The sequence below is a fragment of the Thermobia domestica genome, chromosome 15, assembly GCF_964235325.1.
Source record: "Thermobia domestica chromosome 15, izTheDome1.hap1.1, whole genome shotgun sequence".
NCBI lineage: Eukaryota > Metazoa > Arthropoda > Insecta > Zygentoma > Lepismatidae > Thermobia > Thermobia domestica.
Window position 1 is genome coordinate 154,057,484 of NC_137468.1, and position 576,716 is coordinate 154,634,199.

General features: G+C 35.8%; 4 protein-coding genes across 10 annotated transcripts; 1 reads left to right on the forward strand and 3 right to left on the reverse strand.

Annotated features, from left to right (window-relative positions):
* Positions 1-12,458: 12,458 nt before the first annotated feature.
* Positions 12,459-280,209, forward strand: LOC145671309 (DNA-directed RNA polymerase I subunit RPA1-like). Of its 4 annotated transcripts, XM_081740283.1 has the most exons (31): positions 12,460-12,657; positions 14,505-14,678; positions 23,193-23,429; positions 31,269-31,473; positions 35,131-35,202; positions 43,755-43,896; positions 68,287-68,427; positions 74,706-74,846; positions 92,686-92,906; positions 102,669-102,795; positions 108,596-108,818; positions 124,163-124,277; positions 124,630-124,822; positions 142,301-142,471; positions 149,312-149,470; positions 154,660-154,829; positions 160,582-160,867; positions 162,610-162,738; positions 177,447-177,611; positions 181,232-181,416; positions 185,839-186,100; positions 198,538-198,818; positions 221,705-221,869; positions 224,524-224,674; positions 228,935-229,028; positions 233,695-233,792; positions 239,499-239,624; positions 251,940-252,098; positions 254,980-255,090; positions 274,846-275,038; positions 278,448-280,208. In XM_081740283.1, exons 1-31 carry the CDS (start codon positions 12,489-12,491, stop codon positions 278,609-278,611), a joined length of 5,229 nt encoding a protein of 1,742 aa, XP_081596409.1. In that variant the 5' UTR covers positions 12,460-12,488; the 3' UTR covers positions 278,612-280,208. The 4 variants fall into 4 exon arrangements, 3 of the variants coding, with proteins under 3 accessions (XP_081596411.1, XP_081596409.1, XP_081596410.1); XM_081740284.1 differs by lacking the exon at positions 177,447-177,611 and having other exon boundaries at positions 278,448-280,209; XR_014128501.1 differs by lacking the exons at positions 254,980-255,090; positions 274,846-275,038; positions 278,448-280,208 and adding an exon at positions 249,242-249,353 and having other exon boundaries at positions 12,459-12,657; positions 251,940-252,070.
* A 25,754-nt stretch (positions 280,210-305,963) lies between these two features.
* On the reverse strand, positions 305,964-339,649 carry LOC145671311 (uncharacterized). Of its 3 annotated transcripts, none has more exons than XM_081740288.1 (3): positions 339,565-339,649; positions 319,748-320,286; positions 305,964-310,170 (listed from the first exon to the last, which is right to left on the reverse strand). In XM_081740288.1, exons 2-3 carry the CDS (start codon positions 320,209-320,211, stop codon positions 309,453-309,455), a joined length of 1,182 nt encoding a protein of 393 aa, XP_081596414.1. In that variant the 5' UTR covers positions 320,212-320,286; positions 339,565-339,649; the 3' UTR covers positions 305,964-309,452. The 3 variants fall into 3 exon arrangements, with proteins under 3 accessions (XP_081596414.1, XP_081596413.1, XP_081596412.1); XM_081740287.1 differs by lacking the exon at positions 339,565-339,649 and adding an exon at positions 339,118-339,359; XM_081740286.1 differs by lacking the exon at positions 339,565-339,649 and adding an exon at positions 335,028-335,162.
* A 48,498-nt stretch (positions 339,650-388,147) lies between these two features.
* Positions 388,148-413,742, reverse strand: LOC145671926 (uncharacterized). 2 transcript variants are annotated; one of them, XM_081741137.1, is made up of 3 exons: positions 413,626-413,689; positions 397,363-397,543; positions 388,148-391,831 (listed from the first exon to the last, which is right to left on the reverse strand). In XM_081741137.1, the coding sequence occupies exon 3, from the start codon at positions 391,625-391,627 to the stop codon at positions 389,366-389,368; it is 2,262 nt and encodes a 753-aa protein (XP_081597263.1). In that variant the 5' UTR covers positions 391,628-391,831; positions 397,363-397,543; positions 413,626-413,689; the 3' UTR covers positions 388,148-389,365. The 2 variants fall into 2 exon arrangements, with proteins under 2 accessions (XP_081597263.1, XP_081597262.1); XM_081741136.1 differs by lacking the exon at positions 397,363-397,543 and having other exon boundaries at positions 413,626-413,742.
* A 144,929-nt stretch (positions 413,743-558,671) lies between these two features.
* Positions 558,672-562,620, reverse strand: LOC145671927 (uncharacterized). Its single transcript, XM_081741138.1, has 2 exons — positions 561,647-562,620; positions 558,672-558,787 (listed from the first exon to the last, which is right to left on the reverse strand). The coding sequence occupies exons 1-2, from the start codon at positions 562,509-562,511 to the stop codon at positions 558,774-558,776; spliced, it is 879 nt and encodes a 292-aa protein (XP_081597264.1). The 5' UTR covers positions 562,512-562,620; the 3' UTR covers positions 558,672-558,773.
* Between the last annotated feature and the right edge of the window lie 14,096 nt (positions 562,621-576,716).

Here is a 576,716-nt window from a genome sequence, read left to right on the forward strand (position 1 = left end):
CACTTGAAAGGATTGTTGATGCATTATAATTCTTTCACCAATGTCCTTCCTATTGTTCTCCAAAAGATTTGCACTGGGCGACATAAAATTCAAGGGGCCCACGGGAAGTAAATGTAAAAGAAATACAATTCTTTTGCGATTTGCGTATAAATACGGCGTCCGGAGATAGATGACGTAAAGAGTACAGTGCAAGAAACGCAAACCAACCTGTGATAGTGGTGCCATTAAAAAATACAAATGTCGAACCGAGTCCACGCAGGATAAATCTGATTGGCACGTGCAGGGATGCTTCTGAAGGGAGAAGGCGCGTAATGGACGGTGTGTATGCGTATAAGCGAGGGTAGTGAAAGTAAGTGGGTATTGGCAATGATAAAAGTTTTAATAGCACTTGCCATGGTTTCATACTAGTGACACTCCACTTGTAAACGTATAATACAGCTTCTGTACATTGCTGGTGAAAAATAGTATCTAATATAATCGTCTTTTATGTGCACTTTTATCCATTGTAAAGCGCTTTTAATGATTTTACACTAGTAATCCTCCACTTGTAAACTTAAATTAGAGCTGTATTACTTTATATTTAATTCAGTCGCCTGCAGAAATTTGTTCCATATAAATATGTCATTCCATGCAGACTATTGAATTTTACCTGGGATGACATTTGGTGTCCTCCAAATCCACGACGGCTCCCTATATTTCTTTATGCCATATAAACTGTTTTTCCACCATTTTCGTTTTTGAGTATATCACCGTTACTGACACGCCTTCACCCTACTACGCATCCCCTCTGCTGCGTTCCTGCCCTAACTCGGTTTGATAGCATTTGTGCTTTTTAGTGGCCACCTAGCTGAAGTTGGTTTGGGTTTTATGCACTCACTTCGTATTAAGTATCGTACGGTTCGTAATTTCTATGACTACATTACAGTTGGGAATCACTATCAAGTAAAAAGTGACTTGCGGGAGACACTAAATAATATCCTTTTACCTGTAAATTTTCCGAAATATGGTATGCCAAAACTTGGCTATCACACACGGTACTTCATCATTAATTACGCGTACTCAATTTACTACACTAACAAAGAAGGCTCTTCTGTAGACTAAAAACGGAATGATTTTTGAAAGTTAATACTTACGAAAGAATTGATGGAATAACGGAGGAAGTAGTGTAATGCCCTCAAGAAAACTCACAGACATTATGTTCACTATAAACTCAGGGCGAGCTCCTTGGTGGCTATGTGGATAGCGTATTTGCGTTTGATGCTGGTTGAAGCTTGTATAGTTTGGTCCCACGTCAAACTGTAGATCTACGTCTGATATAGCCTAGATGCTATAAAAGGGACGATAAACTTAAATCAAATTCATATGGCCTGAGATCTTATCAAGAATCCCTCACTCTAGCAGCGAGCTCGGTGGCCAGTTTATAAATTATTTTGGAGTTTACTCAACGAGACGGTTCTACCAATAGAAAATTTATACGATGTGAAACATTTTTCATGAAGGAATGAGAATGTGAATATAAGTAATTACTGTCAAGTCATATTGAAATGAATTTTGAGTGGCAGTGAAAGTATTGTATGTGTAAGTGTGCTCTTCCACTATCCTCGTTTATGCGTATGCTCCCCGTCGCTGACACGCCTTCTCCCTACGAGCGGAACCTCTCGTTACCGCTCGGGCCTCCCTGATGCGCTTCTGCCCTGCACGGTTAGTTAACATTCTTGTTGGCCACCTAGCGTGTTTTATGTACTGTGGTTTTTACGCCACACGTCCACACTGTATTTATACTTAGCCTTCCTGAAGTCAATCTACAAGTAGTAATGGAGCTCTTCATTTAGTGCATGCGCTGCTATAAGAAATACAAAGCTCTAACTTAACCTGAAAATGTAAGAAATATGTTAACATTTGGTAGAACCGTCTGCTCCAGTAATGCCTTAATTTGTTATTATTGATGCAGAAATAATCCATTACTGTTTAAAGACTTGTGTAGTAAAGAGACTGCACTTCACTTACATCGTGCCGGTAGATAGGGCCTATAACAAATTCAAGTGCCTCCCTAAACTTAAGCTGCACGGCTTCTTGTTTATTCAAATCGTCTACTACTATTTCAGAACCTTGCTCCATTAACGATTTTTCATTTTCACTGGGTATGATTCCACGAAAGCATTAGATTCAAGACAACTGGAAATTGCAATAGCGGAAGGAGTAGGAAATTGACGAAGAGCAAAATTTCCGAAAGCACAGGGGCGGGCGCGTTCTAAGAAAACTGTTTATAAGCTTTGAAATATGCACCGTGCACATTAAGTGAAGTACTTTCCTATTGAAATATGAAATGGTGTTATAAACGTTTGTTTTTGTCTTCTTATTTAAGTTCGGAATCATGTCGTCTGCAGTTTGATAACGTCAGATTTTCTTTGCGAGTAATAGATTTTATCTGTAAATTTTGAATCTTGACTCCCTCAAATCGTGCAGCTGCACCAAATAATTTAGAGTACCGTAGTGCAGTTTAGATAAAAGACGCTACACTCTATTTTCAAATATGGCAACAAACCGTCTTATTAGAAACTGATGAAACAGAACTTTATATGCTTACCGACCTTCTTTAGCTCACCTGCAGGGAGCACAGTGGCTCAGTGGCAGAGCACTCACCTCTGATGTGTGGGATCCTTGGTTCGATGCCCGTCCAAGTTAGTTTGTGCTGGATGACAGCGTGTCCGTGGGTTTTCTTAGGGTGCTTCCGTTTCCTCTCCTTTTTTTCATTTCAATTCTTCCATTATTGGTATAACTAAAGTGATGACATCGGAATTGATTGTTAACTATTTTGAACTTTCCTTGGGCGAATCATATGCTTTCACGTTAAGCTATACAACAGCATTCAACATAAGGCATTCATAAAGCTCTATTTTAGCTTGGGATAATTATACAACAAATTAATGTATGAATTATGCTTATAGCCTGTTCGAGGTAAAATATGCAATTTTATATTTTAGTCTCCGTGAATAGTGTGCTCGCTGACTCGGCCACGCCGAGGGACGTTATCCTTCATGCGTTTGACGGGTTTAAGGTCATAGGTGCCGGTACTAATAGTACATATGTAAATACATTAGTAAAACTATTAGTATTATTTCTTATCTTTGATGGTAACACAATTATTATTCAATAAAATTTGGTTTCCCAACAACAGTTTAGTTCGATCATTTGTTGCTACTCTTCAAATAAGCAGCAATAGGATAAAAATTGTCAAATTTAAGAAGCTTAATGCTCGGAGTTCCAAATACTTTGTAACGCGTACTATTTCTAGTGCTGAATTCAAACTTCCGTACTAGTGGAAGTTTCGATGTATAGTAAAGAAACCTGCATTTTCGGGAAAAAACCCGTTGTGAAAGAGGTTCTCGGGAAATTCCCGTAATTGAACTCATAAAGCATCTGAAGTGAATACTTCAACTGTTTTACGCTGGAAGATATTTAATTTCATTTAAGACATTTTGAAAGATGTAGGCTACTGTATAAAATATGATCATGTGGTTCGGATTCCACGTTAATCAGTAGGTCCACGTCTCATATAGCCTCGGTGCTGAAAGGGACGCTAAACTAAAATCAACTCAACTCTATAAAATATGAGTTATAAATTCGTTGTTTTAAATTAATTTTCGAGAAAGTACAGTCTTGCAACAAGAGCTCGAGAAATTCCTGTAATAAACGCACAAAGTATCAGAAGTGAACTTCAGTAATTATTTTAAACTGGAAAATATTTATTTCATATAAGACATTTTGAAACCTTTATTTTATAAAACTTGAATTATATTTTTCTTTTAAATTAATGCTAGCTGAACCTACGCTTTCCACACAGCCCATCATTCACATGTGAGCATGTATCTACTTGTCATTTCTCACATCTGTGCACGTCCCTTCACATACACAAGTGAAAGATGTTTTGATTAAAAGAAAAAAAAAAAAAAAAAAAGCGGCAAGGGGTGCCATAAAGGGGGAGTTTTTTAAATTATCTTTTCAATATCTCGCACCGTTTGCAAGATTGAGCCTGCTTCCGGTTGGAGTTTCTAATTCATGTATGATCAGTGTTTTCTTTCTTCTTGCATGCAGTATGTAATAAGCAAATACATTACATACACAATTAATCATATGTCAGTGATACATGGTATTCATTGGGCAAAACACTCCAAACAATAAGGATTCATCTTAGCCTGAAGAAATGGTTATCCTTCGTTTTTTATTATCATTTGGTCACGAAACAAACGCTCGAGAGATATTTAACCCCTGTATACAGCTATGTTGTGTTGGAATGTAAAACTCATAGGATATGATGCTTTACTTCTTTTAAAATTTCAACACTTCCAATGTACCCCTGAAAAATGTAATAAAGAGACAACGGCCACGTTTTTGTTTTTAAATATTCAATTAGAACTGGACAATGTATACAAAATTTGGAATCGATCAGCGAAAACGGCACGTTTCTAGTACTTGTAGTTTCAAGATCTCATTGTCGAAAGGGCTGGAGACAAACATGTAACCTAGCATTTTAATATAAAGATATGTGGTATTCATATTTGGCGAACGTCACTGAGTCTTCTAGGATGACTCGATCTACATGTGTTCGTTTATCTGCTTGTACCACACACACTACAGGGTACAAGCACAAGGCACTCTAAATTTCCTGTTTCGACTTTGGCGGCATACCAACGTAAAATTCCAAAAAGACATTTTTCTCAAAATAGCGGGTATCCACACTACAAAGTGTAACTTTCCATTCTTTAAGTTGGAATTTTCAGAGCAGAAACACGAGACACTGTAAATTAGCTGTTTAAATTTTTTTGGCGGTCCAATGTAAAATTTCGAAATGGCGGCCATTTTTTCAAAACAGCAGCGAATAGAAAATTGTTGCAGGTTGTGACAGTGACAATCTTGAAATATAAATCACATTTTAACACTTTTACCCCAAAGACATTGAAATATTTCGAAGAAACCCAATTAAACCCGAAAATACCCGAAAAACCTATATGGGCGCAGGTGGGTTGTGTTTTTTCAGAAAAAACAATATAAAATTTCGAAATGGCGGCCATTTTTTCAAAGTAGCAGCAAATAGAAAATTGTTGCAAGTTGTGACAATGACAATTTTGAAATATAAATCACATTTTAACACTTTTGCACCAAAGACATTGAAATATTTCGAAAAAAAAAAAAAAACAATTAAACCTGAAAATACCAAAAAAAAAAAAAAAACATATTTCGAAATTTTTCAAAACCCTGTTTGTAGCGCTCCTGTTTCCTGCGGACGTAAACCTACTCGTATTTTCTAGGTTTGGCCCGCATAATGTGGACGAGATTCAATACTAGCTTCTAGTGTCCATCTACTACACAATGGTTTTCTACTTAACGAAAACAAGACTAAACAGGCAACATTTACACTTAGAGATTACCCTAACATTAGTATGGACAACATAGAATTTCTTGGCATTATGTTATATAGTAAGTTGACCTGGGCACCACATATACAATGCGTGTGTGGTAAATTATCAACAACAATATGTTTGTTGCGATCCCTAAGAACTATTGTGTCAAATAATTATGTACGAAGTTCATATTTTGCATTTTTCAAAAGTATAATTACGTATGGTCTAGTATTTTGGGTAACAGCAGTTATATAAATGATGTGTTACTAGTATAAATGAAGGCTGTTAGAATAATTAGTTGTGTGTCCTTCAATGAACATTGTAAGCAACTAGTTGTTGAACTAAAGACAATGACTGTAATTAATCTTTACATACAGTATATATCTAATATTGATCTACACTAAACAGAATGTTCCAATGATGTTATATAGGCAAGATATACATTACTAATAAAACTGCAACTGACCAAAGCAATATATATATATTAAAATTATATATTTGTGTTACAGTTTCGGCTATGTAACATAGCCTTCCTTACACACATTATTCACCACACACTGTAACACAAATATATAATTTTAAAATATATGTATTGCTTTGGTCAGTTGGAGTTTTATTAGTAATCTTGAATGTTCCAAAGCTACAATGAATAATTTACAAGATATACATACATACAATACAAGATCGAGCAAACTATTTTGATACACCTTAGCAGATTATCTAACGTTAAAGATAGTTATGTTATTGCTGGTATAAAATTTATGAATATGTTACCAACTTATATGCATTATTTGTCTATTGAGAAATCTAAAGCTAGGGTGTGTACGTGTCTAGTGGCTTTGCCTTTTCATAATATTAATAAATTTTTTGAAGTGCAAAAATTATTTTTCCACTGGTGATATCTTTGAATATGAAATTTATTGTAATAAGATGCATCTATTGTAAAACATGAAAGTTGCTAGTATAATATTTTAAAGCATGCATGTATAGTCCTTGATGTTGTCCACTGCATAATCATAGGCTTAACGACAATAAAAATATTCTATCCTAGCACAGATTGGTTTGTTTTCTGGACTGTAAACCATAGATGCAAAAGAGTCGGCTTTCTTGAGATTTTTTTTTTTTTTTTTTTTTTTTTGTAAAAGCTATGTTTGGAAAAAGATCATAAATTGTCAGTTAAAAAAAAAAAAAAAAAAAAAAAAAAACTCTTCAAGTATCACTTTTATCTCCCTACAGTAGATTCTACAATTAAGAAAGTGCGTTTGAAACATCCAGTACTTATGAGTCCTTTGTTCAATCCGGGGCTGGCTATATTGATTGATTTTCAAATTGCAGTTGTTACCTCCATGTGTAAGTTATGCAATTTATATATCCGAAATGTCATTTTGGTTGCCTAAACATTTTGTCAAGTTCTTGGATGTTATACATTTTGATATATGTGTTTTACTGCACACCTAAATTCAATATAGCAGGCAAGGAAAACGTAAAATCTGGAAATTTTACTTCCCATGGTTTTGCCGGCTAGGCTAAAGGACACGGTGATGATGAGAAATGATTGAAATAGTGGAATGAAAAAAGTGGGAGGAAATGGTAGAACCCCGAGAAAAACCGTGCATTTTTTATAAGGTCAAATTAAGATGAAGTATGCGGATAACCCATGTTGTATCATAACGTCTACAAAGTGGAAACTGAGCTCTACACAATTTTCTATAGAGAACATAATTTTCTTACTTTTTTGCAACTGTCTTACTTTTATATCATGTACTTGGAAAGATTAAAATCATTTTGTATAACAAGATATCAGGAAAATGTTAGGTGGTATGGTGAAGATTGTTTAAAAAGAGAATTGGTTCAATCATGTTCAGAAACATGATTCACTGGATTTCTCTGTAACGGAATGTTCTTTAGAACTGTGTGAATATATTTTATGAAAATCTTTTAAAATTTAATCTCTTGGTACCCCCCTCCCCCCAAACTGGATAACCTATTTACCTTTGCCTGATTTTGTTTCTGAAGTTGTAATTAACCTTAAAAAAATATTATCTATAAGGAAGCCCTTTCATTCATATATGTAACGTTCTTTAGAATATTTTAAAGTCATACTTTGAAAATATTTAGAAATATAAAAATTATTTACCGCGAATCCCATTCAGATACCCATTTATTTTTGCGTAATAATACATTTTGAGTGATTGTTAAACTTCAATAAGTAGCTTTTTCGATATTCATAGTTCTTCTACATGATACCCAAAAGTCCGTACCTTACAAGTTTGTTCTTTCCTTAGGTAATGAGGCATTAATGCGTGACTTTAATTTATTCATTGACTGGTTATAACTTGATATGAGTGATTCTTCTATAGAGCGTCTCACTCTTAGATTGCAGTACAGAGTAAATGGAGCGCCATGTTTTTTTTCTCTTTTTTTTTTTTTGGCCACTTTTGTTCCGCCGGATGTTTTCTTCCGAAGAAAGACAGAAAGAGTGACTGAGTCTGAGTCTGTAAATAAATCCTTTCTTAAATTAATGTATTTTCAACTCTTTTGTCATTCCTATCGCACAGATTCATTTGGAACGGCGAATTGGAGGATACGTACGAAACAACAGTCTAATAATTGTGTGTTAGAAGTTTTTTTCTTTTTTTTTATGATGGTTTATAAATCGTTCAATAAAATGTTGATGGAAGCAATACGAAATCGAGAGAACATATGAAACGAACGGAGAACATATGATTGAAATAAATGGCAGACTAAACAGTTCCATACAGAAATTTCCTGTACCGATTGTGCGGCAAACTAAGGAATAGCAATGGATAAGATACTGCTACTGAAGTTGAATAAGAGTGAAAACTGGAGTAGGGTGATAGTGATAAGTGACGAGAAAATATGACGTACGAGAACGTTCCTTCGTCTGTATACGCAAAATATCCACAAATCCAATTCCGTTTGACAAACAAGTTACATCGTAAAGTATATTGTGAAGGCTGCTGCTCCCCACTTCCGATGCCAGGAGATCTAAATGAAACATCGCACTATAATAGAAATTATAAACGCATTTGTGAATATTTACGAAAGATTTGTAAATTTAAAATAAAAGAAGAAGAAACGAACGCATGCTGAATACCTTTTAATCACTTTCGCTGCTTCCACTTAGAGGTGAAATCCCTTCCATGTAGCTGAAAACCCGGAAATCATGGAAATCTAAACGTGAAATAAAAGCAAGGGTGGGAATAGCGAAAAAAGCCTTTAGGAGGAAGGAGTATATTTTGTGGGACTTTGAATAAAGACCTGAGAAAAAGACTCATAAATTGTTTCGTGTGGAGTATTGTACTGTAAAGGGAAGAAACATGCTTTACGCAAAAAATGATTAAAAACGACTGGAAGCTTTCGAAATGTGGGTGTTGTTGGAGAATTAAGAGAATTATCTGGGTCGAACGTAAAACGAATGAGAGAGTATTAGAAATGGTGGGAGAGAAAAGAACAATTTTAGATATTAAGAAGAAGAAGAAAAACTGATTGGGACATTGGCTAAAAAGCAACTGTATCATGAAGGACGTGCTAGAGGGTATAGTGACAGGAAAAAGAGGGAGGGGACGAAAAGAAACTACAATTACTGAACGATATCAAAATAGAAAAATCATACGTGAAGACGAAGAGGTTAACCGAAGACCGTGGATCATGGAAGTTTCTGAGTTGCAGCAAGGGTCTGCCAATAACTTATGATAATGATGATGACAAATGCAATGGTGAATAGGAAGTGAACCTCCCTGGTTTTGTACTCACTTCTGACACCTCAGACACATAATGGAAACAAAAGAAGAATTGAAAGGAACCCCATTATATCTGTTCTAAACAAACGCGCAAGTTGTGACTTTAAATCACGTATAGTGACAGCCAACAAGATACAGATCGTTGGGCGAGGAAACAACCAAACAAAATTATCAAACCGTCCGAAAATATATTTTGTTCCTTTCACGCTTCCTAAAGAAACATGGGGGGAAAGAACAAAGAGTCCTTTCATTCTGCTTTGTGAGCTCATGAAGTTATTTGTTATAAACGCTTTTTCCATTTTTTTTTTCATCTGCGTATTGAAAATAAATAAGAGAAGTGGAATTGCAAACGAAACCAACTTTTATTGTCAAAATTGTCAGCATCCGAAACAACATTAAGGACCACATGCGAACTGTAAATGAATCAATTACAAAAACTAATAATTTTTTATCGCCAGGAATGAGGAGTTTTATTATTAATATATATATATATATATATATATATATATATATATATATATATATATATGTGTGTGTGTGTGTGTGTGTGTGTGTGCTACTCAAGGAAAACGAGCGAAGTAAGTAGTTGAACATAAGGTTGAATGGATGTGACGCAAGGTTTCTCGTAGGTATGGTCCAAGATTCAAATTTACGATCATGCTTCCGTTAAGCAGTATATTCGTGCTCGCATAGCATCAACAGTAAATACTCATCGGTATAGCACAACACTCTACATCAGTAACTTTAAAACAAACATTATAAGGAAAATAGCATCGGCAAGATTTTTCACTATGCTGACTAAAGTCATAAAATCTAAATAAAGAAAGATATCGATCTGCGAATTGTTTTAAAAATAACTTCAATCCTTTCTCAATTTTTTTCTCGCTTTGCATCCCCATCTAACCTGAAAAATTAAAAAGTTTCTCACTAGTCAAGTTTTTAGATATTGCATTGCAATAGTATATGCACTTTCTCCTACATTTTATTTTTTATTTTCAAATTCAAAAAGCTTTTTTGAATGCAAACTTTTCCAACATTAGCACCAAATATGGTGTTAATAGCTGTATAAATTTCAACATTGTATCTCTTACAGGTCCGAACTTATGACGTGATATATTTAACGCAACGTTAGAATTTGCCATTAGCAAGATTTCACTATTTCAATTTATTTCAATACTTGAAAATTCTTCTTGATATGAGAAAAAAAGATTATTTGATAGAGAATACAATGCTCTACAATAGTCTATCCATATCTAGCATAAAAAAACTATTTCTAAAATTCAGGCTAAGTTTGGCAACAATGGGCATAAGGAAAAGCATTGCTATTTACTCTTGTACTGCAATCTAAGGGTGGGACGCTCTATAGTTCTAGCACAACGAACTCCAGTGCAAATTTGGGGCCGTGGTTGCTCAGTGGTAGAGCTTCACCTCTGGTGCATGGAGTCCTTGTTCGATCCCAGCTCGCACCAAGTGAGCTTTCTGGTGGACAAACATTGTGTGTGGGTTTCCTCGGAGTTCTCCCTTTTTTTCTTCATTCCAGCATTTCATTCATTTCTCATCATCACCGTCTCCTATAGCCTAACCGGCATAACTGTTAGACGTAAAATTCAAAGATTTCATTTTTTCCACTGCAAATTTCGAAAACGATAGAATATTACGAAACTGTTGCACTGAAGACGTTAGAAAGGCTTAACGGCGTCTCACCTATTAAATACTTGAATTCGAAAATAAAAGAGTTGTTTGAATATGGCGTGTTTGGAAAGAAATAGCCAACAAACGCAGTTAAGTATACACCAGATGCATTGAGCAATTTTTTCTACCAAAGCCAATGATACAAGAATTTATAAAACGGCAGACAACAAATAATATTGTAGCTTCAGAAGACAATTCTATATTCTCATTTTCACACATACAACCTGCACATTGATCCAAAGAACTAAATCTCAAGCGATTGGTACAGACGATGTTTCAATAACCATGGTCAGGAAAATTCTACCGCATGTATTAATTCTGTCACTGATATATTTAATATTTAATTACTCTCTTTTCACAGGTACTTCCCCACAGTTTGGAAACTCACTGAAATCTACCTACTTCCGAAAGAATTGTTGTTGCGACAAATAAATGGACTTTGGTAAAATAAAACAATTTGTGCTTGTAATTTTGACTTTGCATTAAAACATCGACTCATTATCAACAATAATATTTTTTAAGGGTACAACTTTTACTTAAAATATATTATGAACATGGTGTTCTACCTTAAAATAAATTTATTTCAGATGCTCAGTCGAAACAATAAATAATAATGCGGCTTGCGACGTGCTTGTTGCTTACCTTCGGCCGCAGACAACTTTTACCTTCTTGAGGCAGGGTGAAGAGTTGGCCATAAAATCTGCAAATTTGTATGCAAAACTCTAACTCAAAAACAAGTTTTGCACAGCTTGCTCAAACGAAATTCTAAATAAATAAATAAATAAAATCGATGCGCCCTATTATTCATATGCTTCATACTATGTAGATCTTATCAGCTCGGCTATATCATGTAATCATGGATATTATCAGCTATTTGTTATGATTAGCTAGTATCTGAAATTTTCTAAACTAGTATTCATTGATTTAGGGACGGAGGCGGCATTTTTGTAATGCCCTAGGGAGGCAAAAATGTTAAATATGGCCCTGCCTCCTCCTCGAAATACGAGAAAGACATTTAGAATATTATATTTAATATGAGAGAAAACATATTTTAAGAATACAATTTGTTCTGAAAAATATTACTACTACTCCGAAATAAAATCGTAGGTTCGCCTTGAAAATTGTTGAGTGGAACGTGCCCCCTCTCCTCGAACAACGCCTACACTTTTCAAAGAATACACCGAACTAAACCGTAATTTAATGATAAATAACAGAGAAAAATTACAGATTGTTATTGTACACCAGGTGCGAATTCACTTTATAAATGAATTGTATGTACCATTACATGGGAAAAGGTTTCAGTATTGTTCTCCGGAGAGTCTCTTTTTTTCCATTCCTTTATTTTTTTTCTGTCTTTCGTGTATTTTAATCCTTCGTGAATAGAGCTCAATGAAGAGCCACAAATTAGGAAATACAAAGATTGTTCAAGTGTCAAAAATCAAACTGTAACAATTTATTTTGACATTCCGTCGGTTTTATATTTTGTTAGTGGTATTGCCTCTGGAATGTTGGAAGCTTTTCTCGTTTCAGTATAGAAATTGAATATTTTTATGTTTATTTTGTATGATTATTTTTCGCTAAAATTTGATTATTTTTATATTTATTACGTTTCTCTTACAGATTGTACAAGATGATTTTTTCTAAACACCGTTCTAGACATTCTGTACCTAGCGACATAACTTTTAGTCTGCACACATCAGAAGAAATTAAGAAATTGTGCGTAATAAAAATTGTGACACCAGTTGCATTTAATTCATTGGATCTTCCAACTCCAGGAGGGTTGTATGATCCTGCACTAGGTAGGTTACAATAGAATGCTTTATATGCAATGCTCAATTCGTAGTGGTCATGTGTAGCGTTGAGGCTAACACTCTCGTCTGTGTGTTCGAGTGGGTCTAGATTCGCTTACTGGTGGGGATACTCAGTCGGAAAGGTGTAAAACTTTCTTAAGCTAGCTATCCTGAGAGGTTTTTGTTGGATTTTTCCTCATTTACTGCAGGCAAAGCCAGAACATAGAGGTCCCAGGCTGTTTCCATTCTTCTCCTCCAATTCCCCGGGTAGTGTAATCGCCGAAGGACGTCATATTTCATACCTGACGACTTAAAATAGCCATAGATCCCGAAAGACCAGAAATATAATTCCAAATTCTTATCTTAGCTATGGCGAGAATTTTAATCGGTTTTGGAAACTGTGTAATCAATCACAAACGTTGATCTGAATTCGTGGTGTGTTTGTACAAAAATTAGATATCTATCAGCTAAATGTTTAAGTTTTCGCCGTATCCAAAACAAAAATGCTAAAGACATATCGCTGAAAGCGGGTAATTAGTACCTGTAGGTATTCGTCGTTGGTTGGTACATTTAGGATATCAGCATCCCTTTTTAGCACAAAGGTTATGGGAAACGTGGATTTACAGCTTAACATGGGATCCGAACCACAAGATCGCCAGTCGGAAATCGAACTCAACTCTTTCGCGTGTACTCTAATCATATACCCACGAAGGAGCTCCGTTTCTCTTCGTGGTCAAATATATGGTAGCTTCTATAATGCAATCAAATAAATGCACTTAAGTTTCCCTTTTCCTCTGTGTGTTGAAAGGTAGATAAACAGTTCGTATCTGTTAGTGATCTTGTAATGATTCGTATTTACTAGGTTTCTCCTGTCCCAAAAAATCCGAAATCTTCGATGTATTTCCAAGCAATAATTCCGGTCTTTGTGAAAGGTTTATATTAGTTGTTTGTTAACTTACGTATTATTGTGATTATCATTATTATGTTCGTCTTCTTCTTCTTCTTCGTACTATTACTACTACTACTACCAGTGGCGTATTTACGATTTTGTTTCGGGGAGGGCTTTGCTAACTTTCGGGGGTGGGGGGCTTTGCCTGAAAATGTGAAAATTCTGCAAGATATTTTATATACTTTACTATAGTAAGTAAGATTTCGGGGGGGGGGGGCTTAAGCCCGGAAGCCCCCCCTAAATACGCCACTGACTACTACTACTACTACTACAACAACAACAACAACCACAACTACCATCACCACCACCACTACTACTACCACTACTCGCATGATTTGTTTCTTACCAAGGAATCATCAAGCTTTCTATGGTTTTCTTTCTTCGATTGTATCCTCCTTTCCTTCTCGTTCAACACAAAACATCCGATAAATGTTTTAAGGTAGCAATCGTGACATGAAACACGTACACACTCGTCATGTTCTTTAGATATATTAGTGCATGTATGAGAAACACTATAGCTTTGTACCTCATTTCTCTAGGTCAAATGAACAACTTCTCGTGTATGTACGTAGAGGTTCTTTCTAACATGAGTTTCAGTTCTATCTACGAAAACTTCCAATCACTTAATAAATAATTTCTGTTTATATTGTAAGTTTGTGGATCCTTTTGAAATACTACTATCCAGAAATACACCATCTCAAGAGCCATTTTGATGTTTTTATTGAGAGCAGTTCGATTTCTGGAAAATATTATACTGTGGCTTTACACTTCTAATGTTTAGAAATGTCCCAAATATCGAAATATTCAGTGTTAGTTTTTATTAAGAGCCCTGATTTAATGTTCTGAACATTTCAATAATAGTTGTATTGATGTGTTAAAGTTCATGTATTTATTTATTTATTTTCAGGTACAACAAATGAAGATGAATTCTGTAAAACATGCCATAAGGACTTTAAGAATTGTAATGGTCATATGGGCTATATTGAGCTGCCACTTAGAGTTATTAATCCTCTTTTTCACAAAACTGTGTTTAAGATCATTAGGATTAGCTGTTTAAATTGTTACAGTGTCCAAATTCCAGGTAAGTTTTCCTCTGACTGTTTTTTTGTGTAGACCCCATTTTTCCCATTAAGAAAACCCTTATTTATTACTCTGTGAGTTGACCACCTGCCTTTTTTGGAACTTGTCCACATTGTAGTAGTACTATTCATATGCGTTTAACGTTAAATTATATTTAATTTATGTTTGATACCTGATCATTTGGCTATATATTCGATCTTTCTAATCTTTTACACAGCCTTACAGAACATCTTTTACTGTTACGTTTGGAAGATGATTTGACACAAGGGAGAAAAATTTGTCAATTGAAAGTAACTTCTCCGAAAATACAGGAGATAATGGTGTTATTTGTTGTTTCGAATTGTCGGTGAGTGTATAAAGAGATCGGCGGTATTATGTCCCCTCATTCATTACTTACATTAGTCCAAACCACACGTATTTATTGGGGGTATCTTTATATCATGTGCTCGAAGTCTCCTTTCTTGGATGGAAAAAGAATAAAGAAAATGTCACAGTGTTTCATACGTAATTAGCATGCTGAAATTACAAGATTTAAATTGGATTGCAAATGGATTGAGATCGATATTTATTACATATAATGTTCTCATGTTGCAGAAATAAGTTTTACTAGATATTATTCGGGTGGTTGTTTTGAAGTGTAACGGTCGTTTCCATGGCGATGTTATATGATACATGGACTAACAGTGTATGGTAAAATCGAATATACATAAGCTTCCACCTGGAACCGAACCTAGGTCTAAGTATACACTGTATATTATTTAAGGTACACTTATGTCCAAAATTTGTGTCATATATCTATAAATTACATAAATGGAAGTAACTCTTTTTCTTATGAGAGACAATTTCATATGTCTTGTTGGAAACATGCAGAAGAATAAAACATATTGTCAAAATGATATTTGAAAAATAAATAAATAAAAGGAAACAAGTCATAATTAAAGAAAGAAACCTCAGAAACTTACACTTAACTCACGGTACTCACGTGGCCAACGGGAGCGGTTTGGAAATTAGTACTTTGCCTTAGGGTACAATATTGTATTCGCATTTATTTTCTGCAGTTTGCTTAGAACAAGCAACTTCTAGCTACTCTCTTCATTTACCCGTATAACGACTCGTAATAGTATATTTTAACTTCAGTAGACTCCCAAAACTTCAGTAAAATACAGTAGACTTCCAGACTTTGTGAATTCAATATTCAAAATTGAAGTAGCTTATCTATAAGTACTGGTTGCAGTAGAGGAATAAGATAAAAGATAAAACCTGTTTCTCGGACGCAGAATCCATATAAGAAAGCTATTACTTCCTCTTTCTTATTGGTTTTGCTCTTGGTAATTGATGTCTGTCAGTTCTGGTTGAAATAAAAAGAATAAAATCAGAAATGAAACATTTTCTTTGTATTAAATCCGTATAAAACTCTGCGTGTCGCAAACTATTTCCGTTTTATCCATTATGCGATCAGTGTTGTAATCAGAAAAAGTTAATTTTCAACATTTAATGTTTCAAGAGGTAGATAAAAATCCAGAGGAAACTCGTTCTTGAGACGCTGAGTCTGTGTAAAGAATAGTTTTTTTTTTTTGTTATCTCTTGCCGTTTCTGCTCTATGAAAATAAGTATTGAAACCGGAAGTACTAGAAAATTTTAGCCACTTCCGGTTTTGATAGTGTGTTGTGGAGGTGAGGATATGTTCTCTTGAGACGCTGAGAGCACAAGAAAAGTATTGTCACTACTTTTTATCCGACCTATGTGTTGCCGTGTTTGTTCTATGGCAATCAACGTTGAAACCGGAAACGGTTGATTTCTGTCACTTTTGATTTGAAATGAAATCTTTGAGTTTTACGTCCCATGGTTATGCCGGTTAGGCTAAAGGAGACGGTGATGATGAGTAATGAATGAAATGGTGGAATGAAGAAAATGGGAGGAAACGGGAGAACCGCGAGGAAACCCATGCACACGGTGTTTTGTCCACCACAAAACCCACTTAGCGGGGACCGGGATCAAACCCGGGACCCCAAGCACCAGAGGTGAACGCTCTTCCACTGAGCCCCCGCGACTCCATATTTTTGATTTGAATAGAAGATTAAGATTTGGGACCTATTCGTGGAGCGCTGAATCAATTTCAACAAAATCTCTTATCAATATAATTTTATTAAAAACCGGAAATCAATATTTAAAGCCGGAATTACTAGTAAATTCAGCCACTTACGGTTTTGGTAGAATGTTGCAGATGGTGATAATATATTCTTCGAGACATTGAGTCGATTGCAAAAAAATAGCTTGCCGTCGCTATTTATTATTGATGTTATTCTTTGGTAAAACTGGAAATGGTTGCGTTTACCACTTTCGGTTTGAATAGAGGGTTAACCTAAAATATAAAACTTATTGTGGGGGCACTGAATCGACTGCAAAATACCGCTTCTTGATATCTTGTATCGTTTTGCTCTTTGGAAATCAGTATTGAAACCGAAGGTAGTAGTAAGTATAAACCATCTTCGGTTTTGACAGTGTGTTGCGGATGGTGGTGATGTGTTTCCTTGAGATGCTGAATCGACAGCAAAACACCACTGTCTCTATCTATTAGCATATTTATTCTACGGCGAGAAACGTTAAAACCGTAAATGGCTAATTTCAACTATTTCCGGTTTGAATAACAGGTTAACGAAGCAGGTGGAACCTATTTTTGGGATGCAGAATCGATTACAGAAAACCGCTTGATGGTATCTCTTACTGTTTTTGTTCTGACACCATTCGACAGACAGACGGACATAAGCATTCAATGAGACTGCCAAGACTTGTGCATGACATAGTTTGGTAGTCTAAAAATGTGGCAGTTGATCAAACAAGCAAGACTTACTGAATAGCTTGTGTATATAACACTGTGATTATCTCAAAGAATATGATAATAACAGGTCTGAACAAACAAAACCACAGAAATTTGATTTTTGTTTTTTTGTAATTTATTCTGGGATTTTAAAATTCAAACTGTTTATAGTCTTAAAGGATAAGTTTTGGAAATTTAAAACCTCCAAACAAAAATGAAATTCTTGAGACCTTCTGACACTATATCAGACGACTAATCTTGAACAAACCATTTTACTTCGTTCACTGATTTTAAATTCGTATTTTTCGTTCCACTTATCCTTTTTTTCACTACTAAGTACGTAAACACCTGACTAGCCGTCACAGATTAGTGGTTAGCGTTTTTTGTTTTGCAATCGATGACCACGGAAAGATTTCTGTTCTACAGACACATGCCAGTATAATACCTTATTGAGTAATAAAAGTTCCCATCATAGACAAATGATTATCGTTTTTATTTTGCATTTGATGAGGAAGTAAAAGCTTATTTAGATATCTTATTTATTTATTTAGGTATCTGGACCTACTGTATCAGCGATTGTAGAAATTCATAGTATACTGTAATAATGTTCACAAAGTAGATTTTTCCAAATTAACAATGTCTTTAGAAAATTTTATAAACCTGGGAAATACAGTTCCGAAATTTTTATAATCTTTCCAGTTTCTCAGTGTGTTGAAATCGAAACTGAATAAGTCTACATAAATCTGTGTATGACTAACTCAAAAAATAAAACGTTTGATACTTTTAATGAGCCCAAAAAATAAAATTCCAGAAATTTTGATTTTCTTCTCATTTTACTTTTTTTGATGAGTGTAATAATTAAACGTAAATTTAGTTATAATACGTCTGATTAAAAATGTTTGAATTATGAGTGAGTTTCAAAAATACAAGAGTAAACGCGAAAACTATTTTTTCCGAATTTTTAGTTTGGCTATGAGTTTACATTTATCAAGTGATTCAAAAATTTCAAAATTAATTGATAATCTATACAACATAAATGATTTTCTCGAAGAGAATCATGTTTCAAATAGTGTAACAAAAAATTTGATAAAACGTTAATTGCCCGTATTTTTTATTTCAATTAAATTGTATTCTTTTTTACATATAAAATTATCTCAAGAATATCATGATTTAAGAATTGTAATAAGAAACCGGAAGTATTAATTTCCATAGAATTAATTTTTGTTATTTCACGGTAATTTATCGAAACAATTTTAAAAGTTCAAAATCAGTTGTAACGTTATGATTTTGCCAAATAACAAATCCAGAAAAGTGATAATTCGTTAATTTTGTTTTTTAAACAAATTATGCTCGTCATTTTAATTCTAACTCGAGAAAGCAAAATATCAAACTTTTGATTTCGTTGTATGTCTGTATCTTTTTATTCAATTCTAGAAATTCAAAGTGAATTATATTCTTTATAACATACATGCTTTTTCCAAGTAACACTGTTTTCAGAAAAAAAAAAAAAATGTAATAACAAATCTCCAAAAACTAAATTCTCGAAATTTTGGTTTTGTTATAACAATAAAGTTTCGTTCGATTCTCAAAATTCAAACTGAATTCTATTATTTTTGATACATATGTTTTCCTGTCACCATAAGTGTACATTCATATCGTGTGAAAGCAAATATGAGTCAGCCGCATTTTGTGAAGTCATTGTGGTGCCTGGGTTTTATCAGAGTTCTTCTGTTTCCTCCCATTTTTTTTCATTACACCATTTCGATTATTATTATTATTATTATTATTATTATTATTATTATTATTATTATTATTATTATTATTATTATTATTATTATTAGTATTATTATTATTATTTTGTCTTATCTCTCTGAGCCTCAGGGCATACACATTGGACGTAAGACTAAATATATATATATATATATATATATAATCATGACATCATTGTAAGAAATCTCTCATGTCATTACACTGTCGCTAGTGTGTATAGGGTCGTCGTGTAGGCAGGGCGACCGGGGAAATCGCCCCGGGTGCCGCGACCAGGGGGACACCGGAACGACAAATCAATAAAATTCAAGGAATTCAGATTACGTTCGTAAATGAATCTTCTTTCAAAAAAAAAAAAAAAAAAAAAAAAAAAAAAAAAAAAAATTGTTAACTTAGATAGGATCTATTTTAATAATGATCAGGCCAGGGCTAAGTAAAATTACCGCTAATGTAAAACATCGTCTAGGATTATTCAATGGGAGCTTTCTCCAGACCTCTGTGAGAAGAGGAGTTTATAGTGGAAAACTGACCGAGATCTGCTATTACTTACTTCTTATCCGTATGACAGTTTGTACAAACTGAAGAAGCTTCAGCAGAATTCAATAACATTTCTTTATTCCTATTTCGTCCAAGAAATGCTCAAATAATACCATAATAATTGCAATACTACAATTATCTGCTTAGTTTGACATCACTTGATAATAACCGGTTAGCATCACAAATACGACTTCGCACGTACTTTCCAATCAGTAACAGAATAAATATCTTTACAGTCCTTCAATTCTGAACTAACTTCAAACAACAACTATGTTTATTAAACTATCACGGATGTAGCCATGAGAGAGCTCAATTGTCCCCCCGATTAAAATGGAAAAGGAAATCTTAATAAAATTCAAATATAGGCTATCCTATATTGGTTTAAACTGAAAACAGTTTTGTAAAAAGGCACTACAATGCAATTTTAAGGCTTAAGTTTTACAAAACGTTTCGAAGGGTACTGCCGCACCTCGTATACTCGGGAAGGAGGTGTGTTCCCAGACACCCTTTTCCGGTGTCCCCGGATCAAAATCCTGGCTGCGTTCCTGCCAGCTATTACAATGTCAACAATACAAATCATTTTCGTGCCCAACAAACATCTACTTTTCAAAAATTATTTTCTATTTGTTATATTTATGTTAGAATGCCTGTCGTATTGACAATTTAGTAAGTTAAAGCTGATAAAGACGTATTTACGCTCAACAATGGCCCACGAAAGTATGTATATGTCATTATGCAGTTAATTTTGCTCACTTCTATTTTAATTTCTTAGTATTTTTATGTTATCATTAATATCTTTATGTTACAATTAAGAACTATTATAGTTCTTATAATCTTTACACTACATGTTTTGGAACAACGTATCGTTAACTTTGTTTTGCAGAACGAACATTAACAAACCGTCCATTTTAATTTTGAACATAAATTATAAACGTAGGATTGAATTGAAGCAAATACTCACAAATAATTACAAATGTCACCTGAAAAAGTTATTTTAGTATTCTAACGCTACGACAAATTTACTGAAAAATTTGTGTTAATCGCAAGGAAAGAAAAGTTTATATGATTTTTTTTTTTTTAATAGCAAAAGTCAGAAAATAACAAAGTTTTTTGTTATCACTTACACATTGGGCTTTGATATTCGTATTGTTATTTGTATATTCTATGCTATTATGGATCTCGCAGAGATTGGAATACAAAGTAGAAACTGGATGCAGTTAACTAAGGAGAGAAGTCAGTGGAGAGCTTTTGTGAACGCGGCATTGAACCTCCGGGTTCCATAGGCCATAGAGTTAGTTAGTTAGTTATATTCTATGCTATTACTATGTTGATGTGTATCAAGTTCACAATAAACAAGAATAGCACTCGATTTCAATAATTCAAAACCCTGTTTTCATTAACTTTTATGTTTTAACTACAAAAGCCATTCACTTTAAAAGAATTGACCTAAAACTAACTTCTTTTATCTTACATTCCATATTTAAATCTAGAAGTATAGAATAAACTCTGGTTGTTTCTCATAACACACTGGGGGATGGGGCGCCTTAGAATTCTCGCCCCGGGCGCTTACAACCCACGCGACAGCCCTGAGTATGTATTCCTATGTAATATTAATATTAATGTATATCAGTGACATGATGAACGAAGTTCTGCCTAATCCTATATCACATGCCCTTCCCCTCCCATGACTCACGTTTTAGTAAGTACCACCCATCTAACAACCAATCACTAGTATTGTTGTGAGTCGATACCTGCGCTAACATATGATTCTTTATAATGCTATAATGAAACATTACAAATAAACATATAAATGTCATGTCGTATTGTCAATTCACTGATACCTCGAACCTAACTAAATTCACTAGTGTCGCCCAAATATCATACGATCTGTTCAATCGCAAACCAAGACCTACTTCTCCAATAAACCAGAAATGCAGCTGTGGACCAAAACCTTCGATCTTCCCCTGATCTTGATTTAACCTCATCTTTTACGGCCTTTGATGACCTGACTTGGGAGAATCTTTGTTCCATGTCCAAGTATCTCAATGAATGGAAGTCTACTCTCGCATAAAGATCAGGAGCATAGATGCAAATCATTTCGTGCTTTGGTCACCAGTTTGACCTCTCAAAACCGCAGAGCCTGTATAAGGTACAATTTCTAGGAGCTGCGATTCTTCCAGTCATTTACTACCTGAATTTACTTGTAAAGCGCTTAACTCATGCGAAGGAAGGGTACCAGTCAATGTGAGTTTGTGGTGGACAGCATTGTGTTCGTCGTGAGTTTTCTCGGAACTGTCCGTTCCCCCCCCCCCCACATTCTTCTCCCCATTTTCTTCATATTTCATTTTCATTAATCATACGTCTTCATGTTGGTTGTTAAAAATTTCATTTCATTTGTTCATCTACTTTGTACTGTTCTTTTTATGTATGCCAAACTGGAGTCTTTCTTTCTATGTAAAATCATGTCCAAAATTATTGTCGCATGTCTATAAATATGTTGATGTAGGAATATAATTTGATAACGAATTCGCCCGGTATTTCTTATAATGTTAGTATGTGTATAATCAGCAAAGACATGTATGTGGCAAATTTCATGTCAAAAGAGCAGTAAATAAGAACAATAAAACGAAAATAAAATTTTCTCGTCCATTTAGCAACACTTCATTTTACTCATTCTAATTTTCGTTTTATGTATAATTCTTTTCCTATGAAATTTATCACAAATATACTTTTCCCAATTATACACACAGTATCACTATTAAAAATACCCTGCAAAATAATTATCAAATTATATTCTTACAAGAAGACAGTTATAGATATGCGACAATAATTTTGGACATGAGTGTACATGAGCAATCATACTCGTTTTATATTATGCAGAAGCACTTTTTCCCCTAATCGAACTCACGATACATTGCAATTCTAGGTTTATCAGAATTTTCCGAACTCTGCTGTTTATCAAGGTTTCTTCGCGGTCATTTTCTGCATAGTGTATCGTCTGTTTTGTTGTCCTCTATTTCTGTAAAACTATTCTCTGACCTTGGCCTGGCTACTAGCTCTTTATTCACTAAAACTAATATGGATGAAAAGACAGACCACTGGATGCTTCGTGCACCTTACTACTTTTCTTTTTTTCTCAATGATAAATCGAAGATTTAGGGTTAAGATACATTTCAATTGTATAACTTTTGGTGTGTAAAATTCCTTCAGATGTTCATGTATGTTTTACTTGCAGCAAAATATAGACGTATTTTCTAATTTATTCTAAAGAAAAAATGTATTCAGTGTTTAGTCTTATTAGTTTTCCTTGCTAATATATATATATATATATATATATATATATATATATATATAGTTATTGAAAACTTATTGTAAATTCTGTTTCTTTGATAGCTCATATAAAGCATTTACTACGAATCCAATTAAAACTCTTGGATGAAGGTTTTATTTTAGAAGCATTAGAAGCAGAGTCGTATTTATGGAGGCGTTTTTTAACGGACGATGAGAGGGAGCTGTCTGGTGAAGAGCAAGAAAACGTATCAATAAAATTTCGTGAAGATATGACTCCGAAAGAACAGGAGGAACTTACGAAGAAGATTCTCCATGAGTATTATTTGCAATGTGCTAAAAGTAAGTGAGATTTCAATGGAATTGTACCCATAATCGTATATTCAGTAGCAAAAGTATATACTTAACTCATACATATTTTTTTTTCAACAGAACTGCTTTAGCGTAGTCGGTAAGACGTCGATCTACTAATTAAGTGGGTCAGATTCTATCCCTAGTGTGGAATAAAAGATTTTCTCATTCCATCTTCATTCCAGTATGGCTCAGGATTTGACCCAGCCTCTGTAAATGAATATCTGCAGAAACCCGTGGGATGAAGATGGCCGAAGTGTCATGCTATTTACACCTCAAAAGCTGCCCAGCTCTTGAGCCTGCTGTGGCCTGTCAAACGAAGGGGAAGGGGACAAGGACTTTATTTTTTGTCAGTATCTTAGAGGAGTTAGTACATCTTTTTTCTAAGTTTAATTACCAACAATATGTTCGTCACTGTTATAATTATGTGCATTACTGTTAGGACTGAGTGTCACTGTTATGATTATGAGCGTCACTATTAGGATTCTGTGTGTCACTGTTAGGATTATGTGCGTCATTATTAAGACTGTGGGTCACTATTAGGACTGTGTATGTCATTGTTTCATTGTTATGATTATGTGCGTCACTATTAGGACTGTGTGTCACTGTTAGGTTTATGTGCGTCATTATTAGGACTCTGTGTGTCACTATTATGATTATGTGCTTCGCTATTAGAAAAAGACATATATGGGTGTAGTAATGAAAGTAGGAAACAACCGATTTAAAATTACTTTTACCCACCAGATTCTCTGTAGGTGCGACTTCAGTAACGTATAAACAGTGAAAAAGTGAATGACTGGACCGCGATGCGAACCCGGTCTCTGGCCACTATGCCGGAGATCCCGGTTTTGAATCCCCATCCAGTCATTCACTTTTTCACTCTTTGTGTGCTATAAAAATAGATACAATTTGCTACATAAACTGTATTTTCTACGTATACACTACATGTATAGTACATTTATCCTGTTCATGCCGCCATACTGTAGAGGGAAGGTTGGAAGGAAAGCGAGAAGTTGAAAGAAGAAGAACACAAATGATCAATGATTTAAAAAAATAGAAGAAAATATTGGGAGTTACAAGTGGAAGCTGAAGATCGAGAAACATAGAAGAAACATTTAGTCCTAGCATCTACGAACAGACAAAATACTTAATAATAATAATAATAATAATAATAATAATAATAATAATAATAATAATAATAATAATAATAATAATAATAATAATAATAAATCATCGGATTAAATAAACAATCTGTTCCTTCAAATGTTATGGCAACGAATGATTTACTTTCTAGCGCCATAAAAATTCGATTTTCTTGAAAACTACGCATGAGAAATTGTAAACGAAAACGAAAAGCAATCATTGTTGGTTTAAAAACTACTTGTATATTGGTCACATATTCTTTAGAAATACAACAAGCTACAGCATATTGCAAGTTCTCTAGTACTAAGTTTCCGAAGCTTTCAGCGCAACCCTCGTGTTTGTTGCAAGAAACAATAAGACCTTCCGCACATGCTCTACAGCCTTCAGTCTGTACAAATATTCAGTACTTTAAAGAAAATGCTCCCCAATTTACTTTTAGGAATAAATGGGTTAAAAAGTAACTAAAGAAAGAGGAATCAGGAAGAAAATAAATAATAATTAGTCTCCATATGGTTGAATCCTGGTGTTATAAATACTTATAATAAAAATGAACAACATCATTTCAATCAAGTGGTTAATTTACTTTTTCTTTTCAGGGTTTGTAGTTATTGAGATATGATAGACACGTTTTAAAATATTCACTAGACACTTTTTTCTTTACTCATTTTCTTACAAAGTATATATCATCCTGATATAAAGAAATAAAATACGTTCTTCAGCCATGTCTTTTGTGATATGTTAAATCTTCAGCACTCTTCCACCTCCAAAAGTTATCCAAAACTATTATGAACAAAGAAATGGATAGAAAGGAAGCATATTTATACAAGAAACAACATAAGCAATAAATCAATGAGTGATTCCATTTCAAATCGTCAAGGGTGGTCCACACGACTGTCCCAGATTTCATTTATTTTCTTTTATATGGGATCTACATGCAATATTATTAGACCCATATTTTTTCTTTTTGCTCAAAAAATATTTCTTAGATATACAGCCTTTCAAAATGGCTGCCCTCCCCTCAGATTGCTCGAAAAACTGAGAAACATGTCAAATTAAAAGTTCTGTTGTAGAGAAACGAGAGTAGTTAGTAACATAATCGCAATAGCAGGAAGAGTATAAAATTGTTTGTCTTGGTGGAGGGCCAAAATTCGTCTATTGGTCCAATAGAAATCGCGCAATTCACTTGCAATGTTGCCAACTTTGGTGAAATTTTTGCTAACTTCGAACATTTTTTTTTCTGTCCTCACGAGCAATATCAACCATCTGCTTCCAGCATCGAAATCTAATCAATAAGGTCTCTTGAAAATGTAAAGGACTTATGTTTCTGATTATTACGTCCTACGTTATAGCATGATGAAAAGCTGAAAATTTCATTAAGACACCATGTTTGGGCGCCATTTTCTCGAAACACCCATCTTTTAAAAAATCTGAAATTTTTACAACTATTAGAGAACTACCTAAGTATTTAATATCCGTTAACCGTTCATGCGGCTGCAGCCCCTAACATTCGCAATTAATTATTGAAATTTCGATTTTCGTACTTGAAATGTAAATATTTCCTATGGGCATTAGGCTATACACACAAGGCGAATTGAAAGGGAGTATGAAAATTTTGAGAGATGAATCCTGACATCAAATCAAGTAGAAAAGTTCCTATAAACATGATTCGAATTCCGCTTCGTTTCCGAGTTACACGGTTTCCAACTTGGGACACAAAATCGGCTCGCGACAACAGAAAATAAAATATATATTTCGCGTTAAATCAGTAACTTTGTGTTAAAGTTATGATGAAGTTCAGAAAGTTGATTTGTAGCTGTATAATGATTTTTACATGCGTTGCAATTCGGTTGGCAGTGTTGCCAAATTGGTAGAACTTTTATTTGTTTCCAAATGGCACTATGTGGATTTTATTTGATATTTGGTATTTATTAATGATTGTAAATATCACATGAAGTACAATTTTCCCTACATCACCACAGTTTTCGAAAACTTACATGTATTTCATTAAAAGGTTTTATCTCGTGCGTTATTGGTACTGTAGTTTGCAACATTGAGTGTGAATTTCACTTGATGTTTACCATCATTAGTAAAACCAAAATGTCGAATAAAAACTACTTTTTTGTAAGTTGTCATAATAATAATAATAATAATAATAATAATAATAATAAGATTTTTTAAATTATTATTGCAGAACCTCTCGTAACTCTACGCATCAAGTTCGAACTTGTTCAAGAAGCTCTGCTGCAGCCACTAAACAGTTTGTTACATGATTCGGTGTCGTGAACATCATCTTAGTGTTCTCTGAAACCATGAAAATTGTTTTCACTGGTAACATGACATTGTAGTGCACTAGTTACAGTGTTTTGTGTGAATAACAATGGAGTATTCCTATTACAGTAAGGGACCGTGCAAAATGTGTTGATTATGCTAAAAGGCATAAGAGGATTGTGTACAGAAAGAATTCTCAACAAAAAAATTATCTTGCGGTAAAATATATGGATTGCGTACAGCGTGTCTGCCCAAACGTACTATTACGGGAGGATGATTATTTGTGTCCTGTACACAAGGCGATTCGAAAGGCAGTATGAAAAATTTTGAGAGGTGAATCCTTCATCGTAGTCTAGATTTCTCCGATAACGGCCGTTTTAATGACGACACATTCATGTTTAGTATGTTAACTGTCTGGTTAATGGTTTCCAAATTTACATTCAGAGGAACAAATTCTTCATCTTGCTGGTGCATAATTTCATATTTACACTTTCTTCTGTGGTCACCAATATCTCACAGACATTCACGTTTTTCACGGCAAATAATTAAATCACCTTTTGTACAAATAATCATCCTCTCTTAATATTACGTTTTGGTAGACGCGCTGTACGCAAAACATACATTTTACCACAATAATTTTTTTTTTTTTTTTTTGTCAAGAATTCTTTCTGCACACAATCCTCTCATGCCTTTTAGAATAATCAACACATTTAATACGGTCTTTACTGTAATAGGACTTCTCCATTGTTATTCACACAAACAATGTAACTAGTGCACTACAATGTCATGTTACCAGTGAAAACGATTTTCATGGTCTCAGAGAACACTAGGACGATGTTCACGACACCGAATCACGGAACAAACTGTTAGCGGCTGCAGCAGAATTTCTTGAACAAGTTCGAACTTGATGCGTAGAGTTACGAGACGTTCTACAATAATAATAAAAACATCTTCTTCTTCTTATTATTATTATTATTATTATGATGATGATGACAACTTACACAAACGTAGCTTTTATTCGACATTTTGGTTTTACTAATGATGGTAAACATCAAGTGAAATTCACACTCAATGTTGCAAACTATCAATAACGGACGAGATAAAGCCTTTTAATGAAATACATGTGAGTTTCCGAAAACTGTGGTGATGTGGGGAAAATTGTGCTTCACGTGATGTTTACAATCATTAATAAATACCAAATATCAAATAAAATCCACATAGTGTCATTAGGAAACAAATAAAAGTTCTATCAAGTTGGCAACAATGCCAACCGAATTGCAACGCACGTAAAAATCATCATATAGCTACAAATCAACTTTTTGAACTTCATCACAACTTTAACACATAGTTTCTGATTTAACTCGAAATATATATTTTATTTTCTGTTGTCGCGAGCCGATTTTGTGTCCCAAGTTGGAAACCGTGTAACTCGGAAACGAAGCGGAATTCGAATCATGTTTATAGGAACTTTTCTACTTGATTTGATGTCAGGATTTATCTCTCAAAATTTTCATACTCCCTTTCAATTTGCTTTGTGTATAGGACCTAAATGCACATAGGAAATATTTACATTTCAAGTACAACAATCGAAATTTCAATAATTAATTACGAATGTTAGGGGCTGCAGCCGCATGAACGGTTAACGGATATTAAATACTTAGGTAGTTCTCCAATAGTTGTAAAAAAATTCAGATTTTTTAAAAGATGGGTGTTTCGAGAAAATGGCGCCCAAACATGGTGTCTTAATGAAATTTTCAGCTTTTCATCATGCTATAACGTAGGACGTAATAATCAGAAACATAAGTCCTTTACATTTTCAAGAGACCTTATTGATTAGATTTCGATGCTGGAAGCAGATGGTTGATATTGCTCGTGAGGACAGAAAAAAAAATGTTCGAAGTTAGCAAAAATTTCACCAAAGTTGGCAACATTGCAAGTGAATTGCGCGATTTCTATTGGACCAATAGACGAATTTTGGCCCTCCACCGAGACATACAATTTTATACTCTTCCTGCTATTGCGATTATGTTACTAACTACTCTCGTTTCTCTACAATAGAACTTTTAATTTGACATGTTTTTCAGTTTTTCGAGCAATCTGAGGGGAGGGCAGCCATTTTGGAAGGCTGTATATAGAAGTGATTTTTTTGAGCAAAAAGAAAAAAATATGGGTCTAATAATATTGCGTGTAGATCCCATGTAAAAAAAAAAAAATAAATGAAATCTGAAAGTGTGATGGGGACCAATTGTGGTTTGCCTGGACGATTTGAAATGGAACTGGTCCAATATGAAATAAAAGATTTAAATCAAATATAAAACAAATCGCAGTAAACATCCGAGCTCCCCAAAAGAAAATTTTGTTTTCACTATAAGCACGAATTATTGGCTTATTTTATATCATTTCGCGTTACTTCGATTTTCAAACTGTTTTAATCTTTCTGAATACTTAAAACTGGCTTAAGCATTTGACTTTTAGTATCTGAGTTTGACTTCTAAACTTCTGCTGAATCATTTAGGGTATGGACAGTCCCGACATCAATATTTCACAAAATTTAAAATCACGCAGCCATTTTTAATTACAGTGAATATACTTCTCTTGCCCATGCAATAAATGCAAATAAATGGTATTAATATACGTCCGAAGATGTTCTTGTGCCCGTGAGTAACTTCTATACCCTGTTAGATTTATTCTAATATTTCTTGATGCAAGTACGGAGGTCTTTAAATTAAACCTGTTTTCAGACTATTGGTTGCTTGGGGAAACAACGGAATACTATCTAGTTGCTCTTTTCCATTTTTCTTATTTCGACTTCCTTACTCCCTATTTAATGGTCTGACTTGTGTATGCCAGTTTTATAAATTATACATGGATGATTAGTCTTTTTTTTTTTTTTTCATCGGATGAATATTATTTCAGCAAAACTTATAGAATCACCGGACACACACACACATACACACACACACACATATATATATCATTCACTTCGGCTGAGGCACAAGTGCATGACCAACTTAGTACGTATTTTAAATTTCGTGAAACACAAGTACCGCACCTATAAACTTTGGTGTGGAATATGTTATTATAGTTACAAAATGTAAAGTCTTAGTTTAAACCAACAGTTTTCTTTTTCGTCTGAGTTTTGTGTATTAGAATTAAACTTATGTATGTCAAGTACTAGTGCTGTTTTTTTTTCTATTCTGAAATAAATAATGTCACATAATTATCGTAAGATAATTACCGAATTTTAATACAGATGATTCAAAAATTCTAGTTTCGATATGATTTAACGCAAAATCATTCAAAGCTCTCCTACACAGTGGTTAGTGCGCGCACCTTTCGTGTACTTGGTGCCGGATTCGATTTCCGGTGGGAGAGCATTGAAATTTAAATTGATTACAGTGGCTCGAATTACACATTAAACTGTATGTCCACATCTCATATAGCCTTGCACTAAAGTTCAGAAAACAAAAAGAAAAAGAAAAAATCCAAAAACAATAAAAGAATTGCATACATCCCGGTCTTTTATCTACTGCTAAAGCAAATCTTCAAATTGTAGAATATTTTAAGGCAAATATCATTTTACTTTTTAATCTCAATATCTTCGACTTCAGCTACCTCTTTCGTTCTTCTATCTGGAGAGTCTATGCTAGATGTGAAGGAATACAGATTTCCATATCATGGTGTGAAAAGAATCTAAATGAATACAGTTTCCGGATAAACAGATATTTTCTTTTACTTGGAAATTATTAATATATTGTGTGTTTCGATTGTGTAGAGTAAGGAATGTGATAAGCATTTAGCAAGACGATGTGTGGAATGGTTATTACCTAATGTAAATGAGGCTTAAATAGTATCCCATCAGAATTTACAAAAAAATTGTCTTTTCATAAACTGTTTTCCTCTACTGTATTGCTTTCTCCGTTCGGTCATGTGAATCTCTTTCTGTTAAAAAGGGCATATGTAACATTTTCACAATTTTAAGTTTTTTAAAGAAATGAATACTTTAGAGGTAGATGTAACAATTTGTGTTAAAAGGCTATGTGTTTCTTGAAACGTGTTATAAATAAAGGCATTTTTCTTTTTTTCATAAACCAAACCGTCTCGTGAGAAAACAGTTTTTGTCATTTCCCGACAACATTTTTTATTGTGCATACGCCCTTTTCACAAAAACCGATTCATTTACAGAGTTGTATTGGTGTCTTTCAATATCAGTTTCGTTTTTGAGTTGAAGGTTTTTTCTGAAGTGTTTTGGCCTCTGGATTCATATTTCTGTTTTCTGTTTTTGTGACTTTTATTCTCAAAGGGTTTGCTGCTGCTTGTCTTTAAGTTCCTTTGAACTATGATGACGTAGTAACTTTTGTGTGTTGTTTTACCTTCATATATTATATAATCTTGCAGAATCTATTTTCCATTTTTAAGGATTCAAACACGATTCATGGAAAGAAGGTTTTCATTCGAAGAACATGGAGTCCATAAAAAGAGATATGGTAAACACAGCTTTGAGCAGACTTGTAAATGAGAGGAACTGTCAAGAATGCAAACAACCCAAAAGAAAGATAACTTTCTTTCAGAATAGAATATTAGAGTCAGTTCGAAAGGTACAGACTGCAAGTAAATTTTCAGGGTAAGTATTTAATTGTCTTACTGTTATGACTGCCGTGCATTATTTATATATTTCTAGAATACATTGTTTATATTTGTGGTCACCAGTAGTGTTCTTAGCTTGTAAACATTTTGTACTTCTTGGACAAAACAGTTTCCTAAATCACTTTATTAAAAGCAAAATAAATGTACTGATTAATAGTATACATACAACGTATAAAACGTAAGATTTTATAGAACTTGAAGGATATGAGGAAGATAAAATTTTGATGGATTATCAAGCACTGATGTTTCCAAAATTCAAAATTATGGAATTGTGAATTAATTTGCCATAAGGATCAGACTGTGCCATGTGATCATATCAAAAGTCACGTTGCGCATTAAATCGAGTCTGGAGATTCCAACTCCAGATGTGAGATATTTCAAGCACGTAATCTCTGCGTTTGACACCTTGGGTAATTCTTAGAAGCTTTATCATTAGTATTTATTTTACTTAACTTGACTTTTGACAATATTTTATTTATTTGACAATCTTTTATCCATATTTACGTTACGTGCTATACATTGTTTTGAAGCTCTTCATCATGTCTTTACGTAGACGACTTCACTTTTTTCATTGATTTTCCGTTAACACGAATGTTAATGTTTCGTTGTTTTTTTTTTTTTTTCCACCCAATTTAGGACAGATTGCTTTTAGAATGCAGAATTTACATGGCCTCTTCTACACTTGAGCTGAATTCCAGCCATCTCCCTCTTTTGGTTTTTGAGACAAGTGGAGGGATTACCTTTTTAATTGATTTTTCCATCGACATTAATGTTAATGTTTCGTTCTTTATGACTATGTTTCATCCATTTTAGGGTAATTTGCTTTTGGAATATAGAATCTACGTAGTCTCTGATACATTTGAGCTGAATTACAGCCACCTCCCCCAAAGTCTGTTCACAGCATTGCAACCGGATAGGCCATTTAGACTGGCAATCCGATTTTGAAATATGAACTTAGAATTCTGCTTGAGATAACAAGTCTAGCATCCAATGGACAACCTTGCTGAATGAATCGAAACGAAAACGAAAAGATACATAATAAATCCTGTCGTATGGATTTTTAGTTGCGAGAGTTTCATGATGTTAGTTGTACTACTGAAAAATATTACACAAAAATCTATATTCGTTAAAATAACGTCAGTCAATAGTTCAAAGATTTTCATTTTCCTAGTTTCGTAGTCTATATGGATACAGCTGATATTTAGATTTGAAACAACATTCAAAGATGACATTAGAATAAGAAAAACACGTCGTTTTGTCAGTAAATGATAACCTTGTCCATACAGCCTGCTTAAAAGCAATAAAAATTGTAGTCGTTAATATATTGACTGGCATTGTTGTAACAAATACCGATTCATATAAAAACAACTCTGGAAAATTTCCTGGAATCTCTAAATAAAAGTTTAGAGTCGAGAAACAGTGTCTCCGTACTGAAGTATAGTTTGATTAAAAAGAAAATGACCTCCCGCGTCTTTTAAAGGTATTGCGTTTAAATTGGTCGGCATAATTATTCAGTGCCTTTTAGCTTGTAAAAAAATATCTCACAAAGACAAAGAATACTCGCTTGTATTTAAAATGTGGTGGATTTATTTTTTAAATCCGATTACACACATTAATCCACCAACATCATGTAATGCCCTTACTTCGGAAGTTCGAACTCCATCAGTTTAAGCACTCCCTGCAGCTTAAACAGTTGCAGCTCGATGCAGTTCCACTGATGACCCAGGTTTGAACCACTGATCCACACCGACGCCAAACTGAATACTAAGTTATAGCACCCGAACAAGAAGAGGCGATGCCTGTCTGTCAGTCCCAGAACAGCTAGTAAGAATGAAGTGCGCAAGGCTGTTCTCGACCTCAGTACCCTGTCTATCCAAGTGTGCTACAAGAACTTCATTTTCTTGTCGAGTGATGGATATGTGCTTCAGAACATCCGGGATTCGACATCTCTCAACCAACAAGAACAGAATGAGGGTGAATAATTCTCAGCATTCTAAACTGATATTTCATTTTTCCTGTCTAAATTTTCAACTAAACAAATCTCCCTACAAGGTATTTCATTTTTGCAGGGATAAAGTTTAATAAAGATTAAATAATCACTTTTCCCTCCGTTTAACGTTGTATGTTCAGACTAAGGAATATCCTGTCGCACACAATCTGGACAGTGGATTAGGTTCTGTCGTGCATTTCAGAATGAAAGCATACGACTTTTCAGTTATTTTTACACCTGGTAATAAACATAATCTGTTAATTTACATATAAATTAAGGACATCGCTTATTATTGATAATAAGTTTTTGAACATCGATTGCTTATTTAGCCCTTTTCCTGTCTAAAACACAGAGAAAGAGTCCGATTACTATATTAACTTCTGCTGTAAGACTAACAAGCCCTGTTCTTATTCTATAATTAAAAGATTTTTTAATATATGCGAATAACAATACTTATTGTTTAAATTTTTAATCAAATGCTCATTATTATTAATCTATAATTTCCTAATAATTAAAAAATGATCTTCAATTAAGAATTGTGGATTAATAATAGTATGATTAAAAATGTACTCAATATGCATTGTTAATATTCTCATATAAATTATTGAAAAATCTTTTAGTCATAGGATAAGAGTAATGATTTGTTAGTGTTGTAGAAGAAGTTAAAAATATAGTTACATTAATAGACGAAAGAAGAAATAGAAAATGTAATTCACAGCAACAACTTGGTTAACTTCTAGATTAGTGTATCCAGATGAGGTCATGAGTTGAAGATGTCGACTTTACCGACACAAAAATAAAAGATAGAGTAATCTTTGTTTTATATTATTTTACATACATTATTCAATTAGTGCGTATATATTATTATGAAAGCATTAACTATTTAAGGAGGTTTTTAAATCCTTTTCTTTTGAGGGAAAAATCTCATAACCGAATGACATTGTACAATTACCCTTTTGTTTTTCTCATACATATATATTTTGATCAACGCTAATATTACATTTTCTCTTTATCCAGTTGTTCATCTATTTTTGTTTCGACTAGTTTCCTTTTTTTTTTTTTTTTTTTTTAATTTGACAACTTGTACCCTCTGCGAGTTTTTCCATTTATATCGTGAAATACAAAAATTATGTTTTTAAGTGTTTTCACTTCTGGTTTCTTCGATATCAGTTACAATAATACTAGAGTTTACACTGACTTGTGAGTGATAGCATGAGTTTCATTTCAATAATCTGCATTTAATATTCTCGGTATGTTTGCAGTTCCTGTCATTCTTATGGCACACAGTTTCCTAATCTTAACCCACACTTCTAGTTTCTTTCCATTCCCATTTTTCTCAACTCTTACATCAGTTCTATCTTTTCCTTGCGTCGTGAAAGAAGATATGTACGGCTACATGATAGATTTCTATTCTGTATCTGTGTTCATACTTACTTTCTCTCTCTCTCTCTTACTCTTACTCTAATACCTGAGAATGATTTATAAACTTTATTGAAGGAAGAAATGAAATTATATGAATGAGCTACGTAATTTTAGGGATCATTTTAGGTCCTTTATTATTTATTTGTCATATCTAGTTTGTAGTTTTTTCCCCTCATGTTAATTCAATATTTTTATAAGTTTTTCTTTGTTTCTTTCTTTCAGTGAACAAGAAAATGTGTCAGATAAAGAGGAAACTAAGCAAGTGAATACCTTTATGGTACCTTCAGAAATAAGGTAACAAATCTTGTTTATATAATAAGAATTAAGATAAAAATAAATAAAGTTGTCCCATCTTGCTTCATCACTTAGAGGAATGAAAGAAGTAAGGATAAACGACTGTAGAAAGAGCGGAATTTGTGGAGCATGCGTAACATCAGTCATGTGATAGCGTAATCAGTCAGAAAGTTGAGACAATCTATTGTTGAAAGATTAACTCACATGATAAGTTGGTTAGTAATTGTGTAGAACGGAAAAATGAAAATAAAGAATATTATATAGACATATATTCAGGATTTGGTCCAGGGGGTATGGCATACATGCTCATGCATAAATTTGAACATTGTAAAATAATTCAAATGCCATAATTATATTTCTTCTTCAAGTGGAAGTTTTTTAGCTCAAGGGAGGAGACAAATTATTAATGAAAGAGAATGTTTATGTAGAGGAATTGGTGGAATGAGAGTGGGGTGTGTGTTGGGGGGGGGGACTCCAAGAAAACCTTCGAACTCAATGTTATCAACCTCACTCACATAACTGTTATCGAACTAGAAATGGTCACTCTGTCACTGAGCTAGCGCGCCCTCAATAGAATAAATACGTATATGGAAAACAAAGAGATATATGGGGTGATATACATATGTTATGCGGTTGAGTCCATGGATGTAGTACGTGCGTAGGATGGAAATGTTAAGTTGTTCTTAACTCTTTCTGATAGATGTAGAAGAATTTATTAGGAGGGTCTTAAGAATTCTTACGTGGAAGGTGTGATTAAATGTATAGTTGTGGTGAATCTTCCGTTCTGGAACAGAACAGATGGATGAGTCTGTGTGTTACAGAATTACCAGTGATTGTTGATACAAATTTGTGGAGGAATTTGTTTCTGAAACATACAGGTTGTAATGGATGCATGTAGTATGTAACTAAGATTGGAATAATCGTAAATGCGGAATGTTGAAATAAATATACTTTTCTGATCGGATGTTAAAAAACCAGGTTGTCATTGAATATTTGACACATTTAGAATTTGAGTTTTTTTTCATTTTGTCAGTGTAGCTGCAGTTTATTTTAAGGGACTTACTCGTTTGAAGTTGTAAAAATTGAGGAACGTAAGTGAAAGGTTTGGGGGTAACTCGGGAAAGATTTCTTAGTTTCAGGGAGAGAAGTGGTGAGTATGGAATAAGCAAAATTCACGAGTTTCTGTTGGAAGTAGAAACTTAAATGGTATTGAATGAGTGAGGAAATTCAGAATTGAGTTTATTAAGGTGACGGAATTTTTTATTTCGGAGGAGTTTTTAGTAATTGAATTGTTTCCGGGTAAGGTTGAGTTGTATCTTTAGTTAGTGTGTTGACACGGGGTTCTTAAAATAATAGCTCAAAAATGCAGAAATATAAATAAGGTGCGGATTTTCTGTATAACTTGGGCATATGACAGTGACATTCTTCAGCATCCTAGAAAGATTCCTAAATACATGACCGAGACCTCGAAAGTCAAGCACATGAACAACTTGGCGTTAGAAAATACTACTAACTTCGAGCTAAGATTAGTTCCATGGGTGTTTGAGTGACCCTCGTGCGCTACCTTATTACTAAAATGTCCGGAACAACAAAAGTATTTGCTTATCGCCATCGTCAAACCTTTCATGTGGCTTCGACTTATAGACAATATTTTCTTAGTATGGACACAGGCCAGTCAGCACTCAAACAATACGTACAATCCCTAAGTGCACATTGAAATTCACCTTGTCCTTCACCAATCACACAGCCACTTTAATTGACGTGAACATTAAATTCTTCTAAGCACTTTCAACCATTTTCATTTTCAACATCCATGTTAAGAAAAAGAAGAAAAAATGTAAGCTACTGTTTTACAACTACTAAAAATGTCGAGTATTTTATATTGTCTCTGAGCAAGTACACTACTTGAGTACTCTTAAATAACCAGTTAATTCGTGTACAAAAATACATGAAGGCGGCGTAGAAATAGAGAATTTAAACCGATAGAGATATGTGATAATTCTGAAGAAAGTTCTAGTGTTGAGGGCAGTCAGAGAAGAGTTCAGAGCCAGAGACGATAAACTGGACATACAAATACGTAAGATTCTGGATTTGAAGGAAATAGTACTCAATTGGAGTTGAAGACGTAGAAGGTTATTTTATGGTAGCCCAGAGTGGATATTGAAAATAGTTGGAAATGGTTAAAAAAAAACTTAACAAACATCAAAGTTGAGAATGGGGGTCTAGAAACTTCACAATTGAAACCTACCAACAATATGCAGGCTTTCCAATGTTCCTATATTTCCTATTTTTCCTATATATTTGCGTCTCTTCTTATAAACTCCTATATTTCCTACATTTTAACGAAACCTCCTATATTTTTGTAGCATTGCTACTTGCACTTGTGGAAATAACATAAGGAAATAAGGTGTGGGTGGTTGGAGTTCCAAAAGAGGGAATTCAGGGAGAATGTAAAGCGATTCTCCATTTGTGTGGTTTCAAAACTGCTTGAGAAATTACCAATATTGAAAGCAACGGAATTTGGCAAAAGAAATGAAGCATGTATTTGCAGTTGTAAGAAATCAATGTCTTCATGGACGAGTGAAAACTCTATTCTGTGAAGCCAGATCCCTTTTTACACTTTCCTTACGGTCGTTGCTTAGTACTGGTGAGCTACATACGAAAACACTAAGAAACTTTATAAAATTTTGCAACAAGATAATTACCGATTTAGTTATATTTAGAGTAGAATATATGTTCATATAACAATTGGTGTAATTTCCATGTGATGTTTTTTTATTTCTACCTATTGGATAATTGAAATGTTCCGTCCAATAGGTAGAAATATTGTTATGTGTTTCTTTGTTTCTTGTTCTTTCAAAATGTTCCAAATGCACAAATGTTCCAGGAAATAATTGAAATGTTCCTTTTTCACAGCTTCACGAAACCTCCTATATTTTTTCTTCGTGATTTCCTATATATATATATATATATTCATTAGCATCGCAAAGCCTGCAGTATTTAATACTTCTACTTTAAGAATTTGTACTCGGAACCTTTCAGAAATTTCGTATCATGTAACTTCGTCATTCGCTGAACTCGTACTAGCTCTACGTCGTCCCGCAACAATTATTTCAAGATGATCTTGTCATTATTGTGTAACAAAAAATATTCTCTTATCCGAAAAAAAAAGAATCACGCAGATAACCCCACTTAAAAAATAACAGTAAAAAATCCACTATTCTGAATTTCTTAACTCTGTTGGGTTGTATTTCTTAAAGCCAAGTGTTCTCAAAATGCAAGTGCTACTTGATCAACTGATTCATTAAAGAAAGAGACTATTAATGAATGTACGTAAATTCTTTATCAACTTTCTATTTACCTTTAATATTTCAATACATATATCACTGAGTACTTGTACGTACCCTATTACAGTCATTAAGGTTAAGTGATATTAACTCTTCCACAAGCTTATTTGTTGTATCATATAAATATAAACAACTCTCTCAACTATTACCGTAACTCATCAACTATTACTGTAACTTCAGCCATTTATGGCTCATATTTCCTATAATCATATCAGCTACTTACGGCTCAAATCCCGAGATTAACAAGGGTTTCACTAACAACATTCCATACATAAAATAAACATAACATAGTAACGCTATTTACTTGGCATTCAATTTCTCAACACTTTGTCCGAAACCTTACAAATCCTAACATCCTCCTGGGTTGCGGTGGCTCAGTGGTAGTGCCTTCACCTCCGGTGCATGGGGTCCTCGATTCGATCCCAGCTCGCGCCAAGGGAACTTTGTGGTGGACAAACACCGTGTGCGTGCTTTTCCTCCGAGTTCCCCCGTTTCCTCCAACTTCCTTCATTCCATTGCTTCATTCATTTCTCATCATCACCGTCTACATAACCGTGGGACGTAAAACTTAAAGATTTCATTTAATTTTCCTAACATCCTCCCGGGCGTTTCAGAAAAAAAAACTCAAACTTTTTTTTTTTTTACAGTTTGTACCTAGACTTCTTTCTTCTTTTTTCCTCCAGGTTTCTCAATCGATGATCCATTGTAATAATCTTATCTGTTGAATGTCTTCTCAAAAGTCTCTACCAAGAAATTCTAAGATTTAGCACACTGACTTGGGTGTTGTTTTCAGTGGAATATGTGGACGGAGATAAGGAGTTAAAAAACATGTAAATATGAACTTGATTTGTATTCAAAGATGAAGATCCTTGAACAAGATACCAGCACTACACAAAGTATTGTACTACACAAATAATGCTCACAAATTCATGCAAATTATGTACTTTATTGAAACGTGACCTACGTAGCTCAATAAATTTTGAAATTTAATTCATTATAAGAGTCATGCACGCTTAGATCTAGAAGAGTTATTAAAGTCAGTGACATAGTATATGTATGATTTGGTTCAAATATATCACAATAAAAAAAAAAAAAAAAAAAAAAAAAAAAAAAAAAAAAAAAAAAAAAAAAAAAAAAACAATATTAGATTTAGCTAACATTCCAACCTGCTGTTGAGATCTCTTAGTACAGTAAAACCTGTCAACTTCGCTACTTTTCTAAGTTGGCCACCTGCTTATCTTGGCCTGGTTTGTCTTGAACCTGCATTTTCCCATAAGATATTCGGTACTTATTACTCTGTAAATTGGCCACCTGTCTATCAGGAAGTTGGCCGCATTAAAGTAATGTTTATCCTATGATGATAATGATAAATTTACCTACATATCTTGGTCACGCAAAATACTGTTTTGTTAATTTCTTAACTCTTTCGTATTCCTATATTGAGACAGATGGTCTGTAATCGTGACTGGCACGATTTGTTCTTGGAGGTCGATGGCCAGAACACTACCCTGATAAAGGGATGGTGAAGGAAAATGTGAATAAGAAAAAGCACGTACAGGAATTTAGGAAATGGTTGTACGTATTTGTTTACCCTGTCTGCTTTGGTAACACCATTAGCTTTATCGGCTCCTTTCATCAGTTAAAAGCTTTATTAGTTCCGGAAAATTTTCAAGGTTAATGCTAACCATCTCAATTGCCAACCATGGGCACGTGACAGCTTGTCGAAATGTAGCAGAGGTTTTAAGATATCAAACAGCGGAGGTCTTCCTTAAGATTTTCTCAAAACATTTTTGCTCGGAGGGAAACATTTGTAGCTCATTAACAAGAGGTAGTTAACTACGTATATTCTTGTGATTACTCTATATACATTATTTAAAAGTAGTGTCCTGCTGTTGCATATTAAAATTTTACAATCAAGTAATACTAGAAATCCTATTCTTAAAAGTACGTCAATCACACTGTACAATCTTTCATAAGTTGGCTCCTAAGTTGGCCACTTTTCATTGGAACTTATGATGATCAACATAAGACAGGCCTTAGTGTATTCTAAAATTGTATATAATCAAGCTACAGAGGTGTTATGTGATTGTGGTAAACGAAATTGTGAGTCGGACTTGTAAAACTCTAGAATATCGTTACTAGCCAATGGAAAAAGCGTATTTACACTACTATCAGATAAATTTATTTGCGATGATCACGGTTTAAATAAGACTTCCTCAATTACCGTACTTGCCGGTCCTCGAATCCTCTCTTTCTGTATCAATGGCGTAATATTTCTTCCGCTTAATTGCATTGCAGAATTGTTTCCTAGTGTTGTTATTTACAGGAACACAGCTTCACTCTCTGACTCGGTAAAGTCTTACGTATCGGGGCTTTTTTCCTAGTTAAAAGAATGTCATGTGTGTAAAGAATTAATGTGTACTGTTTGAGGTTCCTTGTTTGTTAAAATGTTATGTGACTGACCTTCAGCACTAGTAAATGATTACAATTTATTTTCAGAATTAAAAGGCTAATGTTTTACGAATTATCTTAAATATACCGAATAAATTTTTTTTCCTTGGCCATTTTTTTTTTTTTTTAATCATGCTACAATATTAACGGGATATAAAATGAAAATGTTAACGTATTGCCAATAATTGAGTCTAGGAAACTATTGACATATGTTTGAACAAATATGTTCTTCTCCCAGCGGCGCGTTTTTAGTTCTGTTATTATTATTATTATTATTATTATTATTATTATTATTATTATTATTATTATTATTATTATTATTATTATTATTAATAATAATAATAATAATAATAATAATAATAATAAACTTTTCTACACTCACTTTGTCGAACTGAACTTTTTCTTATGGATTTTCATTATTATTAAACTACCTCTGAAATAAAATTCTGAGCAAAGAGAAGTTTATATATGATATTTTATGTATGTAAGTAGACGATTATCTGATCATTTACAAGCACAAAAACATTCTGTTAGATCTCCATCCATAAATGCATAAAATTCACGTTTGAAGAGAAATCAAAAACATGCCTAAATTGTCTTGACCTATAAATTTACAAATTCGTTACCTCGGCTCGTAGGAAGGAAACGGCTTGCGACTTTTTTGTGCACAAAATATCAGACCATTCACATTAAATAAAAGCGAACGTCTCGAAGAACTTTTTCTTAGAAGTATTCTGCGTCATCTCTGAATACTTCTAAAATCCCTCTCCAAAAAGACAAAGAATGGACTTCTCTACTTAATTGATGTGGTATTTGAGAAAAACTATGCAACATAGGATCTAAATTCGGAATTAATATTCCCGTGAAACCTGGGACTAGTTTTGAGCATACATTTTGTAAATTCAATAATTTTTATAAGGATATACTAACCACTTCAGGAATTTATGAAATTTTCTATTCTTGTTCGAAGTCTTGCATAGGTATGACGAAAAGAAACATTTTTGCCAGAGTGAGAGACCATGTGAAGGATTCTAGGGGCAAGGAGGTCCCTACTTCAGGCTTATCCAGGCACGTACAAGGAACAGGATATTAGATGTATTGGATTCAAATATTCTTGCTTCACGAGTGCGGGTAGGATCATGTGAGACTTATTTTTCATTCGAAAATATATATATATATATATATATATATCGCTATTCAGGGTCGATAGAGGCAATCTACATCATAAATGGGATGACATTATAGGTAAATTGAAAAGATTACAAATCTCCAATATACCAAATTTCACAATAATTTTCCCACATTACAAAAATAAACCAATTCTGCTTTCATTTTGCTCCAGGTTTAATCGATTTGTAAAGCAAAGACGGCTTTTCCTTTTTTTAAGTATAGGCTATTGAACTAAAGCAAATGAATTGGCGTTAAGTGGTTTAACTAGGAAATATTTAAGGCATAGGTAAGATTTCAACTTTCAAATTAAACAACGAATAATTTACTAAACAATAAGAAAAATTCTACAGGAATAGTTACTTTAAATTTCAGTTCAACAAGCTGAGTGTGGAAAGGTGAAAAAGTGTTCTTATTTTGTAAATAGGACTTGCGCTGGATGAGATGGAAAAATATGTTGGTTCAAACATTTGTAAATAGTTTCCTAAACTCTATTTTCGTCTTCTTTCTCTCCTCAACAATAGGTTGGTGGGTAACGTGAAAGTTTTAAAACTTTTCTCCCCTTGAGAGAGCTGCTTTATACTTTGATAAGGTCTCTTCTTTGTAACTGCATCTAGATATTCTATCCTTCGTCTTCCTCTTTCTGGTTTTCCTTTTGCTTTTTCTCTCTATCAAGACGGAGATTCATTCGGAATGCCGAATAAGATGGCGAAGCATGCTGTTTCTTCTTTTTCCTATTATCCTGATCTGTCGTCCTTCATTAGTTTCCTTTAATATGTCTTCATTCCTTTTCATTTCAGTCTCTGATATGCGTAGCATTCTACGCCAACACCATATTTCAAATGCTTCCAGCTTTTCTCAGTGTCCACGTCTTTGATCCATAAAGCTCCACGCTCCATACCAAAGTGTTAAGAAATCGTTACCGTCCAACGACACATTTCTTGATGTTAGCAGTCCTCTTTTCCTACTGAATACTTGTTTAGCCTGCGCTATTCTTAACGTCTTTTTCACTTCTTTGGTCCGATTATATTAAGACTTGCTAAATAGAGAAGCGTCTTAACGTCTTCGATTTTTTCTCCCTCTGGCCATATGTTTGTTCCTTCTTGTCCTGCGTACACTTTATCACTTTGGTTTTCTTCTTATGTATCTTCATTTTGCATCTCTATCTGTGGCATTTAAAAATTTAATGTTCAAGAACAGGGGTGTGTAAGTGAAGGGGTGTGATTATTTACAAATGATGCTAAATAAATAAATAATAAAAATAAACATTTTTCGGATGATTTTATGTTCATTAAATAATTATTTGAGGAAAAAGTAAGTAAGTAATGAATAAGTAAGGAAAAGAGAGAAATTAGAAGTAAGTGTATTTAGTAAGGTCCCAGAGAAAGCCAAAATTCATTACAAATTTCAATTATAAAAAAGAAATAACCATTTTTGGATAAAGGGTGAGTACCTGCTACTTAATTAAGATCGATTAGCTTTTCTGCAGGTATCCAGTAGCCATAAATATTTCGTTTATAGCAAATGGTAATATTTTTATTAATGTTCTTTTTTAAAGAAAATTGTTCACTCTATTTCATTTTATAGGAAATTGCTCAGAAAGATATACAAGAAAAATTCTGAATTTCTCAGGGAAGTTTTTCCTGTTTTGAAACGTCCAGTAACAAGTGATTCAATTGATGTATTCTTCATGGATGTCGTGGCTGTTACACCACCAAAGACAAGACCAGTAAGTTAAGCATAATTATTAATCCATTAACATAAAAGCTCGAGTATATATTTATCTATCTATAGCATATATATATATATATATATATATATATATATATATATATATATATATATATATATATATATATATATATATATAATATTAGGGTGGTCCTTATTTATATGGGAAAATATAAATTAAGGAATTTCCTTGGACTCACTCCCTAAAATGGTTCCATATTTGACCAAATTAAGCCAAGAGAAAAATTATATCCATTGATTAACTTTAAATGGTGCCCCAAACGACCTAAAGTTTTGAATGCGTTTACAATACATAGTATATGGGGAAAAGCTAGAATAAACTCCTGTAATTTAGAAACACCTTAAGGAAATGGAAAGTATCTTGGATAATGGAACTAGAGGAAGAGGCCAACCTAATCTTGTATAGCATTGTCATGGCTTCCATCTTGAGGTTCGCCATCTTGAATTCAGGTCAACATTTTTAAATAGGAAGAGGGTCATATGATATATCTTTTTGAGGTAGCATTTCACCAGAAGCACAAATCTGGTATTATTTTTAAGAAAAAAAAATGAAATGAAATGTTTGAGTTTTATGTTCCACGTTATGCCGGTTAGGCTAAAGGAGACGGTGATGATGAGTAATGAATGAAATGGTGGAATGAAGAAAATGGGAGGAAACGGGAGAACACCGAGAAAACCGACGCACACGGCGTTTGTCCACCACAAAATTCACTTGGCGGGGGCTGTGATCGAACCCGGGACCCCAAGCACCAGAGGTGAACGCTCTACCACTGAGCCACCGCGGACCCGTATTATTTTCAAGTTACTTATATTCATGTAAGAATTATAACGTGTGTAAAAGAAAATGCTTCAATGTAATGTTATTTTATTGTAATTATGTAACACATATTTGTAAGAAGTTTGGAAGTCTTTTACATGCTTGTTTCACTATGAACTACAGATAAGTTTTTTCTATCAAGATGATTCATAGACCATTATGAGAAAAAAGAAAAATTATAACTTGGAAGAAATTGAAATATCCTTTATTTATGTTGTAGCTTTTTGGTAAGTTATGAATCTTATTTGCTACATAGTTCACTTTTGTCGTATCTAGGAAACGATTGTCTGTGGGCCTTCACTCTCTGCTAAAGAAACTTTCTGCTTTTCATTTTTCATAAGAACGTTGAGGTAATCTTCTATTAGTTACACTCCTCTTTCTGCTGCACCGTTTGTTACGCGAATGAATTTAACTATTGTCTTTCCTTGAAGATAGTCATTGTTATTTAGCCATAAATCGGATCACACTCAAGAAACCCTTTGGGTACTTTAAATCTCTCGAGGAAAATTTGTGTTTATTGTAACAAAATCACTGTTTTCTTTACACAAAAAAATGTTTATGGTATAATCTCTTGCGTTAAGCCTCTGCTGCTTCACGGTTTCCCCTTATACTTTTAATTCTTTCAACCATTCTTTTTTTTTCATTATAGCAATTCCATCCTAAAAAAAAAAAAAAAAAAAAATCTACGTGTTCCTCCGTCAAGTGCCAGAGTTGGCTTGAAAATCTAGAAAGAGCCACTTCAGATAATTCAGCATCTATTTGTCTATAACTGTATAAACCTTTCAAAAATTGTAGATTTTGTAATGGCGAATGGGATGCTTGATCATTTAAGCCAATCTTGAACATATAGTCGTATCAGAAAATGCATAATCTCCGAAGACTCGTTTCTATTTGCTTCGTTAAACGAAATTGTTGGCGAAAGAGAAATATTTTTAAATAGTAGATTGCTTTTCCCATCCACCTTACATGGTGAATTGCTCCAGGCAAACGAAAGAAAACTCCTCAAAGAGGTATGCCACCCAAGAATATGATGGTCAGTTCTAAAAATTCGCTGTAATCTTCTCTGCGGTGTCCTGCTTCTACAAGTTTGATAGCAGAATTCAACACTTCATTCTTACATCGGAAATATTGTTGCTTACATCATCATAATCAATTCCTGGAATAAAGTTAGTGCAGTCTATTTTAGACCACTCGTTCTGAAAACACTTCAATAGGAGAACGTCCGGTCCAGATGCAAACGAAACACAATACTTGAGGCGTATGGCAAAGTGGCGTAAGTCAGTTTTGAGACATTGTAAGATGTTGAGACTTTTATTAGAATCGATATAGAAAAATCGAACAAAATCGGTTGCTTGTACTGCCATCATTTGCCCTATGGGCTGGTCTCTTAACTCTAACAAGGAGAAAGCAGACTTTGGTAATTGAACTTCGGGGCTATTTATTTGCAAGGTGATAAGTGCATATTTAGTGTTCATATTACAAACTGGGAGAACACAATGGCCTAATAGCAGAGAAAAAGCATCTTAAAGTTTTCGACTTGCCGCATATGTCGTACGTTGCGCAAATTTATCAAGTGACGGAGTCGAAGAATCAGTAGCATCTGTGACTCACGTGCCAAGGGTCCCGGGTTCTATTCCCCTGGAGTCAACTTTTTTTTTCTTGCTTGAACCAATAAAGTGGTTACTTGTAGCTACAAGTGAAATGTTAATTCACCATATGCTTATAATGAATTAAAGCAATAGAAATATTCAAATCGTTGTAAAATCTTGCAATGTTCCCTGTTAACTACCAACGAAATGTAATCTATTTTGTAAATATTTTGATAATACGATTTATATTATGGTTACCACAGTCGTTGTGTAAAAAAAAAAAGTTTTTGACGCTTCGTGTCTACATCTGTTGACGATGTGTGTATTACAAGCACTGACGCAAATGGCATGGGGGGATGAGGGGAACATGTCCCCTCCAATCTTGAAACTGTCTTCCTAATAATCCGCTTTGAAATGTGAGTGAGGAGAAATATGATGATTTGTGTCCGATTGCCACAAAGAAAAATAAATTGAAATTAATATCTCCCAGAATAAGCCCCAAATCTGCCCGCCTCCCAATTTTGAAGATAACTCTGTTCCCATGATCCTTTACAGTACTGTTTTACAAGTTCATAAATATTTTGAACATCGCTTTAAAAAAATATGGAAACGGTCTTACCCGTCCTCTCCCCAATGTTGGAAACAGATTTTCGCCGCTTATTGCAAGAGGAATAAGGGGGAAATCTCCTTTGGTTATAGTAACATCCAGTGATACCAAAGGAGATTTCCTTCTCATCCTCCTTGTAATTCTCACACTGTCAACAAATGTAGACACTAAGTGTCAAGAAGATTTTTTACACAACGACTGTGGTAACCATAATATAAATCGTATTATCAAAATATTTACAAAATAGATTACATTTCGTTGGTAGTTAACAGGGAACATTGCAAGATTTTACAACTGATTTGAATATTTCTGTTGCTTTAATTCATTATAAACATATGGTGAATTAACATTTTACTTGTAGCTACAAGTGGCCACTTTATTGGTTCAAGCAAAAAACAAAAAAAGTTGACTCCAAGGGAATAGAACCCGGAACCGTTGGCACGTGAGTCACAGATGCTACTGATTCTGCCACGCCGTCACTTGATAAACTTGCGCAACGTACGACATATGCGGCAAGTGGAAAACTTTAAGACGCTTTTTCTCTACTATATTAGGTCATTGTGCTCTCCCAGTTTGTAATATGAACACTTTAAATGTGCACTATCACCTTGCAAGAAATGGCCCTGAAGTTCAATTACCAAAGTCTGCTTTCACCTTGTGGGATACACAACGTTGCCATCCAACAGGTTATGGTTTGAAGTTCACGGAAAGTACTGTATCTCAACTTTCTTAAAAAAAAAAAAAATAAATAAATAAAAATAAAAATAAAAAAAAAAATTAAAAAAAATGACACGCCACTTTGTCATCCAACGCCTCACTTATCAAATACACATTTTAAAATTTATCCATAAATGTGGTGTCTATAGGGAAGGTAGAAAAGGTTACTTTAAAGTTACTGCTCTAGCAGAATCCAAGCACCGTTGACATGACCTATATTGCAGGAAGTAATGTCACAATAAATTGCCTGCACGAACTTTACCAAGTTCCATTCTTCAAGTGAATGTACTATAGTAGAAGCAATATGTTCTTCTCTTGATGATAACAAAATTGGAACACCAATTAGCCTCTCATGACCATCTCCTATAATAATTATTGATAACCTGTCGGCAGCCTCTCTGCCAGTCAAATTCGGTAGTAGTTTTCTGTTCCAATGCGCAACTAATGCACTTGATGCACTCTGAAATTGTTGTTTGTGGTTCTGTACAACTTCGCTACAGATTTTCCCTCAGCATCGGTGAATGGAACACCCACTTATTGCTAGTCCCTCTACATTATGACCTACTGCTTCTGCCGTTGCTGTCAGAATATGTATTGCTGCTCTATCAGTGACCTTTTATCGATCAAGAGCAACACCAGTCTTTGAGTAATAAAATTAGTTTTTCCCCTTTTACATCTCTTGGATGGTCCGGGCACGCACGCATCCATATTTACATTTTGTCTAACATTCTCAACTGGGTTTTCCTCTTCATTACTTGAACTGCTCCATGTCTTTTGGTGTATAAAGTTCAAACAAATCATTTTCAGAAGTGCATTTTCTTTCGCATTCCTCTTTCTTTTCAAGCCGTGCATATCCCTTTCGTACTTTTCGCGCCAAACTCATGTCTTTACTTTTAATCGTGTAAGAATTATCCGCGAAAAGGAGAAATATTTCCACAGGTAATAATTCTTACACGACTAAAGCTATCTTTAAAATAGTGCCAGATTTGTGTTTCTGGTAAAACGCTACCTCAAAACGATATGTTACATAACCCTCTTCTTATTTGAAAATTTTGACCTGAGTCCAAGATGGCGAATTTCAAGATCGCCGCTATGACAGTACTATAAAAAATTAGGTATGTTTCTTCCTCTATTTCTATTATCCAGAGTATCTTCGCATTCCCTTTAGCCGTTTCTAAATTACATTAGTTTATTCCAGATTTTTCCCATATACTATATACTGCAATTGGATTCAAAATTTTAGGTCGTTTGGGGTACCATTTAATATTATTCAATGAACCTAATTATTCCTCTGGTTTAATTTAGACCCATACGGAACAATTTTAGGGGGTGAGTCCAAAGAAATTCGGAAATCAAAATTTAAGGACCACCCTTATATATATATATATATATATATATATATATATATATATATATATATATAACGAGTATATTTGGGCATTATTACTGTTGAAGTGTATAAAGGTTAAAAGCTGGAAAATGATCGTTTGCCCACGTTTCTGACGAGTATACTCGAGGTTTTATTCTAGGAAGATTTTAGAGCTACGTATATCGTTATTACCTTCATTAAAAATAATTTCATTTTTGCCATTAGATTTGTCCCTCAGTGATTGTTTAGAATGTAGCAATAAAAAAATTAGATGAAAATTGAAACGCTCTTTCAGAAATCAAGGGTATGTGAAGAGGTTAATTAAAACTAATTCATACTTAGTAAAACAAAGTTATTCACATCTAACTATCTTATTTTCATATTAGCAGAATGTCCGTTCTTCGTACAGAAAGAAACGGCTTATGAAAATACTTGAAAAATATATAGAACATTTTTTTTAATGGTTTCAAAATACTTGTTGATGTAAGTTTAATTTTACTGGGTTTAAGTAACGCGTACATAATTGCCCCTAAATAATTTTACACAGTGTTAAGACCACTATGGAAACCGTTAGGCAAAACCTTATGTCGATCTTAATCAATTCGAAATCCATTTATTTTACAGACGTTAATAAATGTATTTCGTTCATATTGCCATGAAGTTAAATCGATTTCTTGCACGCGAAATTGGAAGAAAATCCCTTTTTCGTGAACATTTTTATGGTTCAAGGAAAACATTTATACAAAATTTGAAGTTCCTAGGCGCAACAGTTTCGGAAATCTATTGGATGAGTGAATCAGTCAGTCAGTGAGCAAGTGGATTTACTTATGTGTATATACTGTATACAAAATTTATAGTTTAATCCCCTTAAGATACACATTTTAATGAAAGTAATATGACAAAAACTCCCAGCTTGAGTCAAGTGTTAACTATATTACGAAATTCATTTCAAATAGTTCAACCGTTTTCCCTTGATGATGAGACAGACAACGTCGAAAATACTATAGAAATTGACCCTTTCCTACCTTGGAAGTTTAATGTTCAAAATGGCAGGGATATGTGACCACTTACTTTAATAAAGAATGCATGTACTGAATTTTGTCTCCCAAACATGAGAGACTTGTGAGATACTGTATTTTTGGCGTACATTTTATCCGGCTTTTCCTTACAAGGGAAGTATCAATGAGCTCATATCGAAACCTACCATAAAACCTAATTTCACTCAGAGGAAGGAAGTCCCACATAAAGACCACACACAAAAAAGCAGCTGCGTTTTTGAAGTGGAATTAACCAAAATAACAGATTTAAATGTCGCGTATCGATGTCGACAATTGCACAATACGTTCAGTACCACTCCTTGTAAACTTCCTGTTAATAATAAAAAGTCAATAACAACAATGTGGGTATATACTATACCTAAGGGAAAGTCCTACGGTAAGTTGAACCTTGCCAGCAGCCATCTTGACATCCGCCATCGTGAATTCAGGTCAAGTTTTGTAAATAGGAATAGGGCAATATGACACACGGTTTTGGGCTAGAATTTAAGCAGAAAAACAATGGTAGCAATAGTTTTAAGATACGTGCATAAGGTAAAAAGTTACAATCATATTTATTGTGTATGTTTCTATGTGCACAACTCCCGAATGAAGCAGCTGTCCAACAATTTGTAAAATACAAAAATATAGGAAACACCCTCTATATTTTCCCAATTTGTTCCAAATGTTGATGAGGAAAACTACACATTTGTCGGAGATTAGTCGGCAAATTTGGGCCAAATTGTTCGAATAGGGGCGGAGATACAAGCCGGACAAAACAAAAATTCCATTGGAAAAGTACAAAAGAATTTAAACATCATGTAGATGTTTTCTGATGATTTGTTTGAAATTATGGTAGTCACAACCAGTGTTAGGCAAAATCAATTGAAATCAATTGCAATTGATCAATCAATTGAAAGTAATTGCTCTGAAAATTAATTGCAATTGATTTCAATTTGTAATTGACAATTAATTTCAATTGCAATTGAATTCAATCAAAATTTGCAATTAAATTTTCGTCAATTCTTAATTGTTAATTGGTCACTAGGCAATTGAAACTTTTAATTGTTAATTGTCAATCGCAAAGGGTGCAATTGAAACATTTAATTGTTAATTGCAATTGACAATTCAAACTTGTAATTGTTAATTGTAATTGTTAATTGCAATTGAAATCAGCAATGAAAAATGAAGATAAGAAGATGTGTGTATATTGTGTTGTCCACTTGTTACTGTTTTACATATTTCAAATAAGGTACTTAAAAGAAATGCTGGATAACTACCATCCCTTCGTCCCCCTGGGAAGAAAGCCGTGAAACTAAGTATTTTTTAATATGTTCATGGTTCTATCCCCCTCGAAAGAACTCTATATGCCCGTCATGCATACAATGGGAATGGGCAGGAGCGAGTTCGAGCAAGTTTTCTTTAAAACTCGACTCGACTCGAAGCAGACATCTTTGAGCTTGACTCGAGAACTTGGCTCGAAAAATTTCCCCCAACTCGACTCGAATTCGGATCGAGTTTCCAGTCGAGTCGACCCAAAACGAGCCAATTCGAGCCAAATTCTTTGTGTAGTTCCAAGTACTACTCTCTTCAAGTATCCTACATAGACAATATAGTTATCAATGATACTACTACTACTACTATAACTAATTATTATTATAACACCGTGTACCTGTATAAACATGGAATATAGGCGGTTTGTATCTGAATACTAAAAATTAGTTGACTGTCGATCTCGGTCGTCAAGAAATCTTCAGGAGGCAAGGACATCGGTCACGAGGTTCTAGGTTTGAGTTCAGGAGGAGCAAGTATTCGGGCTCGAGCCAAAAATTGTTAAAAGTTATAGGAGTCCAGCCAAACATGTTCAAAACTGCTCGACCCGGGTTTAGGGTTGTCAACGACTTAAGCTGCTCGCTCACAGCTCATTCACTTATCGAGCCGAACCGAGAAGTGATCCAAGACAACAGCTTATCCAACCGAGCCAGCTCGAGCCGAACCGAACCGAGCAGATTGCTTACTCCAACCGAGCCGGTTCGAGCCATCGGCTCAGTTAAGCTGACTCGAACCCAACCTATGGACTCGTTTTAACGGAGCTGGTTCGAGCCATTGGCTCCAATCGAGCCGAGTTGATGACTCGTCCCTACCGAGCCGGTTCAAGCCATCGACTCAATTGAGCCCAGTCGATGGGTCATCCCAACCAAGTCAGCTCAAGCTGTACGCTCAGTTAAAGCGAGCCGAGCCGGTTGACATCACTATCCCGGTTGGGCTTCTACTTTGGCTTAAAAATTGGACCGTGCAGTTCTCAGCCTTGATGGTAATAACTACAGTATATACTTATGTTGGTGCTCACGGCGTCATGAACTTGTTCCCCCACCAACGAATTTCGATTTACTTTGTTTTGCATCTTTATTGCGTATTTTGTGTCGCTTTATGCGCCTATTCCCACATTTTGTGCGTCACTGGAAGTGGGTGAAAATGGGCCTACAAACATGGCGGAACAAGTTATTGCTGTTCCGCCATCAATGAATTTCGAGGTCGTTTCCTTCACATCGTTTTGCGCCGTTTTGTGCGTCTACTTCCACGTTTTGTGCGTAATGGGAAGTGGGCTAAAATGAATCCCCGAGGTGGGACGAAAATGAATCACTGTTCCGTCACCAACGAATTTCGAGGTCGCTTCTTTCGTATCGTTTAGTGCCAGTTTCTTGCCCTTTTGAGCGCGTATTTTCACGTTTTGTGCGTCACCGGAAGTGGGTCAAAATGGGCTTCCAAGATGGGACGAAAATGACCAAGAGTTCCGACACTATCGAATTTCGTGGTCCTTCCTTTCACATCGACTAGTGAATGTTTCGTGCCGTTTCGTGCCCCTATTTCCACGTTTTGCGCGTCACCAGAAGTGTGTCAAAATATGTCTCCAAAGTGAAACGAAAATGACCCACTGTTCCGCCACTATCGAATTTCTAGGTCGTTTCTTTCTCATCTTTAGTGCCTATTTTTTAAAAAGTTTTCTGTGCCTACTTCCTCGTCCTGTGCATCACCGGAAGTGAGTTAAACGGGCCTTCAAAGTGGGAGTTAAATGACTCACTGCTCCGCCACTACCGAATTTCGAGGTCCTTCCTTTCGCATTGACTAGTGCCTGTTTTGTTCCGTTTTGTGTCCCTATTTCCAAGTTTTGTTCGTCACCAGAAGTGTGTGAAGATGAACCTCCAAAGTGTGACGAAAATGACCCGTTATTCCGACACAATCGAATTTCTAGATCGTTACTTTCGCATCGTTTAGTGCCTTTTTTTTTTTTTTTAAAAAAAAAAAAGTTTTCTGCGCCTATTTCTCGTCTTGAGCATCACCTGAGATGAGTTAAACGGGCCTTTAAAGTTAGAGTTAAATGGCTCACTGTTCCGCCATTATCGAATTTCGGGGTCGGTTCTTTCGCATCGTTTAGTGCCCGTTTTGTACGTTTTGTGCGTCACCGGAAGTGGGTCAAAATGGACCTACGAATATAACGAAACAAGTTAATGCTGTTCTGCCACCAACGAATTTGGAGGACGTTTCCTTCACATCGTTTAGTGTGTATTTTGTACTGTTCTGTTCGCCTACTTCCACGTTTTGAGCATCACCAGAAATGCATCAAAATAGTCCATCAAGGTGTGAGGAAAAAGAGCCATTGTTACGGCACTATCGAATTTGGAGGTCGTTTCTTTCGCATCGTATAGTGCCTGTTCTGTATCGTTTTGTGCTCCTATTTCCACTTTACTGCGACAACGAAAATGGGTCAAAATGGCCTACAAGTATAGCGGAATAACTTCCACCATGTGCTCTTCTGTCACCATCGAATGTTGAGGTCGTTTCCTTCACATTTTTATGCATGATTTGTGTCGCTTTGTGCATCAGTGGAAGTGCACAAAGGTCAAAATGGGCCTTGAAAGTGGGATGAATGTCTTTTTCTGCCATATTTGTAGGTCTTCTTTGACCCACTTTTGTTGGCGCACAAAACGTAAAAATGTGCGCAGAAACGATACGAAACATGCACTAAACAATGCGGAAAAAGCGACCTCGAAATTCGATATTGGTGGGAGAGTGGGTCATTTTTCTTCCCACATTGAATGCCGATTTTGACCCACTACCATTGATTCACAAAACGTGGAAATAGGCTTACAAAACGGTAGAAAACACGCACAAGACGATGTGAAGGAAACCACCTCGAAATCGTTTCTGATGGAACAGCATTAACTTGTTCCGCCATATTTGTAAGATAACATTGACCCATTTCCGGTGACGCACAAAGCGAGGAAATAGGCGCACAAGACGACACAAAAATGGAAATTTTGCTTAATTACATGTAATTTTTAAGTTTGTAAGCTTAATTATATGGAAAATTTTATACATTTTTTCCTTTACATTGGTCTATATTAGGTTGATTTGGGACTTACAAATTTTATTCTTTTTTCCACTGAAAAGTATATATAATTCAACAAGGAAATAATTGTCATTGATAATTACAATAATTATCTATATAATTGAATTCATTGTAATTTGGTCCATGACAGACACTTTACCATTTCGTACTAGCTGTTATGCCCGTTCTCGCACGGATCAGATAAAATATCAATATAAACAAACTGAACAACGGGAGAACAATCAAGAAACATTTCTAAAATTGGATATATTTTGTGTGAATATGTATATCCAACAACGTACATGTGTTTTCATTGGGAAGGCCGATGGGGGCTGAATTTGAACGTAAACACTATCGGGGGTGTCACGATACATCTGAGCAACCCCGATAAATATGGATTCGACACAAATATTGTTCATTTTCTACTACTTTTACATGTCCCGGTGAACGCCCCATTAGACCCCCTTGGTTCGAATTGTGAAAAAAAATCTCCTCTGGCCCCCAGCCGATACCGCGAAAACTATGAATGTGAGACAAACATCTGTCATTTTCTACTACATATTCCGGTAAAAGCCCCTATAATCCTCTGGTTCCAGTTTTGAAGAAAACAACGCCTCTGGCCCGCAGCCGATGGGAGCTGTATTTGGAAGTCAACGCCTGTGAAAGTATCACCATTCATCTCAGCGATAGCGAAAACTATGGATTTGACACTGATATCGGTAATTTTCCATTATTTTTACATGTCTCGCAATTCCCCACCCCTGGTGACTCCCGGCCCGCATACAATGGTGGCTAAATTTGAAAATCATTGCTAATGAAAGTACCGCCATTGATCTCAGCGATCGCGAAAACTACGGATTTGACACTAATATTATTTTTACATGTCTCGTGATCCCCTTTATAATGCCCCAGTTCCTTAGCTGATGGGGGCTAAATGTGAAAGTAGACGCGGTCTTGAGTTTCACCATTGAGTTCAGCGACCCCGAAAACTATGGATTTGACATTAATATTGGTCATTTTCGATTATTTTTACATGACTCGGAACTCCCCCCTCTGGTGACCCAAGGTCCGCAATAACGGTGGATGAATTTGAAAGTCATCACTAATGGTAGTGTTACCATTGATCTCAGCAACTGCGAAAACTATGGATTTGACACTAATATCGGCCATTTTGGATTACTTTTACATTTCGGTATAATGTAAAAGTCGCTGATAACAAAATCCTTATATAAAATGCTGTATGTGCAATTTTCCTCTGGTCTGTCTCATATTTTAGTAAGCAGAGCTAATACCTCTAAAAGGTTACTCGATGAGTTTGATCTAAATTGTTCTCGTTAACCAGTACTTCGTACCTCTTAATTATCAACTGATTGGTAATAGAGGCATGCGTCTAACAAAGCTCAAATCAACCAGTTCCTAGATACGTTAATAGATGGCAGCCTTCTTCGTGTCGAATTCATACAGTGCGCATGGTTTCCATAGCAACAGTATAAACATTTCAAGCATATGGCTTGTTTCTGACATTTCGCGCTACACTGTGCTATGAATAAGTAATTGTAGGTAAAGCATTGAGTTACATTTCAATAGCGACAACTTATTTTTGGATTGCTGCTTCATTCGGGAGTTGTGCACATAGAAACATATCCAATAAATATGATTGTAACTTTTTACAAAATGCACGTATCTTAAAACTATTGCCACCATTGTTTTTCTGCTTAAATTCTAGCCCAAAATCATGTATCATATTGCCCTATTCCTATTTACAAAACTTGACCTGAATTCAAGATGGCGGATTTCAAGATGGATGCCGTCAAGGTTCACCTTACCGTACGACTTCCCCTTAGGTATAGTATATACCCACATTGTTGTTATTGACTTCTTATTAACAGGCAGTTTACAAGGTTTGGTACTGAACGTATTGTGCAATTGTTGACGTGGATATGCGACATTTCAATCTGCCATTTTGGTTAATTCCACTTCTAAAACGCAGCTGTTTTTTTTTTTTGTGTGTGGCCTTTCTGTGGGACTTCCTTCCTCTGAGTGAAATTTTACGATAGGTTTTGATATGAGCTCATTGATACTTCCCTTGTTAGAATATGCATTTTATCGAAAGTGCCAAGATGAAAATCCAGTCCAAGCTAATTACGGTTTCAAATAATTTCAGACGGTTTAGCCATGTTGATGAAATTGACAACCGCGATCTCATTTTTATATGTTAAGAAAAAAAAAAAAAAAAAAAAAAAAAACACTAACTGTTAACTTGGTATATGCATTTCCCCTTCCCTTTTAGAAGCGGAGTATTTGAAAAAGTTGGGCCATAAGGAATGCATATACCAAGTCTCTTCCTAACAAGAAGCGTTTGTGAAATAATCGGCTTTTGGCATAATTATAAGCATATTTTAATGCAAGTGACATGAAGAAAACCGGCCCAAGACAATTCTATGTTAAAAAATTCATTTGAAACGGTCCACCCGTTTTCCTGTATTCATGAAACAGCCAATCGATTTCATTTCTGTAATAGAATAGATAGATTCTGTGTGCTGTTTTGTTGTGAGTTAGCACCAAACATGATGTGGGAAATCAATGTCGGTCTCTTTCGCTAATTTTTATATGTTCTCATCTCCCGTCCCCGTAGTAATGCTAGGGCAGATTTTCCCCTAACTGAAGCAGACTTTGAACTTAAGGGACATCAAGACTGTCATCTTCGGGACGCCGAGAACTATGGATTCTGTTATTATGACGGCCCGATAAATATACATGTTGAACGAAATTAATGTTATTTAATCAAAGTGGTATTCTCTTATTGCATGATTAATTATAAATTGCACTTATGTTGATTTTGTGATGTTTGTGCTTTAATGTGAATAACTGAACGAAAATCATACCGGTATTTCGTACAGTTATTTACATGGTGATTCTTAGCATGTTCGCGCTATTGAAGGATCTGGTCACTGAGTGATTCGTAATCTTGGTTCGAATCCCAATGTGGTAATATAGAATAAAATTCCGAACAGTTTATGAGACGAAATTGGAATTGAACACGGATAATAGGATTTATGTTCACTAGGAACGGGAATCGGATTACTGATTCCGAACCAGCAGTTCGATAAACGTATTCGAAATACTAATTATTATTATAAAAATATTGCCCGAGCTGGAGACAGAACCTAATCCAGTTACAAAAATAGCTCACCGAACAGGAACTGAAGACTTACCGTTACAAAAATGGCGCTCTGAACAGACACACAAACACTGAACCGTTAGTTAATAATCAGTGACAGTGACTTCAGGGCGTGACAACGGAATCATTAAAGTAACTCTGTGCCTATATAAATTCCTAATGTAAAGTTTTTTTTTTTTTTTTTTTTTTTTTTTTAAGTATAACAAAATGGATCAAAGTGATGTTAAGTTATTGTTGGACGCAATTAAGTCAACTAGTAAAGAAGTGCAAGTTTTGCGTGAATCTTTGGAAAGTAAAATAGTAGAGTTAAGTGATTGTAAAACATAAAAGTGACTTGTTGCTATTATAGTATTTTGGTATAGTATAGTTACTTACAGTATTTTAGTATAGTACACTATTATAGTATAGTTGCTTATAGTATTTTGGGTATAAAATTTTGAAATTATTTGTAGATGAATGTTTTCAAATTTGATAATATAATCCAAAATGTTAAATTTGAAAAGAGTAAGTGAACGCAGAAAGGTGTTCCGAGAAATGCAAGAAATTCGGAAAGAAACGAAATATTTAATAGCAGAAAATGTGTTTAAATGGAAAAGGCATCCTTTTGTATTAGATGATGTCCTGAATTCGTTAGATATTCACAATGAAACTTGTACGTATCGGAGAAAAGCTATACGAGCACTTGGAGAAAGTATTTGTAATCAAAATGTAGAATATAAAAATAAAATCGAAAATGAAATTAGATCAAAGATGTTTGAAACCAGTAAGACTGAAAATTTCCGAAAAATTGAAAAGAAATGTATTTATAGCAGAAACCTGTTTCGTTAGGCTACATTGAAGATAAATTAGAAGTACATTTGGAAAAGTCTGAAGTTGGGCGTGAAGCGAAGGAACAATTAGCCCGGCAAATTTACCAAATGCATTAACAAGTTCACGCCAAGAGTAGTAATGAAAGTTTAAACACTAGTCAAACAGTAAAGAGTAGCCCATATAATGTAAATGAAAGTAAAATTGTAGGCCAGGAAGACAGTTCTGTAGACACATTAAATAGTAAAATTGTAGAAGTATTTTGGAACGAAATTTAAAATTCCTGTTGTGCTTGAGAAACCAAAGGTAGGAATAGGATAAAAAGAAATGTTAGTAAAAGCCGGACTGTACATTTTGGAAATTTGACCTTAGCTATGTCTAAAATTTTCGAAAATTATTAAAAAGTTAAAATTTCTCTTTTAACCGTATAAAAGTTTGAAAAAGTTTTTAAGTTGTTAGATTCTTTAACTAGAAAATTTGGCTTGATTTAGCAGTTAAACATAGTTCCGTAAAATGTCATAATGTAATCTCAAATGAGTTTAAAGATTCAGATTTGGAAAGTATTTTAGTGTTGAAACTGTTACTTGCAATGCATTAACTGCAATACCTGTATGTTTATCGCAAAACGTGAAATCACGTGTTAATGATAGAAGGATAATTGAAATTTTGGAAAAGCTATTAGATATCATTAATTATTTGAATTCCTTATATTGTAAAAATTTATGTTCATTTGATGTGTTGGAATTTGCATTGATTAATCTACAAAACCCTTATATTTTATATTTTGTTGAATAAGCATGTTCAGACCGAATAATGTCATGGAAAAAAAAATAAAAAAATAAAAAAAAAGTTTTAAAGTTATTTGAGCAGGCATCTGTGACCAGCTATGCAAGATCCAGATGGTCGTTGATATTCTTTTCCTAATTAATCGAAAAACCAGCCAAGTTGTATCCTAAGACATTGAGATGAGGTTCTCTCACACTTTTGAGTAATATTATATTTTGTAAAGCTCGTTGTAAGCCATTTTCTTAATATCCCCATTGGTATTATTTTAAAATTTTAACCTTATGTTCTGTCATTCACCCTCATCTCGGGGTTTGGAAGTAAATGATCTTAATGTGGGTAGGTATTTTTAAATTTAGCAAGGCAGACCCTGTCGAGTGATCAGAGAGAAGCACAACTGAATTATTACTTTGTAAAAGTTTAGCCGTGAAATTCGAATGCGCCGAACTCTTAAATTAACTCTCGATAAAACGAAATATATATTTTGTTGTATATTGTATATTAATAGAATCATGTTTTGATGTTATTGAATATGAATGTATTCCATGTAGTGGAATTTACAGTTCATAGAAAATATTCTAGTGTAATGTGAAAATATATACATATATTTAACTATATTTTTTATGTCATTAATATTTCGTATGTTGTATAATAATGTCTAATATAGTAATGAAACTTTGGAAAGGAAAAATAAAATATGTTTATCTGTTATAATTCAATGTTTAGTCGTGAATTTTTATATGAAGTTATTTTGTTTATTTTTAAATATAATATTGAGTAATTTTAATTTCTTATTTCTGTTCAAATGTGTAGTTTTAAGTAAGAAACGCCAGAGTTAAGCACAAACAAAATGGTATGTAAAAAAAAAAAGTTGTTTAATGTGATGTTCTTCATGTTTGATTATATTTTCTTGTATTTGCATAAGTAATGTTAAACAGTGTTCAAGAGGAGAATTAACAATATTATTACAAAAAAAAAAAAAAAAAAAAAAAAAAAAAAAAAAAAAACTTTTAAATCAAATAGCCCATTTTGGATACGTAAATAGCCCATTTCGCATTTTCCAAATTCGTGTATAGAATAAAATTCCGAACAGTTTATGAGACGAAATGGAATTGAACACGAATAATAGGATTTACGTTCACTAGGAACGGGAATCGGATTACTGATTCTGAACCAGCAGTTATGGGGCCGCGGTGGCTCAGTGGTAGAGCGTTCATCTCTGGTGCTAGGGGTCTCGGGTTCAAACCCTGCTCCCGCCAAGTGAACTTTGTGGTGGACAAACACCGTGTGCGTGGGTTTTCTCGGGGTTCTCCCGTTTCCTCCCACTTTCTTCATTCCACCATTTCATTCATTACTCATTATCACCGTCTCCTTTAGCCTAACAGGCATAACCGTGGGACGTAAAACTCAAAATTTCATTTCATTTCATTTGAACCAGCAGTTCGATAAACATATTCGAAATACTAATTATTATTATAAAATTATTGCCCGAGCTAGAGACAGTACCTAATCCAGTTACAAAAATAGCGCACCGAACAGGAACTGAACCCTTATCGTTACAATTCAACACTAGTATCGGCAGGGTTCCCACATTCTGGAAAATCAGGGAAAGTCAGGGAATGAAAACATGTCCGTGAAAATCAGGTAGATCATGCATTTTGCGTAAAATGTCATGGAAAGTCAGGGAACATAAATATGCAAGTGTAACTTTTTTTTTCAATCTAACATTGTTTCCTCTCCTCTCAGTTGTTCAGATTGATATGTGAAGAGGATCACAATGATACAATATTCCCATGATGAGAGTGTTGCAGTGTTGCTATTTCGTGCTGAGGGAATGAGGTATTGTGTATATATTTGTGTGTGACAGAGAGGGGTGTAATTAATCATGTAAAAGCAAAAATCGAAGTATGACCTATCATCTTCGTAAACATGATAGGACAGAAAAACTACTGAAAGAACTGAAAGTATCAGATAAAGATAAACTAGCTTTCAGGCGTGACTGTCGAAATTTTTGGTGGGCATAATCAAGAAGATGATGGAAAACAGCCCTCTGAAGTACAAACTGGTACGTGGTCTGTCAGCTTTGGATCCCAGGATATAAAAGAACAAGTCCAGAACTTGCTCAGACTAGGATGAAATGTATCCACAAACTCTGCATGAGCATAACAGAATATCTGATTCTGTAGCTGAGAAGTCATATATGTCTTTCTGTACTGAAATCCAGGAGTCTTTTGACTTAAGAGAATACGTAGAGAAGATGGGCATCATTGAATAGATGACTTTGCAAAGGTAATGTCCAAGGAATAAGAATATTCTGATTTGTGACATGTAAAAATATGTTGAATTTTATCCCACGGTAATGCCTCAGTGGAGAGGTGTTCTTAGTCAATAAGACCCTTATTGTAGAAAACCAAATCGAAGATTCTCTGAAAGCACAGAGGCGGGTGCATGATGGAATTATGAACTATGGAAGTGTAGAATCTGTTCCTGTTGATCGAAGAATGCTTCTCTCAGTTCGTTCAGCTCGGAGACGCTATGATGAATACCTTAAATAGAAACAAACCAAAAGTGCAGAGGAAAGTAAAATCAAATCTGAAAAAAGAAAACTAAGTGCTGAAGTTAAGAAATTGGAAGTAAAGAAAAAACAAATGGAATTATGTTATAAACAAGAACAAGATGCTCTCGTAGAACAAATTAAAACACTGAAAGCTAAACAAAATTCTGTTAAAAAAATGTAAATTCAGTGTGACAGAGTTGCCAATGAGATTAACATGTTTCAGAGTTGCCAATATTAGGACTGATAGTGGGCCACGGTGGCTCAGTGGTAGAGCGTTCACCTCTGGTTCATGGGGCCCTTGGTTCGAACCAAACTTGTGCTAGGTTAACTTTGTGTTCGATAAACACCGTGTGGGTAAGTTTGCTCGAGGTTCTCCTGTTTTCTCTCACTTTCTTCATTCCACCAGTTGATTCATTTTTCATCATCACCGTCTCCTTTAGCCTAGACGGCATAACCGTGGACGTAAAACTTAAAGATTTAATTTAATGTCATTTTAGGACTGATAGTAATAGATCGCAGGAAGAGTTGGCAATGTATTCTTGACTGCATGTTATATTGCTTTTTAATTATTTTTTTTTCAAGCAAAGAAGTCTAATTTGCAATGTCCAGGTATGTGATAGTGTATCAACATATCCTATCCTAATCATGTATAAAACATGAACTGACATAAAATAAAAAGGTATTTCCGATGGACATGAAAAGTTGAAATTTGGCATGATTATAGCCTTCCGGGACTAACCGACAAGAAAATTATCAAAAGTGAATATTTTTAATTTTTAGGGGGTCTAAAGGGACGATGAAGAAAATCCCCATTTTATTTAAATGGGCCTTTTTCTGGACCTATAATCTCATATTTCAGGTACTTGGAATTGGAATAAAGTCTTGAAACTCGGTATGCTTATACGTTTTCGTTAGCGTTAACTAAGTAAATCGCCAAAAATAAAATTTCCATCTGTAGAGTGGCTTTATGAGGAACTGAAAAATCTTTCCTATATTATTTATATGGGACATCTTCTACACCACAAAATGTCTAGGCACTTCTGGTAGGGTTAGAATGATTATATTTTGAGGGACATGAAGAAATTCCTGTGTTATTTAAATGGGAGTTTTCTTGAGACACAAAATCTTATCTTTTAGATAGTTAAAATGGGAAAAGAAACTTGAAATTCGGTGGAATTGTGGGTTTAAGAGGTGCGAGGCTGTAGGCCGAGTAAACGTGGGGGTCAGGGGCAAAGCCCTCAGCTAGGCCAAATTCAGGTAATGTGATTAAAGAGCAAAAGCACGAAATTCACTCTTGATGCAAAGATTGAGACATAAGAGCTGCGAGGCCGTGGGCCGAGCAAAGGCAGGGGTCTGGGGCGGAGTCCCCAGCTAGCCAAAGGCTAGTAAATATATATAATATGGAATATATAAAATTTAAATGACATTAACAAGGAAGATTAACATACGTGTTATCTGGTAGGTAGGATCTCAGGAAGAAAGCTTCTGTAACAGAACAAGCAGTTACACGTGAAATATATTGATTTTATTTCTTCTAGTTCCGATCGCAAAATTTACTACCATATTGTGTGAAAGCAAGGATGCTTTACAGTGCATTTTGTATAAAAAAGAAAAAAAGTTCTAGTATAGAAATATGAATTTACATGGAGTGCTGGGAAAGTCAAGTCTATGGCGGGCTAACAAAAAAACCAATGAACTGAGAAAAATATTATATTTTCCTTCCGAATGTAATCACCTTCCAGTTCTACACATCTTTTCCATTTTGTTCCAAGTGACTCAATGCCTCCAACATAAAAAGATGTCTCCTTAAATCAAAGAACTGAAACACAACATGCTTGTATTATTATATACTTATTTGTGCAAATAACAATTATTTATATTGAGCATAATAAATATGTAAATGTTAATTAAAGGAGTGTGTTAGACGGGTATGGGGATGGAGAAGGCTGTTAAAGAAAAGTATGATAGAACTTGTCCCATATCTTCCCATTTATATCAAAGAATTTGTCAGGGAAATCGATCTTCTCTTTTTGTGGGAACCCTGATCAGTCATTTTCATTTATTTTTACATATCGCCACCCTTCAGGAATACTAATGGAGACTGAATTTGAATTTAATCGGCATCGGAAATATCACTCTACCTTCATTAGAGGCTAAACGTGGACTTTGGGAGCATGGGAACTGTCATCAATCAGCTCATGAATCCCGGAAACTATGGAGTTCGTACTAATATCGATCGTTTTCGATCATTTTTTAATGTCTCCTCCCCCCACTTCCTTCAGGTGTACTAGGGGATCTTAGCCGACAGAACTCATATACAGAACTCTCTTTAAGTAATATGTATACCAAGTTCGGTTAAAATTGCTCTAGGTGTTCCAGAGTTATGCTGGAACATATGTATGTATGCATATAGGATGTAACTTACAAGGGAAGTATCAGTGAGCTCATATCGAAATCTACCGTAAAATTTCACTCAGAGGAAGGAAGTCCTACAGAAAGACCACACACAAAAAAGCAGCTGCGTTTTTGAGGTGGAATTAATCAAAATGGCATATTGAAATGTCGCGTATCCATGTCAACAATGGCACAATACGTTCAGTACCACCCCTTGTAAACGGCTTGTTAATAATAAAAAGTCAATAACAACAATGTGAGTACATACTATACCTAAGGGGGAGTCGTACGATAAGGTGAACCTTGACGGCATCCATCTTGAAATCCGCCATCTTAAATTCAGGTCAAGTTTTGTAAATAGGAATAGGGCAATATGATTACGTGATTTTGGGCTAGAATTTAAGCAGAAAAACAATGGTATCAATAGTTTTAAAATACGTGCATTTGGTAAAAAGTTACAATCGTATCTATTGTGTATGTTTCCATGTGCAAAACTCCGGAGTGAAGCAGCTGTCCAAAAATAAGTTGTCGCTATTGAAATGTAACTCCTACTCGATAGTTCCACAATACGTTTCAATGAGGGACGAAAGAAAAGCAGAAATGAGGCTCATCGATGTAATGAGAGAAACACAAATTCCGTTGGCACCAGGCACAACTCATAAGCACTTTGTTTTCACACTGCCCTTCACATTCGCCTGTAGTGGTCTGGAGGCAATATTGCACTGGCACTATGAACGCAGGAGGCCGCTCTTGTGTGTACCCAGTTGCAAACCATGAATATAAAATCATGTCCCTGAACCGTGGAGAGGAAAACTGGAAATGAATGCAAGACTGCAGTTTCAGAATATTGTCTCTATGGTAAACTTCAAAATGAATATCGTCTCTCGAGATCAACATTTCTGTCAATCGATGGTAAAGGGTCTTCCACTATTGAAAAAAAAAAAAAAAAAAAAAAAAAAAAAAAAAAAAAAAAAAACTTGTCCAATGGCTGGATTTTCCCTGTGGCACCGGGAGGTATCTGGATAATAATAGTGCTAAGAGTAATAGTGCTATTTAGAGGATTGTCTTCAAGACAAACAGTATCACTGTAAGCTGTCCAAGAGTCTAAAAGCAGAGCAGACTGTTCTGAACAGAAAGGTAAAAACGCTTCTTTAAACCAACATTTCAACTCTGATTTTCCCAATTTCCTAGTAAATAGTGGGCATTATTGTGTATGAATGCGTAAATGCATTAGTCAATTGACAGACCGATTGTGTGAGTGTTTCTCCCATAAAAGACAAGGTCCGTCTCGATCGCATTTGGAAGACAAAATCACTTTGATCCGTGTTGTAAATTGAAGCAGGAGTATAGCTCACAAATTGTTCCCTGGCTGCCTCCACGAACTATTGTGCGGCTCTGTCTATTTCTTCTTCATCATGTGTGTAAGCGTGAGATATGAATTTTGTGATTTTCCTGCTTTTAATTCGGAAATGTTTCTTGAAGCTGTTTAGCCACGCTCGGGATGCGCTGAACTTACACCTACCAATTACAAGTTCCGTGGCAACATCCAAAGCCCACATTCGTAAGTCCAAATTTGCCGACTAATCTGCTACAAGTGTGTAGCTTTGCTCAACAACATTTGGGATAAATTGGGAAAATATAGAGGGTGTTTCCTATATTTTAGTATTTTATAAATTGTTGGACAGGTGCTTCATTCGGGAGTTGTGCACATGGAAACATACACAATAAATATGCCTGTAACTCTTACCCTATGCACGTATCTTAAAACTATTGATACCATTGTTTTTCTGCTTAAATTTTTAGCCCAAAATCATGTATCATATTGCCCTATTCCTATTTACAAAACTTGACCTGAATTCAAGATGGCGGATGTCAAGATGGCTGCCGTCAAGGTTCAACTTACCGTACGACTTAGGTATAGTATGTACTCACATTGTTGTTATTGACTTTTTATTATTAACAGGCCGTTTACAAGGGGTGGTACTGAACGTATTGTGCAATTTTTGACATGGATACGCGACAATTCAAAATGCCATTTTGGTTAATTCCACTTCAAAAACGCAGCTGCTTTTTTGTGTGTGGTCTTTCTCTGGGACTTACTTCCTCTGAGTGAAATTAGGTTTTACGGTAGGTTTCGATATGAGTTCATTGATACTTCCCTTGTTAGTGTAACAATCGTAGAAAGGTGATTGCTGACACCAAAATAAGCAAAGAAATGTCCTGTAAACACATATCGTATTGGGCAGATTGGCAGAATTAGCGAGGGTGGAAAGCGTTGGAACAGCAAATTCGAAGCGATAGATATCGAAAACCAATGAGCTTGGAGATGGTAGTTCATGAAAGTGGCGCTGTTGTTCAATACGTAGATGCTTGGTTCACATACACACAGGTGGCACTTGTTGTCCAAGGGGATACAGTACAGGAGTGTGGTCATTGTGCTGCGAGTGTTGAATAGGACAAGTGGCAGTGCTCAAAAAAAAAAAAAAAAAAAAAAAAAAAAAAAAAAAAAAAAAAAAAAAAAGTGAGTTACTCAAACAGCGAATAGGCCGCCATGCTATTCATGTACGATCTTGCAGATGGCAATGGGAGTGAAGCAGGACGACTTTATCATGAGCGGTTTCCTAACAGACGCCAAGCGTCATACAGGAAGTTTGCATCAATTTATCGAGGCGTATGTGAAACAGGACCGTTTTACCTGCCCATGTGGGTGCTGATCGACCCCGTCGTGTACGAACATTTACTATGGAAGAACGTGTGTTAGAAGCTTGAGTTGAGTTGATTTTGAGTTTAACATCCCTTTTAGCAGTGAGGCTATATGAGACGGGACCTACTGATTAACGTGGAATCCGAACCAAATGAGCTCCTGCCGGGAATCGAATACGGGTCTCCCACACCATGTGTTAGAAGCAGTAGACAATGAGCCAGATACAAGTAAAAAGGAACTCAGCCGTGAAGTACATGTTAGTCACGTGACTGTGGCGCGCGTTACATGAAATACCGTGTACCCGAATCATCTGCAAAGGGTACAAGAACTGACAGAAACGGATTTCCAACCATGTGAAGCATTCCGTCAGTGGTTCATTTAACAGACCAGTACTATCATGCTGTTTCAGGTATCAGTACTGTTCAGTGACGAGGCCACGTTTGGCAGGAATGGTATCGTCAACGTGCATAATGCACACACGTGATAAATGTACATCCTCATGGTACGGTTGTCACTTATCAACAACACCAATTTCGATCTAGTGTATGGTGTAGTATTATCAATTAGCAACTAATCGGCCCATACATCTACTCCGAAGACTGAATGGAGCACAATATTTGACCTTGTTGTAGGATACAGTGCTTGAATTACTGGAAAATATTCTCTAGCGTTTCGCCGCAACATATGGTGCATGCATGATGGGGCTTCAGCACACTTCAGTGTGAATGTCCGCCATGATGATTGAACAATTTCCCAAGACGTTGGGTCGGGCGTAGCGGTCTAGTGTATGGGTCTTCCTGGTCTCCGGACCTGAATCCACTAGATTCTTATCTGTAATGACACATTAAAAGTATGGTGAATGCTACTCCTATCAACAATATCAACGACTTGGAACAGCATATCCATAACGCCAAGTTCAGGTTAAATACTGATTTTTTACTAAGTGCTCATGTTAAATACTAAGTGTTCATTAACGCTGAAAAGAAAATAAAGTCTTTAACAGTAACGTTAATTATCAAAAATCATCTTTTTTGCTGTTTTTCTCAAAACAAGCAAAATGTAGATACTTTCTTTTACCTTTGGGCGGTCGTACTGAAACCATCTGAGTGCATTACAAAAATTCATGACACAAGGCAAAACTATTCATATTTGAGTTATGTATCCTATCGCAGCTATCAGCAATTATTGATATTGGTATCGAATTCAGTTTTTCTCATTTTGCAAGAAGCATAGGTTATGCAAGAAAATTGTTTCTTTGAGGTTATTACTTTGTACGCGAACGTTTCAATTTTGTACAGTCCAAATAGTAGTAAGCGTAAGAAACATGCATTAGCAAAGAACTTTTGTATAGGTTTAAGTTAAAGGAATATTCAGTTATTTGAATAAATGATTTATTTATGTATTTTAATTACTTTCAGGTGAATTATGTTGCAGGCCAGCAAGTTGAACATGCACAAACTCTTACGTACAAGCATATTCTAGAGCATACTTTGAACCTTCGTTACGTGATCACTGCTTGTAAAGGCGATTCACTTGACGATTTACCTGTAAGAGAAAAGGTAAGATAATGAATATTGATTTTTGTTTTGCGGCACATTCTGGCTATGTATACAAAGAAAATACATATGTATAAAATCAATAGTATCTGGCATACATAGTTCTTTTAAAAACGCAAACTTTCTGGAAAACGCGTAAGAAATAAAACGTGATTTCTTCAAAGGTTTTGCTTACCTGTACTCAGTGATGAAAATTTTCCGATTCATAAAAAATACTCCACTTACTCCTACATCGTTGTTTAGTCGTGATGTGAGGTGGAAAATTTTCTTCTATATTTTTCCGAAAAATTTTCCATTCTAAACAAATTGTTAAAAAGTGAAAGATCGTTTAAAGAATCTGAAAACTTTCATGGCTCAAACTACTTTCAGTACTATGTAGGAACCATTGAAACAATTTTTCACGAATCAAAATATTTTCTGTCTTCTATGGAAAAATTGAAAAACTTTTTATGAGTCGAAAACTTTCATTTTGAAGCAAAAGGTGAAACAACTTTTTGTGAATCAGAAAGTTTTATTGCTGTGAAGAAACAAGTGAAAGGAATTTTCATGGATCGGAAAATTTTCATCGCGATGTAGAAACAAGTGGAAAAACTTTCATAAGCCGGACAGTTTTGGATATTATGTATAGTGATGTTAGGTGGAAAATTTTCCACTATATTTAACTGCACATTGAGATACAAAATTCGATTCCTGTAGAGGAAAATTAGACAGCAATAAATTATAATTTTCCAATTAGGTTTCGGGAACTAGAAAATCTTCTAATATTTCAAGTTGGGAAGTAAAATTTACAGTGTTTCTCTCTCTCTCTCTCGCTCTCTGTATATATATATATATATATATATATATATATATATATATATATATATATATATATATATATATATATATATATATATATATATATATATATATATATAACAGAAAATAAGAAGAAATGTTTTGATTTTATTGTGTTTAACACTCGTAAATCATAATTTCAATATTGGAATTGTGTATAATCAACATTTTAGACCAGATATTTGTATTGTAAAACTACCATTATTATGTATAAAAATGTATTGGAAATAATGACGTTTCGATAGAACAAGTACATACATATATAAAAAAGAAACATGTTTTTTTATTATGTAAATTAAAATGAAATTACTTGTTGCTTTTAGAAGGCAGCGCTAATAGTGCAGCTTTTTACTTTTCATTTTATTATTTTATTGGAAGAACAACTACACAAATCAGATTCCTTATTAGTTATATTTCACTGGCTTCTGAATGAATATATGAATAAATAAATGTTTATTTCCAGAAAATAGTCAGTATTTGTTTTCATGAGTTACCTAAACTCGAATTTTGGATAGTCAAAACTTTACAGTAGACACTTTGTATTATCTCTACTTATTTATAAATGTTGCAGTATGAAAATCTAGAAAAGTAGTAAAGCTATGACAAAACTTCGTCTTACGCGTATTAAACTGACTTTGTGAGATCAAAAGCGGATTCTGAGGGAAGAACGCATTGAAGTTTTTGAAACATTTTTGAAGAAATGAAAAATCGTTAGATTTTCACTTCATGAAGCTTTTTAAGACAATATTTATTACCAATAAATTTTCCGGTTAACCAACGATGTACGAATAAATGAAATATGCTTTTATGAATCGGAAAATATTAATCACTTTTAATAAATTTAAATTTTAAATAATAGAATGGGATATTTGTACTCTACGAACTCGATATATGTTCTCGGCATTTTACATGTGTATATATATGCACACACACACACACACACACAGAGTTGAATTGAGTTGATATTGAGTTTAACGTCCCTTTCAGCAGCGAGGCTATATGAGATGGGGCCAACTGATTAACTTGGAATCCGAACTACATGAGCTCCCGCCGGGAATCGAAGCAAGTCTTCCATGCCAAAGGCGCATATGGTAACCGATTAGCAACTAAGGAGCTCGCAGAGGGAGAGTGAGTGAGTGAGAGAGAGAGAGAGAGAGAGAGAGAGAAAGAAAAAGAAACACTATGTAAATTTTTAGTTCCCAACTTGAAATATTAGAAAATTTTCCGGTTCCCGAAAGCTAATTGGAAAATTATAATTTGTTGCTGACTAACTTTCCTTTACAGAAATTCAATTTTGTAGCTCAATGTGCAGTTAAATATAGTGGAAAAATTTCCACCTAACATCACTATATATAATATCCAAAATTGTTCGGTTTATGAAAAGTTTTTTTTCCACTTGTTTCTACATCGTAATGAAAATTTTCCGATCTATGAATATTCCTTTCACTTGTTTCTACAAACACCGTGTGCGTGGGTTTTCTCGGGGTTCTCCCGTTTCCTCCCATTTTCTTCATTCCACCATTTCATTCATTTCTCATCATCAAATGTTTTACTTTTTGCTTCAAAATGATGAAAATTTTCCGACTCATAAATAGTTCTTCAATTTTTCCATAGAAAGAAAATATTTCGATTCATGAAAAATTGTTTTGGTTGTTCCTACATAATACTGAAAATTGTCTGAACCATGAAAATTTTCAGATTCTTTAAACGATCTTTCACTTTTTAACATTTCTATATATGAATTTAATCAATTTTATGATTACTGAGGAATTGTTACTTGATTATTTTTATATTTTTAGAACGGAAAATTTTCCACTTCACATCACTACCTGTGCTGTTCAGTTTCAATGTGGCAATAACTTTCAACACTTCCCAATATTTTTCTTATTTTCGGAAAGAAAAGAGAGAGTTGCTTCTCCTGAAATAATTTTTGAGAGTAGGTATTTGAATAAACCTAACAATCTGAACAGATAATATTTGAAAAGAAAGTACTTCTGTTGTCTTCTTTCCCTTGCTTTTCACGCCACTTGATCCACTGTTGTCTGGTACATTTTTATTCTCTGATCTGTTTTGTCCTTAAGGATCACTTACTAGTTTGAAGTATGGATGGTTGTGCTCAAATATGTATTAATTTGAAGATTTTGTGGTGCATTAAATTCTTTGTTTCTAACGTTATGCGAATTGATTTAGATTGGCTTGGTTACAATTTTATGTTTTCTTTAAAAAAATGTGGTATGATTCGAAAAGAATTATTTCAGTTTGTATTTTCGCATTGTGTAAAGCCTCTATCTTTTCCAGTGACCTGTTGATATCGAAGTAAATGTTTTGCAATCCTGAATTTGCTTTATTTTTATTTGTTGATTCTGTGGTAAGCTCTTTAATTGTAGTAACTATATTCCTCTTTGTCATTGGCGTGTTATTTTTCGCGCATTTACAAATGACCTCTTAGACATCCAACACGTATCCTTCTCTGTATAGTAACTTATATAATTACCGAATGACTTTTCAAAATTTGTAGAAGAAACTAAGTGCAATTTCGTTCTACCAATAAATCCTCTCGTGGGAAAAATTAGACACTCTCCACACGTTTCGGAACAGCAAGCTAGTTCCGTTTTCAGTGGTAAGGTTACAAGGATAATAGTGAATGAAATTAAAAAAGGTGTAGAGAAAGGAATACATACCATAGGATGAATAAATATAATGTGAAGGATTCTAAAATGGAACGAGCAGAGTTGAAGGAAGTGCTATGTCATTCTTTCGCACTGTGCTCTGCTCGTGATATTTTAGTCTTTTGTGTTATATTTATTATTCTGTGGTATGTATTCCTTTCTCTACACTTGTTTTTCATTCATCCGCTATTATCCTTATTACCTTTACCACTGAAGACGGAATTAGCTTGCTGTTCCGAAACATGTGGAGAGTGGCTAGTTTCTCCACGAGAGGATTTATTGGTAAGTAACCAATTTTTTGTTAATTTGAATCATCCTCTCATGCGCCTACATAGCAATTTCGTACGTTTTATTATTGGAAAAAATATTGGTGTTCTGATTTTTTTTTTTTTTTTTTTTGGTATGCTTTCTTCGAATTGAAGTGAAAAAACAGCGAGATAAACGAAAGCTTAAGAAAATAAAATGATAAAATGCTCGTTGTGCGCCAACTACATTAGATTAAATAAAATTTAGGTTTTAAGACACAATGGCTGATTTCAAAAAATGAGAAAGCCAGAGAACGAAAAGAATACGAAAATAAAGATAATAATTAGTCTTTAGTAGTTATCAAAAGCAGTATTGGATGATGTCGTAGTACTAATAGTGGGCTCTATGTTGGAGAATATCCAGTGGACAAGGAAATACTGAATTGCTGGAATTATAAAAAAAGATGTTGACGTTATATTATAGTATGAATGGGTTTTTATTAATTCAGGAACTTACGTGTAATGTTAAGTCAAACATTGTTTCCCTTTCATTGGAAGTATAGTCTGAACCAAATTTCAAATGCGCATTGAACATGGATTATACAGGATGGCGACAAACCTGGAAACCCGAAAAAATCAGGGAATTTGAGAAGACCGGAAGTAGTCAGGGAATCTTGGTTAAGGAATTTCGATTTGTTAAGAATGAAATTTTAAAAACATTTGAAATGAAAACTTTTAAGACAACGTCAGAATGTGGTTGACTGCTTGCTTTTTAACTTTTAACTTTCTTTTAACTTTTCACTAGTGTGTTTTCGTCTAATGATATAAAACAAACGTATGTTCTGTAGTTGTGCGCATTATCTTTTCCTTTTGCTTGTACAATGGAATATATTAATAAATCATCCACAAAATTCAGTTGGATCAACGGTCCAATTGGAAATTCATTTTCAATGTACGCATAATTCAAGTTTTTGTTTTCATTCGATTTTGTCGGAATTTCCTGTCCTGCATTAAGTGAAGATAGCTAATCATGCAAACGAAAGGAATTTGGAATACGGTCACTCGTATTTTAGCTTCTGTGTGTTCATTGTAATGTATTTTAATTCGCAAGGAAGTTTATTTCGGAAGCGTTTCTGAGTTTACGAAAATAGCAGATAAAGTTGCACAACAGCGTATTTATTAAATCAATATTCAGTGTATAGACGGACTTACTTAATCAAACTTTTAATATTTAAATATGGGATACGTCTATAGATACCAAATTGCACTTCCTTCTTTGTGTTTATAGTGCAATATTTATTGTTATACACTTATAGATACATACTGTATTTGATAATTTTCCATCAATAATTATCCATTTTTAATTATTTAATTATGATAAATCGTCTCATATACTTTATATATATATATATATATATATTGTTTATTCTAATTTTAAAATAATTCTGACATTAAAAAGATGTAGCAATTTGCGAACAATATTAATGATACATGAGCTCAAATGAAGTTTCAATCTCTCAGGTCATTCTTTGAGCCAAATTTTTGTATGCTTTTTCAGTACCAATACAAAATATTCAAAGTTTTATGAAACAAAATTTTATTCAGATAAGACGTTTAAAGGATATGTTGTAACTGGAATGCAGCTTTTGAGAGAGAGGCACAAACTGTTGTGGAAATTGAAGGGTGTGCCCGCATGGAGACACTCCTACTAGTACCCCTCTCCAAAGATTAGTAACAAAGACTGAATTTCTTTTTTTTTTAGGAATTCGCAGTAAAATAAGAGACAAGAAAAAGGAACAATCAGAATTTTCGATAGAAATTATCGTAAAATAATAATTTGTTTGTAGCACACTGTGAAAGTAGTGAAATTTCGTGCTATGCAATTTTTGTTTTAATGCTTACATCGTCACACTTTTACTGTAGGAAAAAAAAAATCATAACTGGGATCTCCATCCATAAATGGAGAACCATGGAACATCCTATGTTGATGTTCTATACCTTGTTTTTCATCAAATCTTTAGCTTTTAGAAATAAGGAAGCAAATAAATGCCTTCATGCTGATAGTTCATTATCACACATTACATTGAATGAAAAAAAACTCATCCAAGCTATCAATCATATTTCAGATTGCGAGTTTGAAATATTGTGCATGTTGATACTTTTTAAGTACAAACTCGGTTGCGTAGTCGGTAGAGCGTTCACTTCTGGAGCTAAATTTTCCCAAAGTTTCTGGCACCTAACGTCGAATTAATCACTGTACCATACTACAGATATCAGCCAAAACCAGTACTTGAAAACGATAAATTCAAGCTATACTGGGATCGAGAAATCAGAACGGAATACATGAAATGACATAAAACTTCGTAGTACTGTAAGCGCAAATAGCTAAAATTTGTAAAGAAATTGAATAAACGGAAATACTAGTTACTTAGTGATTCTTGCTGACAACACTTCAATTAAACTTATAAGTGCTTATGCTGACAGCTTCTGTATCTCTGTTAATTACTGCATACTGTGTGTTTAATCGTAGGAAGTTATAGAGCAGTTAGCAGGAGCAAATTTAACAGAGAAATTGCAGTCCGCGTGGCTTAGTTTACAGTCTGCCGTGGATAATTTACTGGATAAAGATATTAGTGGTACAGCAGATAAGACATGTCAAGGAATTAAACAGGTAAAGTATGTTAGATTTCTCATTAAGATTACGTTGTTATTTTGTTTTGTGTATTGAGTAATTAATTATACAAGATTTCTTCACAACTGTATATTCCGTATTTTTGTAGGAGTAATATTAAAGTATAAAAATTGCGTTAACTGTATTGTATTGTTTTAGATATTTCAGTGTTTAAGAAAGAAAAAAGTATTTCGAAGTATCTCAATGTTGTTACATGTGTGTTTGATTTTTTTCTTTAACGTATGTATTGTAACGTTCTCCCTGTATAGGTGTAGGTAAAATTATAGGTCCAGAATCTTTTCCCACTACCAGTTTATTATAAAATTCACTATAAACAGTATCTTTACGGAAATGTTACAATGATGTAAATTCACTAATGTAAGGTTCGAATGGGTGTCCCTTCGATCTGACGGTCTCGGGAAGGATTCTTCAGTAGGAAACTACATGAGGATGTGTAGGACACTCTCTGCTCCACTGCAAACAGAAAGGATTAGGATCCCGACAAGGCTCCACTCCAAGCCAGGCCGGGTTATCTCGCTGCTCCACTGCAAGCAGAAAAACAGGTAAAGTCTTCCACAAGGCTCCACTGCAAGCCAGGAGAGGAAAGAACCGTTAGCTCAACTGTAAGTCCAGAAAGGGGATTTGACTAATCGAGATTGTTGCCTGTCCGTTGAAACCTCTCCGTTTTATAGCACTCCAGGTGAGGCGGAGGCGCTGCTGTTCCCTCGTCTTCATGTGATTCGTGGTGTCGCTGTAGTCTCCGTCGTCTGCTACTTGTAGTACTCCAACACAAGGTATAGTACTCCATCGTAAAGTGCATGTAAGGAGCACGCATAGTACATTACAATATGTATTAATTGTATCCTCTTCCTTGATGACAAAGTCGCAACCAGAAAACAAAAGGCGTTCCTGCTGGCTTGCGCACGCATTTGGTGCATGGTGTTCTGGCTTCGATTTCCAGTGGGAGACCTTGAAATTTGAACGAATTATTTTGGATTGGATTTCACCTTAAATTGTATCCTACTTCCCGTATAGCATCGATGCTGAAAAGGTACGCTAAACTTCGACCAACTAATTGGAAAAAAAGTTAGAACACATATTTCAGACTTGTAGTTGCTGTTTATGCAATGTATATTTAAAATAGCTAGGAATATCTCCCATAGTTTGAAGAATGAGCTTACATAACGATGCTGCTGTGTAGTGTTCTGAATAATAACAATAACAATAACAATAACAATAATAATAATAATAATAATAATAATAATAATAATAATAATAATAATAATAATAATAATAATAATAATTATTATTATTATTATTATTATTATTATTATTATTATTATTATTATTGAAGATTTGAAAATTCAATGTTGCATCTAAAATCGCAAAAAGAATCAGACCAACGAGCGACAAGAACGGGAAGCGCGAAGTATGCAGGGTACATGAGGTGAAACACTAGGTATAGAAAGCTCTGAACTACTGTTAAAAACCAATAAGTCAATATCACTTTGTATTTCCCTTCCAATTGTACTTTCCACTACCTTCTAACATTTACTTGCTCGTTTATATGCAGGTTTCATGTAAATCTTCATTTATTTTATTCCAACCCAACTTTCTTCGAAACCTCCACCAACGGATCCGATCAAAAACTGCTTGATCAATTTACACAACTTACAAGTATTTTTCCGTTTTTATAAGCTTTTCACCGATTACTTTTAATAAGCTACTAGCATTTCTTGTGTCCATATCTTTCATAAACCAAAACCGTTTCTCCTCAACTTCCTCATTTGTGTTTCTGTACAGCTTTCTGTTCAATTATAATACATAATTAAACAAATACAATATCATATATATTATACAATATACACTAACGTGCAATTAAATTAGTGATAGCTGCTATTGTGGGGAAGTGCCGTTGTGATCGTCGCAGTGAATGTAACAGGACAGCGTAGCATGTAACAGTGATTACGTCAAATTTCGTACGAGCTATGTGAGCAAAAGGGACTACAGAATGGATAACACATGAAGCAGTGCAGAACTCCTTCGTGGTTAAGCTGTTAGCGTACGAGCCTTTGGCGTGGAAACCGGGTTTGATTCCCGGCGGGAGCTTATGTGGTTCGGATTTGACGTTAATGAGTAGATCCGCGTCTCATATAGTCTCGCTGCTGAACGGGACCTTAAAGTCAAAATCAACTCAACTCAACGAAGCAGTGCATTTCCTCGCGACCAGATTTTTGGGGTCAAACATTGTCACTCTAGCGTAACCAAACTGTACCTTGAGTACGTGCATTCGAGCAAAACCACCGCTGCCAGAGTCAACTGTCACGTGCTGTACAACACAAGGGTCGCCGTCGGCTAGCTCGGATGGTAAGAGCGGATAGACAGACTACAGTGCAGCAGATCACTCGTCAGTTCAATACGAAACAACAGCGACATGTAAGCAGCCATGCTATCCAGAACCATTTCCTCGCCATGAGGTACAGAAGCAAGTGGCTCGCTAGGGTATTTCTGCTCAACACTCGGCACAAGGCAAAACGGCAGACTTGGGCAAAGGACACTCGAAGCATGACAGATGAGTCGAAGTACACACCGATGGCCAGATATGGGTACCAGGCAATGGATCCCTCTTGCCATCAGGATGCAGTTTACACCAGTGTTGCTGGTATTCTTGTGTGGGAATTGTTCACGTGGGATGATAGGGGATCCATAGTACATCTGACAACGTCCGTCACGAGCGAATGCTACAGGAATCTGCTGGCAGATTATGTTTCACCCCTTCGTTTGCCTCTCAACACGCTGCAGTCGACCTGTATCTACAGCAAGATAATGCTCCAGTCAATCGCTCTCGAGTCGTAGCTGACTGGTTCGATGAGCACTACACGGAGGTGAAGATGCTTGTCTGGCCTCAGAGGTGTTCCGACCTTAGTCGCATTCAGCATATCTGAGATGCTGTCGAGAATGATTTACGTGATCAAGACCCTGCTCTGACCAATCTTCGTGGATTATAGGAGGCTATGTGTAGCAATCATTTATCAGTATGGTTCCCCAACGCTTCCGATGTCTTGCGAAGTCCATGCTACGCCGAATTGCTTCCGTCATCAAGGCAAAAAGGACGCTATGTGCTATTATCCAGATTGAATTACTCATAAGTATATAATCTGAAGTATAATTTTTTGGCGCATCAGCGTGAAACTAATAGTTCTGTGGTCCTTTTATCTTTCTAATACTATTTCTTGACTGCTTCTAATATTGTCATCTCCAAGAAATCTTTTGCCCATTCTTCCGTTTCATATATTTCATTACAGAAATGGATCGGGACAATTCTTTTTTTGTCTTCTTCCCTATATTATCAATGAATTTGATTGGTATATTATCTGCCTCGGCTGCTTCACCTCGAATTTAACTTCTTTGTACTCATCTCGGAGTATTGTAAAGCCCATCATCCTCGTTTTTTATTGTATTTTCTACATTTACTGTCGTTTACTGTTTTCAGCATCTATGTTTCTCCCTTCTCCCATATGTCCTCAATGTAATTACTTCTCGCTGATTGCTGCCCACCGATTGTTGTCTACGGCCAATATTCTTTTTTTCCTCTGAACTTCAGTCAGTAGATTTCACCTCCTTGTACAGAGCAGTAAATAATGTAAAATCAACTTGAACTTTCGTTATGATATATAAAGTCTCTCCCTCCCTCCCCCCCCCTCTCTCTCTCTCTCTCTCTCTCTCACACACACACACACACACACTCCTGTTTTTCTACCCTACAAAAGGCGTATGCGAGCTGGGCCATAGGAAAACCGAGTATGCACTCATATCTGCTTTATTAATGGAGCTATTTTCATGATACGCTCCCAAAAGTTGGGTCATCGAGACAGCTAAATTTCCAGAAGCACCAGAATGCAGTATCTCGACCTTGACTGGTTACGTACAAGTGAGCACCCAAACCAACTGGGCATTTGCAAAACGAGTAAATGTAACAAACGAAGACACTAACAAACAAACAAAGATATTGTGTGTAAAATGTGTGAAATGCGAGTTCAGTGAGTAAATTTGAGCAATGCAATTAGAGCAATTGCTTTAAACACTAGTTAACTTTGTAACAAATGAAACACATGGATTAATGCTGTTGACTTTCTTGGGTCCTCCAATTTCCTTCCACATTTCCCTTACACCAGTTATTTCATAATCAATCACTCTCATTAATCACACGTCTATTATAAGCTATAGAGTATAACCAAGGGATGTAAAACTAGACATTTCATTTCATTTCGAATTGAATAACGCCTTGATTCAATCCCCCGGAAAAGTTAGTTTGTGGTGGACAACATCGTTTCCATGGATTTTCTCGGAGTAACCCCATTTCCTTCCACATTCTCATTCCACTAATTCTTCCATCATCATTCACTTGCCTTAGTCATCTCTTCCCTTAACCTAACGGTCACAATCGTGGGATGTTAAACTGTAAGATTTCATTTCACTTTGAAATGGAATGGCGAGACTAAAGTAGGGTTATATCTGTTTGTGTGTTTGAAGGTTATTGTTTCTTTTTGCACCGAGGCTGTATGAGACGAAGACCTATAGTTCAAGGTGGAATCCGAACCACTATAATAGTTCAGATTTTATAATTGCTTCCATGAGACAATGTGACCAAAGAGGCACGTGCCAGCTACAAAGCCAGCGGGAGAACAATATTATATGCCTACAAGAAACACCGAAACAAGATACATTATTCATACCAGGTGGGAGACCCGGGTTCCCGGCTGGAGCTCATGTGATTCGGATTCCATTTTAATCAGTAGGTCCCGTCTCATATAGCCTCGCTACTGAAAGGGACGTTAAACAAAAAATCAACTTAACTCAACTATTCGTACCATCTAATTTAATATTTTTGTTATAACGTCGAAAATGGAGTACTAAAGGGCAAGAATACTGCAAAACAAGATACAATATAAAACAATAAAATGAAACAGGCAGTAAGTTTAAAATTGACAAAGGAAAGATTTTAAAATGTAAGACATTATCATGTTACTTGCATTAACACTTAGCAACAACACACAAATATACTATTATACTATTGAACTAATATACTATTAGTTCATATACTATGACTAATATACTATTGAACGTCGTAATCTTGTATCACTTAAAGTTTCTATTGCTCTGGAATATTATAATATATTTGTCTAATCGAATCAATTTATTTATTTTACTATTTTATCCGTAGTAACTATGAAACAAACCATAGCTTATGCTAATACGCAATGTTTTCAATTTTAACGCGAATGATTAGCAATAATCTGTGCATTCACTTTTTTGACAACTTTTTTTATCCGTCTGTCTTCACATATTTACAGTACTCTTACAGATTTTTTTTACTTCGATCTCTCCATGAAATCCATATATTTGCTCCCACGAAATTCAACTGTTAATTTAATGAGAGAATAGCGAGATCGTTGGAATCCAAAATTAGTGACCAACAAAACTTGATCCCTGGCTTCTACATGTGCACCATTGTTCTCTCGGTTTTCTGTCCTACCGGCTTGCTTCAAAGACTCACTGCCCTTACGAACTATTGCGAAACTCAAATGCTACTAAATGTTTCAAATAAGCATTATATAGCTACCTATGAGATTTCGTAGTTGACTTCCCAACTTCAGGGAACAAAACTTAATTGCAACATTCTATTCATTAATAATAGTAATTATTATAATAGTAACAGTAATAAAAAATAATATTAATGTGTAACTCTGTTACTGCTCAACTATTGACAATTGCGCTAGCCACTTGATAGACATATACTATCAGTTGAGTTGATTTTGAGTTTAACATACCTTTAAGCAACAAAGCTATATGAAACGGGACCTACTGATTAACGTGGAATCCGAGCAACATGAGCTCCCACCGAGAATCGAACCCGGGCCACCCACTCCAAAGGCGAGCACGATAACCACTTAGCCACGAAGAAGCTCATAGACATATTTGCTTTCGGTGTAGTTTTCATTTCTCTCTTGCAAAATAACTCAATTCGTTATATATTGGCGCACTGTATTTGTATATGCATAAATATACTACCTCAGTCTCTTGAATCATTACAGGATAAAATTAATGTCAAATTTGCAGTAACTAGCCAAATCCTATTTTTTCAATATAATCCTCCTGCTCCGCCATTACATACTTCAATATCACCACCACAACTAAAAGAAGATCAGAAGTCTAACCTCAACGTCGTAGAATCTGCACACCAGCAGTAAATTCCTTTTTAAAATGATTTTTCTTCCCTGACCAATAAAATGGCAGAGCCCTATTTAATAGCTGCACAAACCAGTTTGTATAACCAAAATAGAAATAGGAATTAAGGGAATAAGCGACGAGAAAAAAAAAAAACTATTAGAACGGGGTGAAGTATAGAGGAAAACAGGGGACACCACAAAACCTCCAACAAAATCCACAACAGAAGACCAAATACTGGACTTCGCAATATGCAGAACGCGTAGGTACTGTGCTTCTACCTATTTTAAACGTCCAAAAAGCGAATAGGGCCGACCCTTGTTCAGGAGTCAAAGATCAAGCAATTCTAATGACAGAACAAAGCCTATAAATAGTCACTAAATTACGCAGACGAACAGTGCTACTGGAAACCGGATCCCGCATTTTGATCTGGCCTTTTGAATATTTGCTTCCTGATGTTCAATTAATACCACATAAAACAGCGATTAAAGGGATATCAAATAAAATTATTACCTTGAAATATGTAGTAATGGTATCATTCAAAGTTGAGAAACTACATTCTCTCATTACTTTCGTATGAGGAAGAAATCATGTATTCCAATTATTTTTAGTTTAGGCTTGCTTAAACGCTTATGTTACAATCGATTTAACAAAGAATCTTATATCTGTATTTAAAAATCATAAGAATCCAACATTACCAGAAAAGAACCAGGAAAACATTTTATCACAACACACCACTCATATACTTAGGCAAAGACAAGCTTGCTCTTTTGTCGACAAACGCATTACGTTAGTTCAACTTTTCCTCGCATTTATTCCGGTAATAGCAAAAAGACAGATTGAAGATTATACATCTTTCTTCGTATCGTTTTCTACGACTTCCTTGACAAGGTAAACAACATGACGTAATTTCCAATCCAAATAATTATCCTGTAACTTTAAGGAAAAATATGCCAGAGGTGGACCTTGTGGCATGCCAGGATTAATCTTTTCCAGCAATGAAAGCGTACAAAATAGAAGAAAATAAAAATTGTACAGGAAAAGAGGAGGTTGTCATTTGTTTGAAGAATAGATAAAATTTTTCAAAATTGATGTTTTTGATATTAATCGTAATCTAGACCAGTCGCAGAAACAGGCCATTCATGAGTTATTATACAAATATAAAAATGTTTTTATACATTCTGGACGGAATTGGACATTATAGGGGCTACAATCACAAAATAAGAATCCCTAAATCGGCAGTGTTCTCCAAATCTTGCTCCATCCGAAAAACCGCTGAATGATGATCTTCAAGGTCAATCACACAAGAAAATCTTACAAAATTCTCATATGGGTGATGGGTCATAAAACTACAACGCAAGCTCTCTTAATTGCAACTAGGATGATTTTACATTGATTAACGAATAAGATCTTTTGCCGATGACATCGTGCTGGGAGGCTACAGTTTTCAGTTATAGCTATCGGAATTTTATTTTAAAAATTAAACAAGTTTTGTGCTTCACCTAAGACAAATTTATTTTACTCAGAGCTTAATGCTTTCGAATATTTAGTATCAGGCAATTCTATTAAAATCTCTGCAAGAAAGCCAAAAATACAGAATTCAAGATTCCACCAAAAGTGAATTTTGCAGTTTTACGGGCTTATGTTCCTACTTAATGGCACGTATCAAGGATTTTGCCATGAAAATAGAACCTTTTTAACAAATGTTTCCACAATATTTGTACTTTTCAAATAATCTTGTTGATTATGTTCCTGATGTGGAGGCTGTAAGGTTCCGTACCTCAGGTGTAAGCAACTACTATAAAGCATGCTTCATTAACGAGCACGTGTTTTCTATTCAAAACATAATCACCAACAGACGGTGGAAGGAGGATGCCAGAAAGACGCAAAGTTGGTTCCGAAGGGAATTGAAGATGGCCAACCTTCTCCTCACGAACTTTCTTTTCAGAGGACAGCCATAAAAGAAGACCTCAAGTGGACAGAAGAATAAGTTCCAGTGCTGATCGCTAACCTTCCTAAACTATTCCTGAAATCGTTTTGTGTTAAGGAGATTTCCTTAAATCCAACTTCTGAAGCTGTAATAGGCAAAGGAATATTTCTATAACTACCTGCCCCGGAGCACGTATAAGCAGAGAGATACAACTATACTATCTTCTAAAACTACGATAGGTAAGAAAGATATCCTTTAAATCACCACCCTAGGCCGCTGTAGGAAAGAAGATTTTACCTTTTAATCTTAAGCTACTTATCACCATCGACTTCGGTAGAGGCAAAAGCATTACAGCTAAGCCGCATGGTGTTGCTACTGTCGTTGCAACCATAACACCGATCTGAAAATAAGCTAGCAATTATTTATTTGAAACTAATTTACGGCTTTAAACTTGTTCCAGAGGCATATTGAAACGGGTGTCGCATGGATATTGCTCAATAGATTTGCGTGCACCGGAATATATTCACTGAACCATCAGATATTTACAAACCCGACTATCTGTCCGCAAACTTGATTCGTGTTGCAAGATGATACACTAGACCTACCTGTGAAGACCCACAATGTTCAACTTCATTAGGGGTGAAGGAAAAGGGGGATACTTCTTTTTGTCGTCTGCAGCGAATCCATATTCTCCACATATGACCGAGAAATCAGAATCTTCTCGTAAAGAGCTCTCCATTAGTGAGCAGTTATAATCATTGACAGAAAATCGCAAGTGGCGTTTAGCGTTACGCACCAAACCTGGGTAGAGTTCGATACCATATAAGAGGCAAATTAAAAGAAAAAGTGACTTCAGCAAACGAAATAGCAAAGTAACAAGAAGCTAATGAACCACCACACGGACAACGAGAAAATATTAACAGCAAAGTCCCATTAAATGTATAATTTGTGGTGAAACGTTCAATGAAGGCTGGGTGTAGTGTGAATCCTGCGATGGCTGGGTTCATGAAACCACCTCAATTGAATCAACGAATATCCATTACACATGTTACCACTGTTAGCTTCGTGGGTAGGATTTCTTGTTGTTCCTTCTAGGTGTAAATATCATGTTTTTCAAACGAATATCTTACGTATTCGTTAGTGCTCGCAAATATTCCAAATATGTGAAATTTAGCGATCTGTATTGCCATTTGTTTAATTCATTATTTTAGTATTTATGTCGATATGTTAAGTTTGTTAATAAAGTTCACATTCCATATTTCAGGTTTATTTCGAGGCAATTTTACATCTTTTTACCAAGAGGCAGTTCAATGTTTTAAAATGTCCGGGGCTACCTCCTTTCCCCTAAAATGTTAACTAATATTCACATGTTTATATTTCCAGGTTTACTTTCGGAAAATGCTTAGCACTCTTGAGTTAGGTACTAATTTATGCAAAACAAAAAGTTGGACACCAGTTAAGTCCCCTTCTGAAATTGGGGGAGGCAGTGCTCCCTTACACCACCCTTCCGCCTTGTTACGGCACTACGACATTTATGATTCCTGATGCAGGGACGACCATGTTTTCAATGATTTTGTATCCATTCAGCACAGGCTGCTAGTATAGAACAGATAATTAGGCCCAAATGAAGATCAATAATACAGTGAGAACAGCTAGATTCACTTCTTCCACTCTTGAATAAAATTCACAAAACATCGTTACTTCCCTTTGCAGTAATGCTATATGATTTGCTATGCCTATGCGATGTGCATTGTTAAATCAGTGTACAAAAGCATTTTTTGTCGCTACAAGTGAATGTCGCAAAAGACCAAAGAAAGATACAAATATCTACCAGGACAAACTATACAAAATCAATAGATTTCGTTCTCAAACAATCACAGGAAAATATGGATGTTATCAATATGGTTGTTTAGCATGTGGAAAACATTTTAGATATCAATGTTACAGCTAGGAGCGCACAATGTAGGAATTGCAACGAATATAATCATTATGCACACTATTGTCCAAAAGGTATACAAATAGATACATAAGAAGAATCAATGAGTTGCCTGATGAAGATATTCAGAAGGAAGATAAGATCTTCATCCTTACTGAATTACAGAAGAATTAGATAACAGAAGCAAATACGAATCTAGAAGATGAACGAAATTTTAGTTCAGTGGAGATTTTATGTTAAGCTCCATTCAGGTAGCCAATACAGAGAAGAAAATATGTTCACTAGTAATTAATCGAATTTAATTGGTAAAACGAAATTCAGAGGTTAAACACGAGAATCTTGAACCAGAAAATCAATAACAGAGGAATCAGGTCTGTAGACACACCGACACACCGACAAACAGGTAGTAGAAACGGAATACTTAGTATGAGTCAGGGAATACGTACAAGGTCAACAATAATAGAAGGAAAGAATACAAATAATAGAAGTCCAAAGCAAATCTGGTAAACAGGTAAGAATAGAAAATAAAGTTACGAGAGAAAGAAACAGAAGAAAACGGTACAGAAATGTAGATAGTGGAATAATAAGGATGTGTAAAAATAAAAGAGAAGGCGAAGATATAAAGGAATTAGTCAAGAGGAAAGATGTAGAGGATAAGTTTAAAGAAATGTATAAAAAGATGATGGATCGAAGTCTGAAGAATTAAAGCAAACCGTTGAGACACAGGTGAAGAAGAGAGTCAGAGAGAGAAAAGGAATTCGTACAAATTTACTTTTGGCGCACCACTAGAAACAATTGTTAAAACTTATAATTCTTTCACTAATTTCCTTCTTATTATCCCCTAAAAGGTTTCCCTTGGCGACATGAAAATGTCTCAACTTGGCATAGATAAAATACAGGGATGAATAATTAAATATTATAGTGCAAAAACTCAAACCAACCTTGTTAGGTGGCCATTAAAACACGAATGCTATCTACTCGGGTCAGGGAAGAATAAAGCTGGTGGGTCCGTACGTTAGCGCGGGAGTGCGTCCGAAAGGAACAAGTCTGTCGGCAGTCGGGGATATTTGCGCAAGCCAAGATGGAAAGGGATGGGTTTTGTCAATGGTACGAATTTCAATAGCACTTGTAATGGTTTATTTTCTAGTAACGTTGCACTTGAACATATAAAATACAGGTTTTTTACATTGTGCAAAAATATGCTTCCAGTGGAAAATAACATCTAATAGTGCCATCTTTCATATACACTCACTTATTATATCCGGCGTAAATCACTTGTAATCATTTTATACTAGAACACTACACTTGTAAACCTATAATACAGAGTATTACTTTGTATTTCATTCTGTCGCCATTTGTTCCTTATAAACATGCCTATCCATACAAAGAATTGAATTTTACATGTAAATAGTTCAAAGTGTCGTGCGCCAAAGCTACACCTGCACATAAGAATGAGATACAGGTGAAGACGGGGGTCAAGAGGGAAAGAAGCAGCAAAAAGGAGTGAAAAGGGAAAAAATGAAATGAAATCTTTGAGTTTTACGTCCCACGATTATGCCGGTTAGGCTAAAGGAGACGGTGATTATGAGAGATGAGTGAAATGGTGGAATGAAGAAAGTGGGAGGAAACGGGAGAACCCCGAGAAAACCCACGAGCACGGTGGAGTGAAAAGGGAGAAATTTTTGTATGATGGTTATTAGTAGCGAAAAATACATTAATGAAGTGCCATCTGACAAAGTAGAAGAAGAAAAGAAAACGGAAAAAAAGTTCTGATATAAAACAGTTAAATATTTGTTGTTTGTAGTTGAAAGCTAAAGTGTTGAATGTTTGTTGATTTCGGCTCCTATTGATTATTATTTCGTGTGCTTGAGGGAACTCAAACGATGTTTTCGAATATCGTAGCTTTTGATATGTTAATAGTATTGAGTGAAGTCGGGAGAATTATTTCGAGGCTGCGCGGCTATATGGTCAACGGTTTCTCAATCGTGCTGGGCAGTCGAGGAAAGCGTTTCGTCTCTTGCACTTGGTCCCTCCTCAACACAAAAGACGTCAGCAGATCAGGTGCCGTGTTTAGGATAAACGGTCTCCCGGCATCCTTGCTGCAGTGCGTGTGGTTCCCCAAATCTCGAAAACATGATTCGCCAGGGATGCTGCGATAAGCAACATGACGATTTGGAGGATTCTGCTCAACAACGTGCTCCATTTTGACCATGTTCATCTAAATCAGGAACTCCGGGAACAAGATTTACATATCCGTCTAGTTTTGTCAGTGGATGAGTGCCAGGAAACCCATGTTTCCACCGGGACATTCTGTGGACGGATGTAGCAACCTTCAAGAGTAATGGAGATGTCAGCATACACAACGCACACTACTGGTCCAGTTTGAATCCCTTTTTTTTTTTTTTTTTTTTTTTTTTTTTTTTTTTGAAGTGTCTACGTACACTACGAACAGAGAAAAATGCCTGTGCCGGGTGGACTGATAGTAGCAATTCAACTTCAAATAACAGACGTAGATCCCAAACCGCAGAATTTAACGAAAAGTGTTTCCCGTTAAAGTTGTTTCTATTTCAATAATACTTCCAAAGAAATCGAAATTGATACCAATTTCCATTTGAAATTTTGAAGTTGACTACCGTGGATGTATCCCCGCTACGCCAATTGATACAGAAGTATCACCATTGATTCTTCACGTACGATTTGGTCGTTCTGTTTTTTGTTGTTGTTTGAAGTGTCTGTGTGAACTATGAACAAAGGAAAATGCCTGAGATGGCAATTGGTGTGAAGTAATAATTCAACAACAAATAACATAAGTAGATACCAAACCGTAGAATATGACGAAAAGTGTTTCCCGTAAAAGTTGTTTCTTTATCAGTAATACTTCCAAAGAAGTCGAAATTGATACCAGTTTCCATTAAAAGTTTTGGAGTTGATCCCTTTGATGCATTCCCGCTACGCCATTGGATATGGGAGTATCACCATTTTATTCTTCAGATACGATTTAGTCATTCATTTTTGTTTGAAGTGTCTCCGTGCACTACGAACAGAAAAATGAGTTTACCGGGTGGTCTGATAGTAGCAATACAACAAATAACAGACGTAGATCCGAAACCGTAGAATTTAACGAAAAGTGTTTCCCGTAAAAGGTAATTCTTTTTCAATATTACTTCTAAAAAATCGAAATTGATACCATTTTCCATTAAAAATTTTCGAGTTGACCCCCGTTAGTGAATTCCCGCTACGCCACTGGATATGGAAGTATCACCATTTGATTCTTCATGTACCATTTGGTCATTGATTTTTTGTTTCCAGCGTCTACGTGCACTAGAAGCTGAGAAAAATGCCTAAGACTGGTGGTCTGATACACCCTCTCCCCCTCCCTACATTGGAACGCAAACTAAAATGATAAAAGTCATCCCAGGTCCAAAGTTCATCCATGTTGAAAATTTGAATGAGATCGGTTTGGTGGTTCCAAAGTTATGAAGTTTTACTAGTATATACCCGCTTCGCTGGGTGAAATGAAAATATAATGCACAATTCCGTATCTCATGTGTTCTGTACCCGTGAAATATGCTGTTTTCGTTTTTAATGGCATCGAATTAAACGGCATCGGTGATCACCTCGGCGACCCCGAATACCATGTATTGGACGCTAATATTAATCATTTTCGATCATTTTATTATCTCCCCATCTCCCAAGCTACGGGGCTGAGTTTGGTTTCAAACGGGATCAGAAGTGTCATTCTTCACCTCAGCGACCCTAAAAACTACGGATCAGACACTAGTGTCAGATAATTGTGAACATTTATATATATATATATATATATATATATATATATCCCCTCCTCTTCTTTCATGTTGTGCGGTACGGCATTGAATGTGTCACCGACCATCTCAGTGACCCAGGAAACTATGGATTCGACACTAATATGGGTTATTTTTCATTTCCCTCTCCCCCTCTCAGAAGACGCGCGGCTGAATTTGGAATTAACACCATAAGAAGTGTCATTGTTCATCTCGGCGATCCCAGAAACTATAGATTCAACACTAATTTCGAATCATTATATCCCCCTTCCCCATGTTGCGGCCATTGTTATCGGAAGTGTCACCGTCCATCTGAGCGACCTCAAAAATGTGGATTCAGCACTAATATGTCATTTTCGACCATTTTTAAACCTTTTACTCCCTCTCAACCAAGTTGAAGGTTTGAATCTGAATTTAAACGGGATCGAAAGTATCACTGTTCATCTAAGCGACCCAGAAAACTATAAATTCTACTGATAGTGGACATATTCGACCATTTTTAATATATTTCTTTCTCCCCCTCCTTCAACTTGTGGAGCTGATTTTGGATTGAAACCAGATCAGAAATGTCTCTGTTCATCATAATGATCCCGAAAACTATGGATTAGACACTAATATTGGTCATTTTCAATCATTATTATATACAGCTCCTCCTCCCCTCAAACCGTGCTGCGGCACACGGCATCAAAATTGTCACTGTTAATCTCAGCAAATCCTAAAACTATGGATTCGACACTAATATTAGCCATTTCCGATCATTTTTAATGTTTATTCCCCTCCTCTACGTTGCAACTTCCCCCTCCCAACTATCAGGGTTGAATGTAGATTGTTACAGCGTCAGAAGTGTCACTGTTTCTCTCATCGATCCCGAAAACTATGGATTCAACACTAATATTTGTCATTTTGATCATTTTTAAATTTCTCCTCCTTCCCCTTCCCCTACGTTGCATCGTCAAAGTGAGTAGCCTAAAGTAATCCCTGCCCGTAAACTCATGTATGTTGAAAATTTGATTGAGATCGGTCGGATGGTTCAAGAGTGATAAAGTCACAAAGTAGTCTTTTTTTTTTTTTTTTTTTTTTTTTTTTTTTTTTACATATATCTCCCCCTCCCTCTACCCTATGGCGGCTCGTCATATTGAAACGATAAAAAACACCCAAGGTCCGACCCTGATACATGTTGAAAATTTCATCGAGATTGGTTGGGTGGTTCAAAAGTTATTAGTTTTATTAGTTTGTATTCATACGTTCCCCTCTCTTCCCCCTTCACTAGGATCTACCGTTAAAGTGAAATTACAAAAATGTTTCCAGATCCGAACCTTATGCATGTTGAAAATTTGATTGAGATTGGTCGGGTGGTTCAAGAGTGATGAAGTCACGAAGACAGTCATTTTTATTTTATTTTTTTTTTTACATATATCTCCCCCTCCCTCTACCCTATGGTGGCTCGTCATAGTGAAACGATAAAAAGCACCCAAGGCTCGACCCTTATACATGTTGAAAATTTGATCGAGATTGGTTGTGTGGTTCAAAAGTTATTAGTTTTATTAGTTTTTATTCATGTCCCTCTCCCCACCCCCTTCCCTAGGATCTACCGTTAAAGTGAAATTACAAAAATATTTCCAAATCCGAATCTCATGTATGTTGAAACTTTGAATGAGATCGGTCGGATAGCTCAAGATTTATTATGTTACAAAAATAGTCACTTTCAGTCTTATATAAATTGATTTTTATATACCTCCCCCTCCTTCTCCCCCCATACGTTGCTCAGTCAATTTAAAATGATAGAAACAATCCCAGGCCTAAACCTCATCTATGTTGAAAATTTGATCAAGATCGGTTGAGTGGTTCGGGAGCTATTAAGTTTTAATTATTTTTTATACCCACTCCCCCCTCCCCCTCACTTTTACCATCCCAGTGAATAGCCTAAAACCAGCCCGGCCTTGAACCTCATCCATGTTACAAATTTGATCGAGATCGATCTGGCGGTTCAGCAGATTTAAAGTCGCTGTCCGCATGTCGCTAATGCTGTGCATCAAAAGCTTCGCAAATACAGTTGGAATATGTTACCTCACGTTCGCTGTAGTCCCAACATCAGTCTACCAGACTACGACATGTTTCCAAAGTTCAAACAATGTATACGTTTCCATTTCTGGAAAAGTTTTCTGCAGCCATTTACCCGAACCATTCGACAACTTCACAAAGATGGCGTCCTTGATAGAATACGGAAGTTACCCAGACATTGGGATTCCGTCATTGCAAAGCAAGGAAATTATATTGAAGGCCTGTAAAGAGATCTCTCCAATAAACTTGTAAGTCACAAAAACTGGGAAATGACCTCCGTATATATTTTCATATAGAAAGAAATTTATAAGTGAAAAAAAGTAAGGTAAATAACGCAAACTTCTAAATATGCCAAATATAAAAGAGTGCATATGAAGTTTTTTTTTAAGGCTACAGTGTCGCTTTTAAAATATAGTGAAAAAGAAGAAATAAAATAAAATAATCTTTTCTAAAGACAGTAAAGAGGATAGCGCGAAATGTGCATTTATTAATGAATGGATTTGTTCTGATAGTGAAAATTAAGAATATCTACATAGATTCGCCTAGATGCTTATGCAACATGTAACTTAAATGTTTTGATGTTTGTATATCAGTGTTACGCGAAACGTACGTTTATGAATAAACGTAATATTAATAGCCACCGTTAACCGTGAAGATATTAACGAATTGACTTCATTAACGAACTTGCCCCGATAATCACTACTTATCTTTTGAAAAAAAAAAAAAAAAAAACTTCGCTTTTGTTCAACTGTAACATTACAATCTTATAAGACTCGCTAGCGTTATGGAAATTCATCGGGATCGTAATACATCAAATCATGGATGCGTTAAAATATCGAATAATACTTTTGACAAAGTGGATAGTTTCAAATATCTAGGATCAATATTAACAGACGAAAATCATATTCAGGAAAATTAAATGTCGACTAAAGGCAGGAAATTCGTGTTATTATCTGATCAAAATCTTTTGTTGTCAGGAATTCTGCAGAGGAATTTAAAGCTTAAAAGATATAAAACGATAATCATGCCTGTTGTTCTGTATGGTTACGAAACATGGTCGCTTACTCTGAGGGACGAACGTAGACTAAAAGTATTTAAGAAGATCTTGGGACGAATATTCGGACCCAAGAGGAACGGGAATGGGGAATGGCGGAAAGTTCATAATGAGAAACTACATAATTTATACCGTTTACCAAACATTGTTAGGGTCATCAATCTAGGAGACTCAGGTGGGCAGGTCATGCACCTAGGATAGAAGAAAGTAGGATCGCTTTCAAAGTCTTAACGGGAAGTCAGTCGGAAAACGACCATTAGAAAGACCTAGGCGCAGATGGGAGGACATTATTAAGATGGATCTCGCAGAAATAGGAATACAAAGTAGAAAGTGGATCCAGTTGGCTAAGGATAGAAGTCAGTGGAGAGCTTTTGTAAACGCGGCATTGAACCTCCGAGTTCTATAGATCATACAGTTTGTTAGTGTTATCGTAACGAAAAGAAGCAATTAATATGAACATTTCAGAATGACATTTTTCTTGCATAAGGGTGTAACAACCACATATGGCATTTTGACAAATTCTGGGCTTCACTGATTTCATAATTTACACCTTCTCTTTCTGAAATAAATGTATGTGTAAATATGTATGCTAGACCATACAAATAACTTACGTGTGTTTCTATCATTAGCCAATAAAGCATTAAATCAATACTTGTGTCAGCTTGTATCTCCAAATTACTTGTATTTTTTTCCTAACACATGACATTAAATTTTGTTTATGTGCGTTAAATTTTCTTTAGGTTCATTTTGTAGATACACTTTTAATTCACACCGTTTTGTAGACCATATAGCAGTCTCCTTCATCTTAAAATTTGTTTTCTGCATTTCAGCTAATTGAGAAAAAAGAAGGCCTTTTCAGAATGCATATGATGGGGAAGAGAGTAAATTTTGCAGCTCGTACAGTGATTACTCCCGACCCAAATCTGAACATTGATGAGATAGGAATTCCTGAAACTTTCGCTAAAAAGTTAACATACCCTGTACCTGTTACACCATGGAACGTGAAAGAAATTAAAAAATATATCGTTAATGGTCCTTGTACTCATCCTGGGTAAGAGAAAAATTTGGATAATGTAAAGCATGAAGGAAGTGTGATTGGTTTGGTGTATTTAAAAGTTAATTGTTGCAAAGAGTTTGGCATAGATCATATGTAGTATAGAATTGTGTATGTAATTTGAGTGAATGTCGAATGTAGATTTAAAACTTGAATCTCCATCTTTCTCTTTTGCGCTGTATTTCTCTTTCTCTTTGTGGCAGATTAACATTGGGAAGTCTATAGTGATCTTTATTATTATGAATTAATTTTGAGGATATTCATTTTACTTTGTGCAAGGACTTGAAGAAGTGCATTTCGTTTTATTTCTGCGTTTTTTTTTTTTATTTTACGTCGTAATGTACACTTTGTTCACGTTTAGGGGGGCGCGGTGGCTCAGTGGTAGAGCGTTCACCTCTGGTGCTTGGGGTCCCGGGTTCGATCCCAGCCCCCGCCAAGTGAACTTTGTGGTGGACAAACACCGTGCTCGTGGGTTTTCTCGGGGTTCTCCCGTTTCCTCCCACTTTCTTCATTCCACCATTTCACTCATCTCTCATCATCACCGTCTCCTTTAGCCTAACCGGCATAACCGTGGGACGTAGAACTCAAAGATTTCATTTCATTTCATTTTTGTTCACGTTTAATCCTAACCCGTGTGAAAAGAGTTGATACCGTGCTCTCACAGACTCTGCTAATACGTCATAAGGCTCCATCCAATGAAAGTACATGTGCAGACGAAATGAATAAAAATTCATATTTTACGAGGGATTGGAGACTTCATTTTATGCCTGAGTTCTAGACCCATGGGCGGGGCTTTGTGAGAGAAGTGGGAAGAGCGATAGACAATTCAGAAACATGACTGCGTAACGTATGGACCTGCGTGTGATATTTTTTTTAAAAAAAAATTCGCAACCTTTGTGTGGAAAGCTAAGAACATGCATAATATAAATAGAGTAAGTTAGATCATGCGTGTATTTAATTCAGGATTAAATATGTGCATGTTATGTGCGTAATAGTTCGTCGTAGTATGTTCTATTTATGATTGATTAATCCATAACTTGTTATATAGCGGTTTATTGCAATTGTTTGTGGTGAAGTTGAAACAAAGCCTCGTTTCGTTTAAATCGCATCACAATTTGCGGGAAAACAGCATTTGTGTACAGATGGCTTTGTATGCATTTAGGTTGACATCAGCGAAGCTGTCAATGCACGGGTGCTGAATGTATTCCAAATTTGATTCCCGATCTTGGTTATCATGTTGGTTTCTTTTGCCATCCGCAGTAATCATTATAAGTCTTCCCTTTTTCTCGTGGAAATGAACTCAAAATATAGATTTCAATTTCTTCTCTGAAGCCCTATCAATGCATTATAGTTTGTATAAAATAAATTACTTTACAAAAATGAGCCAAGTGAAATCGAACTAGTAAAATTTCTTTTCCATTAAAATAAATAAGTAAGTGAGCTCTCTCGTGGATATATGGATAGCGTCTTGCTTCGGCGTCCTTTGGCGCAGGAGACTCTGGTTCACTTCCCACTCTAACGTGTAGTCCACGTCTCATACAGCCTCGAAAGGAACGCTAAAGTAAAATCAATCAAAACATAAATAAATAAAAATAAAATAAAAGTAAAAAATAAGATTGTTTTGGTGATGACTTCCGTTCTTCAACCCAAATGAAATAAAATATCGTGTTAGCGTACAATATTTGTTTTTTTCTATCACCATAATCATCATTAAATACTCTATGACCACAACTTGAGAAGTTCTCACGTTCTACATTTGTTAACTGATCTATTCGTCTTGATTTCTTTCCATTTTTATACTGGATTCTTTGTTACTCTTAAAAACAAATAATTTATTCTTTTCTTTTGCATTATTCTTTCCTGCACCTCTCTGTTCAATTTTCTCAACACAAAGTGTACTGTATTCGATGTGAACAATTAGAAGCGGAGTAACAATCGGAAACCACACTGTCTGTAATGTTGCTGAATGCATTTCTGAAAAGACATCTGACATAGCCTGTTGCACTCACATCACATGACGCAATAGCAAACGTACGTTGGTTGTTGAGTTGATTTTGATTTTAACGTCCCTTTCAGCAGCGAGGCTATATGAAACGGTGTACGTTGGTTGTATATACGGGATTGATGGTAATATGTTCTCACAAGGAGCAGTTCCTGCAAAACGTCGACAAACGCTGATTTCTAGCTTACTCACATTACTATACCCTGGAAAAGGGTAAATAGTCTTGCGACCATTTCGTACTTCATGTATTCGGCCAGTTTCTCCTCTTTTGGAAGACGCAGAAAATACGTTCAGAATTTGATTCGGTTAAGTTTAACTTCTCTTTAAATTTTACGGTTTCTGGTACAGTTTCAAGTGATACAAGCTTGTCTCTTGGAAGGTGGACGTCACTGTAGTGTTGACCCACAATTGATTTGTTCCCAGCTATATTTTGGCCCTGAACTTTATCATAGTTCATATTTCCATCGTTTTTTTAAGCTCATAACAATATAGAGATACATAAAAAGGTTTGAAAAGGATTGTGTGACTGTAGACAGATCATCTCCTGAAGATCCTTATTGTCCCGAGATTTCCGAGATTCTGTGTTTGATGTATCGTTCGGTCGTTGTAATGCAAGTACTACTGAAGTTTTCGAAAACGCCAGTAATAGATGCTAATGCAGGCGTTGCACACACCCAGAGCGCAAACATTTTTGGTCATTCCGTGTTCGTATGTTAATTCACCTGTAGTCTTTATTATAGATATTAGAATTTGCTTGATTGTTATGTCCGTGATATTCGTGGTCAACATTTCTTCGTTTTTCTAATTTAAAAATCCATGATTACGAATTTGTTAAATTCTTCGGGAGTCATGATTATTTCTAATGTTAGCATTTGTTGCAAGTAAATGTGGACGGAATTCTCATAACTGAAGTGACCATCATCAGGCAGGAAAGTGGTCATACACTAGATATTGTAAAGGTGAATATTCTAATCACCTGAGCGTTTTGCTGTAATGAAGACACGTATAATATTAACTACTTGGAATTATTTCGCTTGCGCAGATAGTTTGCCAGTTTTATTTAAGACAGATACATTGTGTAATGTTTCGTGTAGCCTATTTTGAATGTTCAGTAGACATTAAAATGTTCTTATATTTTCATTGATAGTGCATTTCTAAGTATCTTTCTAGTGCACATCTTTTAGTCTATGAGTAAGATCTTCATCTGCTTTCATCATTTAGTAACAGGTTAGCAATCAAACCTCGCATCAGAAAATGCGCACGGATAGCTTGAACATACACACCATGTCCAATCATGTGGACTACGGCTCTTTTTGGGTAGGTGTTTCCTATAGCTCTTCCAAACAGCTACCTACTATGATGATTTGGACAACACAGAAAAATGACATAAATAAATGAAAGCCATCAAGATGTATAATCATACATGAAAGATTACTGTCTTTTCCTGTGGCTCGAACCTTATATATGGTTTTAGCGTACAGATGCTGATCAAAAGTCAAAGGAGTTTCTGTTCCTTTTTATGCATTGCGTCGCTGCGTTCACTAGGCAATTATAAATTGTATTTAAGTTTCCTGAGACAAGAATCACAAAAAGCAGAGGCAAAACGGTTGAAGTGTCGTATTTCTTCGGACTTGCTTTACTCATAGGGTCCATATATCCATTCCAAGTAGAGCTTGATATTTTTTTCAGCGTGTATCCTCAAGATCTGGGAAAGATAAATCAGTCGATCATTTTTACCAGATGAACATCGATTACTTGTACACAGATGAGCGTTCCAATACTCAATCTATGTGAGTCTTTTGCAGAAACCACTCCACGGTGTGCAGCTGTAGGTTGATTGAATTTTCGTTTGATTCTTTTGGCAGAAGCGTCTCTTTATATTTTATCTCAACCTAACTCCTTGAGTAATTACTGATACTTCGATATTTATCGTATTGCTGTTAAGCATGATTTTCGGACATCTTCGTCGAGCAATAAAGCTTCTAAATCCAAACAGGAAATCTCTAGTAGACAAAGATGAGTGAGCTCAAGGTGGACGGTTCTAAACACAAAAATACGTAAATGGGGTGATTCGAGCTTTTGTAACATCTTTCAAAATTAGAAGCTAGTGAAATTTACGCCAGTCACTTCAGATATGGAAGATTCTAATATTCTGTCTTTAGGTAGTGGAGCGGTATTCTCCGAATCTCTTTTGATTCATGCCACATACATTTAACACACTGAGAAAGAACATTTTTCTCCGCTCTTCTATCTTTTTGAACTCGAAATCTGTCTCTGAAAGAAATCAACACAACACTTACACCGCGTGATTCATAATTATGTTTCTTTTCAAGAATCAGGAGATCCAACAATTTATGTTTAATAGGCAGAAGCATAGGGAACTTAATGACGTTCTGTTAGCTTCATTTTAACCTTGTAAATACTTTCCTTACCTTCGTAAAAACACACTTTCGGAGGTTCTTGTTTCATATTTAAAGGAAGCTTTGAAGATTGAAAGCATTCCTTACTTTCATGAGGTTTATTACAAAAACTACAGTTAATAGAGTTTGTTCTTTCAGCTACAAACAATGTACTCACATTAATAACGTGCTCCTCTTCTGTCTTTTTGTTCTTCCTCTTGTTAGAGTCTTCCATGAATTTGAATCCCGTTTTTGGAAATTCTATTCTTTCCTCATCTTCAATTTCTGCTCAAAAAAGCCAGCTGGTTTAACTTATCACTCTGTTTTTTTTTTTTTTTTTTTTTTTTCAACCTTGCAACTTGCTATTACACTGCAATTTCTTAACCACACACTCAAATGTCCTCTGGTATAGAAGATACAATCAATGGAAAGATCATTTTAGCATACTTAGCGTTAGTCACTCCTATGGACTCTCAAGCTCTCAAATAAGACCCAAGTTTATCATGTAATTATGACGAATGGACTTTGCACTTGTACTTGTAGCATTTTTAATAACCAACCCAAGCAACTTTTACATATAAAATTCAATTAGCAAGTCTTTCCTATCAAACTTATTTCTCAGATACTATAACTTTAAAATAATTCTCTGTCATATGCGGGAAAATATCCACTATTTCAGGAGCCCTGGATCCTTCCGGTGTAGCTTGAATCTAGTACTGGAATTTGTGCTTTTCTTCCATCTCTTTATCATCGTGAATTCTTTTAAACTGGTTCCAGAAATTCAACCAGTTATTTTTACCTCACCCTCTATATTTTGTTAGTTTAATTTTCGATAACTTTAACTTCCTTCTTGAAGTAGGTGAAGGCACTGCTCATACTTCACTACCCTTGTTGCTTATCTACACTACACTTGAACAGGAAAACATTTCTACTTCAACTTTGTGGGGTCTTGAAACAACAGTTCACTCACCTTCTCAGTTAATTCTTCTGACTCACCGGATAACCTTTCTAACGTGAAAATTTTTGAGTGTACAATTTTTTCTGGAATATTTTGTTTTTAAAGAACTGGCTGTAAGGAATTGTATGAACGAGTGAAGGACGCTCGTCCTATATATTTTTGTACTAAAGATTCCTTAATAGAAAATAACCAAAGCAATAGTTCAAATTTCCTTGCAGCTCCCAGTCATATCCAGATCACCAAACATGTTAGGAACTCAATAAATTAAATGTTTATTATTATTATTTTCTTTAGTTCCATCGTTTTACTTCATTTTCTTCATCTGCAACAAAATATCAAGTATTCACTTCTTATTAGTATAGTTTCTCACCTTCCACTATAAACTTAGAGTAGCCAACATGTGAAATTCGAGAAGGTCGTAGACGTGGGAAACCTGGGTTCGGTTCCCGGCGGGAGCTCATGTGGTTCGGATTCCACGTTATTCAGTAGGACCCATCTCATATCGCGTCGCTGCTGAAAGGGAAGTTAAACTCAAAATCAACAATCGAGAAGGTCGTATAAGTTTTTGTGATCTGAGTGTGTAGGATTTGTTCCTAACCCTCGCTCTTTGGTGTTGACACAGCATTCGTAAGGTGATTTAGTTGCTTCTTGAGTGAAGAAAAAGTGAAGTTTGATTTAAATAATAATAATAAAGAAACAATTTGGTATTCGATGTGCTAGGCACACAGTAGTGACATTTTCCTATCAGTGTTGTATGCATAACATTATTGTCCGTTTTCAGCAGTATTGAAGTGTAAAATTATGTAAACACATATTCAGCAGTAGCTATTTTGTGAATGAGAACTATAGTGTTTTGATTCATACAAGACACTTTTCATTACAATTTTAAACATCAAATAATTCTCCATTATAACCACTAACTCATGCGAAATTTGGGGGCCACGATGACTCAGTGGTAGAGCGTTCACCTTTGGGTCATGCAGGGTTTGCCCAAGTGGGCCCAGCCCGAAAAAACCCACGGTTTTTTTCGGGTTGGACCCACCTGAGAAAACCCATCTTAAAACCCACCTGGGTTTTTGACTTTTTTGTTAGTGTATTATTGGTACAACTAAGGTGATCACATTGAAAGTTATTTTTATCAGATTTTAAACTTTCTTTGGGCGAATTATATGCTTTCATGTTAAGATAGACAACAATATTCAACATAAGACCTTTATAAAGCTCTAAATGCACTAATGAATGAATAAATAAATAAAAAACCTCACCTTAGCTTGAGATAATTGTAGAACAAATTAATGCTTATTGTAGAATTAATGTATTAATGTAGAACAAATTAGAACGGATTATGCTTATACCCTATTTGAAGTAAAGCAAGCGATTGTATATTTTAGAAAATACTTTACATGAATAGTGTGTTTCCTGACTCGGCGCCGCCGAGGGACGTTATCCCTCACACGTTGACGGGTTTAAGGTCATAGGTGCCGGTACTAATAGTAAATATGTAAATACATTAGTAAAACTATTAGTATTTTTCTCACCTTTGATGGTAACAAAAGTATTCAGTAAAATTTGGTTTTCCAACAACAGTTAAGTTCAGTCATTTGTTGCTAGCCTTCAAATAAGCATTCTGTAGAATCAATACTAGCAATAACGTAAAAATACTTGTCAAAATTAGGAAGCTTAATGCTCGGAGCTCTGAAGACTACGTAACGCTTACTATTTCAAGTGCTGGATTCAAACTTCAGTATTAATGGAAGTTTCAATGTACAGTAAAGCAAGCTGCATTTACAGGGAAAACCCGTCGTGAAAGAAGTGTTTGGGAAATTCCCGCAATTGAACCCACAAAGCATCGAAAGTGAGTACTTCAACAATAAATCTATTTATTTTACGCTGGAGGATATTTCATTTCATTTTAGACATTTTGAAACATTGACTTTATAAAATATGAATTATAGGCCTATCTTTGTTAATTGTTTTAAATTAATTTTCGGAAAAGCACGGTGTTGCAACAAGTGCTCGGGTAATTCCCGTAATTGAATGCACAAAGCATCGAAAATGAACTTCAACAATAAGACCATTTACTTTACGTTGAAAAATATTTAAGACATTTTGATGAATTATGTCTTTGTTTTAAATTAATATAGCTATTTGGTATTCATATTTGGCGAACGTCACTGAGGCTCCTAGGATGACTCGATCTACATTTGTTAGTTTGTCTGCCTTTACCACACAGTGTTCAAATTTCGGTCTTTTAAATTTTCAGGATACAAACCAGAGACACACTAAATTTTCTGTTCAGATTTTGGCAGCACACCAACGTAAAATTACAAAATGGCGCGCGTTTTTTAAAAAATAGCTGATATCCACTGGCGAAAATCCCGGGGGGATGATGGGGACATATCCCCTACAATCTTGGAACTGTCCCACTCAATAATCCGATTGGAAATGTGTCTTTTAGGAAGAAATGTGATGATTTGTGTCCAACTGTCACAAAGGAAAGTGAGATGAAATTGATACCTCCCAGAATAAGCCTCAAATCTGACCGCCTCCCAATGTTGAAGACCCCCTACGCATGTTGTCTCGGAGTCCCACACAGGGGACATAAAATATGACTATATTATTATTGCTTTACAACTTTAAAATCAGACTGGCAACATTGAAAACTGTTTACAGGGAATGATCATATTTGGATCATCTCTTGTAAACATATTTGGATCATATATATATATCGTTACCCGTCCCCCCAATGTTGAAGATGAATTTGCGCCGCTGCTGATATCCACGCTACAAAGCGCGATTTTAGGTCTTTCAAGTTGAAATTTTCAGAGTAGAAGCACGAGAGACTAAATTAGCTGTATATATTTTGGCGGCATAAAATTTCAAAATGGCTCCTATTTTTCAAAATAGCTGGTATCCATGCTACAAGATGCAATTTTCGGACTTTTTTAAGTTGATATTTTGAGGGTAGAAACACAAGACATTCTAAAATTGCTGTATAGATTTTTTCGGCGATCCAATATAAAATTTCAAAATGGCGGCATTTTTTTCAAAACAGCAGTGAATAGAAAGTTGTTGGAAGTTGTGACAATGACACTCATGAAATGTAAATCATATTTTAACATTTTTACCCCAAAGAGATTTAAATATTTCGAAAAAACCCAATTAAACCCGAAAATACCCGAAAAACCCACATGGGCCCAGGTGGGTTGGTTTTTTTCAAAAATACCCGGGTTTTTTCAAACCCTGGGCTCATGGCATCCTTGGTTCGATCCCAGCTCGCGTCAAATAAGCTTTGTGGTGGACAAACACCTTGTGCGTGGGTTTTCGCGGGGTTCTCCTGTTTCCTCCTACGTTCTTCATTTCGTTCATTTCTCATCATAACCATGTTCTTTAGCCTAGCTGGACGTAAAACAACGATTTCATTTCATTTCATGCGAAATTTGATAATGTGTTCAACGATAGTGAATTCACCTTTGCAACATGTGACAGACCATTCTATGTGTATGGTAAGTGGTTCGATACCCAGCTAGGACACATGATTATCTCGTTAGGCGATTCCTTAACTGACGTAAGACAAAAGCGAAACCTGTCCGAGAAAATTAAAAATATGACGTTGTTATTCAAAACATTGGCGGTCATGAATACTGTTCCACTCTACTTCCTACATAAAATCATTGTTCGTTGTGGCAGCAACTGTAACGATATGCAAAAATGTGCAACAATATGTCCAGCGATTATATTTATTTAGTGTACAAAGAGTGACTGTTTGAACTGAAAAGAAACTTCTCTCCTATTATTCTGTTATTTTTGGTAAGCTCTGTTGGTAAGGAAATATTGAATTCAACAGTAAATATAATTACCATGACATGGAAAGAAAAGTGAAATTACTACGCATCTTTCTCATTGTGTATTTATTAACTGTATTATATTTCTCCCCTTTTACTATGAAATTACAATCTATACGAGTGTCTGAAAATTACGTTCCGTTTATACAAGAGTATATTATTATTATTAATGATAGAGATCGTAATATAAAGGTGGTGATTAAAGATAATCTTTTAATATTATTATTTTCTTTCTAGTAATTTTTGTCTTGAGTGCCTTTTTACAAGATTCCCTAACTACTGGTTTCGGAGTTTTTCGTTTCCATATTGTAGAAAATATAAATTAAATTACAATTGTGAGGAATAAATAAACAGTTTTTGCCACCCTTGTTTTCTTTCGGGGGGAAGGGGGAGTGGTTTCACACAATCATAATATAACTTTTTTTTTTTACATCTAATTATACATCTAATTATACATATACACAGTCCTCCTTACTAATTGTAAAACAGTTGTACATGTCTAGTTGTAGAAACATTAAGGAAGTTGAATACCTTAATTTCCATGATTTATTGCAGTGCAGTTGCAGTTGAAACTAAGAAAGGACATATGATCCATCTTAATGCAGGTTGTGTATACAAACGAAAATGTGTAGCTTACAAACTTCTGAATGATGTGAAAGACTGCTTCAAAGGAATTAACATAGTAAGTGTAATTACTTCTCGTGTAACTACTTATTTGAAAGTTTGTGCGTGCAGCATTGATAATTTGAATATCTATATATTAATAGCGGTGTCTGTGAACAAAAAATTTTATATCCAAATTGAAAGTGACCTCTTGAATCACCCGACCAATCTCGATCAAATTTTTGACGTAGATGCAGTTCTGGCCTGGGAATGTTTTTAGTTATTCACTTTGAGGGTAAAACTTAGGGGAGGAGAGGAAATTATAAAAAAATAAATAAAACTTAACTCTTGAACCAAACGACTAATCTCGATCATAATTTCAACATAGATGACGCTCGTGCCTGATGGGTTTTACCATTTCACTTTGACGGAACAACATAGGGGAAGGGAGAAGGAGGAGATATACAAAAATCAATAAATATAAAAATAAAAGTGAGCATGTTCGTGAGTTAATAACTCTTAAACCACCGTATCGATCTCAATTAAATTTTCAACATAGATGAAGTTCGAACTTGGGAAGTTCTTTATTATTTCATTTTGATGATAGAACTTAGGGGAGGGAAGGGGAGGAGGGTAAATATATGAAAAAAATATATGAATAAAACTTAATAACTCTTGAACACCCGACCGATCTCGATCCAACTTTCAACATAGATAAGGTTCGGACCTGAAATGTTTTCATCATTTTACTTTGACGGCACAATGTAGGGGGGAAGGGGGCATATATGTAATAATAATAATAATAATAATAATAATAATAATAATAATAATAATAATAATAATAATAATAATAATAATAATAATAATAATAATAATAAAAGTGATTGTCTTTGTGACTTCGTCACGCTTAAACCACAGAACCGATCTTAATCAAATTTTCAACATAGATGAGGTTCGGACCTAGGGTGCTTTTTATCATATCTCTTTGACTGTAGAACTTAGGGTAGGAGGAGAGGAGGAGAGAGATATATAAAAATAAATACAACTTAATTAATAACTCTTGAACCACCTGACCGATCTCGATCAAATTTTCAACATAGATGACGTTCGAGCCTGGATTTTTTTAAAAAAATATTTTCAGTTTGACGATAGAACCTAGGGGAGGAGAGGTTAATATATAAAAATAAACAGAACTTAACTCTTGAACCACCCAAACGATCTCGATCAAATTTTCAACCTACATGACATTCGGGCCTGGGATAAATTTTATCATTTAACTGATCTAGATCATATTTTCAACATACATGCCATTAGGGCCTGGGATAATTTTTATCATTTAACTTTGACGATGCAACGTAGGGGAGGGGGAGGGGAGATGATAAAATTTTCAACCTCCTGACCGATCGCGATCAAATTTGCAACATTGATGACGTTCGAGCCTGGAACTTTTTTTAAAAATATTTTCACTGGCCGTAGAAGCAAGGGAAGGGGGAGGAGAGATTAATATATAAAAATAAACAGAACTTAACTCTTGAACCACCCAACCGATCTCGATTAAATTTTCAAGATACGTGACACTCGGGCCTGGGATAATTTTTATCGTTTAACTTTGCTGATGCAACGTAGGGAAGGGAGAGGAGGAGATATATGTAAAAAAATTAAAAATGAAAGTGACTGTGTGATTTCATCACTCTTGAACCATCCGACCGATCTCGATCAAATTTTCAACATAGATGAGGTTCGGGCCTGGGCTAGCCATAAATATTTTAAATTTCGTGTCATATTCAATCGTTCAGACAACAATAGTCTCCTTCTCTTGTGTTGGACGTGAGGTTTGCTAGTAATCCATTAAACAAGTTAAAGAAGTTAACTTTATGTTGTAAGGTTCCATAACCTCACGTGTAAGCAACTACTATAAACACAGGCTTCAAACACGCACACATGTTGTTGTATTCATACATAATCACCACCAGACGATGGAAGGAGGATACCGGGAAGACACGAAGTTGGTTCGGAAGGAAATCGAAGATGTCCGACTCTCTCTTCATGGACCTGCCCTTAAGGGACATCCACAAAAGAGGTATTCAGGTGGAAAGAGGCATCAGTTCCAGTGTTGATCGCTAATCTTTCTAAACTACAGATGGTGATCAGAAAAATGGAAACACCTGTAGTTGGCAACACGTTAGATGTATGGATTGGCAGTGGTGTCGTGGCGCCCGCAGCGCCGGACCGCTGGTGGTGGTGTGTTAGGTCGGTCTCCATACTACGTCAGGCGCAGTGGAACAGCAGTATCCAGTGGCTGCAGCAGACGGAGGTAGTGTAAAATGGGAGACCTCTCAGATTTTCAAAGAGGGTAAATTCTTGGTGCGCGGTTATGTGGAGTGAGTGTGACGGCAGTGGCTACTGTGTTAGGTGTGTCGCGTGGGACAGTGTCGAAGGTGACGACGGCCTACACAACAAACGGGAAAACCACATCTGGGTAGCGGAACAGTGGGCGGAAGAAAATGAGTCACAGGTCACGCCGGGTATTAAAGCGCATTGTCACGCAGAACCGTCGTGCCACTGCGGAGCAAGTGACCGAGGAACTCAATCAGCACCTCCCCCACCCTGTTTCGACAATCACAGTCCGTCGCGAATTACATGACATGAACTTACGGGGTCGTGTTGCACGGGCCAAACCGCTCATCAGGGACCATAACGCTTTCGTATGCCGCAAATGGTGCCGCGACCATGCAACTTGGACCGTTGAGGACTGGAAACGTGTGATATGGTCGGATGAGTCATCCTTCACCCTATTCCCAACCACGGGCCGTGTTTATGTGTGGAGAACGCCCGAAAGAAGCTTATGATCTGCAGTGTCTCCGCCCAACTGTGAAACATGGCGGCGGCTCGGTAATGCTGTGGGCCGCCATATCATGGTTTTCATTGGGTCGATCCCTGCACGAGGAATGATGTAAAATTCCACTTGCTACCATTCACGACCTCTATGCCTCCATCCCACGTCGCATCAAGGCTGTTCTGAAGGCGAAAGGTGGCCCGACATCATATTAATCTGGTAAGTTGCAATTTCGTTCAGGTGTTTCCATTTTTCTGATCACCATTTGTATCTCCCGAGATCGCCTTGGGTTATCCAACTCCTGAAGCCGCCATGGGCAAGTAAAGTAAAATAATTTTAATTAGAAAGGAGGGAATTTTATGTCATGATCGATACAGGAGTATATCACGATCGAACGAGACGGCAATATGATTTAGAGGGCGTTGTCAAACGAAGGCTAAGATAGTGATATCAAACTATTCTGAAATATAAGATTTGGGCGCGGTTAGATAGGCCATATGAATCCAACCTGTTTCATTTTTATTTATGTATTTATTTATAAATACTAAGTTACATCGGTGGTTGTTGTGTTAGCAATGTGTGAGAAATCAGCTCCTATAATAATAATAATAATAATAATAATAATAATAATAATAATAATAATAATAATAATAATAATAATCACTGTAACTTAAGTTATTTTAAGAGTGTGGAGGACTATACTTTCTTTGCCTTATTTAAAAAAGAAAAAATGCTAGAAGAAATCGTTTTACGAGCATAATTAAAGCACATAACTTAGAATTTGCCAAAAAACGTAGAAAAAGTGTAAGCTCTGGCAATCTTACATGCAACGAATGTTTTTAAAAGTCTATGAATTTGCCAAGGAAAAGTCTATGAATAGGAAGAAAGTGCTTTCCGCAGAGGGTCTTTCAACTTCCGGAAAAAGTGAAGATCAAGGACTTTATCACACTCCACATTTCAGAGTCGACAGAATTCTCAGTTTTGTCGCACATGTTCAGGACTGACATTTTTATATTGTGAATGTTCACGTCTGCACCGTCTTACTGCTTCGCTCGTTCAAACTGACGGGTCATAGGTAGAGTATGCTGCGTGCTACAATCCAGTCTTTTTTTGCGAAAGCAGTTTCACACTGTTGATGAACTCAAAGACACTGCCATCCATTTTTGAATACATTGGCAGCAACAGAGAACAATGATTGTATAGAAAAATTGGTGTGATGCTATGATAAGTTTATGAGTATGTATCGTGAATACATCAAAAGTAGAGGTTGCTCTTCCACAGTCTTTTTCACATATCATTTGTCGTTTGTGTTTCATATAATCTTTTTCCTTCTTTCTTTTCCCTGGTCCACGTGATATAGAGTAACCACTCACTTTCCACCGAGGAGTAGCTAAAATTATGTGCCTATTCAATAATAATATTAAAAGGAGATGTTAGGAGATTCTGTTATCAGAATGCTCAATATAGACAGGGACGACTGGATAATAATTGATCATAGATGTTTCGCGAAATGTAAGAGGCGTGGAAGTAACTGACTTAGATATATTGGCAATCCTGATTGAAGGAGTTGAGTTGAGTTGATTTTAGTTTTAGCGTCTCTTTCAGCAGCGAGGCTATATGAGACGTGGACCTACTGATTAACGTGGAATCCGAACCACATGAGCTCCCGCCGGGAATCAAACCCGGGTCTCCCACGCCAAACCTGATTGAAGGAATATGGCAGGATGAAGATAATGGAGACCTTTTGAACGCAGATTATGTTTTATTATTATAGACTTTTAGGGGTTTAAAAATTTAATACTAGGAATATTTTTTACCTGTAGTAATTCTTACTCACTTGTGTACGTTCGCTAATATATCAGAAGATAAGTTCTGAAAAACCTTTAACATTGTACTGGTCCTGTGAGTTTGTGATGATTATCCGCTGTACATTAGACAACCTCACTTTAGTGAAAAGTAGGACTAGTTTCATTCGAGAAAGCAGTAGCGGTCTTGGGACAAATGAAATCAGGAAAAAATAAAATTTTATCTCTACCAGCGAACGGAAAAATAAAGTACTACTTCTTATATGCAACAATTATCTTATATACGAGGATCAGTCAAAAAGTTAGTTGCACTGCTTAAGAAATTAAAACAGGATAGAAATTTTACAATAACTGTATTTGTATCGTAAAGTTCCATTCACAATCTACTTTTCAAAGAAATCCCGTCCAATGCCCGATAACTATTCTTGGGCTGCAGCTTTCATCTCGTCAGCCGAGTGGTATCGTTGCTTTGAAAGTTCATCTTTCATGGGATCAAATACATGGAAGTCACATGCTGAAAGGTCTAGGCTATAAGAAGGGTAATCCCACACTTCCCAGCTAAACTTTGTCAGAAGTTCGCACGTTTGTTGTGCTGCATGTGGTCATGCATTATCATGCAGGAGCACAATGCCTTTGGACAGTTTACGTGGCCGCCGATTGTTAAGTGCTTTATACAATCGTTTTAGTGTTTCACAATAAGAAGAGGCATTAATTGTGGCACCCTTGCAATTTGGACGCCACTTGCAGCTGTCGAGACATGTTTCCGACTGATTATCAGAATACCTCGACTTGCCTCACGAAAGCCGCTACGTCTCACGATACAACTACATGTTTGCAGTGTTGCTACACGGTTTCATCAAAATAGCCTTTGACCGAAAATATTTACGAAGGAGTGCAACTAACTTTGTGACTGACCTATGTATATTTTATTCCTTTACCTTGTAGCGATAAAATTTTAATGTTTATCATTATGACTTCTCTCAAGAAGCTTGAGGGAGATCAGTATAAAGTCACACTGCTACAAATGTTTTAAGCTTGAAGAATAACCATTTTCTACTTAGGCGGCTAATAGTGTTTTCACTTACCACAAACTTGGTTTACTATAAATAATTTCATCCATGTTTTAATAATCAATTGATACCAATAATAAGTTAAGAATGAAATATTTTGAAATGGTAATTGTGAAAATTAGATTTTCTCTTTATGTTTGTTTATTTTATTGTATTTGTTTATTACAGGTGTATAGACATCTGATGAATGGAGATATTTTACTCTTGAATCGACAGCCAACTCTGCATAAACCAAGTATTATGGCACATAAAGTTAGAATATTGCCAGGAGAGAAGACAATTCGCATGCATTATGCAAACTGTAAAGCATACAATGCTGATTTTGATGGAGATGAAATGAATGCTCACTTTCCACAAAACGAGATAGCAAGAAGTGAAGGATATAATATAGGTTAGTTCACTATTTATTAAATATAAATTTTATTATACAGAGTCCGCCAAAAAATGTATAAAATTTTTTGTCATCCTGTGTCAGGATACTGGCATTGACAATTGTTTTGAAATTTAAATATGTTGTAGTATGGTTTTTCGCTCAACAGATGTCGGTACTGTCAGACAGGACTTGTTGCTGTAGGCGTTCTTCCCGATCTTCCTTTGTGAATATCGCAAATCGTTCCGTGCGCCTCAAACTTGACAACAATGCGTTTGATTGTTAGGCTCAGTGTCAAACTCCCCTCTCCACTGACGCTGCACTTCGATGGCATTCCCAATCCTGATAAAACACTTCAAAACGTACTTACGCTGCTCGAACGTCAAGCGTGCTCTGCCATTTTCTTATCTTACTAACCGCGCTGACAGAACTGACATCTGTTAAGCGAAAAACCGTACAACAACATAACTTTAAGTGAAAACTATTGAGAACGCCGACATCTGTTGGGCGAAAGCCATTCTGCAACATACGTATATTTCAGAACAGGTGTCAGTGCCAGTATTCTGATACAAGATGACAAAGAGTGTATACATTTTTCTGTCGGACTCTGTATAAATAAAGGATTTTCAAACGTAATCATTGTGTGATATTCCTTAGTTGCCTTATAATTAGGATGTCGTTTGTTAGAACTCTAGCACTGATATAGTGATGAGCAAAATTATTTATTTCTTTGAATCGATCCATTTTTCGAATATGATTCCATTATTTGATTAATTTAGCTTAATTATTGAGGCTTCTGTGTGTGATTCCTTTCGTGCAGTTAACTGATTTCGATCAAGCGAATTAGTTAGTAATTATTCCATCAAATGAAAATTTTAGGTCTTTTGCATATTTCTTTCGCTTGGAAGAATTGGTTGGGATGTGGACGATTTATTGTATTACTAGCAGAATACCCTTTTTTCGCACGGAGAGAATAGTTTTATTTTGGACATAAATGATATATCCTTCCCCAAGTTAAGAGGCTGAATTTGGATTTAAACTGTATCGGAAGTGTCACTGTTCATCTCAGCAATCCCGGAAACTATGTATTCGAGGCTAATATCGGTCATTTTTAAATATCTCCCCACTCCCCTCTCCTAAATTGCACCGTCAAAGTGAAATAATAGAAACCATCCCAGGCCCTAACCTCATCTAAGTTGAAAATTTGATCGAGATCGGTCGAGTGGTTCAACAGGTTCATAGTGACTCATTTTTGTGTGTGTAGATTATATCGTGCAGCATTCAAATTCCCTGTCGCCCTTACAGCTGGTCTAGTAGCTAGCGTGTGCGCGCCCTGCTGTGTAAGCATTTAAACCTGAACGCATTACGGTGGTTCAGATTTTACCTTAAACTGTAGGTATATGTCTCACATAGCCTCGGGACTGAAAAGGGGTGCTCAACTTCAATCAACAAGAACAAGTCGAATTTCCTCTCTATACGTCATGGAACTTATATTCTATCACAACAGTACATCTGCATAAATGTCCTCAAAATATTTTCACTAGACTTCCAGTCTCTCAGAAAATCGCGTACATTACCTAAACCATCCCCTAGTCTTAACCGTCTATAATATCTTAAATTGTAACATCCACTCCGTTTTTCATTATAGGGTGTCCAAGAAGTCCTAATGGAAAGATGTTTAAAAAATATCATTTTTTAAAAGTAAATTATGTTGTCGGAGTTTGAACATGTGAAAATAATATTGCTCTGTAGGCATGACGGTAGAGATATTGCCAGCGAGTTTAATCGCTGTCATCCCGAGCGACAACCAGTTCGCGATATGACTCATCTTTGGAGGAAAATTAAGGACGTACGCGAAGTAGTTGGCTCAAATCATATTCCCCATGTGCTCCATAATTTGCGCTTCCGCCTTCAAACGTGTATGGAACTCAACCGAGAGCACATTAAACAAATACTATGATTTCGCGTATGATGCGGGACTTCTAGGAGACCCTATATTTTAATTTATCTTTGGCTACTCCTTTTTATTTCATTCTGTATTATCCTCATTATTTGTATCGTTCTTGATTGTTGGTTCTTTTAAGGAAGCGCATAATTGAAAGAATTAGATTCAGTTCTCGCGTTAAAGTACAAAATATGTGAACTGGTGAAGAGAATGGCATCAGAGCTGCAGCATGTCACTCTAGGCTAGTTATGTCTTATTCATGCGAACCTTTTTTGAAAATGAAAGATGCAGCTTCTGCACGCAGGAATGCATTAATTTATTATACTTTGTTTTTTGTGTATTCTTATCGCCCTACCGTAGTATCTTTCATTTTAATCTACTAAACTGTCTCTTTTCAATCTGGCCTTACGTGACCCTACATCCCAACATACTTATTCCTCTCGTGCTTCATTGGTTCTTTTCTCTAATTTTTTTCTCCTGCTGCTGCTTCTTCTTCTATTATCTGATGATGCTACGTGCGAAAACACTTATATTTACCCCTCTTTTCTTTCTGTTTTAAACTACCTTCTAACAGGTAATTAATTTTTCATTGGCTCTCGCGGTTTTGGTTCAAAATACTTTTTTTTTTTTTTTTTAATGTCTTTCGTTAGGTTTAAATGTTCAAGTGCTTGACAAAGTATTAGAAATTACAAATTCATGTAATTTTATAGCAAACAGTCATAACCTTTTTCTTTTTTTAAAAAAGTTAAGTAATTCAATAAGATAAAATAATTGGTCATGTGTCTAACATTTTGATTTTTCTATCAAAGTTATACTTGGTCATTAATTGCAGCCAAATTAATAATTTTCGTTAAGTACATCGAAATGTTTGCAGAAGATTGCCTACGATAAAAATAGTCGACTTTCACTGGAGCCCGTACTTGATAACAGTATCAGTAGAACACGATCCGTAGGACGATGAAAGTGAAAGTGACAGGAGTTCGTTTGTAGTTTCCGCCACCCATTATAGCCACTCTGCAATAGTGAAACGGTGCAATTAAGAGAGTTTAATTAATAGCAAAATGGTGTGAGTCTCATCTTCCAACAATGTGCGCAACAGATACCTACTATATGTGGTCGACTGGAAATTGTGAAGAGACATAGGACAATCCCCCAACAAAGAGAAGTTTAGCATACGGTGCGGTATCTCAAAACCGCAATCAGGCGAGGTTCACAAACACCAGAAAACTGTATGAAACATACCTCGCAGGAAATGGTTGTATACTTAAATGAGGGATAACTCTACCTAGATGAGACCAACAGAGTTCCATTTTCTGCCGTTAAACAAATCTGAAAAGCCACTTTGACTTTGTGCTGCAGTACAAAGAGAAGTTTCCCAAGGGATTTCTAGTAGTAGGGAAGATTGCAGTCCAGAAACACTGCCATTCATTGAAGTGGCTTCCAACTCAAAAGTCAACACAACTTACTTCCAGAAGAACAAAATAGACCTTCTGTATGTCATGCCTATCCTCCACTTGTACGGTGACGAGACTGTAAATGTATGCATCCACATGGACAAGGCCTCAGCCATACTGTTTGATCATCCCACGCCTTCTACGCAAAGAAACCAGAAGAGATGAGAATTTAAGTAATTCCACTTTTGTCCATCCACGTTAAATTCCCAGACATGTCACAATGGACTAATGTGGGTTAGGGCTTCTCAAGCAAGCACTTGTTTTGACACCGTCCTCTTACTTACAGGGTCTTCGGACGATGGCAAGGTGATATGACGAGACATTCTCCTTCTCATTTCAAACGTTTGCTACAGTGGAAACTACCCTGCCAGGTGATTGTTTGGGTCCGTGGTCGTCACATCGAACACGACTACTTGGTGGAGAAAGGGTTGAGTTGAGTTGATTTTGAGTTTAACGTCCCTTTTTAGCAGCGAGGCTATATGAGTCGTGGATCTACTGATTAATTTAGAATCCAAACCACATGAGCTCCCACCGGGAATTGAACCCGGACCTTCCACGCCAGAGACACGTACGCTGGAGAAACGGAGTTTACTAGACTGGTAATAGTTCAAAGTCGACGAATTTTATCGTGGACAACATTGTATATTATATATGTATCATAACTTTTCTTTGCTGGGAAATTTCCGAGATTCACAAAGAAAGAAAGAAATGTTTAAAAGTCATTAAACAATTCCTAATCAAACTAGCGAGTTTGTCTTAACTACTAACAATTATGTACTTGGAAATAATTATCTTGAAATCAAATCTATTTGCATGTCATCCTTATACGTCAAGCTATTCATATGACGTCTAGAGTAACAAATTTTGAATTAATCACCACTTCAACTTTTCCTTTAATCCTATATATAAATAGGGGCCGCGGTGGCTCAATGGTAGAACGTTCACCTCTGGTGCATGAGATCCTTGATTCGATCCCAGCTCGCGGGGGCCGCAGTGGCTCAGTGGCAGAGCGTTCACCTCTAGTGCTTGGGGTCCAGGGTTCGATTCCAGCCTCCGCCAAGTAAACTTTGTGGTGGACAAACACCGTGTGCGTGGGTTTTCTCGGGGTTCTCCCGTTTCCTCCCACTTTCTTCATTCCATCATTTCATTCATTATTCATCATCACCGTCTCCTTTAGCCTAACCGGCATAACCGTGGGACGTCAAACTCAAAGATTTCATTTTATTTATTTTTTTTTTTTCGATCCCAGCTCGCCCCAAGTGAACTTTGTGGTAGATGAACACAGTTTGCGTAAGTTTTCTCGGCGTTGTCCCGTTTCCTCCAACTTTCTTCATTCCACCATTTCATTCATTTCTCATCATTACAGTCTCCTTTAGCCAAGCCGGCATAATCATGGGACATAACACTTAAAGATTTCATTTCATTTTTCCTATTTATAGATGACATTTTCGTAATATGGACACACGGCCAACCCACGTTGAATTCCTACAGTCTATAAATGACGAGTTCTCCGTCAAACTCACCTAATACCTCTGTAATAAAACAGATATCATGCTTGATGTAAACGACGGACTTGAGAATGAACGTCTTGAGACTGATATAGAGACCAAACGTGCTAACGCAGGGTAGCAACAAACCTGGGAAAGTCAGGGAATTCGAAAAATCCGGGAATTTCGAGGAATGAGATTACAACCAATTCTTGGCCCTAAACTATTTTTACCACAAGTGTACAAGATACTTTAGGGAAAATTTATTTCTTTTATATAATTTTTCTTTGCTACGAAAGAGTAAAAATACAGGAACATTAAAAAATATCCTATTACGAACTTCACAATTTGTTGCTTGGTTACGATACAGGTAAGAAAACAATAACACTTTTGATAGTGTAAAGCGTATGCTTGAGAAAGCCAGACAATCATTCTTTTCTTTAGAGTTCTTAAATGTGTTTTATTTATCAATTGTTTTCTTTCCTATACGAACATATAGACTTACAGTAATTTTATTGCATTTTACAGTAGGGTTAGTTGGAAATATTGAAGTCGGACTGTACGAAATTGTTGATTTCGGACTATTCCATGTTATCCGAAGAAAGACTGGATAATTATCTGATTGACATTGCCAGGTCTGTATAAGTTAATCCAGTGCAATCGTTTTATATTAAAATACATGAATACTCGTTTACTTTATAGTAACATTTCACAAATTATCTGGGAATCCCTTGAGCGATCTGGGAAATTCCCCTTCTGGTAAGCCAAGCCAAACCCCTCAAACCCAACACGGAGAACGTTTCTAGTTCTCAAATTAGTGCGTACGTGGTCGGTGGAAGTAACTCGTTATAGTTACTCGCGTTTCTAATTCTTTTCTAAAGTAAGAAAGCGCTAAAGCAATGGATTGAAAATGTTTAATAATAGCGTGAAGTGAAGTTGCTGCAAACATTTTCTTTTGTGCTATGTAATCAGTTGAAGTTATATATAAAGCACCAATTACTGTCAAGTCACAATCGCTATATGGAGCAAACAACACGTTAATAGCAGTGCAGTAGTCCTAAAATTTTCAGAGAATATAAGCTGTTTGTGATCATCTATGATTATCAATAAAGACATAGAAGGCATTTTCCTAATGAACAATATAAAATGCATATATTAGTTAATTCGTTTAAAATATAAAGGATACATTACGTATTATATTCAAAAGCATTTCATGCTATTCTTTTGATGATACTCTTCACTAAATCACACTATTAATAACATAAATGGATGTCCCTAGGTAAATATGGGGAAGGAACTAACTCATTCCGAGAAGAAACAAAAAGTCGCGCCCGATGTGTCAGAAATAAGAAACTTGTGCCCAAATTTAACTCTATAAAATTATTAAGACTTTTCTTTTCAACAATAGGTTCTATATTGCTCAAAGTTACGTATTATCATCGGCATGACATTGAAAATATGCATACCTTAGTTTTAAAATATCGAACAAGTGTGATTTTCTTCAGCATAGAACAAGGTATTAAGGAATTGAAATATCACAGCCATCGACCTTAAAACGCTTTAATATCCTGTCAGAACAAACATGCATTGATCTATCCCCTCATCTTAAAACTAACAATTTTGTGTTTTGGTTCCTTCCTGTATAATAAGGACTCACATATTTGAATACCTGCTAAAAATATAAAAGAAAAAAAAAAAAGGTGATATTGTCACTTTATCATTGGAGTCATGCCTCGATGAAATAAATATAAAGGAAACAAAAGTAGAAAGTGCTATACGCTTTGAAGCAGAAGGTACACTCTAATGACTAAGGTTAAGCAGAGGGTATACGGCGGGTACCGCCCTTTACCCTCGACTACAGCCCTGGTTAATAGGATGTTTTACCAGCATTTCTTAGGTGGAATACCAATGTCGGAGCAACATACCATAAAGAAGTCTTATTTGTCCTTTTTCCACTTCCTCCCAAAGTGATGAATACAGTATTGTTTTTTTTCAATAATGAAGTGTGAAATCCGTATTATTATTATTATTATTATTATTATTATTATTATTATTATTATTATTATTATTATTATTATTATTATTATTTTTATTATTATTATTATTATTAATTTTAAGTATTCTGCCTTTGGGCAGGTCCTGGGACTAATGATTTTTTAGAGTTTAGATTTAGTTGTGGAAATGTTTCTTCCACGTTTTTTGATCTTCAGCTTCCTCTTTTAACTCCCTATATTTTCTTCTATTTTTCAAATCATCGATTAGTTGTGTTCTTCTTCTTCCTCGCTTTCCTTCCATCTTTCCTTCTATGGCGGTATGAAGAAGACAATTTCTTCGCAAGTCCAGTCCAATTGGCCTTTCTAGGAAGGATGCTAACTAGAAGTGTCCTCTTTTTCCTATCAATTTTGAAACATCTTCATTTGTTGCTCTCTGTCCATTTTATCTTCTCCATTTTCCTCCAACATCCCATTTCGAAGCTCTGTAAATATTTTTTCTCTAACTTCCGTAATGTCCAAGTCTTTAAACCATACAGTCCAATATTCCAGATATAGCACTTGACGAACTTCTTCCTAAGTCCAATATTGAGTCTGCTAGTTAAGAGTATTTTTTTTTTTTTTTCTTGTTGAATGCTTTTTTTTTTCTTCTATGACAATTCTTGACCTGATCTCTTTGGTCCAGTAAGCGTCTCTTGTCAGAAAACTTCCCAGGTACTTGAAATTATCGACCTCTTCAAGTTCTCTTTGTTATACTCTGACCCGTAAGGGCACGTTTCCACGGGATATTCTCATGACTTTCGACTTTTCTATGTTAATTTCCATTCCATTTAGTTTCCCAGTGTCAGCTGTTTTGTCATTCGTCTCCTGTAGTCCTTTTCGGTTCTAGCTATGATAACCCTATGATCTGCATACTGATCTTGTTAATCATCTACCCTCCTCTTTATAAAGACATAATAATTAAGTGTTGTCATACTGATTGCATACATCGCATGTAAAAAGTATATTTGTGTAAGAATGTGTGTTTATATATTTGCTTCTTTTTGCGGAAACTACCCTATAAATATACCATATTCAGGTAATATTTCTGTCTTCTTTCCTCTGATGTTTACATTCAACACTTTATCGTGTATATGAACGACATGAGCTATTGCGTGCAGAGAAGTTGAGTTTTTCCTCTTTGCTCTTCGATATTGCTTATATGACTGTCTTAGATGTGTCATGGAATCAAAAATATTTTAAAATAATTAACACTTTCTGACCAGAACAATGCACTTATTTATTAAAACTAAAATAGAGTGTATCGCTCTGGTCAGAAACTGTTCGTTACTTTAGGTAACAAGTTCCAGAGTCGTAAGAATATTACATTTCTGATCCACTTAGTGTATGTTTTAATTGTTGTTTTAATAGCGAAGATCCCCGAACAAACAATACCCTGAACCAGGTCTATAATCGCCTCTGGTCTCTAACAGGGTGTTCACTGATACTGGAAATACGTGAATTATACTGGAATGTAATTTTGATACTGGAAATACTGGAAATTTGCTGGAATTTTGACCCACATACTGGAAAAATCATGAAACTGTTAATTTTTCAACAATACTTTTTTGTAATTGTTTTAATAGTCTTAGAAAAATTTTGTATTTATTGAGATTGTAAATTTTTTCGAAGCAAGATTTTGTAATTAGACATTTAAAGCAATGGGTGGAGTAGAGGGCTGTGAGGGGAGTTGGGAGGCCCTTTAAAATGTTAAAAAGTCATTGTATTAAAAAAAAAAATGACGGCTAACTCTATTTATTAAAAATATTCTTTTGATGGCAAAATAATTACAAACCTGAAATAATCAAAAGTGTGATTATTCCTAAAATACTTTTAAAAAAATAATTGTATTAGGTACAGGAATTTTGCTGATAGTTGTAATGATTATACTGGAAATATACTGGAATTTTGAAAATAAACTCAGTAGACACCCTGTTGAAGACTACTCAGTAGAAGTTATATTTAATCCTTCACAGCAACAGGTGGACACAGAACAGTTTTGGCCACGAGTACGACACTGGCCACACCTTTCGGAGACAGTTACAAGATTTTTTTTGAACATTTAAAATGAAAATTGAGAGATGATTTCAGATGTGGTAGAGTGCTTGGTTTTTAATTGCTTACTTCAAATTTAGAAACTTATCTGTGTTTTACACTAACAGTGTGTCAGATTTACTGTCTGTAGTTATGCACATTTCTTTTACTTTCGTTTGCGCAGTGGAATATCATATTGGTGAATCATCCATAAAATGCAATTGGATCAACGATCGAATTGTAAATTTATCTTCAATGCACACATAATTCCAATCTTTTTCTATTTTCGTTTCCACTAGTTTCAATTTTATCAAAGTATTTTGTCTTGCATGAAGTGAAGGTAGCTAATCACGCAAACGAAAGAATTTCGGAATACGGTTACTCGTATTTTAGTTTCTGCGTTTTCATTGTATTGTATTTTAATCCGCAAAGAGGTTTATTTCGGAAGTGCTTAGTAGTAAATATAGTAGAGTTTACGAAAACTGCTAATAAAGTTGCATCAGTTGTGCATTGGGTCAATACTCAGTGGATAGCTGGACTAATTTCACCAGATTCTTGATCTTTTAAGTATTGGATACATCCATAGATACCAAAGTATACTTTGTGCTCATAATGCAGTATTTATTGGCATTTGTCCGTTAACATCTACCAGTTTTTCAACATGACATTATGTCATAAAAACTACTGTACAAAAAACACAAACTAACTTATGCTAGGTTTCTACTAAAACGTATGAATGCAACCAGTTTGGTGCAGTGGTGCCAGGTAGGGAGGACAGGTTATTATGCAATCCACAGATATTCACAATTTCCTCAGTATCTTCCCTTCGGCCGTAACATCCACCATGGAAAAATGCATCCTTGTTCACTGTTATCAATATACCTAAATAAACATTGATTTCTATCCTTTTCTTGCATCATACATTTTTTCTTTCATAAATTATGTAACAAAACTTCCATCATGTGACTAACGTTACACATTGAAATTCGTAATAAAATACGAGGTGTGTTAGAAAAGTAATGAGACTGATTTTGTACTAACTAAAGTTTTTATGTTTTTCAAACAACAATGTTATCCCCTTCAAAGTAGTTCCCTTGGGCAGCTATACACCCGCGGATTCATTGTTCCCATTTTTGGTAGCAGCGCTGAAAGTCTTCTGCTGGTATGGTTTGTAACTGATCGGTCACAGTCTTTTGAATATTCTCCAGAGTTCCAAAATGACGTCCTTTTAGGGCATGTTTCAATTTCGGAAAAAGGAAAAAGTCACAAGGACTCAAATCAAGTGAATAGAGGGTTGAGGAACAACAGTAATGCGTTTTGAGGTCAAAAATTGGCCGTGTGACACGGGGCATTGTCATGATGAAGCATCCACTTGTCTGCAATGTCTGGTCTTGCACGAGTCACTCTTTTCCTGAGCCTTTCAAGGACACTATTATAAAACACTTGGTTGCCAGTTTGTCCTCGTGGAACAAATCTTTGTGCACGATACACTTACTGTCGAAAAAACAAATCAGCATCGTCTTGATCTTTGATTTGCTCATTCGACATTTCTTCAGCCGAGGAGATGACGGAGTGTGCCACTCTTCGCTTTGCCGATTTGTTTCAGGATCGTACTCAGATATCCAGGATTCATCACCTGTGATCACACAATTAAAGAGTTCTTGGTCATTGGCAATTCTCTTAAGAAGATCAACGCACACGTTTTTTCGATTGTCCTTCTGTTCAGTTGTGAGGTTTTTCGGCACCATTTTGGCACAAATCTTTCGCATGTTCAAATTGTTGTGAAAATTTGATGTACGCTGTAAGTGTTTAAATTTAACTGATCGCTCATCATCCTTATTGTTAAACGACGATCAGATCTCACAAGAGCCCTTACACGTTCAACGTTTTCGTCAGTTTTTGAAGTTGAAGGTCTCCCTGAGCGAGGTTCATCTTCAACGTGTTCTCGGCCTTCCAAACATGATTTGTACCAGCGAAAAACTTGTGCTCTTGATGATCAATGTTCCCTATAGGCCTGCTTCAACTTTTCTAAAGTCACACTCGCGGATTCACCAAGTTTAACACAAAATTTATTGCACAACGTTACTGTAAATTCCGATGCTCCGTTTCTGTAACACACAAGAAAAACAACTTCACTGATGGCGCTGTCAAAAATAACGTGTATCTATACGAAGTTGTAACTCGGACTGAAGAAGTGGAAGGAATAAACAAACCGGTCTAGCATAGGCTGGTAGACACAACCTTTCCACATCGCCTGCAGTGCTGCCAGTCTCATTACTTTTCTCACACACCTTGTACGTTGTATTTGTTTTTATATATTCACTATTCTAGTTGATTAAGGGGAAAATATGTTACTTTAATGTATTATCGTTGTCATATTTCCTTGGTCTTCTTTTCCCATGAACATGTGAAAATCTGAATGGCTAATTACATATCAGAAAAAAAAAAAAAATAAAAATACAAAACCGAAAAAAAATGAGGGAATTATTTCTGGTATATTTTGTCGCCACCCTGGAACAGTATGAAGGATATTCACGTAAAGAGGTAGCATTCTGTTGAAATAATATGTAATGAATTTCATGTATATTCTTACTATTTTCATTTAGATTTTAAAAATCCTTTTACGTTATAATTTTCTTTAAAATTGTATACATTATGAGTTGTTAACTGTTTTAAGTATCGTATTTGTTTTAAGGATGGACAAGTTCTACACCGATTTGTAGTTAGTAAATCAAATCAAATGATTATATCAAACTTTCTTACCTTTGCTGTATTAGTATGATAGAGCACATAACGATTCAACTGTATAGTTCGAACTGAGGAACTACGTTCGAGGTATCGAATGCCAAAATGGGAAATATAAAGTACAATTAACAATAAGTAAGTAAATTACGAAGTAATAAAAAAGTGCTAGTAAGAAATTCTGCCGTACCATTAGCAAGTGTTCTTGGGCTGTCTGCTAGATTAAGATATTTGACGTTTGGAATGCAGACATTGCATTCATCTTCAGGGATTGTGTTGAAGAGACCGAAGATATATGGTGACTGTGTAGGGGCGGAGCTATGAATGGTGGTTTTTGATTGGCTGAGGGAAATACAGGGTCCTGATTGGTCATTGTTGTGGCTACGAGCTGTGGCTTTGTTATAGGCAATCTTTTTGTTCCTGAAAACGGCTGACCAGATAGGACTGAGTTGAAACCCCTTATGTCTATTGAGACTGTTCTCTTCACGTGAGATGGTTATGGCTTGCTTTATTATTCAGTCCTTCATTATTCTTTATTATTAAGAGGAACAGTCGCAATAGAGATAATGAATTTCAACTTAGTCTTATATGGTCAGCCGTTTTCAGGAACAAAAAGCATGCGTACAACAAAGCCATTTCTCGTAGCCACAACAACAGCCAATCAGGACTCAGAATTTCCCTCAACCAGTCACAAGCCCTCATTCGTAACTCCGCCCTAAGTAGTTACCAAATATATAGGCTTACATATATCTGGGCTCTTCATCACAATCCCTGAAGATAAATGCAATACCTGCATTCGAAACATCGAATGTCAATATCATCACCTGACTGATAGTCCGAGAACACTTGGGCGTCACTTCGTCAGGAAAAAATAAATTCTTTATTCATATTGTTAGCGTTCAATGGAAAAAGTTTGTCCAAAAATGAAACATATGCCAATCTGTGTGTCTCATTGAGTTAACTCTTATCCGGGCAAGCGGGGCCTGCCAGGCCCAGTAGCTTCAATTATATTTACGAATTTCTCAATAACCATAAATATTTCGATGATATAAAATTCTGAATTCTTCTATCTCTAGTCAAAGTAAAAGTCAGGAACATATCGAGTTGATAAGGCTAACAGAGTTGGTAAGGACCCAATTGCCGTCTAGGTTACAAAAATAGCTTGCCTGGACAAGGGTTAAGCAAAATAAACATGAGTGCAAAAGCTCGTGCGTTGTTCTCGAGAAAATAGAAGAAAATGAATTTTTTGTAAAGCTAAAATTAATACTGTACGAGAACCATGGCACTGGTGAAACTAATATTTAAATATACCCTTGTTAATATACAGCAAAAATTCTGCTCGAGTACTAAACACAAGATTGTATGGAAGAACAAATTAATAAATTGAAAAGAAACAGTGCGGGTTCAGGAGAGGCAAGGGCACAAGAGATGCACTTGGATTATTAAGGGTGATTGGTGAAAGATTTGTACGAAAAGGGAAAGAGGTGTATGTTATATTTATTAGTTGTAGTATTATTAATGATGATATGAAGTGCGAATGTGAAATAAATGCAAGAATAGGAATGGCGAAAGAAGCCTTTAGAAGGAAGAAAAGTCTGTTTTGTGGGACCTTGAATAAACAGTCGAGAAAAGGACTTATAAGATGCTTCGTGTGGAGTATTGTACTGTATGGGGCAGAAACATGGATGTTATGCAAAAATGATGAAAAATGACTGGAAGCTTTTTGTTTTAAAAAAATGTGTATAAAAAATGGAGAAAATTAGCTGGGTTAAGCGGAAAACGAATGAGGGGGCGTTTAGAAATTGTGGGGGAGAAAAGAACAATTTTAGATATTAATTAAAAGGAAACTGATTGGGACATTGGCCAACAAGGAAACTTTATCATGAAGGATGTGCTAGAGGAAATGGTATCAGGAAAGAGAGGGAGGGGACGAAGGAGATTGCCTAAACTTATCATTAACTCGTAAATTTCAAGTTCTGTTTAATTAAATACTGTCCACAGATAAGATAATATATTAGTCCATAGACCACGTTGAGTAGAAGAAAATGACACACATATGAGTAAATGTATGCATATGTAATCGTGTTTCCCCGCCGGTATTAAAATTCTGTAAGCCTAAACATTAATTTGCATTTACCCAGCTTTGCCACGGCAGGTCACGATCACTTCCGCACTTATATATTATTGGAACCGAAGCCGGGCACACAGATCAATAAAACATAAGTACCGTAAACTAAAATATGTATGAATGGTGAATTTTGGCAAGAGTATTAACGGACGAGAATTCATTAAACAATATAAATCACAAAACCTAGTTAAACTATGTAAAAATATAATGTTACTAGATATGAAATATACAATTAAAGATAATACAGAAAATTACAAACAAACGAGTAACTATTATTAACGTTCTCTGATTATTTTAATCTTTCCCTTTTAATTCTGTTTGAGTACGTGTAACGAAGTGGTGGCTTTTAAAATATATGAACGAATCAATGTTTTAACTACTCACAGTTAATCTTCGACCGGTCAATTGATATCACTCGGGCCCTGGGGTAGAATCCACTAGATGACAGGTTCACAGGAAGTTTTAAGCTGAGGCCAGGATGAGCTTGGAGCGGCGTATGTTATCTTCGAGATCCCAATTCAGCTTCCCGCTAATAGAAGTGAGTGATCGTCTTAACTGATGTTCTTAGTTCCTTGTTACTCGCTGGTCCGAACTCAAACGTTCATTACAGAATCACTGACATTATAGACACACTTGAAAATGTTAATATGTACTATATGCGATGCGACTCACAAAATCGAACTTCTATTTTAGCTCAACCCTTCCAAGGGGAGCGCTTCTTTCTTAGTCGCGGAGAATAACGCACCCTACTCACCTCGGTGGGTGCTCTTCGAAGTGCCAAACACACACTGAAGCTTCTTTCAGTTGGCTATTGCGTATGAATGCTTGGGGCTGGAGTTCCCCGTTTATGACGTATAGTGTTGAGTTCGAGCTCTTTAGCTTAAAAGATGCAGATGCTTCGAATTAACCAACCAGAGATGAACGATGACAACATGTAGGTGTGATTGCAAGTGTCCCGTTTTCTGGACTCAAAAAAAGCGTTCACAAAGAGAGTCGTTTTTTCCACATCGTATGTCCATATATAGCCAGAAATCGGACTGAAACTCACCAACACAGACGAAGAAACATGCCAAAGCGATGAGAGAAGAGTTTTTAGAATGTTTGGAAATATACGAGGCTTGGTTAATAAAGTTCGAAATCAAGTCTATTTTTCCCAATGTCCTTTTTAAATCCAAAAAATGAGCTTTAGGTCGGTGATACATAGTTGTCGGAAAAGTCGAAGGAAACTTTTGTGGCGCAAAAAGGTCTGCCGTTCGTTGGCAATTATAATTGATGGTTTTTATTTTACTGTAAAGAATTGTTGTTTATGTGCTGTGTTTGTAGCAGAAAACATGTTAACTAACAAATTATATCTACTGATGTTTGTCGTTTCTTAACGGAGATACACGGATTCCTTTATGCTTATTCTACATATAATACAAACAAAAATTGTATTGGAAAATGCAATTTGAAACGAGTGAATATAGAAAACTTGATTTTCCAAATAACTCTTACCTCACAGTGTTTATGACCGACAGTTATTTTACATGCTTTCATTTTTTTCAGTTAGCGTTTCTAAGCAGTATTTGGTACCCAAGGATGGTACACCACTTAGTGGATTAATCCAAGACCATGTTGTATCCGGTACAAAGTTAACTGTCAGAGGAAAGTTTTTTGAAAGGTAGGAATAACTTCGTATATACGATACTTTGTATATAGTTAAAACAAAAGAATCGTGAAGCGGAAATGGAAAATGAATTATCAGAAAATAATGAAAATTGTCAGAAACTTTCCATTCACAGAAGATTTTATATTCAATGATTAGAACAGCTAAACATGTTCAGGTCGGAAAACGGCATCAAACATTATCTAAAATGATAGTAATACATTTTGAGCTTATAATATACAGATATGTACTTCATCTGACTTTGAGTATTAAATAAATTGGATTGAGACTGACGGTATTTCATTTTTTATTGGAAGATAATTATTATTTGATCGTTACCTAAATATATTACACATTTGTTTTTCAGAGCCGATTATTGCCAGTATGTCTATGAGGCGTTGTATTACCTGAAAGGGCCGTATAGATTGCTTCCACCTGCTATATTGAAGCCGAAACCGTTATGGTCAGGGAAACAAATAATTTCTACGATCATCATAAATTTGATTCCTGAGGGAAGATCGCTTATCAATCTTCATTCAACTGCCAAAATTTCAAGCAAGGTAGGCCATAATCGAATTAAGTTTCATTTTAAAAAAAAAAGTAGAACATCAATTTAACTAGTATCTTTTCTCTCCCTTTTTTTAAAGTTCAATGCAACTGATAAAACCCAATCTATTGATGTAAGGAAGGTATATAACTTTTTTTTTTTTTTTTTTTTTTTGGTCAATGCAATATTCAAATTTAGTTTGCGAATGAAAATATAGTGACTTCAGATTTAGAGAAAATTAAAATAATATAAATGTAGCATAAAAATATTGTACATGAAATGATAGATTTAATTTTTTATACATGTTTGTTGTTGCGTTTATTATTATTACGAGGGTTGCTGGAAAAGTTCGTGCAAACTACTACGTATCGAGGCGGTAGTGTTCAACTATTATAGATCTTCCTATGTTTAAATTATCTTTCTTTTGTTTAAATCGATTCATTTACTTTTCACAGTAGTTTGAAGGAATAATTTCATGTGAGAAATGAAAATTTCTGGTGAACACGCTTGGGCAATGATTTTTAATTATTTCAAATGTAGTTGTGACACGAAAACAATGTATCGAGGGACTTCAATTGGCTTTTTATGATGAAGCACTATCCAATTGGACTGTGTATAATTAGTTCTCCGAATTCCGATGTAGTTGCATATTTCTCAGTAATGAATTTCGTGAAGGTCGTCCATCCACGTCTGTTGTTGTCGGTAATGTTAGTCGTCATCATCGTCATAGGTATTCTGCCATTGTTGACAGATCACTTGTTGCAACCGAAAAGCTTCCAGGCTCCACGGTCTTCCGCTAACCTCTTCGTTTTCACGTACGATTTTTCTATTTTGATATCGTCCATCAATTGTAGTCTCCTTTGCCTTCGCCCTCTCTTTCCTGCCACCACACACTAGCACGTTCCTCATGATACAGTTTCTTCTTACTCAATGTCTCAACTAGTTTCTCTTCCTCTTCTTAATAATATGTAAAATTATTTTCTTCCCCCACCATTTCTAGCACCCTATTATTCGTTTTCCACTCGTACCAGCTTATTTTTCCATTCTCCTCCACACCCACATTGCGAAATTTTCCAGTCGTTTTTCATCATTTTTGTGTAATGTCCATGTGTCTGCCCCATATAGCACTCCACTCAAAGCATTTTATAAGTCTTTTTCTTAACTCTTTCTTCAAGGTCCCACAAAATAGTATTATCTTTCTCGTAAAGTCTTTCGCCATTCCTATCCTTGCTTTTATTTCACGTTTACATTTCATATCATCACTAATAATACTACTCAGGTATCGAAAACTAGTCATCTGTTCTATTTTCTCCCCTCCTATTTCTATATTTGACCCCGACCACTGCGTTCCAATCACTATGGCATTTGTCTTTCTAACATTTATTTTTATCCTGTATTCTTCACAGCCCTTCCTCACGTTTTCTAACATCTTATTGATTTTCTCTTCAACAAGTGCCATATCATCTGCAAATCTTGTACACTTAATCATTCTACCTCCTACTGAAATGCCGTCTTCATTTTGTAATCTCTTTTCTACTATTCTTCTAGATAGATATTAAATAATGTAAGCAAGAGACAGCATCCCTGTCGAACTCCCCTTTCAATTGTACTCCCCTTTGTCACTTCCTCCCCTATTCGAATACTTACTTGTTGGTTCATATATAAGTATGTTAGTGCTGTGCGTAAAATGACTGAGAGATCGGGTTGTATCATACCGTGAGATTGAAGCATCCTTGAACATTGACATGCAAACAATATATACAATTTACATGATCATTTGAAGGTACGGAGACTTTCATGCCGTTGAATTCCATACGACTTGACCGAAGCTCAAAAACTGGCTTGTGTCAATTGGTGTAAAGCAATACTTAAACAAAATCAACCACGATAAGTCAGATGTAGTGTACTACATTGTTAATGGGAAATAAACTTGATTGTGTTCGTACAACCCGAAACTGAACAGTAATCCACAATTTGAGTGTTTCAAAGTAAACCGAAACCAACAAAAGTTGTTCGTTTAAGGAGTACTGCCAAGCAAATGATTGCTTGTTTCTTCGGTTACATCGGACATGTGGCAAGCATAGCTTTAGAAGATCGAAGGACTATAAAAGCTGAGTGGTAGAAAGCAATTTGTTTGCCACAGGTCGTCAATCGATTGCGTAAAGCAAATCCAAATCATCGCATTACTCTTCATCACTACATCAGTTTTCACTCCACACACCAAATTGTTGATTTTTTTTTTTTCAGATAAAAATGTCGAATTAATGACTCATTGTCTGTACTCACCTGATTAAACACTTACTGACTTGTTTTCTTCTCACACATGAAAAATAAGTTGCGTGGTGAGTAATTTAAGTCGCCTCAAGCAGCTACTAACGCATCCCCAATAGCAGTTTCTGAGGTACATCTTCCAACTGCTGTGAAAAGATAATAGACTTAAACAAACAAGAATTTTAGGAATAATAATAATAATAATAATAATAATAATAATAATAATAATAATAATAATAATAATAATAATAATAATAATAGATCAAAAGATTGCGATCTTGGCCAAAAATTTTAGGAATTATCGAAAAAATGCATCAAAAGATTGCTATCTTAACCAATAATAAGTTTTTGGATCAGGGTCCACAACATTTTTGAACGGCCCCTAAATCGAATTTTCGTATTTTCTACGGAATAAGGACATCGTACTGAGTTAAGTGATAGTTGGGGCTTAGCTGCACTATATGTAGTTCTCCAGATATAAGGCGTACAAGAAAATGTTTGATGAAATATATTGAATCTTGGATCAGGGGCCGCAGAATTTTTGAACGACCCCTAAATCGAGTTTTCGTATTTTCTACGGAATAAGCACACCATACTGATTTAAACGATAGGTTGGGTTTGGCTACATTATATGTAGTTCTCCAGATATAAGGTGTACAAGAACATTTTTGATTGAAATATATTGGATCTTTTTGATCCAACAAAGGCAATTTAAACTAGAGCCACAGTAAGTAGTCGTTTGCAGAAACTTTTCTAGCAGCCCTCGTATTTCCGCTGCATGGATTGTTTATTGTCACTAGGATTTTACCCATTTTCTTCCTGAGGAGTTAATCAGAGTTTAACCTTTTTTATGCAGGTAGAATATACAATTAACACAACACTGTACGAATTGACGGGGGATTGCAGACATTTCTCCATGACAAAAACTTAACCCCTCTGGAAAAGAAAATTTTAATCTCTGGCAGGGATAAGTTTTTCCCCTGTAGAATTTTCTCGAAAGATCGTGAAGATAGAGATAAGGAACAACTTTTATTTTGTGTAGCCACAGTAAGAAGGCAGTTTTATGTGAGTTAAAATACTTTTCATTTCCGCAAACGGGTTTTGGGAAAATTTCATAAAAATGTTTAGACATTTTTTAAAACGAAGTTTACAAGTAAACAAGTGTTGCTCGTATTAGAGTATATAATATAATATAATATGAGTTGAGGTGAGTTGATTTTGGGTTTAACGTCCCGTTCAGCAGCGAGGCTATATGAGACGTGGACTTACTGATTAACGTGGAATCCGAACCACATGAGCTCCCGCCGGGAATCGAACCCGGGTTTCCCACTATAATATAATATGATATAGAGAGTGGGCACAAAGTTGTTTTCCCCAATATGTGAGGAAAGAAAACATTTGGGTAAAGCGAATTTTATCTCGTTCCTTGCCACAAATTAAAATCTGAGTTTCTCGAGAAATTAATGGAGGATGCTGCCTTGGACAGATCGGAAGAAAACAAGATAATAGTTGAAAGAAAAGAAGAAAGAAAGAATGGTATGAAAATTTATGGAAAATTTTTTTTGATAATATAATTTCTTTGATTCATTCTGTTCTGATGAAAACTTTTCAAGATTTTATATGAAAGAAAATAAAGTTCAAGGACTTTGTACCACTATGTTAAACGAGAAAAAAAGAACGCGTATACTGTAACTCACGATGTGTCGCGTTTATTCCATTTTCCTTACATTTATGGATAAAATTCTGTTACTAGTAAATGGAGATAATAGAAACTAATCAATTTATGATAATATTTCCAAAATATGTAATAAAATAATAAAAATATAAGCAAAAAACAAAATTATGCTTGGTTTTGTGTATCCTGGCAACCATGCTTTAGAGGAATTTTTGCAGTAGCAGAGCACGATTGCCAACGGAAATTGACGATGGCTAGTAAAAGACTTGCATCAAGGAACTGAAAAGTGGAGTAAAATATTGAATATATGGGTTTAAATCTGGTATCTAGATTGTCTGCCAAATATAAATTACAGCCTGTAACCAAAATTTTGTACGCAAATATAGAAACAAACAGGAAAACTCTTGCCTTGAGGTTGGAAGTGACACTCGCCATAGCTATAAAAGAAGCCAAAGCCCTAAAACAGTATAAACCAACAGGAAGCTCCGTGGTTAGGTGGGTAGAATGGCAAACTAGAAGTTTTTTCTACTATTTTGACATCAGATCGAATCCCATCCCACTTTTATTTATTTAATTAATTATTTTTACAGAACATTATAGGAAGTGTATAATTTTCATGTTAATAAGAACCAAAACAATATAATAAAGAAATAACTTCTTGACATTTTTCTGTAATCGACGAATTTAATCAGGATTAGAGTATTATTGTTAACACAGCTTATTTTCAGTTTATAGTCTTGTATGCTTACTCCTGCCCTCCCCGTTCTTGCCCAGCGGACCGACTTCAACTAACTGCGGGTTTGTGTGAGCCAGAAACAGAAAAGAAATCATACGCAACAGGCAGCCTTTCCAATCTGATCTACAGCGAATAAAATAGAAAAGCTTGGAACATAGATTTTTCCAACGGATAGCATATGTATAAACGATAATAATACCATTCGTCTAAAATATAGAGTAGAGTGAACAACTGATACTAAAAGGATATAACAAAGGCGTAAGCTTTTTCTTTTTTTAATATAGGATGACAACACATTAAACATAGCTTATTAAATTTTTGGAATGGCAGATTATCACCTCATGTGTCGGTGTAGATCTATACATTTTCACATTTGGGGCCGCGATAGCTCAGTGGTAGAGCGTTCATCTCTACCTTGGTCCTTGGTTCGATCCCACATCATGCCTAGTGGACTTTGTGGTATACAAACACCGTGTGCATGGTTTCATCGGGGTTATCTCGTTTCCTTCAACTTTTTTCACTCCACCATTTTCATTCGTTTCTCATCATCACCGTCTCCTAAAGCCTAACCGGCATAATCGTGGAACGTAAAACTTAAAAGATTTCATTTCATTTCATTTTCACATTCTAGCGACGAAAGAAGAAAGTGTGGTAATAGTGATAAAAATAGAATTCGAGATGTCAATGAATTTAAGTTTCATGGCCTCCAACATATTGGTAAAATGGGTTTTTGATATCTGGCCATCTGTTCGTCACGCTTTTACATGCACTCAACTAGAGGCAATGACATTCAACGTATCTGGACCAATTCTAAACATAATGTTTTTATAATATTCTATCTTTTCAAATGTTCCTCCTGCGTCTAAAAATAAGGGTAGGTTACATAAGGATGAAAATTTAAAATAGTTCGATTTTCTCAAAAACAGCTGTAACGAGTTTATTTATTTTTTATAAATAAATATTTTATTAACAACCCTACACCATAGTATGAATCATCGCTCTAAAAAATAGAAAAGGTGTAATTTACTGTATGGGATGAGTGTTTTCGCTCAATTTTCTCTATCGGATTTCATAAATAAATATTTCACTAATAACCTAACAATACGGCGTAACTCACTTGCCATGTAAACATTCAGAAGGGTAAGTGAAGGTGAGGGTTTACCCATATAATGAGTTTTCCGTCGACGATTTTCCCTTTAACTCCTCAGACAATTTAGTTCATATTTCGTAAAGAAATGTTTCATTAATAATCTAACAATACTGTGTACTCGTTTGTCTCGGAAAGATCCAGAAGTGGTTTTCTCAAGAAGTGAAGTGTTACTTTTTTTTGACAATTTTCTCATGAATAACTGAGGCAAATGTGTTCATAATTCATTAATAATGATTTTAGTAGTAACTTTACAATATGCAGGGTTCCCACTCGTCCTGGAAATCCTGGAAAACCTGGAAATGTCTGAATTGATTTTGTCCTGGAAACATCCTGGAAATGTCCTTGAAAATGCCTTTCTGTCCTTGAAATTTATAGAAATACTGAATGTCTTTTTTATAATTATAATGAAGATTTTAATTGATTGTTATTTTTGTTTGCTATTTGAATTTTTGTGCCGAGCTTCCTGTTGGTTTATACTGTTTGGGCTTTGGCATGTGCGGCTGGTTGTTAGGGTTTCTTTCTTCTAACAGAGTGGTTGGCTTCGAGAACTTCCCTCTTCTTTCATCCACTAATCTGTCAACCTATTCTTGGATGTTGTTGTCACTAGCACTATCCTCCAGAAACTGTGCTTTGTACCAGTAGCAATTCTTCATAATCAGTCTATTTTCGCAATTAAACTAACTCTTCAGTAAAATTTCATATGAATGCTATTTGTGACAATATCATATCTAGGTAAAACTCAATTCCTTCTTATGCCAAAGAAACTACAGAATCCCCTCATATATTGGATCCTCAGAGGCTGGATTGTTTTTACACAAAACTGTCGAGTTGTTCGGAAGATTTTAAAGATTTGTTGTTAATCATAAAGAAGGTTCTGATAACATTTCCCATAAAGACCTTACTTCAATCAACATCACGAAAGAAATGCTGCATCATGCCATCCATGCAAGGCAGCGTTATATGGTAGAGCTGGAGAAAATAATTAATGTTGAAAGAGAAAGTCAAGTGCAGAGCAAAAGGAAGGAGATAAGTGAAAATGTACAGCAGCTGCAGAGAAAAAAAAGGAAATTGATGGAAACAAATGAAGCTGTGGAGACTGAAGCAAACCAGCTTGCACTTGAAGCAGAGCAGAAGTCTTGCTTTACTTTATTGACAAAGTCAAATGCTATATGTAGAACAGCTACAAACACCGTGTGCGTGGTTTTTCTCGGGGTTCTCCCGTTTCCTCCCACTTTCTTCATTCCACCTTTTCATTCATTACTCATCATCAACGTCTCCTTTAGCCTAACCGGCATAAGCGTGGGACGTAAAACTCAGAGATTTCATTTCATTTCTGTAGAACAGCTTCGCTAAAAAAGATATTGAGACTATAGATGAGGAAATCACACAACTCCATATAATCATGGAGAAACATGTAATATAATTCTTTTTTTTTTTTTTTTTTTGCCTCTAATTATATCTGTCACACTGTCACGCAATGAAGATGCTATGTACCAAAAAAAAAAAAAATGTTTGTAAATTTTTTCGGTACACAATTAAAGTGTCATGTAGAAAGAATGAAAATACATGAGGTAAATGTGGGTGTATAGAGTGGCTATAAAAGGAGTTCGGACGCCACCAAAAAGGAAAAAAAAAAAAAAAAAAAAAAGCAGTACATTACGTTCCGATTTGCATATTTAAGGGGATCTTATACCTCTTCGCTTAGGTTTCTAACTCTCCATTTAATAACACGTAAATTTTAATATGGTAATTTCTAACAAAGTATTGCAGGTAATGACCTGAAATTGTTAATAGAAATACAGAAGGCACATATAAATTCAACCACGGTCTCCAATTTACGTTACATGCGTTAGATTAATTGCAATATGTTCTTCAATAAGTTTGGCAAGAGAGAATATAAAGTATGCTGTAAAGGGGAGAGAGGGGATTCCTCACCATCTGTTTGCTTGTTAGCGGCTTTTAAAAGGACGATCTTACCAGAAAAATCATTCTGTGATTCTCACTTCTCAGTGGTTAGAATGGCCTGTACTGGAAGAGCCCAAAACCACTTCTTTCTTTCTTTCTTTCTTTCTTTCTTTTACGGTTTGCTTTTTTCTTTCACCCCCTACAGTCACAAGAAGAAAACCTGTTTGGGTGAGCATTTTGAATTAGCAGCGTAAAAGCAAAAAAGTAAAGGACAGAATGATACCACGCACGGATTAAAGGGAGGGGCGGTCGCACCCTTCGAGTACATTTCAATACTTTGAATAATCGGAATAAGAAAGGATAAATTGCGTAATCTAATAAGAAAAATTTGTTGAAGTGTGCAGATTAAAACGCATTTCAAGTGTCACAGCACTGTACTCCCCTCCCCTCCCAAACCTCTTCCGAAAGAGTTCTACGGAGATTTAGGAGTTAGATTTCTGGGTGTCGGCTATGGCTATGTTAGCGCGTGACTACGAGAGATGACGTCTCTCGGCGATCACATGGGGAAAGAAGAAAGAAAGAATTGGATAAGAAAGGAAGCAGCCTGGGACCTATATATCAGTTACCACCCCAACATTGGCTGGTATGATGAGGAAAACCTCCTTCAGGAAGGCTGGCCTGCAAAAGCTTTTTACACTTTTTCTACTGAGAACCTCCACCGGTAATCGAACCCAGGACCGCTCTGAAGGAGTTCATGTTGAGGTTGGTTTCCCTCTTCTTTTGTTTCTCTGTTTCCCAGTCTTGATCTTGACCATCGCACTCGCATAGCACCACAGGAAATGCCTGTGAGGCCTTAGACGAGAAAAGTTAAGAGTCCTCCCTGCTCCGCTTTTTTAAAATTGCTAATTACAATAAAATTTATCGAAATCAATTCATCTGAACGATGTTATTGGTACTAAAGGAAAGAAAGGTTTATACACATTCATTATTGAAACCATAAAACAAATTCGCCGCCTGTCGCCTATGCTAGCGATCTAATATCTACTGAAGAGGGTGTGTAAGAGGGAGGAAAAATACAGGAGAATCGGTTATAACTCCCTCCTACACCACTATCCGTCAGTAGAAATAAGCGGGGATGTAGCTCGAGATGGTTGACTACTGGGATCGGACGGCTATCCTCTGGGATAAAGCCATGGATAAACATGGATAAACAGTAATGAATTTCGATATGATTTTCTAGAAAAGAGAGATTGCGTTTGGAAGGAAATTAGATGTATGATAGGAATACCTTCATTACGACGTCTGGGTGTAGAGCTGTCACTCCTCGAAGATCGGGTCTCGTGTCCAGACCTGGCTCCTTCCTCTCACAAGGGACTTTGCCGTCTGCTGGTCTCGAACCGCTATAGAAGTTCTTCCTTGTGGATTAGAATCTCGACCACTGGCCAACTGCAGCTCCAGTTGCCATTCCCACTCCCCAAGCGTAAGTCTTCGGTTCCATTTAACGTCGGGCTCCCCGACTATTACAAGTGAGCCAAGTAGCGAGTCCCAGACGTCACGAGAGGTGTGGAATGAGAGAGTGGGAGAAAGTAAGGAAAAAAAAATCTCTCAAACATTTGTTTCAAAACACAAGAAAAACAATTACATAAATTATATCACAATTACAAGATGCTCAATCAGCAAAACACAGAACGGTTGGTTGCTGGTTCTTTAGAGCAATAGTCCATATTTTGCTTGTTTCTTGCGCTGCAACATAAACACATAATAATAATGCAAAGGTCTCTGTCCTCTCCGTAAATACACTAAATCTCACAAAACCCAAACAGCACGGACAAAAATAGGCGCACCACATCATTGTTTGCTGAAAAAATATGTGGTATACAAAATCAATCAATCAATTATATAGTTCAGTCACTGACAGTCTTTAATGTGGGCGCCAGCCCCAACACACAGATCCCTTTACACTACGAATAGACGAAAGCCTTATGTACTTTTTTCTAAACGTAGATCCGAAGTTATAATTGTTTCTAGTGTTGCATCGACAAAAGTGAGTACCAAATCGTTTTAGGCTCTTTGGTCTTTGCGAGGTCCCTAAAGATGCAAAGCACTGGACAGTCGCCCACCACTTAAGACGCCTCTGCACCAAGCACACATTCTTTCCTCTTCCAGAAAATCTCCTCCCCTTCCGTATCGTCAATAATAGTGAATTTGTTCCTCGTGTATTTGCGTATAATTGTAAGAGAGGTTGAAACCAGAACTTTAAAATTTGTACGTTTTCTGGGGTGATGTGAGCAATGCGAATTAAGAAAGATACACGTAATATACAAATGTCAGAAAAACTTGACATCAATTTGACTAGACCTTTTACGTAATATTTACTTTACAAATGATAAGCTTACACAAACATTTCGAGCATCTGAAATTTAATGTTAAATAGTGGTGACTGAGCCAGAAGGGGCGTGCACTATTCAGTTAGTTAAAGAGCTATGTAGCTATATATGTAGCTTGAAAACTACTACTATTTATACCAATATTAAATTAGACCAATTTGTAAAAAGTAAAGTAACCATAGTTGAAAATAGTGTGTGTATATTTTTATACGAGGAAACCCGGAATGACAACCTCGGTGATAATAATAATAATAATAATAATAATAATAATAATAATAATAATAATAATAATAATAATAATAATAATAATAATAATAATCTTCCTCACCTCAACCATAGGTTTGTGGGAAATATGGAAACTTTAAAACTTTTCTCTCCCTTGGGAGAACTGTTTTATATTTTAATAAGATCTCTTCTTCGTAACTGCATCTAGATATCCTATCCTTGGTCAGGCCGCGGTAGCTCAGTGATAGAGCGTTCACCTCTAATGCATGGAACCTTTGGTTCGATCTCAGCTCGCGCCAAGTGAACTTTGTGGTGGACAAACACCATGTGCGTTGGTTTTCTCGGGGTTCTCCCTTTCTCCCACTTTTACATTCCACCATTTCCTTCATTTCTGATCATCACCACTTCCTTTAGTCTAGCCAGCATAAAAGTGGGACGTAAAACTTAAATATGTTTCTAACCTTGGTCTTCCTTTTCCTGGTTTTCCTTCTGCCTTTCCCTGAAAGTGTAAAAAGCTTTTTCAGGCCAGCCATCCTGAATGAGATTTTCCTGGGTTTTCCTCATTCATACGAGGCAATGCTGGGATGGTAACTGATATATAGGTCCCAGGTTGCTTCTTTTCTTACCCAATTCTTTTTTTATTCTTTTCCCATGTGATCGCCGAGAAACGTCATCTCTCATACATGACGCACTAATATGGCCATAGATGCCGATACCCAGAAATATAACTCCTAAATCCCCGTAGAACTCCTTCGGAAGGGGTTTGGGAGGGGAAGAGAGTAGAGTGGTGTGACACTTGAAATGCGTTTTGATCTGCACACTTCAACAAACTTTTCTTATTAGATTACGCAATTTCTTCTTTCTTACTCCCATTATTCTAAGTATTGAAATGTTCTTGGAAGGTGCGACCGCCTCTCCCTATCTCGGTTTCAAGCAATTCCACCGAAATCGAATTTCCATAACAATTGTGCGGGGTCCTTTTCAACATAGTTCGGGTTCGGGCCTACGATGTTTTTTTTTTTTTATTTTTTTTTTATTTTTTATAATTACACTTTGACGGTAGAACCTAGGGAAGGGGGAAGGGTGAGATATATGAAAAGAAATAAAACTTAATAATTCTTGAACCACGAGACCGATCTTGGTCAAATATGACACATAGATGAGGTTAGGGCCTGGGATAATTTCGTTGTTTCACTACGATGTTACAACTTAGGAGAAGAGAAGGGGGAGTATATAAAAAAATGAAATGAAATTTTGAGTTTTACGTCCCACGGTTATGCCGGTTGGGCTAAAGGAGACGGTGATAATGAGTAATGAATGAAATGGTGGAATGAAGAAAGTGGGAGGAAACGCGAGAACCCCGAGAAAACCCACGCACACGATGTTTGTCCACCACAAAGTTCACTTGGCGGGAGCAGGGTTTCAACCCGAGACCCCTAGCACCAGAGGTGAACGCTCTACCACTGAGCCACCGTGGCCCCGGAGTATATAAAAATGAAAATAATTACTTTTGTGACTTAACAACACTTGAACCATCGGGCCGATCTCGATCAAATTTTCAACATACATGAGGTTCGGGTCTAGCAGTGCTCTTATTATTTCACTCTGACGGTGCAACGTAGGAAGAGGGAGAGAAATATAGAAATGACTGAAAATGACCGATATTTGTGTCGTATTCATACTTTTCGGGGTTGCTGAGGTGAACAGTGATACTTCTGATGCCGGTTATATCCAAATTCAGTCAGGCAACCTGGAAGCGAGGGAGGAGGAGATATACGAAAACTGGTCAAAAATAACCGATATTAGTGTCGATTCCAAATACAGACTTTTCACCGGTACCAAACACGTAAGGAGTTCTGCATTTAAAGTTTTTATTTTAACCCGCGTCGGGAAAAAAATATCCTCAAAGCGAACTACCTCTTATGATTGTTTTTTTTCGAGACAAGCGAGTTACGCCATATTGTAAGATTACTACTGAAATAATGATTAATGAATTATGAACACATTCGCCTCAGTTATTTATGAGAAAATTGTCAAAAAAGTTTCATTTCATTTCACTCCTTGAGAAAACCACTTCTTCTGGATTTTTCCGAGGCAAACGAGTTACACAGTACTGTTAGATTATTAATGAAACATATCTTTACGAAATATCAACAACATTGTCTGAGGGGTTAAAGGGAAAATCATCGACGGAAAACTCATCCTATGAGTAAACCCTCACCTTCACTTACCCTTCTGAATGTATACATGACGAGTGAGTTACGCCATATTGTTAGGTTATTAGTGAAATATTTATTTATGAAATCCGATAGAGAAAATTGTGCGAAAAGAACTAATCCTATACAGTAAATTACACCTTTTGTATTTTTTAGAGCGATGATTCATACTATGGTGTAGGGTTGTTAATAAAATATTTATTTATAAAAAATACACAAACTCGTTACAGCTGTTTTTGAGAAAATTGAATTATTTTAAATTTTCATCCTTCTGTAATCTACTCTTATTTTTAGGTGCAGGAGGAACGTTTGAAAAGATAGAATAATATAAAAGCATTATGTCTAGAATTGATTTAGATATGTTGAATGTCATTGCCTCTAGTTTAGTGCATGTAAAAGCGTAACGAATAGATGGCCAGATATCGAAAACCCATTTTACCGATATGTTGGAGGCCATGAAACTTAAATTCATTGACATCTCGAATTCTATTTTTATCACTATTACCACACTTTCTTCTTCCATCGCTAGAATGTGAAAATGAAATGAAATGGAATCTTTAAGTTTTACGTTCCACGGTTATGCCGGTTAGGCTTTAGGAGACGGTGATGATGAGAAATGAATGAAAATTGTGGAAAAAGTGGGAGGAAACGGGAAAACCCCGACGAAACCCACGCACACCATAAAGTCCACTAGGCACGATGTGGGATCGATCCTATTACTCCATTCACCAGAGGTGACGCTCTCAACGCTCTACCACTGAGCCACCGCTGCCCCGAATGTGAAAATGAATAGACCTACACCGACACATGAGGTGATAATCTGTCATTCCAAAAATTTAATGAGCTATGTTTAGTGTGTGGTCTCCCTAGAAAAAAAATCGCATATGCCTGTTTGTTGTATCCTTTTAATATCAGTTGTTCACTCTACTGTATATTTTAGACAAATGGTATGATTATCGTTCATACACATGCTGTCCTTTGGAAGTATTCATGTTTCAAACTTTTCTATTTCATTTGCTGTAGCTCAGATTGGAAAGGTTGCATGTGCGTTTTTTTTTTCTTCCTGACTCACACAAACCCGCAGTTAGGTGAAGTTGGTCTACTGTACAAGAACGGGGACGAGATGAGTAAGCATACAAGATCATAAACTGAAAACAACCACTGTTAACAATAGTACTCTAATCCTGACTAAATACGTCCATTAAAGAAAAATAGTGAGTGTCAATTCCAACCTCAAGACAAGAGTTTTCCTGTATGTGTCTATATTTGTGTCCGAAAACTTGGTTACAGGAGCTAATTTATATTTGACAGACAATCTAGACGCTAGTTTGAAACCAATAAATTCAATATTTTACTTCACTTTTCAGTTCCTTGATGCAGGTCTTTTACTGGCAATCATGTTCTGCTACTGCAAAACTCTCTCGAAAACATGATTGCCAATATGTAAATGGAGATATCCATTTATCCATAAACGTAAGGAAAAAGTAAATAAACGCGACAAATCGTGAGTTACATTATACGCGGCATTCTTTTTTTTTTTTTTTTTTAAACATAGTGATACGTCAAAGGTATTACGCGACTTGTATGTTGCGCGAAGGGTCTCGTGGCACGCGGTTATGGGCAGCGAAGCCAGTTATTATTAGGGTCAGATCGTACAGAAGATTGGGAACTAATCATGAAAGCATTGTGTGATTTATTTGATTTAATTACTTCTTAGACAAAAAGGGTTTTGATTATGTTTCGAGAACTCCGTTTTTGCAATATTAACTATTAATTCTGAAATCTGGTCACACTGTCTATTTGAACATCCTATATGTGTTGGAAGGGAGTTCAGTAGCCCAGCAGAACAAATGAAATGAAATGAAATCTTTTTTAAGTTTTACGTCCCAAGGTTATGCCGACTAGGCTAAAGAAGACGGTGATGATGAGAAATGAATGAAATGGTGGAATGAAGAAAGTGGGAGGAAACGGGAGAACCCAGAGAAAACTCACAAAAACCGTGTTCGTCTACCACAAAGTTCACTTGAGGCGACCTGAGATCGAAGGCAGGACCCCATGCATCAGAGGTGAACGCTTTACCACTCAGCCACCGCGGCTCCGCTCCGCATATCAGACGACTAAGTTTGATAATTACTGAATAATAGTATTTCTTCTAGTTTCTTTTGCTATTTGTCCATGTTCATTTTGTTTTACTGTGCAGTTGTCTTGATTGGATACAAATTTTGTTTCTCTTTGAGATTTTGTAACTGGTTCGATTGGAGCAGGCAACTTTGTTTCATCGAAATTGTAATTAATATTGTTCCTACCGGTTATTTGTCTGTTTGTAGAAGTAACGGGTTGAATATTTTTGCTAGAAATACTAAGAGATTAAATTATCGGGTCGGAAATCTGTTCCTGAATTTGACTTTGATATCTGATTGATTATTCAGAGATTTTGTGTCGTGGATTTTGCTTTTACGGAATTCCGTCTATCGGTTACGAAATTCACGAAAAATTCATGAAATCTGAAAACGGTCATGAAAGTCAAGAAAAATTCGCGAAATTTAGCATTTGAGTCACGATTTTTTATCTGTACAAATGTAAGTAGAGACTGGAAAATTTTATTCTATAAAACGTCAAAATTCATTCCGAAAATGTTTATGATCGGCTTTAGACGCTAACAAATTGCAAGCAAAACACACTTCTGTTGCATGCATGAAAATTCGGTCTGATTCGGACTCGAATTCGCTCTCGAGATTGCCCTTCAGCTGGCATCAGTGGCGCCATCGTCGAAACCCCCTACGCATCTGACCAATTTATTCAACTGTAAGATGGCATCAAGTTTTTAACGTTCCAGGGAACAGTTCAAAAGTAGATAGAAGATAAATATAAATGCTGAAGAATATATATACTGTTATTAGTTTTTGAATGGTACGAAAATTTATGGTTTGGTAAAGGAGAGGTTATGAAAAAGTCATGAAATTTCATTTTAGAATTTTAGTGGACATCGTGTTATAGATTATTGTTCTTCGTATTTAGAGTGACTTTTGAAGTATTAATTCTGTTAAATTTGTTCTTTGAAACGGTTTCTGAGAGTAAGATTTGGCGGGTCAAATTTTTCGTAATTACAGCCACTACGAATTTTGCGTTGCGTTGCGTTGCATTAGAATTCTGAATTTTTGGATTGGACTTATTGTTATATATATACTTAAGGAGATTTTCACTTGTTTTATTATTAATTGAAGTCCGAATTACTGTTAATTTATCAGTTGTTGTTTTACTTGTAAGAATTAACGCTAATATTCCAGAATATATTAAAAGGGAACTGTTCTGACAATAAAGGTGCCGACCTTGGATTTTCTTGTGTAATATGCAGAAAGAAAAGATCAATTTATTCCTCATGAATTGCAAAATTACTAATTTTAAAGAGTTTGGAAGTAGTCATTCAATGGAAATTGCAAAAATAAAGAATTTTGTATATGGCGAATTTCAAATAAAAAGACAAAAGTTAATTGGTTTTGAAAGTATCTTTTGTTGGAACTGTTTATAGTGAGACTGAAATTAAATATTTATTCTAAATTTATTTGAAAGACATAATATGAATGTAAAATCTAAATGATACGTCATTAAAATTTAAATTATTGTTATCAATTATTTATTCTAAATCTTTTGTTTACGGTTATTTGTTGTGTGTGAGATTAAAATAAATTACTGTTATTTTGGTATTTGGTGATTCGTTTACTTTGATATATATATATATATATATATATATATATATATATATATATATATTTGACCTCATTGTTTTTTGGAACTGAAATATAATTTGTTGAAGATCTGGATTATTAGCAGCCGTGAATGGTGGTGACGTATATTCTTATTCTTCCCTACCAACACCTCACCTAACTACTATTTTAGATTCCTGATTTAAGATTACAGAAAGAAAATAAAATTATTTGATTAGTGTTAAATTCCAGTAGAATTTGATTTGCAAAGGGCGCAGGAGCGCTACACTATATATATATATATATATACAGGGTTTACAAAACAACACCCACAACGTTTGGGAGGTGATTCCTGACACCAAGATAAGACAACAAGTATAGACCAACCTGGGTTCACAAATGCTTCTTTTCGGAGTTATAGGTTGCAGAAAACATGAAAAAATGAACTTTAAAGGTCCATAGCTCCAAAATCTACCGTAGTTGGATCAAGACTTCACTTAGGAACTAATATGTTCCCTATCCAAAAGTCCATGTTTCAGGATCCTGGGGTATTTACACAGTAATTTTTAGAGGGAGTTTGGCTACGGGCGTATAATTTGAAGTACTCAACAACTAACTTCGTTGTTTGATATATATTTTGTATGATGGCTGTGTGCGTATGTGGGTGTAATCCATCCCCCTTGTCGGATACTATAGAACAACATGCAGTGATGCAATATACAATAATTAGGATATACATTTTCACAATAATTTATATTCAAAATAATTTTAAGCTCAGTATAAAGATAATTTGTAGTAGATGTACTTACCTAAAGTTGAAACTCTGATGAAACTCGGAGCATGATGGGCATACGGAATATCAGTAATAATAAACAATCCAGACAATGGAAAGATAAATAGCTTTTATTTAATTTAGTTGCATTGTGTCGTTCGATTTAACTAAATAATTGAAGGATATTCTGTAATAAGAAAAAAATAATCGAGAAAACAGTTCTAAGGAGATCCTTTGACATTGCTTCAAGAATTTTTTAGTATTACTGGTAACAGTTGTTGGAAAATGGTTCTCTCTATTACTTGTGAAATATACAATTATTTTTGTCAATAATAATAGGGTAAGTGAAGATATTGTAGAAGCTGTCACACTTGGTATAGAAAGATGAGAGAGTCGTGCATTTTTAAATGTTAGTATATTTCAGTAATAATATTGTCATGCCTTCTCTAGGCTTGGGAAAGAGAGCCATCACGCGAGTGGATAGCTAGAGTACCTTTCAATGATCCCAAAACAATGTCTGAAGCTGAAGTGATTCTCAGGCAAGGTGAATTATTGTGTGGAATACTGGACAAAGCTCACTATGGTGCCACGCCCTATGGTTTAGTTCATTGCTTTTATGAGGTATGGATTTAATTACTAAGTGATGGATTTTGTATTGGTTACTAATGATATAAAGAAATTGTTATTGATTAGTGATAATGTAATAAAGAACATAGCTCTTTCTTTCTCTCTAAACAAAACTAAAACTAAATCATGGTTTAGCCCGGTGTTTAAGGCGCAAGTGTATTTCAATTACTTTTACTAAAAATACAAATCGCTCAGCAAAACAACGTTTATTTTTAAAAATAATAAATGTGTGACAGTTTCGCCTACTAACTGAACATATTGGTTTCATCTGACAGTGTCACACATTTATTTCTAAAAATGAACGTTGTTTCGTTCAGCGATTTGTATTTTTAGTGTAAGTTATTTAAGATAGCAAAGCTAATATAAACCAGTTAGATACTCAATTATGATACTTGTAAAAAGCTTCCACATTGTTTGCACATAACAGACAATTGTTGACTCGATTTGAATTGGGGCCGCGGTGGCTCAGTGGTAGAGCGTTCACCTCTGGTGCTTGGGGTCCCGGGTTCGATCCCAGCCCCCGCCAAGTGAACTTTGTGGTGGACAAACACCGTGTGCGTGGGTTTTCTCGGGGTTCTCCCGTTTCCTCCCACTTTCTTCATTCCACCATTTCATTCATTACTCATCATCACCGTCTCCTTTAGCCTAACCGGCATAACCGTGGGACGTAAAACTTAAAGATTTCATTTCATTTTTTCGATTTGAATTAAAATATCTTGATGAGATAACTAGTGTGTATTTTTTTCATAATGAAGAAGTCCCAGGTTCGTTGTTATGCTATACTGACAAGTTACTTTGTTTTCTTCAGTTCGGTGAGCTCCTTCGTGGCTACGCGCCTTTGGCGTGGGAGATCCGGGTTCGATTCCCAGTGGGAGCTCATGTGGTTTGGATTCCACGTTAATTAGTGGGTCCACGTTAATTAGTGGGTCCACGTCTCACATAGCCTCGCTGCTGAACGGGACGTTAAACTCAAAATCATCTCACCTCGTCAGTTCTGTATGAAGTAAATGGTATGGTACTCCAATGTAACCTTGGGATTTCCTCTTTACTACGAAAACAAAATGTGTGCGACTTGATATGTTTGAAGTTTCTGAATAGTGTGAAAACTCATTAAATATAGTTTAATATTTTTAATCCATTCATCCACCTTTGGATTGCTGTATAAGATTATTTGCAAGGTATTTGTAACTATGGTAATACTGAAAATGTAAATTGTGAATTGATAGGAATGGCTTTATCATACTTCTTTTGCATATGGTATTATTTGTCATTTTACAGTGGCGTATGACATCTCTGCTCTCATTGATTTCGATTAGGGGCGATAGACGTGTTGTACAAAACAAATTTTGTCCGTAGAACGCTAATGCCACATTTTATAATATTTCTATACAATGAATGCTATGTATTAATCACTTATTTGTTTATCCATTCTGAGAAAGTATTTGTGACTTCATACCTCGTGAACCATTCGACCGATCTCAATCAAATGTAGACCTACAGGCCTGGGATGGTTTTTATCATTTCACTTTAACGGTACAACCTAGGGGAGGGGTGGGTGGGAGATATATAAAAATAAATAAAACTTAATAACTCTTGAACCAACTCTTGAACCACACGACCGATCTTGATCAAATTTTCAACATGCATGAGGTTCAGACCTGGGATGGTTTTTATCATTTTACTTTGACGGTGCAAGTTAGAGAAGGGGTGGGGGGGGGGGGGATATTTAGATATGATCGAAAACAACCGATAATGTCGAATCTATAGTTTTCGGGGTCACCGAGATAAACAGAGACACTTCCGATGCTGTTTAAATTCAAATTCAGCCTGTATGTTCAAAATAAAATTATTCTGCCCGTGCGAAGAACGGATATTTTGCTAGCATTATTTTGAAACTTTAATTATTTTCTTTTAAGTATTGTGTGTTTAAATAAATTTTGTGATCTGTTTTGGCTATTATTATTATTTAGAAATATAAAATTTATTTACGTAAATAATTAGGAATTGTTAAACTTAAGATTTTTAATTGTCACTATAACATATATATATTGTTAAATTCATTGTTATATGTCCTTGATTCCATTGCGAGTTCGATCGTGATTACTAGCATAATAAAGATTATGTGGAATTCCCAATGAATGTGACTGACATTTTCAGTCCTCGTGGTGAAATATCGTACACTCCCGTTTTCTCATTGCTTGGAGTTCATTCCACAAAACATGGTGTATTTCGATAGATGGTTCCATATCTATTCCATGGATGGGTTTGTTTATGAGGCATTTTTCATAGGAGTAATATTTCGTCTAATTCTTTTCTTGATGGTATAGTTCCCCGAATTGAGGCAACATTGCCTCTTTGTACGGCCATGCTTATACGTTGTGTTAAAAAGGAACTGGCTCTGTTATCTCCAGTTAGAAGAGTAATTCGTTGACCAACTTGCTTGATAAAATTGAGACCTTCTTTGCCCCAAGCTCCACTGGTTTCCATAGCTATAGTTACGAATTGGTATTTGTCAATTAGGTTACTATATTTGTTTCTCTTTTCTGTTTCTTCGCTATTAGCTATGGTACCAGCTTGAACCGATGAAAAAGGAATATTGGAAGGAGCGAACGTGTTAGCGCATGTTAAGTCCCAGACCAAGGCTTTACCTTTTTTCCAAGGTATCAGTGTTAATCCATCAGGTTTCTTGCGTCTAATCAATGGCATCCAGTTGGTTCTCGTATTGATGGTATCCCTGCTGACATAAGAGCTCTCATTATTAACTCGTTAACCATAGAATGTCGTGGGTGTCTGCCAGCACTTTTTATACAGGAAAGTCCGTGTAGTCCTCTTTCTTCTACTGGGCTCCTGCAAGCGAAACATTTATGAGGTACGCAAATCTCTGCGCCTAAACGTAATGCTATAGCGATTCGGAAACTTTTACTGGGTAGATGGAGTCCTAGTGAAGAAGATGGTAAGGCCTTAAGCCAATCGCCTGCACCAACAGATGTGACAGCGAGTAGTCTGGCTTTGTCCTCTAGATTATTGGTTGAATGCATTAGGTAAGAGAAGTGAGATTTGATGATGGAATCTTCCCATGATGATTGCTTTGTCCTTGCGCTTAGTGGAGGAAGTTCAGAGCTGACTAGTAGAACCCATGTAGAAGAGCATTCTGTGATTTGTGAGTCTATGTATGGGTGAAGGTCCTGTTGAAGTAATGATCCAATGAGGCTTCGGGAACCGTAGAGCGAGGCCAAAAAGGCTGGGATAGCTATATCTAAGGTTCTGCGAATGCCCAAACCACCATTACTAACAGGAAGAGAAGCCTGGAGCCAGCTGTTATCTTTCAGAGCACAATTGAGTATAGACTCTAGTCCAGATTTTATGGCGTTGTTATAATGTTCTAGAAGGTCTTCATCTTGCCATGTTGAAGAGCATTGGAGAAAATATAATATTCTTGAAATACTAAATTAAGACTTTAGTAAATAGAAGGTGCAGTGTGCCGAGATCCGAGATAATCGTGAGAAATATAATTCTAGTTTGGGTGTCTTCTCTTTTATTAGTGTTCTTCGAGCTTCTGTTGGAAGGAAGCTCCGAGAAGATAAGCATTTGACGGTGACATTAATTGAATTCCTGGAGCTGCCTCTCTGTATAATGTAAAATATTTCTGCGTCTGTACCTTTGTTGCTCTGAAAAAACTAACCTCACATTTTGAGAAGTTGAGGTGTAGGCCAATTGTTTTAGCTTGTACGTGAATCATGTTTAATGTGCTTAAAACGTCATCTGTATTTCCAGCAATACAGCCATCGTCAAAATAACGAGTATTTAGATCGGTGTTTATTTTATTGACTAATGATTGTAAGGTTATTGCAAATAGCGCTTGTCCCAAGGGATCGCCTTGATGTACTCCTCTTTGTGAGAGAATGATGTCCTTCCCATAATATAAATTGCTAGCTTCTGAATAGCTCTGGTGAACATAAGGAAGTATCGAAGGGAAATTATCTTTAACAGCTGATAGCATTGAGTTTCTGTCTAACTCGTTGAAAGCGTTCCTGAAATCAATTTTTAGGAAGGCTTTAGGTTTTGGGTGAGGAAAAGAGAAATATACGTGCTGCTTGGGCCACTGCTTCGGCTCTTTGCTGTGTGCCCACTCCCAGTTGATGTGGAGATAGGAATAGATGCAGTTGTTATTTAATTCTACTGCAAATGACTTTAGATGAAAGTCTTCTCCAGATGTTTCCTATTGCGATTGGTCTGATTCCTTCCGATTTCTTCTTTAGTGCTATCAGAGAAGCTCCGAAGACATGGGTCTTACTTCTTTGGGAACATTTCCTGATATTATCATTAAGAGAAGATCGCAAATTATTTTAACAAACTTATCTTTGGAGTCTTGATTATTGTAGAGAATTAAATCTTTGAGAATAGATGGACGCATATTATCTATACCTCCTGATGAGCCTGGGGGAAGGATTTGAGTGCTCTTAGAAATTCGTTGATTGAGACTCCATTGATGTCGATTTGAAAATTGAATGTATCAGGAGGTGTAAATTCATAAGTATGTGGGGAATGTTTTTCTTTTAACAAGAGCAAAGTTGAAGAATCTGTTGAAGCTAAGATGTCTTCAGAAATAAGTACTCTTATTGCTCCATGGATGTCGCCGTCGGCTAACTTGTTCTCTATGTGTTTGATGAAGATGTTATTGACTGAGTTTTTTTTAGAGTTTTATACTTTTTGGCTTTAAATTCAATTGATTAGCGATATCAACGAGATTGTTACTTGACCAATACTGAACTCTTTGCTTCACCTATGTTGTGAGGTTCTTGATCTTGAAGGCGATTGTTAAATTATTAATTTGTTTATGAGGTGTATCAATTGTTAATTTTGTTATGTGTAAAAAAAGAAATGTGTATTGTTAAACGTAGTTCATCGAAGATGGTGCAAATTCAGGTTTCATAAAGTAAGTTCATTATCATTTAGTCTCCTATTACAAATAACCAAAAACTAATTATAAAGACGGGAAAGTTGGTAAACCGAAACTACTACATTCACTTTCTAGTAATTTCACAATTCCATTCAAAACATTGCAACAAGTCTTTTTTCCCATTCGGATCACCACCCATCAGTACCACTACACAATATACCGGGGGCCGCGGTGACTCAGTGGTAAGAGTGTTCACCTCTGGTGCATTGGATCCTTGGTTCGATCCTAGCTCGCGCCAAATGAGCTTTGTGGTGGACAAAAACCGTGCGCGTGGGTTTTCTCAGGGTTCTGCTGTTTCCTCCCTTTTCCTTTATTCCACCATTTCATTCATATCTCATTATCACTTTCTCCTTTAGCCTAACCGGAATAATCGTGTAACGTAAACTTAAAGATTTCATTTTTATTTTCAATGTACCAAACAATAGATCTGGTCGAACTGAAAAAAATGATATGGGTGAGTGCAAATCGTCGTCGGTAGTTTTTAAGAAGGTAGAGAGAAACCATTTTCTTTGTAGTCGTAAAAATTGGTGCTGCAGAATAACCACGACAAATATTTACATAAAACTGATTAAAGTATACCTTCATCAAGATTTTTATTATGACACTAGTAAGACGACAGCACACCACCTAATGGGATATAGTACAAAGTTATGATTAACTCTTAAAAATTTTAGTTTTTGTGTAATTACAATACTGTTCAAAGATATGAGATATATCTGTCGGTAGGTTACATCGAGCTGTACAAAGTGAAATGCTTGAGGGTAAATTCTCATGCTTACTTCTCGAGAAAATCGAGAAGAATAATTCTTATGGCTCTAAAAGGTATATCGTTCGTTGCCTATAATAACTGATAAGATTTATTATGCTAGAACACATTGTTTGTTTATTTATGCACTGTATATGTAAAAAGAACAAGAGGGGGCAGTGAAAACGTTCCTGGAATGTTGTAGTTTTGGCATTTATGATGCAATCATAGTGAATCGTGTTCAATACAGTCTTTAGGTTGCCTACTTAAGAATCTAATAAGTGTCAACACGTCTTAAGAGGCGGTAGACGAATAGTGTAGCTGAACGGAAGAGTGCGTAGTGATCAGTTGGTGCAACTTCACAGATCGAGCAACGCGCAAACATCAAGGTCATGTGCAAATGAGGGGAAATCGGCTTTAGAGACTCTGATAGCTTTAAAAATAGTTTAGCACCAAGGGATGTTTGGCTCTCTCCAAAGCTAAAAATGGGCCTCTAAGGTTTCCGTCAAAGAAGTAATCAAAATGAACGTGATGGCTGAACTTCGAAAGATGTTAAAAGAGAACTTTCGCCGGTATTTCCAGCAATCGCAGGATCGCTGAAATAACTGTGTGTGTGTGTTCTGAAAGTACCTCCTTTGAAGGCGATTAACTAAGTGTGTACTTATATTGTGGTAATAAAGAGCTACAACAAAATTCCGGGAACTTTTTGACTGCCCTTCGTATACTGTTAATTAACAGATCAATTCTATGGATGTTCATCTTCTAACGGTGGGGCACACATTCCTAAGAGAGATAGAAACACTTCTAACAGTGACAGACGCACTGCTTGTAAGAGAGATATTACAGTTTTCTTTATATATAGAACTTAACAGAACAAGTCTACCTCACAATTACGAAGTGCGATGAACTTTAGTATTTTGACATTCAAATTATACTGATTCATATGATCTTTTCGACTTCGGGGTTCTTCACAAGAAGTCCTACACAGCTTGGATGGTACTACTTGTTGTATTATAACCTAGTTAACAAAATAAAAATAAAAATAAAATACAAAGTAATTCTCCGAGTCTGCTTTTATATTGAAAAAGAGTCTTACAACCCTATTAGTATTGTCTTTCTTTACTTACAGTTATATGGAGGAGAATGTTCTGCTCGGCTGCTTAGTTCATTCTCACGGCTGTTCACTGCTTTTCTTCAAAGGGAAGGATTTACTTTAGGCGTGGAAGATATTATTCTTGTTCCTGAGAAAGAAAGAGAGAGGATTAAAATCATAGAGAATGCACGACAGGTACTAATTTCAACACATGGTATTCAAACTAATCAGGGTAAAAACTATAGAAATTATATACTGTTCTTTCGTCATTTTGTATAAAAGAGTTGAAATCTGTGCTCAGATTGTCCAATCTTTCTGAAAGTATTATCAAAACAACAACAAACTGCAGCAGGGATATTTATTTATTTATTACTCCATCTAACCAATATGTCATATTTGGAGGGTTTAGTTCACATGTACATAGTATTTTTATAAGATTATAAAACAAACATAGTATGATTTACAGAAGTGATTTATTTTATTTTATTTATTTATTTATTTAACGGCAGAGTTAAGGCTATGTTTGCCTTTTCTTACACTCAACCAACTCAAATGTATACAAGATATACATACTACAATTGATGTCAAATCCATAAAAAATACAATTACTACATTAATGCATATATACCTACACACACATATACCCCTACACACGAACCTGCTCCCTTACATACCCCCTCCCCCATACCCTCATACTATTTATCATAAAAACAAGAAAACTATACACACAGCATACACAGAACGATATATGTATTCTTAAAAGTATACTACCTTACATTCCCCCCTCCCCCATACCTCCCCACAAACCTAGTATTATAGATACATACCTCAAGTTTCTGTTTACAATTGGTTTCTACTGCTCAGCTTTATGAAAAAAAAAAAATCATCATTCCCGAGATTGGTGTACATTGGCTAAGGCTATCAGATATTGCTTCAAATTTCTTTTGAATGTCGCAATTGAAGGTGAATTCCTTACATCTGGTGGAAGTCTGTTCCATTCTCTAATACCAGAGATTGTGAATGAATTAGCCATTTGATTCGTATTATGACGAGGTATCGACAGCAGTGTTGATCTGCTAGAGCGAGTATCACGATTGTGGCTATCTCTAACATACTGTAGTTTATTGTGAAGATATATAGGCACACCAAATGTCAAAACTTTAAATAAAATTGTCATTGATTGATATATGTAGCGAGCTTGGATATCTAGCCAGCCCAATTCATTAAAAAATGGCGTCAAGTGATCTGAACGTTTAAGATTAAAAACATACCGAACGCATGCATTCTGAACGCTCTGTAACTTTCTTAGCGCTTCTTTATTTACGTTGCCATAAGCTCCAATGCAATAATCAACATGTGATAGTACAAGGCTTTGTACTATCGATGCCTTAATTGGATAAGGCAACGTATTTTTCAAACGGTATAGAGAGTGCAATGCACCAAACGCCTTTTTGCATACATGATTTATATGATCCGCCCATAGAAGATTCTGATCAAATATGAGGCCCAAATTTTTCACTTTTTCATCAAAAGCTATATGTGTGCCATTTAATGTAATTTTAGGAAGTTCGGTGCTCTGCAGTCTGGAGAGGATATTTCTCGAACCTATTATGATACATTTAGATTTATTGGGATTTAGATGTAAATTATTAGATTGGGCCCAGGCACTTATGCGTTCAAGGTCTAAATTTATGAGTGAGATAGTGTCGTTTATGTCTCCAAGATCTGTCGAAGTATATACTTGAACATCATCTGCATATAAGTGATATTTAAGGTGGCGAATTTGTTGAGACAAGTCATTTATGTACATAGAGAACAGAATCGGTGCTAAGACCGTTCCTTGACTAACTCCACAGTGCACAGTTGTCCATGAACTTTGATTGTCCAGAACAGAAACACGCTGATATCTATTCTGAATGTACGAACGAAACCATTTAACCGACGTATCTGTGAAATGAAAGAGTGACTTAAGTTTTGTTAGAAGAATTTCGTGATCGACCGACTGGAATGCTTTAGTGAAATCTAAAAGTAAAAGTATTGTGAGTTGTTTCTTATCTATGCTTTCTCTAATGTCATCTGTAATTTTTATAAGAGCCGTATGTGTGGAGTATCCTTTTTTAAAGCCAGATTGATATGGACATAAGAGATCATGGGAAGTTATAAAATCAGACATTTGATTTAATACAATATGCTCCAAAACTTTCGAAATTCACGGCGTCACGTTTATTGGTCTATAATCGTTCGCCGTTATTGGTTGTGCTATTTTCTTAAGGGGATGAATGAGAGAAAATTTCCACTGGCTAGGAAAACAACCCGAAAGTAGAGAGGAATTACATATGTCCATTAAAGGGAACAGAATATATCTCATGATCTTCTTAAGGAATTGTAGTGGGATGTCATCCGCCCCTGTTGAATTGGATGTAATTTTTTTCAGAGCTACCTCTATTTCTAGGACAGAAACCGTTCTAAATTTAAATTTTTCGTGGATGCTTGGATTTTCGCGTATGTTTTTCATAGTAGATTCTTTTGTAACATCGTCTATAGTAGGGACCTGAGCAAAGTGATCGTTTAGTTCGTTAAGCGGAATGTGTATAGATTGTACATCAGTCTGACGGTTTCCTATACCAAACATGCGCAACTTATTCCAAAGATATTTGGGGTTATTACTTTGAGTGCATAGATCAGCCGCAAATCTAATTTTAGCAGTTCGAACTTTTTGTGTACATTTATTTCTGAGGATTCTATATTCTTCAAAAGTATTGGCAGAATCACTAGGATTAATTTTCCTGGACCATTTAAATTTCTGATATGCCAAATCCCGTTCTTTCATGAGCTGCAAAATGTCTGGTGTGATCCATGGGTTAGCAGATTTTTTAAATCTTTTGGTTTTTTTAGGTGCATGTTTATTGAGGAGAGTGTGAATAAAGCTATTGAATAATTCTAGCTTGCCTTCAGTGGAAGGTATAATTAGAATGTCATTCCAGGGTATTTGCGCTGCGTCCCTTTCTAATGCTTCATCATTTATGTGTTTTAAATTTCTAAAAGTGGAGATTTTAGGTCTATATTTAGGAACTTTTAGTGAATAGCTAGCGTATATTAAATCATGACGTGAAAAGCCGGGGGCAGGAAATTGCCCATGACTGACAATTCTAGAGGGGTTTGCAGTTATAATATGATCTAGGAGGCTTTCACTATTGATTGTATGGTGCGTTGCCTTCAACGCACACAGTGAAAGGTTGAGTGAGAGAAGGGATTCTTTGTACTTTTTACACTCATCTTTCATCGAAAGTAAGTCATAATTCGTATCCCCAAAAACCATGATATGTTGGTATACAGGAATATATTTAGATATCTCGTTTAGAAAGTTGTCAAATTTTGCTTTAGGTGGTCTATACACCACTGCTAAAAGCACCTTCTGGTGGTTTAAATTCACTTCTAATATAAGGAATTCACTCTCGCATGTATAAATATTAGGCGATTGACTCACCACTTTCACTTTTAGGTCGTTTCGTAGATACGCACATACTCCTCCCGCCCCCTTCCCCGTGCGATCGACTCTCAAAAGTTGATAATTTGGGAGTTCGATCAAAGTGTTACTCAGTGATGGTTTCATCCAGCTTTCCGATATTAAGATGGCATGCATGTTTAAGGAGTTAAAAGTAGCTTTGAATTCGTCTATTTTTTTCAAAAGAGACTGTGCATTGAGGTGACAAATGTGAATAGCTTGTGGATGTTTACCAATCACCCCCTGCAGCTGGAGAGAGAGGCTCAGAGCGGGTGGGTTTACGGTACAGCCATTGTCTCGCGAGGGAGATTCTTCTAGGTCATTCACCGTGAGATCACCCAACCTTGACAGCCATTCGGGGAATAGTGTTTCTAACTCAATATCAATATCACCATGTACCATACTACTTAGAAATCACGATGTAAAAAAGAAAGAAAGAAAGAGAGAGAGAGAGGGAGAGATAGAGATTAATTGAGTAAACATAACATCAACACTTACCAATCTCGGGACATTGCGGACTTTATAAGTTATAATCAGTAACACTTCAAACTTCACGTTAGACGTAAGCACATAAACTCTTACGAGGCTATTATAAACTTTGCGAATAACACTTGATAATAATAATGTTAGTACTATATCTAGTTCACACTGAGAACCTAGCACACTAATGGGTAAAAACATTGAGGTATCAAGAAACTCACATAAAAGAATATACATAAACACCCAAAGAACACACATTGACAAAGACACAAACAAACATTGACACATAGTACATCCATCTTCCCACTTCATTGTACGCAATTTATACTACACTGTCCTCCTCACTACCATCGTCTCTAGATTTTTTTTTTAATGAAAAAGGTTTGGCTCAAACTTTGTGCTTAAAGTCTACTAAGATATATGCACTCCACACTTATGGGTAAAATATTTTACATTGTTACACATATATTTCGAGGTCTTCTTTTACACTATGAAATTCTTTCTGTATTACATACGTTTTTAAGTTTTGTTTAAATTTATTTAAGTTTTTCTTCATATTTATGTGAGTGGGCAAAGCATTGAATATTTTATTTGCCATATATCTGGGTCCCTGTTTTACCAGTGATATTCTAGTAAAGTAAGACGTTTCGTTTTGATCTCTAGTTTTATAATGATCTTTCACCTCATCTTCATTTTGCGTTAGACTAAAAACAGATGCTTCATATATGTAAATAGATGGCACTGTTAATATCATTAACTTTTTAAAGTACGATTTGCAGCTTGCTGTGTAGTGTAAGTTTGAAAGGTACAGATGGCCTGCTTTTGTTGTAAATATAGATTTACTTTCAGTTGCGTTAACCCAAAAGAGAATGTCATACTTTTTGATAGAGTATCTGGGCCTGTAGTAAAATTGTAGAGTTAATGTGTCTTTTAGTACTCTTAGAGCATATAGCTTCGAATTTAGTTTATGTATAGTTGCTCCGATACTGGAGGTTGTCCGCAGCTTGCTGACGCTTTGATTAATACCTTCATAAAAATTGAATAATTTGAGTACAGATTTGGTAGGTTTATATAGAATGATCGAGGAAAAGTATGTAATTCTCTATAAAGTTACTGAAATTTGAACTCTGATTGCTTCAAGAAATTTGTATTGGTCCATACGTAGTGAACTAATTAAAAAAAATGCATCATGTAGGTTCCTACTGTATTTCCGATCTTGTTCATTAACTATATACTTTGAACTTCTTAAGCTCAGTAAACAAATAATGGAATATCTTATTAGCAGTAATATAGTCTATTTATTTATTTATTTTTTTGCTACACAACGCAAGATATAATTTACATGATATTATTGCTGGAATGAAATTAAATATTGAAAGTAACAAATTTCAATTCTCAGAGCGGACACACTGCTGCAGCTGCTGCTGTGAATCTAAGCGACGTGTCGAACAAGGAAGAGTTGAAAAGAAGACTAGAAGAAGCATATAATTGTCCTGACCCCACCAATAGATCTTTCATTGACCAGGAATATAAGACAACCCTTGACGGATTTACAAATAAAGTCAATGCGTAAGTATTGTTTAGTACAGAAATACAAAATAATCTTAATTGGATTTTGTAGGTGAAATATAGAATTGTTGTTTGTTTGTATTGGATTTGAGTGCCCCTTTCAGCACCGAGGCTGTATGAGACATAGACCTAGAGTTCAAGGTGAAATCTGAACCACTGCAACCGAGGCTCTCCATCGGAAATCGAATCTACAAGTCCGTTCATTAAAAGTACGCGCTAGCTACTAGACCAGCGGAGATTGGAAGAATATTGATCTGTAAAAGAGGGATTATATTGCAGAATCTTAAATATACCGATTCCACTTCTATGTTCGTCTATTCATTCAGTTAGATATTATAGATAAATTTATTAACCTAAAAGTGTACATTACGGATTAGAAGGGATTTTTTTTTTTCAGCTAACTAATTACGTAGTTAGGGATCTGAACTAATTATGAGGTTAAGGCTCATTGCTACAGAAAAAAAAAAACTCTATTGAACGTATCTTATGCAGAGTTAAGTTTGTGCACTCTCTTAGTTTTATTGGGGGCCGCGGTAGCTCAGTGGTAGAGCTCTCACTCGTGGTGCGCGGGGTCCCTGGTACGATCCCAGCTCGCGCCAAGTGGGCTTTGTAGTGGACAAACACCGTGTACATGGGTTTTCTCGGGTTTTCCCGATTCCTCCCACTTTCCTTATTCCACTATTTCATTCATTTTTCATCATCAGCATCTCCTTTAGCAAACATGGCATAAACGTGGGACGTAAAACTCAAAGCTGTCATTTTTCTTTATTTTTATTACCCACTTCCCAATATCCTGCTTCACATTGTCCTCTTACCTTTTTCTTGTTCTACTTGAAGGTTTCTTTTCGATAAGCTTCCAAACTAGGTTTCTATGAATCACGAGCGTATTACCCATGTGAGCGACGCGTTCTATCCATCTAAGGCTTCTTCGTCCTACAATACCTTGAAATGTGTCCAAGATCATTGAAGTTTAGACATTTAGTAATAGAGACAAAATCCTTGATGAGCAGGACCTCGGTCAACGAGTAAATTTTAATAGATTTTGTTAATTCTCTATGTAGGTCTTGTGTTACTTTTATAACCAAATGTCATCTTCATTTTCCTTTTGAGCCAATGCGAAATTTGTAGACACTTATAATGGTTTCCTTTTCCTTTGGTTCTTCTAATTTAAATCGTTATTTTTTTCTGTGAGGCGATTTTTAACATAACCTCAATTATTACGGCCTGTATAATCAAAGAATTCTTCATCTGTCTTCCTGTTTTTACCCCTATTTTTTTTTCTTTTGGTAAGTTTAGTTTCTGTAGTTTTTTTTTTTTTTTTTTTGAATATCCTTAGTCTTCTCATTCGATTTGCTCTTTAAAATAGATTTTTTCTTGCCAGAGTGTCTTGAGTTACCTTCTTTCGTGGTGGTGATTGAGTGAAGGACTTACATAACCTGGGAGTAAAGTAGTTTCAAACCGAGTTATAAGACATACTTTTAAAAATCTTTAATAGTTCAACGTTTTGTTTTCTTTCTTGAGAAAGATTATAATTCTGTTGTTCCTCGATTGTTAAGCTTGCCAATCGAGGAGTTTACTTTTAATTTCCTTGATAAGTCTTCTTCGGCTCTTCGTGGATTTAGTATAGTATCCTTATATTGCTCCATTCCGTTATCCCTTATTGAATTTTTGTGATTTTCTACTTGGTACGAAACCTCTTCTTCTAATTGATTTTCTAGTTCGTCTTTGGTGGGAGGTTGTTTTTCTCTTATCTTGACCCTTCCTATTATCTAATCTTGTAGTTGGTATTAGCAATTAGTTGCCACTTTTTTCTAACATTTCGTCATACGTGTTAAACCTCCTTTGGCAAATCTTTCATAGGATTATTCATTTCGTCGATATTTTTCCGTGGTAGAAAATATCTAGGTCCCTGTAGCTGGGAAACTTATCTTAACTTATTAAATGTACTAATAGGATGCATATTAACTAATCAAGTACTCCGCTTTCGCACTTGTTTTATTAATTTATTCGTGTACTTTTCGATAGCTTTTTTTTCTTTTTTTAATCGTCGTCATAGATGCGTGACTGCTAACAAATTTTTACATTGGCTTATAAAATTTACCATTTTCATCATTATTAAGTATTCTACCTTTTGGCAGATCCTGGGACTAGTGAGTTTTCTTTCTTTCTTTTTTTTTTTCTTGATTTTAATTGTGGGCCTGGAAATATTTCTTCCAGGTTTCTCGATTTTCAGCTACCTCTTTTAACTCAAAATACTGTCTTCTATTTTTCAAAGCATCGATCACTTGTGTTCTTCTTCTTCCTATTCCTCGCTTTCCTTCCATCTTTCCTTCTATGGCGGTATGAAGGAGATAATTTCTTCGCAAAATGTGTCCAGTTCAGTTGGCCTTTCTACGAAGGATGCTGGCTAAAAGTCTTCTTCTCTCTTACCCATTTCAAAATATCTTCGTTTGTTATTGTTTTTGCCTATTTTATCTTCTTCATCTTCCTCCAACACTACATTTCTAAGCTGTCTAAATATTTCTTCTCTAACTTCCGTAATGTCCAAGTCTCTGAACCATAAACTCCAATACTCCTATATAGCACTTGACCAGTTTCTTCCTTAGTTCAATATTAAGGCTGCTAGTTAAGAGTGACCTTTTCTTCTTGAATGCTTCTTTGGCTATGATAATTCTCGACCTGATCTCTTTAGTGCATTTTCATATAACAGTCATATAACAGTAACTTTTCCGGTTCTTAGGGGGGGGGGACTATTATACTTCATTAACAGCAAAAAACACAACTGTGATTTTATTACTCTAATAAATTATTTAAAAGATTGATGAACTTCAGCATCACACAATGAATGTCCTTCTGTATACATCTGTGGTATGGTAAAATAATTCGTGGATGAAGAACGATTTATTTTTAATTCTGTACCCATAATCGAGATGCTTACCTGAACTCAATTTACCGAATTTACATAATATGAGGAATTATTCACTGATGGGGAAGATAAAACATCAGAACGTTCTTATAAACAAACAGGAAACCTACAATGTATGTTAAATAGTTGTTATTGAAGTTGAAATGAGTGCAAACTTGAATTTCGAAAGTCAGTGTAATTTCATCGAATAACAGATATCGAAGAAATTCAGAACAGAGATTAGTTCCTCATATTATGTTATTTAGGTTAGTCGAGCACAGGTAAGCAGTTAAATTGTGGGTACATAATTAAAGTGTTATTTTTCATCCACGAATGATTTTTACCAAAGATGGAAACCGGGGGCTACAGATTGTATTACGCTCAAGTTATTAACCCCTTCAAGTGGTTTATTGGAGTAATACAGTCGTAGTTTTTTTTTTTTTTTTTTTTGCTGTTAAGGAAGTATAGCGCTTTTTCCTGAAACTGAAAACTTTACCATTATGTCTAGACCAAGGGCCAACGGGATCATAACTTCCCCCCCACCAGGGAACTTATGCCACTATATTAGAAATGTTCCTTAGCTCCTTAAAATCAAAAAATAGTTCTTGGTCAACATATAAGTGCAACACCTGGGTCCTGGCGCCCTTAACCCTAATGACCGTAGATAGACCGTTAGTGCAACACTGGCACAAGTTATACCTCGATAGATTTGCAAGAATGCAGGCTTTCCGTTTACGTAATGAACGGGACATTTCTGTCTTCAAAGGAAAACTAATTGAGGGATGTTTAAGGAAATTTCCCTTAAAAACGTCCCTTGCGATACTTTTAGTTATTATGTGGTAACACTGCAAACTAGGTGAATAATAAAATGTATTTATGTGTTTTGTTTTATGATCAACTTAAACTGAAATTTTCGTCTTGATCCATCAAATATATCAAGCTGATATATTTCAGTCAGGACATGAATCTGGTAGTATACTCATTGATTTTAACGTTTTGGTCCATCTTTCGAAGACAGTTTGCCGCTGTACGAGAAACCGATCACAATCATGCAACCTTTTGGGAATCGGTTTTAGCTGCTGGCACAGGTGTAGTGGCGCATATTTCCGTATAATACGAATCACAGTGGCACGACATACACGAAAATTACACGCTAGACACATTCCTGCGACGCATAACTCAGTCAATTTAGCGTCGGAAAGGGTCATAATGAACACATTCCAGATTCTGTTCAGTTTCGGCGGCATCAGGCTGCGCTCGATCTCACTGCTCTACTACGTGACGAACGAGATGGGTTGCCAATGGGTTGCGCATGCGCAGCACACAGTTGCACATCAACTCAATATACCTGAATCAACCTCTGTATATGTTGATATAGACTTTTTCGTTGCTTGTTTTTCTTCGTAGAGGAACTGCCTTCTGAAGTTAGGACATCTTGGCGCACCGTACCCCAACAAATTTCGTGACTATTCACTAAGGCAATGACTAGAAATTCTTATTATGATTATGTATTATTTTTGATCTGAAAGTTTTTTCTTTCTTTTTTATTTAAGAAAAAGTGTTTTTCTCCTGTGTTTATAAACAAATGGTCATCCAAACTCGTAGGTCCCCTGTCAATTTCAATAAATTAGCACAACTCCACGTTAGCTCGAGTGCTGTAAGTTGATAGTGAGCCAGAACCCGAGTATGAGCGAGCATGAGCCCTAAAGAGTTAATGAGGGCGAGTGTCATTGAGGATTGAGCCCGAACTCGAATGGGTAATCTGAGCTAACGTGAGCTTCATTGGGGTTAGTGAGGATGAGTTCCATTGAAGGTACTAAGCCTGAGCATACGTCAGGACCGATTGCAAAATAATCATCTCTGCTACGAAATATGTTACTATGTTACTATATATTTAGGTTTCTGATTTTAACACCCACTTATGCAACCCACCGTACCAAAATGTTAAGTGGGTTGCATACCTAACATGTGCATTCTGATTCCTGTTAGAAATTTAATATTTAACGTCTGTTAGTTGCTTATTATATCTTATTATACGTACTACAATCACTTGACACTCTTCATACATGCTCTGACGTTATTCTTCCGCTCCCACATCCGAATATACACGAACTTTCACTCACTCACGCACTACAATCGTAATGGTACTAATGCGCTTAACTCAGCTACTGATGCCTTATAATCTTAGAATTAATTTTATAAGAACTTTTTACTTTTGAACTGCTGTGAATTTCGGCGTGAAATCTCACTGCAAAGAGCGCCAAAACTGCATGGGATAAGTGATTAAGCACCACCTTCCAGGTTTTTTCTCTCTTTGTGTGTGTGTGTGTGTGTGTTAGTGAGTGAGATTCCGGCATATTTTCAAGGAATGAATCTATGACGTTCGTGTCGTCGTTTCACAGTCGTACTGATGTGTCAGCAAGAACTCAAGAACTATCGGCAAGTGTTTGCAGGACACAAGACTACGCTGGACGCAAAATCAATGCATTTCAAGTGTGCGATTTTATGACTCCAGTTTGCTGTTTTACTGCTCTTTGTTCAGGGCTTTTCATGTTATTTGAGACAGACCTAACATTAGCTGAAGTGTAATAGTTATGTTAATCATTGTTACTTTTTAAAAGAACCTTTAAAGAAAATGATTAGATTCTGCATGAGTTTTTATAGCATTTTCTTACAAGATGCGATAAAATCGTGGCAAGTATTGGAATTAACTTAGTCTAGCGTTCACACGCTTTTTTTCACACACTTCCTTACTGGGTTAAATTAAACTACAAATTAGTTGTGATTTTCGTGCTTAAGTTAGATCGTTGATTCATTTGTAATGTGTGCTTTCTGTTCAATTTTTAGTCTGTGTATCCCTGGCGGTCTTTTCAAGAAGTTTCCAGATAATAATCTTCAGTTAATGGTCCAGTCTGGAGCGAAGGGGTCGACGGTAAACACAATGCAAATCTCATGCATCCTGGGTCAGATTGAGTTGGAAGGAAAACGCCCTCCGTTAATGATGTCTGGAAAATCGCTTCCTAGTTTTCCAGCTTATGATATTTCTCCTCGAGCTGGAGGATTTATAGATGGGCGATTTATGACTGGTATTAGACCTCAAGAATTCTTTTTCCATTGTATGGCCGGAAGAGAGGTGAGATCCTAAATTCATTGTTTTATTAGCAATATAAAATCGGTGTCAGGAAAATAACTGTCTATCACGAAAGGTTTAACTCGTATAAGAAGTAGCAAATTCTTTGATTAAACACTGACAGTGAAAATTATTCTTTCTTATATGCCTCATTTTGTCTGCTTGTTGAGAGTTTCTGCATTATTCCAAGAATTCGAACGATTTTTCGCCTATTACGATAAATTGTACTATGAGTGTTAAGAACATGTTCAGTTGTGGGAAGATTTTTTAATACATTGTTGAGGTTTGCACATATATTTTTACATTACTTTGGAGCTCCTTGATGGCTAAGCGGTGAGCGTACGCGCTTTTGGCATGGGAGACCCGGGTTCGATTCCCGGCGGAAGCTCATGTTTGAATTCCATGTTAATCAGTAGGTCCCGTCTCATATAGCCTTGCTGCTGAAAGGGACATTAAACTAAAAATCAACTCAACCTTTACATTACTTTTATGAGTTCGAGGTTCAACTTTATCCAGATACAAGGGATTCTTGCAAGTTATCTTTCCGTGAATTGTGATACTTCTCTTCTGCGAGATGGTACACCAAACATTATTATTATTTGTGTTTGTAACTCTTCTATTTTTATGACAAATATTGAAATCTTGAGCCCAGTTTGTTGTTTCGTCCATCGTGTATGACGTAAACCAAAATTCTTATACTTTGTTTTAATACATTAACAGTTAAAATATGAATCAAAACATTTAATAAATTGCTTTCTTGTCGGGTTTTGATTTTATTGCATAGAGCAACGTTTCCCAACCGGTGTGCCGCCAATGGTCCGTAGGTGTGCCGCGAGGAAATCGAAATAAAATTATTAATTCATGGCAATCAAATGCAAAACATAAGGGAAAATGTATATTTGTATTTCACATTACTATGAACCTCTACTATGAATCTACAATTTTAATTTTCATACTCGGCTACTTTTCTGTATATTTTTAATGTTGAAAAAAGTATTTGTTATCATTGTTATGACCATTATTGCTTCTTTATTGTTGGAGACTGTTCCGTAATATCATTCAATCTTTTCGACAAAGCAAACATGCATACAAATGTGTTTTAAAAGTGAAAGAGATTTGTTTGTTCGTTTGTTATTTAGTGATCTTCCTTCTTAGTGAAAGGTTGGATAGAGTTTTCGAAAAATAAAGTGTATTTTTAAAACCTGAGTCTTATATCTCATTGCAATTGTTTTCAATTTTTAAATTAGAATGAAAAATAAGCATAATAATTTACCGAAAACCAGTCATCAAACTTTCTTCTCTGTGAGGAGATCAGCAATCATAGAAATAAATTACCACGGTATTTTATATTTACAAATAATAATAATAATATCTATATGAGTGTGCCGCGAGAATTCAAGTTACACCTGTAGTGTGCCGCAAGTTTAGCTGGCATAGAGTAAGCTCTTAAAAGTCTTTTTTATTTGTGATGGTTAAAAAAGTTAAATTAACATTTTATTTTCCTTGCCTTTATTCATTGTTATAAAATAGTGAGAAATGAGCTGTAAATCTTGAACTAAACATAATAGTTGGTAATAAAATAAGAAAGTACCATAAGAATGCTCATAATGTCAATGGCAGATAAAAGTGTTCCCATTTATTATACAGTTCTTGTTCCAGGTGGAAGTAAATCATTTCCTTTTCTTTTTCTTTCGTTCTTGAGGATTATCACTTACGTTGATAATACTGTGATGTTTATTTTCCAGGGCTTGATAGACACAGCCGTTAAAACAAGTAGAAGTGGTTATTTACAGCGTTGCTTGGTAAAACACCTTGAAGGTCTTGTAGTCAACTATGACCTGACAGTACGAGATAGTGATGGTAGTGTAATTCAGGTAAGCTAGAAGTTATTATACAATATTTATGCTAAGATAAATATTTTTTTTACCTGCTAGTATTTTCGGTTTGTTAAACTATCACCAAAGTAATCTACAGTTTGCTTTAAAAAAAAAAAGGTTAACTTAATAATAAAGTTTTTATTTGAAGTTAACATTATCCTACCCAAATGTTTAAATATCTTTACTTCTTTAATTTTGGCCCTGTATATATATACAGGGTGGCCCATTTTAATCTTTCCACGGAAATATCTCGGAAACGGTTAAACATAAATGAACTAAACAGAAACTCAAATAAGAAATGTCATGGGGCACATTGAATGGTGTTATTGTGGTGCCTCCCAAGGTCGCCTTTCATGGGGGGTCCAGGGCCCAACATTAAAATCTTAAATGAAAACATGGGTCGAGTGATACCTCGTTCAGTAGATCTTCAAACACTAAACAGCATTGTGGCAAAAGATTTTTCATATCGGTTACCGTATTTGAAATGACCTCCAGGACATGGAGCCTGTATCAGATAAACCATTCAGTACCACTAATATGAAAACGGTTGGAGATAAATGATCAGAATCAAAAGTAAAACAGGAAAATGGTGTGGGGTACGTCGAATGATGTCGCGGCGGCACCAAGAACGCCTTTCATGGGGGCTCAGGACCCAGCTTTAAATTTTTAAATGGAAACATGGAGCGAGTTATACCTCGTTCAATAGATCTTTAAAAACTAAAAAGCGTTGTGGCAAATGATTTTTCATATTGGTCACCGTATTCAAAATGACCACCGAGACAGATCAAATGTCCAGTGTCCATAGAATGAAAATGGTTAAAGGTAAATGAATAGCACAAAAAATCGAATAGGAAATCACAGAGGGTATTTATTGTTCCACGGCTCGCGAATGTTGCAACAGAGGAACAGATGATTAGAGTAAAAATGCCATAATGGAAAGGAGGAAATCTAATTCCTGGAATGTTATCGCTGCAACCTCCCTTCGGTAAGTGGGTGAAGCGGGAAAGAACTCTGAAATTGCAAATGAGAACCTTAGATTTTGCAAATTGATTTACGCAACAAAATTATCTGAAATGTGTTTTTATTAGAGATGTCTCTGTAATGAAAAAAAGTAGTTAAAATTCATGTTATATTGTACCTTACATTTTTATTGTAGGCAATGATTTGATGCAAAAATTAATCAATTGAAATTTGAAACAAACTTGTTGAACAATGCAAGTTTTAGAACAATGTGTACAAACGTTGGTTTTATTCAACTGCCATCTGCACGATGTTAGTTCGATACTTTTCCTTCTGTGTCTTCTTGCATATTATGTCTAGGGCTTTATCTTTGTGAGTTTCCTCACCTCTCACGTCTGGGATGGTTTTTCTTCGTGAGTCCCCTCGCGCTCATTATCTCAAACCGTTTTCATCTTAGTGATACTGGACGTTTTATCTGATACAGGTACTATGTCTTGGCGGACAGTTTGGAAACGGTGTCCCATATGGACAATCTTTTGCCACAACACTGTTTAGTGTCAGATCTATCGAACAAGGTATCACTTGACCCGTGTTTCCATTGAAAATTTCGAAGTTGAATCCTGGGCCCACGTGCAAGGCGGCCCTGAGGGTAACCGCGACAACGTCATTCGACGTGTCCCATGCCATTTTCCTGTTTCACTTTTTGTTCTGTTCATTTATCTTCAACTGTTTTCATATTAGTAGCACTGGATGTTTTATCTGATATAGGTATCTGTCTTGGCGGCCATTTCGAATACGGTGACCGATATGAAAAATCTTTTGCCACAACGCTGTTTAGTGTTTGAAGATCTATCGAACGAGGTATCACTCGACCCATGTTTCAATTTAAAATTTTAAAGTTGGGCCCTGGGTCGTCATGAAGGTCAGCCCTGGGGGGCACCACGATAACACCATTTGATGTGCCCCATGGCAGTTCTTATTTGAGTTTTTATTCGGTTCTTTTATGTTGAACCGGTTTCGAGATATTTCCGTGGAAAGATTAAAATGGGCCGCCCTGGATATATATATATATTGTCAACCCCCCCCCCCCCTTGTGCCTTTATAGCAATAGCGTAGCTCTGAAATTAGGGAGATTGTCCTCTGAACATTCTCTATAATGTCCAGGAAATTTTTAGTAAACTTGTCTCAAGGAAAACAAATACAATGCCAAAGTTCATTATTAAAACTCTGTATTTTCATTAAAGTGTTTGTCATTGATGTGTGATTGTATGGTGTGTACGGGATAGGCAAAACATTACCAGATCACAACTCACAAAGCCTGATTATTTCTTCTATTTGATAACGATGATCAGATAGCAAACACATACCTCTTAAATTGAAGATGTTCGTCTTCTTGAAACAAGGTGCAGCTTAGTGAGACTCCTAAGACTTGTATCGATGGAACTACTTGGAGTGAAAACTTTAAACGATTGTAAAACTTGATAACTGATAATAGTCCAACATGACTCGTAAATTACTCGCTGTCTAGCTTCTTCTCTGACTGCTCTGATCTGCTATCTCTGATCTGAACTGATCTCCTCTGATCCCAGTTCCATCCTTGGTAGAGTATTTATTTGGACAATGTTGATTTCTAAACTGCTACCTCGATTCACGTCACTACACGTGTTTGCTTATCTCATTGCCGAAATTCACATTTCTGCAATGATCATCAAATAGACAAAATCTCCAGACGTCTATCTCCGTAATCTGACAGTTTTGTCATATCCCAAAAATTGTGTTGATGTTAACAAACAAATCTTACAACAAATCTTACAATAGCTCTTACACTGCAATTTGATTGTTTGTTGTCCTTTGTCATCACAACATTACAAATCCACATGTCTGTGTTTACTAACTTACATAAAACAAAAACAATGACTTGGACAACATTACGATCTCATCACAATCTTAAATAACTTATTAATGTCTTTCTTTTACCTAACTTTAATTTTCTAATTTCTTGTCTTTAATTCTGTAATATCTTCTTGTCTTTATTTTAATCAATTTTAATAAATTTTAGAATTATAATTTTATTTTACCCTAACTCCTCATCAATATATATTACTTTCTCGTGTGTATTTTTCGTATACTTGAGGATTGTTGTCTTCTTGTTTATTATCATATTACAATTTCTTTAGTTTTTCGTTTAATTTGGTTACTGCATATTCCATTTTTTTAACGGAACTGCGATGTTATATTAAATATCTTCGAAAGCTATGTTGTACTAATTTGTAAATTCTTAACTTAACCATGCGTTAGCTACATGGGTTATTTTGTTCGCCAATTGGCAACTTATTTCTTTCGCTCCCTCTCAATACTCTTTTCCTAACAGTGAGGGTTAGTACATGGGTAGTTTGGCTATCGTAGCTCAGTTGCCACAGAGAGTAGACTGCATTTTAGCCTTCTGGATGTCCAGTCATTTCACGTGACTAACACAAGCCTATTTGATATAATGCATATTGTAACGGAGTTTTTGTTTTTTTTTTAATAATATTAATTATATAAGTATATCAAAAAATCCCACAAAATGATGTATGTATCTTGTGGCCATATTTAAAGTAAATGATCTGAATCCAAGTTTTTGTAATTTCTCTTTAATATTATAATTTATTTTATTGTATTATTATTATTATTATTATTATTATTATTATTATTATTATTATTATTATTATTATTATTATTATTATTATTACAAGGGATTTACTGTTCAGCTGTAAATGCAAATATATTCTGAGCCAACAAAATGAATTTATTTTATAATAGTAATACTATTATGTAAACATTTTTGTATAAGGAATATAAATACTCGAGAAGACTAATCATGTTAAAAAAAAAAAAAAAAAAAAAAAAAAAAAAAAAAAAAAAAAACAGGTAATTAACACAGAGTTATTTTCTCAGGTTTTATTTCTAGTTTTCTTATGCCATTACTAAGCCCAGGATCATTCAAAATAAAATATAATTAATTTCCTCTTTCATTTGTCCTACTTTAAACTCGTTTTCTCTGTCTTTTTAATTTTTTTTAATAAGTTAAATGAAGTCCCAGTTCAATGAACTTCTGACAGTTTTCTAAAACTTGTGTGAGTTTGGCATGAGCCTTTTGTTATGTCTTACATTGCGAGTGCATTAAGTAGTTAGTTGATAGCAGTTTGGAAAATGAATTAAAAGATGGTGAAGTAGAAAGGTCGAACAAGAATGTTGTGTACTGATTATCTACACTGAATAATCATTGCATTAGGAGCACTTACATAATAGCGCGTTGGTCCACTTTCGGGCAAACAGCCAGGAACAGATTTTCAAGATACTGAACATCCTGTAAGTTCAGTAAAAGCCATGTCTGCTGTAGCAATTCCTCTAATTGGTGCATATTTTGGGAGATCGAGGAGCACGTTGCATAGTACGTTCCAGTGTGTCTCATATATGTTCAATGGGGTTACTGTCTGACGAGCTTGGAGGCCAGGATAGTGTTAAGAACTCATTGACATGTTATCTCCAACATTCTATAACGATAGTAGTTTGCTGGAATATGACCTGCTATCAGAGATATGGAAGCAGATGACTTTCAGCTAACATGTAGTGATACCTTTCCCATTTACTAATGGCACTAAGAAATGCCAGGAGATTGCTTCCCAGATAATAACACCACCGCCGCTGGCCTGTTTAACTCCCGTAGCGCAATCCAGAAACATAGACTGATGCTGTTTATGCTAGATTTGAATTCGCCCATCGACACAGTTCAATAAAGTGCTGTCCTCATTACTCCAGATAACCTTCGTCCACTGATCCGTAGTCCAATAAGTCCTTGCTTTTGCTCATCACAGCTATAATTATCGATTCCGCTATGTTGTTGCAGGTACTTGTTGGTACGGCTATAATAGTTCAGCCGATGGCGCATGATCAGTGTTGAAATTGTTCGTATTGACCTGCTACTGTACTGCCGACTCAATTGTTTCATTGTCATATGCCTATGGTGAGATACCATAGTGCCATTCGTTTATTCTCCTCTTGGATCCCCGCCCGTGGGGTTGGCTCAAGCGTTATTGTCCGCCATCATTCAACCATTGTTAGTACACCCTTGACACTGTAGTTCTTGAATATTCCGCAAGGCAACTGTTGCAGATATACTAGCATTAGCCCTTCATACTCCCCTCCCCCTCAAATATACCTTCGATCAAAGTCTTTTACATCACCTCGTTTGCTCATGACGGATGTCTACTGCGTTCTGTTGTAATTGGTAACAGTGCGCGTCTTCCCTGCTACCTGCTCATGACGTAGAAGTTACATGATATCGGTCTCTCCACGACAAGTCCATTCCATGCTTAGTGTTCTTAATGTAATGATCGTTCAGTGTATATTTTGAGCTAAAAATTGTCAATATTGAACGTTAACTAGATTCAAGCATTCTCCCTACGTCTTCTCTACAATATGATATGATTAAATCTGTTAAATCGAAACTTTGATTATGTTTACATGAATATTCGAATGTTAATGTTAATTATCTTCTTCAGCTTATATGTTCTTAAGGTATTAATAAGTATCATCAGAATCATCATAGGTATTCTTCCATTATTGGCAGGTCACTTGCCGCAGCTGAGAAGTTTCCATGCTCCACGGTCTTCCGCTAACTTCTTTGTCCTCACGTATGATTTTTCTGTTTTTATATCGTTCATTAATTGTAACCTCCTTTGCCTTCTGCCTCTTTTTTCCTGCTACCATACCCTCTGCACGTCCCTCATGATACAGTTTCTTCTTAGGCAATGTCCCAACCAGTTTCTTTTCCTCTTCTCAATAATACCTAAAAGTGTTCTTTTCTCCTCCACCATTTCTAACACTCTCTCATTCATCTTCCGTTCGACCCAACTAATTCTTTCCATTCTTCTGCAAACCCATATTTCGAAGGCTTCCAGTTAATTTTCGTCACTTTTACGTAATGTCCATGTTTCCGCTCCATACAGTAAAACATTCCGCATGAAACATTTTATGTCTTTTTCTCAACTCTTCATTCAGGGTCCCACAAAACAAACTTTTCTTCCTCCTAAAGGCTTCTTTCGCCATTCTTATTCTTGCTTTTATTTCACGTTCACACTTCATGTCATTACTAAGAATACTACCCAGATATCGAAAACTATTCACTTGTTCTATTTTCCCCCTCCCACTTTTATATTTGACACAGACCGCTTCGTTCCAATCACCATGGCTTTTGTCTTTCTAACTTTTATCTTATCCCATATTCTCAAAGCCCTTTCTCAAGTTTTCTAACATCCTATTGATTTTCTTTTTAGATTCTGCAACAAGCGTCATATCGTCTGCAAATCTTATATATCTAATCATTCTACCTCCTACCGCTTCCAACTGCACTTTCCTTTGTCAGTTCCTCCTCTATCCTAACACCTACTTGTTGATTCATATATAAGTTTTTTTTTTTTTTTTGAGTCTTCAATGTTTCCATTCCAACTCAATCTCCTTTAGAACTCCCAACAACAATTCCCAATTCACGCTGTCAAAAGCCTTTTCTAGATCAATAAATACAACATGCACCTGTTTCCCTTTTCTATAAACCTTTCACCGATCACCCTTAATAATCCAATTGCATCTCTTGTGCCCTTATCTCTCCTAAACCCAAACTATTCCTCCTCAACCTTTTCGTGTGTTCTTCCATACAACCTTCTGTTCGGTATTCGGAGCAGAATTTTAGCTGCATGAGATATGAGACTAATAGTTGTATAATCTTTAGATCTCTTTGGGTTCGATTTCTTAGCCATTGGTATCATTATCATCTTCAGGGAGTATTTCGGCCACTCTTCCTGTTTCATATATTTCATTGCAGGGTCGGAATAATTCTTTCTTGCCCTTGTCTCTCATATTTTTAATGAATTCGATTGGTATATTATCTATCCCGGTTGCCTTTCCATTCCTAATCTCAGATATAGCCTTTTCAGACTCATCCCGAAGAATCCTAAACTCTTTATCATCCTCACCTACTTCATTTTCTACTTCTACATTTAAGCTTTACGGTCTATCTCTATTCTCATATGTCGTCAACATCTCTTTCCATCTTCCTATGACCTCACTTCTCTCACTAACTACCTTTCCATTCTTATTTTCTACTGCCATCGTAATAGCCCCTTATTTCCTCTGAAATTCCATTGATTTCACCTCCTTGTACATTTCCTCATATTTCCCAACTCTTTCTAATTCTTCTATGTCCTTACATTTTCTTTGTAAAACTCTTCCCTTGCTCTGTCTGTTTCCCTTCGTAACTCATTGTTTAATTTTCTGTACATCGTTCTGCCCCTTCCGTATCAACTTGTTTCCACGTCTTCCTTTCTCTCATTTTCTGCAACGTCTGTTCCGTAACCCATTGTTTCTTAGCCGTTTTGTGTTCGCGGTAACCTACTACTTCTTCTGCAGTCTTATGTATGCAAAGTTTAATATGTTCTCACCGTCCGTTACTGCCTGTGCCTATCCTTTTCTCGTTTGAATATTTTTCTTCGAATTTTTCAACCAAAAGATTTCTTATTTCCTCGTTTTTCAACTTTTCAGTATTCAACACTTTGTTGCCTGTTTTTCTTCTGCTTACATTTTTCAGTTGAATATCGACTTTGGCCAGCACAAGATTATGATCAGAAAAAATGTCTGCCCCGGGAATGATCATCGCTGTCTTCAAACTATTCCGATATCTGTCCTGAATCATAATATAGTCTATCTAATATCTTCCGCCGTCTATTGGGGATTTCCATGTATATCTTCTTCTCTTGTGCTGATTGAACCAAGTGTCCCCAATTACTAGTGAATTCTGTCTACAGAAATTCACTAGTCCCTCTCCCGTTTCATTTCTTTCACGTAAACCATATTTGCGTACGACACTACCTTCCTGTTTTTCTCCCACAACTGCATTGAAATCTCCCATTACAATTACGCATGCACCTCTCTTCTCCCTGTCTATAATTTCTTGTATTTTCTTACAATTTTCGTCTACTTCTTCAGTTGCATGCGAAATGGTCGGTGCGTATTTCTGAATCACTACTAGATCCTTCGTTTTTCCTTTGTCTTTACATCATAACTCTATCATCAATAAATTCTACTTTCACTACCTTCCAAGAATTATTCCTACGCCATTATGGCCACCCTTTTCATTACATGAGTAAAACATTCTATATCCTTCCTGTTCAACACCCCATTACCTTCCCATCTAACTTCACAAACTCCTACCAAATGTAGATTATTTTGTTTCATTTCTTCTTTAAGATTTTCTAATTTTCCTCCGTGCAACATCGTTCTATGTCCTTATTCTAAACCTTTTGCTTTTACCCGTCTCTCTTTCTCTGTCTATCTTCCTCCCATTATTACTTTCTTGTCCAATAGTCCTTTCCAAGCCATCTCTCTCGGAGATTCGAATGGGGGACACTTTATCTCCGGAACCATATTTTGACCTGCGAAAGACCATTGTACATATTTTCTCTTTTTGCTGCCAGCAAACTAGGGAAAAATAGAGTGGGGGTTTCCCGTTGCCTTCCACCTCGCAGTATCCCAGCCGTTAAAGTCATTCTGACCACCTGGGACTAATGTCCAAGTTGCCGTACCAATCACTATGATTTCCGCGAACTTGGCTACTAGAGAAATGGTGCCTTCTCCCAGAACACTCTTCGTCTGGCTACTCTATTTAGAACAATTCGGTAGGGGTGGCCCTTCTGGTAGTGAACTACCACCGACATACTCTATGTGTAGCAAGTATTTACTCCACGGAGAATATTAAAAAAAAGTGGATTAACAGTAGATATTAATTGTTTATCTATGTTCGCGTTGCATAATGATGGAATTTGTTGTATACTGGTAATTTTTATTGGAGAGTACGGTAAAATATGCACTAGTTATGAGTTATGCACTAGTTACTTATGTTCAGGCCAAAGTTACGAATAAAGCAAAGAAGTAATTAGTAGAAGTATTTACAGGCATATGAATTTAGTTGTGAAGTACAGGGCGTCCACATGAAGCCTCCCTAATTACAAATATTAATTGCATGGAAACTATTAGTGCCAGAGAATAACGGTTTGCGGCATCATAAACAGCAACTTAAAAGTTTCTTTCTTTTCTTTTTTTTTTCTTTTTCTTTTTTTTGGGGGGGGGGCGCGGTGGCTCAGTGGTAGAGCGTTCACCTCTGGTGCTTGGGGTCCCGGGTTCGATCCCAGCCCCCGCCAAGTGAACTTTGTGGTGGACAAACACCGTGCTCGTGGGTTTTCTCGGGGTTCTCCCGTTTCCTCCCACATTCTTCATTCCACCATTTCACTCATCTCTCATTATCACCGTCTCCTTTAGCCTAACCGGCATAACCGTGGGACGTAAAACTCAAAGATTTCATTTTTTTTCTTTTTTTTTCCTTGTCTATATATCCACTTCTATATGGACTATAATATATGCCCCGTTAGTAGCTCTCAGAATGTCCAGTCGATATTCAATCTCCCGCCATGTGTTTTGTAGCAAGTCCGGTGAGATCGAGTTGATGGCTTCAATTTTGTGACGAAGAGCAGGAATATCACGTACAGGTTTGGCGTAGACTCTATTTTTGACATAACCCCATAGGAAGAAATCCATAGGGTTTATGTCGGAAAATCGCGGTGGCCAAAAAGTGGGTCCATCGTGTCTAATCCATCGTATGGAAACGTTCGGTCTAAAGCCCTACGAACATCTAAATACCAGTGCGGTGAGGCACCATCCTGTTAGAATATCACGTTTGGTTGCGAAGGTAGTAGCTGTGGAAAAGCAAAGTTTTCAAGCATGTCCAGATAAATGGGATCAGTTATTGTGTGCTCTATGAAAAAAAAAATGGTCCGATAATTCTGTCGCGACCCAAAGCACAGCACATATTCACTTTCTCGCTATCTCTGACATATTCACGAACAACGTATGGGAGCTCGGAATCCCAAATGCGCACATTGTGACAATCCCGGATTCGATTCCCGGCGGAAGCTCATGTTCGGATTCCACGTTAATCAGTAGGTCCCGTCTTATATAGCCTCACTGCTGAAAGGGACGTTAAACTAAAATCAAATCAACTCAACCCACCTTGCCCGATGTGTGGAAGATTGCCTCATCACTGAAAATCACCCTTCCAAACTAATCGCGATCATTTTCGATCCGTTCCAGAATCTCCATTGCAAACCTAGTTCGTTTTGGTAGGTTATCGGGCTGTAGCGCCTAAACGATTTGCACCTTATATGCATACAAACACAGTTTTTTTATGGAAAACCTTATGAACCGTTGAACGTGGGATGTTCAACTCTCGTGACGCTCTGCGAACTGACTAGGTTAGGCTTGTAGTGAAGGCCTCCCTGACCTTATCCACAGTTTCCTCAGACGCTCATACTTTACCCGAGCCAGCCTGTCGGTTGACACTATGGCTAAAAACTTCTCAAACCATGTTTTAATGGTCTTGACGTCTGGTGGGTCCCGTTAGTACTTTTGTCTGAAGTTCCTTTGCACGGTAATTGGTGATTTAATTTCAGCCAATCACACCACATACTGCGCTCTCTCTGTTGTCATTTTTGTTCATGAACACCTGCAACAAATAACAACAAAAAACTGTTTAAGTTGCTCTTCAAGATGCAGCAAACCGTTATTCTCTGGCATTAGTAGTTTTCATGCAATTAATATTTGTAATCAGGGAGTTTCATGTGGACATCCTGTATTATAATAGGTAATAACTATTTCAATTACCACACATAAATAGCTGGTGTGTAGTGTTAACAATGAATTTGCAAGGAGAGAGATGTTCACGACGTCTGATTTAAGATTAAATAAAACAATTGATATTGTAAATCAGATATTCATTAGAAAGGGAAATTCAGGCATTCCATCACAGAAGTTTACAAGATTCAGAATCAGTTTCGAACAGAATATAATTTCAAGACTCCAGCTGATGCTACACAGCCGTATAGTCAAAGACAACAACTGTTAAGGCAGTACAAAACCTATATCGAACCCATATCAAAGAAGTTACCCTTTTGTTTTACTTGCGGTGGTTACGATCAGTTGTCAAATTGTTGACTATTAGTTAGACACAACCAACCAAATACTCATATGTTCCGGGAAATGGGCATCTGCGAACAAGAGAAGTTGGCGAGAAGCACACAACTACATTTGACCACACATGAATTTCCGAGAGCAATGAAACAAATTTCATATGAAGAGAAAGTTATAGCGGATGACCTTGAGCTAACCAAAATGAGTAACCACTGATTTCAGGGACGTAAACTCTTGAATACCTAATGGGGAAATTTCTTAAAATGGCATTTTGTCTGTACGGAATTAAACCTGTAAAATCTCTCTTTATTGTAATTCCCAGGAGCTATTTTTTGAACTGGATAACGGGTCATCATTCATTATTATGCCATACAAAAAATATTCTCAATATTTTTCTTAAGATCGAATAATGGATTTGTAGCAGTTTCACTTTATTTTACCCATCATTATGGTGGAAGATAAATTGAAACTTATTCTGATATTATTGAACTGAAGGATATTCTTTTCCAGAATTAAAGAAATGTATTCACACGAAGGATGGGTATAGAAATTGGTGAGGAGTTTGATGATATTTAGCTGAATGCTAATAATATACAACGGTCATTTAACTTGAACCGGCAACACTGCTACTATTGGAGTGTCATGTGGGCAGGAGACAAATGACAAACGTAGTGTGTTCCATGGATGTGTACGAGTCAGTTCAACGCTGCTGCGGTCCCATATTACAGTATGTGTGGTGAATAGACATTGTTAAAGTGGTTGTTGTGTGAAATACCACCCTAACACAATGTTCATGTGTGCAGAACAGCATGTGTTTATCAAATTCCAGGTGGCACGAGGGCGAAATGCTAGGACGATTCATAGAGGATTAGTAGAGGCCTCTGGTGAAGCTGCTCTACTGTATCGGACAGTGGCGAAATGGGTTGCAGCATTTCAGGCGGGATGACAGTCAACAGGCAAAATGCACGGTGGAGGGCATATGCGAACTGCTACGGACGAAATTCATCTTGTAAGACAACGGACACTGCTTGACGGTGATCGGCGCTAGACTTGTAGTGAATTGGCGCAGTAGCTGAACATTTCTTCCGGATCAGTGTTCCGCATGCTAACACAAGATCTTGGCATGCGGAAAATTGCAGCCAGATGGGTACCCCATGCTCTAACCGAGGTTCAAAAGTGGTATAGGTATGAATGTACGAGCCTATACCTTCAACGTTACAATGAGGAAGGTGATGACTTCTTGCACCACATTATTGCAAGTGACGAAACGTGGGGAAGATTCTACAAGCCTGAATTGAAACGTCAGTCAAGTGAATGGAGCCACCCAGAATCTCCACGACCGGAAAAGCTTAGGCAAGAGCCAGCATACGTGAAGGTGGTGATGATAATGACATACGACCACGAAGGCATTATCCTGTCACATTAAGTTCCACCGGTCGTTACCGTCAATGCTGCTTACTATGCTTCATACCACAGTGACCATTTGCGACCAGCATTGCGGCGCAAACGTCCACACCTCCTGGACTCTGGACCAATCCTCTACATGACAATGCCAGATGCCATATAGCCTATCCGGTACAGACTCTGTTACGACGACGGGGTTGGGAGTGATTTTGATCTTTTTCAAAAAATGAAGGAACCTCTCAGGGGCAAACATTTCAGAGACATTCCGAGCATTGTTCGTACCTTAGGGCGCACTGTCAACACCCTCTCACAACGTGGGACTTTGACAGGTATTCAACGGTTACCAGACATCTGGCGAAGGGTTCAACAGGCTGGCGAAGACTACATCGAAGGATTGTAAACTTCTTGAGGTGAGTGATTCACTACATTTCATTTCACAACTGTGTTGCCACTTCGAGTTAAATGATCTCGTAGTTGAGGTATATAAAATCGAAGAAGGTAGAGTTTGCATCAAAGACAGTCTTAATTTTTCCGTAGACAGTATTAAGAGACGTGACATTATCAAGGACGGAATGAGATTGAAGTTATGGTGGAAATATTAATACAATAGTTGCAAGGGAACCAAGACCAAAAATGATATTACCGATTTTCTTATTCTTAATGATTATATATTTAGGCAAAATGTTGAAGAAGTTATTGTAGATTTTTTAGATAAGATTCTAAGAACACCGAGGTATACTGCAAACAGATAAAAGAATGTACATATGGCATATATATATATATAAATAAAGATAATAGAAATCATACAAAAGGTTATTACAAAAACTATAAACTGTTTTAGTAACTTTGTTTCGTTGAAGCACGATATACATAAACCAGCTATTTGAATTGCCAGTTTACTTAATTTTCAACTACTTGGAAATACATTATCACGTTTTCTAGCAATTGATGAAACGGAAAACAATTCCCCAGCTCAGAATAGGCTTAGTGAGTTTATCGTCCTACTATCACGCTCCGAGGCTAAGAGTGATTATGATAATGAATGAAATGGAATAAAGAAAGAGTGAGTAAAGAAAATAACCCTGAGAAAACCACATATACCGTGTTTATCCACCGCAAAGCTCACTTAGGTCAAACTGGGATTAAAACAGGAATCTTACATACCAGAGATGAGCACATTACCACGGAACTACCGCTTCTTCTCCACAGTATTTTTGTTCGATCATTCTACTCCACCATCTTTTAACTTATTTTCTACATTGCTATAATCTACTTAATATACTAGTAATGTTACTACACAGTAACATCATTGTTACAATAAATCTGGATATCAACTTCTAACACTTTGTGTTTTGCGTTGTTTTGGGCTTACACCCTTGTGTTCCACATTGCATTATTGCAGTAAATAACTTTTGTTTATCCTGGTGCCGAATTTTGAACTGGACGAACGGAACTTATGAGTTTTCTCTTGGACATTTCTTTGTAGTTACTTTCCTTCACGACCGTTAGTTCTGTAGTAAACAAATTTTGCTTCTTAATAGAAATTATTGTATAGATCATTTCAAAGTGATCTGGTTATGATGTGTAACGGAAAATGGTAGCCCCAGAACGCCCAAAACGCCCAGGTAGCCTAAAAACATACGAATGGAGTTTAGGTACTTCTTTCAGTGCGATAGGGGTCTGCGGTGGCTCAGTGGTAGAGCATTCACCTCTGGTGCTTGGGGTCCCGCGTTCGATCCCAGCCCCCACCATGTGAACTTTATGGTGGACAAACACCGTGTACGTGGGTTTCATCGGGGTTCTCCCGTTTCTTCCCACTTTCTTCATTCCACCATATCATTCATTACTCATCATCACCGTCTCCTTTAGTCTAACCGGCATAACCGTGTGACGTAAAACTCCAAAGATTTCATTTCATTTTTTCTTTCAGTGCGATAATTATACATAAGGTGAAATACACGCCGTTCTAACATTGTCAGGCTAGAGTATCAGGTGAAATTGTGATGCTAAGTGTAGCTGTTCTAAGCATAACAGTACCATCTGCCACATATAGCCTCATATGTATCAGAACGTCGTAGTTTTCACCTTGTATATAGTCTTCGTACTGGAAGAAGTGTTTATCTTCATCCGTATGTTTTTGGAGTTAGGATTTCTGCCTGAACGCCGACGATATGTGGAGCAAATACAAGAATGATTGGGTAAGCATTTGGAATAATAATATTTAGTAATAAACTTTTAACTTTTATGAAATACGTTCCAGTAAAATACATTGAATTCGTTAATAGTTCTTGTATGGAGAAGACGGAATGGATGTTTGCAAAACCCAGTTTTTGAAGGAGAAGCAACTGAACATTCTTGTTGAAAATTGCCAAGGTATATTGGACAGCAGTAAATTATCCGTTCTAAAAGATAAGGAAAAGATGAAGGGAATCAGCGAAATGTATTTAATGGTAATTATATATTGCTTTGTCGCTCTTTCTTTCAGTGCTTTTTTCCCCCACTGTTAATGTAGATTAGAACTTACCTTGATATTGTTAATTGATATTTGGGTTTCACTTTGAGAAATTCCATGTTCGAGTTTTCAGTAAATCAGAATCTAGTGGTGATACATTGACAGAAGGCACCGAAGTTTCTGTTAAGTAGTTGAGCGTTTCTCAAATTGTGTTTCTCAAGGTTCTCATGGTCTGGGTTTTTTAGATTAAACCTTGATCCGGGAAGGACAGAAAAATAAAATGTCAGTTGTGTAACATACACTGTCTAAAGTATCTCAACAGATATTGTTTCTACAATTGAGTCGGTGAGTGTAAGAATAGTTCTTCCTCTCTCCTCAACCATAGGTTGGTGGTCAACATGGAAATTTTAAAACTTTTCTCTCCCTTGGCAGAGATGTTTTATACTTTGATAAGGTCTCCTCATCGGAACTGTATCTAGATATTCTATCTTTGGTCTTCCTCTTCCTGGTTTTCCTTCTCCCTTTTCCTCCATCTGTACGATGATCCAATCGGAGTGCCGAATCAGATGACCAAGCATCTATTTCTTCTTTTTCCTATTATCTTCATGATCTAGTCTTTCATTAGTTTCCTTAAGTACGTCTTCATTCCTTTTCCTTTCAGCCCATGATATGCACAGCATTCTGTGTCAACACCACATTTCAAACGCTTCCAGCTTGGATATTTCAGCTTTTATTTACACTCTCGTATGGAGGAGGCGCTTTACAGACCAGAGACGTGGATATTGAGAAATCGTTTTCGAACCTCCAACGATACATTTCTTGATGTTAGCAGTCCTTTTCTTCCTATTGAATGTTTGTTTTGCCAGCGCTATTCTGCGTTTTTTTTTTTTCCACTTTTTCCATCCGAGGATATTAGATTTCCTAAATAGGGGAACGTCTTAACGTCTTCGATTTTCTCTCACTCTAGCCATACGTTTGCCTCTTCCTGTCCTGCTCTTCTACACTTTATCACTTTGGTTTTCCTTTTTATTTATCTCCATTTTGCATGTTTTTTCCAGTTGGTCGTTCAGGTTTCAAAGTAAAGTAAGAATAGTACTAGTCCTAAATCACTAGTCTAATAGTACTAGTCATAAGTATTTCAACAAGAAAATTACGTTATGCTATTCTACATATGAAATTTATTTTAAATCACGTAATAACTTGAGAAATATGCCAATCAATAGAAATGTGTTGTTCTATGCATTCAACAATTACTTTTTGATACTAAGTATATGGGCTTATTTTGAACATGTACTGTTCTTCAACTCACCAATTCAATTGAACAAGGTAAGACTATCAAATTCAAATAGCTTATCTACATGTATTATTATGAAATGACCTTGAAATTCTTTAAATATTAAGAAAAGAGTTAATATATATTTTCTACTCTATTAATACCAATATAGAATTAAAGTGATTTTAATCAATACCGTTTTAAAAAGTATAAGTATACTGGTAAATGCTCAAAGTATTTAAAATGGAATGATAAAATTCCTGTCGAAGGGGAGAAATGTAGAGTGGTCTGTAGAATATTCTGGTTAATAAAATGACTTGAAGTTGAAAAAAAAGTTGAGATACGCTGGGCTAGTTAAAATTTTGTGCAGAAGTTTTACAAAATTATAATATTACAAACAAAAGACCTAAATCTATACTTACCAACTCTCAGCTCCTGCCAAACAAGAAACAAGTTGTTACAGGTAACTGGAGCTCGAAAAATTACGCTTCCAGAGATCATTACATATTTCTCGTAGTTTGTTGCTTTTGTATAACCAGCACAACTCTGGAACATTTATACGAATAAATGAAGGACAAAAGGGAGAGAAAGCTATGGAGTACATAATTTGTAAAAATTTCTTCAAGGATTTCTGTATATTCATTTATTGAATGTCTTCTTGGAAGACCTTTTTTATTGTTATCAGGATCACTTTCATTGGATAGTCACTTGTTCATATTCATTTAGGAGATCCTTTTTAAAATACGTCTTTTTACGCAATAACACAAAAAATTAATATAACATATTTCCAAGCTATGAAACAGAGTAATGTAATTTCAGTTAGTTTCGTATTTGAAGATTGTATATTTAAAAAGTTTAAATTATCAAGAGTTAAGATTATGTATGTATCATGTAATTGAGTATATATAATATTTCACAGAACTGTAATCGCCTGACATGGAATTAAATTCCCATCTTATTGGCATGTAACAAATTACCGTTCCTATTGTTCTCACATATTAGTGAATACAATGCTCATCACAATTAGATTAGATTTAATTTTTAAATTGCTTTAGGGTAAAAAGTCACTGTCAGTCACAGTTATACGATAACTATTAACTTCTAATACGACAAAAGCTTATCGACAATCGTGTAATCAAAAATGAACACTTCTGATTTATCCGCTCATTTTTAATATCAGTCACGGAGGTCGCCAGGAATTTATTTAAGGAAAGGAAGTTTCGACTGTACGAGGTCTGGCTAAAAAATAAAGAAACTTTTACCAAGAGTACAGTTTATTGTCACAAACTTACAAATTAAAGGTTATCCTTGTTAATATACTCCCTTACCCACTCCATACATGTTTGGATACGAAGTTTTCATTGTTGGAAGTAGTTGTTATGGAAATCTTCAGATGTCACCGTCGTGAGTACCACTGTTATTTTCTGCTTCATCTCTTCCATAGTCTGAAAATAAGTTTCCTTGAAAACATATTTCACTTTCGAAAAAGCTGGAACACCCACGGTACCAAGTCTGGGGAATAAGGTGGGTGTTCCAGCACTGGAGTCTTCTTAACTGCCAGAAACTACTTAACGGTCAAAGCAGCATGCGAAGGAACATTGTCGTGACGTACAAATCTTCATTGTTCTTTCACAAGAGGGATTGGAGGTTCACTAATACCTGCTAATAATACTGCTTATTACTGTCTGAATTGATAGTACCTATTCAATTATGAGCAGGCCTAGTCAGGAAAGTGAAGGTCATGCTCATTGTAAACACAATGAACATGACCTTCACTTTCATTTGCTTTTGCGTACCTTTTTCATTTGCGGTGATGAGAGTTTTTTAGTGCATGGATCGCCTTTTTCTTTTAGGATCATACTGAGGGATCCATGTCTCGTTACCATTGACGATTTTCATTAACAAGTCCGGTTCTCCTTCCAGGAATTCCATTGTTTCACTGTACACGTGGTTCCAGAAATCCTGGTCCTGCGTGTTTTTTTTTTTTTTTTTTTTTTTTTCCGTATTAGTTTTGCGCAAACTTTGCACATGTTGAAATGGTCGTGCAGAACTGCGCAGACAGACTCTATCGATGTGCACTATGCCAGCTATCATTCGAATGCTGAGCCTGCGATCTTTCTGGACAATGTCAGTCACTTTTGCCACATTTCTCTCTTTTGCTGCTGTTACAGGACGACACGGTCTTTCATCATCATCAACGCTCTCGTGTCCCTCAGTGAAGCGTCTGTGCATAATTATTTACATGTTATTGTGCTAAGTATAATTTTGTATTATTTGTATTATGCGTATGTCATCCAGAATATAATCAAATTGAAATACTCTATGTATGTTTATTTTGTTCATAGAGGAGGCAGTGGACAGAGAAACATGGAGATCCTACACAGAAGATTAGAATGAGTGGTTTTGCAGCATTTTCTGCATCAGTTAATGATGAAAAAGACTACACACATGATACCCGTACTGGACGGTGGAACTTTGCAAACGAATTGTCTTCGACATGGTCTGATTTTGGTCGTAGAAAAAGAAAACCGTGAGCATTTGTTTTGTACTGTTTGATCCTTTATCCAGTACTCCAAAAGGAGGACTAACTTTTGAATTACATACATTTTTATGTAACTTCTATTGTAAATATTTTTCTTGTTAAGACCTGATCACAGCAAAACTTTGAGCACACCATGCTGTACTACAATATGTACTGTAATTGTTTTGTTGTGTTTGAATAAATAATGCTGCTTGCCAGTCCTATAACAAGAACTTGACATATCTGGACATTTCCATCTTACAAAAATAGCTTTTAAAACTTTTAGTATAATTTTATATTTGTCATATCTATACTAATTTGACTAACATTTTGAGAGCTGCAGGAAACAGGAACTTTAGAAAAACCAAAAATGGATCAAAAGATTGTGATCTTGACCAATAATTAGTTTTTGGATCAGGGGCCACAAAATTTTTGAACGGCCCCTAAATTTCTTTTTCCCTATGGAATAAGCACATCATACTGAGTTCAGTGTTAGTTTGGGTTTGGCTACACTATGTGTAGTTCTGCAGATATAAGGCGTAAAAGAAATTTTTTGATTGAAATATGTTGGATCAAGGGTCACAAAATTTTTGAACGGCCCCTAAATCGAGTTTTCGTATTTTTTACGAAATAAGCACATCATACTGAGTTAAGTAATAATTTGGATTTGGCTACACTATATGTAGTTCTCCAGATATAAGGCGTACAAGAATTTTTTTATTGAAATATATTGGATCTAGGATCAGGGGCCACACAATTTTTGAAGGGCCCCAAATAGAATTTTTATATTTTTTTGCGTAATAAGCACATCATACAGAGTTAAGTGATAGTTTGTGTTTAGCTTTAATGTGTGTAATTCTCCAGATATAAGGCCTACAAGAAAATTTTTGAATCAAATATATTGGATCTTTTGATCCGATAAAACTTCGTCAAGGATAAGGTTTCTTGATAGTATAAGAAGGCCGAATTATTTAGATCTGAAGAATATTAAATGTGTAAGTGAATGTTTGGACAACGAAATCATAATTACTCAATTATGCTATCCGTAAACCTAATTTTCCATCTGTCTTTTCATTTCAGTCCACTAGTTCCAGTTCATGTAATCTTTTGAACTAAAGGAAAGGGACTAACTATCTTACTTTTACTATACTTGTTTGTTGCTTTTACGTTAGGTAGACAATAGGGGACTCAGTATTTCATTCATAAATGTTATCCTACGTTTAAAGATGAAGTTAGCTTTATGAGTAACCAAGAAAATACGAGTGTTGCATAGTTGCAATCGAAAGAGGATCCTCTTTTAAATTTGGCAGTTAAATTGATCTCTATAAAAGTAAGACTCAAATTTAATTACTCCCTTTCAAATTATAGAAGATGAGGTTAAAATCGACCTTTTCCCTTGCAGTGTGTTAGGACATTGACAAACGTGTAAAATTAATAGTTTCTCCCCTCTATGATTAAAGTCCAAATTAAAAAGAGGTACATAGGATTTAATCGTTAAGTAGAAGACTATTAATATAGTAATGAAGGATTAGAAAAGAAATAATAATAATAATAATAATAATAATAATAATAATAATAATAATAATAATAATAATAATAATAATAATAATAATAATAATAATAATAATAATAAGGACTAACAGTTAAAAGACTAGAGAAGTTCGATTATAGTCAGGATGAAAAAATCGAACACTCAAGTTCCTTTCTAAATATCTTTACGCAAACTAGCAGGTTGTAAACTTTGATACTGGAGCTTACGAGAAAAGTTTTAAAGAAACAAACAATATATCCGTTTGATTTAACATGATGCATATTCAATATACACTAAAAAGTACTTACCCCAAAAGCACACAAAATTATCTAAATGTGAACTTTCCGCAAACAGTTGTTGCCTTCTTCAGTACACATCTTTCTAGAAAAGTAATGTTGTCTGTAAAACAATCTCTCGTCGATATTCTTTTTCCAAATATTATTTTCTTACTTCCAGTGAAGAAGAATATATAGGTACAAGGGAAATTTTATGGAAGGTTCCTAGAAGTAAGGAAAGTAATGCTACTTGGAAGATTATCAATACGGCATGTAGTTCTATAGATAACGTCAATTAGAAAAAAAAAAAAAAAAAAAAAGAAAAAATCGATGAAAAAGTCAACAACTTTTTGTTGAAACGTTCACATTTTTGGGTGCATTTGGGGTAGGTACTTTTAATGAATATATGCCTATGTTTTGTGCCACCTAACACACAGAGGAAAACAGCACCTTATAAGAGAGGTATATACTGGAGTATCTTGAACATTACTGTAGAAGTATTTAAAAGGAATATTCGGATAATATGTACACTCATGTCCAAAATGATTGTCGCATATCTATAACTGTCTTCTTGTAAGAATATAATTTGATAATGATTTTGCAGGGTACTTTTTAATACTGATACTATGTGTATAATCGGGAAATGTATATTTGTGGTAAATTTCATAGAAAAAGATTTATAAATACCAAAATTAGAAAGAGTAAAACAAAATGTCGCTAAATGGACAAGAAAGTTTCATTTTCGTTTTATTGTTCTTATTTACTGCTCTTTTGACATGAAATTTACCACATACATGTCTTTGTCGATTATACACATACTAACATTACAAGAAATATCGGGCGAATTCGTTATCAAATTATATTCTTACAACAACATATTTATAGACATGCGAGAGTATTTTTTTTTACATGAGTGTACATATTTTCCGTAATCTACGATATGGATTTGGGCTTCGATTTTTCCATATGATTCAAATAAGTATTTAAATACAGTAAAACTTGTCTTTAGCGGTATCGAACGGGGCTTGCAAAAAGTTCCGTTAAAAATAGGTTTCCAGTTAACGAAGGTAGACCTATGCAAAAATATACATGTATACAACGGACATACCAAGATAAAATAACATGCTGTGCGTACCTTAGTTAATTTACAGTAGTTATTTCTATTATGAGTTAATACACACAAAACTTGCAATGAACAGAAAAAGATACTATACACACGTTAATTTTATTTTCCCCATAGTCAAGGAGAGTTTTCTGTACACATTCTTCATGGCTACTCGACTTTCCACAAACACTTTAACCTGAAAAAACACACTAAATATGTCATTGTCATTTTGACGTAAGGCAAATTGTTGCAGTTCCTTTATAGTTTTACCAGCATCTTGATAAGTCTTTACCCTATATTCTTTTTGCAGCTGAATGCCATATTTCTCTTCTTCCTCTACCTCCTCTTCTCCTTTCAGATTTTTGGTATAATTCTCAATTAAGTCATCTACATACATCCGTCGTGTCTGTTTCGGTTTGCACATCATTATCTGTTTCACAAACAACGTAGTTTATTGTATATATGTATCTTACTTCTCAATGAATGTCTAAAAACTTTCTAGATAATGCAATCGTAACTTAAAGTTTTCCGTTAAAAACTTCTTTTGATTTCTGTTGTCCGCATAATAGAGTTTCCGCTTAATGAAGGAAAATTAATACGTCTTTCGCCTCTGTATTCAAGGAACCGTGAAATATTTCCGTTTAAGAGAAGTTTACGTTAAATAAAGGGTCCGTTGAAGGCGGTTTTACTGTATTAATGGGAAGCATACTTTGACGCAACTGAAAACAGCTACTATGGTTTTACGAAATTTATCCGAAACAAAGAAATCCCCAAGTGGAAATGAAAAATGACTTACTTACTGACAGTGGTGATAATGTAATCACATACAGTAAGAAAAGTACATTATAAACGATATCGCTAAACACTTCGTCAGAAGGAGAGAAGAGGAAAGGAAGAAAAGAAAGGGAAAAATAGTAGAAAAGTAGTTGTGAAGCGTCCAGGGGCACTGTATCTTGGATCAGCACAATAAATTCTGTAGCCATCAATGGTAATCGAACTCGAGATGACTTCTGGGGGCGCGTGGCTCAGTAGTAGAGCGTTCACCTCCGGTGCTGGGGTCCCTGGTTCGATCCCAGCTCGCGCCGTGTGGACTTTGTGACAAACAAACACCGTGCTCGTGGATTTTCTCGGGGTTCTCCTGTCTCCTCCCACTTTCTTCATTCCACCATTTCATTCATTTCTCATAATCACCGTCTCCTTTAGCCTAACCGGCATAATCGTGGAACGTAAAACTAAAGATTTCATTTCATTTTTTTTCGAGATGACTTCTGGTATCAGATGCTAAACATATTTTTTAAATATATATATATATATATATATATATATATATATATATATATATATATATATATATATATATATATATATATATATATATATATATATATTCTAATGCGTGTAAAGTGCTTTCCAAACACTGAAATCCTGTTACAAAAAATTCATGTGGAAATTTAATGTGTTTCGTTCTTTTCTAATTTTATTTTTCATTTTACACCTATTTTTTAAATAATAATTTCCAGATTTGAAGAAAGCGCTGCTAAGTGTCCAGACCCAGTGCAAGCGAACTTTCGTCCTGACCTTACCTTTGGATCAATAAATGAAAGACTTGAAAAATTAATGAATGTTTACTTAGAGAGAAATTTAGGTTCTACTGTCTGCTTAGATGGTGAATTGAAGAATGGCGTTAAGATTAAAAAATCAGAATATGAAGACATGATGTATCTGAAATGCATGGAATCCTTATGCCCAGCGGGTGAACCAGTTGGAATGTTGGCAGCACAGGTAAACATACAAATCATGCAAAAAATTTAAAGTTAATTCTTAGATTCCTTTTGCCGCTTCTCATGATTGAACGGTTCAAAACATTATGGTGACGGTTGCAAGGCATGTGTGTCTTGGGTTCGAATCCTGTTCAGGGCATGAGTGTTATGTAATTGCCGATAATTACTCATACATGCCTGTACTTTCACTATTAACCACTCGTGTTGCCTGTATCACTATTATCACTCATTTTTCTTCGTCTCCTGTTGGTCGAAGAGGAATATTGTGGCATATGTGAAATAAATAAATAAACTGAGTGTGTATTTTCTGCTGTCTTCGCCAATTTACAGTACTGATCTGATACTTTCCATGCACGTGAAGAGCTAATATATCTTTGTCATCCTGTGTACAAATGTTAACATGAGAGTGTACTGAGAGTGACTCTTATTTTTCCTTTATGGTAATGAATGCAGCCCACTTAAAACGAACTCGGAAATAGCGAATTATTGGATATTACGTACATAAATAAAATCCCCGTCACACTGCCTATTCAAAACATGGAAGAAATGATCGTATATTGCGAACAATATTTTCCGTAAAGACCGCTTATAGCGAAATTTTCAGAACGGGATCATGTTTTCTTTTCTTCTGCTCGTGGAAAACTCAGGTACCACAAAATTGGTTTGTATAGCTATTGTCGCTGTGCAAGCCAAGCATGACTTACTCCTCCCTCTCTCACTTGGATGACAGCAGAAATCGCCCCAGGTGCAGATATTTCCAGGAATGCGCGTCCACCAGAGTTCAAGGTCGAGATTAAATATAAATCTCTGTTTTCACTGGAGCTCACTGTGTTAGACGCAAAGAGAAAGTAAGGAGCGTGTTTTGGTAGCTATAAGGTAGGAACACACCGCAAGCTGATTTTTTAAACTTGTGTTTGGGCATCGCTAGATTGAAAGATGGCAAACAACAGGAAAGCCATATCTCTTCAGACAAAAGTGAAGGGAGATGAAGCAGATACCGATGATGAGGGAGAAGTGGAAAATTTGAAACAACCCATGAGTTCCAAAGAAACAATCCAAAGTTCGGACAATTTTCAACGCTATCTTTTCGAGTATAGCAACACGGTGCCGCACAATGCATTTCGGACATTTGAGAAAGTGGAAGCTGCGGTGCTACGAACAGTGGCAGAACACATAATTCAGAAAAAAATTACAAACTTCTTCAAGCGTACTTGAACAGGTAGGAAGAACTGCAATACAGTGTGTATGATAGACTAGATAACAAATCAATTAATAAAATTATCTTCAGATGTAATGCTATACTACTATATTCTTTTTTAAATGTATCTGCTTGTTATCTAATCCTTTATTTTTTTCTATAATTCGGAAAAATACGTGAGTTTGTTCATAACGAAGTTCAGATATAAAGAGCTCATTGTGTTGGTCCCTTGAAATTCATTATAAGTGGGCTGCATTGCATATAAACAAATATGAGATCTCAAAGTATAGTCATATATATATATATATATATATATATATATATATATATATATATATATATATATATATATATATATATATATATAAAAAAAAAACTCACCTATTGAAAAACAACTTGCATATGTCAATACTGTAGAATTAAGTCAAACAAAACTCAATCTTCTCTATATCTATTAAGACCTGTACTTCAACCAAAAATGTTGAAATATACTATGCGCTTGTGAGTTAAATGCTTTCAAAACAGAAGTGAACGTTTTTTTTAACATAACCGTGTAAAGGGAAACGAAAGTAAAATTTAAAAGAACATTTCTTAGAGCAGGAAATAGTGAAACCCAATCAAGCTCTGGTATTTAGGCTCACAGTGCTTTGCCGGAGATAATATAGTCTAACCTTCGTAACTAGATAGGTTGGTTGGTTGGATTATAGTTTAGCGTTCCTTCCAACATCAAGGCTATTAGGCCGTTAGAATAGCAAAGTCGTATGTGCCAAAAGCTAGTTTTGAGGAAAATGCGATTAAAGTTTTGCTAAGCATGATATATGAAAATAATCGATAAAGACATTAAGAAGTGTTCAGATATGAGTCTAACGCATTAATACTGTAAGTTACGATTGTAAAATGCTATGCTTTAAAATGTAAAGTTTTTGAAGGCTAATGTCATATACAATGTTGTTTTAAAAAATAATGTATGCATTTACGCTTGTTATAATCAAAACTGTTTTCTTGTAAAATTAGCATTTTGCAAGAAATACTTTAACTAATATTAATAAATATTTTTTTTAAATATTAATAAATAATAAAATGAATATGAGTAAATTAGTACACAAAAAGTATACAGTTCAGCATGCCAAAGATCATTAAGCGCTTGTCCAGGTTGAGTTGTACTGTGAGGAACCAGTAGTATGTCAGTAATAATTTAGTGTATCATCATCCACTGCTGTTCCTTCTTCTTACTCTGGTTTGTGATCCATATTTTCTTGATCAGTAAATATAGTATCGAAATGTGCATGATGATTTGCAGGAATGGAAGGAAGAAGTGAGCGATGATCTGCAAGTCTTTCTGATGAAATAATTACAGGTTTAGTGTACTCATTCGGTAGTCTGGCTGTCGAAAGGTTGAAATGATATTCAATAGCTCTTCACACACTCTTTTTGCAGGTATACTTGATAAGATTCTCCGCTATAAGTAGGTTTAATACCAAACCCAATTTTCTAGTTGCTGAAAAAAAAAAAAAAAAAAAAAAAACCTCCCGACAACTTGGCGCTCAAGACTTACCACTTTATGTGGCAAAACTCTTACATGTTTAAACTGGTCTCTTTACTCCAATGACATCATTTTACTTAATAAGTGTCATATTTTATAAAATATTAACGTTTACTAAGTCTTGAATATTATGTATTCACATGTTTGCTTAATACACACCAGCACCTGGATAAAGAAAGAGAGATGTCTATTGATTTCTTAATGACTGCACAATCGCTTAACCGCTGTCTATAGTTCAAAAAATGTGTTTTAACTGTTTCACATGACCAACGAACTAATATTAATTGACACATACAATAAAATCATCTTGGAAAACGGTTAGCGTACGCGTCTTTGGCGTCGGAGACCCAACTTCGATTCCCGGCGAGAGCTCATGTAGTTCGGATTCCACGTTAATCGGTAGGTCCACGTCTCATATAGCCTCGCTGCTGAAAGTGACACTAAATTCAAAATCAAACCAAAATCATCTTGAAGAATATATACACGAAGAGAACAATTAAAAAACTTAAGATCATGACCCCTTCACCAAAAAAGCCAAAATACGATATAGCTTCATTTAGAAAAGAAGAAGAACAAAAAAGAATTAATATTACAAATGTATAAAGAAACCTAATAATTACTTCTTCCATCTGTTGAATTGTAATGCAACAATGTAATAGGCACGTTAGTATTTTATTATTTTTCATAAACATGAAATGCAAAATATTGGCACTAATAAGGATATTTGTATTAAAGAAACAAAAAATATCCTTACTCTCTAATAGACCCGTTCGGCTTTATAAACTATGAGACATGAAAGTAATTGACTTCAAATTATTTCATAAATCGAATTATAGAAGTTTATTTCAATTACAAAATATTATTAAAAAGGTACATACGAAGTGGAGTTACTAATATTTTACTCGAAAAAGCAATTTCCTGATCATCACCAAGTTGCTTGGATTGTTATTCGAATTTCTTGTTTCTGATCATTTAAAATTATTTTATTTTCTTGTTTAGAGAGTAAATCCGTTTTTAAAGTAATACAATTTGAATGATTTGTTTCTTGCTAATAGCTATTTCATTTTGGCAATTTGAGTACGGAATTCTAGTTTTGTATTTTAAGTGTCTTAAACCTCCCTACCATTCTGTGATATATACAAAATTTCAAACTGTTTCACCTTTAATCATATTTTTGAATTACATGTGATCAATCTAGATGAAGCTAGGGATCAGTTATGTTAATGACATCACGAGAACAGACCAAGATGAAAAATGAGTTTGCAGAAAAGTTAATTGTTCATAATGTTCATAGTTAAAGACATATATATACATATATATATATATATATATATATATATATATATATATATATATATATATATATATATATATATATATATAAATAGATAAAGCAGATATACAGGGTGTTACAAAACTGTGTCACAATATTTTGGGAACAGATTCCCCACATTCAAATTAAAAAAAAAAAAAAAAAGTTCATATGGACCTGTGCTGAAAAGTGGATATTTCGGAGTTATAGGGTGCTGAAAACATGAAACAACTGAATTTTAAAAGTTAATAGCTCCACTACTATGAGAGTTATTGTAGTCGGGTCAAGACATCACTGAGAAACTGGTATGTAAACTATCTAAATATCCATATTTAAGAATGCTTCAGTTTTTGCATACCAATTTTTTAGAGAAGTAGGTGGAAAGTGAACAAGTATTCCCAAACAGTCTTTCTAAAAACTGACTGTGCAAGTACCGAAGGTTCTGAAAGATTGATATTTGAATAGTTTACATACTAGTTCCTCAGTGATATTTTGACCGGACTACGATCGGTCCTACAGTAGTGGAACTAAGGACTTTTAAAGTTCATTTTGTCACGTTTTCGGCATCCTATTACTACGAAACTATGTACTTCCGACCACAGGTCCATATAAACTTGTTTTATTTTTTTTTTTTTTCTTATTTTGATGTGAGAAATCATTCATAGATACTGTCCTATTATAGTGTCGACGATGACAAACAGTTTCAAAGAACCACTTTTGTTTTCATCAGCGCAGTAGAGACAAAGTGCACTACTTTTTCTAAGAGGAAGCAAAACTTTGCTACCTGTTTATTTATTCCTCGGTATGTGTACACATCAGTTAAATGTTTTAAATGTAGTATCAGTTGTCTCTTCCAAAAGTGAGTACTCTTTGTACAGTGCAGGTTTAATCATATTCCCATTTCTCTTCAATTTAAGAAATCCTGAATCGAACCATTTGACATATGCATATACTTTCGAAACATTTACACATTCCGTCTCTATGATTTTTTTTTTTTTTTCGTTTGTTTTCTGTATTGAAATAACTTGATAATGTGATTTGTTCAGCAGCTTAAGTCTTTCTCTCTACACTGATGAAGACGACAATTCATTGAAACTTTTTGTCGTTATCGACACTGTCATAGAATGCTTATAAGTGAGTTTTTAACTACTTTATTAAATGGTAATAATAATAAACAGAAGATCTTAATAAAGAAACGGTATTGTTAGTCTTACAGGTAGAAAGCTTACCATTTTTATTCCCAGTTCCTGTTAGAAATACAGAGTTATTATACATGATAGAAGCGATTTTATAAATTCACTGCAGCTCTAGTAATTGAGATATCGTAACAAAACTCAACAGTAACGTAGAAAAATTCAAAAAGTTTTGTTTGCAGGTGTACTTCAGATTTCTCCTACGAGAGCGCATCAATGAGCAGTGAGGCAAGATGGCGACAGGCGCCGAGAAAGCATTTCATGTTATGATCTCCATGCTCTCTCGACCTAACCCCATGCGATTTTTTTTTTTTTTTTTTTGTGAGGTTATATGAAAGATTCGTTGTTCATACCTCCTCTACCAGCAAACCTGCCAGAACTTGGAGCCCGCATCAACAATGCTTTTGAACTCATTGGTAGGGACATGCTGCGCTGAGTGTGGAAAGAATTTGATTTTCGGCTTGATATGTGTCGAATCACTAAGGGGGCACATATCGAACATTTGTAATTGTTAACAAAAATTTTTGAGTTTTTCTGTGTGTGTGAAAATAAATAAATAAATATATATATATATATATATATATATCGCAATATATACAGTATACAGTAATACAGTTATTATACAGCTGTGAAATCGCTCCAATCATTTATAATAATCCTGTATTTTATGTTGCACTATACTAGTGAGCTAATACTATAGCTAATACTAATACTATATATTCTTCGAATTATTGACCTTCCATTTTTCCTCTCCTCCTGTAACAGTTAGGGCATTATTACAAGACGTTATATCAATAAAATGTTAAGCATTTTAATCTTTATAAATGTCTAAATCGTTGCTTCTCGTAATATCAGTGAAAAATTTAATACTTTTTTTTTTTTTTTGTTGAGTGATTGACCGAATATCATTTATATTGTATTCTTAATAGGTATTTCGTCAATTTTTAATGAGGTGTAGTTTCCGTTACTGATATACGTGCTTAATTTTGAACACAATTATGAATCTAGTTGAATTTTTATCAATAACGTTCCTGGCAAATTCCTCTGATGTTAGTATGAAATATTCTTTCAGCATCAAATTTATGTATATTGCAATGTTTTCTTGTCTATAGGTTAGAGCAAAACATGGTATACGGGAGTTCAGACTTTCCTATCACATTTTATTATAAAAGCTATCCTCTTGAATACAATATATGACAAATAGTACAAGTTTCCTCTAATCTTTGTAGGTTTGTTGTTTAAGTTTAGAGGAGTCCAATGACCATGCGTCTTATAGCATATAGGATAAGTTCCTCCGAATGACCGGGCGGCTTAGAGAGTTGGTGGTTTGATCAACCGGGTGAGATTGATGTCATCTGTAGTGTTATCCTTTTTTATACCAAAATGTTGCTGATAACTTGCCTCTGCGTCACTTGTCGAATATTGTCTATGATGGACGACGTCTTCTTTATTGCTTTCGTCTGTAGTGTTTGTTTACTTCAAGCAAGGGTGGGGTAGAAACACATGGTTACATCCAGCATGGTATAGCTTAGCTCACGAATCTCTGCCGCGATTGACACTAACGAAGAATTTCCTCGAAGACAGATACTTAAGTTACTTCAATAGTATCTGTCTTGGAGGAAATTCTTCGTAGGCTTCAATCGCGGCAGAGATTCGTGAGCTAAGCTTTATGAAGAGACACGTGTAAACTTACAATATTTATAAATGAAATACCTAAGGGATATCTGCAAATCTAAATACTAACAGATTGGAGAAATTATGAAAGAAATGTATAAGAGATGGCAACTCTAGCAATATAGAACCACTTTGATATGACTACAGAAATAAAAATAATATTAGTGGGAAATGCATTTAGCTTTCTTTTCTTTTCTTCCCTTTTTCACACTCATATCTTATTTTGACTTTTTTTGGGGAGCGGAGTCATGATCTTCAGTTTTTTTTTTTTTTTTTTTTTTTTTTTTTGTAAATTCTTCTCTTTATGTATATATTTTTCAAAATAATATTATTGTATATGTCAATTAATAGTAGTTTGTTAGTCATGTGAAACAATTAAAATACCTTTTTGAAGTATAGATAGGGGTTGTAGGCGATTGTACAAATCAATAGACTTCTATTTTTTTTTTTTTTTTCTATCCAGGTGCTGGTGTGTATTAAGCAAATATGGTGAATATATAATATCAAAGACTTAGTTAGTAAACTTCAATATTTTATAAAATATGACACTTACTAGATAAATTTTTGATATTAGTGTCTATTGATCTCTTTAAGAAAGGCTTATATGGTTCGTTTCTCTCTAGTGCTTTTTGTAAGCCTGTGTATTTAGTTTTTAATGAAGTTAGTTTTTAACTAATAGTTTTAAATAAAATTTGTGGTCATTTCTTGAAAGGGACTGTATGTTTCTAGGCTGAGTTTTTTTGTACTAAATTTTCAAGGTAAAAGTTGATCATATGATCTAACACAATAATATATATATATACCTTTGTTTATTTTCGAAGGCAAGAGATACAATAAGATAATATACCTAGACACTTCAAGCATGTAGCCATGCTCATTATAAGTACTAAGGTAAATATATTGTATTATTTTGGGTAAAAATACATTTACTTTTTTGATACTTTTTCCGTTGTCATTTTTTTGAAACTATTTTCAATGCCATGACGAGCACAGGTAATTGCGTTAAATGTATTGATTGTCTCTCACAAGCCTTCGGCCTGCTCCAACATCAAAGGGCGACACATCAAAATAGGTGGGAGCCTAAAGAATACATTATATATTATTTTTATCCTGCACCCATGAATAAAATGAAAGTGGTTGTAGTAACTAAACCATCTCTGTACCAAGGTTATTGAGTGTCGAAGTATTTGGTTATACAAATATTAGTCATTCTCATCATAGGTATTCTGCCATTATCGGCAGGTCACTTCCTGCAACTGAGAAACTTCCATGCACCACGGTCTTCCACTAACTTCTTCGTCTTCACGTACGATTTTTCTGTTTTGATATTGTCCATTAATTGTAGTCTACTTTGCTCCCTCCCTCTTTTTCCTGCCATCATACCCTCTAGCACATTCCTCATGATACAGTTCCTTTTTAGTCAATGTCCCAAGCAGTTTCTCTTCCTCTTCTTAATAATATCTAAAATTGTTCTTTTCTCGTCTACCATTTCTAACACCCTCTCATTCGTTTCTCGCTCGACCCATCTAATTTACTCCACTCTTCTCCACACCAACATATCGAAAGCTTCCAGTCGTTTTTCATCATTTTTGTGTAATGTCCATGTTTCTGGCCCGTACAGTACAATACTCCACATGAATTATTTTATAATTCTTTTTATCAACTCTATTGAAAATCCCACAAAATAGCCTTTTCTTTCTCCTAAAGGCTCCTTCCGCCATTCCTATCCTTGATTTTATTTCACGTTAACATTTCATATCCTTACTACTATCCATTTCATAAAGATAGGCCCCTGACTTCGCGGTGCTGCCGTGACGTCCAGTCAAAACTTATATTGCATTGTCGTACCTCGTTGGAATTGCTGGAGTGTTGTCTTTTTAATACTTAAGACATAAAAATTTTCTTTGTACTATGTAGTGAGAAAAAAATAAAAATTAATGAAAAAGTGCGTATTTTTTCGTACTTTTTTGGTAGATCAATGTTTATAGAGCTATATCTCAGAAAAGAGATCACGTGAAATAATTTCCTGTGTACAATATGTAGATGCATCCATTAACTGTAAGTTGTGAAAAGTTCAATTTTCATCACTTGATATTTTTTGTGTAATTAAAACAAATGTGCGAAGCTCTGATCTCCTTTACCATGGTAGGTAGAGAAACGTACAAAATACTGTTCGAAAATTTGGAAGTCTAGTGTTCCAAATATTTGGAACTATTAACAAAAAAGGGTTTAGTTGGTAGAGTATTTATTTTTTTAAAAAATATGTTTACTTCAACATGTTCTCTGCGTAAGGCGGTGAGCCATGTTGCAACCCAATCTTTAAATTCCCCGCGCTTATATGAAGAAACAGCATACAGTAAATGGAAGTGCGGCAACGCTGTCGTGCAGTGTTGTCGCGTTCAGGAAGCTTGTAGCGCGTAGCCTACTTCATAAGAATGTAATAGGAAAAAGTATTTATTATAACCTTTTACAAATCATAAAAACATTAATGCATGTACACTCATGTCTAAAATTATTGTCGCATGTCTATAAATATGTTGTAGGAATATAATTTGATAACGAATTCGCCTGGTATTTCTTATAATGTTAGTATGTGTATAATCGGCAAAGACATGTAGGCTATGTGGAAAATTTCATGTCAAAAGAGCAGTAAATAAGAACAATAAAACGAAACTAAAATTTTCTTATCCATTTAGCAACATTTTGTTTTACTCATGCTAATTTTCGTATTCTTTTCCTATGAAATTTACCACAAATATACATTTCCCGACTCTATATATAGTATCAGTATTAAAAGTACCCTGCAAAATCATTATCAAATTATATTCTTACAAGAAGACAGTTATAGATATGCGACAATAATTTTGGACATGAGTGTACACATCTCAATGTAATCGAAATAAAACGTTGAAGTAACACATCCAAAAACTCATCTCTTAATCTATTTACTTCATTCACTTTCGTCATGATTTTGTTGACTCATCGCTGCTCCTGCTATCTTCCCTAATATTTATAAACAATTGCTCCATTTCTACCTCAAGATCTATCAGTATACACACTCTACAGCTTACGAACATGTTAAAGGTTAAAAAGAAATGTGCCTTGGCAATCACGTGTTCACCCAAGTTCTGCGATCAATTCCCTTGCCGAATGTACAGTAACACAGAATGGGTCCTTTGTTTTCTTTCAACGAAAGAAAACAATGCAATGAGTAGGTGACGAGGGCTGTATTTGCGTCTAATCACGTCGCACTGATTAAGTCTTCAATACTTCCCTTCGGTTCGTAGGCGTCAAAAACTTACACACGCATTCATATCATATGGGTTCATTGCAATGAGACGGACGAACGGGCATTTATATTTTCGTGAGTATATCTTGTGCTTTTTGATTTAAAAAAAAAAAAAGTGGATATTTCTTCACGAGCGGCGGTATTACAAAAAGAAGAGGCAAAATGTTTAGCGATAATGAAATTGCAGAGCTGATGAATGACTCTGACTCAGACGGTTATGAGTTAGTAATTAATAGTAAAAACATTGATTATTCTGTGCTCAGTGGCGTATCCGGGAGTGAACAAGATAGTAACTCTGTTTCAAGTAAACCTGAGGCTGCACCGAAAAAAAAAAAAAAAAAAAAAACGCGTCATTCCTATTCAAAGGCAGATTCTAATGTAGCTTGGAGCTCTTAGATCTGAAAACAGATTTTCTGTGAAGTGTAAACTCAATATTACATATCAACTAAAGTTGTATCATATAATAAACTTTGTGCGTGTTTTTGTTTCTGTGCAAGTGTATTTTGTACAGCGTGCAATAAGTGAAGAACTGACAAAAAGCAACAAATTTTCGAGGACCATCACATGCAAATCCAAACAAGATAAGAGTTCGCTTTTCTAATTTTGAACACTTGGTACATTTACTGTATATCCTGTTAATTTCTAAGAAATTGGTTTAAATCTGTGGAGACATTACATTTTTAAAATATCTCTAAAAAGTGACGGACAGTGCGTAACAAGTTTAAATACCCGTCCGGCTGAGAGTGTATACGCGTCAGAAAAATGTGGCAACGTAGCACTCCGTATAAACTGCGATAGCGAAGGGCGCAAAGCAAAGAAAATCATAATGTCATATTTGTGATTGTTTATCTTTTAAAACAAGTCAAAACAGTTTGGTTGAAAAAGCTACTTTAAGATCTTTCTAAAAGTTTTTTCAGATTGTTAATACACCGCCGCAATTCAGAGATAATGATGTCTCACTTTTTGCTGAATAACAAGAAAATTACTACGTGTTGAGTAATGAAATTTTCAGAACTTGCAGGTAATATATGCATCTACATATCTTGCACAGGAAATTATTTCATGTTAACTCCTTTTCGAGATATAGTCCTACAAACATTGATTTACCAAAAAAATACGAAAAAATACGCACTTTTTCATTAATTTCTATTTTTTTTCTCATTATACAGTACAAAGAAAATTTGTATGTCTTAAGTATTGAAAAGACAACATTCCAACAATTCCAACGAGGTACGACAATGCAGTATAAGTTTTGACTGGACGTCATAGCAGCACCTCGAAGTCAGGGGCCTATCTTTATGAAATGGATAGTAATAATACTACCCAGGTATCGAAAACTAGTCAGCTGTTCTCTTTTTTTTTTTCCTCCTACTTGTGTATTTGACACCGACCCCTTCGTTCCAACCACCATGGCTTTTGTCTTTCTAACATTTATTTTCATCCTATATTTTTCACAGCCCTTCCTCAAGTTTTCTACATGTTATTGATTTTCTCTTCAGATTCCGTAACAAGTGCCATATCATCTGCAAACCATATACACCTAATCATTCTTCCTCCTACTGAAATGCCGTCTTCATTTTCTAGGCTCTTGTTCACTATCTCTTCTAGGGAGATATTAAATAATGTAGGCAAGAGACAGCATCCCTGTCGAACCTCCCTTCTAATTGCAGTCTCCTCTCTCATTTCCTCCCCTATTCTAACACTTACTTGTTGGTTCATATATAAGTTTCTTATGAGTCTTCGATGTTTCAATTCTAACCCAACTTTCTTTAGAACTTCCAACAGTTCCCAATTCACGCAGTCAAAAGTCTTTTCTAGGTCTGCAAATACTATATATGAATATTAATGCTCAATGCTAAATACGGTTACTGCCTTTGTCCGTTTACAAATTTTAAGTTGCAGTAAAATCGTTACAATAGTTTTTAATCGGCAAATTGGCTGTATAATATTAAATACCCAATAACACAGGTAGCGACATCTGTTAGCTCCAAACGGGCAAGCGATAGAGTAGATAGCGATATCTACTACCGTGACTGTTTATTATTAAGACGCACAGACTGAGGAGTTTTCCTTTTATTATGAGAAGTGTCTGATTGTATTTTCTTAACCTTGGAAAGGACGATAGGTAAGACTTATTTTGTTATTTTATGTTTAATTGGCTTTGTTGCACTTCAAATATGTAAAACTATTTTGTTCTGTTACTATACTTTGTATGTATTGTAATTTCAGTCTATTGGTGAGCCATCCACTCAGATGACATTGAATACATTTCACTTCGCTGGTCGAGGTGAAATGAACGTAACGCTAGGAATCCCTCGACTAAAGGAAATATTGACGGCAACCTCTAAGGATATAAAAACGCCCAGCTCAGAAGTCCCTTTTCTCCTTCACATATCAGAAGACAACAGTGCAGCAGAAGAGCTGAAAGTGAAATTAACTAAAGTGACAGTAGCAGATATACTTGAAAATATTTTCGTAAGAGAAGAGCTGGAGAAACGGGAAAAATCCTGGTATTTAATTATTTTATTTCTTTAATAGTTCTTTCTAGTTCCCTCTTGATTTTATAAGGTGTGGAACAGTGTTCGAAAACTAGCTTATTCATTTTCTGCCGAAGGATTTTAAAATTGCAAAATTTTAGTATCCAAATTTTGTCATTGAAATTCTCTTTTGTTTTAAAACAAACGAATTCCTTATCATAGAGCGAAACTACGGTAGACTTTGAAACTATGTATATTCAACAGTAATAGTACTTCTATAACTTCCGCTTGCAATAGAGGGTAAGATCAAGGATAGAGCCTGTTCTTTCTTCGGACTTTGAATCCATATCAAAAGACATTTCTCGCAGTTTCGTAGTGTTTTTGTTCTAAAGAGATTAATATTAAAACCAGAAGTGGTAGTTGATGTCTATCACTTTCGGTTGCAGTAGAGGGATAAAATCGAAGATGAACCGTATTCATTTCGTACTGAATCCATATTGTAATTAGGGATGCGCACGAGTCGAGTCCAGTCGAGATTTAAGCCTGTCTCGAGAAAATGTTGTCTCGACTCGAAACTATGTTGCTGTCTCGACTTGACAGTTTCTGTCTCGACTCGACTCGAATTTCGAGACGAGACGTCTCGAAATTCGAGTCGAGACAAAATGTACGAGTTAAAATATACGCACACAACAGCCAGAATATTATGACTACCTACCCTATTGTCAGTGTGTCCACTTTTCGCACGGATAACAATGGCGACGCGTCTTGGCATGGACGCAATGATCCCTGAAAGGTCACTGGAGAGAGTTGGTTGGTACACACAGGCAAGAGCGCCGATTTTCCTGTAAATTTGGGGGGCCCATTCAGATGCAGAAGGCATATATATGAGGATTTTAAGATAAATTGCATTCAAATTATGCCAAATATTGTATACTCATAAATACAATGGGGGGCCCGGGCCCCCTCGGCCCCCAGGATCGGCGCCCTTGCCCACAGGTCACCTAATTCCCGTAAATTCTGGGGAGGGGCGATGCGCTCTGAAGTAACATTCAATTACATCCCATCTGTGTTCGATTAGGGGTCAGGTCCGGCGAGTTGAGCGGCCAGCACATCACTTGGAACTTGCCCCTGTGTTCCTCGAACCACTCCATCACAATCATGGCCTTGTGATATGGTGCATTATCTTTTCGAAAAATGCCACTATCGTTGGGAAAGATGGTCATCATGAAGAGGTGTACGTAGTCTGCAAGCAGTGTGTGATACGCCTTGGCCGTCATGGTGCCTTGCTGGAGCTCCACTAGACACATGGATGCTCACGTGAATGTTCCCCGGAGCATAATTAAGCCGCCGCCAGCTTGTCTCCGTCCCACAGTACAGGTGTCAAGGAGCTGTCCCTTGGAACACGACGGATTCGCACCCTCCCATCGTCATGATGAAAAAGGTATCGGGATTCATCAGACAATGCAACGCTCTGCCACTGTGCCAAGGTTTAATGACGATGGTCATGTGTTCATTTCAGTCGTAGTTACCGATGTCGTGGTGTTAACATTCGCACATAGATGAGACATGGGCTTCGGAGGTCCATCGTTAGGGGTGTTCGGTGCACAGTGTGTTCAAATACACTTGTACTTTGCCCAGTAATAAAGTATGATGTTAGTTCTGCCACAGTTCGCTGTTTGTCTTGTTTTACCAGTCTGCCCAGCCTATGACGTCCGACATCTGTAATGAGGTGGGGCGCCCAACCTTTCGACGTTTGGACGTCGTTTCCCCTTGGTTTCGCCACTTGTTGAAGACATTCACCACAGCACTCCTCCAACACCTGACAAGTCCTGCAGTTTCCGAAATTCTTCTGCCGAGTCTCCGGGCGCCATTACAATCTGCCCTCGGCCAAACTCAGATAGATCGCGCGCCTTCCCCATTCTACACACGGCCAGCACTCTCACTGATCTGCATGCACCGTACGTGTGACTGACTAGCAGGCATTCGTCGGCAGGTGACACAGATATCGCCTGGACGGGTTTGTATCGATAGTAGGTTGGTAGTCATAATGTTCTGACTGATCAGTACATAATAAATAAATTTAAAATGTAGGAAATTTTCAACATTCTGATTAACTTGCACGAAATTTCACAATGACAAGAAGCAACTGACTTGGACAAGACAACGGTTAGTTGATGAGGCAATCTTTTTTTCTGTTTTTTGAGGTGTGAACTTTGACCATGCCTTGTGAAATTTTGATGTTTGGTGCTCATCAGGCGCGCTTCCATTTTTTTCTAATTATTCCAGTTCATGATAATTAACAATACATTGTGCAGTTCTAATACATGTTCACGTTTTCATTCAATCCAACTCAAGCCGCTTCAGATACTATAGACTTGTATTTGTTTACGAAGTATTAATTGCGTATTAGAAATACACCCCAACAAAACATTCTGCGTGCTCATCTGCTTAGTATTCAAGGTTTTAATTACAACCTGAATTGTTAAAATGCGAACCTAAGTTGCATTAGATATCTAAGAAGTTCCTATGGATAATTCAAGCACATGCTAATTAAGGTCTTTCTAGCAAGCACTTCTACTGTTCATAAACCTTACGCATTCGAGTAGGAAAAAAAGAAAAGAAAGAAAGAAGTAAAATTGGTAATTTTGCAACCGTGACTCACTCGGGCACCGTGACTTGCTCTTTATCCTCAATGGAGCACGCGTTCGCTGATCTCAATGAGGATCACACTAGTCAAGATTCTCACTAATTCGAGCTGAAGCTTGATATTCACTGTGAAATTCCCTTTAGCTCGATTTCGTAATGCCACACATCCTTTCCTGTTTTTACATTTATCTCACCATTTTCGATTTATAGGGGTGGCCGTGGACTTTTCAATTAAGTTTTTGTTTACATTTTGACCCGCCGCCATTTTGCACAGGGTTGTCGTAGAGAGTCGAGAATTGCTCCATTTTCCTTCATTTTACATAAGCTTTCAAACGATGTGCTATTTAACGCTCCTTGCCATTTGAAACTCTTGATTTGGACCCCGTCTGGGACCCTGCGGGGAACCCTGGTGCAAACTTTTTTACCCCAAAAAAGTGTGCCCGTGAAAATGATAGGATACATGTTCACCGAGTTTTCCACTTACCCAACCGATTCCGAACAAATGACTCGGTTGAAACTGTTCTACCAGGTAATTTTTTGTAGCTTTTATATTACAAACCAGTTGAGAATGCTCCAAGAGCATTGCCAGAACGAATTTAAAAAGAATGGAGATGTGGAGCGGAAAGGATAACTGTCATTGTTCCTAGATGTAAAAGTAAATCTTTTTATCCGCACCTTCTTCTCTTTTTCGCAAAAATTAGCAAAATATCATCTCTCTATGACTTACAGTTCTCGAGATATGGCTGCTTAAATATCTAGAAATTCGAACTTTTTTGGCCAATATCTGGAGAACAGTGGCCAGTTGGCCAGTAGACAGTTAACCAAGGGCCAATATCACGGGAATGGTAAAACATAGAGAGATGGTATTGCTGGTAATCAATCCCTAATAGAATGCTAAACATTTTCGTACCGGTATTAATTGGTGCCAACTGGCTATTGGCCAAACCACTGGCCAGTTGGACAGTGGCCACCGGTTACTATTTGGTACCAAAATATTTACCATCCTTTTAGATATTGATCAACACCAATATGATCTCTCCGACTTACGGTTCCCGAGATATAGATCCTTAAATCTCTGGAAGTCGGCCATTTTTTGGCCAATATCTCGGGAACGGTAAGAGTGACGCGAAAAATTTAATCACTTTCTCAAATAGTTCTTGATGCTCTGTCGAATGCAGTGTTCAAAATTGAAAAAATCGCAAATAACAGACACACAGACATAGATAATTCAGTAACAAACTTTTAAAGTTCGTTGAATATGTTGTAACTCACGATATCCCGCCCGATGACACGTATAACTTCGGGATTCGTCTAGTTATAACATATCAAATGCGAACATAATTGTCTCGTTTGGTTCTAAGTGGAGTCACTGCCGTGTCAGTAAGCATCTGCCTTCTTCAAATAACAAGTTGCAATATCTCGAATTGTTTTCTTGGTAGATATTTCTGGTAAATACAATAATTTATTGTAATACACGGTAATTCTAGTCTAAGATACACGATAACGAAAATATGGCATTATAGACTAACATAATAATATGCAAATGTTACACTGGAAAATAAAATCTTTGGAAAATCGCAAAGAGAAACCTGACATTCATGTTCACAGTTATTCCTCATTATTTAATTTTAATTATTACTTCATTATCAACGAACTCAAGTTCGTTACTGAATTCTCTGTCCGTCTGTCTGTTATTTGCGATTTTTCAATTTTGAACCGTGCATTTGATAGAGCTTCAAAAACTACCAGAGAAAGTGATTAAATTTTTCGCGTCACTCTTACCGTTCCCGAGATATGGCCAAAAAATGGCCGACTTCCAGAGATTTAAGGAGGCATATCTCGGGAACCGTAAGTCATAGAGAGATCGTATTGGTGTTGTTCATTACCTAAGAGGATGGTGAACATTTTGGTACCAAATAGTAGCCGATTACCACTGGCCAATTGGCCACTGGTTTGGCCAATGGCCAGTTGTATAGTGGCCACCAATTAATATAGGTACCAAAATGCGTACCATCCTCTTAGGTATTGACTAACACCAATATAATCTCTCTATGACTTACCGTTCCCGTGATATTGGCCAAAGATGGCCAATTTCTAGCTATTTAAGGAGCCATATCTCGGAACCCATAAGCTGTAGAGAGATGATATTGACGTTGATCAATACTTAAGAGGATGATATCTATTTTGGTATCAAATAGTAACCGGTGGCCACTGTCCAACTAATTAATATCGGTACCAAATTGTTTACCTTCCTCTTAGGTATTGATTAACACCAATATCACCTCTCTATGACTTACCGTTCCATTGATATTGGCCAAAAGTTGCCAATTTTTAGATATTTACCGATTCGTAGCTCGAAAACCATTAGTTGTAGAGAGATAATATTGATGTTGACCAATACATAAGAGGATGGTAAATATTTTGGTACTAAATAGTAACCGGTGGCCACTGTCCAACTGAACCACTGGTTTGGCCAATGACCAGTGGCCACCAACTAATATTGGTACCAAAATCTGTATCACCCTCTTAGGTATTGATTAACACCAATATCATCTCTCTATGACTTACCGTTCCAGTGATATTGGCCAAAAAATGGCCAATTTCTAGATATTTAACGAGCCATAGCTTGGGAGCCGTAAGCTGTAGAGAGATCATATTGGTGTTGATCAATACCTAAGAGGATGGTGAACATTTTAATACCAAATAATAACCAGTGCCCACTGATTAACTGTCTACTGGCCAACTGACCACTGTTCCCCAGATATTGGCCAAAAGGTTCAAATTTCTAGATATTTAAGCAGCCATATCTCGAGAACTGTAAGTCATAGAAAGAAGATATTTTGCTAATTTTTGCGAGAAAGAGAAGAAGGTGCGGATAAAAAGACTTACATTTACAGTTTTCCTTTCCGCTCCATCTTTCCATTCTTTTAAAGTTCGTTCTGGCAATGCTCATGGAGCATTCTCAACTGGTTTAATTCTGTCAAGCTGTGTAGAAACGCTTTTAAAATGCATTAAAATTATAAATGACAAGTTAAAGGTGCTTTTGCTGAGCGTACCTTGTAGGGGCCCCCTCAAGTCTGCTCCCCGCACCGCGGGGTCTGCGGGGCCTTTATCGCCGCCACTGGCTAATATGAATAGATGTCAGGCGAGGACAACTAGCGGTATTTCCCATATGATCAGACGATGACTTATTTATGGCACGAGCCATAATAGAAGGCGGCATGGTTGAAGACACTATACCCTCTCAGTAACCTAAATTGCACGAAAATTTCCAAAGCAGGTTCATTGACGTGTGTACCGCATGTTGCCCACTTTGTCCAAGAGTGGGATGGTTTGTTTCTAACTTTTCTACCAAAAAGCATTTGTCTGGAATGGTGTTTCGGAGACAATAAAATAAAGAAAATATACTAGGCAGAGAGAGAGCAGGGAGGAAGGAGTGTACCAATTATTCCTTCCTCTAAACCAGCGTTTCCCAACCTTTTTCAACTTGCAGCACACTACGGGTGTAAGATGGATTCTCGCGGCACACTTATAGATATTATTATTTGTAAATATAAAACACACTGGTATTTTTTTCTTTGATTACTGATCTCCTTCGCACAGAGAAGAAAGCTCAGTCATTGGGGTTTCCTCGTGGTAAATCACTATGCTCATTTTTCATTCTAATTTAAAAACAGAAAACAATTGCTATGAAATGTTGGACTCAGGTTATTAAAAATACGCTTCCGTTTTCGAAAACTGTATCCAACCTTATACTAAGAATGAAGATCACTAAATAACGAACGAACAAACAAATCTCTTTTACTTTTAAAACACAAATGTAGGTAATTTGTCGAAAGGATGGAATGATATTTTAAATTTTCAAGTTACGAAATAGTCTGCAACAATAAAGAAGCAATAATGGTCATAACAATAACAAATAATTTTTTCAACATTAGAAATGTACAGAAAAGTAACACGATATGAAACTTTAAATTGTAGTTCATAGTAGAGGCTCGTAGTAATGTGCATTTTCCATAAGTAGAAGCTTTGCTTTGTTATAATTAAATATAAACTAATTATTTGCTGAGCAAAACTATATTTTCGTTAAAATTCAATACCCTAAAAAGGAACTGTTGTATGTATATACGTTTGTACAGTTATCCTTTATCACATAGTGTCTGATGAAGCCAAAGAGTTAGTTGGCGAAACTGTAACACGTGTTGAATTTTAACGAAAATATATAGTTTTGTTCAGCAAATAATTAGTTTATAAGTAATGTGCAATAGAAATATACATTTTCCCCTACGTTTTGCAATTTGATTGCTATAGAATTATTATTATTTTTTTTTTTTTATTTCCTCGCGGCACACCAGCGGCCCATTCACGGCACGGCACGGCACACCGTTGGGAAACGCTGCTCTAAACTTTCCTTTGCCTTCTACAAGAGAATGACAGTTCTTTTTTTTTCTTTAATTTCCATTTTCTGCCTAGTCCTTCTAGAAAGCGAGGAAGGGCTGGAGGATGTGAAAAAAAATTGATGGATTTCAGAACAAGTTTATCTCTTGTTTGTCTTGATTGCTAACAATATTGTTTCTCCATAAACTAGACATTCCTCATGCCTCCATTCAAAAAAACATTCTGTTGCATAGACATTTTTGCATGCTATAAGCATATATCTTAAATAAAAACATAGAATATGCTGAATATGCTCTTAAGCACTAATATATGCATTAACCTTTGAAATATGCATTTATATGTACCATAAAATTTCAAATTCGAGCTTATTATCGTTGTTAGAAGCCCCTACTTAGTCTAACAGAGATGCATATAAGCAAATAAAATATGCATTTGCATGAAAATCTGATGTCTACTCATTACCAACCTTGTAAGTAGCATGGAAGCACAGTGCAGAGTATGCATCACTGTCTGTGGTAATGACAGAATTTTGTAAGGACCACTTAGTACCTTATGTAATATCTGAGGAGACATCATGAATCGCAGTGGTTTCAGTGTTGACTTTGAATAAAAGTGTCATTTTTTTCTAATCATGTGTTTCTTTGTATTGCTTTCTGTATCATACTTTCTATGCATGGTTCAAGTACCACCAGTCTATGCCACTTCGGGTATACAAAACTTACTTTCGCAAGTGACATAGCACGCGGAATTTACTTTTAAGAGCTGCACAACAGTGTATACCTAGGTACATATACTAGCAGATGTATCCGAGTTACGTGAGGAAGAATAAAGTTTAATGAATAAAATCCCAGAAATTTCAGTATTATACGAAATAACTTCTTTCCTCCTCTAAAAACGGGAAAGCTAGAATACGTGTTTGCTCATTCTTATTGAGGAGCTTATAATCAATAATTCACGTCTCTGACTTAAGTGAATCCTCACATTCAGCATTATGTGCTTATAAGATCTGAAGTTAGAGCAGTATAGGAATTACTGTTTCTTACTTCATGAATAAAGTGTTTGCATCCTGGATTTCACACCTCCAACTCAGGCCTCCAACCATAACTTAAAACAGGGGAGGGCAAGATAATTTTGGGCGGCTAACTCGAAATGAAATCTTTCAGTATTACTTCACGTCGCACGATTTTGCCCTGTAAGCCAAAGAAAACAGTGACGTTGAGAATGAATGAAATGGTGGAATGGAGTAAGTGGGAGGAAACTAGAGAACCACGAGAAAGTCCACTTGGCACCAGCTGGGATCGAATCAGAGTCCTCACACACCAAGATAAAAGCTGTGCCACTGAGTCACAGCGGACCCGGGGCTAGGTCGAGTCCACTTTACGTTCAACGATTATGAAGCCTTCGAAATGCATTAGACAATTAGCTCGATTTGATAGTGGACTATATTAATAGTTTCTGTAAATTTAAAACTGATTGCAAAATGAATCCGTAATATTATTAGGTGAATATAAAAATAGCACAAAACAAAACTATCTGGCATTGTCATGACAAAAAAAAAAAAAAAAAAAAAAAAGATAATAGCGTTGCAACCAGGAGAGTAAAATGAGAAGTGTATTTATCTCACAGTGAACTGCTTTAAAGCCAAGTGGTCTAACTCAAATTTTAAAGTTTCCAAGAATGAAAGTTGAAGTTCAGTATCTCATGAAGAATCCATTTTTCTTTTATGTTGGAAACCAAAACCATAACTACTGTATGTAGTTTATTGTTTTATTTAGTGTTTGAAAAACTGCTTTTAAAAAATACCTATCTATAGAAGTGAAAGGTACCTGTACTAGTTCTTCGCATCCAAGCAGTCCATTTATTGTAATATACTATGCAAAATAGTCTCGTATCATAATATGTGATGTACAATAAATGTTACATTATATATTATCCGTAACACGTGATTGGGGAAGCAAATAATCCAGAAGCAGGGCCGGATCCAGGATTGTCTGAGGGAGGATGCACCAATAACTAATAAAATAACCAATCACACTGAAACTCTTCAGTGACATGTGACAATATTCTTTATCCCTGACAATACTGATGCATAGAACGGAGGAAAGTATTTAAAGAGGGTCGTAAGTGATATGCACGAAAAAAAAAATTCTTCTTTCCTCCTGGCTTCTGTTTTCTTCCCTACTTGACAGATGCTATATTGTTTTGCTTGGCGAATCCTTTTCCTTCAACCGTTTGGAAACCCTTTTCCTTAAACTTTTGCAAAGCTCTGCAAAGCAATTGCTGCGTATAGTCATTATCTTCAAACAGACTGACAGTGAAGAACATAGTTTAGTATTTGTAAAAGTTATTAGTAATTTTTTGTGAATATTAATTTACATTGAAAAGATAGGGCGATAGCAACGCCATCTCTCATCACAGAAACAAACGTTTTGTGGCTTTAGACCATCCTTAAGCCCCAAACGGAAACATGATGGCAGAAAATTTCGGAAAGTGTTGGCATTTCCACTGCTAGCTTCTCATTTTAGGTAGTGTATATTTACAACAAAGGAAGGGGGGGGGGCACGTGCACCTTTGCACCCTTCCTAAATCCGGCCCTGTCCAGGAGTTATGTAGCCCTATTGGTTCATGGAAATAAAAACACAAAAGTTATAACTATTCTAAATTACTATAGACTGCCAATTGCTCATTCAGAGAATTTATGATGTTCACTTTATTGCAATGTTTTTATACAAACTAATCTGATTTTCACGAAGCTTTGCACCCCTTGTAAACAAAGCAGACTGCACTGCAGAAATGTTGCCAACTAATTAAACAAAAAATGTTATACGCGTATGCAATTTTGTGCTAAGAAATGAATAAACAAACTGAAGGGGGAAAAACAATGAGATTAAAAATAAAATGGTATGGGCTTGTGATAGGAGAAGCAGGAACCATTTTCTCTCGTTTGCAGTGGCGTACGCACTGCTCTCCTGAATCTTTGAACTACTATGTAAACGCAGACACGCACCAGGAGGAAGAAGGGCAGAACGTTGAATTTCTTCTACCAGTGTAAATTACAACTAAAATTTATTATCCCCACTCCTAACGTTTCTTCTAGCTGAGAATCTACCTAAAAAGTTAGGATTCAGAGCCACCATTACATGATGACTTAGTGTTCCTACTAGCAGATCTATGGTTGGATGCATGGATTAAAGTTTATCGTCCCCTTCAACAACAAGGTTCTATGAGATTTGGACCTACAGCCGAACGAGTGATCCGAATTACATGAATTTCTTCCGGAAATCGAACAAGGGTTTCCCGCCCGACGACGAGTACGCGGATCATATAGCCACAAAGGAGTTAATTATAGATATAGAAACATGTGCAGTTGTACTCAAGACTTCTATTCAAAATTGAGCTCTTGGGGGTTGCGGTGGCTCAGTGGAAGAGCGTTCACCTCTGGCACATGGGGTTCCTGGTTCAATCCCAGCTCGCACCAAGTGAACCTTGTGGTGGACAAACACCATGTGCGTGGGTTTCCTCTGGATCCTTCAATTTCTTCCCACATCCTTCATTCCACCATTTCATTCATGTTTTCATCATCACCGTCTCCTTTAGTCTAGCCTGCATAATCGTGGGACGTAAAACTCAACAGATTTTATTTCATTTCATTTCAAAATTGAGCTCCTTGTAAGTTTCCATTACAGGCGAGCGAGTGTTTGGAACCAGCAATTGTTCATTCTGTAAGAATTTGAAAACTACTGAGTTTACTTATTTATTGAATAGAGAATTAATTATTTTATTTCCTTTGTTATATGTAATAAAATACCTATGAAATATATTTGGAATCCTCGTGACTTATCCTTTCATTTGATATCTAATAGAAAAGTTACGCCATAAACTAATATCAGTCATGAGAGTATGAAAAGACTATCGACATCTTATTCAACAAATTCCAAGAAACTTTTTAGATTCTACATAGGAATAAAGACACATTATTTAATTTGCACATAGTACCTCCTCTTAATTTCACTGCAGCCTGAAAAAATAAAACTCAAAAGTTATGAACATTCCTATCCAATATTATAAAAATTCTTAAATGTTGGAGATTCCTTTGTACATTATTTCATTTCTGGCACCGAATATTCGGTTTTTGCATCTTTTAAATGGTCATTTATTCTAATCGCATTTTAAAAAGGCGATATACAAATTATAACTGAAAAAAATTAGCCTCATATTACTTCGTAATGAATCACTAAAACAGGTTTTATCCTCTAACTTCTCTCTATCCCCTCCCCCACCCTCTCTCTCTCTTTCTTTTTTAATTGACTATTTCCTCATCTCTAATAAAAGGTCAAACAAAGATCTGAAACACTATAAGGAACTTATTATCTTCAATAAGAACAGCGAGTTCACTTGATTTCTCTTTTTCATTTTCTTAGCCCATTTTCATGAAATGACACAACTGTTTGACAACCATTCTTTGTGAAAAACTGAAAAATAACCATGAGTTAGCAACATTGAAACTGAGACTAATAACAGTTTATTCTTCCATGGGCAAATAGTACACAACAAATGCAACGTATTATGGTAATTAATGTATTGTTAAGGCACAGTAAGAACATTTAGGATCCGACTCAAAGTATGTATCTATATGGGATCGAAATCTTGAACCAAAATTGAATTTGTAAGAGAAAACTGTTACAACAAATGACAAAACACACTAAGTGCGCGCCATAATTTAAAGATGTCGCCCAAGGAAGCCAGCAGGTTTCCTGCTGCTCCGAGTTATTCTGTTAAACATAAACAAGGCAAACCCGTAAGTGTAGAAGAAAAGCAAATACTTGATCAAACGATATGAACGTTGTTCAATTCACTTGAAGAAAATTAAGACCTATAATAGCTAATTTTCATGTTCTCATAGGATATTTATTTACTTACTTTCTAGTACTAAAGTTAGTATTTGTACATTCGCATGCTATACAATGTAAGAAAGCACATCAATAAATTGAACTTAAGGGGGAAAAGTACCATCTATTTTTCATGGATATGCGTAATGATTTATGTAATAGGAGAAAAAGAAATAATCTCCCATAATGATAAATATGCTTGCTGTTACATACCAGCGCCATCTCTTTATCGTTCAGTTGATAATTTGAATAGCAGAAATACATGCACGTGCTGCAGCAAAAATATTGCGGGAAACAGACGAAACAATTTTCTCTTCACCAATCAGCAAATAGTCGTGCGCGCAGTTATACAACATCAAGTTACGCGGTTTGTTTTTGAAAGGTGCAAAGGACTGTGAAAAACGCTTTAGATAATCAATTATTATTATTATTATTATTATTATTATTATTATTATTATTATTATTATTATTATATTTGAAGTACAATAAATATCACGATATTAATTATTAGTTTTAATTAACTGAATTGAGCTGAAAATTAAATCTTGATCTCGAAAGATTAACTATTAAATTTATGCGTTCTCTACCTTTCTAAAGTAATAAATGCTGGAATTGGTTTCAAGGCTGTTCCTGAGTGAATACTTTCTTCATAATAATATTAAAAGTCATAGAAAAATTTTCGAGACATTCGAGTCGAGTCGAGATTTTTATGAGTTGTCTCGACTCGACTCGTGTCTTCCAGTCGAGAAATACGTTTGTCTCGACTCGTCTCGAATTTTACAAAGTGTGTCTCGACTCGTGCGCATCCCTAATTGTAATGTCTCTTGGTAGAGTCAATAATAGTCCGGGATTAGCCCTTCACCAATTTTATTATAAAAATAATTCTCTATGGAATAATTAACAAAGTTTCTTTGTAAAGATACAAAATATGTGTTTCATTATTGGTCCTCAGCACACGTAAGGTGGCTTCGGTTGATGAAGGTTGGAATTAGGTACGTACGGGTAACTCTTGTACCCAATGCAGCCTCAAGGGTTTTATAAAGGTATCTCCGAAACTATGGGAGACGGTTTATAGGGATTCTTTGACCAAAGCAGCTCCCAAACGTAGGTTGTGATTAGGAATCTCTTTCGCCCAATACAGCTACCAGAGATTATGTGGGTAGGAAAACTATTTTGTCTAATGCTACATCAGGAGCAGGTGTTGTACGTTAAGTGATCAGTAGAAAACTGATAGTTTGGTCCTCTTCTGGTTTTCTTTTGTAAGTGCTTTCTGGGTGTTTCGTCCATCTTCGGATTCCGCCGACGCGGCTTCGTATCTTTCTGTTTTCTTCCGTATCGTCTACTTTATAAATAATAGCACGTGCTTTACAGTTATACCATGTGGTTAAAGAAGTAATACACACGGAAAGGTGGGGATCTTTACAATAGAGGAAAAAACTCCTTGTCAATATCAACTAACTTTTCTCACTATGAGGATGATTAATATTGAAATCGAAAATTGTTATTTTTACCACTTCAGATATGAGTAGACTGAGGAAATGGAACCTATTCTTGGACCAGAATCGATTTAAAAAAAAAAAAAACTTAGTTTTCATTCTATGTCGATCAATGCGGGCACGGTGACTGAGTGGTTGTGCGCTTATTTCTGGTGTGTGTGGTCCCTGGTTCGATCCCTGACCAAGTAAGTTTGTGGTGGACAACATCGTGCTCGTGGGTTTTCTCGGGGTACTCCCGTTTCCTCCCATTTTCTCATTCCACCAATTCTTCCACCATCATTCACTTGCATTAATCACCGTCTCCCTTAGCCTAAAGGACACAATCGTGAGACGTTAAACTCAAAAGGTTTTTTTATTATTTTTTTATTTCTATGTTAATCAAAGTTGAAACCGAAAATTGTTAATTTCTTCAACTTCTGGTTTCAATTGATAGTTAACTTAGTAGTTGGAATAAATTGTTGGAACGTTGAATTAATTCCAAAAACCGACTGTCGCTAAATTTTGTAAGAGTATGGTGAATAGGGGTATGTTAGAAATGGGGCTGGCCATCGACACGTTAGCGTAAAAGACAAATCACTTTATTCATTTATGTTGTGGGTCCAAGTAAATGGTAACGTTGCATTTTCATTCAACATTGGACGCATAAAGAGTGTACAGCGCAAACGGCTCGTCCGATTTAAAAAGTTCCTTCAATTTAGATTGAAAACATCATATTTGGAAACGGTTTCCCCTTTTACATTTTGTTGTAACTCTTATAACAACGGAGTTACCCTATGTCACGGGACTTTTGAGATACCTTGTATAAACTTAAGCCACAATGTGCGAAAACTAGGCTAAATTGTACATTTCCTACATGCATTTTGAATTGAAATAAAGAACTTGTAGTTCGTTAAAAAATATAATTTCTTTTGAAAGTAGATATATCAATATTCAGTAATTTGTTACATTGTTCAGACCTAAGGGCTTAGCTTTGAACTCGCAGATAATAACTTATCTGAACAACTTTTCACTTTTAACACAATGATTTTTATCAGTTACGTCACAATGAGCAAATGTAATTTGCTGCGGCATCTGAATTACGCGTTAGGTGGGTGAATCAATCCATTTTTCCTGTTGCAACGCGTAGTAGGCACGCCTAAGGTGCAATCATCAACAAATTATTATCAGCTTGAGTTCTGCCAGTGATAGTGTGGTTCTCGTTAATTTAACTCAAATCAGGGTAAGTGTGTTCTCTTCAAAGGGCTCGTCCCTTCGTTGTATGTGGTATGCTTGCAGGGTGCGAATTACCGGGGGGGATGAGGGGGATTTTCCCCCTCAATCACATTTTGTTCCCCCCCAAAGAAGTCAGCTGAAGTATCCCCACCGGGGATGCTCGCTTTCCCCCTCAAACTATGCTTAGTATAACTCCAAATTTCACTGATTTTTGTTATTTCTTGTAAATTTAATCTTCTAGCTGTATTTCGAAATGATCGATTTAAACTGTTCAGTTTTGGTCATTTCTACTTACCACCAAATTACCCACTATTTTCAACGTTGTTTAGGAGAACTATATTATTATGACTACGGTTGTTACTTGCAACTGTACCTTCGTACCCTTCAGTTCGTCATCGTTTGTGAATTTGAATGTACTAATTGCATATAACAAAGCCACATATAGATTTATAAATGTTCTTAGCGGTTGGCCAAGAAGAAGTAAACAAATAGCTTCTTCTACCATACTTGGCGAAGTTCGGATATGTCATATTCATCCTCTATATTTGTATCGATTATCATCTTATTTTAATTTTTGTTATAACATGTTATTTCATTTTCCATCTCCAGTGTACTCTTTGTTAGCACATGGTCTTCATTCCCTAGTAGGTTGTGTGTATGCAACTCAAAAGTTGCACTTAATTTGTGATAATTAGCATAGTAATCACTGCTTTTACAGTTTACGGAAATGAACTTTTGAAACTGTACTCAAAATCTGAGATATAGGTACTCTCTCGTAAGTATATGTTAACGTACACGCTGGGGGATACGCTCCTAGTGAGCAGACATGTTAATGAAGGTGATTTTTAAGTGAATAAGCGAATAATTCAAGATTTGTTTCAGCATTTGTTAATACGACTGGTTCTCCGTGTCATTGTCCGTATCTGTATAAGCATTTCAACTGGAGTTTTTTTTTTTTTTTTTTTTTTTAAGTTAACCCTTCATTTTTCCATTTTTTCGCTGTACAGTTTGCTGTCCACGCAATTAATGTTGTCTGAAAAACTTCAGTGTAATGCTTTACTTTATTTGAATAACGTAGCCCATAGTGAATCAACTCATCTTCAACCTAACAGTAAAGTAATTTTTAAGTGTTGACTTTCCGTGCCCATCACGGAATCGATATTTGGAGAAAAAAAAAGTCGTGATGAGCACAGCTTTAGCGGGAAGTAGAAGCACAAGTTTGAAATTTGAATTGAGAGGTTTTAAATATTTGGCCTTCGATTTGACCTTGATGTGAGAAATCGGGACCAGCAACAATCTATTTCTTATTTGATAGGCTAATATCTAGATTTTCTTTTAAAAAAAAAATGTCCGGTTTAACTGATAATTTTAGTGGTTTTCACAAGACTGAAGTAGGTTTCTTTTCGCAACCTGTATGTATTAATGCAAAGTGGAAGCTTTCAATATGAGTGGAAAAATTAACATATGCTTGTGATGATGGCTATCGCTCAAGCCGAATTATTAACTAAATAAACCTTAGAGAGCTACAGGGACAAGAGTGAGTACAACATTAAAACACGTTCAGAAAGGTTTAGTGGGGTGTGTGTATGTCAGACAATATATATGTGCATAGTTATTGTCGGTAGATTTATTAAATTAATAAATCTCTTATTTATTACAGATGTCACACACACACACACACACACACACACACACACACACACACACATATATATATATATATATATATATATATATATATATATATATGGGGGGTAAGGCATTTATTGTCTCATTTTGAAATTTGAACCTTCAGACTATGTCCTTTGGCCTAATGTTATCCCCCCCAATATAGATTATCTAATTCGCACACTACTTATGTGTCTTGGTTTTTTGAAATGATATTGGATGTAATGTCCTGACGTGGAACGTGTGTTAAACTGTGTTATTTTCTCATTATTGTGGAACGATGGCCAAGAAATCAAGTTTGAGATTTAGTGACTGGGTTCATGACATAATTGTAATATCACAGGAACTTAGTGAAGTACAGTTGCCAACAGTTTCATCTGTCTTAAAATACTTTTGATGAGAGAGAGAGATTAGAAGAGAGCTCAATGCTCAGGAGGATCCATCTGCCAAAGACATAGCTAGATCAGTTGCCAGGAAAGTAAACCAGATTTGGAATAAGGCTTCGATTAGCGGAGATGCTATCTTAAGTGAACGAAGAATCATAGCTCGAATATTGGATTATCATTCAAAAGTCCGTCAGCTTCAAATGTTGTTGACGAGGACAGCGAGTGCTTCTAAGGTGGCTGATTTTCAGAAGATGGCTTATACTACTTTGTTTGATATTGCAAAGTGCAAGTGTGTCAATCCACTTGTTCAGTGCAAATGTGAAAAATGAATTCAGTTTCTTCCTTGGAAATACCCTTCTTGATTGACGAGTGCATTCAAAGAAACATATTTATTGAAAGTTTAGACACAAGAGAAACTAAACGTTGACAAAACCAGATTTGTCGTAACGAAGAAAGGTCTAAATCAAAGGAAAAACATTAAGTTAGTGGTGCCTCAACTTTTATCGCTGATTGATTCCCAAACGAAACTGAAACTGAGACGAAGGAAACCTCGGACTCATAAAAGAAGTAACGCACTTCTAAAAGACAAAAAACGTCCACAGAACCTTTCCAGCAAATGAAACTGAAACATGTAACGACCCTTTCCTCCTAGTCCCGCCACACGAATCCAAATCGAGAGTCTTAATAAAGAAGAAAGAAAGAAAAAAAAAAAAAGAAAAGAATTTTTATTCAACAATCGATTTAAACTCGAGTAGCAAACCCGAAAGAAGGGTCTTGGCAGAACAGACACATAAACCCAAAGTCGCCGCGATAGGCTAAACGGATTAATATTCCTTGTGAATATGTTAATGCAAAAAAAAAAAAAAAAAAAAAAAAAAAAAAAAAAAAAAAAAAAAAACAGGATATAACAAATAATCATAAATAATGGAAAAACCAGATTTCAAATTTTCAATAACAAACTTTATTTCAACAGAGATGGTTTGCATATAGACTAATACGTTAGATTAATATGTATGCACAAAACAATAATAACAACAAAAGTAAAAATTTAAAAAATGTATAAATATATATAACCCGTGAAATAATTCGTAAGTGATTTCCAAATTCAAACTATAATTTAATTTGATTAAAAAAAAATTGATTGTTAATTTAATCTCAATACCTAATAGCAATTTCGGTACCTCAATATGAATCTAAATTCAATTGAATATAACACCAAAAGTCAAAAAGTAATATGTCGACGTAATTGAAAATTTAATAATAATATAATAATTCTGAAGCTAATAAGTCTCGACAATATTTCATCAATTCAAATATTTCGATTCAGAGAATTTCTTTCTTAAATATCAAGTGAAAGTTTCAATGTTGACTCGAAATCTATGGTGCCAATACTTTTGTCACCGACTGTACATCGATCGTTGATTGGTGACATCAAGAACTATCACAGTTAATCATATGAATTTCTTTCCAATCAAATTTATAATATTTATAATACAACACTCGTTACTATAATTATACCTAGTCCTATTATTTTTGACCGTGACTGTACAAACTTGAAATAAACTAGATTTCCAAATGATGTGAAATACTGATTCCACAATTACTAATCTTTATGATAATCAAACGTTTGCACAATGAACCTTCAAATTTAATTGCTCTTTGAAAAGTTTTACTCTTTAGTGCTCGATCTAGAATATCAATGGAAATCATTCATCAGAAGTAAATTTAATATGCACGAATTAACGAGTCTTAATAACGCTTCATAAGTCATAAACATATCCACAAGGAATAATGTCGAACTTCTAACTATTCTTCAAAATAATTCGGATCAATACTCCCGGATTATCATTCCACCAATTTCAAATAACACTCTGGGGAGGATTTAACTAGAATATGAAACAGATCCCTACTATGGCAATTTAAAACAAATCCAATTAGCGTCCTAATCAAAGCGGAAACAACTCTAATCACAACCAGACAAGATTTGTTAACAAAGTGACCCATCTACTACTTAAATTGAAAATTCACTCACCCAAATTTTCCGTCTTCTTGTTACCTTGTTTCACGGTTTTACTATATTGGAATTGGTTTCGTTGACTGACCATCGAGACGAAACTTGAAGCGAACAAACATATTGGTCAAACGGCACTTATTAAGTAGAAACTTTTAAAAGATTCTCGCCAATAATTCAAACTGAAATAGTTTTGGCATACAAAGTATTACTTGCAGTAGCAGTTGAGCTTATTAAGGGAAAGCTTCCTGCATTACAAACAAGCAAGTAACTATCGTTTCTCAAATTCTTTCTTTTCTTTTCGCAGATTTATTGTCCCACAAAAAAATGCAGAATTCGTCCTTTGGGGCAAAAGTGCTACACAAACTAACCAGATAAAACGAAGGCTATCGTAATCAAAACGATTACACTGGTTATTAGAACAACTTCGTAACATATAAGCGGGCACAAAGTTGACCTCCATTGGTTCCCCGCACAACTCCTGCCTCGACTCCTATTCTCCCGTAAAATAAGAAAAGAAGCTTAACAGAAATGCTTGCTTCTGAGAAACTGCAATTAATTTCATAGCACAAAACACTATTTTCCACACTTTTCTTTCCTTTTGCCGTTATGCCCAATATATTCATTGCCCCCGTTCAATCTCACTGTTAAACACAGACACAGACAACGACACCAAGCAACAACTGGTATACGTTTCGTTTCATAACCGTCACCACACATGCAACCATGAGTAAACGATCCGTCCTGGCTGACTAACTAAGAAAGAGTATGCGGGCACAAGGCAGCCGCATAACACGAAGCTTCGAACTATCACGTGACGCGCTAGCAGACATGAATGATTTCCATTTTAGTTCTTAGATACGCGCACTCCTACTCTTTCCTTTCTACTTTTTTTTTTTTTAAAAAAAAAAAGATTAACTGAAAAATACAAAGATTAAATATGTATGGAAATTAGAGCTAACATGTTTTATACAACACTATTACATAATGTCAATATCTATTCCCTTATTATTTCTTATTTATTAACAATCCCTTGCTTCTCATATGTCGTCATTATGGGACGAGTCCATCTAGTCGCAGAGCTGGGGGGTGTCCTCAAGGCGACTCGTTACAAACATCCTAACTTCGCTAGTGCAGTTTACAGAACCCATATTTCTAAACAAAAAGCAGTTCTTCTTGCTTCATCTCTTTTCGAAGATGTAGGCCTTGTTTCTGCTGATTGTAAGGAAGAAGTGATTGATTCAAACAAAGTTCTTAGAGAAAGAAAAAGGTGAAACATTTGCAGAGGAAACTGCATCATCACTTAAGTTAAGTAAAGTGAAAGAGTTATATTTTGAGGGAAAACGTGATGAAACAATGATGATCTGGAAAAAGGACAATCGTATCAATAAATCGTATCGGTTTTTTGCGAGGGAGGTGCACATTGTTCTTGGTCCTGTAACACCTACATCCGGAAAATGAAACGGAATTGCTGAAGCCATCCGAAATTTTATTTTAGAAAATGATATCGATACGTCGGAACTCGTCGTTGTAGGTTGCGATGGAACATACTTTAATACGGGACGGAAGAATGACGTTATAGCCCAACTGAAATACTATCTCAAAAAAGCCTCCTCAAAGATTTGTTTGTCTTTTGCACACAAATGAACTTCCCTTGCGGCACATCATTAAAGAAATTGATGGAAAAAGTGTTGGAGCTACTACGTTCGCAAGACCAATTGGATTGGCGCTACAAGACTGTGAGAACATGCCAGTACAACGGTTTCAGCTTGTGCGATTTTCTTGGACTACCGACTTAAGAGAGGAGAACATAATCTCCGACTAAAAGTATCTTTTCTGCATCTGTGAAGCTGTTTCTCCTCTTTGGTTTTTCTTATTGAAAAAACCATCGTGCGTTGAAGGTGGCAGACACATGTGATCTCTTTCATTTGTTTTCCACTGCATGGGCGACTAGTACAGAAAAATAATCCATCCTGTGTTGAAGAGAAATGCCTGGTTTGCTCACCCAGAAAATCGTATTCTGATAATGATTTCTGATAACAACCCAAATGTGAGGATACTTGGTTGAAGGAGAATTCTAAAAGCACGATCTTTAAGTTCATCTTCTAATGTCACTCGAGAATTTATAGTTCCGGAAATTTGGTCGACGCAGGCAACTATGTCGATATGATTGATTGGTAGAGGCACGAGTTTTTCGCAATGCGCGATAAAATGAAATGCGTCAGAATTAAGCAATTTTCAATTTCTTGACGTTTTATGATATTCTGTTTGTATTTTCATTGGTTTCCGTTGCGCGATAAAACGCGAAATTGGCAGTTTTGCGCGAAATTTCTAACAATACGCGATATAACGCGAAATTTTTAAAAATACGTTTTTATTACTTTAAAAACGCTAGTTTTCCGCTGACAGAACGGTAGAACGTGGCATGAACTGTGCATTTTGGGTGATTAGGATACGAGTATAGGGAACATGTTGCCCGTTAGCTGGATGGGAAGTTCCGAAGTGATGATTGTTTGAAGTTTGTTGTAAATGTACTTACATATGTTTGGTTTCCAACAAGCAATGCCAATTTGAGAGATATTTTTCCAAGTGTGGACTGATGGTAAGTGACAAACATACTACAATGAAGGAGGAAAGTGTGGAAACATGTAACATGCTTATGTTTAGTGCTTAAATGTGTGCCAATGTGTTTTCAGAAGACAGCAAAACCTTCCTACTCATCGTAAGTTTAGTTACTGACTTTCCTCTGTTTGATTTGAAAAAATCAAAATTTTCTATAAATGAAATTGACATTGTCAAATGAAATATTCAGTATATTTTGTTTTTAGGTGATTAATGGTTTATTTTTATAGTGATTATCAATAGAACGAACAATTGTAAAAATGTCATGGAATTCTTTCCCACAAGAGCTACAAAATGCGAAGATTTATTTGGAAAATACGACAAAACGCGAAATATGAAAAACGAAACGCGAAATTTTCAAATCCTTAGTGCGAAAAACTCGTGTCCCTATTGATTGGTCTAAGTGCCAATTATCTGAACTACTATTGACATGACACTTAGGTGTGAAAAAAGTACAAGATAACATTAACTCAGCATCTTATGTGGGAGAAGATATCACTTGCTTCCCTGTTCACACAAAGCAATCGAAAGACATGGAAAAATTGTGACGGAGGCAGCTCCATCAGTGTGTGACAAAGAAGAGTGCCATAGATTTGTTTCGGCAACACTTAAATCTCGTGACCACCTTCCACGATTTTCCACTAGGGCAGAGTACAAAATTACTGCATAGAAAACACAGCAACTAGTTGAACATTGCATAGTAAACCAGTATATGCAATTACGCATGGGTGTCTGGGAGGGCGGAACTCGACCTGCAGTCACCTCCTCGTAATGAGTTCTGAGCTATTCTTTTTTTCTTTTTTGTTTTTCCTTTTTTCTTTTTTAAAAAATAAGCATGCAGACAAAGCATTATAAACCATACAAGTTGTCAAAATGAATAGACTTTATTTTGATCTGAACAAGAAACGTAATAAAGAAATATATACACATTTTGTTTATGTTAAGCGAATTTTCGGCAAAACCTTCGAGCACAGATATTCCTACAGAGATCCTACAATGCCCATTAATATTATTTGTAGCATTGTTTATATCATTTAGAGATAAGGAACATGCAAAATGCCTCACCAAAGATTTTTTTTTGAAACTTTTCACAAAAAAGATAAAAAAAGTTTTCAATTTTCTCAAATTTAGGTCCGATGCGGCACCTCAAACTTTTACCAATCGAGTTCAAATTTTGCACACTTCTTATTAAGCCAACTTCCTAAAAAATTAGCACTGACTACCGTAAGCCAAATATGTTTTTTCAAACCACTCTACTAATAATATGTTTCAAGATCTTTCATACAATTCATAAGCTTGAGCTTCTGACAGATATGATGTAATCAACTGTCACCACATTTTCGTTCAGCAAGAAAAGACCTGAAGTAGTCTAGTCAATGTAATTTTGTAAATATTGTGTAGCTCACTTTTTGAACTTTTGATGTTCTTCATTGTTTTGAAAATATTCACTGAAACTTTAAAAAAAAAAAAAAAAGTTAGGGCGAGCATGCGAAAGAACCTTAAATACTGGAGATATGCACTATAAATGTTAAAACAATAGTTAGTTTAAACACTTTAACTTTTTTTAAAACTTCTTTCTGTTTGGTTTCAGGTACCAAAATTACATAATTAAATTCCAGTTCTTACCATATGAAGCATACAAGGATAAATTTTCAGTAACGCCTAGAGATGTTCTACATCATATGGAAAATAAGTTTCTCAAACACGTGCTGTTGTCAGAATTTCAGAAAATGAGCAAAATGCGAGACTCTGAATTGTAAGTATGACTTCCTTTAGTTATTCGATCAATTATTTTCATGAAAACTAATTTATACATATAAAGTGGATCATTTATCTTGATGTTCCTTTGTAACTTTTAAACTAATAGACAAAAAAACGTTGAAATTTAGCACCGTTGCACATATCCACAGAGTGACGTTGTTTGACATTCTCTGCGATACAACCAGGTTAACAGTGTTCCCAATACAATATAAACTTGTATTTTTTTTTTTTTTTTTTTTTTTTTTCAAATTTAGGCTATCTCACGTTTCAAAGCCAAACGAAACATGCAATACCACACTCGTTATGCAGTGTTACAAACTAAGGACATTACAGTACCACAAATACCCCAATTTTGATGATCTTTAGAGCAGTAATAACGCAAGTGAGACGGACAGGTCAATGCACATCTAAATTACTTTTATGTTTAATACTAATCACGATATGATGGATTTCAAGTGAATGGGAACAAAGTTACAAGAGATTAAAAATTTGACATTTTTCAAAAACATTTATTTCGAAAGCTGCATAGGTAAGTAAGTTATCTAATCACAGAGACGGTTTTCAACGGATATACAGATCATAATGCTGGTTACAGCAACTTGATATCTCAAACCGTTCTGGAGATATGGTAAGCACTGGTAGAGTTTGCAACACTGCTCTAAATTATGTAATTTCGAGAACTTGTAATTACACCTGCTAAAAGCTATAGTTGGTATGTTATAGAAGCAAAGGAAAGCAACAACCGTTTTCAGAAATTCCGACAAAAGTGCCATTTTAAGGAGTTTTTACCATTTTTTCATATCTTGTGGACGGATTGAGGTAGCAAATCGCTGTAATAGCGGCATTATGATCTTTATATCTATTCAAAACGATCTATGTAATTGGATGTGATACTTATCTAAGCACTATTTCTTTTAAATAAGGCCCTTCGAAGAAAATCAAATTTTCAATTCCTTGTTACTTCGTTACTACGTGTTCGAAATAAGTTGTATGATAACCTAGTATTCGACACTAAGGTACTTTAGATACACAGTGCCCCCTATGTCTCATTTGCGTTGTTACTGTTTTACAAGTCCCCAAAATTTTGTTTATGTTTGTGATACTGTAGTGCCCTTAGTTGCAAAATCAGTATCGTGTGAATCCACCACGTGCTGAGATCAGCGCCTCTATACGTCCTGGCATGGAATCAAGAAGGCGCTGAATATCTTCCTAGGGAGTCAGGGAAGTAGTGATACCTGGCGTTCTGCGAAGAAAGTTTGCACATTCCTCACTACATGTGCCTTGGTATTGTTCTGCTGAAATATGACGTCTAGAGTTACCTGTAGTTAGGGCATCACTCCGGGCTCTGAAACCTCACCAATATACCAGATCGCATGTTGCAACCAATGGCGTTCCATACCATCCCACTGGGCGCTTGTCCTCTATGGCGTTCAACAATGCAAGCTGGCACATTGCGCTTACCACGGTAGCGTCGTACGCGTATGCAGCCATCACTGCAGAACAGGTTGAAACGGATCTCATCCGAAAACAGCACATTTTGCCCTTCAGCACACCAGTGACTGTTCGCGTGCCCATATCAGTCTGGTGCGTTTGTGATTTCTGGTCAAGGGGAGCTGTCGCAACGGTAAGCGAGCCAGCATTCCAGCCTTCAGCAAACGATGTCGAACAGTCGACGCAAACATGGCAACACTTATGACACTGATCCAGCGCTGAGTCAACACTGTGGATGCCTCTGTCTGGTCCGTTATGGCCATCGGGACAAAATGTGTCATTCCGTGCTGTGGTCACATTGCATGGTTCAGTGCCTATTCGGCGCTTTGTAGACCCTCTTGTGTCCACTGCTTCCACACATGCATCACTGTCGTCGCAACATGTCCTGTACGAGCAGCAATTTCACGGTACGACAAACCCGCTTCCCGCTGACTCGTCATTCTGCCCCATTCGAACTTCAGCTGCGTATATTGCGCCCTTTGAGGTCAACGAGGTATACTGGCACTTGCCTACGTGTTTCCACTTGTAATCCAATGCATGTCACTATCCACTGCTTCCCTGTGACATGCATTGACCTTGTGTGGTACCACTCTGACCACAGACGAGAGGGCGCTGCCCGTCATACGTGGACGCGTGCGTCTGAAATTTTAATCACTTCTCTCCTACAACATTCTTACGCATATTTGCAAAGTTTGGATTTATTGGGGCCATTCGTTCTGGATTTAGCAATTTTCATAAACGGAAGTGTATATGCATGAAATATTATTTGACGGTGTTAAGGTAAAACGTCGTAAGCCTCATTTCCAACTTTTTTCAGTAGAGCGAAAAAATCAACCTCTAACTTCCATTTACATCCTTGCAAGACACAAGTATAAAAAGTGGTTTATTTGCCTTAATAATACACACAAACTTACAATATTTTTCTCACCTATGGCCTGACTTATAGTGAGATGAATAAGATAAAAATCCACATTTTCAATTTTTTGAGGGTTACGACCTTTTACCTTAACATCATCGATATATTTTGTTATTATTAATATTATCATTATTTAAAAGAAGATCGATGATACCCTCTATCGTTTTTCAGGTTAGCTTCAGATACGATTATCGCTTGTTTTTGTTTTGGTTGCAACTTACGTGTGCTTTTATTTGTTTCAGGGTAAAAATAGAAGAAGGACAAAATAATACGAGATCGATCCCTGATGAAGAATTCGAACAAATGGAAACAAATGAACGAGAGGATTTAACAAACATTGCCGCAAAGAAGGGCGAAGGAGAAACGCACGAAAGTTCAGATGAAGAACCGGAAGTAAGTGTATATATTTGATAAGATACATTACGAGCGAATTCTAATGTAGACGAACTTCTCAGACACTTATTTAATTCTACAACTTTCATTTGAGAATTAAACTCATGTTAATTAAAGCCCCGATTATTCACAGTGCGGATTATTCGCGAGTGCCGCGAATTTATTTTTTTAACGCTGCTGCAGTCGCGCTCAAATATATTTCATAAGTAGTCGCTGTGGACTCACGTTCTGTGCATGCAAATAAGTACTGTATGTTCTAAAACATAAAGATAAATTGTATTGTAAAAATCAATATTTCCAACAATAGTGCACGTTTCGAAGTGCAACTCTACTCTTATAAGCAGAACACGATTGTTGTAAGGTAAACGGGAATCAGGAGAGTGATTTACTGTACTGTACCTATTTTGAACGTTTTATGATGCTTTTTGTACAATAAAACATAGGTTTTATGCTGAAATATTTTTTTTCGTGTGTGCACGTCAATTTTAATTGGTTTCCGGATTACTTGCGATTTTTGCTATCTGCCGTGCCCTTCTCACCTAATTCCATGGATAATCGGTGCATGTTTCGTTTAAGATATGCAACGTTGTTTATTTGTAGTGTTGATCACCTGATATTGAGTTCCCTTCTTTGTTCCGTCAATGCAAAGATTGCTTTATCTGTAATTCCTAATAGTAATAGTAATAGAATAGTCACGAAATACTTAATGACTTGAAGGATGCATATCAATAAAAAAATAAATAAATAATAATAAAATAAAAAAGAAATTACCAAAGCAGCCTTTAGCACTTCAATGCATATGTTTCAGTGACCAATTATAGTCATTCTCAGAGTGTGTTTCGTAGGAAATTACGCTACTTGTAGAACTATACATTTTGAGTAGTTTTCTTCACTGTAGACATGGTGTTAGTGGATTTTGACTTTGTAGAATTCTGCAGAGTTTTAAGGATTGTGCTAACAAATCATCACAGATGTAAAGAAACAAACAAAACAAAACAAAACAAAAAAGTTTCACAACCTATATGGTCAGGAATATTGCAAAAATTCCTCAAAATAGCGAACAAATCACGTATCAAATTACCCTTTATAGGAGAATATAATTTTGAGGAAACCATATCCGCGTTTAAAAATTATTTTTAAGATCCCTCTAGAGCTTCAGTAATCTACGGAATGACATGTTCATCCGTCCATTGCTCCCGTGGCATGACAAGATGGAATAAACTGACTAGCTTAAAATGATCTATGTAATATAGGAGATATAAAGGGGGGTGTCAACCGCAGGTTTGTAAGTCACCTACAAAATACTGGTAAGAAATCAAAGGACTTAAGGTTTTACACTTCAGACTCTTACACTTCACTTTTTACTTATTGATAAAATAAGTTTTCAAATCGTATTAAGTAAGAACAAAGAATTCTATGTTAAATTTGAACAAGAAATAGGACAGCTTCATTAACAATCTTATTAGTGAAAGTTACAATTTAATTTTCGTGATTTTTCTTATTTATTACTAAATTTCGATGTTTGTTTGTTTTGATATATGGTTTAAAAATTTCATCAATATTATTTTAAATGTTTGTGGAGAAAGTAAAATATATACAGAAGAACCTGTTCCAGAGTATAACTGAACAGAAATAGAAATCGCTAGAGAGAAGTTAAAGAAACACATATCCCTGGATGTGGACGAAATTCCTGCAGAGTTAATTTTAGTTGGAGGGGTTACATAAAATCATTGTATTCATCTGGAGCAAGGATGCAGTGCCATATGAGTGAAAGGACTTAATAATTGTTCCAATTTATAAAAAAGGCGACAAAAGAGATTGTTATAATTATCGAGGATCTCTCGTTTGTCAACATCATATAAAATCCTCTCATATGTTCTCTTAGCAAGATTGACCCCATACGAGATAAAATTGTTGGGGATTATCAGTGGGGATTTAGACGAAATCGATCAATTATCGACTAGATATTTACCTTTCGTCAAATATTCGAAAAGGAATGGAATACAATATCTTGGTACATCAATCGTTTATTGATTTTAGTAAGGCCTACGACTCGGTTAGGGGGGAAACATTGTACAACATTCTTACTGAATTCGTTATATCGAACAGCTAGTTAGATTAATTAAGATGTATTTAAATGAGTCTCAGAGCAAAGTTCGAGTACGAAAGTACTTGTCTACGAGCTTTCGTGTCAAGAATGGCCATAAATAATTCATGAATAATTTAGTATACACTGGCATTTAGAATGACATGTTTCAGTATATAACGCACAATCACGCTCGGTCTACTAAAATAATGTCACGAACTTTTGTAATCATATTTAGGATATTAATAGTTGCAGGTGGGCAAGCACCATACTCAGCTTCACATGACTGGTATCAGCATTTAAATTTACGTCATCGTTTTTACTAAGTCATAGTAGAGACTAAATTTCACAAATGTCTGTTTCATATTTGAATAGACGTTTTTTGGTGTCGGATTTCCTGCGGCAAATACTTTATCATCTTTTGGACCTCTATTTATAGATACAGGTGGATCAAAATAAGTGTTACAAGCCAATATCTCGCGAACTATACATCAAATAAGAAAAATGTTAAGAGTCAATGTATAATACAGAGGGGCTTAAAAATGGGTCGAACACGAGGTTCCCCCGCCCCTATTTTTGGGGGAAGGGGGTGTACGTGAAAATTTCAAATGGGAACATAGGTCGAGTGATACCTCGTTTGAAAGAGCTTGAAAAATTGAACAATTTTTGTAGGAAACAATTTTTGATAAGGGGAACCGTTTTCAAAATCGGCCCCAAAAATGGTCCTGTATTAGATAAAATTTCCAGTACTTATAAATCAGAAACGGTTAGTTAGAAAACGATGAAATAAAAAATGAAAAAGTAAAATGCCATAGGAAACGTGGAATGGTGTTGTCGCGATGTACCCAGGGCCCCCAACATGGGGCCCCGGGACCAACTTGAAAATTTCAAATGGGAATATAGGTCGATGATACCTTGTTTGATAAGTCGTGGGAAACCAAACAGCTTAGTACGAAATTTATTTTGATTTCGGGCAAGCCTGTTTCAAAATGGCCGCCGTAAATGGGTCCACGTTCAGATACAAAGTGCAGTGTTCAAATTGAGTGTTACAAGCCAATATCCTGCGAACTATGCATCAAATAAGAAAAGTGTTAAGAGGCAATGTACAATACAGACGGCCTAAATTATAGGTGAAACACGAGGTTCCCCCGCCTCCCATTTTGGAGAGAGAGGTGAACGTAGAATTGACAAATGGCAACATAGGGCGAGCGATACCTTCTTTGATAGATCATGAAATACCAAACAGCTCAGTACAAAAGTTTCGGCGGTCATTTTGAAACATTCTTGCCCGAAATCAAAACAAATTTTGTACTAAGCTGTTTGGTTTTCCACGATCTATCAAACAAGGTATCACTCGACCTATATTCCCATTTGAAATTTTCAAGTTGGTCCCGGGGACCCTAGGGACACCGCAACAACACCATTCCACGTTGCCTATGGCATTTTACTTTTTCATTTTTGTTTCATCGTTTTCTACTCAACCGTTTCTGATTTATAAGTACTGGAAATTTTATCTGATACAGGACCATTTTTGGGGCCCATCTTGAAAACGGTGCCCCATATCAAAAATTGTTTCCTACAAAAATTGTTCAATTTTCCAAGCTCTTTCGAACGAGGTATCACTCGACCTATATTCCCATTTGAAAATTTCAAGTACAACTCCCTCTCCCAAAATGGGGGGCGGGGAACCTCGTATTTGACCCATCTTTTAGACCCCTCTGTACAGTACATTGAGTCTTAACATTTTTCTTATTTAATGTATAGTTCGCGAGATATTGGCTTGTAACACTTATTTTGACTCACCCTGTATATAGGGTATATATATTAATTATATGCGATTTCTACAATAACACTTTAACTAGTGTTGTAACGTGTCTAAAAATGCGTTTCTTAGATTTTAGAAGTACTTTCCCTGTGAATTACTAGATTTTAATTGTAAATTATCCAATGTATATGTACACACTAATTTTGCAATAGTTTTCACTGTTCGGTCACATGTGAGTAGGAAGAAATTATTCAAATTATATGTCATTTGGTGGATGTTAGTCTTAAGAGTTACTAATTACATGTAGAATTACAGGCCACTAGGATAATCAGAAGTACGTAGGAGTAGCACGTGCTCAACAATCTTCATACATTTGAATTCACATGCTGCGTCTATTCATTTTTGGTAGGGTGATGATGAAGATGCGACTATGACCCGAAGAAGAGCAAAACATGAAGAAAACCAAGAATATGATGATCCAGATGAAGAGATGGAAATGGAGGGTAAAAGTTTCTTAGTGTTTTTGCGCTGTTGGAAGTATACAGAGGTTGTTCAGCCTACGTTTGGCCTATTTCGTTCCTTCCCCCTCCCGGGCAGAATGGACTCACCCTACCTGGCTCGTCGCGTCCTGCAGTGGCTTCCTGAGAACGGAGTTGTTTTTCCGCGCGGACGACAATAACGCACAAAACAGGACCATTGTTGTGAGTGTTGTGTTAAATTTGTTTCCAAGTGTGTGGGTTTTCGCTGTGACGAGAATGCCGCCCAAACTAAGCCGGTTTTGGGAACGCTATTTGCGGCTCTTTATGACGCCCACTTTAGTGTTTCTGTCATTAGGAAACAGTGCAAGAAGAATGGTTGCAACATCTGTTTAAGTGGAATAAAAAATGTTATTAAAAAGTACAAGGGCAACGAAACTCCACCATTTGGATCACCAACAAGTTACCGAGGAAGCGGGAATGCACCAAGGCTACCTCCACCATGCAGAGGAAGCTTCGCAAAATGGCAATGCAAGAAAATCCGCCAACACAAAGGTGTATGGCTAATCGTCTTGACGTGTCTTTGGGGACTGTGAGCTGCACATTACACCATCAACTCAAGCTGGAAAAAAGTCATGAAAGCTCGTAGCCAATAAAAGGAACGAAAGTGTAACGTCCGGAAGCTGTACGAACGGCATCTGGCGAAACAAAGATACGTCGTAACGCTCGATGAAGCATGGATTTACCTTTCCGACTGCGGCAAATCGAGAGCCATCATGCACCGACGGAAAGGCGCCAAGAACTTAAGAAGATGGGTCCGTGTCTGTAAAGAATCCTTCCCAAAAGGGTTCATGGTCGTTACTGGCTACTGTTACCGAGGTAAACTGAAGATTCGTAGGGTGGCAAAGAACTGCAAAATAAATTCACAATATTATTTTCAGGAGCAGATCATGCGGCCGATCTACGAACATGAGATTCCAACAATGTACGAAATGACGCCAATCTGGTGCGCATTCACATGGACAAGGCCTTATCACATATCTCACGATCGTCTCTCGCATTCTACAGGAAGATGGAGGAGGCAAGTGGTATACAGGTGATACCTTTCAATGAGGTACCTGATAAATCTCCAGATACAAGTCCTATGGACTATTGTAGATTTGGATTGCTGAAGTGGGCTTTGAGAAAACGGCGTGTGACAATTGTGGAAGGACTTTGGAAAGCTGTGCAAAGGGAATAGAACAAGATTCCCCTCCCAGTTCTTCAGAGAAGCCTATTACAGTGAAAATTACGCTGTCGGGCTATTGTTAGGAACCAAGGGAAACACATCAAGCACTTACGGACCTGGCGCCATGGATTCTTCTAAATTTTTCGAAATTGGCCAAATGTAGACTAAACAACCTCTGTACATGTATAGTTTTTTATAATAATAATAATTATTATTAAGAAAACACTCAAAAAATCTCATTAAGATCTTAACCGCTACTCATGATGTATATTTATGTTCGAAGTGTATATTTCGTATCGTCTGTGAATGAACTGATCAGCGGCAGTTATTTTTTTCTTAAACTTTAACGTTTTATGATGGTGCTCCGAAGATAAGGAAGATGATGATGATAATGAACAAACTGGTAGAATGAAAAAAGTGGAAGAAATGGAGGAACGCTGAGAAAATCCACCACGCGGTGCTTGTACGCCCCAAGGCCTACTTGGCGGGAGTCAGGATCTTTCCAGGGACCCGCGCACCAGACCACTGAGCCGCTGCTGTCTACAGGAGTAAATGTTTCGTGATTTACATAGGACCACTTTCTTTTTCATTTCCAGGAAAGACTGTATACACATTGTTAACTCGATAAAATTTTCAACATAAATGAGGTTCTCTGCGTGGATTTTCTCGGGGTTCTCCCGTTTGCTACCATTTCCTTCATTCCACCATTTCTTTTGTTTCTCATCATCACTGTCTTCTTTAGCCTAACGGGGACGTAAAACTTAAAAAAGAAAAGAAAAGATATAGATGAGGTTCGAGCCTGGGATGGCTTTTATCATTATAGTTTGACGGTACAACGTACCAGAGGAGGAGGGGGAGATATATAAAAACAAATAAAAATGAAAGTGACTACCTTTGTGACTTAATAATTCTTAAACCACACGACTGACATCGATTAAATTTTCAACATAGATTAGATTCGGACTTGGGACAGTCTTTGTCATTTCACTTTGACCGTGCAACTTAGGGGAGATATTTCAAAATGATCTAAAATGACTGATATTAGTCAAATCCTTTTCGGTGTCGCTAAGATGAACAGTGACACTTCTGTTGTTGTTTAAATTCTCTACCCTGCAACTTGGGAGAGGGGAGATTTATAAAAAATGATCGAAAATGACCGATATTAGTGTCGAATCCATAGTTTACGGCGTCGCTGAGATGAACAGTAACACTTCCGATGCCGTTTAAATCAATATTCAACCCTTTCTGTCCAAAGTGAAACATATTCTCCCCGTGCCAAGATCGGGTACGATTGTAACAAATTTTGTTTTCCGACTTTTGAGTGTATATGTAGATTTTTTTATTGATTTTTTTTTTTAAAGTAGAAACGTAGCGCTTAAGCGATGTATGGGTTATGACATTTCAAGTGTTCTGTAAACGTTGAATACATCTAAGTAATAAAGATCTTATTGTTTCCCTTTCTTTCTCTCTCTCAGACAGTTCTGTATACATTAAATAGTTATTACTTGTTAACGCTTTATGTATTTTTTACACATATAATTTCTCTGTATATCAAGAAGTAGTTAGAAGAATATAACTCAGGCATTTGTTTTCCTGAAAGAAACGTGCGAGACAGTGTTCCCAGTTAATTAAGAAATTAGAGAATGTTTTAAATATAGAGAACATAATTAAACAATGCAGCAACATGTAGTAGCTATTTGCAAACGAGCGGCCGCGGTGGCTCAGTGGTAGAGCGTTCACCTTTGGTGAGTGGAGTCCCTGGTTCAATCCCAGCTCGCGCCAAGTGAACTTTGTGGTGGACAAATACCTGGTGCGTGGTTTTCTCAGGATTCTCCCGTTTCCTCAAATATTTTCATTCCACCATTGCATTCATTTCTCATCATCACCATCTCCTTTAGCCTAACCAGTATAACCGTGGGACGTAAAACTTAAAAGATTTCATTTCATTTTTTAATATGCAAACTTTAACGTATTGTTACGATTCCCATTTATTTTGTTTTTACAGTTTTTTTTTTTTTTAAGTTTTATTTTTCTTTGTCCAAGGCAGCCCTTTAATTGATATTCAAGCAATATTTATTACATTTTTATTATGCTCACTGGAATGATTTAGAAGTTTGATTGTGCATAACTTAGGAATCAGGAGCCTACACACCATAATATTTCACACACTCGTATAGCAGATTAAGGTTTACTGACATGCCAAATTTGATTTCGATCGAATGAGTTTATATATATATAACCTAAAACCTGACGCCCATAATTGGGGAAACAAGAGCCTACACAACATAATGTTTCACAGGCTTATGTAACGGTCAAGTATACAATTATGTCAAGTTTGATCTCAATTGGTTGATTTCGGTGTATTGTTTATTTGAAGTAAGAACTGAAGCTTTCTTTGTGTCGTCATGAATATATTGAATAGGAATACTAGCAGAAGACAACAACCGCAATAGAGATACCAGTCTTCAAGTCAGTCAAACATTACTTCCCCTCAGTGGATCAAAACTATAGAAAACAACAATCAGGGCTTGCTAACCGACTGAGTCAACCAGCCAGTCACAATTGAGAATATAGACTGACGCTTATTGGACGTCACCGTTTATCAATCAAATTCTGCAACCTTCCTGCCGGCACCTATATACGTAATAAAGGCTTATTTGTGGTTTTTCATACTTTATTTTGAAGAGTAGAATCATGTCAGAAGCTCTTATCGCATTGTTTTGTATTTTCAAGTTTTAAAACGCAGTCTTTTCAAATCATAAATTTATACGAGTATGGGAAAACATGATATGGATATTTGTACAAGCAAGCAAATTACAATCTTATGAATATAATGATGATTGATTCTCAGTCGAAGACGTGTCACAGATTTTTCAAACATCTAAGCTTTTCCCTGGGTTTTTCTCATTCACACCAGTTAAATGCCAGCATCTTACGTAACATGCAGGTCCTAGGCCGCTTCCATCCTTCCCCATTCCTTTCTTCCGTATCCATTTTCTCGGATAGTGTGTGCGTTCCTTATATGTGATGGGCTGGGCTGAAAGTCGTATATGACGGTAAAGCTCATAAATATGTAGAAATAAATAAATAATACATTAATTAATTAAATTTAAAATATTTTCAGTTCACTGGTGGAAAAGAAGTATAATATATTCTTGGAAACTGAAAAAATTTTAATTAAGCCTTAACAATTATTTCCAGCATATAAGACCGATGTCAGTGTGAACACAACTACCGGAGCAAAAAGTTAAAAAGATGGCCAGAAAGTGACATAGCGTGTTTTACCATTCTCGGATAAAAATGTTTTTTACTTTTACGTTTATTTTGGTTAAAAAAGAAAAAAAGGAAGCAGTATGATGTGCATTTTATTTAGTTTGTTTCTTAACATTAACCATGTGAAAAATAGAAAAAAACATGTCCATATTGATATTTATGATTACGTTACTTGCCTTTTGTTTATTGTAGATATAGAGGATGAGAGCTTTCAAGTAACGTCAGAAATCCTGTCCTCTCAAAACGAAGAAAACTCGAAGGAAACGCCTGAACAAGAAAATCCAGATCTAGTAAGTCGATAAATCAAAATTCACATTACATTGATATTCAAAACGTGAAAAGCAAATGCACGACAGGACCGAAAATCAAAGTCGGTTCTCCGACTTACCGTCTCGATGCTCATAATGAAAACACAGTAATTATTTACGAGGAATACAGAAATATTATCCTCTTATTGTTTTGCTGGAATGAATAAAAATAAACTCATAAATTAAAATTCTGTGACAGTGTGTATTAAAATTTTCTTCGAAATACATGCATCTGTTACTTTACCTTAATACAATATTTATCCATTGCTAGAGCTCAATGACTAAAGATTTCTGAACAAAATTGAGGCTAAAGATTATATTATTATTATTATTATTATTATTATTATTATTATTATTATTATTATTATTATTATTATTATTATTATTATTATTATTATTATTATTGTCGTCTATCTATTCGAATAGTTGACTTATACAGTCTGAAATATGTTATATTTGGGTAAGGTACTATTTAATTTTGACTCTTCGCAGTTAGCTGCGGCATAGTCGCCTATGACAAAGTTAGTGAGCTTCTCAGCGAACAATATGGTAATGCAAAAGCAAAGCAAAGAACATAGACACTAACGAAGACGTATTTAATAACACTCAATGAAAATTTACGTATCTATCCCAAAGTTGGTGTACGGTAAGAATGATTATAGGTATTAGAGATCTCAGTGTAGCGCTTGTGGGATAATCCCAAAAATGTTTTACAAGATGTTTGAAACATCCAATGCTCCCCACAATATCATGTGTAAGCATCTCGAGCAGCACGTATAACCACTTCGAGAGACTATATAAGTAGCTGTTTGGCAGACAGTCGGTCGTACAGACTGGATGTCTGCCTGGGATATGATATCCTAAGCACGCTGTTGACCTGGCCAATGAACGTTGCCACAGCCCAACAGGTTGTTAGATATCATCCTACCGTGCCCTATACATACCGTGGATCTAGAGAACTAGCAGGCCACGATCCACATGTATACTCTGGGTTCTGGAGGTGTGGGGAAATCATTTATCTTGATGAAAGATATGATCCTGCAAAATAACCTGATAAAGTTGAAGGACTTGATCGATAATGTTACGAATGTGCGACAAACTAGAACACTTCTCTGAGAGAAGATCAGAGTCGATCGGGATGTGTAGCCTATTTCCTTCTGTGCCAAAACACCAGATATGATTCTTGTACGGTGAATTTGAACACGTGTTCAATTTTCGTGCTCATCTGCAAGTCAATGGACGCACACACACGGGCATCACTGTGTCAAAAGCAGAACCGATTCTAATCGATGAATAGCGCAGCCAAGCATTTGCTCTGCCCTGAAGTTTCTCTCGACAGCAGCAAAAACTTCCTCGGCGATGTAGATCTTTCGAGGTAATCGTGCAAGAGAAATGTAGAAATATACACCTCCCGTAAGCAATTTGTCGTTTAGTGTTCATGTCCTCATATAAGGACTACAGTGCTTCGGTATGTTCTAGCGGTTGCCGCCCTGTCAGTTCTGACGGTCTGAATGATCGTTCTGTCTAGGCGATTCTCGATGCACTGTGAGAGCCAGTGGGAGTTATGTCTGTTGTAGCAAGACTTCTGCTTTCTATTGTGCACACCACGAGTGGATCACTGGACACATCATGATCCACATGAGCAGTAATTCTGCGGAACCATCACCTAGTATCTCACAGCCCCACTTTACTGGACGCTCGAAGTCAATTGCACAGTAGGCGTTCGCTAGCTTGTCATGGACAATGCAGGCACATATTGTAATCCACACTCAACGGAATCGCGCACATAATTACATTCGTCATGTCCGACTATCTTCAAACAACTAGCAATGTATTCTCTACTGACACTATGATCAAACTACTCTATACGGTGGTCGGTGCCCTAGACCAAATCAGATTATCTATATGGAGTGTTCCTAAATGCGTTTACTGGGCAAACACATTTTAAAATATAATGCTTTAATAAAATTATATTCCTTTCTATTTAGTCTCGCTTGATAACTATGTAACTACTTTTGTAGCTCTTCGACGTTTTCACGAAAGTGAACTTTATCTGTTGTATAATGAATTTGTAATTGTGGCTCGCAAGAAGCTTTTGACCTGATTGAGACTGAATGAGGAATCATTATCCCGAGTTTGTTACCCTCGGTGTGTACTAAGTCTGAGATTTAAATCTGAATTCTGATTCGTTTAAGCAAGTGGTCCCTTCTCATATAGATATATATTTTGGTTCTAAGAAAGGACGTTGAACTAATAATACAAAATGAAATATTTCAAATGAGAAGTTCGGAATCTTGGCCGAAAAGAAACAATAAATCTTTGTGTCATGAGATCAGAAGGACTTGGGTTTCAATTCCTCAGTCAGCCATCCTGACTAAAATGTTCATAGAAGTTTTTCCTCAATCTTACCAGAGAATATTGGAATGGTGTCTAATATACTTTATATTTTTTGAGTTCATGCCGATTGTATCTAGAATTTTATTAATATTTCTGTTTGTATAGGTAAATAATTAGCTTATGTTTAGTCATGTGTTATGTTGAGAATATAGAATTTTCAGTAATGAATCACCATCATGCGATAGTTGAGAAAGCAATTTGATTTGAGAGTATGCCTGAGTAGAAAATTAGCTACTAATAGCTATCTGCTTACCGGCTAATTAATAACCCTTTTTAATGACATCCGGTGCCCTTCATGGACGGATGGAATTGTTATACTGTGTGTCCAATAAATCAAGCATTTCTTGTCACTTTATTTATTGTTTCTTCAATTTGGAAACCATTTCCAAAGACATAATTTTAAACTATGAGTGAACACTGTAGAATAACATATTGAATAGAAGGGAGGAAAATCACAAGTTTGAATTATTATATTTCGCCTATAAAGTAACTTTTGATGTTTAGTTTTATAAAGGATATTATTTTCGCTTAATGGCTATCATACAAGAAGAGAAGAATAAAAGGAAAAAAAAGAAAAAATAATTGAAGAATAGAAAAGTAACTTTGAAGTATTTAAGTACATAGCGCCCAAGATGGACGCTTCGCAACTACATTTCTGTTCTTTTCCTTTTTCTTCGTTTCTTGGTGCTAATCTTTATTCTTTTTTGATAAAGCATCTAGCGAAAGTTACTGTAGTGTAACTTTCAAAGTTAATTTTTCACTATATTTTACTAAGTAATACATATACGAGGTGGAAGAGTAAGGTATGTCCAAGCTTCAGCAGATGTTCCTCTAATGACAAGGAAGAAAAAAGTCTATATCAATATGTACATGATATTTCACCACTTCGGAGATATAGAGTGATAATGAATATGGTTACAAGATGACAGGAAGCCCATCGTGGAGGAAATATGTCGGAACTTTACGTTTAAAGCCATCTAAAAGCTCTTATTTTATTCGTCGCATGTCGAGATTGTTCGCGATAGAGAAAAAGGCACAGTTTGAGCCTCCAAAACTATTCAAGCAACGCCAGATGTTTTTAAATATATACATTTGCCATGATGCGTCGTGTTCGTGCTAATCTTTACGTAGATCCTGGTAATTTTAAACATTTGTTGTAATAACTTTGCGTCCAATGTGGGACCATGTCACTGCTTCTTCTTAAGATAGGATTAATTAAATGCTGTTTCCAGTGTTCGTTGTCGTCATTCCACCTGTTCACTTAACTATGGCTATGGCACGCTTGCTTGCAGCATTCCAATGTGTTTCTCAGGCTCGCTGATGGCCTGTTCACCTCTACTTCCATACCCTGTGGCGTGTCTTTTGGTTCAGTATTCATATCTTCGGAATGGTGCAGTATCACACATATGTTTGTCCTTAAGAGGAAAGAAATCACCTATTTGGACATACCTCGTATATATTGTGTTTATTGTATATTGATGTTACATATAAACTTAAATGTTTGTAATAGCATGGTAGATCTTGTACTATTGAATTTTGGTGTGTAGATTGGATTTTGGTGTGTAGTCTAATGTCAAGCATACTCAGCTTTGGTACCGGGTTCAATTCTGACAGTTGATGAGCTATTGGAATTAAGAATGAACAGACTAGGCTAGGAAATTAGAAATATTGACTGTGGGAACTGTTGCAATGTCACGTTAACAGCCATTATATAACTAAGCAGAACACTTTACGAGCTACATAATCACATGGTCATAATCATTGTTAGTACTATTGTCAAGGAGTCTTAATATTTTATTCTCATTAATTAGAAATATTGTGCATTTTAATTTTCAGTTGTAAAAAAATATCAGAGTTTATTTGTTTGGTTTGGTTTTGGTATTTGTAATTTCATGAAACATAGTCCGCGAATGTTGTTAATGTTGTAAATTGTCTGAAATGATGTTATGTATATGTAAGCATTTTGTAATTTTACGTTAACACCAACACATTGCAATGAACAACGCTATGTAAGTTATTAAAATGCAGAGTGCTGACATGACGCTCCATTTGAAGAGGAATTGGTTAACTAAGATTTCATCAGAGAAATCTCATTCGCACGTGTATGATTTTGACCCGAATTTTGGGAGCCACGTACTGTAATGCAAGCATCTTTGTTGTATAGATACTTCAGACTATTTTGTCACAGTTAGTGGAAATGGAGTTGAAATGGAAGAACGAGAGTCGATTTAAAGTTGACGTGAGAGTAACAGCTTAGTGACAACGTTGTTAATCACAGTCAGTTATTAAGAATCACTTATTCATGAAGATATTCAAATAGATTGTTAGTAGTAGTGGATACTTCAAAGATTGTTTCATTTTGCTCAATGGAACTTCTTGAATTTGGTTGTCATTGTTATTTGCGTTTCAGGTATGATTCAGTTAACCTTTTCTCGTTTACACTGTCAATTGTCATACACTTTGACTTATCTGATATTTTGCTACACGAACATGCACTTTTACACATTAAATATGATACGAAATACATGTTACTACTACTTTAATAGTGTCTCTTATTCACACATACGATTCTGTTATGCCGACTCGAAACAGTGTTGGAGAATCCCCGAAAGTATCTCAAAATCACATCATAGGTGCGTTCATTAAACATTAGCAAGATAGGTAATTTAAGATGTACCTTGAGAGGTATGCAGGCAATCTGGGTTTTCTCAAAGTGCTCTATTAGTAATAATGCTACATTACAAACTCAATTTTAAAGGAGTACCAACCCAGGTTGACATGGTGAAGATGCTAAATGTGGCTTACGTCTATAGTACAGCTCAGTTTAGAAATACTAGAGGTCATATTTAGTCAAAGATATAAAATTTTCAAATGTTCAAGTTTAATAATATATTTCGTTCAATTGTTGGGCACATTGGGACAAGAACGGTTAAAATTGTTAAAATTGAAATTATTAATAGTTTCAACACAAACATCTTGTTGAAATGATAAGTCAAGAATTGTTCAGGTTTCTGTTTTTTTTCAGCGTGGAAGTTTGATTACAGTTCCCAGTAGTGGTAATCTTAAATTGAATTCTCTTCTGCAATCTTATTACTTAACAACAGTACTTATTTAGGTCTTCCAGAGTTTCAGTGCAGAAGGGTTATTGTGTTTTAGCAGTGGCAATTATTAGGAGTGGCAATTACAATTGTTATTTAAATTACGAAGTGTATATAAAATTCTGGAAGCAGGTTAATATTTGTAACTGTAACAAAATGAACTAATGTAATATATTACTTATTTCTTTCGTAGAAACCATTTGAGCTTTCAGATGATTTGTCAGTGAGTGACAGAAGAACAAAAATTCTATCGATTCATTCGTTTATTCAGGACTACCAATTCGATGTCAATGAATTGTGGTGTGAAATTAAGTTGTCAGTAAGTAAACATTTCGTTCATTAAAGATGATTAATATAATGAAGACAATTGCTGCTACGTTGAAGAAAAAATATTATTTTTAACTGTTACATTGATTGGTATTTAATATAAAATTTATTTACAGTGGAGTCGCGATTATCCGAGTTTCGATTAACCTAGGTTCTGTCTTATCCGAGCTTACTCCAAACAAACAAAAATTTAAAAACTAGTCCGGTTACAACATAAGGCGTCTACAGGTTTTTGTTTCAGCAACAAAGGAAAAGTAAAGGTTGCGTAAAGATAACACGCTATGCTAAACTGTATATCTGTGTTGTGTTTTGTATTGTATTTTATTTATGTACATATTGATATCAAGCCGCATTTTATTTAATGTCTTATGGCTAATTCCTTATGCATGTATGTATAACTAATTATCTGTACTGTACTGTATGTGCAATAAAAATATTAAATACAGCAATAATAATTATTATTATTACTGTATTAAATACAGTAAATACAGTTAAAATAACAGTAATAAGATAAATAACCAATTAAAAAAATAATAAATACTGTACAAAATTTTCTATGTATCCATCCGTGTATCCGCTAGTTTTTGCTTATCTAACATGGAACATCCGCAAAGTGTTGCACGCCGATTTCAAAGAAATTTTGCAGGTAGATACTAGACACAAAATAAAGTGACCCGTATTTTTTCGTTTCTGCGGAAAAACGGTTTGAAGGGGCCTAAGCCCCTCCCGAAGTATTTCCAAAAAAGCTTGAAATTTCCAAAAGAACATGAGCAATTTGCAGAAAAAGGCGTATACACATACTAGATAGAAAATTAAGGAATACGGGTTTTTCCTTTTGTGTGAAAAAACGGTTGCAGGGGGAACAGCGGCCCCCATTTAAATATCTCCAAAAATAATGACAAAGGCCAAATTCGACAAAAGGGTACAAGCGATTCCGAAGAAACTATGCATGCAGATACTAGACTTAAAAGTAAGAAATACGTATTTTATCGTTTCTGCGGGAAAAAGGTTTGAAGGGGCCTAAGCCCCTCCCGAATTATTTTCAAGAAAGCTTGAAATCTCCAAAAGGACAGGAATAATTTGCAGAAAAAGGCGTATGTACATACTAGATATACAAGTAAAATATATGTATTTGCTATTTCCTCCGGAAAAAACTGTTGCAAAGAGAGCCACATCCTCACCAAATTCATCCAAATAGTTTACAAAAGTCACAATCCACAAATAATCACAAACAATTCGGATGAAAGTATATAGGCATTTGTTAGACGTGCAATGAAGAAATACATATTGCAAGTACTGTCCACCACTTTATAACACAGACCAACAGTCTCTTCAAGCACAATATCTTACGCAACAAATGTGTCACAATAATGATATTCCACCAAAAAAAAAAAAAAAAGCTTTAAACAAAGTGATATCTTACACCAACCGCAACGAATCACAGCAACCTGTCCACAAATGTCACATGTCGGGATGTGATTCGTGGAAAAGGAGAACTCTGCTGGGGTCTGAAATTGTGCCGGTTTTGGCTGTTGTATAGCCAATGTGATATCGCGCGTATTTGATGACATCTTTGTATCTTGGAGAGGAGAATTGATTGTCAGAGATTGTAGTTTGATTATGTTATCCCGTAGATGCAAATTAATATCAGACTGTTGTAAGATAACAGTGTCCGAAAAGCGGCGCACAAATGTCTACCACAAGCGAAAAAGTACACATCTAGTGGTTGCAGCTTCCAAGTTAAACCTTGAGGTATTGTAAATAGCACAGTATTTTTCTCTTCCGGTTCAATGGAGTGTAGGGTATTTTCACAATGTCCACTCCAAGCGTCCAATAGAAAAACTGTTTGACGCTGTGTTGTAGGAAAATACACGTGCTCTAGCCAACGACGATAAAGTTCCTTTGTGAGTTTTCCTGATTTTGAGGCGGAAAAATATACTTTACGGGGGCGAAACACAGTGTTGTGCACGCGTGGGCCGAACTCACCAGTTGGCTCCTTCAGAACAATGAGTAATGGTGCTAGCAAAGCACCATCGGCAGAGATGGTCGGTTGTATTGTGTAACTGTGTGTTGTCGCACTCATGGATTGGACAACTGTTTCCACTTTCTTCATTCCCTGAGCAGCCAAGGTTCGACCGCCATGCATTTCTAGTTGGAAACCACTTTGATCGGAGTTGTACACATTACCTGGGCCGAATTGGATAATATGGTGTTTTACATTGTCAATAAAGGCATTTACGGTTCTCAATATGTCCTCTTTAGCTTCAGACATATGTGTCGTAGATATAAATTTCGTCACCTTTCGCGATACGATTTTGTGTGTTGTTTTAAACTCCCACAGCCAGGTATTTGATGCCTTAAATGATGGAAGGTGAAATCTATTGCTGGCCTGCAGAGCCCATCATCGTAGATCAACATCGTGTACTGGAAAGTGTGCCTTACGAGCGTCTTGGAATTGCCGAAGAACGTATTGAGATACCTGAAATATCTTATCCTTCCGTGTTCCTCCACCAATGACTTGCTTTTCCCAGCGTTCTAGCTGCTGCCTTGAGGTTACCTTTCTAAATTTTGCTTGTACGGATCGAAGGGATAGCGGTCTTTTAATACCACTTCTCCAGTAGTTGACTGCCTTTTGTTTGTATGCAAAGGTGATGTCTGCTTGACCATGTATGGTTGTGCCGCCATCGCACTCTTCTATGTCGTCATCCACAGGAGAATATTGGGCGGTATTCTCTTCCCTGTCGTCCTATATCACTTCAAAAGCAACAAACAGTAAATGCAGAATGTTAGCGGAATTCATGCTGGATTTCTTTTCTTTAACACGCTGATGGAACAACGAATTTATATCACACACATATGAGTATCTGACGCAATGTACTTAACTTTGTGATTACTTATTATGTACACAAGGTAGATATTGATATCTCATTTTGCACGTGTGGCTCATTATATTAAAGTGTTCTCTTGTGGCATTCATGTATCATTATCACAAGTAAACAAGTTATTGCACAAGCCAAGGGCCAGATAAGTATAATTGCACACCGCCTTGTCAATTATTGGTCATATGTTTTGCACACACAGATAAAATTACTATCACTCGAACTTATCATATGCATCAATGAGCATGACCACCTCGTAGGCTTGCTACTGCAAGATAACATTATACATATTCCATAATACAGTTTGATATCTTCTGCTGCCCAGTTATATGCACTCAACCTTTGAAACCGTTCTTCAGAATACATATCTTTCGCATTGTTTGTTCAGTAAATGACACTAACAGTTTCCTGTCTGTGAGACTAACATGTAAGGTATTCGTACGTCGTTTCAGAAGTTCTTTCTTTTACGTGTAGTTTTTCCATGAGTGGGACATATACATTGGCTCGTAATAGAAAAATATACGGGCCCCAGAAATATATGTTGGTTATGTGAAATATGTGTTGGAAATTTCTGCAAATTGTTTTTGAGGTTTTGGAGATTTAGAGCGATTTGGAAAATATTTCGGAAGCGGCTTACTCCCCTTCAAAGAGTTTTTCCGCACAAAAGAAAAATACGTATTTCTTACTTTTAAGTCTAGTATCTGCATGCATAGTTTCCTCAGAATCGCTTGTACCCTTTTGTCGAATTTGGCCTTTGTCATTACTTTTTGAGACATTTAAATGGGGGCCGTTGTTCCCCTGCAACCGTTTTTCCACACAAAAGGAAAAACCCGTATTCCTTAATTTTCTGTCTAGTATGTGTATACGCCTTTTTCTGCAAATTGCTCATGTTATTTTGGAGATTTCAAGCTTTTTTGAAAATATTTCGGGAGGGGCTTAGGCCCCTTCAAACCATTTTTCCGCAGAAACGAAACAACACGTGTTCCTTACTTTTAAGTCTAGTGCCTGCATGCGTAGTTTCCTTGGAATCGCTTGTGCCGTTTTTTTAATTTGGCCTTTGTCATTATTTTTGGAGATATTTGAATAGAGGCCGTTCCCTTCCCTGCAACCATTTCCTCACACAAAAGAAATATCCCATATTCCTTATTTTTCTATCTAGTATGTGTATACGCCTTTTTCTGCAAATTGCTCATGTTCTTTTGGAGATTTCAAGCTTTTTTGAAAATACTTCGGAAGGGGCTTAGGCCCTTTCAAACCGTTTTTTCGCAGAAACGAAAAAATACGGGTGACTTTATTTTGTATCTAGTATCTACCTGCAAAATTTCGTTGAAATCGGCGTGCAACACTTTACGGATGTTCCTTGTAAGTTATATCCGGTCCACAATAGCTCGGACAGTTGGGACTCCACTATATTTAGTTTTGCAGGTGACAGTTTCGTTGACACTAGTTATGCAAGAAGTCATGATTATGGTTATTAGAGTTTTTTTTTCATTTTGTTTGTTCTATTTTTATTTAATTTATTTTGTGTAATAATGTTTAACTTCTCAAATTTACACTTACATTGAGGTGAACTAAGTTGTTTCTAGTATATTGTAGGCCATTTCTTCATAAACACAAAACGAAATTGTATTTCATTCAAAGTTTTCAAAGTTGGCAGCGGTGGCTCAGTGGTATAGCGTTCACCTCTGGTGCATGGGATTCTTGGTTCGATCCCAGCTGGTGCCAAGTGAACTTTGTGATGGATAAACACCATGTGCGTGGGCTTCCTCGGGGTTCTCCCACTTTCTTCATTCCACCATTTCATTCATTTCTCATCATTACCGTCTCTTTTAGCCTAGCCTGCATAAAAGTGGGACGTAAAACTTAAACATTTAAGTATAGAAATATGTTGCTTGGCATTTAATATAAAGTATATTTATTTATTTATTTTTAAAAGTGACAGTTTCGTTGATACTTATTCTGTAAGGAGGCATGTGGTTATAGTTATTAGAGTTCTTTTTATTGTGTTTTGTTTTATTTTGATTTATTTTGTTTCATGTAACAATGCTTAAATTTGCTCTTGCATTGAGGTGAACTAAGTTGTTGCTAGTGTAGTGCAGTCCATTTCTTAATATAAACACAAGAAGAAATTGAATTCCGTTTGAAGTTTTCAAAAAGAGCCGCGGTGGCTCAGTGGTAGAGCGTTCATCTCTGGTACTTGGGATCCCGGGTTCGAGCACAACTCGCGCTAAGTGAACTGTGTGGTGGACAAACACCGTGTGCGTGGGTTTTCTCGGAGTTCTCCCGTTTCCTCCCACTTTCTTCATTCAGCCATTTCATTCATTTCTTATCATTGCCGTCTCCTTTAGCCTAGCCGGCATAAAAGTGAGACGTAAAACTTAAAGATTTCATTTTTTCATTTCAAAGTTTTAGAAACGTAAATAGCACTATTCGTGGAAACTATGAATCCATAAAATCAGTTTTCCTATATTGTAGGATATTCTTATTATAAACTACCCGAAATGTCAATTTCTCACACGGGAAAAAAATAATTTTATGTAAAATAGTTATAAGTGAAGGAATGAATGAAATAAAGAATCAAGAGCCCAGGCGTTCTGACGTGCAAAGGGAAGAATACAATTTATCCAGTCTGAAAACAAAGAAATGAGTGAAAGTATAACAAAGAGCAACTGTCAATTCCCAAGTCAGCTGATATGACTTTTCTTGCCTAAACTCGGGTTTAACGGTAAGTAACGCAGAGAAACACATTCGGCGTTCCTTTCCGTGTCCATTTCCAGGCCAGCTGACATGGGTGAGGAAAGTAAGATTTATCGGATTTGAAAATAAAGAAATGAGTGTAATAAATAACAAAGAGCAACATTCCTAGGCCAGCTGACATGCACTGGAACAATAAGGGTTTCGAAAGTTGAATATATAGAAGTAAGTGAAATAAATAAATAACGAATAGCAACGCCTTAGGTGTTGCCCTGTCGATTCTCATACTGACTTACTTAATCGGTCCTCTTTTACCTTCAGGTATAGAGGTTTTACATAGAGCTTTCCATCTGGGACGATCTTTGGCAAGGATTTTTGCTTCATTTATTCCCAATCCTCTTTCTTTCAGAATTTTTTCGTATCATTTCTTCCCATGTTTGCCTGTGTCTTCCTTTCGGTCTCCTTCCATCTGGTCTAGCCTGCCACACCTTTTTCGGTATCCTCTCTTCTCCCATACGGTAAACATGTCCGAACCATCGTAGTTGTGTCGTGTCTGTTTGGTGTTTTAAAGGCTCTACTTTTAGTCCGTTCTAATAGTTTGACTCCTCACCCTGTCTCTCTTTGTTTTTCCCTCTATTTTTCTTAAATATTTCATTTCACTTACCTGTAATTTACTGCGATGTTTGGTTGTCAGCGGCCATGACTCATCCGTATGTTAGTGTTGGTATGTACGTTGTTTTATATACAGTTAACTTTGTTGACTTCGATATCTCTTTTCTACCTATAAAGTTTCTGTTTAGGGCATGAGCGCCCGCAGGACTTTTTCCAAGGGGGAGGCAAGACATATACACACACACACACACACACACACACATATATATATATATATATATATATATATATATATATCAGGGCCAAAATTTCCGGTCGCCAGGTTGCTAATGGCGACTAGAAATGTAGAGCTGGTGACCAGTGTTCAGTAGAAATTGTTTCTACCTAAATTCACAGGACTGCGCAGTTTCTGTTTCGCACGAAAATAATTGTCACTGGATGAGAGAAAACACCGAATGTGAAGTCTTCACAACGAACATAGAAAATGAAGTCACAAGGTTGTAATTCGCCCTTCCTTTCCTGCCCTCAGAGTGTCTTAGCTTTGTTTTCTCCACTGACGTTGAATCAGACACTGAAAAAGATTTACAATGAAAACTTGATTACGAGTGCAGTTTTACCTGTGAGTATGCTTCATGTGAGAGATGCTTCGGCAGTCTCAGCGTTAAGACTGCCTACAGGAATTCACTGAAGACCGACACTGATTGATTTGCTGACAATTTCCATCAATAATCTTTCACTTAAGGACTTTGATCCGAGAACAGTGTTTCTTCCAGATATGTTTTTGGGGGGGCGGCACTCTCCCCCGGAACTCTGAGAGTGTTCCCCTGGAGAAGACCAAAATAATATGTCTATAATATAATAATAAATAGAATAGAACTAGCAGTGCCCTCCCGGAATAATAAGTGTGTCTCCCGGAACATTGTTTCTGAAAGAAACACTGTCCGAGAACTCAATCGACAACTGATACGTCAGTGCAGATAGAGAAAGAGCGTTACACAAACGTGATATTTTAAATATATTTTTGAATATGTATATGAATTGTCCAATTCAGAATTGATTATCCTGAATCTACTTATCTGGTTTTGAAATTTTATGCCCTGATGTAAATCTCTTTCCTTGTCAAACCAAAGAATGCCTTGGGAAGGGAGAGGGGACCTTTCATACTTTGTACGTGATAGATACTGACGACCATCATTTTTGGATTGGCGAGTGCGTCTGACTTTGAAATTTTGCACCCTGCATATATTCCACTCTCCCTCACGCAATCACCTTAAGAGACGTGTGCGCATAACCCTTCATATCCAACTGAACATTTATTTTAGCAGATAGTGTAACTTCGCGTTTGCAAAATAAACAACGAAGGGCAAAATTATCTTTTCAACTCAACTGACGGATACTATCATTCAAAATACTTTGCCATTGCATCCATCAGGCTGAATATAGTCATTACAGAAAAAAAATGTAAAACATCACACGGGGAAGGGAGTAGGTTAAAATCTTGGGGATGGGCTCGACTAAATTTTGTTACTCCTAATCATTTATTTGAATGTTGATTTTAAAAGCAAACTTTTGTCACCAGAAAAGCCAATAAATGTTAACCTCTTTCCAAAATCCAGGGAGGGGCAATGGCCCCCTCTTGCCCCCCTCTGTGGGCGCCCATGGTTTAGGTCATGGTATAGTCTTCCTGTTGCTGCAATTCTATTGTTTATTTCTTCGTCAATTTTTCCATCATTCCTAATTAGGTCTCCTAAATATTTGAAATACGTTACTTGTTCTAAGTCTTCACCTGCTAACTTTATTGTATGGTTTTGTGTTTCTCTACTTATTACCATAGTTTTTGTTTTGTTTACGCTGATTTTCATACTCCTTTTTCAAAGTTCATTCTTCCATATATTTACCGTTGTGTTGTAAATCATTTTTCGTTTTAGCCACTAGGACCAAATCGTCTGCAAATGCCAATTCTGATATCTGTATCTGTTTCATGTGCCAATTTCCTACAGTAAGGAATTTTGTCTTTTTCTTTGTTGTTTTCATAATATCGTCCATTAAAATTATAAATAGCAGAGGGCTTAGTATACAGCCTTGTCTTATTCCTGTTGTTGTTGTAGAACTCGTCGCTTCTGGTGTTACATGTTCGTATATAATTTTTGCAGTTCCTGTAAAAACTTTGTATTGTATATATTAGGTTTTCTTTAACCTTTCTTTCCCGAGGAACTTCCCATATTGCATTCCAAGGTACTCTGTCGAAAGCTTTTTCCAGATCGATGAAACACAAATGCACTTTTTTTTTTTTTTTTTTTTTTTTTTTTTTTTTTTTTTTTTTTTTTGACAGCCTTCTCTGATATCTGCCTTAAAGTAAATATTGCATTTTGGATGCTGCGATTTGACCTGAAGCCACACTGGTTCTCTTTTAGTTGATGTTGTCTCTGTCTGTTTTCCAAGATTCTTGCATATTTTTCCTGGTACACTCAGTAGTAATATACATATGTGGTTATTACGTAGTCTGTTGTCTCTTTTCTTGTAAATAGGAATAACAGCAATTCTTCAATCCCTGGGAGTCTTCTTGTATTTCCAAGCTAGACAGATTGTATGTAATACTAATTGGTTTCCTGCTTCTCCCATGTATCTGATCATTTCTGGCGTTGTCATGACATGTCCTGCTGCTTTCCCAATTTTTAACTTCTTTATGGCTTGTGAACAGGTCTTCTCGGGCTAGCAGCCAGGTAAATACTGTCATATCTTGCGACGTTTCGAGATAACAGTATTTACCTGGCTGCTAGCCCGAGAAGACTTATTCACAATACGTCGCCAGGAAAGCTTCGATAGATTCTTTATGGCTTGTTGCAATTCTTGTTTCGTAATCGTATTTTCATCATTTTCCGGTTCCAAATTTGAATTCTGTGTTAACGAATTGTCCCCAAAAACTATGAATTCGATGCTAAGAACTTGGACTTAAACGGTATCTGGAGGTCACTGTTCATCTCAGTGACTCAGAAAACTATGTAGTCGATACCAATATCGGTCGTTTTTGATTAATTTTACATACCAGTCTCTTACCACTCACTAGAGGTGTCTCATTTCCTCGACTAAACTTAAGCTTCAATGTTGTTGGAACTGTCATTACTCAGCTAAGCGATCCTGGAAACTATGGATTCGACACGTAATATCAGTCGTTTTCAATTATTTGTACATTATACTTCTTTCATTTCCTCTAGGAGTACTAATAGGGGCTGAACTTGATCTGATCGATCTAAACTAATAGCATCATGAGTGTCACTGTTCATCTCAGCGACTTCGAAAACTGTGTATTCGACACTAATATCGGTTATTCTTTTAGTAGTTTTACATATTGCCACCGTCTTAACTCCCTTGGAACTGGTAGAGGTGTCTTACCTCCACAGTTTTTTCTTTCTTTTTTTTTCAGATTGTAATTCATATGTGTACCAAGTTCGGTTGAAATTGCTGTTGGCGTTCCGAAGTTATGCTGGAACGTATGTATGTATATTATAAAGGATGCCTGAGAAGTCCATAACTAGGTAACTATTTCTAGGAAGGAGTATGCGAATTTAAATGAAATGTTTAGAATATCAAAGGAGACGCCCTAAGTCAACGGAATCGTAGCAGTTCGGCATGATCGTTCTCTATATCCAAGCAGAGTTGCCATCTCTGCGCGGTGCTTCTGAACACACGCTGCAACCTTGTACGCATCGATGCCTAAATGCGTTCATCCAGGTACGCCGGATACCTAATCTTCACTTTATATACCTGTACGACGCAATGCAATCAGTATTTCGCTATTTATTTTTATAGCTAAGCAACTTGTCTCCAGTTAATTATGACGTCAGGAAATTGGATTACTATTTTCACCATGATAATACCAATACGTTGAAACTGTTAGCTACTTTGTTCCAGTGTTCTCTTCTTATCTTCCAAATATCGCCAATCTTTCATTTTCGTTATTTCGAGTACAATCCAAAGAACTGTACTTCATTTGTGCATTAAAACATTAAACTGAAAATATTTTATTGTCAGTTAACTATAATAGCGACAATAAGTAGTTTGACAAACGTATTTTCGCCCCTTAGGGAGCGCATATTGTGTTTCTCTGTTCAGCTAGCTTAGCTATGATCTGTCTGCAGTGGCACGCGTCTGTGTAAACATATGTGTCAGGAATCGGCAAACAATGGTGAGTAAAAAGCTAAAACCATCACTTTGGTCGGTCAAAAAGTATTTTGACGCTGTAGTTTATCACCGGGAAAAATACCATTCACGTATGGTTTACATCAAATAATATTTGTTTACATTAAATTGTGTTTTGTTTTGACTAAGAATGCAACATGCGAAAGTCAAGGAGTACTCGAGTAAGTTCAAAAATACGGTAGTCGGTGTCTTACAGAGTGGCAAGTCTTAGGCACAGGATGTTAAGGAGTTTGGTCTGTCCAGGCAAATTGTAAATATTTGCAATAAGAAAGAATGATCAACAGCAACTACAGACAATAAACAAAGACTCGGCATACCCAGTAAAATCACTTTCCTGACTTAAGATGTCATACGGAAGATGTCGAAGGCTTATCCGAAGAGGACTGCTGTTGATAACGGAGAGCTGCGTGAGTTTACAACGTTAAAATCTCAAACAGTGCCGTAAAACTGATCCTTAGACAGTCGAATCTTCATGGCCGTCGCCCAAGGAAAAAACCTTTAATATCTGCAAAGAATAGGAAGGCCTGATTTGCGTTGCCAAAGCTGAACAGTGGTCGCGTGTACTCTGGAGAGATGAAAGTAAGTTCAATGTATTTTCTTACGATGGGATTAGATATGCTCGATGATCAATCAATGCGAGAAATGTTCGGTACCAAGTACCCACTGATAAGCATGGCGGCGGGGACGTCATGGTGTTGGAATGCTTCTCCCGTTCGAGTGTTTGTTCGCTGGTGCGTGTTGAAGGAACTATGGATCGTTTCCAATATTGTGACATTCTGAAAACGCACATGCTGTCTCATAGCAAAGATAAAATGGGACGAAAGTAGACTTTTCAGCAGCACAATGATCTGAAGGACACTTCTGTTCATGTCAGATACTTTTTGGAAAACAAAAAGATGAGGATGCTTATGTGGCCTAACCAAAGCCCAGACGTAAATCTGATCAAACATCTGTGGGAAGAACTAGACCGTAGGCTGAAGCTACGAAACTTTTCCAGTCGGAATTAATTATTGCATTGTTTGATCCAAAAATGGGGAAAATTGCCCTTGAGCCGCTTGGCTGTTCTCGTTGGCTCCAGCCATCATACGGCAGTAATTAGGGCAAGAGGTTACGCAACCAAGTATTAATTGTCACTTGTAATTATTCACATTGTTTAGATAAATTATTCCGAACCAAGCCCAGTTCCCAAAACCTTTTCAGTTATATAGCGTTATATACTGACATTTGTCAAAATACAGTATTTTTGTACAAATGCCTGTGATTTTGCCAGTTATGCAAGAAAATCTTCCTTATTTGTCATAATAGCGTATTTAGTACTGTTACTCAAGTGCCATTGCAGTTGAGAAGTATTTTGTTTTAAAAAGTTTATGTTCTCATGACCATGTGTTTGTCAAAATACTTATTGTCGCTGCTGTACATAGTAATATGTACACTCATGTCCAACATTATTGTCGCATGTCTATAAATATGTTGTTTTAGGAATATAATTTGATAGCGAATTCGCCCGGTATTTCTTATAATGTTAGTATGTGTATAATCGGCAAAGACATGTATGTGGAAAATTTCATATCAAAAGAGCAGTAAATAAGGACAATAAAACAAAAATAAAACCTTCTTGTTCATTTAACAACATTTTGTTTTGCTCATTCTAATTTTCGTATTTATAATTCTTTTCTTATGAAAGTTACCAGAAATATACATTTCCCGATTATACACATCGTATCAGTGTTTAAAGTAACCTGCAAAATCATTATCAAATTATATTCTTACAAGAAAACAGTTATAGATATGCGACAATCATTTTGGACATGAGTGTACATACGAGATATTTCATAAGTGAACACATTAAAGAAAAATTATAAGCAATTTTTAATGGTCCATCAAGTCATATTTATAATAGCATGCTTTTCAAACCTTTTCAGGTACCTGTGTGTAACAAGTTGATAGACATGTCAATTTTGTTGCGAGAAATAGCCGAGAAATCAGTAATTCGAGAAGTTCCGGGCATTAAGAGGGCCTTTATTTACGTGAATCAAGATACAAATCGTCTGATGCTGAAAACAGACGGACTGAACTTGGAGGTATGCATTACAATCATAATTTTGATACTTTAGATGTAAGTTTGTTCAATCAGTATCCAGATTTACACGGCTTGTTTTGTTCACATTGGAACTAGAATTGTTAAATTAGGGTAAGAATATAAATTAAATTGCTTCACAGACGAATTTTAGTTCTTTTTATATTAGCTGTAGCATGATTTTGAGGTAATATTCTAATTCATATACTTTCCTGAAAAGAATATGTAATTACTTAACTTAGTTTTTAAAACTAGGATGCTTCAGGATGTAATTTTGTAAGAATTTCTGATAGAAAGTAATAAATGAAGTTTTGTTGTCCTTGTATTTTTTCCTTTCCGTAGAATAAATGTTACATTCAATGTGCTATGAAAGTCGGTGAAGACTATGAAAAGTTATTTAAGTGGTTAGTAAGATAAAGCGTTTTATAAATGAAATCCTATTTTCACAATTGGAAAGAAAATATGCATACTAAAAATGTAAGAGAAAATTGTGTTAAAATAAACGCATGTTTATTTTAAATAACAATACCAAGTACCAATTTCGTATCTCCCTAAACGAAGCGGATTCCGAGATGTGGACACCTTACTATTGGAAAGTCATTTAGAAGGGATGAAATTGGAGTTAGAATAAAATTCTTTAAGTTTGTTTTGGAATCCCTTAAATTTAGAGACATAATATTTGGTATTTGATAGTCGTTTAATAGTCTGATGGTCATTAAAAATAATTAAACACGTGTTTATGCGTTGCTTACATTTAAAGAAATTAAATTTGGTATTTATACTTTTATATTTAGAAATTATTAAGTACATGGTTCAGCATTTTTGAAATAAGATGTCCATGTCTCGGAATTCCTTAAGTATGGAGAAAGAGAGAGAAAGATATGGATGCCTAATGGAACTCGTGCCATCATTTTCAATTGCTCGGTCCGACAGAAGTTTGTCGATAATGTATGAAGTGTGATACAAACAGCCACAAACATGAGGGTATAAATTCGTTAAATTTTATTGTTCCCGTGCGAAGAACTGGGACTTCAGGTAGTAGATGAACTGTATATAAAACGGAAATAAGGAGTGAAAAATTCTGATAATCATAAAATCTAAGACCCCATGGATACATCATATCCTGTATAAATCATAGATAAAACCATTGAAGGAACGATGACTCGCTAAGGTTTTCATAGCGAGATTTAAAGTTAAAATCAAATTGAAAAGTAATCACATAGTAGTTATCAATGTGTGCATGTTAACGCACTAATTTATTTATATGTAAAATATTGTTGCATATGTGGTGCGTGCTGGGCTTTTATGAGGTGGTATGTACTTCTGACTAAGCCTAAGTATGACGAAGAGAAACGTTGCAATTAGAATAAAAGAATATATCAGAGACTCTAAAGACAAGAATCAGACATTTTCAGGGCTATGAAAACATCCAAGTGAGTCTAAGCATTCCATAAAACAAACCAGCATTTTGCACAAAACTTCGTCGCTTATAGAAAGACAAGTATACAAACCCTTCTTCATCAAGACAAAGATTTCTAAAATAAACCTGGATAAGGGTAGCCTAGACAAGCGATGGGGCTACATCATAAAATACAGCATGTAATAAAATCTTATATCTACTGTTACTGCACCGTAATTTCCATAGTATTCGAGTTAGTGCACTTCATAAAACATGCAGCTAGTTTAATGTGAATGGATATGGAAGCACTGTTGTTTCAAAAAAGGCAGATGGTGGACACCACATGCACATTATAAATTGTTCCGTGAACAATTTTCCAACTCTCGGAAGAGGTACAAAGAGATAATAATTTACTTAATTTCGACCTTAAGCTCTGAAGTTATTATTTTTCTCAACACAAGAAGAAAAACATGGATTAAGAAGCGGTTCAAGAAATGATCTGGAGAATAACACTACATGAAGAAGCAAACAGTTGGGTTTGCGAAATATGATAGAAAAATAATACCTCTTGACACATACGCAGGTGTAACACCGTATTTGCATTTTTATATGCATACTAATCACTTCGTTAGTATTAATGTTTTCACTTTTGGTAGAGTTGAACTCATGCCAATTGTTTCACCTTACCAATTGCTCAGAGCCACCAAATGCCTATCTCGTCTGTAATAGCATGAAAACTTTTCCACGGTGTTACTGAGGAGTTCATACGAACATGATGTTGGTCGGTGCCCACGAGACTCATTTTCCAATACTGTGTCTCTGGAACAAAATGTAACAAACCAACGGCAAATGATGCATTCATTCGCTATTCCTGGCCATAATACATTCTTACATTTTATTCAATTTAATTTAATTTAATTTATTTATTTATTTATTGTTTTTCGGCTCGCTGTACAGAATGTCCCAGTTTGAATTCATGAAGAATAGTCACTCACATTTGTGCGTTCTAAATGGTACAGTTTCATATGACTGTTCAACAACTCACTACTTCCTGACTGTCTAGGTGCCCTGTCTGTTTACTAGACGTATACAGAGTTTGTGACGTGAAACGTAGGACTTCAATCCGTTCGTGTTTTATATTACTGAGGCGAGTTTCCTTTATATATTTCATTCGCACAAATTTAATGTTTATTGTGTATACATTTTTTTTTTTACTGCCTCTGTATTTCTATTAATTTATTTTCTCATTTTTTCTTCCTCATTATCTGTATACTTACATTTGTCTTGATAATGCTAACAGTAAAGTAGTGAAAGTTCGACGATTTTGGGTAAATCAAATATCTTAGTACACGTGGTAAAAGAACAAGGTTGATTGTTGTTTTGTTTGTTCATAAATAAAATGTGTTCTTTTGTATTTTAGTATATAACTGATGTAAAGAGTATGAAATTTGCTGTACACATTCTGATTATTTCTTATCCATTGCAGAGTCTTGTAAACTATAATCACCTTCTGGATATAAACAAGATTTATACGAATGATATCCATGCTATGTGTGAAAAGTACGGTATAGAGGCTGCAAGGAACGTGCTAGTTAAGGTAAAGAACATATTTATGTAGTATAATATAGTATAGTGTATGGTATAGTATAGTGTAGTACAGACTGTTTACGAGGACCGTCCAAAAAGTAAAAAACGATTGCACATCACGAGCGGTGCCGACCCCCTACCACTGCAACCGCATGCGCGTCAGCTCATTCCTTCATCTCAATGTGAGCTGAGTCGTAATGCTGTGCGGTCACACTACTTGTATGTGCAGCAATTCAAAATGCCGGCGCCAATCGAAAATTCCACCAAATGTAAACTACGGAGTGTCATTCGTTTTATGAACGCGCAAAATGTTAAGCTTATTGAAATTTATAGGCAAATAAAGAATGTTATGGTGATAGTGCAATGACCGAGTCATCAGTGAAGAAATGGTGCATTATATTTAATCAAGGAAGTACCAGCGTGCATGATGCAAATCGGAGTGGGAAGCCATCTTTGGTCTTTAAACATTCTTGATGAAGCCTACTTGCAACCGTGACTTGGCACCAAGTGATTTTCACTGATTCCCGAAATTTAAGGAATTTGTGGGTGGAAAACAGTTCGCAAATGATGAGAAACTCAAGCAAGGAGTGACAGCCTGGGTCAAATCTGGCTGCAGATGAGTATAACACTGGCATTGAAAAACTGGTCTCACGTTATAACAAGTGTCTTAAAAACTATGGCGATTTTACCTAGGTATTAAGAATGTTCGATGATCTCGGTCCGATTCCTTCTGTTTTGTCTAAAACATTACGGATGTTCCTGATTCGGAATTGAAATACGCTTGTTCCGGAAACGAAACAAATACATTATTTATTCCATAATTTCAAACTTCAGAGTTACTTGATCATGATATTCCGAATAGCTTAAAACTTCCAAATAATGTGAAATGAAATCTTTGGTCGTCGTACGTCTCACGCTTAAGTCCTGCAAATTAATGGAAATGAATGTTTGGGCAAGAATTGTTGGAATGGAAATATGGAAGGAAACGGGAAAACCTTGAGAAAACCCACAAACACAATCATGTTTTACACGGACTCCACGGATTAGGATTGAAACCATAAACAATTCACAGCAGGAATGAGTTTCTGAAACTTGTAAGTATTCTGTTTTAGTAAAATAGTTGCTTCGAAGATGTCATTTTCATATCCATTACTATAAGAGGTTTAGACAATATAAACTGTTTTACCCAGTAGTATTTTGAAAATACCAGGGTCGATTGATTTAAATCACGATTGAAATCAAGATTTAAATCACTTGATTTTTTAGAATAAAAATCGTTGATTAAAATCAAATTCCGAAATAAATTAATTTTAAATTAAAATAAGTAAAATCCCGTTTCTGTACTGTTATTTCAATTATGGAAGATAATAGTAATCATAATACAATGAGACTCAAATGTGTGTACTGTCCAGTATGAAAACGAGTGTCATGCAGAGAATGATTAGGGAAATCTCGTTGTGAAAGGATAACGGATTAATCCTGCTTTCTTCTCTTCGTAACATAGAGCTTGTAAATCGTTAACTACTCCAACAGGGAAATCACCATCGGCGCTTAAAACGAAAATTCTTTTGTATGCGCATGTGTTTGTTCTCAGAAAATAGGGACGTACGTAGAGTGTTCGATTTCCTTTTCGATTGTTTTCTTTTGTTTAGATTTCATAATTTTAGGCGAAATTTATGTATTTTATATGTATTTCGTGCCGCAAGGTAGTTCCGATTTTTTAAAAAATATGCCTCTGCCAAATATCAGTAACTTTTGTGAAAAAATATGTCATGTTGATAAATGTTGCTGTACTTTTTCCTTAATGCTTAAGAAATATTGTTTGGGATTGAAATAGTTAACGATTGGTGATCAATTCAAAATTAAACCCCAATACTTTCACTTAAATGGCATAATTAACATTTAATACAAATGCCTAAGTTTTCTCTTCACTTCGCTGTTTGTATTAAACGAGGAGAAAGATGTGATTTAAATAAAAAAAATTAACGAAAATGATTTAAAAAAAAAAATCATGATTTTTTCCACCCTAGAAAATACTAATACAGTATGTTACAAAATAGGATATTTTCATTATTGCAGTGTCAGTATATAAAAATGGTTAGATCTGCAGTATTTGCTAGAGATACTGTTCTTAGAAATTATGTAGTAAAATCATGTGTTTCATGGTTTAGTGCACGTTGCACATTATAATCCAACGTCCATTATCCTACTGGCAAAAGCTACCCGTCCCTCTTAAAAAAAAAAAAAAAAAAAAAAAAAAAAAAAAAAAAAAAAAAACTAATAGAAAGATTACTTTAAACAGGTGGTCTTATTATCGAATTTAACTCATCCAGATATGAAAAATTAGTCAATTTTATTTTATATTAGCGTCTATTACCCTCCTTCCTGGGTTAAAATAAGAAAAAAAATAGCAATATATTCCGTTAGTCAGTCACATTTTACTATTATTGAAGTGCTCTCTGATATTGATTATTTTCGATCGTTTTTATGTATCTTCTCCCTTCTCTCCCAAGTTGCGGGGCTAAATTTAGATTTAAACGGCATCGAAAGTGTCACTGTTCATCTCAGCAACCCCGAAAACTATGGAGTCGACAGAAATATCGGTCATTTTCGATCATTTTTATATATCTCCCCATCGCCCAAGTTGCGGGGCTGAATTTGGATTTAAACGGCATCGAAATGTCACTGCTCATTTCAGCGACACCGAAAACTATGGATTTGACCCAAATATCAGTCATGGGTATCATTTATATATATATATATATATATATATTTCCCCCTCTCTCCTCTAAGTTTCACCGTCAAAGTGAATGGTTAAAACTATCCCAGCCCCAAGCCTCATTTATGTTGAAAATTTGATCGAGATCGGTCGGGTGGTTCAAGAGTTGTTAAGTCACAATCATAATCACTTTCGTTTTTATTTATATAGATTTTATTTATTTATCTTTTTTTTCCTTTCAGATTTCAAGTTTTGAGTTTAACTTTAGTCAGTAAAGTGTACTCTTGTTATATGATCACTGCATCTTAGTGCTCTAATTATTACATTTTGTAAAATTTACACTATTGGACTCTGAATCTCTGATAATCAAATGCTGCGTCACTAGCGACTAACTGCTGTTAGTTGAGAATAATAATAATTCTTTTCCTAGTAATATGCAGCGAATAAAATTTTGGAAGAAAATAGTGGATGCGTTCTTGATATTTCTTTATGGACGTAGTAGTACTACAGGTATCGCTTGAAGTTAAACGTATATACTATTGTATGCACAGTCTGATACCATCAATAACTTTATACTTAAACAAAATCTATTAAATATCATATACAGTATGTATATACAGGTAGCTACCATAATAGTTGCCAGATTCATGTATTGTATCACGTAATCTTTGTGAATTAGTACCAATGATTATTATTACATGGCGATTGTCTCACGTCCGTGCTGTGTTGGGTGGTAGTAGACGCATTCGTGGTACCATAGCCCAGATGTGATGCTACAAAATGGAGGATCTTTTCTATTTCCAAAGATTGCAAATTATGGGTGGCAAGGGTAGTTGGAATAAATGTAGCCAAGACTACCAGCTGTTAGTTGTGTCGAGAGCAATACTGTCCAAGATGATTGCGACACACAGAAGAAAGGGATACTGGGCGGAAACGAAGCCTAGGTGAGAGGGATCGCTGAGTATTGAAGAGGATGATCATAAAATACCGTAGAGCTAATGTGATACGGCTGAACTCAATCAGCACTTGGAAAACCATTTCTAATGCCACAGACCGATGAGAGTTGTATAACCTCGACATTCTCATTCGGGTTATGATTTGGAGACTGGTCAGCGCCACTAATGTGAAAAATATGGTGCTAAGGACGTAAAAGATAGACTGCTGATGATTAGAGGACAGTATTATGGTCAGACCTTTCAATATGTTTCCAGCAGGCCGGGTTTATGTACTAGATAACCAAAGAGATATACGAGGTGTGATAGGAAAGTTTTAAGACTGGGCTTGTAATTTAAAAATGGCAGTACTTACAGGCTGTTGTGATGGATCATCTTCAAAGTAGTCCTCTGCTGAATGAATACACCAAGCATTCCTGAAAATTATTTTCCGTGATGGTGTGAAGCACTCTCTCTGTATTTGCTTGAATGTCCTCAAATGAGTGAAATCTCTTCCCTTTCAATGACAATTTTAATTTAGGAAATAGGTAGAAGTCGGCCGGGGCCAAATCTGGGGAATACGGGGGTTGCGGAAGCACAGAAATGTTGAATTTGGCCAAAAATTCCTAGATCGACAACACACAAGGCACTGGTGCATTGTCGTGATGGAGAATCCAATTCTTTTCTTTCCAGACGGCAGGGCTTTTCCGCTGCACATTTTTGCGCAGACGCTGAAGGACACTTTTGTAGTATTTCTAGTTGACAGTCTGCCCCCTAAAGGCAAACTCATAATGCACGATACCCTTAGAACCGAAAAAAAAACAAACAAACAAAAACAAAACAAAAAAAAACACCAACATTGTCTTCACATTCGACCGACTTTGTCGCCCTTTCTTTGGTCTTGGTGAATCTAGGCTCTTCCACTGAGAAGATTGGGCCTTCATTTCTGGGTCATACCCATAAACACATGATTCATGACCTGTTATTATCCTATTCAAGAAATCTGAGTCAATTTCAGCTCGATTAAACAGTTCTTGGACCACTTCAAGTCTGTGTTGTTCTTCTTGTGTGACAACACTTCTGGAATCAATTTCGCGAACACTCAACGCATGTTCAAATCATCAATTAAAATTGACTGAACCGCATAGAAACTTAAATTCAGGTCTACAGCCATCTTCCAAATTGTAAGTCTACGGTTCTAGCGCACTAAATTGCCAACTTTTGCAATGTTTTCGTTAGTTAGTTTTTGATGTTGAAGGCCGGCCAGACCGGCGGTCATCCTCTACTGACTCGTGGCCATCTTTGAATCTGTGAAACCAGATAAACACGTTTGACCAGCTCAGACATTTGTCTCCAAAAGCTGTTTTTAAGAGTTCGTAAGTGTTTGAAGCAGATTTCCCAGTTTTAAAACAAAATTTCACACAAACGCGTTGTTACAATTTTTCATCCATTTTGCGCACTTAAAACTCCGCCAAGACACACACACACACACGCCCGCACTCAACTGGTTGCTACGCCGTACTGAATAAAGATATCTTGGTGCATGTTTCAACATGTCTCAAGGACACACCAAGCCACTGCTTCCATGCTAACGGGTAATTATATTTACTCCTCCTGAGCAGAGTTACCAGCTGTCTTAAAACTTTCCAATCACACCACGTATGTTTTTAACTGCTTACTTCTGCTAATATGGAAGTAATTACGTGGTATTCCTTGGGTTCTACTGTTACTCTCAAAGGAGAAATTATAGTGTAATCTCTCTAGCCAGGAAAATTCTGGAGCAAATCTGATGAGGACTTTATTCAAGAACGAGATGCGTCAGAATCGAAATATAAACTAGAAGTGAATTCAGAAGAAAGTGATATTGCCAGCGGAAATTCTGATAGAGATTCCGATGAAGTAGTTCGTTGCAGTCAAAACGAAAATGAATAATTTCAGTACCCTCTGTGACTCGCCGTCGTCTATAACATTGTCAAAGCATCTCCAAGGCCAGTGCATTCAAGTAATCTTGCAGCCTCAATAGCCCTTAGTCATAAACAGAAGGATAAGCTTATACGTGTAAACTATGAAGGAAATCCTTCTATCTGTATTCATAAAGATTGAAGTACAACCTTTTACTATTAGAGTATGAGCATATCCTATTAGATTGATCCTTGTGCTTCACATCGAAGTAAAATGGTATTCATAATCTTTACCTTTTACTTTTATTAAAAAGCATATTATTCAAAAATTATGAGTATGGTCAGTAGGAAACACACCGTTGTACTTAAATGTTTTGGAATGTTATGGCGGATGTTGTTCACCTAAGAGATGTGAAACATCACAAACCCCGGTTATGTGCACTTGTTCGTGATTTTAAACAACTATACCGTTTTGAAGAAGACAACTTAATGTGGCTTACAGATAGATTTATTGGTGCAAATCCAGAAACTCGGGGAGGTGCGCTGTCCTCCGATCATAAAATGAAGATATGTTTACACTGTCTCGCTGATCCCGGCTATCAAGATGGAATCAGAGAGGAGCTTAATGTTAGTCAGGCTACGGTATCTCAGACTGTAAATGCAGTGGTTGACAACATGATTGTGCAAGCACATAAATGGATAAAGTTCCCTTCTACCAACAGTGAAATAATGCAGGCTAAACAGTTATGACAAAGCAAATTTAGGTTTCCCACAGCAGTTGGCGTAGTTGACTGTACCCACGTAGGAATACTGAAAAGTCCATGGAGATGAGTTCATAAACCGGAAAGGTAAACCTAGTCTGAATGTACAAGCAACTTGTGGCGCCAGAGAAATGTTCACGAGTGTTGATATTAGCTGGCCTGGATCTGTGCATGATTCAAGTATATGGAATAATTTACAGGTGAGGTTACTATTAAGAAACAGAGCGAATGTTGTACTACTTGGTGATAAGGGGTATGGGATAGTACGATGTCTCATGACTCCGTTTACAAATTCTGCTCCTGGTGCTGAATTGAAATATAACAAACTTTTGAAAAAGGAGAGAATAATAACCGAACGATGTTTCCTCCAAGTGAAACGTCGATTTCTGATCTTACAGTACGTTTGCCGTACAAAGTTGGAAAATGTTCCAAAAATAATTATTGCTTTTTTTGTGCTCCATAATATTGCAAAAACTTTAGGCGATCCAGACTTTGAACGAGATGAGGAAGTATCAGAAGATGATCATCATCATCATCAACTCGATGATCATGATGAACTTTCTCTTCATCATTAAGGAAAAGAAATAAGAAGAAACTTGAATGTTATTGTAAACAGCCTGTAATTATTACTGTGGTGTAACTAATCAGACGTGCACATGAAGTTTAACTTTACAAGCAGTTTATACACCTTACTCTATAACTTCACAAGCAATTTATTTTAATCAGTTACTACAGTTTGTAAGGAAGATTCCTTATGCTGTATCATTTTCAGTTTTTTTCGTAGTATTTTTTAATAAGCGAGCTATTTGTGTATCTAGATGCTCAATTGTTTTGGCACCATTTACTTTAAATAATGAAGGATATTCTTGCAAGTATAAGATAATCATTATGAATACGAAAAAAGGATATTCTTAAACCGTTACTTTATACTCTAAAGCATAACCTTTTACTTCAACCTTATACTTGGAAATATATCCTTCAACTTTATGAATACGGCCTGTCTGAAGTTTTCAACATGTTCTTTGATCACTAAATTGTAGATACTGTATGCACCTTCACCAATTGTCAAGTGTCACGTGTTGTTTGTCGAACTGAGAGTGTTTCTTGGTGCGCTACTGACTGCTGGAGCTCTTTACTGCCGAAACGAAACAATTTCTGAACTGAACGAAATGTGAATAGGGCAACAGACAAAAACATCCACCGTGCAGTTTTTACTGCTGCCATGGCAAGGAACAGATTTTTAATATCGTTCAGTTTATTAGGTTTGACGATAAAATAACACGTGCTTAACGAAAAGAAAATAATAAACTTGCAGCCATACGTGACGTTTGTAATTGTCATATATATCTTTATGAATATTGTATAGTAGTTATATTATACTGTATATAAACAAATAGAAAAATGTACATTATTCCATACCACCACCTCTGAAAATTTAAAAAGCTCCGTAGTGAAATTTATGTCCTCAAATTTACAAAAACAAAAGTAAAAATTGTATGAAGAATGTAGAGGTACAGTCGTGATTCGCGGGAGTCAATTGTAGTAGTCGTCGAGGGAGTCAATTGTAGAAGTCAAGTCATTGACTCGAGAGAGCCACTTTAAACTAATTAAAATTTCCAATATAGGGCATCCGCAGACGAAAAAAAAAATCTAAATTAATTTTTATTGACCGTGTTCCTGAAGATGACTCCCAGTCACGACCTCTACTTCAATGAAGAGAGTAGATAACGAAGTTAGAAGGAAGAAGAACGGAAGAATAGGAGAGGAAAAAGATAGGAGAGAAAGAGGAAAAGGGGAAAGGTAAAAATATTAGAGGATTTTCTTTTCCATATCCTTCTTGTATTGCATACCGCTCATATCACTCTAACCTGGATCCAGGTAACTATGCAATTTCTAGTTACCCAAACCCAGCCCATTTTGTAAGGAGTGGCGATTGTTTATCTTTGAATTATATATAAACTGGTATATTTACTTAAATTTCGGTAATACTTTGAGTTGCTCAAATTTGAATAACAGAAATATAAATATATATATACATATTTTAATAAAAATTTTAAACATAATGTTTCACTTGGCTTTAGCTTATTCTTCGATGTTAGTTTGCCTTTCAGAGCCATATCAAACTAGAACTTACGTTATCACATCGACTATAACTATGGTGCGTTTTATACACATTCACATATATTTATATTATTACTGCACTTAATATCACAAGAAAACACTAGTACTTAAAATTTAAAAAAATCCATCCATCCACAAACATACACACTTACGCACAGGACGATGTTATTTTCTTAAGAAAAGGAATCATTCTATCTGAAGTTTTGAGTACATTTATTGTACAAATCATAGAGAAAGAAGAAAAAATAGGAAACATATATTCAATAGTAAGTAAAATCAAGGAGCAGACCAAAATCACAAGAATTAATGATTACAAAATTATAGGTTACACTATATATATTCGGATAAATTTTTGAAAACAAAATAAGGTAGAGTAAAATTTACAAATATAAATGTATATATATATCTGATGAAACGAAATAAAACAATAAAAAGGAGAAAAAAAAGGTAAATTTTACTTGGAATGAGTTCGTTTCTCATGTTATTATTAACTTCGCTTCTTAAAGCGCACGTTCACTGCACCATGTTAGGTGTCCTTGCACTAATGTGCACATTTCTTAACAAATTAAGTCCTTGCACAGAAGTTCACTTTAATTGACCCCTTGTACTACAAGAGTTTGCGAGCGTTCATTAAGAGGACAACTAATGTTCACGTGGTGTTTCTATTACACCTTTTCAAACCATTTCTAGTGGATATTTTTACACATTATCCAGTTTTTTCACTACTTAGTTGAAATCGGTTCAATTTCTTCTAAAGTTAAATCCAAGTCTCAAATTGAAATATACTACAAAGTTAATTATCATCACATTATACTCGTTCACCGGAGTTACAGGAACATCGGAGAGAAGTAAGTTTCAAATAATTAATGGAAAACTTAAATTGGTTGTATCAATTGAAGAGATTAGGTTTTTCCCTTTTTTCGAATTCAGTTGTTTAATCTCGCACCTTTAGATCTTAATTTCCGTCGCACTGTGACCACGATTACACTAAGGCGAAGAAGATTTAGTAATTTCGTACTGGGATGGTTCTAAAATATGGAGGCTAGGAAATTCCATTGAACACTCATCACTATCATAACCTGCCCTTTAACATGCTTCATGCTGTTACATACATATAGGATTTAGTTTGTGACATAGGGTTTATATTTCCCGATACCAAGGATTCACACGTAATATAGCATAGTGCTTTACATTCTACAATATACAATGATTATCTAACTACGTGCAACATATTTATGAAAAATTATGGCAAACACACACCGGCGGGGTAGGTAAAGACCCTTTAACACATTCACATATATTATCAATATTTACTTGTATATTCATCGTATTATATTTATTCTCCTTATATTTACTTTACTCTTTATTTTACGTCAATTACAACGTTTAAATAAATTTCAAGCTTCATTACCCATTGCCACACATTAAATACAGCTACGTAGTTAAAAATCACAATAAACATATCAAAAAATAATATATTAACGAATCCTTAATTGTTCTTTAAATAAGTTACCCAAAATTTATGGCAGGTATTAGAGAGGTTTCTAGATTCTCATGGTAATCGTAGAAACAAAAGTGGAATTAAAAAAGAGAGATGGAATTTTCTATAAACAATTGATAGTCCTGTACTATGTGGGAAAAAAAAAAAAATATATATATATATAGGTCTCATACCGTGCGATCGATCTCAAACACAACTGGCCAAAACTACTAGCATAAAGCTTCGTTAGTATTCGATAAGAGCAAATAACCTTACTAGTTCTGTCTGTCAATGTCTCAATTGAATGTTCCAAGTTAACTCTGCGTATGAACGATTTCATAGTCAAATACAAGAATGTAAAAGAAAAACGAAGAAAAATATATAAAATAAAATAAAAAGGGGGAGAGGAGGGTTAAAAAAATTAACCTGTCAATAGGAAAGTGCAAGAAAGAAAAGAAAACGAAAGAGAGAGAAGGGTCGCTAAGTGATAAACGAACCACAAAAAAATGTACGACAAGTGTCGATTTTAGACCGAAATTTATTTCTATTTTTCGAAACGGGGCGGGCTTAAATAACGCCACGCTGGGGTGTCTTCTGATCGGAAAGTTTCGCAAGTCCGTGCCCAGATCAATACATTTATAGGGAGAGAATAGTCCCCATAAATGTATTAATACTCACCGTATTCGGCCCAACCAATCAGAATTACGAACGGTCTAGCCGCAAGGTTGGTTAAGTCTACGTTTTGGAAATTTCTAAAATAACAGAAACTGTTCGATATCCCAACGACGAAAGTATGAGGTAAGGTAATAGAGATTTTAAAGAGACTATATTCAGACGGGGATAACCAAAGAAGATAAAAAATATAAATAAATTTTGTACTAACGAGTTGTTTGCCAAATTCTCGTTAGAGGCTCCCAGTGCACAAGGACGCCAACCTTGAAGTGTCGTGTAAATTTCCAGGCTATCTAATCTTAAATTAAGGAAATTGAAAATATAAGGGGGAGGGGAGAACGACACTCTGGTATAGAATTACATATATGAAAAAGGGTTTCTTTACAGTATTATTCACTCTTGTCCCATCCTTCACTTGTGAACCTTAATACAATATTAAATTCGACATCGACTGAGAAAGAGAAGAAATTAAAAAAAATCCTACGGGACTAACTCACATTAATTCAAGTTTTTTAGATTAGTTAGACACTTCGGTCGTATTACTTTTATGAATTAGCTACATTAATTCGTAGCTAAATATAAGCTATTCAACATTTATCGGTATTTGGAATTAATTTTTCTGAAAAAGACATTTCGTCGCCTTTCACAGCTATTTCTATCTATTCACTCTTCGATTTCTTAGTCTGTGTCATTCATAATCAGAACTCGAGTCAACAAATATTATGAATTTATTTGTACAAGGCAAACTCAATAGCCTAACTTAACACAACACTTGTTTCACGTGAGTTTGCAATGTGAGAGCCAGTGGTCAAGTGTTTCCTATCTAACGATGAATATTTAATAAGAGGTCAAGTAGCACAAGTATATCTCTAGTGGCAAAATTCTCTTGGCACAAGTATACTTTGGGATGGCCATTTACGTAAACAACGACTCATTTTAAAAATTCTATTTACTTATTATCGTGACGACTCACATTTAAAGCACACACAATCATTAATATAGCCATTTACACCACTATCAATCAATATATTAACTACTCCTAACCTACATTCGCAGTACTCTTTAATAAATCTTCTACTCAAGTCAACATATTAGCGGAAATACAATTGACCAATGGCTAGTACAAATCAAACTCCCATGAACCCAAACACTTGTATCCGTTACATACCGAATTAGTGTTTACCTTACGTAACTTTTTAGTAATATGAAAAATTTAACTATTGTGTTGAGTAATTTTACACGCATATTTTACTAGCATTCAATCCTAATTATTCTTAACAGGTGGGTAGATAAAACAACACGAGAAAATGTCTGTTTATAAAGTGACTGAAATAGCTTTTATGCTGTTAAGGTTCTAAAATACGGGCTAGGAAGTTCTGTTATAGTCAAACGCAAAGTTGAAATTTTACGATTACATAACTATTTCGAGTTGGAAGAGGTAAAAATTTGCAAATACCGATTCATCTAAATGCAACCTACTAACCTGAAATATTAAAATTACTCCAGTTATTATGATTTTTTAAAACTATAACAAAATATGCTCATTTTGTTAATATCCAATTCCTTAACCAGTCGACGACAATTGACGGACGCTTGTACGTACGCTGTTTCCCTACTAGAGGGCGCTGTGAATGCATAAGCTGTGCTGATAAAAGTTTAAACATCTGAATACTGAATTCCGTACTAAAGCAAGAATAAAATTAATTTTGTGGTTAAGGTTTTTGTCCAAAAAATGTAAGAAAGTAAATAATTAAGTGCATAAATATAACACCAAATCGTCCTCAATAACCCACTCACTCACATACACAACTATTCAACTACTGCACCATAATGACATTAATTACATAAAACTACACATAATATAAATACGAATTACTAATTAGAATCTACACGTATAAATATTTCACTATCCCAATAATATGGCTCTGAATACATAATATAAATATTTAAGATAAATTTAAGGAGAAAAATTTTCGGGGCCCATTGGCCCTGAAGTTTTCACTAAATCATTGCTAAATTCAAGAGGACCTATTAAATTGTTCTGAGAAGATTCCCCCCCTGAAGAGAGAGGAATCTTTGCGCAATTTACCTACATTGTGAAAATATCCTACATTGTGGGAGCAACAAATCAAGAATTCTAATTAGTAATTCGTATTTATATTATGTGTAGTTTTATGTAATTAATGTCATTATGGTGCAGTAGTTGAATAGTTGTGTATGTGAGTGAGTGGATTATTGAGGACGATTTAGTGTTATATTTATGCACTTAATTATTTACTTTCTTACATTTTTTGGACAAAAACCTTAACCACAAAATTAATTTTATTCTTGCTTTAGTACGGAATTCAGTATTCAGATGTTTAAACTTTTATCAGCACAGCTTATGCATTCACAGCGCCCTCTAGTAGGGAAACAGCGTACGCACAAGCGTCCGTCAATTGTCGTCGACTGGTTAAGGAATTGGATATTAACAAAATGAGCATATTTTGTTATAGTTTTAAAAAATCATAATAACTGGAGTAATTTTAATATTTCAGGTTAGTAGGTTGCATTTAGATGAATCGGTATTTGCAAATTTTTACCTCTTCCAACTCGAAATAGTTATGTAATCGTAAAATTTCAACTTTGCGTTTGACTATAACAGAACTTCCTAGCCCGTGTTTTAGAACCTTAACAGCATAAAAGCTATTTCAGTCACTTTATAAACAGACATTTTCTCGTGTTGTTTTATCTACCCACCTGTTAAGAATAATTAGGATTGAATGCTAGTAAAATATGCGTGTAAAATTACTCAACACAATAGTTAAATTTTTCATATTACTAAAAAGTTACGTAAGGTAAACACTAATTCGGTATGTAACGGATACAAGTGTTTGGGTTCATGGGAGTTTGATTTGTACTAGCCATTGGTCAATTGTATTTCCGCTAATATGTTGACTTGAGTAGAAGATTTATTAAAGAGTACTGCAAATGTAGGTTAGGAGTAGTTAATATATTGATTGATAGTGGTGTAAATGGCTATATTAATGATTGTGTGTGCTTTAAATGTGAGTCGTCACGATAATAAGTAAATAGAATTTTTAAAATGAGTCGTTGTTTACGTAAATGGCCATCCCAAAGTATACTTGTGCCAAGAGAATTTTGCCACTAGAGATATACTTGTGCTACTTGACCTCTTATTAAATATTCATCGTTAGATAGGAAACACTTGACCACTGGCTCTCACATTGCAAACTCACGTGAAACAAGTGTTGTGTTAAGTTAGGCTATTGAGTTTGCCTTGTACAAATAAATTCATAATATTTGTTGACTCGAGTTCTGATTATGAATGACACAGACTAAGAAATCGAAGAGTGAATAGATAGAAATAGCTGTGAAAGGCGACGAAATGTCTTTTTCAGAAAAATTAATTCCAAATACCGATAAATGTTGAATAGCTTATATTTAGCTACGAATTAATGTAGCTAATTCATAAAAGTAATACGACCGAAGTGTCTAACTAATCTAAAAAACTTGAATTAATGTGAGTTAGTCCCGTAGGATTTTTTTTAATTTCTTGTCTTTCTCAGTCGATGTCGAATTTAATATTGTATTAAGGTTCACAAGTGAAGGATGGGACAAGAGTGAATAATACTGTAAAGAAATCCTTTTACGTATTTGTAATTCCATACCAGAGTGTCGTTCTCCCCCCCCCCTTATATTTTCAATTTCCTTAATTTAAGATTAGATAGCCTGGAAATTTACACGACACTTCAAGGTTGGCGTCCTTGTGCACTGGGAGCCACTAACGAGAATTTGGCAAACAACTCGTTAGTACAAAATTTATTTATTTTTTTATCTTCTTTGGTTATCCCCGTCTGAATATAGTCTCTTTAAAATCTCTATTACCTTACCTCATACTTTCGTCGTTGGGATATCGAACAGTTTTTGTTATTTTAGAAATTTCCAAAACGTAGACTTAACCAACCTTACGGCTAGACCGTTCGTAATTCTGATTGGTTGGGCCGAATACGGTGAGTATTAATACATTTATGGGGACTATTCTCTCCCTATAAATGTATTGATCTGGGCACGGACTTGCGAAACTTTCCGATCAGAAGACACCCCAGCGTGGCGTTATTTAAGCCCGCCCCGTTTCGAAAAATAGAAATAAATTTCGGTCTAAAATCGACACTTGTCGTACATTTTTTTGTGGTTCGTTTATCACTTAACGACCCTTCTCTCTCTTTCGTCTTCTTTTCTTTCTTTCACTTTCCTATTGACAGGTTAATTTTTTAACCCTCCTCTCCCCCTTTTTATTTTATTTTATATATTTTTCTTCGTTTTTCTTTTACATTCTTGTATTTGACTATGAAATCGTTCATACGCAGAGTTAACTTGGAACATTCAATTGAGACATTGACAGACAGAACTAGTAAGGTTATTTGCTCTTCTCGAATACTAACGAAGCTTTATGCTAGTAGTTTTGGCCAGTTGTGTTTGAGATCGATCGCACGGTATGAGACCTATATATATATATATATATATATATATATATATATATATATTCCCCACATAATACAGGCCTATCAATTGTTTATAGAAAATTCCATGTCTTTTTTTTTTAATTTCACTTTTGTTTCCACGATTACCATGAGAATCTAGAAACCTCTGTAATACCTGCCATAAATTTTGGGTAACTTATTTAAAGAACAATTAAGGATTCGTTAATATATTATTTTTTGATATGTTTATTGTGATTTTTAACTACGTAGCTGTATTTAATGTGTGGCAATGGGTAATGAAGCTTGAAATTTATTTAAACGTTGTAATTGACGTAAAATAAAGAGTAAAGTAAATATAAGGAGAATAAATATAATACGATGAATATATAAGTAAATATTGATAATATATGTGAATGTGTTAAAGGGTATTTACCTACCCTGCCGGTGTGTGTTAGCCATAATTTTTCATAAATATGTTGCACGTAGTTAGATAATCATTGTATATTGTAGAATGTAAAGCACTATGCTATATTACGTGTGAATCCTTGGTATCGGGAAATATAAACCCTATGTCACAAACTAAATCCTATATGTATGTAACAGCATGAAGCATGTTAAAGGGCAGGTTATGATAGTGATGAGTGTTCAATGGAATTTCCTAGCCTCCATATTTTAGAACCATCCCAGTACGAAATTACTAAATCTTCTTCACCTTAGTGTAATCGTGGTCACAGTGCGACGGAAATTAAGATCTAAAGGTGCGAGATTAAACAACTGAATTCGAAAAAAGGGGAAAAAAAACTAATCTCTTCAATTGATACAACCAATTTATGTTTTCCATTAATTATTTGAAACTTACTTCTCTTCGATGTTTTTGTAACTCCGGTGAACGAGTATAATGTGATGATAATTAACTTTGTAGTATATTTCAATTTGAGACTTGGATTTAACTTTAGAAGAAATTGAACCGATTTCAACTAAGTAGTGGAAAAACTGGATAATGTGTAAAAATATCCACTAGAAATGGTTTGAAAAGGTGTAATAGAAACACCACGTGAACATTAGTTGTCCTCTTAATGAACGCTCGCAAACTCTTGTAGTACAAGGGGTCAATTAAAGTGAACTTCTGTGCAAGGACTTTTGTCAAGAAATGTGCACTTTAGTGCAAGGACACTTAACATGGTGCAGTGAACGTGCGCTTTAAGAAGCGAAGTTAATAATAACATGAGAAACGAACTCATTCCAAGTAAAATTTACCTTTTTTTTCTCCTTTTTATTGTTTTTTTCGTTTCATCAGATATATATATATATATATATATATATATATATATATATATATATATATATATATATATATATATTTATATTTGTAAATTTTACTCTACCTTATTTTGTTTTCAAAAATTTATCCGAATATATAGTGTAACCTATAATTTTGTAATCACCAATTCTTGTGATTTTGGTCTGCTCCTTGATTTTACTTACTATTGAATATATGTTTCCTATTTTTTCTTCTTTCTCTATGATTTGTACAATAAATGTACTCAAAACTTCAGATAGAATGATTCCTTTTCTTAAGAAAATAACATCGTCCTGTGCGTAAGTGTGTTTGTTTGTGGATGGATGGATTTTTTTTTTTAATTTTAAGTACTAGTGTTTTCTTGTGATATTAAGTGCAGTAATAATATAAATATATGTGAATGTGTATAAAACGCACCATAGTTATAGTCGATGTGATAACGTAAGTTCTAGTTTGATATGGCTCTGAAAGGCAAACTAACATCGAAGAATAAGCTAAAGCCAGGTGAAACATTATGTTTAAAATTCTTATTAATATATATATATATATATATATATATATATATATATATATATATATTTGTGTTATTCAAATTTGAGCAACTCAAAGTATTACCGAAATTTAAGTAAATATACCAGTTTATATATAATTCAAAGATAAACAATCGCCACTCCTTACAAAATGGGCTGGGTTTGGGTAACTAGAAATTGCATAGTTACCTGGATCCAGGTTCGAGTGGTATGAGCGGTATGCAATACAAGAAGGATATGGAAAAGGAAATCCTCTAATATTTCCACCTTTCCTCCTTTCCTCTTTATCTTTTCCTCTCTTTCTCTCCTATCTTTTTCCTCTCCTATTCTTCCGTTTTTCTTCCTTCTAACTTCGTTATTTACTCTCTTTATTGAAGTAGAGGTCGTGACTGGAAGTCATCTTCAGGAACACGGTCAATAAAAATTAATTTAGATTTTTTTTTCGTCTTGGGAAGCCCGATATTGGAAATTTTAATTAGTTTAAATTGGCTCTCTCGAGTCAATGACTTGACTTCTATAATTGACTCCTGCGACTCACGACTGTACCTCTACAAGAACTCAACACTGTTGAAATAAACATAATATTTAATGTTAAGAATACTTATTTATCTTAAATGTATATTTAGACATCCAAAGAACCTAACTTGTGTAACCTTCTACACTACTATGCAAGGGCGCCCATGTTGTGGTTTCCAAGGGGGGGCAATTATAAGCGACATTTCAAATGTAGGCTCAAATTTTACGGTAACTATTCTTAAAAAAAAGAAAAAAAAAAAAAACTTGGGTTTTCGATCTTCCGAAGCACAATTTCCTCTAAAGTCAGTGTGCAAGCGCCCCACATTGCCCCCCTGATGGGCGCCCTTGCTACTATGTTAAGAAATAAATTTCTTAAAAAAAGCATGGTGTACCCAGAAGACCTCAGCTTGGTAAACAAAGTTAACGCCTTGCAACCGTATTGATTTGAGTTCCTGTGTATCTCCGTTTCAACAGATGAGCTTTGAGGCTTCTCTTCTTTATTTGAAAGAAGCTGTTATAGAAGGTAAGCACAATATTTGTACCAATGGTTTATTGAATATACCAGGTGTTCCAGGACTTGGTATGTTAAGGTTAAGAGCTGACGAACTTAATTTCGAAATCGCGATGTGGTTGATGTGCTGACGAAACATCACTCTACTAAAAGCTGAAGGCCAGAGTTTTGGCTATAATGTCAAGGAATATAGATTTTGTGAGTCTTTCGTGAGAAGCATATTGATCACTGATCTTTTCATTACTCTCGTTAAACACCTCAAGAAATCAATCGGTCTCTCAATGGTAGAGCATATTCAAAGGGAAAGGGTCCCAGGTTCAACCCAAAACCGAACACTTTTATAGTAGAGATTTTGTTTACGTTGTTTCTCGAGTTTTTTCTCATTTCTTTTCACTATTTCTAACTATATTTAATCTGAACTTAGTATCCGTCTCCTTAGTCTAAAAACTATAAGTATCTGGCGTTAAAGATATTTTTTTTTTTTTTGTAGTTTAACATCTTACGAGATATTCTTTACACAGAAAACAGACATTACATCAATAAATGCTGAATTAATCCTTCATGACGCTATACGTAAATTCTAAAAGTTTGTGAAATATTTTCCACAGGGAAGGTTGTCTAAGGAAAGATAAATCCTTGCAACCAATTGAAAATATGAGAAAAATGCATACATATTGTGTTTACATACAACATGTATTACAACTTGCCGAAAACAAAACTTTCATGGTGAGTTTAAAAGTCACTGGAGAGATAATCTTCTGATTTTATTCGAAGAAGGTAAAATTTTACTTTTTTCCCTCCCTCCCTTGCGTTCCTTACCCTAATGAAAATTTTGAATTTTCCTTTCATAATACAAAAATCCGTTGAGAGCACGGTTGCCAAGATTCACTTAATCGAGCGTAACTTTGTTCTTTTGCGTACAATTTTAATATTATTTCATTATTTTGGGGGACCGCGGTGGCTCAGTAGTAGAGTGTTCACCTCTAGTGCATGGGGTCCTTGGTTCGATCCCAGCTCGAGCCAAGTGAACTTTGTGATGGACAAACACCGTGTGCGTGGGTTTCCTCGGGGTTCTCCCGATTCCTCCCACTTTCTTCATTCCACCACTTCATTCATTTCTTATCGTCACTTTCTCCTTTACCCTAGCCGACATATACGTGGGACGTAAAACTCAGATTTCATTTCATTTTTCATATTATTTTGTGAACATTTTTGTAGAAGAAAAGTTTTGTACCATCTACACTTACTCGTTACTCAACTTTAGCACATTGGCAAGGGAAGAAAAACATTTAATAAATGCAAAAAAATCGAGAAGTATAAAAAAATGGAAATTCTTCAATTTTATGTCCCTACGTCCCACGGATAAGCTGGCTAGGCTAAATGAGGCGGTGATGATGAGAAATGAATGAAATGGTGGAATGAAGAAAGTGGGAGGAAATGGGAGAACCCTGAGAAAACCTACGCAAATTGTGTTTGTTCACCACAAAGTTCACTTGGCGCGAGCTGCGATCGAATCAGGGACCCCATGAACCAGAGGTGGACGCTCTACCACTGAGCCATCGCGGCCCCTCGAGAACTATAGTATACGCACAAGATTTAATGAGCGTAGATGTAGATTCACATTTATCAAAGTTTGGTGATATTCATGAGTTTTCGTTGTTAATATCTAAGAACATTAGCAGGTTTATTAGTATTATTATAGAGGAAACTTGTCACCGTAGGTGGAAGTGAGAATTCAGTATTAAAAGGAAGTAATCATACATGTAAATGTTTGAGTAGTAAATTATTATAGAATGATGGAGGTAAGTAGGAAAAGTAACATACATTGTCCATTGCAGGAGATAAGGGAAGTTTTTAAAGTATACGGAATTACAGTAGATCTCCGACACTTGCTTCTTGTAGCTGATTACATGACGTATAGTGGTACTATATTGCCTTGCAACCGTATTGGTTTGAGTTCCTGTGTATCTCCGTTTCAACAGATGAGCTTTGAGGCTTCTCTTCTTTATTTGAAAGAAGCTGTTATAGAAGGTAAGCACAATATTTGTACCAATGGTTTATTGAATATACCAGGTGTTCCAGAATTCCTATTATGATTACTATCAGATATAACTTACAAACCAAATTACACAGATCATCGCAGACATTCGCAAAACACACCATCTTTACCCAATTTTGTTTATGTATCACTAGAGGAGGCTCAGTGTAGGCTGTGACATGCAGAAAAGTAAGTCATCAACTACAGTGCCAAAGAAATTTTACCGTCAATTTGATGTGATTCTAAGGTGAATAGAGAACCTTAGGATAATTAATAGTATGAGTTAACTACCGTGGAGTGTGTGATCAGGAGTGTCGTAAGAAACTGTCGAAAATTTGCAAGCTTTGTGATAGTGTACCATCAAGAAATCAATTCTTCGCGGGAATTACAGGTACAATACCAATAGTCCATAGGATTCAGTATAAGTGATTGCATCTTCATGTATACGAAGATAGATTGTGCAAACATTGAAGTCAAATGACTGTCCTTTTAGTTTTGAATTCTTTCTTTCTATATTGAACAAAATCATTGAATGCATGCTGTGATTTAGTTTTTAATAAATCCACTTCTTACGTGCCTCAACGAAGAACGTACGATTATTGAGTGTTGAAAATATCTATACTACTCGTAAACGCATTTGCCAGGGAATATTTACTATGGCATACTCGGACAGTATCTTTTACCACAGATAAAATAATCCACAACTATCCATCATTAGTCTTAAGAAATTCGAGATATTCTGAATAGACATTTCCCATGGGTAGGGGTTACACCGTAGCGGTCAATCTCCATCTTGCCCCTGCTTTCTGGTTACTTTTATTTTGTTTTATTTTGAAGATATAGGGGCGCGGTGGCTCATTTGTAAAGCATTCACCTTTTCTGCATGGGGTTCTGGGTTCGATCCCAGCTCGTGCCAAGTGAACTTTGTGGTGGACAAACACCGTGTGCATGGGTTTTCTCGGGGTTCTTACGTTTCCTTCCACTCTTCATTTCACCATTTCATTCATTTCTCATCATCACCGTCTCCTTTAGCCTAGCAGGCGTATCCGTGGGACGTAAAACTTAAATGTTTTATTTTTTTCTTTTGAAGATACGTTAAAGATAGGTAAATACAAAATATCGTCAACAACTTGCAGTAGTTATAAAGGAACATATTGAGGTTTACTAATTGGAAACAAACTTTAGTAGATAGTGGTACACTTGTAAAAGTCCTCAGTGCTCTGTGTCATTTGGTTTGAGAACTATAATTGATCGTAATTGTAAGGGGAGTTTTATGATATCCTTCGTATTAATACTATGAATGATACTTGTAACTTTGTAATTAATAAGACATTGATATCCTATTTCTGTCTTTATTCAGTAATATTGATGTTTAAATAAAAGTTATATTATTTGAGAAATTGTTTATACTACAATCACATGATACTATTGCGAAGAAATTAGCTTTCCATAATAGAGAAATGAAGGAATCAAGTTCCAAATGTATTTGTAAGGAAAGAAAATAAAGTGTAAAATTACTGTGGTAACATTTTCGGTGAAATGTATTTGAACAAGTCTGTTTAGTTTTATAGATTACGTGTGGTAAACATCGAATATTGGACTTACAATTGTGAATTTCTCGTACCTTCGGCTTACATGAGATACAACATATACTGTACTACATACTCCATAAACATATTACCAGTCCTTATTGTTGCACATTTATTACGCGGCAAAAATGCAAACCATAGTGAAAGCCTTCAACACGTTTATGTTCAATCTGCTAGATTATTACCATTAGATTATTACCAAATATAAACAAACAAAAGTGTTTAAAATTTGAATGGCTAGAAGTGTCGTATTTAAAATCTACAACTATGGACAAGGGAAACTAGATCAACTCCTCTCATAGACAGTTTATTGATTTATATCGACTGAATTGGCAACGCTGCTATCTCCTATGTAGTTGAGACATGCCCATGAAGCTAGCGTCTTTATTAGTTTGGTGTCTCAACTTGCAAATGCCAGAGTTTCGTGTTTGTGCTGAAGAAACGACGCCGAAATTGAGCCATTATTGGAAAAGGTACATCATTGATCTTTCCATGCATAATTTTCATACAACGAAATAGTAAAAAGGTGTCTGAAAAATAGTTTAACTGTCGGAGAGAACACGCCTAAAAATATCGTGACGAGACAAAGATAAATGGGACTCGTGCCGAAACATTTACCAATAGAAGGGGTTCGTTTGAGATTATCAGCCAGTCTCGCCTAAGATGCTCCGTTGAATTCGTCGACTGACAACATAAAGGCCGGGTTTACAACCTTCTCTCGCGCTACATTGATAAATGCAAGAGAAATTACACGAAAGACACTCGGCGGGGTCAAAATAGAAGACTGTTGTCACATTGAATGATGTCTACATTTATCTCACCTTAAGGGTAGCATTCGGGAAATTACGTACAGTTATATTTCCTGCACGAGAAATATCTTTTTTTTACCACCAATGGCGAAAAGATTTCTCGCAGGGAATCATGATTGTCGTCGGTTACAGTTTACGTGAGAAACCACATTTTTCCAAAATATATTTGCGTGTCTGAATTTTTCTAAGTCCCTTAAAATTGTGAGTTTGATAACTCGAAATAATAGGAGGGGAAGGCGTAAGAGAAAAGAGAGTAAAGCCTCCCCAACACACCTTGTTGTTTGCTGTTTGCAATATTCAGGTTCTATTCTGTTACTTAATGCGATGTTCGTTTCAGACCAAAATAGTACTTGCAAATGCAGAAAACTTTGCTTAGTTAAAGAAAATACACACGCTTTTTAAACGAAAGAAAATCGTAATAAACAAAGAGGATTTAAGGTGTTCCCTAGCTTACAATACAACTGAAAGGTGGTCTTACATTGCGTTTCGATAGCCATACGTGTTTAGTTCATTCTTTATGTTGAAATTCAAAACTTTGGAACCTGGTTCGAATTCCACTGGCTGCTTTTATTTATTTAAAAAATGTTTCAGCTGTTCTTGCTTTACAGTTTCTAATGCATTTCACGTTTCATTCTTTCTTTCTTCAGTAGTTATGCTTTAGAAAGTCGGTACCTGATTTCCGTTTGTATCCGACGGTTTCCAACCACCAAAGAAATGAATAATCTGAACATTGAAAACTAAATATTTTACTGTGTGTGTTCGGTAACTTTTCAATGTTTTGTAGAGAAAATCATTCGTTTATTAAATTAGAACATTGTGTTACTTGAAGTTATCAAACACGACTAAACTTGTAGAAAGTCGTAGGTATATTTAATGTCGGATACAAACGGAAAGTCGGTAATTTGAACTGAAACATGCTATATAAATTAGATTTTACTTATTGAAAGTAGAAAAGTCCCAAATTAATCGTTGTTTTCGTTAATGATTTGTTATTATTATTTTAGGCAAATCAGATAAGCTTCAATCTCCTTCGAGTAGAATAGTAATGGGTTTGCCGTGTCGAAGTGGAACTGGAATATTTGATACATTCCAAAATTATGACAACTATGTAGCGGAACATTTGGAATTCCCTAAAATGGAAAGCAGTGACAGTGAGGAAACAATGTGAATGTATAGTTGCCTTTGTACAGGGCAGCTTTTCGTGGCTTAACGCAGGGGAAGCGTATTTATTTATTTATTTTGTTATTTCTGTACTCACTTGAATTATCATCCTACTCCTTTTTCTTTTTAAATTATTGCAGATATCAGTGATGAACATTATAATTTATGTGCACAATTACTAATAAATACAAAATAGTTATTATCGTCATCATCGTCAACAACCATTATCAGTCCGACAATCATCTGTGGGGCAGCTCTTTTCCAAAATATTTAACACTGGTTTTCGTCACACCGCCTTGTATGAAGACGTATTCTGTCTTTTCGTGTTTCTTGGTATCCAAACAATACCTTTACCTACCAATCATAATTTTTTCTTGAAATATGTTCGGTCCATTGCCACTTCAATACCATTATTTTCATGATAATACCATCCACACTCACCATCTTTTTGATTGTTTTCTCATCTTTGGCAATTCCTAGTAAACAAACCTTTCACACTTGGTTGTCTGCTAAAAGAAAGTGTCCTTTTCTTTTCTTTCGTGTCCAGATCTCCAATTTATAGACAACAGACGGAACGTGTTCATTGAAAATTTTACGCATTTGACATATTACATTCCAATAATACAGAACTACGTAAATTCACTGTCTAAGCGTGTGGCACCACAATTAATTGGTGAATGTATTCTTTGACAGTAGCGGATAAATTTAATTAAAAATAAGACTATTCCGCTAAGTAGCATTTTCTACGAATTAAATAATTACGTACAAAATTGTATTATTATTTTTTTTTTTTTTTACTCTTAGTATTATACTTTGAAGGATGCAGAAAAAATGGCGGTTGAACTGATGAGTACCCTTGATGTAAAATTTGCCTCAGTTATCAAGTGAATTTGTTCAGTACCTAAGTACTGAGCTTTATTAATTTTATTATTAATGATCTTGTATCTGAATGTTTGTTGTAATGTAAAATTGGTGTTTATCACTCATGGTGCCTATTTTCTCTTAAATTTAATTGTTTGTGAAAATTTATAAATATGTCATGTATTTTTTGTTCGTGTAAAATAAATTATATCAAAGTAATTTATTTTCATATCAACTTAAAAAATTGAAGCGAGCATAAGCGAATATCTATCGATTGATTCAATTTCCTTCGATTTCTATATCTGTTACATGGTGGCTTTCGTAAAAATTTACACAATTTTAATGAACTTTATGTGTGCTTTCTTTGAGACTTAGGGTTGAAATATGTCAAGGGGAAAAAGAACCATACAATTTTTCCCAAGTTGTATGTTTGCCCATACATGTATGTAACTTGGAAAGAAAATCTTGCATGAAAATTTTGTAAAAAACAAAACAAAAAAATCCTATTCTTACAATGTATTAAAAAAATACTTCCCAGTCTTGTCCTTGCTTGAGCTTAAAATTGATGAAAGACAAGTAGTTAAATCTTTCACATGTATAACTTTATGGGTTTGAGTACACATCACATGATAAGGAAATAAATTTTCACTATAATTCTTATAATAATTATTCAATTTTGATGCAAAAGACATACATTATTGTTGATGGATGAAACAGAACGGTTTAGGAGTGTGCTTGCTGAACGATCTGTAAACCTCCCTCCCTCTCTCTCTCTCTCTCTCTCTCTCTCTCTCTCTCTCTCTCTCTCTCTCTCTCTCTATATATATATATATATATATATATATATATATATATAATGTCTGTGTGTAACTTAGAACATCTACATTGGTGTATTTTGAAATATTTAAGTCAATTTTATATACGAGGTTCGTTCAATATGTTTTTGCCCTCGTATGGAAATATTGTAGCTAGTTAGACGAAAGTTATGTACGAAATGACCATGTCTCATAGGATAAATTATTAACTTATGCTTTTAGCTTCAAAACTAAAATATATGACGTCTGGAAATAGCGAAAGTGTCGAACTCACAAAAGTTAAATATCGAGCGGTCGAAGTTCTTATATCTGAAAGGAATGAAAGCCAAGATAATCTATGAAATTGTGAGAACTGTTTATAATGACATGTGTCCATTCTTAAGCACTATTAGAAAATGTAGTTCGACGGTTAAGGGGTTCAACTCTGCATTTTATAACTAAAAGATCACACTTCACACAGATATTCTTTGGGCTCTAGTCATCAATTTAAGAAGGGGAGCCAAGCTGAAATTGTTGGCGGGTGGCTTTGCCAGGCATGGTTGCTTACCTACATGAGTGGATTACTATTTGCATCGTTTGATTCGGTATTTGGCATTCAAACGTATCTCCTACGACACAAAATGTGTAAAAGTGGTATGAGTCAATTATTAACTGAATCTACAAACAATGTCGGTACTGTTCGGTTAAAAGAGGGCAGTCTTTATGGCGGATTGCCTACATTCGAAGATAGTTCTTCAAATTTCAGCTTTAAAAGTGTTTGATCCCTCACATGTTTTTGTCAAATTGTATACCTGAATAGGTAATCAGAAATCAATTAAACTGAAAATATTGGTCACTAGTGTCAGATTTCAAGAGTTGTTTAATTATAGCATAAGAGTACCTACCCTTTTAGGATTTCCACTTTTTGAGGTATATTTTAGACTTTCAGTCAAACAGCTACTGCTTCTTTACTATTTATCGGAGGATCAGGGTTTATACCTCGTTTATTTTCAGAATAGAGCATACTTTCCGATGGTATTACTCGGTTGTACGTATTACACCAGAAACGAAAAATCAAGAAAACCGGGAGTTCTTTCGAAAAAAAAATCAAAAGTTTTGCGCCCCTCTAGCCCGGCGCAAAACTGGGTTCACGTCTGGCCTGGAAAGTGTTGCTAAAAATACGTAGTTATTTACACAATGCGTGTACAAAGTTTCAACCTTCTATCTTGAAAACAAAGGGCGGAAAAATTTTGGAAAGTCTGAAGATGAGCCATATATTTATACGATATATATATAAATTCACTGTGTCATTACTATTGGCCCAGAGTCAGACTGAAACGCCATTTTGTCGAGTATAGCGAGCCCTTTTCAACGGTATGATTCGCATGTCCGTATCTTACACCTGAATCGGGAAATTCGGGAAGAACCGGAAATTTTTCTGAAAAATCACCACTCGGAATAGTTGCACCCCTCCGGCCCGGGTTCACGCAGGGATAAAAAAAAAAAAAAAAAGGAAATATTCAAAGATGCACACAATCCGTATGCAAAATTTCACTCCGATATCGAAAACTGAAAGGGAGAAAAATTTTTGAAATTTGCCTTAAGAAATAAAAAAAGTCATGCCCCTCCGCCCCCTTTTGGAGGCGCTGCCAAGTTGACCGTCCGGTTCCAAAATGCCTCTGGGCATTTTTTTGGCCCATGCTTCACTTGACCAATTAAAAAAAAATCGACTTAAATACCTGTTATAGAACCTAAATAAGCGGTCAAAGACAACACTACTCCATGGTAACAGAAGTTACCATAAATTCTAAAAGGAGCATAAATATAAGTAAAATACCATCATTTTTGCTTTACAAGAGCAATCCATAGTTAACTGTCATTAACAATACTGTCACAACGTTATTTACATTAAAAAGTAATTGCTAAAAGAAAACACAGAAACCAAAGAAGTTTTAAAAAAGAACTAGAAACAGTTCATTCGCAGCAGCAAAGTGGTGTACAGATCAATGAAGACTTCCGGCATTTGCATCGATTCTCGGAGCATATCCTCCTGCAACCGCATTTAACCAACTCCAAAAAGGCCTCTACAGCAATGGGGATCGTGGTTCACTGCGGAATTAACTTGCCTTCAATTTCTTTCCAACCCCACGAAGTCAGTTGGAGAAGGTAATAAGAGTGGTGTCCAATACAGCCCAAATGATAGACTAATAAGATGCTCTGTGAACATGAATCAGCGCGTCTTGTGTAGGTAGGAACGATTCAATCATTCTTCTTTTCTTTGTAAATAAATGCTTCATTGCTTCATTTACAGAATCTATAATCGATTACTTATCATATAGTGGTACAACGTACTTTTCTAATGATTCAATCGTTTCATCTATATTCCCGTTGGCCAGTGCAATAAAAACTCCAGTCGCTTCTGATTCTGAGTTTTCTTGCCTCTGCCGTAAAATGATGTAGTATCATATCTCATAAATGCATGGAGCATCGGAAGTGCTTCCGCCTTTGATGGTCCCAATGACTGGATTTCTATCACGTTTATATTTCTGGAATACAGAAATAGTACATGCCTTAGGCATTTGCAATGCTTAAGTAAGCACATAGTACAGTGTCACTCGATTAGCAGTAAATAAAAGAATATTTCACGAAGATGTGTGTGAGTGCATTTAAGCAAACACTCTCTCGCGCTGAGGAAAGTGCTGGCGCGTCGGGAACAACAGTGTGGGTGGTCCCATTTATAGATATTATGTATATTTGCTTGGAAGGCCAAGCGATTATTTGTAAATAGTCTATATTTGTAGCAGTTATCGTACTCCATACTTAATCTTAATTATACAGGGAGTCCATAAAGTCCTGCAGGAAAGTAAAACTCTATAACTTACGTTTAAGTATATAAAATTTTGGGGGTTGGAAGAAGGAAAGTTTAATGTTTTGTCCTGACTACAATGCTCGATGACGTTTGCGCTGGTAATCACATGACTTAAGATGGCGTCTATTAAAGAAAAGGCACAATTGTTTTGTGGTTTGCGAAATTAAAATCTTACTTTTCAGTGCGGAGAAAGTTCCAAACAACATATGGGAAAACATCCCCAGTAGAAACAAGTATCAAGAGGTAGTACGAGAAGTTCAAAGAAACGGAAAGTGTGTCAGATTTACTACGCAGTGGAAGGCCAGGAACGAGTGACGATGTGATTCACACGTTGCACGACAACGTAGCCAGGAGTCCAATGTAGTCGCTTAAACGTAGGTCATTGGAATTGGGAATACCGAAGTCAACATTACACAAGATCGTACGGAAGAATTTGAAGGTCCGGCAATGTAAGTTAAAATTTGTGCACGAGCTGATAGAGAAGACAGTGACATCAGAATGGAATTCTGTGAGTCAATGCTTACCCGCTTACAAGAAGATGGTGACCTTCTGTCTCGATTTCTGTTTTTAGTTGAAGCCTCATTTCATGTGTCGGGAAAAGTGAACAGGCACAACTGCCGAATTTGGGGGGTAGAAAATCAACGTGAATTCGACTAGCACAAGCGGGGTAGTCCCAAAGTCAATGTGTGGTGTGCTGATTCAATGGACCACATTATCGGCCCTTTTTTCTTCGAGGAAGAGACGGTAAATGGTAACAATTATCTGAACATGCTACAGACCTTCCTTTTGCCAGAACTTGCTAGGTTAGGCATCCCTAATGAGGTCCACATGCAACAGGATGGGGCACCGCCGCACTATGCCCTTCAAGTTCGACAGTTTCTTATAAAAGAATTTAAGGAGAGATGGATTGGCCGAAGAGGACCCACACCTTGGCCTGCAAGATCACCAGATTTGTAGCCTTGTGATTACTGGCTGTGGGGACACGTAAAGACCAAGGTGTATTCGCAGAAGGCAGCTAATCTGCACGATCTCAAGAACAAAATAAGTGATGTGATTTTGAACATTCCAGACGAGCACCGCCAACACGCAATTCTTGGTTTCCCAAAAAGACTGCAAGAGTGTTTGGACGTAAATGGTGCACAATTGGAGGTTTGGCGATGAACCTTAACTAGCTCAAACAAAACTTTGAACCTTTTTGTAAGTACACCAAAAAGTATTTGTTAATACATTACGTAGTTTCCAAGTTAGAGTTTTACTTTCCTGTAGGACTTTATGGACTCCCTGTATAGTAAGAAATTATCCCTGTAGAGAGTGTGAAATGTGTATACCGACAGCTAATGCCGAGTCCAGTACCAACTGAATACGGTTTCACCGATTCTATCCTTCGCGTAACAACCTTTATAACATCAAATCCTTCATTAAATGACATTGCGTTACTTACCGAAAGCTTTGTCCAACTCCAAAGGCAAAGTACATGTCCTCCAGTGCCAGTTTGTTGAAAACGCTGATAGCCAAAACCACAACATCTGTGTCAATAGTTGGAATGAGCACCTTTTGATATTCACAAGATACAGCGTCTGCAAGATGAAGCATCATCCGTGTGTTCGCTTCCTCGTGGTTGTAGGGATTTAAAGAATTATTGTTTGATCTAGCCGTAGTCAGTGCAAACTCCCTTTGGTAGTATAAACTTCTTTGTCCATTTGTCCTATCTCTATCAACTTTGGGATAATTAAACGAAAAAGTTATCGGTTATTGCCATTTGATCGCAGAAACTGAAGAAAGTTCTTGGGAATTTGAGCGTTAGGTGAAACGTGATATTTCCAACTAGTTCCCCTAGATTCTCGTGTCGTTTCTTTTATGGAGTTGGGAAAATATTCGTCCCATACCAGATCGATTCGTTTCACTGTTGCAAACTGTTTTCGATATATTCTTCAAAAGTTCTGACTCCTCCTCAAGGAATCATAAGAATAATAGCTGCTCTATCAAAAATCTTCACGTCTACTTCAGGTTCTTGAAAAAATTCTTCCTTTTGGAAAAGTTCAAGGCATTTGAGCAAACTAGATTTGTGACTCAGATGTATAGTCTCCTACTGTCAGTGACGGAGTGTGCACCTCATATTCATGCTTAAAGAATTCATCCAAATCGCCTGATCTATATTGATATGCAATGTAGAGACGACTTAAGAACACAGTCATTTGTAAGACTGGTGCACTTTTCATCAAGACATGTTCGTTTCTTCTGTTGGTTCTTGAGTAAGAAAAACCTCTTGCATTTCAACGGATCAGTAACTTTCCTAATTTTGTTCTTCAGCCTATCTTCAACAAATCTTCGGAATTGCGATTGTGCTTCTCTTTCCATCATTTCGAGAGTGTCAGCTGCTTCAGATTGTGGTATTATTTTGTTGTCGATCCGGCAAAACTCTCTAGTTATTTCCAGAAAAGGACTCCCAGCATACTCAAAAGTCATTATTAACGAATGAACACGTTTCTAAAATTTTTCAGTAAATGTTTTAGATGTTTCATGGTGTTTAGTAGCATCTTCTTCGCATTTAAAAGTGAATTCCTTGTGTTGAATGTATTGACATATTTCTGGGGATGCTAGAAGAAATCTTCCTAATGTTTTCGGACTTTCCGTCAGTCAAATAATTTCAGCGTCACCTTTGAGCGTGGCATTAATTTTCTAGTGAGCTTGGTCGAGAGCCATAGCTGAAAAAGATCGACGACTTTTTTGTGCAACAAAGCCATCTCGTTTGAAAGCTGCCATCACGTCGAGATGCAAGGTATCAAGTGAGAGCAGGTCACAAATAGGCAACCATGCCAGAGGCGTTATATAGGTGATTTGAGAGCACTTGCCTCCTGATTTTGAAATGAATAAACTGCGATTAGTTTATTCTACATGCTCCACTTTTAAATAAACATAAATAAAAAAAATAGTTGAAATTCCAAGGCGGATTGAAGGATTTTACGGGGTGAAAGCAAAACAAAATACGAACGGTGGAAAAATACTAAAAGAAATTCATATACATTAAAAAAGAAACTTTATGAATCTGTTATAATAAAGGACATGATTAGGTTTATCATATTTTAGAATGTTAATATGCGGACCCACTTCCACGTGGTTAACTCGTTATGTAAAAATATAATAAGCACAATTATAAAAAATGGAATCACGATGTGCCTAAATTTAAACATTTAAATATTATATGACAATATGTTTGCAAAATATTAGCATAACAAAGATCAGCAGAGAAAAACTGAAAGCATAGACGCAGAAGAACAGAAAAAGAAACCGACACAATGTGCTATGGGAACGATTCTCATGCGAAGATAGTCAACCCCCCCACATTCCTGACAAAGCGTTGTTATTATATAAATAGTGTCAGTGCGATAGACCACATTAAGAAGACGATAAACTTGAGTTTGGGAAACGAACAAATCAGGGAAATTCAGAAAATGTATGCTGATGGAAATTTTTAATCTTGAAATGCGGATATGTCCGCATAAATGCTGACTTATGGTAACCCTAGATGTGATATAATGATTTCGCTGTATAGGTAGTTAGATGGAAAAATTGCGCATTGCTGTGAAATATCTATCGTTAAGGAACACTGATGAGTTTAGAAGAAAAATAATGTTTGTATCAAAATGCTGCTCAGTTTACACTTAAAAAGTAAAATAAAAATAAAAGCCTTGGCTGATAAAAACACGGAATAAAAGTACAATACTCATGGAATATACTAAGCTTAGAACGAACTAACAATATATTTTAAACAGCACAAATTCTTCCTTTCTAAAATAAAAATATTGAATAAAAGCTATTTTGTAATGAGATAAATGTATTTTTAATACGAAAAGATCAATTAAACCCTCTTATTTTTATATCAAAGGGAAATTAAAATAAAGAAAACATACAAGATAAAGTTCTACCGTTAATACTAAAACCACTAAAACCCGAAAGAAAGCGAGACATTTTGAAATGGCTTATTCATTAATCTTAAATTATAGAGAAATTCCATTTAGGTCGCGAACATTCTATTCAACCTTGTGAATACATATCTCCTAACAAGTAGTCGGAAGGCAGCGTGCGTCGTAGTTATTTGATCGACCTATTTTTGGATCAAAAGATCCAATATATTTCAGGCAAAAAATCTCTTGTAGGCCTTCTATCTGAAGAACTACATATAGTGTAGCCAAACCCAACTATCACTTAACTCAGTATGCTTATTCCGTAAAAAATATGAAAAGTCGATGTCGGGGCCATTCAAAAAATTTGTGGCCCCTGATCCAAAAACTAATTATTGGCCAAGATCGCAATCTTTTAATGCATTTTTCACCATTCCTAAAGTTCTTTTCCAAGATCACAATCTTTTGAACCATTTTTTGACCATTCCTAACATTCTTATTTAAGGTCGTCTTGAAGTATGGGAAATGAAGAATAATATTCAAATTTTAATCCTTTAAACATTTTTTTTTTAAATTTTAAATTACACAGTATGAAATAAAGTACTTAACTAGCTATATGAGCAAAATCATCAATATGAAGAAGACATTTTAATGAAGACTACAACATACTTTAACTTAAAATACATAGGGAAAAAAATATCATGAGCGAGTAATGATTAATATACACAGAAGACGTTAACATCGCAAATTAGATAACTACTAATGAAACCGTACCTACTAAAGTTAAATTATAGAGTACACTATATAAATAAGCAGTCATATTTTAAAAAAACTACATTTGGCGACATTTACATTTATCTAAAGTGCATATTTACCTATGATCAGATTGGCTACTTTGTGAAACCTTCGTTCATATGACATGGGTAGAATAAGAAATTAACGGGTTATTACATTAGCACTTTCTGTTAGTTTACTGGCTAGCATGCTTGCCTTTACTGGACGGCTGTCAGGTTTGATTCCCAGTATAGAGTTTTGACATTTGGACGCATTACTGTGGTTCGGAATCAATGATCTCATTTAAGCTTAGTATTGAATGCAGAAGATCCAACGAACTAATATTATTATATAACTTTCCCTTGTGGTGATCTTAAAACAGGGTGCGAATTACCGGGGGGATGAGGGGGATTTTCCCCCTCAATCACATTTTGTTCCCCCCCAAAGAAGTCAGCTGAAGTATCCCCACCGGGGATGCTCGCTTTCCCCCTCAAACTATGCTTAGTATAACTCCAAATTTCACTGATTTTTGTTATTTCTTGTTTTAATCTTCTAGTTGTATTTTGAAATGATCGATGTAAACTGTTCAGTTTTGGGCATTTCTACTTATCACCTAATTACCCACTATTTTCAACGTTGGTTAGTAGAACTATATTATTATGACTACGGTTGTTACTTGCAACTGTACCTTCGTACCCTTCAGTTCGTCATCGTTTGTGAATTTGAATGTACTAATTGCGTATAACAAAGCCACATATAGATTTATAAATGTTCTTAGCGGTTGGCCAAGAAGAAGTAAACAAATAGCTTCTTCTACCATACTTGGCGAAGTTCGGATATATCAGCCCTGCCCACGGCGAGCAGATAGTGGAAACTCTCCTCGTGAACGCTCACGAGCATTCTACGGGCAAATACCATTGTTCGTGCTTCGTGGATCTTCGGGTTTCGTCCTTAGAGGAGCGGAAGTGTTGTCAACCTTGGCGGTAATCACTAGCTTACCAAAAAAGAAGTATGTATGGTAACTGATTGCCATTTAGTGTAAAGTGTTTCTTTACAATGTGGTAACCGTTAACTATAGACAATACAAACTTGTAACAGCAATCAAATGATAAACTATGTGTGTTCCTTTTCTTCTTTTTTCTTTCCTTTTGTTAAAGAAGGATGTGGGTTTGTTATATTATGTTGTTTCGCTTTTTAGGAAAAGAGATAATCTGTTGATACGAAAAAAAACTGTAGCACTTGTTTGTAATTATCTAAGTATTATCTCCAGAAAATTAGCTTATGCATGTATGTGTGTACGAATAGGCTTAGCAAGGGGTTGGTTGTGGAGATTTGAAGCCACTATTACACTATCAATAGGAAGAATAGTATTTCTTACTCCACTTTTAAAGTTACTTTGATCGCAAAGAATCAAACAAAATATTAAGAGAGCCAAAGAGATTTTCCATTTTTAAGAGTGACCGTTAGTGACTGGAATTAGTTTTTTTTTTTTTTTTTTTTTAACAAGGAGTGTCTTTTTAATAAGGAAAAATGTATTGTCCCTGGCTGGTTGCTTGCCGGTGGCTTGTTAAAAGTGAAAAAGAATGTTAAATCATTTCAACGACTGAAGCTACACGCTTGTCTTTCTTCGATAGTTACTGACTGATTTTGAAAGTCACAATGTTGTAGGCCTACTGTAATAGCGTAAATTCGGAAGGAAACGTTCCAACTGAATGATACGAACAATTATTCCCAATGTCTTGAACATGAAACGTGGGTTGCACGGATAACGCTTAAAGTAGGCTGGACTGCACTGGACTTTCCTTCCGGCAAATTAGTGTTTGGTCGGAACTCAGTTCTTCTGTGTAATTGTCTCTTAACAACATTTGAACATTTCTTTTAGATAATAATAACTAACTAACTCTATGGTCTATGGAACCCGAAGGTTCAATGCCGCGTTTACAAAATATTTCCACTAACTTATGTCCTTAGCCAACTGGATCCAGTTTCTACTCTGTACTCTTATTTCTGCAAGATCCATCTTAATATTGTCTTCCCATCTACGCCTAGGTCTTCCTAGTGGTCTTCTTCCAATTGGGTTTTCAGTTAAAATTATGAAAGCGTTTCTAATTTCTTCCATTCTGGCTACATGGCCTGCCAACCTGAGCCTTCTACACTTAATAACCCTAATAATGTTAGGTGAGCGGTATAAACTATGCAATTCCTAGTTATGAATTTCCTCCAATCCCCATTTTCATCCCTCTTTGGTCCGAATAATTAATAATAATAATAATAATAATAATAATAATAATAATAATAATAATAATGCGTATTATTATTATTATTTATTATTATTATTTTCTACCTCCCGTCGTTCTCCTATCAATCTAGCAACGAAAGGCGTTTACAACTTAGCAAACGTGAAGCGAGTGACAAGTTACAGACCGAATGCTAATGTAATACAACGTCACGAATTGTGTAAGCACGCTAAAAAGGTCTGAAACAATTCGTTTCCGATTTTTGCAGTCGTTTTTACGTCTGTAAGATGACATGTTTAATATTAGTTTCTTTCTTTCTTTCTTTCTTGTTCATTTGTTAGTTACTTCAACGCTAACTGTAACCTCTATCATGCGTCTTCCTCGACCAAAAAACGTACCAATTTTATTTCCTGCAGTGTTTTCGCGTCACTGCTTTCGAAATGGGGAGGGGAAGAGCACACCTGCACATTTCACGCTTGCGTCTGCTCAATGCTTATCATCGTGCGAATTTCTGGCCAGGCTTGGCCATAGGTTTTTTGCCATCATGTGTGGTTGGCAACACTTATCGGATGCAGTGGAAGAAGCGAAGCTAGCAGCACCTGTGCTCACCTGTTCTTATCTTCGCTCGTGTTCGCTCACGCTTTGGCTCCGGGAGCCAATTCATGGACAGGCCTGGGATATGTCATATTCATCCTCTATATTTGTATCGATTATCATCTTATTTTAATTTTTGTTATAACATGTCATTTCATTCTCCAGTGTACTCTTTGTTAGCACATGGTCTTTATTCCCTAGTAGGTTGTGTGTATGCAACTCAAAAGTTGCATTTAATTTGTGATAATTAGCATAGTAATCACTGCTTTTACAGTTTACGGAAATGAACTTTTGAAATTGTACTCAAAATCTGAGATATAGGTATTCTCTCGTAAGTATATGTTAACGTACACGCTAGGGGATACGCTCCTAGTGAGCAGACATGTTAATGAAGGTGATTTTTAGGTGAATAAGCGAATAATTCAAGATTTGTTTCAGCATTTGTTAATACGACTGGTTCTCCGTGTCATTGTCCGTGTCTGTATAAGCATTTCAACTGGAGCGGGTTTTTTTTTTTTAAAGTTAACCCTTCAGTTTTCCATCTTTTCGCTGTACAGTTTGCTGTCCACGCAATTAATGTTGTCTGAAAAACTTCAGTGTAATGTTTTACTTTATTTTAATAACGTAGCCCATAGTGAATGAACTCATCTTCAACCTAACAGTAAAGTAATATTTAAGTGTTGACTTTCCGTGCCCATCACGGAATCGATATTTGGAGGAAAAAAGTCGTGATAAGCACAGCTTTAGCGGGAAGTAGAAGCACAAGCTCGAAATTTGAATTGAGATATTTTAAATATTTGGCCTTCGATTTGACCTTGATGTGAGAAATCGGGACCAGCAACAATCCATTTCTTATTTGATAGTCTAATATCTAGATTTTCTTTTTTTAAAAAATGTCCGGTTTAACTGATAATTTTAGTGGTTTTCACAAGACTGAAGTAGGTTTCTTTTACCTGTATTAATGCAAACCTGTATGTATTAATGCAAAGTGGAAGCTTTCAATATGAGTGGAAAAATTAACATATGCTTGTGATCATGACTGTCGCTCAAGCCGAATTATTAACTAAATAAACCTTAGAGAGCTACGGGGACAAGAGTGAGTACAACATTAAAACACGTTCAGAAAGGTTTAATGGGGTGTGTGTATGTCACACAATATATATGTGCATAGTTATTGTCGGTAGATTTATTAAATTAATAAATCTCTTATTTATTACACATGCCACACACCCACCCACACACGGGGGTAAGGCATTTATTGTCTCATTTCGAAATTTGAAGCTTCAGACTATGTCCTTTGGCCTAATTTTATCCCTCCCAATATAGGTTATCTAATTCGCACACTGTCTTAAAATGTGCCTTTTCTTAAGAGGATATGCGATGCTTATTTCTGACAATTGTCTTCATTCTTTTGATTATCTATGTTTGCATTTCTATTCTTGTTTGGTGAAGTTCTGGTGGTAGAGATGCTAACCTGATTTGAGCTGAATTCTCAGGGTGACGAGAAAGGAGTATACGGTGGGAAACCCATTGATGATTGTCCCAAGCCCCTTTCTTCCTTCCAAATTCCCTAGGCAGTGTGATCGCCAAGGGACGTCACCCTTCATATGTTACGGGCTAACATGACCATAGATGCCGATGTAACCGCTTTCCGGATCTGCCACCGGCTGTCCCACCAACGAGTACTTTCAGGAGACCTGAACTTACCTGGTTAAGACACCAAAGAACATTTCCAAAAAGGAATTACAGACCTTTTCCCGTATCGCCCTCTGGTATCAATAATGAGATGAGCATTAAGTACCGAGAGGTTTGGATGTCTCGTCTCGAAATCCCCACGGACGTTCAGACAGTCACTCTCAGACTACAGCGCACACAAAAATCATTCATACATGTAACAAAAACACATTGAATAAAATGACACTATGCTTATTTATTAAAACACTATTAAAATGTAGAAGTAAAAAAAAAAAAAAACAATCATAACACTGAACTATTTCCACAACAAAATTACACTTCACACTTTTAATATAAAGTATTATAGCCCTTTATATCACGTATATAGATGAATGAAAGATTATAATTGGGATTTCACTATACACACTTTTCTCACACCACTAATGCACATGGGGAATTAGCACTTTGGGTAGCACTGGGGTAATCCCACGAAAAAGTGTAACTGCTGCAAAATCCGCAAAAGTTGACTATGATTTCCAACAGATGAATGTAGACAGTCTTACTACTAATTAAATTCTTGGTATGCCCGTTTACTACTTATTCGCACCGGGTTTGTGAATCCAAGATTTCACTAATTAGGGGCTAGCTGTAATGTTAGTCCTTCACCGGGTAATTAACGTAGACCAAATCCAACGATCGTGGTGGTTGCTTGAAGACGCGGAGTAAAACTCCCTGAGTTGAAACGCTCGAGCTCCCAGCTGGATTGACCGACTGGTCAATGTTGGTAGTTCATTCTAAAATGCAATCATGTTAAATCACCTGTATGTATATGCAAATTAAATGTTAAAAGAATTGGCGTTAATTTACAGTTCACTGGCCACGATGCACAAGACATTGCGATAACGTTGTTATGGGAATCTACACCCCCCTAATACCCCTTCCGATTTCTTTACACACACCCCTGGATGGAAAAGGAATACTCCCCTAAATCCAATTGTATCAATCAGCATCACATAAGTTATTTATTAAATCAAGTTAAAAAAAAAATGTGTTTTGGAAAGAAGGCAATATTCTTATTTATTTATTTCACTTCAAACTACGAAGCGACCTCGTTCTCATGTGCGACTTCGAGAACCACATGACCTCATTGTTTCGGGTGGTGTTTCGATCAAAACAATTGACAAAACAGACCCGCTCATACCTACCCTCCTGGGTTCCGCGGTCGTTTCCGAGAAAAGAGATTGATGGACGGATGCAGATGACTGAAATTGGCAACGTCTTGAGCGTTCATTCACCTACCTCCTAATCAATAAGGAAAAAGTGACAATATAGTAATAAGCCTATACCAGATTCAGTTGGTAAGTGCTACTCTGCAAGTGGTGTATCAACGGACGGAAGTTAGAAGGGTACAGTCAAAACGTTTTAGAATCACGTAGCCAGGAAGGGGCAGGAGATCAAACAATATTACAACAATTAACGTCAACAACAGTGTTAGAATATTAAAATAATGACATTGCAACTATGTACTGTATTAACTACTAAACGAATGTGATTTCAGCATGGGATGAGGGATTTTTTCCAATTAATATTTTGGAAAAAAATCACCCACTAAAACTTGCTGGGGGTGAATAAATTGAAATAAGGGCAGAATTTTGCAAAATAATTACAATAATTCGTATGTAATCAATTCATATGTAATTACTGGGTAAAATAGTGGTGGTTAATTCCTAATACAGTGAAACATCTCTTAACAGGCATCTCTCAATAGTGGACACCTTTATGAGAGGAATAACTTTATTTTTCCATGCCATAAATATGTGTGGTGTGGTGTTATGAGAGAGAATCCTTCCATTTAGAGACACTTGTCATTTACGGACAAATAATCGTGTTCCACCCATGTCCGTTTTGAGAGGTTTCACTGTATTACTTAGTTTAATAATAATAATAATAATAATAAATGCTTAAATGTGTCAACTTCCTTTATTGAACCTACTACTGCGAAGAGCTGATATTATTATTATTACTATTATTATTATTAGTAGTAGTAGTATTGCAATAGTTGCGTAACAAAATATACTGTTTTCTTTGAGTTTTCTTTGAGCACCCCCCCAAGCAATAATTTCTGGCGTACTTACTGATGGGAACGTTTAGATAAAAACTGGCAAAACGTTACTGTTGTCGCCGCAATGGCGGGGTTGCAGTTGGTCCGCTAGTATTTCCATAACTGATTGAAGAATGCATTTGATTTAGTTCTAAGCACTTATATAACGCAGTCTTTCCATATTAATAGGTAAGGAAGAAACACTGCAAACTGAAGTTAAGAGAAGTACGTCTATCATATATTTAGTTCAGAAAATGAACGTGTTCTTTGTTATACACTAAAATATTCTCACTACAAAACAACGTTTCACACACACACATACACACACATATATATATGAGTGAACGATGAAAGGCTCTTTTGTCCTATTGCGTGGGAGAGAAATTGAATTCTTCGTTGTTCCCACCGAAGAAAGAAATTATTTGCGTCGCAGAAATAAAATATAAATCGAAGAATACTGTCTTGACGAAATATACAGAGCGTCCACAAAAATTATTTCTATAACCTAGTGACGGTTATACCGAAAGCCCAGAAATCTAATTCTAATTATTGTTTGGGTTATTTGAACACTTGTTATTCCCGAAGAATCACCTCGATTTCTTACAGCATTTGCATTATTGTATGTCATACTCTGGTTTGATATGAGATAAACACCTTGGGCTTTTCTAGACTTCCTCGAACCTAGGCAAAAATGTTATATTTTAATCTTTCACGCAAATTCATCATAAGACTTCACTAAATCATTTATAGACCTCATCTAATGGTGACGAAGTTAGGCATTTTCTTGTTTTCTGAAATGGAATAAATCCAACTCTAAGCAAGATTGTTTAGGAACACGCAAGCATCTCAATTCGCTAAATAACCATTGAGTTTGGCTTTATCTCTTAAATCGTTAAGACATGCGTTTCGGAGCATCTCGTCAATGGAACCTATCAGCACCAATTGTGCCATTTATAGACTTATTCGTGTGATAGTGGCACAAAAGAGTTTATTCATAGTATTAATGGTAAAATTTACACTAGTTTGTAAATTCTCAGTACGTCTATCATGGTAACTTCTCAATATGTGCATTACAAGATAGGTGTCCCCACACCTCTTCATTCAAGACTCGGAGACATTCTCAACAAAGACACCTTATTGGATTCAGAAATGTGTTAAACATACCAATGTTAGTCACTGTAATAGCTACTGTTGATTAAGATTCAGAAGAGGTTGGTAATAAACTAACGGAGTCAACGTCAGTCACTATCATTCTTCGAAAACATAGGTGTTATGTTCACGTCGCGATTGTGCCACGATTTACGTTTCGTATCGCTGCTGTTGAGTCTAGATTCCGTGAAAGCCTTGGAGACTCGCAGAGCATCAAGATTGGCGGTCCTGCACTACGAACTTCAGCTATGCAAATACTAATATTACCAATTTCATTAAACAAATTACTGCATATAAAAACAGATTACTCTTTCGAGTGGTCAAATCACTAACATTATTCCTGCATTGATAGTGACACCGCAAACTTTTTTGAGTAATTCAGCTTTCTGGGAATTTAGACATAGTCGGGTAGAGTTGATGGAAGGACCGTAACATAGAGTATAAAGTTTTTTCTTTGCTGTTTATTATGGATTGGGATGTTCTTTCTCAGATTCCAACGGGTGGCACTCTGGCACCTTTGGCACTTTTCAGTATGACGTCACTTATGAACCTGCCGAACCTACGTAACAAACGGTAATCCACACAAAAAGTTTTCTCTGATTCACTAACTGTACACAATACTAAGGCGGTATTTTCAGAATAAAATGTGGCTTGTCCATTTCACAATTTGGTTCATTCTGGTGGTCATAGGTAGTATGATGACATCACAGTAATGTGACAAAAATCAGACATCTAGATTTTAAAGATTTTTCGCTTTATTCATTTGTATAACACAAATTGTTATCAAATTGAGCTAAACTTAAGGAACTACTATAAAAGTTCAGTCATACAAATCACAGTATTACATGTATTACGAGAGAACCTGAAAGAAATTCGTTTAGAATATGAACAGGAATAAAACTTCTTTTAAAATGTAACCGAAAACTAAGATTACTAATAAAGTATATTAGAATCTTGTTTCTTTCACAAAAGTTATTCCGCTTTATGCAGAGTCATTGCTCCATACAAGGGGCGAGGAATTTATTATCAACTTTAAAAATCTTGTGTTGCACATAGATCTCTCCACATACTCTAACCCAGGGCTTTCGTGTTTCAGAAAGAGTTTGCATGCAGCAGCTTTATCTATACGATATGAATAAGAGACTGAATCACATCCGTAAAGCTATAGTAGCTAGAAACAGTGTGTAAAGCTAGTATTTCCTTGCATTTGTCACCCAAATGAATGGCAATCGCATTGATGTCAATTATCTTGACATTGAACTTTTTCATGAAGAATAAGGCATCTCGCTTAACTTCCAGTAGCAATGTAAAATTAAAACAAATACATCCGTATCATCACTAAGAAGCTCCACACTTTTCTTTCCATTTTGGGAAACCATCTGCAGAGCGTAACTGATAAGTGGTGTATGTTTCCTCATGCGTAAATATGGCTCCTGGCTCCTATTACTATTTATAAACTCCACATAGGGTCAGAATGTTCAATAGAGCACAGAATATTAATGAGTTATATCTTATTATGCACGTTACTGAGAACAAAATTTCGGGCAAGTAGGATTATCGAGAGAGCCAAAAAATGACACTGCACCATCAGTTAAACGTCTGTCTCATTTATGAAACTTGATAGATAGTCTTATAATTGTCGAAGATTACGTACATATTATGATCATGGAAGATTGCCTTTGACATGTTGGAATAAAGATCTAACACACTACCCCTAACTGGCTGCTGCGCATGGTACAATAAGGCATTACCATTTTACAAATAGTTCCGCATATCAAGATGAAAATTCAATTTTGTGTCGACATTTCGTTTTATACTTTCTTTATCATATTGTACGCAAGAAAAGTTTTGAAGCATGTTTAAATTTATTCAGAAAAAATAATCTTAAACAAAATAATAAAATTATATTTAACCATGTAACCAATATATTTTAAAAAGTAGATTAGATTAATGTCATTTTTTATTTACAATTTTAAATCTTGTGCTTTTATTAACAAGAACAAAACATATCGTTTACAAGTTTGTAAATGCATTAGTTAATGTTATTGAAAATTGGAACTTCCACCAAAAACATAATTGTTGTGCATTACGAAATGTACAGTCTGATTTTTTCTTAAGTTTTATATTTTGTTCATGAAAAGTACAATAATCATTAAATACGTTCGCATGCAATATGTGACAAGTCAAATGACGTCACGCGCCCTGCACCCTGCGCCGCATGTCCGCTGCCGGGCGCCAGGATGCGTGTTCTAACAAGTTTTCCAATCATGTCAATGACCTATGTAGTGTTATGTGTGATTCAACGTGTGAAGTCCATGGGCAGTTTTTCATAAACATCAGAGGAATAATAATAATAATTTCATTTCCCCTTTTGTTACATATTAAATGCGTTTGGCATCAAAAAAACACAAATGTGTATGTTGACAATAAGTAATTTAAAAAAACATTCTTTTCTTTCTTTTGTATTCAACTATTATTTAAACCGTCCCGCTGCCTAAAGCACTCTATACGCGTTCTCATCCCCCCAATCATCTACTACTCCTTTTGTCTACATAACAACAAAAACTCTATATATTCGTTCTCACCCCCACCTCAACCATCTACTATTCCCTTTGTTTACATTCCAACAAAAACACTGTATATCCGTTCTCACCCCGACAAAGGATATCATCTGTCCATTAGCAATAGAATTTATGATAGACAATGACCTCTTGTCAAAAAAAAAAAAAAAAAGAGGGAAAGATTCCCTATTTAAAAGCATTTCTTAACATCTTAAGTCTAAGCTACTAAACTTATTTATTCATATACTCACATGAGGAGATACATCAATAAGTTTGTTACTATTGTCTATCATATTCCTTCAGCTGACATTCAATATATTCATTATAAATCTGGTCATTCTGCGAAGACTGAAGCAAATATTTTGAAGAACTTTTCACATCCATTCAACTCTTGTTTTCAAAATCTGGCTTTCAGATAGAAATGGACCATCTGTTCGAGTTTGACAATATAAATGGGTGTCCAGTTCTATTATTAATAAATTGTGATAATCAGGATAAAGGAATCCACGTTTCAATAATCCTGAAACCGAAATTAATGACCTTATATGAGTGTAACTACTTATTTTTCTCAGATTGAGAACAACACTAACGATTTTCATACAGCACAGTTTTAGTGCAGCTTTGAAGCCTCTCAAAACAGAGGAATATTACCTGTTTGTAGAGCTATTACACGGATCACAATAATAGGTCAGATATCTGAAATAAAATGTGGTTACCGTGAGAATTTCATAGGCAAGACTAATGGAAACATAAACGTCCGTCAGGGGACATACTAGGAATATTAAGTCGGAAGTTCTGGCGTCAGGTCTGTCAACACATTAAAAAAAAAAAAAAAAAAACTCATCGTAGGACAGAAGAACTCAAAAATGTTATTTCGGATTAAAAATGACGTAGAAAGTCTCGTTTTTCAAAATTTGTTTACTCATAAAAAATACATAAAATTAGACGGGATGGTTAACTGATGAATGGGAAGTAATTTCTATTGTAAATTTGTACAACATTGACATAACAATAAAATTACCTACATGAGTAGGCAATCTTTCACCAATGAAAGCCCACTTTGGCAGGTCCGTTCCTTTTATGATAGTTTTGTTCTATTTTTATAATCCGTGACCAAATCTCTAGGGCAGACTCAAAAGTTCGAAAGGCAAGTGGTATTCAGCAATTGCATAAATCTGTAAATAGAATGATAATTATAAATTCAGCGAATGTTTAATTCTTGCCATTTTTTATTTGCTCAATCACACAAACACTAGACTTTCATAACGAAGTAATCCTGGGTTTGTTCGTTGAAGCTTCATTTGGCAAGTCTTTCGCTTCTTTTATCGTTCTTTGCAAATGGTGCTAAAGTTACATTTGGAAGAGACAAGATAGTTGCATGGTATGCGATGTGGACGAAATAGAGTCATATAACACTGAATGTTAAAACTATTGAAAATTGTAACTGATAGCTACTAACAACGGGCACTGTCACTGATGTAAAGGATTAAAGTCCGTTAACTTCAAGAACACCGACACTTTGACGTTGCTAATGAAATGTTCATAAAGAATCCTCAGAATTAACTGAGTCATCGATATCGTGAAAGTGCCCATGCATGGTATAGGATGGGAGAATTCTGATAAGATTTTTTTAAATGCCATGGAAGCTACATTGTGTTTAACAATTCCGTTACGATTGTAATAAGGAATCAAATTGGTGAAATATTTTTGGCGTGGTATTATACCTGGGGAGAACTCTCTATCAACTATTTGGTCAGATCAGACAGTATTTCACATTGGTGGATGTGTAAAGAAACGTAACTGGCATTGCTTGGTTGGTGTAAATTCACACATCTGTATTCTAAGTAGGATAACCTGCATAATTTTGTTTATGATGGATGGTACGCTCTACACTTCGCAATGTTGTTTCTGAGTTGTATCAGTTATCTTTTCATTGTTCTATATAGTATTGGCAAACGTGGCATACATGAATAGCCTGGTAGCATTGAAGATTGGAATTCCTAGGACTTTTTATTTTGGGATGAGCAAAGGAAATATATCGAAGAAAGAAAGAAGAAAAACCTAAGACGTGGACGACTTGGAAGTCAACAGTCTCCAATGTGCTCAATAATGTTCCACATATGTTACAGCCAGCATTTGCAAACCTATATATTCAGGAAAACATTTTGACTTACTTGGAAATTTAAATGATGTCAGACAGAACCCCAAGAAATATTTCGCATGTTCATGTAAACAAAATCCTTAACAATGAAAGGAGATTTAGAATAAGGGAATAATTTTTCACACACACTTTATATATTTTATAAGTTAAGCAGAAAACAGAAATTAAACTCTGTATATGTACATCCTGTCTCACAAAGGTTGGCCGCACTCTTTATTGCTGTTTTGAGGCAAATATTTTCTAAGTCCAACTTCGGGTATTCTCGGAAAAAAGTAAACCAGTTCGATGAGAACTGGTGAACCGAATGATGAGAAAGAGCTTGATGAAGAAGGAGATCAAGGTTCGGAAAGTGAAATTTAAAAAAAAAAGGAAAGATCTAGTACAAGGAATAGGGATGGACTGCAAGTTTATTAATTTAGAAATTAGAGTAATTAGGAATTTGTCTGTGAACAAAACGTGTCTAGCGATGCAACTGCCAGTAGGGCGGCAGTTTATCGACCAAAGCCCAATCCGAAGTCTGAGCAAATGTGGACTTCCGTCTGTATTCCTGAATCATTAGATGTATTTTGGTTACAGTGAATAGAAGTGTACGATTTTAGAGTTTAGACGTACATATTTAATGTTGAAATTCAATAGTAAACTGCGTTTCTAAGGTGCAACAAAATAAATAAGTAAACAAAACAAATAAGTAATTAAGGCACTAAAATCGGGATAAATTAGTAATTATCAAATTCTCCATTAATTTCAGAAAACGATTTGGAAAACATAGGAACAGGAATCTGGTAAAATGTTGAATATAATTATTTGGCAAGGAATTTTATTGGCGATAACAACAGCCCTAGTGAACGGACATCAACAAGTAACGTTGCAGAACTTTGGAATTGCATTAACGCAAGATGCATTTGCAGTTCATTCTTCGAATGTTGTATACATGACAATGAAGATGCATATAAACTTTCATCAGTCAGTACCTATGCACAACGTGTGTAGTGAAACATATGACATTTTGCACGAGTATGCCATAAAGAAACAAGAATTTAGAAATAACATTATTAATTCGATACCGTGTCATTTTGCTTACATGAATGGTAGCGCATGATGTATAGTTTTTTTTTAGAAGTAAGAGATCTATATTTTCATGGCTACTAGGATTATCATCAATAGGTTTATCTACCTATAATTTTATTCACACTCAACAATTGTCATCCTCAATCCAAAAATTAACTGAACATGAAAGTTTGTTGACAACGGAAATACCGAACTTAAAGTCCTCATTCAATAATGAAATTTCGATTGTCCATGGCATTGTCATAAAGGTACAACATGTATTATAAAGATTTCGTAGTAAGTTAGATACAGGTGAAAGATGTTACAAATGCAACGAGTGCGGCTGGGGATTTACAGGGAAATTAAAACTGACAAGGCACATGAAAATATATACCGCTGAAAGATCTTACAAATACGAGTGTGGAGAGGCACATATCGACACATACTCGTAAAATACCTCACGTGTAAAAAGATTTAAAAAAAATGATCTAATCGAAGAAACGCATTTGGCAAGGCACATATTAATAGTGTTGGGCAATGGGAATATTCCCAGTGAGCAGAATGAAAAAATGGGAATGTTCCGAGTTTTCCCTTAGCATATAAATTGCCGGAAGATAATTTATTTCCATATATTAGTTTCGAAATTATAAGAACGATATGACTAATTTCTTTATTTTAATTTAACGTCATCATTTACTTTAAGGTTTTAAGTATATGGAAAGTTAGGAAATTGAAATTCTTTGAATGTACATTATATAGCAAATATATTTTAATTTCTATTTCCATTTGCACTAAAATGTATCAAAGTACTAATTTATAAAAGATGTAAAGAAACCAATTTCTAAAGTAATCTAGAAGTTCTGTAGAAATAGAGGTATAGCACTACCAATACACCAAAACCACTGTTAGTAACTGATGTGCGTCTGTCTGCTCTCTGGTGCTCGAATTTCGCTCTGTGAGGGAAATCAGACATTCAATAAAGACATTCCTGTAGTTTCAAATACATGTGGTTTAAAAACGTAATGTTTACATGTAAAAATTAGGGTTGATACTCAGATATTTCATTAGTACTGGTGTTTTCCAATCTTTCCTAATTAGGATTTCTTTGCTTCTTCTGCGTGTGTATTCATGTTCCAAGCGTTGTTGCGAATTTTTGTAACACCGTGGATATTTTTCGAAAAAGTCCATCTTCTAAAATTAGAGATTTAATACAACACAGTAACAAAGCACATTGTACCTCTAATCAACTTTTTGTATATATGGCATCTCATGCACTGGCAACCTCATGAATTTTTCGACAGACTACGTACGCTGTCTGGCAGTTTCCCAAACTAAACTGTTTATGACATTTAAAAAAATATATTTTTATAGTATATCAGCAGTAGGGTTAAGTTTAGAAAATGCACTTAAATAAAAATTTAAACTCTTTAGCGGCGTACGTGGGCTTTCTATACTAAATGTTTTTCACACATACAGCATAAAATATATTGTAAGTAAATATACATTTATTCGTACCCTCTGAATATAATTAAATAACATATTACCGTTCAGAATGTACATTTTAAAGAATCATATGAAGACAACAGTAATAAATATACTGTGAGAAAAAATCGAATTTTATTTTGAAATCATAATTTAGTAATAGAATGAATTTTCTTTGTGTACACATAAATTCCCGGAATATTCCCATTTTAGGGCATCTTGCCAGCAAATATTCCCAAAAAACTTTCACGGGAATTTGCACATCACTAGTGTGGACGTCAACGAGTATGGGAGGTCCTAGGTTCAAAACGCATTAAATAATTTTGTCCGAAGATTAACATTGTTTTAGGCACTGTCACCATATTAGGCTCTCATCGAGTGTGGGTTGTTCGTGTCGCAAATCGAAGGACATGGGTTTGATAAATGTTAATTAACACAGAAACTATGTCTCTTTATTGTCACCAACTTGTTTTTTTTCTAGCGAACCACTATGACAAGGACACGCCTAATGAGTACTCATTATTTCAAAAGCTAGAATTTTGGTGGAAGAAGAGTACCCACCGTAAAAGGTAATAAGCAATAAAAATAAACACTTTGGATATAGTATTGCAAATAATATTGGTAGTATAAATGAAATGCATAAAATGTAATTGAGTAATGAACTATATTGCAACTCCTGTTTCAACTAACAAACACATCAGATTTATACAACATGAAAAAGAATATTGACAACTTAATATATTAGTAATTCTTAAATACGCTTTATGAACTCATCTTGTAATTGCTACTCTTCTTTTTTTACACGATTTTTGTTCTTGTTTTTGAAATTGAAATTGTGCCCTCATATAACTCACGAGCTATAACGTATGCACAACCTTGCGATGATGTAATAATGTAACTAATTCGTACGTTGTCATTTGCGAGTTACGCGTTAGCACTTTCTTCAACACGATAGTTGCTTTCCTTTCTTCCTCTTACTGGTACTCTTCCAGGTCCTCGGCCACCACACTGAATTTATCAACTGCTGAATGCATACCTACTCATATCAAGCCATCGACTTTTCTTGAAGAACCATCACGAAATCTAACTTATTGGTATCGAGATACGAACTACTGGTAAACTGTCGCTAGTATTTAACTATTACTAGACTATTTTAACACAATGAGAATAGTTAAAACACTGGCTCTATAGCTTATAGTGACCTGAACTTGTGCACTAAAAACGAATTCTGACATGGTATGCTTAGGTAATAATAGCCTAGAACAGGACTACACAACTCGGTATACAGAAACTCGAGCGTCACGTGGTGTCTATGCTTGTGGCGGCGCTAGGCACGTAATAGTATGGAGCAACAGGGGAGGGAACCACGCTTGTAATCCAATTTATTTCTAACTGCACAGCTTTATGATTGTGGGTAGCAAATGAACATCGGCACGTTTCGGGACACACTTTATATAAGCACAACCAGGAGCATAAATTTACAACAAATGTTGAAAGAAGCATATCACAAATACAGTAGTGTGAATTATAAATGTTAGAAACACGTACGCTTACATGCTATGAAACTGCACAATCATATTCAAAAATGATTCCCACATGTCCATAAATATGTTACTGTAGGAATATAATTTGATAAAGATTTTGGCCGGTATATCTTATAATGTTAGTATGTGTATAATCGGCAAAGATATGCATGCGGTAAATTTCCTATCAAACGAGCAGTAAATTAGAATATAACGAGAAATCTTTTTTATTCATTGAGTAACATTTTGTTTTACTCGTTCTAATTTTCGTTGTTTTTGAGTTTAACGTCCGTTTCAGCAACGACGTTATATGAGAAAACCCACTCATTCACGTGGAATCCGAACCACATAAGCTCCCATCGGGAATCGAACACGTGTTTCCTGCGTCATCATTCTAATTTATGTATAATTCTTTTTCTATGAAATTTACCTCAAATATATATTTCCCATTATACACATAGTATTAAAAGTACACACAGCCATCACCAAGAAAAAGGTAAATCAAAAATCAATTTTTAAGGAGCAAATTGAATGTACCGACTATGAATATTGAACAAATAATAACAAAGAAACTAAATTCAAGTGAATAAATAAATAGGGGCCACAATAACAAGACAGAAGAATAATTCATTGATTCCAGAGAAAGCAATAAAAGAAGTTACGTTGAAAATAGCCGGAAAGATAAATAAGTTAACAATTTAAACCAAAGTAGAAAGAACGCGCTACAAGCGTCTACAAATCTCGTATTCTCTCAAAAGGAAACCAAGGAGTCACTTACTTATCAATGTAACAGAAGACCCACATAGAGAAATAACAAACACTTACAATTTACTTTTTGACCGAGGTCCTGTGCGTAAAGGATTTTTTCTCTATTTGTAAATTCCTTAAGTTCATTGACCTTGGACGTATTTCAAGGAATTGTAGAGCAGAGAAGCCCTATTCCTTTAGCGTGATTGTTACCCGGAGAGGAATAGAGCGGTATATGTCATTTAATTCATCTTCTTAATTGTATGAAAAGATAAGAAAATTTCTGAAGTAAAACAGTCACTGGCGTTAAACATCAAATTTTCTGTTTTGTTTAGTAGGAAGATATTGCTTTTTCTTAAGTATGTTTAGCAAAGAAGTTTTTCTTCTTCATTGCGCTTATATGTATGCCTTCGTATATCCTACATTATGGTTGTCTCAGCTTACAGATATTGAAAACTGATTGAAGCAGCATTGCACATTAACAAGTGAGCAATGATTTCATTCTATCGGAACGGAAGTTAATAAAAAAGTAAGGAAGATGTATTTTACGCGAATCAGATTATAAATATCGTTGCTCAACTTTTGGTTTTTGTGTTAAAATCATAGTAAGGATGCGACTTATAAGCTAACAATGAAGAACTAATTAAATTCATTACAGATGTCCATTCCCGTATTGTAATGTCTTCCTTTAATAATATTATGTAATGAAAAACGAACCTTGTTACGTCACACTATAAAAGGACATATTGCAAAAATTTAGTTTCAGATATTCCTAACTCTGAAGTTTAAAATAAAATCTTAAACCACTCATATAGTGTAATGCAAGTACACTTAATTAAGTATATCAATCTCAATATGTCACAACAAATGTAGACTAAGAAAATAAAAAGAAACGTGTTTACTTGGAAGAAAAAAATTATATATTACACGTTAAAAGTACAAAATCAAAGTAAAATTAGCGTTATTATTTTAATACAGTAGCTCTTTTACTTTTTGATACGATAAAATACAGAGCAATGTAAAAACGAATTCAGAGACAAAACTCTACCAAAAACTTAAATTATTCTGAACATTATACGCACATATTTCACGATGAACACTGTGAAAATCGCAATTTTTAAATAATAAAAGGATGCAGTATACAAACAGCACAATTAATTTGAAAAGTACAGTAAATGTTTATAAAATTCGTGATAGGTACGACAAAAAAAGACTGTCAAAAAATAGGCAAAAAGATGATCCCGTAATGACTTAACTCGTGAAAGAACGGTAGGTTCTTTAGAGTCCATCAGATACCGTGGTGTTAAAATACAGCAATATAATACGTAAATAAAAGGTTGAGAAATACCGAAAGAAACATGTAAAAAAATTTAAGACCGAGAAATCGTCATACTCTCAATTTCTTGTTCATATTCATTCGAAAGTCGTCAAATCAAAACGAAAGTAATATCCAGTATTAAAAAGGGAAAATACTGTGCGAATTGCGTGGTCTGTCTGAGTTGTGCTGTAGAACCCACCAAAATCTGGATGTTTGTATCAGTGTAACGTAGTTCCAACAATAAGTAATAAACGTAATATTGTAAGTTTTCCTTTAACATGTATTCTGAATTATGTATAAAAGTTAATGTATTTAAAAATAAAACTTTGTTAAGTTGGCAGCACAGTTTACGATGTATTCAATACCGGACCTTCGCCCCCTTCCCCATGCAAGAGAATTTGAAAAGGCATTTCCGCACTAAATACTTTTTTTATTTAGTGAAATATTCCGTGTTTTACTTACTATAGAATAGAGATTAAAATCCTTCCTCCTCGACCTTATCTCCACAAACTAGCGTATAAAATCTCTCTTTTCAAAGGTCGAAGCCCTCTCATGGTTGATTGGTGACATTCTCAAGTCGCTCATTCTCTTGTGTGTCATGGAGCACCTTAAATAGCTCTTGATACTCCTTAAGACATGAGAATGACTTTTTAGCTGAAGCGACAGTACAGGTAAAGTTAGGAATGAAGCAAGAACTGTCAAAACTTCAGGATAATTGGGGCAGTAGTATTAAATTTGACATAGAGTAATACGCCAATTGAAGAACAGTGTTATCTTTGAAATATGATTTTAGTGTCTACTACGAAGCGCAATTAATTTCATTGGTAGCGACGGTCAAATGTCTTGTTGGTACTTCTTTTGTTGTTTTCCAACCTTAAGGTTCACAAGTACTTTCGGCAATATGATTGAAATTTCATTAAGAATTGTATCAATCTAAAAATGATTCAAATTTTATCGGAAATTGTATGTAACAATGTAAAACGGTTCTCGATTTCATTGTACGCGATATCCAGAAGAATATTATAAACATTAACCCTGAAGCAATCCTCTATGTCCGAAAATCGATGATCTACCAGTTCATCGAAGTTTATTTCCATCTTGGATTGCCTTTCTTCTACGAACACAGGCTTGATTTTCCACTTCGCAGAAACAGCTATGGCTTCTTGTTTTATTTTATCGTGTGGTTCTCTCATTTTCTTAACTTCCTCTCGACTCTCTTTCGAAGTCAATATATTTAGTTTGTGAATATTATTCCTTTTCAAGTGTTATAAGCATTAGTATTTACAGGAAGGTTGCAGGGGACCTACAATATCCTTTAGGATCCGGTCCACCACCGCAGGGTCTAACGGTTTATAGATCCAGCACTGATGTATCACAGAACATGCTAAAAAACATATCTTCTGCCGTCGTTTGTATAATACAAATTTTCGTGGTTCCTTTGTGTATCGGTTTGAAAGGTGCAAGTTCACATCGAGATAAACGGTCAAATCTGTATATGGCTTTTAACCTTTAGCGTTTACGAAATCTGTTCTTATCGTTGCTTTAAAAATGAATCTTGTCATACTCAATAATTCATATGCTAATTCTAATACTGTACACATGTAACATGTAAGAATTTAAGTTCATACTTAATGTAAAAAACGCCAAATACAATTTTCGCTACTACTAATTGAAAATCTTACTGGGTTTGTTAACAATATTTCTCAGCTGTACCTTAAAATGAGTTGATCGTAAACTACCTTAAAAATTTTCCGTTAAAAAGTGAAAAAAACGTTAGTTTCTACTTTTCCACCCCAGCTGAAAAGAAAGATATGTTTAAATGTCTACGTGTCAGCGTTATAACTCAGAAATTCGATTTTCAAGTGTTTTTCAACAATTTCAGAACTACGCATGTAAATAATAGAATGAGTTCATATATGGTTCGATAAAGTTATCATATGAGAACTTTTTTGTTTTTTTGAAGCTAAAGGGATTTAGTTTCGGAATCGTTATAAATTTTGTACTGACCACTAGACTTGTTCATCATTGTATTGTAGGAATTTGGTCATCTGTATATGTATTTCCTTTCATAAAGATGTTTTCTGAGCGAAACCCTTTCCACACACTTCTCCTCTATATGATTTCTCACCAGTATGCGTAGATACATACCTATAAGAATATGAATTTCGACGACAAAACTACGCACACTGCAACCGGGAATAGGTCATCACATCCATCTGCATTAACAAGTGACTGGCTGTTCTTGGTTTTCAGATGAATTCCTTGAGACACTAGTGGCATGTAGAAGACTTTTCACGTACGTGTGTTAATATATATTTGATTAACTTAAATATTTTGGAGTACGACTTTTTAAAATCTCTAAACTTTGAGGTTAATCCGATATATACTAGTATATGATGTGCTACAATAGAAGTGCCTAATCTCCTCTTGCAAAGCACGCAATGATAAAGGTTTTGACGTGAATATGTCAAAATGTGCTTTTTCACATTGTTCTTTGGATGAAACATCACACCCAAAACTCGCAAATGCGAGAATTTTCTGCTGCAAATTTGTTGCACTTTAACGATGCTGTGTTGGTTAAACACTTTGCAAAAAAAAAAAAAAAAAAAAAATATATATATATATTTTGCAACCGTATGGTTTACCATATAGTTTCTCATGACTGACAGTTTACAAACTCTCTTCACACACACCTGAAATTAATGAAGCTTTTGACTTTTGTGAACTTGTGTGTGCTGTCTCAAGATTCATCTGTCTGAGACTTTTACTATGAAATTTAAAGCTTTCCTGGAGTATTTGTTATTATATCGTCGAGTGAGAACCCGATGAACGTAACTCTACTTTCATAGGCGAGAGGACAAAAATATTGTTGAAACATGTGGTTTTAATAATATGGTAGGATGGCTACATTACAACATGACAAACAAGGAGAAATTGCGTTACGTTCCATTTACATAAAGTAGGGCTTTCAAAATTGCGCAAACACGAAACCGACAACCGCATTTTTGGAGTTACATTTTTTTCGTTCTCATGCGACGATATGGTAATTTGAATTTAGTTTAAAAGCAAACGCTCTTTTACATTTTTGACAAAATTGATGCTTCGATACGTATGGGTTAAGATGTGCTTATCCAAAAATGATTTATTGTTAAACTGGTTCCCACAAAGTAGGCACGTTCGTAGCTTTTCATCGGAATGGAAGAAAATATAAGGGCCCAAAGAATTTTTCTTGCTCAAGTTTCTTCCACACTGGCGAAATGTATAATAATTTTCCATGTGCCGTTTGAAGTTATTTTCATGAATGAATCCAATACCACATTGCTGACAAGTGTAAGGCCTTTCACCTGTATGAGTTATTAAGTGCCTTTCGAAGACACAATGTAGACTAAACCTCATTCCACATTCTTGACAAACATAAGGTCTTTCTCTTGTATGTATAAATATATGACTCTTTAAATGTGATTTTCCTTTGAACCTTTTTCCACACTCGGTGCAAGTAAAAGGCCTATCAGCTGAATGAGTTAACATGTGATTTCTCAAAATAGATTTTCGATGAAATCTTTTTCCACACTGTTTGCAGCTATAAGGCTTTTCACCTGTATGAATTCGCACATGCACTCGCAAATCATGTTTTTTATTGAAACTCTTTCCACATTTGTCGCAAGCGAAAGGTCTTTCGCAATTCCTACCTGCCTCTTCGTTTCCCAAAACTGATACTTTAGGAAAACCTTTGGTACATTGATATCTGTAAACTGCACTGCAATCTTCTTTTCTGAAAATAAAATATTTTTTAAGTCTGAAACGGGAGGCAAACTAAATACATTGAAAAAAAAGAAGAAAAAACAAAAAAAACCTCAAACGTTTGTATGTAATTTACTTGAATACAGTCTGTTATTCTATTTTCTATATAAGTTACTCGTATGTCTATTGAGAGTAACTCCATGCAGTAACTGATCAGATATTACATAAAACACGTATTAAATATGGAAGTGAATGTTGTCGCTTTGTGTTTCTATCTTCTAACTTATATTCTAAAACCTACTTCAGAAGATTACGAAGATTAAGATTTTTTTAGAGTACTTAGAAAGCTATTTCACCTTTTACTTTAAATAAATATTTCATATGTGAATTTAGTATTATTATTTACGGTACTTTAAATGAATTTTTGATATGCGAATTTAAGATATTCTTTTTTCCACATAAATAAAAAGATGATGATGTGTTTCAAAGAAAATGAATAGTTGAAATAATAAGATTAATGCTAAATACTGAAACGAATTATTGCTGTCCACTTGTCATAAAGGTATAACCATAAATTTACACCTTCCCGTAGGGAGTTTCAGTGGTCCTTTCCTTTCTTATGTTTTCCATATATCAACTCTATGATTATTTTCAGTCTCTGCTAGCTGAGTTTTCTGGAGAAGCTGCTAGAAATTTGGTAGATTGTAAACTTTAAATAGTTCGACTAAAATGAATATAATGCTAAAAAGTGTTTAAAGAACTAGTTTGTATGTAACAATATTTAATTCTAATAGATCGGTACGTTTACATTTTCTGAAAGATTTACGCGAAGTTCATTGGATATCAGATAAAACAGAAAGCTAAACAGTTCGACATTCGGGAAGCTAAACAAATCTAGTACGGAAAACATATTCCTAAACATGATACTGGTTCCTGAAAAATAACTAAGCTAAAATAAATAATTAATTTGGTATATTTTCTGACACCGTTAAAGATAAATTGATTTTCTTTTCTAATATTACTAATTTATTCGAAATATATAAAACTTAATAAGTTTGGGCTAAATTCAAGCAGTATTAATCTAATCCTAAAAATCTAATAAAGACATTGAAATTCTGAAAAACTCTCACTTATATATTTAGTATACTACACATTGGGATAGGCTGAGAAATGTTTTCCTTCCAATTACGATGACAAGTAATGTGGATATGTCGCGATTAGTGCCACTAAGTTCACACACACACACACAAAAGAGATATTTAGGAGATTTCTTTGTTTCGTTGAAAATGCTTCAAAAATTTTGTTTATACACTTATTTTTGGATTTTTTTACTTCTCTATTACTTTATCTTATTTATTCTCTTGAGTTGCGGTGACTCAGTGGTAGAACGATAACTTCTGGTTCATAGGGTCTTTTGTTTGATCCCAGCTTGCGCAGAGTGCGCTCGTCATTTTCATTCCATAAGTAAAGTGGAATCCGTTCATGTTATAAATGATGAAACCCGAACTAACACACCTCCAGCTTCAGAATAAGGTAACTTGCTCTGTTATTGCATTATGTCACTTTCGCTGTTTTTTGGCTCTATCGTTATCTTCACTATAACGGTGGTACTGTCTGCTACTGTTCTTTATGCACCAGTGGCCGCTAGTATCGCGCGTATAATAAATAAAAGCCAGTTTTACGCACCTTATTGGGATGTTTTAACTGCCTTACAGTCAATGTTAGCCTACTTCAAGTACCTCTTGTTAAGCATCGTTCAACTTTCTGCATTAAATCTTTTTTTTAAGGGTTTAGGGTCTTGATTGAAAGACATAAGCTTGTTCGCTGTTACATAAAATCATAGTGCTGAACATTTCACTCTGTAGGTGTATTTTATTTTCGTAACATCCACCTTAAGTTTACACGGACAATACTAGTTACAGCTAAATCAGCCAAAACTTCGCCTAATCCTGCAAGTTTCTTCATAACACGCGAAAAGTATTTGGTTGATATCAATGTTAGCATTGCGTCATCCTTCTATATGAATGACCATTATAGGTGTGGTTGTGCTCGGTTCAAGCGACATTTAAAGCTATATACCTGTTTCCTCTCTCGCCAAACGTTCAATCTCGTACCTGGCGCATAAAAATATACCTGGGTATGTAGACTTCACATAGAAACTTGTTTATGATTTAATTAACCAGGTCCCTTTGTATTGTTTTCAGAATTTTGGAGGTAAAATGTTTATGTTTTCATAATAAGGTGAGCCTTTTGTCTCTGATTATAAAATAGTGAGATGTGAGGTGATCATATGTATGATGCTTGCATTATCGATTTTGAAGTTAAAGTTATCAGCTGTATCTTCACCAGGAACACGTAGTAGACAACAAAATAACTTATATCCGTCATCAATTCATATAAGCTGCCTTGGTAACAAAATGTAGCTCATAACTCTAGTGATGCTAGTCCCATTTTCAACCAAACATCGAATAAGTTTAACATGGGTACGACATTTGTCACTGGGCGAAGACTAAATGGAATTGTACGTAGTCATTTTAGGACTTGATGTTATTATTAGTGTAAATAGGTTGAACTATGTTCTTTTCGACTACGAAATTGGGTGTATCTCTTGAGCGAGCTACTCCGAACCCAACGAGTATCGTTGAATATAATGATGCCTTCCTTGTCGAAAGTTACATTCAGCGATTAAATGTTCAATTCCACTGGTTTCAACATATACTAAACATAGTAGAAACCATAAATGGCATAAATGTTACATAGAACAAAACTTCGCACCAATACTCTCTTATAACTTTAACAAGTTACAACGCTCATTTGTTTGTGAAGCTACTTGCTAACACGCCGAATAAATCTAATTTAAACACAAAGTGAAGAGTATTATATTTTGGTCTGAATGTAGTTCACTGATTACATACATATTATTGAGCATTGTGATACCTAGGTACAGACATCTACTGAGAAACTGTGGGTTCAGTGTTGGAACGCAAAAAGAATCAACTACTAAATAATTGTTACGTGCAAGTATGGAAGTTAATACCGAAGTTGTTGAGCATCAATGCGTTGAACATCAACTTAAATATATCGCGTAAATTAATGAAAGATGATTATTAAAAATGTAATTGAAGATATATTAATGCTACGTTTAAGCTACATAGTGAATTCTTAGAGGAATTTGCATATGCTTCTAGGTTTGTAGCTTTTTGTATGCAACAAATGAACTAAAACGAAATATTGAATTATACATTCAAGATCAAACGACTCCGCAGTTGCTTCTGATGAAGCTGTATCCACTATACTTTTTACTGTAATGAAGAAATGTTACGTACTTCGATTACTGACCTACCCACACTCAACAGGTGGAATGTATTAGCCACTTATGGTGGCAGTGTCATCTTTCGAACACGAAGATTCATTTCATTCTGTTATTGTATATTACACAATCCTTTGAATAGTCGATTTATTGTGTGTAGATGGCACTTTCTCATTCAAACTGTAGCACCATATGGATCAAAAGTTTAATGTCCTCATGATCAAGTATGGATGCCACTATGAGTGACAAAAATTTTGTTATCAAAAAGATCTTAGTCAACTATATTTACTTCTTCAGTTCATAGTGTGTTTCGTTGCTAAGTTATTTCAAACTATATAGCACTCTCTTGCTATGAATATTTCGCTAAAAGTTGTTAAGTAAAATGCTCCCTCAGCTTTTCAGCGTTACTTTTGTCGTTCTTAATACACTTGTAAAATTTCTTATGTCAAGACTTATAGACATACAATTTAGATCCTGAACCATAAACTTATACAGTAAGGCTTTCCTTTATTTAATATTTTTAATATTTTCTTATTATGTAACGGAATACCAAATCTTTTTGCCTTTTTCATAGTTGGACATATCCACGTGCCATAACATCTCAGACTTTATTAGACCATTATAAAATTTTTTACCTTTTATATAACACCAACGAATCAGTATATTTTCATTGTGCCGTGACTTACACACATCGAGTTTTGACAAATCTAGTAGAGCACTTCCAGACTAAGTCTGGTTATTTCACTTTACATGTTTTATTATTGATAAGAAACAAGGACAAGTCGGCATCATATATAACTTCTCTTTTAAAGCTTTGGTTTAGTGTAAGTTTATTACCATCGCAGACTTACACTCTCCATTGTCTTACTACATATTAAACACTGTTGGTCAGTAATTTATTAAAAAGAAATCTTCTTGAAGTCGCTTCGGGTATTTGCTTGTATCATGTTCGTGTTTTGCATCAATAGGATTGAAGTCATATATTTTGCCTAAACTGGAAATATGTTGAACCTCCATTAATTTTGTACTATTCATTAAATAGTACCTTGTTTTTACTTCCTGGCCTGCTAGTAATATTATCTTAGAAAGACAACTGTAGCTCTTGTAATGTATCCTGTGACGTCACATATTCATAAGGATAAATTCCAATTTTCATTAACAAATCCATATTTTCGCCAACATAACGTTCGATATAGCCAAAGTCAGGTGAACCAAGGTTACTTGTCATTTCAGTAAGACTGACTGGCAAAAATTGGTATAAATCGAGAAACCTGGATTTGATAGTGATTAGCGAATTCTCATTACAGTGTATCACAGTTCGATTGTCCAGATGTTATTTTAGTTTCATCATCCTCGAACTTATATGCATTGCTATCTTTATAATAATCTGCATTAGGCATATGATATAAAATTTCATTAAATCTACCGTAAATTGGCAATTACTATTGTCGATATGATAATACAGAAGAATTTTCACACTAGTGTCAAATCGCACTATTCATACACGCTTATGCTGTTATTATCTGGTGGAAGTAAGAGTAAATTGTTTCATTCGCTGTAATGTATCGTAAAACGAATTACCATTGGACTGAACCGAACTGAATCCTACTAGATCGATTGCTCCCAATTGAGCCTCGCATTAGAGTGTAATATGCTCTTCTATCGTTAAGTACAAAACACATTGCAAGTTCGCTGGGAACAAAGATCAGACTTAAATTTGCTCCTACTTGGAATCAGCACATCTTGAGGTCGACCTTGCCATAGGATGATAGTCTCAGTACAGCTAGACAATAGTAACAGCAAATCATTAAACTCCTGATTATGTTCAACATTGTATTCGATAGTTCTAGCAGGAGTATCACTTCGGTACAGGAATTTCTACTAATGTACCAAGAGAAGTACCACAGAATGAATCAAAACGAATAACAAGTTAGATATTTTCTAGTAGCATATCCAATGCATTCCATGGTTAGAAGAAGGATCTATATCGACACCATACTCAGTAAGCAATGGTTTACCGTCTGGAGGATGTCTGACAAAGTTGTAGGGTTGAAGTTGATCTGTTTCACTATAGATTCAATTTTGTAGTTAGTAAGCGCATTAATACCATGTGTTGTATGAATAGCCCCCGGGCACCTTAACAAGACGTGCTGATTTTATTTCTCATCATCATCGTCATCATTATGAGCCCAGTTGTACACGGAAGCCGAGCTCTTTCAACACCAGAGCCTCTACCCCAGAGTTCATCTTGATTTGGATTAATATTCCATGATGTCACGACAGGAATACGGAACAAATTCCTCTTTACCTTTGTTAGCAAAGCTCCTAACAACGCAACTACCCTCCTGTCATTAAAATCGAGAAGGAATTCGAATTGTAATTTACAATAATAAACCTTAGGACAGCAGCTATTCCCACTATTCAACAAATACCTTTGCTCTCCTTAATTGTAACTATTCGTTGCTTTATTTTAGTTACGTAAAATTTAGTTTGCTTGCATTAAATTCGGTTTCTGAATTAACTTTGTCTTCTCCAATAGTTTGTTCTTTATATGTGTGTTTCAGAAGTCAAGTAACGTTGTGTTTTCTAAAGAACCACCTATACAGTTGTAAAAAATATTCTGAAATCAAGCTTGTGAGATCTGCCAAGCTTGAAATTCTTGATCAGATTTTGTGGGGAGGTAAGTTTCTACCATCTTAAAAAAGATATAGATGTCATCTATTTTTTTCCTGTAAGGGATATGTGGACTTAGCAACGGGAGAACAAAGAGATCCTGAAATTGTTAAACTTTCTGCATTTAAGGCCTTCTCAGCAGTTCAGGGACTTGCTTAAAAGCGATGAACTTGTTCCCTGTTATGTAAAATGTTAGTGCTGAACATTTCACTCTGTGGTTGTATTCTGTCTTTGTAATCTCCACCCACATTTTAATTTTACGAGAGCTGATCAAGAAAGACTGAGAATGATTATTGTACCGCAGTTTCCCTTGTTGATGAATGCCAGCACCTTTAATAGTAGAAAGAGCTGTGTTTCATGTATACTCTCAGTAGGAGGCAGCATTATCGTATTGGGTAGGTTTGGAGTAATCCGTTGTTTTAGACACTGCTCCCGTTTCGCCTCACAACGTGCTATGTATATGCATACAATGGAGGTTACAGGAGAACAACAATATGGAGGAATACAGTTTTTGTTTTCGCTTGAACCAGACAGCTTCTGAAAGAATGTTTATGTTTCCAAAAGGTAACCAACGCCCTTTGTCTTTCGAACTTAAATTTATCAGCTGTATCTTCACCGGGAATAACTAGTAGACAACAAACTACCTTAATAACGTCATCAATCCATATAACCTGAATTGGTAACAAAATGTACTGTATAACTATAGTAATGTCAGTCCTATTCATAACCAAACATCAGATAGGTTTAACATGGGTACGACACTTCTCAGTGGACGAAGATAAATGCAATTCTGTGTTAGGTTTTTTCGAGTACGAAATTCGATGTATCTCTTGAACAAGGTACTATGAACCAAACTAATATGGTTGAATATAATGATGTCGTCCTTGTCAAAATAATGTTCAGTAATTAAATCTTCCATTCCACTGGTTTAAACATAGACGAAAAATAGTACAAAATAAATATCAGATTTTTATCACTTTGGTGGATACTCAGATGTCGTGTAGCAAGTGCCCCAAATTTAACGTCACTACTGCCAGAAGTTGAAATTGATTTGGCTTCAGGTGTAGGGAGTGATCATGTGAGAACAAACGCCTTTAAATGAATGTTCAATAAATGGTGGATAGTTAATGTGACTGTTTGCGATGGCTGAAAAAGTCTCCGTGACCGAGTCTTTGTTTTGCTGTGATAAACCATTGACTTAAAATCCCAGCCACGAAATAAGTCACATATGGGGATAATGTTCCTCGGTGATCATATTATCCGAGGAAACGGAAGGAAAAAAGCGGTCTGGTACTTGTATGTTAGGTACCACCCTAGCATTTACCATGTGTGAATGTGGAAAACCCAGTAAAACCATCTAGGATGGCTACCTTGAAAAAGCTATTACACTTTTTCGACCGACTGTTTTCACCGGGTCCATATTATTCACGGTATCAGTGGACTCTACGCAGTACATTGAGTTTCTCAACTGACTAACTGGCTCAACTGACCATAGGTAATGGCAGAATTTTTCGTGGGATGGTGGTGGGGTGATATGCTGGTGAATTACTCAGCGTGGCAAGGAATGTAGCTATACTTCAGGGGAGGTCCAGTGGATTGTTAATGTTTTAACCTTCCAAAGATATCGCACTGCTTAAAAAGCTAAGGAAATATTTATTTTCCATTACTTTCGAGGGATGATAGGAGGTGGGTTGGTGAAAACGAAATCATAATAATATTTTAACATATTTACAAGTTTCGTACTCTCGATATACCGACATAATGAGTTTTCGATGTAAATCAGCTTGTTCATCCTGATGCACACTCGCCTAGGGTTTATACCATTCAACGTATTAAGACCAAAATTTAAACTTAAAGTTATTGTACGATTATCCAAAGAGTTTATTCGAATTTTCTTCCTACATGCAAAAATAAAGGTAGTTAACTAAAAGGTGAAACTAAAATATGATGTTTCAGAAAACGGCTGGAATGATTTTGTTAATTTCCTTTAAATCCATATTTCATTAACAATCTTATGTTATTGTACAAGACGTTTCTTTGAGGAATAATCCACAATGGGTATTTTATTCATAGGTTGAACTTTCCAAGCTAATTTTCTCAAAAACGACTAAGTTTCTTTTTCTATTATTTCGTAAATTGATTCTTCACTAAGAAAGTTTCGATATGGTAAAATCATTTTTCTTTTGAAACAACACAATGAGTAATTTACTGTTGGGAAGGTTTATCTAGAATGATTTTCTTAGAAATGACTTCACCAATTTTGTTCATATTTCATGAATTCCTGATTAAAGAATCTACAAATGATATAAACTGGATTCCATTTAGAAAGGGCAGTTTACACTTGGGTTGCATCTTTCCCACACGAGTTTTCCAAAAATAACTACGGTAATTTTGTTCATATTTCAGAAAGACATATTTCTTTAAGATCTCTACAATTTGGTATAAACCATTTTTCATTTTAAAAACATATACGGGATAACTTTCCCCTGTGGCTGTTTTGCCCGGACGATTTCCTCAAAAACAACTAACGGAAATTTGTGCACATTTCGTAAATATGTTTTGTTAGAAAACCTAAAATTTGGTATAAATTAATTTTCATTCAAAATTCAGAAGGGACAGTTTACTCCTGGAGTAAGTCTTTTCTAATTTGTTCATATTTCAAAGAAATCTTCCATTGAGAGGTCTAGAATTTGATATAAATAGTTTTTCATTTAAAAAATTATAAATGATTGTCCACTCCTGGGAGTGTTTTGCAAAGACAGTTTTCTGGGAAAACGACTCAATCAAGATTGTTCACATTTCTTAAATGTATGTTCCATTACCTAGCTTACAATTTGGTATAAATCATTCCTCATTAAGGAATTCAGAAGTAGTTTACTCTAGGGGTGTCCTTTTGCTTAAAATTGAAAAAATCTTGTAAGTTTTAGGTCCCACGGTTATGCCGGTTAGGCTAAAGGAGACGGTGATGATTAGAGATGAGTGAAATGGTGGAATGAAGAAAGTAGGAGGAAAGGGAGAACCCCGAGAAAATCTACGAGCACGGTGTTTGTCCACTACAAAGTTCACTGGGCGGGGGCTGGGATCGAACCCGGGACGCCAAGCACCAGAGGTGAACGCTCTACCGCTGGGCCACCGCGCCCCCTTTGCTTAAAATTGTTTAATTGATTTGGTCTTGTTTCATTAATAAATATTTAATTTAGAATTGTATAACAGAAGTAAGTGATTTTGGACGAAAATGTCCACAACAGTACCTTACTCTTGGAGTTCTTTACAGATAATTTTCTTATGACATTATTCGTAGTTTATAAATAACATTTCTGTAACATATCTACAATATCACATGAATAACTTCCCAAAAAAATACTAACGAGAGATAGTTGTCTCTTCGATACAGTTTTCCATAAGCGTATATTATTTAATTCGTGATTCAAAAAGAAGCCGTTACATAATAACTAAAACACAACATGTCAAGAAAGCGAGAATTTTACGTGCAGTGGTCTTTATCTTTTATTTATTCGAATGATTACTTCATTAGGTTAGTATTAATTAAACGAAAAAAGTTAAAAATAATCAAGTACGGAAAATAATTATTTATATAAAAAGAATTGAACGCACGCAAACATACCTTAGTTCTTCAGCATTGCTACCTACTTCTCCACAGTCACTTTCTTTAACATTCTCTTCCGATTGATCTCCAGCACAGCCAGATATCTGATCGGTTAACTCTTCCTTAGTGTGTGTAAAATTACTCAATAAATCTTCTCTTACCATGACATTATCTCCCTCTATTCTACTTTCATCTTCCTCCTTTGGTTTTAAATGTGACATAGAATAAATTGAAAGTGGATCCTCACGTTCCAAATAATCGGGGGTATCATTGTATAATTCATAATCACAATGTTTAGTAGGCTCAATTTCTGTTTCTATTTGAAATGTATTAGGTATTTCATATGTGCTATCTCCAATACACAAATTTTCTGTTTTCACTTCAACTATATTACACAGTTCGTACTTCGAGTCTTGAACGGACTCATCTTCTGTTTGCGTTTCAGCTTTAATTGTAGCTAAGTTGAAACAACTGAAAGCCATTTCGTTAACTGAACAGTTCTTTATGTTTGATATTTGTGCCCTTCAACATTCAATGATTCTGACAAAAGAAGAAATCTGAAAGCAATAACAAACCATTATTTATAATCAGAGAATACATATTCATATATTATCCATTCTCTGACATAACACAAGATTAACATAGTTGCCAACCAAAGTTAATATTTTCAAATCACACTACGTCATTATTACATATATCAAATCAACATGTTAACCGAAAACTTACATTTATTATCCACTCTTAAAAATTAAGGATGATATAGCCTAACAAACATAAAAAGCAAGAAAAAACCGAAGTATTTTAGTGTGAAATTATATCACCTTGATATGACAGATTTGGAATAAGTAGGAAAAAAGTTTAAAAGAAAGAAAATTTGATTTTTCTGAAAAAAAGTATTTCGAAGAATTGCTTAGATTTGTGCCATATTCAATTACATAGATTATTTTCATTAGACACAAATATAACAATTCCGTTTACAGCAATTTGAAACTTTAAACCGTTTCAGAGATAAAGATTGACATACTGCTTAACATAGCAATTTTGTAGGAACTTTTTGAAATAAAAATTGATTTACTTAGCTTTTATAATATTGAAAACAATAATTCTGAAAGCTGTGATTACAACAAGTTCTCGGAATTACATAATTGTAAGCAGTGTTGCAAAGTTTACCAGTGTTTACTATATTTTCTCAATGGCTTGAAACATCATGTTTTTAAAAACGCCATTATGATCCCTACTTTACTGAAAACCCCTATGGAATTAGATGTTCTATTTATCTAAGCAGTTAATCGAAATAAGCCGTTTCAAACATGTCAGAATTTCATTCTTTTATAACATTTCTTTCATTGGAATATGCAGTATCATAATCAAAATACTGGATACTAAGATACATTCGGGTGCAATTGGTTGCTACAGATACGGTTTGTAACACTATAAGTTCTAATTTAACAGTTTACAAATTAGAACTATGTTGGGTTGACAACACTGCTTACTTCATGGTATCACAGAACGTGATAAAATATGTACTCTGTTGGTACTTGAATCGTAGAAAAATTAGACGTTTTGTATTTATTAGATTAAAAGTTACAACGGACAATCAAGACAAATAGTCCACCCTAAATACATATATATATATTTGAGTTGAGTTGAGTTGATTCTGAGTTTAACGTCCCGTTCAGCAGCGAGGCTATATGAGACGTGGATCTACTGATTAACGTGAAATCCGAACCACATGAGCTCCCGCCGGGAATCGAACCCGGGTCTCCTACGCCAAAGGCGCGTATGCTAACCGCTTAGCAACGCAGGAGCTCCCATATATATATTTGAATTGATAGCTCTCAGCTCACTTAATAGCCTTCTTGACCATAATAATTTTCCATATTTCCATCTGAAGAATCACGTGAGACACAATAATAGCGTTTGCAATGAAACAGTAAATACAGGGAGTCCACAAAATGTTGGAACTCGAAAATCTGCAATGAATGTTAATGGCTCGTGAAAGAATTATAAAGAAATACCCGAAGATATATATAAATAAACCTTCTTAGAATAGCCGGCATATCTGTGAGATGTAAAACTTTAAAATTTCATTTAATTTTATTTCCGAACAGATATACTTAAACTGTAGTTTAATGTAATATTTAGCCTCGATACTGAAGCAGGGCGCTAAACTTTCTCATATCTAAATGTTGCAACAAGATCCACTATAACTACTTCTATGACTCATAGTCAAAAATTTAGGTTGACAATTTAGATTTGAACTCTATTAATTATTGTTTTACATAAGACTTATTTCGTTATTACGAAAAGAAGTTTTACAACATTTGAATATTAAAAGTGTGAAGTTTGCTAAAGACACTTAATACAGAGATATCTCCTCTTATTAAACAGCTATGTATTAGAATAGTGGGATAAGCGTTGGTTTTATATGCCGTTGGTCCTGGGTTCGATTCCCCGTGATAATTAAAGGAAATTTTTACCATCTGTAAGATTGATATTTACAATGAAACATGGAAAGTATTTAGTTTTGCTCGGTCGTAGTGTTGACTTTCTTCAGCGCACTCGCAATAGAAAAGTGAACTGCGAAAGACAACTACAAGATGACATCAGCAGCATCAACCTTAATTCTTACTGTCTGTTAACGCAACATATTTAGCGAACAATTGATGAATACGTAAGGCACATCGTTAGTATGGGCCAAAAATACGACTGATAAAACATAAAGGTTATTTTCCCCACCAATTGCCTGTATGTTCCTACTACTATTTCTACTATTGATAGAAATATTAATGTTTTACGCAATTTACGATTTTAGATACGTTTCGTACCACAAAAACTTCAACTTCCATGAAAAACTTCATAAAATATAACATATCTAACCAAGTGTCGACTTTCCAATAATAATAATAATAATAATAATAATAATAATAATAAAGAAATAACAGACTTACAATAACAATTATGTAAACAATACCTTCCAATAAAGAAAACTAATTGCCTCGATGGGATTCCAATACTTTTCTCTGTCATACGAGTTTCATACCTTGCAAATCCTTTTTTAATGCGCCCTAACCGTGGTATTGTTCGCCAGCTGCAGCTCACGTGCTTCCGACTTATTCCAAACACGACAAAAACACGAACACAGAAATATTAAAACTGTTAACATTCCGACCTTAATCTTCAGACTGATTCGAACCCCAATAGGCTTCACCTTACAACCATCAGTAATCTGACACAAATTTCTCATACAAAGATAAGAAAATAATCAAGTAGTTACGGAAGATACAAATAGAATTTTCAGTTTCTACACATGTTGATACAATTCAAAGAATGAGAAAATGATGTCTGCCGTCTTTTCTTCGGGAATTAATTAGAAGTTACGACGAGGGAGAATAGTAATGTAAATTGAGACCATCGTTAAAAACGATGAGGCAGCCTCAACTTGAAGACGTTTTGTGATATTTTCCTCATTGACGAAGATCTATATAATTTGTTTTTGAGTTAAAGAAGGAAATCTCGAGTAAGTCATTGTGACTCTCATAAGGAATGTCTCCTTATACGAGCACTAGTATATTGTTGATAGATCTACATGCAACGATTTTAACTGGCTAATAGTTAGGGTGGAATTCGAACTAACGCGGTATTTATGTGATTAGCGCATTGAATTTCTATTCGGCAAACTAGGGTTCAAATCCTGGCCAGGTTTAAGCTTTATCAAATGTTTGAAATCAATTACAGTGCATACTCAATGTGACAAGCAAGATGCTTCTCCTCTCCAGAAAGAAAAAGATTTTGGAATGAGGAGAATTGGAAAAGGTCTGTCAATTGAGGCAATCATTTACAAACTTATTTCCAGCAGTTGTTCTAGATTTGATATTTTCATCTGCTTTGAAGCGTTTTCTGATTCATGCTTGTTGAGTATTTTTATTTCTCTGAACATACAATATATAACGAAATAATACATTACATACATAGCAATGTTGAGAATAATATATTGTGATCATGGAACAGCACGATTCGAACCATACATTCATCTCGGAATGGAGAAATGTTTCGTGCGTCATCTACTTACAATTTTACTTGCATAAAGACCTCACTCAGGTCTAAAACTGCAGTCAGTGCCGAGAAAATTTACGTGTAATTTGTGTTGCAATTGCCCAGTCGTTTTACAAACTGCAAATTATCTGGACCCCAAGTAATGGAATTAGAGCATTTAAAGGGGAGGGTTTTTTATTTTAGAAAATAGGTCAGCTGATTTATCAGTTTCATGGGCGTCTCTGGGATGCAAAAATTTAGGGGGTCGAATAAAAGAATTATTATAAATCACATCCAAACTTTTGTCAAAATCATGAAACTCATAGGAGTGAATTTAAGCGACTGGAATCAGGAGTACAAAGAAGCAAGGTAACTTAGCTTTGAACAGTTAATACGCAGATATATTATAGATAAGTGCAGTTGTGCAGGCGACATGAAAACCAGACTAAGTGAAGGCTAGGCAGCTCACTATAAGCCTAAAACCTGGATTTTTTCTTGAGTATTTTATTTTTTCATCTCTGACAATTAAGTCCCTTTATATTAGGAAACCAATCAATACCGCGAGTTGGGTTTTAGCAAACTGGGGGTTGTTCCTTGCTACTTGTGCAGTTTAACATAATCTGTATCTAATGACTCATACTGGAATTACTGTAATTTTCTTTCCCAGTTTATAATAAATTCAGTCTATTACTAATCAAATCAGGGTTTGACCTTGAAGTAATTTTTATAAAACAAACTTTGTGCGGGTGAACAATGATCAATCCTCATCTCCTCCTGAGATGTCCTCAAAAATCTGAAAACGGCTTTCGGAGTTATGGCATCATCAATATTGCCGCCGCCAGAAGTTGCAGCCTTATCTTTAAACGTGCTTTCTCAAAAAATAAACTCTCCGTTTTCGCACTAAAATGTGGAGAATTGATTGGAAAACACACAAAATAAAACATACTATATATACCTCACTAACGTTGGGTGAAATTAATGAGTGAAAAATGTGGTTATTCCACTCGTGTGGTAGCACAGATTCCGTTTAAATTAATAAATTACAAAGGAAAATCATGTAAAGTTGAAACTTTGTAGGGTTATTCACTGGTTTGTTCTCAACTTTCCACGAAAAGTCTCCAGCAATCGGGAGGCAGGTTTGGCCGTCATATTGGAAAATGTCATCTACATTTATTTCTATGCTAGTTACACTTTATACAGGGCAAAATGTAAACTACTCGGTGTAAATATGAAAATGCCATTTTGTCCGCAAATATATTATCTTTCATCACTTAATATTGTTTAGACTCCATCCTAAAAAATGGGTGTGGACATAGGAAAGTTAGTATCACTGATTGGATTCTGAACATTCGACGTAGACCACAACAGTCTTGCCATCATTATGTTTAATGTTTCATTCCCCCAGCCTCTCCACATACACACATACCACAAAGCCATATATGACCCATATTTGAATGTACTATAGTTAAATAATCAATATATTTTCTATCTGTGTAGGCGTCAAGATACGTTAATAACCATGCTATGATTTGTTGAACATGCATTGCATGCATTGTATCCACCATAATTTTCACTTCAGATTGCTTCTTCTTTCTCTCTTCTGACTTCGTGGTAAGAGAGTGATATCCATCTGAAGACACTGTAATTTTTAACAGATATCAGCGTCTTACCACGATCTCAGAAGACAGAAAGCGAAGAAATAATCTGAAGGGTTCTCAACACAATTAGGTCACACACATGGTGCATCTTAATATCTATCAAGAAGATTTTTTTTAACAACGAGGGAACAAATGTGACATAATAGGTTTTCTTTCTGACTGATTACAGAACGCAGGAGTAAAGATAATTGAAGCTGATGATCATGCAGATGAACTTATTTTGTCTGCAGCATTAAGTGCGTGTGAAAATGGCGCAAACACAAAAGTGACAGTTGTAGCAAATGATACAGATATATTGATCTTGCTTATTTCTAGATCGTGTCCTGGCGCATCCATAACCATGTTAATGCCTGGACATGCATCTAACGAAAATGTATTATTCATATAGCAAAATTGCGACTGATTTGGGAGAGATGGCTGATGTCTTACTTTTCTATTACGGTTTCTCCGGTTGCGATACCACCTCCGCTATATACAGAAAAGGGAAGAAAACAATTTACAGCTAGCCAGAAAAGAAAACAACAAATTAGTTCGAGACGAAGTGATTGTTTTCAAACATGCTAATGCAACCGCGGATGAGATTGCCGCTGCACCAGAGTCATTTTTCTGGGCAATGCGGTGAAGTAGAATAAAAAAACCTGAATGAATTAAGGCATTCTATTTTTACTAAAGTTGTAGCACTTCAGAGTCTTGGTGAGAAGTTAAAAATCGATTCTCTTCCGCCAACCAGAAATGCAGCACGCCAGCATACATTCAGAACTTATCATCAGATACAATAGTGGCTTGGTAAAAAGTTAAATCCTAGAGACTGGGGATGGGTAAATATTGGGAATATTATAGCCAAATGCTACGTCTGCATCCCCTGCTCCAGAGGATTTGCTTAGCCTAATTAGTTGCTGTTGGAAAAGTCGTTGTAGTAGAGGATATGGATGTAAGCAGCCAGGTCTCACATGTTCACTAGTGTGTCTTCGTTGCAAGGATACAGCATGCATGAATGTGCTATTCATTCCTGATGTTGATGAAGACCAAACTGTAAAAGACATCAGTAAATAGAGTGTTTCTGTTTATAAACACCATTACCATGATTGAAAAATACTATAATGAAAAACTACACATTTCTGCTAAAATCAACCTAATGTAACTTGTAACCTGCCAGCTTTTAGCATTACAGACAAATTACTTACTACTTGATTCTACCATAAATTTGGAATATTATCATGCTACCTGAAATATAAACAACTTAGATATACACAAATTCTAATTCAGGAAAGCCACAGGTCATAGAAAACAAAAAAAAAAAACTTAAATCTTTACTATATGTTAAATATTTGTCAACATTTTTTTCGCAATTCCGTCATATGAAATACAATACATACCAAGCATGACGAGAATATTTTTCGGGATAAAATCACACCTTATTTTCATATTTACACCGAATGGTTTACATTTTACCACCCTGTATAAAAAACTAGCGTAGAAATAAAGGTTGCTGCCATTTTCCAATATGGCGACCAAAAGTGCCTCCCGATTGCTGGAGACTTCACGGAGAGGCGAGGCCAAACCAATGAACAATCCCACAAACTTTCAACTTTATATAATTTTCTTTTGTGATTTATTAATTTAGCGGAACGGAACGGAATCATTGGTAACACACGAGTGTAATAATATAACCACATATTTCACTCAATAATTTCATCCAACATCAGTTAGGTACATACTACACCTTTTATTTTGTATTTTCCAATGAATTCTCCACATTTTAGAGCAAAAACAAAAAGTGTATCTCTATTGTTTGAGAATTTAAGCATGTTTAAAAATAAGACTGCAACTTCAAGCAGCGCCTATATTGATGACATCGTAACTCCGAAAGACATCATCTAATTTTTCGGAACTTTTCAGAGAGAAATTAGGATCGACCATTGAACCATACGAAGTTTCAGTTTTATATAAATCATTTCAAATTTGAGCTAATTTGACAGGGCTGTAAATGGCTTTATCACTTCCAGTCAAACTGCGGCATGGTGGCTCAGTGGTAGAACGTTTTCCTTTGGTGCGTGGCGTTTCTAGTTTGATCCACGGCTAAGTAAGTTTGTGGTGGACAACATCGTGCTCGTGTTTTTTCTCGGGGCACTCCCGTTTCCTCACTTTCTCATTCTAGCAATTCTTCCATCATCGTCTCCTTTAGCGTAAAGCGCATGATCGTTGGACCTTAAATTCAAAGATGTCATTGCATTTTTACTTACCGTGAATTCACATTGCACGCTGTAAGATCTTTAATAAATGGTGTTAAGACAGAGTAATGTACTGGTATAATTTTTTTTGGTAGGATTCACTTTCTGAAACACCTACCCGTCCTTCAGACCTTTTCCTTATTCGCAATACTAGTCAAATCCAAATCAGTAAGTTTATGAAAGCACTCTCGCTCGAGGCTAAATACGACTTTTATTCAAAGCCCGTCAGGTGGAAGGGGTAGAAAAAGAAAAGACCGCCGTAGTAGATTTCCAGTGACAAAAGTTCCAAGCCCATATAGGAAGGAGTTCCAAACCCAAAGTCCTTTCTAAGTACGATAGCTTGGGATTCCTAATAACGATTTATGCTGTGTGGTAAGCTCAAACATAACAGTACTGGATAGTGTATAATGGCCATAAAAGAGTGTACACCCACACACTTACAAACATCGTAACAATATTTAGTGCTTTGATCAGTTTTATTGTATTGATACATTTTAAACGTTTTCGAAGGTGTAAAGAGCAATGCAAAAGAAACTCATAAAATGTTTTGTGCGGAGAGCTGTACTCATATGGCAGAACATGGATAATAAGTTGGTGCGACTAAAACATATTTGAACTTTTTGAAATGGTGTTAGGAATAATACAGAGAATTTCCCAGGTCCAATTAAAACGAATTGGAAGTCATTAATGTGGGGAGAAAGAGCAACTTTAGATTAACTAGAAAAAGAAAAACTGACTTGGACATTGGCTGAGAAGGAATTGTTTCATAAGCGGCGTCCTAGACGGTATTGTCGATGGAAAAATAGGGACAGACGAAAGATATTCAAATTAGTTGAAATACTTATGTGAAGACATAGAGGTTAGGTGGAAACCATGGTGCATGAAAATCTAAGAGTTTGCCACAAGTGACTTCTTACTAATTGTGAAATGCTGGTGATGATGATAATGATTTTAACATGGTGACCACATGTTAAAGAACTGAATATAAAAAACCGGGAAATATAATTGAGAATATATATTTATTAAAATGTTTAGTGCCCAGATAAGTCATTTAATTCTTAGAATAATAATAAGATTAATGGTATGACATGTTAAAAGAAAAAAATCGAAAATGTGACTGAGCCAATCCCCAAATTTGATGGTCCACAACTCGGGAAAAAGAAGCATGAACCAACATAATATCTCACAAGCTTGTATGGAGGTCAAGATCTATTACTGCGCTGAGATTAATCCTCATCGGATTAGTTTGGTTGAACTTCGTAATTAATAAATTTCGTATTTAGCCTTGGGCGAGAATGCCTTCATTAGCTTCGTTATTTGGATTTTAGAATCAAACTTCGAATAAGGAAAGGGTGTCAAGGAGGGGTAGATGTGAGATAATTAATCCTACCAAAAAATCGGTATCACAATCTTACTCTATCTTAACACCATTTATTGAAGATCTTAGAGGCTGCAATATGAACTGCCACGAACTAAAAATGAAATGAAATTTTTCCGTTAAACGTTCAACGTATATGCCCTTTAGGCTAAAGGAGAACCTCAAATTCGATGGTACGTAAGTTAGGAACAAAGAGCATGCACACCATGATGTTTCAGTATTTAAAAGCACGTACAGCAGGGCAAGCTGTACAATATCAAGTTTAATCTATATCAGATGAGTTAGATTGACATACGATATATAGCGCCCTTGCGTTTTTTTCAGGAAAAGTCAATGGAGAATGACATAAAAGCTAAATACCATCGATGTAAATAATTAGACCTTTTACACTATGTTTCAAGTCAGTTAAAGTAATAATATTTCCATGCTACCAAACGAGTGCACGTGAATTTAATATAGAATAGTTCGGCTTATGTTGCCAGTTGCCTTAGAATGTCCAGAGTTAACGCTCTAGTTAGAGGTGTTTGAAGAATTCTCCTGTTAGAGCTAACGGACTTAATTCAGAAACCGCGATGGGGTGGATGTGCTGACCAAATATCACTCTAGTGAAAGCTGTTTGGAGGGGCATAAATTTTCTAGACTGTAATGTTGCCTTAAGACTTTTCTAGGCAGAGATGAATCTCACAACTATATGAGTGAAGGTAAAAACAGTGGTATCATAATAACTCGAGAATGAATGTTTTTATTAACCATATGTAAAGAAAAGATCAATAGGATAACAGTGAGATACCACTTCTGTCCAATAATAGGTTTCGTCTAATCATTTATGAGGTAACGAGACCCAGACTATTGAAACCCCTTAGTATTTCCCTACGTTACTTCACAACTAGACAAGCCGGTACATTAAGCCGTGCTGAAATTATAGTCGACTTCGGGAAGTAGTATCAAAGTCAACGAGTGTGTGGTAGTGTTGTCTTATTGAAGACATCTTTCTAAGTATTGACGCGTCAAAAAATGTCTGTGCAATACGTAACTTGAAACGGGTGTAATGAACCAATTTGATAAACGTTACAGTAAGAAACTTTTTTAACTCTTAAAGCATATGAACTACTACTAATGACCACTGTAATTTTAAAACAATTGGTGATTTAATGCTGTTGATCTTTATAATAATATTATTATTTCGGTTTTAATTTTGTTGTTTATGTTTACTTTCAGTTAAATTTGATAGATATTAGGATAAACGTATTTTAGATATACATTATTTATTCAATTAAAATTACAAAATATAAGCTATAGAACACATGTCAGAAGTAAGAAGAACGAAAATACTTCTCCATCTAGAAAGCTTGCATCGTACATGATTTTGTCGTGAAAATTATTTCGAAACAAAAGCACTGATAAAATAAAACTTTAAATTTGAAAATTACTCCGAAATAATGGTTAATATATATCACACAACGCAATTATTGCCATATTTTCTATTGAAAGAAATGTATAGTTATGACTAGGTGTGATTTTCATCATACGTCATATTAAATAGCTAAAGTTGAAGACATTTCGTCCTTCGGTATTTTTTACTTGTAAAATTCTAACGTTCTAATCCCCTCAAGTCAGTTAACATTGACAAATTCATTCTTATGTACTGTTACTGTATGTACTAAGTCCGGTCTTATTATTACCATTTTATAATGAGCCAATATCTTAGCATATTAATGAGATGTTACAATATTATGCATGTCTGATGTTTCGACGTTGATATAGGAAATTGTTAATGTCGTAAAATAAAAGGGAACAAGCGAACGAAAGATAATATGCTGCATTGAATCGAGTATTTTCTAATATATGTATAATTTCGAAAGCATCAATAATTTGTTTTTGTTCAAGGATAGTACGATTTATTTGTATAGAATGATGAGGTGTTTTTTGGAAAACGCCACGTAACTCGTCGATGTTGACTGTATTTCTTGTTCCGTGTATCCTATATTTGGAATGTCAACAGTTCCTACGACTTCGCAACACGTATCCTTTTCCTGTGATGGAATAAAAATTCTTACTCTTCTTGAAAAGCGACTTGCCCTTTGTTTTCTTCTCTTCCAGATAGTCTGCGATTCAGTTATAAGTTTTAGACAGGACAAATATATTTAATGTCGTCTCTTCTTATTAGTAGTGGGGACTCGTGGCTATATACCTTAAGTCTTTGGTAGCAAAACGAAGTGAAACTTGCGAGCGTTGAGTCAGCGGTGTGCGAGCGTACACAGGATTTATTTATCGATACCGATTCAACATCTACACCGCACAACCTCACGTATCATATTACGTAGAATATAAAAGTATTTCATTCTGCGCGTCAAGTCCATGTTGTGAGCCCGACGTGCTGTGTAAGTTGTACCCGGCACTGCTAACCTCTATTCAGGGGATTTCGAAGCTGTTATTAACATCCTTCCAGTATTGAAGGAGGAACAAACTAAAAGGGAAGATGCAGATGGCCATGACGTAGAGCGGGTAGTTACGCAGATTTCCCACATCGTTAAGGAAGCCAAATTCCCGGATGCGCACCACAAAAACCGGTTGTCTCAGCTACGGTTCAAGCACCAGGCCGTGTTTCAAGATCACAGAGGATCCTGTGCGAATTACCAATATAGTATAAAAGTGAATAGAAAAGAGCTAATCGTCAAGAAGCAATACCCCTATACCCCTCAAATACGGGCAATGGATCAGAGAGGAAATTGAAAAACTACATATGGCCAGCCTGATACATTTAACTCTATTGGAGCATAACTATCCCATCATGTTAGTGCCTAAGAAAAGGAGGAATAAGATCCATTTTGAGTAGATCACAGGGGCCTCAATAAGCACGCATTACTTAGGCAAGCTAGATCTAAACCTATTAATGACATTATACCGAAGATAACGAACAATACATACCAAAAATAAAAGGATGAAGTGCAAAGTTACCATGCTGTATTTTTACATCCGGATTTAGGACAGTATATTCGTTCATCTTTCAATGCAAAAAGTAGGATAGTCTGTAGAACCATACGGGTAAGCTAATGGAGCGGCTGCGTTATTTCTAGACTTGCAGAGTATTAGATACGTACACTACTAGATGATACATAGATAATGGACATTGATTCCAATGAACAGCTCACTAAACTGAGGATATTGCTGGAATCGTTGAGTGATGCAAACCTGAATACTAGCTTAAACACCTCATCTTTCTGCAAAACTGAAAGAGAATTCCTTGATTTCATGATCGGTGAGATAAGTATCACAAAAATCAAAGCAGTGCACTTTATATACTGTAAGTATATACCCGTGCTCGTATCATTAAGATTCTGCTAGAAAAATAATTCCAAGTGTGGAGCAACAATCAATCGCTAAATTGCCTACCGAACGAAGAACTTTGAAATCGATTGGTTCACTGGAGTGTTGAACTTAACCAGTAAGATTACAAGTGTACTGCATGTACAAATACAGGATTAAATGTGTCGCAGCCCCGCCTTACGCAGAAGAGAATAGATGAAACGCAATTCAGGTTTTAAGAGAAGACATCCTTAACAGTGAATCCAGTGACTGACAAAGTAAATTCTTTCTGAAAAACTCAACTTTTTGTAATTAGTAATGCGTGGAAAATTGAAGATTAAAGTAGAGATTTCTGTATTTCGAGAACTTTTTTCTTTTGTTTTTTGAAAAGAAAATAGAAGTTCAGGTTAGCTTCAACTGATTCGTTGGTTACTAAAGAATTTCTCTGGCACAAACATACCCTGAAACATGGAAAGTTAATAATAGAATGTTTCGTAAACTAATATGGAATATTTATAAAAAATACAAAAAAATATAACTTGAGAGACATGTGCTGATTTAATTTGTTCGACCATTTGAAAGCTTTAGTGCTCAACACGATGCTGCATTACTCCTGCGTACTACTGCATTCTATTTTTACGTTCACTTCTAGCAAGTTAAAAAAAAAATTAAAAAAAAGTAGCTTTCTCGTTAGTCTACAGATATAAATTTAACTACTTAAGCTTTTCGTGTAAAATGTAAAGAACTCTTAGCCAATACCATAATGAACGTTAAGTATAGTGACAAATAATTAAAGAAGCACTAGGTTCTTGTCTGAAAGACCAGAGTGAAGGACAATATCACTGGCAGAAACCTACTGGAAATAAGATCACTGCCGGTCTTATGTTACAAGTATGACAAATTCTCACAGATAGTGGACATAGACTCACTAATTATATATATATATATATATATATATATATATATATATATATATTTATTTATTTATTTATTTATTTATTTATTTGCTCAGGTCTACGGTTTGTTATCAAAATAAATCCTTTCGTTTCTATTTCGAGATTAAGTGTCTGTTGGCTGTAAACAGCCAATGATTGTTCAGATCTAGTTATTTTAAGACACGACATATTTTTAATGCACTACCTTCCTTTCACTTTTGACAAACACTATGAATGATAAGTGCCCTCTAAGGAAATGTGGAATTTATACGAAGTTATACTTCGGGAAGAGAAAGGGCAAATAATAAGTAAAGAGTGGAATCATGAGATGGAAAACAACGATCTTTCTTGAAGGCTCAGAGCAACAGTAGAAAGGATGAACCTGTATGCAGAATAATAATTCCGCAGCATCAATTAGGAACATTTCCTGCTAAACGTCATAAAAGGGAATATACAATACTAGGTTAAATGTTATTGCTCTTGTGTAGAGAAATCAGATGTTAAAAAAAAGGTATCCAGAGCTTTTTACAATCTATTGGACATACTATCAGGTTTTAACTTCTGAAGCTGCAAATTGTGTAATTCAAATTATATAATCTAATCTATCAAAATATGTAAAAAGTACTACTCTTACAAAATTATGCTGATTTAAAGTGTTTATGTAAGTAGTGTATTATGAACCGAAGTTGCAAACTGTGTAACTCTATGTATTGTATTTAAATTAGTGCATGAAAATTCTTTGCATTTAAAATTCCATATTATTTACTATTTCGACAAAGCTATGCTGTAATAATGTGAATTAAATTATGTTGATTGTAAATAGTGTTATGAACTGTGTATTTTTGATCATTGTGTAGTAAAAAAGAAAAATCCTTATATTTGTTTGACATGCTGTTGTATTGTGTGTATAATGAACAAGTACTCCTACAAATGTTCAAATGTATTAGAATTATCCACAAGAGTCATCTGACTACTTTATTCAGCTTCTACGGAGAAATTTCCCATCACGAGGGACTTTGTGGGGATTCTTGGGTCTCTCTGTAGCGCCATCACTGTTATTTACTGTATTTACCGTAATTATTGTTTGTTGTTAATGTAAATTATTAGTTTATAATACAATTGGGCATTACTGCTGTATTGCCGGACTACACGAAAATCGAAAAAAGTGAATATTACTTAGTTCCTTCCCCAAAATACTACGTTGTGGCCCTGGCTCACTTGGTAGTGATTATTGTTCGAGATACAGTGTGGATGGCAGTATAAAAAAAGTGAATAAAACAAGAACTAACCTTTGCTAGGTGACCACAAAAAGCACGAATGCTATCTAACCCGAGTCAGGGCTCAAGCGCAACAGTGGGGCCCGAGTGATAGCAAGAGGTGCATACGAAGGGAGCAGGCACGTCAGCGGCGGTAAGTATACGCATAAAAGAGGATAGTGGAGAAAACACTTTATATGGCATAAAATGCATGGCTTGTGTGTTTACAGCAGACAGACAGTTAATTTCGAAAGACAAGCAGAATGATTTTATTTGATAACTACAAAAACAGGAACTGAGCAAATATATACTTAAAACTAAAAATAATTATAAATATAATTAGTGGACTTATGACCACTACCGGTGAGCTTTGAGGGGAATACTAAATAGTATTCACAAAAGGTACCAAAATGTAATAAATTGTTAGATTAGACTACGTTTGGGTAGATGCTCTTCTTCTTTTCTGTAGTTTTAGTTTGTTTAAACACTGACGACAAACCTGTTTAGTAGACAATGCCATTCAATCAATTTCAACAAGTAACAGTTCCTATTTTTGTAGAACGCGATAAAACAGAAGTTTTTCCTTGTCTTGAGAGCATTATCGGTCGAATATGTAGGTACATCAGCATTAAAGACATGTGTGCTACATTTTCAAAATTGTCCTATGTGTATATCACACGGAGGATTTGTGATTCAGAAACAAAATTGAATAAAATACAGAACACAATTGGGAAGAAAGGATACAATCGGGAAAAGGCCAAAGTCAAGAAAAGATCAAAATCGAGAAAGAAGTTCAGACAGTTAAAGAGAGCTGAAAGCTTAGTTGAACAGGGCAAAAATTTAGAGAAAAGTGGGAAGCGTAAAATGAAAAAAGAAAGAGTATAAAAAAGAAGGGGATGTATGTATGTGTAAATGTAAAAGAAAGTGTAAGTGTAGTGTAGGTGTATAGGAAATTCCACTCAACTCTCTTCCTCAAAGAGCGTCACAGCACACGAGGCATTCGCCGAAATGGACACTGTCGAATCTTATATGTGTCTTTAAAAAATTAGAACAGTGTTCCCAACAAATTGGTACAAAAGATAGCTAAACTCGAGATGAAATGACTGCAAAATTGGGTGAGAAATTGTTAAAAAAAATTTAGTCGTGCAGTTCTATCCTTTTAATATATATCATACACCCTCTTTCATTGTAAATATGTAAACATACACTATGGAAAATGAGAAGTTAACTGTGAAAATAACAATAGTTTCCGAAACTTTCTCTAGTTATGTGTCCATTTGGGGCTTAAAAGAGGCGGAGTGCAGCGAAAGCAATAGCTTTACTTGATTTTATGAAGGTTGAAGGTAAAGGATTCACTAAGTAAACTAATATACGTCATTCACACCACAAATGCGTAAATTTTATTAAAATGTAGTGGTAGATATAAATACAATCCCGTCAAGAATTCCTGGATACCACCCCGGTTTTCCGGAACAGTCCTGGTTTTCAATGAAAGAATTAACTGACCCGAAAGGGGCTTTCGGGACGTCTGTTTGTCCAGGTTTTCGTTCTGCAGATTGAAAAAAAATCAACCTGCAAGAACTAGTACGTCTCACCTAAAAACGGAATGTTGTCGGATGATTTGTGTAGCCAATTAATTTTGCTATACAAACAACAAGCAGTTGGAAAATCACATCCATTCTTTCATTTTATGGGTTGTTTAGCTTCCAGCCAGAGCACAATAAAAGGATTCTGGCCTAAAGTAGATGTTTTAGCTGCTCTGAACGTATTGTTTTAAACTTCCATTCTGCTACATCAGACATTACTTATAATACATGCTTAAGAGAGGTGCCGTCTCGTGGTTTTAAATTTCCACTTATTATTATTTTAAAATCTATTGTTAGCTTCAGTATTTCTGTTTTAGGAATCATACTAACTGCGCCTGTATACACTTTACGAACTATAGGAAAAGAGTTCAAGAAGATTGCGAACATTACCGTAGTAAGGGGATAGAATTTAGAACACCTTAATAATAAAACTTAATTTTTGCCAGCAGAAATTTACACCAGTGGAAAAATATTGTGTAATAGCAAAACCCGTGTTCTTGCGAAGGGATATTTTAAGTCTTTGCTCGTTATATTATTTTCTCAAATTAATCTAAGAGTCCGAAAGATTTCTTACGTGCTTTATACATTTGCTTCATTTTTCGAGCACTTCACTGCTAGTATTGTAACAAAAATATGGAAGGTTCGCTGAGTGTCTGTCGCATTTAGAGCCGTAGTCTTACATGCAAGTATAATTTGATATCCTACTTCAACGATAACAAATATGAGTTCTTTTTAACATGCTTTCTCGTGTATGGATAAATACTTGTAGAAACGTTGTGCATGTATTCAATATTTTTTTATTTACATATTTTCCTTTATCTGATAAATTTTTCATTAATTCTCAGGTTACAATTTCGTAACAACTTACTCTAGCACAAGAAGTGGCAGTTAAATACATAAAGTTGTGTATCTGTAACGTTTTATTTCGTTTTCTTCCTTTCCTCAGAATTTGGCCTAGGTTGAATATTCTCCTGGGTACTGAAGGTACTCCAGGCTATCCAACCGTAACTTAAATTCTACTTGCACAACGAAAAAAAAAAAAACTTAAGTTAAAATATAAAAGAGAAATAAAATAACATCTGCAATAATGAAGAAAGGAAGATTTAAAAAAAAAATAAATAAAATTAAACTATACTTTGAATCAGGATCTTTTCTCCTGTTGAGACCACTGCGAGAAGCACTGTAACTGTTGATAATATCCATAAAGTTTAATTCTTTCGTTCCGAAGACCACTCGCCAATATTGTTAATCCAGCTTATAACTAAGGGATATTCAGATCTCATAACACAATGACGACTACTTCGGACAATACAAACTAAATTTATTGTTAGAACCGAAAGAAACAAAAAAACTACAATGACAGAGCTCTCCTTCCCGCACGGAGAGGAAAAAGACTGAAATACATTGCAAGTGGGGAAAAAAAAAGTATAATTAGGTTTGAAAATTTAGTCCCAAATTATGTTCTTAATTCCAAATTTTGTCTTCACCAAACCTGCCTTTACAACCATATCTACGCGAACAGAACATTTATTTTAATGCACCTCTTAAGTTTTCAAATAAAATTTAGTTCAGGTTATAGTTAGTTTCATACAATATAAACTCTGTTTCGTCAATCCGATTCTTAGTGCAAGTACATTTTTGCCTTTTGGAGATTTAGAATTACATAGTACAAAATTACAAGTTCTGTTTATATCGGTTGACCAAAAAAAAAAATAAATAAATAAATTGTTATGTTGCCTGAATTCAATTTCGTCACAATTTAGTATTAAATTTTACAATTGTTTTTAAACACTATTACATCATTCGAAAGGAAGGGGGGGGGGGTAACATTTCCTTCGCCTGCTGACATACATTAGGAGTACAAAAAAAAAACTATTACAAAGGTTTACGGCATACTTGTTAAATCGGTTCACAAACTGAATACAATTTTCACCCAACAGCTTTCCTAATGGCTGAACACCCTATGAAAGTGGCAGCGGTGGAGGTAGAGAATGGCCGGGCCTGCATAAACACACTGAAGAAATAAAATATTATCTGCCTTTGAGCGGGCAACCTGTCTATCTCAGGCGCAACACGTCTCTAAATACACACTTTCTTCGTATATTTAACTATTTCTTTGCCCATGGCTCATTAAATCGCAACTTCTCCAGTCTCGCTTTTGTGTAGCACAAAGTTTTAACCACTGATCGTATTTGCCAACTATTTCTTTAAGTTACAGGGTGAGCGGACAAGCTTCAGGTAATTTCATTATCACAAGCATTTATGTTAACAACATGCCAGCAGGATAGAGAGAGAAAGCAGTGAACGTTCTAAACATCACCCCCGGTTTATCATTCCATACTTAAAGTTTACTAGAAGGGTCCTATTAACCACAAACAACAGAGCCAATTTCAAATTTTGGTACACAATAGTTAACAGTACTAAAACTAACCTAACCAACTAACGAACAAGGAAATCAATGCACACAAAACGAAAGAGATTTGAACGAAGATTTGATATGGAGAGGTGCTAAGCTAAGCGTAGATTTTTGATATTGAAGTTCCAACTGAGACAAGTGGAAGTGGAAGTGAAGGGAGAGGAAGGACGAATTCTATCATCCAGGCGACTGGGGACCCATGCTTGACCGGAAAGATTTACTTTAAACAATCATGTTTCTAGATTCCATTACTCTAAAGAAACTCATATAATGTTATTTTTATCATCGTAGAAACAATTTACAATAAGCAGGTGTATATATTAATTTATCTTTGCTCCCCCCTTTTTATCTGATATATAAAAAAAATATAAATTTTCGAAAACCGAGAATTTAGTTCATAGTTCAAATTTCAAAGGTTTGTCACGGTTTATAAAACATCAGCCAATTCGTCCGAAACTAAATTTAGACGGCAGCAGTCACTTCCCCTACGCCTGGAATCTTCCGAGTCGCATGACCCTTCCGGATTTACAATTTATCTTCTAGATTTACTCCAGCCGCATCATAAATAAAAAAAACATTGATGTTACCTTGTAATCCTGGAAACTAACGTTCAAACCTTATCCACTGCGAACTAATCCATTATGGGTGAAGCACGTACATCATCATCAGGGAAGAAGAATTCTGTCTTAGTACGGATTATGACGGTCTCACTTCATAGTTGTCCTTTAGTCCTTCACCCCACCTTCCTAACTGTAATTTTCACTAATGACTCACATATTAAACGCAGTGGGTTTCTTCTATTTTCAAGGTTTCAGTCCACCGTAGCTACCCGGGGATGTTAACCCGCCATAATCAAAAACGAAAAAAGGACGCTATCCCCTCCTGGCGAGGATAGCTTCACTTCGCCCCCTTATTTTCCAATTGGTAGATTTAAATACCAGAAAATGTTGGGGATTTTAACATACTTATCCACCTATTAAATGTGGTAAAATAATTACGATTAAAATAAAAATATCTAAATGATAACTACTTACTTGGATGAGTCTAGTTTAAATTTTTAAATTTTCTTCTTAACAAAAACAAATACTTGATATTTTTTTGTTTTTATTTTAGCTTTTCTCACTTGGTGGCAGCACATTCGCGCACAGCGAGGACTATAAACGAACACTTGATGTGGCTTTGGATCGAACTCGAAACAGGGCGCCATTTTGGGTCCTCAGATCCCAACGATCTCATACTAATATAAACAGTTATACATGAGCGGAAAAAGGGACCGTCTCATATCTTTAATTTTGATACTGGATTTTTTCTGCCAAAATTTTGGAGAGACTGCGTAAGACTTTAAAGCAATTTACATTTTATTCACGTTCTGAATTTAGCGTAAATTATCCTTTCTTGGTAAATACTAAATGTGTATTCTTTTAGGATAGGATTTCTGACTCAGGTGATGGCGAAAGAAAGAAAAAAATATCTCTACGATCATAAATGGGAGGATGCATTGTAATTGGCACATTACTTAGTATCTACCTGTTAAACACAACAAATTGAAATTCGAAATAAAGAATACCAGGCAGTTCTTCTTATGTTGCCTTTTCGCATTCTTTATATATCTCTTGCGGAGCTTCATTTGTGTTAACTATGTAGGGGAGACCGGGGCTGGTTGGTAGCAGGAGCTGATTTGCGAACTGCATATAACTCCTTCATTAATTAACATAATGAGCTGTTGCTGCTTCATAAAAGAGGGGTCTATGGATGCAGCTGCCACCTTCATATGAAATTTGTAACTTGCGGATTATGGCGTCTATTAGATAAAGAGTGTTTTTGTCAGTCAGAAGTATTTTTTTTTCAGTTCTCCGTTACAACATCACAGAATCGTTACTACTTGGAGTACAAAGGTAAGTAATATAGCATTAATTAGATCTAAACTTTGTTTTTATGGATATTCAAACAATAAAACGTAAATGCCAAACAATTGCTGAGTAATTACGACTTTGAAATGAAAAAAATGAAATCTGTGAGTTTTACGTCCCACGGTTATGCCAATTAGGCTAAAGGAGACGGTGAAGATGAGAAATGAATGAAATGGTGGAATGAAGAAAGTGGGAGGAAACGGGAGAACCCCGAGAAAACCCACGCACACGGTGTTTGTCCACCACAAAGTTCACTTGGCGGGGGCTGGGATCGAACCCGGGACCCCAAGCACCAGAGGTGAACGCTCTACCACTGAGCCACCGCGGCCCCTAATTACGACTTTGTTGCACAATATGGGCTTGGGGTTGGTTGGTGTATAACATTTGGGGTTGGTTGGCAAGTGCGCCAGACAACCCCGTGGAATTTTATTTTATTTTACTTTTATTGTTACATTCCTTGTTTTATTGTTATGTTGTTTACAGTTCTACCAATCTTTTACTTCAATGTTATAGAATAGCATGCACGTATTGGATTACTGTCAAAATTTTCGAGATAAGACCGTATCCCTCACTATTAATTTTCTGAATAGGCCTAATTCTCAGGATCAAGAATATTTTGTATGTGCTCTTTTGTTACAAAAATAGAGGCCTAGCTATTGCTTTTTCTTTCTTTGTGGAAAGTAGGAAACAAACTGCATTTCTCGATAATTCAGTTAAACATATCTTAGTTTCTCTTAGCTACTTTGTAGCCAGTAGGAAATAAACTACGTTTCTTGATAGTTCAGTTATTTTAATTACATTTTGAAATAATGTGAAGAATTAACCTACACCAAATTATATTAAAACTGATGTGGTTTGACAATCTTGTAGCTTTCAATGTCATGACAACCAAGGTAGAATGAAAGAAAGAAGTTTTCATATTTCATAATGCTGATTCTTTTAAATGTTGTGAATAAAAATCATTTTAAACTTCAGATAGCCTACTTCATTGCAATATATATAATAGAATTTAGAAAAACAACGTTTATTTCTAATAAATCCAATTTTTGTTTGTGTTTTGTTATATTTAAATAGTATGCCAACTAGCCCCACAATATCAGCCAACCAGCTACTTACCTGGGGTCGGTTGGCATACTTCGTTTTAAGAGAAAGAAAAATTTATTTCTCGAAAACTGTAAGCAACAAAACAAAAACAAAAATTGAATTTATTAGAGGAAACATTGGTCTGTCCGTACACATCCATTCCTTTGCAATACAGTGCACCATCTACTCATAAAAAAAAAAATAAAGAATGAAAAGTTCGCCAACCAGCTCCGGTCTCCCCTATAGAATGAACTTGAAATTTGTGAGTAGTAACCTGGAAAAGACAAAATTGATTCTGACCAAATGAGTAGGAACCTTACACATAGTCTGAGGTGGGTGTCCCGGTTTTTCGTTTACAAAATCTGGCAACCTTATGCAGGGGAACGTGGGGGGACATCGTCCGCCACCTTCAAATAACATGTACGGCGTCCCCGCAGTTCCTAAAAAATACAATGGGCAAAAATTGGCAGGGGACGGCGTGACGGTATGCCGCTACCTACAGTCCCCCTTCTTTTTAGACCCACTTTTACCCCTGTATATATATATATATATATATATATATATATATATATATATATATATATATATATATATATATATATATAAAACTGGGTCACCTTCCGACTTTCAAAACTTTCTCCGGACCTTACTATTTAAGATATATCTATAGAGGACTGAAATTTTGCACACTTATTATGAACATAACAACATGATTTCCTTTATTCAGAGGAACAACAAACCCAACATGAAAATTCAGTTCCTATTCTTTATAACAAATTCAGATCCCTACGTGAAACCACCCGGGCCAGAGGGGCGCAAAAATGTCGATTTTTTTCGAAAAATCCGGTTTTGCCCGATTTTCCCGTTTCTAATGTGTAATACAGGCAAGCGAATGGTACCGTTGAAAAGTATGCTTACCTTTGCTTGTTCATCCCTTGCACCTTCCTGTATGTTATGAAACAAATATCCTTGCATAACATGTTTAAAGAAATGGCAGTCAACTAACAAAATAAATGCATTTAAAGCATCCAGATATTTCTTTTGCTCAAAATTACCACAATTTTACAGTCGTATTTTGTATGCTAGGCTACTCTTAACCTGTACGAAAAGATTAAATCCATTATATTATGTAAGGAATCAAGTACCGTAATAAAAGTTTTAAACACTGGTCAATATATATATATGAAGTTGCTCGGCATCAACGAGTGTAGCTTCATCATTTTTAAATTTTAAAGATTTTTAGAACTATTCTTATATACATTGGCCTCATAAAGTGTGTTTTAAAAGTTTTATTCCCACCTAGTTCCGGACTAGCGGCCATTCTTGTTGGCCACTGCGTGCCAGTAAGTGACTGCATACGTTAGCATAAACTTGAAGGTAGTGCTCTCAACGGGTCGGGTCGGGTCGGGTTGAAGACCGACCCGATCCAACCCGTGACCCGAATTGACTGACCCAACCCGACCCGACTAACCCGAACCGTGATCCGACCTGATTGACTTGACCCGACAACCCGACCCGAGCTGACCCGGTTGACCCGACCCGACAACCCGACACGAATAACCCGACCCGAGCTGACCTGATCTGACAACCCCACCCGAGCTGACCCAAACCGAGTCGGGTCGGGTCGGGTCAACCCGATCCGTTTGAGAGCACTATGGTCACGACACTGGGTGAACGCCAAAATGCACTCCCATTGGGAATTAAACCCGGACCACGTATACCGAAGTCTTACACGTTAACCACTAGCTAGATCAAGCGGGGGATTTGTATATGCATCTTAATGAATATTTGGCACTTTTGAGGTTTGGTTATTTCTTTTTATAACTGGTACCAATGTCCGACGTGGGGGAATTTTTTTTCTTGCTTTAGTTCTATGTGACGAAATTTTTCTTCAATGTCAGTGTTCTCACCTGCTCGGACGGCAGGGGGTCTTCTCGGAAGGCAGTAGCAAGAGTCTCTTGGCGGAGACAAAAGGAAATCGTTTAACTACAATGATAAGGGTTGAGGAAACAGGAGAACACCAGTGACTTTTTCCAACCCTTCAACTTTCATTCCAAAATAGGTTCTTATAATTCCGGGACCTGCCCCACTTTGATTTTTCTTTCTCGGTAATTAAAACGTATTTTACAGTATATATAGTTGCACGTAAGAAGATACATAATATGAATTTTGTAATTTAAAATTTAAAAATAGAGTATGATATTTAATTATAAAGTACTAGTTTTATTTCATCACTTTCAGCTCAACAAATGAAATTCAAACAATTCGCTCCCTGGGTCTTGGTCATCAATACTGCGTCTTATTCTTTGTCTTGGAGTCAAGTCTTGGTCCTGCATTTCGTAGTCTTGGTGGTCTTTCATTCTATACGAGAGTCAAGAATGCTCGCCTCATCGGTACAAATGAAGACCAAGTGTGATTTTGATTATGGTCTTTCATACTATACGGAAAACAAGAAAATACGCTCATCGCTACTTGGTGATAACCAAAACAAGACCAAGAGTAAGATTACTATGCAACTCGTCTTAAATATCCAATCTTTATCTTGTTCTTGTATCGATGTCCTTGGGCTTGATGAAATAAAATGAAATATTCAGTTTAAGATCCCTCGATTCTGCACCGAGGCTAAGGAATATAGTGACCATGAGAAATGAATGAAATTGTGGAATGAAGAAAGTGGGAGGAAACAGGAGAACCCCGAAAAACTCACTACACGGCGTGTCTCCACCACAAAGCCTACTTAGCACAACCTGGGATCGAACCATGGACACCATGCACCAGAGATAAATTCTCTACCACTCAGTGTTGGATAAGTTACTTGTAAAAATGTAACGCGTTACAAGTTACTTTACTTTCTCTTAAAATGTAACGCGTTACTTGCCTCAAAAAAGTAACTGTTACTTTACTTTGAAAGTAACGCGTTACTTTTAGGTCCGAAACTTTGAATATGTGAAAAATATCTTTTTACTTCAGTTTTCCGTACTACTATTATTATTATTATTATTATTATTATTATTATTATTATTATTATTATTATTATTATTATTATTATTATTGCAGGTTCTGAATCGATTTATGTAAATGCAAGGACAAATTTTTACTTGACAACTATATGAACATTTTAATGTAATGTAACATTGACTAAAATGCTATACTGCGTTACTCGCAGCGGTGGGCACAAGTGAATCGAGCAAGTTTTCTTTGAAACTCGATTCGACTAGAAACAGACATCTTTGAGCTCGACCCGAGAACTCGGCTTGAAAAATTTCCTCCAACTCGACTTGAATCGCGTCGAGTCGAGCCAAATCTGGTGTATAGTTTCGAGTACTCTCTTCAAGTATCTTACATAGACAATATAATTATTATCAATGGTACTACTACTACTATAACTTATTATTATTATTATTACCATTATTATTATTATTATTATTATTATTATTATTATTATTATTATTATTATAACAACACTGTGTATAAAGATGAAAGATAGGCGGTTTTTATTTCTATATGAATACTAAAAGAGTAGTTGATTTCCAACCTCGGTAGTCGTGAAGTCTAGGAGTCAAGGACATTGTTCACGAGCTTCTGAATTTGGGTTCAGGGTGCACTGGCCAAATATCTTTAAAACTGCTCGGCCCAGGTTTAGAATTATCAACGACTCGAGCAGATCGGCTCACAGCTCATTCATTCACTATCGACCCAAACCGAGAAGTGAGCTGAGCCAACAGCTCACCCAATCGAGTCGGCTAGAGCCCTTCGCTCAGTTGAGTCAAACCGAGCAGATCATCCCAGCCAAGCCAGCTCGAGCCGCTGGTTCACCCCAAACGAGCCGGCTCGAGCCATCCGAGCCGAGCCGAGCTAAGCTTGTTAAAAAAAATTTCTTGTAGTCTCGCTATCGACACGAGACGAGATGCGAGCAGTGTCCCCTCTCGTGAGCAACACTAAAGGTATTCCATATTACTGCTTAGCTTACATTTCTCATGGCTTTCGCTTTCCAGTGTACTCAGGCCATGATTTCAAAACGAGTTAAAACGAGCGAGCCATTTATCAAACTCGACTCGACTCGAAACTCGACGCCAAAATCAGTGAATCGGCTCGGAACTCAACTTGAGAATGTTACTTTTGACTCGACTCGAATTCATTCAACGAACCTTCTGATCCTCTTGTAAACATTGCAGAAATGTATTACTCCGCCAGTCATCGGATGATTGGCTATCGGTCAGCGCTTCTTTCGAGAAGTACGTTCTTGTACCCTGTCGATGTTTTACTTATTCCCCGCATGTGACCATATTGTTAACTGTGATTCGCGCTAAAGTTGGGTCTAAACCACTTTCAATGCATGCGTATTCTCTTTTATTGCATTAATTCAATCTAGTTCTTAGATAAAGTGTTGTTTCTGTTGTCTAATTCTAAGGAATTCTGGTAATGAGCCTTATAAGCAAGGACTATTTTCTTCTGCCGCATGGGTGTTCTAAGGCTCTCTAACCAATAAAATCAAACAATCACCACGTGTATTTGTTTACATGAGGTACTGAACGTTCCTTGAATAAGTTTAGACTTGGATTCGAGTCGAGTTTTAGCTTGACTTGTGCCCATCCCTATGCGTTAGAAAAAATGGTTGCTTATTCTTATTCTGCTAAACTAATTATATAATAATAACAATGTTGCTATGTAAAATTAAAAATACAGAATATAGAGAAACATTACACTACAACTGACAAAATGAGAACACATGAACTGGGGTTGAATCAAAATTTGCCCATAACTCTAAAATCGATACATGCTTTTTAAAGCTAGTTGTTCCAAACTCATAATCAACGGGACTTTAGGATATGCAAACTGATCTAAAAGAACTCTTATACCATCAGCATTACAAAATAAAGTAGGCCTGCTCATCAGAACACAGTTTATTCATATTAATCCCTTACTGAATGTCGTTAGTTATGGCACCCTAGTTGTTGATAAATATTTCCCGCCGGGACACCACTTTACTTTTAAATTCTGTTCACCATCATCTTCAGCTTTCAAGAAAAAGTATTCTTTCAAATGTTCGAACGATAAAATATTTTCGTTCTCCATCTTTATAAAAACAACACCAATGAAAGTAAAATAGACTACCAGTACCATTGCACTCGTAGTTTACTCACTGAATGTATTGATTTGGAGTTGTCAAAATCTAAGACAAAATCTTCCAGGTGCTTGCAATCAGTACACGTGATTTCCCTGAGGCTGTCCTCATTTTCCAAAAAGGGCAAGTGGCACTATATTTTGTTATGTAAATAAACAAATCAAATTGTATCTATGAATGTATTTGCAAGCCTACCAGCATAAAGTTCGTAAGGCGAAACGGGAAAATGCACATCGAGATTTCCCGTTCCGCCTTACATTAAGATGAAAAGTGATAACAGGTTTTACATGCAAATTTCATTGTTAGAGGTCATAAGGCGAAACGGGAAAAGGCGAACAGTGCAGGAATTGTCGGTCACTGACATCGTTCATGCTCCATTGTTCCATTCTGAGAAATTCACTTACAGGATACAAACATTTGTTTCCGAAAAAAATATACATATATTGTAGTTACTCATCCGAAATGTAACGCGAAAAAAGTAACGCAAACTAGGTACGTTACTTAAAAATTTGTAACGCGTTACCGTTACAGTTACTTTGGAAAAGATGTAACGCGTTACTAGGAAACGTTACTTAAAAAGTAACGCGTTACTTGCGTTACGTTACTTCCCAAGACTGCTACCACTGAACCAGCGCAGCCCTGCTTGAGCTTGGTCGTCCATATCCAATCTTTCTTTTGGCCTTACTTAAACAACTTCTCGTTTTGTTCTAAATCCAAACTCCATATTGGCGTACATATTAATATTACAGTCGATTGGTAAAATCAATCTTCCACATTTAAAAATTAAAGTACGGTACACACAATTACAAAAATGAGCATTTACCATAAAAGCACTAGCTGCAAGTGTTCAAAATAGATTTATGGTTTCTATAAAATCAATTGAAAATTGCTATTTTTAATTAGGCAGCTAGTGAAAAACTGCAGTTTTCGACTCCAGCCGAGTTTAAGCTCAACCTAAACTCAGTTGACCAAAGTGAACTGACCCGACCCGACAACCCGACCCGACTGACCCGACCCGAGTTGACCTGACCCGACCAACCTGTAACCCGACCCGTTTGAGAGCACTACTTGAAGATGTTAAGACAGGATTATTTTTAAAACACACACACACACAAAAATACATTGCAACAAACAATTCTCTTCAGCACTTTTTCCTCTTTAATTTTGCCACTTAACATAAAAAACTCTAATAATTGAACTCTAACAAGTAAAAATTACTCGCTAAGTTTACTATCGAAATTTAACAAATTCTATTTTTAGAGCTGAGACTTGTAATGAAGAGGTGAAATGTCAAAGGTGACTTTTTATTGTAATTTCATATGCTACTATAATTACTATAGCTAAAGTACACTGATAAAATTTATCCCACTGTTTATAACTTTTTAAATTTTTTTTTGAAAAAATTATTACTTTTTCTGCTGGGATATGGAATTAGGAGCACTATATATATATATATATATATATATATATATATATATATATATATATATATATAGATAGATAGATAGATAGATAGATAGATAGATATAGATATATATATCAGTAGCGGCTCGTGCTTTGAATTTTAGGTGTTTCACAATAGATGGCGTCTCCTTTTTCATTATTATTATTATTATTATTATTATTATTATTATTATTATTATTATTATTATTATTATTAGTATTATTAGTATTATTATTAATAATAGTATAAATAATAATAGCGATTTATTCATGGAGAAGCTCGTTTTGTATTATTTTTGACGTACTCTTGAAAATTGTTGCGCTTTCTAAATGACTCTTGAGAGCGCTGTCAAGTTCTGCACTGAAATTAATTAATCTACAAAATATGCCTCAAGTGAAAGAGAGGATGTTTTTTATCTGGTGGCCCAGAAGCTGTTAAGCTGGGGGGTTTGGCAACCTCTCAACCAAAAAGCAACTAGCCAGCCCCGTTTCAAACGCACTTGTTTAAGAAAAGATGATGATGACGATATAACGAAAAGTGATTTAGCACAAATAAAAATTGAAAATATTGGAAGGAGGTTTGTACAAACATGCAAACATTAAGAGAAACCGCCACTGATGCACACACACATAATATATATATATATATATATATATATATATATATATATATATATATATATATATATAGTGTGTGTGTGTGCGTGGTAACTTATTTTAAAAATTGAATAAAAGTAATCGCCAATAACAAATAAAAATAAACTATAGTATTAAATGAAGTAAGAAATTAATACAGCATTGGAAAATATGAAACGGACTATAATTGAATGAAGCATATGTACAGTAGTTAGGACCTTGTCTCTGTTCTCCCACTATTTACTTTTCGGATGGAAGTTTCATCCAATGTAAGAATACAAAAAAATCACATTTGCAAACAGAAAATGTGTATAAAAATATTATAAAGAATCTTTTTAATAGAGTATTTTTAATGTGGATTGTGATATATTGATGATAACTTCGATGTGATATATTGATCAGGTTTATTGTTCATTTTCTTTCTAGCCGCAATATCAATCTTCATAAAACCTTCACAGGTTTCTAAATAATAATTCGGAGAATTATTACTCATAGCATTAGTGTAAGGAATAGTTTAATGAATCATGTTTTAGCAATTTGCTAATAATTTGAAGGTAAGATAACTACAATAATAGACAGATGTTGGCATGACTGAGTCAACAAAAAATTATAGGTACCATGTCCTAGGCCAACGTACCCCTACATCCAAGAACGGCAATTCTGGTGTGCCCGGGCCCCCCAAAGTTCAATTGGGACTCCTGCATTGTACCTATGAATATGCAATATTTGGCATAATTTGAATGCAATTTGTCTTAAAATCCTCATATATGCTTTCTGCATCTGAATGCCTCCCCCACGCCAAATTCACACAGAAATCGGTGTCCTTGTCTACACCGTTCTAAATGTTTGGAGGGGTATCTAATTTTGGGCTTCAAAGATCAAGATCAAATTTTGCAAGACGGTCTTGTCTTCGGGTCTTGGTCCAGGAATAACTCCTTTTAAATTTCCTCATTTCGTCACTTTCCGTTCCCTTAGTTGGGTATAAAAATGCCAGAAATCCAAGTTTTGGGACCGTAGCTATTTATTCTGATTTTTAAAGTTGTTTGAATTTGGTTGGTTGAAGTATATTGAATCTTTTCTTTTTTGGTTGGATTGAAGGAGCTAATTGCCCAATAAATATGTAGAGTGTATCATTCACCTTAAGAGGAGACGTTGACACTTTGAGAAGGAGAGGGCAACTCCAGGATCTGGGTATTAAGTACTTACATCAGTTCATATCATTTTTGTTTGTGAATTATAATAGAAATGATTTAAAAAGTAGCCAAACCTTCTGTTTGTGCCACGTTATAATCATATGTTTATAAAGCAAAGTACTGCGGTCTCTCTCTCTCTCAAAAGAATGTTATATATTTATAACACTGTTTATTAGAGATATACGACATACTATGTTTTGGTCTTCTTTGTCCGTATCACTCGTTAGAGGAACATAGTAATTTATTTTACAAAATAACTGAAAATTGATATTTGTTTCTTATTACGAGCACTTACTTAAAACGGGTTGACTTTCTTCTAATCAAATCTTTGACTTTAACGTCCAACGATTATGGCCTTTAGGTTAAAGAAGACTGATGGTGATTGAAGAATTGATGGAATGAGAATGTTGAGGGAAACAGGAGTACACAAGAAGGCTCATGGGCACGACTATGTCCACCACAAATTTGATACGAGCGGTTCCTGGTTCGATTCCCGGTGAGGATAATCGGCTGAAGAACTGTAAACGCTTTTCCAGACCAGCAATTCTGAGTACAATTTTTCTTAAGCCTTCCTCGTTCACACCAAGCAAATGCCGGGATAGTACCTAAATTAATTTTCGCAGGCCGCTTCCTTCCTTCTTAATTCCTCGCGTAATGTGATCGCCGAGGAATATCGTGATGGGATTAGATAGTCATAGATGCCCAAAATAAAATTCCTAACCTAATGACATTTTCAGACCTATCTCCTAGTTATACCTACCGGTGGAGCGAACTATTTTACAGTGTAGCAGTCTATAGGCACAGAAGCTTAAACACAATCTTATATCCCATATAGGTGCCAGGAGTCTTCCTGGACACACAAGAAACCAAATTCCAAGCTATGACCTCAACTCGCCAGAGACCAATCCTGTTCTGGGATACATAGAAGTTTCGGAAGTAACTTGCTGATCTCAGCCCTGCCTACCTCGACTTTACGCTCTGAGCTACTACACTCACTATCGCCCAATGGCACGTGCTAGTGTCTCATTTCGGAGATGGAACAAAGACTCTATACTGAAAAGTGCAGGGCGTTTTGGTAGGAAGTCTTCGCTCAATATCATCATTAAGATGTTATCATAATAAGGCGGAACCACGGGTGAAAATGGGGCAACTCCCTCCTTTGTCAACATGAGCTTGGAAACGGATCTGTCGATACAATAACACTAACACTATCGAAATTTCAAGAACTGAAGTAGGGCAAGTAGACAGAACTTAAATTTGAGTTTCGACACAATGAAATATTTTAAGTTACATTGTAAGAAATGAAATGTATAATCTTAGGTCCCATGATTATGCCCTCTAGGCTAAAGAAAATGGATTATTCATGACTACTTCATGACATTCTACTTGAATAAAATCTCATTTACATTGAGTCAAAACTCAGATGGACATTTAGTCAGCAAATTCATTTTAATTGGAAAACAACTAATACAAAATAAGTATTTCAACTATTCGACGATTTTACTGAGCAGTTAAGCTGATGTCGCTATTTACTTACTATTATTTTCTTCTTTTATTTTGGTAACAGAAACGGAATTCTTTCATGTGCAATCCAGTGTATTGTCATTTAATCAGTATTTTAAAACCTTATTGAAGCAGTTGACAAATGTTTTTAGAATTAATTATTTCATCTTGACATACCCATGATTTCCCTTTATTTCCTTTCTTCTTATTATAGTTAGGAGATAAAAACATTTATAAGATACAAACCAATACAAGCTTCAACTCAATTGTTTCAAAGCTATTTCCAATACTTTACAATATTTTGTCGTCACTTTCTTCCTCTTATTACAAGCAGTATGTGTGTTACTGTTAATCAGGGGTAAAAGTGAAGTTGAAAAAGTAGGGGGATGCATGACATCACACTATGCCTGTGTCTATCTTTGCCCATTATAACTTTTTAGAAAGCGGGGAATTCTTTAGATATTTTTTAGAAGTGTGGTAACGTCCCGCGTTCCCCCTCATTTTTACCCCTGCTGTTAGTGCATGTGAAGTAGGGCAAGCATTAAAAGTTCAGCAATAGAAAAATTGGGACACGCGGAAATACGTAGGAACAAACCATGGTTCGACCAAGAATGCATTAAACTAGTAGAGAAGAGAAAACAGGAAAAATTACGGTGGCTACAAAATCCGAATGAAATAACTACACAAAATTTCGCAGATATCAGGCGGGAAACTTCCAAAACTTTTAGGACAAAGAAACGCGATTTTTTGAAAGCTAAAATTAAGGAATTTGAAGATAATAGTAAAAATAAAAATATTCGGGACATGTATAAGGGGATTAGCGAATTTAAGAAAGGCTATCAACCTCGTGCTTATATATTAAAGAAATCTGACGGAACAGTTCTCACTGATACGGATAGCATCTTAAATAGATGGAAAAATTTATTTGACGATTTGCTGAACACGCAGCCAAAAACTAATGTGCGTGGAGAAAAGGAGATACACACCGCAGAACCGTATATTCCAGAATCCAATCGAATAGAAGTGGAAGCCGGTATAAAGAAATTAAAGAAACACAAATCTCCGGGTGTAGATGAAATTCCGGCTGAGTTAATTTTAGCTGGAGGCGAACAATTGTGGAAAAAGATACACAAACTCATTCTCCTTATCTGGAACCAGGAAGAATTGCCACAAGAGTGGAAAGAGTCAATTATTGTTCCAATTCACAAGAAAGGCGACAAAACTGACTGTAATAATTATCGAGGCATTTCTCTTCTGTCAACATCCTATAAAATCCTTTCAAATATTCTGTTAGCAAGATTGACCCCATACGCAGATGAAATTATTGGAGATTATCAGTGCGGATTTAGACGAAATCGATCAACTATCGACCAAATATTTACCATTCGCCAAATACTCGAAAAGAAGTGGGAATACAATACCCCGGTACATCAACTATTTATTGATTTTAGAAAGGCTTACGACTCGGTTAGGAGAGAAACATTATACAACGTTCTTACAGAGCTTGGAATACCGAGAAAGCTAATTAGATTAACTAAGATATATTTAAGTGAATCCCAAAGTAAAGTCCGGGTAGGAAAATTTTTGTCCACGAGCTTCCACGTCGAAAATGGCCTGAAACAAGGAGATGCGTTGTCGCCATTATTATTTAACTTTGTGCTGGAATACGTCATAAGGAAAATCAAAGATAGCAACCAGGGCCTAGAGTTGAACGGCATTCACCAGGTTATGGCATATGCTGATGATGTAAATTTAATAGGGGATGATAGGAGAACAGTAGAAATAAATGCAGAGATATTATTAAACGCTTGCAGGGACATGGGTTTAGAAGTAAATGCAGAGAAAACTAAATACATGGAAGTGCGTCGGGACCGTAATACGGCAAATTATGGATGCGTTAAAATATTAAATAATACTTTTGATAAAGTGGATACTTTCAAATATTTAGGATCAGTATTAACAGACGAAAATCATATTCACGAAGAAATTAAATGTCGACTAAGAGCAGGGAATTCGTGTTACTATTCGGTTCAAAATCTCTTGTCGTCGCGAATTCTGTCGAGGAATTTGAAGCTTAAAATATACAAAACGATAATTATGCCTGTTGTTCTGTATGGCTGTGAAACATGGTCACTTACTCTGAGGGAAGAACATAGACTGAAAGTATTTGAGAACACGATCCTGAGAAGAATATTCGGACCCAAGAGGAACGAGAATGGGGAATGGCGGAAGCTTCATAACGAGGAACTACATAGTTTATACGGTTTACCCAACATTGTTAGGGTCGTCAAGTCTAGGAGGCTTAGGTGGGCAGGTCATGTAGCTAGAATGGAAGAAAGTAGAAACGCTTTCAAAGTCTTGACTGGTAGACCCATAGGAAAACGACCATTAGGAAGACCTAGGCGCAGATGGGAGGATAATATTAAGATGGATCTCGCAGAGATAGGAATACAAAGTAGAAACTGGATCCAATTAGCTAAGGATAGAAGTCAGTGGAGAGCTTTTGTGAACGCGGCACTGAACTTCCGGGTTCCATAGGCCATAGAGTTAGTTAGTTAGTTAGTTAGTTAGTGCAAGTGCGTATCTCTGTTAGGAGAAAGCAAAAGAAAAAAAATGCTAGTCATCAGTTTTTATTTTTCATATACAACAAGATATTGGACAGTTTTAATTATCCCCTTGAAATAATAGAGACAAAATGTTAAGATTTACGCCATTTCTCAAGACTTCTCTACATAGTATTCTTGCAGGGTTACATGTTTTTGTTGCCATTTCTTCACCTGTCGAAAGCTGTCATTGTAGAACTATGTAAATTGATAGGAAAACCATAGTCTCATTTCTACTATGACGTCATCTGTGTTGTCAGAATGGCAGTTCCGATGTGGATTTGTCATCTGTAGGAGCAGAAAAAAGTCACATGGTACTAGATTAGGAGAAAAGGGCGAGTCCGGCAATATTTCAAAACTAACTCAAGCAGCTTCCATAGACGTTGCTTGGGAAATATGGACTGGCATGTTCTCCTAAGGTCATGGATCCCTTTGTTACATATATATCACGACGTTTTTGCTGAATAGAATCTAATTTCCTCAGAAGTGAGTAGTAGTATGTGCCTGTAATAGTGCTGTCCTTCTGAAGATACTCTGTAAAAATGATCCCAAGAAAATTCCAAAGAAGTCGAGAGCATGGTCTTACTGTCACATTTTTGCCTTTTTGGAGGGAGTTAAGCGGGAATGCATCCATTTCTTACTCATCTCTTTTTCCTCGGGATCATATAGATCAGGATACCATCAGCAAAGGTGATAATTTGACTTAACACTACACTCACACCATCAATTCAACATCACGCTAACACGCCCACGCATTTACAATATCCTATCGACATCAATCTAGTCGACCTCACACTCACATCACTTCGATATCACCCTCATTCAACTTCACGCTTCTCATGTGGTTCGGATTCCACGTTAATCAGAAGGTCCCGTCTCATATAGCTTCGCAGCCGAAAGGGACGTTAAACTCAAAATTAACTCAACTTCACGCTTACAATAGACTTTCGACATCATGCTCACATTGGCTAGAGACTGACCAAAGACTCAAACCCAGGATCTTCAGCTGACAATATCCAAATATTAATCACTATGTCATCCAGTCCACTTTCAGTAGAGTCATACACATTCTCATTCTTGAAGTAGGCGTCAGAACTTTTTAACTTTTTGTGTAACATGATCTGCATTGTAATCACTTAACTATGAATGTGGCTACGTTCACAATTCCCACTCCTCCCTTCAAATTCCGGATAAATTTCTCTCTTGTAATAACAGCATAAATTTTGTCTTTATGATCATCAGTAAGCACAAATTTAGTACAAACATTATGAATGCATTTCATTTAATCCCTTAAGGTACCCAAACCAGCACAAATTTTAAAATATGTCAAAAACTACTTCCCAATTGGTACTGAATACCTAAGGTCAAAAATATACTTTCATACAAACGTCAGAAAATCACGTGAAGATAGCTCCTCCACCACCTTCAATAATACAGCACTAATTTTGTAAATTATTTAAAAAATTAGAGCAGATGACACAACATAGAAACAAAATTACTACTGTTTATCTCAACATAAAAATGATGCATCAATTATTTTCTTTGATGATACCGCCGTTAAACATTTTTGTGTATCTTCTGACTTTCTGATGAGAGCACTAATCTACTTTCCATGTGGTATCGTCAGCGCAAATTTAACACTAACTTCGTGTATAGGTTTAATCTCAAGCGGTTGAGTGAGTGGGTATTGTGAACCTAGCCCCACTCAGAATCTATTTTTGTTTGTTTGTTTGTTTTTTATCTTTGTGTAGCTAACAGCACACTTTTTTTTTAACTTCGTAGGTCTTCAACACTAATTACGTTCTAACGTTTAACATACATTTTAAAATTTGTGCCGGGGTGGGTTGGGTCAGGTTCACGTGAAGATAGTTCCACCAACTGTTATTAATGCATCACTTATTTTGTAAACTATGCCAAAAATTAGTGCTAAATTATTGCTAATGATACCGCATAGCAAGAAAATTAGTGCTATGCACCTTATGATAAGTGTGAAGGCCGATTGTTTTCTTTAATTATGCCGCCATTAAATATTTTCGAGTATGTTTACCCTTCTAATAATAGCACTAATTTTCTTTTTGGATCAAAGGATGCAATATATTTCAGGCAAAAAATTTCTTGTATGCCTTATATCTGGAGAACTACGTATAGTGTAGCCAAACCCAAACTATCACTTAACTCAGTATGGTGTGCATATTCCTTAAAAAATACGAAAAATCGATTTAGGGGCAATTCAAAAAATTTTGTGGTCCCTGATCCAAAAGCCAATTATTGGTCAAGATTACAGTCTTTTGATGCATTTATTTGGATCGTTCCTAAAATTCTTGGCCAAGATCGCAATCTTTTGATCAATTTTTAGGATCATTCCTAAAATTCTTGTTATGAGGTATCCTCACTACAAATTTAATAGTAAATTTGTGTGTAGGCTTAATCTTGATCAATTGAATGGGAGGGGCTAGCGTGAACCTAACCCCACCTACAATATATATATATATATATATATATATATATATATATATATATATATATATATATATATATATATATATATTGACGTTTGTGTGACGGCACAATTTTTTAACACTGCAGATAGTCAGCACTAAATTTTGACATGTTTTAAAATTAGTGTCGCTACTGGTGGGGCCAGGTTCATGGACATCGCTAACTTAATAATTTTAACCTTCGGCAAAGCCATTTATTTACTGATATTTATTATTTTACATCACTTACATTTCAATAACGTTTTGGTACCTTATTTTGCAGGTAAATTAGATACTGAACTTAATGCAATTAATTCACAATACAAGAAATGAAACTCAATATACTCTTACCCAATGGTGGTATTCAGCCTGTTCGCACCGGTTCGCTAGAACCGGTTGTTAAAATATTTCGAGTTCGCAGAACCGTTTGTTATATCATTCCGTAGACATAACAGTAAATTTTACCCAGTTATATACTATATAACGCTATATTATAGTTTAACTGTCTTTGTTTGTAGAGATTCTTGCAACTAAAGGGTTAAACATATGATTCCGCAGAACAAAATATAAGCAATTTACTTCTTAATCTCAAATGATTAGATATCAAGAATAAGAACTGGGATTATATGAGTGTAGTGATAAGGGTTATTTATATATGAAACACATACATATCATTATCAACAAACTGTCGATCCATTGCTGGATTAAAGTCTTTCCAATACTTTCTGGCAAACATCTATCTTTGGTAATTCGTTTCAATATATTCGCACTGCTACCTAATATGGTTACACCACATTGTATTAAGATGATGGTAGATCTCTACTTGTCACTTGTGGCATAAAGTAAAAAATTTGCTTTTGCCTACTTTGTATGTTTTCTTTCCTAAGAGAGTTATATCTATCCATCTTCTACTTTCTCTCTCTCGCTATATATATATATATATATATATATATATATATATATATATATATATATATATATATATATATAAACTGGTTCTTAAAAAAATTAGAATAGCACCGCTGCTCTTCAGAGCCGTAGCTAGAGGGGGGCCAGCGGGGCGCTTGCCCCGGGCGCTGGTAACAAGGGGGCGCCGAACGAGCAAAAAGAAAGGAAAAGTGTTGAAAGTGAATAAACGACGCGGCGCCCCATAAAAGTTCTGGCGCCCTATTAAATCAATATTGTCCGTTAGCAAAGAAGTGGATTTATTAAAAATTTTCTTGCTCGCTTCGCTCGCAACTCAAACGTTTCAATAATAGTCACAAGTTTTTCACTTATTAAAGAAAGTTGTTATATATGATTTGTTAATGACGATGTGATATCACGGTACAGAGATGTCTTATAGATTACGCAGGAGCATTTTCAAAATCAAACTGTCAGAATCTGAAATGTGTTTTGATGTTGATGAATTTGCTCAGTTAATCACGCCTTTCTACCCAATCGGGTTAATCGCGATGGTGAGAATGAAGGTATGAAAAGTAGAGGAGTGAAGAGAACATGGAAGCTGTTGTTTGCGCGAGAATATTAACAATGAAAGTAAACAAGAATAATAATATTTTCGAACTTGAAGAAGTTGTAAAATAGGGGCTTAGGAGGTCAGAACTTAACCAACGATTTTGTCTTTTCCAAAGACTGATCACTACCAGTGATTTTTAAAAATTCAATTAACATACGAACTGCTTCCAATGTTTTCATTGGAATCATTTCTCCATGGTATTTTTTCTGCGTATGTATCTAGTTGTGTGATATTTTTACCTATCTACATACATACAAAATATACACACATTATATATCCGTATGTATTCCGTTACATTTCACAAAAACATTTTTTACTGTAAAAGATTCGAAATTAAAATACTATTCAAATAGAGAATAAAATTACGAAAGTTTACAATTATTACTGGAAATCAATGCTGTCACCCATTTTGAACATTTTAAAAGAACATAGTTTCTAATGTATTAAAATTTTATTTCTTATGGATAGTTTGAAACGTTGTAATTAGTTATAAAGAGCCTGAAGAAAATTCCATTAAAATCCTCCTACAATAGGGAAGCCGTGTTATACATGGAGTTAGTAAATGCAGATGGTGGCGTTGGAAAAGTCCGGGTCTCCTGAGCACAGTGGTGATATCAGAAACCGGGCTCCAGCTATGAGGCTCCAGAAAAATGGGCTCCCGAAGTTTTGGGCACGGGCTCTTTCTATACGCCTATTAAACATGGGTGGTTTAAGTTGAAGTCCGGGTCGTCTGAGCACAGTGGTAACGTCAGAAATTAGGCCCTTGTCTCAAAGGACCAAAAGCGGTGTCCCGAAATTTTGAGCTCGGCTTCATTCTATTTTTCTTTTAAGCATGGAGTTATTGGATACAGATTGTGGTGTTGGAGAGCTCCAGGACCTGAGGCCCCAGAAATGAGGTCCCAAAAGTTTGGGGTCACGTCTGTTTTATTTGCCTATTTAAAATGGTGTTGTAGTAGGGTGTTGGCGTTTGAAAGGTCGGGGTCGATTAACGAAAGCGGTAATGTCAGAAATTGGGCCCTGGCCTCAAAGCCCCAGAAATGAGTTCCGAAATGTTGGGCTCGACTCCACTCTATTTCTCATTTAAGCATGGAGTTGTTGCATGCAGATGGTGACGTTGGAAAGATCCGGTTCCCCTAAGCACAGTGGTGGTCAGGAACCGGGGCCCCACCATGAGGTCCCAGAAATGGGGTCCCGATGTTTTGGGCATGAGCCCCTTCTATACGCCTATTAAACATGAATTGTTGTATGAGGGTGATGGCGTTGGAAAGGTTCGGATCATCTGTCAGAGGTAATGTCAGAAATTGGTCCCTGGATTCAAGGTCCCGGAAATGAGATGCCGAAATATGGCTTTCGGGTTTCTTACATTCGGCTATTAAACAATGTGCTTTTGGAGGCAGATGGTCGCGTTGGAAAGGTCTTGGCCCCTTGAGCAGTCCGGTGATGTCAGAAATTAGGTACGGGTCCCGAAGTTTGGGTTGTGTTGTAAACTTTTGCAATGGCTCAATCTCAATACTTGATTGCGAGAGATAAACCCATCAATTCAGCTATTAATATGCTTTTATCTTGCACAATCAGGTATTGAGATCAAATTAGACAAAAGGTTTACGACATAAATAAAAAAATTGGGGCCCGGAACCAATTTCTCATCAACGTTGTGTTCAAGGGACAAAGACTTCCAACGCCACCACTTTCATCCTACAATTCCATGTTTAATAGGCAAATAAAAGGAACCCGAGCCAAAGACTTCGGGACCCCATTTCTGAGGCTTCAGGGCCCGATGCCCGGTTTCTGACATCACCGCAATGCTCAGAAGATCCAGACCTTTCCTACTCAGAAGATCCAGATCCATTCTCGTCCAACAACTCCACGTTTAATAGGCAAATAGAATGGACCCGAATCCAAAATTTCGGGAACCCCACTTCTGAAGCTTTGAGACCAGGGCCCGATTTCTGATATTACACTGTACCCAGACGTCTAGGACCTTTCTAATGCCACCACCCATGTCCAACAACTCCATGTATAAATGAGGAATAGAAGAGACCTGGGTCCAAAACTTCTAGATCCCATTTCTGAGACTTCGAGGCCAGGGTCCGATTTCTGACGTCACAACTGTGTTCAAGGACCAAAACCTTTCCAACGCTACTACTCTCGTCCAACAACTCCATGTTTAATAGGCAAATAGAATTTACCCGAATCCAAAATTTCGGAACCTCATTTTTCGGGCTTCGGGTTCCATTTCTGACATCACCAATGTGCAAATGAAATCCAGACCTTTCCATCGGCACCATCCGCGCCCAAGGATCCCATGGGTTTTTTAGTCGAATAGAATGAACGCGAGCCCAAATTTTTAAGACCTATCTTTATGTATTCGGGATCCGGATTAGATTTCTGATATCACCACTATGCTCAAGGGACCAACACCTTTCGAACTCCGTCCAACAACTTCATGTTTAATAGGGAATAGAAGGGACCCAAGGCAAAAGCTTCAGGGGCCTTGAGTGCCTGATTCCATTTCTGATATAACAGATGTGCTAAGGGAACAGAGATCTTTCCAACGCCATTACCCGCGTCCAAGAACTCCGTGTTTAACATTCGAATAAAAGATACCCGAGCCCAAAACCTGGCCATTTCTGAGACCTCCAGGCCTGGGCTCGATTTGTGACATTGCTGCTATGTTCAGGGAAACAGGATATTTCCAACGCCACTACCCACATCCACCAGCTAAATGTCTAACACGGTTTCCCTGGCGTAGGAGAATTGGCTCCATGCTCTTTCCATAACTGTTCTATAAATGGATTTGTATACAACCAAAAGTAGTTTTGTCAAGTTAAACAGAAAGTACAAAATAAGCATCATGAAAGCAGCTCTTATTTCTAAAAGGATACATAATGATCGCTTTTGGCTGTTGCAATGGTCTGTCCAAGAAGCTTGATAAAAATTTAGCATAACAACAAAAGCTGCTTCTCTTACTTGTAAAAAAAAAAAAAAAAAAAAAAAAAAAAAAAAAAAAACTTTGTAAGGTGAGTGTAGAGGGGCGCCGAATTCTTTTTCGCCCCGGGCGCCGAAATCTCTAGCTACGGCTCTGCTGCTCTTACCCAATTACTGTATTTTCAGATAACTCAAAAAGTAAGGTATTTTGTTTTAATATATTTCAATAAATATTCAACACATATGTAGTAATGCCATATATATATACACACTTACAAACACACCTTAAATAGAAATTACAATTTTGATGCAACATTTGACAATCATAAATTCTTAAAGCATTCCATATGCCCTCAGGTTCTCCTTTATAACACTACAATATTCTAATTTCATACAAAATTACCTTTGGGACATGTTTATTGCAAGTATTGCTTTCTGTTATTACAACTGATTACTGAACATATGAGTCTATTAAAAGTTAATAAATATCTATACGTATATTTTATTAGCGATCTTCTCATATCAAGTGAATATTTACTTCTTCTCTTCTGCTAATCTACTATACGACCTATATTGTATATATCCTAATTAAAATATCTCTCGCCCGCTCGAATTGGCCATCTTTTTTATCTTTATACTTTTCTCAGGTTATTACTTGAATAAATCTGTTTGAATGATATTCAACAACAAAACAAATTAGAAACAAGGATTTCATTTGTTTCACTATCGTGAATTTCAACATTCGTAACTCGACTTTGGTCACACAAAAATATATCTAAACAGCCTAAAGGATTTTTTACAACGTTTGGGAAGAGATTTTTATCAGTTTCTTCTTCCCTGAAAGAGCTTACTGACTTGAATTGCAGGAAGTTGTTACGAAAATCTTTAGTCCATACTATGCCTCTGAAATCCATTTTTCTCAAAGACGTCCCTAAACGAGTTTTGTCAAAATAGAGACCAACTTAAATAATTTTCTTGGATCCGAAATTAAAAGATCTCTTAGTGAAAATTATTCATCAAAACTTTTATGAACAAGAAATGAATTTTTCAATGGTCAAAATTAAATAATATTCCCCTATCTTGAAACAGGCAAATCACCTTCTCTCATAAGATAATTATATTCTCTATATTACAACTATGTGTATATTATTCTGACTGTATATTGTTTCAAATAAAATTTGTAATAATAATGAAAAATAATATATAATCATTAATAATTCCGAACCCCATTCTTCGTAGTGGAATGTCTCCTTAACAAAATTTGTACAAAATGTGAAGTGTTTGCTCAAAACATTTTCCAATATCTGGTGAGTAACGATAGGAGGTTCAACCTCTTTCTACCTTTACGTGTCAAATTTCGCAAATCGTCACCATATTAAACCCTAGGAACTCCATGATATTTTAGGTAATAGATAACCCCAAGAGAGAGGAGTAGCTTCTCAATAGCAATATTTTAATATAATTCAAGATAAAGGAGGTATTTTAAATTTTCTTAGCCTTTAAACGTACATATAGTCCATATAGTCCTACCTAATTTATTTCATTTTCTATATGGAAAGCTACAGTATTGTTTGCTAACTTTTAAGACATAAAACAGACACAGCTCCCGTCAATAGGACAAAATTTTGCCTGGTTGGCCAATGTGTTCAGATACTGTACATGGGAGATAAAATTAGCGTTGATATTCTAGCCAGATAATAGTCTAGCACTTAGATAATTAAATTTGTTATGATTTTCAAATTAAATGGTTCGGGATAATTAAAATGGCTGACCCAGTATCTTATTTCGTAAGCTAGTTATAAGTTCTTTTTTTTTTTTTAAAAAAAAAAATCACTCCTGCGAATTGCTAAGGCTAGTTTTAGACGGAAGCATTTATCAAAGCAGATGTGCTACGAAAAATCTCTCATAACATTCCATGGCATCAAAAGTATATGGTGCTTTTACACGGTAGTATTTAGATAAGCATCTTGTCGTGACTAGCAAACAAATCACTGGAGAACAGCGCAATTATGGCTCCGAAACTAAAAACAAAGATTTCAGTCGCTATTTCTTCTAAAGCTCTTTGTTTCATATGCTTATTATGATACATAGAACTTTTAACTTTGTATCCTCGTCGCCAAAAGTGCCTTTACATCGCCGTGGCGGGTATGTGACCGCGCAGTACTCCAAGGAAGGGATGGTTGCATAAGAAATTGTGAATAATTTTGAAGAGTTTTTATTTTGACTAGGGAAATAACGTATGTATAAGAAGTAAAGGAACAGATTTAAAGCATCAGTACACTGTCATCTCTGAAAAGATTCGTATTTTCAGTTTTTCAGTTTATTATCTTCTATGTTCAGTTAATAACTGCTAACAATTGCTACTAGCGCTTTTCACTCTTCAGGAATTTACTACGACATGTTAGCAGGACACTTTTCTAAGTCCTAAATGTATGCGTCAATAATTTCTTTCGTCTCACTGTCCTTATTTCAGAATGGAAACTGATTACGCTGAACGTGAATATGTTTCGCTGACGTAAAGCAAGGTCCGTAATAAATGTAAATAAGGTTCTTCTTATTAAAAAAACACAGATGTATTTATTGTTTGTATAGCACAATATAATACAGTAACTAAGCAACATGATAATCCTTAACACCAGCAAGATTTTTGCAACAGGAGGGGGGAGCAAAAGGCCGATATAGAGTTTTTCGATTTATTGCGCTATATGTATTAAGTTAAAATTCATAACATTTGTAATTGATAACATATATCGTCTTACTTTTTAAAATCGCCACTGTAGCCTATTAGTCAGAACATTCATCTCCAGACATGATGTAGAGAGAAGAGAAAGAAAGAGATATGATCAGTAGCGTAACTAATTTTCCTGCGCCAGGGATCGATTAATAATCGATTTACTCATACCCGCCGCCTGCCCCACGCATTTCAGCTGCTGCGTTATATATATGGTTCTATGTCAGAAGGGCAAGACGAAAGGGCGAGGACAGAAAGGCCGGAGTCAAAACAGGAACGATCAAAAGGACCCGCGACATAAGAGCTCAAGACAAAACGGACCCGCATCAAACGGGCCTTGTTAAAAGGATCCTACGTCAAATGGACCGGTGTCAAAACGGGCCCCGCTACAAAAGGGCCTCAGTCAAAAGAAACCTTCTCAAAAAGTCTCCGAAACAAAAGTGCCCGAGTTAAAACGGCCCAGCGTCAAATGGGACCGGGTCAAAATGGCTCCGAGTTAAAAGAGCCCGGGTTAAAAGGGCCCTGGTAACTGCCTCCGCGACAAAACGCCCCGAGTAAAACCGGCCCCGGATCATAAGCTCTCTGCGCCAAAGGAGCCCTGTGCCAAAAGGGCCCGAGTCAATACAGCCACGCATCAAAGGAGCCGGGTCAAAAGGGCACGGGTCGAAACAACGCGTAACAAGAGGGCCCGAGTCAAAACGGACCCGAGTCTAAAGGGACTGGGTCAAAAGGTCTCCGCGACAAAAGACAGGAGTCGAATTTACCCCGCATCAGAAGTGTCCGGTTCAAAAGTGCCCTGCGTCAAAAGAACCCGGGTGAAAAGGACCCCGACCCAAAAGGTTCTGGGTCAAAAGAATTTCGTGACAAAAAGACTCGAATAAAAAGGTTCCTGCGTCAACGTGCCAGAGTAAAAACGCCCTCGCATTAAAAGAGCGTAGATTAAGATGTCTGCGAGTCAACAGGGCTCGGGTGAAAGAGCCCCGAGTAAAAATAGCCTGGGCCAAAAGATATCCGTGACAAAACGGCCCTGCGTCAAAGGGACCCGAGTCAAAACGGCCCCGCGTCAAAGGGTCCCGCAACAAAAGGGCCCTAGTTCAAAAAGGCCGGGTCAAAAGGACCCGCCTCAAAAGGGACCGATCTAAACAGCCCCGCTACAAAAGAGCCCGAGTGAAAAAGATCCCGCGTCAAACAGGCCTGGGTCAAAACTCTCCGCGAAAAAAGGGCCAGAGTCATAACGACCCCGCGTCAAAAGGTTCTTAGTCCAAAGGGCTTGCGAAAAAAGGGCCCTGTGTCAAAAGAGTAGGGGTCAAAACGACCCCGCCTCAAAAGAGCCCAGGTCAAACAAGTCCGGCGTGAAAAAGGCCCGAGACAAAATTATCCCGCGTCAAGAGAGCCAGGAATAAAACGACCCATCGTCAAAAAGATCTGCGTCAAACGGGTCCAAGAAAAGGCAGCCCCACGTCAAGAGAGCCCAGGTTATAATGTCTGAGTGTCAAAAGGGCTAGGGTAAATGACCACCGCGACAAAAGGCCCCAAGTTAAAACGGCCCAGGGTCATGAGATCTCAGTGACAAAAGGGAACTGAGCCAAAAGGGCCCGAGTCAATACGGGCCCTGGTCAAAAGGGCCCGGGACAAATTGGCCCTGGGTCAGAAAAGGCCGGGTCATAGGAGCGGCCTCTAAAGGGCACAAGTGAAAAGGACCCCGCAACAAAAGGGCCCGAGTCAAAAGGACCGGTTTCTAAAGGGCAAGGGTCAAAAGAGCGAAGCAACGAAAAGGCCTGAGTCAAAATGGCCCAGCGTCAAAATTGTACGGGTCAAAAGGGATAAAGTTAAAAGGCCCTGTGTCAAAAGAGCCTGGGTCGAAAGGAACCCTCCTCAAAAGGACCCGAATCAAAACGGCCCAGTGTGAAAAAGGTCTGGGTATAAAGGTATCCGCGACAAAAGGAAACGACTCAAAACGACCCCGCGTCAAAAGGGCTCGAGTTAAAAGGGGCCTGCGTAGAAAGAGCGCCGGTCAAAAGTATCCCGCCTCAAAAGGGCCTGGGTCAAATCGGAACAGCGTGAAAAAGTTCAGGTCAAAATCGTGCTGCGACAAAGAGACCGGAGTAAAAAAGAACCTTGTGTTAAGAGAGCTCGAGTCAAAAGGGCTCTATGCCAAACGGACTGTGCCAAAAGGAGCCCCGCTACAAAAATGCCCGAGTCGAAAAGGCCCGGGTCTAAAGCTCTTTGCAACAAACGTTCCCGGATCAAAACGGTCCCGCGTCAAAAGAGCTCGTGTCAAAAGTGTCCTGCGACAAAAAGACCCGAGTGAAAATGGACCTGCGTCAAACAGGCCCAAGTAAAAAGGGCTCCGCTTGAAAAGAGCCCAGGTCAATAGGGCTCGGATAAAAGAACCCCCCGACAAAAGGCTCGGGTTCAAAATATCTCTGCAACAAAAGGGCCCGAGTCAAAAGGACCTGTATGAAAGGGTCTCCGCACAAGAAGGACCCGAGTCTAAATGGCCCCACGTCTAAAGGGCCCAGGTTAAATGGGCTTGAATTAAAAGGGCCCTGCGTCAAAAGAGCTCGGCTTAAAAGGATCCCGCGAGAAAAAACCCGAGTCAAAAGGTTACTACGTCAAACGGACCAGAGAAGAAACGGCCCCGCGTTAAAAGGAGCTGAGTCAAAAGACCCCGCGACAAATGGTCCCTACTTCGAAAGAGGCCGGGTCAAAAGGATGCAACTCAAAAGGGCACGGTTCAAACCAGCCCCGCTAGAAAACAGCCCGCGTCAAAAGGTCTCCGCGACAAAAGTACCCGAGTCGAAACGATCCCGCGTGAAAAGGGCCCGGGTCAAAACAGCCCAGTGTGAAATGTTCAGGTCAAAAGTCTCCGCGAAAAAAGAGTCCAAGTCAAAATGACCACGCGTCAAAATGGCCCGGGTCGAAAAGGCTTGAGTTCAGAGTTTCCGGGATAAAACGATCAAGCGTGAAAAAGACCTGGGTCAAAATGGTCCCGCGAGAAAAAGAACCGAGTCAAAAGGGCCCTACGTCAAACGACCCCGAGTATAAACAGCCCCGCGTCAAGAGAGCCTAGAGAAAATAAAGAAACATTCGCAATAATGTTACCTCGCCGGTTTTGAATGCTTAAGGCACCGGCTGAGAGTTACGCGGCTGAGCGAATGTAAAAAAAGAGCACAGGTCAAAAGGTTTCCTGGTCAAAAGGCTCGCGAGAAAAGTCTCCGAGTCAAAAGATCTCCGCAACAAAAGGGCCAGAGTCACAACGGCCCCGCTACAAATGGATACGAGTCAAAACAGCCCGCGCCAAAAGGGCTTGGTGAAAGGGCCCCACGACAAACGGGCCCTACATTAAAAGAGCCCGGGTCAAAAGGACCCGCCTCTAAAGGACACGGGTGAAAATAGCCCCGCTACTAAAAGGCCAGAGTCAAAACGGCCCCCACGTCAAAATTGCCCGGGTCAAAAGGAATCGAGTTAAAAGAGTCCTGCGTCAAAGCAGACTGGGTCGAAAGAACCCTGCCTCAAAAGGGTCCGAGTCTTACGGCCCAGCATGAAAAACGTCTGGGCGTAAGTGCTCCGCGACAAAAATGCACGAGTCAAAATGGCCGCACGTCAAAATTGCCCGGGTCAAAAGGAATCGAGTTAAAAGAGTCCTGCGTCAAAGCAGACTGGGTCGAAAGAACTCTGCCTCAAAAGGGCCCGAGTCTTACGGCTCAGCATGGAAAAGGTCTGGGAGTAAGTGCTCCGTGACAAAAAAGCACGAGTCAAAATGCCCCCGCGTCAAAGTTACCCGGTAAATACGGTTTCACGTGCAAAAAGCCTGAGATCAAAGTTAGAGTGAAAATCAGGTATGCACGAGGGGATAATATCCCCTTCGTAAGTTGAAGTGATTGTGCAAAAGAAGGAGAAACATCTGTAGTTATTATTAACAAGTAATAAACTTGAATGGTATTAATTTTGTTAATTGTTCTGCAACAATCTCTATCGCTTCTCCATCAAAGTTCGCTTGCTCTTCCGACTTTCTGAATCAAACCTTATCTATTATTGACTTTCCCCTTAGGTCTAAAATTCCATTTCCACCCCTGGATCAAAGTATAGAATGAAAAGTATTCTATGGAAAAGATTAGTTTAATGTTGTTTTGAGAAGACATATGTGGATCTCTATACAGGGCATTGGGACAGAACAATAATATAGAATTTTTCGATTTATTGCCCTATATATATTAAAAGTCATAGTTTATCATTGATAGCGTATATCCTCCTACTTTTTAAAATTGCCACAGTAGCCTATTAGTCAGAACATACATCTCCAGATATAATGTAAAGAGAAGAGAAGGAAGGAGATATGCCCAGTGGCCTAACTAGTTTTACTGTGCCCTGGATCGATTCATTCCTTTGGTGATCGATTTGCTCATACCCTCCTGCCCCACGCATTTCAGCTGCTGCGTTATATAGATACAGTAAACCCTCGTTAACACGAATTCCAAGGGACTGAAAAATGAAGAGTTCGTGTTAAAAAAAATCGTGTTAACCGGGGACCCAAATTTTATTGTTCGAATACATTTTCTCCATACATACGCACTACAGTATACGGACTATACATACCACTACCGTATATTATGTATGTCATAGAAAACACTAGAGAGGGGGCGCGGCGGCTCAGTGGTAGAGCGTTTACCTCCGGTGCTTGGGGTCCCTGGTTCGATCCCAGCTCGCGCCGTGTGGACTTTGAGGTGGACAAACACCGTGCTTGTGGGTTTTCTCGGGGTTCTCCCACTTTCCTCATTCCACCATTTCACTCATTTCTCATAATCACCGCCTCCTTTAGCCTAACCGGCGTAACCATGGGACGTAAAACTCAAAGATTTCATTTCATTTTTTCAAAACACTAGAGAGTGTATCGACACGAAACTGAGTAGTCTCGGTCTCGTCTCGGTTCCAAATTCGAGACGAGACCAAGACTATTCTCCGTCGTGATACCATCCACAGAATTGTATCGAGACGAGACAGAAATTCGGTCTCGTCTCGATTTCGAAAAGCACGGCTCGGTCTCAAATTCGAGTTAAGATCGAGATCGAGACTAGTTTCGGTCTCGGTACCGTCCTCTGAAAAGTGAAAACACTACAGTAAGGTTATCCTATCTTCGAAAATTAAAAAAAAAAGTTTCCACGCAGAAAATCCAGGTCAAGTTATAAAATTGATAACAGCTAGCAGGTTGGGTACCACTAGTAACGGAAAGGTATTTATAACTGCTGTCACCAGTTTGGAGTTACAGGGGAGAGAAGAGGTTTTGTCTCGAGCTGTCGCCAGCAGCTCGTCTGCCAAGAACCTGCATATTCAGCGCTTGACGGAGGACAGAATCAACACCTCATAAGGGAGGAAAGATACCTGTTTCTGGTTTTTCTCTTATTTACAAGGCAATTTTCGTCTGTATAAATACTGTATGACAAAAACTGATCTGGAGGCAAATCTGAAATAAGAAAAATGATCTGAAAAAAACAACAAAGGATTGAAAGTTCGTGTTAAATGAAACCTTTACTGACTCAAGGGACTAAAAATTAGTTCGTAATTCGTGCTAACCGAAATTCGTGTTAACCGATAAAACTTCCTATAAGATAATGTACAGCGATGCCGGGACCGAAATTTTGTTCGTCCTAACCGAGTGTTCGGCTTAAGCGAGTTCGTGTTAACGAGGTTATACTGTATATATATATATATATATATATATATATATATATATATATATATATATATACAAGGTTTGTCCGGAAAGTAATAGGACTGAGTCGATTTTAAAAAAAATATTGAGCCAATCGTTACAATTCTCTGAAAACTTTCAAAATAGGCTCCTTCTGTGTCGATGCAGCGCTGCCAGCGCGATTTCCAAGCGTTGAAGGCGTCACGGAAGTCATTCTCTGAATAGCCTTGAGAGCCGCGGTGCAAGCTGCTTGGATCCCCTCTGTCGTCTCAAAATGCTTGCCTTTCATCGGGCGTTTCAGGCGAGGAATCAAAAAGAAATCCGGGGGCCACATCTGGGCTGTAGGGCGGCTGCGGAAGCGTTGGGTTGCCGGCCTTGGTCAAGTAGCTGTCCACAAGAAAGGCGGTGTGAGCCGGAGCGTTGTCATGGTGCAGCTTCCAGTCAGCTCCGATGTCTGGCCGAACCCGATTGACCCTTTGTTTGAGTCTCTTGAGCACTTCCACGTAAAATTTGGCGTTGACGGTTTGTCCAGGAGGAACAAATTCATATGGGACGAAGCCTTTGATGTCAAAAAAGACAATGAGCATCGTTTTCACTTTGGATTTGCTCATTTCTCTTTTTGGGCGAGGAGACGCCGGCGTGTGCCACTCGGAAGATTGCCTCTTTGTCTCAGGAACATACTCAAAGATCCATGATTCGTCACCTGTGATTAGTTTTTTCAAAAATTGGGGGTCACTTTCACATATGTTCAAATTTTCTTGGCACAATTCCACTCGTCGCAATTTCTGGTCGTCAGTGAGCATTTTTGGGACAAACTTCGCGAACACCTTCCGCATGTTCAAATGCTCCGTCACAATTTCATGAACCACAGTTTTTGGTAAATTTAACATCTGGGCAATTAAACGAATACTTAGTCGACGGTCTGAGTTCAAAACTTCGCGCACACGAGTCACATTGTCGGTGTTTGTCGAAGTCGAAGGTTTTCCAGCACGATCTTCATCGGCGACCTCTTCCCGGCCCTCCGAAAAGGCCTTGTGCCACCGAAACACACCACTTCTTGTTAAAGCATCATCTGGGTAAGCCCGCTTGATCATATCAAACGTCTCTGTCGCAGATTTACCGAGTTTAACACAGAATTTAATCGCGTACCTCTGCTCTAACGAACGCTGCATTTTCGGCTTGCACCACTCACAGAAACACGTAGCGCGAAAAAGCCTGTCCTGACTCTCCGTGTGCTCGGAGACAACTGACCAGCCGATCGTTCGTTAGCTAGAAACGCCCTTTAGTGGATTCAGTCAGTGCGCGCACGCTCCGAAGTACAGTCATGGCGGAATAAAATCAGTCCTATTACTTCCCGGACAAACCCTATATATATATATATTGTTTCACTGAGGCTTCAGTCGTCTATTCTCAGTTGATCTTGCTAGGGGGCCGCGGTGGCTCAGTGATAGAGTATTCACCTCTGGTGCATGGGGTCCTAGGTTTGATCCCAGCCCGCGCAAAGTGAACCTTGTGCTGGATAAACACTGTGTGCGTGGGTTTTCTCGGGGTTCTCCAATTTCGTCCCACTTTCTTCATTCCGCCATTTCATTCATTTCTCATTATCCTCCTTTAGCCTAGCCGGCATAATCGTGGGTCGTAAAACTTAACGGTTGCATTTTTTCAGTTGATCTTGATATTTCGTAGCGACTTGTTGTTCGTGTCCATGCACTTTGTTGTTTCGATAGTTTCGGACCTTTGGGGTCGAAATTTTCCCCAGGATAGTACTTGCGCTATACGTTTCCTGCATTACATTTTTTCTGTGGTTTTCTTGGGGAGTGTTACGGAGATGTGTGCAGAACTCGGAACTGGCAGATTTTGCAGAAGGTGGTTTCTTGCAATTTTCTATAGAATACTGGACGTTGCATGCTTAAATAGCCTTGTTTTTTTTTTTTTACCATCTTTCCAACGAACCAAGACTTCAGAGACGAGACTTCATGAGGAGTATTACGATGACTCTCACTCAAGATCACCTAAAAGTAAGGGGCGAATGCGGGACACTTTCTCGTAGGCTTCGGCAGTCATTGTTACGACTAACTGATAGGAACATCAATGAAGACTGTCCGGAAACAGATTCTCCAGCTAAAAGAAGGAGATGTGCTATTTGTCCTCGAATTGATGACATAAAACGTTCTTGGATTTGTTCTATGTGCAACCGAAATGTGCATAAGGGTCAATAAAGAAAAATCACTATATGTACTGAATGTCAGTAGAAGAACTAAAGTGTCTATATTTGTTCTGTGTCTAATGGATATGTGATTAAGACACATTTAGGGGTCTTCCACATATTACGTAACGCGGCAAGGAGGGAAGGGGGTTCGGCCTTGCGTTATGAAGAGTGATAAGGGGGAGGAGGGGCTTTAGGTCTTCGCTACGTAACAGTTTTTCTGCTGTATTTTTTATTTTTATTCTCAGATTTATATGCAATCTTTTAAACAAATAATTTTATTGTTTTTTTCTTTTTTATAAATTAGCTAGAATACCCGTTTTTCATACGGGGAGAATACGTTTCATTTTGGATATATAGGGCACCAAAACTGTCACCATCAACTTACGGACTCCAAAAACTATGGATTCGACACAAATATCGGTCATATTCGATCACTTTTATATATATCTCCCCTTCCCCAAGTTGCATGGCCAAATTTTAATTAAAACGGCATCGAAAGTGTTACTGTTCATCTCAGCGACCCCTAACACCATGGTCTCGACTCTAATATCAGTCATTTTCGAACATTTTGTATATGTCATCCTTCACTTTACCCAAGTTGCGGGGTGAATTTGGATTTAAACTGCATCGAAAGAGTCATTGTTTATCTCAGCGACGCCGAAATTTATGCATTTGACACTAACATCGTTCATTTTCAATCATTTTTTATATATTCCCCCTCCCCCAAGTTGCACCTTCAAAGTAAAATGATAAAAAACATCCCAGGTCAGAACTTCATCTATGTTGAAAATTTGAACGAGATCGGTCGGGTGGTTAAGAGTTATTAAGTTACAAACATAGTCACTTTCATATATATATATATATATATATATATATATATATATATATATATATATATACGGGGGTTGGAACTTAAATAGTGGCAACACTGCTGTGGAGACACCATGCAATCAAATGTATTAGTGGCGCTGATAGCGCACGTTGTTGACATATCTACCTAACCTCAGAGCAAATAGACTCGCCCCTCCCATGTCACTGGCAGGCGCACAAGCGAGGGAAGCACAAATCACTTATGAGCAAGCGGTCTAACGTAAAGGTGTCAAATTCGCTAGTGGACAGTGGACAGTGATCCACACCTGACGATTAGTGAGCTCGTCCACGAAACCGGATTAGCGCGTAAGACTGTGCTTCGCATTCTGAAGGAACGCCTGGGCATGCGCAAAACTGCATCACAATGGGTTCCGCATGAGTTGATGGAAATGCAAAAATGGATGCGTTACGACGCTGCTCAGACGCGCTTGGAGCGGTATGAGCGCGAAGGCGAGGCTTTCTTACGCCGTATCATAACATTGGATGAGACATGGGCCAGATCTTACGAGCCAACACTGAAACGCCAATCCAACGAATGGCGTCATTATGGGTCGCCGCGAAAGTCGAAAGTGCGTCAGAGCCCCAGTGTGGTGAAAGTTATGGTTATGTTATCCTAACGCATTACGTTCCTCCAGGGCAGACCGTCAATGCCCTAATCCGGTTTCGTGGGCGAGCTCACGAATCGTCAGGCGTCGATCACTGTTCACTAACGCCGCAACAGCTTGCACTTCTTCTTCAGAGACGCTAGGACGACCTGCCCGATGCATGTCCGCCACAGTTTGCCGACCTTCGTTAAAGGTTTTTACCCACCGTGCCACTGTTCTGTACGGCAATTCCGATTCCCCACACGCCTCTTGAAGCCCTTGATGACACTTTCGTGCTGTACGACCTCTGGCACATTCAATCTTGATCCAACTCCGTTGTTCCTGTTTCGAAAACATAGTGACACCTTTACGTTAGACCACTCGCTCACAAGTGACTGTGCTTCCCTCGCTTGTGAGCCTACCGGTGACGTGGGACGGGCAAGTCTACTTGCTCAGAGGTTAGTTAGGTATGTTAACAACGTGCGCTATCAGCACCACTAGTACATTTCATTGCATAGTGTCTCCACAGCAGTGTTGCCACTATTTAAGTTCCAACCCTCGTATATATATATATATATATATATATATATATATATATATATATATATATATATATATATATATATATATATATATATATATATTCCTATTGTTTTGGAAAATTGCGAACTATAGCCTATATAAATTGAATCATACAGAAGAGATTCGAAGACGCACTAGACACTAGCGTAAATGGTGGCGAATCCTGCATGTATTACAATACAATAAAACTCCGTTTTGTGGCTATCGCGGCATTGGATTTAGGGAACAGCTTTTCCGGAGTTAGTTGTTAGTGATCGTAACCACCGCCTGAAAATACCCTCATGTTCCCACTAGTATTGCTATTTCTGAGAATGTTATCTGAAACCTTTGATTTGAATCATTACTCACTCTATTCTTCTAAGAGGTTTTGTATAGGAAACAGAAGAAATTCTTTTTCGTGAAATTATATTTTCCGCGATGGAACGATCCAGGATTTGTAGATCAAAATAAGATATTAAAAAACCTAATTCGTCGGATATTATCTCGTACTAAATTTTTGATTTTTGAATTTGAATATTTCTGAAGTAATTGAGTTTATTCGCATTCTCGCACTGATTTAGGACAAGAAGAATATGAAAAGAGGTAAACTGAAGTCCTAAGTCCAAAAAAGATGCTCGAGAGCTTCTTCACAAACGAGATGTCCCTGCTTCTTCACATGGGCAGCCACTTTGAATCTGTGGTCGACGAGGAAGGCAACTTTGCATCGTCGAAACTGGCGAATTTCAAATGCACGAAGCATCCTGGATCCCTGAAAAAGAGATCGATGTTAGTTCTTCAGATCCTGTTCCACCTTCATCTTCCTTGTCAGTACGAGGGTCACTACGAAAGTTTTCAGATGTGAAATAACTTACTTAAAATCAATTTAACACTTACATTTTCTCAAAGTATTCACCATTACACTGTACACACTTTTGCATCCTCGAAAGCTACTTTTGGAAGCAGTGTTGGCAGCCTTTTTCTTCAAGTGTTGAAAGTTCGTTCTCGTAAGCCACTACAGCTTCTTCAGGGCTGCAAAATCTCTTCCTTGATCCTGGGGAACAGAAAAAAATCACACGGGGTCAGGGCTATACGGCGAATGAGACATAAGTTTGACCTCCATAGCTTCTAAAATCTGAATTGTGATATTGACAGTGTGTGCGGACGCGTTGTCATGATGAAGCAGGATCCCACGCAATCCAGTTCTTGGACGCCGTTCCCGAAGCTTCTGGAACACTTTTGTTAGGCAAACAGTAGTGTACCATTGAGCAGTAACAGTCCTTTGTTCTTCAAGTGGAACAGTTGCAACATGGCCAGATTTGGAGAAGAAAGTTGCGACCATATTCTTCCCCACACTTCGCGGTCGTTTCACTTTCGTGGGTGGATTTTCGTCTGGAAAGACCCAAACTGTAGACTGGCGTTTATTTTCAGAGTCAAATTGATAGATCCAAGTCTCATCACCAGTAACAATGTCAGAGACGCGTCGAGAATTGCCTCCATCAAATCTTGCAAGCATTTCTTCACACCATTACACACGCATGCGCTTCTGCTGTTCAGTCAAAGTGTGCGGCACCCAACGAGATGAAACCTTCATGAATCGAAGATGAACATGAAGAATTTTTGTTACTGCTGGCGATCCAATGTTCACTGTAGATTCAATGTCGTTGAAAGTTGTTCAAGGATTTTCTCGAATCATTTGTTCCACAGCGGCAATGTTTTCATCTGACACAGCTTTTACAGGACGTTCAGCTCTCTCTCCATCTTTAAGCGATGTCCGGTCTCTTCTGAATTCACCAAACCACAGAAAAATTGTAGCACGGGAATTAGCAAGGACCCCAAATGCCCCCTGCAAACGGTCAAGACTTTGTGTCTCGTTCAAACCACTTTTGAAATCGTAAAGGATCATTGCCCGAAAAGGTTCCCTTTCGAGCTCCATTCTAGACAGCCGAATACTGCTCAAATCAACAAACAAGTGAAGGCGATACGCCGTTGAAACCTGCTTCGCATCTTTGCTCTGGATACCACTACCGAACGCAATTGTTGGAATTCAAATACTGTGCCACAACAATGCGTATCTCAAAACTTTCGTAGTGACCCTCGTTGTCATCATCTGACCGAAAAGGATAGATGTGATCTCCTTGGGAAACGACAGTATGCAGTTTTGAAGAATTAGGACTGTTAATTAAGCAATCTTATGGGGTTAAAATATTATTACCATCCTACCATTTTCTAATACGTACCGGTACTTTGATTTATTAGTGAAAAATACTACAGATATATTCAGAAAAAGAGCATTTTGTAATAAAATTTCTGCTATTAAAAATAGTTTTTATTATAATAACTCCCAAAATAAAGAAAATTGGTGAGAAAACAAAAATCCAAAAGTGTTACGTAACGAACGGGGGAGGGGTTCAGCCTTGCATTACGAAGTGTGACAAGGGGGAGGGAGAGGATAAAAATTGGTCAAAAGTAGCGTTACGTAATATGTGGACGGCCCCTTAAGACTAATCATTGTGTGTATTGGTAAGTAGCCGTAGCCAGCCCAAAAATATGAGGGGGCGGTAGAAGTTAGGGGGCCGACCCAACCATATTATAGTTCATCATTATAGTATAGCAGTTCATTTGCAAGCCTACGGTGAATATTTTAGGGGGCATACGCAGGGTGGGTCCTGGAGGTCCGCCCCCCGAAATCCCAACTTTAAAAAAATGTAATCTACTTTTAGGGGCAATTTTAGAAATTTTCATATAATTTAGCCTTAAATTGTATTTAAACCCCCCCAAAACGCTTTACGCCCCTCCCGAAATAAATTTCTGGGTACGTCCCTGTTAGGGGGAACAACAAAACTTTAGGGGGGCCCGGCACCCTAGTTCCCCTGTGGATACGGGCCTGCAGCCAAGCAACTAATCAAACACAAAAGCATCAATTGTCAGCTTTTTGAATGACAAGTTACAATTTCTCAGCACTAATAATTGGATGCTTTTTTTACATAAAAATAAGTTTATTTTCATACTTTATTTTCGGATAACAAAAAACTTTATTTCATTTAAGTATGTTCTTTCGCTTCGTAATAATCTATTACCAAAAGACAATTAGTCAAAAATATTTTGAAAATATCTTTAGTCCCCAAAACTAGTTAAGTCCATTAAAGTATAGCACTAGTAAACGGTCCACAATCAACTGCCAATGGTAACACGTATTAACATATTTTAATTTCAAAACAAATAATGGTGTTAAATCTGACCTCACGATAGTACTTATGCAGTATAAAAATAAGGATATTAGTAAAGAGTTAATATGAATTATGTTAATAGGAAATAAAATTAAAAATAGTTTACTCTACATAATCTAATTTAAGAAAAATAATGATAATAATAAAATAAAATAATGCAATAATAAAAAGATAGTTCTCTCGTGTTGAACAACATTGCTTTCCTCAATGCAGCCTCCAGAAGGGCGATAAATACGTATTATGAAGCACTCCAGTTCACATTTTTGGTTAGCCAACCACATATTAAGAAATGTCTCAAATTTATTTTTCAGACCTGCCCCCCCCCCCCCTCAAAACTTCCTGGATCTGTCCGTGATATCGGTTGTTGCCAATTAACTGATAATAGTCATAGCGTACCTTTTAAAATGTTTTCAAACGCTCTTTGCATAAGGAACAGTTTCCGTATTCTTTATTTTTTCTTTTCTCTTCTTTTCTTTTAATCGCCCTTTTACTCTGCTGGAAAGGGACTCCATGTGCAGTGTTTGGCACACGACCCACTCGGGAGAGTAATACTCCCAGAAGTACGTTTTTTTCGCGCCCTAATCTAGACAGCTGTTCTAAACGCTATCCTAGCCAGTTGTTTTAAGTTGGTCACAAAATTTATATCATGTAGTAGAAGGGGAACAAAACGAGCCCTGCGGGGTTTCTAACCCATTCCTACTACTACTACTACTTATCTGCACAAAAGTAAGTAAATCACTTTTTTGAATATTATTTTCATATTATTTTAATTTAAAAAGTGTTATAAAAATATTTTTAAAATGTTAAAAAAAATCCTCGAGCCGGGTTTGAACTCACGCCAAAAGGGACTTTCAGTAGTAGCATATACCGCTAGCCCACTCGGCCACGAAGACTGACAACAACAATTATTTGTTTTCTGCTATTTAAATGCAACGTGGCAAGAAATTGATAACACCAACCAATCAAACTGTGTTTCTCGTTCGTACTTCCGAGAGCATTACTCTCCTGATCTAGTCCTTTTGGCACAAGCTATGTGCGAGCAGCTCTGAAGTTGAATGTTTTCAAGGCCACCAACACATTTTGATAAGTACACTGTCGCGTGATTCACCCTTAGGGAGTGAGTATGCCACAGCAGTTGCATTGTGTGTTTCCGTATGATACTGAGATATTTCTTTGGCAGGAAAATAGTTTTGTATGGAACCAAAGACGACTGAATATAAAAACATTTAAAAGGTATACTCGGCCTGCAAGACTTACATGGCGGGCTTTACTTTGATGAATAAGGACAACCACTACCACAGTGCATGTTGTGGCACGAAAGTTGTAGTCTACGTGTCTGCCATGAGTTGGTCAGCTGTGTTTGCACACATCAGGCTTGACTTTCGTTTGTTGAGTACAGCACCTGAAATCCATTCATAATTCGATATGAAGGTTTCAACAAGTGACAGTTCTTGTGGATTGTTAATATGTTTTAGCTACTAAATGAGTGTCTTCATTATTCGATATAAAAAGAACAAATAAAGCTTTTTCTTTGGGTTTTCTGTTTTCCAAGCCTAGAAGTATTGTAGAACACGTTAAGTATGGTTTCACGCCTTTCTGCGTTGAGACATAGGAGGTGATGACGTCAAAACTTTAAAAAATATTTTTTTACTAGGCCGATATTTATTTCTTTTTTACTTTTTGGCGGATTTACTTTTGCAACTAGAAGATTGAAATTTTGCACAAACATGCAGTCCACCGAACAAAATTTATCAGATTTTTTCAGGTGATCTCTGCGTTAACACTGGGGGTCCATAGGGGCAAAAAGGTAAAAAAAATATTTTTAACCAAAGAATCTCTTTTTTTCCCGCGATTTTCACGTCTTAGATACACGATGGAGACATGTGAATGGTATCGTTTGAAAGCCAGTTCTGAAGAGAATTATGTACGACCCACGATTCTAGGATAAATAGGGATGTCTCAAGGAAACTTCTACACAAGATCCTGTTTTATACGGGAATCTGGGGTATTATGGATATATATATATATATATATATATATATATATATATATATATATATATATATATATATATATGGCAGGCTTAGTTTTGCACTTAGAAGATTGAAATTTGGACAAATATTCACTCCACCGAATAGTATATATCAGATTTCTTTCAGATCTCTGCGTTAAAACAGAGGGGTCCAGAGGGGCAAAAATTTAAAAGGATGTTTTGATGAAAAATTTCTTTCTTCGTGATTTTCCCGCGTTAGATACATGATAGAGACATGTGAATAATACCGCTTGAAAGGTAGTTCTATTCTCAAGAGAATGATGGCAAACCATGATCCTAGAATAAACACGGATGTCTCAGGAAATTTTTTTACCTGCCATCAGGGTCTTTTGCGGTAGTCTGGGGCACTGTGGGGATTACTGATAAATTCAATACTTTTCCTGCCCTTACTATTCAAGATAGAAACTTGAAATTTTGTACACACATATAGTATTTTGCAGTTGATTTTAAGATGTCTACGTTTACACGGGGCTCCAAAGACTAAAAAAATTTAAAAATCAGAAAAAATTCTGATTTCTCTCAAAATTTCTCACTTCAGGGACAAAATAGGGAAGTGTAAATGGTACACTCCGATTCAAAAACATTGCGACAGCTAACGCCGTGCAAACTTTGTTTAACAAATGGTGTAGTGTTTCTTTCTGAGAACGACAACACGAAAAGTTCATACTGCAGATCAATGATGTCTTTGAAATGTCCTGGTAATTCCCTTGCCCTTTCCCAACCAACATACGTAAATCGTCTCTATCATGATACAGGTGTTTGCTTTCATATTCTTACGTAATGCTTGTCCAGTATGATAAGTCGATTCTTCACAATCACATTGTAAAAATATTAACTTTGACGTGAATAAGATTTGAACCTATGTTAGATAGCTGTATTATGCATAAAGCCACTGCGTTACCCGAACACTTTCATGACACCTGAAATTAGAAGCCAAATTACTTACTTTAGGTGTGATCTTTGGAACGAATCAAAGTGCACAACGAAATTGATTTATTCGACGGCCTAGAGAGAAATTAGTGCCCACTAATAAATGAAGGAAATGCATACAATCCAGGAAAAATTACAGAAATAAAACATATTTTCAGTAATTTCGTCGTGCAAGTTCAAAAGTAGGGGAATAATAATAATAATAATAATAATAATAATAATAATAATAATAATAATAATAATAATAATAATAATAATAATAAATGTGTACATTCACACTATAGTAGTCTATTATTATTATTATTATTATTATTATTATTATTATTATATTGTTATTATTAGCTTCAATTACCCGCTTCATTGGGTTAAATTGAGAAAAAATATTAATATGGTCCGTTACTCAGTCACTGTTTCGTGTTACTAAAGCCTTCTTTGATATCGGCCATTTTCGTTGTATTTTTTATATCCTCTCCCATCCCTATGTTGTGGGGCATGGCATCTGCAGTGTCATTGTTGATCTCAGCGAGCCGGAAAACTGTGAATTCGACACTGATATTGGTTATTTCGATCATTTTTATATGTCTCTCCCTCCTCCCACTAGAGGGACTGAATTTGGGTTTAAACAGCATCAGATGTGTCACTATGAATCTCAGCGAATCCAAAAATTACAGATACACCACTTATACCAGTAATTTTTCGTTCTTTGTTAAATGTCGCTCCTCCTCTTCATCTCTTTAGTTCCAACGTCCAAGTGATACGACAGAAACCATCTCAGGTTCGAACTTCATCTAGGTTGAAAATTTGATCGTGATGGATCATTTGTTTCGCGAGTTACCAACTTTTATTTACACTTTTTAACTTCTCCCTCTCCTCAACCCTAAGCTATATCGTCAAAGTAAATAGATAAATGCTATCTTAGGCCCGAACCTGATCTGTGTTGAAAATTTAATTGAGATCGGTCGGGTGGTTCAAGAGTGATGAAGTCACAAAGACAGCCACTTTCATTTTCAGTTTTTTTTTTTACATGTTCCTCCCTCTCACCGGCCCCTACGTTGCACCGTCAAACTGAAATGACAAAAGTAGTCCCAGATCCGAACCTTATCTATGTTGAAAGCTTTATAGAGATCAGTTAGGTGGTTCAAGAGATTAGGAGCCACACACATAGTTACTTTCAATTTTATAATATAGGTTATTATTATTATTATTATTATTATTATTATTATTATTATTATTATTATTATTATTATTATTATTATTATTTGCTCACTTTTGAACTTGCACGGAGAACTTACTGCAAAATATGTTTTAATTTCACATTCTTTCCTCGATTGCTCGATTGTAAGTTTTTTTTGTCAGTGGGCACTTATTTCTCTCTAGGCCGTCGAACAAATCAATTTTGTTGTGCACTTTGTTGCAAATAACGTTACAGGAAGAAGCCGATTCGTTCCAAAGATCAGGGCTAAAGAAAGTAATATTCGGCTTGAAATTTTAGATGGCATGATAGTGTAGGGGTAACGCAATGGCCTTATGAATAATATTGATATCTACGAGAGCCATCCAGAAAGTGATACCCGTTTGCGCCGCTTGAAGCGCTGACGACTCGGAAAGCCGCTGGGCAAGGTCATAACGCGTCAGTGGCTTGTCTGCCTGCTCTGGGCGAGGTTGCGTGATGCTAGCAGTGCCTGTGTTATGTTTGTGCTCATTTATAATGATTAAACGAATTGAGAACCCCGCCAGTTGTGAAGTGAGGGCCGTGATTAAATTTCTCTATGAACGAAACGTTCGACCTTGTGAAATTCATTGCCAATTAAAGGAGGTGTATGGAGACAATGCGATGGACGAGTCGTCTGTTCGGCGCTGGTGTCGCAACTTCAACCTGGGGAGGGGGAGTACACACGACGAGGAGCGTTCAGGGAGACCATCTGTCATTACAGACGAACTGCTGAGGTCAGTAGACGAATGAGTGAGGAACGATCGGCGCGTCACAATTGATGAACTCTGTGAACATTTTCCTAATGTGTCTCGACTTTCTGGTGGGAAAAAGATTTGACAGTGATGACGAACTTAAAGGAGGCGTGACTACGTATCTCAATACGCTGGTGGCGGAGGACTATGACGCTGGAATACAAAAACTCGTCACACGGTATGACAAATACCTAAATTTGCTTGGTGATTATGTGGAGAAGTAATGTAAAGTATGTTCTTTCCAATTAAAATCTGTATATTTGTTAATATGTACTGATGTGTCTTTATTGCACAAACGGGTACCAATTTCCGGATGACCCTCGTAGCATAGTGATTGTGAAGAATCGACTTATCATACTGGACAAGCAATACATAACAATGTGAAAGCAAACACCTGTATCATGATAGAGACGATTTACGAATGTTGGATGGGAAAGAGGACAGGAATTACCAGGACATTCCAAAGACATCATTGATCTGCAGTATGCAATTTTCGTGTTATCGTTCTCAGAAAGAAACATTTCACCATTTGTTAAACAAAGATTGGCTAAAGCAATCGGTGATGTAGTGGTAACGTGTCAGACTTCCAAATGAAAAATCTTGGTTCGATACTCCATCAGTAGTATGATTTTTTCGCATAAAATAATGGCTGCAAATAGAGACTCATCTCCTGATGGAGAACTTACAAGGCATCACTAGCGATAGTTCGAGTAAATAGTGTGTGCGTTCTATATCATACACTGCAATAGTAAGTATGCTTCATATTTATATTCGTCCCTCTCTCTTTCTTTCTTGACGTTTCCCTATCTGTCTTTGCATCTTTCACTTCTCTAGCTCTCTCCCTCTCACACATACATGCAGTTCATATTCCAAAGTTAAAAAGGAGCAGAAGCCTGGTCCGGGGAATCTAATTAACTGTTAACTTCGGCGTCGTGTTTTTCGTGCTCTGGGGATAACATCAACGGCCTTAGTCATATCTGACAGAAATACTGTTTAAACGCAAGGAAATAAGTAAAATCTCTTTTTTATCCTCTGGGTTACCGAATCTCAGTCGAATTACTGGTTCACTACGGATTTAAATTCCTCGATCCAGTGGTGGTCTATAACCTAACCAACATCATACGACTGACACGATGATGCGTATGAGCTCTTAGTGTGTTCTTTCTCTCTGTGCAAATTACGCTATATTCGGAGGAGATGAATTCAATGCTGGATGTTCGGAACAGATAACTCTTCGGAAAAGACTAGAAAACAAAATTTTATTTTACTAGTTCGACACAATATTTGTTCCCGTCCTATAATTCAATGTGTTTTATTAACGTTGAAATTTGAAAGATGCTACATCTATGAGAAACATGAACTTTTCCTTTCCAACATTTGTAGCTTTCCATTACGATACAGTTTGGACTTTTAATATAGGTTATATCTGATAGATATTTAGCAATAAAATAGCACTCTTCAATTTTCTCTTTTTTCTTTCTTTCTCTTTTCTTTTCGTTTCGTTTTTCTCGTTCAGTTCGCATTAGTAGTCTGAAATGGAAGATATGACCAACGCTCTCTACTGGGTATATTAGAATGTATTTTGGATCATTACGTCCAACGAACACTACCGAATTTGCAGTCGAATCACGCGGAAACAAAGCATGTGTGTTAAACCTTTGACATTATCCTAGATGTGTCTCGGAGATCTACAGTTCTACTTGAAATTGAGTATGCTATCCATTATGAAAGTAACATAATAAATATTTAAAGGATCGTCTATATATCCGAATAGTTCTGAAAAACTATGTAAAAACAAACATTATTTCTATATTAGTGTTGGATTTCTGGAAACGGAACTTTATAATGTTAGGTTATTTTCTTACTACGTTTGAATTCCACAGTTTTATCTGTTCTCCCGTTACTTTTTCTTCTTCTCCTCTCCTTTCCTCTTCTCTCTCTCTTTCTCTGCTCATTTGTGAATCTCTGTGTAATAGACATTCATTGGTTTCAATTTTTCATTGTGGGTGTTTCAGTTTCTCCGTACATCAACCTATGAATCTTGTTTCGTCTCTTTTTTGTTATTTCTTTATATCTATACTAATACATGTATAGTTTGAAATAAGAATTGCGCTCATGTTGTTAGCTAATTTTAGTATGGAAGAGAAGAAAGGAGGTGAGAGAGGGGTCTCTTTACCTGACACGACTATGTGATAAGAAGATGTATATTTGGTGACCTAACTGCACGGCGTTAGCTGTCGCAATGTTTTATGCGGAGTTTGCCATTTAAAAGGCTGCTGTATTGTGATAAAACGAGACCTGAAGTATGATCATACGATAAATAGGGATGATGCTGATGTCACTTTACTGAATGTCTGTAATTTACTTTTAAACATCGGACACCCTGTAAAACAGAGCATACTCTGTCCCAAACAGATGATGTGTCACAAACGAGTTCACATTCTCATTTGTAGGAATATTAAGGTATAAGTTAGTCTAAAAACATAACTTTTTATATTTAATAATATTGTGTAATATGCAATATGGCGGAATTCAAGATCGGTTCGAAGGTGACCCCACTCCAAGTCAATGCAATAATGCCAATTGTAACATTTTTGCCTCCATCCACGCACGTCGTTATTATTGTTCTGTCCCAATACTTTTCACTAACCCCTGTATACAGCTCCACATGTGCCTTCTGACTGCAAAGTTAAACTAATCGCTTTCACAGAATATTTTTCATACTATACTTTGATCTAGGGCTAGAAATCGAATTTTAGAACTAAGGGGAAAATGAATAATATATAAAGTAACGAGAATACAGACTCCAAAAGACGGGAGTGCAACTTTACTTTAATGGAGAATGACTTAAGTAATAGCATTTGTTGCAGAACAATCAACAACCAAACAAAACTTATATCACCATTCAAATTTCCTATTTGCTACTAATAACTACAGATATTTTTCCTTCTTTTGCACAAAACCATCAACTTACCAAAGGGACAATATACACTTGTGCATGCTCGATTTCCTCTCGTGCTTTGATCTCAGGCTTTTTAGCCGTGGAACCGGGCCCTTTTGACGCGGGGCCTTTTTCAGTCGGGACTATTTTACGCGTGGCACTTTCGACTCGAACGGTATTGGTGCGCGGCCGTTTTGATTCCGGACCTTTTGACCAGGGCACTTTTGAAACAGCGCACTTTTGACGCGGTCTCATTTGTCGCCGACTCCTTACCCGGGCTCTTTCTACTCGGGGCCGTTTTGACTTGGACCCTTTTGACTCGGCCCCTTTGGTCGCCGAGCCCTTTAGACGCGGGACCGTTTTTGACTAGGGCAGTTTTGTCATAGGGCCCTTTCGCCCGGGGCTCTTTTGACTCGGGCATTTCGATCCTCGCCCTTCTGGCATAGAATATATATTCACCAGCTGAAATGCGTTGGGCAGGGGGAAGTTATGAGTAAATAGATGTTCAACGATCCAGGGCACAGTAAAAATACTTACGTAAGTGGTCATATATCTTTCTTTCTCCTGATTTCCACTCTTGATCTCAGGTTCTTTAGCCGTGGAATGGTATTTACCGGGCCTTTTATCCCGGGGTCTTTTTGACGCGAGGCTTCTTTGACACGGCCTCTTTTAACGCGGGGCCTCTTTTGACTCGGGAACTTTTGACACAGGACAGTCTTCACCCGTGCCCTTTTGATGCGGTGTCCTTTTTCACCGGGCATTTTTAGATAGGACCCTTTTGTCGCGACGACCTTTTGACTTGGGTACTTTTGACAGCGGGGCCCTTTTGACTTGGACCATTTTGTCGCCGGTCCCTTTTGACCGAGGTCCAGTTTACTTGGGCATTTCTGTCTTCGCCTTTTTGTCCGTGTCCTTCTGACAGAACTATATATATATATACATCAACTCTGTGTGGGGCAGGGCAGGGGTAGGTATGATTAAATACATGATCAATGACCAGGGCGCAGTAAAATTTGTTACACCACTGATCATATCTCTTTCTTTCTCCTGATTTCCAGTCCTGATCTCAGGCTTTTTCGCCGTGAAATTATATTGCCGGGCCCTTTTGACGCGGAGCCTTTTGAGTCGGTCCTTTTTGACGCAGGGGTCTTTTGACTTGTCCCGTTTTAACGGAGGCCTTTTTGACTCGGGCTTCCTTTCGCGGTGCCCTTTCGCCTGTAACCCTTCTGACCCGGGACCGTTTTGACCCGTGTCCTTTTTGAGGTGAGGTCCCTTTGACTCGGACATTTTTGATAGGGGCTTTTTGTCGCGACGTCCTTTTGATTCCGGCCCTTTTGACAGCGGGCCTGTTTTGATTCGGATCCTTTTGTCGCAGGGCCCTTTCGACCCTTTTTATTCGGGCATTTCTATTCTTGTCTTTTGTCCGTGCCCTTCTGACATAGAAATATATATATATATATATATATATATATATATATATATATATATATATATATATATATATATATATATATATATATATATATATATATATATATACCAGCTGAAATGCGGGCGTCAGAGGGAAGGTATGAGTTGAATGAACGATCAGGGCACAATAAAATTAGTTACGCCACTGGTCATATGTATCTTTCCCCTGGTTTTCACTCCTGATCTCAGGTTTTTTAGCCGTGGAATTGTATTTGCCGACCCCTTTGACGCGGGGCTCTTTTGACTTGGCTCCTTTTGACGCGGGGCCTTTTTGACTCGGGGCCTTTTGCCGCGGGGTCATTTTGACTCGGGTCATTTTCACGCGGGACCGTCTTGATCTGTCCCCTTTTGAAATGGGGTCCTTTTTGACCCGGCGTTTTTGACATAAGGCCTTTTTGACTCGGCCTCTTTACTCGCAAGGATCTTTTGACCCGTGTCTTTTTGAGGCGGTGTCCACTTTGTCCGTTTTTTTTTTACATAGGGCCCTTTTGTCTCGGACTCTCTTCTCGCGATGATCTTTGATCCGGGCCCCTTTGACGAGGGGAACATTTTCACGCTGTGCATTTTCGACTCGGGCATTTTTGTCGCGGGGCCACTTTTGAACTTGCTCTTTTGACGCGGGGCCTTTTAAAACCGAGCCCCGTTTTGACTCGGGCCTTTCTATCCTAGCCCTTTTTCGGGCCCTTCTGACATGGAACCATATATATATATAACGCAGCAGTTGAAATGCGTGGGACAGGGGGGGTATGAGTAATGGATTATCCAGGGTGCAGTAAAATTACTTACACCACTTTTCATATCTCTTTCCTTCTTTTCCCTCTACATTATATCTGGAGATGTATGTTCTGACTAATAGGTTAAACTGGCGATTTTAAAAAGTAAGAGGAAAATACGCTATCAATGATAAACTCTGACTTTTAATATATATAGGGCAATAAATCAAAAAACTCTATATCGGTCTTTTGCCCCTCCCCCCGTTCGAAAAAATCCTGCGGGCGTTAGTGATTATCGTGTTGGTTAATTACTGTATTATATTGTGCTATACATGGAATAGATACTTCTGTGTTTTATTTAATAAGAAGAACCTTATTTACATTTATTACAACCCTTGCTTGACGACAGCGAAACATACGTTCAGCATAAGGACAGTGAGACGAATGAAATAATTCACGCATACATTTAGGACTTAGAAAAGTGTCCTGCGAACATGTCGTGTTAAATTCCTGAAGAGTGAAAAGCGCTAGTAGCAGTTGTCAGCAGTTATTAACTTAACATATAAGAGAATAAAATGAAAAACTGAGAATACGAATCTTTTCAGAGATGATAGTGTACTGATGCTTCAAATCTTTTCCTTTGCTCCCTATATCTACGTTATTTCCCTAGTCAAAATAAAAACTGTTCAAAATTAATCACAATTTCTTATGCAACCATCCCTTCCTTGGAGTACTGCGCGGTCACATACCCGTCACGGCGATGTAAAGGCACTTTTGGCGACGAGGATACAAACAAGGATGCTTCTTATATTTTTTCAATCAGCATAATAATAGCATCCCCACTCGAACTCGTTTTTCTTTACGACAATTCAATTTCCCACACAAAACACAGAACATGGATATTTAGCACAAAATCTTTCGCTTCCTTTTAACACAGAACGGCGCTGCAATCATACCAGAATTGCTGGGAAAAAATGCTATAAAATAGAGCAGGTTTTATCGACAACAAATGCTATAGCATGGGAAATGATATAGCATTTCTAACTTTACACGGTAGGATATCGATGATACGATTTTTGCTACGATAAATGTTTACGTCTAAAAATAGCCTAAGTAACCGTAACTAACAACCAACCAAAAAAGAATAACTGGTTGATAACATCTTATTGGATTTTTTAAAAACTACTTTGTGGGTTAAAGAACCTTGGGAGCTCCTTGTATTCCTAGTATTAACTATCTTCGTTTGAAGAACATTTGTATGGATTTCTTGTTCCTACGTTCAGTTTCCAATATAACGTTCGATCGCCTTTTCTCCATTAGAGATTACATTTATTAAAATCCTATCGTATCTACTGTCTCGAGATTTAGTACAATATTTATACAAACTTCTGAATTTTTACGACCAATGATTACAGAGATCTGATAAATGACAAGTATATATTCCACACTCTCCCCATCTCCTAGGAATATATTTTTGTAAAACCCAGTCTTGGCTACACATGAACCAAGAATGACATTTGTATGAATTTCCACTTTCTTATGAACATACGTTTTGAAGATCTAATGATTGGTGTTAAAATGTTCAACTCTCATTTTTCTTCTTAGGGACAACTTTCACCTAATCTAATTTAACCATAGTCTTGAGATCAAGAGTAATATTTACACAAACTGTCAAATTTCTACGTCAAACAGCCCTGGAGGTCTGATGATCAATGAAACAGATAGTGTTCATTCCTTTACATTATATAGGAATTGAATTGATAAGACATTCCCGCAATTAAACTATTTACAGATCTGAATAATTCTACACTTTTCAAAAGCGCTAGAGTTAAAAGTCATAAAAGTATCTGCCATCACTCTTAATAAGTAGACTAAAGTCTTTATAAAATGTAAAACCACAAACAGCATAAACCTTTATAAAGCACATTAACAAAATAATTTTCTTCGCGGTTTATTAAATATTAATTTTTAAATTATTTTATCTTCATATTGCATCATTTGCAGTACTCAACACTCTAAAGGTCATGGCTTGCTGCTGATATACACAAAGCTAAAGTTTCAAAGTATTTTTATTTCTTTGAGCAAGAAAATATGATTCAGATGCTCTCAACTAATGGAATTGTTAAATGTTTGTACGAAGGAACAATGATCTTTAACAGGAAGGAAATACTGTCGAAGAAATATATGAAATACGTACATTATGAAATGTACGTAAGCTAAACGAGACAGAGTTCTCTAAGCGAGCCGGCAACTAAAAAATTCACTTAACCGGTTTATTCTGTTAAAAAATTCCTTAAATATATGGTTTCTGTTGGAACTCTCAACTTGCTTCCAACATACAATTATAATCTTTCACTTTTGTTGACAAACGATGCATCACAACTACTTGGAAAAGTCCATACGAAAATAAACCTAAAGCTGAATGTCATTTATCATAATGTATTGCATTGCTGTGGAGAACGTTCTCAACGTTTAAATTTCACAAAGTGCCATAAGCGCAAGGGAATGAAGCGCCCAATCTTCAACTCTTTCTATCGGAGCATTTTTCACAACAAAAGGTTCAAAACATCTTAAATTGTCAGCTTCAAATTTTGCTACATTTCGTTCCTCGGATGATAAATACACGTCCCTGTATAGCAAACGTAAGAAGTCAAAAACGTGACAAGAACAGCAGTAAGGATTGTTACTTACATTAAAGAGAACAGTAGAATTTGATTCTTCAAAGCCTGAGTTTATTTTCCTCATGTTCAAATCAATAGATTTAATTTGATTATTCTGAACATCAACAGTTATATTAAAGGATTTGAATCTCAATTCACTTGACGGAATAGCTCTGATGATATTATGACTGAGATTGAGGTAATTTAAAAACGTTAAATCTTCCCTGAACTCGGAACTAATTGACGAAATTGAATTATTGGAAAGATCTACGTATCGCAAATTTGGAAATTTAAGGTAAAAATTTAATATGTTGTTGTTTGCTAAATCCAAGAACACAAGATTGGGGAAAGTTTCAATGGCGGGAAAAGTATTGAATTCAATAAAGTTATTTCTTGCAGATAGTTTTTGTAATGGTAGCTCTGCAGAGATTGCAGTACCCAATTTGTATAGTTTATTATACGACACATCGAGATTTACTATGGTGCTATCTTTTTGTAATATTTCTTCAGTGGTTGTAAGTTCGTTACGACTTAAGTCAAGGTTTTTCAAATATCGTAGATGTAAAAGTGATGTCGAAATAGTTGTCAGTCTGTTACCGCTTAGGTAGAGATTAACTATTCTATTGGTTCCAGAAAACATAAATTTGTCCAATTTCGTTAATTTGTTATAACTTAAGTTTAATGTTCGTAATTCTGTGAGATTTTGGAAAGTCCATGAATGGATTTCTTCCAATACATTATCGCTTAAATCCAGCACAGTAAGAGCAGAATTATAGCCTTCAAATGACGTATTTTGATGCGCATTAGGAATATATGTAGTTTTAAATGCTGAGGGATGAATATCTGATATTGTGTTATGTCCTAGATAAAGATTCTCGAGATCTGTAAGATTGGAAAAATCGTCATATTGAATATTCGTCAATAAGTTGTTATTTAAAAACAATGATTCCAAATATTTATGTTGTCTAATGTCCTTTGAAATGATATGCAAATTGTTATTGCTTAGGTCAAGTTTGAATAAGTAAGATGGTATGTTTAAAAAATTAGAAGCAATTTCGCGTATTCCACAATTGCTTAATTCTAAATATTTAAGGTTAGGATTTTGTCTAAACACATTCTTACTGAGAACACCTGAAGGAAATATAAGGGGGTTATTAGATAAAACAAGTACTTCGAGATTATGCATTTTGTGAAACGTACTTTCATCAATATTTGTCAAATTGCATGACTCAATGTACAAATTCGCTACGTTTATAAGTGGCGAGAGAAATTCACTAACAGTTGTAAAATAGTTATTACTGATGTCCAAATAAGTAAGATTCACCATATGAAAAATGTTTGCAGGAAGCGTTTGAAAACGATTATTGCTAAGATATAACGTTTCTACATTCCGTGAACCATTAAATGTTAGCTCGTCAAGGGACTGGAGTTCATTTCCTGCTAAATCTACGTGCGTCAAGTACCGTAAATTATAGAAGACTAATGGAGATAAATAACGTAATTTATTATTTGCTAGACTTAAATATTCTAAATTACGTATATTGCTAAATATCTCTTCCGGAATTGTTGAGAGATTTGTATATTCTATACGGAGTTCCTTCAGGTTTTTCGAAAACAATGACTCAGGCAGCTGTTTAATGTGAATATTCACTATGTTTACTTCAAAAATATTGAACTCAGCAAGTTCTTCATCTCCTAATTCTAACACTACATTGTTCGATCCTGTACCTTCAATACTAACATATTGGACGTAACGAAAAGAAAATTGAAAGCGGATGAATTTAGAGAATACATCCTTTACTCTCGAACAGTTGACAAATTTTAGATAGTTAATGTTAGTTACTGTTATATTATAATAGGAACCAAGTGGTAAGGTGTCGTAATTACAAATGAAATCAACATTGGTGGCAGGATTCTTAGCATCAATGAAAACCGTGACAAAGTTTGGGCAATATATCTCCTTTTGTTTTCGTGTCTGATACTCTCGGCACTTGGAAGTTGATACTGTTATTCTTCTAATATCAGAGTAACATGAAAATATATAGAAAAGAACAATACAAAATGTAAATCGCATGATTAGAAAAATTCACTACTAACTATTTCCAGTTAGTTTTCTTTAACTGTATTTTTTTTTTTTAAATATTTTCTTTTCCTTGTAATAAACCACAAATCACTGGGTGGTGAATTTTCACATTTAGATTATGTCTGAATTATTGGGCAACTTCAGCTAACGTCGAAGATCCATTAACAAAGTACTGGCATCGATGGAAGTGATTATCTGAAATAAGAGAAAGCATATTAATCAAACTCTATTATTTTTTGTAGACATTGGAAATTTTATAACTTTAACTATTACAACGGAAAACCTAGAAATTCATTGGTAGAACGTCTTATACGTCACTTACGTTGATGTACAAGTTTGATGCAAAGAAGATTAGAGGCTGCAAGGGAAAGAGGAATGGGAAGACGAAGAACTACCTTCATGGGAGAGGTGAAGAACGGATGTTCATAGGTGGAAAGCGTATAGCTATCATTGCGAAGGATATCTCTGAACCACATGAGAAGACAAATGTTTGCCAACCATAATGTTAGGGAGATCAAAAAGAAGACTATAATTATTTTCGTAATAGAAGTCTCAAAACTTGAAGCCTAATCAGTGATCAATCTCTTAAACCTGAAATGCTTTGAAACAAACTATTGATGTGTTTAAAATATTAATTTCAGCTGTGTTAACTACTTAGTTAATTAATATGCTAGAGCTTAAAAGCACTAATTTCCTTTTGATAAACAATACGTGTATAATAATAAAAATGTGCACTGTACAAGCGACAGAACTTTCACTCCCTTACCTTTCACCAGTATTAAACCAACCGAAAGCAAGAAATTTAAATCTTGCAAGAGAACACTTTGTTTCATTTAAGAAAGAAAGTTAGACTTCTTTCTCCCTGTTTCCTTCTTTTCTTCGTGTTGCAACAGATATCCTGGAACACGATCAAGATTTGGAGAGCCATTTGCCCCACTTGTATGTCAATCATAAAGAGCAAGAGACTCCAAATACAGTAGCTTACACAAGGAACGGGGTTTTTGTCTTTTTCTTTTTACTCTCATCGTATAACATACTATGAAAAAAGATAAATTATCAAATTAATAAATATATACAATAATCATAAAATATGAACTTGGAATTTCGAATTCCTCCTGGATGAAATTCTGCGTACACCACTGCCTCAATGAATAAATAAAATATGAATACAATAGTTCCGTGTTTTAACTTCTATATCGTAAAAAAGAAACGGTAATGATATATGGGGCATATTTTTGTTACGCTTGCCAATCATCCCCACTGCATTGGTTTAAAATTAGTTTGAAATGAGGGAATGCATTTTATTCTTGGATGTGTTCCACCATAAACTTCGTTAAGCAAGTGTTCGGGTTTGGTGCAATATGGTGTATATATTTTTAGGTTTCCCAGGCATCACCACTGCTTGCAGTGGTAATAGGAGATTAATAGGGAGTAACCATGGATTTATATATATATATATATATATATATATATATATATATATATATATATATATATATGCACCTAGGTATTCTGTCATAAATTTTGATAATAAAATTTTCTTGTTTTAAGAATCATTAGCTGAAATACTCATTTTTTGCCTAAGGAGAATAAGGTTTGTGCTAAGTATTTGAAAGTATAAAAAAAGTGGAATAAATAGCGAAGAGCAGCATATTTGACATTGTCGTAGGCGTCGATGACTTCGAAAGCTGTGCATTTCACAGTAATATCGGTCGTTTTCGATTACTGTACTCACGACACAGGAGTGTCGTTTCAGATTTTGATAAAGAAAATGACGCAGGGGCAACATGCTCCACCGATATAAGGGTTTGATGTTTTTCATTAATATAAGAAGTGATCAAATGAAACCTGCTCAGTATCTCTAGTAGTAATAGTTGATGACTAAAATTATGTTTTGTTGTAGTATGTAGTTGCATGTATATTTGCGGCACTATTGTGATAATCATTGTGAAACTTTCTCTGTCTGCTGCAGTAAGATTTTAACCATGGCATTCACCATGCCAAATCCGTCTAAGTGCGATCAATGAGCCATCTGTTTGTTAAGAGGTTTCACACAGTCGAAGTGTTTCGTCAGATGAAAAACGTCTGTGGAAATTCATGTCCATCAAGGTCCATTGTCATGGATTTATCACGAACGTTTCTCTTATCTCCAACCACAACAAGCAATCTTCCCAGTCCCGGTCGGGGGTATGTTGTTGTTCGCCCTGTGTAAAATATCACTTACTCTTCCATGAATTTACACCATATACAGCTTTGGCCCGTCCTCGTTAAAAATTTCGTATTGTTATTAGTCGAGTGTGTATGTGTGTTTCGTTTCAATATTAAGAGTTCATTTATCTTTATGTGTCTTTGTACTTTTTTAAGCAATGAACAAAAACCGCTTAAATTTTACATTATGCAAAAGTCGGCAGAGGGACATTGATTGTCATAATACGTTACACCAAATGGTTAACAGTATTGCCAACTCAACACAAAGTTGTATTTGTTTTAATGACTACGTCAGGTTTAACATATTTCAAATCTACATCATCTACATCATCATTAAACGAAAACTTATAATGTTATACATTTTATTCAGTGTTCCTAACTAAAGACGCTACACTATCACAAACACCTTAATTTTGGTAGCCTCTACAGCACTAACAACGCAAAAGAAGTAGGTGAGGCAGAGCACGTCCGAAATATCTAGTGTCCAATACTATGAGGACACTAGTTTAAGTGTTTTCGATTACACTAGTCTACAAGATTTTCGCACAGAAATGAAAATACCTGATTCTAATAGAACTTTTTGCGTAGAATTCGAATCTGCAATCAGTTTTTCTCAATCACCCTCAGATTCTCCTGACAAAGGGATTTTCGGGGAATTTCCCCTCAAATTTCCCTTTCTTAAAAACATTTTCATACCTATAGCTCGGGTACCCTTAGGTATATAAACACACAAATTATATTGTATGTTAGCTTGATTTATACTTAGTAAGCCCTCTAAGTTTCATAAGAATCGCATTATTCTTTCTAGAGAAATAAACATATTTATATAAAAATATGCTATGTGTACTATTCATTTTACCATATTCATTAGTGCAAATAAAATCATATAACTTCCACGAAAATTACAATATAATCACGGTTTATACCTCAACATATCTTCAATGATGTATACACCATGTCGCCATTTTTGTATGAGGGAATTTCTAGAGGAATTTTGTGGGAAATTCCCTCTAAAAGTAGTTTATAAGATTGTTTGTTTCTACTTGTTATTTATACATCGTGATACAGAACCAGGAACTGTACTAAAACATAGTTTTATGTCTACTTAATAAATAATGTTAATTTCATGTGAATCGCATTATTCTGTCTAGAGAAATAAATTATTGTGTTTATTTATAGGTAATAAAGAATATACTATGCAAGACTTTTACCTAAGACAAAAATCTAATGTCGACGTATTATTGTCGGCACATAGATGGATACTCAAATACAAGCACAAATAAATGCATGCTTTCTGTGGAAAATAAGTCTCTTTTTAATATTTTGATTTGGCAACAATGCATAAAAAAATTGATGACTCACGTAGCCTGATGACTGTTAGTAGCGTTGAGTGACGGTCCAAGCTGGACATGTTTTATATGTGGCCGCGTGTAAGTTGGTGTTTGTGCATTGTGGAGTTCGAATAGATTGTGTTGTGCGGTGATGCAATGAGTTAGATTACGTTTGTGCTGCTTCATGATTGATGGAGTGTAGATTTGTGTGTGTATGTGTAAGTGATACCTTACAGGATACAAGATGCGGAGGAAGTGTGTAAATCACCCGGACAATTTCTGTTATGTATGTGGGGAGCTGACATTTAAATCGCAGCGTCGATGTTTTACTCCACTTGTGTGGAAGTGTTATCAGTTATATTTTGGTTGCTGTGTAGGAGACAAAGATAAGAATTGGGCTTCTCACTACATTTGTTGTACTTGCGTGAAACGTCTGACTGGGTGGGAAAATGGTGAACGAAACATGGACTTCACAGTATCGATGATCTGGAGGGAACCAAAAGATCATTCTTCAGACTGCTACTTTTGTATGACACAGATAAAAGGAATAACCAGTAAATCTAAGCACACAGTGCAGTACCCTAATTTGCCATCAGCAATTAGGCCAGTTCCACAAAGTGCAGTATTACCTGTACCAGTACTTCCTGCTCATCTTATGGTAAATGAGAATTACGTACTTGAGGCAACTACTGAAGTTTCAAATGAAGAAGATGATCCTACCTATGTAGGAGCACATCTACATTGGATCCCCATCTGATAACTCAGGGTGAACTAAATGACCTCGTACGGGATTTAAAACTCTCCAAGATACAGGCAGAACTTCTTGCTTCTAGACTTAAAGGCTGGAATCTGCTCCATTGTGACACTAAAGTGTGTATTTTTCGAAACCGTCATACAGAGTTTCAAAACTACTATTCTTAAGAAAATTATTTAGTGCATTGTAATAATGTTTGTGCTGTGGTGGATACACTCGGACATGCACATATAAGTACAGAGTGGAGATTGTTTATTGACTCTTCCAAAACTAGTTTGAAGGCTGTCCTTTTGCACAATGGCAACAAATTTCCTTCAGTGCCTTTGGCTTATGCAACTAATATGAAGGAAACCTATGAAAGTGGAAGTTAGATTCTAAAAACTGATTGCAGATTCGAATTCTACACAAAAAGTTCTATTAGAATCAGGTATTTTCATTTCTATGCCAAAATCTTATAGACTAGTGTAATCGAAAACACTTAAACTAGTGTCCTCATAGTATTGGACACTAGATACTTCGGACGTGCTCTGCCTTATCTACTTCTTTTGCGTTGTTAGTGCTGTAGAGGCTACCAAAATTAAGGTGTTTGTGATAGTGTAGCGTCTTTAGTTAGGAACACTGAATAATATGTATAACATTATAAGTTTTCGTTTGATGATGATGTAGATTTGAAATATGATAAACCTGACGTAGTCCATTAAAACAAATACAACTTTGTGTTGAGTTGGCAATACTGTTAACCATTTGGTGTAACGTATTATGACAATTAATGTCCCTCTGCCAACTTTTGCATAATGTAAAATTTCAGCAGTTTTCGTGGAAGTTATATGTGATTTTATCTGCATTAAAACATCAAAATAGTGTTAGAAAGAATTCAGTATGGGAAATGCAAGTGGACTGTTTGCTGTGATTTAAAAGTTATTTCTGTGTTAATGGGTTTGCAGCTTGGTTATACGAAATATTGTTGTTTCCACTGTGAATGGGACAGCAGGAACAAAGCGGAACATTACATCAAGAAGGAATGGCCAAAGCGTGTATTAACTCCTGGACAGAAGAATGTTGTTTATTCCTCACTGGTGAGTCCTGATAAGATAATTCTACCTCCTCTTCACATAAAGTCGGGACTCTTCAAAAACTTTGTTAAGGCAATGGACAAAAGTAATGCAGGATTTTGTAACCTCAAGGAAAAATTTCCTGGGGTTAGTGACGCTAAAATCAAGGAAGGGATTTTTGTAGGCCCCCAAATAAGATGTTTGATTCGTGATCAAAAATTTGAGGATCTCTCAACTCCGGTTGAGAAAGCAAGTTGGTGTTCATTTAAATGTTTGACAGAGATTTTTTAGGAAACCAGAAAGCCCCAAATTACCGTGAAATTGTGAGTGATTTCTTGCAATCATTCTATGTCCCTTAAAGTTCACTTTTTAGACTCCTACCTGGATTTCTTTCCTGAAAACCTTGGTGCTGTTAGTGATGAGCATGGGGAACGTTTTCATCAAGACATTCCCTCCATGGAGAAGAGATACCAGGGACAGTGGAATTCACAAATGCTAGCTGATTACTGTTGGACACTCAAAAGAGATGTTCCAGAAGCCAAACACAGACGAAAGTCGACAACTAAAACATTTTAGTTAAGGTAAGTAAGTGTTAATTTATTAACAAGATACCACTCAATTCTTTTGTATTATTTATTAACTAGACAAAAAATGGTGACACGGTGTATACATCATTGAAAATATGTTTTATTTCAAATCCAATAAGGTATAAACCATGCTTATATTGTAATTTTCGTGGAAGTTGTATGTGATTTTATCTGCATTAATGAATATGGTAAAATGAACAGTACACATAGCATATTTTTATGTAAATATGTTTATTTCTCTAGAAAGAATAACGCGATTCTTATGAAACTTAGAGGGCTTACTAAGTATAAATCGAGCTAACATACAGTATTTGTGTGTTTATATACCTAAGGGTACCCGAGCTACAGGTATGAAAATGGTTTTAAAAAAGTTAAGAAAATTTGAGGAGAAATTTCCCAAAAATTCCTCTGTTACGGCAAAACTGAGGGTGATGTAGATAACTGATTGCAGATTCGAATTCTACGCGAAAAGTTCTATTAGAATCAGGTATTTTCTTCCGTTTGCCAGAGAAAAAGTATTTTTTTGTCGACTAGTGTTGTTAAAATACATAAAATTATATTACCTTGTGTTCCATAATTGCACCTAAGTTACAACCTTCATCGTATTTATGAAAGTGTCTTTTGTTTTCAGTATCATACCGTAATAAATAGGTTGTATTTATTTGCATGTATTAAATCTTAAATTATTGAAATTTTGTAACTAATCTAAAATACTAGTACGTCACGTGTATCACTAATGAACATTATCACTAACGGTTAATCACTCACAGGTGTAGCGTCCATATCATCATTCGTACAATGGCTACAACCATTCTCACATGAACTGTTGCTACTCTTTCTATAAAGGTAACCAAGGAACGGTGGCGGATCCAGGGGGCGATCGGGGCGGAAACTTTCTTATTTTATATATAAAACTAAAACCAATCCCAGAGTTGGCAGCTCTTAAAAGTAGCTCTATGTAGCAATATTACAACCCACCGCCCCCAGAACTCCGTTCTGGATCCGCCCCTGCCAAGCAAGTTCTGTTGCTTTTTCACCCACCACCTTCGAACCTAGATATGTCACCTAACACGTATCTAGAATATCAAAAATAGTCCCTATCACCATTGACGACCTTCTGCTAACGTTCTGGAAGACCTTGCATTCAATCTCGGTAGAACTTGGTGAGCCGTGAAGCGAAGAAAGTATCAACTGCATTTTCCACCTCTACTAGGGATTTGAACTGCCGTCCTCTAAGATGATTGTCCAAGGAATAGAACAGACGATCATCGGACGGTGCAATGCCCGCAGAGTATGGCGGATGCAAAAGTGTTTCCCATCCAAGGCGTAGAATGGTGTCTCTGGTCATTCTAACCACTTGGGTCTTAGCTTTGTCCTGTAACAGGAGTACCACTTTGTGATTCAGAAGTGTTGGGTCCAGAGTTTTGAGTTTTTCTTGAACACAGCTCAACTGCTGACAGTACACAGTTGTATTGATGCTCAAACTAGCTGGTAGCAGTTCCTGATCCACGATGTCGCGAGCATTTCACCAAAAACACAGGAGGACAATCTCCTGGTGCAGTGCTGGTTTCGGCTGTTCTGGAGCCGGTTCGTTAGATGCTAACCAATGATGACGGCGCCGTGGAACTTTGCACAGGACCCACTTCTCATCACTTGTCAACACTCTATCCAGAAATGGCTCCTTCCTCAGACGAGAATGCAAAGAAGCATAGGTGTATGCTCCCGTTGCCTTCTAGCCCGGAGTCAAATCATGTGGGACACATCGACCCAAGTTGTAGTTCTTCTCAAGTCAATGGAGGTGCTGCCGAATAGTTTCTCCACTCACACTGAATTGTAGTCCCAGTTTCTCACATATTTGGAAAATGTTCGCCTCAGTTGCTGCCTGAAGATCTACATTTGTACATGTTGGTATTCCGACACATTGTGCATCTTCGAGTGTTTCGTCACCGTCCTTAAACTTGTTAAACGACCGCTGCACTGTCCACGCAGTCACGACCAGAGTTGGCGTGGATCAATGAAAACTTGACCCACGACCCACTGACCCACCACCCACCGTGACCCACTGACCCACCACCCACCGTGACCCACTGACCCACCACCCACCATGATCCACTCTGACCCACGACCCACCATGACCCACCACCCACCGTGACCCACTCTGACCCATCACCCACCATGACCCACTGTGACCCACCATGACCCACCACCCACGGTGACCCACTCTGACCCATCACCCACCATGAACTACTCTCATCCACTTTGACCTACTCTCACTCACCAAAATCCATCGTCACCAACTCTGAACACGATCCACGGCCTCTTCTGAACTGACTAAAGAGTTTACACTTGTAATAAAACAAGAGTGCGAAATTATCACTAATCGGAGTTTGAATTTCTAGTCAATCGCTCAAGCACAACTCTGTTACAATAACGGTGGATCTGACCTTTACGATATAAAATGGTAAAGTGTTTGTCAGTGAGGAAATTGAAGCAGTTCGAGGTGGGGGGAAATTAATGTGTGCCTAAAATATACTTGTACTAAGAGAGTATTCTTGCAAGTGTTAATTTCTGAACGCAATCCAAAAGAAACTTCTATTCGCAAGAAAATATCCCTGTACAATATGGAAAAGGTTATGGTTTCTCAGTTCACAGTATTTTTCTCACAAAAAAACTTGAAAAATCAGTTTTTCATAGTGTATAAAGGTGGTCTGGTACCTTATGTGAGAGCATTTCCATAAAGCATGCTCATAATTGTAATTTGTGTAATCACTAAAACACCACGTTAAATATAAGTTACAAATATGCATAATTGCAATTATTATGAATATTTATTCAAAGTAGTTTGCCTAAAGCAAAGAAGAGACTTACTAAAAATTAGGTACAAAGTTGAATAACATAAGTAATTAGCCATTAGTAATACAAGTATACATTTTCCGTAATTCGTAATTTTCCACCTTAAAACAAATCTGAAATCGGATTTATTTCCTATTGGTAACTTTTTCGTGGTAAATCGTCCGCAGCGGAATGATGTCCATCCTTCAGCCAAGAAATAACTAGCTCGTCTATTTCGAGCTTGTCTAGCGGTGGGTCATTAACATTGATGAGCAACAAGTTAGACAATGTTTGAGCACTTAGTCTATTTCTAATATGTCACCTGTAAATTCATAAGGAGAAATCCCCGTTTGCACTCTGTCGTGGAAATTGATAATACTTCTACCCGATTTCTGCAACTTCTCATCGACAATCTACTTGTTAGACTCAAGTCTGATAACGATTTTTCTTGGTCAGGTTTGAAATACTCAGCAAGAAGTATCATCTCTCCATCACCATACAACATCTTTTCCATATCGACCATGTCAGTTGGCAATGTCGACCCAGGTAGAACAGAAACTTCATCTACCACACCTTTGATAGGGAATCTTGTGAATAAATTATCAATTAAAGCCTGATAAACTGATGATTTCTTATTTGCTTATAAATTTAATTTTTGTAGTTACACATGAAGGTTTGATACCATTACCAAGTTTCCTCCCCCGTCTAGAAAGCGAAAGGGAACGAGGTTCCTGGAAAGTGTTCAGAGGTGAATGGGAATTTCCCTCCTTCTTCCCCTTCAATTACCACACTGCTGTTTGCCATGTGCCAAATTACGATGAATTTCAATTAAATTATCATAATATAATTATTTCCTTGTTGAATTATCAATACTTTTCAGTGGAAAAAAGGATGAAATTTCAAAGTTCCAAATCAAAGTAAGTAGACCAACATAAAGGAAAAAAAGTGTAAAATTTTCCATACAATTGTGCGTACAATCCAACCTTAAAAGTTCCGTGTAATTAAGCTTACAGTGCAAATTTTATGCCTATTTTTCTTACAACTTTATGGGTTGATTGCCCTGTGCTGTAAGCGCTCCATATAATAAACATAAGCTTCAGCAATTATTATAACAGAAAGCAATGGATATATGAAGGCAAGCACTGTATTTTTTGTTTCTGATTTTTTTTCTTAAATACCATCGATCGTTTTCTATCATTTTTACTAGAGGTGGGCACGAGTCGAGCTGAAACTCGACTCGAATTCGAGTCGAGTTTCGAGCCGTGTGAAAGGTTGTTTTCTCGAGTCGAGTTTCGAGCTGAGTTATTGTTTTTGAGATCGAGTTTCGAGTCGAGTCAAGTTTGGTACATGCCTCGCTCGTTTAGCTCGTTTTAGCTCGATTTGAAATCATGGCCTGATTAAACTGTAAAGCGAAAGCCATGAGAAATGTAAGCTGTACTGTCGAATACTTTTAGTGTTGCTCACGAGAGGGAACACTGCTTGCATCTCATCTCGTCTCAATAACGAGAGCACAATAGATTTTTTTTAAATAAAAGGACAGCCTCAAATGTCGTGAGCACCAATATATGTATATACTGTAGTTTTTACCATCAAGGATGAGACCTGCACGGTCGTATTTCTGAACCCAAGCAGAAGCCCAACCTGGGTAGTGATGTCAACGGGCTCGGCTCGGTTCAACTGAGCAAACAGCTCGAGCCGGCTCGGTTGGAATGAACCATCGGCTCGGCTCAATTGAGCCGATGGCCTGAGCCGACTCGTTCGGGATGAGCCACCGAATCGGTTCGGTTCGGCCCTGGTGAGCCATCGGTTTTACAGGTGAGGTGTTGACTCGGTTCATTTCTCGGTTCGGCTCGATAGCAGATGAGCTGTGAGCCGTGCCACTCGATCCGTTGACAACCCTAAATACGGGCGGAGCACCGCGGTGATTCAGATAACTGCTAACTCCAGAACAGAAAAAAAAAAAAACAGGGTTGCCGGGATATTCCAAGATGGATATAGGCCTATACATGATGGGTATCATGTAACCCCTCTTTAATCAAATTGATGTGGGCATCAATTTATCTCCTGGTATACACCTTTATGCTATAGCCGTGTTGAAGCAACTGTCACGTTATGAATACTCGTAATTAATTAATTAATACATAAAATTTACCATATTTTCCAATATTTTATCATATATATCTCGAATACCCCTCCAACCACAATTATCAACATTAATTCTCCTTGCCTTTATATATGTAACTGTGTATAGCTGTGTTGAAATGGCTCCCATTATGAATGATTAATAAAAGGGATAATTCAAAATTGATCACTTTTCTGGATATCTTATCATAGGCTATGTGGAGAAATTACTAATTTTTCAGTATTAACATATTGGTTTATTAGTCTGTTTTTCTGTTAGTATCAATCATTATAAAGAATTCTAGTGACAAAAGAAATCATACTTAACTTTAAATTATCTTCATAATACTCTTTAGTAATATTCCTATATTGTCTTTAGCTTTATAATTTTCCTATGGTATTTTTAAATTCCTCATATTTAGAATTTCTTGCGAGAAGAATAATCGTCATCTAGTTTCTACATATTATTATTATTATTATTATTATTATTATTATTATTATTATTATTATTATTATTATTATTATTATTGTTAACAATATTATAAAAAGCCTATTCCGGATAACAATGTTATTATTTGTATATTATGGGCAGCTCGTGGAAACATAATTGTATGCCACATTTTCTGACTTTCGAGTAAGTATGAAAAGAAAGTTCATCATTCCTATGCAATTCGATACAATGACACATACCAAACAAGTTTCCCTTGTGGTTCAATACCAATCCGGTCCACCTAATAACTTAATTTTACCAGAAGTGACAATTATCATGATGCTCGCTTAAGTTTTATGTCCCACGGTTTTGCCGGTTAGGCTAAAGGAGACGGTGATGATGAGAGATGAATGAAATGGTGGAATGAAGAAAGTGTGAGGAAACGGGAGAATCCCGAGAAAACCCACGAGCACGGTGTTTGTCCACCACAAAGTCCACACGGCGCGAGCTGTGATCGAACTAGGGACCCCAAGCACCGGAGGTGAACGCTCTACTACTAAGCTACAGCGCCCCCCCCCCCCCACACACACACATCATGGTAAATAAAGTGATGACTTCGCTTCTTCATATTTTGTATGGCCGGAAATTCTCTTTTATCTTATTCATTGGAGGCAAACGTTCTTACAGATTTAGACTGGACTGCAACTGAACACGTGTGGTTTATTGTTCAACAGCCCTGCAACTCTGCAAGTAAACAAGTTACCACGAAACGGAATCTGTAATCAGAGGTCCCTCCCTACAGAGGTTCAGACTTTTCTTTACTGAATAGTTTTAAGCTCTTTCCTTTTTTATAGGAGGCAATAAAAATAGGAGAAGAACAATATTACTTTTCTGCGGCAGTGTGTCATTTATTTGAGCAAAGCTATGGTAGTCAAAATTTGCAGACACTCCTCAAATAACAGGAAGAATCGCACAGCTATTTACAAAGGCAATCGGGAAAACAAGTTCATTTCTCTGCTTTCACGAAAATATTTACGTGTGTGACACTTTGCGTGCTGAAATTAATAATAATAATAATAATAATAATAATAATAATAATAATAATAATAATAATAATAATAATAATAAGAAGAAGAAGAAGAAGAAGAAGAAGAAGAAGAGGAATAAGAAGAAGTAATAGTGTCATTGATAATAATTGTATTGTGTATGTATAATACTTGAAGAGAGTACTTGAACTACACACACGATTAGGCTCGATTTGGCTCAACTCGAAACTCGAACCAAATTCGAGTCGAGTTTCGAATCGAGTTGGAGGAAATTTTTCGTGCCGAGTTCTCGAGTCGAGTTCAAACATGTCTGTTTCGAGTCGAGTCGAGTTTCAAAGAAAACTCGCTCGAACTCGCTCGTGCCCATCCCTAATTTTTACAAACCAACTCACTACCAATTTTCCATATATAGAAAAGTGCCCCTCCCCCACATAAAGGAGAATTTTAAAAATGCTAGGACACATTCTGTTTATTTTCAATAAAGAGTTAATACACTGAATTTCAGCTCCGTAAGTTTAACGGGTTGCGAGATACTCATTTTTTTCCGCAAAAATTTGAATCCTCACTACCTCCTTAGGATATTATGCATTATAATAAAAGCAATATAACATCCCAATTTGGATTAAGGCCGAACTATATACCAAAAGTAATTTCATTTGACTTGGCAATTTGACCGTGATGATCAGGCACACATAGTTACATGCATTTTTTTTATATATTACAGTGATTCAAAAATGTATTTTTTTCCAGTAGTTAGCTCTAAAAACTCACAGGTCTCGAAAGCCAAGTTGTAGGGTAAGTCCTATTGCTATTATTGCAATTAAAAATATCAATATCCAAAAGTGCCTGAAGTTCTTTTTTCACTTGGTTAGATATACTCACCTCAGGTAAGTAGACAGAAACAAGTGGAAAAGGAAGGGAAATGAAGGTCTTGAAAGTAAAACAGAGACAAATTTACCAGTCTTCAGAAGATACTCTCTACAATGCAGTGAGCAGAGAGGGTCGGTAGACCATACTGAGTCGGTGGGTCGCAGTGGGTCACGGTGGGTGGTGGGTCGCAGTGGGTCATGGTGGGTAGTGGGTCGCAGTGGGTCACGGTGGGTGGTGGGTCACAGTGGGTCACGGTGGGTGGTGGGTCACAGTGGGTCATGGTGGGTGGTGGGTCACATTGGGTCATGGTGGGTGGTGGGTCGCAGTGGGTCACGGTGGGTGGTGGGTCACAGTGGGTCACATGCTGTTGACCCACGACCCACTGACCCACTCAGAAAACTTGACCCACTTGACCCACTGACCCACCGACCCACTGACCCACTCCAACTCTGGTCACGACACCCTCACCAAAGGCCTAGCATATCTTCCGCCTCGCTGCAACGGCGTTTACCTGAGTCTAAACTCGTATAGCATGCACGTCCATATGATACTCTGTAGAGGTCCCAGTTCACTGTCCTTACACAAGTTCACGGCGTAACTGAACTGCCCCAACCGGTTATGGTATGTTGGATATGCCCAGACCTACAAGTTACCCTCGCATGATTTCTATTCGCATTCAACTCATAGTGTGAGGGCCAATTGAACACAGACCTTCATAAAAAGCGACAGAACTTTCTTGTTTATCTTTATAAATCATTTTTAAACATGGATTGTAATGATATAGACTGAAATAGTGATATGATCAATTACTATCCGTAAGTATGCTGATTGCTTTTTTTTTTTTTTTTTTTTGTATAACCACATAAAGTGAAATGTGTATTGTGAAGTCTAGTACAAACAAGATCAATGACCTGAAAATTATTCGTAATTATAGAATATTTTGAGTATGAAATAAAATTAGTGGAATAACACAGATTAAGGACATAGTGACAGCTATTTGGATAATTTACAATTAAAATCTAGTAATTTACAGGAAAAGAGTATTTGTAAAATCTAAGCAACGTAATTTTAGATACGTTACAACTCGAGTTAAAGCGTTATCATAGAAATCGCATAATTAATATATATACCCTATATATATTAACATGAACAACATTAGGCTGTAGTCATGTATAGTGGGAATTTTCGAACAGGACTATGGTACACGAATCGGATCTTTCTTTGCATTTCCTGTTAAGTTAAAAATATATATTAATAGTATAACAACAAACCATCTAATTATGAGTGCTTTAGCTTAGAGTTCAAGCAACTACTAAACAGTAACTCTGTTTACGTTTGCAATATTATATACCATATTAAAATTACTGAATCAAAATTTTCCCGGTTTTATTTAAATTTAATATCCGAAGAAGAGGGTGAGTACGCCTTAAGACTTGATACACTCTCGATATGTACGATACCAGAGAAAATTCGACGATTCATGTGAAATTACTGTTGAATGTATATCATACATATAATAATATTTAACATGTCATTTATCTAATTACTTTTCTATCTTTATCCAGTTTACTTTTGTTTCAATACAAATATTTGTTTTACTGTGATGTTGAGAATTATGTTTGCTTTGCACTTAGGTTCTTAGCTTATGTTGTTTGGGAAAGATACGGGCGATCAGAATGGCAGCTACAAAGTTGCGACGTCACATTATTTCAGTTCATTGGTCGTGATCAACTACGAGTTGCTTCAAAATACTACGAGGAAAGCCGAGGGACAACGACCGTCAAGCCGCAATTGGGGCCGCTTTTTTCAAGGCGTCACTCCCGGAGCATTGCAGGGATATGGTACGTCATGTGAAAATTAAAAAGGACAACCGAATAAATTTACGGTCGGATGGAGCACGCCATGGCCATGATACCCTATGTATGAATTAACACGTTGGCCGCCATGTACATAAATCTGATGCACAAATAGTTAAACAATGGTTTACAGTTCACATCCTCCAGTATTAATATATTCAACTAGAGCGCTCTGTTTGTGTTAATCGATCGACAAGTACCGCTTGAAGAGTACACAGAAACACACCAGTCAGAGCCAAACAGAGCGCTCTGATGATAATTCGAGCGCTCTGATTCGCGCTGTTTGATGATAATTAGAGTGCAAATTATGAAAGGGGGGAAAGGAGATCTTCCCCTTCAATGAAATTTTAATTCTCGCGAAAAACTAACTTCAGTATCCCTCGCGGGATATTTGTTACCCCCAAACCATGTTAAGTGATAAAAAAAAAGTATAAGTAAAATTATACTTATAGGCTATTTTTTAATTTTTATTTTATTTATTTATTTTGTCCTCTCATGTGATTTTAATCTGAGTACATTCTGAAACGTAAGGTGCGAACAAAATTCACTCTTGACTTTTAGTTTTATACTCACAGCTAGCACAATGCATTCTTTTCCCTTGTTTTTACTGTCGCACAGTTCAACTATTTTCTTGTGCCTATAGGTCTAGTTGTCATTTGTAATCGTATCTTCATACCTTTCAGTTCGTCGTCAGAGGTAAATTTGGACGACAATATTGTATTACTTGCGTATAATTAAATCATATATGGATTGGCAAACGCGCTAGCGCAAATCCCGGGTGGGGATAAGAGGGACATGTCCACTCCAATCTTGGAACTGGGGGGACTGTCTCCCCAAATATTTCGATTTGAAATGTGTTCTCTGGAGAGACATGTGATGATTTTTGTCCGATTGTTACAAAGGAAAGTGAGATGAAATTGATGTCCTCCAAGAATAAGCTTCAAATCTGCCCGCTTTCCAATGTTGAAGGCAACTCTGCTCGCCTGATCCTCCACAGCATTGTTCTTCAACTTCATAAATATTTTGAACATCGCTTTAAAAAATATGGGAACTGTCTTATCCGTCCCCTCAATGTTGAAGACAGATTTGCTCCGCTGGGCAAACATCTTATGTTGTACATATACAATGTAACATACTTTCAATCTTATGCTTATGCTTATTCGGAAAAGTTACCTACGGTTGAATCAGGGAGTGTATAGTTCATATAGTTATTGTTGCTAAATTGGTCGTTTTAGTAAGTTTCTTGTTAATGATTGTCGTCAAATATTCATATAGTGTAGAGGACGTCATTGTCTCATTTTTAATTACTCTATCTTCAGCCGGGGGAACGCAGGCACACCTCCTTCCCCCACTTCCAAAATGATCTATGGTATCCATCACTTTCTAAAAAATTACATTGGATAAAGATAAGGGCGCCGATTTCTCTGTAAATTTGGGGCGACCCACTCAGACGCAGAAGGTGTATATATGAGGATGTTAAGACAAATTGCATTCAAATTATGCCAAATATTGGATATTCATAAATACACAAGGGGGGCCACATGAGCTTTTTGGGGGGACCGGTCCCCCAGGATCGGAGCCCTTGGGCAAAGATAGGCACGGTGGACTGCGTTATGTCATGCGTCTCCCTATTTTTCCAAATCCACTTTTACCTCTGATCTTCAGACCTACTGAGCTTCATTTTATCCTCCCTTTCAATATCAATAGCTTAATTCGCACACTGGATGACATTATCAGGCGGGTTTCATTTTCGTTTTTTATCACTCGAACGTCAAGAATTTTCAGTAACCTTGAACGACTACGATGGACAGACAATAGTTGTCAAAAATCTTTTATTTCTTAACTTTTGTGAACGTTGAGGATGGTCCTAATTGAAGGGCGTAGGGGAAAACAATGAACACCCTCATTTCAAAAACAAGGAGATGAGTATAGAAGAATGATGATAATATTCATAAGAGCTGAACTGTGGAAAGATTTCAAGTTTGAAACAACAGCTTATTTAGCATAAAGAACGTTACTACTGCTTAATTAATGCCATCACTCACGTTAATTCAGTCAAGACAGCTAAAATTTCAAAATTTAATAATTTGACTACGCAAATCGTTTCTAGTACGTGCCTACTCTAAACTGCTCAAAACTGAACGTTACTGTTAGCTACATAACGTTGTTATTTAGGTTCTAATCGACTCGGCCCGAACATGTTCAAAATGGAATAATAGGATTAGAAACATCGTTTCTAATACGTCACTACTGAAAACTGCTAACTAAATAATGTCGCTATCTGTGTTCCAAATGCCTCAGCCAAATTTTAACTATGTGTTCCGGCCAACTTGATGTGAAATTTCTGACATTTCAAATCTAAATAACGGCATTATTTACATAGCTGAAACGTTGAAATTCGAGCAGACTCGAACAGGAACGTAGCAACAACGATTGACTTAGTCAGAGTATGAAATGCTGAAGTTTTTCTGGCCAACTTGATACATATCATAATAGAATGCATGCAATGGTATGTCGTTATAGCTAGAAGACGTGTACTGTCATGAAACATTCCTCTCTATCTATCGAAATCGTGACCAAATTTGGGCAATATATTTCTCTTTCTCCCACTGATTGATATCCCTGACATTTAGAATTTTTTGGTATTGTGCTTGAAATATCAGCATACATGCAAATATGGAGAACGCTATGACACATAATGTTCATATAGTAAGGAACTAAATTATTTTCTTGGAAGTACCTTGTACGTAGATAGATTTCTGAACTGTGTTGTTGTGTTGGTAATAAATTAGAACGTATGAAGTAGTAATGGTAGATCTTCAAAATATGTTGTAGACAAAATTTTTGACAAACGCAAGTCCTTCTCGGAGATTTTATATCGGGTATTGTCAGTAGCGACCTACACATACAAATAGTGTGACGAAATTATGTCGCACTTCAAATATCTTGGAATCGAATTATACAATATAGATGGTCGTCAAAAATTATTTAAAAAAACATTCATCCCAGCAATGAATCGACATTTGTTAATAATGGAATGTATGAGTTTCAAATATAAATAACTCTCACCAGCGGCGCAAATCTGTCTTCAACACTGGGGGGACGGGTAAAACCGTTCCCATATATATATATATATATTTTTTAAACGATGTTTAAAATATTTATGAAGTTGAAAAACAATGCTGTGGAGGATCAGGGGAGCAGAGTTGTCTTCAACATTGGAAGGGGGGGAGATTTGAGGCATATTCTGGGAGACATCAATTTCGTCTCACTTTCCTTTCTGACAATCGGACACAAATTATCACATTTCTCCTCAGAAAACACATTTCTAATCTGGTTATTCTGGGATAGTGCCCCCCAGTTGCAAAATTGGTGGGGACATATCCCGCTCATCCCCACGGAATTTGCGCCAGTGACCCTTACTGCTTCATTCATATGATCCCAGATCTCATTCTTCACACCTGAGCATTTGAGATAAATGGATAAACATCTATACCTCCTTCTGAGAGATCGTACATTAAATCCTGTAAATGTAAGAATTTCTAAGAACAAAGACACTTAAAATAAAATTTACTGTTACCCCCGCCCTTCATTAATTTTCTCGTATGTACAGAGCAAAGTAGTAAGAGTAGTTCTTCAAATGGGTTAATTTATTTTGATGGTGAAAAATTTGTATTCTACAAGCTCTCCCTTGCAGCTGAAATTTACAATGCACACACTTGCTATGCTAATAGAAATACAAAAGATATAGAATTTTTATATGCATGGTTTATTTTCGATTGCCGAAAATGGGTTCTGCTAAGTAAAGTTGCCACCATCCATTTTGTTTTTGGTATAAATTGTGTATAAATCCTGAACAAACGAAAATTTTGTGAGAACAATCGTGAACAAACGATCTGCATGGTTTAATTTTCAAATTTGGAAAATGGGTTCTGCCAGGTTTAAACACATACTTTGTTTGGCTTCTTTCTTTCACACTTTTCTTGGTAATGTGTGTGTGTAGGTTTATCTCGGTATAACAAACGGTTCTGCGAACTCGAAATATTTTAACAACCGGTTCGCCTGAACCGGTGCGAACCGGCTGAATAGCACCACTGGGTATTGTATCTGACCACTGTATTACTATCTGAAATAAAAGAAAATAAATTAGCTAGTTGCCCTAAGTGTATTTGAAATTGATTTATTGTTAATACTGATGTTTTTAAACTAACTGAGTCTCGAACTTCGAACTAAGTGGTTTGCTACTTATTAAAAAAAAGTAAATAAAGACCTTTTAGCTGCCGTTTGTCAGCTAGAAGCAGATAGACAATGTCTATGAAAAAAAGAAATACATTAAAATTAAACGTAGCTTACAATAAGTTGAATCATTACATTTTGCTGCCAATTTGGTTGACGTATGATTTCCAAACTGTCATACTCTGAGTTTCGCTTGTTATTCTACCCAACAAAAGTACGAAAAACGACAACTACTACGCGGCTCACTTAAGAATAGAATGCAGCTTTCCACGGGTTCATTTGTCACAACTCGATTTTTGTGTTGTTTGTCCGCATATTTTAATTGCAGATTTATTCAATAGATAATAGAAAAAATTGCAACTCAAAAGAATAAAAAATAGACTTGCCTTTAAATAACGTATGGTTTGTTTAATTAAATAATTTGATTTAACTTCAAGCATGGGTATAAGATTTCTTTCGCGAAGCCCTCATTCATGCATATCCTATATATACTATTTACCATTTTTTTTTTTTAAAGTTTAATATCCCACAATTATGCAATGAGGCTAAAGAAGCAGACAATGATGAGATGGAATACAATGGTGAGATGATGAAAGTGGGAGAAAACGGGAGAACTGCGTGGATAACCATGTACACGGTGTTTGTCTACCACAAATTCACTTGGAGGGAGCTGGAATCGAAGCTCGGACCAGATATAGAATGGGTCAATGGGTCAAGATATATGAGTGGGTCAATGGGACATGAGTACACAAGACGTGACCCACTATGACCCACTATGACCAACTCTGACCCACCGATCCACTTTGCTCAGTGCATTGTAGACAGCAACTTCTGGACTTGTCTTAGTTTTACTTTCAAGGCCTGCATTTTTCTTCCTTTTCCATTTGTTTTTGTTTAGACCTACTTACCTGAAATAAGTAGGCTATATATAAGTGAAGAAAGAACTTCAGACATTTTTGGAAATTGATATTTGTAATTCTAATAATAGTAATAGAACTCACTACTTGGATTTAGAGAACTGTCAAATTATACATTGTTTTCTTCTTTTTCTTTACTTTGGTCTACTGCACCTTGATTAGAGACTTTCAAATTGCATCCTATTTTCCACTGAAAAATACAGTATCTGTAATTCAAAATGAAATAATTATATATGATAATTAGATTGGAATTCGTCATAATATGCCCCATGACAAACACTTCACCATTTTATATCGTAAAGGTCAGATCCACCAGTATTGTAACAGAGCGGTGTTTGAGCGATTGACCTCATAAATTCAAACTCCGTTTAGTGAGAATTTCACAGCGCTGTTTTGTTACAAGCGTAAACTATTTAGTCAGTGGAGAGGATGGCGTGGATCATTTGCCAGACTTGATGACGATGGCTTTTGGTGGATGGTGGGTCATGTGGATAGGACTGGATTACAGTGGGTCACGGTGTGTGTTAGGCCATTGTGGATCGTGGGTCAAGTTTCATTTTGATATTTATCTCTTCTTCAACAAGATCTGGATAAAAGTTTTATATATAATTAACGTATAAACACATAATGACATTGATTGTTGATTTAGTTTAGAGAAAGGAAATATATATAGGGGAAGGTCGAATAAAACCGGGTAGGTGGATAAAGCCGGGACCTGAGCTATATTAGTGTCACTATCTGTCGGCCAACGCATGGAATTAGTTGCAAACAGCCGCCCTGTCATTCTTAGTTTAAGAGAAAACTGAGTAAGTGGCTTCTTTATGGTTTGAGATGTGTTGAAGAATTTGTGTCCAAAAGTTTTAATTTGTCTCCCATCAATAATATACTGCTGTTCCTAACCACTGGAAGATTGACTTATGTAAGTATACAACATATAATAATAACTCTTCCTGCTGTTATTTCATGTTTTGAATCAGAATTTTTATGTTCTTTAAGAGGTGCTAGGCCTGTAGTTCTGAATAATAGCGTAGTAGGATAAAACCGGGACATCAACAGTCGGACAGAACCGGGTAGTACAGTGTAAATCTGAGAAGGTTAGATACAGTGTCTTAACTGTAAGGGATGGGCACACGAAGCTTGTAGCAATGTGGACGAATTAATAACTTTTGTTTGTCACTTTTGTTCTTAGATTTAACAAAATCGTGACCTAAAGTTATTTTCTCTATGTTATTAGTCTAATATAGTCTAGCAATCTATATTTTCCGTACTTTTCAAGCTCACATATATTTTTAGTTCTATTGATTCTTACTGTACTAGTTCTTGGAGTAATTACATATTTTTCCTGTAAAAGAAAAGTGTTTTATAATTATTTTATATATATCCGATTTTGTCCGACCTGATCGGACAAAACCGGGTTTCTGCATACTCTTTAAAAATGATTTTGGTCTCGAAATTTACCAGCATTTTCCACTGAAAGAAACATTTTTGTCAATAACAAATCTATTTAGCATTTGAAAACTAATTCAAGCTATACTATCCATATAGATGTTGAAGAACAAGCAAAAAGATTTTGTGGCCCGGTTTTGTCCGACTTTCCCCTACAAATACTAAGTTAAGATTTGTAAATGTATTTAAGTGAATAAATATAAAAATTGAGCTTAAAGGGGTTTTCTTGTTACTATTTCCTAAATATAGTTTGAATAAGACTCAAGAGCTCCTAGGAGGGAACATTCACGCGTACATACAAACCTTTGGTATTGCAACCGCTGCTTCTGCAGACCACGTATCGCTACTATCACACACGAGCTTTTCGGCACCAGACTAAGGTTTGTTGCTTACCCAAGACCAATCTGTATTGCTGCAAACAGCCGGAAATCACAGCACGTGCAAGAAACATTTAATCATGGTTATGTACTTAGATAAACAATATCTGGTTGTGTGCGGATGTTACACAGTCCCACTCTTGTGTACGATCTAGATTTTCTTTCTGGCAGGAAGTAAACATACAAGGAAGATAATTGAGTATGTAGCAACACTTAATTTCTTTTATGGAACACACGTAAAAAGATAAGGAGTACATATACAACACCTAGGCTGACCTGCCTCAAACGCAGTACATCGTCTCTTCTGGTCTAGTGGCTAGCGCATATACCTTTGGTGTTCGTGATACTGGGTTCGATGCCCGGTGGAAGAACACAAAAAATTAGTTTCATATGATACACTTTCACTAATCATGTGTCCCCTTTAGCCTAAAGGCCATAACCGTGGCACCTTAAAACAAACAAGTTCATTTATTTTCTTTTTGTAACGCTGTACAAAACAATCTGCATCACAACACAGATTGCAGTTCTTCTACTGTGGTTGGAGCAACACCAGGAAGTCCGCCTGTAGCCAGAATCTGCGAATGTTCCTTTAAATGTGCCAGACCTTTGCTTTCGCGTACATTGACCCTCACAGCTACAAAGCAAAGCACAATTACATTTAGATTTTTACATCGAGAACAACTGCACCTCTCTTTGAATTGCATGATTTTAGGTCTTCTAGCTTATCCATAATGATTTCGGAGTTAACTGAGCAAAAGGCTCTCAGTCATCTCTGAATTTTTTCTAACCCAACTCACATGGATCTAGAAGCTGCAAATTTCTTTGGATTCAATTTGTCCATAAAAAGCACTGAAGGATAGTTCTCTTCAAGTGGGGCAGCAGAATATTACATGTCAGTTGAATATGTCCAGTAGGCCTCTTCTCGTGCGTAAAGAGAACCCGCTTAGCCTCATTCACGGTTTTCACTGAACTTAAGGTAGGCATATGGCAAATTAGAACTACAAAGCGCTGAATAAGTTAGAATAATTCATCATCTTTAGAGATGTTGTTGAGTACTTTGAAATAACTTGAAGAAGGTTTGTCTACGTCTGTAAGTGTCATCCACGTTTTCCATGAAGTAGCTTCACCAATGCTTGCAATACTATGTCATCTTCTCTACAACCATGAAAAAAAAAAAAAAAAAAAAAACAGAGAGTCTGAAACTTCTCCTGAAGCTTTGTTCCGCAAACAAGTGAATGGGAATATATTGGAGATCTTTCAAGGGAATGGAAAATAGTCGGAGATAAATACGAACCCCTTTGATTAATTGAAGCCGAGATCACTATGAACAAGCTATAAGAACTAATATATGCAAATAGACGAGAGACAATCGTTGTCAATACGTAAAATCTGACTTAAATTGTATTTTGTTTAGTAGCTACGAGGCTCAATATAGAGATTAAAACACAACCCTAGAAGTTACGTCTCTTGTTTTTCACTCGCTTTCAAATTGCTACCGCAATAACTGCTAAGCCGTTCACCCGACAAATAAGTTAGATTATTATTATTATTATTATTATTATTATTATTATTATTATTATTATTATTATTATTATTATTATTATTATTATTATTATTATTTTATTTTATTTTATTTTTTGTAGTTTAATTCAAGATCTTGCAAACACTATATTAAAATATTACAAGATCCTGCCTGTAACTTAAGTGAAGATCTTGGAAATGTTTGCTGGGGCAAACCCACCCATGTCTAATAGAAGAGGAGTCAGGGGAGAATGATATGCACCATCAATGATTTATTTACCCCATTCTCAGAAGAATGTTGTGCTACTATTGCTTTTAATTGCAAATACGAGGGGCATTCAATAAGTAAGGAGACAAATTGCTATAGCTCAATAAAGATTTATTTCAATCTTTCAAAACTAAGGCTATTTTTCAATATAATCACCCTTTACAGATATGCATTTGTCCCATCTTTCTTGCAGCTTCCTAATTCCCTTTGCGAAGAAATCTTTCGATTTACCCCGAAGCCACCTTTGCACCGCTGCCTTAACTTCCTCATTGTTAGCAAATCTTTTTCCACGTTCGGCGTCTTTGAGTGGTCCACACAGTTAAAAATCAGATGGGCGAGGTCTGGTCTGTAGGCAGGATGAGGTAAGACCTCCCAACCCAATTCTTGAAGCTTATCTCGGGTCAGCTGGGCTGTATGAGGGCGGGCGTTATCGTGCTGAAGAATGACTCCTTTTGACAAGAGTCCACGGCGTTTGCTCCTGATAGCTGGTTTAACTTTGTGTTCTAGCATCTCAAAATAGTATAGGCTATTGATAGTTCGCTGATCTTCAAGGAAATCGCAATAGATTGGACCCTGTGAGTCCCAAAAAATGGTCAGCAGCACTTTACCAGCGGAAGGTTGAACCTTGAATTTTTTTGCGAACTGGAGAGCAGGTGTGTTTCCACTCCATACTCTGCCTTTTGGTCTCAGGGTCGTAGTGATGGATCCAGGCCTCGTCGCAAGTCACTATTCTTTCAAAAAAAGCGTCTCCTTCAATCAAACTTCGTTGCGTTAAGGCTTGACAAATGGAAAGCCTTGATTCTTTATGAGCGTCAGTAAGCTGTCTGGGAACCCATCTGGCACACGTTTTTCTGTACTTTAAAATGTTCCTAATGACATTGTGAACAGTTCCAACACCTACTTGAACTTCCTCAGCTATCATTTCAACAGTAATTCTTCTGTTATCACGAATAAGTCCGTCAATCCTCGCTTCCAACGAAGAACCAGAAACTTCCAGTGGACGTCCACATCGGGGTTCATCACCTACACTTGTTCGGCCACTTTTAAACGATCAACCCTCTTGTACACATTCGCACGGTTCATACAACTGTTACCGTACCGTCTCAACATTCGAGAACATTTTTCACTTGGTTTTACACCTTCTGCGACTAAAAACCTAATGACTGAGCGCTGTTCTTCTAAGGTGCAATCTTCTAGAGGACTTGCCAAGATGAATTGATATTTTTGAAGTTATGTTGACATAAAATTACGAAACAGCAGATCAGAGCATATCCCAAGGTTGCCAGCTAACACCCCTGAAACAAACAAACAAACAAAAAAAGGATTAGTGTTAAAAATATAGACTTTGTCTCTTTACTTATTGAATGATCCTCGTATTTTCATAAGTTGAGCCAATTTTTGGAAAGCCATCTTGAGTTTTGGGCAAGTCCGGTATCAGAATCAAAATTTTAGCATCAGAAACGAGATTCTTAACTCGAAAATATGGGAAACGATTCCTAACACTCTAATATAGGTCTATAGCATATTTTATTTCTAATCGAATTTGACCACCATCTTGGCTTTCATTGTGATCATTTAAGCTACTGTCTCTCTCAACACGGCGACCGTTCTGAAAACGTTACCATTGGGCTCCATGACTCTGGCAGTCTTTCATTCTTTGATATGTAGAGTAGGTTCCTATAAGAATACGGACTCAGTGATAGAAATCATATTACGGGAACTAATACTAAACAATCAAAACCACAAAACAACTACACCTACTTCTTAAGTAGTATCTTTATTTTCGTATGTAATAAAAATAATATGAATGTAAACACAACACAGTATATATTTCTTTTTCTAAATGCATACAAAATAGTACTCTTAGGGGACGAGTCCTTAACCTTTTAATTACGGAGCCTTTTTAAAAAATAAAGCCTGGGATACGGCGTCAATTTCTGCAGTTGCCTAGTATGTCTCCTGAATAAAACACATGCAAGTGCATATATGTGATACCCAGAAAGTTAAAAAACAATTAGGTTTAGTGGGCAAACTGCAAGATATCTATAAATAGTTACTTCGTATCCCAAGCCTTATTTTCAGGTAACTAAATATATTTACTTCGTGTCCTAAAGGTTAAAGAGTACGCAACGCATCCTCAAAGAGTAGCCTACGCACTTGAAAGTGTCTATGGAGATAAAAGAAACAAAACGTTTAACACATGTCACACTGAAACGCACCTTGTCCTAGATAGAAAAAATAAGCTGCTTGCCACCATTGCTTGCAACCTTCACATTTAATCCAGTCTTCTGTAATTCGGTCCTTGTAGATTTCATGGCATTCTGGGCAGATGACATCTTCCTGAAGGTCTTTAGATGAGACAAATTTTAAGTGCTTTCTTCCTTTGCAATTCTTACTTTCTTTACTTGGTTTCTTGCTTTTGGACGCTGCACACTCCACTGTTGCTTTATATGGTGATGATGTCATTATTTCGGTTTTCTTTCCAATTCTGTTGCACTTCAACACATGCTTGGCTTTGGACCGGGGAAACAAATCAGAAAGAGATACTTGTATATTACATTATGACTGTTCGTTGCTGACATTGCCACTTCGATAGCCCTTATTTTTAGCTGCTGCACTTTTATCGGAACTCCCCGGATGCTGAACATCATCCCTAACAGCACAAGATGTGCTAGGCATGTGTCATTTAGGTGTCCCAGCTACTTTTTAGGTGCCCGACACTTGCCACATATGATATTCATGTGCTTAGTATGTACTTCATGTACCTACAGTTTTAGGTACTTGTTTCACATACTTCATATTAGCAGCTATGTACCACAAATATAGCATTTATATACCTGGATCAGTTTCGCACTCTCACTGTTCAACAAATTTTGATCGAAAGTATGTAAATTCTTTGAAATTGCGATTTTTACATTCATTTAAGCATAATATGAAAGGAAATGATAATAGAAGAATTTTCTTAGCTCAGGTTGTGAAAAAAAACACCCTTGTACAACAGTAGCTGTATATATACAAATGTATTAATATTTATAGAACATTTAAGCAAAATCCTTGTAAAAACCTACATTTCACTTTTTTTTATCTATTTCACTGTGATGTGATAAGCTGGGGAGTTAAGAAGTACCCTAACCTATAGCTTTCTATACCCTTGTACTTCCTTTTTTAAAATTGCGCAAATACCAATTTCACAGCGATACAGAATATAAAGTAACCGTGGTTAAGTTAAACATTAACAATTCCGTAATAAAAATTAGTATTAACATCAAAACATGAAAAATATGTACAAATACCTTTTTGTGCAAGAACTACACTGCAATGTAGACAAACGTTTCAAGTGATCCCATGTACAGGATTATGTTTATTTTATTTTGAGCGTCTTCGCTTGGCTTGCTTTTTGTAGGTTACATCTGGAGCATCCCTTGCAATAGTCCAACAGTAGTCGGCCAATATGTTAGAACTCCACTTTCCCTCATATCTCTTCTCCATGGCTGCAATATCTTGATGGAAACGCTCACCATTTTCGTCACTTACTGCTCCACAATCTTCGGGAAAGAAGTCTAGATGTGAATGAAGAAAGTGGAGTTTCAGAGACATATTGCAACCAAGATTTTCGTAGCATAATAACAACTTTGCTACCAGTTGTTTGTAATTTGTTGCTCGGTGTCTTCCCAAGAACTGTGAACAGACACTCTTCAAGCTTTCCCACGCAGCTTTCTCCTCTCCTTGGAGAATTTCGTCGAACTTGACATCTTTGAATAGTTGCCTAATCTGTGGCCCTATGAAAACACCCTCTTTAACTTTGGCATCACTTAATCGAGGGAACTGTCCTCTTAGGTACTTATAGGCCTCATCCTCTTGGTTCATGCTCTTAACAAAACTTTTCATAAGACCTAATTTAATATGTAGAGGGGGAAGCAAAATTCGGTTACGATCTACCAGTGGTTCATGCTGCACATTTTTCACTCCCGGCTGAAGAGATTCTCTGGTACTCCAATCACTTTTGCGGTAATGAGATCCACGATCTCTACTGTCCCATTCACATATAAAGCAACAATACTTTGTATACCCTAACTGCATACCTAGCAACAGTGCTATTACTTTAAGGTCACCACAAATGAGCCACTGAAAATCGTAATATTTAATGGCTTGAAGTAAACGTTTCAAGTTTTCATAAGATTCCTTCATATGAACTGCGTAACCTACAGGAATTGAAGGAAGTTCGTTTCCAATATGTAAAAGCACTGCCTTTAAACTCACCTTGGACGAATCTATAAAGAGCCTCCACTCCGTAGGTTCGTAATTAATTTTAAGTGCCCTCATGAGACCATTTACATCTGTACATGCCCCAAGTGTGTCTTCCATAGTAAAAAATGAAGTGAACATCTTCTCCCTATTCCGGTACACTGAAATATTTACTTTTTCCTGCAATAAATTCCATTGCTTTAAGCGTGACGCTAAAATTTCGGCTTTGGTTTTCGAGAGGTCCAAGTCTCTGATTAGATCACTTAGTTCCTCTTGAGTAAGTCTATGTGGTTCACATGGAGGTTCTTCTACAACAAACGTAGGGTCCTTCGAAGTACTTGATTCAGGAGCTTCAACTTCTTGATCATCATCAGAAAAAAGATCGTATTCTTTAGGTGGGTCAGGAACAGGTAGTCCTTCTCCATGTGGAACAGGGCGCATTGCAGAAGGAATGTTAAGATAGATCAAGGCCCGCTTCTTCTTCGTGGAAATTCCCTTCTTGACGGAAGGAACCATACAAAAATAAGTCTCTGATGTGGTCGCTTGGCTCCCTCCAAATCATGGGCACTGCAAAAGGCATTGAGCGCCCTTTCCCATTAATCCAATTTCTTAGATTGCTGGCACAAGTGTTACACACAATGTGGGGTGCCCAAGATTTATCTTGGTCTCCAATTTTACAACCAAAGTAATATTGATAGGCTTTTCTTATTAGTGTTGTTATAGTCTGCTTTTGTGAGGAAAATGTCACTTCCCCACACACGTAGCAGAAGCTATCCGCACTGTTTACACAATTTCGCGGCATTTTTGTTTATTGAAATCCTCAAAATGTCACTTGAAATAGTTACGACAACTATTTAAAAATATACATTCGAAATACCAGTATTTTTGCGTACTTGTAGTTGTATTTTTATGTCCTGCACTACACAAACGTCACACCCAAAACGCTGATAACTGCAATAAACCTTTCTTTTCTAACAACAGCAGAACACTACTGAGATAAGGAACACAATGAAACCAAGCGTTCATATAGTTTCTCCAGTGTTGCCGGATCAGTGTAACATTTTACCCCAAACGAAGCGAATATATTTATTTTTAAAGTGTTATTATTAGACATGCCTGTAAAACGAAAAGTAGAGCTAATATTCGAAAATAACTTTCAAATTCGTGATCAGCACCACAAAATCAATAGGAATTAGCTGATTTTGTTCAATTTACATTTTCGTTGTTGAACAGTGTTGTTTTTATGTCGTCACTTGGGATATATATATGCCATGTTCTAGGTACGTTCTTTAGGTACATACTGTTTCAGATACTCTAACAGCACCAGGTGTGCTAGGCATGCGCCGTTTAGGTGTTCTAAATTCATCTCCCACATTTGATGCATTTGTTGCTTCTTTTTCTAACATAAGTGATTGTGTTCTAGAAGGAACAAACGTATCAACTTTATTAGATGGCAACTGTCATCGATGATTTGAAAGTGAATATGGAAGAGCCATGAAATAAAACAAATAGACACTCGTCATTTTGTTATAAAATTACATGGCGAGCAGATTTTGTCTGATCCCAAACGGTTATCGTCGAATATACGCGGTTAAAGAAGCACTTTGATTAGCCAAATTCAATAAGACCTCAATAATTTATGCCTCTACAAGTAACGTTCTCTTCATCGCCTTGAAGGCCAATTCGGAAGAGCATGCTGCTAGTAATCCAGAGATTGGTGGTTTCCGCCCACCTGGAGTACATTTTTTGGTTTACTTTTTTAAAAGTGTTTTCTAGACTCACCTTAATGTAAAAACATTACGGATATAGGCGATTTAACATATTTTGGGGGAGTAATTCTGTGGTTCATCGACGCTTACGGCATGGGGAACATACCTAGAACACTTTAGGCACGTTTCCCAGGTACATGTCAGACATGTGCCTAGGGTCGGACATAGTCTATCACTTGCCATTCATGTGATTTCTCTCTCAGAGTTACATAAGGCACATACTGGACACATTCCCATGTACCTGAGGGAACTCAATTGGCATATGCTTCCTATGTAATTGTGCTGTTAGGGATCCTCATGAGACCCAGATGAAATGTCTCAAGAATGACTAGTTTCCTCCTGGTGTATCGCTCTCCTGTAAATAAATAAAAACAAGAACTGGTACTGTTACAAAATTCATCTTTTACGTATGCATTTATGCGGATACTGTAGTTTCATTTTATTTATGATGAAAATATGTAAATTCTTATAATTTTGATTGTGATCTGAGACATCTTGAAAGAAATATAATAGATTCAAGGAATTTTACTACATAGAAACTACTTGTCCCTAAAGAATAACTGACGTGGGGCAACGAGCGACAAAGAGTAAAGAGCGCCAAAACGCCATTATTTTTTTATTTTTGAAAGCACTAGTTGGCTCAGTGCGACACAGATTGGACAATGTGATGCAGTTGCCCATGCTATGTTTGACAGCAAACTTTGTTCTCTCAGAAGCTAATATGCACTTGTAAAACACAGAAAACATCTTTAAGTTTCATTCAAAGTACATAATTGTCATTCTCTTAAAGTTTCAAATTTCGATACAATGGTGAATGGTGTCGTAGCATGTTATGTAATATGATCAGACACTGATATATATATAAGACTTTATTTTTAGTAGCAGCCTATTGACAGGATGATCGCAGTGTAGCCAGTAACAAAGGAAAGAAAAAAAATATGTTGCTTTCAAGGCATAGAGCGGCAATTTTCAAATCGTTAATATTAATATTCTAATAGGTAGGTGCTCCACAGTCACTAACTGCATGGGGGCTCGAGATTCTAGACTATTCAATTTCCTACACAGCCAAGCTAAATATTCCTGTCCTGAGTTTTGAAAACATCAGGATTCGACATCGATATTTCTCTTTTGTCTTGATATTGTGCCGTACTTTTGAGTTAAGTTTAGCGTCTCTTTGAAAAGCGAGGCTATATGAGACGTGGACCTACAGTTTAACGTGGGATCCGAACCACATGATTTCCCACGGGAATCGAATATGAAAAATAAATAAACAGTTTGTATTTCGCATAGCTATTGCTCTTTCCCCACGGTGTAGTGGAACAAGCGCCAATTGTAGACGTGCATTTATTATCTTTTTTTAAATGAACTTTTCATGAGTTAATTGTCTTATTATGTTGCCAAAGGTATGTATAAGTTTAGAGTAAAGTTTCAGTTCAATGTGCCTAATGGATTTTTAAAGTACTTTTCTAAATCCTTAAGTGTCGCCCATTGTCCCACATCACCCTACGAATGCAAATTCTCTGTGTACTGGTCAGTGCGCACTCTTTGAGGACAACGCCACTTTTAATGTTCGGACACCAGATGGCAGAAACAAGCAGACTAGACATCTGAAATGCACACCTTTGTTTTTTCGGGGTGTAAAAATGTATTTGCTTAAAAAAAATCATTGTCTTCCAGTCATAGCTTTATTTGGCAGACACTATATTTTACAAGTGTAATATTGCAATAGAGTGATATGAAAGCACTTACTTACCTGCTAATTACTCAGTTCTTGTCAGCTGCTTGTTACTTCCTTTATGCTTATACCCAAACTTCCATGCTGCTGCTTGATGACGTCTAGATGTTACCATCCCATAATGCTGGCAACTTTGGAAATGGACACTGCGTACTCCTTCAAGACCGCGTACTCTTATAGGAATCGCTTTTTCACGAAGCTTTGCAGCCCTTGTAAACAATGCAAACGACAGTGTGTAAATATTGCCAACTAACAGACTAAAAAGTTTATAGAAAACCTCAAGCTAACAAGTTAAGAAACAAACCGAAGAGCGGGAGATTGAAAATGAAATGGCATGGACTTCTGATATATTACCAAGATGCATTTTCTTTCTCCTGAATCTTTGAAGTAGCATATAAATATAGATACAGAACACTAGGAAGCATGGCTACTCGCAGTGAGGAAGGGGGAAAGGGGATGTTGTCTCCCTTTGTTTTAAAAGGTTTTTGGAAGTGCGTGTCAAGACATACTAATTTGCTTACTTAAATGTTGTAACACTTAATATATTCATATTAAATACTATAGTATCTGGTATTATAGATTATTTACTGTAGTTAAAAAGCATACGCGCGTAAATAACTGTTGTTTTACTTGATGTATTATGTGCCCTCGTGTATTAAAATATTGTGTATTCGCGACTGAGTTTGTGTGTCGGTCTTTTGTCCTCCCCTGGAATCGGTATTTTACCCCCTTGAAAAAGTCCTGCGGATGTCCTTGCCTGGAAGCCGGCTGAACAATCTCTTAAATTTTCCCTGTAACTGCAAATCATGGCTAGTCGTGGTTGACGATAAATCCTCGTCCTTTGATATCAGGGAGTTTGCATTAATGGTTCAAAATATTCAATCTATCACTACTAAATTTTATTTAGCCTGCCCATAGCGTCAAGGGATAACATGGAAAATTAGAATCAGAGCTATTGGATCTTACTATGTTCTCTAGTCTCTGTTGTCTTACTATGTTTATTAGCTTGACTAGCAGATCTACGAAAACATATGCTCTTTATTCCTGTCCATTTCAAGACTGTTTCGGATCACTACGTAACTCTCAAGTAGAGGCAAGAGAACATGTGGATCAAATAATTGTTCATTTAAAAAAAGCGACAGAGTTTATTTATTGAATATATTACAATTTTAGTATCCCTTGAAGATTTTTTCAGATATTTTGTTACTCCTGAGAACGGACAATCATTCTTGCGACTCTTAAATGTTCATTTAACCCTTAACGTACCAAGCCTAACTCGTCAACGTTGTTTACAAAGCTGGGGTCTTCTGGCGACCCCAAGTATTATTTTAATTTCTCAACATAGTATTGCAACTCAAATTATTATTATTATTATTATTATTATTATTATTATTATTATTATTATTATTATTATTATTATTATTATTATTATTATTGATGTCTAAAAGCTTACCTAATTTAAATGAGCATTGTTGACATCAAATATTATGTTTACTTGAACAATGATCAGTTTTTCGTATAATTTTATACTTTTGTGTTCGTAAATCTGAAATACAAGTTTAACAATGGAGCTTTTACATTTTCAAGTATGTTTTTATTTTTTGTATATTTTTTAACGAAAGCATCGTTGATCTAATTATGTAATAGATAGTATATTCCAAACGGATACAGGACACACACAAAAATCGAGAATAAATTGATTCTTATAGTTGCAGCAGTATCACCAAATATCACTCTCTGGGGTCCCTAGAGGGTATGTTAAGGGTTAAACCCGATCGTTTCTTTTAATCGATATGCGAATTATAACCAGCGTAAAAGTGTGGGGGAACGCGGGAGAACGCCATCCCCGACCTCGGAAAGATATGTACGGCGTCCCCCAGTTCCTAAAAAATTAAAATGGGCAAGGATAGGTGGGGCACGGCGTGACGTCATGCCGCTTGCTACCGTCCCCCTATCTTTTCAGATCCACTTTTACCCCTGATTATAACATACAGAATTAACATCAGACGTTACGCTACTTCGAATCGGTGAAATAACTTTTTCTTTCTTACTTATCTTTAAAATAATAGGCCTACAACTTTTTATATCCAATTATCCGAAGTATAATGCATTTAATATATTAAATAGAAATTTAGTACAAGGGCTCAGTTTTTCTTTTGGGTAACATAATGGACATTTGCAGCCCAGTTAACTGAAACTGACTAAACAGTCTGACTACGATTAAAAAAAAAAAAAAAACGAAATATAATCAGAAGTGAGCAACACTGACAATGAGCCAAATGACCATTATTCTTCCATAAGAAAATAGTCCCCAAGAAATTCCACTTGTTCAACCTAGGTAGCAATTATTGTATTTTTAAATCACACTAAGAACATTTTAGTTTCAATTAAAAGCACATCTCTACATGTGGATTGATATCTTACACAAAAATATTAAATTTAACAAGAAAACAGCCACAACCACTGACAAATATGCAGAGCGCGCGCTATAGTTGATGATGGTCATGCAGGCAGGAAGGTTACCAGTGAAGGATTACATGCACGTGCAGAAGCAGAAATATTGCGGGAAACAGACGAAGCATTTTCTCCTGCACCAATCACTGAATACTCGTGCGCGGAGTGATACAAATTGAGTTACGCGGTTTGTTTTTGAAGGGTGCAAAGGTACGTGAAAAAGCGAGTACCTACATAACCACTTTGCAGAATATCATACTGACGTTCGACAGGAAGCTAACTCCACTGACTATTAGTTGTCTTGGAATTAGCTACTTTGCTACGATTTATTATATATCAAACAGAAGATCTTGAGCACCATTAAATAATATTGATAATAAACTCTCACTCCTATCAATGATTTTGTTTAATTCATTTAAAGTTTTACTTAAATTTTGTACTAGGTATCATGGAATTCGTTTTACACCTTAAATTTAAACCAGATTCGGCGTTGAGGGAATATAATTCTGAAATGTAACTTGAAAAACAAAAGGAAGAAAACAAGTGCTTGATAATTCGCGTTTTCTCTCTCTCTCTCTCTCTCTCCATTTCTGTGTGTGTGTATGTGTGTGTGTCTCATCTGTTTTTGCATGTAGAAAAGTCGTGCCACGAAATTCTGTACACAAACACATCTCTACCAATTCTAATGTCATACCAAGCCGTTTTTCGTTTTTTAACTGAAGGGGGATTCTTGATAAAAATATATTATTCAGTATATCATGCAAGAAAATGAGCCCGTGAAGAAAAGAACATAAAACTCGGTATGTGAACGCTTTTATAACAAAACAGAAGACACATACCTCAGCGTTTCTTTAAATCCCGTTTCAAGGGAACAAGGGAGCGGGATAAGAGGAGTATGAAAAGTAACCGAAACCGATGGATGTTAATGTTAAAATCATAGTTTTGGAAGTTGCTGAGATGAATAGTGACACTCCAGATGCCGTTCAGGTCCACATTTGGCCCCATGGTCATGGAATAGAATAAAAATAGCATGTACAAAACAACCGATATTACGATCGAATCCTTAGACTGCAAGTTCGTTAAGTTGTTTGGTGACAGTCTGTAACCCTCCCAAGTTTCATAATAAAATGAAATTTTGTAAAAGGAAAATTTTGTAAGATGAAACTCCAGCTTACTGTTAAGTTGGTTATTTCTCTTGGAGTTGGAAGCACTGCATAACCTTCGGTTGGATTGCGCGAGTCGTCGATCGGGATGACGTCACGTTGCAGCCGAGGTTCTGGCTTTAAGACTGAAGCGCTTCGCAGTGTATAAAATGAGGTAAGGGTGTTAGGTCCTTCGAAATAGAGAATGGGTCATTAAATTAATATTTTTCCGTATAATCGTATAGTTTAGTTAACTTCTTTAAGAACTATAACAGTTCCTGACTATGGTTGTTATTTAGAAGACATTATTATTACTCAATATATTTGGAAGCACTTATTTTTAAAAATATTGCGAAAGGAAAAGTAAGAAAGAAAAATAGTTAACTGAATAGTTCATGTTACTGGTTTTGTGTAGGCAGAGTTATGCCTTGAGTTAAAACATGTTGATTCTTGTTTTCCTTGATAAAACTAAAGTAAAGTCGCTAGTCAGGAAGTTTAATATATTGAAATTACGGAAAATATTAAGGCTAGTGGAGACTTCAAATGAATGATTTATGTCTTAGGTCCGCTTTGAAAAAGGAAAGAAAAAAGAAAGGATTTGTAGAATTACAGTTGAGCTATTGCTCGTAATTCATGCATTTTGACCCATATTTAAGAAATCATTTCCTCCCACATTTTCATTCCAAAGAAAGCCACTTTGCAGTAACTTCGAGTTCCATACATTTTGATGATATTGTTGTATAGGTTTCTAAATTCTATATTTGGATTTACGATTGGTTATAATAATACTTCAGAAAAATTTTGTCACTTGGAAAAAAAAAATCCTTTTTGGGAAAATGTTACTTGCTAACGGCGATTTCGATTAATGATATTATTGCTTGTTAAAATTGTTGAATGTTTTCTATATTCCTATTTATATATCACGTTTCGGATTTGTTATAATAAAATTTTCCATTTTGATAGAAAACTTTTTACATTTACAAGTATCAGTAGAAATTCTCCTGATTATCTTAATAGTGATATTTTGCATACAGTATAAGCCTTTTCCAGTATTGAACCTCACTCTTCACGTCGTCATTATTCTCAGCCGTGGGGGAGTGGAATTCTCCTTTCTCTCTCCTTTTAAAATTTTTGTATTCTAAAGGGGGAAGTGGGGTGACGTCCGTTCTCGCAGGACTGTGGGTAGTGGGGGCTATTTAAAGATTATATGTGTATCGTTCATCCGTTACATATATAATTTTTAAATAAAAATAAATTTTATACACTGCCCTGGAAAGGCAAATTTATGCTGGCTTCGAGGTCCGGTTCGGGGAGGTCCAGCCAAAGTGTTTTCCTTTATATTCTAAAATTTATGTGTATTTCTTTGGTCAAATTAACCTCTAAATTAAATAACATATTTTCATAATACTATGCCTTTCTTGTTGAGTTAATATAAATGTTGTATATGAATGTTAACGTAAAATACTTAATACAGTGTTGCCGGGGTCGGATACAAAATTTATGGTTTAGTAGGTCATTGTGTAATAAGCAAATAATTATTGATAAGGTTGTAAAAATAGTAGTAATTATCCTTTTGGTTTCTTTGAGCTTAATATTTTGTGGTGTGCTTGTAAGGATGGCACAGTCAAAGGAGACGCATGTAAAATCTAGATTTTCGGATTCCTCAAGTTTTAGTGGGGATGAATTTCTTGGATATTCTTATGAATTTTGTAATCCTATGTTTGATCATTTAAGGCCTTCAGCCCATATTCAAGTGAATCCTCACGAACCTTTACTAAGTGGTCAAAGTAGACCATTTCAGAATCAAAATTTTAACGTGGATCCAGAAAGTAATGTGGGACACAGTACACGGTTTGCGAATTCTTCGCCTAATTTAAGAGCAGGAAGGAGTCAGAGCTTGCAAAATAAATATAGAGATTGACCATTTAATATGACAGCTTCATTAAATTTAAATTTTGAGAAATTTGCTTCGGAAGGAATCTATAAGTCTTTGTTGCATGATATTAATAGTCTACCTATAATAGATGGTACCAATACTGAGTCTACATTTCAGTTTTTATTAAAACTTGATAGTATTGTCAGAGGAAAGAGTTTGCCTTTAGATCTTGTGTTGGTAGCTTGTCTTTCTCGTACAAAAGGAGAAATGCAAGAAGTTATACAATCGTTCATTGGGGACGCTTCCCCTTGGCAAACAGTTTGTAGACATTTAGTGGTGTGATTTATTTCCACTATTGGTAGAACACAATTCATGCGATTATTTTTCTACGTTCCCATGCGGGAGGATCATTCATTATATGAGTTCGTAGATAATAAATTATCGATTATTCACGTACTTGATATGTCCTTTGATGAAGCCACCATTTGTAGTTTAATCACTAATATGGTAACGCCTTCTGCCCATCAATTTCTAGCTGAAAGAGGTATGCCTATCGATTTAAATCAATTGTATTTAGCTGCAGAACACTATGATGCTTTGCATAGATATAGGAAAGATTATTATAAATTACGTAATTAAGGTAGTAGCGTACGGGACTTGGTACCACCCCGTAAATCATCTTCCTTTATCGGAGCGAAAAACACAAAACAGCAAGTAGTGTTGCAATCTCGTGAACCAATAAATTTGCATAAAAATTTAGTTTCTCCAGCTAGGTATTCTTTACCATCTAACTATAAAAAATTTGATAAGGCGGAATTTTCTCATAACCATAATTTAGAATCTCAACACTTAACTCAAAATAACTTAGACGTAAAACAAAATGGTAGTAAATTGGAAAACTTGTTAGCGATTCCTGTTTACATTACGGGTATGCGTTTTAAGTGCTTAATTGATACTGGGAGTACGAACTCTTATTTGGCTCGACATCTTTATGATGAACTTAGAAAAAGGTGTAAAATAAAGGCAGAAAAGGTGAATGTTCAGACGATTGGCTTAGGAAATGTACAAGTTACAGTGGATATGAGAGTAAGACTATATTTTAAAATTGGAAGACACCAATTTAGTGAAATTTTCTTCATCGTGGACTCTAATGAGTTTGATCTTCTGCTTGGAAATGACTTTCATACAAAATACGACGCCATAATAGACATTGCTGGTAATTTATATAATATAAAAGCTCGGAAGTTAGTGGTTCCTATGATCCGAGCTGATGAACTTTTGTGTGCCCAGACTTCTCTCGCTTCTGCATATACTTCTAGGAATGGGGTGAGTGGAAAGCAGCCGCCATGCGACCTTGGTTGTCCGAAAGCTACACCTCAGCCTAGATCTTTTGGTAATTTCAATCAGAGTTTGACTCCATCGACTTCAGTCACCAGAGACAGCGGAGTTAATACCACGTTTGACCCAGGAGTGGAATTCGTTTTTGATCAGTCCATATTGCATCCACCGGAGACTAAACCGGAGGAATCTCAAGGTAATTATACGGTTCCTGATCAATTATTACTATGTGATTCTAATTTACAGGAATATGTTAATAACTTGTTAACTTCATATTCTGATGTTATTGGAAACAAAATTGGTAGAGTAAAAAATTTCACTTACAAAATTGAACTTGCCGATAAAACTCCCATTCGATTGCAACCTTATCAACTTCCAACGCATAAGCAAAAGGAATTAGATTCTTTTATTGCTCAGCTTTTAAAAGACGATATTATAGAGGAAGTAGATTATTCTCCCTACACATCACCCTGCTTTCTAGTAACAAATTCAGACGGAAGCAGGCGGCTTGTAATTTCATACGGAGAAGTGAACAAAAAGGTTATGGTAAACAGCTATCCTTCTCCTAACATGGAGAATGTAATATCTAGTATTTCGGACAATAATATCTTTTCAAAACTTGATTGTAAATCCTGTTTTCATCAAATTCCTCTGTCTGAAGAGAGTAGAAATATTACTGCTTTTGTGACAAAAAATAAAATCTATCGATATAAATCGGTACCAATGGGTTTAGTGTTATCACCTTTTGTTTTAAGTAATTTGATGTCAAAAGTCTTTGAAGGGTTAATTGGTAAGAATTTAGAGATATATTTTGATGACATAATTTTATTTAGCAAAGATATTGAGAGTCATAAAGCTCTATTAGAGGAGGTATTATCTCGACTAAGAAATTGGGGAATTACTATTTCAGAAAAGAAGTCCTGTCTATTTCAAACTAGTATTAAATATTTAGGGTTTCGTTTTGAAAATGGCAACATGTCAATAGACCCTGAGAGAATTAAAGCTATCCAGGAGATACCAAAACCAAAGAATAGAAAAGGAGTGAACAGAATATGTTCATTTTTCTCATTCTATTCAAAATTTATTTATGGGTATTCAGAGTTAATTGCTCCCCTTCAAGAATTAAGATCTGTAAAAAAGCCTTTTTAAATGGACTAAAGCTCATGATGAAGCCCTACAAAAATTAAAGGATGCCTTTTGTAGTCAGGTCATTTTGAAAGTCCCAGATATGAATTCCAACTTCGTAATACATTGTGATAGCTCTTTGCGTCATTTTTCTGGGGTTCTCAGCCAATACGATTCGGAAGGGAATCTTAGACCTGTATCTATGTTTAGTCGGGCAATTCCACAATCTGATTGGAGTAAAAATATATACGAATTAGAACTTAAGGCTCTTTCTTTACCTTTGGAAAAATTTGAATATTACTTGGCAAATCCCTTTGTAGTATATACTGATAGTAAGAGTTTAACTTGGTTACTTAATAACCATAAAAGACAAAGGAGATATGGAACTATGTTAGAGAAAATCTCAAGGTTTAAATTTCGTATAGTCCATGTAAGATCAAAAATAAATAGTATAGCCGATTTCCTTTCAAGGGTTGGAAACCATCTAGAATTCTATACAAAAGACGATAATACAATGGAAGTCGTAAAAGATCATAATAAAACAGTAAATTTGTCTTTCATTAATTTTTGGCAAAATCCTGTGTTTAATGTGCCTCTTACAGATCACCAGAGGAAGGATCCTGAATTAAAAGAGATTATCAATAGGTTAGAGCGAAAGGAAGAAGTTCCTCCGTATGTATTAAGAAATAAGATCTTTTTTAAAAAGACAAAAGGTAAAGGGAATAATGGATTTAGAATTGTAATACCTAATTCTTTAATTCAGTCGATTATTGAGTATTCTCATTGTCCAATAATTCATGGTGGGCATATGGGATATCGAAAAACCATTGCTAAGGTCGCTGAAAAGTATACCTGGCCTACTTTATATTCTGACATTAAGAATTTTATACAATCTTGTCATTTGTGCCAAACCTGTAAAGATTCTAATCGAAAACCTATGGGTCAATATTTTACAAAAAAGGTAATGCACCCAAATTATACTTGGTTTATTGATATTGTGGGGAAGTTGCCTAGTAGTTCTGGATTTGAATATATTTTAATTGTCACTGACGCCTATAGTCGTTTTGTCTTTTTAGAACCTTTAAGACGACTAACCTCAAAAATCATCTGTAATAAGTTACAGGAATTATTTCTTCGATACGGCTTTCCTGGTAAAGTCCTAAGTGATGGCGCCTCTTATTTTGTGAGTGATTACTTCTTGAAATTCTTGTATAGCTATGGTATACAGAGTGTAAAATTCTCCCCATATAACCCACAATCGAACAGAGCCGAACGTACGGTGAGATCGGTTAAAAATTTAATTCGTTTTTATGTTGATAAGTCTCAACAGAATTGGGCCCAATTACTATCTAAAATTGCTTTTACTATTAACATAAGTATGATTGAAACTACTGGGACTAGTCCATGTGAACTTTATATGGGACGGAAATTTTACCATCCATTAGATGTTAAATGGTTGATGGATTTAGATCTTTTAGACGATGACCAGGATAAAGAGCAAAAATTAGTCAACATAAATAATAACATTGAACGCGCTTGGAAACATAGTGCGAAGGTATATAGTCAAAAACATAGTCCTGTTAATTTAAATATTGATGATTTAGTACTGGTTAAAAGGTTCATGAAAATTTCAGCAGAGAAACATTTCAATCCAAAGATCGCCCCTCAGTGGGAAGGCCCATATCGCCTTATTTCTAAACCTACACCAAATACAGTTTGGCTAGAAAATATTGAAAGACCATATGTTCACATAAAACGCCATGTTCGTTTTTGTAAGAAATATTTTCCACCGAGACAAGTTAATCAATCTAACCCATAAGGTAACACAGACAAAAAAAAATGATTTGATCTGAGATTTGAGGTTAAGTAAATTATTAATATTGTACTTATTTATATATTTTAGGATGTTTGTTCGAACAAATTTTGTGTTGTATATATTTTTTTATTCCTGCAGGAATGCCTCATCCGAGAAAGTGAGAGGTCAACCCTTTTCATTTTGTAAATACCTCATCATCATCCTTTGTGTATGTTATGTAAGGAATTGGAAAATTCACTGTAGAAGTTTGTAAAGAAGGCGTTAGCATTTGAAAATTTATAGAAGATTTGGTAATGTATTGAAATTATTTTATTATTCAACTTGGGATTAGTTATGGTTAGGAATTTTTTTTTGACCGACCCTCGGATATTATGTAACCCTCCCAAGTTTCATAATAAAATGAAATTTTGTAAAAGGAAAATTTTGTAAGATGAAACTCCAGCTTACTGTTAAGTTGGTTATTTCTCTTGGAGTTGGAAGCACTGCATAACCTTCGGTTGGTTTGCGCGAGTCGTCGATCGGGATGACGTCACGTTGCAGCCGAGGTTCTGGCTTTAAGACTGAAGCGCTTCGCAGTGTATAAAATGAGGTAAGGGTGTTAGGTCCTTCGAAATAGAGAATGGGTCTTTAAATTAATATTTTTCCGTATAATCGTATAGTTTAGTTAACTTCTTTAAGAACTATAACAGTTCCTGACTATGGTTGTTATTTAGAAGACATTATTATTACTCAATATATTTGGAAGCACTTATTTTTAAAAATATTGCGAAAGGAAAAGTAAGAAAGAAAAATAGTTAACTGAATAGTTCATGTTACTGGTTTTGTGTAGGCAGAGTTATGCCTTGAGTTAAAACATGTTGATTCTTGTTTTCCTTGATAAAACTAAAGTAAAGTCGCTAGTCAGGAAGTTTAATATATTGAAATTACGGAAAATATTAAGGCTAGTGGAGACTTCAAATGAATGATTTATGTCTTAGGTCCGCTTTGAAAAAGGAAAGAAAAAAGAAAGGATTTGTAGAATTACAGTTGAGCTATTGCTCGTAATTCATGCATTTTGACCCATATTTAAGAAATCATTTCCTCCCACATTTTCATTCCAAAGAAAGCCACTTTGCAGTAACTTCGAGTTCCATACATTTTGATGATATTGTTGTATAGGTTTCTAAATTCTATATTTGGATTTACGATTGGTTATAATAATACTTCAGAAAAATTTTGTCACTTGGAAAAAAAAAATCCTTTTTGGGAAAATGTTACTTGCTAACCGCGATTTCGATTAATGATATTATTGCTTGTTAAAATTGTTGAATGTTTTCTATATTCCTATTTATATATCACGTTTCGGATTTGTTATAATAAAATTTTCCATTTTGATAGAAATTTTTTACATTTACAAGTAGTTCTAGAAGTTTTCCTGATTATCTTAATAGTGATATTTTGCATACAGTATAAGCCTTTTCCAGTATTGAACCTCACTCTTCACGTCGTCATTATTCTCAGCCGTGGGGGAGTGGAATTCTCCTTTCTCTCTCCTTTTAAAATTTTTGTATTCTAAAGGGGGAAGTGGGGGTGACGTCCGTTCTCGCAGGACTGTGGGTAGTGGGGGCTATTTAAAGATTATATGTGTATCGTTCATCCGTTACAAGTCACAATAACACTTAAGTTCCAATTTAAGCAAGATGGGAGATGTCAGCTGGCAGGAAAAAGATAGGGTAACATCAAAGTTGTTGCCCTTCGTTCATACTGACAGGAACAATACCAAAAGCGTTACTCTCCCGACGTTTCTCTTCGTTTTATTATTTTCTTACTCTTATTGACAGGAAGAACGCCAAAGGCGCTGCTCTTGGTTATTTATTTATTTAACTAATATCGAAATAAACAACATCAAATGCATTGCTGTTCCTTATTTATTTATTTATTTATTTATTTATTTATTTATTTATTCCACTGATATTGGCAAGAGCAGCCCCAAATACTCATTGTCATTACTCTTTCATACTAATTTATCTTTTATTTATTTCAATCACATTGACAAGGGCAACGTCAAAGGCGTTGCTCTTCCTTATTTATTTACTAGCGCAATGCCCCTTTTTCGCATAGCAAGAATACCTTACATTTTGGACATAAAGACACCAAAACTGTCTCCAATCAACTTTCGAACCCCAAAAACTATGTATTTGACACTAATTTCGACATTTTCAATTGAATCGATGAATTAGAAAACCAGTCGCCTCCATCAAAACTAATTTTAGAGAAGCACAAAAAAAAAAAAAAAAAAAAAAAAACGAAATTATTCAATATGCATCTGACATATAGGGCTGTTTTCATTTGTGGACCATAGAACATAGTAGTTCTACGGTCCAAAAATAAAGACAACAATACATGTCAGATGCATATCCAGTAATTACGTTTTTTGTGCCTCTCCTCTAAAATTAGCATCAATCGGGATGACTGCTTTTAGAAATCAACGATTCAATTATTTGTACGTGTCACCATTCCCTCTTAGGAGTACTAATGGGGTATGAATTTGGATTTAAACGGCATCGGAAGTTTCACTGCTTATCTCAGTGACCCCGAAAACTATGGATTCGACACTAATATCGGTCATTTTCGATCATTTTTAAATATCTCCCCGTCTCCCTTCCCCAAGTTGCGGGGCTGAATTTGGATGTAAATGGCATCGGAAGTTTCATTACTCATCTCAGCGATCCCGAAAACTATGCACTCGACACTAATATCGGTCATTTTCGATCATTTATTCTTGCTGTTGATTTTAGTTTAGCGTCCTTTTCAGCAGCGAGGCTATATAAGACATGGACATACTGATTAACGTGGAATCCGAACCACATGAGCTCCGCCAGGAATCGAACCCGGTCTTTCACGCCAAAGGCGCGTACGTTAACCGCTTAGCAATCCCCAAGTTGCACCTTCAAAGTGAAATGATAAAAATCATACCTTATCTATGACGAAAATTGGATCGAGATCGGTGGCGTGGTTCAAGAAGGTATCAAGTCACTTTAATTTTTATATATATAGATTTCATTTGTCTATTTCTTAGAAATGTTTTGCATAACCGTCATTAGTGATGTGAGGCGGAAAATTTTCCGCGGAAAATTTTCCATTTGGGAAAATTTTCCGGAAAATTTTCCGCTATATTTTTCCGGAAAATTTTCCGTTCTAAAAAAAATATCAGTAATCAAGTAACAATTCCTCAGCAATCATGAAATTGATTGAATTTATGTATAGAAATGTTAAAACTGAAAGATCGTTTAAAGAATCTGAAAATTTTCATGGCTCAGACAATTTTCAGTACTATGTAGGAACAAGTTAAACATTTTTTTTCATGAATCGAAATATTTTCTGCCTTATATGGAAAAATTGAAGAATTTTTTAGGAGTCGGAAAGTTTTCATAGATCGGAAAATTTTCATCACGATGTAGAAACAAGTGAAAAACACTTTTCATAGGCCTGACAATTTTGGATATTATGTATAGTGATGTTAGGTGGAAAATTTTTCACTATATTTAACTGCACATAGAGCTACAAAATTGAATTTCAGTAGAGGAAAGTTAGTCAGCAACAAATTATAATTTTCCAATTAGCTTTCGGGAACCGGAAAATTTTGTATTTCAAGTTGGGAAATAAAATTTTACACAGTGTTTCTCTCTCTCTATAGAAGAAAATTTTTCACCTCACATCACGGTTAAACAACGATGTAGGAATAAGTGGACTATTCTTTTACGAATCGGAAAATTTTAATCACTGTACAGGACAGACAATTTTTCGATTCATGGAAAATTGTTCCACTAGTTCCTAGTACTGAAAATTATCTAAGCCATGAAAATTTTCAGATTCTTTAAACGATCTTTCACTTTTTAACATTTCTATATATGAATTCAATCAATTTTGTGAATACTGACGAATTGTTACTTGATCATTGATATTTGTTAACAACGGAAAAATTTCCGGAAAAATATAGAAGAAAATTCTCCACCTCACATCACGCCTAAACAACGATGTAGGAATAAGTGGAGTATATTTTTACGAATCGGAAAATTTTCATCACTGTATAGGACACAATTTTTCGATTCATGAATAATTGTTCCATTTCTTCCTACATAATACTGAAAATTGTCTAAGCCATGAAAGTTTTCAGATTCTTTAAACGATCTTTTATTTTTTAACATTTCTATATATGAATTCAATCAATTTTATGAATACTGACGAATTGTTACTTGATCAGTGATATTTGTTAACAACGGAAAAATTTCCGGAAACATATAGAAGAAAATTCTCCACCTCACATCACGACTAAACAACGATGTAGGAATAAGTGCAGTATATTTTTACGAATCGGAAAATTTTCCGTTTCAAAATTTCCCGGAAAATTTTCATCACTGTATAGGACACAATTTTTCGATTCATGAAAAATTGTTCCAATTGTTCCTACATAATACTGAAAATTCTCTAAGCCATGAAAGTTTTCAGATTCTTTAAACGATCTTTCACTTTTTAACATTTCTATATATGAATTCAATCAATTTTGTGAATACTGACGAATTGTTACTTAATCACTGATATTTGTTAAGAACGGAAAAATTTCCGGAAAAATATAGAAGAAAATTTCCCAACTCACATCTCAACTAAACAACGATGTAGGAATAAGTGAAATATATTTTTATGAATCGGAAAATTTTCATCACTGTACAGGACAGACAACTTTTCGATTAATGAAAAATTGTTCCGCTAGTTCCTACATCGTACTGAAAATTGTCTAAGCCATGAAAATTTTCAGATTCTTTAAACGATCTTTCACTTTTTAACATTTCTATATATGAATTCAATCAATTTTGTGAATACTGACGAATTGTTACTTAATCACTGATATTTGTTAAGAACGGAAAAATTTCCGGAAAAATATAGAAGAAAATTTCCCAACTCACATCTCAACTAAACAACGTTGTAGGAATAAGTGGAATATATTTTTATGAATCGGAAAATTTTCATCACTGTACAGGACAGACAACTTTTCGATTAATGAAAAATTGTTCCACTAGTTCCTACATCATACTGAAAATTGTCTAAGCCATGAAAATTTTCAGATTCTTTAAACGATCTTTCACTTTTTAACATTTCTATATATGAATTCAATTAATTTTGTGAATACTGACGAATTGTTACTTAATCACTGATATTTGTTAAGAACGGAAAAATTTCCGGAAAAATATAGAAGAAAATTTCCCAACTCACATCTCAACTAAACAACGTTGTAGGAATAAGTGGAATATATTTTTATGAATCGGAAAATTTTCATCACTGTACAGGACAGACAACTTTTCGATTCATGAAAAATTGTTCCACTAGTTCCTACATCATACTGAAAATTGTCTGAGCCATGAAAATTTTCAGATTCTTTCAATGATCTTTCATTTTTTAACGTTTCTATATATGAATTCAATCAATTTTGTGAATACTGACGAATTGTTACTTAATCACTGATATTTGTTAAGAACGGAAAAATTTCCGGAAAAATATAGAAGAAAAAATTCCACCTCACATCTTAACTAGACAACGATGTAGGAATAAGTGGAGTATGTTTCTATCAATCGGAAAATTTTCCGGAAAATTTTCATTGTACAGGACAAACAATTTTTCGATTCATGGAAAATTGTTCCACTAGTTCTTACATCGTACTGAAAATTGTCTGAGCCATGAAAATTTTCAGATTCTTTCAACGATCTTTCACTTTTTAACGTTTCCATATATGAATTCAATCAATTTTATGAATACTGACGAATTGTTACCTAATCACTGATATTTGTTAAGAACGGAAAATTTTCCGGAAAAATATAGAAGAAAATTTTCCACCTCACATCTCGACTAAACAACGATGTAGGAATAAGTGGAGTATGTTTTTATGAATCGGAAAATTTTCCGGGAAAATTTTCCGTTTCAAAATTTTCCGGAAAATTTTCATCACTGACCGTCATCCTCTCCGTATGAAGAACAGATGTTTGAGCTAGGATACAATAAAATAAGTGTAACTTCAAGTATTTTAAATACGCTAAAATAGAAGTAACATAAAAGTTATTTAAAATCGAGAATTGCAAATTTCGTATTAGAGATCAGAACTTCTGTTTTTTATATATATTTCTAATTTTATTCATGAAATTATATCTATTGAAAAAACCGAATTGCGTAAACAAATTATGTCCTTATATAAAATTAAATTTTGCATAGCTCATGTTCCTGCGAAGTCATTTACACCAGAGTCAGCTTTTACGGTTCCTGAAAATTAAGGTTATGGAAATGTCAAGGTTTTAGCAACAATGCTTGAATTAATTTCTTGAATACCATTTCCATCTCTATAATTCACGACGTCACGCTGTGTTCTCTTTATCAATACAAGGTCATTTTAAATATCAAATTATGAAACGCCTCACCCTCCCTAAGAAAGGACTTACTAGTATCATGTTTTAGGATTGTATTCATTATTTTGGAACCAGGATGACTATATGAATCCTTTAGAGACTCTGCTTTATATCTAAATATAAGTTATCAAAGCAGTAGAAGGAGCATTCCATGAGATAAACCAGTGAGTATAATCATCAAGACATTAAATCTTAGAACAAAGATAATGATGATTCATGTTTCTTCTAACATTCAAAATTAAGTAAAGTTGGCTTACAGACAAATAGGCCTAGTTCCTTTCTTTTAGCTAATACTTTTACCATAAGAGAGAAGGACGTCATAACAAATGTTAATAATATTGTTTCCAACGAATATATTGTCTCATAACACTAACACTTAGCCTATAAAATTTGACTTTCTTCATCATCTATATTTTGGTATCTTGAACCGAGATAAATATCTAAACTTTAAAAGCGCCACTACGGTTCTCGGTTGCTCGAAAAGTTAGTTAAACGAGTAAACATTTAGTAGAAACCTAGTAATAAGTAAAGCAAGTTAATGAGACACTTTCGTTCAATCAGTTAACTTTTTTTTTTTTTAAAGGAGTGGTAGTGAGTTCACCTTTGGTGCATGGAGTCCTTGGTTCGATCTTAGCTCGCGCCAAGTGAACTTTGTTGTGGACAAATAGCATACTGTGTGTGTGTGTTTTCTCGGGGTTCTCCAATTTCCTCCTTTCTTTATTCCACCATTTTCTTCATTTCTCATCAGCACCGTCTCTTTTAGCCTAGCCGGCATAACCATGGGACGTAAAACTTAAAGATTTCGTTTCACTTCCTATGGTAGTTATGAACAGGAGTCGCGCGTCGCTAGGGATGGATGTGTATGTAGTTCTCTCACTACTATTACGATTGAAAGCAGGTATAGTGGCGGTAACATCATGATGTCCACAATGTCTAGTCTTTGGAATTGGCAGAACAGTGGTCTTTTTTTACTACTGACAGTGCAACTTAATGTGCGTCCAAATGTTGCCATATTTTTACCCCCCCCCCTTTTTAACTCTGATGAATGACTTATACATGTGTGTTGGACAGGCCACTTTTCCCCCCTCTCTTTCTCTTTTCCATTCGACAATAAAAGATAGATGCTCCCTTTCGTGTTAATGCAAGTAAATAAATAGAAATAGAAATAAAAGATTTTAACGTACACTGCCAAACCAATATTTGAATATTTCAGTGTATTACACTATATTTTTATTGCCTTTGTTCTATCCACGGCAAGAAATTATGTAACATTTACTTTAATTACATAACACAATATAACATAATATTTACTTCAACTACATTAAAATATCATAAATTATAATTTGTTCTTATATATTTTTGACAATACAAAATATACATTACTTTAAACAATTAAGAAGAATGAATTCTATTTATTTATTTATTTATTTATTTATTTATTTATTTATTTATTTTGCTTATTTCAACTTTGTTTCAATAATTCATAAAAGTAAGAATATTAATTAAATACAACTACTGTACAATCCAGTTTAACATAATATCCTAGTTAACCGAAATGCTAAAAGAAAAAGTCTTTACTCGTGCGCAACTTTTATTCAAAAGCTCCAGCGATAATTGGGGACAGTACCTCAGTGGCAGTGCGCTTTACCTCTTATGAGTGTGGTCCCTGATTCAATCCTAGGCCAAATAAGCTTGTGGTGGACGAGATCGTGTCCGTGTCGGGGCACTCCGATTTCCTTCCACATTCTCATTACACCAATTTTTCCATCATCAGTGACTTGCCTTAATCATCCATCTCCCTTAGCCTAACGGTCATAATCGTTGGATGTTAAACTCAAAGATTTATCAACAATGAGTAAAACATTTGTTTTGGCCTAGCAGTTATATATCAAAGAGTAAGTTTATTGTTACAGTGCTCACCCACTTTCCCATCACAGTACATATTTTTTAGCATTATTGTACTGTAGTGTACTGTAAATGTCAAGAGACATCTGACAGTTGAGCTTTGTAGACAAATGTACCCGTACAGTACTGAATATTAAGCCAACCAACCAAGCAAACAAACTTTATCTTGGTTTAACCGAATTTTCGTTGAACCGAAGCAACATCTGTCTCATCAAATTTGGTTAAACGAGACTCTAATGTAATATTTTCTGTGTTTTTTTGTAGAAGTGCTATAGTACTGTACATTGAAGTCTGATGTACTATAAGTATGATATATTATAAAAATGAAATATACGTTGTTTGTTACATTACAACGGAAAAAGGTTGACTAAAATGCATATCCTAAGAGGAGCCGGAAGATAAAATGCTTGAGTATCTCAGAAGCCTCGCAAGTTAGGGTGATATGCATTTTTTTTTTTAAAAAAATGGAATAATCTGCTCTCTGTTACTCACTGTTAGTGAGTATTGGTTTATTGTTTACGAGTGATTCATTCTCATATTTCAGAAACAACCAAGTGCATAAGTATTACTGTATTGTAAATTTCATAGGGTCCCAGATGTTTTAATCAGAAAATCTGGGACCCTTACACTGGTTTAAGTTTAATCGCGAACTTCGTGTAAGTGGATTCGAAAGAGGGAGGGAACGGAAATGTTCATTCGCAGGAATGAATAATGTTTACATTAAAGAAACTCAAAATGTCCACTTGATGGCCTTCATATAGGAAGAAAATGACATTATTTCGAAGAACTTTTGTCGTATGTCTTGCACGCAAAGAGAACATATTTGCGTCAGAAGAAACTTTATAGTTTTTGCCAGTGATAAGAAGCAACGTGGACTTGCCTAATGACTTCTGGTTTCATTCAAGTTACATGTATGTTGTTACTGCGAAATTTAACCAGTTTCCTGCTTAAAGACACATCAGTCTCCTTCCTGGTATAAGTTGTGACTGCTATCCTTCATCAGCCGACTTCTTACAATTACATTTTTCAAAGTACCTCTTCTTGGATTTCTACGATGTAATCAAATATGTTGGCTGCGTGATAGACTAGATGGCAATTATGCATTTGGGAGAGATTGCATTGAGATAATACATGCACTCCTAGCGCTTCGTAATTTGAGTTGCTTTAAGAAATACTGGTTAAGATATTCACTGATGGTAATATTTCATCATATCAAGTAGCGTTTTATTTTTCGATGTCATCAAATTATCAGAGAAATGAGGTAAAGATTATCAATAAAGTCGGAGAAGAAAATAATGTTCTGCATTTATAAAACGTTCAAGCTTATGGAATAAAATTAATCATAAATCAATGGCACACACAGTCTTCCTCGCCGCTTCGTTTGGACCTAAATTTGACTGCGCTGGCGTCTCTATGCTATGGAATTAGAAACTTCAAGGATTCCAGTTCAAGCACTTAGCGTTTATAGCGTTAATGCCTAAGTGTGGTGGTTTTGGATGCTTCGCTAGAAATGGTAAAAGTTTCCTTTGATTAGTACAACAGTAAAATTAGGAGCCAGGGTGGTTCAGTGGTAGAGCGCTTAAGTCTGGTGCGTAGAATCCTTGGTTCGATCCCGGGCCAAGTAAGTTTGTTATGGACAACATCGCGTCCGTGAGTTTTCTCGTGCTACTCTCATTTCCTCCCACTTCCTCATTTCTGCGATTCTTTCATCATCATTCACTTGCTTTAATTATCTTGTCTCTTAGCTTAAAGGCTATAATTATGGGACATTTCATTTCATTTTCAACAGTGAAGTTAGTCAATAAGAAAATTCTGAAGTGATGACTAATAAAAAAATGTTCTCTGATTAGAGCTGAAATAAAATTCCTTTTGTGATTCTTAAAGATCTTCAATTAAAAATCAATAAACAGTCTGTTCTTGTCAATCCCCCACATAGCACACTACGTCCCTGGGAAGTTCCATTTTGATCCCAATCATCCCATTCGGTTCCCAGGATTATTGGGACAATGAGAAGACATCCCATGGACGTCCTGCATGGGACGTCCTGAAGGATTCCCATGTAGGAGGTCCACGAGACGTCCCTGATGGGGCAGGAGGTCCGAGGGAAAACCAATAGACATCCCTTCGTGGTCCCGTTGAATATCCCGTATCTCGGGATATTAGGCAACATCTGGATTCTCCCGCGAAAATCCTGTGGATGTCCCAGGAGCACATTCGGATAATCCCGTCGTCCGTTGCGGGCTCAGTCTCGGACATCCCGTGGACGTACTTGTGTTATGTAGGCCCTTATCAAATCAAATCATTGCAAAGATTCACTAGTAATATTCTTTGTATATATACAGTGGTCGAAGTGAGACGATGGTATGCCACACTGCCTCTGATTTTTCACTGATGAAGGCCTTCCGCCTCTGGTTTTTCAGTGAATAAGACATACCGTCACTAGTGAGTAGATGCTAAATACCTTCAATAAATCCATTTCTATACACAGTAATTGACGAATAGCTTTGAACGTAAAAAGATTTTATTTCTTATGTAGAAATAATTTCTAAGTTGACAACACAAGACATTTTTGTTACCTTTTTCCTACCTTTTGTTTTCAAAATGAGGTGTTTTCCAAGAAGTTCATCTAGTTTATACTTTGATGTGCCATATTGAATTGTTTCTTTCTTATGTATATATGTGTATCTTCTTTCCTTAATACATATAAATGTCGTGTTTTGAGTATGGGTAGATTTAGAGGTTACCTACTGTGCGGATAGATTTTCCGGGGGTTTGGTATCCCCTCAGTCGAGTGCAGGTGTGGGTTTTCCCGCAGGAAATAGTTAATATAAAAGCTCGGTTTTTGAGCATTTTCGTGTATAATTCTCTATAATACAACGTTGTTTTATATATGTAAACTGAAATTATTAACAAATATGATTTACTGTTTAACTCAGTGGCGTATTTAAGAGGGGGCTTTTGAACTTAAGCCCCCATCGCGAAATTTTATTTACTATATTAATGTAAATGAAATATCTTGCAGAATTTTCAATGTCCAGCACTAAAATTAGCCAAATCCCCCCCCCCCCCGAAACAAAATCGTAAATACGCAACTGGTTTAACTCCTAATAATTGATGGTTAGCATTTGAGATCGCTGAAAGAAACAACATTAAACACTACTCTAACAGAATGTCCCTTAATGAAATTGGTTTGCACATCAAGATTTTCCGAAACATTTGATAGGTTTGTTTTCTCGTCGTTGCAAAATTCAGATCCTTTGCAACAGAAAAATAACGTTTCCGATCTTCAATCTAGCAGCTCTTCAGTTGTTGATATGCGTTTTGCCAATTTTTCGCCTTTGCCTTCTTTACCTTCAAATACTGTACTGAAAATTCCGCAGTGTATAAGTGAGCAGTACTCGGAACTATTGATAGAAACACCCACGAAAGAAGGTTTGAAGTCTCAGGAAGAAAAGAAGAAAACCGCAGTGACCAATAAGAGGGAAAATCATTCTAATGGTAAAGGAATTCGTGTGTCGAAAGAGGAAAAAGTTAAAAAGGTTGATGAAACCACGATCAAGGAAACAGATCTTGAATCTATTCTTAGTACTTAAGGAGAAAATGTTGCTTGTTCTGTAAACGCGAACTGTATAATTTGTGGAGAATTTGGTAAGGATGATGAATTTTGCTATATCTATAGACAGTGTGGTTACAGGGATTTAGGATTTAGATTTATGGATTTTTGGCATCTATGACCATGCTAGCACTTCACAAGCACACTATCCAAGGAAAGGGAAAGAAGAAAAGATTGGGGAAGGATTGAATCAGACTGGGACCACATTTGCCTAATGTGAATGATTAAAGCTCAGGAAAATCTCATTCAGGCTGGCTGGCTGAAAAACTTTTTACACTTCTTCGACCGAGTGCCTCCACCGAGAATCGAATCCGTGACTAGTGATGGGTAAATTCCCGGGAAGATATTTTCCGGGAATATTCCCTGGGAAAATTCCCGGGAAGATCCCCCAAAATGGGAATATTCCGGGAATTTATGTACAAACGCAAAGAAAATTGAATTCTATTACTATAGATAATATGATTTCAAAGGTAAATTCGTTTCATATCACCGTATATTATTAGTGTTATGTCCAGAGGATTCTTCAAACTGTATATTCTTAACGGCATTATGCTATTTTATTATATTTAGAGAATACGCATAAATGTATATTTACTTTCAATATATTCTATGCAAGTAAATATGTGGAAAAATGGTATAGTAAGTCCACATACTTTTACACCACTAAACAGTTTAAATTTATATGTAAGTGGATTTTCTAAACTTGACTCTACTATTGATATTATAAACATATTAATTTTTTATATATTATAAACAAATTAGGTTGGGTAACTGTCAGAAGACATATGTCTCACCATGTCTCAGAAGACACATTTGCGCATACATATTTATGTTCACAATATTTGCAAGATACTGACCTAGTTTTATAATTTAGCACGTAACATTGTATCACACGACCTTTTTTCCTACCTATTTCTTGTAATTTCATGCGTTAATCCACATGTAAGAGAAGTCTGAGCACCTTTTCAGAAATTTGAATCAGAGCCAGGAGACAGACCGACGTCTATTACTAACTGTGGTTTGGGATGTATTGATAGTACTTCATCTCTATTTCTACATAATTTCTAAATTGCTTTACAAACTGCTTGCTTTTCATCATTTTTAAATTAGTACTTTGCTACTTCTTAGTGCAAATGGAAATGGAACTTAAAAGTCATATTATTAGTTATTTAAAGTACTGTCAAAGAATTCTATTTTTTTAATCTCCAAATTATTTAAAACCTAGAAGTAAATATTAATAAATGAAAATAAAATAATTAGACACATGGTTCTTATAATTAGGAAGATAAAGTAAAGAAATGGAAATAAATTCCTTCCCGGGAATTTATATGCCAGGAGGAAAACCCCATTCCCATTTTTCCTCCCATTCCCATTTTTCCCATTTTTTATTTTCCTTCCCACCTGGAATATTCCCAGTGCCCATCACTATCCAGGACCACACGCACCGAAGGCGAGTGCGTTAGCGACTGCGTTACGCGGGACCACAGTGTGGTTGTTGGGTTCATGATGAACGCAGTGGGTGTGATTCTCTTGTAATTTGCATTTGTGATTGGTGTTTTAAAAAGTAGCTAATAAGGTTGAGAAGGAAGAAAGATTAGGCTCGATGAAAGTTATAAGCTCTTAAGAGAAACCTTTTAAATATAAAACTGTAGAAACCATAAGCTGGCTAATACGAGCCTACATTAGTCTACTATACTTCATTACACATTATTTTACAAGTTGTGTATATTTTATGCTTGAAGTAAAAATTTAGCTGTATGAGAGTAAAATAATATGTTTTGTTACTTTAGGCTAGTGAAATATTGATAATTATTTAATGAACTTATTATCATATGTCAAATACGTATTAAGTAATTACTATTTAATATTTGAGCTTTTTATATGTACCAACATTGAAAACAATGTACGGTTTTCCGAAATCATTTGTTAAATCGGAAAGGGAAAACAAAAACAATAATAATGATTACAAAATTCACAAAGCATCAACTTTGTTGTATTATTTTCATACGCAACTGACTGACTGCCATTCCGGGCACGTGTGGGAAATTCCGGTCAGCAGCATATCTCATCTTTTTAAATCGTGGACATTGACGTGATCTACATACAAGATTGTAGTTTGCAGTGTTGTAGTCGAAAGACTGCTATGTCAATCAGAAAGATATCGCTTGTTGTATGTTGATATTTGGAGAGAAAATTAGAATTTCCCTTAGGTGACCGCTATCCCGCCCCCTCAACTCCCTTACTTTTTTGCGTAGTAATAAAAATTTACTTCACCTTCAAATTCAATGTGATCTCTCGGTTGATGTTTAGTATGCTTTATGTCTACATAATGTTATACGTAGTTAACCCTTTTAGGTTCTGGTCTTTTTTAAAGGTAAATTATAGACTTTCAGTCAAGCGGCTACAGCATCATTCCTATTTATTGTAGGATCATGGTTCATACCTCGTTTTCTTCATAATGGAGCAGCCTTTCAAACGTTACCATTCGCATTTTCCTATCATGTCCCTGAGGCGGGAAATTTTGAGAGCAATCGGGATTTTTCTGTGGAAAAAGAAATGTTTCAAATTTTGAGCCCCTCTGGACCTCCCCTGTGTTAACGTGGAGAACTGAAAATCAACTAAAAATACTAAGGGTGTACTAAATGTGTGTACAGAATTTCAAGGTTCTATTTCGAATAGTAAGAGCGGACAAGATCCCCATAATGCCCCAGATTACCGCAAAAGATCCTGATCTGTGGTAAAAAAAAAAAAAAAATGCTGGGACATCCCTATTTACCCTAGAGTCCTGTGTTGTACCTCGTTCTCTTCAGAATAGTTCGGGATGTTAACAATACTGTGTACTATCGTTTTTCTAGCGCCATAACGGAAAGATGTGTAACAGTATTCTGCATAATCAATTTCGTCTTACGTTAGTAGATATTGTGGTTGTTGTACAGCTTTACGTTTTAGATTTACCAAAAACAAATCTTGATTATCTTAGAAACAACATATGAGGGATTCAAACGGTACCATTCACATGTCTCCATCATGTGTCTGAGGCGTAAAAATCGCCAAAAATGGGGCTTTTGGTTAAAATAGCCCTTTTCTTCTTTTACATTTTTGCCCCTCTGGCCACCTGTGTTAACGAAGAAATGTGAAAAAATCTGATAAATATTGCTCGGTGATCTGAATGTTTGTACAAAATTTAAAAAAAATCTGATAAATATTGCTCGGTGGACTGAATGTTTGTACGAAATTTCAGTCTTCTGGGTGCAAAAGCAAGTCCACCAAAAATAATAAAAGTAGGTCTAACGAAAAAAAAGTAATTATGACGTCATCACCCCTAAATTTCAACACAGAAGGGCGTGAAACCATACTTAACGTGTCCTACAATACCTCTATGCTTGGGGAAAAAAGAAAAGAAAATAAATAAAAAGCTTTGTTGGTACTTAATCGAACAATGAAGACACTACTTTAGTGCTTAAAAATTGGTACTAGAACTTGAAAGGGTTAAACATTAAAATTTAATAGTTCGGGATGTTACCAATACTGTGTACTATCGTTTTTCTAGCGTCATAACGGAAAGATGTGTAACAGTATTCTGCAGAATCAATTTCGTCTTACGTTAGTAGATATTGTGGTTATTGTACAGCTTTACGTTTTAGATTTACCAAAAACAAATCTTGATTATCTTAGAAACAACATATGAGGGATGGCCCTCATCCATATTATTTTGTCCTACTAACGTTAGATATCTCACTTGGTATATGATGCGTTGAGTGCAGAGGAAAATCTAGTTCACTTTTGGTCATTTTGAATATATTTTCATCTTTAACATCCCTATCTGAAGCTCCTTTCACAGGTTAAAAGAGTCATGCCCACATTTGGTGAATAATTAGAATCTAAAGAATAAAAAACTAAATTTTTTTCATGTACTTAATGTTTCTTACAAACTCTATATCTCCTTTTCTCACTTTCTCTTGATTCCCTTATGTTACGTACAGGGGAGGATCTAGACGGTAAAAAGTGGGAAGGCAGCCAGATCCAGACTATGATAGTATATCATGAGTTTATTATAAACTTTGAAAAATATATAAATAAAAGCTTAAATTATTTTTGTCACCGAAAAAATTGGGGGACCTACGCCCCTCGGATAAGGGCTAGATCCGCCTGTGGATATGTACACCTCATATGTCTCATCTTAGAGCAATTTTGTACTGCTAAAACTGTTAAAAATTTCATTGAAGACTATTTTAAACGAATCAGAACAAAGTTCACGATTTGAAAAAAAAAAAAAAAAAAAAAAAAAGTTGATCAATATCAGTAGGAGAATCTTGTGCTCAAAATCTTTTACTGAAATAGTCAATGTGAGAATTGAATACTTTTTCCAGGAGAGGATGCAGCTCACCGATATACGCACACATTTACAGATCTATTCAAATTATTAGACTCAACGTTCAGTTTTTGAATATTTTACTGTTCTTACAATATTACTTGAGAAAACACGTTCGAACTTAGTCCAAATTACTGCTTTGTAACTCTGTCCTAATTGTTAGTGAGTGTGACACATGCTTTTCACTATCAAGAAAACAAATACGTACGTGATATTCAAATTTAATTACTATACAGTGTGTATATCCAAATTGGAACTATTTGTGTGTCTATTGTCTAATAATAATAGTAGAAAAGATAAGAACATGCGCCCGACCGAACTTTATTACTACTGTATAAGAACTAATTAAGAAATTGTCATATTTAGTCAGGGGTGTAGCCAAGGGGGTCCCATCGGGGCCGGGCCCCCCAAATGGCTTCCAGGCCTCCCCCAAATGACCAGCTTTTAAAACATCATAGTAAAATTGTCTTGCTTCATTCATTTAAAAGTAATAAAGTTTATTGACAATTAATAATTTATGGTAAAATAGTAAGGAGAAATATTGTTTTTTTCCCATACCGATCGAAAAATAGTATAATATCTCTTCCTTATACCGATTGAAAATAGGATACTTTTTTTGCGACAGCAGATTACACAATTTACTGCGATTTATATTTGACAGTTTGAAGACAAACGTTTTAACAAGGTACTACAAATACAGCCATAAAACAAAGGTATTAAACTGATTTGTAAGTACAGTATATTTTTATATGCTTTAACAAGTGTTTTAAAATACATAGAGGATGGAAAATTTGGTGAGAAACAATGCTTTTATTCAATTTGGATTTCATTCGCTCTCTCTTTTATTTCTACTCAGTGTAATAAAATAATTGTTTTTTTAGTCACGAATAATAAATAAATATTTTTGTCAGGAAACCGTAAAGAAATTAAGTAAAATTTCAAAGAAAATCAATGTTGTGTAGATAGGTTCTGTATACAAGGTCTTAAAATTTAAATATAAAGGTAACTGAGAAAAGTTTTGTTGCTTTTTCACCCACCACCTTCGAACATTGATATGTCACTTAACCTGGAAGATTAAAAATAGTTCCCATCAGCATCGACGACCTTCTGAAAACGTTCCGGAAGACCATGGAATCCATCGCGGTAGAATTGGTTGGCCGTGAAACGAAGAAAGTATCAGGTGCACTTTGGACTTTTACTAGGGATTTGAACTGGCGTCCTCTAAGGTGATTGTTCAAAGAATGGAACAGGTGATAATCGGACGGTGCAATACCCGGGGAATATAGTGGTTGCAATATTGTTTCCCATCCAAGGCGGAAAATGGTGTCCTGAGTCATCTTAGCTACGTGGGACTTAGCGTTGTCCCGTAAACGAGGACCCATTTGCAATTCAGAAGCGATTGCTCCAGAGTTTTGTGTTTTTGTTGAGCACAGCTCAACTGCTGACACTACACAGTTGCATTGATACTCTGACCAGCTGGTAGCAGTTCCCGATGCACCATGCACCAAACACACAGAAGGACCTTATTCTGGTACAGTGCTGCTTTCGGCTGTTTTGAAATCGGTTCATGGGATGCTAACCAATGATGACGGCGCCGTGGAGTTTCGTATAGGACACACTTTTTATTACATGTCAACGCCCTGTCTAGAAATGGCTCCGAAACAGTAAATGAACACAGGCGACTGCCGCGTTGCCTTCTGGCCCGGAGTCAAAATATGTGAGACCCATTGACCCAACTTGTAATGCTTCACAAGTTGATGGATGTGCTGCCGAATGGTTTCTTCACACCCTGAATTGTAGTCCCAGTTCCTCTTTGTATATGTGTTGGTCTTCTGGCACGTAGTGTTTTCGGGTGTTTCGTCATCGTCCTTAAACTTGTTAAACCATCGCTGCAATGTCCGCGTCGTCACGACACCCTCACCAAAGGCCTGGCATATCGTCTGTCCCGCTACAGCGGCGTTTGACCTCCATTTGAACTCGTTCAGCATACATGCTCTTATGACGCTCTGTGGATGTCCCATGTTCCCTCTGTCTTTACGCAAGTTCACGGTGTATCTGAATTGCCACAACCAGGTAGTATGTTGGATATTTCCACACCAACAACTGACGTTCGCCTTATCTCCACTCGCATTCAACTAACAGTGTGAGGTCCAATTGAACACAGACTTCCACGAAAAGGGACGGAACTTTCTTGGTTACCTTTATAGTTATGCACAAAAGTATAGCGTTTGGTCCCGGGCAGTAGTTCTTGATTAAGCATAATAAAAACTATCTTGAATATAATTTATGGATAATAATAATAATAATAATAATAATAATAATAATAATAATAATAATAATAATAATAATAATAATAATAATAATAATAATAATAATAATAATAAGCTAAAATAGGGATTTTAGTTTTCCAGAAGAAAACCAAAATTTTCCTTTCTTTCAGACCTCAAAAACACTAACAGCAACACTTTTTTTGGCTTTGTACATTGTAGCTGGCCCCCCCTCAAAAAAGACGGGCCCCCCTACACAAACCTGCTGGCTACACCCCTGTATTTAGTGTATTTTAGCAGGACAATATGTCTTCAAACACATAATTAAAAGTAGAGGCTGTTCCTGAGGGAAGTCATATAGTTAAAAATGGAAAGCTTTCTTGCTTCAAAGTAGGGGATAAAAGGCAATCTAATGGACTTAGAAGGTGCAGGGCCCGATTGGAAAAACTGTTGCGGGACCCGAAGTTCCCAAATAACTTGCTTATACATTGCATATACTACATTGCCCCATGCCACATACTCACTCACACACACACACACACCTATATATATATATATATATATATATATATATATATATATATATATATATATATATATATATATATATATATATAGGCCTATGTGTGTGTGTGTGTATGTGTGTGTTTTGAGCAGGTAAAACTTGGTTTTGGGTGGGAGGAGAGAGAAAACATACAAAGAAATCGCACTGAGGCTATACCATCCAGGTGTTCATGGACGTATCATATTAGTTAATATATATTATTACAACAGAAGTTGGAAACGTAAAGAAATAAACTATTACTCAATAAATTTCAGAACATATTGTTAGTTTCCAGAAAGTTAATACAAACTATTCGCCTAATAATTAAGCGCGAGCCGAATTGATGGAACTGAGCCTGAGCGGGAGCGCAACCCTAGCGAGCCCAGTGCAAAATAGCCATCTATGAACAAAAGTCATTCCATTAAGTCTCTTTATATCTGATCTACTGCATTCTGTCGGTTCTCTCACTGATTGTGTTCAGATATCAGCGCTATTATGATTATGTAATTTACTGCTGAATGACGTGAGTGACTGTCTGTCTGTCTACCAGTACTCTTTAAACATGACAGTGTAGACTTTTTTTTTTTTATCTAAAAAGTCTATAGCACAGTCAGGGCAACAATGAGGCACACTCCTTCTAAACGTAGCGGTATTTCTATCTGGAAACTTTCATGAGAAACAAGCAAATATATTCATTTGCATTATTATTTTTAATAATTATGAAGAAGTACATAAGAGAAATTGTCTACTGCAATTAAATGAAAGGAAGAACATGACCAATCTATAATCTTGCTATGACATCAACTTTCATCTAGGAGACATGGCAGATGTTATTTTAAATATTATATTCCTCCAAAAATGGTTAAACAGCAAATTCGAAACAGTTGTTGTGAAGGGAGCTTGTCCTTCTCCCTCGCGTGCGAAATTGTTCCTCGTCCTCGGAACCCTCATCATTGCAGTGGAAGTTGAACCTCGTCCTCGCGCACCCTCACCCTCGCAATGGCAGTTGGTCCTCGCCCTCGATCACCCTTGCCCTTGCAAAGGGAGTTGTCCATCATCGTCGCTCGCCCTTTCCCTCGTGCTGAAGACTTGTCCTCGCCCTCGTTCACCCGCGTCCTTGTGTTGGGAATTTCTCCTCGCCCTTGCGCACCCTCGCCATCGCTGTCAAAACTTGTCCTCGCTCTCGCGCACCCTCGTCCTCGCAAAGGGAGTTGTCCATCGCCATCGCTCGCCCTCGCCCTCGTATTGCGAATTTCTCCTCGCCCTCGCGTCATTGTGGGCGAGGGAATTTGAGGGTGAAGATGCCCTCGATAGGGTCACCCTCGCGAGGGTGAACATCTCGGGATCCAAGGAGCGTCCACCGGGTCCGGTCCGCCCAAAATACCTTCCTAACTCAACATAATTTTTACTTGTTAAACAGAAAATGCTTGATGTAGCACGAAAATTTGATCTTACACTTAATCTGTACTTTTTCTCTTATAAAAACAATCTACTTCTATTATTTTTTTCTGATTGTATTTTCGCGTGCCAAACAATATCCGTTTAATACTACAAAGATGTAATCGCTTGTAGTATTAGACCTCCCTCCCAACAAAAATTTCGGGTACGAGCCTGCATAGTTCTTTATATTACTCTAATAGCAGCAATCCTTGCTTGCTTGCAATCTTTCTTCCTAATCGAAAGACTACAAAAGGTTAAGAAGAGAGATCTTTCATAAATTGTTTTAAATCAAACTTGCTTTTCTTTAAGTTTCACTAGACAGCTTTTATTGATTTATTTATACATATTTTTGGGGATTACCAGTATCTAATCATGGCCTTAATTCTGTTACTTGTGAGGGATAACGTCCTTTGGTGAGCAGTAAGGAAATAAGAAATGAAGAAAGTTGTCTGTTTTGTAAGGTAGGTATCATCCCGACATTTCCCTAGTGATAGCAAGTAAAACCAGGGAATAACTTCACTCAGGATGGCTAGCCTGAGAAAGAACCGCTTGCAGCAAAAGTAAAAATGTTAGCAACTACACTACACGGGACCATTAGTTTCTCTACGCAAAACAAACGTTGATCCCTATTTCTGTCTTCATGACCATTGGAGAAAGTTCTACAGGGAAAAGTTATCCTTGGTGGGGTGCAAATTTATCTCCCCAGAGGGATATGTTTTTATCAGGGGAGAAATCCCTAGCATAACCTGTCAATTCGCACACCAAACGTAACTATAGCGAAAATTTTAAGAACGAAGAATCTATGATATACTAATTCCGCATATTATATTGTATGGATACCAAGGTTGCGTATAAATTCGTATAGGTTTACGCGAAGGTTGCTTTAAGATAAAATATTTTGAGAAATATATCGAAGAATGTTCATATTGTGAAACTATGAGAGAATTCCAATCTGTGGAGTTCCCGTATTGCAACAGATATGATGTATCTGCCATTTCCGGATTGAAAAGAGGGATAAGATTGAAACTAGAACAATTCTCGGGCAATTCTACATTATAAGCACAACTATTTTTTTTTTATTATTATTATCTCGTATCGCTTCCTTTCTATGACTATCCAATATACAACCTGAAGTGCTTAAACCTACTGGGCGGAAACCGACTTTATTATTGAGACACTGGATCCATACAAAAACGAATTAGTGTAAGAAGCAATCGCATGATATCCACCCCAATCTTTCATCACTGTTATCTTCGACGGGATTCATGTACCGGTAATACAGAAAGAGAAGTTCCCCCGTTCTGAAAACTTGTTTGATCCTAGTGTTCTTCGAAACCGAAGCAAATTTCCATGATGAAAAAAAAAAAAAAAAATTATGTCAGTAATACTGTTCGTCAAACTTACATGTTCACTTTAATCAGTTGCAAAAATGTGAGAGTTTTATTTTCCTTTTTTTTTTTTTTTTTTTTTTTTTTTTTTTTTTTTTTTTTTTACAAAAGAAGAAACGATTGAATAACTAAGTTACGTTAAAGCTAAAAGAGGAACATATGACAGCCTCCTCTACTTTACACTTTAAGATTCCTATCTTTAAGAATTGTAGAATCTAGCAAAATATCATGACGTTTTACAATATTGGTTCTGAAAAGTAAGTAGTTTTTGTTTGTTTGCAGTTTTGCATCCTTTCAGATCGCCGTGTATCTACAGTTTAAGATCGAATCTGAAACACCGTCATCATCATCATCATCACCATTATAGGTATTCTGCCATTATTGGCAGGTCACTTTTTACAACTGAGAAGCTTCCATGCTCCACGCTCTTCTGCTAATCCCTCCGCAATCAAGTACGACTTTTCTGTTTTGATATTATCCATAAATTGTAGTCTCTTTTGCCTCTTCCTCTCTTTCCTGCCACCTACCCTCTAACATGTCCTCATGGTACAGTTCCTTCTCAGCCAATGTCCCAACCAGTTTCTCTTCCTCTTCCGAATATCTAAAACTGTTCTTTTCTCCCCCACCATTTCTAACACCCTCTCATTCGTTTTCCATTTGACTCAGCTAATTCGTTCCATTCTTCTCCACACACACATTTTGAAAGCTTCCAGTCGTTTCTTATCATTTTTGCGTAATGTCCATGTTTCTGATCCATACAGTACAATACTCCGCACGAAGCATTTTATGAGTCTTTTTCTCAACTCTTTATTCAAGGTCCCACAAAAATAGTATTTTCTTCCTCCTAAATGCTCATTTAACCGTTCCTATCCTTGCTTTTATTTCACGTTCACATTTCATATCATTACTAATAACATGATCCAGGTATCGAAATCTAGTTTCATGTTATATTTTCTCCCCTTCTACTTCTATATTTGACACCGAACCCTTTGTTCCAATAACCATGGAGTTTGTCTTTCTAACTTTTACTTTCATTCATTATTCTTCACAACACTTCCTCACGTTTTCTAACATCTTATTCATTTTCTCTTCAAATTCCGCAACAAGCGCAATATCACCTGCAAACCGTATACACCTGACTTGAAATGCCGTCTTCTTTTTGTAGGCTTTTTTTCACTATCTCTTCTAGAAGGATATTAAATATTGTAGGCGAGAGACAGCAACCCTGTCGAACTCTCCTTCCAATTGCACTCTTTTGTGTTATTTCCTCCGCTATTCTAAAAGTTACTTGTTGGTTCAGATATAAATTTCTTATGAGCCTTCGATCTTTCCATTAAAACCCAACTTTCTTTAGAATTTCCAACAACAACTCCCAATTCACGCGGTCAAAAACCTTTTCTAGATCAACACATACCACATACACTTCTTTCCTATTTTCTATAAATCTTTCACCGATCAATCTTTATAACGCAATTGCATCCCTTTTAATCTTACCTCTCCTGAACCCAAACTGTTCGTCGTCAACTTTTTCATTTTGTCCTCCTTAACTAAACCACCGTAATATGTTCAAATTTTAAAGCTCTTTCATCAAGAACGAAACCCGAGACCTCAAGTACCGAAGTTGCATGCACTATCCACCTAAATAACGAAAATTAAATGAAAGCTTTATATTTTACGTCTCACGTTTATGCCGGGTAGGCTAAAGGAGTCGATGGTGATGAGAAATGCATGAAGTTCTTGAATGAAGAAAGTGAGAGGAAACGGGAGAACCTCGAGAAAACACACGCACATGGTGTTTGTCCACTACAAAGCTCACTTGTCACAAGATGGGATCGAACCAAAGACCCCATGCACCAGAGGTGAACGCTCTACCACTGAGTCACCGTGACCCCACTAAAGTAACGGGCAGGGCTAGAAAGTAAATATTTAGATGAGTAACCGCTAGAAGAAAACCGTGTTGATAATATGGTGTTTACCCAGTGTCGTAAGAAAAGCTGATATAAAGAGCTAAAAGCAAAAGATGGTGAACTCTAGCCAATAAAACTAACGAGAAAAGCCATAGTACGAGCGATGTGCTCAGCATACATAAAACAATTTGAAATTTCCAGTTGGTAGATATAAGCCTTTCGAGATTTTTGATCACGGACTATTTATCTATTAATAAGACATAAAGAATATAATATATATACATATGTGCTCTTAAATGCCTTAGAACGTAATTACGGATTCAGCTAATACTCCTATACTACTGTAAGTTGTAATTTCTTATTGACATGTTGAACCTATATCCGTGATATCCATAATTTACATGTTTTGAAGCAGTGAGCCTATGTTCTCTTTAGAGTAATGATGCACTTCTGAAATTATCTTATCATGTTCCCACAATAATTAAAAATAAATAAATAAATAAATAAATAAATAAAATAAAAAAGCGAAAAACAGTAAGGAATATTATACTTACCCTGTAATTATGACTTTCGCTATCCTTCCATTTTTTACACACATTTAATTACTCTAACCAACAAATTATCTCCGTAAAGTGGATTAAGGAAAGTAATTGTTACACTTTATCATTAAGTAATAATTTATGTAACGTCATTGCATTGATCATAAGTTAATGTAGCCTATTTTTCTAATGTCGCTGTTAAATGTTTATGTCTTCTCTGTGATTTTAATTATGCTAATTATGATATTTTAGAACTATGTGGGGTGAAGATGATTGGAGATCGTAAGGAAGATAGACATTTATGTCATTTATTTAATGCGTTCTTTTCTCACTTGATCTGTAGGTAGGATAGATATTCTTTTTAGTAAGCTTGCAAAGTTTATCTTGTTAAATGATCTACTGCTCAATATGACATATTATTTTTGAATAGTTTATTTTCTGTAACTATATATTCTTTGCATTAGCTAACTTGAATAAGAAGATAAAAAGGTATATTCATTTAATAATAAGTATTAAAAAAATGTATGATGATACAAAATGTCCAATTGTTCACACATGTCCTCTTACGTTTTCAGACTAAAATCTCACCCTAAGAAAATTTACACCCCAAACAGGGACACCCTATGAAAATGTACATTATAATCGTAGTTTCGCAATTGCTTTTTGAAGAAATATCACATTTAATTAAGTAATTGAAGACATCGGTGTAAGAAGGGAATAGTTCCAATTGCAGATTTGATTCCTAATTGAAAAAAAAAGTGAAAACGCAATTTATTTTCATTTAGCCTCCAAACACTTTGTAAAAAATGTGATATTATAGGAGTAAAACATTTTTTTGCGAAAAGTTTGGAGGTTAAAGTAGAGTAGATTTCTAATAATATTTTGTTTCAATCCTAAACCAAATGTATGTTCTTTCTTTGTTGGTAAACGTAGCATAAATATAGCATGTAGAGTTATGGTAGTAAACTCTGTTAAGGCATTAAGAATATATGATACGATGAATCTACAATTTACAGTCGAATCCGAACCATCGTAACAGTCCAAATTTCAATACTCTCTCATTGGAAGTCAAACCCTGAATCACGTGCTCGAAATGTGCACGCGCTATTCGCTAGACCCAATGAGCAGGCCTGTATGATTTCTGGTACTTTGACATTTGATTGCAACCATAAGATCATAAGTTTTTTATACATCGTTACGTATCACTAGGGATGCGCACGAGTCGAGACATGTCTCGAATCTCGACTCGACTCGACTCGACTCGAATTCGAGTCGAGACACACTCTGTAAAATTCGAGACGAGTCGAGACAAACGTATTTCTCGACTCGAATGTCTCGAAAATTTTTCTATAATTTTTAATATTATTGTGAAGATAGTGCTCGCTCAGAAACACTCGTCACGAGAATTTCGGAAACTGCAGGACTTGTCAGGTGTTCGAGGAGTGCTGTGGTGATTGTCTTCAGCAAGTGACGAAACCAAGGGGAAAAGACGTCCAAATGTCGAGGGGTTGGGTGCCCCCACGTCATTACAGATGTCGAACGTCGTAGGCTGGGTAGACTGGTAAAAGAGAACAGGCGGCGTGTGTCTGAACTAGTGTTGTCAATTTTCCGGAAATTTTGAACCTGTTTTTTTTTTATTTTCCGGAAAAATTGAAAAAAATAAATATGTTTGTATTAGGTTATTTTACTAGTAATGATATATCTTTTTTTTCAAACACGCGAAAAATGTAAGTTCAAAAATTTTAATATTGCGAATATTAAAAAATAGCACTCGAAAATAAAACTATTCCAATTATTACCTATATATTAAAATACTAGATTTACGCGTATATGTTTCTCCTCACAGAAAAGTTTATATGTTTGTCTCCAATATTTTCAACAATGAATCTCGAACCCATAAGTGCTAGAAACGTGCCGTTTTCATTTGTCGAATCCAAATTTTATGTAAATTGTCCAGTTCTATTTGAATATTTTTATTTAAAAAAAAAAAAACATGGTCATTAGTTCTTTATTACATTTATAGGGGTACACAAGAAGTACTGTGGGGGCGCGGTGGCTCAGTGGTAGGGCGTTCACCTCCGGTGCTTGGGATCCCTAATTCTATCTCAGATCGCGCCGTGTGGACTTTGTGGGGGACAAACACCATGCTCGTGGGTTTTCTCGGGGTTCTCCCGTTTCCTCCCACTTTATTCATTCCACCATTTCATTCATTTCTCATCATCACAGTCTCCTTTAGCCTAACCGGCATAATCGTGGGACGTAAAACTAAAGACTTATTTCCACTAGAAGTACTGAAATTTTTGAATAAGTAAAGGATCATACCCTACGAGTTATATATTCCAACATCATATAGTTGTATATAGGGGTTGTATATCGGTCAGGCGTTTGTTTCATGTCCAAATGATAATCAAAACGAAGGATAACCATTTCTCCAGTCTAAGATTAATCTTCATTGTTTGGAGAGGGTTTTTTTTTCAATAAACACCTTTTATCACTGACATAATTAATTGTGTGTGTACTTTATTTACTTATTAAATAATGCATGCAAATGCATGCACACACGATATGGGCAGTCAGTAAATGGATACTTGAATATTTTAATTCAATTATCTATACAAGCCGGCTACTCGTCTTTTGTTTTGCCACGGATGCAGCCCAAACTACTCTTTGGGATGAGCTTCTTACCGGATGTGTAGCTTACCGAAGGACCCCACAGATGTTATCGAAACTATTGTGCTATTGTTCTTTGTATGCTTTGGCAGAAAGTTCTGTATATATCGAGCCCGCCAGTGAAGCCATATCTAGCATCTTGGTGCTAGATTTAGCATAATTCACTCCCATTTAGCATCTAGCATCTTGACTTTAGCATCTTGGTAAAATCTCATTCTTTCCTCTGGAGAACAGAAAAAGAACGAAAATTTAGATGGCTCACTGACCGTTGGGAATTATCCCTTAGTTGAAGCGATGTTGGAGTAATAAAACCAGTTAGTATTTCCGCTGTTGTATTGTTGAATTCACAGAAATGTTCAAAAATAAGCAAAACGTGACTCTGTTCAAGATGTTTACTTACCCATAGTTTTATTATTGTCAAGTGAACCCTGAGTGTCTGGGATGTTTCTGTCCCTTCTCACTTTACAACTTGAGAGGGTATGACCGCTAAAAGAAATGCTTCAGTGCTGCGTCGGAAGCGGCATCTTTTGTATATATTTCTCAAAATGTTATCCACTCATAAAGTATAAATTCCCCCTTCCTTCCCTGATTTTCTTTCCAATACAGAGAACCGACTCTTTAAATGAAGAAAGAACCCTGAACCCTCCCTAAAATGCAAAAATGAATGATGCGTACAAATAACAAATCTGTGGATGAATCAAATAATGCAGATACCTGAGAAGATGATGACGAAGATAACAGTGCTTGATGCAGCGCAGTCCACCACATGTAAATAGATTTGAAGTGTTCATATTTGTGTATGTGCTTGTTTCTGAGTAATTATATGCGCGTGTGTCTTGTAATTGTTATATTAATATCCACTGGATTAAATGAAAGTATAGAATGGATTTGATGACTGCCAAATTGATGTCACCTTGGTAAGTCATTACTTTTTAATATTTAGTAATATTAAATTAGATTACAGTTTAGCGTCGTTTTCAGGAGCAAAGCTCTACAAGACGTGAACATACAGTTTAACGTCGGATTTGAAACACATGAGCTCCTACCATGAATCAAACCTCGTTCGAGAAAGGCGCATACGCTAACCACATAGCAACAGGGAGCTCAACATTTAGTGATATGTATATTGTAATATCCTATGTGATTTTGTAAACAAGCAGTACCACGCTTCAATGTTTACAAACAACACCACATGGTTCAGCAAGAGGATATACTGCCAGAGGGACCTATAATCACATGCAGACGACGGCTTCTAGCCCCTCCCATGGAGCAGAAGACGACATCGGAGCAGCAGCGCCACCGCCACCCAAAAGGACCCTATAAATTGGATGGACGAAGGCAATTCGACACCAGTTCTCTGGTGACCCTCCTCTAGTCTGCTACGGGACTCTTGGAGTAACCTAACCCCAGGCCTCTAAACTGCTACGGGACTACGCCTCTCCTGGCTTAGCCTGCTACGGGGCTCTGTCTGGGAATCCCAACCTCAGCCGCTTAGCCTGCTACGGGGCTCTGTTGGCAATTTAACCTGCCTCTGCTTGCTACGGAACATTGGTTCCTTAACTCCACTCCTCTTAGCCTGCTACGGGGCTCTGTTGGAGATCCTGTCTGCGACCACTCGGTCAAAGACTACCTTTTACTTACCTTTTTAAATAGAGACCAAATTGTATAGTATTTTTGTACAAATACTCATATAGTGGATTTTTATAATAAAACTGGTAGTGGGAGTCGATTCCGGACACTCTTTTTATTAACTGCTCTACCTTTTTCTTATATATGAGACAAAAATACACAAAGTTTTACAATATTAAGTTGTACAATTATATTCGTTTAATTTTCACTAATATAATCTTCATAATGTAAAGCATTCGCTAGACACGTTATCTTTTTTAAAAACAAAAAGCCTATCTCTTATGTTTCCGTCTCGGGGTTGCACTGCGGGATGATAGAAATCCGAAAGAGATGTTTTTATTTTATTTTGTACAGTAGATCTGCTCTTTCATAATCTCCGTGTTTGATAAGAATCAACCTCCCTGGCTCACGAAAATGTATACGTAATATAACAAACCATGCACATTAAATACCAGACTAATATAGCAAACATTGAAGATGCCCTCTAGAAAATTTTCTTCGGCCGCCCATGTCTGGAGGTACACAATTTCGCAACTCAGTGGATACGATGTATATGTATTCAAAGTCTACTGATTTACCCATAAAATTTAAATTTTATAACAATATTCTCAGTGAGTACTAACCTGAGAAGAACTATTTTTTTTTAATTCGATCGCTAAAGATTTTTTTTTGTTCACCAGGTCTCGGTAATCCTTCAGCACGAAAACTGAAGTTTCTACAAGTGTTTCCCCAGCAATTTTTTTGAGAAAGGGGTCCTCCAGGAGCGTTATTTAGGAGGTAATTCCTGCGTTTGTTATATACATATATAGATATAGATAGATATAAATATAGATATACTGTGTATATACATATAAAGATAAGTAGGAGCGGCTCTTTAAAATTAGTTCGGAAAGATATGAAAATCTGGCATAATTTGCAAGAATTTATCTAGTCTAATATAAATAAAATAAATAGTTTGTTTGTGTTTGTCTGTCTGTATGCGGCCTGGGGACCAGATGAGTGGACCGAGAGTTACCAAAATTTGGCCAGGGGTACCTTGGCCCAGGCCCCAGATCAAGACGATTCTTTTTTTTTTTTTCAAAATTCGAACCAAGGGATCTCAGGGGGCGCTTACAGGGACATGTAAAAGTGGTAGAAAACGGCCGATATTACTGTCAAATTCATAGTTTTCGCGGTCGCTGAAATCAATGGTGAAACTCTGATCTCATTACAAATTCACCCTATTCGGGCCGGGGATTACGGGGGGAGGAGTCGGATTCCGAGATATGTAAAAGTAATCCAAAATGATCAATATTAGTGTCAGATTCATGGTTTTTGCGGTTGCAGAAATGAATGGTAATACTTTAACAGGCGTTGTCTTCCAAATACTGCCCCCATGCGTAGAATGGGTATATTCATCTGTCTAATATAAATAAAATAAAAGAGTTTGTTTGTGTGTTTGTCTGTCTGTGTGCGGTCTGGGGACCAGACGAGTGGACCGAGAGTTACCAAATTTTGGTCAGGAGTACCTTGGTCTAGCCCCAATCAAGACTAAAAGTTGTTTTCAAATTTCGAACCAGGGGAGTCTCAGGGGGAGGCTTTTACCGGAACCGGCTTGGAAACCAGACAAATTGATCGAGAGTTACCAAATTTTAGTCACCAATACCTTGGTCCAGGCTCCAGACCCGAGTTAAACGATTTTGTCCAAATTCGAACCAGGGGGGTCTCAGGGGTCGTTTACTAGGACATGTAAAAGTAGTAGAAAAAAACCGATATTAGTGTTGAATTCATAGTTTTCGCGGTCAGTGAAGTCAATGCTGAAACTCCGATCGCATTAACTTCCAAATTCATGCTATCCGACACCGGGCCGGGGGTCACCGGGGGAGGGGGAGTTGAGATATCGAGACATATAAAAGTAATCCACAATGACCAATATTAGTGTCAAATCCATAGTTTTCGTGGTCGCTGAGATCAATAGTGGCACTTCCATTAGCGCTGATTTGCAAATTTCGCTACAATGCATGTGGGCCGGAAGTTAGCGGGGTGGGGTGGGGTACCGAGACAAGTAAGAGTAATCCAAAATGACCGATATTAGTGTCAAATCCATAGTTTTCGCGGTCGCTGAGATGAATGGTGACACTTTCATTAGCGATCACTTGGAAATTCAGCTACCATTGTATGTGGGCCGGGAGTCAGCGGGGGGTGGGGGTGGGTCGAAGAGGATACCGAGACATCTAAAAGAAATCCAAAATGATCGATTTAGTCTCAGATTCATAGTTTTCGCGGTCGCGAAAATGAGGGTAATACTTCCACGGGCCTTGACTTCCATGCGAAGAATGGGTATATTTAGCTAGTATATATATGTATTTATATATATACTGATCAAAAAATTAGGGAATCAGATGAAAACACATGTAAAACTGCTTACGAATGATGTGAGAACACTGTATCTTGTCCAGATTAAAATCATGAAAGCCCAACGTGCAAACGAACCGTTTGGAACATCAGTGCACGTGATCAGTGACGTGGTGCTACCAGATATCATTTTGTAGTGTGGCGCTGCCAACACATTCCATCTCCAGAATACCTTTGTTCTCATTGTGTTTAGTGCGTCACAAATCTACGTAGTGAAATTGCGCAACAACGTGATTTGCCAGAATCGTTTTCATGGCGAGCTGTCGGTAGGTTGGAAGCTGGTCAATCACGGCGGGAGGTGGCACATGCCATAGGAGTGGCACAAAGTGTGATTTCCCGATTGTGGAATCGATTTCAAACAACTGGAAGTGTTCGAAGAAGACAAGGACAGGGTCGTCCACTAGCAACTAAAGCCAGAGACGATCGTTATCTCTTGTTAACAGCCTGTCGAAACCGGCGTCAGAATACAACTCTGCTCCCGCGAGCCTTCCGAACAACAACGGGACGCACAATATCTACTCAAACGGTCCGCAATCGCCTTCGAGAAGGTGGACTCTACACACGTAATCCTATGGTATGTGTCCCATTAACTGCATGACACCTTGTTGATCGAAGAGCGTAGGCGGAGGAACATCGTGGGTGGGGACGCAATGAATGGGGCAATGTTTTGTTCTCTGACGAGTCTCGATTCAGTGTGGAGCCTGATAATCGACGTGTTTTCATCTGGAACACGACACAATCCCATGTTTTTGCGAGAAAGATCCCAGTATCATGGCGGTGGACTGATGGTGTCGGCAGGAATCAACATTGGTGGGCGTACTGAGCTCCACATCATCCGAACTGGCTCTTTGACGGCTCTCAGATATAGGGATGAGATCCTGAAAACTCTTGTTCTTCCTTATGCTGGTGCCATTGGTGACTGGTTCCTTTTCATGGATGACAATGCTCGTCCTCACAGACTTCGGTTAGGGGATGAGATGCTGGATGCTGCGGGTATCGCTCGGATGAAGTGGCCAGCATGCTCTCCGGATCTCATTCCAGTTGAGCATGTCTGGGATATGCTTGGCAGACTAATTGCCGCTAGGCCAGTAAATCCAACAACCATTCCAGAGCTGGAAGTCTCTCTTCTGGATAAGTGGCACAACATCCCCCAAGAACTCATCGATAATCTGATTGAATCCATGCCACGCAGGTGCGAGGCTCTGTTGGCTATTCGAAGTGATCATATGACATATTAAGGAACAATCAGTGTTGTTGCCTTGCCTGTTTGTGAGCAGTTCGAGAGGTGCACACATAACCGTCTTGTGTCCTAAGCCATATGAACAAGGTTTTCCGTGCCCCAACATCAGTATGTGCCCCATTTTTCTAGTGTATCTTAAAGCATTCCTTCTCTTATGATATATATGAGTCAAACACAAGCTTATTCATACACTATCTTAAGGTCTTGCGTGATATTTCAGCTGAACCCCTAATTTTTTGAGCATTATATACAGGATATATATATACATAGTAGCGGATCCAGGATATGATCAAGGGAGGGGCTAAACCATAGTTTGCAGTTATCCAGTGTAAAGCAGAATTAAAGCTCATTTTATGCAGTGTATACTTGAGTGTGAAGGGGGGCTTTAGCCCCCTTGGATCCGCCTCTGTATCTCTCTCTCTCTCTCTCTCTCTCTCTCTCTCTCTCTCTCTCTCTCTATATATATATATATATATATATATATATATATATATATATATATATATATATATATATATATATATATATATATACATGATCGAAAATGGCCTCGAATCCATACTCGCTGAGATGAACAGAAGATGCCGTTTAAATCCACAAATTCAGCCCCATTAGTACTCTAAGGAGGATGGTGACATGTAAAGATAATTGAAAATTATCGATATTAATGTCAAATTCAGAGTTTCGGGGCTCCACAAGTTTATTGGTGACAGTTTTGGTGCCCTTTGTGTCCAAAATGAAACGAACGGATATTCTGCTAGTCTGTAATAATAACTAAAGGAAGTTTCACTTAATATATTTCTCGCTGCTCAAATTTACTCACTTGTGCGGTATATGTGTGTAAAGTAGAATTAAACCTATTGCTTTAAGTATTTTTTCCGTTAGCGAAATACATTGTATATACAGTAGGACGTCGATAATCCTAACGTCAAAAATCCGAACGCGGTCCCTAGAAGCTTTTTACATTTTGTCTTAACGCTAGTGACAAACAAACAATAGCGTGTCCATCGACATTATGTGAAGTCAGTGTTTTTACAAAAGTTCATTTATATGTAATTGTTTGTCATGTATTTTTATTTTTTCTTAGGCCTATAAGTTTTAAGTGTGACTTACAAGAACAGTGTTATTTAGAGTACAAGCAAGTTTTTCAGAAACATTAAATGTAAGTAGCCTTACGTACGGTATTGTAATTACTGTATGTACTGAATAACCACTGTATCGATAGAAGAACATACCGTGCAGTATATGTAAGCCTAAATGGCATTTTCTTGGTCATTTTCGAAAATCCGAATACCTGTGGTCCCAATTAGTTCGGATTTTCGACTTCCCACTGTATATGTTGCAGACATGTTACAGCATGTAAGATTACTAGCATCAGGCCAACAAATAGTTTTTAAACTACATTTTCCTGTTTTTGCCAATATTTCCGAAATTCCGAATAAATGATTTTTTCTAATGGTTTCAAATTTCCGGAATTTTACATAGAACAATAAAGATATCTCTATGAAATATATGTTTGATTTAACATATTAACTAAAATGATTCTGTGTTTAACGAAAATGATGATTCTGATAATACCCAAAGTTTCCGTTTTTTCCCCAGCTCGGCAAAACATTAAAAAAACTTTTTTTAACCCAAAATTTCCGTTTTTTTCACAGGCCTTCACAACACTAGTCCGAACACACAGTGCACCGAACACTCCTAACGATGGCGAATGTTAACACCACGACATCCGCAACTATAACTGAAATGAACACGTGACCATCGCCACTATACCTTGGCACAATGGCAGAGCGTTGCATTGTCTGATGAATTCCGATATCTTCTTCATCATGACGATGTGAGAGTGCGAATCCGTCGTGTTCAAAGGGAACAGCTCCTTGACATCTGTACTGAGGGACGGAGACAAACTGGCTGCAGCTTAATTATTATCTGGAGAACATTCAGGGGAGCATCCATGTGTCTAGTGGAATCGAGCAAGGCACCATGACGGCCGAGGCGTCGCACGCTACTTGCAGACTACGTACACCCCTTCATGACGGCCATGTTTCCCATCGGTAGTGGCATTTTTCGACAAGATAATGCACCATGTCACAAGGCCAGGAGTGTGATGGAGTGGTTCGAGGAACACAGGAGCGAGTTCCAAGTGATGTGCTGGCCCCCAAACTCGCCGGATCTTAACCCAATCGATCACATCTGGGATGTGATTGAACGTAACGTGAGGGCGCATCATCCCCTCCCCAGAATTTACGGGAATTAGATGACCTGTGTGTGTATATGTGGTGCCAACTCTCTCCAGTGACCCACTGAGGAACATTGCGACCATGCCAAGACGCGTTGCCGTTGTTATTCGTGATAAAAGGTGGACATACTAACAATTAGGTAGGTAGTCATAACGGTCTGGCTGATGTGTGTGTATATTTTAACTCGTGTATTTTGTCTCGACTCGAATTCGAGTCGAGTTGAGACAGACTGTCGAGTCGAGACACGAGTCGAGACAGCAACATATTTTCGAGTCTAGACATGAGTCGAGACAGGCTTAAATCTCGACTCGACTCGACTCGTGCGCATCCCTACGTATCACTCGAAACCGTATGTTCTACATTCTTTTTCGATATATTCACTTTAGGAAGAATTCTGTGTTTTCGTTTTTTTTAAGCCTGAAAAGTTAGCACAATTTTAGCAAAATCTAATTAAACCAATTTAAACTTCCAAACAGTTCGAAATATTGATGAAGTGTAAAATAAAATTAAGGTACTAGAAGGGTTTACAGAATACTACTTTAATTCCGAAAGTTTTGTTGTTGAGAATTACGCTTATAAGAAAAGGAAGGATATGGACGTTGTTCTTTTGTTGGCGAAACCTATCACCACGAAAAACGTCATGAGAGCTTGCAGAATAATTCAGAGTTGATCATTCGAACGTAGCACTACATTTCGAAAGAATGGAAAAAGTGAAATGAGTGACAAATAGATGCATTGACTGAAAATAAAATAAATCAATGTTTTAATTTCTTCTGTACGCTGCTGTTTCTGTTCAAGAAAAGAAATTCATTCCTCAGCCACATTCAAAGATGGAAGGAAAATTAACCTCCTTTATCAACCGACACGTTCTGCCAATGGCTGGATCGCACTTGTACCCTTAAAACCTTTCCGGAGCCATCATTACACTCAAAAGTTCGTGGCGATTGTATGATGGTTTCTAGCTGAAGTCTTCTACTAGAGTTTACTCAATCCAAGTGAATTCTTTAGGGCCAAGAAGTCAGCAAATTTACAGATTGTACCACAAACTGCAATGTCTATGTCATCAGGAGAGGTCTAATTACATTACATAACAATGATATGTACACAACAACAACGTCAATTATATTGTAAATAAAGACGGTGCAGAAATGATATGCATTGACATAAGAAATACTGCTTTATCCATCATATTCACCAGTCCTCGAGCACTAAATTCCACCTTTTCCAGTAATAAGCAGAGGTACACGATGTTCCACAAAAGATGAAAATTTATATTAGAAGATAGGAAGCTCTAATCTGAAAAGGCAAGGAAATCTGTATCTTTAACCTGTATTATGGTAAAATTCTTGATACGATATGTTGCAGCAAAAACATCATTTTCTACTACGATGTAATGTGCTCAATCTTAAAAAGAAATATAATATTTATAACACCGCGAATCGAACCCTGGAATTAGCCATTAAAATTTTAAATGGCACTATTATATAGGTCTTATTAAATAAGATGGAATTTAAACTAATATATTATATACGTGCATAGAATCAATTGCTATTTAACTATGCTTGAAAAACGTTTTCTTTTTTGAAATTATCATAATGTATTCAATCCAACTAGAAATTAGCTACTTGTACTGTGGCCTTATATAAAAGGAGAGGTTGTGGTAAGTACATACGTCGTATTTAAATATCTGATTGAATTTCTCTACATCTTAGCATTTTGTTATGCTCTCAACAAGCGTGTTTTCTGACCAGAAATCTGTCAACAGTTTCTTACAAGATAGCTAATATCCCAATGAAACAATTTTATATTCCCATTTTATTAACAAATTTATTAAAGTGTTGGTCGAAGGCACTTCTCATGAATTTTGTTTGAAAATATTTTGATTTGAAAATTTCAGTTTGAAATTCTCATTTGAAACTTTTTATACTCAAAGAACATTTTGAAAATTTCTCATTGAAGTTGAAAAGATAAAGTTTGAAAATTTTATTGGAAACTTTTAGTTTAAAAATTATGTTTTAAAGCATTAGTTACATTTTATTTTAAAAATTTTACTTAGAAATTTTCGTTTGAAACTTTCTGCATTCATAAAAATTTTGAAAATTTTTATTTGAAATAAAATCTGTTTGAAAATTTTAGTTTAAAAATTTTTAGTTTAAAATTTTCACTTGAACTTTCCACTGACTGTAGCGCTACGTACTTTCGACCGAAGCCCTTGATCCAGGAACCATGCATCCTAACTTAAAAATTCCGTTTGAATGACGTCATACCATCTAACCTAGAGGCGGGACTAATTTTGAATTTCTCGCGAAGCGTGGCCTAAGAACAACCATTCAGAGTCATTACGTAATCCAAATCCAGCAATCAGCGTCACGTGACCCAAAGTGCCATGCCATAGACCAATCTGTACTACTACGAGGTTGCGAAGACTTCCTACCATCTTGTTTTTCATTCAGTTGTGACCAAGGATGTTATAAAATAGAAGATGTGCCCGTAAAACAAAATCGTGAAGCCATACGTCACAGCTTCGCCACACCTACTCTGCCCACTCCGCGCCACTAAAATCGCAATGTTTCGAGCCTACAATCATGGCGGAAACGAGAGTAGCCAATCATACGTGTCGGCTCAGACGATGCTCAATTGTTTTTCGGCGTCATTGAGTTCATATGATGAAGATACGTATAGGCAGATTCTCTATTTTATAACATCCTTGGTTGTGACAACAACTTTCTGAAATAAGGAGGTTGCGGGAAACCAATTCTGAGCCGGATCATTAAATTTGGCAAGATTGCGTTGAAAGTTATTTTTTTAAAATTTAGAACACGATGTTATTATTTTCAGTTAATATTCATTTCAATCGGCGACAAGAGATGTAAGAATGAATATGCCCGAGATGAAGCGAATATTCAGATAGAGATGCGAAAGGTAAGTGGAATGCATGTCGATGAGTTCACAGAATGTCTGTAAAAATATATCTTTTGAACATACTGAGAAACAGATTTGCATCCAATATGAGGAAAGATTGAAGCTTTGAAGCTGCAGGGTTAAAATAAATACATTCGTTAATTTACAGTATAAATGAATAAGCATCCCTAGTGCAATAGACTATACCTTCCATAGGAAAGAAAGAGAAAGATGTTACAAAAAAAATATTACGAGAAATTTTAAACTTACCTGCTGAAGTTTATTCTGTAGCACATTTATTCATGTATATTAAACGACGAATATCAAAGTATATAGGTGCTATAATCTTAAATTAATACACTATAAAAACACCTTTTCAAGTAATTGGTGTGTTTTCCTTCATTACGTTGCACTGCGGTTCTGTCCTTGATTACTGGTGTTCAAGTAAAGAAGCGAATTTTCCCCCTCAGGCTAGGCAGGACATAAAAACCAAATCCGGTTTTAAGGCGTCATGAATTGTGGTTTCATATACAAACCAATAAAAAAACGAACTTTTATTTTTAAAATTGCAAAGCTTTATCCTTCTTATTTTAATAAGCGTTAGAAGTTTTTGAAGAACATGTCCAGAATTAGTATCAGAAGTATTGGCACATTCTATTGTAGAAAAGCAAGAACTAACATGTTATATAAGTTATCTGTGAAGAATGTGTGCTTCATTTAACGAAATGATTAGATTTTATGTAGTAGATATATTTAGTATATCCGAAAACAAGTTCAAAATAATTGTCGGACAATAACTTCTGCATAATTGAATGACGTATATTTGTGTATGTATAATAATGTATGTATAATAGCGTATGTTAGGTAATAATGTATATATACAAGACACTATAACTGGGCATTAAGCCTGTTGTGTTATCCTTATAAGTAAATAAATAAATTTTACTTAGCTGCAGCCTGATCATTATTAAAATATCAGAACTAACATTATTTTTTTAAAAACATAATTTAACTTCATAATCTGAATTTATTGAATTTTGTTGATTTATCGTCTTGGCGCCCCCTGGTTGCGGAGCCCGGGGCAACGGCCCCGGTAGCTCCGCCTACACGACGGCCCTGAATGTAAGAAAATATTTTCATAGTACCTTAACAGTTTTGATTTGGTAGTATAACTATTAAACAATACTATATGTTCCACATACAAAGAGTATTGATGGTATTTTTTTTTTACAGTATTTTTATCATTATAAACTATTATATCAAAAATGAAAAATATGAGTTTAAGTGAATTTCTCCTGTTTGTGTTTTAAAAAAGCAACCTATTACTTCTTAAGTGCAATAAATAAAACTTACAAATCTTGTGAACTGTCTTATTTTGAATCTTCCTCACCTACGAATGAGAAAGTGAATGTATAAATACTTTCATAATATATTACGTTAAAATATAATACATCATACAGACTAAGCAAATTTTAATCGAATTTTTCCAAGAACGGTATTGCATCCAGCGATTAATTTATTCATATTTACTCTTGCCTAAATGGCAAAATATTTTTTTCATCTCAAAACTTATTAATAAAAATTCAAGACAATTTATTTCGCTATGTCTTTCTTGCACAAAGGAATCAATATAAACGTGCCAATGACAAAAAATTAAAAATTGCCTATTACGTTGAGACGTTTCCTATAATAACGAAACACAAACGGGCGGCCGGCCAAATTGTGCCATGGGGCAGCGCCATAGGGAAGTCCGCCACTGATCAGAGGTAGAGAATACAGAAAATTAGACATGTTACTACCACATACACGTAATTTATTTTAATAACAAAACAATTTCTGTAGTAAAATTTTAGTCTCAGTTATTATACTTAAAAAAATTGGCTGATATTAATTTCCTGTTACGTGCCATATGAATCACAATTAAATTTGCTTGTGTGCAAAATGAGTTAGCCGAAGCAGTTTGACTACGAAATTACTTTGTGACTTAAAAGGCTCTAAGGTTCGTTACCGTTGAAACAAATCGTCTCCAGTACATAATATCCTGTGATGAGGTAATTAAATCTGAATAAATATTACACAATTCTAGAAGATTATCGCCTAGGATAATGTACCGGTATTCTTAGTGTTTCCAAAGGTCTCCTTTTAAATTAATTTTCAAATAGAACTCTATACACTCCATTCACATCTTCCATGCGTATTGTGTTCATCTTATCGCGATTTTATTATCCATATAATATTTGGTGACCTATAGCAAAATATAGTTAAGCGAAAATGAAATCTTTAGTTTAATATCTCGGGAGCTAAAGGAGACGAATGAAATTTCAAGTGAATGATTACGAAAGAGTTGGTGGTATTTGAAAGTGGGAAGAAACGACAGAACCCCAAGAAGCCCATGAACTCACTTGGCCTAGAATAGAAAAAGAAACCTCTGGAACCAGATGTGAGTGCTTTACCACCGAGCCAAAAGGATATAATTAAATGTTGTGTAGTTTTCTAGAGTTGTCCATCGATTCGTCTCGTTTTGTACCAAGTATTTTCTCAAGTTCGCATCATGAATTACTTATTCCGTTAGGTGGAGCTGATTACAGCATTCAAGAAAAAACAGCCGGAGAGGAATTTCGTAAACATTGTGAAACGTTACATTCTTTGAAGCATGGACAAGTCAAAATTGTATCAGGGTACAATCTCGCCGAAGATTTTGTTATATTCACTTGGAATTCGTGACATGGAAACAATAATATTTTGGAGAACTGTTATGACAATTACTTAGATAGACAACTTCTGTAGATAAAATGTACAGTATACTGTATATGGTTTTCTAAAATAAAATGAGTGTTTTAACGCAAATAAAAATAAAATGAGTGTTATTTCGCATATAACATTCAAAATTAGTCTTCTGCAATAAGCAAACGAGTAATTGTTTAATTTGTACATTAATGTTTACTCAATAGAAACACAGTTTTAAAACACAAGGAAAGCACAATTTTCAGAAAGCACAGACAGTGCCACATTAGTAGTTCAATGATTGACCAACAAGTAGCAACACTGTCTATGCATAATCTTCAATGAACACCGAGCACCGCAATTAAATGAGCACAAATGTATTTGAGTGACTGTTAGGTGTTTTTCATTGTTAAAACAAACAGTTGAAAACTATGTACAGTATACTGTACATTTTCCTTCAATGAGTGTAAAAAAGAAAACACACACACACAAAAAGAAAACGTAAATTTGCCACGGAGGAGATTAATTTTGGGTAGGCTCGATCCCTCGCTTATGGATACATATACACATTTGATTGATTAATGGCAGTAAGAAATTACTTTTACAGTAGTGGATGATGCTGTGTGTTAAATTATTATCTAAAATTAATATAAATAGTGGAAAATATATTTACTCTTTATTGTATCTTTTAGCGTTTATATATTTTTCAAAATTTTTGGGTAGGCCCGTGCCTATCCGACCTACCCGCTAAAACTCCAACTGAGTGAATGCATAATGTGTTGATTATGTCATAACAAGAAAGAAAGAGAAGCTTTTCTTTCTGTGGGGCATGTGAGACAAAATACTTCACAATTCTTTTCTTCCGTAACACCTGAAAGCAATATTCTTTCATGTTTGTCGTATCTTTTCTCACTATGGGTAGACACATTCATTATTTTTCCGTCGCGTACAGATTATATGTGATTCACGTACAGTTTCTATATTTAGAGATTTTTCATTTTATATAAAAATGGACTGCGGTTTTAATGTTATTCTTTGAGATTTCATTTTGAGTTCCCTCTTATTTCTCGTCTTTTTTTTATTACGATGTGCACTTTATTTTTACATTTAATATTTACAATTTTTATTTTTGTGGTGTTTATACCTTTCAACCTCCATTTCTTAATCGACTCAGTACTTTGATTTCATCATTTTCTGCATTGACAATGTTGGATATATATTTTTTTATCCTCTCTTGAAAGTCCAATATGTTTAAGATTTACTGACCTACTGGCACTGCTGGAGAGACAGTGCTTACGTCATTCTGCAGTGCTCAACGTTCAGACTTTCAATGATGAACTTTTCTTATAGCTATTACAAGAATTTGGTGACATATTTATTTTTTAAAAAGTATTTTAAGTACACAATATCTTACTTTTCGTCTGCAAAATGTTAGACATTTGCAGCTTTTGAATAAGAAAGGGAATGTGAAGGTATCGTGTCCAGCATAATGGATGATGTGATTTAAATAACATAATTACTTTTACATGAATGCATGTTAATATTTAAATAACATAATAACATAAATAACTTAATAAGGTTTTCACATATATATTGAACTGAAATTTTGTCAAAACGACAAACATTATGTGTTTGGTATCATCGGAGGTGAATTTTCATTATCAGATAGATGTTAAAATTATATTTTAATTCACATTTCTTTCAGCACAACTTACAGTTCATTTACATGTTCAGACTTAAATACATACAAGAACTGATGAGATCATACTTAACTCTTTTTCAACAACTCAACACGAAAGTCTCTAAAGAGACCAGAACACTTACGAGAAACGTGTACATTACTACAGAATGTCCACTAGTAAAGCAGAATGCCCATTTGCAAATTACTCCCATTAGTTCATACATTGCTCTACCTGAACTACCGAACTCTAAACAAAAGTACGAAATCTCTGTGGAAAATCCACAATTATTAGGCTAAAGATTTAAACTTTAAGAAGCAATATTATAAATATGCACGCTTTCTTTTAGAAAGTTTGCATCTAGTGCTCTTGTATTTATTCCTCTTAACACCAAGTGATATGACGAACAAATCTCTAGAAATAGAAAGATATATTCATAATTCCATATGCATAGGAAAATTTGGCTAACTACTTTGGTTGGTTCATTAAAATTTATCGTTCTTTTAGCATTCAGGCTAACAAAACTACTGTATAAAAATAAACCGAATCTCTACTCGGGTTAGTTAACGGTACATGTATTTCCAACGTGCAACAAACTCGGGAGCACTCGGACAAACAGCACGAACGCTTTCCTTTCCTTTTTTGCGTTCGCCCAAACTAGAACACGTTTTCCTTTAATGCTTTCTGGTTAATTTTATGCAATATTCTATATAGTCCTATCCAACTGGGACAAACAGATAGAAATTTCGACGAAAATTATAAAAGAAATGTTCTTCAGCGGGACTCGACCCCAAGATGGATTGCTCCTTGTGATTCACCTTTTCAATATAGAAATTTTCTCTCCTCTGTAAAAATTTGATCGAGTGACAGAGCATAACATTCACTCGCTGAGCAAGGCATGAACAAGGCTTGTTGTGGCTGACTTAATAATCTTAAACTTCGACAAAGACAGTTGGATTATTGTTATTGATTATTTTATGTTACTTTAATTTTCGTAGCGTCTCGGAACTTTATTTTGCATAGATAATGAACTTCATGCAATTAATTCAGAATACTAGAAATGAAATTAATTTGTATTCTTATCCAATTACTGTATTTTCTGGTAGCACAAAAGATAAGATATTTTGCTTAAATATATTTAAAAATATTCAACAGTATATGTAGTAATGTTATTTACTGAAAGATACAGTTACAAATACGTTCTAAACAGAAGCTGCAATTTTGGTACATTTGAAAACGACAAATTATTAAAGCGTTTTTATATGGCCCCAGCTCTTCGTTTATAACATTACAATATTCTCAGAATCACACAAGATTATCTTTGGAACATGTTTACTGCAAGTTGTGCCTAATGTTATCACAACTGATCACTGAACATATAAATATATAAGTTAATAAACATCCATAGTTATATTTAATTAGCTACCTTCTCATATGCTAATCTACTGTACAACGTGTATTGTATATATCATAATCAAAATACCTGTCACCCACCAGTATTAACCATCATGGTTATCGTTATATTTTTCTTTGATTACTACTTGGATAAATCTGTTTGAACAATATTCAATACAACTACAAAACAAAGTACAAACAATGATTCGATTTGTTTAACTATCACGAATTTGAACACTTTGTAGCTCGACTTTAGTCACACAAAAATATATCGAAACATTTTAACATCTTCTCGAGTACTTTTTTAATATTTTAGTTCCAACATAAACCTCCATTGTATCACTATACAAAATCTTAAATTACAATGAATGACACGATTTTTTTTACTTACATTGCATAACATATTGAAACCATCAAATATGGAATAGTAAGATAGCCTTGCATGTATTTTGATCACGGTTTTCGAGAAGAGAATTTTTTGAACGTGGTATTCCCTTGTGTGTCATTAGTAGAATACCACAAGTTTCCCCCACTTGCATGAAGGAAAGAGTTGTTTCTTTTTAAAGAAAGAAACATTTATATACTATAAACTTCTATTCTGTGTGTTTTTAAAATAATTGTTACATTACATTATTTCTACTGTAGTTATAAAAATCACTCGTAACCTAAATAACTTTTCGCAACCATCAGAAAGAGTTCTATCTTTTCTTGTACCTCGAAAACACTTCTGACTTGAATTGCAGGAAGCTGTTACAAAACTCTCTATTCCATACAATACCTTTGAGATCGATTTTCCTAGAGGCGCTCAAAACGACTTTTATCTCAAGAGAGGTGAATTTAAATAATCTTCTTGGTTCCGAAATTAAAAGATCTCTTTGTGAAAATTATTCACCCAAGCTTTTATATTCAAGAATTGAATTTTCTATTGGTCAAAACTTAATGACATTTCCCTGTCTTGAAGCAGCCAAATCGTTTTCTCTCATAAGATTGTCATATTCTCTATATTAAACGTATGTCTATATATTATTCTTGCTGTATACTGTTTCAAATAAAGTTCGAATTAATAATAAAAAATAATGTTTAATCATGGAATAATTCTCCACCCTATTCTTTTTAATGGAATATTTCAACATGCTGTCTTACTCTTCATAAAGATTTTATGTGTTTTGTCTAAAGACAAAGACTCTTTAACAAATTTGTAAAGAATGTTAAATGTTTGCTCCAAACGTTTCCCAATATTTAGTGAGTAACGATAGAAGATTCAACTCCTTTCTCCATTTAGGTGTCGAATTTCGCAGACCACTGCGACATTAAACCCTAAGTTATTTTAAGTAACAGTTCATCCCAAGGGAGTGTGGGGCGTCCACAATAGCAGTACCTTTATTTAATTAAACAAAAATATATTTTAGTCTATAAACCTACATGTACTTTCGTACATGAAACACAAAAGATTTATTTCGTTTTCTCTATAAGAAGCCACAATACTCTTTATGAACTACAAGGACATAAAAACAGACAGCTCTGTTTCCTGCTTCCTGCTAAGAAGCACAAACTAAAGTTCCAAAATATTTTATTTCTCTGAACAGAAGAATAACGCCCCAGATACTTTCAAATAATGAATTCTTTTAAAACAGTTACGAAGGAACAATGAACTTCAACGAGAAAGAACTACAAGCAAAGACCTTTATGAAAAAAAAATGTATTAGAAAATGAAACCTGATACGTAAAATAAACATGAAGGAGTTTTCTAAGCAAGCAGTTAACTTCAAAATTCACTTAGTCGAATTGTTATGTAAAGAAAATCCTTAAATATATGCAAACTTGCCTTTAACTTTCAATTATAGTTCATCACTTTTGTTGACGAATGATACAACACAACTAGTTGGAAAATACCATCAGAAACTCTGCCGAAATGTGAATGTATTATCATAGTGTATTAGAGTTGAAAATCTTCTCAACGCTCATATTTCACAAAGTGCCATAAGTGCAAGGGAGTGAAGCGTCCAATCTTCAACTCTTTCTATCGGAGCATTTTTCACAACAAAAGGTTCAAAACATCTTAAATTATCAGCTTCAAATTTTGCTACATTTCGTTCTTCGGATGATAAATACACGTCCCTGTATAGCAAACGTAAGAAGTCAAAAACGTGACAAGAACAGCAGTAAGGATTGTTACTTACATTAAAGAGAACAGTAGAATTTGATTCTTCAAAGCCTGAATTTATTTTCCTCATGTTCAAATCAATAGATTTAATTTGATTATTCTGAACATCAACAGTTATATTAAAGGATTTGAATCTCAATTCACTTGACGGAATAGCTCTGATGATATTATGACTGAGATTGAGATAGTTTAAAAAAATTAAATCCTCCCTGAACTCGTAATCTATGGAGGAAATTGAATTATTGGAAAGATCTAAGTGTCGCAAACTTGGAAATTTAAAGTAAAAACTTGATACGTTGTTGTATGCTAAATCCAAGAACACGAGATTGGGAAAAGTATTCTTGGCAGGATTGAATTTAATAAAGTTATTTCTAGCAGATAGTTTCTGTAATGGTAGTACTGCTGAGATTCCAGTACGCAATTCGTATAGTTTATTATGCGACACATCGAGATTCACTATGGTGCTGTCTTTTTGTAATATTTCTTCAGTGGTTGTAAGTTCGTTACGACTTAAGTCAAGGTTTTCCAAATATCGTAGATGTAAAAGTGATGTCGAAATAGTTGTCAGTCTGTTACCGTTTAGGTAGAGATTAACTATTCTATTGGTTCCAGAAAACATAAATGTGTCCAACTTCGTTAATTTATTATAGCTTAAATTTAATGTTCGCAATTCTGTGAGATTTTGGAAAGTCCATGGATGGATTTCTTCCAATACATTATCGCTTAAGTCCAGCACAGTGAGAGCAGAATTATAGCCTTCAAATGGCGTATTATGATCCGCATTTGGAATATATGCAGTTTTAAATGCTGAAGGATGTACAAATGATATGTTGTTATGTCCTAGATAAAGATCTTCGAGATCTGTAAGATTGAAAAAATCATCAAGAATATTCGTCAAAAAGTTATTATTTAAAATCAACCATACTAAATATTTATATTGTCTAATGTCCTTTGAAATAATATGCAAATTGTTATTGCTTAGGTCAAGTTTGAATAAGCAAGATGATACGTTTAAAAAATTAGAAGCAATTTCACGTATTCCACAATTACATAATTCTAAATATTTAAGGTTATAATTTTGTCTAAATAGATTCTCACTGAGAACACCTGAAGGAAATATAAGGGGATTATTAGATAAAACAAGTACCTCGAGATTATGCATTTTATGAAACGTACTTTCATCAATATTCGTCAAGTTGCATGATTCAATGTACAAATTCTTTATGTTTATAAGTGGCGAGATAAATTCACTAACAGTTGTAAAAAAATTATTGCTGATGACCAAATAAGTAAGATTAACCATATTATGAAAAATATTTGCAGGAAGCATTCGGAAACGATTATTGCTAAGATATAACGTTTCTACATTCTGTGATCCGTTAAATGTTAGCTCATCAAGAGTGTGCAGTTCATTTCCAGCTAAATCTACATTTGTCAAGTACAGTAAATTCTGGAGGAGTAATGGAGATAAATAATCTAATTTATTATTTGCTAAACTTAAGTATTCTAAGTTACGTGTATTGCTAAAAATCTCATGCGGAATTGTTGTTAGATTTGTATATTCTATACGGAGTACCTTCAAGGTTTTCGAAAGCAATGAATCAGGCAGCTGTTTAATGTAAATGCTCACTATGTTTACTTCAAAAATATTGAATTCCGAAAGTTCTTCATGGCCTAATTCTAGCACTACATTGTTAGATCCTGTGCCTTCAATCCTTAAATATTGGACATAGCGAAAAGATAATTGAAAACGGAAGAATTTAAATAATAAATCCTTTACTCTGGAACAGTTGACAAATTTTAGGTAGTTAATGTTAGTTACTGCTATATTATAATAGGAACCAAGTGGTAATGTGTCGTAATCGCAAATGAAATCAACATTGGTTGCTAAATGCTTATCATCTATCCAAACCGTGACAAATTTTGGGCAATATATTTCCTTTTGTTTTCGTGTTTGATACTCTCGGCACTTGGAGATTGATGCTGTTATTCGTCTAATATCAGAATAACACGAAAGCATATAGAAAAGAACAATGCAAAATATAAATCGCATAATTAAAGATTTTCCCTACTAATTTCTTACACTTAGTTTTCTTTAATTGGTTTGTCTGAAATATTATTTTATTTTCCTTGAAATAAACCATTAAATATTAGGTGATGTAGGTGAATTTTGCAATTAGATTCTTTTAATTATTGAACATCTTCAATTAACGTTGAAGATCCGTTAACAAGGTACTGGACGAAGATGATCCAACATCGACGGAGATGATTATCTGAAACAGGAGAACATATTAATCAAAATTTGTTATTTCTTATCGGAATTCGTAATTTTATCACTCTTATTTATTACAATGACAAAAGAATAAATCAGGGGCGTCATTTCAGACTTCGCTTGAGGGGGGTAAAAGCACCACCGACATAAGACTTTCACGTTTTGTACTGGTATATTAGTAGACAATCGATTAAAGTATATGTATTCCTTAAACTCTTGGGGGGGGGGGGCAATTGTCCCCTCCTTCCCCCTAAATGACGCCCCTGGAATAAATTAATTTGTAGCATGTCTTATACGACACTTAGATTTTTGCACAAACTTGATTGCGAGAAGAATAGAGGCTACAAGGGATAGAGGAAACTAAAGACCAAGAACAACCTTCAAGCAAGAGGTGAAGAACGAACATTCATACTTACAAAGTGGATAACTGTTGCTGCAAAGGATATCTCTGAACAACACGAGAAGACAGATGTTGTTTGTCAATCATAATGTTAGGGAAATCAAGAAGAGCACTACAATTATTTTCGAGAACAAATCTCATAACCTGAAATCTAATCAGTGATCAATCTCTTAAACCTGAACGCTCTGAGACAAATTATTGATGCATTTGAAATATTACTTAGAGCTGTGTTAACTACTTAATTAATTCGTTAAATATTGAATTTCCCCTTGATAAGAAATATACTAATAACAATGTATACTGTAGAAGATAGGAAAGTTTCCTTTTGTCACCTTTTACCAATGTCAAATCCAAACGAAAGAATTAAATGTAAATCTTCCAAGAAAACACTTCGTGTCATAAAAAATAGAGATCTTTTCCCCTGTTTCCTTCTTAACTTTCTTGTTATGAACAATATCCTGAAGTAAGATCTAAAAGTTGGAAAGCCACCACTTTCGTGTCCACCATTAAAAGCGAGAGACCGTAAATACACTGGCGTACGCAAGGGGAGGGTTTTCTGGGTTTAACCTCTCTCGAAAAACGTATTATAAAAAGTCAAATTAAAATATGTATACAAAAATCTTGGAATGACATGAGCTATGAAGCTTAAACTCCTCTTCATGAAATTCTGCGTACGCCACTGCACAAATTCACAGATTGTATATGGATATAATAGACTCGTGTTGTAGATTCTATATCGCATATTTTTGTTATGCTTGCCAACTAGCTGTAGGATAAAAGCCCACAGGATAAAAGCCCACAAGACAAAAGCCCAGCAGAATTGTCGTATAAGTTGACTAAACATACAAATGAAAGAAATAAATGATTTGGAACAGTCACCCATTTTCTTGTACATATTTGCGAATTACTAAGTTTACGTAAATCAAATCACGCAGATTAAGAATATGGTAACCATTTTTCAATTAATCTTTCAATCGCTATTTTCACTCTTAATATTACTGTAATACATTCTATAGTCTTATTTTCTAGGTGTATGCCCGAATAACTAAGTACTGAATGATACAAACCCGCACGTTTATATTCATGAAATATTAAAAATGAACTAAAATGAACTGCTAAGTTTACCCAAAACAAAAAAGCTCTTGAAATCTGATTTTAAATAACAAATAAAATTATATTTGTAATTTCATGTTCTGTGGTTGTTCCCTTTATGTTAAAGGTTACGGATCGTTAATGAAGGAGAATGATTGTAAAACACGAAACGTTTCAGAAGCCAAGAAAACTCATAAGTAATCATGTTCCTAACCTAATTTTACAAGTAAAAAGTGAAGCGTAACTACAAGCAGGCAAGCAGAAGGAACTCTTCGTTGATATGTTCCTATGACGTGCCGAACAGGTAGCCAATCTTAGTGTTAAACGAAATAATAAACTGATTTTGTCTTCTGATTGGTTAAAGCGGGACATAAATTGTAGCAGATAATATTGTTTTCAATCATTTGGTTTTGGAATTACTGGTGAGTGAGATTCTAAATCTAAGCCATAATGAAAGTGCTAACAAGAAGGCAAAGAGTAAGTAGCTGTTCAATGGATATGAATAGACCTATGTTGTGAAGCAAACAACTAATAACTGGACACAGTGGATCTGTACAGGCATTGAAGTAGTGAATGTAAGGGTACTCTTTCCACCAATGTACAGGTTAGTTCTACTTTTCACTTCTAGCAAATGTTAGCAGATGTGTCATAAATATACAGTTACATTTTGCTAGTATGTATAGGGTTTTCAGATGTTAGATTTTAAAAGGCCAGCAGAAAAGGACTGTTCTACACGGTCCCTTTTTGCTAAAGAAAAATAGTGCTGAGAAGTAGTATCTAAATTTGAAGTGAAAGATTTCATAGTTATTTCCTAACTTTGAATTAAGGGACTTAAGAGAATCTAGTAAATATATTAGCTACTAAAACTTGAATTTATGAAACAGATATATTATTTACGTCAAATTTCTTTTTTCAAAAGTGGTCGTATTTATTTCAGATTATAGTCACGGCTACGAGACATAATCATGAACCTAAATCATTAATTGAAGAGATGAAAAGGATGCGTGAAGATATAAAAAGTAAAACTCGAACATAATTGGAGAAGCCGAATCCTTTCTAAACGCTACAGAGGTTGAAAGAAATGGAGGTGAAGGGACTGTGAAGCGTGATATTAGGCGCCAGTGACGATGGATTTTACATGTAGAACCAAAGAGTCTTAATGAAATCCAATTAGGTGAATATTGCACTCTCCACTCATAGCTTTATATCATATATTTTCTATTACAATGCGTGTACTAGAAAATATGTAGTTGTCGCAGCACAAAAATAATTTAATGCGAATATACTAAATACAAAAAGTCATTCTATAATTATGGTTCCTATATTTTGTTGTTGATTTGGTTATCATTATGGGTTTCTCAAACTAATGTTGCTTTTTACTTGTAGTCTTAATATTTATAGAAAGCATGAGTTAATATTTTCAGTTTGCTAATTAAAATGTCTGAACTATACTTCCAAGATTGATTACTACATTGCTTAAATTACTTTCTTTCAGAGGTCGTGTGTGCAACTACAAAAGTTCTGAGCCAGAGAGCTTCCTGCTACATGATAATGGACCGGGAACTGAAAATAGAATCATCATATTCGGCTCTGATTGTCAGTTGAATAAACTAGTAAGTATTATACTGACAGTAATTTTTGTAAAAATTAAAAAAAATATATGTAATTTGTGCACCTATTGGTGTTTGTATGATAGCATGTGTATAAGTTTTTTGTTGGGGAAAAGTAGACAAATTTATGAAGAAATGTTACTAACCCTACTTGAGAAGTCGGAGAATTAATTTGTATCGCTCAGAAATCAGTGGCGGATCCAGGGGAGGGGGGCGATTGGGGCTATTGCTCCCCCAGAAGAGGAAACTTTCTTATTATATATATATATATAAAACGCATCTTGAAAGTAGCTCTAAGTAACAGTATGACAACCCACCGCCCCCACCAGAAGTCGGTCCTGGATCCGCCTCTGTCAGAAATAGTTGTAGATTTTGAGATAGGATATGTTCAATTCGCGAAAATAGTTTTGGGAGTTGGTGTACGTACAAGAGGATGTTTTTTCTTTAAATTTTTCTCAATGTACCTGGAGAAAAATACAAAATCTTGGGTTGTATATATGAAAACCAAGATATTAAACAATTTTGTGGGATATTTGATGGGTTGGCTTTTCTTAAATAATTAGTACTTTTCTTAGCAGAACATATACTTATTTATTAAAATTAAAATAAGTCTTGACAGTTTCAATAACTTAACGTATCTTTATCAGACGTTAAATAGCAGAAATATCTTCATAACATTAAATTAATATTGTTGTGTAATTTCAACTTTCATTTTATAAATTTAAATTTTTTAATATGTAATAATCAGGTATTTTTATAATCTACTATTTCATTTTAAATTTTGAATATTACTGCTTTTTAATAATCATGATTGTTTTCATTTTTCACTATTATTATTATTATTATTATTATTATTATTATTATTATTATTATTATTATTATTATTATTATTATTATTATTATTATTTTAACAAATTATTTCAAATGTCTGTTAATTTTGAAGTTCATTAATCTTTCTCTATTAATCCTTCGCTCATCTTTCCGGCTTCTTGTTATTATTCTATTATCTTTCTCTGCACTTTGGGCCCCTTCACAATCTACATCATGTCGTGTTTCTTTTACATGTTTTTATATAGCGCAATTCTCTCTTTTAAATCTCACATCGTCCCTATGTTATTTTACTCTTTCTTTAAGTTTCTTTCCTTTATTGTATATCATATTACATTTTTTACATTTCACTCACACACTACTCCTTCATCTTCTTCTTTTATGTCTTCCTCCCTTCTTCTCATTTACTTAACCACTTCCAGACTTCTACATCCTCCTTTCTGTATGTGTTCTCACCTTCTTTTCTTGATAAGGTCTTCAGTATGTCAGTCTTTTCTCCAGTGCTTTTATCCCGTGCTATTTCTTCTCCTCCTCTTCCCTTTTCTCTCTTATTTTAATTTAGAGAAATAAGTATATGCTATGATCAGAAAAGTATTAATAATTTAAATAATAATTCCAGAGTAAAGATGGTTGAACTTACGTATTTCTTTTCTTGCATAGAATATGGTGGAACAAGGTCTTTCTTATTAAAAAAAAAAATGCGTCGGAGGTATTGCATAATTTATTTATTTATTTTTCCGATTTTTGTAAATGGAAAATTGCATAGCGTAAAATGCATCCTAACCAATGTTTTCTGAAAGAAATTTAAACTAGTTCTACTCAAGTTTCCGAAACAAGTCTGGAACATTCATGAGACTACTACTGAAAGAAAGGAGCATAGTAATAATTGACAGGAGGATGGACTCGTTCTTTCAGACCAATCACCCTCCTTCTGGACAAACATTTAAAGTGAAGGATCAAAGTAGTGACGTAAGGCAAGCGAGGATTGTACACTAAAAACAGGAGGAACGTAAGAACCGTAAAATAGATAAGATGCTATTTGATTTATATACTGAATTCAAAGATTGCAACGTGATGTTACAAGCTTCTGAAATGCTGTTCCTCACATCATTATATTTTGAGAATGTATGACTATAACTGATATGACAAGGTATATCTTACGCTATATACTATGTTTTGAGAATATAACATTGTAAAATAATGATTTGACAAGTGGGTATCTTTTACACATTGTAATGAAACTAATATGTTTTGGGATTTTGACAACTGAGGAAACCTAATAATTTGTGTGTATTAGAATAAAGTGACTCATGTAAGGTTATAGGATATTAGTGTACAGTATAATGTTGTTTCTAAAATATTAAAGAATGACTGGCACTCATGGTAAACTTGTCGTTATTCCGTTAACGTTTGTTGTGAGTTCTTGTTTGCCATATTTCCCGGCGGAACTACAAAAGTACGAGATTTGTATTATGTACGTCGTGGAAGAAACGGGAGCAGTAATGACTGGGTATGCTATTGCTACAGATTAAGCATAGGGTTGGAAAATTTAGAAGTAAACTGATATATTAAGAGATGTAAATACTGCCATTGAGCTCTTCTATGTATATATTGTATGATGTAGTATTATTTGCGACTGTTCGTATTTATTTTAACTCGTAGATTTTAACTATTCGTATTTATTTTATAGTTTACAAATACATGATATATGCATTTAGCAGCTTGATTTCCCCTTTGACGAACTTCTGCGTACTCCACTTCTGCAAATGTGTCACGAGGAATAGTGTCCACGGTGACGATGATCATAGCGAAATCATCACAATTCATAGCGAAACAATATATGCAAAGCTGATATTGGATGGAATACAAACTTCAGTAATAGAGGGGTAGCTTGTTCAGATAGGAAAAGCTTATTTTTTTTCCACAAACATAGCAGTTCATTTTTAATATTTTATGAATGCAAATGTGTACGTTTATATCAATCTGTACACAACTATTCGGGCATGCACCAAGAAAATAAGAATGTAGTATATATTAGGGTATAATTTACAATAAAACTAGCGATTCAAAGATTAATTTGAAAGTGGTTACGGTATTCCTAATCTATATGATGTGGTTTTACATAAATTTAGTAAATCTTTAAATATGCAGGGACGTAATGTTCATTAAGGCTAGGCCTATCCAATTATTTATACATCAGCCTGAAATGATGCTTTTGGACATTGGTACAGAAATTTTATCAAAATGGATTCATTTTATAATACGCTGTTTAAACATCAAGGGCTTTATGCAAAGTCGTTTTGACGTATGATTAACATCATACTAAAGGTCTGACTACTGCAGGAAAGATATGTTAGTCGAGCTCTCTAGCATGGCACTAATCACGCGTTAGAACGACTCTGCATAAGGCCCTAAGAGAGTTGAAGTGAAGCTTCTGCAAGAAAGCATTGAATGCTATACCCTATGTTTCGCTAGCCTTCCGCTTCTCTCATGGAATTAAGATAATGGGGTGGTGGCAATCTTTTTCCCGCCATCCTCAGCAGACAAAACTACATGCCGACCATCCCCACTGCATTGCTTTAAATATAGCTGAGAATGAGGCAATTGATTTTACTATTCGGTTCTGATTTTAAAAATATGTTCCATCATAAGCTTAACTAAAAAAGGGTTTGATTTCGGTGCAATATGGCGTATACAGCTTTGGGTTTCATATACATCAGCATTGCTTGCAACGAGAATAGGACAGATGGAGAGTGTGAAAATGCACGACACCTACAGGATGATTAATTCAATGAAAAAATAAATGTCTCAGCCAGTGGACATCTCAGCACTCAGAAACCATATGACACTCGTTTCTGTCATAAACCCCGGGTTTTATGCATACCTATATTCTGTCATAAGCTTTGATAAGATTTTCTTGATTTTAGAAACACTAGCTAAAATGTCCATTCTTAGCACTGGCAGAATAAGGTTTTTACTAAATATTAGAAAGTAAAGAAAATAGTTGAATAAATAACGAAGAATAAATCTTTGGCATTGTCATCCACATCGATGACACCAAAACTGTGGATTTTAAATTAATATTAGTCATTTTTGATTATTGTACACGCCATCCTGCAGCGACATTTCATATTTTGATAAAGTAATGAGGAGGAAGGGACAAGATGCTTCACCGACATAAGAGAACTGATCAAATGAAATCTGTTCAGCATTCCTCATGGGCGGAGTTAGGAATTGTCTCCTGGAAGCAGACCTTTTGTCTGCTGGGGGTGGGGCAAGGTAAATACAAATGAGAATTGAAGGATCTTATAGATGGAAGTTTTATTTTTTGTCAAAAAGTTGGAGTCAATGCCCCCTATGCCCCCCATAGCTCCGCCTATGACATTCCTAACGGAAAAAGTTGATGACAAGAATTATGTTGCTGTCGTATGTAATGGCATATATACTTGTGGCATTTTTGTAATAATCATTTTCAAACGTTTTCGATTTTTGCAGCAAAAAGTTTGGTTTTGGAACTATACCATTCACCATCCAATATACGTCTAAGTCCGATAAGCAAGCTGTCATTCAGTTTCTGAGTGCACAGGAGTGTCAACCTGTTCAGGTGTTCCATCGATTTCGTGCATTTTCACACGGTGCCCATTAATGAGCAATTTTACACGGTCTTATTTATCGGATTAACCATTCTGTAGGTGTGGACCATTTTTCACGGTCTACCTGTCAATCACGTGTTTAATTATGAAACCGCTTTCACTATAGAGGAGAGGGAGAGGACACAACAAATGTGAACTAAGAAGAACAGGTAGAAGTAAGCGTAAGTTAAAATAAATACGAACAGTCGCAAATAATACTAGATAAACTAGGAAAAAGATTAAAAAAATTAGCAAACACAAGTTATAATAGAGAAGAGGAAAATAACTACAAAATATAAAATAAAACTAATAACAAAAATAATAGCAAATTCAGGTAGATGAAAATATAAAGAAATAAGCTTGCGAAAATAGACAAAAATGTGTTGCTAATTTTCACTTCAGTGCTTTCAGAAACTGATATCGTTTCTACAAGTCGACTTTCAAGGCATTTTCTAAGTACTAATTGGAACACCCTGTCGAACTTTTCTATGATTGGTTGAGAAATATCACGTGACATGATCATGTGGTATGACGTCATAGGGTCAATCGTCTCTAAAATTCGACAGGGGTACGTTGGCCCACTCCTTAAATTTTGGCAAGGGTACCAAGGACCACCCCCTTAAATTTTGGAAATTGACACTTTTAAAAATTTGGTATAGCAGTATAATATCAGTGCATTTATTTCTGTAAGTTTTGGGGGGCCTATCTCATTTCCTTTTGTGAAAAAAATAACCAAATTTCAAATTTCAGAGGTTTTTGACCTGTTATCTTCTTTGATGTGGTTTTATTACCTTAAATGATTTTATGAGTGTGTACACTGATCCATTTTCATTAATAAGGCATGGGTACAATGGGCTCCTCTCTTGAAATTTTCTGTTGGTATAGTAGTATAGCATCCTAACATATGACGGTACATTTGGGTGATGCATCTCGTCCTATTTGATGTAAACAATTGCCAAATTTAGTATGGTCTCCTAATTGGTTATTGACCTATGTTTTGTTTCTTAATGAGACCTTATTACCTTAAATAGTTAAATAGATGAGTATTAGTGTCCATTTTCTTTCATAAGATATGGATACATTGATGCTTCCCTCCTAAATTACATAGAATTACTCCTTAAATTTGGGAATTGTCCAAAATGGAATTAGGTAAATGTTCTTTAGGATCCAAAAATACATTTTTGTACACTTCATTAGTCCTGAAACACAGCTAAAAATGTTCTTTGAAATAAATAGATTTGGTAGTTTCTTTTGTTTGATTCAATAAGAAAAATAAAAATCTGACCATAATTTTAAATATTTTATGGTATATTTAATGTTATTTCTTTTATTAGTTTATCGGGTCTTCCCCTTCTGGGATTACGCACGCCACTGATTTTCGCGTGGTCGTTTTTTTACCTCTCGTGTGTTCTTTATGTGTGATTGACACATTATATAATGGTGTGATTTAATACAGGTGTTCATTCTCTTTTCATAGGATATGTGCACTTTGATACTAAAATTTGGGAGGTGTGCAATAAGATGCATCTTGAATTTGGGAACTGACAGAACTAGGACTCTGGTGAAAAATAATTGCATGGATTAAGTAGTATTTTCTGTTGCCAAAATTCAAATTTGAGGATGTTGAACTAATAGATCATCTTATTACTCTGAAATTTAGTGACAACCCATAGTCTAAGGTTACTGGTGTAAAAAGTTTTCGAACTTGGAACCTGGTAGACAATTATTAACGTCGATAATCGGGAGAGAGAGTAAGATAAAGTAGAAATGAAATTTAACAGAAGGAATAAATTATTTGTTAAATAGTAAAAGAAACGTTTGGTCATAACTTGTAGGGGAGACCGAGGTACATTTACCAACTTTTTTTATTGCATGTATGGTATTTTCTCTGAAACCTATTTAGAGGTAAAGAGGATGCCATTATATTCCTTATACTTTTATGAATGAACTGAAACAGGTATTTCTTCAGAAAATTAATATTGATTTTCACTACCAATGGTTAAGTGTGATCATGTGACGTTGGAAAATGTGCCCCGTATGCCGGACAAGTTGGCCAACCTACTAAAACTATACAGTAGAAAGTGTTCCAATTACTTTACATGCTAAAACACAGGAAATAAATCCTTCCTTTTACTGAAAATATACCTTTTGTTTATTGGTTGGACAGTATACAGAAGTGAGATCATGGTAGGCCTAATCAACAAGTTAGCAAAAGTCATCATTGTCTCAATCAAAATGAACGCAAACAAAAAATACATCATCTCCCTGTGTACATTTTTCGTGTGCGCAGTTGTTGCATTCTGTGCACCTCACCCCCTTTTCCTTTGGCTGGGAGTTGGAGAAAGGCTCAAAGTAAGAAATGCATAAACAATCTTCATCATCTTCATCACTCGAATTAAAGTTCCTTACACAATAGACTATGTGGCCAATGGAAAGCACGTATTCAGTAATTTTTGGGGGAGGGGGAGGGCCATAGCAGCTTCGATATTTTGAGGGGGTTGTTCGGACGTCATTTTTGCAAAACAAAAAGTGTCAGCATAGAATAACATTAGGTTTTTTACAACCCCCCTCTTTCTGCGTGCCTGGTCAAGGGCTACGTTTTTTATACCATATATTGTTATCTCGGAGATTTTTTTTTACACAGTACATGCATTTGTTATAGTCCTACTTCAATTAAAGAAAAATATTGGAATACGTCCCCCGCACGTTGTTGGTAAACCTGCGTGATCGCCATTTTTGAACTTCAATATAACCTTGACGAGTAATGATGTATATTGTTTGCAAAACAAACACATCATTACGTAAAGGAAGAACACCATCTTTAGTACATGCAATGTCAAAGCAGTACGTTTAACGCTAGTACACTTATTTTAAGTTTCAATGCAGATCTGATATTTTACTCACCTTCGAAAAAATAATTTCACAAGATCTCTTGCCTAGTCAACACAGGTACTCAACTGAAACTTGCATAGATGGCGTGCCAAACATTGCTGCTTCAGCCAGTCCACCCGCAGGAGCGATCTACCGGATCATTTCGGAACTAAAGCCAGTTGGAAAACGTGCCCCTATAGAAAACGTGCCTCGGTCTCCCCTAATTATTTAAAAAGAAGTGGAGTTTATTTAATCTATATTATTATTCTGTTACGTGTCACCATACCTGACTCACAACATGAACAAACTGATCTGAAAACTAAGCAAAAGAAACTGGTCTTGACCTGTATTTAGAAACTGACCTGGTATTCAGTATCTTTTTCCTCTCAAAAGGTGACTAGAATATTACTCCTAAAGACGTTCGGATTTACCCCCCCCCCCATATAATTTTAAAATCTGAGAAATACACATGTAGAACACAGCTTAGTCCTTCCGCGAATATACAAATACTCACTCCCCACTAAAGAATTTTCTGAAAGAAACAACTGTTATTTTTATTCCATGTGGAGAAAATTTAGATACAAGTTTTGTACTGGTATGGCTGTTCTACAATTAAACAAGAGATTGCAGAACAAAACCCAAGAGCCTTGGTACTGCTATTGGGAATGATAGCATTCCTCTACTTCGCCACGTTCATTAGATAGAAACAAAACCTCTACAAAAATCACTTTCCAGCATCGGACGTCCGGTGCAAGTAATTCTTATAATATATACTGTACTTCCAAAGAACTTAACGAATAAGCAAAAAGTTCATTATAAAGAAGAAATCGCATTAGTTTTAAAACCGAACTAGTTTGATAAAACACTAAAACTGGTTTGATACAAAACTGACCGTGGTTTGATAGAAAATTGAAATGAGTTTGATAAAAGAACGAACCAGTTTTAACGAAACTAGTTTCAAAGAAAATAAAATCAGTTTCGAAATCCCTGTTTATTGAAAGTTTCAGAAATCGTTTTTTGTGCCTCTGCTAGTGGAGATCCATGTCTATCGAAATTCACCATCATGGATTTGACACGAACATTTTGCCTAAGTTCATTAACGACAACAAAAACGATTTTTCCATTTCCGGCCGGGCGCCGGTTGTTCCTCCTATGTAAAATATCACGTACGCTTCCTTGAATTGACACGATATAGAGCCTTGATCCGTGTCTTACTTTATAATTCAAATTTCATATTGTTATTAGTTGTTTGTGCGCGCGTGTGTGTATGTATGTGTATGCATGTTCTCAATCAGTCAATATAGTCATTTTTGTCTCAGTCTTGGTATCATCTCAATCTGCTGGTGTCTTCTCCGCTGTCCTAGTAGCTAGCGATCGCCTTTAATGTATAGAGTCCCTGGTTAGATTCCCGGTCAAAAGCATTTACATTCGAATGATTTACAGTGATTCGAATTCCATCTTCATATAGGTTCACGTCTCATCAACCTCGATTACAAAAAAAGCGCTAAACTTCAACAAACAAACGATTCCTGGTGGAAGCTCATGTGATTCAGATCCCATGTTAAGCTGTAGGTCCACATCTGATATAGCCTCGCTGCTGAAAGAGACGCGAGTCTAATTTAATATTAGGGCTAAAAAGTATTACAAAATAATTACTTACCAAGATGATGTCGTGAATTTGACTATCAAATCCGATTTATGTTTTCACTTATTTTCTAACAGGATTTCTTCCCGGCATAACTCTGAGCCCCCTTCCTAGTGTTTCCCAACCGACCTCTCTGGGTTAAGATAAATTAAGATTAAATATTGTCTTCAATGCGAATTCAAAGTACACTGAGCTTTGGAAAGCCGAGTATTAGTGTACATTTATGTTTTTCAGTTTCACTTTGTTTCTTTAGCACAGTTCATTTGGCAAACACTTCTTCCTTGCAAACTAAACAAGTATGCTTTTTCTAGAACTATCTTTAATAGGCTATAACCACTGCATGAATATTAGTTCATTTTCCTACGTCATTTTATGCTTCTGCACATAAATAGCTGGTTTCGAGTTGGACCTCACGGGAACATTTTCTTTCTTATCAGGTGTTTCAGTTTACAATAGCTTCATATCAATATGAAAACAACGCACTCGCGGGTCACTATAAATACAAAATACTCCACTTCAAATAAAATTCAAGACGCAAGTGTTTTAATTTACTCTGAACATCTTCCTTCAGCTAAAGAGTCATTTCTCTGTTTTGGAAAGAGGGAAGGGGAGTAAAAGCGGATTTATTTTTTATGAAGAGATAACCTTGTAAGCAATATGTACAATAAATCCCACTCCCGACACAGCGCTGAAGCATTTCTTTTAGCGGTATATTACTACGTCTATTCTGACGCCTTCTCTCCCACCTCAAGTTGTGAAGTAAGAAGGATCAGATACATCCAAAATAACCACGCACTCAGGTTTCAATTGACAATAACAAAACTAGTGGATTAGTTAACAGTATTCTGTAGGATTAGGTATGGGCACGAGGGAGTTCAAGCAAGTTTACTTTCAAACTCGACTCGACTCGAAAGAGGTATTTTTGAGCTCGACTCGGGAACTCGGCTCGGAAAATTTTCTACAACTCGACTCGAATTCGGGTCGATTTTCGAGTCGAGTCGAGCCAAAACATTTTACTATCCGAACTATTCTTGATGTATCACATTGTTTCGTTTTATAGCTACATAACTTTATATTTTTGTAAGTGATTATACTCTTTACCTGTTCTCTGACAATACAAACTGTATGAATTTATAATACAAAACTGAGATATAGAACAATAAAAATAAAAGAAATATAATATATTTCGCAGAGGATCTTATATAAAGGGCGCCTTGTATCTTTCACACGTTCTTTGTTAACAGTCTCTATTTGAATTTATTATACAAAACTGGTATACAGGATAACTAAAACAACTTATCTATAATGTGATGTTTCACAGGGCGTCTTATGTAAAGGGGGCACTTTACCTTTCACGGGTTCTTTACCACCAGTAACTGTATGTATTTATTGTACAGAACTGTGGTATACAGAAGAGTGAATAAAATCGTTCATATTTGATGTGGTTTCGCAAGGGCGCCTAATGTAAAGGGCGCACTGCACCTTTCACGGGTTCTTTACCAATAAAACTGTAAGAATTTATTACTAAAAACTTGTACCTTTATTTATACTGTGATGTTTCGGAGGGCGCACCGCGAAACGTCATGGTGTCCCGGTGGGCCAGCACGGGCTTGTTCACACGTCTAACGATATCCTCAGATTGTTAAAAATGATACAGAGAGTAAGCAGAGGTACACTATGCTCCACAAAAGATGAACATTTACACTGAAAGGTAGGGAACTCTAATCTGAAAAGCCAGCAAATTTACTATCTTTAACTTGTATTTTGGTCATGACCCTAGGCCAGGACTCTCCTGCCGAAAATAATTTTAAAAAAATGAACAAGACCTTTCCAACTCAAAAATTACAAAAAATAGATCTTTGAAAATTTAAGAGGGAAGTTTCATGGTACCCATATTCTATTAAATAAAATAAACTCATTTACCTAACCATAAGACCATATGTTGTAATAAAGTCTCATCGTAGAAGATAAATTATGTCCCAAACTCCCAAATTTGAACTTTTTTTTTGGCAAAGTTGGAAACGAAAAGCACCATATAAATTTTCAGATATCTAATCCAAGGTAATATTACTCGTACACAAGTTCTACAGTATAAACACCATCCTACAGTACAATCATGAACCCCTAGTACCAGGAACTCAGACACAGAAAGTGGGATTCATGGTCCCTGATTCAAAACTCCCACGTTAATAACATGATATCATCTGATCCCAGGATGCAGAGTTGGTTTTAAATTTTCCGCAATGTACAACCATGTACAACCATGGGAGAAAGAAGTTACTAACTAATATTTGTTTAAACCTTTATGCAAAACTAATGGGAAATAAAGATGATATAACTGAAAAATAGAAATCAATAACAACTTTCGGCTCCTACAAACATTGTCTGAACAAAGAAATGATAGCACAGGTATTTGGAATCAAGGTAGACGTGAAGTTTGAAACAGAGATTTCACAATATTTCTATTTTAATTTTAATGCACATACATAGTACTGCAAAGTCCTTAATACTAATTAAGTCAGGATCTTACATCCAAATTAAGTTGCAACATAATAATTCTCGTAACAAAATCCGAATCGATCATGCGGATTTAGAATTAGCCTATTTTAGATAGAATGAAAAAATGTGAACAGTGTTTGGTTGCCGAGTCAGGGCCGCAACTAGGGGGGGGGCAGAGGGGGCACGTGCCCCTGGCGCGTGGTTGGAGGGGGCGCCGGAAAGAAGATATATCAATTGTTTTAAGAATCGCACCTTTTCCCTTGAGGAACTTATTCTAGAGGTTAAAAGAAATGAAAAGTTTACTTGGCCTTTTCCATGGGACCTCTTTTCGTTGATTATATATATATATATATATATATATATATATATATATATATATATATATATATATATATATATATTATATATATATATATATATGTAGAGAGAGAGAGAGAGAGAGAGAATGAGAGAGAGAGAGAGAGAGAGAGTCTCATGTAAATAGGTGTAATGTCATACATTAAAAACCTAATATTGCATGCATTTGTTCCCTTGGGCGAACACAGAGAATCCGCCCCCCTTTCCTTTTCCTACCACAAGGAGCTGTTTGTTTGTATAATTCCATTGAGAACAGCTCTGAAGTTTAAAACACTGTTATCAATAGGGGCGGAGGCGAAAAGTTCCCGATTTTTGTTGCTTGCTGGTGGTTGAAGAGTTTAGCTCAGACGCGCCCCCTGTAATGTTACGCAATTGCTGTAATGTTTTTAAACTAGAGGGCAGTTTTGTGGCGGAAAAGATAATTATTTAAGATAATTATAAAATATTATTTACACGCCTCGGTGTATTTAATTGTTTCTTGTACGCCTACCAAGAGATTTTGCGAGCGAAGGCTGTATGAAGCTTTATCTATTAGTTTTGCTTGAGAGCTTTTCGAGGCATTTTGAATTATCTATCAGTCCAACTTATGCTTTATTATGCTTTATTGTTAATTTCAATCATTTTTTTTACATTAATCGTGTATAATGTATAATATCTATATATATAAAAGAGAACGTACAAAATCCTTTGTCCGCTCATCACGCTAATACGGCTGAACCAATTTCTTTCATTTTTGGGGGGTTATTAGGATTTGGACCCTAGATGGTTTTTATCATATCACTTTAATTTTTAATTACCAGTGTCTTGAGATAATTGACCATTCAAGTGTCCATAACGTACAAATCCTTTGTTATTAGTTCATCATAGGTAAAAATAAACGTATTTATATGCAACCCGCATGACCGTGTCACTCGGCGGGTTAACATAAATGACAGGCGATATACAGCGGAAAATAGCTTGAATCTTCTGTTTAAAATTTTTTAATTGATTTGCTTATTTTTACAGACACTTTTACAATATGCCAGCACCGGGATGACCGCAGCGAAGCGGGGCGGGTTAACATAAATGACAGGCGATATAATGTTAAGATTTACTGCAATCTTCTATGGTTTTTATCATATCACTTGAAAGCGAAAAAGTAAAAATTATCTAAGTAACAAAGTTTATTGCGTTCCGGGCTGACCGCAGCGAAGCGGGGTGAACGCTGCTAGTTTACTATACATTAAATAATCTAAATATCTTGATCTATTTATTAATATTTTATGAAGCAATTTCTTTCATATTTAATGAACTTTCTAGTTAATGCACTGTAAAGAGAGATGCTTTGCTCGAATCAGTTTTTTCTATCACTTGTGTGCACCTTAGAGGTGCATATATACAGAAAGAGAAAGTATACAGAAAGGTGCCCAAAAAGTACAGAAAGTGTTTAAGTTCGAGAGGTACACATAACAATATAGTGTGGAGTTCTTGTGTGCTTCATTGTTGATGGAAAGTTTTCTTCTTTTCTCCACATCAAAGGATTACACCGAAAAATTTACAGAAATAAAAATAAGCTTTTCATTGTTGCATTGTTATGTTCTCAATGATTTTGGATCGTAAATATTGGTTTTAAAAACATTTCTCATCAGAATTGGCATTTTGCAAACTCATTGACCATCTGATCAACACTCAAACTATAATGAAAAAACTTTGACGCTTTGGAACACCCGTGACATCAATAGTCGCGCGGGCTACAGATGTAGCCCATGAAACTTTCAAGCAGAATAACAATGAGATCCTTTCGATTTTACGTTTGACCACACCCTAAACACGCAGAATGATAGTTGATAGAAAGGTACACAGACACCCTTTGAGTTATCATCTCGAATTACTTTGCGGCAAGGAAAATAAAAACGCTGGGCTACAATGGTAGCCCGCGGGCGCATTGGAGGGTTAAAGTACTTAAAAATCGATATAACTGGTTTCATTAAGAATGTTATTTACAGTTGCAATCCATAAGTGATACTTTTCGACTAAACCTTGGGGGGGGGGGAGAATTGTGTGTTTGCCCCGGGTGACAGAAACCCTAGTTGCGGGCCTGTGCCGAGTTGCCGGTCGCTAAGTGTTTGGCCGAGTTGGCGCCCTCCCAGCTGGTCTAGTGGCTAGAACGTGCGCGTTTGGTGTATGAGTTCCCGGGTTCGATTCTCGGTGGGAGAACCTTTGTGATTTTAACTGTCTTCGATGTTTGTGTGTTCGTGTCCCTGTCGTTCTAGATGATAAAAAAAGTCAAGCAAACGAGTAAAGCAAGTAAAAATAAGTGATAAGATGTTTAAGTAAGTTACTGAGACAGGTTCGGTGAGTCAGTTACTTAAAAAAAAAGTTGGTTGCGAGGCGAGTTAGTAAATTACATGCCTTCTTCGCGGCAGTTCGATTCCGCTTGACTCCAGGGAAATAGAGCCCGGGACCCTTGGCACGTGAGTCACAGATGCTACTGATTCTGCCACGCCGTCACTTGATAAATTTGCGAAGCGTACGACATATGCGGCAAGTCGAAAACTTTAAGACGCTTTTTCTCTGCTTTATTAGGCCATTGTGCTCTCCCAGATTGTAATATGAACACTTTAAATGTGCACTATCACCTTGCAAAAAATGGCCCAAAAGTTCGATCACCAATGTCTACTTTCTACTTGTCAGTAACTTGTCTCTATTTTCTACTCGGTATACACGTTTTAGTTATTTTAATAACCTTGAACAACAGAGACACGAACACAAAAACATTGAGGAGAGTTTAAGTTCCATATTTTCCCAGCGGGAATCGAACCTGGAACCCCATACACCAAAGGAACACATGCTAACCATTATACCGGCGAGGAGAGCAAATGAAATCTATTTTGTAGTGTCTCAAGTTTAAGCCTATTTCACCCTGTTGTAATATGCCTATTGATCGTATGTTTATGTTTACTGTATTTGTTACTTTGAGGAATGATGTATGTTATTAATATAGGATCTATTACATATTCTTCTATAAATATTATACAAATTATCAGAATTATTCATGATTTGTCATGGAAATTCACTGGTGGGTGCATGATAAAAATAACTTTGTATACTGTTATATATATAACGTATCAGATGAAATGCGTGGGGCAGGGGGTTGATATGAATAAATTGATGATCGATCGATCCAGGGCGCAGTAAAACTAGTTACGCCACTACTTGCAAGGCATAATCTTAAATTCGTCTGACAGCGTTCGAGTCCAAACTCAAGTAAAGGTGTGGAAGACCCGGGTTCGACTATCGGTGGAATCCCGTGTGGTTCAGTTTCCACGTTAATCAGCAAATCCACGTCTCACATAGCCTCGCTGCTGAAGGGAACATTAAACTCAAAATCAACTCAAGTCAGCTCAAGTAAAGTTAAAAGAATGAGAAAGTTTTCTATTGTCTTGGCGTATGCAATTCTACGTTAAATAAAACTACACCTATGATAATGGAAGCATCGTCAGAAATACAGTTTCCAATAAAGCAAATCATCGACGAAGGTTTGTCTCAGTATAAATATACCTATTGAAAGTGGTTAAAATTGCGTAATGCTGAAATGCTATTTTATCGCGTGTGAACTTGAGGCTTCTGGCATGGGAATTTTCATCAATGTAGTGTGTGCTAATGTAATTCGTGATTCAAAAAGTCTTTAAAAAATTAAGGAGTGAAGCGGAATCGGACTGCCGCGCAGAAGACATGTAATTTACTAATTCGCGTCGCAACCAACTCGGCCAAACACTTAGCGACCGGCAACTCGGCAACCAAACACTGTTCACATTTTTTCATTCTATCTAAAATAGGCTAATTCTAAATCCGCATTAGCGATTCGGGTTTTGTAACGACAATTATTATGTTGCAACTTAATTTGGATGTAAAATCCTGACTTATTTGGTATTTAAGGACTTTGCAGTACTATGTCCAATAAAATTAAAATAGATCTATTGTGAAGTATCTGTTTCAGACTTCACGTCTACCTTGATTCCAAATACCTGTGCTATCATTTCTTTGTTCAGCCAATGTTTGTAGCAGCTAAGAGTTGCTGCTGATTTCTATTTTTCACTTATATCATCTTTATTTCCCATTATTTTTGCATAAAAGTTTAAACAAATATTAGTTACTAACTTCTTTCTCCCATGAACACAGAAAGAGAAAGTAATACATTACGAAAAGAAAGTTATTGCGGAAAAATGTAAGTTACAGTATATACACCATGTTTTTGGAACATTGTGGGACCTATGTCCTACGAATCACATATGTATTATAGAACCGTATGATGCGATAAAATCTTATCATATAAAGTAAATTAGATGGAAAACCTCTTAAATTTACGCATTTGGCAATTTTTTGTCCACAAAAGGGAACAAGATAGTCTCTAAATGTAAAGAATGTGGTGCTGCGTGCGCCTGAACCATAGCCCATGAACCAGGGACCACGAGTCTTGATCCAAATTCACGGTTCAATGACGTCTACAACGTAACCTAGGAGCAGGGGCTAATTTTGAATTTCCCACAGGGATCGCCTAAGACCACGTGACCTCTAACAAGTAATTGGAGTTGTCATGCAATCCAAATCCACGAATCAACGATGACGGTTAAGCCATAAACCCATCGATTAAACTGCGACGTTGCAAAGACTTCCTATCATTTTTTTTCTTTTTTCTTATTCATTTGGAGAACTATTATGGTATCTGAATTGTGGATGCTGTGGGAAACAAATTCTGAGCCGGATCAGTGAATTCGGTAAAATCGCGTCACAAGCTCTTGTTTGCAAATACTGAGAGAATATGGTGTGGGGAAGGAAGAAAACAAGCTATGGGTTTGGCTTAATCCTTTAAGCGTCATTTTTCATATCAGACTGATTTTTTAAAACTTGGAGTGGTTTTGGTGTAGAAAACACGATAATTCTTTTTTTTTTTTAAAAAAAAAAAAACATACGCTGACAATCGTCGCGTTTTATTGGTTCTATCTGTTTTTAGTGGACTTAGCAATGTCAACGCGCAACTTTCCATAGACCCTAAATGCAAACACCATAAAATATCCCATAAACCCCAAGTAGTAATGGGGTCACCCTGTCCCACCTTGGACTTTGACCCCGACATTTGTAACGTCATAGGTCAAAGGTAAATGACTTTGGCCCAGGGTCAATGACCTAGGGATACCTAGGACTACCCCTTCTAAATTTTGGCAGGAATACCTTGGCCCATCTCCTAAATTTTGGCAAGGGTACATAGGACCACCCCCTTAAATTTTGGAAATTGGCAAATCTAGAAATTTGTTATGATAGCCTAGGACCAGGGTATGTACCTCTAGTAGTATTGGGGTCTATGTCGTTTACTTTCATGGGTAAAAAATTGCCAAAAATTTAAATTTCGGAGGTTTTTGACCTAATTCATTCCCTTCGATGAGGTGTTATTACTTCATATAGATATATGGACGTATACAAGGGTCCATTTCTTTTCATAAGACATGGGTATATTGATGCACCCCTTTAAATTTTTGGGAAGGGTACCTTGGCCCACCTCTTAAATTTTGGAAATTGTCAAATTTAAAAATTTGCTATCATAGTACTGGACCTTAATACGTATCATGATAAATTTGGATGGTCCACCTTGTCCCGTTTTAGGGGTACAAAATTGCCAAAACATAAACGTTAGCAATACGTTGTACCACGTGTTTGGTTTCTGACGTAATTTATCCCCTTGGATGAGGTCCTATTACCTTATATGGTTGTATGGTTGTGTATTGGGGTCCATTCCCTATCATAAGACATGGATACATTGATGCACCCCTTTAAAATTTTGGGAGGGGATTCTTGGCCCCTTCCTTAAATTATGGAAATTGTCCAAGTTAAATATTTGGTATCATAGTATAGAACCCTAATATGGATCACTATAAATTTGGGTGGTCCACCTCGTTCCTTTAGCGGTACAAAACTGCCAAATTTTAGTACAACCACGTGTTTGGTTTTTGACCACATTTATCCTTTGGATGAGGTCCTATTACCTTATATAGTTATATGGTCATGTATAGTGGTCCATTCCCTATCATAAGATATAGGTACATTTGTGCACCACTTTAAATTTTTGGGAGAGGTTCCTTTGCCCACCCCTTTAATTTTGGAAATTGCCCATTTTATATATTTGGTATTACAGTATAGGACCCTAATATAGATCGCTATAAATTTGAGTGCTACATCTCGTTTCGTTTTAGGGGTACAAAATTGTGAAATTTTAGTACAACCACGTGTTTGGTTTTTGACCCAATTTATCCCCTTGGATGAGGTTCTATTACCTTATACGGTTATATGATCATGTATAGGGGTCCATTCCCAATCATAAACCATAGGTACATTGACGCGCCCCTTGAAATTTTTGGGAGGGTACCTTGGCTCACCCCTTTAATTTTGGAAATTGCCCAATTTAAACATTTGGTATTATAGTATGGAACCCTAATATAGATCACCATAAATTTGGATGGTCCACCTCGTTCCCTTTTGAGGTACAAAATTGCCAAATTTTAGTACAACCACGTGTTTGGTTTTTGCCCAATTTACCCTCTTGGATGAGGTCCTATTGCCTTATAAGGTTATATGGCCATGTATGTAGGTTCATTTCCCATCATAAGACATGGGCACATTGATGCACCCTTTAAAATTTGGGAGGGGTATCTTGGCTTATTCACTCAGTTTTAGAAATTGTTTAATATAAACATTTGGTATCATAGTACAGGTCTTCAATATATACCCCTATAAATTTGGATGGTCCACATCGTTCTTTTCATGGGTAAAGAACTACCAAAAATCAAATTTCGGATGTTATTGACCACTTTGACTAGGATTTAGCACGTTATATGGGTATGTACAGAGGTTTTTTACCTTTGTATGTTTATGTTTCGTTTTAAATTTGGGAATTATCAAATAACAAAATTCGTTAAACGCTTTTCTAGGACCTATTGTAAATGTTGGTGTTCCTCTTAAGGCCAAATATTCAAATTTTGAAGTTTGTTGACTTATTTTACTATTTTTAGATACGGCTATATAATTGAATGAGTACAGGATTTACTACTTTTTTTCATGCGACACAGGTGTATTTATGTACCAATCTTAAATTTTGGGAGGGGTACATTTCTTATTGTTAAATTAATAATTGATATTTCTTAGAATTGGGTGGTATCTCTTTCTTTGGGTAAATCATTGTCAAATAATAGTATGGTCGCGTGACCTGTTATTGACCTATGATGGGATTAGGTGTCCAGGACATTGGTACATTTAAACTTTGTAGCATAATTTGAGAATTGTCAAAATGAAATTACGTCATTGGATTTGATTATTCCCGCCTAAGGGCCAAATATAAACGAAAGCAACACGATGTACCATGTGATTGACTTTGATGAGGTAGTGTACATGGATTCAATTCCTTTTCAAAATTCGTGGAAGTTATCGAATAACACGTGCTAGACAACAGTTGGTTCTGCTAAGATAAACAATTGGCCTAATTGAGACCTAACTACAACATGTAATTATATGATTAATTCTAAGACTTAGGTTATCGAGAGAAGTATTCTTTAAATTTTGGGATTTGTGATAAACAAAATTTTAGTATGAGGCGCGAAATGCGAAACAATACTTTGAACTTTCGTTAAGCTCATAGTCTAAGATCATTGGTGGTGGATGAATTAACCTTGAGTTTTCAGAAATCTGATCGGTACCTTATTGAATCTTATTACCTATCGACGAAAGGCAATACATGCTACAACATACTTTGAAATTTAATCACAAGGTGATGATATCTGACACTGACAAAGTTATTGTCGCAATTTGATTGGCTGATAACTATCTTTCATGCAATCTGTTTGGTTAATCACTATCTTTCGTGCAATCTGATTGGCTGATGATTTTCAAATCTTTGCTGTATTCAGTTTTAAGTTTTGTTTAACATTTAAAAATCTTGGTTTGAACACTTTTGTTCAACATTTTGTACTCACTGATAAATATGATCAAAACCGTTTATTTGTTAATCGAATAGTTAAAACCGGATAATGTTTGAGGTTAACCGTGAAACGTGAAATTATTTTAGTTGAAATTTTTGGTTTGAAAATTTTTCGTTTGAAACTTTTTGTTTGAAAACTTTTGTTTCAAATTTTTGTTTGAATTTTTTGATTCAGAATTTTGTTTGAATTTTTTGTTTCAAAACTGGTTGAAATTTTTGTTTGAAAGTCTTGTTTGAAATTTTTGTTTCTAAATTTTGTTTCAAAATGTTTTTTAAAATTTTTTGAAATATTTTTTGTTTGAAAATTTTGTTTGAAATTTTTGTTTGTAATTTTTTTGTTTCAAAATTTTTATTAACATTTTTGTTGCAAAATTTTGCTTGAAATTTTTTCGTTTGAAATTTTTGGTTTAAATTTTTTTCGTTTCAAACTGAACATTTTTTGTTTGAATATTTAGTTTTAAAAAATTTTGTTCGAATTTTTTTGTTTAAAAATTTTTGTTTGAACATTTTTTTTAGAAATTTTTGTTTGAAATTTTAGTTTGGAAAATTTTGGTTTCAAATTTTTAAGTTTGTACACTCATTAGTAAACAACCGGAACTGTTTAGAAGAAAAACCTCTGGCAACATTGTTTATCTTGATGCAATTGTACAAGTCAGAACATGGGATTGTACTTGAAAAACACAATTCATTGAAATAGATCATTTTATTACAGTGCACTGGTTAATCACATACATCCATACCAGATATAGGATCTGGATATTGTCGATACAATGTATTTTGAACTTCTTGCACTAGTTCGTCTTTAGCGTATAATTTTATTTCCAATTGAAGTCTTTTAAGGTCTATGGCAATGTCAATAGGTGGAAACGCAATGTCCATTTGATCACAAGTAAACTGTTTATCAATACAGGTATGCACCCACGAACGATGTTGACAACCATCACAACATCTAGATACATGTACAATATGCATGATACATTTCTCAAAATAGTACTTTTTCAGGAATACACTTGTTTTGTTGCACACTTGCACTGCATGTTTAACACACTGGAATACATTGATGAATTTGTTCCATTCCGTTTGCGTTAGATACACCATGTTGTGAGGGACATGCAATGTACTCGTTTTACGTAACAGTACCATTTTGTTCTCGAGGACTGTACGTAACACCACTTCATGATTTGAGCCTAATGATTTGACTATGGTCACATTTAGCTCATCATGAAAATATTCATTCATTTGGTCGATTCGTGAACATAATATTTTCCATTCTCCACAGGTCAGTTGTACACTAAATTGTTCTGCCTTGCCCAATCGAATCACAGGTTCAAATGTTGTAACACTGATACCAATCATCACATGTTTTGTTTGAAACATATTTATTGGATAATAGCTTGCGAACAGGATTTCTTTATCGTTAGAAGTACACATCTTTCCTCCTGAAACGCACTTGCTCGAATGATTTCATGGGCTGACGGTATTTGCTGATTTCATAGAGTTATTGCTGACGTCATTGGAAAGGAATGTGCATGATTTCATCACATTTGCTGACCTCATGCTGACCAACCAAATACATAGATCACATTCTGTGATTAAAGATTTCAGCATACAGCTACGTCTGACGTAATTGGAAAGGAATGTGCTGACATTTGAATTCATGATTTCATCACAATTGCTAACGAAACCAAATTCACTGATCCGGCTGTGTACTAAGTACAAATTGATGATTTCGACCCAGAATCTTTTGTAACATAAAGATACAGTTCCGGTATTTAAGAAAGTAAACAGTTCTTCTTGTTTTGAATCTTCCATGGGTCAATATCTTGCTGGTAAAATTATATTCTTATCATTTTCAAGCTTCACTACGATCCTTAACCCAAACTTTGTAGCGATCATTTGGCTAGCTAATATTCTATAAGGTACATTATGTTGTAAATTGGTAAATAATTCCATCACATGTGTTTAGAAACTGTGGACAAGTTGCTATGATGACGTTGTCATGAATACTATCTCGAATGATGATGTAAAATTGATGACAGTGCATTATCATTTTCTGACATGTACTATTGCATCATGATAAACAATGTTGCCAGAGGTTTTTCTTTTAAACAGTTCCGGTTGTTTACTAATGAGTGTACAAACTTAAAAATTTGAAACCAAAATTTTCAAAACAAAAATTTCGAAACAAAAATGTTCAAACAAAAATTTTTAAACAAAAAAATTCGAACAAAATTTTTTAAAACTAAACTTTAAAACAAAAAATTTTTAGTTATGAAACGAAAACAAAATTTCAAACGAAAAAATTTCAAACAAAATTTTGAAAAAAAAATAATCAAAAATTTTGAAAAAAAAAATTTACAAATTTAAAAAAAAATTCAAAAAAATTTTAAAATTTAGAAAAAAAATTCAAACGAAAAATTCTTAAACAAAAATTTCAATTAATATTTTGAAACAAAAAATTCAAACAAAATTCTGAAACAAAAAATTCAAACAAAAATTTGAAAAAAAATTTTAAAAAATTCAAACGAAAGATTTTCAAACCAAAAATTTCAACTAAAATAATTTCACGTTTCACGGTTAACCTCAAACATTATCCGGTTTTAACTATTCGATTAACAAATAAACGGTTTTGATCATATTTATCAGTGAGTACAAAATGTTGAACAAAAGTGTTCAAACCAAGATTTTTGAATGTTAAACAAAACTTAAAACTGAATGCAGCAAAGATTTGAAAATCATCAGCCAATCAGATTGCACGAAAGATAGTGATCAACCAATCAGATTGCATGAAAGATAGTTATCAGCCAATCAAATTGCGACAATAACTTTGTCAATGTCAGATATCATCACCTTGTGATTAAATTTCAAAGTACGTTGTAGCATGTATAGCCCTTCGTCTATGTCATAAGATTCAATAAGGTACCGATCAGATTTCTGAAAACTTAAAGTTAATTCATCCACCACCAATGATCTTAGACTATGAGCTTAACGAAAGTTCAAAGTATTTTTTCGCATTTCGCGCCTCATACTAAAATTTTGTTTATCACAATTCCGAAAATTTAAAGAATACTTCTCTCGATAACCTAAGTCTTAGAATTAATCATATAATTACATGTTGTAGTTAGGTCTCAATTAAGTCAATTGTTTATCTTAGCAGAATCAACTGTTGTCTAGCACGTGTTATTCGATAACTTCCACGAATTTTGAAAAGGAATTGAATCCCTGTACACTACCTCATCAAGGACAATCACATGGTACATCGTGTTGCCTACGTTTAAATTTGGTCTGGAATAATCAAAACCAATGACGTAATTTCATTTGACAATTCTCAAATTATCCTACAAAGTTTAAATGTACCAATGTCCTGAACACCTAATCCCATCATAGGGCAATAACAGAACACGTGGTCATACTAATATTTGACAATGATTTATCTAAAGAAAGAGATAAAACCCAATTCCAGGAACAATTACCAATTATTGATGTGACAATAAGAAATGTTCCCCTTCCAAAATTTAAGATTGGTACATAAATACACCTGTATCTTATGAAAAAAGTAATAAATCCTGTACTCATTCAATTATATAGCCGTATCAAAAAATAGTAAAATAAGTCAATAAACTTCAAAATTTGAATATTTGGCCTTAAGAGGAACACCAACATTTACAATAGGTCCTAGAAAAGCGTTTAACGAATTTTGTTATTTGATAATTCCCAAATTTAAAACGAAACATAAACATATAAAGGTAATAAACCTCTGTACATACCCATATAACATGCTAAATCCTTGTCAAAGGGGTCAATAACATCCGAAACTTGATTTCTGGTAGTTCTTTACCCATGAAAGGAACGATGTGGACCATTCAAATTTATAGGGGTATATATTGAAGACCTGTACTATGATACCAAATGTTTATATTAAATAATTTCTAAAACTGAGTGAATAAGCCAAGATATCCCTCCCTAACTTTAAAGGATGCATCAATGTGCCCATGTCTTATGATAGGAAATGAACCTATATACATGGCCATATAACCATATAAGGTAAAAGGACTTCTTCCAAGAGGGTAAATTGGGCCAAAACGAAACACGTGGTTGTACTAAAATTTGGCAATTTTGTACCCCAAAAGGGAACGAGGTGGACTACCCAAATTTATAATGATCTATATTAGGATTCCATACTATAATACCAAATATATAAAATGGGCAATTTCCAAAATTAAAGGGGTGGGCAAAGGAACCTCTCCCAAAAATTTAAAGTGGTGCACAAATGTACCTATATCTTATGATAGGGAATGGACCACTATACATGACCATATAACTATATAAGGTAATAGGACCTCATCCAAAGGATAAATGTGGTCAAAAACCAAACACGTGGTTGTACTAAAATTTGGCAGTTTTGTACCGCTAAAGGAACGAGGTGGACCACCCAAATTTATAGTGATCCATATTAGGGTTCTATACTATGATACCAAATATTTAACTTGGACAATTTCCATAATTTAAGGAAGGGGCCAAGAATCCCCTCCCAAAATTTTAAAGGGGTGCATCAATGTATCCATGTCTTATGATAGGGAATGGACCCCAATACACAACCATACAACCATATAAGGTAATAGGACCTCATCCAAGGGGATAAATTACGTCAGAAACCAAACACGTGGTACAACGTATTGCTTACGTTTATGTTTTGGCAATTTTGTACCCCTAAAACGGGACAAGGTGGACCATCCAAATTTATCATGATACATATTAAGGTCCAGTACTATGATAGCAAATTTTTAAATTTGACAATTTCCAAAATTTAAGAGGTGGGCCAAGGTACCCTTCCCAAAAATTTAAAGGGGTGCATCAATATACCCATGTCTTATGAAAAGAAATGGACCCTTGTATACGTCCATATAACTATATGAAGTAATAACACCTCATCGAAGGGAATGAATTAGGTCAAAAACCTCCGAAATTTAAATTTTTGGCAATTTTTTACCCATGAAAGTAAACGACATAGACCCCAATACTACTAGAGGTACATACCCTGGTCCTAGGCTATCATAAGAAATTTCTAGATTTGCCAATTTCCAAAATTTAAGGGGGTGGTCCTATGTACCTTTGCCAAAATTTAGGAGATGGGCCAAGGTATTCCTGCCAAAATTTAGAAGGGGTAGTCCTAGGTATCCCTAGGTCATTGACCCTGGGCCAAAGTCATTTACCTTTGACCTATGACGTTACAAATGTCGGGGTCAAAGTCCAAGGTGGGACAGGGTGACCCCATTACTACTTGGGGTTTATGGGATATTTTATGGTGTTTGCATTTAGGGTCTAAACAAAGTTGCGCGTTGACATTGGTAAGTCCACTAAACCAGATAGAAATTTTGCACACATATTGTAGACATAAAATGTGGGTATACGGGTTTCGTATTTACCTGGAAAAGACGGTTAGGTGGGACACGGGCCCCTTCAAACCTCTGATCACGAAATGTCGAAAGCGATAGTAACAGTATGTCAAATGTGTGTGAAGGACATGAAGAATTGCAACGAAACTTTGTGTATGGACAATACGCCAAAAATAAACGAATACGGGTTTTTATGTTCTGTGGATAAACGATTTTAGGGGGCAGAAGTCACACGCAAAATTTTTAAAGCTGGCGCCCGAAAGATAAAAAGAAGTGAACCGAAGTGAATGAAATTTTGCACACATATTGTAGACATAAAATGTTGGTATACGAGTTTTGTATTTATCTGAAAAAGACGGTTAGGTGGGGCGCGGACCCCTCCAATCATTTGATCACGAAATATCAAAAGTTCTGGTAAAAGTATGTGAGATGTGTGTAACGACACGAAGAATTGCAACATAGCTTTTTGTATGGACAAATCGTCAAAAATAAACGAATACAGGTTTTTATGTTCTGTGGAAGAACGATTTTAGGGGGCAAAAGTCCCCACGCAAAATTTTTAAAGCTGACGCACGGAAAGCAAGAAGAAGCGAACCGAAGTTAATTAAATTGCGAAAAGAGATTCAGACGTAAAATGAGGATACGGGTTTCGTATTTTCCTGATAAAAATGTTGGGTGAAGCACAGACCCTTCCAAACCTTTGATCACGAAATTTGAGAAGTGCTAGTAGCACTATGTCAAATATGTGTAAATAACATGAAAAATCGCAACGAAAGATTACGTATAGACAATACGCGAATAAAAGGATTACGGCTTTTTTTAATTTTCTGCGGAAAAACAGTTTCAGGGGGCAAAAGAACCCACTCCAAACTTTTGAAAATTTACGCCCGAAAGATAAGAAGTGAACCAAAGTGAATGAAATTTTGCACACATATTGTAGACATAAAATGTGCGTATACGGGTTCCGTATTTACCTCGAAAAGACTGTCAGGTGGTGCACAGACCCCTCCAAACCTTGATCAATTCTGTTTTTATATTCTGTGGAAAAACGATTTTCGGGAGCAAAAGCTCCCACCCAAAATGTTGAAATTTTATGCCTGAAAGGCAAGTTAAAGTGGACCGAAGTGAATGAAATTGCGAAAAGATATTGCAGACATCTAATTAAGGAATACGGGTTTCGTATTTTCCTGGAACAAACGGTTGGGTTGGGCACGGAACCATCCAAACATTTGATCAAGAAATATCAAAAGTGCTAGTATCAGTATATCAGATGTGCGTAAAGGACATGACGAATTGCAACGAAAGTTTGTGTATGGACAATACGCGAAAAATAGACGAATATGAGTTTTTTATTTACTGCGGAAATGCGCTTTTAGAGGGCAGAAGCTCGCACCGAAAATTTTAAAAGTTGACGCCCGAAAGGCAAATAGAAGTTAACCGAACTGAATGGAATTGTGTATAGATATTGCAGACGTAAAATGAGGGTGGGGTTTCGTATTTTCATTTAAAAAAAACGGTTGGGTGGTTCACGGACCCCTCCAAACCTTTGACCACGAAATATGAAAAGTGTTAGTAACACTAGGTCAAATGTGTAAAGGACATGAAGAAATGCAGGGAAACTTTACGTGTTTACAATACGTAAGAAATAAATGAATACGGGTTTTTATTTTCTGCGGAAAAACAGGTTTAGAGGGCAAAACTATCACTCAAAATTTTGAAAGTTTACGCCCGAAAGGCAAGAAGAAGTGAACCGAAGTGAATGAAATTATGCACAAATATTTTACACACAAAATAAGAGAATACGAATTTCGTATTTTCCTGAAAAAAAAAAAAAGATGGTTGGGTGGGGCACGGAGCCCTCCAATTATTTGATCACGAAAACATTGTAAGCGTTAAAGGTGCCTCCCGAAATATTATAAAATACTATACATACTGTTTGTGCTTATTGTTGATCTTCCAAATTTGAACAATTGGATGGATACACTCGTGAAACACGAAAGGTCTTATTTTACATATCAAATATCTACACACAATTTCTTTCGCTTCTGTCCACTCCTTCCGCCACCTTACGCCTCGGTCCACCCAAAAGTTTTTTCTTTGCAAGAAAATACAAAACAAGTATTCCTTCATTTACCTCAACAATATTTGAGTACAGTTTCATTCACTTCGGTCTGCTTGTTTTTGCCTTTTGGGCGTCAATTTTCCAACTTTTGTGTGGGGACCTTTTCCCCTTTACCGTTTTTCCACAGAAAATATAAAAACGCATTAGTTTTTTTTTCGCATATTATCACTACACAAAATTTCGTTGCAATTCTTCATGTTCTCTAGGCACTTCTGGCATACTGTTATTAGCAGTTTTGATATTTCGTGATTAAAGATTTGGAAGGATCTGTGGCCCACCAAACCGTTTTTTCCACGAAAATACGAAACCCGTATTCCCTCATTTTATGTCTACAATATCTGTGCACAATTTCATTCACTTCGGTCCACTTGTTATTACCTTTCGGGCGTCAACTCTCAAAATTTTGGGTCTGGTTTATCGCCCCCTGAAACAACTTTACCGCAGAAAATAAAAATACACGTATTAGTTTATTTTATGTGAAGTATCTACCTACCAAATTTTACCAAAATCGGAGTGTTACACTCGGGAAGTGTTACTATTTTCCTTGTTTTTCCATCAATAAGAAATTGCCTGACAAGTAAAGGGTCCAAATGGATGAATCGAGTTGCGGGATGAGACCCAGTGCGACTGATAGAGGATATGAAAATATGTATATGTGCAAAGTAATAAGGGCTGAACGCCATAAGAAACGGAGGGGGGTTAAAATTTATGGGAGGAGGGCTGTGCTATGTTATTGAAATACATCAAATAAACTATTGAATCATGAAAATAGTGAAAGATAGACAATGCAAACAGTGATAGTTTCTCATATTGACAGAAGAAGAATGGGCAGAGTAGATCACGAACCTCTGGCGGCACCTTCAAATCCGCCATTTTGAAATCTATGATAATTTTGGAAATTGAAAGGTAGTGATGCGATATATCAGTTAGGGCCAGCGTGTTCTCAAAAGTCAATTATGAACTTTAGTGATCGGTATCTGTACTTAGTTGTTAGATTTAGGATAATCTTCATAGTTATTTACGAAAATCTAGGAGACTGATACTCGTATGTTGAAACCTCGGACTATCACGAAAACACATGTAAGTTGAACATGTCCAAAGCCAAGAAAACTAACCTCGAAATTTGATATCCAAGTTGTATATTATTATATTTCACTGTCGAATATCAAATTTCAATATTAGTTTTCTTGGTTTGTAGATATGTGTTATTTTTTGTCCATAATACGACTAATAATGCTAAAAGACTCACAAATGAAATTTAGTTCGTACCTTTAGCATTTCTTACAATCAACGTTCAATTATAGTTCTTAGCCTTTCAAAATTATGATCCTCATAGAATCCTTCTTTCTTACAAATATTAGTATCAATAATATAACCTATTGAAAAATTATCTTAATGGTAACCTACCGACAAAGTGTAAGCAACCCCTGTAAATTGAAATGAAGTATTTCATTTTAACGAACCACGATTATGCTCTTTAGGCTGAGGGAGACAATGATTAAGGCAAGTGAATGTTGATGGAAGATATGATGGAATGAGAATGTGGAAGGAAATTGAAGTATCCCGAGAAAACCACACACGATACGATGGTGTCCACCACAAAGTTTCTTGGCTGAGGATCGAACCAGAGGCCCCACGTACGAGAAACAAATGTTTACCACTGAATCATCGTGTCCTCCTCAATCCCTAAGAGACGCGGGCATCCAGTTAAGAGTAACTGACATAAAAAAAATGTACTTACCATTTTTCTCACAAAGGAAACTCCACGAATCCCACATTCTGACCGTTTGTACTTCTTGTATGTTGGTTTATCACAAACATTATTTAGTATATCGATATATCTGTCAGAATAATAGTGTTTCCTCCAAAGTAGGGGCAGATGACTTAGTGATAGAGCGCTTACTTCTGGTGCGGGATGGACCTCGTTCGATCCCAGACTTAAAGTTTGTAGTTTATACCATCGTACCCGTGAGATTTCTCCGAATTATCCTGTTTTCTCCTACATTCTTATTTCACGAATTATTTCCCCAAAATTAACTTCCATCTATTACCTCTCTTTATTATTGGATCGGATTTCAGTTTAGCATCCCTTGGGTAGCAAAATTACATGAGATATGGAGCTACGGATTAACGTGAGATCCGAAATGCTTGCGCTCCTGTCGCGAATCGGAGCCGGGTCTCCTATGCGAAAGTCGCAGACGCTACCTAATATCCATGCGTGATCTCTCTGTCTTCATTAGCCTAGAATGCATAACATTTAAACTTTATGGACTTCATATAATTTCAGTTCTTCCTCGATAGCCAATTCTATACTGAGACAAAGTAGATCAAGCAAGTGCGTCCATCTTCCCTTTTTTATAATTTTAATTATGTTCTTTTAACTTTGACCGTGTTCTCAGATTTCTGTTAGTTGAATAATCGTATTTAATTGTAGTTAACTTGCCTTGGTCAACGTTTCATATAATATCCTCATAATTCTTCAGTCTTTTTTAGGTGACCTTTGTGCTGCTCCTGTACCCTATCGAGTTGTGCATTAATGGAAGCCATGGCTAAAAATAATATACATTTCCTTTCCCCCGACTTCGATCCGACATTTTGTTCTCGAGTTATCGCTGTTTCGGGCATTTTTCCGACTGGTTGTTGGCTGGTCATAGCGCTAAAAAGGAAGCATTTGTGCGCCCAGGTTGTCTTATCATGGTGTCAGAAATCAGCTCCCAAACGTTGTCAGTGTTGTTTTGAAACACGCTCTATATTTCTATCCTGTTTCTGATTAGCTTCTCTTTGCCAATCAATTTCCAGTATTCCCAAAACAAACCAAAAGTGAACTAAATTCACTAAATCGCCTACCCTCTATGCTTTCTTCTTGTATAGTACTTATTATATATTTATATTGTAGTTGACAGAGATTGCCAATATTGATTGAAATATCTGGTTAAAATGCTAGTATAGGAATTCCCTCTTTAGTACAGAAATTCCCTCCTTGCATCCTACTGCAATTTTAGGCGAAATGGGTTAAGTAAGATGGGAATTCCCATCTAGCCTAAAATGATAAGCATTCTTATGTTGGAGATATAAGTGGCTGATAAATCGTTAGGCTAAGTGGGATTAGGCTAGATGGGATGGAATCATCTGAAAAGGAAGGGGGACGGTAGGTAGCGGCATGACGCCGTACACCGTACCCTATGCCTATCTTTGTCCATTGTACATGCTTAGGAAGTGGGGGGTCGCCGTGCCCAGTTTTTTGTAGGTGGGGATATAATTATATATCAATATTATGTGCTAATAATAATAATAATAATAATAATAATAATAATAATAATAAAGGATCTGAATGATAAATATATTTTTTCAACTTTCATTACAATTGCTGTCTGTTCCCGTGAATCTGGATATATTGTTTTTGTAAGGAATAAAGAGGCTTCAAACAACAATATGATTTGTATAAAAGAAAAAAGCCTTATCAGTTGTATTACAAACTGACAACTGACCTTGTGTCTGTTTTTTTTAACACAATGTTACGAAGCACAGAAGCAACCACGCCTGCGGTGAGCTTGCTTTTTTGCCTCAGGCAGCTTCAGTACTAAAATTAAGACTTTTATTCCGTCAATTTATATGTAGCTACCAGTCAGTCACACAGGTTCTTTGCAACGCTGAATTTTACAAGAAAGGTTTTGTTTATTGGATAGGAAGCGAAGCCCATCGTACGTTGTAATCCCTTCCCCTCTTTTGCACAGTGTGTGAAATTTAACTTGTATACTGTACTAAGTTACAGAAAAGAGAATGCTATTTTTTTTAAAAAATGACATTATCGAATAAGATTGACCATTATTACAATATATTCAAGATGAAAAATATCCATTTAACAGTCGTCGTACTTAGTTGTCTCCACTGAAATTCCCACAATGTGCTTCCTTCTTTTCTAATATGGGCTCCGAGCTTCTTCGAGGGTAAGTGGTTAGCGTACGCGCCTTTGTGAGAGACCCGAGTTCGATGCGGTGAGAGCTCATGTAGTTCGGATTTCACGATTAATCAGTAGGTCCCGTCTCATATAGCCTCGCTGCTGAAAGGGACGACAAAATCAACTCAACTCATATTCAGCACCATAGGAGATATAACTCCGAGGGGAATTTTGTCCCTGGAAAACCTCCCAAAATCATCAACGGTACGAAATATGTCTGCAATGCAAGATGTCAATCATTTCTAACTCTATACTCTGTGACCTAGTTTGCTTTTCATGTTTTCAGTAAACTAGACAGACAAAAGGAAGAATAGAGGCTTTCTTCCAGAAAATTGTGTTCGAGGGTGGGGGGTCACACAGCCCGTATCCATAGGGAGTCTAGGGGGAAGGGCTCACCCTCAATTTTTACATGAGAATGATTTATGAGCATTAAAAAAGTCAGCCATTAGGATTTTTTTTGTTAGAGGATGATACTAGATTCGACTCCTGGTGTAAACTCAACTTTCAGTCCTGTGTGCAGGTCTCGTTTCATACAGATTTGTTGAGAAACCTCTAAACATGTGCTATGACTAGTATGCGATTTAAAGTTTTTTTTAGCAAAAAAGAGAAATTCCTTGCTTTAGACTCTGCCCTGTAATCCAGTTTTTCTGGAGGCGAGATAGTACGGTTGGGAACGGCCAATCAGATTCAAGTTCCGAACCTACATTAAAAAACCTTCCTATATAACCTTGGTGTTGTATAAGGATGAAAAAAAATATACTAATAGCTCCAGTAATAGACATTATGGGAAAGAGATTTAAAAAATAGGTGGTTTTGAAATATAGAAAGGACAATATCTGAGCTTTATTAGTATTACTACAATATATTACCCCTTTGCTAAGTTGAAATGAAAATTTAAAAGCACAACTCCGTATTTCATGCGTTTAGTACCCGTGAAATATGCTATTTTCGTTTTTAATGGCATCGATTTAAACAGCATCGGAAAGATCATTGATCATCTCGGCGACCCCAAAACTCATGGATTCGACACCAATAATGGTCATTTTCGGTCATTTATATGTATATTTCCTCCTACCCCATGTTGCGGGCCATGGCATCGAAAGTGTCACTGTTCATCTCAACGACCCCCAAGAAATGTGGATTCAGGACTATAATCCGTCATTTTCCATTATTTTTAAATATATCTCCCTCTTCCCCCTAAGTTGTGGGGTTGAATTTGAATTTAAACGGGATCGAAAGTACCACTGTTCATCTAAGCCACCCAGAAAACTATAAATTTGACACTGATAGTGGCCATTATCGATCATTTTATATATCACTTTCTCCCCTTCCCGCAAGTGGCGGAGCTGATTTTGCATTTTAACCGGATCGAAAATGTTACAGTTCATCACAATGATCCTGAGAACTATGGATTAGGCACTAAATTTGGTCATATTTGATTATTATTATATACAACTCCCCCTCCCCCGTGCTGCGGCACACGGAATCAGCATTGCCACTGTTAATCTCAGCTACTCCTAAAACTATTGACTCGACACTAATATTACTCAGTTTCGATCATTTTTACATGTTTATACCCCTCTCCTCCATTGTACCCCCTTTCACAACTATTAGGGCTGAACTTGGATTGAAACAGCATCAGAAGTGTCACTGTTTGTCTCATCGGGCCCGAAAACTATGGATTCAACACTAATATCGGTTATTTTTGATCATTTTTAAATTTCTCTCTCTCTCGCCCTCCTCTACGTTGCTTTATCAAAGTGAATAGCCTAAAGTAATCCCTGACCCTATACTCATGTATGTTGAAAATTTGATTTAGATCGGTTGGGTGGTTTAAGAGTGATGAAGTCACAAAGGCAGTCATATTTATTTTTTACATATATCTCCCCCTCCCCTCCCCTACATTGGCTCGTCAAAGTGAAACGATAAAAAAACACCCAAGGTCCGACCCTCATATTTGTTGAAAACTAGATGGAGATTGGTTGGGTGGTTCAAAAGTTATTAGGTTTTATTACTTTGTATTTATATGTCCCCCCCTAGGATGTACCGTTAAAGCGAAATTACAAAAATGTTTCCAGATCCAAACCTCATATATATTGAAAATTTGATTGCGATCGGTCGGATATTCAAGATATAGTTCAAGAGTTCTTAAGTTACAAAAATAGTAACTTTCAGTCTTACATAAATTGATTTTTATATATCTCCCCTCCTTCTCCGCCCCTACGTTGCACCGTTAAATTACAATTACAAAAACGATCCCAGGCCTGAGCCTCATGTATGTTGAAAATTTGATCAAGATCGGTCGGGTGGTTCAGGAGTTATTAATTTTAATTTATTTTTACACCCCCTCCCCCTAAGTTCTACCATCAAAGTGAATAACCTTTAACCAGCCCAGCAGTAAAACTCATCCATGTTACAAATTTGATCAAGATCGGTGGGGCGGTTCGGGAGATTTAGAGTCACAAACATATTGTTTCTCAATTATATATATATATATTAGTAGTGTCGAATCCAGATATTTTCCTATGGGGGCAACGTGTGCCATGGCCCGCAACATGGGAGAGGAGGAAATATATATATAAATGACCGAAAATGACCATTGTTGGTGTCGAATCCATGATTTTTGGGGTCGCCGAGATGATCAATGATCTTTCCGATGCTGTTTAACCCTTTTGGGATCCTGGCTTTTTGGGCTATTTTTTAGACTTTCAGTCAAGCAGCTACTGCATCGTCACTATTTATCCAAGGATCATGGTTCATACATCATTCTTTTCAGAATAGAGCTGGCTTTCAAATGGTACCACTTGCGTGCTCATACCATATACCAGAAGCGGGAAAAAATGTCAAAGTAAAAATTTCGGAGGGAAAAATTTTTTCTCGAACTTTGGCCCCCCTGGACCCCCCTGTGTGATCGTAGCCATCCAAAAAATCTTAGAAATAGTACTTGGTATACTGAATGTGTGTGCCAAATTTCAAGTTTCTATCTTGAACAGTAAGGGCGGGAGAATTTCTATCAAAAATTCCCACAGTGCCCCAAAGTACCATAAAACACTATGATCTCAGGGAAAAAAATCCTGAGACATCCCTAATTACCCTAGGACTATAATCCGCCAATCATTCTGTTCAGAATAGAACTGTCTTTCAGGCGGTACCATTTTTATGTCTCCATCATGTATCTAAGGCGGGAAATTCCTCAAAAAAGGGATTTTTGGGCTAAATTTTCATTTTTCAAATTTGCCCCTCTGGACCCCCCTGTTTTTACGCAGAAATCGGAAAAAAACTTCTGGTAAATATTACTTGGTGGACTGAATGTTTGTGCAAAATTTCAATCTTCTACGTAAAAAAATAGGCCCGCCAGAAAAAATTTCCCTACCATGCCCCACTTTTACCCTATACAGAAGTATATTTGGATAAAAATGCACTGAGACGGCCCTAATTACCCTAGAATAATAATTCGACCGTCGTTCTCTTCAGAATGGAACGGCCTTTCAGACGGTATGACCCGCGTGGTTCTATCATGTTTTTCTGGCGGGAAAATGACGAAATACGGGATTTTTGGGGTAAAAAATCCCTATTTTTACCCTTTTGCCCCTCTGGTTCTCCCCCTGTTTTAGCACTGACATCGGAACGAAAAATCTGGTAAATACTACTTGGTGGACTGAATATTTGTGCAAAATTTCAATGTTCTACGTAGAAAAATAAGCCCGCCAAAAAATATTGAACATAGGCTTAGAAAATGAGAAAATAAATTTTTGACTTATGACGTCATCAGCTCCTACGTCTGGACGCAGGACGGTCTGAAACCATACGTAATGTCTTCTAAAAGGCCTCTGGACTTGGAAAACAAAAATAAACCGGACGAAAAAGCTCAAATAGAATAGAAATAACGCAATGTACCATGAAAAGTGCATATGGTACAAATTGTACCATAGGATCCCCAAAGGGTTAAATGAACGCCATTAAATACGAAAACAACATATTTCACGGGTACTAAACATATGAAATACGGAGTTGTGCTTTTAAATTTTCATTTCAACTTAGCAAAGCGGGTAATATATTGTAGTAATACTAATAAAGCTCAGATATTGTCCTTTCTATATTTCAAAACCACCTATTTTTTAAATCTCTTTCTCATAATATCTATTATTGGAGCTATCAGTATATTTTTGTTTTCGTCCTTATACAACACCAAGGTTATAAAAGAAAGTCTTTTTAATGTAGATTCGGAACTTGAATCTGATTGGCCGTTCCCAACAGTACTATCTCGCCTCCAGAAAAACTGGATTACAGGGCAGAGTCTAAAGCAAGGAATTTCTCTTTTTTGCTAAAAAAAACTTTAAATCGCATACTAGTCATAGCACATGTTTAGAGGTTTTTCAACAAATCTGTATGAAACAAGACCTGCAAATGACACAGGACTAAAAGTTGAGTTTACACCAGGAGTCGAATCTAGTATCATCCTCTAACAAAAAAAATCCTAATGGCTGACTTTTTTAATGCTCATAAATCATTCTCATGTAAAAATTGAGGGTGAGCCCTTCCCCCTAGACTCCCTATGGATACGGGCTGTGTGACCCCCCACCCTCGAACACAATTTTCTGGAAGAAAGCCTCTATTCTTCCTTTTGTCTGTCTAGTTTACTGAAAACATGAAAAGCAAACTAGGTCACAGAGCATAGAGTTAGAAATGATTGACATCTTGCATTGCAGACATATTTCGTACCGTTGATGATTTTGGGAGGTTTTCCAGGGACAAAATTCCCCTCGGAGTTATATCTCCTATGGTGCTGAATATGAGTTGAGTTGATTTTGTCGTCCCTTTCAGCAGCGAGGCTATATGAGACGGGACCTACTGATTAATCGTGAAATCCGAACTACATGAGCTCTCACCGCATCGAACTCGGGTCTCTCACAAAGGCGCGTACGCTAACCACTTACCCTCGAAGAAGCTCGGAGCCCATATTAGAAAAGAAGGAAGCACATTGTGGGAATTTCAGTGGAGACAACTAAGTACGACGACTGTTAAATGGATATTTTTCATCTTGAATATATTGTAATAGTGGTCAATCTTATTCGATAATGTCATTTTATAAAAAGAATAGCATTCTCGTTTCTGTAACTTAGTACAGTATACAAGTTAAATTTCACAAACTGTGCAAAAGAGGGGAAGGGATTACAACGTACGATGGGCTTCGCTTCCTATCCGATGAACAAAACCTTTTTTATAAAATTCAGTGTTGCAAAGAACCTGTGTGACTGACTGATAGCTACATATAAATGGACGGAATGAAAGTCTTAATTTTAGTACTGAAGCTGCCTGAGGCAAAAAAGCAAGCTCACCGCAGGCGTGGTGGCTTCTGTGCTTCGTAACATTGTGTTAAAAAAAACAGACACAAGGTCAGTTGTCAGTTTGTAATACAACTGATAAGGCTTTTTTCTTCTATACAAATCATTTTGTTGTTTGAAGCCTCTTTATTCCTTACAAAAACAATATATCCAGATTCACGGGAACAGACAGCAATTGTAATAAAAGTTGAAAAAATATATTTATCATTCAGATCCTTTATTATTATTATTATTATTATTATTATCACAAAATTTTTTCGTTAGTCCTCACAGCAATTAATACTTAGCAAAAGGGGTAAAAGTGTGTGGCAACGCGGGGGACCCTATCCCCACCTACAAAAAACTGGGTACGACGACCCCTCACTTCCTAAGCATGTACAATGGACAAAGATAGGCATGGGGTACGGTGTACGGCGTCATACCCCACCCTACCGTCTCCCTTCCTTTTCAGATGATTCCATCCCATCTAGCCTAATCCCACTTAGCCTAACGATTTATCAGCCACTTATATCTCCAACATAAGAATGCTATTCATTTTAGGCGAGATGGGCATTCCCATCTTACTTAATCCCATCTCGCCTAAAATTGCGGTAGGATGAAAGGAGGGAATTTTTGTACTGAAAGGGAATTCCTCTACTAGCATTTTAACCAGATATTTCAATCAATATTGGCAATCTCTGTCAACCACAATAGAAATATATAATAAGTACTATACAAAAAGAAAGCATAGAAGGTAGGCGATTTTGTGAATTTAGTTCACTTTTGGTTTGTTTTGGGAATACTGGAAATTGATTGGCAAAGAGAAGCTAATCAGAAACAGGATAGAAATATAGAGCGTGTTTCAAAACAACACTGACAACGTTTGGGAGCTGATTTCTGACACCATGATAGGAAACCTGGGTGATCAAATGCTTCCTTTTGGCGCTATGACCAGACAACAACCAGTCGGAAAAATGCCCAAAACAGCGATAACTCGAGAACAAAATGTCGGATCGAAGTCGGGGGAAAGGAAATGTATATTATTTTTTCCCATGGCTTCCATTAATGCACAACTCGATAGGGTACAGGAGCAGCACAAATGTCACCTAAAAAAATTGAAGAATTATGAGGATAGTTTATGAAACGTTGACCGAGGCAAGTTAACTACAATTAAATACGACATTTCAACTAACAGGAATCTGAGAACACGGTCAAAGTTAAAAGAACATAATTAAAATTATAAAAAAGGGAAGATGGACACATTTGATTGATCTACTTTGTCTCAGTATAGAATTGGCTATCGAGGAAGAACTGAAATTATATGAAGTCCATAAAGTTTAAATGTTATGCATTCTAGGCTAATGAAGACAGAGAGATCACGCATGGATATTAGGTAGCGTCTGCGACTTTCGCATAGGAGACCCGGCTCCGATTCGCGACAGGAGCGCAAGCATTTCGGATCTCACGTTAATCCGTAGCTCCATATCTCATGTATTTTTGCTACCCAAGGGACGCTAAACTGAAATCCGATCCAATAATAAAGAGAGGTAATAGATGGAAGTTAATTTTGGGGAAATAATTCGTGAAATAAGAATGTAGGAGAAAACAGGATAATTCGGAGAAATCTCACGGGTACGATGGTATAAACTACAAACTTTAAGTCTGGGATCGAACGAGGTCCATCCCGCACCAGAAGTAAGCGCTCTATCACTAAGTCATCTGCCCCTACTTTGGAGGAAACACTATTATTCTGACAGATATATCGATATACTAAATAATGTTTGTGATAAACCAACATACAAGAAGTACAAACGGTCAGAATGTGGGATTCGTGGAGTTTCCTTTGTGAGAAAAATGGTAAGTACATTTTTTTATGTCAGTTACTCTTAACTGGATGCCCGCGTCTCTTAGGGATTGAGGAGGACACGATGATTCAGTGGTAAACATTTGTTTCTCGTACGTGGGGCCTCTGGTTCGATCCTCAGCCAAGAAACTTTGTGGTGGACACCATCGTATCGTGTGTGGTTTTCTCGGGATACTTCAATTTCCTTCCACATTCTCATTCCATCATATCTTCCATCAACATTCACTTGCCTTAATCATTGTCTCCCTCAGCCTAAAGAGCATAATCGTGGTTCGTTAAAATGAAATACTTCATTTCAATTTACAGGGGTTGCTTACACTTTGTCGGTAGGTTACCATTAAGATAATTTTTCAATAGGTTATATTATTGATACTAATATTTGTAAGAAAGAAGGATTCTATGAGGATCATAATTTTGAAAGGCTAAGAACTATAATTGAACGTTGATTGTAAGAAATGCTAAAGGTACGAACTAAATTTCATTTGTGAGTCTTTTAGCATTATTAGTCGTATTATGGACAAAAAATAACTCATATCTACAAACCAAGAAAATTAATATTGAAATTTGATATTCGACAGTGAAATATAATAATATACAACTTGGATATCAAATTTCGAGGTTAGTTTTCTTGGCTTTGGACATGTTCAACTTACATGTGTTTTCGTGATAGTCCGAGGTTTCAACATACGAGTATCAGTCTCCTAGATTTTCGTAAATAACTATGAAGATTATCCTAAATCTAACAACTAAGTATAGATACCGATCACTAAAGTTCATAATTGACTTTTGAGAACACGCTGGCCCTAACTGATATATCACATCACTACCTTTCAATTTCCAAAATTATCACAGATTTCAAAATGGCGGATTTGAAGGTGCCGCCAGAGGTTCGCGATCTACTCTGCCCATTCTTCTTCTGTCAATATGAGAAACTATCACCGTTTGGAAACAAGGAAAATAGTTCAATAATGACTGACAAGTAACACTTCTCAAGTGTAACACTCCGATTTTGATAAAATTTGGTAGGTATATACTACACATAAAATAAACTAATACGTGTATTTTTATTTTCTGCGGAAAAGTTTCAGGAGGCGATAAACCAGACCCAAAATTTTGAGAGTTGACGCCCGAAAGGTAATAACAAGTGGACCGAAGTGAATGAAATTTTGTAGACATAAAATGATTAAATACGGGTTTCGTATTTTCCTGCAAAGAAAAAACTTTTGGGTGGACCGAGGCGTCTGGTGGCGGAAGGAGTGGACAGAAGCGAAAGAAATTGTGTGTAGATATTGGATATGTGAAATAAGACCTTTCGTGTTTCACAAGTGTATCCATCCGATTTTCAAATTTGGAAGATCAACAGTAAGCACAGACAGTATATATAGTATTTTATAATATTTCGGGAGGCACCTTTAACGCTTACAATGTTTTCGTGATCAAATAATTGGAGGGCTCCGTGCCCCACCCAACCATCTTTTTTTCCAGGAAAATACGAAATTCGTATTCCCTTATTTTGTGTGTAAAATATCTGTGCATAATATCATTCACTTTGGTTCACTTCTTCTTGCCTTTCGGGAGTAAACTTTCAAAATTTTGGGTGATAGTTTTGCCCTGTAAAACCGTTTTTCCGCAGAAAATAAAAACCCGTATTCATTTATTTCTTGCGTATTGTCAACACGTAAAGTTTCCCTGCATTTCTTCATGTCCTTTACACATTTGACCTAGTGTTACTAACACTTTTCGTATTTCGTGGTCAAAGGTTTGGAGGGGTTCGTGCACCACCCAACCGGTTTTTTTAAATGAAAATACGAAACCCCACCCTCATTTTACGTCTGCAATATCTATACACAATTCCATTCAGTTCGGTTAACTTCTATTTGCCTTTCGGGCATCAACTTTTAAAATTTTCGGTGCGAGCTTTTGCCCCCTAAAAGCGCATTTCCGCAGTAAATAAAAAACTCATATTCGTCTATTTTTCGCGTATTGTCCATACACAAACTTTCGTTGCAATTCGTCATGTTCTTTACGCACATCTGACATACTGATACTAGCACTTTTGATATTTCTTGATCAAATGTTTGGATGGCTCCGTACCCCACCCAACCGTTTGTTCCAGGAAAATACGAAACCCGTATTCCTTAATTAGATGCCTGCAATATCTTTTCGCAATTTCATTCACTTCGGTCCACTTCAACTTGCGTTTCAGGCATAAAATTTCAATATTTTGAGTGGGAGCTTTTGCTCCCGAGAATCGTTTTTCCACAGAATATAAAAACAGAATTGATCAAGGTTTGGAGGGCTCTGTGCACAACCTGACAGTCTTTTCGAGGTAAATACGGAACCCGTATACGCACATTTTATGTCTACAATATGTGTGCAAAATTTCATTCACTTTGGTTCACTTCTTATCTTTCGGGCGTAAATTTTCAAAAGTTTCGGGTGGGTTCTTTTGCCCCCTGAAACCGTTTTTCCGCAGAAAATTAAAAAAGCCGTAATCCTTTTATTCGCGTATTGTCTGAATCTCTTTTCGCAATTTAATTCACTTCGGTTCGCTTCTTCTTGCTTTCCGTGCGTCAGCTTTAAAAATTTTGCGTAGGTACTTTTGCCCCCTAAAATCGTTCTTCCACAGAACATAAAAACCCGTATTCGTTTATTTTTGGCGTATTGTCCATACAAAAAGCTGCGTTGCAATTCATGTCGTTACACACATCTCACATGCTTTTACCAGATTTTTGATATTTCGTGATCAAATGATTGGAGGGGTCCGTGCCCCACCTAACCGTCTTTTTCTAGGTAAATACAAAACTCGTATACCAACATTTAATGTCTACAATATGTGTGCAAAATTTCATCCACTTCGGTTCACTTCTTTTTATCTTTCGGGAGTCAACTTTCAAAAGTTTCGTGTGGGTTCTTTTGCCCCCTGAAACCGTTTTCCGGCAGAAAATTATAAACCGTATTCCTTTGTTTTTTGCGTATTGTCTATACATAAAGTTTCTTTGCAATTCTTCATGCCCTTTACACACATTTCACATAGTATTACTAGCACATTTCATATTCCGTGGTCAAAGGTTTGGAGGGGTCTGTGCCTTACCCAACATTTTTTTTTTAAGAAAATACGAAACCCGTATCCTCATTTTACGTCTGCAATCTTTGTTCACAATTTCATTCACTTCGGTTCACTTCTTCTTGCCTTTCGGGCGTCAGCTTAAAAAATTTTGCGTGGGGACTTTTGCCACCTAAAATCGTTTCTTCACAGAACATAAAAACCCGTATTCGTTTATTTTTGGCGTATTGTCCATACACAAAGTTTCGTTGCAATTCTTCATGCCCTTTACACACATTTGACATACTGTTACTATCGCTTTCGATATTTCGTGATCAGAGGTTTGGAGGGGCCCGTGTCCCACCTATCCGTCTTTTTCAGATAAATACGAAACCCGTATACCCACATTTTACGTCTACAATATGTGTGCAAAATTTCATTCCTTTCGGTTCACTTCTTTAATCTTTCGGGCGTTAATTTTCAAAATTTCGGGGTGGGTTCTTTTCCCCCCTGAAACCGTTTTTCCGCAGAAAATTAAAAACCGTATTCATTTGTTTCTTGCGTGTTGTCTATACGTAAAGTTTCGTTGCAATTCTTCATGTCCTTTACACTCATTTGATATAGTGTTACTAGCACGTTTCATATTTCGTGATCAAAGGTTTGGAGGGGCTCGTGCCCTACCCAACCTTTTCTTTTTTTTAGGAAAATACGAAACCCGTATCGTCATTTTACGTCTGCAATATCTGTGTACAATTCATTCGCATGCACTTCGGTTAAGTTGTTTTGAATTTTCCGTTGTCAACTTTTAAAATATTTGGTGAGGCTTTTATATTAAACCTTCACATTATGTAACTTTTTTATTTTTATGAGATTATTTTTTTGTTGCGGAGGAGGAGAGAAATGCTTTCCTGTGATATGTGTTTCTTGCCATTCATCTTGTTTGAACTGCTTAAGTAAAATCATGTAACTTTTGATGTCATCCAACTCCGCCACGATAATAAAATTGTCATTTTCAATAATTCGTTTTATTCTGTTATTTGTAGTTTGCCACACTGATATATTTGTTACAAAATTGAGGTTTGGTCCAACGCCTTTCGAATTCGCAACCAACCCAACCGCCTAGCTTTTTGGGTTGTCTGCTATTGCAGGAAAAGTAGAATTGCAGGTGGTAATGCACTTTTGGAGTCGTGTATACAATACAATTTCAAAATAAACTTTGCATATATGCAAAGCTGCGCGCTAAAGGGTTATGTTATCTGTGGTAAATATTTCTTTCAATTAGCGAGAAGTGAATGGATGTAAGAAAAACTACCTAGATAAAGCAAGTATTCAGATGGAGATGTCAAAGATAAGCGGAATACATGTCGATAAGTACACAGAATGTCCGTGAAAAAATACTTTTCGAACATACCGAGAAGTAGATATGCATCAAATATGAGAGAAGGTTGGAGCTCTGAAGCTGCAGATAAATTCTTTAATCTGTATTATGAAATTGAAGGAAAAATATGTCTGTGACTCTTAATCTCTTGAACCACTTGACCGATCTTGATCAAATTTTTAACATAGATGGGGTCCGAGTCTGGAACCTTTTCGTCATTTCACTTTGACAGTAGAACTGAGGTGAGGGGGGATGAGGAGCCATATAATCTACCCGAACGATCTCAATCAAACCTTCAACCCAAATGAGGTTCGGGTCTGGGATGGTTTTTATCATTTCCCTTTGACGGTGCATGGTAGGGGAGGAGGAGGGAGGAGAATATATATAGATCAAAATTAATGTCTTTGTGGCTTCATCACTCTTAAACCACCCGACCGATCTCAATCAAATTTTCAACAGAGATGGGGTTGGAACCTGGCATGTTTTTTATCTCACCTTGACGGTGCAACTTAGAGGTGGGTTACTTATTATAAATGATAAAAAAATGACCAATATTAGTGTCGAATCCATAGTTTTCAGGGTTGATGAGATGATTAGTGACACTTTCGATAACGAATCTTAATTCAGCCCCTCAACTTCGGGCAGGGGAGCTATATAAAAATGATCGAAAATGACCAGTATCAGCGTCAAATATATAGTTTTTTTGGTCGCTAAGATAAACAGTGACACTACTGCAACATGGTGGAGGGAGGATATATAAAATCACCGAAAATGGTCGACATTAGTGCCGAACGCATAATTTTCGAGATCGCTGAGATGAATAGTAACTCTTCCGATGCCGTTTAGATCCAAATTGAGCCAGACAGCAGGATAAGGGGGAGGAGGGGGGAAAATGATCGATATCAAAGGGCGTTTTAGTAGTAGTAAAAAGTGACTGATTAAAGGAACGTATTACTAGTTATTCTTAATTTAACCCAGCAGAACGGGTAATTGATGCTGGTTTATATTATAAAAGCATAAGCATATCTTAGCACAATAGTCTATAGCTTACATAGAAAAGAAAGATAAATATATTACGAGAAATTTTAAACTTACCTGCTGAAGTTTCTTTTGTACCACATTTATTCATGTGTATTAAGCGACAAATATGGAACTGTAATGGTACTATAATCTCAAACTAATGCAGTACGAAAAGAAGCCTTTGAAGGAAATATTGCGTTGCTTTACTACATTACATTCCAGTTCTGTCCTTGATTGCTGATGTTCAAGTAAAGAAGCGAATTTTCCCCCTCGGGCTAGGCAGGACATAAAAACAAAATCTGGTTTTAACGTAACATAATTGTGGTTTCACATACACTCTAATAAAAACTAACTTTTATTTTTAAAATTTCTTTCATGTTTTTTTTTCTCCTTGTTATTTAAAACAGCTTTAGAAGTTTTAAAGAATCCATTTTCGAACCGAATTATTGTAAGAATAATTAGAAGAGTACAATAAATACGAAGCAAAATGCCCGTTATTCGCACAGAAAGAATAGATTTATGGAAAATACTTGAAACAAACCTTTTCACCCAATTTTGTGATGTTTATCTGAAACGGAATTAATTGACAAAAATAATCTCGATTCAAGTGATAAGCACATTCAAAAATTTATTTGAAACGTGGTAGGCGTTACTTTTTGAGTAAATTTTAAACGTCATTCCCTGTTAGGATGTGCACTTCGATCAAAGTGTAGCAACTAAAACAGGCTCAACTCAACTGCTATCGCCAAAAATTTATTTTAGATGGTTAAATATTTATTTACAGTTTTGCCACTTTATGAATACAAATTGCACTGAGAAAAATCCGTTATCTGGACAGCGATAAATTGTACAAATATATGGTATCCTTATGTTTATTACAGAAATCAGTACGGTGCATACGTTATCAATATGCTACATACGTATTGATCTTTTCTCCGCTTAGATGTTGCATGATGACACTACAGGATGTCTGACATCTAACAGTCTTCCGTATATTACATATGTATATATACATATGTTACATACATCCATCTGTATATGAGATCCTGACCGCCTATACGCAGTTCTTTCGTTCGTACCGAAAGTACGTTTATTCGGAACACATACGGAAAGTAGGCCTATGTATAAAATATACTTTTTCAGTCATACATTTGTTGTACGTTAAGTCCAAAAACTACAGGATTTATACATGTAACCTACGTTTTGAAGGACGCCACATACATTTTTTTTTCTCAATGTGGAAAATTAAAATATTACAAAACTTTTCCCCTCTTACAAGTGGAATTTTGAAAGACACAAGTTGACTTAATTATAATGAGTTTACATATGGACTCGCATCTGCCTTTCTTAAAGGGGCCATGAGACACACTGTTATCAGAATACATTTTAAACCCCTTTTCTTTAGGTTAGGTATTTTAATTAAAGTAATATGATAAAAGCTCGACTCTAAGTATGTATATTCCAGAATTAAATGGTTAAGCAGTTTTCCCGTGAAGATGAGAGAGATAACGTATATGTTATTTTCTATATTGAATAAAATACAGAAATTTCCCCCTCCCTTTAAAAGCGGAATTTCCCCATGTCTAAATCTAGGTTAAAGAGCAGATGATTTAAGGGATCTACCTAATCATCTCATCTCTATACTCTTAAAGCTACTCCGGTACAGTGTTTCTTCCAGACATGATTTTTTGGGGGGCACTACCCCCCGGAGCTCTGAGATTGCCCCGGAGGAGACGAAAATAATACATCTATAATATAATAATCAATAGAATATTACCATCAATGCCTTCCCGGAATACTAAGTGTGCCCCCACGGAACATTTTTTCTGAAAAAAAAAAAAAATCACTGCTCCTGTATTTCCAAGTTCTGTTACAGTATCTTTATACAGATCACTAATTAAACCTAAGCAATTTCCTGAAATTGATCTCTTTTCCAAAGCAAACATCATGGCTCCATGTGGAATTTGGTCAAATTCTCTTGTACATCAATCAGCGCACCGTATACAACCTTTTCAGTGTTTTCTAATTTGACTATTGTATTTACATCAAACGAACTAAAAAGAGTTCTGCTCTCATGAAGAAAGCTCTTTTGAAATTCATGCATCTTAATAATATCACCTAATCCTCCTTCTACCGTTGAATACGTAAAAAATAACTCTATATATTAAAATAGATAGAGTGCTAGGTCTCCAGTTGGAAACATTATCTAGATCTTTATATCAATGTAGTTTTGTATTTCTCCCAGGTAATAGGTACCTTCCTACTTATAAAGAACAAATTGTAAAATTGCCACAATAAATTCAAGACATACAACTACTAACATGACCCTTTTCAGCTGGGTTCGATACACCTGAGATCTTTTTAATCCTCTTCAATACTGTTTAAACACTTATTGGACCCTGTAGTTTCTTAATTGTCCCCTTCATCAATTTCTTGATTATAAAATTCCGCACTATATTTGCCAGCAGTGCCCTACAAGTTATTATAATATTTATGAAGGTTTTCTGAATTTAATGTACTAGTTTCCTTACCCTTGTCAAGTATTCAATCTTCAAACTGATAAATTGCTAGTGTTTCAAGACTATAGTTAAATAATTGATGTATATTATCGTACCCCTCTGACAATTTCTCATAATCCTTTTAATAGTTGCCGACATTAACACTTTTAGCACCCAACATTTTCATAACTTTACATACTACAGGTCAATTTGATCATTAAAATTCCCCTCATCCTGGGAAAATTGATCATCATTTTCTCCCTTAATTCTTGTAATTGAATATCCACATCTACATCAATTACGTTCTCTTCCTTATTCTTCTCTATATTTAATCTCTCAGTAACTTAAATATTCAGTTCGGTTTATTATCTAACGTACCAATTCATGATATAATTCTGACAAAAGACATTATTAATGAACCATTATATTTACATTTATATCCTTTAGTTCACCTATTATGAGAGTTCTCACAAGTTTATAATCTTGCTTATATCCTTTACTATCCAAAATGAATTAATCCAGTCATACCAATATGCTCAACCTCAAGTAAACAACACTACCTGATTCTCTCAAGAAGACTTCACGTAACATATTGCACCACAAAACGATACTTTTTATTACGTACGCCTTCCAACGTTCTACCTAGAAAGTGGAACTGAAAAAGTTTACTCGTATTTTCCTTTTCTATACTATCAAGTGCCAATTTAATCAGGATATTCTCTTCCTACTGTCTAAAATTATTTTTTTCCCGAATGTAGCAATTCATAACATTTGGCACATTCTAATTAAAGAAAGGGAAATTTGAGTATTGTATTGATGTTCCCTTTGCCACCTTCACGCGGAGTTTTCGAAACCGTTGAAACACGTTTTTCTTTGTTTTTAATTAAGAGTGTATATCAGCCGAGTTTCATACCTCTAACGTCAGTGATTCGTGAGATATATTATTCTTGGAGAAAATTTTGAACTCCTCTCCACTGCCTTAGAATAAATATTTCCAAAAATCCTTTCTTATCACATATTTTCTTGACAAAAGGAATATTCTCCCCAAAATTCACTTGATATCTATAGTAGCACGGCTTGGATTACAAGTAGCACGAACTGTAGGTCACCCATTTCAAGTAGCGGATTTAGGGGAGGCTAACGGGCTGAAGCCCCCCCCCCCAAAAAAAATAATGTTTCAAAAATTCAAAATAAGCAATGAAAATACAAACGGTTGACAATGTAAACTTACGTACATGTATTCCATTCAATAATTATTATTTTTCCAAATATATTTCATTATTTTAACACGCAGTAAGATCCATTATATTTTCAAGGGCTACTTTAGACAAGGCTACGGGGTCCTATGCAGAGTTGTTCTGAAGCATGATTAGTACCATACTAAAGAGTTCGATTAACATGTTTCCTGCAGTAGTCAGACCTTTAGTATCACGCTAATCATACTTTAAAACGATTCTGAATAAGGCCCTACGGTGTCTACTTGCTACGTAACTGAGTACAGCCAGCCTTCGTAAAGAAGGAGGAAAACAATTACGCTTACCGTCCGTAGCACGCAGGGGAGATCTTAAGTTGACAAAACCAGAGCACCACACAATATGACGTCACTAAATGTGATAGTAAGTTGAGCAGTGTTTGCAACTGATTTGGTGTCAATTTATTAATTTTATACTTGAGTAACAGACTGGTAAAGAAAATATGTTTGAAAATAATTATCTGTTAATGAAGTAATATACTTAAAGAGATATTTGTATATTTGCATGAAAACATAGCATCTCCACACGCGAAATTTGATGATGTGCTCCGCGGAAGATTTGTTGCTACAAAAAATTTGGAGATCCACAATATATAATTGACATAAAAATTAATGATAGGTCTACATCATATTAGTATGTGACAGGCCCGTATCCATGGGGTCTAGGAGAGCGGGCCCCCTCTAAATATTTACTGGTCCCCTAAAATTTTCACAGTACGCTTGCAAATGAACTATAACAGGGTGCAAACTTTCAAAGTCAGACGCACTCACCAATCCAAAAATAATGGACGCCAGTATCTCTCACGTACAAATTGAGATGCCCCCCCCCCCCCAAACGGCCTTTGGTTTGAGAAAGAAAGACTTCACATTCCGTGTTTTCTCTCACTCAGTGACAGTTATTTTCTTACGAAACAGAAAATGCTTTGCCCTGTGAGTTCAGGCAGAAACCATTCCTACTGAACACTGGTCGCCAGCTCTAGATTTCTAGTCGCCAATCGCAACTTGGCGACCGGAAACTTTGTGCGCTGATGATCAACTATAATGATGATTAACTATAATACGTTTGGATCGGGACCCCCTCCCAAACTTCTACCGGGCTTCCCTTAGATTTTTTGGCTTTCTACCAGTCTAGTATGTGATAAGTGACAGGCCGTAACTTGAGGAGGGAGGGGGCAAATGTATCCCCAAGGAAGCTCCCCGCCGTTCGAGGGGACCCATTTTAAGACAAAATTTTCTTACTTCGTATACGATACGAACATGAAACTATAAATCAAGCATCGAATATGTCCACTATATTACATAAACAAAACAACACATAAAAGGTAAATAAAACAAAAATGAGTCGTTGGCCCATTTCAATAAAAAAAAGTTTACTATTAGGGGCCCTAGAAATAATGTTTATTCGTATGGCTTTGATATTTGTCAATATTGTCCCCTTAATTCATTTGTCATGTATGGAACGGGCCCAAAGGTGTAACTAACGACCCGGGCCCATAAAGAGTAAGAGAAAGATGGAAAGAGGGAGCCCAAGAATTAGAGAAACAACTTTTTTCTAGAAGCACCAAAAACGCGTACCTCCCTTCCAAGAAAAATCTAAGTTACGGCGCTGGATAAATGGATGCAGGTGTAGAATACATAAACATAGAAAGAGTAATTTATGATTAAAATGAATGACTGCGTGTGAAAGAGGACTGTACTACTAATTTTTAAAAATTATATAACGTTTACTGTATGTAGAATACGATGGTGCTGTCCTATTTTATGAGTTTGAATTTGCAAAATTTACGAAAAAAGTATGTAATATATTTCTTGGGTTCTGTAGGATTACGGGGGACCAAAACTACGAAAAAATACAATTTTTATAGGTGGAATGAGTTCATGTTGCGGAGAGATAATCGATATTGATATGTGAGTAATTTGTGAACTGAGTAGACTGGAAATGCCGTGTGCGGAATGGAAAATTTTGCAATTACTATTAGCTATTAATTAGAATGGACGAATACAACGTGCATTGCGGCGTTCTAACCCGACTTCGCTTGCTAGCGCTCGCTCGTCAATATTTATTTATTCATTTATTGATACAAGTCATGGCCATTACCGGCATCTATGGCCTTAAGCACGTCACGTTGGAGGGATGACATCCTCGGCGAGCATACAATCACGGCACGAGGGAGGGATATAAGGAACGGATAAGGAAAGAAGCTGCCTGAGGCCTGTAAATTAGATACCATCCCGGCATTTACCTGGTGTGAATGAGGAAATCATAGGAAAAACCTCATTTAGGATAGCTAGCCTGAAAAAGCTGTTACACCTTTTCGATCGACTGTCCCTGCCGGAAATCGAGTCCAGGACCAAAGGCGAGAGCATTAGCGACTACTCATGCTCAGCAATAGGGCCTACTGTCTGAAACTCTTTAGTTAGTGGTATGTTTGGCTTTAGGTAGATTAACCTCAAAAACATTTAAGAAAACAGCAATGATTTTCAACAAAAAATGCTTTCTCCCCGTAATCCGACATATGGCTAGTTTTCAAAGTACATACTGAGAAAAAAATTGTAGTACTTAAAACGGTAGATAACATGCGTAATTCCTGTAGTTTTTGGACTTAACGTACAGCAAACGTATAACTGGAAACGCATGTTTTATAATACTTTCCGTATAAGTGTTCCATCTATACGTATTTTCCGTATGAAACAATATAGGCGGTCAGGATCTCACATACAAATCGACGCAGAATGTCCATAGTAGAATAGAATATAGTTGCAGAATGTAACATAGGTGATATACGGAAAACTGTTAGATGTCAGATATCCTGCAATGGTATGATGTAATACCTAAGGGCAGTGCGTATGTAGCATATGCTCCATACTGATTTCTGTAGTAAGCAAGAGGATTTCGTATATTTGTACAATATACCGCTGTCCGGAGAACGGATTTTTCTTAGTGTGCAGTTCATAAGCAAGGGCGCTCATGTTGTGGTTTCCAAGGGGGGGGGCAAGTAAAAGCGACGTTTCAAATATAGTTTCAAATTTTGCTGTAAGTAATGTAAAAATTCTATTGGGTTCCCAATATTCCCAAGTACAATTTCCTCTTAGGGGACAAGCGCCCCACCTTGCCCCCCCCTGATGGGCGCCCTTGTTCATAAGTAGTGCAGTTATGTGGTGCTGAACTTGTGGGTTCAGTATTTCTTGATAAATCCATTAAATGTTGTACGTGTAATACACAACGCTCACAGATATAGGCGGGAATTCATGTCACTTAATGACCTTTCCATTTTAAGGCAGTAATAAATGCGAAAATTGTCGATAAGTGATTCGCTTACTTTGATTTTGCGAATAGTTCGTAGTATGTGCGACTTCGTCCATGCGGCGTTTAGGGTATGGTCGACGTCGATAAGCTAATAAAACGAAATACTTCAAAAGTTGAGCCAGTGGGTGCGTAAACGTAAACCTCGTGTAGCTTAGGTATAGGCTGCATAATTACTTTATTACATCAGTGTTAATATGCATCCTTAAATTGGAATAGAGCAGTTTCCGCAGTTCAGATTAACAATACGTGGACAAATTCATATTACATTGAAACTCACATTTCTTTATGAAAATAGTGTCATCACGCCTTCTAGACTGTACATGTGTTGGCGCATGCCAGTGATCCACCAGGAACAGGTAAAATTCAGGGGCGCTACGAGAGATAATTGTTCAAAAATTACATTTTTTTTTAAAAAAAAATATGGGTGCACACTTAGTAATAGTAATGATATTGATAGTATAGTAGTAGTAAGGCAGTAGTAGTAGGGTAGTAGTTTAGTAGTAGCCAGGTCCGCAACCAGGTCCCCCTCAACTTTTTGTGGCCCCTCCAGACTTCAATAAAACATTTTATTAATACAAAAACACAATTTATATACTTATAAGATAATTTTAATGACGGCCCCCCGTAACATATTCACGGCCCTATATACTTATAAGATAATTTTAATGACAGCCCCCCGTAACATATTCACGACCCTCCCAAACTTTGTATCTGATTTCGGCCCTGGTAGTAGTAATGATATTATATAAAAATAGGCTAGTAGTAGTAGTAGTAGTAGTATAGTAATGGTAGTAGTTGAGTAGTAGTAGTAATAATAGTATACTAGTAGTAATAGAGTAGCAGTAGTTCGGGTTAGGTTAGGGTAGGTTCAGGCAGCGAAATAGTCATATTTCAAGTCCCTTGTACATTAGTTTGCAGCCCTGGAATAACGCCCTTATGGAGAGTTTCATAGAAATGAAAGCAACATCTTATTGCTGTATCTATGTTCACAGATGACTTACATATTCAGCGCCTTCATAAATAAATTTCCTAAACATTTGTCTTTTGTTCTGAATTAACAAATTTTACCTGTAAATTGTAATTTTAAAAATGTCCACGTATTCTTAATCCCGTTTCTGCTACTCCAAAACACTTACTAAACCTACAAGAGTTCATTTGGTACTAAAAGAAATTGATATATCATGAATGTCAGTACACTTATAAAATAGAACATAACTGAGGAAACCTGAAATTTCATTCTTGATACACGTATCAGTGCGCAGCACGAAATGAGATTCTTTTAAAAATCCCGGCGTTCTTCCCGCCTTTGATTGTACAAGCCGCAATTATTTACGCATTATTCAGTGCCCTGATTGTGTACAATCTTGTTCGTTTGTTGAATGCAAAACGCAACTCACACAACCGCTGTAACAACATAATGTGTTTTTTATTGTCCACCAGTACACGAACAAATTCCAGGTATGTCTTGAATTATAATCCACCTTGGCATGTTAACTCAGCCGTAATGCTGTCAACAGAGCTGCCTTGCTTATGGATACACTGCGCATGAAGTGCTCCAGGGTAGTGACGACATTAAGTGACGTCATGTCTTGTTGCTCTGGTTGTGTCAACTTAAGAACTCCCTAGCACGCAGAGTCGCAGAGTTACATTCCCGCCACTTGAAAGAATTATCTGGTTTTTTTTTTTTTTTTTTTTTTTTGAGCTTTCTGTTCTTTAAGATGTCGAAGCGTAAACAAATTGACTTAAAATCATTTTTAATCAAGACTGAAAAAAAAAAGAAAAAAGCAAGTGGTGAAGAAGAACGTTTAGGTAATGATTCTTCCAGTGCTTCTTGTGAAACTATTCCAACTGGACTCACAGCTGCAGTGCAAGGTAAGATAAGCAGCTCTGACTTAAAACACTGTTCTGCAATGGACGACATTGGGGGTTTTGTAGAGCAATGTGTAATTACAAATGAAGAAAAATACCACATTTTCACAAAAACATGGACACCAAATTCAAACTATCAATTTCCACTTGTCCTTGAGTCCGGTCAGAATCGTAAATTCAATATAAAGTGGTTAACCGATTTCCCTTGGTTGTCATATAGTAGAAAGAATGAAGGTGCATACTGTAAGGTGTGTGTATTGTTTGGACCGGACGAAGCAGGAGGAAAACGAAAAACTCCTCTCGGGAATTTAGTGAAAACTCCGTTGAAAAAATATAAGCATGCGCTGGAAGTGTTTCGGAAACATGCAGGCAATGCTTATCACAAAAGTGCTATTGAAAAAAGTGTCAATTTTGTAAGAACTTTTGAAAACCCTGAACTTTCAATTGATGTATTGCTCAATGCTGAAGCCCCCCCAAAAAAAAAAAAAAAAAAAAAAAAAAAAATTACTGAAAACAGATAGCCACTGGTTTCCATTGTCAAAACCATAATGTTCTGTGGCCAGGAGAATATTCCTCTTCGTGGTCATCATGATGACGGAATAATTTTACTTGACAAAGATACCAAAACAAATGAAGGTAAATTCAGGTCACTGCTAAGATTTCGTGTTGATGTGGGGCACATAGAACTTGAAAAGCACTTGAAAACAGCGCCAAAAAATGCCACATTTATTAGTAAGACTATCGAAAATGAATTAATCCAGTGTTGTGGTAATATCATTGCAAAAAAAAAATCGCAAATGAAATACAAAAGTCGAAACTGTATTCTGTGATTGACGGTGAGACAACAGATGCCAGCTCAGCTGAACAATTGTCTGTGTGCATTCGTTATCTTGACACTGACCTACGTAAAGTGAAAGAAATGTTCTTAGGTTTTGTTCAAGTTAATGATATCACAGGTGAAGGTCTTGCAAAAAGCATTTTGAATAAATTTTCAGAACTAGGTTTAGATCTGTGTCACTTACGAGGGCAGTCATATGGTGGTGGAGCCAACATGGTAGGAAAGGTAAAAGGGGTACAGAATAGGATCCGAGAACTTAATCCGTTGGCAATATATATGCATTGTGCTTCTCACCAGTTAAATTTATCTTTAACACACGCTTGTTCTGAACCAAGTATTAGAAATATGATAGGTACAGTGATAGAAGTAGTAAACTTTGTGCGGGACTCAGCCCAACGAATAGAAACGATGGCAAATTTAATCATCAGTCAACATTCTGAAGAGAAGGGGCACAAACTTAAAACTTTGTGTGAAACTCGTTTTGTTGAACGACATGATAGCATTATATTTTTTCTTCATGTGTTTGTTGTTGCATTTTTAAATTGTGTAGATGAAAAAGTGCCATCAATAAAATCCGCTGGACTCCTGTCGTCTACTATGAGATTTAATTTTATTGTTGCACTAACATTGTAGGCACAGTGCTTAGTCTTACTCTCTCACTTTCTCGCCAACTTCAGAATCCCTCTGTGGAGCTTCAGTGTTACACAATGATAGATAATATTTTGCATCTGCTTAAGGAGTATCGTAATGACAATGAACATTATAATACTATTTTTAAAAAAGCAGAGGAAATAGCAAAGCAAAATGGTGTTGTAATAGCATGTCCTCGTACAGTTAAAAGACAGGTACACAGATCTAGTGTAGAAGCATCAACTCCTCAAGAGTTCTACCGAAGGAATGTTTACCTTCCATTTTTGGACCACCTTATAAATGAATTGTCTTCGAGATTCTCTGCAGTTCAGTCTGATATTCTCCCCCTCTTAAACTGTTACCAGCCTTTGTGAAATAAGTTAAAGAAAATGATGTGGTTGAATCTACTCGCAAATACCTGGAAGATTTTGATGGTTGTGAAGTTGCAATAAAAAGTGAAGTGGCTCTTTGGCGTGAGCATTGGAAAAATAAAAGCAATCCACCTAACAGTGCAATAGAAGCATACAGTGATCCACTTACTGCCCCCCCCCCAGATAGCATGTAAGCTTAAATCAAGGGTCGCTTTCCCTTGATTTTGGCTTAGCAATGTACAGTTGATGCGACAAGCGACAATCAACGTTTATTTTAGCTTGTTTTTAACTTGAAAAGAAGCTTGAATGCGACAAGCGACAATCAACGTTTATTTTAGCTTGTTTTTAACTTGAAGAGAAGTTTGAATTTATGAACTTTCTACTAAGCCTATTTCAAGCTTGATTCAAAACGCTTGACGTTTGTCGATTGTTTAGAAAATGGAGCCATCTGTAGGATTGGTGAGTAATCTTAGATATTTGGCGCTTGATTTCTTCCAAAAGGTAAACAAAGGTAAGCTCTGTGTATAAAATGTAATAGTAAGCCCTAATTTAGTTTTAGTTACAAAATAAAAAGGTGAGTTTTGTTTTAAACTGGCGCGCTGAGCGCTTTTAGGATAATTTTATACACTAGTGTTACTTCATTACTTTCGAAATATGGATGGAATTTTATGCTTATATATATATATATATATATATATATATATATATATATATATATATATATATATTTTAAAGTATGTGTTCATCCGTATAATTTATACAATTTTTAGCCATTGGATTCTTTAATGTCAGTGATGGCTCTTGACAATTAACATCAGCATGGGCACCCGAAGGGGAGGGCAGGGTGGGACCCGGGCCCCCTTCTGGCTTACAAAAATGTATACGTAATATAGCATCCATGGAGATGGGCTCCTCCCTAGAAAAAATTTTTCGGGCGCCCCTGAACATCAGTACAAAAATTAGAGGGTTAACTTCAGCAGACCGCTTTACCATATTAAAAATTTATAGGTGGAATACTTGATAACATGTTAAGACATTACTTTAACAGACGGCTCTACCATATTTATATCGATTTTGTGGTCATTTTTCACTAGATTTGAAATAATACTGTTACATATAGATAATTTTGGAACTTTGGGGCCAAAATCAGGTAAAATCACCGTGTTTACAGGAGAAATGAGTTGCTGTTACGTAACTGTAATTACTAACATAACTAACCAAACCTAACCTAAATCATCAAAAACTCAGAAAATATAGGAAGAAAGTACGAATTGAGGTAAAATCACCATGTAAAAATTATTTTATGTATTTTTTCACTTTCCTTGTTTATGTGCATATCCTCCGTCGCTGACATGCCTGCTCTCTACGGACGCAGCCCCACGCTCCGCTTGGGACCCCCTGCTGCGCTCCTGCCCTGACTCGGCTAATGACATTCGTGTTTTTTGTGGCCACCTAGCACAAGTTGGTTCGTGATTTATGCAATAGCTTCTCATTTAGTGGATATTCTACAAAAAGAAACCGGAAAATGCAATGCGTAAACATTTGGTAGAACCGTCTGGTCGAGTAATGCCCAAGTATCTTAACCCAGCCTAAGCTAAACTAACCCAAACTAACTTAACCTACCTAAACCAAAAAAAAGTACAGAATATATAGCAAGAAAGTACAAGATTTAAGCAAAATATGCCCCCCCCCCAGTTCCAAAAATATGCCGTTACATAACACTTTACGTAGCATAGCTGAGCGAGCGAAGGGGAATATAAGCCCCGCACGGCTCGTTTTTTTCCTACTTTTTAAGTTACACACGTTTGGCATTGCAACCATTGCAGATGGTCATTTTCCAAAGCTTCATATGTACTTACTGCCATCTCATTCCTTGCTTGCATTCATCTGCCTACCGCCTTGTCAATTAGATCCACCAAAACATACTTAATTCCCCATTTCGTAGGATTCTATATAACAGATACGATTTATTAAGTCTAAACACATTAAAAATAAGTTATTTAATTAGGTAGAGCCATCTGCTAAAGTTAACCCCATCTGCAATCTGAACGGATATAATATTTGCAATCTGAACGGATGTAATAAAGAAATAATGCTATTTTTCAGGATTGGCAAAAACCGTGTTCTTTTCCTTTTTTTTTTTAAAAAAAAAAACTTTTTTCACTTAAACGGGAATTTTTGCTTTAAACCAGGTTTCTTTTATTTAAATAGGTTTACCTTAGATTAAAATAGAGTAACCGTTGCGCCCCCTTTTTTTAAGAGTAAAGGTAATTTGCGGCTGATGATTCGATTGAACAAGGTCGCAACCTCGAGAAATGACCTCAACCCGCTGAAACTAGAGGTCATAGGTCAACTAGTTCTGCAAAGATTTACCAGTACATCATAAATTATTCAGCAGTCTACTCCTTCAGCATTGGTTAAGCTGGAATTTTCCTTGTCGGAGGCATGATCGTCCACAAGTTGAGTGGGGGTGGGATTCGTGAAAAATACTTTTTTAACTTGTCTCTTTAATTGTGATTTTATTTTATCAAGTTTGGAGTTCCCGCCGAACTGCCTCTAGTGTCTGTCACACTAGCGGACGGTCAACAAAACTTTTTCAGAGAAGCTGATCAAGTGTCTAAATTTATAACATTGGAAAGTAGATCAACGAAACAGAGATTTCTGTTAGGTTTGACTGGTTTGTTAATAATAATAATAATAATAATAATAATAATAATAATAATAATAATAATAATAATAATAAAGGTTTTATTTAGAAAGATAGTATGAATGGTCCAGAACTATTAGTCACTTCTGGTATTGATTAGCAAATTAAATTAAGCCTATATTTCTGACTTTGACTAAATTAGATCTTCTGTACTATGTAGTCTTTTAAAATTGTCCATTGATTTAATGTGTATAACTGTAGAGTGATTCCACTTTGCAGTTCTTTCCCTTTTGGTTCTTAAGTGGGTCCTAAAATATTCACAAGTATGCAAGATCTCTGCAACGTATTTCTATCAGTTGACCTCCGTGGATGATGAGTCTGTGGATTTATCACCATTGTTATCAAGGGATTCTGGTTTCGAGTTCAAATGAAGAACAATATCTCTCGAGTGCAAACTGAGTAGTGGTTCGGATCTCACTTTAAGCTGTAGGTCCCGTTCTTCATAACCCCGCTGTTATGTCCTTAACCATAGAAAGACGAAGGTTACCCGCACTTTCTTTTTCTCTTTGCCCGAACAAATGAATTTTACAACGTTTGAAATTTTTTGTATTTTCTTCTGTAATCTAAACTTAAATTTAGTTTTATTAGAAAGCACATTATTGTGGTAGGTTTTTTTTAATAGCGCAGGTGACTAAATACATCTTTTTTAGCAACTTAGAAGTGTTAAGAGAAGTATAGTTTTACTTTAAAAGGATCATTGTAAACTTATCTATTCTTTGAATGGATGACTAAATTAACATAATCTACTTTTATACATTGAGCAAACTTAATACTCTCAGGTTTAGTATAGTAACTTGTCTACACAGGCTAATGTATTTAAAGCTACTTCATGTCTGCTAACCAAATGCGGTAGTAGTCTGTACTGTGACTTATATTTGTAATATTTCCTATTAAAATAAAATTTCACAAGTCTTAAAATAATTTTACAACTCACATTTATTAGTAGCAGCCATTAAATAACTTTAAAATACATTAGTAGGGTTAAAATTGGAATTTACAACCGCGAGCAAAATTGCCTCCCTTAGTCTTTCACGTGACCAATTATAGTTTAGTCTTCCTAGGGTTAATGTTAAGATACACGGATGACTAATGATAGTGAATGATTATGAAGGAATTAGTGGCATGAGAACGGGAAAACCCTCACGAATATGATATTGTCCGTCATAAACTCATGAGGCCGGAGATTGAACCAAAGATCCGTCGCACCAAAAGGCTACGTTCTCCCTCTGAGCAATCAACCCTTTCCTTCCGCAGTGCTCATGAATGACGTCATACTCTAATGACCTGGTCATAATTCTCCAACTTAGTGGTCTTCAACATACGTCTTCCTAATTGTTCCCCACTTCCCCCCCAAGATTTCTGATTAAATGAACAGCGAAATCATATTAAAATAAAGTCTTTGAGTTTTGTCCCACGGTTATGCGGGGCAGCCTAATGGAGACGGTGATGATGAGAATGAATTAAATGATGGAGTGAAGAAAGTAGAGGGGAACGATAGAACCCTGAGAAAACCCACGCACACGGTGTTTGTCCACCACAAACGTACACTCATGTCCAAAATTATTGTCGCATGTCTATAAATATGTTGTTTTACGAATAAAATTTGATAACGAATTCGCTCTGTATTTCTTAGAATGTTGGTATGTGCATAATCGGCAAAGACATGTATGTGGCAAATTTCATGTCAAAAGAGCAGTAAATAAGAATAATAAAACGAAAATAAAACTTTCTTGTCCATTTGTTTTGGCCAAATGCAAACTACTTTAGCTGACCTTAGTGAAAGAGTATCTTCCGTCGAGAAGAAAGTCGACACACTGTAATGCTACGTAAATTGTAATTTGGAAAACGCTTGGCAATATTCTGTTTTTGCGTTGTCTTTTTTTTATTATTTATAAACGTACTAGCCCAGACATAGCTAGTAGCATGGGTCGCCATGGGTCGCCACTTCTTATAAAAAAAGGAAAAAACTTATCAAAGAACTAATTTTTACTTCACGTATTTAGGTTCGTTGCTTCAAGACTTGTGCTATTATAATTTCGTTGCCACATGACACTTTATATTAAATCTGAACCATAGTCATTGAAAAAAATACTAGCGGTCATTCCTGAAGGACAATAAAATATCAGTTATTTAACACTTACTGTACAGGTTATACTGTACGCCGAAAATCTTACCGTAGTAAGTTTACACCTGTAATACTTTGCAGCTGTGCTGTAATACTTAAAGAATGCAGATGAGTCTTTAGTATTTTCCGATTTTTTAAAATAATACTATTATTTATAAGTGCAAAAACCACATGCTAGCAGCACTATAATGATATCAATACCCGTTTGCTCTTTTTCACTTTGATTTTCCGTGAGTTTTTATTCATAACTTTGAAGATTAAAATTCACAAGGAATGTTGTATTTTAAATGTTCTATCTATATATATAAAAGAGAACGTACAAAATCCTTTGTCCGCTCATCACGCTAATACGGCTGAACCAATTTCTTTCATTTTTGGGGGGTTATTAGGATTTGGACCCTAGATGGTTTTTATCATATCACTTTAATTTTTAATTACCAGTGTCTTGAGATAATTGACCATTCAAGTGTCCATAACGTACAAATCCTTTGTTATTAGTTCATCATAGGTAAAAATAAACGTATTTATATGCAACCCGCATGACCGTGTCACTCGGCGGGTTAACATAAATGACAGGCGATATACAGCGGAAAATAGCTTGAATCTTCTGTTTAAAATTTTTAAATTGATTTGCTTATTTTTACAGACACTTTTACAATATGCCAGCACCGGGATGACCGCAGCGAAGCGTTAACATAAATGACAGGCGATATAATGTTAAGATTTACTGCAATCTTCTATGGTTTTTATCATATCACTTGAAAGCGAAAAAGTGAAAATTATCTAAGTAACAAAGTTTATTGCGTTCCGGGGTGACCGCAGCGAAGCGGAGTGAACGCTGCTAGTTTCCTTAAAAGATATACTTATCCTGTTAATGCATTATGAGTTTTAAGACTAATTATTAGATAAGTAACACGCTCCAATCTCTCTGCCTTACTTGCCGCACAATTCTGGACGGTGAACAGTTTAACTTACCCTCTTTCTTTACGGAAATACTTTTCAAAAGCACAGTATACAAATTATAAAAACTAATTTTGACAATTGTAAAGACACTAGTCAAACAATCTCAAAAACACACCAAACCAAAAGGGTGAACAATAATAATTACATAAACAAATGAAAACATAAAAACCATTATGAACAGAATACTCAAAATATTGTAGGGGAAAAATTGAACGCTACATCCTCCCCTGCCACACAAAAAAATAATATGAGTAAAAAAATTAATAGTTTTTAAATCGTCCTTTTTGCTTATATTATTTAACCTCACTTAAATATTTCACTAAATATACTTAGTTTTAAATATATAAAAGTTTGTTGAAGAATAATGGAAAAATAATTCACTATTTCAGTGTCCAGTAGATACACAAATGCTATCAAAGAATATCTATACAACGAAGACGAAAACAAACTATAAATTTACTAAATATTGATATATATAAAAAGTGCACAAAACAAACTAACTTCATGTAACTACAACATAGTCCTTCAACAGTTCTTCTCGTTTCTCTCGGGAACAATCAAATATTTTTAAATTTGAAAAATTCTGAATGCCAGCAGCATTTCCTTTAAGATCCTGCAACGTAGCACTATTCTTCATAAGTTTAGCCACTACATACGGTCCTGTGTAAGTACTCATGTATTTGTGTATTCTCTTCTTACAGGATGAGGAAAGCGCATGTGTTTTCACCAAAACCAAATCCCTTTCTTTTATTATCACTTCCCTTCCTGATGACTTCACTGTGTTTTTGTCCTTTTTAGAATTTATTTCTGACACAACTTCTAGGAAACGATCCTTGATATCCACATTCTCCATTTCCTTAGGCCAGGGATAATTAGATTTAAAACGTTCTGATGCTGAATACGAAAGAAACAGTTCAGATGGAGTATACCCTGTGCTGCTACAAAACGAATTATTTATTAGATCCTGTGCTCTTTTCAATACTTTACTCCAGTGTGTGTGATTATCATGAGAATACACTCTGATGATAGTATTTAAGTCTCTATGTTTCCTTTCCACTAAACCATTACACTTTGGATTATAAGGGGATGTCATGATATGCCGCATTTTATATTTTGTACAAAATTCCTTCCACACTTTCGAATTGAACTGAGCTCCTTGATCAGTAATACAACATGCTGTAATAGGATAATGATGGAAATATCTCTTTTCTAATATTGCAACAATTTCTTTCGTTTTCGCTAAATTTAGTGGGTAAAAACAAATGAACCTTGAAGAAACATCCAAAACGGAAAGTATAAAATAGTATCCGGAACTGCCTGGAAGTTTACCAACAATATCAACACAAATCTTCTCGTGTGGTTTCTCACCAGTAATGTGATAGGTTTCTCTAGCTATTTTTCTATTAGCGAACTTAGACGTAGCACAATCAAGGCAGTCCTTTATGCATTTCGCGAAGGCAGACTTCATACCTTTACAATAAAACACTGATTTAGCGAACGCTAAACACTTTCTTAATGCCAAATGTCCGTTAACATGTATCTTTTGTGCCAAATCGGAAATCATCTTACTGGGGATCACTAACAACAAATTTTGAGTTTCAGGATTTCTTTGATAAATTACGCCATCCAAAATTTTAACTTTATCTTGAAACTGTAAATCTGCTGCCAAAGATCTTAGCTTTACACAATAATCATCTGAAGCTTCACCTTCTTTTATTTCATCAAAATTTAGAAGTGAGTCATCTTCTTGAGACATGAAGTTTACTCGGTATATTTGAGGTTCCTTTTCTTTGACATCAGGTGGGTACCTGCTCAAAATGTCCGCAAATCTGTTTTCTACTCCTGGCAAATGTACAAACTCCAAGTCAAACCTCTGCAGTTTTAGAATCATGCGGGTCGTGCGCGGATCCAAGTTCTTTAGAGTCAACGTATTCTTTACACCGGCATTATCACAATGTATAATAGCTTTTCTTCCTAATAGATAATATGAAAACTGCTCGCACAAAATAACACTGCCAGTAGTTCTAACTGAGATATTGATAATGACATCTCATGGGCTTTAACACGTCTGCTAGCGTAACCAATTACATTCATTTCTTCTTCTTCTTCAGGATGTTGTGCTATATAACCAGCGAGATTTTGTGCAGTTGCATCCGTATAGATATGGAATGTTAGATTAAAATCTGGCTGAGATAACGCAGGAGGTGAACTCAATATGACTCTCAATTTATCGAAAGATTCTAAAGCTTCAGGTGTCCATTCAAATTTATTCACTTTCTTTAATAGGTCGTACAAAGGTGATGTTAAGTCAGAAAAATTACTGACGAAACGTCTTCTCCATCCAACAAGCCCTAAAAATGCCTTCAAGTGCTTCTTGTTTTTGGGAATTGGAAAATTTCGAATGGCCTCGTTATGTTTAGGATTCACCTGTATGGAATTTCCACTTATTACATGTCCTAAGAACAAAATTTCGGATTTCAAAAATTGACATTTCTTAAAGTTCAATGAAAAGTTTCCTGTTCGAAAAATTTCTAATACTCTTTCCAAGTGAGGAAAATGATCCTCGTACGAAGGTGAGAAGCACATCACATCATCTAAATAACATATGACAAAATCCTTAGTACTAATATCAAAATAATGATTCATAACACTTTGAAAAACTGATCCTGAAGATTTTAATCCCATTGGAATTCGTAAAAAGATGAACTGTCTTCCTAAATAAAAAAACTAGTACAAAGAGATGACTCTGGGTGAAGTGCAATACCATAGTATGAATCCGTAGAATCCAATGAAGAAAAAATAGTAGACCCTGACATACGATTTAAAATGTCTGTTATTGGTTCCACCTGTACCCTTGGTCATATAACTTTAGTATTCAATTGTCTCAAGTCTAATACAGGCCTCACGCTTCCTGATGACTTGCGAACGCAATGTATTGGATTTTTATAAGGACTAACACATTCTTTCACTACACCAATACGTATCCATTTACTCAAGGTTTCTCGAACTCGCCCAGCATGTTTTGAGGAATTGGGTAAGATTTACCTACTACGGGCTCGTAAATCCTTTAACTGAATTTTATACGGCTCTGTCTTAATTTTTCTCGGATACTTACAAAACAACGTACGATATTTCAGCAACAATGATAATAATTTTGACTTCGTCTCGTTATCCAAGTCATTTCTTTCACGAACGTAATTCTCGATTTCTTCTTTGGATATTACACCCTCTTCTTCTTCTTGGATCGGATCATGCACTTCTAACTTTGTCAAAAAGATATTATATTCATCTAAGTTTACAGTAACTTTTGTTTCATTAGAATCCTGGAAGGACAGGATTTTGTTTTCCAATCTAACACAGCATTATATCTTTTAATGAATGGGACACCTAGTATCATATCAGTCTTCAGGTTGTTCACCACATACACTGGCGTCTCGAATATCTTGCCCTGGATATCTAGATTCAAAAGTTGGTAACCTTTCACTAAGTATTTCTCGTTTCCAGCAAAGCCACACAAAACAATATTAGGATCTGGGCGTAATTTGGCGGAAGGATATTTATTATTTATTTTATTCCAAACAGATAAACTGAGTAAATTTAACTCCGAGCCACTATCAATTATGCACTTTATAGGAAGTCCAGCTACTTCGCAATCCACAGTAGGAGGATGACACTTTGTAATTTGTACCCTAAAATTACATAACTCACTCTCTTCATCGATAACAAAACGTATTTGCAATGGCACGTTTCGGCTTCGCGGTACAAGTGGATAATTATCCTGCCAAGGTTTGAAAACCAATTCCGAGGACGATTCTGAAATTTTACTTGTTGCACAACCGCTATCCACTGAAATTTTATTAACTCGAACTTCTTTACCCTCTTCTTGGATACTGTTAACACAAACAATAGATTTATCACCATGCAAAGTGTTCGTTAAATCGAAACATCTATTACCAAAAGTATTTTCGGAATTTGAGTACTGCCGGGGACTCAAACTGCAGTCGAAATCGCCCCCTTCTAATGTCGACTGCACGGGAAGTTTTCCTCTCGCGAGTGATGAACAACAGCATCTGTCACTACCGTATTTCTGTTAGGATTTCTCTGAATGGAATCAGCTCCCATACGATAATTTACATTCCTTTCGCCTTCGTCATTCTCTGATGAATATTGTACTCTTGGCGACTCATTAGGATACGAATTAAACTCGGGGTCGTCACGTCTCCAATTTGAATTATAATCCCTATTATTATCATTATTATACATCCTTTTCCTACCACGATCATTTCTTCTGAACTTATTATTCCGTTGGTAGCGGTATGGTTTGTAAGAATACTGATAACCTTCACGGTCAGAAGTTTCACTGTTTCTATTACCAAAAAACTGCTCTGTTTGCACCGAAGAATCAATTTTCGTCTTTTTACTCTCTTGAACATTAACATTTCTAACAAAAGCTCTTTTTGTTTGCTTCACACTAGAGGATTGACACTCTGCAACGTCCGTCTGTGCTTCTAATTCCATCAAATGAGCAATTAGGGATTCCGTATCCTGACAACCTACTAGTCTTAACAATTTTGACTCCCCTTCTGGTAAACACTCGAGTATCAGATCTACTAGTTCTGTTTCATTTACCGTATCGCAAATACTGTAATACTGATTTACAATGTACCATACAAAATCTACCATTCGCGGGAACTTCACTTTGTCGTAACGAAGAGCTTGCAACTGTCTTTTCTGTGCACGTTCCAGGCGCGCTGAGAAATACTACTTTCTAAACTGATATACAAAATCATTGAATGAATTTATTTCTCCTGAAACTGACTTTAGCCACGCTGACGCCGAATGTGTCAACAATCTCTGAACTACTAACAATTTCTCCCTTTCTGACATTATACAATTCCATGCACTGAACTAACTCTCTTAAAAAGTTTCGAGCGGCTTCTTGCGTAGGATTACCATTATATTTTGGAAACGCATTTAAATCTCTTAAGGAAAAGCTTGTATTATTACCATTTTCTCGTTTACTAGACTCTTGAGTTGAAAATGGGAACATACTTACGTTTCGACTCAACCCAGTATCACTTTGATTCTTTGGTCGAAAGTAGAAAGGATTGTTAACACTATTAGCACTAAAAGTATTTGTATTTGGTTGAAAAGAACTTAAACCAGACCATGCAACAGCAGTTGAACAACCTACCTGGCTTTTAGTAGTGTTAAAAGGATAAAAACTATTAGCGTTATTATGAGCGTTTGTCGTTTCAGTACCATATACTGTATTTGCCGTAAGTGGTTCAAGAGGCAAACTAAAAGGCGATGTAACATTAATTCGTTGATTGCACGGAGTAGTACTAGCTATTGTAGTGACAATACTTGTAGTAGTACAATCCCGGTAACTACTTGCGATTGGAATTCCTCGCACCTCAACTTCAGAATTTCTAGAACCTACAGTATATTGCAGTTCTTTTCGATTATCAATGCAATTACTTTCTGATGTAGCTTTATTTTCACCTGAACTAAAGATTTCCACCTTCGTTTCTAATTCTCTCAAACGTTGGTCTAGGTGTTGACTCTTTAGGCTACACAAATGGACATTTCTTTCAATGCTTTTCTCTATTTCGTTATTGATAACCCTATTTCCTTCTTCTAATGAACTTACACGTGCATTTAACTGACAAATACTAAATTCGTGTCTCTTCTTATCATTTTCTAAAGTCACTAAACGGTCATTTAGCTCTTCTACTTGTGAATCTACTTCTTCACACTTGTTCTTCAAAGTTTCAACATCGTCCTGTACAAGTTCTAAGTCCCTACGAATTTCAATGCAAGTCTCTAACTGAAAAGCCTTTAATTCACCCTGTAACTCAATTATCTTTCTTTCTAAATTATCGCTTATTGCTTTAACCTGGTTTTCTAACCTTTCACTAAATTCGCTTGCCTGATAGTCTAATCTTTCAGTTAACACTTTTGACTGATTATCCTGCTTTATCGACATTTCGTTTAATTTCTCTAACAGCATTACAAACTCGACGTTTGAACTGGTTTGATTACTAGCGTTAACAAGATCTTCCGTTTCATTTACTAAGTCATTGCTTACTTTTTGTGTGGTAACGTTTAAAGCACCATTTATCTCCATATCCTTACCGGTAACTTGAATTTCCTCCACACTGTTCCCTACAACGTTATCATTATCTGTGATTTCGGCATTACGGCGATCTATATTCTTTTCTCTATCTGTACCGTTTTTCAACGTACACTCTGAGCAGCTCCATTTTACACTTTTCATTTTTAGTATTTCATATTCCGTATTTGGTATCCCCTGACACCTTAAATGATACCAGCGTTTACAGGTACTACAAGCTACACTGTACCTATATTTTCGATTGCAACAACTATGTCCAACACTTTCGTCGTAAGAATTTTCTCCACTACTGCTATCGCTCGACATTTTGATATTTACTATTACATTTCCTTCAGAAGCTCACTTAAAAGTTCAGTAAACACAAATTGTTCATAACCGTACTATTAAAAATACTTTCTATCTTGGCTTGTTTGAAACAAAACCTAGCAGTCAACGTCTAGAAGCAAATATCCTGGCTGGGTCGCCATTTATTATGTAATGCTACGTAAATTGTAATTTGGAAAACGCTTGGCAATATTCTGTTTTTGCGTTGTCTTTTGTTTATTATTTATAAACGTACTAGCCCAGACATAAAATACTACTTATATTTTTAGCATGGGTCGCCACTTCTTATAAAAAAAGGAAAAAACTTATCAAAGAACTAATTTTTACTTCACGTATTTAGGTTCGTTGCTTCAAGACTTGTGCTATTATAATTTCGTTGCCACATGACACTTTATATTAAATCTGAACCATAGTCATTGAAAAAAATACTAGCGGTCATTCCTGAAGGACAATAAAATATCAGTTATTTAACACTTACTGTACAGGTTATACTGTACGCCGAAAATCTTACCGTAGTAAGTTTACACCTGTAATACTTTGCAGCTGTGCTGTAATACTTAAAGAATGCAGATGAGTCTTTAGTATTTTCCGATTTTTTAAAATAATACTATTTTTATAAGTGCAAAAACCACATGCTAGCAGCACTATAATGATATCAATACCCGTTTGCTCTTTTTCACTTTGATTTTCCGTGAGTTTTTATTCATAACTTTGAAGATTAAAATTCACAAGGAATGTTGTATTTTAAATGTTCTATTTCCTTAAAAGATATACTTATCCTGTTAATGCATTATGAGTTTTAAGACTAATTATTAGATAAGTAACACGCTCCAATCTCTCTGCCTTACTTGCCGCACAATTCTGGACGGTGAACAGTTTAACTTACCCTCTTTCTTTACGGAAATACTTTTCAAAAGCACAGTATACAAATTATAAAAACTAATTTTGACAATTGTAAAGACACTAGTCAAACAATCTCAAAAACACACCAAACCAAAAGGGTGAACAATAATAATTACATAAACAAATGAAAACATAAAAACCATTATGAACAGAATACTCAAAATATCGTAGGGGAAAAACTGAACGCTACAACACTTCTAAGTAATGATGTGAGTGTGAATGCAGAGTCCATAAACGAAGAATCCGAACTTCTTGGCCTTCTGCCTCTGCGAACGTTGGATCATTTTCAAACATTTGAGAGAAAGCTTGAAGATCCTAACTTCGGAAAGAAATATGTAAGTGTCCTATCAAAACTTTACAAGTTATGAAGCAGGTTAAAATCTTTGTTATCTCTTTTAATTTAGTCTTTTTGGAACATCTCTTTTTTGACTAAATGTTAGCATCAACTCCATTTTGGCCAATTTAGCCATTATCATGAGCATTAGCTATGGACTATAATTTTGGCAGTAGCGGATCGTAGTCTGTACAAGCACCGGTTGCAATGTTGCAATATCAAAGGTATGTAGGTACGCGCAAGTGTTCCCCTCCCCCCAAAAAAATTCAGGAAATATGAAGAGGAAAGTCTTTTAAGCTCTATTTATGTATTATTGATTAAATTGTTTCTCTAATATTGATTTAATATATAAGCTATTTCTTTTTTTAAAACAACCACTATCAATGTATGTTTATACACTATTTATATACAAAACCTCTACACGCATGTTATTGAACACGAGATAAATCGAATATATAGTATGTGCTGTAAGCCATGAATGATGGCGTTAATCCGAAAAGAAGAAGAAAAAAAAGCAAGAAAATTGCATGCACGCAGTTAAGCAAAATTATTTAATTATATAATCTATGCATTATTTTAGAATGGAAGGTCTTTTTTCGATCTTTTGGCCTTCAAATTTTCTATGACTTCATTGAAATCTGAAATGCTGCTCGCCAAGTTTCTCTGAATAGAAAGCATCGCTACCAAAATATTTTCCGCTTTATTTTCTTTATCGTCCGAAAACACCTCTCTCCTCCGACAATATGCATTTTGTTAACATTTCTTTGTATAAACATACGGTACAAAAAGTCAATTTTCAGAAACCACGTATTTTTGTCTATAAAGAAGCATGAAATCTAAGATGTTTTCATTCGAAAATGAAAAAAAAAGTTTAACATTCCAGCAAATTAGGCTAAAGAAGACAGATGAGTATTGGAAGTGAATGATTTGATATTAATTATGCTCTCCGCCGGAAATCGAACACAGAATCATGTGCACGAAAGACAAAGAGCTAGCAATTAGACCAGTAGTAAGACATTTTCTTCTTCGAGACTCGATCGATCCCCCCCCAGAATAGTTTTTTTTTAAAAAATAAATCTTATCCCAAGAATTTTCACTTTTGTATTATAAATGTTAAATAAAATCTATTGACTTCGAACGACCGCCCCCCCCCCAAACTTTCAGGTTGGATTCGTCCCTGCTACCACCAGACTTATATTTGTTCTTTGCGAGTTTGTTTTGTGAATAACTTCTTTTTTCCAAGCGTCTGTATCTCCCTCACCCTATGAATTGAGTCAAGCGCTGCTAAGCAGAGGAATTTGTAACTATTACAGAAGCTGACCAGTTGCGGAAGAAAGGCAACCGCAAGAAAGCTATACGGGAAGATAGGAGAGATGCAAGAATAAATCCACTTCCCCATGTTAACAGATAGGAGCTTGCTGCCATATGCTCGATATTACTGCTTCCAGTGGCAACGTTCGCTGCCACCGGAAATGTAAATCTCTCTATTTCTTTCCGTTTTTTAATTTACTTTTTTCAGAAATGCATCAATACTGTTTTTGCGCTCAAGAGCAGAGGTTTATTTTTTACTGATACACTACATTAATACTTAAAAATAGTTTTAGTATTAAAAGAATATCCGGTTGCACAACCATGCAACATATAGTACCAGCCGCCGCTGAATTTTGGTCAACTTGCCATTCATACTTGCTAATATAGTCATTTAGGTGGCAATTAAATCTTTTGCAGTCAATTTTTTTGGACATATGAAAAACCTAAAAAAAAAAGTAGTTTATCTGGGTATTATATTGGACACATTATATTGTGAAACTGTTTGATTTGAGGATATCGAAAGATAAATAATATTAGAACATCTTTGTAAACTAGTAGACTATACTATATATATATAGTATTTTTTCTAATTCAAACGGACAATGGTCCTTTTAAATAACCGCAATTCCGATATAAAGCTATTCCGATATAAGTTACCAAATAAATCCCAGGCAAACAGTTTTTGTTAGTCACGTAGCCCATTTGATACGGCCTTCCATGAAACTCAGAACTCCACGCCCTTTTTTTCACACTTCACATTACGGTATTTAAAAATTAATCTAGTTTCATTCATGCTTCGTTATTTTTTTTCACTTGTAGAAAAACATAACAATACGGACTCTTATATATATTGTTTTTCTTTTCGATTTCAGCTTGCATTAGATCTAAATAATTTCCTTTTTTTCAGGTAAAAGTATTACTGTCAATTGGTGGTAAGGATTTAAAAGGTTTCGCTCACAATGCAATAAGAAGAACTTTGTGCGACAAGCTCGCAATGGAATTTTCCTACTCTGGCAGGAAGCCAAGGATCATAAAGCAAAAAAGCACACCTTTGGGTCCACCCAAATGTGCAAAAAGATCCACAGTAAGTTGGTTTGAAAAGTTGTACTGAAATATTTAACTTCATTTATTTATTTATGCTAGTAACTACTAAGTCTTACTTCTCTCGTACCGGACGTGTGTTCTCATATTAGTATGTTCCAAGCAATCAGAAGTAATTCTTCATGAATATAGTATGCTTTGAGTATTTTAGGATGCTTTTACTGTCAAGTAGTATAATATGTAAATGTGTTCACCCTTACTGGGTGAATATAAAATCTGTGTAGAATATAAAGGAAATTCAATAACTAATCCAACACTCTATGTTGTAAACAAAGCTTTACTGGCAAAGTAAACATTTAAACAAATCTTTGCTTGAAAAAGCATTCAAAAACAATTTGTAAGGTGTACGGAAAACCTAAAACCAAATTAAATTCCAAGGTAGGAATGATTTCAGGGCTAAATAAGGTCAATAGTGTCAACGAATTTAAATTGAAGTACAGTGTAGGAATCACTATGTGAAGTATGATTTTGCACCAGACTTTTCGTGTATACCTGTAAATTTGATACTGTCCACTACACGAATGTAACTTTGAAAGAATATAACTTTGTTGGGTTGGCAACACTGTTAGTCTGGTAGTATTACATAGTATGCCAAACTGTGTCCCCTGTCGATATTTTAAAGGTGCAAAATTTCAGAGCTCTTTGTCTAACACTAGAACGCAGATAAAACACTAGAAGAATATAACTTTCGAAGTTACAATAATTCCAGTATAAAAAGAGAAAAGTTGCAGGCTTTCAAGACGGCGAATAGTCAAACTTTCGTCTTTCTGTCGTCTTCGTCTTTCAATTTTTCGTGACAACGAAGTTAACCAAAACCTAATGTTTTTTTGTAGTGTTATTTAAGGTGACTTGAAACGTTGACTCAAAACCATATCACCACTAAAGGCACCGGAAGAGAGTCTTGTTACACTTGTATAGAAAAATGTAACTTTTCCATTATATAATATACCAAAAGTGTGGTGAAAGATAACTTTCTATAGTACCCTTACATAAAAATCACAAAATAGGGGCCTAGCTTAGGTGACTTGAAAAATAATATAGGAATTAGTTTCAGCTGTAGGTATCCACGTTTACAAACCATACCATAACTCCGTAAAGCTATTTAAGAGGGAAATTTATTTCAAATGACTTTTTTTTTAAGAATAAAAATCGCTAGTGTTTGCTTGAAGAGAAAAGCTCTTTCTTTTTAGCTGCTGTTCGTAAGATGTACACCGACGCAACAGAAGAATCGGTGAAGGAAGTGTTGGGTCTTTGGCTGCAGCAGGCGAAGCCTAGGCTACTGCGTAGGTAAGTATAGTTTTACCTATTTTCCTTACAATCACGAGAGAGATCGGAAAGTTCTTACCATCACTAAATAAGCTAGGGATCTGCAACTTAGTGAAATGAGATAAAATGTTTACCCTGTATGTACTTATTATTTTATTATCCCTTATAATTTAGCAACCTGCCTGTTACTTTCCTCGGAGGATGGAAATTTTAACTAAAATCGAGATTCATTACTGTTTACATTTTTATTTTCTTGTTTTCTGGAAGAAAGTACCTCTGTTAGTTTAATTTTATTTTTTGATTACTCCTATCTGCTGATGAATTTTTTTAAGACTAACGTTTATTCCTTGATTAATTTTGGTGTTGATTACTTCTTTTCTATACTGAAGGAAATTTCATTTTTTGAAAACTGCGATGTCAAAGTAATAGAGAGATAGGCACTTTCTGTTATGTTTGCCTTCTAAAAACCTTTCCTACCTGCTGCATGAAAAACAGAAAGCAACTAACCTCTTTTTGTCTTGACTAATTTTAGTGTTATTTTACATCTTTTCTATCTACTGAACGAACTCATCTCTTGAGAGAAAAACTACAATACCACCCTCTTTCTTGATTGATTAGAGTTAATTACTTCTTTTCTATACTAAATGAAACAATCTTACATTCTGGAAAACTGCAATGCCATTGTAATAGAGAAATATTCAATTGCAGAATCTTTCAGACGATAAGATTATTTCGTTTAGTATAGAAACAAGCAATAAAGCGCTATAATTAATTAAGATACAGAATGGTATTGTAGTTTTTTTTCCTTCTCAAAAGATAAGGTTTTATTCAGGAGATAGAAAAGAAGTAAAATAACATTAAAACTAATCAAGAAACAGTTTTTTTTTTCCTAGAAGATAAAGACTTCAGCAGTTAGAAAATTTTGTTAAAAGACAAAATAATAGTAAATGCACATTTCTCTCTTACAAAGACATTCCCGAGTTTCCCGGAAGATAAGACTTCATTCAGTATGAAAAAGAAGTAGTCAACACCAAAATTGAACAAGAAACAAAGATTAATGTTTTATCCACAAGATAAAGACTTCATTCAGCAGTGGCAGTAATAAAAATAAATTTTAAAAAAAGTAAGAGTAGTTTTTTCCCCAAAGACAGAAAGATTTCAATAGGATGGAGCACGCCAAAGTATGCGTATGCGTAAACACTCAACAACAAATTACCAGGAAAATAAATAGGGAGACATAGGTCTTAAAATGCATTCAGAATTTGACTGGATTGAAGTAAATGAAGTGATTTGCCTGCTTTGTGCCATGTACACTGAGAAATGTTCCTGCTTTCAAAGATGGGATATAAAGAACTAGGTCGATAGGTCGCAGGAGTATTTATTACTTCTCTATAATGAATTGTGAAACGACGCTAATGATTCCGACACGACGTTCCATGAATATGGGTCAAATAAACTTAGTGTTACAGTTACGGTAATGAGTCATCCCTTCTTCATTTTATATGTATGATGAAGGCAATATGCATGTCTTCCTATCAGTGATTCTTGTGTTTTGAAAGAATGAAACGTTGCAAAGATGTATTCCTCCGCTGTAAGGCTCAGGATTGAAATCCGTTTGTTTTACTGTCACAAATAAATCCAGAGAGTTGTTGCTCAACACCTCCTTACGTATTAGTCACCAGTAACTTTTTTTTAATATTTTTAAAGAGAAATATTTCATTGAACCTTTAAGGTATGTTCCAAACTCGTTGCAAAATGGTACGAAGTTGGCCGTGTACACGGTACCTATTTTAGTAAATTCTTACGCTTTTCCTGTAAATTGCGAACTACACTTTCCCATGCGTTCTGTTGTACATTACGCAGGATAACGCCTTGTAGGTCATCATCTATCATTTGTGTTGTGTAGCAATTTAGAGGTTGAAAGCATCGAAAGGAAAAAAAATGTTGCTCATACAAATTAAGTGGCGGCGGAATGAGAAATGCATGGAAATAACTTGGATATACACTATCTAGATTTAGTCCTCTATTTATTATAACTAATAACGAAATAATATACGTATAACAACAAGTCAAATAAGCAATATAATGAAAAATGTTCTTTGTCTGTGTTTCAGTTTTCGCATAGGTTATGCTAATTTCAATTTCAAATTTCCAATACACTAAATATATAAAATGTTTTTCGTAATAAGTTCAATTTAATGATTAATTTCACTTCCAAAAGTTCCTTTAAAGCAGTTCAATTGACAGCCATTAAAGCTTATTGAAGCTAACCGATTAGCACATGTTGGCACTAGTTTCACACGAAACTTCTTAAGTATCAAAATTACCTTTCTTGAATTACAAGCACAAAGAAACATACGTAAATATATAAGACACACATACTAAGCATATTAAACATAATTGATATTAGTTATAGATATGAGGACTAAAGAAAAATATAATTTATATAGATATAACATGGCACAAAATGAAGTTAAGAATAATATGAAATTTTCTCTCCTATTTTTCTAATTGCCAAACGCATCGCCTGAAAAGTTACTTTCTTATTTAACACCAAACCTGCTTTCCAAAGTAATGTAGTTTAGAATAATTTCGAAGCCGAAAACAACGTGAATTTATCATTATTAAGGAGAGCCTTTTTTCCCACCACTATCAGCTGAAGAATTCAAGAGCCGCAATGGCGATCATTCCTTCCACATCCAGGAGGAAGGTTTTGCACTTCGGAGAATCGCCACTAGAGACGCTTGTATTAAGTGCGTAACTGTCCTCATTCTATAACTTACCAAGTTTCTAGTATTAATTTACAATATTTTCATTTATGTGTCGATTACGTTACATAAAAATTCCCTGTTTCCGCTGAAATATATATGTACAAAATACATATATATTTTGGACTACAGAAGTTAATCGGCACATAAAGGATAATAAACTATGACCATTGCCAAATAAAAAAATAAAACATACAGTAATTCCAGCGACGACCACTTACAACTTATGGACACAACACTTAGATGGATGAAATACCGCGGTATTATGATAAGATGATACACTCTTTCACATCTCACTACACTAAGATACTATACACTTCACTGCCAGATATCTGGAAAACACAAAAATGAAAAACACACAAAATAACTGTACAGAATATTATTGTTACATTTTAAAAGAATTTTTTCAATTACATTTTACGTTTGACTTACTGAATTATAAGGCTTAACGTGATTAACATTTCTTTTAATGATACGCTTAGGATTAGCAACATCTTGCAACCACAATGTATTTAAATTAGGTTTACTCAAAACTTTAAAGGGACCTTCCAATAAAGGACTTAACTTAGGTGTAAAATGTTTGATAATTGAGGCCTTTTGGAACTTCTTTACCAAAACTAACTGTTCTCTATGATAATTTGGCAAGTCTCTGGTTTTAGATTAACATTTCTGCTTCCTTTTCCAAGATCGATCAATGTTTTCAACAAGTTTCGACATTTTCTCTTCTTTATCAGGAGTACCGTCTAGTTCTTCTAAGTTTAATTCCCGTAGAACATCCAAGGGTGAAGACAACTTACGACCAAGATAGATCTCCGCCGGCTCAAATCCAGTCCATTCTGAGACACACATGTTGAGCGTATACTGTATTTTCTTGATATATTGGGCCCAATCTGATTGATGCTCATTAACATACGTTCTCAGAATGTTCTTAATCGATCGAATCTGTCTCTCCGCCTGGTTGCTGCTAGGTGAGTAGGGAGCTGTAGTAATGTCCTGAATACCAAGGCTAAAAAGATGTTGCTTCATGTAGAAACTTGTGAAGATCTGCGCACGATCGTGGACGACTTTATTAGGAATTCCCAGAAGAAAATAAAGGTTTTCCAGCTTACTGCAAATAACCTTGGAGCTTAAAGATCTTAGTGGTTCAATCATCACAAACCTGGATGCAGCGTCACAAACAATAAATAGCTGCCGAAACGGTCCTGAGTTCGGAAACGGCCCAGCGGTGTCAAAATACCAGCAGTGGTTAGGTCTGGTTGTTTTCCGGGAGTAATAAACACCCTGTTTCTTCCTATTACCATCCTTGCACGTTTGACATCGCAAGCATCCTTGGACGTACTTCCTAACGTCGAGGAATAAATTCTTCCAACTGCTTCTTTGGGCAATCTTGGCTGCTGTCCGTGAAAAGCCGGTGTGACATCCGCCCACTTCATCCTCATGAAAGAATTTCATGTTCTGTATTTCATGGCTTCAGGCACTAAAATCCTCCATCCTTGATTCTTCCTTCCTTTAGTGTTGATAAAAAGAATGCCATCATTTATTTTGTATTTGTCAGCAAGCTGACCCTGCTTAACCTGCTCCATAATTCCTTTTATCTCTTGGTCTTCACTTTGTAATTCCTTAAGAGGACGACTGAACACAGGTGCATTCCAGAAATTAGCCAAAGATAAATTTACTGTTTGTCCTTTAAAATGTTGAATTTCGTTATATTGATCATCAAAATTATGAAATTCCACTGCATTGTTAACTCTAGACCAGAAATCTGCCAAAAAGTTCTGAAACGTCCTTAAATGAATAATTTTAAATTGAAATCGCGATATTTTCTCTATCAAAGTTCCATATTTCCTCATTCTTTTATGATTACGTAATAACCATGTTAAGGAAGAGTTGTCAGAAAATATAGTACAAGGTTTAATTAAATACATTTCAAATTTCTGGAGTGCCAAACAGAGAGATTTAAGTTCCAACTCAAAAATGTTCTTAGACCAATCGGACTCAGGAACAGCCTTAGAAAACAAAGCTACTGCGAAAGAATTGCAGAAAATCTTTTAAATGAACTGTCACAATGAATAACAAAAGGTTTATCCAAATCAGGCACACACAAAATAACATGATCTACAAAAGCCTGCTTTACTCGTTGTAAGGCTTCCTGTTCTTGTGGTCCCCAATGAAATTTATTTTTTACAGAACGTAATTTATGCAAAGGAGCCATAATTTCGGCATAATCTGGTATGTATTTCTTGTAATAATTAAAGTAACCGCAAATGCGATTAACGCCCCTTCTGTTTTTAGGCTGAGGTAAATTTTGCACAGCTTCTACACGCTCGGGATCTATTCTAGAAAAGCAACCTTCAAATTCATATCCTAAAAATTTTATCTTTGTTTGAAATAGTGATAATTTCTTTTTCGACACAGTTATACCCCATTTACGCAGTCTTTCTAAAACTTCTTCTAATATTTGCTTGTGCGTTTCCACATCTTTGGTGTGTATAAGAAAATCATCACAAAACACCTCTAAGTTTTTACCTATCATATCACCAAAGATCTTGTGCATAAAGCTAGTTAAAACAAATGTACTACATCTATACAAATGGTGGTATATTTCTTGCTTTTTTCAGAGATGTTCATCTGAAAGAAACTTTTCCGAATGTCTAACCGAGAAAACAGAGTATCTTGGCCTAAGTTGGCTATAGTAGCCTCTACATGTGGGCTAGGAAAACTGGTTACCCTAACCTTCTTATTAATTTCTGAGAAGGCAACAACTAAACGTTTAGATTTGTCGTTATTCGTCACCAAAAAACATGGAGACGAATAAGGAGAATAGGGGACCTCCTCCAAAACGCCCTCTTTTATTAACTCATCAATATGGGATTCCAGTTCTTTTAATTTACTTCATGTAACTTGGTACGGTTGTAATCGAACAGGGGTGGGATCTTCCATTTCTATCTCATAAGTAAAATCCTTAATTTCGCCCAAAGAATTGGAGATAACATCTGAATAAGAATTACATAAATTTTGGACATATTCTACCAATTCAGGATGCTTATTTTTTAAACTAGGTGAAATTTCAATATTATCTACCTCATTATTTTCATTTTCGACTAAATCGTAATTTTTATTGGTGTCCTTATATAATTCCCTGGAATTGAAAACATTATTAAAACAACATAATTGATTAGGAATGGTGCTACCTGCGGTTTGTCCTTGGACTGGCCCCTCCTCTCTCCTTCCTTCCTTCCTTAGATCCTCATTCAAACTCCATACGGTACGACCAGGATAGTTCCTTTTCCTTTGGACAGGCACCTTGGATTTGGAATAGGTGGATTTTGATTGACTAAGCACAGGTTTAGACTCACTGGAAGAAATATCTGAAGGCACAACTTTAGCAGGCACTAAATCTTCCCTCCAGTGTAAAGGCACTGTAAGGTTTAACGTGGTGATAAGTTTCTTTTGGGATATGTCTATAATAACTTTATTGTCCAAGATGAACTGATTTCCCAATAGAAGATCGAAATGGGTAGAGTTTGTCACGTAAAACCACAAGTGAAAGTCTGTGTTACTAATTTTGATGGTAATTTTGACCTTTTGATGGAGCGTTACGACTGTCTCACCTATTTCCACAGTGGTGAAGTTGGTGGGTATAATGTTTACCTGTATCCTATTACATATAAGGTTGAGAAATTTCCTACTTATTAGATTTACACAAGACGCTGAGTCCAATATACAGGAATTTGAAACACCATCCACTGTTACTGGAATAAACAGCACTTGTTTGTCCCTTTCTAGATGATTTAACAAGGTTCGAGGTAAGAATTTTCCTTGAGATGTAACTTTGGATAAGGAAGGACAGGAGTTTTGAAAATGTCCAGCTTGTTTGCACCGAAAGCACTTAATATTCCCTTCCATAGGGGATTTTTGAGGTGAAGAGTTTTTATCCGAAAAATCCATTGGTTTAGAAAAGTTCAAAATACTTTGAGCGAACTTTACATTACCCTTTAATTTACAATAATCATTATTATACCTGATAAAGTGGTCGCAAGATTGAGCAATGGTCATAAGCTCGGGTACACTAGTAGGAATCTGATTTGTGAAATATCTTGCATAAATATGCGGAGGTACTAAATTTGTTACTATGTCGCAAAACACGTGATCGTCATAATGAAGACCTAAACATTGGCAATACTTAGTTTCTCTTGCAAGAAGGTATACATGTTTTCGTGCTCTAACATAATTCTGTAAAAATACTGACTCACAAATTGAGTTCTACTAATTGTAGATACGAACCTTGCAAGCAAACTTGAACAAATCTGTCCCCAGTTGTTAGATATACTCAAGAAGGAATATAAGGTGCGATTAAACTCACCACGAGTTTGTTCTAAACTCGCAACTAAAATTACCTCTACCGTCATTTCTTGCCGCCTAATTATTTCGTCAAGACGAACCAAAAATATGAAAGAAGAATGACTTTCAGTTCCGTCCACCACTGGTAAAGAATGTATTTGTTTCTGCAATGCAACATAGGCACTCTGGGATACATGCTTTCGAAAGTCACATGCTAAGGCGGGTCTAGCCATAGTGAAACCTAAGTTATCATTACCTAAAATAGGCCTACCAGTTTCAAGATTATTACTCAAATGATTTTGAAATATATTAGTACTCTTAATATCAGCATAGGGCTGTTTTATGTGAGTTTCTTCAGTGTCACCCCTAAGTACATCTGTGCCACGAGGCATATTAACATTTACATGTGAATCTAAATTTTGACTTCTTTCAAAGTTAGACCTAGGAAAATTCGGGATAGATTCAGATAACATACAACCATGAAATTGAGTTTCGGGGTTATGAATATTTCTTACATGTGATTCCTCGATTGAACCCACTTTTCTTATGCTAATTCTCTGCCCTTGCAAAATATTAGAAGTTTGAGCATGAGCCCCCATTTGCATTTGAGAAAAGGTAGACATTATTTTGTGAGGTTTGAATTGATTAGCTCGTAATAAATGCAGCGCAGAGTCGCACCCAGTAGTTTGAATTTCATTATAAGATGAAGAACTCCCTTCTGAATAATTACCTACACACTGATTTAAACAATTCAATGGTTCACATGCACCCCTTACTGGCACATGTTCCGTAATTGGCAATGTGGTTTGAATTCCTATATTACAAGTACCCTCCATTTCATTTCTATGGCGGCCTTCATCCTTACCTGCACTCAATTCAGATCCTTCTACTGTACTACCATGAGCAAAATAAATGACGCGTCTCTTTATTTTGAAGTTTTTTGAAAATATCTCCGTTTTCTTTATATGTTCGAAATTTCGGAAGGTTTCCCCAGCAGGACAGGTTAATAACAAACCCGTTTTTAATATTTGTGTTAGATATTAGCTTAAAATAAAGAAATTAGAAGCAAAAAAACATTAAACCGACAGAAATCTCGAGAATTACCAACTCTGCTAAAGTGGGAAATTTTCAAGAACACGAGGGAATTCTGCATTTCAACACGAAGCAGCGACATCTATGTCATTGAGAGAAATGTGCATTAAATCTACAAACTAAACTTTTAACGAATATTATTATATGTATTATCTGCAAACTCCAAATATGTGAATATATGCTAAGTATTAACATAAAGATAGAGCAAATAGTGGAAATTATCTATGGAAAAGGACGAATTGGTAGGACGATCGTAATGAAATATCGTCTTTACAGGAACAGGCTCAGTTCAAGTGAAAAAACAAATAGCTCATTTAGTTAAAGCAACTAGTCTGTATGCTGAAGGTAGCGGGTTCGATCCCGTGGAAGTGCCGTTATCATTTTTATCACTACACTACGGTTATTTTTTTTTTATTTTTTTATTTGGGAAAGAATCAAATTGTAACGTATGTGTAAAACTCATGACGATACCAAAAAAAGAAAAAATGCTGTTGTCGCACTTGCATTAGCGTCCCTAATTTTGTTTGCAAACAGTTTCGTAATTATTTCCCCTGTGCTCACTGCTCACCATACGCTCGCTGGCGCATAACGAATGTTTCCCAGTAAATGTTAATTCTAATTTGGAGAATTTTATAAAGTTTCACAATATTTCTCACTAGATAGTCTTCTATCTACGTGTTTGGATATTTTGATAACAGATTTCCCTATTAAATGTTTAATTTTCCCTAGATGTTTAATTACGGAAAAGTTTTACAATGTATTTGTATTGAATTGAAATTGTTTTGAATTTAGTACATAAGGTAAGTAGACCGAAGGAGGAGAACTCAAGTAATTGATATTCTACGTAAAAGCAACCTATTGTAGAATGATGATGCTTCTTACCTTCAGCACATAATCTTTACGTTAGAGAGTCAGACAGAGAAAAATCCTGGTTTTTCCTCCTCTATGACCACCCATCTTAAACCTCTACATATCATTGTTCGTCTCACAAAATTTCGGTGCTTCAAAAACATTCAAATAATAATAATAATAATAATATTAATAATAATAATAATAATAATAATAATCCTGAATATGCCATCCTTACATAATGTAGGATATCTTAGTTTCCTAGTTTAAATCTTAAATATCTTAGTTTAAAATGCTTTCTTTAGTACTTATTTGAGCAACCATGTAGGAGGGAGTACGACTTTTTATTTTGCCCCTCTCATTTCAGTAGCCTTCCAACAGAAAGTAATTTTTGATAAGCAGGACAGACAAAATGAATAAGAAATATATTTACAGCATCCTCTCCCCTTTCATGATTGGAATATCACGTAATATTTTTTATTCTACGAAAGATGGCCCTGTGCGGTTAGGGGTAGGTAACTAAAAAAATACCTAATATATAGCGCCCCTTGATTGTAATATTACCGCTTCTTTATTTGTACGAGGGAGCCCCTACACAATCAAGGGTGACAAAAAGAATAGGAAAAGTGTCTATTGATTCCAGTGGTGGATCCAGCACGAACTCCTGGGGGAGGGGAGGGGAAGTGAAACATTCTTTTGATGATGTGAAGCTGTCACAAATTACCAGTTAACTAAACTAAACAATAGTGGGGGGAACTGGAACCCAGTCAGTTTAAATTGATGTAAAAGTTTAATTTTTGGATTCATATTAAAGTTTTGGTCTCAAATGAGAATTTCAGTCCAAGTGGTCAATGATCAAATCTCGTGGGGCTCTTCAGTGTAGGCTAATACGGCCCCCTTATGAGAAAAGGCCAAATTATTAACATGTTTATAACTTTCGAATTGTTCGTCTATTTTAAAGAAATATTTTGCTTCGTATTAAAGTGTTGGTTCCAAATGACAAACTCAGTCCGAGTGGACAATGATCAAATCTCCGGGGGGGTCTTCAGTATAGGGGGCTACGGTTCCCTTATGGGAAAAGGCAAAAATATGAAAATGCTTATAACTTCCGAATTTTCCGTCTATTTTAAAGAAATTATTGGCTTCATATTAAAGTCTTGGCTTCAAATGACAATTTCAGTCCGTGTGGACAATGATCAAATCTCGGAGGGCTCTTCTTCGGTGTAGGGGTTTCGGCTTCTTTATGGGACAAGATTCACGTAGTTGATATTGCAAAATTGTTTTGTATATATAAGTGGAAACTTGCACCATTTGGTTAATTTTACCTCTTATGTTTTGCAGATTCATATTCCAAGCAATAGTTACTTCGCAGAGCTAAAAGAAGGCACTTACTAGTTTCATTAAAATGAAATGTCTTTTATGAGAGGAGCAGACGAACGAACAGGCACCCAAACGTTGGTTGAGTCGTACGGTTGAAACTCGTTAAGCTCGCTTCAATTATTATTATTATTATTATTATTATTATTATTATTATTATTATTATTATTAATAATAATAATAATAATAATAATAATAATAATAATAATAATAATAATAATAATAATAATAATAATAATAAAGCATTGCAGGGACCTTTGGTGCAGGGGGTCCGTGGCTCGATTCCACTTCGTGCCAAGTGAAATTTGAGGTGGACAAATACCGTGTGCATGGGTATGTGTTTTCTTGAGATTTTCCATTTTCCTCCCACTTTCTTCATTTCACCATTTCATTCATCATCATCCTCCCTTAGCGTAGGTGCATAATCGTCCAACGTTAAACTAGATATTGCAATTTCAATAATAATAATTATAAAAATTAATTCAACTGAAAGGACTGTAATTTATGTGGAAAGCAATTATCATGAATATGCAACCATTATAAAAACAATGCTTTGAGTAGAAAGATAATCCTTTCCAAGTGTTAACGAATGCGCACGAGATAAGACATGTCTCGAGAAAGAGACAAGACGCGCTTTGTGACATCCAAGATAATACGAGGCAAATGTTTTGGACACGAGATAGCTTGTAAAATGTCTCGTCTTGTCTGGAATGTCTCGAAAACAAAAGTCTAAGTTTAAAATTATTTTTCAAGATCTATTCTCTCAGAAGTAGTTCTCTGCCTTAAAATTAATAACGACATTTGTGATTTAAAAAAAGATAAACAATGCCTAAAGTTAATAGTTAACTTTTCGGAAAGAAGCTTCATTAAGGGTGAACCTGAAAGATGTCCACAAACTTCGGGAGGTGATTCGTGACATCAAAAGGAGACAAATGGTCCTCTTGCAGTTTTCGAATTCAGCTTCGTTGTCGAGATACAGGGTTGCCAACTGGTCGTGTTTGAGAAACTCACTGGGAATAAATTCAAGTCCAAGAATAAACTACTACTCATATATTTTTGAGGTCAATTGACTTATATCATGTTGTAAGGTCAAATATTTATTTATGAAGTGTGTACAAAATTCGCCAGGGTCTTTTCTGAGAAAATCGTCGAGAAAAAGTCACCTCCAAGAATAAACTACCCCTCGTAAATTTTTCTAAGAGAAATATCTGATACTGCAATATAGGGTTGTTAATTAAATATTGATTAATGAAAAATAAACAAAATTGTTAAAACCGTTTTCGAGAAAATAGCGTTTTTCGATTTTCGGCTGTTTGTAAACCACACTTATTTTCGGTGGTAGGAAAAAATTGGAAAATCTTCTGTAGGAATGCTATGTAAACCCTAAGTTTAAAATTTGGTGTAGATACGTTGAACGGTATGGCCTCTAGGCGGGTGCATAGAAAAGTGTACCGAACGGACGGACCGGAAGGACGGGTGTCGAAAAGTCGCATTTTCGGTATGTAGACTCCATGAAACATGTAAATCCGTTGAAATCTGAATTTGATATTATTTTCACAATCACTATATTTTCTTCTCTCTTTTGTCGCTCGAAAAAGAAAAGCCTGAGTTTACCACAAAAAGCTAGGGAGTTTCTCAAAAAATATTCAATTACAGGGCCACCGCACTAAACTTTTTCAATTCAATTTCTTAACCGTGTTAGGCCGCAGTTGTTACTGAAGTGTGTATTTGGATAATACGAATAAAATTATCGTATTATTCAAATACATCGAATGTCAGATTATCGAATAAAAAACTTCGATTGAAGAAAATCCATACTACAAAACTAACTCACACTTTGAGCACATTTTCATTAGACATATAATAGACCAATTAATGCAATCATTGTTTATGAAATATGAAAAAAATCAAATGAGTCACTTTGGGAAAGTCGTTCAAAAAGAACACGTCAGGAGTAACCTACCTCTTGTGAATTGTTTCGAACAATGAGTTAAGATATACTTTTGGTTATTAATGAAATATTTATTTGCGAAATTTGAACAAAATCGCCTGTCGTTCGAGAAAATTGTCGGGGAAAAAACCTTGACCCCAAAAATAAACTATCCGTTGTAATTGTTTTTCATAGAAATGACTTATACTAAAATATAGGGTTATTAATGAAATACTTATTTATGAATTATCAATAAAATTGTCCGAGTAATTTTTGAGAAAATCGTGACGGAAAAATAACTCCCCGAATAAACTATCTCTTGAGGATTCTTTCAGGGTAAGCGAGTTATTCCATATTACTAGGTTTTTAATGAAATATTTATTTCTGAGTACGAACAAAATTGCTTGACTCATTTTTGAGAAAACCGTGGAGGAAAAACACCCCCAAGAGTAAACTACCCCTCGCATATTTTTTCAGGACAAACGAGTTTTGCCATATTGTTCGGTTATTAACGAAATATTTATTTTTGAAATATGAATAAACTCTTTTGAGTCGTTTTTGGGAAAATCGCCCAGACAACACTCCACCAAGAATAAACTACCCCTCGCATTTTTTTAGGACAAACGAATTATGCCATATTGATAAGTTATTAATGAAATCTTTATTTATGAAATATGAACGAAAACATTTGAGTCCATTTTGAGAAAATCACTGAGAGAAAACCCACCCCCTTAGTATAAACTACCCCTTGTAGATTTTTCTCAGATAAATGCCTTATACCACAAAATAGGGTTGCTAATTAAATATTGATTTATAAAAAAAGAAAGAAAACAAGATCGTTAGAGCCAGTTATGAGAAAATATATATTTTTTTTATTTTCATCGTACAGGAAACTACCCTTGTTTTGGGAGTAAGAGGGAAATAAATAAAACTATAGGAAATACTATGAAAATCTTAAACTAAAATTTGGTGCAGATAAGTTGAACATACCGTAAATTTTTCAACTAATTTACGGTATGTTCAAGTATGGCTTCTAGGCGAGGTATGGCTTCAGGTATGGCTTCTAGGCGAGTGCACAGAAAAGTGTAGCGAACGGACGGACGAACTGATGGACATTTATCGAAAAATAACTTTTTCGGTGTTAGGGGCTATAATACGTGTAAATTCGTTGAAATCTCAAATTTGATTTTTTTTCCGAACACCATACTTTCTTCTCTCATTTGTCACTTCAAAGTAAAAGGAACTCAGAACTACAGATAAAAGACACCTACTTTTACACATAGACATTTATTGATTTAAAACTGTTTTAGTTTGTGTCATTTCACTTCCAATTGAAAGGTTTTACAATGATTAACGGCATACCAATGACGAGACGGAAGTTTTCAGGAAGTAAATGCATTCAGAAGTCTAGACTGCATTACAGCCTGTTTTTATTTCTGCAATTGTTAACAGCTGTAATTTCGTCCAAACGCTACATGAAATAATTTTTGGTTGACGTCATTGTATTACTATTTTAGTATTGTTCTCTTCAGACTTGGTTGAAGTTTTGTCTTAACGGTTATACATTTTTTCTTTCTTATTTCATCGTTACACATAAGAAAAAATGTTATGGTGAGTGGATAGATTCGAACCTACGAACATTGAGTTTATATTCTTCCAACACTTTACCAATGGACCAAGCTTTGTCTTCACGTTAACGCCCGGTTACAGGTTTACTATGATTTAAATAAAATGGCTGGCTGTTAGAATTCCCTGCTCACATATTTCGATAAATAATTTTCATTGCTTCGTAGATACGTAGAGCAATGTTTAGATACACATTTTAGGAGAGTGAATTTTGGTGTATATAATAATTTCATGCCAGGTAAAAGCTAAATAAGTTTTGATAAAATGTTTCATATGTAGTTCTCAATAATAAGCTTGCTGTTCGGAGTGAAGTTCCAAGGTTCAGCATTGCCTAGCAGTTTTTGCTATTAATATCCCTTCTAACAATATAGGCAGTGGACAAAAGTTAGCCCGTGTTGAAGCTTTTTGCTCCTAATTTAGTTATTTTACTTATTTAAGGAACATATTGAAAATTGTCAGCAGGCACGTATGCAGTAATTTATTTCGGGAGAAGTCCGACTTCAATATTAGGATAAATTATAATAAAATTTAAAAGATAATCCTTAAATTTAGGCTAAATTTACAGAGAAGTTGGGATTTCAGAGGGGAGTCCGGACCACCTGGACCCACCCCTAAATGCGTCCTTGTTTGTCAGTAACGTTTCCTCATTTTGAAACCCTCAAAAACTTCGGATATATAAAGGAAAACGTGTTATTTTCGATAAAATATCACTTCAGAAGACGCGACAGTTTTATTGCACATGGTGGTATCCCAAGTTCACAAGGGCAAGAATTCATTAATTTTGATTCTCTGTCATTGTGCTCTATCGAAAGGTTAGGTTTGTAACATATTACTCCTACGAAGAAGCATGACTGGCAGATAGGAATACTGAACACAACTCCAGAGAAATGCATGCTGAACTTACGTTATAGCTACGCTTTGGTGATTTGCCCTCAAGGTCAATCAAGTGGTAATTCAGTTCCGTCCCTGTTCTTAAGCCATGTTCGTATTACTTCGAACAGTTTTGATAATTAAAAGCATGCCTCTTAATATAACAGACTTCTTTCGCGTAAGAAATCGAAACTCAGTTGGTCAGAGCAACTAGTCTGTAAGAATTAGGTTGTTAGTTAGTTAGGAGCTCAGTACGAGTAAGGGTTTTTATTACTATTGTTTTTATCTTTTTTATGTGAGGAAAAATCGAATTGTGACATCGCGATATCAAATGTATTTGATTAGGTAGCTTTGTCTTAGCTAAACTTTAAACATCAGTAACCGTCGAAATTATTTCACCAACTGATCACTTACTGAACATTTCAAACACGTCAAACCAGTGGCATAACATGAAGGTTAACCTCTCCTCCGCAGTCCTTAGTTATGCGTCCGTACTTTCAAGGGCGGACTAAGGGCCGGGCGACTGCCCGGGGCGCCAGAGAAAGAGGGGCACCAAAACGAGCCTCAAAAAGTAAATTTTATAATGTGCTTTCTACTGACGTTTTTGGTTTATATTCTTGTAAAGTAGTGGCAATTATATGATCTTTTTCCATTTCACTATGGAAGAAGAGAGTTTCATAGTACTAAGGGGGCTGTATCGAAAAATTGAGAGATGGCATGTAGAATAAAGAGTGCCGGGAATTAAGTATTGTTTGTTTGTTTGCTTGAGTTTAGCGTTCCACGGTTATGTCTTAATGGGCAAGGGAGATGTGGATACTAATTATAGTGGAATCCGAACCACTTTTATCGTTCAACAGTAATCCACCGGGAATTGGACCCGGTACCACAGAAGGCAGCCGTGCTAGCCACTAGACCAGGGGGGGCGGTGGAGTTGGTATTGTTTATAGCGGGCCATATTCTTTGTGAAATTTTCCTAGGTAATGGATTTCTTTTTGAAAATGGGTTTAAAACAGGGGCGTCATTTAGGGAGGGCAGGGAGGGGCATTTGCCCCCCGTGAGTTTGAGATGTATATAGATTTTATCATTAGAATAGTAGTAAATCAGTGAAAAACGCGAAATTTTACTTATATCAAGAGGTCTTGCCCCCCCCCCAAAGCAAAATCTGAAATGACGCTCCTGGTTTAAACTATTAAAAACACTATGATAAAATGTAAAATATAGGCTACTACTAGGGGAAGGGCGCCAAAAAGTCACTTTGCCCGTGTGAAAATTTGGCCTGCTCCGCCCCTGCATATTTTCTGTATATTTTTTGGCCTTGCAGCTTGTGCGGCCCCCACGCCACATTGTTGCGGGGGCGCTATTTACGCCTACCCTTCGAACGTAATTCAATAACTGTTTAAGAAATTCTACCATCAGCGTGAAAACGGGAATATATTTTTCTAATAGTCCCATAGAACTTTCACTCAGAACGCCAGATGCAATTTTTCAGAGTGGGCTCTGGCTAAGTAGAAGGAAGATCTGTTTCCTAAGTAAGTTCCTTTCAGAAAGTTTGCTATTTCTTTAACAGTGATGTAAATAAATATACTTATCGTTATTAGCTCGACACCAAACCATCCTGGACAAATCCCTCTAGAACAATGATCGGCAAAAGTTATTCTGCATAATTTTATAAGCGACTCAAGGGTGAAACACTTGTTAACGAAAGCAATGTTGTGTATATACTGCCTTGTTTCTGACAAAATATCAAGTCTTTTGTAATTTTTAGACACTTTTCCTATTCTTTTTGTCACCCTTGGTTGTGTAAGGAAGCCTCGAACAAATAAAGAAGAGGTAATATTACAGATAAGGGGCGCTATAAATATATTAGGTATTTCTTTTGTTACCTAACCATAACGGCCTAGGGTCGTTTTCAGTAGAATAAAAAATGCTACGTGATATTACATTCACGAAGGAGAAAAGGATGCTCTAAATATATTTCTTATTCATTTTGTCTGCCCTAAATATATTTCTTATTCATTTTTTTAAATTTTGTGACGTGGTTGCTCAAATTATTACTAAAGAAAGCACTTTAAACTAAGATGTGTAAAGTTACAACATTATGTAAGGGTGGCATATTCATTAATAATAATAATAATAATAATAATAATAATAATAATAATAATAATAATAATAATAATAATAATAATAATAATAATAAATATGAATGTCTTTGGAGAGCCGAAATTATGTGAGACGAACAATGATATGAAGAGGTTTAATATGGGTGGTCATAGAGGAGGAAAAACCAGGATTTTTCTCTCTCTGACTCTCTAACGTTAAGATTATGTGCTAAAGGTAAGAAGCATCATCATTCTACAATAGGTTGCTTTTACGTAGAATATCTATTACTTGAGCTCCCCTCCTTCGGGCAACTTTGCTTATGTAGTAAATTCAAAACAATTTCAATTTAAGACAAATATTTATAGAGAAAATTAAACATTTAATAGGGAAATCTGTTATCAAAATATCCAAACACGTAGATAGAAGACTATGTAGTGAGAAACATTGTGAAACTATAAAATTCTCCAAATTAGAATTAACATTTACTGGAAAACATTCGTTATGCATCAGTGAGCACAGGGGAAATAATTACGAATCTGTTTGCAAACAAAAATTAGAGACACTAATGCAAATGCGACGATATTTTCTCTTTTTTTTTTCTTTGGTATCGTGATGAGTTTTACACATATGTTACAATTTGATTCTTTCCAAAATAAAAAATAAATAAAATAACCTTAGTGATAAAGATGACAACAGTACTTCCACGGGATTCGAACCGTCTACCGTCGGTATACAAACTCGTTGCTTTACCTAACTGAGCTATTTGCTCTATTACGTAAGCTGAACCTGTTCTACAGTAAAGACGATTTTTCATTACGATTGGGCTAACAATTCGTCTTTTTCAATAGGTAATTTCCACTATTTGCACTATCTATACGTTAATACTTAGCATACATTCATATATTTGGAGCTCGCTGATAATGCATATAATAAAACATACTAGAAATATTTCGTTAAAATTTTCGTTTGTGGATCTAATCCACGCTTCTCTCAATGACATAGATGTCGCTGCTTCGTGTTGAACTGCAGAATTCCCTCGCGTTCTTGAAAATTTCCCACTTTAGCAGAGTTGGTAATTCTCGAGATTTCTGTCGATTTAATGTTTTTTGCTTCTAATTTCTTTATTTTAAGCTAATATCTAACACAAATATTAAAAACGGGTTTGTTATTAACCTGTCCTGCTGGGGAAACCTTCCGAAATTTCGAACACATAAAGAAAACGGAGATATTTTCAAAAAACTTCAAAATAAAGAGACGCGTCATTTATTTTGCTCATGGTAGTACTTTCATATTCAGACATGTTCTCACTATCGTCAGAAAATTCTATAAGTAAATTCTCTCGTCGTGCCATGTTACCTTATTTTTCAATAAATTTACCCTTTTTACAAATAATTACTAAATTCTTTTTTATTTACATGCACGCACAATGTGTAGCCCTTTACACCAAAGCTATCACGAGGCGATTGCGGCTCTTGAAATTAAAATATATAATTTGTATGTAGCAATTTAGAGGTTGAAAGCATCGAAAGGAATAAAAATGTTGCTCATACAAATTAAGTGGCGGCGGAATGAGAAATGCATGGAAATAACTTGGATATACACTATCTAGATTTAGTCCTCTATTTATTATAACTAATAACGAAATAATATACGTATGACAACAACAAGTCAAATAAGCAATATAATGAAAAATGTTCTTTTTCTGTGTTTCAGTTTTCGCATAGGTTATGCTAATTTCAATTTCAAATTTCCAATACATTAAATATACAAAATGTTTTTCGTAATAAGTTCAATTTAATGATTAATTTCACTTCCAAAAGTTCCTTTAAAGCAGTTCAATTGACAGCCATTAAAGCTTATTGAAGCTAACCGATTAGCACATGTTGGCACTAGTTTCACACGAAACTTCTTAAGTATCAAAATTACCTTTCTTGAATTACAAGCACAAAGAAACATACGTAAATATATAAGACACATATACTAAGCATATTAAACATAATTGATATTAGTTATAGATATGAGGACTAAAGAAAAATATAATTTATATAGATATAACATGGCACAAAATGAAGTTAAGAATAATATGAAATTTTCTCTCCTATTTTTCTAACTGCCAAACGCATCGCCTGAAAAGTTGCTTTCTTATTTAACACCAAACCTGCTTTCCAAAGTAATGTAGTTTAGAATAATTTCGAAGCCGAAAACAACGTGAATTTATCATTATTAAGGAGAGCCTTTTTTCCCACCACTATCAGCTGAAGAATTCAAGAGCCGCAATGGCGATCATTCCTTCCACATCCAGGAGGAAGGTTTTGCACTTCGGAGAATCGCCACTAGAGGCGCTTGTATTAAGTGCGTAACTGTCCTCATTCTATAACTTACCAAGTTTCTAGTATTAATTTACAATATTTTCATTTATGTGTCGATTACGTTACAGTTGCTCCGTGAAGAATATAAGGTATATAGGTTCACACACTTATGGCCTATCTTTCCTGTGAATCGTGAGATCAGATTGCATTTCATACAAGGCATGGAGAGAAAATTAAAGAAATAAGTAAATATTTGTTCTTCCATCCCTCAGTGATTTCTTATATCAGTGATCACTTCGTTTGTTTTTCGTAACGCCGTACTTATACAACAGCACCGAGTGAGTCAATATGACATTTTCTGGATTTATCTCAATTTATGCTCTCACAGAACAATGCGCGTTTTCAGCTAGGAAAAAAATTCTACTGAAAATTTACTGGCACTAGAACATTGAAATAGGTAAAGTGATTAAATACCATGCAGTGGTACCAGTGATGAAACGGGTCACATACTTCGTGACTCGTGATCACGAAGTAATCAGATCCCTGACCCTGTATGACCCAGACATATCCGTGCGATCCCGAGACGACTAAATATCAGACTATGGGAGAGTATGTTGTAATTGTAACAAACGCGATTCTTTCCTTTCAAGTGTTTCTTATGAGTGATCGTCAAAATTTAATCGAATAAGGCTGTAAAACGTAAAATGTAGAATATAAGGGATTCCGCTGAACCGAAATAGTGTTTGCGTAATGTTTGTGTATAGTAGTGTTTAAAATTACTTTATTAATTTTCAGTATGGGAAGATGAATTATATTGTATTTGACAGTCAAGACACTTTGAATAAGAAGTGTCACACTGCAAATCTAACATCTGAATAGGTGAGCTCGATTAGGGAATATTAATTCACTATAAAAATTCTACCGTAATGCTATAGAGATCATATTTGGAGTGCTTCCAAGCCATGGATCACCAGATCTGAGAAACGAGTGCCAGACTCCGTTGCCTTGTGTGGCACTTACTTCAAAGAATAATAATGTATTTTAATGAAAGCGTATTTATAAGGTAAACAATATCAATGTTTTCTTTTAACTGTGCAATCAATTACATGTTTTTCAGTATGTATTTATGATCGTTATTTTGCAGAGAACGAAGAAATTCAAAACCTGTAGTGGAAGGTGATACCGTTGAAGTTGAGGAACCCAATTAAGGAAATAAGTTAGAAATAATACAAAAAATGTAAATAAGTTCAATAAATAACATTGTAATACAAGCTGATTGTTTTCATGAAACCTTATATCAGTTATTGCGTAGAATGTAGGGATAATTTATTTCAATTATGTAGCAGCAGGATGCGAAATAATAACAGTTATGATCGGGGAGAGAGAGGAGTAGATAAATAAGTAAAAAAAAATGCACTGGAAAGTTTTGAAATGAAGGTTTCATATATTGAACATTCAAAATTATTGAACTATGTAAGGTTAGGGAGAACGCTTAACCACTAGGTTGTTCACTAACTGCACAGATTTACTGTAAATAGTTTTTATACCTTGGACAGTGTCAGTGTTACCATATCTCGCCAGTAAATTATTGAGGATGAATTTTGTTCCAAAATTTTGAAGTGTGGGAATGGCCATCCTCAGTATTTCGCACCCTGTGTAGCAGTGGTTCTAGGATTTAATTTATATTTCTTTCCTGACATCTGATAATTTAAAAGTTTGCTTAGCCCTTGACGTTTGTCTAGTGGTGTACGTCTTTGCTGCGCCTAG

What these genes read in the sequence shown, in the direction of transcription:
- LOC145671309 (XM_081740283.1), top strand. Translation starts at nt 12,489, where the DNA reads ATGATTTTTTCTAAACACCGTTCTAGACATTCTGTACCTAGCGACATA. An exon ending in GGTCCTTGTACTCATCCTGG is followed by an intron (nt 92,907 to 102,668) that starts GTAAGAGAAAAA and finishes GATTTATTGCAG; the next exon opens with TGCAGTTGCAGTTGAAACTA. An exon ending in ATTGTATGGCCGGAAGAGAG is followed by an intron (nt 160,868 to 162,609) that starts GTGAGATCCTAA and finishes TTTATTTTCCAG; the next exon opens with GGCTTGATAGACACAGCCGT.
- LOC145671311 (XM_081740288.1), bottom strand. Translation starts at nt 320,211, where the DNA reads ATGGCTTTCAGTTGTTTCAACTTAGCTACAATTAAAGCTGAAACGCAA. An exon ending in AGCAATGCTGAAGAACTAAG is followed by an intron (nt 310,171 to 319,747) that starts GTATGTTTGCGT and finishes TTTTATTTTCAG; the next exon opens with AAAAGAAGATTGCAGTGCAG.
- LOC145671926 (XM_081741136.1), bottom strand. Translation starts at nt 391,627, where the DNA reads ATGCGATTTACATTTTGTATTGTTCTTTTCTATATATTTTCATGTTAC.
- LOC145671927 (XM_081741138.1), bottom strand. Translation starts at nt 562,511, where the DNA reads ATGACCATTGCTCAATCTTGCGACCACTTTATCAGGTATAATAATGAT.